Here is a 576,716-nt window from a genome sequence, read left to right on the forward strand (position 1 = left end):
ACACTCTGGAATTTTCAGGTTTAGAGCCAGTGACTGTTGAACGTCCATTCACAAACTCAAACATGTCTTTTTAGTCCTAAGCCACTTGAACCACCTTGGCTCCAAAATCAGCTAGAATCATGCCACAGATGGAAGACAGAAAATTTCCAGCCAACTCTAGTACCAGCACTGAGCTTCAAGCCTTGTCAGTTTTGCACACAGAAAATTGGGAATAGCTGAGATGAGCCTAAAGCTTTGTTTTTAAATGTAAGCTCAGGACTTTCTGGGAACACACTAAAGAAAGAAAAGGCCCATCCATCGAAAAATCAATAAAAAACTTTTAAAAATTTGTTGTCTGTCTTCTATTTTCCACTTCTCCTGTAGCCTATCTCCTTTAATGTAATAAGTACAATTATAATAAGTCCCCTACATATGAATGAGTTCCTTTCAAGAGCAGGTTCGTCAGTTCAATTTGTTTGCAAGCCCAGAGAAGTAAGAAGTAAGTCTAAGCTGCAGTTTCACTCCTGCTTGCTGTTGATGAAATGCATGGTTGCATCTTTGAAAGTTTGAGGCTTGAGGAAGGTTTATATGTAGGAGATTTACTGTACTAAATAAATACAAGTATTTCTCTCCTTGAGATCTTTATTTGAAGCTGTTCTGTGGAATTAAAATATAGTCACATAAATGGCCCTTTTCTGAAATCCTAACAATTCTTTACCAATCAGAAGCTTAAAGATAAATTGGATGGAGGGATAGACATTTTTTTATTGGCTAAGAGCAACAACTGGCTCCCTTTGCAGGGATGTTACAGAGAAAAATGTATTGCCTTTAGGGTTCATCAAGTCAATTTCTGCTTAGTGAAAAATTAGAATCTATTTGAAGAATAACAATTTAGTTATTACTATTAAGGCTCTGAACACTAGTGTTATGTTTAGACTTCTGAAAATGCCCTAGAATCCTGGATTTTGGGTTTGGCAGGAAGATGAACAGTGAAAGTCTGCTCCATCAGTCCGGAAAGAGACAGTGTCATCAGAGGGCACTGGGAAGAGAAGGGGGTATGCTCAAGGAGGTGACTTTTCGAGTCTTCCAGTTCCTCGCTGGAGATACACTGGCTGGAGCTGATGGCCACTGTGAGGTCTTGCCTAGATTTAGGAAACGCCAAGAATCTAATTTCCCACCCACATCTCCTTGGACTCCCAGCATACCTACTACACTTTCTTACAAGTTTGCAAAGTATAACTTCAGGCAAGTCAGTTTGGTATTTTGTGGGAACAGTATCCTTCTCTACCATAGGTTATTCAAGAATGAGTTGTCTTTGCCCATGCACAATGCCCTTGCAATGACTTCACACTGGCCCCTCTATAGCAGGTAGTCCTCACAACTCTATGCAGAAAAGTACTCTTATTCTGCCCACTTTTCAGATGAGGAAACCAAGACACAGAGAGATTAAGTAACTTGCTAAAGTTCATTCAGATAGGAGGTGTCTTTCCTGCATTATAATCTCTATATACATTAGAGTCAAGCCTTTGTAAAACTTTTATCAAACACTTGAATCTAAAGCTAGCTGAGTTTGGGGAAATTGAAGTAGGAGCTATGCCTATGCTCTATATAAACCAGTGGAAAGCAAAGAGCAGGAGTAAAAAGGAGATGATGAAACAGAGTGAGTATAGAATATGGAATATCGTTTCAGGAAACTTAGTTGAGAAGGAAGTGGGAGAGACAGGGCTATGGCTAGAAGGAGACAAAGGGTCCACAAAGGGTGAGAAAGTATTTGCGAATATTTAGAAAGTGAAAAGAGATACTAAGATGGGAGAAGGGCTGAAGACATAAGATCCACTGGGGACTTCGCTGGAAGTCTAGTGATTAGGACTTGGCCCTTCCATTGCAGAGGGTGAGGGTTTGATCCCTGGTCAGGGAACTAAGATCCTACACGCCCTGAAGGTGAGAGGAAGTGGACTTAAGAGTGTAAGTGATGTAGCCCTTGGACAGGAAGTGACATGACTCACCTGGGGTGCCTGGAAAGCTGGAGGGAAGGAGGTAGGCAGGTGACTAATAAATTGATGTGTTTTTTTAAAATGTTGATATAATTCATACCTGATGACTTTCAATTTCTTTATGAAAAAAGGACCCATCTTTGGACAAGTGTAGCGACTGCGTGGTTTGAGTAGGGAACTGGAGGAGAGAAGTAAAGTTTTGAGGCCGTTGCTGAGCGGAAAGGGGGCTGATAAAGAACAAGAGAAAGGATTTTTGAACAGATGTTCAGGGTCCAGCTTGGGAGGAGACTAGGAGTTTGTAGTAGCTGCAACATATTCTACTTTGCAATTTGCTCATCGAAAGTCAGCAGCATTAGGCACAGATTATCAGAGTGATCCAGGGATTTTACTGGGCCAGGGAGGGGAAGGACAAGGGTATAAAGAGCTAAGAATGTCTGTGAGAAAGAATGTGGTTTAGGGGATCAATCCTCCAGCCCAAGCTGGATCAAGCAGTTAGACCAAAAAAGGGCTTTGAGTTTGCAAGTAATGAAGGGATGCACAGCAGGCAGAGTCAAGAGTGGGTGGAGGAGGGCCTGAACTGAGAGGGTGTGAGGTTGTGGCCAGAGATGGGGACATTAGAGGTTTCAGAGGTGAAACCGTTCTGGGTGATGACAAGGTCTGGGATGTGGAAATACAAGTAAGAATGGGAAATGGAATGAAGAAACCACTGGAATTGTTGTTGTTCAGTTGCTAAGTTGTGTCTGACTCTTTTGTGACCCCATGGACTGTAGCCCACCAGGCTCCTCTGTCCATGGGATTTCTCAGGCAAGAATACTGGAGTGGGTTGCCATTTCCTTCTCCAGGTGATCTTCCCGACCCAGGGATTGAACCCACATCTCCTGCATTGCAAGCAAATTCTTTACCACCGAGCCACCTGCGAAGACCAACCATTGGAGAGAAGGTCTTAATAGACCCGGAGGATGGATCTCTGTGTGAGTGCTGCCCACATGGATACTGCGGTGACCCAAGAACTTTTGGCAGGACAGGAGACAGAGAGGAAGGCTACGACCTTTGTGCCAAAGTTCTCTGGGAAAGTGCGGAGTGACCAGGATGTCAACAGAGTGCAGGGATGAGCCAGGTGGCATGAGCTGCCAAGGAGGCAGGCTTAGCTATGGGAAAGGGAAGAGCCTTGAGGTTAAGGGCACAGGCTTTGGAGCTAAATAAACGTGGATTCCAATCCTAGTTCTGCCACTTGCAAGTTGTGGGACTTGAGCCAAGTTACATAGTCTTGCGGTTCTTAGATTTTTTTGCCCACCAAGCGGGATAATTATACATATTCTGACCCCCTAGTGAGTAGAGTGGACAGCACAGTCTTGACATGTGATAAGCACCTGATAAAAGACAGCTTCCCTCTGCCTGGAATCCCCTTATTTTCTCATTTAGTGAAATTCCTGCTTTTCTCTTAGATTCAGATCAAACAGCAACTCAACACTACCCAGTTTTCTGTATTCCCTGGGTTCAAACTGCTCTTTCTCCTTGCCAACTCCTGTAGCAGGTTTTGAACTTTTCTCCTGCAGTTATAGTTCTTATTCTCTACATTATAGTTCCTTTTGGTCATCTCTTTTACCCCTATAGATTAAAAACTTACAGAGACAAGGAATAATAGCTTGCTTGCTTGGGTTTCAACCAAATGATCAATAAATATTTGTTGAATTTTTCCCATTTGATTCCCAATGTTATTCTAATTTAAATTTAAATTACTTTGTAAAGCCTTATAAATGATCAGAAGAAACAAAACCTTTAAAAATTGATAACAAAAAATCTTGGTGCCAGAAATTCTAAACACAAAAACTGGAGACTTTAGGAGAAAGATTGTGAGATCATACCCACAAATTATATAGCATTTGATAGTTCTGGAATCAAAAGATTTCATGTGAAAGAGGCAAGTCATTCATAACCTTAACTGACAGTAAATATGTGCTCTCAAATCAGTGCATTGTAATTCAACACATATGTCTTATCTTAAGCCAATGTTTTCATCTGTTTTTCACTGTACCTTTACCCATATAGAAATCTCCATTCATTTCAGGGGAAGGAAACATTAAAGAATTTTATTGTCTTACCAGGATATGCAAGAATACCCTGAAAGACAGAAATCAAATCATCATTAAAATCTCCTTAACAATAAGCATAGGGCTGCACAAAGAAGACTCCCCCCACCTTCTATGTACATAAAAAGCCACAGAAAGGAAGGAATTACTGATATGCACAGCATGCATGAATCTCAACAGGGTGTTAAACAAAGGGAACCAGACGCAGAAGAGTAAACACTTCTGATTGCATTTGTATGAAATTCTAGAAAAGGCAAGACTAATCTTCAGTAACAGAAAGCATTGCTTGTCTGAGGGCTGGGGAATGGTTGCCAAGGGGCAAGTGAATATTTGGGGATTCTAGAAGTGATCTGTATACCTCAACAGAGGCTTCCCAGTTGGCGCTAGAGGTAAAGAACCCGCCTGCCAATGCAAGAGATATAAGAGATGGAGTTTCCATCCCTGGGATGGGAAAATCCCCTGGAGAAGAATATGGCAACTCCAACGTTCTTGCCTGGAGAATCCCATGGACAGAGGAGACTGGCGGGCTACAGTCCATAAAATCACAAAGAGTCATACATGACTGAAGTGACTTAGCGTCATCATTAATCATCTCAATAGGAGGGTAAGTGACCTGGATATGTGCATTTCTCAAAATTCATAGAGCTGTACATTGAAAATGGGTGAATTTAATTTTAAAGAAGTTATATCTCAGCAAATACTACTTTTTAAAATAAAGTTTATAAGTCTAGTATGAATCAGGTTAATCTGACCAGGACCCTTTTGAGAGATGGGGTTACCTGCAATGTTTCCAGATAGTTGATGGGATGCAGGAGGCTTACAGGGAATTAATTAAGAGGTTCTAAAATGTTTGTTTTTAAGCAGCTACAATAACAAAATAGAAGGCTTTTTTCCAAGGCTGGAATTCTCCTTTTCCTGTTGGACCAAAAGAGACAGAGGAAGCAAACAACCAAGGGTTGGTGAAGGCTTTTCCCTGACAAAGTCACTCATACACATCCTTCCTGATCCACCACAAGCCTGGGCCAATGGGAGGCTTGCTTTTGAGAGCAAAATCACATGCAGGACCCACAGATTCAGGAGCTAGGAGCAAATCCCAGGAGATTCTCTAACACATTCAATACACTTAAGACTGGTTATGCTGCGCTAAGTCACTTCAGTCATGTCCGACTCCTTGCAACCCCATGAACTGCAGCTCTCCAGGCTCCTCTGTCGGTGGGTTCTCCCAGCAAGAATCCTGGAGTGAGTTGTCATGCCCTCCTCCAGGGGATCTTCCCAACCCAAGGATCAAACCTGTGTCTCTTATATCTCTTGCATTGGCAGGCAGTGTCTTTACCACAAGCACCACCTGGGAAGACCAAGGGTGGTTATACTGAGCAGTAATTATTAACAGATGAAAACTAGAAAGCTCGTTCACAACTTATCTTTGATGAGTGTTTCTTAAAATTCTTTCACACATGCATCATCGAGCTAGATATAATTAGAAACATTATCAAATTTTGTATTTAGTTGTTTAACAAAGTGGTTTAAAAAAATCATATCTCATTGGTGGAAAAATTCTCCAGTCCTGTGGCTGGAAGGAATCCATCTGTTTGAACGAGGAGACTGCCCACGCATCATCAAAAGTTGTAAACTAACTATTATAGATGAGGGCAGAAAGGTTTTGGAAGGCTAACCTGCCAAGCTTTAATCAAGAAGAAATAATCACCAAACAGCATTTTATACCATTGGGTCTCATTTGTCTTTTATTAGTTTTGTCTCCCAAACTAGGGCAAAGATCCTAGTTTGTGTCTCAGGACACTTACCATACTTAAATTTGGCCCCCAGCCCCATAGGGCTTGCCTGCTTGCCTCTCTGCGTGGCTTGTGGGATCTTAGTTTCCCAATTAGTGACCGAACCTGGGACTATAGCAGTGAAAGCGCTGAGCCTTGATCACCGGATCACCAGGGAACTCCCATAGAGCTTTCTTTCTAACGAGTATTTTATCCATGGGTCTTGACTCAGGCCCCCTACCTGAAACTTGAAGCTTGTCCCCACTTACCTGGATCCCACCTATGTTGTTTTCTAACATCCTGAGTACACAGGTCTCCTTAACTAACCCAGCCTTAGGGCTCCATATTTCTGACAGTCCCCCTATGGGCACTCACTCCCCCTCATCTTTCCCACCCCCTGCCAGATGGCCTGAGGCTCTGTGCCTCTTCCTTGATGCTGCTAATACCCTCTGTATGCAGCTTCCCATCTTTCTCCTCCAAAGAGATTTTGCTTTGGTAGTCAGCAGAAACAAGGAAGGTAAGCTCCTTGTGCCCCAAGGCAGGTATGAAAGTGAAAGTTGCTCAGTTGTGTCTGACTCTTTGCGACCCCATGGACAATACAATCCATGGAATTTTCCAGGCCAGAATACTGGAGTGGGTAGCCTTTCCCTTCTCCAGGGGATCTTCCCAACCCAGGGATCGAACCCAGGTCTCCCGCATTGCTGGCAGATTCTTTAAGGGAAAGAATGCTTTCCCTTCACAAGGGAAGCCCAAGAATACTGGAGTGGGTAGCCTATCACTTCTCCAGCAGATCTTCCCGACCCAGGAATCGAACCAGGGTCTCCAGCATTGCGGATAAGGCAGGTATATTTAGCTCCAAACACCAGGAGGGGTCTCAGAATACAAACATACAGGTTAAATTTTTTTTAAGTACTGCTATCTGAGTATAATGAATGTCCACAACCGCAACTGTGTCTGGCATCCACACCCAGGAAGATTTGGTGATTCTTTCCATCCCATGTTCCCACTGTGAACTGAATGAAGCACACCAGGCAATTGTATTCCTGCTCCCAGGGCTCACAGGAGGTTCGAGCTTAGGACAGCACTCAAGTCCTCACACAATGGAAAGAAGTTATACACCTGAACATTTTTTTTTTCCAAAAAGGGACTTTCTCTTTCCTGATGGAATTTACTCAGAAAACTGATTCTCAATTGCATGCTGGCAGTCCTACACTACAAAGCACATGTAGTCATTTTTTCTCCCCAAATTCTCATTTCCACTAATTCTAAAGATTTGAGTAGTTGATATACAACCTGAGAGAAGTCATCATCCCTGTTGAAAAAATATGAAGATTTTTAAAATAAAAATAAGAGATCATCAAATATTCTTCCTACTCTGTTCTATTCTATTCCAAAACAGAAGAGACAGGGAATTCTCTGATTTCTGAATGCAGTTGGGAGGCAGGAATAAAATAGGAAAATCTCGAACATGACTATCTCTTTATAATGTTTGACAAAGAGCAAATGCTTACAAAGAGAGGTGAGCAGAAATTAATCATAAGGGCAGAGACCTTTGGTATATAATTTAAAACAATAATATTTGGTGATTATTTCATAGGATGGAAGATTTTGAGTGGAAGGTCACATTATTTTATGATTATTTTGGTTAGTAGACATGAAACAAGAAAGCAGAGTCCGAGAAACAGTCATCGTAAGCTCGCACTTCCTCCAGTGAAGGACATTTAAAAGCATTTTCATGGGGTTTTTAGAGGCCAATTTGGCCATTTTCATCAGTTCACTTTACACGCAATTCACCACAAACCAGACAGATGGGGAAAGCTGCACAGCTGCTCAGCAGAGTAGAAAAGAGAAAATATTTCTCTCCTCACGTGAGATGGCAAAAGCATGTGGTCATTCTGAAAGAAAAGTGGTTTTCAATCATTTCTGTTGTCTCTCTTAGGAAGGAAACATGAGAATGGGGAGTCAAAATAAATGCAGAGCTAAATAATTTACAATGATTTCAAAGATGCTTTCTGTCCCTATTCAAATAAATAAGGCTGTGCCTTATGTTGTTGTCATTTCTGGTTACCATGATAATTTACACACACACACACACACACACACACAAGCGGAGCCTTGTTCCACCCAGTCCAGGACTTGGTGTCAGACAAAGGCTACAAGTGACATCTTTTAGCAAGACATAATTATCAGCTCTCAAATGTTAGGATTGTAAACAAAAAGTACCCATTATCCTTATTAATCCCACATGGCCCTCGAATTCTCTATACCCTGTCTTTTCAGCCACCACATCTGTAGAGGAGAGCTCAAGTCCATGACCGCAGTCCTGAACAGTTGTCCTTGATCCAAATGCTCTGACTTCCTCTCATCCTCCAGCGCTGGCTGCATCTTCTTACTGTTTCCATCCTGACTTTATCCTAGTTTGACCCTCGACACAATTTTCCCACCTGTGTCTTGTCTCCTCCCAACAGCAATTAGGGTTCCCCATCATTGGTGATGAGTGTTCCATCATTGGTACCCTCCCTCAGGAAGCACCCCTTCCAAACTGTCTTTGCTGTGGATCTTCCTGCCCCAGGTTTATTATTGCCTTTTCTGCAGAGATCAGTCAAAACAAATCATAAAGTTGTATGTATATGCTTATTCTGATCTTTTCTGGAAGTAATGAGTACAGTTTATTCATTGCAGCATTTCAAGCGTGGAGACAGACTAGGACATTTATTCTGTTTTTCCCACACCCTTCCTAGTAATCATTACTATTTGGCTGTTTGTTCTGGTTCCATTCTCTGGGTCAATGGGTTGAACATTCTATTGGTGATTCCTCAACCCTTTCCTAGGTTGTGACAATTATTTCAGCATGTATCGCTTATGAAACAGAGTCATTTCCCTGCATGGATTTGCACATACCCACATACAAACTCAACACAGCTCTTCTGGCTTCTCTGTGAGTCTCTGGTGATCTTTGGGTTCACTACCATCAGATCAACATTTGACTCTATAAACAGAATTAGTACCATCTGCAGACTTGGAACATTCACTGTGCACTTTCTCTTTTATTTCTAATAAGTATATGAAGAAGCCTTAGGCTCTGTTCCAATCTCGTTTCAATTTTGAATGTCTAGAATATGCTTAGAAAAGATTCCAGTCAACTAGTCAATCAACTAGACTTTACTGAGAATGAGCATTAACGGGCAGAAGACTGTGGGGATCAGGAGAATATTTATGTCTGACCAGTTTGTCGAGACTGGAAGTTTGAGTCATAGTTTTTGGCTCACAGGGTGCCCCTGAGAGGCTGCCTAGAAATAAAAATAACACTGACCATTCCGCAGTTTTCTATTGAAGCACAGTGTTCCTATAAAACTAAAGTTGCATAATTTGGTCAATAAATCCACACTTTCATCCCACTCCTTCCTAACGGCTTAACTTCACCTCTTCTGTTAATAGGTTACTATATCCTGTTTATCCACTTACCCATTTCAAAAAAACAGTTTGGGAGTTGGAACCTCCCTCTAGCTTCTCCTCCAAGGGTAATTCTGGAGAAAGGCATGTTCTTCCTTGCCTTAAAAAGAAAAAAATCAGAAAATGAACAATTAGCAACATCAAGCGCCAGCAATGAGTGGCTTCTTTTCTTTGAATAGATTCTGAGTATTGTATCTGCATTCTCCTCAAAGGAGCTCTCCCTTTTCTTAGGAAGCCTGTCTGATTTCAAGTTGTTCTTGACGTGGAGCATTCTCAGAATGTCTTCTTGTCTGGGCCAACCAAGCATGACTTCCAGCCTCCTGGGAGCCCCTGACGCCACTGGGTAAACTCTCTATATTTTCTCAGAAGGCATCTTACTTGTTCTCCCCAAGAGCCTTTCTAATCCAATCCTCTCCACAGAGAGTGAAGACAGTTGCAGGGTAAAGGCGAGGTTAAGACTGTGGGCTCTAGAACCGGGTTACCCGATATGAGTCTGGGTTCTGTGAAATCTTGGGCAACTTAGTTCATCCATCTCCATGCTTCCCTTTCCTCTGCTTCAGATAATAACAGAATAGCCCATCACAATGCCAATCAGAGGATAAAATGAGCTCCTATGGAGGAAATGTCTGGAAGAGTGTAGAATGTAGCAAGTGTTCATAAGCACCAGTATTTGTGTGATTTTGAAAAAATATGTCAGCGAGAAGACCACTCAACTCTTGACAACAAACCTACACACTAACTTGAATTTACTTAGGATCTGTCCTCTGTCCTATTGTCAAAGGAGAGGTTCTAAATTTTAGGCTGTCTAAGGTCAAATCCTCCCCCTGTACATCAGATACACCCCATAAGCCCCTCTTCCTCAGGGATCTCATAAATTGTTACCCCTCACCCTTTTTCTCTCTTACATCTTTAATCTCACTCCCCTCTTTACTATAATTTCTCTCCTCAGCATTAAACATAGTCAAGACTTTCTCATTAAAAATAATAATAATAATCTCTCTTATTAATCTGCTACTCCTCATTTTGGTTCAGTTCAGTTCAGTTGCTCAGTCGTATCCGACTCTTTGTGACCCCATGGACTGCAGCATACCAGGCTTCCCTGTCCATCACCAACTCCCGGAGCTTACTCAAATTCATGTCCGTTGAGTCGGTGATGCCATCCAGCCATCTCATCCTCTGTTGTCCCCTTCTCCTCCTCCCTCAATCATTCCTAGCATCAGGGTCTTTTCCAATGAGTTAGTTCTTCGCATCAGGTGGCCAAAGTATTGGAGTTTCAGCTTTAGCATCAGTCCTTCCAGTGAATATTCAGGACTGATTTCCTTTAGGAAGGACTGGTTGGATCTCCTTGCAGTCCAAGAGACTCTCAAGAGTCTTCTCCAACACCACAGTTCAAAAGCATCAATTCTTCGATGCTCAACTTTCTTTACAGTCCAGCTCTCACATCCATACATGACTACTGGAAAAACCATAGCTTTGACTACACTGGCCTTAGTTGGCAAAGTCATGTCTCTGCTTTTTAATATGCTGTCTAGGTTGGTCATAACTTTTCTTTCAAGGAACAAGCCTCTTTTAATTTCATGGCTGCAGTCACCATCTGCAGTGATTTTGGAGCCCAAGAAAATAAAGTCTCTCACTGTTTCCATTGTTTCCGCATCTATTTGCCATGAAGTGATGGGACCAGATGCCATTATCTTAGTTTTCTGAATGTTGAGTTTTAAGCCAACTTTTTCACTCTCCTCTTTCACTTTCATCAAAAGGCTTTTTAGTTCTTCTTCACTTTCTACCATAAGGGTAGTGTCATCTGCATATCTGAGGTTATTGATGTTTCTCCTAGCAGTCCTGATTCCAGCTTGTGCTTCATCCAGTCCAGTATTTCTCATGATGTACTCTGCATATAAGTTAAATAAGTAGGGTGACAATATACAGCCTTGACGTACTCCTTTCCCAATTTGGAACCAGTCTGTTGTTCCACGTCCAATTCTAACTGTGTCACTGAAAATACTAATAATAATCTCTCTCAACTGCTACACCTACTATTATTGAATACTTTTTTTTAATTGGAGTATAATTGTGTGACTTAGCAACTAAACAATTTCTTTACAACATTTCTGTTGTACAACAGAGTGAATCAGCTGTATGTATACGTATATCCCCTCCCTCTAGAGCCTCCCTCCCAAGTCCTCATCCCACCCATCTCGGTCATCACAGAGCACTGGGCTGAGCTCCCTGGCCTATAGAGCAGCTTCCCATAGCTATCTATTTTACATGTGATAGTGTAAACACATGTCAATCCTGATCTCCCAGTGTTTACCTTATCTCTCAGCATCTCTGCAAAGATGAAATGCTTGGAAGAGTTAGTTATCTCTGCTCTGTGGTAGAGACAACTCATCACTCCCCATGATGCCTCAGCTCCTGATGTGTGGTCCACGCTCCTTTCCCTCCACTAAAACTGCTTTCAACCCTTTGTTCTCATGAAACCCAGGGGACACTTTTCAGTCCTGATATTACTTGAACTCTTCACAGAATTCAACACTGGTGAGCACTCCTTCCTTATAGAAGTCTTTTCCTTAGTTTCTCACACTCCACACTCCCTCAACTTTCCCTCATTCTCTCTCGTTGTTTTTCTCAGTTAAAACTGCTGATGCATTTCCTCTGTCTTTAACTGGTATTCACTGAACCTCTGTCCTGATCGCTCTTCCTTTTCTTTTTTTCTTTTCCTTTTCTGTCAATATTTTCTTTGTAGTTATTGCTTTCAGTGTTGTGTTTAAGAAAACAAAAAAAAAATTTTTTTTGCCCTGAGATCAGAAAGATATTTTTCTATATTGTGATAATTTTTACCATTCACTTCTAAATCTCAATCCAAATTGAACTCACTGGTTTCAGTATGCTGTGACAAAAGGATCAATTTTATTTTTCTCCATGTGGATATCCAATTGATGAAGCATCATTTAATGAAAGCCCATCATTTGCCCAGGGCTCTGTTGTGCCACTTTTGTGATAAATTACACACACACACACACACACACACACACATGCATATATATATAATATATTTATACATTTATCTGTTCCTAGACTCTGTGTTCTGTTGCATGATCTTTTAGACTATAGCTGTCAGAGGAGTTTGTCATTTCCTCAGTTCTGTCTCGTTGCAACAAAAATTTGAAGCGACAGACAGACCGCTGTTACAGCCCTCAAACGGACCAATGTTACAGTCCCGTGTAATTTCCTTGGATGGACCAGTGTTATAGCTCTGTGTTACAGCTCAGTTTTATTTAGAAAGTAAAGGAAAATAAATCCTTGAGGCATGAGGTTGGGCCGACCCAGAAGACACTAAGAGAAGAGAAGCCCCTGGCCCAATTTTGGCTCCTCTTTTTATGTTTTTTCTCCTCCCCCTGAGCCCTATGTAAATTGGGCTAGCCAGGAGGGCTGTTTGTTTTACCTGAGGTCCTCACTCTGGTCCTCAGACCTTCCTTTGTTCTATTTTCTTGGGCTTTTCCCTTCTTTGTCTTTTAGCCACCGCCATTCTGGACTTCTTTTTCCTATTCTAACTACAATACTAAGCTTTATCTTGTTGTTGTTGTTGTTGTTCAGTTGCTAAGTCTGACTCTTTGTGACCCCATGGACTATAGCATGCCAGTCTCTTCTGTCCGTGGGCTTCTCCAGTCAAGGATGCTGGAGTGAGTTGCCATTTCCCTCTCCAGGGCATCTTGCCAGACCAGGGATCAAACCTGTGTCTCCTGCGTCTCCTGCATTGGCAGGCGGATTCTTTATCACTGAGCCACAAGGGAAGCCCAAGCTTTGTAGCAGGTCTTAACCAAAATAGTCAATTCCCAATTTTTTTTCCCACAAACTTTTGGATTATTTTTAGTGGAACTGGGATTACATTGGATATACACATCAATTAGGGAGGGACTGGTATCTCCACAGTATTAACAACCCATGAATATAGTATATCCCACCTCATTTATTTAGGTTTCTTTTGTTGTTGTTCAGTCGCCCAGTTGTTTCCAACTCTTTGCAACCCCAGGGACGGCTGCATGCCAGGCCTCCCTGTCCCTCACCATCTCCCAGAATTTGCCCAAGTCATTGGTGATGCCATCCAGCCATCTCATCCTCTGATGCCCTCTTCTCCTTCTATCCTCAATCTTCCCCAGCATCAAGGACTTTTCCAATGAGTCAGCTGTTTGTATCAGTTGACCAAAATACTGGAGTTTGAGCTTCAGCATCAGTCCTTCTAATGAGTATTCAGGGTTGATTTCCCTTAGGATTGACTGGTTTGATCTCCTTGCTGTCCAAGGGACTCTCGGGAGTCTTCTCCAGCTCCACAGTTTGAAGGCATCAATTCTTCGGTGCTCTGCCTTCTTTACCATCCAGCTCTCACAACCGTACATGACCACTGGGAAGACCATAGGCTTGGCTATACGGACCTTTGTCAGCCGAATAATGTCTCTGCTTTTCAACATACCGTCTAGGTTTGTCATAGGTTTCCTGCCAAGAAGCAAATGTCTTTTGATTTCCTGACTTTAATTCATCTTAATAATGCTTCTTCATTTACAAAGAAGCCTTGCACATCTTTGTTGGATTTATTCCTAAGCATTTTAGATTATTTGATACAGTTTAAACAGAATCTTTTATATTTTCTAGCTGCTTATTGCTAGTATATAGAAATGAAATTGATTTCTTTTTAGCTTGTCACAAGGTCCAAGTCACACTAAACTCACTTAATTCTAATAATATATTTGTTGAATATTTTTGATAGTTACATAAATCTGCATATAATCATATCATCGGTTTATTTCTTCTTTTTCGGTACTTACACATTTGGCTTCTTTATCTTCTCTTAATACACTGGCTTGAACTTCCAGTAAAATGTTAAATAGAAATGATAAAAATGGATATATTTATCTCTTTCCCTAATATTATTTTTCTAGCACTATTTCTTTGGTTAATCCCAAAGACTAATAGTAAAATTATAGGATAGTAGAGATGGAATAAACCTTGAAGCTCATCCATTGAGATGTTAAGAGATGGATTGAATTCCTTAATCATATAATAAAAGTGAACAGGAGTCAGAACACAGGCAATTTTACTATTGGTTTAGTGTTCTTTTCCCTCAAGCAAAGAAAGTCTTTCCTAAAAAGGAATACAATCAAGGTAATATCCTCTTATCTCCTAAAATTAAGGAGTACTTGGAGTTCAAAGCTTTCAGAGCTGAACAACTCTAAAGCGGGCCAAACCATTAACAAAACCACCATACCCAGGCCAGAAACAGGGACACCTCCTCGGCAAGTCCACCTTATTCCACTAAGACCTTCAGTCCCATTTCACTCCCAGGAAGCTCCCAGCATGCGCACTGGCCCTATTCAATTTCTGAATTTCTGAAATTTCTCCTTGACACTGTGTCAATCCATCCTGGCACCTTAAGAAGAACTACATATAGACACCTACCCTCCTTCAGTCTGATTTCCCATGAGATCAAAGGAAATGATTTTGTTCAGTTCCCTCTGTTGCCTTTGGAGGCAAACTCTTGGCAGAACACTAGATAGTGACACTCTTACATGTCTTCTTGCCATTGCCAATACCTTCAGTCCATTGTCTGTTAGTCCTCCCCCTGGCCTCTGCCTGGTAAATCCAAATCGAAGTTCAAAATCTGATTCACTTCTCCCTATAACTGGTTGCTGAGCCATGCTAGCATTAAATAGTATAATTAATTGATTTTAAGAGGCCACCTCAAAGCACTATTGATATCATACTCAGTAATTGACCTTTTAAGAATTTATAATCTAGTTGAGGAGACGAGATTAACACATGTGAATTAAAGATCAGGAACTTATAATGTGCACATAATCTCTGCTAGCAATAATCAACACAAAGAAATAGATCCAACAGGTGGACAAGTTCAGAAATATTTAAGTCTGATGGTCACAGCTCCAGCTTCTATATTTTAACTGCTCCCGCATTCTCACAAGCAGTTACCTCTTGGCATCTCAGTTCACACAGGTTCTTTCTTTCCCCTCCCCCACCTGAGTCACTGAGGGAAATGTTTGCTTTGGGTATTACTGGTTGAAACTTGGAATGCAATTTAGTCCAAGAAAGAGTGGTTAGGAAAGATGTCACTACTTCAGTCCCATTATAGGTTAAATGGGCTATTGTGAACTATTTATAACTATTTCTTTGGAGAAGCTGCCCTGAATACAAAACGACCTGCTTTCAGATGATATTTCAAAACACAGACCCGTCTCTCAGTTCCCAATATTCAAATCTAGGCTCTCAAGAAGTGTGCCCCGCCAGCTTCGTGATGCTGCCTTCATCAGCAATGTTGACTGTCTTCTTACTCTACACAAGCGAAAGACTAAATACGAACATATCAAGCAATTAAACATGGCAGTCACATGATCTTTGTTTCCATAGAAACTAGCACTCTTCCACTCCTCATGGTCTTTCCTGTACAAAGGCAAGAAGATTAGAAACACTTCAGGAAAACCGAAACTGGACTGCACATGCCCTGTGTAAACCTTCGCTCTCAAGTCTGTAAAATGAATATGATTATCTTGGTTTGGACTCTTGGCCGAACCTGAGGAAAAGAGTTTTTAGAATATGTATTGTTTATAATTCTGGAGCTGCTGGATAACGTAAGTGGAAACAGGATATGAGAAGGACAAATTCCCAGAGTGTTACACAGCAGTGCTCAAAGTGTGGTCCGTGGATCAATAGCTTCACCCTTACCTGAGAAGTGGCTGAAAATGCATTTTTTGGCCTACCCAGAATCAGAGCCTCTGGGGTGAGGCCAAGTATCTGGGCTATAACATGTTCTGCAAGTGACGTTTATGCACATCAAAGAGAAAAGGCAAGAGGCTTGTCCTCTCTCCGCTCTTTGGACCCAACGTTAGTGGTATCTGTTGAGACACATAAAGGTCCCTTAGTCCCCAGAGGTGCCCTACCTTGCTGTGAGCACAGGGTCTGGCACAGAGCAGACACTTGATACCTATGGAATGAATGAGTGTGCTATGGCCCCCGCGTACCCTCTGCATCTCCTTACACTCTGCGTACCTCATGCGGTCTGTGATGGGCTAAACTATCCCCTACAAGTTCTTAAACTGAAACACTAACCTCTAGTACCTGAGAAAGTAACTGTATTTGGAGGTAAAGTCTTTTTTCTTTTTTTTTTCCATTTATTTTTATTAGCTGGAGGCTAATTACTTTACAATATTGTAGTGGTTTTTGCCATACATTGACATGAATCAGCCATGGATTTACATGTGTTCCCCATCCCGATCCCCCTTCCCGCTTCCCTCTCCATCCCATCCCTCTGGGTCTTCCCAGTGTAAAGTCTTTAAGGACATAAGACATAATTCAGTTCAAAGGAGGTCATTAAGGTGAAGCCTAATCTCACATATCTGGTGTCCTTATAAGAAGGGGAGATTAGGACACAGACACACATAGATAGCCCGTAAGAACAGAGCACAGGCAGCCATCCTCAAGCCAAGGAGAAAGGCCTCAGGAGAAACCAACTCTGTCAACACCTTGGTCTTGGACTTCTAGGCTACAGAACTGTGAAAGAATAAATCTCCGCTGTTTAAGCTACTTAGTCTGGGGTACTTTGTTATAGCAGCTCTAGCAAACTAATAGACTACACCCCCACCCCACACCCACACCTTGGAGTGGTTTATACAGAGCTTGTGTGTGCTCAGTCATGTCTGACTCTTTGCAACCTCATAGACTACAGCCCACCAGCCTTCTCTGTCCATGGGATTTTTCAGGCAAGATACTGGAATGGGTTGCTATTCCTTTCTTCAGGGTATCTTCCCAATCCAGGGATCGAACCCACATCTCCTACATCTCTTGCACTGGTGAAAGTGTTAGTAGCTCAGTCATGTCCGACTCTTTGCGACCGCATGGACTGTAGCCCGCCAGTCTCCTCTGTCCATGGAATTCTCCAGGCAAGAAGACTGGAATGGATAGCCATTCCATTCTCCAGGGAATCTTCCCAACCCAGGGATCGAATCCTGTTCTGCATTGCAGACAGATTCTTTACTGTCTGAGTCACCTGGGAAGCCCATTATATAGAACTCTGCCCAGAGTAACTGCTGGTTCCCATAGCAGCATGCCACTGACCTTGAGAGCGGGGTTAGTGCCTGAGACTTTCTGTGATGGCCCATTTGTGTGGAGCTCCTATGCTCAGTCCTGACTCAGGGGAAACTGAGCTCTTCTGTCCAACTATGGAGGGCCTAACACTCTGGAGTCCAGAGTTGTGTTTATGTAACATGTTTGTCTGTGGGAAAATGCCTTTGATCTAGGTTTATTTCTTCATATGAAAAAAAAAAAGACCTTCATACTAACAACAATTCTCTCTTTCTTACAGGGCTTCTGGAAAGGTCAAGTGAGGTAATTACGTAGGCGCTTTAAAATGCATTGTCAATGGAAGGTGGGGATGGGGACTATTGTTTTCACTTTATTACCAGAACTATTATTAGCAAACCTGCTCTAGGTCAACAGCTCAGGGAGAGCAACAACTGGGAGCCAAGAGTGGAACCTGTGCTTCACTCAGCTCCATCACCTGGTAGAATTTAAGGACCCTCAGACTCCACCTGGCAGCCATACATTTGGAAACTCGCCAAGGGATCAAGTAAACATGTTTGTATTTTTGTAATCCATTTGTCGTTGTACTTTGTTCTGAGCTTCAGAGCATGTATATGTGTGCTCCAACTCTGAGCAGACCAAGATAACTCATCAATAATTTGGGTTCCATCTCACCTGTCTCCTTGATTTAAGTTACCTCTCTCCTTCCTACCCTCATTTTTTAAATGCCTGTATCTTGAAACAAGATGGAGACAATCTGATTTAAGATAAAAACCCCCTTTATTTCTGAGTTTAAGTCATCAGAACCAAGAAATCATGTCAAGGGTTCTGTTCAGCCAGGAAGTGCAGCAGATGGAGTGCTAAACGACAGCAGACAAAACAAGGGAGTGTTTTTGAGCGATCATTCGTGTAGTTTAGACTCAAAGACTTCTATTTAAGTCAAAGCACATAACAAATGATGGTGATATCATTAAAATAAATATCCCACAGGGACCGTCCCTTCCCCTCCCATATCATAGCACTGACATCATTTTTGCATATGATATCAATGGCATTTTCCATATTCTGCTGAAAGGTCACAGTTCTGTCAGTAATGAGATTCAGCCCCCAGTCAAGCTGTTCCAAGACACCACTGCCCATTTTCAAGACAGTGCTGAGAGCAGTTTCCCAGCAGCATGAATTCCAGAGAGCCGATTTCTCCCTGGGTCTGGGCTACAAGTGACGCTGGGGGAGTCCCCTCCAGAACACTGTGGTCACTGGGGCTGTGGCCAGGCCATCTAGGAGGATACACAGGATCATCCCATACCCAGGAGGGCAGGGCTTCCACAGAGCAGGTAGAGGGCTGATCAAAGCTACCAGTGGCACCATCTCCGGGCCAACCCAAGAATCCCTGCCAGTGCAGCCGTGGTTATAAAACAAGGACTCATTTGTCTGAAGATCAAGAGTTCTTTAGGGTGAAAAAGGACTGGCCCTGTTCCTTGCACAGCTGTGTGACATTAGGTAAATTGTCCAGCGTCTCTGAGCCTGTTTCCCCAACTGCAAGACAGAGATGACAACAGTCTCTGCCTCCTATGGTTGCTGTGAGGCAAAAGATAAAAGCATGTAAGCCAGTCTGTCATATGTGCCAGCTGCTGTTACCACCATTAATGAGGATTTTAGGGTTAAACTGAACTTGAATATCTGCCAAAATAGGCCACCCCTCCTTTCTCCTGCTAGTATCAGAGGAGTGCATTGGGTGAAATGTTTGGTGATCTGAAAACAGAAGAAGAGGGAAGAGGATATTGTGAGCATGTATTGGAATTTTCAGAGACTATGTAATCAGTTATACATCTTGATCTCTTTGTAAATGTGGGTCTGTGCATGGGTCCATTCTTGAGCTCGTCTGCTAAGTTCGTAAGATGTTTTTCATTTACCATTCTGCTGTGACCACACACTTCTTGTTGTTCAGTCACTCAGTCCTGTCCGGCTCTTTGCAACCCCATGGACTGCAGCACACCAGGCTTCCCTGTCCTTCACCATCTCCTGGAACTTGCTCAAACTCATGTCCATTGAGTTGGTGATGCCATCCAACCATCTCATCCTCTGTCGTCCACTTCTCCTCCTGCATTCAATCTTTCCCAGCATCAGAGGCTTTTCTAATGTCAGTTCTTCACATCAGGTAGCCAAAGTATTGGAGCGTTAGCTTCAGCTAAACACACTTGTTAGGTTTATATTAACAACCATCCCTTCACTTCCTCCAGTACCCCGTGACTTTTTACTCCATTGGAGTCAGATAGAAAAGATCTATCTGATCACTATTAGATCACTATCATGTTAGTGTAAGGGCTTCCTAGGTGACTCAGCAGTAAAGAATTCACCTGCCAATTCGGGAGACACAGGAGTTGCATGTTCAATGCCTGGGTCGGGATGATCCCCCGAGGAAGAAACAGCAATCACTCCAGTATTCTTGCCTGAAAAATCCCATGGACAGAGAGAGGAGCCTGGCGGGCTACAATCTATGGGGTCACAAAGAATCAGACACAACTGAGCACAACAAAAACAAAAGCAACCAATGTTAGTGTAAATGAAGGCAACCTGTGAGCCCAATTCTCACCCCAAGAGTGCTTGCCTTTCAAAAGAGAAAGCGCGTGCCTGTGTGAGAGAGTCTTTTGTTTAGTTTGTATACATCATTCCCCTGATATACTATCTGATTTCAGTAGGACAAGTGACAAAAGCTCTTCCAACATCCATGTGGAGAGAGGGAGAAATATAGACGGGAAAAGAGCACAGTTCTATTTATATCTGGGTTCAGTGTCCCTGATCAAAGAATGCTCACAAAGGAAAAGCAGGCACAAGAGGGTGCTACACCTGTAAAGGATCACAGGAATCTTTCTGAGGCCATATCCTGGCCAACATTTTTATCAGGAACTTGAAGGAAAGCACAGATGGTGTGCTGAACAGGCTCACAGATGGTTGAATTGTAGCTGACACATTCTGATGATCAAGACTATTCCATGTTCTTATCTGAATTAAAGGCATGGCACAACAGCTCTCCTGCTCAGGCCAAACCATGTGCCAGGCAGTTTGCACATGTTGTCTCTAGCCCTGCAAAATAGGGACTTTTGTCTCCAGATTATAAACAAGGAAATGGATGCTCATCATGGTTAAGAAACTTGATGGGATCCCACAGTCAAGTAGAAGGACAGAACAGGAACTTGAATCCAAATCCACATAACTCCAGAGCTTCTGTTCTTCCTGACCTCACTTAGCCTGTGACAGTCCTGCACTGCCCTTTAAAATAACAAGTGTATGAGTCGTATTGGGGTGGGGTTGTCTGGTACATATAGATGCAGAAGTATTTGTGGGGAGAAAAAAAAGAGCAAGTAGAGGGAAGGAAGAGAGGGTGGGACGATGTCCGCTTTAGTCTGTGCTATGGATCTTGACCAGTGGGAACCAGTTGATGACACTAATTTGGGAGATGGAGGCACACTCATTCTTTTTAAACAATGAAAGGGCTGTTATTGTGCAGAAAGTATTCAGTGTAACCCAGGGAGGTGGGTTTTAACGCAACATGAGCTGAAACTTTCTAAAATAATGAACATTGTTTGCATGTGCTGCAGGCTCCCAACGGAGGTGATGTCTTGTCCCTGGACCTGCCCAAGCAGGATCACATCACTGCTCCCTGTGGAGGACCCCAGGACAGAAGCAGTGGACATGACCTCTACTTTATGAGAGTCACAACCCTACTTCTTAGTCTTTAGCGCTTGAATTGGGGAGATATTTTGTAGTAGAGGGATTTCTCTCTATCCTTAAATACACCACATAGCTTTCTGTCTCCTCCACTGAATATACAAAAGTTATGAGATAGAGATGGCTCCTCATTAGACCAAATGCCAACAAAACAGTGGCCTAATTTAGTCCTTTGTTTGAAGGAAAGGACTCAAAAATCCCTCAAGCAGGCTTCTGGGGAAAAGAAAAACCCTCGAAAGTACAGCAGGGGCTCTTTGGAGAAGCACAAGATAGGCTTTGTTCAGTGCCTGCCAGTCTGTGCCAGAAGAGCAGTGAGCAAATGGAAAAATGTCCTGACAGACCATGTTTATCACCCAGCCGTCGACATTCTCCTGATTCCTCTATAGAGCTTCTTACAGGGAGTGTGCATGCTGATGGATTTGAGCTATATGGAGATTTCTTTCCCGTTTAATCTTTAACGCAGTAAACCAGGAAGAGCTTTAGACATCCTCCCAGTAACTGGAATACTAACAATGAAATACACCAAGACCACAGCCTGCTTGATTATTTCCTAATTTTCTCTTTATGCCTGTTCCAGCTCAGAGATCCTGCCAGATGCAGAAAGCTTCCTTCATGGCAGCACAAATAGTTTCCATTTCCCAGTCAAGAGCCAGCATCCAAGACGAGCTTCTGATTTGACACTGAATGAAACAAAAGATGGCCCAGGACTTGATGGAAGCCAGGAAATGGAGGCCCAACTGCCAGAAAATCTCTGCAACATCCCAGAAATCCCCATGGGCAGAAAAGGTACACTGGCTACTCTGTGCAGCCTCCAGCTGTTTTTCTCTCCAAAGTTTCTTCAAGTTCTTGGTGAAATTTTGTAAAAATACATTCCATGTTACACTCCAAATAGTCTTCTCATTCATCTGTCTTGGACTTCATAAAGTCAACCTCCATTTAGTTTTTCATTTACTTCTTAATTCAGGAAACATACATTGAGCATATTATAATTCATTCATTTATTCAACACGTCTTGAATACCCAGTACAAGCAAGAATGGGCTTGGGTTAAAGAGATTCATACAACACAGTTTCTGGCTAGTATCATATCCTTGACATATTGAACCCTTATTAAATGCTCTGCATTTTCTAAGAGTTTTCACCTACATGCAAAACTTTCTCACCTGCAGATTTCTAACCCCACCAGCTTTTCAAAGCCATAGCCAGATTTCTACATATGTTAGATTTAGTCTTATCCTGAATGTCCCTCTGACACCTCAACTTCAACATGTTCAGAATTGAATTCATGCCCTCATCCTTTTAACCTCCTCATCTTCATGACTCCAGTTTTTTGTTAGAGCTGTATGCTCATTCCATGGGCTTGGGTTCAAAGGTATCTCTGATGTTTCTTTCCCCTTTACTCAAGACAACAGTGACTTTCACCTCCAAAATGCCTCTCAAGCATCTGTTTTGTTCCACTTCTACTGATAACATTCACGGACAGGACAAGAACCCAGTAGATCTTGCCTGGACTGTTGCAGTAGCTTCTCAACTGGTCTCACCATCTTCATGTTACCACATCCTGGTCCATCCTGAACTTTGCCACCAGAATAATCTCCCTAATTTGCTTTCTCACAATGCCACTTTCCTACCCATTACTGTTGCCATATTATTCTTGGGTAGCATATTCTCTATAACACAGCCTTAAATTCCACTTCCCCTCAATCTTCTCTGTGCCATGCAAACTGGTCAACTATCCTTTACCAGATCCTCTCTAGGTTTTTCTGCTTCTTTGCTTTTTCTTACGCTGTTCTCCCTGCTTGGTGTCCCTTTCCAGTTTCTGCTGCAGAATTTTTCCCAGCCTTAGCCTTCTAGCCCAGATCCTCCATGAAACTTCCTTATCACCTCTCTGATAATAAGTACTCTCTCTTTCCTTGAACTCTCAGTGCACTGATCGCATTTCTCATGTTCACACAACACTAATGTGGATACCATCTTCCCTTTCACAGTCTGAGCTTCATGAGGTCACCTCAACCATGGAAAGGGACATCTGTGCATTAAACATCAGTTTGCACAAGGAGGATAAATGCACAAAATCTTTCTTATGAAAAGGAATGAGTAGAGAATGAAAGATCAAGAACAAAAGATCACAGGTACAAAAAAGGAAATGGTAGGAAGAAGAACATTATATAAGAGAAAAGGATTAAATCAAGGGATATTCTCTTAGACTTGAGAGTTTTCTCTTCTCAAGGAAGGATGAATTGTGGAGGAGAAGTCCAGGTGCTGATGTGTACGGAGGAAGGAGCAGTGCTTCTGCTCGGGTGTGGCTAGTCAAGGAATGCACACCCCTCCCTCTGTGGCTTGAGCAAGTCACCCTCCAAGTCCATTTCCTCCTATGTGGACCCAGGAGAAGAGAGCCACATGTAGCTTATATGTCTGTTGTGAGGAGCATGTGAAATAATGTAAGTTAAGAGCTGAACACTGTGCCGGGCCCCACCATGAATTAATATGGGTACATGCTGTATTGTGGTTGAAGAGGGGGAGCTGAAGGTTCTGGAGTCTGGAAATGGCAGGAAGTGTAAGAGAGATGTAGACCACAAGCTGTAGAAGATCATTAAAATGGACAAGTGAGGTCACAAATGGGGGGAGGGGTGTGATTCGGCAGCAATATAAGTGATTAAGACAGTCTCTGCCTTTATCTAGGATGTGAAAGAGAGGGATTGGCTCTTGGCTAATACTTGCCGGCATGATAAGGTAGTTTGGGTGGGCATTTGTAAGCGACTGGCTATAAGAAGAAGCTGTTGTGGAGAATGATACTACAGAAGAGAAAAGTTGCTTCTCTGCTGAATGCAGTTCCCTTTGTTGAATCATCAGTAAGCCTTGTTTCTTAATTCTTTCCTTCCTAGGACTCATCTCTCTCTTCCTCCCTAGACTCTTGTTTTAACACCCATATTTAACTTTATTTTATTATTGCCATTTAAAGCTTGATTTTATGAAACACAAAAAAGACATTGTTAAGAGTTCTGTATCACAGGAATATAAGCAGTACAGTTATCCATAGCCTCATAGTGTAAACTCAAATAATTGGATTTTTTTCAATATAGAAACTATACAAATGAAATAAATGGTAAAAGGATCTGATGCCTTTTAGCAAATCTTTTTCTTTTTTTTTTTTTTTCCCAAAGAGCCTCAGAACCAGCATTAGGTGCTTTATTTATTTATTGGCCATGCAGCATGAGGGATCAGGGATCCAACTTCGACCCCTGCATTATAAGTGCAGAGTCTTAATCACTGGACAGTCAGGCAAGTCCCACAAACTTTATTTAATTCTTTCCTCCCTAGGATTCAGGTACTGTCACAGGAACTTCAGAGTACATGAAGGACCAACTTCAATGCCAGAGCTCCCTGGCCATCATGCTGCTTTTCCAACAACCCACCTGGAGGTTTACATTTCCCTAGAGCATGGTGATTTGGGGACTGGAAAGAGAAACTAAAGACAACTGGCCACCCAGGGGAGAGAACATTCAATTCATCAGAAGCAGGAATTCTAGGACATCTATTGTTGTTGTTCAGTCATTCAGTTCTGTCCAACTCTTTGTGACCCCACGGACTGCAGCACGGCAGGCTTCCTTGTCCTTCACTAACTCCCTGGAGTTTGCTCAAACTCATGCCCACTGAGTTGGTAATGCCATCTATGTGTGCCAGGACATCTACAGTGAGAGTTATTTAGCCCCTGCAAAAGATTCCTCTGTCATTTTACAGGACCCAGATCTCCCTGTGAGATTTTCAGTGTCCCAGGAGTGCTGGGGGCAACTGAGTGATTTTCCAACCTACATTAGTACGATTGCAGATAAACACTAACCCTGAGATTGTCCCAGAGACCTAATTAGAGGCTCCTGCTGGCCTGACCCACTGGCAGTGACCTTGTCAAGCAGCAGGCTGGAGAAGGCCCTTTTTGCCTTGGGAGGTGATTCAATATGGGATTCATTTTCTCCTTCTGAATTGCTTGTCAGGATCAAGAGTAGAAAACTAACTCGAGGCACTCATTTCATGTGTATTTGGTTCGTTGGCCTCTAATGGCAGATAGATGCAAGATTTAACTCAGGGAAATCAGAGGCAACACCTTTTCAACAGAAGCAGTTGGTTGAATTAGAGCTGCAGGTTGCTGAACAGAAGGCATAGGCTCATGGTTTTGGCTTTTTATTTCCTCGCTGTTCCTCGAGGTATGCCCTGCTTCTATAGTAGCTCCCTGCAAAACAAACACCAAACACAATTTTCTCCACCCTTCTTTTTTTTGTAAAAGTGAAATCCCTTTCAGATTTCTTTCAGTTAGAAAAAAAATAGGTACAAATGTTAAGTCTTTCTTAAAAAAATAAGCGGCATAAAATGAACTTTGAATAAGCAGAGGATAGTTGTATACAGATATCCATGTATACATGTACACAAAGAGTCCATAGAAAGCTAATTTTAAGCAAAGGCTACTACTTGTAAAATGTATCCCTAGGAAGCTAAATAAATTGATTTGCTGTACATGGATTTTGGATAAAAGCCAACTAAAGTTCCCAGATCTTTTTCACATAAGCTGCCCTTGAATTATTGATTTTTTTAGCTCAAACACAGAACTTCACATTTATTCTTGCTATTTCCCACCCATGATTCCACTTGATTGGCTGGCCTGAGTCCAAGGAGTTGCCTCATATGCCCAATCCTCTGAACAGCTGAATTCATAAGGGACATTCTACATTTAAGCCTATGGAACATTTACTGAAACCAGTCAACTTTCTTGAATTGACAATGAACAACATACTCTATTTAAAATTTCTTATTTTCATCCTGAATTCAATTTCTTTTTCGGGCAGTTAAAGATCTAAAAAAATGACTTAATCCTTCTTGAAGTCTCTCAGCACCAAGCAAGCAATAACTGTGTCCCATTCATCTTTGGATGTCTCCAGTCTTTGGTGAGAGAGGGTGACAAATGAGTGCTGAGTGGGGGAATAAAGAGAGAATGAATTAACATATAAATTAGTCTAGAATTTGAACTGAATTTTTCAGCAAGACCATACCTGATGGTTAAACAGATAGAGTAGCACCAAAAACCAGTTAACCAATAATTAATGAATTGGTTCATTTTAGTGAAGATCAACTGTTCTCAAATGTGCTTTTCTCCCTCCAACTCCGTGACCACCAGCAACATCACCCACTGGAAACGTTAGAAATATAGATGTGGTGCTCAGTCACATCTGACTCTTTGTGACCCCATAGACTCTAGCCCACCAGGCTCCTCTGTCCATGGAGATTTCCAGGCTAAAATACTGGAGTAGATTGCCATTTCCTATGCCAGGAGATCTTCCTGACCCAGGGATCAAACTTAACCCACTTCTCTTGTGGCTCCGGCCTTGGCAGGCATATTCTTTACCACTGAGCCACCTGGGAAACCCTGAGCACCACCCTATGCATGAGGTTTTCCCCAAACACTCAACATAGAAGAGCAATGACCTCCCCCTTCCTCTTTCTCCCCCAGACCCCAGCCCCTACACATCCAGCAGTCCAAGTCCCCATCCCCTTGTTCATTTTCCTCTGTCGTACTTATCACCAACTGGCCTTCAGTTTATTTTCTGCTAATGTATTTTCTGTTACCTCCCACTGGAACACAGGCTTCATCATGGTAGAGGCATTTATGATCTTGGTAGATTCAGTAATGCCAAGCACTGTGAGCAATAAATACTTGATGAGAGAATGAATGGTTGATGCAGCATAAGTGAAAGTGCTTCAGAAAATGAAAAGATGCCACCATGAACAAGCTCTTCAAATAAGTGGCAGACTGGAGAAGTTATTTCACAACATATATAATAGACATTCCCAAAATGGCACCTATAGTATATACATTTTTAAAAATCCTAGACATTAATAGGAAAATGATCAGTAGCAATGCAATGGAAAAAAATGGGTAGAGGATATTAATAGAAAATTTGCAGTAGAGGGTACATAGCGGTCAGTGACCTGGCCAGGTAACTTGATCTCTGTGTTTAGTTTCCCTCACCTAGTAAAATAGCTACCTGCTTCCTAGGGTTGGGAGAATAAAATGAGTTAATATAAATTAACTGCTTAAAAGGGTGAATAGCACATACAAGGGCTAGCAAGTATTATTGTTACTGGTAATCAGAGAAATAAAACTGAAAACAAAACACCATTTTTTGCCCATCAGATTGTTAAAAAAAATTTTTTTTTAAGTCTGAACAGCAGATATTAAAGATGTGGGGGAAATATGTGTATTAGACATGGTGAACGTGGTAATTCAATGGAGCAGCCCCTTCAGAGAGCACTGCAGTCGTAGCTAGTAAAACAGAAAGAGTGCCCAGCCTATAGTCAGTTCTACTTTTGAGTCTATAACCTAGGGCAGCTCTTCCCAGTGCTCCTCAACTGTGGAAACTCTGGAATGGTGGTTAAGCACACAGATTCCTGGAACACACCCCAAACCCACTGATTCAGAATCACCAGGAAAAGAGCTGAGCAATCTAGATATTTCACTAGTACTACAGGGGATCCTTATTATCAGACAAATCTGGGAAATCCTGAGCTAAAAAGTTCTTATCCTTTTATTTAAGATTTCTGGAATAAGGCTAAATGCAGCATTCTGATCAAAATCAAAATAATGGAAATAATCTAATATGTAACAATTGGTACATTAATTAATAAATTAATAAAATGTGATGCACACATATAATGGAATAGTCATAGTAGTTTAGAGCTATGGCTCTAAATGTCAATGTGAATGGGTCATTTAAAAATCTGGATTAAAAAAATCAAGATGCAGAACTATATATGACACTATTTCATACTATAACTATAGAGTAGTTGTATTTCAGTGAAGTTTTAAAGCAACACAGATTGATGGAAATATAAATTGGCATTAACTTTTGTAACATTGTTCAGCAATACTGACTAAAGCTTATTATAATCAAGTCATATGACTTAGCAATTCCACTCCTAGTTATGTACCCGATAGAAACATATATATGAACATCAAAAATGTGCACAAAAATGTTCATAATGACCTGAATCCAGAAAATACCGTATGTCCATCTATGATAGAGTTGAGAAATAAATTATATTAATGTGATCGAATACTATACAGCAATGAACATGAATGAACTAGAGCTTCATGCAAAAGCATGTATGAATTCCACATAAATGTTAACTAAATGAAGTCATACACAAAAGATTCCATTTATATGGAATTCAAAAACAAGCAAAATTAACATGTGATGTTACAGTATGAGAGTGGTAGTGAGGTAGAAGATAATTCAGAAATGGCTTCTGAGGGACTGATAATATTCTATTTTTTTTCTGTGTAGTGAGTGCCTAGGGATTCTTGCTGTATACAAATATATTGAGTTATAACTTTTGATAGGTATACTCTATACACACATGGCTTTTGTTTCATAAATACACACAAAATTGCTTATTTTCTGGGTACATATTTTATGTAAAATATGAAAATGAGCTTGAATTATACACAACAAACTCATCAAACTTACGATACAATTGCCAAGTTAGGATGGTGAGTGTAACAAAGTTAGTGGGACCAAAGATGGTGGCTAAAGTGATTCTTTAATTTTAAAAAATGAAAATAAAGAGAAGAAAAAAAGCTAAGAGAAAATAGAATATTAAGTTGATGATTCTGAATGATGAAAATACATGTGCTGTATTTGTTACAGTACTTTTGCTCTCTATTTTTAGGACTCAAAATTTTAAATACATAAGAAAAACAAAACTGTCTAATGAGCAAAATTTTTAAATAAAGTCACTGCTTACTTGGGGGAAATTCTGATTTTTTTAGATAAGCCACAAAGAGATGAAGTCATTTTTCTAAAAAAATTTAACAAGAGTAAGATTTCTTTAAAATCTTCATTAACAACTGAATTTGGAGAATAAAATGATGCAGTAACTTTATTTATCCATCCACCCACTGCTATAATATGCCGCAAAAACTCCTTGGACATTCACAGTGTCGTTTGTTCTACAGTTAGAAATGAGACTGACAAAATCTTGTTTACTTATAGGGACACTAAGGTCAGAGCTCGCCCACTCTGGCCAACAGAGCTATAGAAACAAAGACTGGATTAAAAGGATGTGCCATGAGATGAAGTTTGACTTTCTTATCTGAAGAAGAAAAATAGTATTTTACAAACAAGGTGGAAACATTGGGAACCCTCCAGGATTCTTAGCTGTGAACGTCTGGAAAAGCCTGTATTGGTCTTGGGCAAAGAGTCAGCAAGTGCCAGAGAATAAGGGGGATGTCTGCAGCCCAAGACATGCATAAATCCAGAGGATGCTCCAGCCAACACAATTGACTTCCTGGTCTCCACACTGAGATAAAACCATCCTTAAGGAAGGATGCCAAAAATAGGAAGCCTTAAAATACAAAGACAACAAACACTGTTTTTTCCTGACATTAATCCTCTTGACATGGGCCACCAGGAGATAAGTTATCCCTCGCTTAAAGCACATCTCCCAGAAAAAGAAAAAAAAAAAAAAAATGCAGCATCACCAGTGAGATGTCTGATGTCAGATGGGACGTTTCTGAGGTTCGGGGACAATGGTCCAAAGTGACCAAACAGCTGGATTTCAAGCTTCCACACATTTTCCTGTGTCTCCCAACACATTCCTGGCAGTTGTTAATATCTTTAATTTACAACCAATAATTAAGCTTTTAATTGTTTTTCTCTTCCTGTGTATTTGCTTAGAAGTGCAAGCTATGCTGTTCATTGTTGACTTAGCTTGCTCAGCCTCCATGGAGGGCCAGCCAAAATTGAACAGGCTGACTCAACCAGTGGAGGGGCGACTTTACGATCAGGCCCACAAAATGTTTGTTTTGAAGACAAAGTCCCCCGCATAAGCAATGAAACCACAATGTACTGGTATGCTGGCTCGCATTTCATACAGGATTCTCTCCTTTCCTCTTGGCCGGAAGTTGCTCTTAGCATGTTATCTTAGGAGGAGAGGAAACTGGCCATCCAGCGGCTCCCTCAATTCTCTAAGGATTTTGCTTCTTGCTCTCACGTGGCCTCTCTTGTGTACATTTTGGAAAATGTGAAAATAGATGCATTGTTCCGCTTCCAGAAGGGATGCTCCTTGTAAAGTGCTCCCTATTGGTCCAAGGAGAGGTAGCCTCTCCATCCTGTCCTCCACAGGGACCTGAGTGACACAGCCACAGCTGCACAACTCATTTCTTCAAGCCCTGTGTCTTGAGGGGGAGAGAAGGGAAGCAAGAAGGAAGAAAGAGAGAAAAAGAGAGAGGAGGGACAAAAAGAGGGCAGGAAGGAAGGGAGGAGGGAGCTTGAGGAGCCCTGGAGGAGTCTGTGAAGGTGAAGGAGAGGCAGACCAGTGGGGTGTGCCTGTGACTGTAAAGTAGAAGCTAGTTTCCAAGGTCACTGAAAACTGGCTCTGGAGGAAATTCGTGGGGAAAAGTTTAAAAAAACTAAAACCTCAGTGTGTTTTGAAGTGGTATTTCAGTAGGGGAGCCATCTCATGACCTTAGAGGAGTGTCGCCTATTCAAACTTTACCTTTACTGGGCAAGCTGGAAGCGTAGAGATCCAGGCAACATGGCCCGTAGGAGGGTTGGTGCTGGAGACTCGATCTCACAGCCTCATGCTCAAACTCTGTACCACATGCCTTTGACTGTAGCTCCAACTTAAGTCAAAACTGGAAGCTCCTTGACGACAGGAGGTCACAATGTAGTGAAGAATCAGAAGTTGGACTATTTGGTGTTTGACACAAGGAAATAAACTGAAATGGCCAGTGACCGAGAGAGGGGACCCCATGGAAAGACCTGAAGCTCCATCTCTATTGCCAGAGGGACAGTCACAATGAGAAACGGAAGCTGCCGAGCTGAGGTCTGATGTAGTTCCTCAAAGGTGCCTGTCACAGTCCCTTCACACGAGTTTCCCTGAATTCCACGAGTGGATGTGTGGCAGGGATCACATATGCATAGTAAGTCATTTAGAACATGTGTGACTGGGTACCATGTAGAATTTTAAAGACACATTCTCTTCGGAAATCTCCTTGGAGGTGAGGGCAATTCCATCTGGAGGGACAGATGGAAGATGCTGAGCCCAAGCCCAGATCTCACTTGCCTCTCTCGCCCCACTGGACCAAGCCCACTGGGTATCAGTGAGCAGGGGAGCCCATTGGCACAGCCCATATGGGTCAGCTCCTGAGCACAGAGCAGGGTAACCAGAGTGGAGAAGGTTTCTCCAAGAGCCAAGGGAGAAAACTCCAGTACTCTGTCTAACTCGATCTCCATCCTGGGGGCCCCCCTGTAAGTGGCCTTGAAGGCTGAAGGGATTGATGATCTGTTGTTACAGAGCAGACCGAGGTGGCGTTCAGGCTCATCTCATGGCCTTCCACATCATGGCGCCACCACCCACCTGCCAACAGACGCCAGAAGAAGGTAAAGGGGTTCTCAGCTCATCTGGGTCCATCCAGCTTGCAGCAGACTGAGGCCCAGAACCCTGAGGACAATTGAATCAGCCACAGACAGGGGGAAGCATCCTCCCAACACATCATTTCAGGGCCTCTGAAAGTCCCGATGCAACATCCCACCAAAAAGGCTCCCAGAGGCTTCTAAAAGCCTTGCCGCAGGCTCCTCGACCATCCAGATCAACTCACATCCTCACATTTCAGTCCAACAATCCTCTCTCAGACCTTTGGCCTCATAGGCCCTTCTTGCCCCACTGACTTGATGACACATGAGGATGTGGTTTTCAGTCACCCTGAAGTCTTGGGCCAGACAACAACTTTTGTCTCTGGCTGTCTGGACCCCTTCATAGCACGTGGGCGTTCAGAGGAGAAAAGCTTCAGTTCTGAAAGATCCCAGCTTGTTGAGGCTTCCCTCCTGCCAGGTTCTCCCTCCGTTCCATGGAATGAAAGGTTGGAAACCAGAGCTGAGAAGACCACACCGTTCTCTCATCCAACCATCTCCTCCTCTGCAAGGATCTGAGGCTACTACTTGTTCACACAGGGTCACACAGCCAACTAAGCTAAGCTGCTGCTGCTCGAGTGGACCCCACACCCAGCCCAGAGCGCTCTCTACTAGGCCAGGTTCTCTCCAGCTTTTCTAAGGAATACATCCTTTGAGAAAAGTCATAGCCATGGCCTTGTTTTGACACTTTGGAGGATGTCATGGGGCCGGCCCAACTGCTTTCTCGTGCTCCCTCCCTCCCCCTGGCATCTCTCTGCCCTCCTCCTCCTGCTGTCCCTCTTTTTACCCCTCCTCTTCTTCCTTTTGATCATCACTGCCTCTCCTTCTGTCTAAGTGTTTCCCCCTTCAATTGCTTGCAAGAGATTTTGAGAGAGTGGAGAGAGAAAAAGCAAAGAGCAGGCAAGATGGGGGCGGGGTAGGGGGTGGGGAGATGTTGGTTGGAGAGGGAGGAAGTAGCCGAAGCTGACTTTGTATTACTGTACTTCGAATAAATGACCTCATTTCCCAGGGAGTCTGTTTATGTGACTCTTTGATTGCACTCTATAACAAAGTTCTCCACATTCCAAGGACTAGAAAGCCCATCCGGGTGTTCTCTCTTTAATTAAGTGTACCGCTCTTGATCCACTCTAGAAAATTTTTCTAGAGTGACTACATCTCTTCTCTGTTGAAGCAGTCTGGAAGAGTGGGGTGGGATGGAGGGCTGTGAGGGAAAGGGAAGGCCAGCTTAAAGCTGTTGCCCTGCCTGACCTGGTCCCCTTGTGACACCGCACACCACTCGCTGGGCACAGCCGTCCTCCACTGCAGCCCAGCGCCGTGGCCTGCCTCGGTGTCCTCAGTCACTCCTTTCCCCAGGCCCCTCCTTTCACCGATTGGGGCCTATTCCCTTAAAGATCGATCCTCTGACCTCTAATCTACTCACAGATTTGTTTTGGCAATCCCTAAAATCTTTCTGGAGAAGGGAACGGCTAGCCACTCCAGTATTCATGCCTGGAGAATTCCATGGACAGAGGAGCCTGGCCAGCTACACAGTCCATGAGGTCACAAAGAGTCAGACATGAGCGATCTTCACTCACTCACACAAACTCCTTCTAGCTCTAACGTTCTCCGAATCTAAAGTAAATTAGTTGGAACTTTCTTGGTAGTCTAGTGGTTAAGACTCCAGTCTCCCAATGAAGGGGGCCCAGGTTCGAAAGCTGGTTGGGGAACTAGATTCCACATGCCTCAACTGAGAGTTCGCATGCTACAACTAAAAAAATAAAAAATAAAAAACTTCCTGCTTGACTCAAGGAAGGTTGAAGATCCCATGTGCTGCAACTAGGACCCAGAGCAGCCAAATGAACAAATAAAAGTACATTTTTTAAGAAAAGTAAATTAGTTAAGGGTGCTATTTGCACACACACACCAGGGTCTTCTTTATCAACTATGCATTTATCATTTCATTTTTTATACATGCATTTTGTTGTTTAACCTGGAGTGGCAATTCTGAGAGTTCTCACTTCAAACCAATGAACAGAATCCCTAGTCTCTGAGTAACAGATATATTCAGACAAGTGAAGCCTTTCCAGGGGGCTACCCTGAACCTTATTGTATAGCCCCTACACCATATGTGGGCTAAGGTGGGTCCAGTACTCCTTTCGGGAGCCTAGCTATTATTGATGACTGCTCCTGGGTAGTCACAATGTGCAATTCAGCCAAAGGACCATTCATACCCTCAAAGTGAAAAAAATGTGTCTTTCTTACTTTCCAAGTGTAGCAGCAGGGTGTTTTATAGAGAACAGTCCCTAAGATTTTTCTGAAGCTACAAAAAAATTGCTACCTGATAATCGCAAGCACATTCTTCTTTCATCATGAAGTCTTGATTTAACATCATAACAGAATGTCTTTTTTTTTCTAATGGGAAGAGCTGTTAGATTCTGTCATCTTACTTCATTAATTTGATTATTCAATATCAACTAATGCCAACACTAGTTTCTAGGCTTGTGGTGGTGAACAGAAGTGTCACCACCACCCCAAAACTTGCAACACAATGATGCACAGATACAATCAAGAAACCAAACACATATTTGATGGTTTTGAAGGAAATAAACAGGATCCGTGATGGGTAGCAACAGAGAAGGAGCCATTTGGACAAGGGGTTCATTGTTCGTGGAAAGTGAAGACCCAAGGAATGAAAAAAAAAAAATGTCAGGCAAGCATAACAGGGAAGGGAGGATGTCCCAAGCAAAGGAATGTTCCAAGCAAAGGAAATAACATGCACAAAGGGCTGGGCTGCCATGGGGGAGGCTTACCTTGTTTAAGAAAATGAAGGGAGGTTTGTGTGACTAAGTAGTATGTGAGGTAGGAAAATAGGAGGTCGGAGAGGTAGACAGAGATTAGATCACATAGCACAATGTAAGCCATGGAAATGGGTTTGTACTCTATTTGAAAGCCAAGACAAAACAGCTTTTGAGAAGAAGTAAGAGCAAGGCCAGAGTATATAATGGAGACTATTGTATCTCCTGCAATGGCAGGTGGATTCTCTACCATTGTGCCACCCGCGAAGCCCATGGTGGAGACCAGTGGGAGGCAATTGCTAGGTCTGGGCAGGAGATGGTCCCATGACCATTGGGATGGAGTGAATTTAGCTGATATGAAGCGGTTTGGCTCCTGAAGGAGAAGATTGAGTAAGAATTGCTGAGGCATTCAATGAGGAGGGTGAGAGAAGGGAGGAATTGAGAATGAAATGCAGATTGTTGGCAGGAAAACCTGAGTTCTTGGGGTACCATTCATGAAAATAAAGAAGGTTGTGAGAGTAGGAATTTGAAGAGAGTGTGGGATGAGTCAGGATTTTCATCTGCAGGTGGACTTGAGTCATTCTATGTTTAAGCAGCCTGTGCCTGTTAACTGTTGCTTGTTCCTGTGGATATACATACCTGCTATCTGAGCACTCTTTGCAGAAGAGGTGGAATTTGGAAAGGAGCAATGCAGGAGGGCCAGCTCTTCATCCCAGCAGACTTGCTGTTGAGATGTTCCAGTGTGATCTGGTGTTTCACCCAAGATATTCAATCTGATATTTGTGAAATGTACTCTCAGTTCAGTGCAGTTGCTCAGTTGTGTCCAACTCTTTGCTACCCTGTGAACCGCAGCACTCCAGGCTTCCCTGTCCATCACCAACCCCCAGAGCTTACTCAAACTCATGTCCATCGAGTTGGTGATGCCATCCAACCATCTCATTCTCTGTCATCCACTTCTCTTCCCACCTTCAATTTTTCCCAGCATCAGGGTCTTTTCCAATGAGTCAGCTCTTTGCATCAGGTGGCCAAAGTATTTGGGTTTCAGCTTCAGCATCAGTCCTTCCAATGAATAGTCAGGACTGATTTCCTTTAGGATGAACTGGTTGGATCTCCTTGCAGTCCAAGGGACTCTCAAGAGTCTTCTCCAGCACCACAGTTCAAAAGCATCAATCCTTTGGTGCTCAGCTTTTTTTATGGTCCAACTCTCATGTCCATGCATGACTACTGGAAAAACCATAGCCTTGACTAAACGGATCTTTGTTGATAAAGTAATGTCTCTGCTTTTTAATATGCTGTCTAGGTTGGTCATAGCTTTTCTTCCAAGGAGCAAGCATCTTTCAATTTCATGGCTGCAGTCACCATCTGCAGTGATTTTGAAGCCCCCCAAAATACTCTAGGCCATGACTTCCAACTGTGGAAGCAGTTGGGGGTGGGTGAGCAGAGGATCACTAACCAGAGTATATACCCGTTCTCTCAGTCATCCTCAGAAGTCAGCATGAAGGCAGAACACAAGGGCTTGGTGATGTCCCTCTTGACTAATCACGTCTTGCAATTTAAATACCCCACCTTGTAACAGACCCAGAGACTAATACTCGGCTCAACTCTTGAAACAGATACAAGACAATGTGCTTGTGTGCTGAGTCGCTTCAGTTGTGTCTGACTCTTTGCAACCCCATGGACTGTAGCCCACCAGGCTACCAGGCTCTCTGTCCATGGAATTGTCCAGGCAAGAATGCTGGAGTGGATTGTCATTTCCTACTCCAGGGGATCTTCCTGACCCAAGGATAGAACCGCGTCTCTTGTGTCTCCTGCGTCTCCTGCATTGGCAGATGGATTCTTTACTCTAGTGCCACCTGGGAAGCCCCAAGACCATAGATTTCTACAAAGAGTTCTCGGATAGTTTTTATACCAGGGGCATATTCATATAAATACCTGCATATAGATTTATAATTCGTTTGAAACAAACCCTTCCATTTCAATATATTTTTAAAATAAGATATATCTTAAGTGGCTATTCAGTATATAACCAGTACACTTTCACTTCTTTAGCCAAATTGATGAAAAAGAACTCTTTGAATGAGCAAAAAGCTAAAACACAGAGACTTTAATCCATGTTGCAATCAGCTCTAAGCAAATATTTCCTTGTAGTATCTATACTTCTAATCAAACATTTCAGCAACCTTAATGAATAAGTAAGCATTACATACAAAGAAAAGAATAGCAATAAAGTAGGTAGTTTACTTCTCATCAGCAAAAATGCAGACCAGAAAACAGTATCACAACATCTCTACGGTATCAAAACAAACAAACACAAACTTACTTTAAAATGATATGGGCAAAGAAAATATCTATCAAAAATAAGTGATAAGACTACATATGTCAAAACAGTGTGATTCTGGCACAAAGACAGACACATACACAGATAAAATAAAATAGACAGTTCAGAAATAAAGCATCATAATTTTCAGCCAAGGTGCCAAGACCATTCACTGGGGGAATGTATGATCTCTTTACAATAAATGATACCAGGAAAACTGGGTATTCACACGCAAGAGAATAAAGTTAAGCCCTTAACAAACACTATACACAAAAATTATTCATAATGGATCAAAGACCTAGGTGTAAGAGCTAAAGCTTTATTTATTTTCTCAGAAGGAACTATGGGAAATCTTCATGATATTGATTTGGCAATAATTTATTCAATATATCACCAGAAGTACAGTCAACCAGATAAAAATAGACAAATGGGTCTACATCAAAAATTAAAACTTCTAATTTGTACATCAAAAAACACAATCAACAAAGTGAAAAAGCAGCATATAGAATGGGAGGAAATATCTGTAAACCATGTATCTGATCAGAGATATATATCTACATGGACAAATTGATGTAAATACCAGAAAATATAAAGAATTTCTACAACTGAAAAAAAAAAAAAACAAGGTACACAATTTAAAATGAACAAAGGGCATGAATAGACTCTTCAAAAAAGATACACATGGCCAATGTGTATGGCCAATAAACACATGAAAAGGTGCTCAACTAATCATTAGAGAAATACGAATCAAAATCCCAATGCAATATCACCTCACACCTGTTAGGATGGCTGAAATAAATAAATAAATTCAAACTAGCAAGTGTTGGCAAGGATGCGGAAAAATTGAAACCTTCATGCACTGTTGGTGGGAATGTGAAATGATGCTTCTGCTACAAAAAACAGTATGGCAGGTCCTCAAAATGAAAAATAGAATTATTATAGGATCTAGCAATTCCACTTCTAGGTATATAGCCAAAAGAATTGAAAGCAGGGTCTCAGTGAGATATTTGTATACCCAGGTTCATAGCAGCAACCCAAGTGTCCACTGATGGATAAGCAAAATGTGGTATATATTCATACAATGGAATATTATTTGGCCTTAAAGAGGACAGAAATTCTGATGCATGTTACAACTTAAATGATTCAGAAGGATATCATGCAAAATGAAATGTCAGTCACTCCCACACAAAAACATATTATATGATTCCTCATATATGGGGTACATAGAGTAATCAATTTCATAGAGATAAAAAGGATAATGGTAGTTGCCAGGTGCTGGGTGAGGCATTGTGTGTTGATCTTTAACGGGTATAGAGTTTCAGTTTTGCAAAATGAAAGAAGTTCTGGAGATTGTACAACAGCGTGAATATACTTAACACTATTGAACTGTACACTTAAAATGCTTAAGATGGTAAATTTTATATTATGTGCATTTTATCACAATGAAAAATAAAAAGAAAATAAGCAATACACATTTCTGGGGGAAAATGCTGAGAGATTTTGTCTCTAGCATAAGTCCACTATTTAAACACTAAAGGAAGTTCTTCTGTCTAAAGGGAAATGCCTTCAGTTGGCAACTTGGATCCGCACAAAGAAATGAAGAACACAGGAAACAGTAACTTTGTTTAACTGTTTTTTTCTTTTCTTAATTTCTTGAAGAGACAATTGAACTATTTAAAACAATATACTGTGGGCTTTATAAAGAGGTGAAATGTAAGAGAACACAAAAATAAGGAAAGGCAATGGATGAAAGTTATACTATTTTAAAGTTTTATACATGGAATAATATAATATTAATTCAGGGTACATTGTAATAAGTTAAGAAACAACAGTGCAATCTTCAGAGCAACAGCTGGAAAAATGAAACAAAGAGGTTCAGGCAATGGGCCAATAGATGAGAAAAAAATGAAATACTACACAATGTACAATAATCAAAAAGTAGGGAAGAAAATAGGAAAAACAACAAAAGTATAGAAAACAGCAAAATGGAAGTCTTAAATATGAGACATTTCATATAAAAGATAAAATTTTGTAGTTTTAAAATAATAATAAAAGAATCAGTTAATCAAGAAGAGGTAACAGTCTTAAATATATATGCATCTCAGAGCTTCAAAATACAAGAAGCAAAAAGAGAAACAGATTAATTCATAAATATAGCTTGATGTTTTAACACTCCTCCCACAATAGTTGTTAGAGCAAGTGCACAATACTATCAATTTGACCTAACTAACATTTACAAAATACTCTACACGGTAGTCACATTCTTGCAAGTGTATATATAACATTTTCCAAGGTAGACCATGTGTTGGGCCATTAAAAAGTCTATAAGTTTAAATAATTAAATTATACAAATGTTCTCTGATCATAATGAAATTATTAAAACTCAATAACTAAAAAATATCTAGAGAATTTCCAAATATTTGGAAATTGGGCCGTGAGATATAGCTAAAGTGGTAAAATATAAAATAAAGAAACAACAGGGAAATTTAATGAAACAATAAGCTGGTTCTTTAAAAAGATCACTAAAATTGATACTTTCAAACTGGATTGATCAAGGGGAAAAAAGAGAGAACACACAAATTACCAACATGAAGTGCAGAGAAAAGACATTAGTACATATACTACAGATATCAAAAGGAAATAAGATAATATGAACCTGTTCAGTCCAATAAATTTCACAACCTAGATAACTTGGAGAAATTCCTTGAAATTCATAAGCTAATTATAGATAAAATGTATAAAATTAAAGACTGACAACACCAACTGTTGACAAATGTATGAAGTAACTGGAACTTTTATACATTGCTGCTGGGAATGTAAGATGATACAATCATTTTGGGAAGTATTTTGATGGCTTTTTATAAAGTTAAACGTACACTTATAAATTCCACTATTAGGCATTTACCCAAGAAAAATAAAAACTTAGTGTCTTTAATAACACTTGGACATGAACATTGATAGGAGACTTATGATGATCAAAAAAGTGGAAGCAACTCAACAGATGAAATCCATCAATAGATGAATAAACAAAATACAGTTTGAATTCATATACTGAAATACTATTCAACAATAAAAGGCAATAAAGTATTGATACACACAACTTTCATTTATCTCAGAATCATTATACTGAACAAAGAAAGCCACAAATGGGTATATACTATTTGGCTTTATTTTATTAAATAATGACAGGCAAAACTAACTTATAGGGATGGAAAGCTGATCCATGTTTGCCTGGTATAGAAAACAGGGGGCACTTACTGTAAGGGGGCAATGAAACTTTGAAGTGATGGAAATATTCTATATCTTGAGTAGATGGGAGCTACATAGGCTCCAAACACATGGAGCCTAAAGTGGTACATTTTATTGTAGGTAAACTGTACCTCAATACATTTGAGTTTAAAAGATGAAAAGAATGCACATTGAGATATTGACACATACCTGCTTGAATGGCTAAAATGAATTTTTAAAAGCACTGACAATACTAACTGTCAGCAAGTATGGGAACAAGTGAACTCTTATCCATTGCGGACAAGTACGTAAATTGGTAAAATCGTCCTGGATAACTGCTTTGTATTGATCATATATGTAACCTTTGACATAAAACTTCCTTTTTAAATACATCTGACAGAAATGTGTACATATACACTCCAAAAGAATGCTCATAGCAGTCATATCTTAAAACTGGAAACAATCTAATTGTCCATAAATTGTAAAATGGACTAAAAACTAGTGGTATATTCACATAATAGAATACTATCCAATAATGAAAGTGACTGAATTGCTTATACATGCAAGAAACATGGGTGAATCTCATAAACCTTGTATTGAGAGAAAGAAGCCAGATACAAAAGACTGTGTACTGTAAAATTTCATTTATATTAAAATTTTAAATATGCAAAATTAATCCAGGATGTTGAAAGTCAAAATAGTCATTTCCTCTGGAAAAAGGAGAAGGGAATATGAGATGAGCTTCTGAGATGGAAAGCTGTTTCATGAACCAGGTGATGACTGGAGTGTATTTACTTTATGATGACTCACTGAATTATACACTGGTGATTTGTGTCCTTTTCAGTGTGTATGTCATATGCATTTCTACAAAAAGCTTTTTAAAAGGGAATTATGAGTGAATGAGAACCAAGGAAGCAGAAGAAGAAATATGGACTTTATTTGTCACTAAGTTCATAGTAATGAAAGGATGCAAAAAGGAAGAAGCTTGGAGTGTAGTACGATTGTGCTAAAAAGTGTTTTTTGGATTCGAAAAGAGTTGCATGTGCCTATATGCTGATTTTTTTAAACCAGTGAAGGGGAAGAATTAATGCTATAGGAAATGAAGCATTGTTTTAAAAACTTAATGAAGCAGAAGTTCATGAGAAACAGTGGTTATATATAGAAGTGCAAATCTTGTACAAGAGTGATTATTTTCCCTCTGAGTCCCAAAATAAAGTAATTTAAATTCAAATGAAAAGATGGAGCCACACAGAGAACCCATAAAAGAGTGATGGGAAAATTGGGAAACTGTTGGAACAAGGCTGAGGAAGTTTATATCTGACAGAAAGCACACCACATGCTGAGAGGTTGTGAATCAGGATCTGAATCTTCAGGGAAAAGTGATGAAAGTTGGCACCTCCACTGCAGGAAGAGTGAAGAGTAGCTGCTTAAGGATAAATGAAACCAAAACTGAGCTATATAGAGGGATCAGCTTAATTTGGAAATTACAGATTTCTTATTGTTTAGTTGGTACGTTTGTTCTCTTGGGCACCGGCAGGAAACCTTGATGTACCTGATTTATGACCTGTCTTCTCTTCCTTCTCTTCACAGTCATCTTACAATCCAACACTCTTTCCCTTTCAGTCTTCAGCAATCCACACCTATCAGGGAAAACCTAAACCACTGTAACCTTTTCCCAGCAGAGTTTCTGCCTCCATTCTCTCCCTTCAACACTTATTTTCCTAGTACAAATATTTAGATGTCTGCATGCCCAGAGAGATGGTTTCTAGCATTGGATTTCAGTTAAACTAAAAACTTAGCTGAATCCCGGTCACATTACAGACGGTGATAGAATCTGGAGTACATGGCACATCATGGACTGGACATTAGCCCAGCACAGCCAGCCCATCACATAGTCAAGCCTTCACCCGGGTAAGTATAAACTAATGAGTACTGACTTTTATTGAGTACGTATGATGTGGAAGACATGTTCGAAACTCCTAGCATATACTAGTCTATTTCATTCTCATAACAACCTCTGGGGGCAGTTATAGTTTTCTCATTTAATAGGCAGAGAATTGAAACATAGGAAGCCAAGTAAATTGCCCCACTTAGAGTTAGTAAATTGAAAGCCAGTTAGTTGGATCCAAAATTGTACATTTAATCCTTGCACTAAAAACAGGCACTTGTTTGGCTTCTAACACTGCTGTCTTCAGGTCTACTCGGCCAAGTCAAAAATCTTGGTTCTGAGACCCACCTCCAGCATGGTCCTAGAAACTGTTGGTTTTCCTTCTGGTTTCAGGAGTCCCTACTCAGTAGTGAGAAACAGTCACTAATTTTCAAATGCTGGAAAGAAAGAAAGTGAAGTCACTCGGTCGTGTCAGACTCCTTGCAGCCCCATGAACTGTAGCCTACCAGGCTCCTCCATCCATGGGATTTTCCAGGCAAGAGTACTGGAGTGGGTTGCCATTTCCTTCTCCAGGGGATCTTCCTGACCCAGGGATCGAACCCAGGTCTCCCACATTGTAGGCAGATGCTTTACCGTCTGAGCCACCAGGGATATTAAAAAGATTAAAAGGAAAGAAAAAGGAAAAGGGCTGGAGGGTGAATTCCTATCCTTGTAGTAAGTAAGGGGTTCTCTTAAAGAAGATTATTTCCTGTAAATCAATTACATGCCAATAAAATTTAATTTAAAAAAAGAAACAAGCCACATAATAAACTTAGTTTAGAACCTGGCCAAAAAAAAAAAGTGATTTAAGAATAAACTATTTCTCATACAGAAAAAAAAAAAAAAGATTATTTTCATCTCTCCCTTTCCCCCACCACAATGCACTGTCATAAAAATTTCAACATAAAATTATCTTCAGCTATTTTATGAATAGTTTACCCTATTCTGTTGAATTGATTCTTATAAGCAAAAAGACTTTTTTATTCCTTGCTTTCCTTATGAAATCATCATTTGAACAAAGAAATATTTCAAGAATTGGTTCACCTTCCCCCCCAAAGTTTGTTTCTCCTTTCCAAACTAAACAGTAACTCCCTTTTTCCTCCACCCAGAACTTTTTTTTTTTTCCAGGCTTCTTTAACCAAGTACGAGGTTAGGACAACCTTTGCTGAGACACTCTTAAGATTCCATTGTAGACAGAATCCTTATCAGTTTGACCGTGATTACCAAGTCACCTAGTTCCTATACAGAGTCAAAGATAAAGTCTTTATTCTACAGACTAAAATGCTGCAGTCTTTGAAAGTTAAGTTTTGCAGGCGTTGCTTTGCCACTTAATGTACTTCTTTCTAGCCACTTAAGACAGAGCGCAAGTGCTCTTCCTGAATAGCGGGAAACCTCTACCTTCCCACGCTCGCGTGTGAAAGCCCTACTGTAAAAACACGTTACATTATCCTTGAAACAAATTTCTCTCTGACTTCAGTGACACTAAAACGCACTGCAAACAATGGCTCTGGCACAGTTCCAGTGCCTCTGGACACTGCTTCTTAACATGAAATGAGCTCACAAAGGCTGGGGTTTCATTTCTGAGGATAACAGATACTTTAAATACTGTACACTTTTGTGTCCACACATACAAAGTAAAGTAGTGAATCGGGGCAATTATCCTTGTAATTCGAATGCACCCTTTCCTCCCCACATACATATTTTGACTTTAATTATCTGAATGTTTCAAATGAACAGTGTCTTTTTCCCCCATGGGTAATGGCTTCATATCTCTATTTTGTACATGTAATTTTAAAGTATTCTCTATTCCATGTAGAGAGATGAGAGAAAGGTTAGCAAAGAAATCATTTCTGAAGCAATACTTTTCCTTTTTCTAATGGAGAGCCACATGCATGCTCCATCACGTCTAACTCTGCAACCCCTTGGACTGTAGCCCACCAGGCTCTTCTGTCCATGGGATTTCCCAGGCAAGAATACTGGAGTGGGTTGCCATTTCCTTCTCCAGAGGATTTTCCCAATCTATCGTGTCTCCTGCATTGGCAGGTGTATTCTTTACCACTGAGCCACCTGGGAAGTCTCAACTATGGTTCAACAGGCAATAGATAGTTGACCTGTGAGGTCGGAATCCCACCCACACAGGCAGGGACATCCTGTTCCCATTCTTCAGTCCCGAGGAGCAGAGAGGATAGCTGAGGCCCTGCCACCAGGAAGGTGACAGAAACTGTCATCCAGGAGGCAGGAACACAATTCACCTGGGGCCTGAGAATTATCATCAGACGTGCTGACAGGCGTGGGGGCTGGAGAGGGAGGCGAGGTCTGTGCCAGCCGCTGAAAGGAAGGACTGTCCCCCTCTTCTCTTGCAGCAGGTGTGAGATACTGCAGCCAGCATCACTGATGGTATGAACCTTCTAAGGCATGGACACAACATTCCTAGGCACTTTGTGGAGATCCTGGTGGGGCCTGGGGGTGGGGGTTAAGAGATCTGAAGGATGGGGTTGGAACTTGTGCAGTATCTTCTATGCTGAAGTGCGCATATTGTGTTACTCGCTGGGGTAACCGAAGGCCTGGATGAATCACCCATCCTAATGCACTCACATTAGTTTAAAGACAAAAACGCTGTGGTTTGGCAGGTGAGCCAAGTAGTCCTTGACTGCTGTTGTTTGTCCTTTTCACTCAGCTATGAAAGGAATGTGTCGCCTTCTTTCCAAATTGTGTAGACAGAGATCAGGACTTTGTCTCAGGAACCCTTAAGGGACTAGTGAGTTGAGTAAAAGGAACATACACTTAAAAATGCATATTAAATTCATCCTCAGAATATTTAGGATAGGCCAAGATCTCTAAAAATGATGGATTTTTAGTGTTATGACACATAGGACACGGGGGAGAGCCACCCTAAAAGACCTCGCATAACTGAAGAGAAAGCTGTATGGTTTTTATTGTCTCATGGCTGTGATTCTAAGAGACTCTAAAATGTTCTTGGTATTGAGCAGGAAGTTTTGTGGATTTCAAATAAATGCAGAGTGAGTGATCATGGGTGTGTTCTGCTCGGAAGTCAGTGCCTTTGTACAGCAGTTGATAATGAAAACAAGATGCTTTCTGGAAAGGGGGACCTATGAAGCCAGATAACCAGGAGATGTCAAGAAGCTTGACTCATGAACCTTGTGAAGGATGAGGTGACTGACTGGAGTCGTTTAAGATGAATGGCCCAGAAAAAGGTCAGTTGGCCTGGAGAATTCCATGGATAGAAGAGACTGGCGGGCTACAGTCCATAGAGTCACAGAGTCGGACACGACTGAGGCAACTTAGCACTCAAGGTAGAATCCCACCCCTGGGCAGTCTGATTCCCAAATACATACTTCTCAACTCTTGAGAGTCCCTTGGACAGCAAGGAGATCAAACCTGTCAGTCCTAAAGGAAATCAACCTTGAATGTTCATTGGAAGGACTAATGCTGAAGCTGAAGCTCCAATACTTTGGCCACCTGATGCAAAGAGCAGACTCCTTGGAAAAGACCCTGATGCTGGGAAAGATCAAGGGCGGGGGGAGAAGGGGGCAACAGAGAATGAGATGGCTGGATGGCATCACTGACTCAATGGACATGATTTTGAGCAAACTCCAGGAGACAGTGAAGGACAGGGAAGCCTGGAGTGGCAGTCCATGGGGTTGCAAATAGACACAACTTAATGACTAAACAACAAAAACCAGTTGGCACTAGTAAAGAACCCGCCTGCCAATGCAGGAGACATAAGAGACACAAGTTCAATCCCCGGGTCAGAAAGATCCCCTGGAGTGGGGCATGGCAACCCACTCGAGTATTCTTGCCTGGAGAATCCCATGGACAGAGGAGCCTGGCAGGCTACAGTCCATAGGGTCGCAAAGAATCAGATGCGACTGAGGTGACTTATCATGTACCAGGTTCCTTCCCTGGAGGAATAAACTAATTTCTTAGGTACAATATATGCACACCACACTCCAGAAAAAGGCACCTGATACAACGGTGAGCCCATCTCCCAACTTTGAAATCCACACAGCAGCCTCCTGCCCTTCCAGCAGGTTTTTGTCAGAAAGGCTTTCTTAGTTGCCCTCTTTAAAATAACACTGCCTCCTTGTCCTGCTTTAATTTTCTTTCTGGGGTTTCACACCACCTGGTTATAGCTATAGCTATATGGTATGTTATAACCTGGTATGTTATAGCTTCATTCTCTGTCCCTCCTGCCCCTAGGATGCAAGATGAGTGAGAACAAGGGCTTTGCCTGTTTTGTTTACTCCTGGATCCCCAGCACCTAGACCCATGGCTGGGCACATAGACACTCGGTGACCATCCTTCATTTCAATCAGTCACAATGAGGTTTCTTGTCATTTGCTGTCTCCACATTCTTATTCAGGCAGCTCTTTCTACCTGGAATTTTTGGAGTGTCCAATTTCCACCTGACCCTGCAAAAGAATCCAAAGTCATGCCACCTCAGTCCCACCCAGTTCCTGGACCAACTCTCGTCCTTCTTGCATGTCCCCAATCTCTCCATCTGCAACTGGGCTCACTGTCATCTACACCCCAGTAGCAACATCCTTGTGTCTCTTTTATAGCACTCATTGCATCTTATCTGTGGAGTGGATATGTGTGTGTGTGTCCCCATTGTCCAGCCAGGCCAGGCCACATTCTTCCAGAAGCTGAGACTTAGTATCTATACCTGTTCCGGGTACTCACCTAGACACATAGTATTTGTACAAGTAGAATAGTATTTATAAATATTATATATTATTTTCATAGTATATATTATGAGAGCTTCCCTGGTGGCTCAGACCGTACAGACTCCACCTGCAATGCAGGAGACCCAGGTTCCATCCCTGGGTCAGGAAGAACCCCTGGAGAAGGGAATGGCAACCCACTCCAATACTCTTGCCTGGAGAATTCCATGGACAGAGGAGACTGAATGGTTACAGTCCAGGGAGTCACAAAGAGTCAGACACAACTGAGAGACTAAAATTTTCACTTTCACTTCATATGAGAGTGTGATTGCATATTCAATTATATATATACATATAAAAAGTAAATATACATGAATGATGATAGGCAGGGTGTAAGATCATAAGTCACAGAGGGAAGAGAAAAAAAGAGGGGAAAAAACCAAGAGCAGCCTACATTTGTGATTCTTCCCTGAAGAGTAAACAGTTTTTTGGGTTCAACCCTATGCTTGCGAAAAGGATCTGAGGATACGACTGGTTAATTTAAAATGCCTTTATGTCTGGAAAAAAGTATAATCCAAATACATACACTCCTATATTCATAGCAGGAACCAAGACATGGAAGCAACCTAAATGTTCAACAGAGTAATGGATAAAGAAGATGTAGTACACGTGTACAATGGAATACTCAGTTCAGTTCAGTTGCTCAGTCATGTCCGACTCTTTGCAACCCCATGAACCACAGCACGCCAGGCTTCCCTGTCCATCACCAACTCCCAGACTTCACCCAAACTCATGTCCATTGAGTCGGTGATGCCATCCAACCATCTCATCCCCTGTCATCCCCTTCTCCTGCCCTCAATCTTTCCCAACATCAAGGTCTTTTCAAATGAGTCAGTTCTTCACATCAGGGAGCCAAAGCATTGGAGTTTCAGCTTCAACATCAGTCCTTTCAATGAACACTCAGGACTGATCTCCTTTAGGATGGACTGGTTGGATCTCCTTGCAGTCCAAGGGCCTCTCAAGAGTCTTCTCCAACACCACAGTTCAAAAGCATCAATTCTTCTGCACTCAGCTTTCTTTATAGCCCAACTCTCACATCCATACATGACCACTGGAAAAACCATAGCCTTGACTAGACGGACCTTTGTTGACAAAGAAATGTCTCTGCTTTTTAATATGCTGTCTAGTTTGGTCATAACTTTCCTTCCAGTGGAATACTATTCAGCCATAAAAAAGAATGAAATATATGATATAGTTACATGTGGAATCTAAAATATGGGATGAACCTATCTGTGAAACAGAAAGAGACTCACAGACAAAGAGAACAGACTTGTGGTTATTAAGGGGGTGGGGAAATGGGAGGAGGGGAACTGGGAGTTAGGGGTTAGTAGATGCTTCACACTCCAGTACTCTTGCCTGGAAAATCCCACGGGCAGAGAAGCCTGGTAGGCTGCAGTCCATGGGGTCTCGAAGCGTCAGACACGACTGAACAACTTCACTTTCACTTTTCACTTTCACACATTGGAGAAGGAAATGGCAACCCACTCCAGTATTCTTGCCTGGAGAATCCCATGGACAGAGAAGCCTGGTGAGCTACAATCCATAGGACTGCAAAGAGTTAGACACAATTGAAATGACTTAGCACAGCACAGGTGCAAACTATTACCTATAGAACGGGTAAACAAAAGGTCCTATTGTATATAGCACATGGAATTATATTCAGTATCTTAGGGAAGACCATAATGGAGAACAATATAAAAAAGAATGTATAGATGTGTGTAATTGAGTCAGTTTGCTATATAGCAGAAATTAATCCAACATTGTAAATCAACTATACTTCAATAAAAATTCCTGTTTTAAAAAAAAAGATGCCTCAGCTTCAATTTGCTCATTCGAAGTCAATAGCCATCACGGAAGCTGAGATGTGGACAGAAAGCCATCAGTCTCTGAGGCCAGGAGCCTGCTTTGCCGATGCTCACAATTGTCAGCACTTCCCCACTGGCCTGTGGCATTGTTCTAACAACCTGGTCACCGCCAGAAAGGTCACTGACCCTCAACAAGCCGAGACCCTGGGTCTGCTTCCCAGCGTCACTGGGGATCACTCCAGGCTGCTCACTGACCCGGCTCAGAGACTAGGGTCAGCGAGATCAGCCAGCTGGGGGAGGGCAGGGGACAGTCATCCAACCAGCATCTGGAACCTTTAGTGCAGAATTCTGCCTCAGAGGTGAAAAATCAGAAGCCTGAGGTGGGAGCAGCGGTGGAGGGTCTCTGAGTACTTAGGTAACAGCAGCTGGGCAGACGTGCTCAGAGGTAGGACCCATCGCAGAGAGTCAGCTGGAGCTGGCGCTGAAGGTGAACCACGGGTGCTCATGCAGGTCCATCCAGGAGGCCTGTGGTAGTTGCACCAGCTGTGCTGGTAGCCTGCCAGCAGCTGTCCTGGCCTTGTCCCCTGCTGGCCCAATGCCAGCAGCCTCCTGTGTTTACCTCAAGCTCGTCTGAAGCCCTCTTCTGTTCACTTTTACCCCTCTGTCCTTCCCATGAGAAGTAGAAACAGTGTGTGTGGCATCTGTAAAAATCCAAGGAGAGCCAGATTACATCCCCAGACTACAACTTTCCCATCTGCAAAATGGGTAGGATGTTGTGTGTCTGCTCATGTCTCGAATAAACACTTATGAACAATCACCTGGTAAACTCTTGTGGTTATGATATCCTTGTTAGCTTTCTTCATCCTCCAATTTACTCATTCATCACCTTCCTCCTCTTTACTTTCCTGACCCTTTGTAAATCAATTCTAACATCATCAAATCATATCTGTAAAAGTGCAATTAAACCAATTATAAAGGTACCAAATCCATCAAATGGGAGAGCTTTGTGCTCATGAACACACCATGGTATGGCACTTGAGTCGTGTCTGACTCTCTGCGACCTCATGGATTATAGCCTGCCAGGCTCCTCTGTCCATGGGATTCTCCACGCAAGAATGCTGGAATGGGTTGCCATGCCCTCCTCCAGGGGATCTTCCCAACCCAGGGATCAAACCTGTGTCTCTTACATCTCCTGCATTGGCAGGTGAGTTCTTCATCACTAGTGCCACCTAGGGAAGCCTGCTTATGAACATAGTGGAACTTTATTTTTGTTCAAAATTTCAAGATATTACAGATATTTTGCTTTAGAATATAAAAATGTGAGTTACTTACACTTGATTGAAATGAAGTGGCACTGGTTTTATTTCAGATCATCTTGGTGGGTTCAGGAAATAGAGGGTGTTCATTTGGTGGACCTGAGACCCACAGTGACATTCACAGCAGCAGAGTCTCAAGTGGCCTTCGTGCTGGCGGGAATGGATCTAGACCAGCTTCACACCTCCTGCCCTGAAACTTCTCTCTCTCTTGCCAACACGCAGCATGAAAATGTTGCCACCGTTTGGATGAGGCAAGAGCTCCAGGCTAGAATGAGGAACTGTGTTAACCCACTGGCATGACTGAGTTCTAGCTCCTGTCCAAATGAGAACACCTTTCCAGGGAAAGTGAAAGCCGCTCAGTCGTGTCCAACTCTTTTCAACCCCATGGACTATACAGTCTATGGAATTCTCCAGGCCAGAATACTGGAGTGGGTAGCCTTTCCCTTCTCCAGGTGATCTTCCCAACCCAGGCATCGAAAACAGGCCTCCCGCATTGCAGGCGGATTCTTTACCAGCTGAGCCACAAGGGAAGCCCACACCTTTCCAGAGAACAACCCAAATGATAAACAACTGTTTGTGCACGTGATACAGAAGAGGGCGTTGTTTTAAAATGTTTGTGAAGATAATAAGGGAGGTAATTAGACACAGTTTTTGTTCTCAAAGAGTTGCTCAAGTTTTAAGCGTGTGTAGATAGATGCTATAATCAGGCTTTGTCTGGTGTGGACATCCTTAGATGGGGACCCAGTAGCAGGATTTACCTGACCAGTCGAGCAGACTACAGAAGGGCCTGGACACTCAAGACTGGTGAGATTTTGGCCTTAGCTCACAGAGGAAAAAGCACCACCAAGTCAGGGGGCATGTCACCTTGTCAATGGCTGAATTTGGTTTGAACAAACTAGATTAGAGGAAGGAGGAGATTTGATAGCATATTTATGGTGTCCTACTCTCGTAAAAACAGCCACCATTTTTTTGAATACTGACTCTGTGCCAAGCGCTCCTCTAAGCACTTTGCATGTAATCCTTTTTAGCAACTCTGCTTACTGTTCCCATTGTACAGATGGAGAAACCGAAGCCAGAGTTGTTAAATCATCCACCGCAGGACCCCCAGGCAGTAGGTGACAGAACCAGGCTTTGAACCTAGGCACTTGGGCTACAGGGCGCATTCTCTCTGTCCAATGCCTGCCTACCCTGTACAAGAGGGTTTACCTGAGGCCAGTGGGAGCTTTCCCTCTCCCCAGGACACGGAAATAGCCGAGATCCATCCGTCCCATTCCTGCCTTCACCTGCCAGATCCCTGGGGCACAGCAGAGCTCCAACTCTTTGCTCTTGCTTTCTTCTGGAGGCTAAATATGTTTTCCAGAGTGCCAAACACAAGGAGCTGGTCAGGGGAGGCTTGCCTTCTCCATCTCGCCTCCATCCTAAGCTAGGGGCCAGTCCTTCAAGCCACAGGTAGGGAAGGACCCACAGGACCCAGCATCCCTGTGGCCAGAGCCAGTTTCCTTCAGCCTTTCTAGAGAGGAAAGTGGGGCGAGGACCCAACCGCTGTTGCTCGTTACACATGGACACCTGCGCACGTCGGGGAGCAGAGCATTTGTTGTGCTTAACCCTCTTCCCAGAGATCATACAGGTAGGTTACTGATTTCTACCTCCATGGTTGAATTGTTCATCTCCGTGTTAACTTCCATCGCCTTTTCCCTCTCCAGTGGAAAGGCGGACTCCCCTCTGGGGTTCTACCCTGGCCCATAGGTTCTGTGCAGAATGATTCTCCCTCCCAGTTTTGAGACATAGAGTTTGCAAAGAAGTCAGGCTCTCATGTTCCCAGAGCAGCTCAGTGTATGGAGACAGTCAGTGTGGAAGCTGGATAATTACCAACCTTGTCAGGTAAAGACAATGGGCTTCAGGCTTCCACACCGACTGTCTCCATGATGCTGAGCAGCTCTGAGAACACAAGAGCCTGACTTCTTTGCAAACTTTCAAACGCTGGTGCTGGAGAAGACTCTTGAGAGTCCTTTGGACAACAAGGAAAAGACACTGAAGTTAGGAATGATTGAGTACAAGAGGAAAAAGGGGTGACAGAGGATGAGATGGTCAGATGGCATCATCGACTCAATGGACATGAGTTTGAACAAACTCTGGGGGATAGTGAAGGATTGGGAAGCCTGGCGTGCTGCACACCACGGGTCACAAAGAGTTGGACACAACTGAGCAACTGAACAACAACTAAACTATGAGTTCCAGGAGCATAGGGACAAAATCCTTGACCATTTTAATGTCTCCAGATTCTAGAATAAGGCCTGGCATGTGGGAAGGAAGGAGAGAAGACTTGTGTAACATACACCAGTTGCCTTTGAGGGCTCACACCTCAGGGAGGATGCTAAATGTGTGTTTCTAATTAGACTTAGGGAGCCTTCAGATGATGGCAGGGGTCGGGGGAGGAAGAGATGGCATCTGGTTGCGTGGATTCAGAAAGACTAGATTAAGGCCCTGGCCTTGGAGTTGGGCCATGGAGGAGCAATAGGAGGCAGCAGAATCGGCGTGAACAAGGCAGGCTCCTGGAAAGCACGGGAATATTCAGGAAGCAAGGTGGTTTCCTTTGGCTGGAGCATGAGGTACATGGAACAGAGCGGTAGGAGCCAGAGTGAGGGTGGGGGTTGGCCAGGCTGGGGAGGCCTGGGCGCCGGGGAAGCAGGAAGGCCAAGGTGAAGGGGGCTGGCTGCCTTCCATGTTGTCCCGCCTCTATTTCTCATCTGCTTCCGAGAATCAATTGTTCAGCGTTAAGTGGATGGAGGGACTTTCCTAGCCTCCTATCTGTGTTCGTAACTAGACTTGGTGGAGCCTGCAACAATGGCTTTCTATTTAGAACCAGAAGTCAGGCTTTGTGATGGCCTTCTCCAAAGGGGCAGGAGAGAACAAACTGTGCTCTGCTTGTGGAATGACTGCAGGGAGGATGCAACGTTTCTATCAAACGCTGATAGGCTGCGTTCTTTTATTAATCACATAATCCGTTGGTCTAAAAGCACATCCTCAACGCCCCAAACCTGAGTTATTCAACTGGACTCCTAAGTGGAAAATGCTGAAGTGTAAGCCTGCAGAGGGTTCTAGGAATAAGGCACAGGAATAAATAATATTCTCCCTGTGCTTCTGTCCATTTCTTCAGTCCTACTCTTTGAGACCCCATGGACTATAGTCCACCAGGCTCCGCTCTGCATGGGATTCTCCAGGCAAGAATACTGGAGTGGGTTGCCATGCCCTCCTCCAAGGGATCTTCCCAACCCAGGGATTGAACCTGTGCCTCTAAAGTCTCCTGCATTGGCAGGGGGTTTCTTTACCACTCTCACCACCTGGGAAGCCCATGTAAAATATTAAAATGTTAGAACAAATTAGACTAATGTCTCCTTTAGCTGGCCGTTGCTCCAGTCTTGTCTATCACCGTCCCCATCCCCTCTCCTGAGTCAGCCATTATTATCATTCTGTTGAATATATCTTCAGAACTTTTTCGTATGTGTTTACATATTTAGAAAATGTATACTTGTGTTTTGTGTCCACCTACCTAGATGCATGACTCGTGCGGCTTTGAAATTAGTTCTCTGAAAGCCCGAAGGTAGCAAGTAACCAGAACTCTGAGTACGTGCTGCAGCCGAAATAGGAAGCTCTTCATATTCTCTAAATAAAGTGCTTGTCCACTTGACTTTGGATTTTCCTTCCATGTTCAGGAAGATGTGAAAGAACAGTTGATACTGCAATTCCCTGCTTGGATTCCTTACCTGCTTCTGAAAATCTCTGCTAGATTCCCCACCCCCACACAATCCTTAGCACCTGTGACAGGGGTAAGCAGAGTGAGAAAGCCAAGGATGAACAGGGCTGTCACCCATTGTGCCCAAACAGAGGTGGAGAACCCTTCCCCAACAACTGCCAGAGAGATACTGGCTGCCAGGGTCTCTGGACACTTTTACTTACCATTTATTTCAATAAGGAAACTCTGTCTCAGCCCAAGGATGTGAGAGCTGTCTCTGTGGTTTTCTTCCACCCCCAGTTTAATAGTGAGATTGTACAAGTTCTCTTGCTTTTTTAAAAAAACTCAGAATCCCCTTCTTACGCCAGGAAACACAGGATTTAAAAGCCTTGCAGATGGAGGCTTTTGTCGAGAAAGATAAGCAGGTTAGTTGGATAACTCATAGACTGGCAACATTTCGGTGAATTACTTATAAATTTAACAGTAAAGAAGATTTCTTTACCTGGAAGATAAAGCTCACTGCTGGAGCACTTTTGAGTTCTCTTGCACTTCCTGTGACCCTTAAGAGTGTTAGTACTCATAACATAAAGCATGGAAAGTCAGAATGCATTTTCACGTCACCTTTGCCAAGGATTGGCTCTCCCTCTGGCTGAATTAACCACTGATTCTTAGTCTGCTCTCCTAAAGTCACAAGCTAATTTATCCTGTGATCATTTCATTAGAGGGCAACCTAAGGGCATATCATCCTCCTTCCTTTATTTCCACGTTAACGCACAGGGTCCATGTTGGTTATTGTCAAATATGACAGCAGTTTCTCCTGCTCTCATTGAAAAGGCAAATGACAAATTGCTCTGGGGTCAGGTTTTATGAAGATGATAAAATCCTCTACTGGGTTTCAGGTGCTTCTTTACCAGCAATCATGAGGCCATCTTGAAGTCAGTGCATGGACATTATCATAGCTCAGTGATGTCGAGCCTAATGTTTTGCTTGTACATCTCTTGTTTAGGATCTCCATTGAAATTTGGCATCTCCATTGAAATTTGCTAACAAAGGTCCGTATGATCAAAGCTATGGTTTTCCAGTAGTCATGAATGGATGTCAGAGTTGGACCATAAAGAAAGCTGAGCGCCGAAGAATTGATACTTTTGAACTGTGGTGTTGAAGACTCTCGAGAGTCCCTTGGACTGCAAGGAGATCAAACCAGTCAATCTTAAAGGAAATCAGTCCTGAATTTTCATTGGAAGGACTGATGCTGAAGGTGAAACTCCAATACTTTGGCCACCTGATGCAAACTGACTCATTGGAAAAGCTCCTGATGCTGAGAAAGATTGAAGGCAGGAGGAGAAGGGGACAACAGAGGATGAGATGGTTGGATGGCATCACTGACTTGATGGACATGAGTTTGAGCAAGATCCAGGGGTTGGTGATGGACAGAGAAGCCTGGGGTGCTGCAGTCCTTGAAGTCACAAATAGTCAGGCAAAACTGAGTGACTGAACTGAACTGATTGAAATTTGGAGGTCTTTAGATGCTGAGATTTCCTGTACAAAGGGAAACTGACTTTACCTTGCTACCTTCTTCAAAGATTCCATTTCTGATTTGACCCTATAGCCCTCAAGAGCAAATTTATCCACCACCTCTCTTGTGCTATGAAGTGATGCTTCTCTGCTTAGCACCAAGCATGGTTCCTCATCAAAACCTGGATGATGCCTGATGACAGTATTCCAGTGGTCTGACAAAGTCAGCCTCGGCTTTGGGTACCAGACAGTCCTTTGAGCCCCTGGAGCTTCTCTCTGGCAAGTGAGTTTTGAGACAAACTGCAGACTCTGGAATCTGAGGTCCTATCCAATATGACAGCATCAGAAACCATATTTTAAAAGAGAGAGGAGTGTGCTATTCTAAAATAACATTTTCCATGTTGCCAGCCTTGTAAATGACAGTGTGTCCATTACATTCAGCAGTAACTTTTGCTTAATTTTTAAAGCTTCATATTAAAATGTTCAAGATTTATACTCAAATAGTTAATATCTAGGGGGATATAATCCCAAAGAGTGAAGGGAACAGGCTTAGTGTTCCCTTTATCATAACTCAAGGTGACAACACACCCAAGGGGTGCCTCGTGAACATCTCAGAGACTTGAAATGGTAGAACTCTACTAATTCTGACATCACGCTCAGAAGACCGAGGAGGGGCAGTGTTGTGGTGGTCCTGGAAATCGGCCTGGGATTCTCCAGCTCCTTCTGGGCAGAACACCCCTCTCATCCCCCTTGCTAGCCCCCCACCCACCCCACCTCCTGCCCAGGAGAATGAGTGCCCTGTTTCCAGCAGCTTCCTCTAAGTGGTTGCCTGACAACCCCTTCTGTGGCCTCTACAGCCAGAAAAGACAGGCCCCAGGTCACACCTCATCAGGAGCTGGGTCTCAACCAAGCCCAGCCAAAGGGTCTCCGGATAACGTCACTTGTCTGTCTGGTGTGGTTTCCTCTTCTGAAGAAAAGGCCTTTCAGTCTTTTTAGCCTGCCTCTAAACCACAATTTCCTCTCTATCAGAAGACTATGACATGCCCTACATGTTATGTTATACACGTCGCCTAAGTCACATCATCACAGCATCAGTGTCAAGCAGGACTGCTGTCAGCCGTGGCCCCAGGAAAATTCCTAACCTCTCTGGTGCTCCATTTCTTTATCAGCAAGAAGGTGATGGTGATAATGATGATGATGATGGCGTGATGTGTTTCTTAAGGGCTCTTTGTTGAGCTTCCCTGGTGCTCAGATGGTAAAGAATCTGCCTGCGATGCAGGAGACCTGGGTTTGATCCCTGGGTTAGGAAGATCCCCTGGAGAAGGAAATGGCAACCCACTCCAGTATTCTTGCTTGGGAAATCCCATAGACTGTGGAGCCTGGTGGGCCACAGTCCATGGAGATGCAAAGAGTTGGACATGACAGAGCAACTGAGCACAATAGAGAGCTAATATATCTCTTGGTGTTCTCCACATATTGTTGTATTAAATGAAATAAAACAAGCACTTAGCAATACCTAGCAATAGAGAAACTCTCAGTAGATAGTAACAGCTGTTAAATTTTCTTTTCCAACTCCTATGTTCTTTCACGTAATACATAAGGTATATTTTTGCGCTTTTTTTCAAATTATTTTTAAAAAAGACAACAGGACGATAGACCATTTATTCATCATCCAATATTAAATAGACCTCAGTTAAACAGATTAATTGTAGGTGTTTTATGAATGGAGAAAGCAGCAAACTAAGAGAAAATTGGAAAAGACCCTGATGCTGGGAAAAATTGAAGGCAGGAGGAGAAGGGGATGACAGAGGATGAGATGGTTGGATGGCATTACCAACTCAATGGACATGAGTCTGAGCAAACTCCTGGAAATGGTGAAGGACAGGGAAGCCTGGCAGGCTGCAGTCTGTGGAGTCACGAAGAGTAGGACAAGACTGAGGAACTGAACAACAAGAGAAAATATCCTGTCAGAGATGCAGGATATATTTTAAAGTAACTTCTATCATGAGGCCTGAGTATCAGTTCAGGCTCTTCGCAGCATAGTCATCCTCAGTATCATACAATCAGAATTAATATTCAGAAGGGTAACTCTGCCCTGGGCTTCCCAGATGGCTCAGTGGTAAAGAATCCACTTGCCAGTGCAAGAGTCACAGAAGATGCCGGTTGGATCCCTGGGTAGGGAAGACACCCTGGAGGAGGAAATGGCAACCCACTCCAGTTTTCTTGCCTGGAGAATCCCAGGGACAGAGGAGCCCATGGGCTACAGTCCATGGGGTCACAAAAAGACGGACATGACTGAGCGGCTGAGCATGCACACATGCAACCCTGCACTATAAGACGTTTATCAGTGAGAAAAAGATCCAATTATTTGCAGATGGTATTTTAAGGCATCAGTATCTGCAGATATCCTACCTTATGTATTGCAAAGAAAAGGAGTTCTAATGACCCCAAATTCAATAAGCCATAACACCCCATTTCCCAAGGTTTTATTTAATCCAGACTTTACTGAACTGAGTGCATGAAGGACATCTGCAGGTTGGAAGATTTCTGGTTGAAGAAGTGCACACCAAGACTGTGTCATTAGTGATTATCTCTGGCTTAAGCCTTGGAGTAGGGCAGAAAGTGCATAATCACTAGACAAGTTTCCACTTAAAGCTTTTTCATGCTACCATATGAACCCTGCAAATACTCCCATGAGTATGAAGAAATTACTAATTAATATGCAGAAATTACTAATTCTATTGCTGGGGAAATGAAGGATGGTAAGCTGTTGAAAGTCCACTTGAAATTCATAATAGGAGCTCCTCTTCTCCAGCTAATTAATACCAGTATTCAGGCCTGTAGATCCTCGCATCACCTACCACATTGCCTCTGAAGATTTGTGGAAACTTGCAGCTCTGACTGCCCCTTAATCTCAATTTTACTGATTTAGGAGAGACTGGCCATTTGGGGAGGGTCGAGCTCTGTCTCCTGGTTGGAAGCACAGTAGCCCATTCACTGTGCGGATCTTTGAGTGACTCATAAGGCAGCTGCCTAGATTTATGGCCAGTTGATTGATTTAAGGGCTGTTGGCTCTTTTGTTGAAATTCGTATTAATAAAAAAGAGGGCTCTATAAATACTTACTGTTGCATGGAGGGAATGCATGAAGCATCAGGAGCAAGGATTATGATGTCTTTACAACTCAAGAAGTAGGGTAGAACCATGCTTCCTTTCATCAGGTTTTGCAGTCTTAAAAGCAAGGAGGCTCTGAGGGAATTTACCATAAAATTGGCAGGACAAACTAAACTCTAGCAATTATATATAAACTCCTGTTTTCCTCTTACCACCAAGAAGTTACTTTTACTGCCAAGACATAATGTGTTTTTGGTTTTTTTTTTAAGATCAGACATAAACACTCAAAGGTTGAAATCTGGCAAGTTAGTCTCTTGTCCAAGTTCTTAATTTATGCCAACATGTAGCATATACATCAGTTTTCAGCTACTTAAGAGAAAACAAATGTTGGTTATGTAATATAATAGCATAAAACTCATCCAAACTTATAAAGTAGAGGACCTATTCCTCCCCTCCCCCAGGTGATCCACTGTTCCCCAGGCATACCCTGGAAGCCTAAGGACCTTCTTCCCAGCGGCTACCCCTTCCTTCCTACCCCTTGTACTGCTGCAAACTTCCCCTCTGCCTGGAACACTGTCTCTGCCCTGTCCTTTCTCCTTTGGCATATTAACTCCTACTCATTCTGATCTCAAAGGGCAATTTTAGGGACACCACCCCTGAACTTCTAGAGTAGGTTTTGGAAGGCTCTATATCCATCCTCAGATCCTTTACTTTCCACAGCAGGCAATTGATCCTGATTTGGGTATTAAGTCATTGCCATGGATTCTCCCCATTATATGGCCATGAGAACTGGAACGGCATCTCTTTTGCTCCTCTTTGCCCAGAGTGGTCCTGACACATACATGGGGCTCAGCAAATATCAGAAGAATTACTGAATGCACTTATGCATTTACCTATGAATGAAGTAATGTAGCTACTTTTCAGGCAGGCCGACCATTCCATTAGGTCCCTCCAATAGGTCAGCGAGTGAGGGGACTTTGATATTTCTAGACTACATCTTCCTACCTGCAGTCTTCTCATGCCAAGCCCAAGAAGTGAGTGTAGGGCCTTTCCAATTAAACAAAAAAAAAGTTACATTCCCACCTCTTAAAAAATAAATCTTTCACAGTCCTCACTGGAAAGTACCCTGTACCCCCAAAGCATTTCCTCCTTTTCATGGGCTGGTGTGGATGGTATTTCTCATCTCCTCACAATGACAGCGTTACTGACAGATCCTCTGAGAAAGAACCATGCTCCCCTCCCCCAGGCGCCCCACTGTGCCCCAGGCACACCCCCGGAAGCTGCCGTCTAGACCAGGAGTCTTATTTGACTGGTGCTATCTCTTCGCGTGGCAGAAATCAGTTATAAAAACTACCCCACACATTTAGTCATTCACACATAAATTGGAATTTTTATTTTATTTTCTTGACACAAGCTGTTTGGGAAACTGATTAAAAGGCTGCACTAGACTGCTCCGTTCCAGTTCTGAAAAAGTCTTTCAGTCTGCGATTCACTAGTTTTGCAATTCAGATGTAGCAGCCATAGATTCACAGCATCATCTCATTCATTGACCAGGGCTTTCTGATTCCAGAAATTTCTATGGGGATGTGGAGAATGCCTTCTTCTATGAAGAGGGGCATGAGTAATGCACTAAAGTTACTCCTGATCTAGTGTAAGCTACTTAACCCCCACGTATCTACCAAATAGTTAGCCATCTAGTAAAAAATAATTTAGTAGAGAGGTTCTGATCTTAAAGAACCCATCAGAGAATCATTTTATTAGATGAATAACTACCTTCAATTATATCAGTTTTGTTTGTCAAGGTTTTTTTTTTTTTTTAATACATGCATGCAAACCTGACCATTATGAAATCAACTGTCTCACCTGTCTTATCCTATCATTGTCAATAATCACAGGTTGAGTGCACACCCAAGAAAGTAACTTGGTCCTTGTTGCACTTCAGGAGGAAGCAGGTGTAGGCAATGTGTGGTTTGTACATTCTGAGTGGGGAACTTATCCCTGGGGTGTTTAGGAAAATCCAGGACAAGATGTGGAACTAAGACTTCTCCCTGGAGGAAGGTCATGTCTCCTCAAAGAACACAAGAAAGCACATCCCAGCCACAAACACAGGATCTTATACGACATCATATAATATAGATATACTACTTACTGGTAGATTTGGTTAACTGAAATTAACCAAATTGTGGTGGCATAATAAGAAGAAGACAAGGATGTCAAACAGGGGCTAGATTAATAGGTCTAAAATATTGGACTAAGAAATTTGAACTTGAGTCAAAACTAGGGAGGTACTGGAGTTTGGTCAAGGGGTGGCCGATGTGAGCATGACTATGTAAACAAACTGCAAATAGTATGCAGACATCCCAGTAAAGTGTTTGAACCTTTCTTACTAAGAAATTTGTAAAGCAAATAAGACTGACATTGTCAGGCTTCATATCCATCATCTTCTTTTCAGGCAAATATCTTTGTCCCAAGACTGTCAAGCTCTTCTTTTTTCATTTTCCTGATTTAGGATAATTTGGTGATCTTGGTAGATACCTAACTGGGCCATGTTCCATGATAAAATGCACAATAGACTTTTATTTCCTTGCATGGGAGGTAAAGCCAAATATAATTCAGAGATCAATTCCCAGTCAAGTTTGCAGCTTCTCCAAGTTAAATGTGTAAGCAGAGTCACTTCCTCAACTATGAGCCTAAACTCCTTTTTTCCCCACTTTACCCCTGTGCAAGCCTGGACAACGCTGACATTTAATGAGGCGTGTTCTCCTCCAGAGTGAGCTCTTCAAAACCATTTCTCCCAGCTTTGAGTGACAGCTCAGGAGCAGCTTCCATTCTGGACAGAAAGGCAGCATTTGGAAGGGGGCGGGGCTTAGACGCCTCTTGACTTGGAAAGAGTGGTGACCAGGGGCTGGTGGGGCAGGGGAATGGTTAGTGCAGAGAAACAAGGGTTGCAACCCGTCGGGAAAGTCTCCCCACTATTCAGAAGACTCTAGTCTTTGACTGCTGTCTGGGTCAACACTCAAAGTCCTTCCCAGTCACACAGATTGGCTTTGCTTTTCACCCTTTGGGGGCCCCTTTCTGTGTTGTTAGCTATGCAAACAGTGACCCTCTGAGAGCAGGCTTGCCAGCCTGCTCTGTGCAGAGTGCATGGAAGCCTGAACTTGTGGACTTGTCCCCATCAGGGAAGCACGTGATGAGGACTTGAACTAAAACCAGAGGAAGACGACTGGAAAGAAGAAATAGATGATGATATATGATATATATATATATATATATATTTAAATTAAAATAAGCTTTATTTTATTTTAATTTAAATTAAAATAAGCTTTATTTTAATTTTTATTTATATTGGAGTATAGTTGACTTACAATGTTGTGTTACTTTCAAGTGTAATGATACATGGTATTTTTAATTATAAGATTACAGGAGGAGATGTTCATGAATTGAATTAGTCCACATCAAGGTTGTCTTCTATTTTTTTTTTTTTTAACTTGCTGAATAGCTTTTAAAGACCCCTTCTGTTCCTGAAAGGTGAAAGGATACATTTCCTAAAAGAAATAGGAGCTCAAAACATCTTGCTAGGAATGTGGGAGTCAACTCTCAGGAAACTATTTGGTTGCTGGAAAGTGATCATGAAATTGAGTTCTTCATAAAAAAAGTCCTTCTGTAATTACAGAAAAACTTACTTTGAAGCCAGTATCCTAAATGTGCCTGGAGTTAATTGCATTACAAAGGACTCCAGTCTACACAGGCAGCCAAGTCCATGTATGGTGAATGAGTTGAGGGAAATTATAAAAATGAAGAAACTAATTTTTAAAAGAATGATTTTTCAGGTAACAAATTCAGACAAAGCATGATGCTTCTTTGGCTTCTGGTTTAATTTGTTTCATCACATAATTCTGAAGAAAAGTGCAACATCTAGGAATTCATAGGCAATATGTTGACACTACTTCATCAGGTTTTGCTGAATCAAGCTGGAAAGAAAATGCTAATGGGAATAAGGATTTTGATAATGTAAATAAAGTTGACTTTTTGAGGAAAAGGAGACTCAGAAATGAAAAAGAAGAAAGAAAAATGAAGTCTAGAAGGACAGATCAGTACAAAGAGTAAGAAATAGACATGCAAGTGTAATTTTGGTGAGAAGGTAGATTTAATTTCTGTTCTGAACAGAGTAATTCAGACAAACAGGAAATATCACCGGTCTTTAATGGATGCAACACATGATTCTAAATATTCAAGGTGTGCGTGTGTGTGCGTGTTCTTAGTCACTCGGTTATTGTACAACTGTTTGTGACTCCGTGGACTATAACCCACCAAGCTCCTCTGTCTATGGGGATTCTCCAGGCAAGAATACTGGAGTGGATTGTCATGCCCTCCTCCAGGGGATCTTCCCAACCCAGGTCTCCTGCATTGCAGGTGGATTCTTTACCAGCTGAGCTACCCAGGAAGCCCTATTCAATGTATATTCACTGAAGCATGAAGGTACTAAGGAAGGAGTTCCCAGAAATAAAACATCTTAATCTTTCTCCAGTCACTGCTTAATTCACCTTTGTCCCCTTTATCATTGCACTTTCTTCAAAGACTGCATTTTATAAGCCTGCTGATAACTGCTTCCTCCAGTATTCAACTCTGTTTAAAAGTCAGGTCTTAGTATTTTCAAATATCAGTGTTCCCCATTCAAAATGAATTTTCCTTCTTTTGAGAATTTCATGAGATTTAATTTTTAATATAAGTATTTAATTTATTAATTAATTTATTTAATTTATTCCTTCTTCATAAAGCATTTAGCATTAAAAAGACCTCACTAGTTCATTATCAATAATTTTAAGGCATTACCCCCCAAAAGTCAAACTTTTATGTAAAATAAGTCAAGTCATAATACTTATACTCAGAAAACAGCATATACTATATGGAAAAAATTTTAAAAAGAAACCACTTGAACATAGAATTCTGAAGAAGGGGCACATACTTGGCTTGGGTTACTTTGGGCCCAGAATGTTGTCTATAAAGCAAGCTCAGCAAGTCCAGGCACACACACACACACACACATATAATATTTACATGTCCTTTTAATTAGGAACCTTATGAGAATGACTAAAGGATTGATTTATGACTAAACCCATATTCTATAACAATAGGTATTTATGTTTCTAATTTGTACTTCTATATAAACTAGCTATATAATATTTAGCATTCTGACATTTGTCTCCAGTTTCTCCCCACTAAGGAAGTGGTGATAATCCATATCTAGTGAGGGTCCGGAAATAGTCCTTGCACCCTCCAGATCATCTTTTGAATGTCCTGTGTTGTTTTTAATTTTGCACTTGTCTTACAGGATTGAGCTATTTTTAAAAGTTCATATTTTAAGACATTCACTATTTAATATGAAAACTCAATGCCAGATCATTTTATTCTTATTCCCAAACATTTTTAAACAATATTTTGCAGGGGATACAAGAACAATCTTGAAAGTTTGGTTTCACTGGGACTTTTCCTTCTAGAATTTTTGCTTGAAATAGGGTATTTTTTATTCTTCAAGAAACAGCCTGCCACCATTTAAAATGGAAATGAAAAAAAAAGAAGTACATGTATTGAATAGCCAAAGTCTCCAAATTTGCCAACAGCTTCTAAAGAGTTGTCATAGACCTCAGTGCTGGCCCTGGATAATTATTTCCAAGATGATGTTGTGTCTGAAAGAGAACTGCCAATTTGCAGTCTCAGGCACCATTTTTTGGCATTAATGAATAAGAATAATTATGGGGTTTCCCCCCTTTTCCGCTGATCATTTTGTTCTCTATAATTAGTTGCCTGGTTATTCCTCTCTACAGCATGTGCACTGAGATCTTGAATGTAAAATTCCTTTTCTCACCGGTAGTAGGGTTAAGTCTGAAGTTGTATGGGAGAAGTGAAAACTAGATAATCACTAAACTCCATCTGAAGGCAGTGTGGCACAGGATGTGGGTTTCAGTGGGCTAAAAATCTCCTACTCCTTAATTTGTGTTAGGTCATGTACTAACCGAGCCTCACATGTGCTCTTCTTTCAATCCACGCACTCCGACTGGGAAATAAGGTCCAAACCACCTGCCTGGTTGGGTGAGAAGAGGGATGGGACCTGGAAATCCCTGGGGCCAGCACCACCACAGGGGGCGCCAATCACTGGTCCTTTGTTCTGCCTCTCCCCAATGTTCCAGAGTCCCTGGGTTTCCAGTGGCCGTCAATGAAACATCATTGCATGATAAAACCTTAACCTTACTATATTCCATGTCTTCCTTTAAGTCCTGAAAGAGCTTAAATTTGAGGTGCCCAGTCTGAAGGGACTCCTCCCAGTGTTCTTCAGGAAATGCTGTTGGTATTTAGGATGGAACGAACTTTTGTGGTGTACGACTGTCCCAGATAGTAGAAAGTTTAGCCACCCTGGCGTCCAACACCAGCAGACTCCCCATTCCAAGGTGACACTCCTCCCCCAAACACTCCTCCCATTTCAAACCATTCTTCCTGTGGTGACCTTCTAAACATAATTATTTTGAGAAATAAAGTTGAAAGTAACTCCTTCCTCTAACACACCTGACATAGAGAAAACAGCTCAAAGGATACTCTAAATTTCAAGAACTTCCAAACATATGAATTTGAAAATAAAGTTAATTCTAAGCAGAAACATAAATTGTCCAGTGTTGCTTTATTTAGATATACCACCACCGAGAATGAGCTCTGCTATGCAAATATCCAGGCTATCTGCATAAAATAATATTGGCTTTGGTTAACTTTTTTCTGCAAATATCAATATTTACAAAACATGTACACATACATCTTACTTTACTATATCAATCAAAATTGAGAATGCTTAGGCAATGGGCTCCAAAATCACTGCAGATGGTGACGGCAGCCATGAAATTAAAATTCGCTTACTCCTTGGAAGAAAAGTTATGACCAACCTAGACAGCATATTAAAAAGCAGAGATATTACTTTGCCAACAAAGGTCCATCTAGTCAAGGCTATGGTGTGTCCAATAGTCATGTATGGATGTGAGAGTTGGACTAGAAAGAAAGCTGAGTGCTGAAGAATTGATACTTTTGAACTGTGGTGTTGGAGAAGACTCTTGAGAGTCTCTTAGACTGCAAGGAGATCAAATCAGTCAATCCTAAAGGAAATCAATCCTGATTATTCATTGGAAGGACTGATGCTGAAGCTGAAACTCCAATACTTTGGCCACCTGATGCAAAGAGCTGACTCATTTGAAAAGACCCTGATGCTGGGAAAGATTGAAGGTGGGAGGAGTAGGAGATGACAGAGGATGAGATGGTTGGATGGCATCACCGACTCAATGGACATGAAAGTGAAAGTGAAGTTCGCTCAGTAGTGTCCGACTCTTTGCGACCCCATGGACCATACAGTCCATGGAATTTTCCAGGCCAGAATACTGGAGTGGCTAGCCTTTCCCTTCTCCAGGGGAATCTTCCCAACCCAGGGATTGAACCCAGGTCTCCCGCATTGCAGGCAGATGCTAGGAGGCCTAGGATGCTGCAGTCCATGGAGTCGCAAAGAGTTAGACACGACTGAGCGAATGAACTGAACTGAACTGAATTGAGGCAATTGAAGGAACAGATAAAATTGTGATGGTGGCTATGAGCTATTTACAGTTCTTATTATCACATGTGTCTGTTATCCTGGCACATTTCTGTCATGTTTTTTGCATCACTTGATGCTTCTTTGCTGTCTTCTTGCCATCGCTAGTTATCTGAGGTCTTCCTGCTCTTCAGGGGCCTCGTTAGCAGCAGACAATCATGTTTAAGGAATCCGATGAGCTCATTATGCTAGTCCAATAGTGGGTGGGATAATTATCCACTATATTTATTATTCCTGATAAGTAATGAATTTACACTTTCCTCCTAGACACCAGATCTTAACCTACTAGGCTACTACTAAAGGGAAATTTGGGGCTTTTCTGGTGGTTCAGTGGTAAAGAATCTGCCCGCAATACAGGAAATGCAGGTTTGATACCTGGGTCAGGAAGATTCCCCTGGGAAAAAAAATGGCAACCCACTCCAGGATTCTTGCCTGGGAAATCCCATGGACAGAGGAGCCTGGAGGCTACAGTCCACAGGGTTGCAAAAGAGTAGAATATGACTTAGCAACTTAGTAATCACAAGGAGAAATTTAGGCACTCTGTTGCAAACCAGCAATGAAGATATTCTGACATATCAGAATTTCTAGGGATTTCAAATTCTTCTACCTACTTTTAAGCCCAACTAAGCTAGGTACTAATAAGTGTGAACATTTCTTATTTTCTCTTTCACTCTTTGAAGTTAGTATAGTGCCTTTACTTTTAAGTTAGCTGATTAGAGGCTTGAGAGACAGGAGCGCCAGTACTGACTCTGATCACCACTCCTAGCTGGAGAGATCTTAAAGACGCACTTGCTGATATTCTTGGTTTGCTGTCTTCCCTACATGAGACTCTGCCATAAGTCCCTTCTCTTATCTCAAATGCTTTAACACAGTCAAAATGTTCTAGATCTTTTTCAAACCACATTTGAAATAGGAACAGCTTTAAAAATCAAAAAGGATAAATGCTACCTGTGTTTTTCCCCGAGGTGCTCCTGTAACCCAGTGGATAGGATATTTCTGATCTCGGGTGATCATAAATCCAGTGCAGCCATCACAAGCACCATAAAAGTTGTCACCCAAAGTCGTAAAATGAAAGTGAGGCGTGATCCAGCCTTTTAACTCTATAAGCTTTGCAAACATTAACTCCCACATGTGCATGGATCAGTGACCCTGAAATGTGATTCTATAGGAGACTCTGGTCTCACAGCTTTTCATTAGGATCAGCTGAGTTAGTGGGACAAATGGAGAACCAGAATGCAGAGCCCTGCCCATGTTTGTAAGCCGTTCCACCACGTACAGTGTGTGGCCTTGATCAAGTCACTAAAACTTCCTAAATGGCTGTGACCTTGTATGTAAGTTAGGGGTTATAGGGTTTATGTCCCTGGGTTTGTATGAGGGGTGAATGAAATGCAATAAGAGACACTCAGTGATCTGAAGAAGCAAAAATATTTCTTCTAGACTCGATCTTATTGGAGAGAGAAAAGGGTATGACTTGAGGGATCCACTAGGTCTGTATTGGTTGCCTTCAGATTCTTCTCACCCTTTTCCTGCTCAATGTCACAGGATTGCAGGGGTGGCCGTGGGGAAGTCCCTGCAAACTGAGTGTTCCAAGTTCCCGGTCAGCTTGGCTCATCCAATGCAAGGTATTGGACTGGAGCGTGAAGGAAGAAGGGAGAAGCCAGATATTTCCCCTCTCCCTGCCAGTGTGTAAGACAGTGGCTATTTCTCAGCCTCCCACAGACAGCTTCCATCTGTAGTATATCCCCTCCCTGCCCCTCCTGCCAGAGGTGATAGTGGCTTTTGGTTCTTATTAATTTCTGGACTACCTCACTGTGTCCTGTTGAATTCTTGGTTCTTCCATCACTTATGGAGACAATCCCCTGCATAAAAGTCTCTCTTTATAAATACTTTAAGAGGTTTCTGTTTCCCTTATTTGACCTTGACTATCAGTAATAATGATAGGAAGATCTTTCACCAAAAAAATTTTCCTGATACTGAATACATCATTAGAAAGCCATTCTTTGGATTCCATTGGATTCTTTTCCTCAAAGGGGGAGAGTAGTATATTACAACATAGAATGTTACATTGTATAATAGCATTTTCACAACTCTTATGTTATCATTTCATCCATCCATCCACCCACTGAACATTTTATATCAACTGTGAATTAGGAACTAAGCTTAAGTGCTGGGCGCATATGATAAACTAGATACATGAAATGTCAGACCAGGTGATTTCAAGGCCACTTGCTAATGACCTGAAGGGCAGAGTGCACTTACTTGGAAATCAGGAGTGATAATGTGGGTTAGGTGCCTAATGCCACGCTTGGCACACAGCATCAACAAAAGAGATTTCACAATCCTGTTTCCAGGAGCCGCCTCCAACCTTATTAATAAACTGAGGTGAAATGAAGAGGTCTGGACAGGAAATATAATAACCATTACACAGATAAGGAATCAAAGTTCAAAATTGTTATCTGCAGCTAGCAAGTGGCAAAGTCTGCAGCTGATGGTCACACCGCTTCACTAATAGCTTTACTCAAAGTCATCTATGCTAAGAAAGCATGTGACTCTGTGGGCCAGGGAGAGGGTAGCAGAGAAAGCATTTGAAAGAACCAGGAAAGCCTGCTTCTGCTCCCTTCTTCTCCAAGCTGTCCCCAAACCCCAACTGTCAGACACTACCATGGTCATCAGTTATGCTCTTTGAACCTAAGGTTGTTGAATGAAGGCCAGTACTAACTCAGAGGATTGATAAAGACCATGAATGAGGTCCATGCTATATGGTAAGGCGCTCCTGCTCACTTCACGGAAAGTAAGAGCATAGATAGACTGGCGAACAGGTGGGGTTTTGTGCGAGCTCTTGGTGCTAGAGAGGGTCTGATTCAGGCTGCCGAGTCTCCACATCCTGTGAAAGGACACTAACACCTGTCCTGCCGACATAACAAGGGTACTGCAAGATCAACTGAAACAGTGCTTTGAAGATGGCAAAAATCTGTTTGAGTTGCACTGCAAATCTTCCGTGGTAAATGTACCCGGAGCATAACCCAGCCTCATGGCTTGAGATAAGACAAGTCAGTTGTGAAGACAAAATAAATTGTAAAACAGAATATAAAGTGCACGTTGTAGGGAGAGAACTGTGACACTGTGTGGCTCTGTGGCTCAAAACCTTATTTTATTTCAAATCTTTATGGTAATTTCCATACATGCATCAGAGCAGATAAAAGGGGGAAATCAACAATAATAGCTAACATTTATCCAGCAAGTGTGCCAGGAACCTTCTAAACCCTTCCTGGAAATTGCCTTATTGAAATCACAAGAAGCAACTCTGTGAGGCAGGCACTATCCTCATTATCCCCATTTTACAGATGAGGAAACTGAGGCACAGGGAGGTCACATAATTTTCTTAAGGTCACACAGCTTCTAACTGCTAAAACTGAAAGTCTGTGAACAAATCATGTAAGAGTGCATTCTTACAAATCTAATGGACTCAACAGGCAAATACATATGGCTGCCTTGAAAAGGAAATGAGTGTTGGGAAATCACTGCTTGCCTTTGACGGTCACCTTAGGCACCTTCGACTCAAGTTATCATCTCACTACACACACAGCTGGGACCTTTAACACCTCTCTCGTTATTTCAAAGGTTAGTCTTCTTGGCCTCCTTTTTTCACTTTTACTTTCTCTAAGCGAAGGTTAGTTGGTACATTAACTGAGGTGATTAGAGTAATCACACCTGAAAAACAGCGAGCTTCCTCCCTCCGTCCATAAGATTGCCCCAGAGCTTCTGTGTTAACACTAAAATGTCTAACTAAAAGAATTATTTAGGGTACTTTTTTTTTTTTTTTTTACAAAATCATATGCAAAGTATCAAGTTCAAAAGAAAGCTAAACCCGAGGATCCCGGAAAATGAAGAAAAGTGATGTGTCTGCGAAAACGGTAGCAGGGATTTTTTTTTTTTTTTTTGGTAATTTTTCCCCCCAGGGGCTGTAATTTGACTGCTCTGTTTGGCTACCCTCCAGAGACAAGTCCAAGTGCTCAATCTCTTTCTCTTTCTCCCGCTCCTCCCCGCCGTGCTCGCCCGGGTCGAGGGGAGGAGGGACCCAAGATCCGCTGCTCGCGGCGACGAGGCCCGCAACCCTGCGCCGGGAGGGGCGGGCCGGGGCGCGGCCGGCGAGCGGGGAGCGCGGCCGAGCGGCGGGGCCGAGCGCGAGGAAGAGGAAGTCCGAGCCGGGCGGCGGTGCAGGGCGCTCGGCTGGCGCCGCAGCCGGCGCAGAGCAGCCGCACCTTCCCCTGGCCGACCTGCGAGCGGGGCCCGCGCCGGCAGCCGGCCCTCCCCGGGTAAGTGTCCCTTTCGCTGGACACCGGGTCCTTTTCCAGGAATGGGACCGCGCGGCCGGGAACGCCGGGATAGGAGGGACGGGAGGAGGACCCGGGGGGCGCCCCAGATCCGCAGGTGGAGGCGAGCGGACCGGGGTGCCGGGTTCCTGTTCCCCGCGCGCTCCCTCCCGGATGGGGGCCAACGGGGTTGGGGGAGCGCCCCGCCGCCGCGGCCCCGGCCCGCCGCTGCCCACCACCGCCTGGAGGGGGCGACCCGCGGCCGCCACCGCCCGACTCCGGGGGTTCGGCCCCGAGCCCCCGTGCTCCCCGCCCTCCATCCGCAGCCGCGGGGGCCGGAGCGTTCGCTCCTTGGAGAAGAGATTCCTCAGTGCGCTCGGGACTGTTACCAAGTCAACCCTGCAACTCGAACCGGACAGTCCGAGAACGGGACCCGAGCGCCCTCCGCCCTCGGTCCGCTCCCGCCGCGGGTACCCGCTCCTGGCCCCCCGGACGGTGGACCGCTGTGGGAGTCGGAGGCCCCGGCTCTGTGGCGCGTTTGGTTTGGAGGGTCCCAGCCTTTGTAGATAGAGCCTCGGTGCCCCAGCTCTGCAGATATTTCCTGGGGCGGGGGGCGGTGGAGGGGACGTGCAGGGGGGCTTGGGGTCGAAGCCGGTGGCCGGTCCATCACGGCGATCAATGTAACCCCTGGTCCACGGGGACTTTGTCGACGGTCCTGGTCTCGGAGGGCCGCCGGGGTTTGCGGTGATGCCCGCAGCCCGCTCTCCCAGCCTTTGTGTCCTTTAGTGAGAGTCTAGTTGTTAAACCAGAAGCCTAAGGACTTTTGGGGAAAGTCGTTAAGCCGTGGCATTTCATTGAGCTTACGGCAAACAATGAGGTGGATGGCTTTTTAAATGCTCCGGTGGAGTCTTGCTTGTAGGGCAGGTATTTCATTAAGTTCTGGTCCTTAACCCTCCCTTTGTACCACCCTCAGGTGGCCATGGCTACTGCACATACTTTTGAAATTGTAGAGGGTGAGTCTGGGGGAAGGCTGTTTGCAGCCAGCATCACCCAAGAGAAGGTCAGTCACAGAGAGAGAGAGAGTGGTTTGGGGGTTTTCCGACGACTGGATACAGAACTTGCTTGTGTTTCCTATTTAAACCAGGAGACCAGCATGTTGACTCTGGGTCAGATTCGTCTTCGAACAGAATCCCAGGCCTAGATAGATTGTGTAATGCCGTAAAAATAGTGATCAAGTGTTAAAATCAGCGTCGGGCTGCTCGATTTCTGTGGTTGGCATACTTTTAAAGAATTTACAGGCTTTGGATTTTGATTAAACACTATTAAAACACTTCCAGGCCCATCGTGTCTGGGAGTAAGAAACTCCATCCTAATTTCCTCTTTGCCAAGTCAGACCGGAGCAAGCGGCTCCACCTCGGGTGGCCTTGGCTTCCTCCCTTAAGAAATGATTTAGAGAAACCAGGCAGTTTCTGAAGTTTCAAGCTCACTCCTTGCCGCCCCTCCCCAGTAAGCAGTACTTATTTGGTCTACTATATTTAAGACTTAGATCCAAAAGGGATGGTTTGGTATTATGGTCCTTTACCATCCTTGAGTCTGACTTTCCAGTTCCTCATGTTGCTCTTAGTCCTATTTGAAGCCTTGTGTCTGAGCTGCCAAGCCACCTGAAGAAACATTTCCCCAGAGTTCTCTCCCCTCTTTGGTCCCATCCTCATTAGGTCATCAACAGCTGTCACCTCGTGACCTTCCTTTTTCCTGGTGGAGCTGCTCCCTGAAGCTTTCTGCTGAAGGGCAAAGCACAGTGAGAAACAGCTACCTAGCAGTCAGATCCATGCCCGAATCCTGCTTCCCTTGATGGTTTTTTCCTGCTTATCTCCATCTTCACAATGGGCACCGGCTTCCTTCAGTGACTTTAATATGGATGATGGTACCAAATGCAAACAAATATTTCCCTGGGAGACTCAATCTGTGCTTCAAAAAGGTTCAATGGTCACCTTTTAACAAATCAAGAGGAAGTGGCAGTGTAAATTTTCAAAAGCGAGAATAACCAGTACTGTTTTTTTCTCCTCCTTTGAGGCTATGATTTTTATTAAGTGACTTAATTAAGATTTAATGATTTGTAGTCTGACACATAAATGTGGGAAATGCTTGAGCAGCACTAAATCTTTTGAGCCCTTAGTAAACTGGAAGTGATTCCTGGATCTACGCTCTGATTCTTCAACGCTGCAGTCCACTTTTCACAGATTTCTTTAACCCCCCACCTTTCCCCATGAATAGCTGATCTTTCACCTAGTTGCCATCTTTGAATCCTCCTGCAGGCAAATTATATCCATGGAATAGTAAAACTAAAATGGCTCTTGGAAGATCTAGCCCAGCCCCTACATCTTAAAGATTTGGGACAGCACTGGTGTTTAAGAACAAGTGCTCAGAAACTAAGTTGGCCTGTGTATCATTTGCTCAATAGCACTTTGACCTTGATCCCTCTAAGGAAATTCTATAGATGTAGATTCTTTTATAATTGAGAAACTGTAACAGTCATAGTTGATCATTCTCTCTGGATTATCTGACCTTTGCTCATTCCTTCCTCTGTCAATTTAGGAAATGGTAAGCCTTCTTCCTTCTTAGGTGGTACTATAGTTAAGTGTTGGACACATTGTATGCTTCTAAGATGACTGCTGTTGATAAACCAAGTCCCAGGAGTGAGTGATTTTCCTGGTGATTACACAACTCTCAACTGGAAGAGCTGTGATTTAACTCATGTTCATGTCTCTTGGTCTGGAACTGTACTACCTAGAAATGGTGATGGCATGGGGGCATATTTTAAATTAAATGCAATGATTCTTTGTTTCAGGAAAGAAAAAAAAAAAGTCCCTTGCCTCTTTTGACCTAAAAAGAACATGGATTCCAAATCAAAATATTCATTGTTTAAGTAGGAATGGGAATAGAAATATTTTATAGACAAAGACCCTAAGCAAGCTAGTACTCGTGTGTGGCAGGCTTCTCAAGTATTAGTGTTTCTTCACAATGTACATCAATCTTGCTTTATAGAATGAAGAGCTGACTCCAAACCATTTGGGCATTCAGGGCCATGGGCGTCTGTGCCAAGGAGAACTTACTGACTGCAAGGCCCGCTTTCAAGTAATTATGAGAGGACTACAGGCTCTGCTTCATGTTGCTTGTGCTGATGAAAAGCAACAGATGCTTTAGCAGAGATGATAGAAATATAGGCTGGCCATCCCAGCAAGGGGGCCTGGGTTTGCTGTCAGAGTAACTAGGCCCCAGGTCATCCAGATGCTGTGGAACAACTTCCTGGATGCCTGAGTGATCCCCATCCCAGGGATAAGGAGGTGCTGGTCAGTCTAGCATAGTTTCCATAATCGAGTCATATTGGAATATCTTTTCAATCTTTTGGGTACAAAAGTACCCAAAAATGTTTCTCTGCCGAGATGCAAGGCTTGTAAAAATTTCCAACCCTAAACATCTCCTTTTGGTAAATATTGAATTACTGTTTGATGGAAAGCAAAAGTAGGCTGGATTCATGGATACAAAAAGTCCCTAACTCTCGTCTGCTTTTCCCCTTCCCATATAAACCCAGAGGAAGGGAAACTTGAGGAGTGCTAATGTTAGGCTAAATTTTACAAAGGTTCCAGCTACGCCCACTGGATGTACTAAACCGATGTCTTTAATTAAGAAAGCTGTTTGGGTAAGCTTTAATGACCAGGGTGCTGCCGAGCCTGTAGAAACCGCTTATCACCAGCATTAGGAAGATCAAACCACTGCAGCATTTGGCCAAAAGCTAGCAAGCCCTTAAGTGTGAGAAGGACATCTTTTTAAAATATCAAAGTTGAAATGGGTGTGAGTGTAATAATGATGGAGATTTAGAATTCTCATAAAAGGAATCAGTAAATCAATGTCATTACACCATTCAACTGGCTCTAATGTTTGAAGTGGCAAATAGATCTTACCATTGTCCATTCTGTGTCCAGTCACATTAAACACTGACTTAAATGACTTGAGTCTAAATAAAGATGGATGAGAGGAGGAGGAGAAGTTCTAGATCATGGGGTGGTGGACTTTTTCCTGTAAAGAGCCAGATAGTGTTTCAGGCTTAGTGGTCCATGTGTATCCCCATCGTATATTCTTTGATTTGTAGAAGGGGGGACTGGTTGTTTACATAAGCCTGGTTAAACTTTAAATATTTAAAAACCAGCCTTTGCTTGAAAGCCATACAGGATAAGCTTTTTCACTGGAAACCTAAATAAATGTTAGTAAACCAAAAAAGGAAAAAAAAAAAATCTATGACAGCCATTGTTTTCCACTTCTGTTCTAAATGAAATATTCTGTTTGAACTATCATTCCCAAAATGACAAATGCCATAGGCTCTATCTAAGCTGTCTGGCTGTAGACTGGCTTATAATCAAATCTCCTATGTTAATATTTTTTTTCCAGTCACCCTTCTTTATTTGCTCTTTTCACTCGGCTTAGAAGTCTCTGTTAGACAGTGATCAGTTGACAGGATTCTCAGCACCAGATTTCAACATCCAGTCTTGGGTGAGGTATGGAACAGGCAGAGGAGTTCAGCTGGGATGTAGTAAATTCCTCAAAGAAGCAGGTCATTGATGAGGCTCACTGATGACATGAAATAAAGTTCACACCCACTAGGATGGCAGCCAAGGCCCTTGTGTTCTATTTTCTTCTAGTACCTTCCCATGTATACTCTATGGCCCTCTCATCCAAGAAGACTTGCAGAGCCCTAGATGGGCTGTGCTGTCTCTCACCAAAGGTGGGATCCTTCCATACAAAGTTTAACTATATATCTCTTTCTGATCTTCCTGGGGAGAAACATGGGCCTCTGAATCTCTGTGCTAACACAGGACTTTATATGTGACTCAAGTAGAAGGACAGAGAAATGTAGTGATCCCCAATGGACACACATTACCCTTCAAGGTTGCGGGGACCGTTTTATTCCTCTCTATAGCTTCGGGGATCTTGTCTTATGTCTGTGGACCAGTCACTGAATCAGAACTGTTTCCAGGCTTTGTATGTGATTCCAAGTATAGCATGGCGCTGATGTGTCTGGACTTGAAGTGAGGCTGAGCTGACATCTAGTCCTGGTTTCTCCACTTCACCTGCTGCCCCATCTTTCAAGTCAAGAATAAGACCTCTCAATTGCTAGGAATAAAGGAGATTTTTTTTTTTTTCTGTGAAAAGCATTTAGTTCAGAGTCTGACATGTAGTAGTGGCTTAGTAAATGGCAACTTTTGTTCAATCCATAGTCATTTATTGAGAACCTGCTGTACCTGGAATGATGTTCAGTCCTGCTCTGGGCATAGCAGTGAATACAAGAGCCACGGTTTGCACAGAGATGTGATCAGGAAGTGGGGAGAAGGCGGGATGAGGGATGGGTCACCTTAGATTGGTGTTTCAGGAAGCCTGTCAGAGAAGGCAGGGTTTGAACTGCAACCTTAGTGATATTGATGAGTCCCTATTTCATCTAATCTAAGATACTTTTGAAAATACTTTTTTTAATACATCATTAAGAAAAAATTCTGTCAGTAAAATTGACAGTCTCCTATAAGTTGTAAAAAATGTGCATCTTAGCACCAATAAGGGCATTAATATTAGTGCTCAGTAAGTACCCACTGAGTGCGGGCATGTGTGCTAAGTCACTTCAGTTGTGTCTGACTCTGCGACCCTGTGGACTGTAGCCCGCCAGGTTCCTCTGTCCGTGGGATTCTCCAAGCAAGAATACTGGAGTGGGTTGCCATGCCCTCCTCCAGGGGATCTTCCCCATCCAAGGATTGAACCCACGTCGCCTGTGTTGCAGGTGGATTCTTTGCCGCTGAGCCCCCAGGAAAGCCCACCCATTGAATAAGTTAGTGTTCCTCTGTGCTTGCATACAAGATTCAGCTCCCATGGTTTACATTGTGAATTTGTCTCTTCTGTTTCTTAGGTCTGAAAGGTTGACTTGGAGCTAGCAAAGAGTAAAATATGGTAAATTATTGTGAGATATTCGTGATCCATTGCACTTTAAAAATAGTTTAAAATATTTGCTCTGGTCATCTCAATGAGCAAAGTGGGTTGGTGACTCCTGCTGAAGTGAAATTGGTCTGCGCATAACTTGAGTAGGAGCAAAGTTGAGCAGCTCCTGCAGCCGAAAATTTTTGGCAGCTGTCCATAGAGTTGTGTGAATCTTTAATGCATAGCAATGCCATCCTAAGGGCTGCAAAGGCATTAGCTGGAGCTTGCTTCCTTCTGTTTCCCAGATTTAATTGAACATTAATACGCCCCTCCTCTGTATCCCAAGGGACCGATCGTTCCTCTAACCAAGCAGGTCCTCTGTGATAATGAAATGGGGGGAAGGCTCCCTTTAGAGCCACCGCCTTCCCCTCCTCTGGCAAGTCCCTACGCTTTCAAAGTCCAGGCAGTGTCCTCTTCTCTCCCCACTCCCTCCTTCCTGCTCAGAGCAGAACGAACTGCTGAAATCTTTGCTTTCTGACCACCCTCTACACTCTGGTCCCTCGTCCAGATCTTTTTCTGAACCCAGTCCGGAGCCCGCCCCAGCTCTCCCCAGCTGTCCAAGGTCTCAGCTTCTGCATGGATGACTCAATGGGAGCTTTGACAATACCCGGCTATTTCTAGCTTTAATAAAGTGTGCTTTCATGCTGTTTTGATTTTAATTTCAACATGTCACTCAAGGCCTGTGCGCATGTCGGCTTGCGGGTCCCCCACATGTAGGGAGCGTGCCTTTCCTTCTGTCCGCCTGGAGTCTGTCAGCAGCTTCCACCCTCTCCCTGCCCAGTGGGGAGGAGTCTGTCAGCCCTGGCCTGGAGGAAGCAAGTGCAGAGCTTACTCCCTCCCAGCCACGTCCTCCCCCGTCTTCTCCTGGGACTGAAGCCCTCATGCTCTAGGAGTTCTTCAGGACCCACCGCAACTCTGGCTGCAACAGGAGTCGTTGGAAACAAGGAGATGCAAAGGAAAGGCTGTTTGTAGGCGTTCCGGGGATGCGTATTAACCACCATCTGGCCTCAGGGTGATTTCAGGCTGTCTCCAACCTATGACTGGAAAGCTGGTGGAGGTGGGAGGGGTGTGTGAAGGTGTGAGGCCACGAGGACGCGGGTGGGCACTGATCTGAGTTCCCCGTGCTTCCCGGGGCCGTGTGATTATATAGGCAGTCCTCAGACACTAACATCTGTGCTTCTCTGATGTGCTGGGAGAGAGGAAAAAACTGTAATCTGGGGCATAAATATACGATCCTGTGTTTGTTCCCTTTAACCAAGTAAACCTGTTATTAGGTTAAGCATCTGTGTTGCACTAAAATATTACAGCTCCTTCAAAGGAAGATATGGTTGCTCGTCTGATACAGCTTGCAGTTTAAACATTCATCTGTCTCACACTTTTAAAAATTTGAATCAACTAAGAATATGAATTATGAAGCATAAGAATCAAAATCCAGGATACAGGATTACTGAGTAGGGGGCAGAGGAGGAAGTTAGAGGAGACATAGACTTAATATTTTTTACTTTTTATTTTATATTGGAGTCTAGCCAATTAACAATGTTGTGATAGTTTCAGGTGGACAGCCAAGGGACTGTGCCATGCATATACATGTATCCATTCTCCCCCAAACTGACTTAGACTTTAAAAGTGAATTTTTTTAAAGAAGACTCTTTGAAAGTTTGGGGTTGACTTGCACTACTATAGTTGAAATAGTTAACAAACTATTAGTTAAACAAACTAATAGTTAACAAACAAGGACCTACTGCATAATACAGGGAACTCTGATCAATATTCTGCAATAACCTAAATGGGAAAAGAATTTGAAAAAGAATAGACACACGTATATGCATAACTGAATCACTTTGCTCTACTCCTGAAGCCAACACAACATTGTAAATCAACTATGTAATCATACTCCAATATAAAATACAAATTAAAAACAAAAAAGAAGGAAAATCTTTCCATTCCCTCATGCCCTTCCCATCATATATCAGTTTTAAGGGAATAACTTGCTAAGAACTAATGAGGGTGAGGCTGGAAGGGTGATGAGATGAGCAGGGAACAGGATGGGAAATGGGCGCCCAGATGGGCTGATGAGGATTGGCTGTATCTAGGAAAGTGCTTTGGGAGACATTTGCAAGCTTTGCAATATAGTTATGGAACAAACTCTCGGTGGTCTTGGCTTTTTTCCACTTTTCTTCAATATCTATATGAGATAAATGCTTCTTTCCCCTTCTCTTCTTTAACAGTTGTTTAAACTCTAAGGAATTGGCACTTAATCACAATATTTAATGGTATCTGATCTTGACACTAAAATGGCAAGGAAAACAATGTGCAAATAACGTTTTGTGGCCTGTGGACCCGCTTTGGCCCATGGGTGTACTAAGCACAAGGATGAATTACCTCTAGCAAGTTGGAATCCAGATGACTTCTTCCAGGTGTCATTATTTGGAAACTCTGTTCCTTCCTTCCTTTCTTTCTTCTTATCCTGTTAGGAAAGCAAATACTATGACGTTCTAAAAATTAAGTTGTGATGAGTGCTATAATGGCCATACCTTTCAGAATCCAGAATCTCCCTGAAGAGCAGAAAGAGACTTATTTCACTGAATAATCTAACACGTCAAGATATGAGACTCTAAATTTCCACAGAGGAAGTTAAAAGATGTTTGTTTTTACCTTCTTACCAAATGAAGAAGAGAGCACATTTCTGTACTAGGTAAAGACAGAATAGCTAGCAGCAACTATTCTAAAAAATACCCTTGGCTTTGGTTTACAAATATGAGCAGAAAACATACTTTGCAAATGTTCAGAAACAAAATACTATGCTCTTAAAAGAGAAAATTCTTACTTGATGCTTCTATATGCATAACAGACATCACAGTCAAATCTAATACTTTTCTGCTTTCTTTGCTTGTGTGAGTGTGTGTGTGTGTGTGCGCGCACACACGAACTCAGTTGCTCAGTCATGTCAGATCCTCTGCGACCCCACGGACTGGGGCCCACCAGGCTCCTCTGTCCATGGAATTTTCCAGGCAAGAATACTGGAATGGCTTGACATTTCCTCCTCCAGAGGATCTTCCCAACCCAGGGTTTGAACCCGAGTCTCTTGCGTCTCCTGCATTGGCAGGTGGATTCTTTACTACTGTACTACCTGGGAAGTCCATTTCTTTGCTTACTTATTGTAATGCCAGTTTCTGTGCCATTAATTATGGGGAAAATGGTGTGCATAGGAGAGATAAGTTTGTTTTTCTAAGGTCTGAATATTGAGTTGAAATGTGGGAATAGTCTGAAATTAGGCAGTCTGTGTATGTCATTTGAATGTTATTTGAAAATGCCTGCTAACCTAGGGGTAAAACCATATAATAAAGATATTGTGAGGCTTGAATGCATAATGTATATATGGCACCCCATACATAATAAACCCTTGATAAATAGTGGCTCTTTTACTGTGTTTACTGGGTGAAACACTTCAGTTTTATTCCCCGCTACTAGACATCTGGAACAATAAACCAACATGAAAATAACTGAGAAAAAACATTTCAGTGGTAGAAGACAGCCTTTGTCCTGAGGCAGGGATAAGAGAGAGGGATGAGGAACACTTTGTTCTGTTGTTTTTTACTGTAGTAGAGACACAGTACACATTGCACTTGGAAATTCAGATTAGAATGAGCATATCAACAAATACAGTTTTCTAAATTCTGGGGATACAGTGATGAACAGAACAGGCCAAATCTGGAATGAAGGGAAAAACACTATGTGATGAGCGCTTTAAAGAAAAAAGGGAAATATGTGGCGGAGAGGGGAGGGCTAGTGGCTTGCCATTTGCTGGGTGATCTGAAAGGCCTATCTGAGCTGGTCCTTGAAAAGTGGACCTTAAGATATGAGGGAAGAACATTCTAGACAAACAGGGAGGAAAAAAATAAGTATGGAGGCCCTAGGAGAGGAGTAAATTCTGTGAGTTCTTAGAAAAGAAAAGCAGGCTGTGTATATGAACAAGGGAGGTGGGGGCAGAAGAAAGAGAGGTGAAGGTGAAGAGGGAGACAGAGCCCAGATCTCATAGCTCTGTATAACACTGAAGGTCTTTACTGTGGCTTAAAAGTGGATACATGTATATGTATGGCTGAATCCCTTCACTGTTCATCTAAAACTATCACAACACTGTTAATCAACTATATGCGTTCGTGCTAAGTCGCTTCATTCACATTCAACTCTCTGCGGCCCTGTGAACTGTAGCCTGCCAGGCTCTTCTGTCCATGGGGATTCTCCAGGCAAGAATACTGGAGTGGATTGCCATGCCCTCCTCCAGGGGATCTTCCCAACCCAGGGATCAAACTTGAGTCTCTTATGACTCCTGCATTGGCAGGTGGGTTCTTTGCCACTAGTGTTTGTTAACTGACTATACCCTAATACAAAATAAAAAGGTTTTCTTTTTTTTTTCTTTTGAAAACATGATGCAAAGCCAGTGGAGGGCATGGTGCAGGGGAGTGACAGAATCTGATTACTGATCATTCAGTTGGGAGCAGTGCTACAGAGAAGTGGTACAGAGACGGTGCAGAGGTTGGGGTGGGGGCTGCAGGTTGATTCAGAACTGGAATGTCGGCCAAGATGGTGCAGCTGAAGGAGAAGGACTTTGTGGGACTCAGGGAGCAGCATGGCCTGTGTTATTTGCTTCAACCTACCTGCTTACCAGCCAGTCTCCGTCTCCTACTTCCATTGCCCTTTCTCCTTAAGTTCAGTTTAGTTCAGTTCAGTCGCTCAGTCATGTCTGACTCTTTGTGACCCCATGGACTGCAGCACGCCAGGCCTCCCTGTCCATCATCAACTCCTGGAGTTTACTCAAACTCATGTCCATTTAGTCGGTGATGCCATCCAACCATCTCATCCTCCATCGTCCCCTTCACCTCCCACCTTCAATCTTTCCCAGCATCAGGGTCTTTTCCAATGAGTCAGCTCTTCGCATCAGGTAGCCAAAGTATTGGAGTTTCAGCTTCAACATCAGTCCTTCCAATGACCATTCAGGACTGATTTCCTTTAGGATGGACTGGTTGGATCTCCTTGCAGTCCAAGGGACTCTCAAGAGTCTTCTCCAACACCACAGTTCAATAGCATCAATTCTTTGGTGCTCAGCCTTCTTTATAGTCCAACTCTCACATCCATACATGACTACTGGAAAAACCATAGCCTTGACTCTCTCTCTTTCGGCTCCCATAAATAAAGTAATTAAAGCACCACGTGACCGTGAAGGATGCTCTCCCTGAAGCCATGATGGACAAGCTCACCTCCCCACACCCGCCTCCCTTCTAGAATTTGGTGTTGCTTGTAGCCATTAGTTGTCTGCCTTCCCTCACTAGACCACTGGCTCCTTGAAGGCAAGTGTTTGAACAAAACAGTTTTCCCTTTTACTAGTTGAGATGAGCTTTTAAGAAGTCTGGGCAAAAATCTCTGTTTTTCACAAATGAATTGAAGAAAAGAAATTTTGAGTAGGTGGCTAAATATTTGGAGAAGGACCAAGAAGAAGAGGAAGAAGGGGGAAGGAAAGAACAAAAAAGAGAAGAAAAGGAAAGAAGAGAAAAAGCAAAGAGAAGGAGCCCCGTTGGAGAGATCCAGAGGAGCTCTCATGAACACTTCAGAAAACGTTCTGCAGAAAGATGTTTTTGTTCCAAAGATTTTCTGTAAGAGAAATCCAGTAGCTACTGGTTTAAAACCTGTAGTGTTTGTGCTTCATGTGGTACTTTATGAATATGTAGGTCCGTGGTCTGCCTTACCCTGGTTTGCAGGACACTTGGAAACTCAGCAATGCTTATTCTGAAATAGGAACAACATTAGAAAAATTGAGGTGCTCAGAAGTCTTTCTGATGTTCCGAGTCAGGTGAGTGACTGATAATGCATTTCTAGACTGACTGACTATCAGCCCTACTCCAACCCTATACCTATGCCTTCTTATGCATGGCGGGCAGAGGGCACTCCAGACCCTTTGGTAGGTTGTGAGTCTCTAGGGGCACAATTCAGTTCAGTTGCTCAGTCATGTCCAACTCTTTGTGACCCCATAGACTTCAGCACACCAGGCCTCCCTGTCCATCAACAACTCCTGGAGCCTACTCAAACTCATGTCCATTGAGTCAGTGATGCCATCCAACCATCTCATCCTCTGTCGTCCCCTTCTCCTCCCGCCTTCAATCTTTCCCAGCATCAGGGTCTTTTCAACGGAGTCAGCTCTTCGCATCAGGTGGCCAAGTTTCAGCTTTGTGTTCCAGATGGAGAGCATGGTCACTGGCACACCCAACTGTTTGACCTGAAGTTGGGTCCAGGTGTCTATTTCCACTGGGAAATGCACATGAGAAGTTTGATGTTCAGTCCGAGTATGGGGGTTTTGGAGGAAAACCTTAACTCTAGTTTACCACCTTGAAGCTTAGAAATGTAAAACCAAATTTGAAAAGTCTATATTTACTATTCTCATATTCTGAATTTAGCATTCTTACTGGAAAAAAAGATGAATATAGCTAAACCACATTGTTAAGTGTTATTTTAAAATGGTATAGTAATTGCTCTGTTCTTTGTAAATTTAGTTGATTAAGACTGGTCTTTCACATTGCTTCGTGTCAAAAGGAAATGGATTCTGGTAGCCTAGTTTTAGTTACTACTCTTATTAGAAAATAATCAAATGAAATAGCTCTCAAAATGTTCTGACTTAAATTTCCTAGCTCTGATAGTGAGGCCCTATTGTGTTTCAAAATAAATTCAGAGAAAAACCGTGCAGCAGCCTGTCTGAGCCTCCCACTCTTATTCACACTCCTTCTGGGATTTATCTGTTGGCTTTTGCACAATTGATTCCAAGTCACCCACCCAGAGCTGGGCTCATAATCTCCATTTCCAGACCCACCTCTAACTTCCTGGGGTTGTTTTTCTTTTCCCTCCTTTTCCAATTCTTAGTTAATAGCCCCACAATTCTTTGGTCAGAGTAAGTCATTTTCCTTCCTTTCGTGCCTTGTCCAGTCTGTTAGCAGTGACTTCCTAAATAGCTCTCCATCCACGTTCACCTCTTCATGCCCCCTTTCCATCCTATGAGATGCTTCTCTCTTACCTAGCCCATTAGCATGCCTGCTGAGCCAGCATGGATTGATGTATCTAGAGGACAAATCTGACCAGTGAATACATTGTCACAGAGGCATCTCCTAATGGCTTAACCCAACGGAAAGGTTGAAGGTAGAGCCTCGAGTGGAGAGAAAAGTCTCAGGGAAAGGGACTTCCCTGGTGGTCCAGTGGTTAAGACCCCATGCTTCCACTGCAGGAGACATAGGTTCGATCCCTGGTAGGGAAACTAAGACCCTGAATGCTGAGTTGTGAAGCTAAAAGGTAGGAAATAAAGGGGAGGGGCTTTAGGTAGAGATCCTTTGGTGTTTCTGTGGTCACTTTCCTCCTCTCATATTTCAGGTCCAATCCAGAGTCAGACTGGGCTCTTCCTCCAAAACATCCAGAATCCTAGGACTTCTCATGGTCTTTTCCACACCCACCTGGTCCAGCCCGTCTCCTCTGTCTCCCTGGCTTAGTGCAATAGGTTCCTAACTGGTCTCCTGGCTCAGTCTTGTTGCCCCCTACTCTTTCTTTCCCACACACCAGTCCAAAGGATCCTAATTCAAACATCTCTAATGATTCCCTGTTCCATTCAGAGTCCAAAGCCAATCCATGGAACAGCCTCCAAGCCCCTCCCCAGTGGGGTCCCTGCCGATCCCCACATGGTCACCCTGACCCAGCTCACTGGCCTCTCCGTTGGCCCCAGATACACCCAACAGGCCCCAGCCTTGGACTGTTTTCATGCCCTCTGCCTGGGAATCAAAGCTTTGCTGACTCAATTCTCTTCGCCCCCACTCAAGAGCGCCCTTATCAAAGTCTTCCTGATGGCACTCCAGAAGACAGGAAGCCAACACCTTGGAGGTTGTAGCCTTCGTACCCTACTTCATCTGTATGCCTGGCATTCATGAACACATAACAAAGGATATATTTGTTTCTTGTCTGTTCATCATGAGAAGAGAGGCCTTGTGCTGTTCACGCTGCATTTGCAGTGTTTTAGAACAATGCCCAGTGTAGAGAGAAGCTTTATTCTCAAACAAATCACTGTCACCTCGGCAGCTGCCATCTCTTGCCTGTGAGTCAGGTAAATTCTGATTGTCTGATATTGTTGTACTATGTTCTAGAATGAGATCAGCACTTAAGGTGTTGAATGTGGACATGGGTGGGAGGGTATGCTGGAATAGAAGTGGCGGAGAACCTGTCTTACGACTCCACCTCCCTCTTCCCTCCGTCCTCTGTCACTGCCCTCATTCTCCTGGGCTTCAGAGGAAGCTTCCTTTGGAAGTCCATCTGGGCCTCTTGCCTGCAGTGGTGTCCGCGCTGTAGCACCATCCAGCCCAGAAAACCTTACTCTTGGCTGTTCTCCCGCGTCTGCCTTATTCTTGCACAGTATCCACAGCACCACTCAGAAAATATCAAGGCACTACTGGATATTTAGGTCTACTCTTTCACCCTTCCTTCATCCAGATGCTATTTATCCATCCAGATAGCCAGTGTCAGATGACACTTAAACATGCAAACTCTGGTCCTGGGCTACCTGGATTCAAACTGGGTTATACCACTTAGAGTTTTCATAACCTTGGACAGACTTTTAGCCTCCCTAAGCTTAGGGGCAGCCTCTTACAGATGAAGGAAACAGTACCAACTTCTGGGGTTGTGATGAGGATCAAAGCCAATCATTCTTTAATATGTTTGCAGCATCTAGTTCTAACATAGAGAGAAGTTAAGTAATATTCATCATTGTTTTCATTAACATTTCTTTGAAATGGGCTTCTTTCAGAAAACTCAAATTGCTCTTATCTTTCTCAGAAATTATCTTTAATTATCATTGTATTCAACTTCATGTGAACTTCATGTGTATTAAGGTCTTATCCTGATGCAGTTATCAATTCATCCAGGTTTTATTAATTTATGTGTATAAAATAAATGCTGCCTGTGTGTAGAAACACTATATTCATCCACCCTCCTCTCAGCATCTCCCTTCTCTGCTTTATTTTTCTGATTAGCACATGTATCTGCCTGATGGATACACCATGAATTATTGTTTATCTTTAAAGCTCCATAGAGGGAGGAATGCATCTTCTAATTAAGGGAATTTCCAAATAAACACAAGTAGAGAGACTAGCATAATGAACCCCCATGTACTCATCTTCCAAGTTCAACAATTATAAACATTTTGCCAATCTTGTTTCATCTGTTTCCCCATGTGTCCCCTCCCCCACTTTGAAGTTGTTGTTCATTCACTCAGTTGTGTCCGACTCTTTGCAACCCCATGGACCGCAGCACACCAGGCTTCTCTGCCCTTCACCATCTCCTGGAGTTTGCTCAGACTCATGTCCATTGAGTCAGTGATGCCATCTAACCATCTCATCCTCTGTCATCCCCTTCTCCTCCTGCCTTCAATCTTTCCCAGCATCAGGGTCTTTTCTAATGAATCAGTTTGCAACAGGTGAACAAAGTATTGGAGCTTCAGCACCAGTCCTTCCAATGAATATTTAGGATTGATTTCCTTTAGGATTGACTGATTTGATTTCCTTGTTCTCCAAGGGACTCTCAAGAGTCTTCTCCAACACTACAATTCAAAAGTATCAATTCTGCAGAACTCAGGTTTCTTTGTAGTCCAACTCTCACATCCATACATGACTATTGGAAAAACTATAGCCTTAACTAGAGAGACTTTTGTTGGCAAGGTAACATCTCTGTTTTTTAATATGCAGTATAGATTTGTCATAGCTTTTCTTCCAAGGAGCAAACACCTTTTAATTTCAAGACTGCTGTCACCATGTGCAGTGATTTTGGAGCCCAAGAAAATAAAATCTGTCACTGTTTCCATTGTTTCTCCATCTATTTGTCATGAAGTGATGGAACTGGATGCCATGATCTTAGTTTTTTTGAATGCTGAGTTTTAAGACAGCTTTTTCATTCTCCTCTTTCGCCTTCATCAAGAGGCTCTTTAGTTCTTCTTCACTTTCTGCCATAAGGGTGGTGTCATCAGCATATCTGAGGTTATTGATATTTCCCCTGGCAATCTTGTTTCCAGCTTGTGCTTCATCCAGCCTGGCATTTTGCATGATGTACTCAGCATATAAGTTAAATAAGCAGGGTGACAATATTCAGCCTTGATGTACTCCTTTCGCAATATGATGCTCTTGACAACAGGTGACCAAAATATCAGAGCTTCAGCTTCAGCATCAGTCCTTCCAATGAATATTCAGGGTTGAGTTCCTTTAGGACGGACTGGTTTGATCTCCTTGCAGTCCTCTGCAAGGGACTCTCATTAGAAGTTAAAGCTCTTTAAATTGGCCCTCAGAAGGGCAGTAGGATTGTAAAGAAGTAAAACCGTTCCTGCTTTCCCACTGCACAGTGGACCAGAACAGTGAGAAAACCCAAAGCGCCAGTCTGGACAGGAAGAGAGAGAATCTGGGCATAGAGGCAGGGAGGCCCGGGGAGGGCTGACATCCACTTGGTAACCCCTTGCCTCCATGCAACCTCTGAGGGTCTTCTGATGGCATCTCGGACTCAATGGACATGAGTTTGAGCAAACTCAGGGAGATGGTAAAGGGCAAGGGAGGCTGGTATGCTACAGTTCATGGAGTCGCAAAGAGTTGGATGCGACTTAGCGACTGAACAACTTTTAACGAGGCCAAAAAAACCCGAAAGCCTTCTAGTTCTACCTTCTCTTCTGAGTAACACTAGACAAAAACAGTTCCATAAAAATCCGATTTTGTGCTTTGTGTCACTTTTCCAGAATTAGATCTCTATTTCTACCAACCTCTGAAAGAATGATGGGGTAACACTTTAGATGCCTATCCCATTAAGCTTACTGTCAGGCACATGGGGGACCCTAATACATTCTGAAGTAACAACCAATCTTGTCAGTAACACATAAATCCACTTCTCATAGTAGGTTTATTTGCAAGATTAGTCTTCCTCTCCATCATTGGTCTGACCTATGGAAACGCCGTCTTGACGTTATGATTTGAAGTAGTTGCCTCTATTTCTAAGACTGCACCTAGCTCTGGGGCAGATTAGCCTGGAATTTGAGGTGAATAAAGCTTTGGATAACTTATAACCTCAAGCAAAATCCAGTGCCTCTCCACAGCACAGAAGATTCCAAAGTGTTAGGTCTAACTCTGATAGCTTTGAACCTGAACATACACCCTTGAGCCCTTTTCTGTGTGACATGTCTGGGTCCCCACCTGTCCAGCCAGCCCCCAAGTCCCTGCAGAGTTCTGTTTGCTCTGGCTTGGCCTCCTTCGCCCCTCCAAAAGCTGTCATCAGCTTTAAGTGTCCCCTCCTTCTTTCCAAATCTCCCCACTGGAAATCTGGTCACATGCACATGCTCACGTGTATGCTCAGTCGCTTCAGTCGTGTCCAACTCTTTGTGACTTTATGGATGGTAGCCCGTCAGGCTCCTCTGTCCATGGAATTCTCCAAGCAAGGATACTGGAGTGGGTTGCCATCTCCTACTCCAGGGGGATCTTCCCCACCCAGGGGTCTAGCCCCCATCTCTTATGTCTCCTGCATTGGCATGTGGGTTCTTTACCACTAGCACCACCTAGGAAGCCTTCTATTTGCATACTCAAATTCTCACAATAGGAAAAATAATACAGATATAAATTTACAGAAGCTAGAATTTTTTTGTGTGGGAGGATACAGACTGAAGAGGGATTGCAGGGAGCAGTCTGCTATATGAATAGAGGGGAGTTCTAAATAAGGACCAAGGAGACTGGAAGGGACAGGGCATCTGGGATCAAGTATGGGGAGAATGAGAAGGCAAGGGGAGTGGTTTTGAGGCTCTACCTCTGGTTCCCATTTGCCTCCTGTCTTATGGTTCCCTGTTGTATCAAGGAGCCCTGACTAGTTCAGGCAATGTTCTAGAGGCTTTGCACATATTTACTCATTTTGTGCTCACAAACACTTTGAATACATGCAGTCATTCCCATTTCATAGATGAGGAAATGGCTGCATGCTCACTTGTGTCTGACTCTTTGCAACCCCGTGAACTGTAGCCCACCAGGTTCCTCTGTCCATGGGACTTCCCAGGCAAGAATACTTGGGTGGGTTGCCATTTCCTCTTTCAGGGGACCTTCCTGACCCAGGGACCAAACCTGCATCTCCTGAGTCTTCTGCATTGGCAGGTGGAACCTTAGCACTGAGTCAGCTGGGAAGCCCATAAAGAGGAAATTGTGGTGTAAAAACAGGTAAGGTGTCCAAAGACATTCAGCAAATCAATGGCAGCATTGGATCAGTGCCCAACAGACTGGCTCCAGATCTCATGCTCTTAGGATACTCGGTGTATGAATTAGGGTTGGGTTCCACTGCAAGTGATGGGGAGAGGGGCACATGGAACTCACAGGTATACGTAGGTCCGAGGCTAGTAGGTATCTCTCTGCTCTTGGGTACCCACGCTTCTTCTATCTCATTGCCCTAAGAAATGTCATCTTCATTATGGCCCCTGTATCCCCAGGTGTTGTATCTGTGGATTCACCCAACCAAGGATCGAGGTTGGTTGGTTGAATCTGAGGATGCAAAACCCGTGGATTCAAAACACATGGATCGAAACATGTATATTATCTAGGGTGAAACAGATCACCAGCCCAGGCTGGGTGCATGAGACAAGTGCTCGGGCCTGGTGCACTGGAAAGACCCAGAGGGATCGGGTAGAGAGGGAGGTGGGAAGGGGGATCGGGATGGGGAATACATGTAAATCCATGGTGATTCATGTCAATGTATGACAAAAACCACTACAATGTTGTAATTAGCCTCCAACTAATAAAAATAAATGGAAAAAAAAAACACATGGATAGGGAGAAATGACAATATTTAATGTACTGCACTATTTTATACAAGGGACTCAAGCATCCGGGAATTTGGGCATCTACAGGGACCTCCTGAAGCCAACCCTCCAAAGATACCGAGGGACAAATGTATCTGGTTAAGACTGAGGATTGCATTATTGAAGAAGAATCTTTTCTCCTAGTGGCTAGTTGGGGTGCAACTTTCTTGATAGGAGAAAAGGAAAACGACAGAGGGAAGGAAAGCCAACAGCCAGGGTCTCTGAACTCTACTGCTTGAGTACCTTGCAAATCTGGGCTCATGACAGCTACCAAAGTATTTGAGTGACTACTGGGGCATCTTCTCTAAAGGGAAAAAAACACAGTGTTTAACATCTGGCGGGATATTCCACTTCATTACAAATAAATTAGATGCTAGTGTCTGATTAACAACTGGGCATTTCCATCAAATATTTCATCCTGGCAAGGGCTGTTTACTAACTTAAAGTCAGAAGCAGTCTCTTCTGGAGAGGAAACTGCTAAAGATGTTAATCGTCATGGGATGTCAGTCATTCGTGGCGATGTCAGGAAACAGCTGAAAACTGATCTGGTCGATTTGCCTCCTTCAGCTTAGTATCTTGTAAGAACTTGCATTTCTGTCAAAGAGGTGTCCTAGTCAGACTGTTGCTTGAAGGACTCCATATTTGCACTGAATTAAAATCCAAGAGATGAGTGAAGTTGCAGTATTCTCAATCTACTATTTACTATGATAGGAAAGAAAATGGTAAATGCAAAGTTCTAGAATTAAGACCTAAATTAAGGGAGGAATGATTGAAACATCAGTGAGAGGATTAGAAGGAAAATCAAGCACTGGATAACAAGTTGGTTTTTTTTTTTACCAAGATCAAAAGTTTGAAGAAGCATAATTGAGTTAAATTGTATATTTTTCAGAAATTTAGATTGAGTGAATTTTCCTCTATTGCATGTTCCCAGAAAATTACAGGAAATCCTTTCTAACAGGGTATCCTGAGTCGGAGGGTTTGTTAAGTTTAAAAAAAACACGCATTTGGTGGTATGCTACTGGTGAAGATTATAGAATCCCTTATGCTTCACTGAGTTTGAAGAACTACAATCACTTTAATCACACTTGTTTTCACGGTGGCCCAGGGAAGAATTAAGAGACTTCCTTTTCAAAAAGTTTTTGCTAAGACAGCGCTTTTATCCTCCAGTTGAGTCAACGGAATTGTCTTCTATTGGAATTCCAAAATCAGACTTGATGTCCTAGTGAGGTTTAAAAGTAAATTGTTGAGAAGTAATTAACCAGTTAATTACTAGTGTGGCAAAATAAGCTTGTGCTTCAGAAGTGTTTTAACTACTCAGATGGCTGGGGAATTTCAGAAGAAGGCTGTTGGTTAATGGGAAGCCTTGGTAATACAGAACTCTAAGTCTCCCTGGCAACATTTCCCAAAGAACTCAGTTTGGGTCTAACTGGAGCTGCCCGAGAAAATTAAGAACGGTGCCACTGATGCTGAGTGGAGAAGAAAGCTACCAACTGGTGAGAGAGCCCTTGTGAGGCCAAGCAGCAGAGCGCTCACCAGGGTTTATAAATGCAGAGGATTTCCTTCCATTCTCTGAGGACGTTTGACAGACAAATGATTGCAGCTTATTGATGGGCGTATCAGCAAGCATTGTTTTGAGGAGGGCCTGGGGTGTGGGAACAGGTTTGAAAGGGTGATAGAAAGTGAATATGGTGTGAGTTGGTAAATGTTTAACGACCTGTGAGGGTGGGTGGCTCTGTGTGGGGGTGTGTGTGTGTGTATTCACACAGGAGACGTACATATACGCATACATGCATATAATTTAGATAAATTATACTGTAATAAGGGATGTATAGCACACAATTTGCAAGTACATGTTTTTGTTGATGTTTGCTGAGCTTCTTATATTCATAACCAACCTGTTAATAAGTGAGTTACGCCTCAACATCAATACTGTTAGATATTTTCTTTGACATTAATATGACAGAATTGAAACCATGAAGGTGTGTCAGAGCTTCATGCTGTTTATCAATGACACAATATTCTTCTGCTGAACCGAATGCTGGATGAGTATTTCCTCACTTTTGGTGCTTTTTTTTTTTTTCTTTTAACAGTGTAACAGCTCCAGATGTAACACCCTTTTATGTTCTAATCTAGAGTATTTGCATTTTCTCTATCACTTTCTTAGACATAAAGAGAACAAGTAAAAGCCCAGATTTGTAGTGTTTGCCAGCTTCCATGGTGTAAATATTCCTGCTGTGACTACTTTCAAGCCACCAGAGTTGGAGAGAAATGTTTAATATCATGACCTTTTTAGTCTTTAATATGCTATTTCTATCATATAGGTAAAATAGATAGACATCAACAGCCTCAAGAGCCTAGGTGACCGTAAAATGAGAAGTGATGAGTTTTGAGCAATGTCCATTTTAGTGTCTAAGGCATTTTATTTAATTTTGATTACATTATTTACATTTTAACGATGACTTTAACAACTGGCTCATGAAATTCCCAAAATTTAATGGCCGGCTCTTGTGAGATGCCAAGGAAAAGAGCACTGGGAGGAGAGCGTCAGACCTCACGATGTACGGAAGCATTGGGAGAGTGCACGTCTGAGAAGTTTTTACCTGATGAAACATATTTTGAAAAGCAGTGGTGATTTTTCCTCCATAAATGGGCCAAATGCATTTAGGTACTGGATACAAGGGGTCTCCAAGTTACTAAGGACAATTTCAGTCCAAAAGGTGGGGCAGCCCCTGCCCAGCCATTGCTGGAGATCTCTCACTGGTTACCCCTGGCTTTTTACTTATTTGCGGTGAGGGGAGTAGCATCAGAAAACATGGAAAGAGGGGGACTTCTCTGGTGGTCCAGTCGTTACGGCTCCCTGTGGTTACTTCACCGCTGAGGGTGTGGGTTCGATCCCTAAGCAGGGAACTAAGATCCCACAAGCGCTGGGGCATGGCCAAGAAAGAAAAAAGGGAAAGAAAGACAAGGGAAAAAAACTTGGAGAGTGAAAAACAGTTTAAACTTGCTTTGGGGACAGAGCCTGGACCTTTTGACTCAAATGATGATTTGTCTCAAAATCTATCTAATGAGAGATCCATGTTGGTTAAAGACATGATGGGAGGTGGTTCAAAGGTCATCTCTACTCTGTGCTCAGGGTCCCTCTGCATAGCCTTAGCACTCCTGTTCAGTGGCCTCTCCCCCTGTCCTCTAACCCTGTAGTGTTCAGTAACTAAGTCATGTCCGACTCTTTGCAACCCCACGGACTGCAGCATGCCAGACTTCCCTCTCCTTCACTATCTCCAGCAGTTTGCTCATACTAATGTCCATCGAGTCGGTGATGCCAACCAACCATCTAATCCCCTGTGGCCCCCTTCTCCTCCTGCCCTCAATCTTTCCCAACATCAGGGTCTTTCCCAATGAGTCAGCTCTTCGCATCAGGAAGGACGTGGAAGACTGGAGCTCCTTCAGAGCCAAAGGATTGGAGCTTTAGCTTCAGCTTCAGCATCAGTCCTTCCAATGAGTATTCAGGGTTGATTTCCTCTAGGATTGACTGGTTTGATCTCCTTGAAGTCCAAGGGACTCTCAAGAGTCTTCTCCATCAAGTGTAGTCATGTTCTTTCCCAGTCTCCCCTCTTCTGCCCTCACCAAGAGTTTTCTAGCTTTCTTCGCCTTTGTACTTGCTCAGAACCGTCACACAGCTTAGCAAGCAGAAGACCTCAGAATCCATGCTTCCTTAGAGACTCATGGAAGATTGTAAAGGTAGATCTAATTTTCTGACACATTTTCATTTGAATTAACTCAGTGTTACTTAATATTCATTAATATTAAACTAATTCAGCTTTACTCCCAATATCCACCGAGACCCTGTATACTAAGGGAGTGGATGATGAAGTAGAAAGGAAGTCAGTTTGGAACAGGGAGGCTTTGAGGACCCAAGGGTGGCTTGTATGGAGCAGTGTTGTGTTAGCTGCTCAGTTGTGTCCAACTCTTTGGAATCCCATGGACTGTAGCCCACCAGGCTTCTCTGTCCATGGAGTTCTCCAGGCAAGAGTACTGGAGTGAGTTGCCATTTCCTTCTCCATGTATGGAGCAGGCAGAGAGGTAATTCATCAGACATGAAGGAAGAAATGTTCTTTTTATTTCTCCCTCCCACTTCACACTGCCCACAGCTCCAGAGACCCAAGGCTCAGAAAAACACCCATTTGCTGCTTGGACTGCTTGTAGTGTTTGGCATAAATTGATTTCTTTTTTGAAGATGTGTTTTGAGTTAAGGGGGTATTTCTGTAGTGTTAACACATGTAGGCTGTCGTACTGAGATTAACACCGACATTTATGCTGCTGAGTCTTCTGTATAAATCCATGTTTATTTGGTCACAGTCACACAACCATCTTTATATTTTTAGTGTATTTATTTTTGCCTTTGTGTTTATTCTTGCTGTTTATTTTATTGTGTATATTTTGATCATTTTATTGTGTTTTTAATCCAAAAAGGGATGTTCGCATCCTGAAGAGATAGAAAAAGACAAATTCCCAGTTGGTTCATTAGAAAGAGTTCTAAACCCGGACTCCTTAAAGCTGTAGCCTGGCCATGGGGAGGAAATCCCAAACGCTGGGCAGCCTGATGGTGTTCTGGCTGCAGGAAGACACCTTGATTCAGGGGCCCACCCAGCTATGCCTGTTCCCGGCCACACCCAGGCCAGATCTGGCAGGTCCCCATCCCTCAAGAGATTGCTGCGGCCTCCTGGCCTGTCCTTTGTCCCCCCAGACCCCTGCAGTATTTGTGCAAGCGGGGCAGGGCTCTGTATAAACATTGTCACTCCCTCTCTGACCATCGGGCACTCCACACCCTCTTAATCCAAGTGAGGTTGAAAAGAGCCAATTGTGTGTTCTGTTTTGCTTATCTTTTAAATTGCCAGATCTTTTTGACTGACTAAGCTTTTTTTTTTTTTTTTAAGTTGTCTAGACTTGTGCTGTAATGAGGAGTGTGTGTGTGTTTGTGTGTGTGTGTGTTCATTCAGTAAATGGCTATGTGCCTGCCTGTTCTGTGCCAGGCATCCTTTATTTGCCATGCAGGCACTTAGGATGCAAGGGTGAACAAAACAGAAGACCTGACCTCCTTCAGTCTGCATTCTCTGCAGGCGACAGATATCAACAAGTAAACATGAAATGTTATCAAGAATGAAGAAGAGTCAGGCCAGGGTTACAGAATAGAGAAGGAACTTGGATTGGAAGGGAGGGCACTTTCTCTTACTGTTGCCCAGGCACGTCTCATCTGTGGATATTAGTGATAGCCAGAAGGAGAAAATAAAACTGCTGTTTATCCTGTCTCTGTAAGGGAAAAAAAAAAAAAATTCCAGCTTCTCTTGCTTGGAATGAATCTCCAATGTTCCTGACTTCAGTTTCTGGGCTTTAGTTTGCTAATGTTAAGATGCATTTAATAATAGAAACCAGCTCCTAGAGTTGTTTCAAAGGGTGATGGGGTTAGTGCTTGTAATGGGCTTAGAACAATGCCTGGCAAATATCTTCAAATGGTAGCTCTGGTACTTACAGTAATGATGTAACTATCTAGCTTATCTCTAGCAAGTATCTAGCACTTATGCCAGGAGACTGTGTTCCAGAAAGTCAGAATGGATAGCTGCTGCTTCTGACGCCGCCCCCCCCCCCCCACCTCCCCAGGCCTCTGCCCCCAGCCACAGTAAGTGAGGGACCTCAGCTTCCCTCTTTGTCAAAGGAAATCCTCTTAGTACGATAGCCTCACGGGGTTTTGTTGTGCAGATCAGTTTAAACAACATGAGATCACAGTTTGAAAACTGGGAAATGCTGTTGGAAATACCACTACACAGGGTGGTATTGAGCACTAATAGGGCCCATAATAACCTATTTAAAGTCTCTAAATATGAGTGCTATCAAAATACATGTTGTAATCATTCATGCTGTACCTCTTGTCCTCCTTCCTTTATGATGGTTTCCCTTTCATCCCTGGCACAACCTCCAATTCACTATGTGCGTGTGGGGGTAATGCTTATCACCTGGCGCTTGCATCCAGTTGTGCTGTTGGCGCAGTTGATCTTGCCTTTGAATGCAACTCACATTTGGGCCTCTCTGTCCCTTACTGGTCCCTCACGTCATTCTTTCCCCCGAGAACTCTGTCCATCGCTGGGATCTGCTTGGTGGTGCCAGCCTGCATTTCATGTTATACCAGGTGGAGGGAAGCCAAAAGCCAGATGAGAATGTCACACGGTGACGTTGTCAGAAGTGTGTGTTTATGTGCGTGCACCTGCTCAGCCGCTAAGTTGTGTCTGACTCTTTGAGACCTCCCTGGACTGTAGCCCACCAGGCTCCTCTGTCCATGGAATTTTCCAGGCAAGAAACTTTTGTCAAATGAATGAATCTCTTTAAAAGCAAAACTGTTATATGAACATTTATTATATGTATATAAAGCACTATTCCATATGCTGTATGATGAATGGTTTTAGCCCCAAGACAGAGAATAATAGTTCGTTATTCTATGTACAGGGGCTTCCCAGGCGGCCTTAGTAGTAAAGAACCCGCCTGCCAATGCAGAGGACGTAAGAGGGGCAGGTTCGATCCCTGGGTTGGGAAGATCCCCTGGAAAGGACGTGGCAACCCACTCCAGTATTCTTGCCTGGAGAATCCCATGGACAGAGGAGCCTAGCAGCCTACAGTCCATGGGGTCGCAAAGAGTCGAACATGACTGAAGCGACTTAGCGCAGAACAACATTCTACGTATAAAGACAAAGAGGAAGCATTCCCAGTGATAGACTTCTTTGGAAATGGCAAAACTTGAAGTAACTGCAGCCAGTTCTGCTGCGGGGGCAGCATGGTGGGGCACCCATCCTGTGTCCTGTCTCCCCAGCTCACCCCACCCACCGTGGGGCAGTCTTTGGTGCCAGAACGTCTTAACTTCTCAGAAAGCATTGAGCTGTTTCAAGAATTCTCCCCCCCCACCCCCACCCCCACAACGACGCTCCACCCCAGGCTTCTCTGGACCACTGTTTTTGAACCAGGGAACTCAGTTGGATCCACCAGGGAGATATTAACCCCTCACCAGCTCACCTCTCCCTGGAGTAGAGTCCACAAGACTCTCCCCTCTCATCCCCTCCAGACAGGGAGATGTGCCCAGAGGTTGTGTTATTGAAGGTTCACTGTCATAGACATGCAATGGGGTTTTACCACCACAGGAAGTCAGAAACTTTTCCCCTGAATTGAAAAAAGAAATCAACAATTGTTTCAGTCCCTCTGAAGTGCCTAAAAGTGTGTGAGGCCCTACTAAGGGTTAGAAAAACCAGAGAATTGTATAGTAGCACCCTCCCCCTCATAAGGATGAAGACCTTGTCAGCTGCATTGTTTCAGCCCCTCGCACAAAGAGGAGGCGGCACTTCCTCTTGTGGCCAATAGATAGGGAGTCTTAATTAAAATCTTTTGTTGTTTTTCTGTAGGAAATGAGTGATTCAGCTTGCTGAGGCCACTTCTGTCATTTGTTAGGTATCCTGTATGCCAGGGACACGTTCTTGAAGTTTCACTTCTCTTTTCCTTAGCCTCGCCCTAGTGTAATTCATCAAGTAGCCCTCAAGTCACATTTGATGTTATCGTGCCTTAAACCACACAGGTGCAGCCACAAAGAGGAAAACAGATGGGCAGGTTTTTTTTTTTTTATCTTTTTTCCCCGTTTTGCAAGTTAAATAACCTTGCAAGGGGGAGAGCATTACATAGTTTTGTGAGAGCTCCTACTGATGGGCCAACGTCAATACCATCTTTGGTAGTACTCTTTGCCTGGAGAATCCCAGGAATGGGAACCTGGTGGGCTGCCACCTATGGGGTCACACAGAGTTGGACACGACTGACGTGAGGATATAGGCACCAATTTAAACATTCTTTAGTAAAAAGAATGAGCAGGACTCTTGGGGTTTCGGCCTTAGCTACATTTCCCCTATCCCCCACTCTAAAAATTAGGATGGGGCTTCCCTGATGGCTCAGTGGTAAAGAATCCACCCGTCAGTACAGGAGATGCAGGTTGAATCCCTGATGCAGGAAGATTCCCACATGCTGGGAGCAACTAAGACCATGCCCCACAACTAGCCTTGCTCTAGAGCCCGTGCTCCTCAACACGAGAAAGCATCACAATGAGAAGCCCGTGCACCGCAGCCAGAGAGTAGTCCCTGCTCTCTGCATCCAGAGAAAAGCTCACACAGCAACGAAGACCCGGCACAGTCAAAAATAAGTGCGTGAATAAAATTATAGTATCTTTCCCTGGAGTAGGAAAGGACAACCCACTCCAGTATTCTTGCCTAGAGAATCCCATGGCCAGAGGAGCCTGGTGGATTACGGCCCATGGGATTACAAAGAGTTGGACACGACTGAGTGACTAAGCAAAGCATGCTTAGACTCTAGGTCAGCACTCTTTCAAGGGTCCCTAAGGGTCCCAGTATGGGTCCCTAAGACCCTTTCATGGGTCCATGAGGCCAAAACTATTTTTATAGGAATACTAAGACCCTGTTTGCCTTTCCCCTCACTTCTCTCATGAGGCTGCAGCAGTGTTTTCCAAAGATGCCATGACATATGATAGCGCGAGAGACTGAATGCAGAGGGAGATGCGAGAACCCAGCTGTCTTCGATAAAGCCAGACGTTCAGGAGACTTAGAAAACTGTAAAACAGTGACACTCTCCTCATGAAATGGTTTTGGTTTAAGAAATACTATTTTTCATTAAAATGTGACATATGAACTTGTCATGGATTTACAGTGTCTTTTTTATAGTTACTACAGATTTTGAACTTTTTAAAGTTTTAGTTTCTAATATGATCAATGTTAGAATTTATAACTGTAAACTGAGGCATTTGGGGAGCCTCAGTCACATTGAAGAACGTAAAAGGAGCCTGAGAAGCACTGACGTCACACGAGAGCCCTCATGGAGGAGCAGAAAGGTCTAGGTTTCCTTCCTCCTTAGGGAGACAGCAGGTAGTGCCCCAGAGAGTATGTCCCATGTGGAAACCCGAAGAAATTGCCCATGCCTAGAGAATTTACTGCAGATTCTCACTTGGCCCCCATGAGAAGACCCCAGCTTCTTCTTCCCACTCTTTTCCCCATTACTGTCCTGTTTGAAGTCCTATGTTGTGGTGCCTGGGACTTGGGGCCATCCTGCTCCTTGTCCTTGGGGTCCTGTCCCCCACCCCACCAAGGGCCCCCTGCTTAGGAGAACCCTGCCTCCCTCCCCATCCCCTCAACTTTCCTCTCTGCTATGCTCTGTCAGGAGAAAACAGTCCCCACCTCACAGAGCTGCTGTGGTGAATAAGTTCATCTCCAAAGTGCTCAGATGCTGCCTTCCATTGTGAATCAAATGATTTAATTCACTCCCATTCAGATTGCAACTCCTCATGGGTAAAGGTCTTCCATTCTATGTAGGGCCTGGTGACATGACGGCTGAGGGACAGTCTCTTTGAAAAAATTCAGCAAGGGCAATTTTAGTTTGTGTGAAAAAAGCCAGAAGTCTATGTTATCATCCTCATCATTCTAACAGGTATAGTCATCAAGGCTTCATCCTTACTTCACACAGAAGTTGGGGGATTTGTTTGAATTGAGGAATGGGAGGGACATTTACTGAAAGCTTTCTGTGCCCAGTCACTTTTCATAGTTTTGTTTTCTTATTCAGTCGTCACCACAAGCAGCCTAACTTCAACAGCATCAAGCAAGGTTAGCTGTGGTCTCCATCCGGGAAATGGAAGCCCGGAAATAAGGAACTTGCTTACACCAAGGAGGAAATGCATATTTGAAATCCAGTTTGTCTGAAATAAAAGCTCATAATTTTTCCATAACAACCAAATATAATGACTGAACCTTGACTGAGTTATATATCAAAAAAATGTAGCATAATCTTAGAAGAGTGTGTCAGTTTGCTTGAGCTGTTATAACAAAGCACCACAGACTCAGTGGCCTTAAACACAAGAAATTTATTTTCTCACAGTTCTAGAGGCCAGAAGTCCAAGATCAAGATGTTGTCAGGGCCAGTTTCATTCTGAGGCCTTTCTCCTTGGCTTATAGATGGTCATCTTCCCCCTGTAACTTCACATGGTGCTTCATCTGTGTATGTCTCTCCAAATTTCCTTATCTTACAAGGACAAGAGTCATATTGGATTAGGACCCACCCTAATGACCTCATTTTAATCTACTTACCTCTTTAAAGCCCCTATCTCCAAATACAGTCCTATTCTTAGGTATTGGGGGTTCAGATTTGAACATATGAATTTGGGGGAGATATGAGTGAGCCCATAAAGGACAACTGGTTAACTTTGAACTTGGACTGGGTATGAGATGGTGTTATGGAACTCTTAATTTTCATGGATTGTGAATCAACAGAAAGTGCCACTTTGGGCAGATGCATGATGAAATCCAGAGGGATGGGGAGAGATATCTGTGCCTTACTTTCAAACAATTGAATGACCACAAAAAAAGTTGTAAGAGTGATTTAAAACACTGCAAAAGATACCATGAAGGGGACAGATTGAGAAAAAGTACCTGCAACATAAACCATACATGGGTTTTATTGTCTAAAATGTACATGAAAACGCTTGAAGTTCATTAAATAAAGACCCAAAAAAGGCCCACATTGTCTTTCCAGGAAGGAAGGGTGTACAGAAATACTGCGCATTTTCCCAGAGACAGGGTGTTATCCTCTGCAGAGGTCTTCAGGCAAAGGTTCACGGTTCCGTGGCCTGGCTGAGTTTCAGCGTGGTCTTTCCTGAAGGCTAAGACTTGAACACACTGGCCTTGAAAGATTTCTCCAAGTCCTTGTGATCAGGAGTCGGTTTTGATCTCCCGTGTGTTTCCGTCTGTGAAGGACACTGGGAGGTCAGTTCTGTTCTTTGCCTGGTGCTCTTGAGTGAAGGGGAAGCTCGCATAGCTGCTGTTCCTGGGTTAGCTAACACCGCTTCAGACCTCCCAGGGCTCAGACATACTCTGTGGACAAGTTTTTTATTTTTGGAAAGGAAAGTATTTGTTTCTACGTTATTAAGGTTCAGCTATGGCACCAGCCACATATTATGGTATATACCTAAGGTAAATAAACCTCTTTGAATAGGTCATTAACAATTCCATTTCAAAAAGCTCAAAGGCACAATGTCAAAGAATTCAAACCCATTGTGTAGTATGCTTGAGGAACAATATCCCACAAGTATTAGGAATAGTTCAAGTTTTATCGTGAAATTCTCTGTGTGTGTGTGTCTGTGGCATGTTTATCTTCAATTTACATCACAGCTATAAAAAATTATTTAAAGTTAAACATCTTTGCCCTCAACTGTGAAACTTGGGAAAGCTTATGAATGAGAAGAAGCAAATAAGCCATGCTTTGTAGTGAATGGGCACTTTGAGAGGCAGGGAAGATGGAAAATCACTGACTAGCCTCTGCAGTTCTCTCATCATAGATCAAGGGGAGAGTTTATCCCAAATTTTGTTTCCAGTGATGTGATTATTGCTGTTGTTGTTCAGTCTCTAAGGCGAATCTGACTCTGTGACCTCGTGGACTACAGCACGCCAGGCTTCTCTGTCTTTTACCATCTCCTGGAGCTTGCTCAAACTCATGTCCATTGAGTTGGTGATGCCATCCAACTATCTCATCCTCTGTCATCCCCTTCTGCTTCTACCATCAATCTTTCCCAGCATGAGGGTCTTTTCCAATGAGTCAGTTCTTCGCATCAGGTGGCCAAAATATTGGAGGTTCAGCTTCAGCATCAGTCCTTCCAGTGAATATTCAGGACTGATTTCCATTAGGACTGATGACTTGATCTCCTTGCTGTCCTAGGGACTCTGAAGAGTCTTCTCCAACACCACAGTTTGAAAGCAGAGATGTGATAGCACAAGCTAATCAGAAAGTCCATGGACAGAAATGTTTGTTTATACCATGTCAAATTCTGGACAAAATATTTATTTGAAGAATGAAAAATATTTATGTCTTGAAAGGCGTTGTTGAGGTGGACAGTGACAGAAAGTTTTTAATCATTTTTCTTCCTGAGCTCTATTAGAAGCTACAAAATCTGCTTTGAGATGACTCTCACTTATGAGAGAATGGAGGACATAGTTCTCACTACCTCTGAATCTTGCTATTGTGGCAACAATCTCTGATCCAAACTGAAATTTTTTCTTTGTTCAAAAGTAAGGTTATCATGATTTCTTCCATTAAGAAGAGTAAACATTTCCACAGATTATTGTGGTGCAAATTTCAGGAGTGAAGAGAAAGAAACTTGAGCTTACAAATAATGATGGTCTTAAAAAAACAAAACAAAACACTAACATCATTTTTGAGAAGAAAACTTAAACATCTGGTTTCCTTCTGGGAAACTGCACTTTTTTTCTTTTTTGGGGATCTTCATCTTTAAAAGAAAAAGCCTCTACTAGTCTAATCTGCAAGTAAAAAGTTAAGGGAATTACTACATACCTGAAAAATCCAACATTGGCACATTGATTTTGTTTATTAGGATTACAGGGTTAACAAAATTGGATATACATGTGTCCTGCCTGGCAAATTGAATATAAATATCTATGTCAACATATGCTTGCCACAGTTAGAGAAGATTTCCTCAGCACTGTTGCCTTGAGCATTGCTGGAGAAATTTATAACCATCTGCCATCATCAGGAACTTAAATCCTGGATTACACAGATAATGACAAATGATTGCTGCTTTTTTGCCTTCCAGACATGTTGCTCTGCAGTGTATGGGGAGTTTTATGGAATGGAGGCTTTATTCCATGTTTTAAGAGCAGATATAGGCCTCCATTAATGTTTATTTTAATGATATCCTTGTAACCACATGATAAAGGGATTTTTAAATAGAACCTGTTCTGGTGTAGAATCACTCTTGGACATTTAACTAGTCTTATGTCCACCATATGGGAAACAGAGTGAACCCAAAGTAAATGTTTTAAAGATTTGGTAATATTGGAATGATTGTCTGAGGGGATGATGTTTCTGCAGTATAACTGAGCGATGAAGCTATGATTTAGGCATTTGAACTTCCACTTTCAGAGGTTTGAAATGTAATATGTTTCAGGTTGTTTTCTTCTCTGAGCAGGATTTTCTGTTTCACTGTAAATTGCCACTGCTGTTTAATTTGTGTATATTTTTCTTGGTGTAAACTTCAAAAGGGATGTTGACCTAGTAGAAAACCCCTTGCCTGAAGAATAGCATAAAAGTAGCAACTTTCACACATAGCACTTCAATCCTGGCTTCTCTTTAGATTCCTTTGAGATCAGCTTTCAAAGAGTCCTTAGCAAATGGACGTTTGTTTTAGGGATGGTATGTAGGTAGGAGAACACACATACACACACACATACCTGTCCCTGCCCTGCTATGTTATACCCTCTCTATCTAGATTAGGTATTAACTTGACTCAGTCCGAGAGTCTTGGGCTTGAATTCATCTAGTTCGATAGAGTTGGTTAATATTCTGCCCTTACTATTAATGGCCCTATAATCTAGCGGAGAGGATAAGGTGATTGTATAACCATTGTATTATTCTGTAGAATAAAAATCTTCGCCGTAGCAATATTCCCAGTTGATTCACAGGCACATACAATTAAGAAGTTCTGTCCAGTGATGACAAGTGGTGATGGAACCACCACCCATGTGCAGGTGATGATTCCTCACACCAGTTCCTGGCTTGCGATGATGTTAGTACATCCAGGTGGTGTGAACTTGGGACAATTGGAGATAAAGGTTGAGCTCAGGGACACATTGCTGCTTGGAATGTATGTTCCTGCCATTTGACCATGTGTGTCAAGCCTCAAATGTTCATACCCTTTTACCTAGTAATTCTATTTTCAAGATTATACCCTAAAGAAATAAACCTTTCTGTACACCAGATTATGTACAAGCTTTTATATTGCTGCAATAAACAACCTAAATTTTCAACAATGAAGAACTGAGTAATTGATGATATATTCATCCAAGGGACTACTGTGTGCAATTAAAATTTCCCAAGATAATTGGAGAAGGAAATGGCAACCCACTCCAGTATTCTTGCCTGGAAAAGTCCATGGACAGAGGAGCCTGGCGGGCTGCAGTCCATGGGGTCACATGACTGAGCACGTGTGCACGAGGGTGGAGGGAGATGGGTTGGTAGCAACAAAGTGGTAGAAATAAAAAAAAATTCCCAAGATATTATTGATGATAAAAGTAAAATGTTTAAGACATGTAAGAAAGAAGAAGATCAAATCAACATAGAATAATCTACTTTTTGAAAAACGTCAATACGGCATAGAATAGAAAGGCAGGAAATTAGATCAAAATAGTAATGCTAATAATAGTTATCTTTTGGCTCTTTGACATTTTGATTTTTACTGTATTTACATTTTCCTGTGTTTTTTAGCATCTTTAGAGATGTCTACAATCAGAAAAAAATTAATTTTATTTAAGTAAAAATGAAGGATACTTATTCAGACAGCCTCCCCCCAGCCAGAGTGGCTGAGAACATAGACTATTGGAGAGTTTCACGGGTGAAACCATACTTTATGTGAGACCAGTACTGCCCACTGGGTTGTCTTCAAAGCAGTCTCTCCCTTGTTCAACTGGGAGGTGAATGGAGGAAGGGGACTCAGGACAGAGGTCCTAATTAGGACCTTGGCTTTGCTCTGCATGTGATGGAAAGCCACTGGAGGGGGTTGAAGCTGGGAGTGCCATGATTTGCACAGGAACAGAACTGCTCTGGTTCCTGTTTGTAGAATCAGCACTAGGGAAGCATGGTTATGAGCAGAGAGTTCAGTGAGTAGGAGGTTTGTCCAGATGAGAGAGGATAGGGTGGGAGTTACAGAATTGGTGAACCACGGTTGGATATCTGCCGAGAGTGGGCCCACTGAGGTTTATGGACAGCCTACTTGTGGTGCATCGGAAAGAAAGGGGTAAATCATGGAGTCAAGAATATTAGCCTGAACATCTGAGTGCATTTGGCATTCGGGGGGAAAGGCAGATTAGCAAGGACGAGAAGTTAGGAGTCTGTGGTCAGGCTGGATCTTGAAAAGACATCTCAGCTTTCAGGGGGTGAAGCCAGGTACACACTGGGCATGTGAATCTAGTAGTTGGGACAGAGTTCTGGGGAAGAGATGGGCACCTGGAAACTCTCAGCAAGTCTGTGGTGTTTACAGTCATGGGACTAGATAAGATTGCTTCCAGAGAAAGTGTAGACAGAGAAAAGGCAGGAAGGCAGATCCTGGGGCATCCCAACTTAAAGGATAGATGAGGGAAAGACCCAGCCCAGGATACTGGGAAGGAGCAGCCCATAAGGGGAGGAAAGCTAGGAGTCCTGTCTCTCAAAAGCCAAGTGGAGAAGGTATATCACAACGGCTGCAAGGTCCTTTGCACGTGACCTACCATGTGCACCAAGAGTTATAGGGAATTATAAGCTCTAAGTGTGGATCTGAGAATACTTCTTCCCCTGCTCCAATGGATTCAGGGCCTCCCTTTTCTCTTACCAGCAATCACTCCCCACTTGGCTAGCAGGAGGATTACAGAAGCTTCTGAGCATGGCTGGAGGCTCCTGAAGATAGGGATGCGGGGTTGAGCCAGGTTAGTCAGAAGAACAAGATCTGGGCTGGTGGAGGAGGTGTAATGGGGAACAGGGCTTCGTGTGGGTCAGCTTCCTGCCGGAGCGCTCCTAGGGGTTGACTGCTACTTTCTCTGCCACTGCCACCAGGCTGTCCACCAGTGGTTCCCTACTCTCTGGCCTACTGAGAATGGAAACAGTCTTCTAAGTATGCAGCCTTTCTGACATTTTCTGAAGAGTTTTTGCTGCAAGTAGCAAACCATCCACAGTTTAAAGTTCTCTCCTAAGAAATGTCATTGTTATAATGCTTGGGGCATGGGGGAAGGTCAGAATACACTAAATTGTTTAATCCTCCATTCTCTATTGTAAACAAATAAACTGGCAAGACTAGAAGGAAAGAACTACTGTTTCTGTAGCCATGATTCTTTCTGAGTTACATGTGATGCTTTTTTCTTGCTTTCCTTTATTTACTCTCTAGGCTTTTTTTACAGTGGGCATCTATTATATTTATAATATAAAATAAATATAATAACTAAAAAATATATATTTAAGCATTTCTTCCAAACTTCAGTACACTTTAACAATCTGCCTTGGTGAGTTGGGTACCCAGAGGGCTGCTGTCAGTCTGGGGTACTGCAGTGGATGGTCAGACCTGCGGAAGGGAAGCCATAGATATATGAGGGATAAGGTTCAACAACGTGTTTGGACATCCGGCCCAGCTTCCTTCCGCCAGCTCAGCAGGACAGGATTTATCTTTATGCCCCACCACCCCTTCCCCCTGACTTGTCATTAGTCACAACCGCACTCCCCACTCAAACACCAGCATCGTGTGTCTGGAATCTCAAGTGGGGGGCTGTGTGTTTGCGTGTGTCTATGCACACTTCGACTGTGGGCATCCCTGACGCCATCTAATCTATTTTTATTGAGCTCCCGATGTGTGCTGAACCCTTTGCCTGTTCCAGCTTACAAAAGTGACCAGTCTTTAAACTCTCAAGTGACTCTGGCTCCCTGGCCTGTTTTCAGCCGTAAGTACCCCCAGACACCGCATCTGAGAAGCGCCCAGCATGTTAATCATTGCCAGAGCTTTGGCCTAAGGCTGTATTAGCTGCTATGATCCCCAGTCTTGACTGTGGCCTCCGCTGTCGAGCTCACTGCTGCTGCCCGGGTTCCCACAGGAGAGAGAACCCGACAGGCCTGCCAAAGGCCAAGTACCTGGGGACCGCAAAGCCTGGGAGCCCAGGGGAGGAGGCCCAGGGCTGGGGCTGAGGCTGCTGGTGTCACACCTGCTGAGGAAGAAGGGAAAGCATCATGGACTTCCAGGAGCAGCTTTACAGAGAGTAGAAGGGAGGAGGGCTCCCTGACAGGCAGCGTGAAGGGGACTACTCTGGATTTCTAGAGAAGAGAGTAGATATTTGGGCGCGCATGGCAGGATGGGGTCTGTGAAGAAGGTTCGTTGGAGAATCTGCTTTGTCTCCAGAGACCACAGATGATGCCCTGTCTTGTGAGGTGAAGTCTGGAGTAGCTTCTCTCTGAGTAGGAATCACTTGAGGCTCCAACTGCCTTTCCAGCAGCTCCTAGATGTCCTGCCTGGTGTCACACGTTGAGTAGCAAGGCTGTGAGGGTGACCCAGGGTGTGGCCGAGGCCAGGGAGACCCTCCATCAGGCATATTTTAGGGTCCTCAGTTAGCCAGCTGGAGCTGTCAGGAGTGATGGCTGAAACGGAAGTAAAGAAAGACAGAAACCCGGATGTGGAAGGTGGGTGGTGCAACAGAGAGCCTCTCCGTGGAAACACACGTTCTGAACTGACGTGAGCACTGTGGAAACTTTTTAATGTTTGTGTTCTTCATCGTGGTCGTGATTCTCTCTTGACCAAGAGTCACACAGCAGAGTGTGTATGGCACTGTATTAGGTTAGTGACTAGCAATGCTTTGGTCAGAAGAGAGTCAGTTTGTGAGTATTAATAACTTGTGATTTGCTAGAGAATGACTCACGCATACTGGCTATCAAATCTCCTGAATTTTAGACAGACCACTTGGCTTTGTGTCTGTACCATAGGCTTTGACTTCCAGAGTGGTTGTATATTTTTATATTTTATATGTGTATTTATACACTTAAATATATATATAATCTATGTAAATGTTGTGCATACATATGCATAAAAATCAAAGTAATTAAATCCTAGAAACCTGATACCAAATGGTAAAGATTAGTTCAATCCTCTTATTTTTATATGAACAATTAAGATATAAGAAGAATAATTAACAATTTGGGCATGTTCATGTTTAGAAGTCTTATTGGTTCTTTTGAGATCTAAAGTTCTAAGCTAGACCACATTATCACATTCTATTCTGAATAGGATGAAGAGGGCTCCTTTCCTTTTGGGAAAAGAAAAGTGGCTTTGGGCTTAATAGTAAGGTCACATTTTGCATTTCATAGTCACCAACCTGTCGATGGTACAGGCATCCAATCCCTGGGAACAATCATCCTTTGCATAGATGGTGTACTCAGGCTGTGATATTGTAATTTTTAATATTAAAAAACTTACTATTCAGTCTTATAAATACTTTTTCATAAAACCTCCTTTAATTATTGCAAAACAAAATCATCCTTCACTTGTGTGCAGAATGGACATTTGAATGCTATGAGGGTTCTGCTGGCCCTGGCTGCTCTGAGGTTAGTGTCCACTCATGAGGGTCAGCTGCCTGGGGGACATGACTCAGAGAACAAGGTCTGTCTTTTGAATCATTTGCCTCTATTTACTTGCCTTTCAGTGATGGCAACAAAGCTTTTCATGGTTGCAAACACAATGTAAACTTGTTCTGATAAATATATGCAGTTCAACTAAGTGAATAGTGAGAACCTCTGACTGTTTAGCTGGTGGAGATAATGGGGGAGGTAAGGAAGGAGACCCCTCTAACAGTAGATCTGCTTATACCAAGGTCTGGAGACCCGTGCAGGTCAATTCACTAAGCCCTTAACAGGCAGCACAGGGCTTATCATAGGAAAGCAGGAGTGATGGCCACCAGAGGCAGTACTTGCTCAAGTACTAAGCACCCGTTGATCGAGATGAGACTGAAGTTGCATCCTTGACTAGGAAAATTACCCTGCCCAGTCTTCTGTGACCCACAGCTCCAGCACAGTTCTGTGTCTTCCATGTTAGGTGAGATTCTTGACACACGTGAATCAATCCACCATATTTGAGTACTACCCTGTGGATGCGCAGAATTAAAGCTACAGCACTGTTCTCTATGCTAGGATAAAGAACATAGCCCCATATCCACCTACAAAATAACATAAAGTTATGCAGGGGGCCACACATGATTTATTGTTGATATGGAAAGGGATCATTTACTTAACAGTAGGTGAAATCACTGTTGATCTGAACAGGAAAGATATATTCGTCCTCCCAGGGCCTCGATCTAAGAGGGACAAAGACAGAATAATGATGGTAAAGGTAGTGGAAGAGTTAGGCCAAGTGGGGAGAGTGGGGAGGTTTAGAGAGATGTGCGATGTGCCCATGTGTGATGTCTTTGTCTAAACATACCATGTTTTTCCCTCCCCTGCCCTTGATCTCAATGTTCCCCTTCTGAAAGTCTTATCTCCTTTTCTCTCAAAGTTCTGCATAAACTTCAACTCACAACCTCCTGCTGCCTTCCCATGAGCAATCCTACCTAGGCTATCCCTGCCTTAACTAAAAGGCTTCTAGACACTTTTCAGGCCAGTTCATTGAATATTCTGTCCCCACTGCTTCTGGGAAGGCAGGATACTGAATGTACATCATGCAAAGGTGAGCACGCTGATGTACCTGGGATGGAGCAGGGCACTCTCTATGGGTGGATTAATTCATTCTGTAGATGCTTGCTGAATGTCTGTTACCTCGTCAGGCATTGTTCTCGTTCTGCAGGTGATGAGCAAAGAAGGAAAGTAGCCACCCCCTTGGAGCACTGAGTCCAGCTGGGAATACAGACAGGAACATGGTATTACAATGCAGGGGAGGGGGTGCAGGGGTGACAGACATGTGCAGAGTTCAAGAGCAAATAGGAAGGCTTGGAACCGGCTCTAAGTTTCTACTGCTCACTGCGCAACAGGCCAATAAATCAAGAGACAAGGTGTTGGAGCAAGGAATAGACACTTTATTTGGAAAGCCAGCCAGCAGAAAAGATGGTGGACTAGCGCCCCAAAGAACCATCTTACTCAAGCTAGAATTCTGGCTTCTTTTATACGCAAAGGGGAGAGGGTGTGGCTGGCTATTGCAAACTTCTTGATGCCAGAATCCTTTGTTCTTGCTGGTCACTATGTTCCTATAAACTTCCAACAAGACAACTATTGTATTCTGTTCTTCAGCTTGTTATCTCTATATGAATAGAAATGATCAGAGCCTTGAGAATGGGCTATCAAGTATATTTCAGGGTATAGGCAACATTCTTTTACAAAAGGCGCAGAGTCAGTGTGACTAAGCATAGACAAGAGAGCACAAGAGTTAGCGCTAAAGGAATAGACCCAACATGGAGTCAGGCTGTTCTATTATAGGACCTCAGCCCAAACCATACTGATAAGGGAAGGATTCTCAGAGGAGTTTACATGTGAACTGAGTCTGGAAGAACTGGGCATTAAGTATAGATGAGAAGACAGTCCGAAGTGCAGTACTTGGGTGCAATCTCAAAAACGACAGAACGAGCTCTGTTAATTTCCAAGGCAAACCATTCAGTATCACAGTAATCCAAGTCTATGCCCCAACCACTACTGCCGAAGAAGCTGAAGTTGAACGGTTCTATGAAGACCTACATGAGCTTCTAGAACTAACACCAAAAAAGATGTCCTTTTCATGTTAGGGGACTGGAATGCAAAAGTAGGAAGTCAAGAGATACCTGGAGTAACAGGCAAATTTGGCCTTGGGGTACAAAATGAAACAGGTCAAAGGCTAACAGAGTTTTGCCAAGAGAACACACTGGTCATAGCAAATACTCTTTCCAGCAACACAAGAGAAGACTCTACACACGGACATCACCAGTTGGTCAATACCAGAGTCAGACTGATTATATTCTTTGCAGTCAAAGATGGAGAAGCTCTATAAAGTCAGCAAAAACAAGACTGGTAGCTGACTGTGGCTAAGATCATGAACTCCTTATTACAAAATTCAGACTTAAATTGAAGAAGGTAGGGAAAACCACTAGACCATTCAAGTATGATCTGAATCAAATCCCTTACAATTATACAGTGGAACTGATAAATAGATTCAAGAGGTTAGATCTAATAGAGTGCCTGAAGAACTATGGACAGAGGTTCGTAATATTGTACAGGAGGCTGTGATCAAAATCATCCCCAAGAAAAAGAAATGCAAAAAGGCAAATGGTTGTCTTAGGAGGCCTTACAAAAAGCTGAGAAAAGAAGAGAAGTGAAAGTCAAAGGAGAAAAGGAAAGATATATCCATCTGAATGCAGAGTTCCAAAGAATAGTGAGGAGAGATGAGAAAGCCTTCCTCAGTGATCAATGCAAAGAAATAGAGGAAAACATTAGAATGGGAAAGACTAAAGATCTCTTCAAGAAAATTCAAGATACCAAGGGAGCATTTCATACAAAGATGGGCACAATAAAGGACAGAAACAGTACAGACATAACAGAAGCAGAAGATATTAAGAAGCAGCGGCAAGAATACACAGAAGAACTATACAAAAAAGACCTTCATGACCCAGATAACCACGATGGTGTGATCACTCACCTAGAGCCAGACATCTTGGAGTGCAAAGTCAAGTGGGCCTTAGGAAGCATCACTGCGAACAAAGCTAGTGGAGGTAATGGAATTCCAGTTGAGCTATTTTAGATCCTAAAAGATGATGCTGTGAAAGTGCTGCACTCAATATGCCAGCAAATTTGGAAGACTCAGCAGTGGCCACAGGACTGGAAAAGGTCAGTTTTCATTCCAATCCCAAAGAAAGGCAATCCCAAAGAATGCTCAAACTACCGCACAACTGCACTCATCTCACACACTAGCAAAGTAATTGCTCAAAATTCTCAAGCTAGGCTTCAACAGTACATGAATCAAGAACTTCCAGATGTTCAAGCTGGTTTTAGAAAAGGCAGAGGAACCAGAGATCAAATTGCCAATGTCTGCTGGATCATCGAAAAAGCAAGAGAGTTCCAGAAAAACATCTACTTCTGCTTCATTGACTACGCTAAAGCTTTTGACTATGTGGATCACCACAAACTGTGGAAAATTCTTCAAGAGAAAGGAATACCAGACCACCTGACCTGCCTCCCTGAGAAATAAGTATGCAGGTCAAGAAGCAACAGTTAGAAGAATGGACTGATTCAAAATTGAGAAAGGAGTACATCAAGGCCATATATTGCCACCCCGCTTATTTAACTTCTATGCAGAGTACATCATGTGAAATGCTGGGGTGGGTGAAGCACATGATTGCCGGGAGAAATATCAATAACCTCAGATATGAGGCTGACACCACCCTTATGGCAGAAAGCGAAAAGGAACTACAGAGCTTCGTGATGAAAGTGAAAGAGAAGAGTGAAAAAGCTGGCTTAAAAGTCAGTATTCAAAAAAACAAAGATCATGACATCCAGTCCCATCACTTAGTAGCAAATAGATGGTGAAACAATGGAAATAGTGACAGACTTTATTTTCTTGAGCTCCAAAATCACAGAGCCAGGAAATGGCAATCCACTCCAGTATCCTTGCCTGGAGAATTTCATGGACAGAGGAGCCAGGCGGGCTGCAGTCCATGGGGCTGCAAATAGTCGGACACGACTGAGTGACTAACAAACAAAATCCCTACAGGTGGTAACTGCAGCCTTGAAATTAAAAGATGCTTGCTCCTTGGAAGAAAAGCTATGACCAACCTAAACAGCTTATTAAAAAGCAAAGACATTACTTTACCAACAAATGTCCATCTAGTCAAAGCTATGGTTTTTCCTGTAGTCATGCATGGATGTGAGAGTTGGACCATAAAGAAAACTGAGTGCCAAAGAATGAATGCTTTTGAACTGTGGTGTTGGAGAAGACTCTTGAGAATCCCTTGGACTACAAGGAGACCCAACCAGTAAATCGTCAAGGAAATCCTTCCTGAGTATTCATTAAAAAGACTAATGCTGAAGCTGAAGCTCCAACACTTTGGCCACCTGATGTGAAGAACTGACTCAGTTGAAAAGACCCTGATGCTGGGAAAGATAGAAGGCAGGAGGAGAAGGGGACGACAAAGAATGAGATGGTTGGATGGCATGACCGACTCGATGGATGTGAGCTTGAACAAGCTCCAGGAGTTGGTGAAGGACAGGGAGGCCTGGGGTGTTGCAGTCCATGGGGTTGCAAAGAGTTGGACAGGACTGAGTACTGAATTGAACTGAACTGATAGAAGAAAAAGGCTTTTCCAGGTGGCTCAGTGGGTAAAGAATCCATCTGCAATGCATGAGAGCAGGAGATGTGAGTTCAATCCCTGGGTCAGGAAAATACCCTGGAGGAAGGCATGGCAATCCACTCCAGTATTCTTGCCTGGAAAATCCCATGGACAGAGGAGCCTGGCAGGCTATAGTCTATAGGGCCGCACAGAGTCAAACATGACTGAAACAACGAAACATACACACACACACACACAGATGAAAAATATTCATTGAACATGTAAAATGCATTTAGAAAACCTTGTCAGGCACTAAAATGCAAATACCTGAGTTTCAGCACCTTTTCTGCATGATTATGTTAAGCCATCAGCTCTCAGCAACATTATCTTTGTTTTCTTAAGGATCTGATTGGTCTCAGGGCTGAGCTCAGAGCTCGAGATGATGTCTCTGCAGTGAACAATGTGAGGAAGACTCAGAGGGTATCACAGAGGTCTCTGACATGCTTCTCAGTTATTTATTATTTAAAGAGCCTTTTACAATAGAGTATATAAGTGATACATGATAATTGGGGATGGGAAGGAAAATAAAAACTTCACAGACTTAAATTCTACCAGCCAGAGTGCTACCAATCGTAACATTTTTGCTTTATATCCTTCCAGATGTTTTCCTGCCAGCTTGTCTTTTTTTATTCCTTCAAAAATAGGATCCTACTATCCTATACATCCTGGTTTACAGCCTGCCATTTGCAGCCAATATTTTGTGACCATATCAAACATTTATTGAAGTATAAGCTTTGTAGCAAAGTAATTCCAAGTGCCCCATAATACGTACAGTTTGCTTTGTGAGTCCAATAGAGATACAGAGAATCAGTTCTCAAGTTTTTTATTCTTACCTAGCTGGTATTAGTTGTAAGGATGCTGGTGCTTAAAAGATAAGGAAGAGGGGAATGAAGAGGAACTCTATCTCGAAGAGGTATTTTAAAGAACCTTTTCTAAGACATTTTGCCATGAAATGATATGTATCACTAAGTATGGGTTTTATTTACTAGAAGGTTCCTGGAGAAACTAGCTGACTTTAACTTAGAGAATATCAAAGGCTAAAGTTTTCATGCCCTTCTAGGATGACTTCATTTGAATTTCCCTTTCTAACTTAGTTGATATTTTGCTAATGATGTAATTATTTATTTAGGGTCTTAAAGTATTCTGTGCAAATACCTTATGCAATGCTTTCTTCTTTTTAAGCACCTTTTATTTATTTTTACTAAGCCAAAAAGCACACTTCACATCTGGGAACAACTAACGAATGGACTCACTTTCCTTTGAAGACTCATAATTCACTTTCACATTTTTAACAAGTACTCTGGGCCCAAGGTCCTGTGGATGAGACCGGGTTGCTGCCCTTGAGGTCACAAGGGCATCTTCTAATGAAGAATCCAGGCCAGGCCAGGCCTGGAAAAGCACTATCAGGGGCACCCTCCTGAAGGAGGTCATTGGCATTGGAGCTTGGTTAGGTGACAAAGGGTGGGAGTGATGCACTAGGGAGAGGCGAGAACAGGACAGAATCCAGACAGGCAGGAAAACGTGTGTCCAGCAGAGGTGGTACAGGCAGGCAGTATTGCCGCGCTATGTGGAGTGCTATGTGAGGCTCACAGGAGTTGGGGTAGAGCTGGTAATGATAGCTTACAGTGAATGATGTCAGATTCGAGATCTCTAAAGAAGATTTAGCTTTGGGACCAAGGACTAGGCTTGATCACTCAAGAGCTTTTATGTAGCTGAGTTTTATTAAAGTGTAAAAACAGACAGAGAAAGCTTCTGACATAGACATCAGACGGGGGATGGAGAGTGCCCCCCTTGCTAGTCTTAGCAAGGCCTTATATACTTTTGTCAGATCCACTCCCACAACATACATCTTAAGATAACAGGGTTAAAACTAACAATAGAAAGATCTTACCAGACCCACTGCCACAGTATACAAGTTTCAAGATAACAGGATTAGTCAGAATGTTCTTGTTAAGGAGAAACATATCCTCGAGCAAGATACATTGTTATACTGATTAAGACAAAGCAATGTAGAAAATAAAGATGTTTGTCCTTTTTTCCTCCTTGAGAGCCTGGGACCCCTTTCTCCCTCTGGGGGACCCTGGACTTCTTACCAACCTTCCTAGGAATTGTCTCTCAGTAGGATGAGTTAATTACCAAGTTAATGGCCAAGAGACTATTCTGAGCTGTTCTCCGGGCAGTTGGAGATAAAGGTCTGAAGGCTTTGCTTAAAGCTGTAAATAATGAATGATTCAGGAGCCTCTGAAGACCTGCGCCCTAGTCATCTCAGTGGCAGAACCAAGGAAATAGAAGCACAGATGGAGTAAATGAGAGATGAGGAAATGAGTGGATCATAAACAGTGACAGTGAAAAAATATGGCCAAGTAAGGAAGCTGATGAAAACCAAGGGGAGGAGGGAGAGGCACATAGTCCAAAGGGGAGGTTTATCACGGGTCTAGGCGGAGAGAAAACAGCCAGTGGAGGGGGAAGAGTTCGGATACATGAGGGAGAGTGATGTATGGGTGCTATCGAGAATGGTGGTGATGAGATGTCCCTCCTCAGTTCTGACCATCCTCCCCTCTGAACCTGCAGGAAGACAGTAAAGAAAAGAAGCCAGAGATGGATTTTAAATGCAGGACTTAGGAAGTGGAGAGAGACAGAGAGTTCTGATGGCCTCGTTTTCCTTAACAAAGCAGACTTCTTTCTGAGAACAGGGAATGGGGTGAGTTAGAAGGTTTGTGGGGCAAAGTAAATGATAAACCTGCTGCAGAGAGGAACTATAGAAGGAGCGGATAAGGATTAAGGCAGGAACAGGTATCCCAGGACAGTCCCTGGCACACGATAGGTGTTCAGGTAACAGTCAATTAAAAAAATAATGATGGTCAAAAGATGGTTGAATAGCATCAAGATCCCAACTGAGGCTGGCAAACCACGGAATTGTTGTTGTATCATGATGCGTGTGTGGTTTTTGTCTCATAGATATAGTAGAAAGATGGAAAGGAGAAAGATGGACACTAACCTTGTGTTGTTCTTTTCCTGGATATCTGCAGAGTTCAAGAGTGGAAGAGAATGAAGGGTATTTTTAATAGAGTGGTTAGTGGGTGAGCCAGGAGGATCTGATCTACTCCACCCCTCAGTTTGGGGGCTGAGGAGTGGAGGCAGTAAGGGTTGCAAAAGTGGGACTTGCACTTTTTATTATGTGTCCATAATAAATGCCATATGTACAAAAGTTTGCTCATTTTTAAATGATGATATTCATATATTATTAAAGTTTTCTAAAATTTAAATGATGATATTCATGTTATTAATTGTAAGTTTTTCTAAAATAAGAAGCAGTCTAAACTTCCAATAACAAAATATACTTAGATGTTCAAGGTGGTAATGAGAGAAACCCATGCATAATGTTTCTTGGAATTTGTATGAAATATCACATTTCAGTGGGGTAAATGTGGCTGTGAGAAGTCTCAATGTCCAGCACAATATTAAAAACCAGATCTGGTCCTTTCTCCCTTGTGAGAATATAGAGGGCCATGCTGAATTCATACTGATAGTTACTACACACATTCACCCATTCAGGGACTAGCATCGTTCCTGTGTGGGTACCACTTATGCCCTGAGTGCCATGAATGACTAGGAGACGTGGAAGAGACTGACTGATCATCAGACTGGTTTTTCCTTTGGTTTAGGAGGAAAGGTCAACTAACCTACATGCCTTTGGAAACAAAGTATGTGATCAAGTAGCTGCGTGAATAGTAGAGAGTAATAAATGTGAAAATGATTTTGCAATGTAGAAAAAAACGCATGGCCTAGGGTAGTCTAAGAAAACTTGATGATTTGGTGAAATTGTAAATAGTAGTTGCAGAGAAAAAGTATGAAAAGCTCAAAAGGCAAATGGTGTAAGTGCAAAAGTTTACCCACTGCTGTCTTGACTTCTGCAATTGAACCACACTCAAGGCTAACCTGAAAACTGCAAAGAGGCCTGAAACATTGCTTTGGGGATACAGCTTTAATAAATAAATGAAGTAAATAGAAATAAACATTTAAAATATTTTAGCTAAAGAGTAAATCAGTTTCTTCACTACTGGGTCAACTGGTTGAAATTCAAACATATGGAGAAATTTAACTTTTAATTCCAGACTCTAAGCTTAATTCTGGGAGAAAATCCATTAAAGTAATGAAGTAAGGAAGCAATTGAGCAATGATTCTTTATTTTGTAGAGAATACAGTGAAGGATGGGAGGTACATCACCATTTTCGTGCTTTTGGCTTATTAGAAAAACCGACATCTTTGCCTAAGAGTTGCCAGGTTGTGGTTTGTAACTGACTTCAGGGCAGGAGTAGGTAGGAATTTATAGGATGTTCTCCTTCCAAGAAGAGCTAGGAGACTTGTTTTTTGGATGCAGAAGCTTAAAACTACCCAGGTTTTAAAATAATTGAGTGACTTTTCCTCTGGAAAAATAATTAGTACTCTATCCTTTTTAACTTGAATAGTGAATGGAGCTGTCATTGGAATCCAAAAGAAATGAAAATATAGGTGGATATGGTTCCTTCCCATAAAGGACTTATAACAACAGAATATTTTGAATTTTACACAAATGTTTTGCATTATTTCATTAAGCTTACTCCAGTACACTTCAATTAGTTTCCTGGAGTGCAAGTAAACTGCAGTTTTCACTGCTTTTTGAAAAAAAAATTGGGGTGGGGGGGAAAAGTGGCAATTTATCTGTGGCAAATTTCACTTTTAGTAAGTATCATCGAAATGTTTTCAATGCCCTGAAGTAGCTGAATGACAATTTGAAGAATCTTAAAACTAAAATAAAAAATAGGGAAGCTATGGATGGACATTAGAGGAATCACAGTTGCGTTTTTTTTGTTTTTGTTTTTTTGAAATTTGTGGATCCACTATGTCATTCGTTGTTCCAAAGAATTAAGAGATGTGTCTGTTTAGGTCTAATTTTGTCCTTTTAAATGTTTCTAATCTCAGTTGTCTTCACTCAGAGGACAAACATCTCAGCTTATCTGGTGCTACATTTTTTTATATTCCTTTCGTGGGTTCAAACATGTTAGTCATCATCACACACATTTCCAGTGAGTTACGAATATCGTATCTTTGGATTTCCTCCATTTCTAGACTCTGGATTTTTAAGATACTCAATCGATTTAACATTTTTACAGGGAACTGAAGTAAACAAGTTGTGTTAAATGTTCATGTTAACTGTAAGCTACATCCTGATTTCAGGTATGTTTGTATACCTTGATAAGTATGCAGTGATTTGACAGCACCAATTAAAGCTGTCAAGCATATCAAGGGCCCTAGTACCATGCACTGCACAGCACTCATCATGGATTTTGATTATGTGCCTTGCAGAAGGCAGCATATGGGCTTTTCCTATTTAAAACTTTAAATAATAATCATCATCTTTTGGGTGTTAACAGAGGGCATTTTTAACTTGAAGGAAATGAAGCAATGATTACCTTTCATGCTTGTGTTATCATTAGTAGATAAATTAGTGGCTTCCTGTGCAAATAATTGGGGATTAGTATATCTAAGATTTGGCTTCTCTTAAAGGACTTCCCTGATGGCTCAGACGGTAAAGCGTCTGTCTACAATGTGGGAGACCCGGGTTCGATCCCTGGGTCGGGAAGGTCCCCTGGAGAAGGAAACGGCAACCCACTCCAGTACTCTTGCCTGGAAAATCCTATGGACGGAGGAGCCTGGTAGGCTGCAGTCCATGGAGTTGCTACAAGTCAGACACGACTGAGCGACTTCACTTTCACTTTCAAAGGAAAAAAAAAATTATCTATAGATATGAATCCCTCTTCAGGGTCTTTAGACAAACTTCAGTGTGTTAAAGTGCATGAAAATATGCCCTATTTTGAATTTTTATACATTGTGTGAATAATAAGTTGGCATAAACCTGCTGGATCATGGTATGTCATTTATGGATTCGGTTTGAAAAGTTAATGTAATATATAATATAATACTTGTAAGTGTCACACTTACAGAACAGCCAGGGAACAGGGTGTCTTTTGAGCATCCGTTACATGGAGAGAGCAGGGCCATCTGGTTTACCTGGCAGCAGCCGTGGTGCCAGTATAGCATCTGTTATGTCAGGGGTCCCAAGCTCCAGGATCTAATTCCTGATGATCTGATGGAACTGATGTAATAATAATAGAAATAAAGTGCACAATAAATGTCATGTGCTTGAATCATCCCAAAGCCATCCCTGCCCAGTCCTTGGAAAAATTGTCTTCCATGAAACTGGTCTCTGGTGCCAAAAAGGTTGGGGCTTGCTGTGTTATGTGATTAACTCTGTTCAGTCAGTCCCTTATTTTGGTTCACTGAGGACTTCCTCCTGTTCCTTTCCTGTGACTATCCATTCTTCACTGACACTGCCTCTAGACAAGGGGACAGATCTTCCTGTCCTTGGTTTTGTTTATACTCTTGCTTTCAAATCAGCATTTAGATAAAAATCCTTTGTTTAATCATTTTCAGTTAGCTCGCGGTGTCTGGAGCCCTAGATTTTTCACACTTTGAAACATGCTCTTTGTTAGCAGTTAGATGCCTCCTGAATAAGACTTGGCTTATTCCACTCTAAATGGATGTATTGTTTTAGAAATGTAAATCATTTGGAAGGGGCTGAAGTCAAACATAGAAACATCATTCCTTAAGTGGCAGCCACTGCTAAGAGTTGCTCTATTAGTGTTGGTGGTCACCAACTTTTTCTTTTCTAAAGCATCTATCAAACCTCTTCTCTGCAAAGTGAGCATATGAGCATCTTTTAGCCATCTCTTCTCCTCATGACTAATGTGACAAACTAGTCTTGGTTTACCCAGGACTTTCCCAGTTTTTTAGAACTGAAAGTTCCACATCCAAGAACACCGCTCACTTCCAGAAGGGTCAGCCCTTACCTATAAGCTCCCAATGTGTTAGACCACAATTTTTACAGCATCATGTTAATACTTGTTGTTAGAGCATAGCTATGAATACTTGTTTTGTTTATGTGCTTAGTCGCTTGGTTGTATCCTACTCTTTGCGCACCCATGGACTGTAGCCAGCCAGGTTCTTCTGTCCATGGGATTCTCCAGGTAAGAATACTGGAGTGGGTAGCCATTCCCTTCTCCAGGGGATCTTCCCAACCCAGGGATTGAACCCAGATCTCCTGCATTGTGGACAGATACTTTATTGTCTGAGCCATCAGGATTGTTTCTAAAAATCAAAAGCTAATATACAAACAGTATTCACTCTGAAGCCACAGAATATAATAAGATCCATAGAGAAAGAAGTTCCATACTGAATCACTGAGTTTCGCTGCTTGAAGACGTTTGTTCCAATGGCTTCTATTCTTTATAGACAGTCTTCTGTTTGGGGGTTATATTTGGCTCCCATTGTTTTTCTGCATCTGTGTTGTTCCCTTCATTAGATTCTTGTTTTGTTTTCATTGGTAGACTATTGCCTCTGAGTAACTTTTTATATATAATATGTATGGATGGTGAACTCTGTTACTGCATGTCTGAAAATGTCTGATTTTGCCTGCACACTTGATTGATAATTTCAGTCTAGATTCAAAATGATAGTTCCTCAACTTTGAAGGCATTGCCCTTCTGATACCTACAATCTAGTGTAGCCAATACGTCTGCTGTTAGACTGATACTTCTTAGTTGACTGTGTATGCATTTGTTTTTCTGTCTACCTCTTTGAATCTTTGAGAAATTTTTACTTTATTCTTAGTTTTGATGTTTTATCAGTGATCTTTTTTTCATTAATTCTTTTTTTTTTCCTTTGGCCTTTATGATCTTAAGTCTCCTATAGCTCAGGGTATTTTCTCCCCACTAATCCTTCTGCACTCTTCACCTAGAACTCCGGGAGATGAACCAGTTCCTCCTAGAATTGATTCTCCTTGTCTTTCAGATTTTTCTTTGTTTTTGCTGTATGTTCTGGAGATTTTCTTGGCTTCAATTTTTCCCACCTGCTGGATGAGCCTTAAGCCCTACAAATTCTATTATTTAGTCCATTGAGTTTTCTATTTTGGCATTTATTTGTTTAATAATCTGAGGACATTCCCATTCTTGCTCTTTTTTTTCCCGTGAAAGGAATGTGAATATATATGAACATTGTAGTTCCCTCACTTCATGGCAAATAGATGGGGAAACAGTGGAAACAGTGACAAACTTTATTTTTGGGAGCTCCAAAATCACTGCAAATAGTGACTGCAGCGATGAAATTAAAAGACGCTTATTCCTTGGAAGAAAAGTTATGACCAAACTAGAGAGCATATTAAAAAGCAGAGACATGACGTTGCCAACAAAGGTCTGTCTAGTCAAATCTATGGTTTTTCCAGTAGTCGTATATGGGTATGAGAGTTGGGCTATAAAGAAAGCTGAGTGCTGAAGAATTGATGCTTTTGAACTGTGGTGTTGGAGAAGACTCTTGGGAGTCCCTTGGACAGCAAGGAGATCCAACCAGTCCATCTTAAAGGAAATCAGTCCTGAATATTCATTGGAAGGACTGATGCTGAAGCTGAAACTCCAATACTCTGGCCACCTGATGCAAAGAACTGACTCATTGGAAAAGACCCTGATGCTGGGAAAGATTGAAGGTGGGAGGAGAAGCAGACGGCAGAGAATGAGATGGTTGGATGGCATCACCAACTCAATGGACATGAGTCTGAGTAAACTCCGGGAGTTGGTGATGGACAGGGAGGCCTGGCATGCTACAGTCCATGGGGTCACAAAGAGTTGGACACGACTGAGCGACTGAACTGAACTGATGAACATTGTTCCAGCCATTAAGAAAGCATTATTCTTGACAATGATGATCTTGACAGATGATCTTCTTGGATTGCTTAAACATTTTCTTTTCCAGCATCAAACACTTCTTTAATTTGTTAATTTGTAGATAGAATGCATCACTGTTTTCCACCAAAACTGCTCTAAGTTACCCATCTTAGTTCCTTGGAATAATTTAGGCTTTCTAGTTTCCTGTGCTGCTCTCCCACTGTTTTGGAATGCCTTTCCTTCCATCTCCTAACTCTTCTCCAGATGTTATCGTGACTGCCCACTTTGTACCTCATTTACACAGAAGGTCTGAGATCTCCCACTCCCACCGCCCTCAACCAGAATCAGTCTCTCCTTTCTTGAGAGACTCAAGAGCCTTGGGACTTCCTTGGTGGTCCAGTGGTTAAGAGTCTGTGCTTTCAATGCAGGAGACATTCAGTCCCTGGTCAGGGAACTGATATTGCACATGCCACGTGGTGTGGCCAAACCCTATTTGCAGGGAAGATAGAGAATGGACTTGAAGATACAGTGAGGGAAGGAGAGAATGGGACAAGTGGAGAAAGTAGTATTGACATATATACATTATCATGTATAAAATAGATATCTGGTGAGAACGTTGCTATGGAACACAGGGAGCCCAGCCTGGCACTCTATGATGACCTAAAGGGGTGGGATGGGGGGAGGCTCTAGAGGGAGGGGATATGTGTATAATTATGGCCAATTTGCATTGTTGTACTGCAGAAACCAACACACTGTTGCAAAGCAATTTTCCTCCATTTAAAAAAATAAATTAAAAAAATAAACAAAAACAAAAAAACATTCATGAGCCTTATTAAAACGTTCTTGTCATTGCCCCTCTCTCACTCTTGTTGAGGGTCCCTATTGCTAGAGCAGGATTCCTGAAACAAAGACAAATAAGAAGATAGGATAATTCCCAGACATGGGAGGGAGAACAGGGAGTTCTAGAGAGCAGGTGTAGGCCGCCTCTGCCAGGTACCTCATGTGAAAAATAGCTGGTCAGTGGTCAGGGGCTCACGTGCCTGCTTCTCATCTAGAAGCTTAATTGAATGAAAACTTAATTTTTAAAATTGTTTTATGTTCCAAAAGTCTTTTAAGTAACAATCAGTTGATAGATGACCAAAATAGAAACTGTTAAAATTCTCTTTCTGTAGCAGGAAATAGGATTACAGGACCTGGATGCATTCCTAAAATTTCTTTGTGGTTTGGCTGCAGTAAATTACTACTTTACATATATGCTTTTAAAATATATTTAGACTTAAGTTTAAAGAGTGAGAACCACTTGTATAAACATCGTTGAATACCATTCTTTTAATGAATGGGGTAATGTTATTTATATTCTTTCTTCACTTCCTCTGGAAAGCCCATGTCTTTAGGGGAGGGCTTTAACTTATATTCCCCCTGAAAAGTGAAAGGAACTCACCTTAATGTATTTTAATTCAGTCACAGAATTCTCACTGTTGCTACTGAAAACTGCTTGGCCCAAATCTCTTAGTGTGATGATTTTTAATTGGACTGTCATAAAATAGCACATGACAATGCGTATATCCTAAAGCAGTAAATTTATATGTTTAAGGGATTAGAATAACTCTTATTTTATGTGTGCTTTTATATTGAAAATCCTCCCTTTCTCTCTTTTTTTTTTTTTGAAGAGAAATTTTGCAGTTAGTGTTTCAGTGAAGCAGTGAAATGAGGCAGGAACTAGTGATGGAGGGCTTGCTGGGTGGAAGCGAGGAGCCTGGGTTCATTAGTCAGCACGGAGGGGGTGGGCTTTTGAAGGACTGAAGCAAGGAAGCCACGTGATCACATTTATCATACAGGTGACAAGATGGAAGTAGGATTGGAGGCAGCCCAGAAGGAGGTTGTAGTATAACCCATTTCAGAAAGTACTGAAGCCACGGACCAAGACAATAAAAGTGTTTCTGTCCAACTCTAAAATTTTGCACTATATTAATTCTACCTCCATTAGACTAATTTCCTGGTTATTTTGTTAAGATTTGGCCCTTTTAGAGCTAGAAGGGATCTTGGAGATTCTTATGCAGTCCTTTTATTTCAGAAATGTAAAACCTGAGGCCTAAAGAAATGAAATGATTCCTCCAGGTCAGGCAACTCATTATGTGGAAAGCTTGGGCTTGGACCCAAGTCTTCTGATTCCAAAACCGAAGCTTTTTGGTGATGCTTCCCACCTGTCCTACCTGCTCTCGGCTAGGCACTTTCCCAAGGCAACATCCCACCTAAACATCTACCACCTGGTGCTTGATGACACAGTGGGATATTGACAACTGTCTTGCTCTAGTTAACTCATACCCCGACTCTTCTAAATGACTTATTTCTAATCTTTCTCACTCTTCCCAAGTGCTCATTCTTGCCCATCACATTCAGAGGATGGTCTATCTCTTATTTCCTAGAGGAAATAGAAGTCACCCAAGAACATACTGGGCTACTGCCTACCATCAAATCTACTAACCCCCATCTGCCTGCCCTTTATTGTAACAGCAAATGTGTCCCACCTTATTTAATGCTGGATCCTGGATCCTGGGTCCCAGGTTCTCCTATCTTTTCAAGGACATTTTTTATAATTTTCCCTGTTTTGGTGTTTTCAACCGTTTCTTCCCTAAAAGATGTATCTGGTCATCATTTATGTATCAAACTGGATTTTTTCTTTTCGGATGCTGCTCAGAATACCTGTCCAATGAGCACATTTCACTCAGTTATTAATAACTGTTCATGAGTGACCTCTATGCGCTTGGTATTGGGTATCCTGTCATGTACAGAAGAAATGGGGTCTCATATGGTCTCATGGGAGAAACAGATGCTAAACAAGTATCTGTACTTGCTGAACATTCGGACTGGACGGTGCAAGTCTAACCAGTTTTATGGTAGTAGGCACTGAATTTCAGTTTTGTCGTATTCATTTCAGTTTCAGTTTCATAGTAAAATTTGTGGTAGTGAGTTCTGTCTAGCGTTATCGTGCGTTACCAGAGGCCTGGCCTTTGCTCTGGGTTTAATTTTAATATCTCATGACCAAATGCCAGTGCTGTTACAAGCTAGTGTACACACCCAAATACCCCTGCTAAAAATGCACATTTAACTGAATCTGAAGAAATATTAATCTGCTCAGGGATTTGGAAGCTAAACACCACATATTTATTCTGGATAAAATTTATTCTCAAATAAATAAAAATACTTAATATAATATAAACCTGAAAGATAGGTTGAAAAAAATCCTAAAGGCATTCCTTTTAAAATTAGCAAAATAACTGTAAGCACACACTAGGTATGCTAATGACAAGTTTAATTGAAAGAAAAAGTCTTCTCAAGTACAGATGTAAAATGACATGGTTTCTTTCCATGTGTCAGTTATTACCCTCCAAGTTTCCTCGTGGGCTACATAACTCAGTTTTAGCATTTCCCCTCTTTTTAGAAGTAGAAGAAGTCCACACTAGCAAAACCAACGATTTCCAGGAAGTACTAGTTGCTGTAATGGTGGGGAACGTGTAGATGAATAAATCACTGTTTGTTAAGAACTATAAAATATTTTATTGGAAGTCTGCCTTCTATATTCGGGTTTCCTTGAACCTGAAAGCCTATTGAGATATCCTCAAGATGAATGTTAAATAAAAACTCCGTGATATATTTGGTAGTTCATTTTTTTAAAAAAAAACTGGTATGTCAAAGACCGTTTTTCTTGACTGATGTGGAAAGGTTGGAGGAAAAAAAGGCCTTCAGTAAAAGGAAATTACCTTTCTAAATATAACATTCTAAAGTGATGTAACAGTTTTTTCCATATGTTGCTTGAATAAAAGTAGTGTTTTTACAGAAGTGTTTTACAGTACTCACTATTAAATAAACTGGCAACCACAAATTCAAATTTCTAAAGCTATCTCCCCAAATATTAGTTTATTAAATAGCTAGTATAAAAAAGAAACATGATATCTTTGGTCTCCCTGTACCAAAGTCTATTTTACTTTTGAGCCAGTCCAACTTTAAAAACCACAGCCATATGAATTCTGTTCATTTTAGGGGATTTTCCTGTGTAAACTAACATTGTGTATTTTTGTTCCTTGCTAACACATTCTGAATCAGTTAAAGTTATTGGTCTAGGTTGAAAGAAGCTCTTGGACGCTAATCTATATTCCTCTAATCTATAAAAGGCGTTGCTTATAAAATATTTCTGCTTAGAAATGCTTGTCCATTTCTATAGTTTCCTCCATTTTATTAAGTATAGAATCTGCCAAAACATTATTAACTTTCATAATCACCTTCCATCTTTCTGTCTAGACTTGAGGATCTTTGGAAAGTCTTATCTTACTCATAATAATATTCTTCCACTGGTGTACCACTAAGACCCATATTTTAATATTAGAATTGTATTCTTTTATGCTCTCAAGGACACACCAGATATCATGCTGCCCCTGGGCATTATTGCTAGCTAGCTCTGACAGCCTATCCCACTGGCTGGAGATTCCCTGAGGGTAAGAAAGAGGTCGCTCCTAGTCCGGGCTGAGTTCCCTGACTAGGGGGTGCATCCTTGGTACTCAGATGTTGGGTGCCTTCGGGTCATTTACAGAGTAACACAGGGGACTTCCCTGGTGGTCCAGTGGTTAAGTATCTGTCTTGCAAAGCAGGAGACTCAGGTTCAATCCCTGGTCAGAGCACTAAGATACCACATGCCACAGAGCAACTAAGCCCATGCATTTCAACTAAAGAGCTTGCATGCCACAACAAAAGATCTAAATGATGCAACAAAGATCTTGTGTGCTGCAACTGAGACTCTCGACTGAGACTCGACACAACCAAATAAATAAATAAATAAAGAGTAACACAGGTTGCTTGGGTGAGTAGAAAGTCAATTAGGAAAGTGTGGATAACTGTATTACAGCATTTGCAGTATAGCTACCAACCAATCTCTTGGCTTCAAAGCCTCCTTTCTTGGATAGAGTCTCAGTAATTTCTTTTGTAATCTTGGTACCTTTAATACCACTTGAATGACACTCATTCATTTAAGAAACATTCCCCCATTTTACCTTCTGGCCCAGTATCCCCTCCAACACTGAAAAATAAAGGAAAATAGTGTTGTAATCTCCAGTTCTGTTTGGACAGCTTTTTTAATGAAGAGGTCCACTTTGCCCCAAGAATGATAAAGAGAGGGACATACAGGGAATGTGAGGAAGGCATCATCGAACTCGTAATCTCCAATTCAGTGTTAGAATTAAGGATTCTTTGTCAAGTCATTAAGCCAGCTCTTAGTCTCTTTAAAAGTATAAACAGGAAATGACAGAATCTAAACTCTGGGTTATCAGAATCTGGTGTGCAGAGTTTGTTGTCTAGTTGCTTTTGGCTTCCTTTCTAAAATGTTCACAGCCAACTTACCGTTAAATAAAGCCTAGCATTTCTTAATAATGTATAAAGAGCTTTTATCACACAAGTGGTGTGCGATCTTTTGGAACCCAGGAACGGGTGCAGACTGAAGACTGAGCTTGTCATTTCATCAGTCTCCTTTCTGTGCAGCATGTAGTGCCTGACGAGTCAGGCAAACCTGACGAGTTACACCAGAATTGAGTGGGTAGAACCTTCCCTTTGACAGTTTCATTTCAATATATCTGTTAAAATGCCACTGAAAGCAATTCAACTTATTAAGAATTGCTTTATGTATGTAGTTTTCCCACGAATACACCCAGTTTGTAATATGAGATGTTTGGAGACTTTGCTTTACTCACTTTGTAACTTCCATGCCTGGCACTGTGCCTGGCACACATCAGACATTGACTATATAATTTAATCAAACTTTGATTAAAATGAATATGTTTACTGGCTAAGAAACCAAAAACAAATAGTTATTGAAAGATGTGCAACTATTCTCCATAGTTTCCACTTCCAAATTCTAGGGTGGTGTTATTTTTTAAGTGATTGAGACCCACTGGACCTCTTAAGAAACATGAAGGGGCCGATCGGAGATATCAAATGAGAAATAGAAATTGACGAGTTTGCAAGGAAAGCTACAGAGTGTCTGTCTTTGGAGGTCTCTATGAGAATAGAAATGTGTGTCTCTACATAACAGATCCTGAATACTTGTTGAATGGATAAATAAAAATTGAGTCTGAGGTATTTAAATAATTACCTGCTTGGATGAAACACTTCTGTGATTGCTTAACACCCTTATTCTAAAACATTAAAATAAGACGTTTCTCACCCATTGGAATAGCTGTAATTAAAGTTTTATGGTATCAGATGTTGGCCATAATACGGAGTGAAAGGAACTCATATAAAGACATATGTCAGAGATATTGCAGGTTCCCTTCCAGAGCATGTGAATAATGCCAGTATCACAATAAATCAAGTCACACAAATTGTTTGGTGTCCCAGTGCTTATAAAAGTTATGTTTATACTACACTGTAGCCTATTGAGTACATAGATAGCATTATGCCTAAAAAACAATGTATATACCTTAAATTAAAAGTGCTAAAATAAAAGTGCTTAAAAAATAAAAGTGCTTAAATAAAAATGTTAACCATTATTTGACAACACATAAATGCTAACCATTATTTGACAATTTGATACCACAAACCTTCAATTTGAAAAAAAAAAAGAAAATGCCATGTGTCCAAGGTGCAATGAAGCAGAACATAATAAAATGAGGTATGCCTGTCCTGTGGGTGGAGTGTAAATTGGTACAATTACTCTTGGAAAAAAAAAAATTGGCATCACTCAGTAAAGCTCAACATGTGTATGATGAACAACCCAACAGTTCCGATTCAGGTAAATACAATGTAGAAGCATGAATACAGGGCTATGTACAACACTGCTTGTAATAAAGAAGAAAAGTAGAAACAGCCTAAAGGTGAAACAGTAGATCATATAAATATACCACGAAGTGTCCAATGACATTCAAAGAAATACTGTCTCTCAGCACAGACAATAACACTGCAAAGCCACATGCAGGAGTCTCACATACTGTCGAGTTGGAAAAAGCAAGTCACCTTGGAGCGTGTATAAGTCTGTTTTTATAGTTCAAAAGCACACAGAATTGATCAGAATGGGATGTGGGCTCGTTTTCAGCCCTTATGTGTTTGCAGGACGGCTACATCATCTTGGGCCTCTAAATCCTGTCTTATTCATGTCTAGCAGGAGCAAGAAAAGTTCTGCTTCCCTAGTCATTTTAACAAAATACCCCCAATTAGGTCTCATTGGTCCTGATTGGTGTGGCTTGGGCCACGTGCCTATCTCTGCACCAGTCACAGTAATCCGGGAGAGGAGATATATGAATGTTTAGCCTAATTGATATCATTCAGAGCACCTGGGCTGAGAGTAGGACAAAAGAGAGGAAAATATTGATGGTTGCCAGATGGAGGGTAGTTGAGCTTCTAAAACTATAGACGGTATTATTCTGCCCCCCTTTCAGAAGTCAACTTAAGGTTTATATTTCGCTAACTATTGTGACTTGCTTATTCTCTACGAAGGAAATGAGGTGGCTCAAAAGGCAAGTGGAAGGGAGAAAGTGGTTTTTATGTTGTGGTGGACCTGAGTCCCAGGTTACCTGCCTTTTGAAATCAGAATGTATGGATGTGAAGTGGCCCCCCATCATGGCAGGTATGGGGCAGAGGCTGGACTCTCGTCTGAATACAGAGATTCTTTTTGGATTTACAAGATCAGATTGTATCCCCTGAAAACTACTCACTTTGGTTTCGTTAACTATGTCAGTTTTGTCTGTGTTACTTATCTAAGCAATACTTTCTAGATATTTAGGGCAGGAAAGTTGTCCTTTTTTGGCCTGATTACTTTTGAGTATGTTAGTTGCACTGGCCTAAGGTTTTATGATTTCTGGGAGCCTCATAAGTGGATTTTCACCCTGTTTGTTCTGTGAAGTTTGTGTGTTTAACTCAAGAAATAAAGATTTCACGCCTATGAGCAGGGGCTTCCCTGGTGGCTCAGCTGGTAAAGAATCCGTCTGCCATGTGGGAGACCTGGGTTCAATCTCTGGGTTGGGAAGATCCCTTGGAGAAGGGAACGGCTACCCACCCCAGCATTCAAGCCTAGAGAATTCCATGGACTGTATAGTCCATGCGGTTGCAAAGAGTCGGACATGACAAGCAACTTTCACTTATGAACAGATTTTGGGGGCTCCTGTATTTCAAATAGTTGACATTTTAGGGAAAATATCTATGCTTTGGGTATTTGCACAGTCATTATCATAAGGAGAAGTGTTTTTATTGGACATGACTTTAAATCATTTCTTGTTTAAACCATGCCTAACTTAGACCATTAAATCTGCTTTTACCTGTTACCTCAATATTCTCCTCCGAAGCTAACAGGCCTTTAAATTTGTCCTAATATAAAGAGTAAGTGTGGTCCCTTTTGTGGATAATTTTCATTAACATTCATTCTGAAATAACTAAAATTGATCCCATAGTTTTTGTCAGAAACACCTGGTTTTCAGTTTCTCTCCTCACCTGTTGTCTAAAATGAAAGGTAAACTTGTTTTAGACACTATAACTAAAATGATATGGTGACATATTGGACTTCTGTCTCCTTTTTATGAAACCAACCCTGATGTTTTATTTATTTTTAGTTTCAAACTCACATTAGTTGTGGTTTTCATGTAGAACTTATTTTAAACATCACCTTGCATGTACTCCTGACTATAAACCAAGCTTCCCATTGTTCTTTGGCCAAAAGCAATAAAATATGGCCTGTTTTATCACAGTGAAATGCAATTAGGATTTTCTTTTCAGAAATAGAACATCAATGGCTATTTATAACATTTCCCCAACTTTTAAAAGCCTAGTAAAGTGTTGAGATGTCTTTATGTGAAATTCTATTTGTATTTAATGCCGTGGGTACAATCTATCAGTGCATTTTGCATTTAAGGCCGGATAATCAAATATTCTTAATGTGTTTCTTTTTTCTAAAAGTTCTATTGTGAATTTATAGAACAGCCTCTGAGATCCTTAAGTATTCACCTATAAATAAGCCTCACTGATTGTTAAAGCCTCTTGCCATTCTCATATTCCATAATGGTATTTCACCTTCTACAGACCAAAGATATACTCATTAGTTTACCTCATGTTGAATTTCATGCCTTTTATTTAAAAAGTACATTTATACTTCTCAACTTTTCTCATGAGGAAACCACTGTCCTGAAGATTTCCTTAAATGTTTTCTATATAGGTTCTTTAAGCATAATTTTTTTGAATATGATCTGGTTTTAAATTATCTCTGTTTTCATTTGTTTGTGATTGGCCATTGCTATCACTGGACAGAAAACATTGCTTTTTATGTATTTCAAATCAACTAATGCCACCTTTATTATATCCAACAGGGCATTTTTTCAAGATATTTTTCTTGTTTTCAGTCTTCCATCTGCTGATGGTGGTATTTGGTCTTTTCATTTCCTTTCACTAATGCTTTGTGAGCATCTTTTTATTTTATTCCTGACTTTACAGCAAAAATGTTGTCTGTTGGTTTTAGGTCTTTTTAAAAATCACAGTAAGTGATCTGTTTCTAGATTACTGAGAGATTATCAGGTATAAGTGCTGTTTTGTCGTCTTTGAAACTAGGAGTATGTGTTGATTTGACCTATTGATAGAGCATAAGAGATTTATTTATGTAATATTTATAGAATAAGCCCAGTTTATATTGTTGTGTAATTATTTTAATATACTGGGAATAGACTATTATGAGCACTTTATTTAATATTCTTCCATCTTATTTATCTAAGTCAAACAAGCCTCTTGCTTTTTTCCTTCTTTGTGTTTTATCAGGCTAGCTAATCTGATAAGCTTCACCAAACAACCTGGAGTCTCATTTGTCTTATATCCTGAAACTTTTTTATATAGCCTGGGAATTGTCTAATCCTTGAAGTAACCTATATTTCTTAGCTTTTCAACTTTTATGTTTTTAGTTCAGTTTTTAGTAATTAAATAGCACCTTATAGAACTGCTTCCACTGATGTTCAGATTTATTCAAAGGATCCTTTAATATAGCATTCTTAAGTTTATCATCTGTTCTATGTCTGTGATATATTCTAATAATTCAAGTTTCATGTTGGATTTTAAGGCTAGATTTGCCTGAAATCTGTCTATGAGGTATTTCGTTCTATATTGAACCAGTGACTGTTTTTTAAGTATCGAAATCACAAAGTCCTGCATTTTCTTCTGCCTTTCCTATACTACATTTATTGCTATTTTTGAACTTAAGATTGAATATGTAGTTTATTTCTTTGTTCTCTACAATATAGGAAAAAAATAAAACTAGTGTCACAAGTAAAATTCTATTTCTTATTCTTCATATTAAATGAAATTAACTCACTTTTACCATTTATCCCCACTCATTTCCCCATTTTTCATAATATGATCCAGGATTTTAGGGACTTCCCTGATGGTACGTTGGTTAAGAATCCACCTTCCAATGCAGAGGGAGTGGATTCAATCCCTGGTTGGGAAACTAAGATCCCATATGCCATGAGGCAAAAAATTTTTTCAAAAATTGAAAATTGACTGATCCAGAATTTCAGACTTTGATGAGCTTAATAATTATAGTAATGTTTTTATTGCACATTTTTTCAAAAATTTGAAGTTTGCACTCTGGACTGTTTTTTAGAGTCATTAGCATGCTTTATTCCCTATTTACTGCTTTTAATGCTTATCGACAGTGCTACTACATGACTACTTTTTCATTTTGTTTGGATTCATCCCTCAGTTCAGTTCAGTTCAGTCCCTCAATCGTGTCCGACTCTTTGCGGCCCCGTAGACTGCAACACCCCAGGCTTCCCTGTCCATTACCAACTCTGGAGCTTACTCAAACTCATGTCCATTGAGCCAGTGATGTCATCCAACCATCTCATCCTCTGTCATCCCCTTCTCCTGCCTTCAGTCTTCCCCAGCATCAGGGTCTTTCTTAGTGAGTCAGTTCTTCGAATCAGGTGGCCAAATTATTGGAGTTTCAGCTTCAGCATCAGTCCTTCCAAGGAATAATCAAGACTGATTTCCTTTAGGATGGACTGGTTGGATCTCCTTGCAGTCCAAGGGACTCTCAAGAGCCTTCTCCAACACCACAGTTCAAAAGCATCAATTCTTCAGCACTCAGTTTTCTTTATAGTCCAACTCTCACATCCGTACATGACTACTGGAAAAACCATAGCCTTGACTAGACGGACCTTTGTTGGCAAAGTCATGTCTCTGCTCTTTAAGGTGATGTCTAGGTTGGTCATAACTTCTCCTCCAAGGAGTAAGTGTCTTTTAATTTCATGGCTGCAGTCACCATATGCAGTGATTTTGGAGCCCCCCAAAATAAAGTCTGTCACTGTTTCCATTGTTTCCCCATCTATTTGCCAAGAAGTGATGGGACCGGATGCCATGATCTTAGTTTTCTGAATGTTGAGTTTTAAGCCAACTTTTTCACTTTCGTCCTTCACTTTCATCAAGAGGCTCTTTACTTCTTCTTCACTTTCTGCTATAAGGGTGATGTCATCTGCATATCTGAGGTTATGGATATTTCTCCTGGCAATCGTGATTTCAGCTTGTGCTTCATCCAGTCCAGCATTTCTCATGATGTACTCTGCATATAAGTTAAATAAGCAGGGTGACAATATGCAGCCTTGACGTACTTCTTTCCCTATTTGGAACCAGTCTTTTGTTCCATGTCCATTTCTAACTGTTGCTTCTTGACCTGCATACAGATTTCTCAGGAGGCAGGTCAGGTGGTCTGGTATTCCCATCTCTTTAAGAATTTTCCACAGTTTGTTGTCGTCCACACAGTCAAAGGCTTTGGCATAGTCAATAAAGCAGAAATAGATGTTTTTCTGGAACTCTCTCGCTTTTTCCATGATCCGGTGGATGTTGGCAATTTGATCTCTGATTCCTCTGCCTTTTCTAAATCGAGCTTGAACATCTGGAAGTTCCCGGTTCACATACCATCCCTCAGTCAACTGGAAATATTTTCAAGTAGCTTTTGTTCATGATGATACCTACCTGGTACACTTATAGGCACATTTTGTTTATCTGTGATTCTTTCTTTTCAAAAATAGTGACCAAAAGAAAGAAAAGCAGTCCCCAATTTTATCCCATTTAAGCTTCACCCCATGAACTTCTCCCTTCCCACCCAGGTACTTTGCAAAGATGGAAACAGAGAAATGATTGGATACAGCCATAGAGAGGAACTCAGGGATAGAGTGACCATGGTCTTAGGTGGTTCCCATCCTGTGGAGGACTTGGGTTTCAGAGATAAGAGATCTTATTGAGGCTGAGAATACTATTTTACTGAGTTGAGACTGAGTGAAATCATCCATCCTCCTTCTGCTTCTTGGAGTTTCATCTCTCTTCCTGGTACAGGAAATGCTTCTTACTTCTGGCAAGTCATTGAATTTAGTTTTTATTGCTATTGAAAATTCTAGTCTTTTTTTTTTTAATTTTCTGAGTATTTCAAGGGAAAGAAAAGATCAAGAACTGGACATCAGTGCCTGTCCAACACCACACCCTCTGGGTTTTTTAAAAACTAAATTGTTGATTATTGCTATAAGTCCATTATAGACCAGTAGCATGCTGTACTGTGCTCAGTCATATTCAGCCCTTTGCAATCACATGGACTACAGCCCACTAGGCTCCTCTATCAATCCATGGGATTTCTCAGGCAAGAATACTGAAATGGATTGCCGTTTCCTCCCCTGGGATCTTCCCAACCCAGGATCCAACCCACATCTCCTGCATCTCCTGCATTGGCAGGAGGATTTTTTTTTTTTTAAACCACAGCACCAACTGGGAAGCCCACAGATGTGGCATTTTCCTAGGAAAATTATGTGGTTGTTTTTAAAATCCAGTCTTCCTTTTGCCACTTAAAATTGACCCAGATGTTTCTTCCATATTCCACAGAAATCATTCTGGAAAAGTAACATTTAAGTAAAAAGCAATTTATCTTTGTGTTTCTCCTCCAGGTGGAGACAGATGTGAAGAGTTGGTGGATGAAGACATTGGAAAGGCTTCAACCATAAAAGTGAGCCATTTTCATTTTTTTGCCACTTGAGTTATGAAATGCGCTAAAAGATTAATCAATTCATGAGTTTGTTAGGTATTTTCACATAAGTACCCTCTGTGAGCAAAATTTTTCTTGTTTTTTTAAAGCTTTTTTGTAAGATGGAATAACAACTATAACCAAAGGATGAGATACAAAAGAAAATTCATATTTCAAAATACATAGGTGAAGAATAAAAATTGAGTCAGGAAAAGTAAACCACAGTGTGACCCAAATTGGAGTCATTTCTTCCCGTTGGCTCTCTACCGTTAATGAGTCACTCTTCTTTTTTTTTTTTTAATTTAATTTATTTATTTTTTCAGTGGGTTTTGTCATACATTGACATGAATCAGCAATAGATTTACACGTATTCCCCATCCCGATCCCCCCTCCCCCCTCCCTCTCCACCCGATTCCTCTGGGTCTTCCCAGTGCACCAGGCCCGAGCACTTGTCTCATGCATCCCACCTGGGCTGGTGACCTGTTTCACCATAAATAATATACATGCTGTTCTTTCACAACATCCCACCCTCACCTTCTCCCACAGAGTTCAATAGTCTGTTCTGTACTTCTGTGTCTCTTTTTCTGTTTTGCATATAAGGTTGTCGTTACCATCTTTCTAAATTCCATATATATGTGTTAGTATGCTGTAACGTTCTTTATCTTTCTGGCTTACTTCACTCTGTATAATGGGCTCCAGTTTCATCCATCTCATTAGGACTGGTTCAAATGAATTCTTTTTGACGGCTGAGTAATATTCCATGGTGTATATGTACCACAGCTTCCTTATCCATTCATCTGCTGATGGGCATCTAGGTTGCTTCCATGTCCTGGCTATTATAAACAGTGCTGTGATGAACATTGGGGTGCACGTGTCTCTTTCAGATCTGGTTTCCTCAGTGTGTATGCCCAGCAGTGGGATTGCTGGGTCATATGGCAGTTCTATTTCCAGTTTTTTAAGAAATCTCCACACTGTTCTCCATAGTGGCTGTACTAGTTTGCATTCCCACCAACAGTGTAAGAGGGTTCCCTTTTCTCCACACCCTCTCCAGCAATGAGTCACTCTTTTAGGTAGTATTTTAAATGCTTTTCATTGGACAGAAAAGTTCTTCTTGTTCTTTTTAAGTCTCTCTCTTTCCTTTAAGATATAAAATCTCAATCTAATTTTGTGGTGGCAGTACTTGAAAACCACACTGAACGATAAAAGGGAAAGGAAAGGGGATACATCCCTCTTGACAGGTCTCGTCATTATTTTATTCTGTTTCTCCTTTTCTAAGTCCTTTAATTTATCACAGTCAGGCCACATTATAAGCTATTTTCAGGACTTGAAATGTTGAATTGACATTATTCACTTCCATATTAAATAATTACTAGAATGAAAGAAATATGTAAAGACAGTCCTGATACACATAGTATTATCATTTTTACTCTGGATTATTTTTTTTTTTATACTTGCAGTTTTACACCAGGCCTTTCTTTTAACCAAACAGTAAAATAAAAATAAAATTAAAGTGTAAGTGCAGCAAGGGGTTAGAGTTTGCCTTTAGCTAGCAAAATGATCATGCTTTATTGGAATCATGAATATTTAATACATCGCATTATGCTTCTTGAGGTACTCAAATTATTACAAAGACAAATGATATTTTAATGGAATAAAGATGTCCTTGTGTGTGTTGGAGTTTAGAGTTCATCGGTGTTTTTTTAGCTGGTAAAACAATGGTTTTCTTACCACAGATCTTCATTTCTGGCAAGAAAGTCTTCATTCCTGGCAAGAAAGGAGTTTTTTTGTCTAATGTATGATTAGAATTCTGAGTAGTTTAAAAATCAAGAGTCTGAGGTACAGAGTTGACTTATCTATTACACACAGTGCCTGGGACCATGATACTTTTAGTGGCCCATGAAAATGTTTTAATTTTAATTGTTTCCCCCCAGATGAATAGAATAGCCTGCCAGGCTCCTTTGTCCATGGGATTTCCCAGGCAGGAATACTGGATTGGGTTGCCATTCCCTTCTCCAGGGGATCTTCCCAACTCAAGGATAGAACCCTGGCCTCCTGCATTGCTGGCGGATTTTTTTACTGTCTAAGCTACCAAGGAAGCCTGGAATATATAATAACAAACCCAGCCTGGATTATATTTTTCTTTATACCAATGGAGGCATAAAATGCAATTCTTAATACTCTCTTTTATGGAGGAAAAGGCTAAAGTGCCCCAGGACCCAAGAAAGTCATCACATGTGCCTCCCGAGGTCGCAGTCAGGCAAGCTCTATATATGTGACCAATTCAGTCTTTTGAATACTATTTTTTCTTTTTTTTTAAGAGAAATAATCATTTCTTTCACAGAAATGATTACCTTTTCTGTAAATGAACTTATCATAGACTTGTCTGCTCAACAGAGAGAGATACATGGTTCTGTCTCCAAAGAAAGTAATGACGTCTTGTGAGGTTAGGTCGCTGTGGTTTTTCATGATGTTTGCCTAGAATTAAATAAATATTTTCTCCTCTGAGAGATCCACTGATTTTCTGTTTGCTTTGTAATATGATATGGAAAATAAGGAAAGGGAAAGAGAGACTAGCTCAGGATTCTTTGGTCCCATTCTGGACAAGCATTTTTTTTTTTTTTTTTTGCCTGCAAAATGTGTGTTCCATGAGAACATGTGATGACCCTGCCTCCTCTCTGCAGGGGGTGTCTAGAACTTAAGTTCTTGGATCTTCCGTGATTGCTGATCTGTATTACTGAGTACGTTTCATTCTCAATTACCGTGACTGATCTGGTTTTGTTTGTTTCTGAAGCCATGATCTAATGTTGGAGAAAATATTAAGATCTTTGTCAATCTTCAACTGCAGTGACCATGTAAGATTATCTTCTAAAAATCACTTTGATTTAAAGTAAGTGTGTTGAATGTCTGATGAACTTCTTTTGCAGAATTGGTATCCAGTCAGACAAAAGCTCCCTAAAAGCCAGGTCTTTGCATGTTTTGCTTGTTGCTATAGACTCTAGAAAAAGCCAGACATCAGGGAAGCCCAAATATTTGCTGAAAGAGTGAATGAGCTAATTTCCTTCTTTAGAAAAGTCATGGTTCCCCCTCTTGAGGACTAGGGCTCCAGATCTCTGGTTTGAGGTAACAACTCTGGTGATCAGATGCTGGAAGGGCCCCATCCTCAGTGCCCAGAGAGATGGGTGACCCTGCATTGGTCAGCCTCCATCTCCAGACTCAGTTTTGTTGTTGTTCAATAGCTAAGTTATGTCTGACTCTTTGCAACCCCATGGACTACAGCACACTAGGCTTCCCTGTCCTTCACAATCTCTTGGAGTTTGCTCAAATTCATGTTCATTGAGTCGATTATGCCATCCAACCATCTCATCCTCTGTTGTCCCCTTCTCCTCCTGCCCTCAATCTTTCCCAGCATCAGGGTCTTTTCCAATGATTCATCTCTTCGAATCAGGTGGCCAAAGTATTGGAGCTTCGGCATCAGTCCTTCCAATGAATATTCAAGATTGATTTCCTTTAGGATTGACTGGTTTGATCTCCTTGCAGTCCAAGGGAATCTCAAGAGTCTTCTCCAGCACCACAGTGTGAAAACATCCATTCTTTGGCACTCAGCCTTCTCTATGGTCCAACTTTCACATCTGTACATGACTACTGGAAAAAACATAGCTTTGGCTATACAGACCTTTGTCGGCAAAGTAATGTCTCTGCTTTTTAATACACTGTCTAGGTCTGTCATAATTTTTCTTCCAAGAAGTCAGTATCTTTTACTTTCATGGCTGCAGTTTCCATCTGCAGTGATTTTGGAGGCCAAGAAAATAAAACCTGTCACTGTTTCCACTTCTTCCCCATCTATTTGCTGTGAAGTGATGGAACCGGATACCATGGTCTTAGTTTTTTGAATGCTGGGTTTCAAGCCAGGTTTTTCACTCTCCTCTATCACCCTCATCAAGAGGCTCTTTAGTTCCTCTTCACTTTCTGCCATTAGAGTGGTATCATCTGCGTATCAGAGGTTGTTGATATTTCTCCCAGCAATCTTGATTTTAACTTGTGATTCATCCAACCCAGCATGGTTTAACCCTTTCACAAAAATAGTTGGGTTAGAAGGACTCAGTTTACCCTCTCACAAAAATAGTTGGGTTAGAAGGAACATTTTTACTTTTCTAGAATTTCTTAAAACAACAGAAAAGCTATTCTGATGGCCTCCTCCACCTTGGTGTCCCCCTAGATCCCTCTTATGCCATGCTCGTCTCAGGCTGGTCCAGGCCATGCCACACACTCCCTTCTCCTAGCCCTCCAAAAGGAAAAAGTACCCCTGTGTTTGTAAAACAATTATTTATTTTAAATGTAAATATATATATTAAAATTGATAACCCCCCCCCAAAAAAAGTCACGTTATATCTCTGAAGTGTTCTGAAATTGTTTGAGGTATGTAAGAAAACTGCAAAACCTCTAGTTCTTAGATTAGCAAGTATCTGGGCATGTGAACAAAAATGTATATAGTACATCACTATAATAATAATCTACCAATCTGTCACCCACCAACTATAGATGTGAGCTGTTCTCTCCAGGTAGCAAGCCAGAGGATGCCACTGGGTACCAACTGATCAGATTAAGCTAGGAAAGTGAGAAAAGTCTAAAGAGAAGCTCCGCTGTCTCCAGCTGTTGAAAACATAGTCTGGAGGTGTAAACAGAAGGAATCAACTGACCTGAATTAGTAGTATTTGGTTAGGTAATCCTGATTTACAGAAATTTTTAAAATATCAGAGGAACATAGGCCTATTTTGCAGTTTTTTGACCCTAAGTTTTTTCCCTTGGTATGACATGTGTATGTGTACGTGTGTGTGTCTGTTATTCTGCTTCAAGACTATGTCTTTGATGCCAGCTATTGTATATAGAAAGGATAAACAACAAAGTCCTACCATTTAGCACAGGAAGCTGTATTTAATATCCTGTGATAAACCATCCCAGAAAAGAATAGGAAGAAGCATGTGTGTATATGCATAACTGAATCACTTTGCTATACAGCAGAAATCAACCCAACATTGTAAATCAACTATATATCAATAAAATAAATTTTAACAAAGACTACGTTATCGTTGAAATACCGCCAAGAAAATATGTATGTACCAATACTCATATAAGTATATTTTTTTCCCTGAATAAACTTGCCCATACATTGTATTATTGGTGCCTTCTTGTCCAGGGTTTCATCTGCCCTGATTCTTGATGAAAGGGTGTCAGGGATGGAGGTAGGAGCACATAGCAGAGAGCTGCCCAAGGAGCTGAGAGATGCCAATTAAATGTTCCAAGGTACACTCCAGGCACTGGGGTGCTCAGGACATCCTGATCTTTACAGTTCTTGCTAGCATTTTTTGAACCCAACTATGTGGTCACGTTCTTGTCTGCAGGGTGTAAACATCACTCTAGTTTCTTCCATCTCTGTCTGGGGATTTTCACAGCCCTGTGAGTGACATTACCAGTGGTTTCAGATCCCTGGAAGTGTTTTACTTAGGGCTGACAGATTTGTCGGAAGGCAGCTAATAGAAGCATTATTGGGACTGCAGCATAAATGATGGACATTAAGAACAAATAACTCATTGTATTGAGCGAGTCATTGCTAATAATATACCCATCTGGTACAGTTCTTGGCACAGTTTGAGGACAACAGCTAACTGCAGTAGGATCTTTAAAAAGTCATTGAGATGCCTTCCTTAAGTTTCTTCCATTGCAAACTACCCTGATTATCTCTTAACGTGGAGGTGTCATGAAAATAATTTTTAAATGTATAATCAAAAATTAAAGGTGTTATAATAACCAATGTAGTGGATACAAAAATATAGCACATGTAGCCCACATGGCACAAGATTACACATTCAGAAAGATATAGAAATTTGACTCTGACTTTGAGCACCTCTTCCCCTACTAAAAAATATCTCCTTTGAAGAGTTCCAGGGATGGGTTGCATAACAGTGTAAATGCATTTAACGCTACTGAACTGTATGCTCAAAAATGGTTAAATGGCAAATTTTATATGAAATTAATACAACTAAAAATATTTTTAATTTAAAATATCTTCTAGAAGTTTGCATACCTTAAGCTTGTGTGGAGATTAGACACCCTTTTGTGGGGAGGAGGCCTGAAGGAAGACTTCCTCATTGTAGATCTTTCATTTTAGCTGTGAAAAGTATGAAGGGAAATCCCCAACCATTTTTGAGAGAAAAATGATGTAAGTTTAAAAAATATATATTTGTTTTCTTATGAAGCGGTGACTTGTGGAATGAGGAACTACTTCTCATTCTTGGTATTGAGCATAAGAGGATTCTCAGGATACTATGTGAAACTATGGTAATAGGTTTCTGTCAAAAACAGGGATGGGGAGGGGGGCTTCATGGTCAAGTAGGTTTGGGATTTAAGCAAGGTTAATAATTCCTTTTCCTGCAGAGTCTTTACTATGCTGCTCTGAATGGTGCATCTTCAACAAAGAGGTGTTTCAGACAAGGTTCCCAAACTTACTGGAACAGAATACCTCTTCCCTCCTCAAAGCCCCCTGCCCCGCCTGCTAGTTTTTTGACCTATTACTGTGTTGTTCTGTGGAAGGTAACTTGTACGTGCATGTGTGCCGAGTGCTAAGTCGCTTCAGTGGTGTCTGACTCTGTGCGACCCTATGGACTGTAGCCTGCCAGGCTCCTGATACTAAAGGCCGATTTAGAATGGAAAGAGGAAGTGACTAGCACAAACCCACAAATGGGTTATAGGGTTATAGGAAGAAATAGAGTTGAATTAAAGCCGTAACTGAGACCTGTCTCAGTAGGAGGAGCCAAGGAGGACATTTGGAGCACAAAACTCTGTACAATGACTCTAAGAGCTCCACCTGGATAACCAGTAATGGAGGGAGCCCTTGAGTTTGCTCGTCAGGGGTTCCCTCCTCTTCTTCTCTCCCCCAGACTGACCTGTATGTTCCATGCATACAACTTGTGAAGCATCTTGGAGCATTTAGCTAAGCCACTGGGCTCCCCTGATGGCTCAGTGGTAAAGAATCTGCCTGCAATGCAGGAGACACAAGAGATTCGGGTTCGATCCCTGAGTTGGAAAGATCTCCTAGAGGAAGAAATGGAAACACACTTCAGTATTCTTGCCTGAAAAATCCCATGGACCAAAGAGCCTGGTGGGCTACAGTCCAGAGGGTCTCAAAGAGTCAGATACAAGTATAAACCACTGGCTCAGGGATCAGCAACAGATGACATTCAGTGTTCTGAAATTCTAATGTGGAAGAAACTTTCTTTAAATCTTTTTTTAAATCTTTTGCTGTTAAGCTACTTCCAACTTAATAACATTTGATAGATTCTGATGGACTCCTTATTGGAAGAGAAGTAGCATAAAATTATTTAGCATAGGTTGTTATTGATACATCATTAAAAGTGATCTGTTTTAGGGTGATCATTTTATAAATGAATGCATACTTTGTGTAGAGCGCTAAGTATTGAGAGAGTTACCAAGGCAAGAAGACAAGGCTTCTATCCTTGGAAACATTGCAAAGTGAGTCAGAGAAGGTAAAACACTTAAAAAAGTAACCTTTCTATGAAACAGTATGTGATTAAAAAGTAGTAAGAGAAATTTAGATTACCAAAAATCTTAGAAGTGTGATCCGAAGAGATGTACTTCTCATGTGAATGTCCCATGTCTTTGAAAATAATGTTTATTTTCTGTTGGATACAAAGATACCAATTAAATCAAAATGGTTTAATTGTTATTCAAGTCATCAAAATCCTTGTTGAACTTTTTCTTTATTTGACCTGTCATTTTCTGAGGGAGCTGTTTTGGAGCTAAATTGTATGAGTGGTTTTGTTGACATTTTCTTTTAGTTCTATCAGTTTTTCTTTGTGTGTTTCAAAGCTATACTTTAGATATAGATAGGTTAACAAGTTATTTGCTTGCTATGAAGCTAGGTGCAAGATAATTGTTGTGTTTTAGAAACCAGATAGTATAGCCTGTCCCCATGAAGTGTGGGATCATGGCGAGTTATTGAAGGTCTTGTGTTTTTAGCATCTGCCACTTATGATGATCCTTGGATTGGTCTGTTCACAGCTTGCCAAGGGGCCATCTAATAGGCACAGAAAGGCCATCACATAAAATGTCAAAAGAACCAGATGCATTCAGTGATGCCAGATCTGTTTTCAGCAGCTGTAGATAATGAACCCAGTGTCTGGAGCAGACAGTTGTAATATTTGAGAAACTTGTAGAAGCACTGGGCCAGAGTCACCACGCTTAGGAATCCGTACGGCAGAATTATCCACCACAGCTTTAGGTGATCAAGGCCTGTATTCTTGTCAACTCAGTAAAGCCGACATCTCCTCCATCTCTGTCTTGGCCCCTGCCCCTGGCTTCCTGTCTCATTCCAGATCCCAACCATCGCTGTTTCAGTTGCATTTTCCAAGGTATGCATACTTTTACTAGTCTGTGTTTTATTGCCTTATAGCATTGTGCCTTTCCTGTGCCATGCCCTATTCTGGAGAAAGATTACATTTGTGATAAAGACTTTTGAGAGTTAAGTCCGGTATTAAAGCAGTCATTGTGTTTTCAATCGAAAGCCTGGCTGATGCAATTGATCTTAAGTCCTGTATTAAGTAGAGTATTTTCTTTTAATATTCTTTGTCTTAAAAAGTGTGGGATTGGGTTTCTTAAAATGTTGTAACTTCATATATATTCCTTTGATTTCTAAAGCATAGTCATTCAAAGAAAAACAGAGTTTAGCAATTTCACAAGTCCTCATAAATGGAACATTATAGCAACCAGGCTCTTCGACAAATGATCACCAAATCATTTTTCTTCGGTTTCCCTTCTCTCTCTAAGCCCTCTGTTTCATTTCTAACTCTTTTCAGATTGTTTTCAAGCGGGGATCTCCCAGTCACCTCTAAGGTCACTTATTCCTAAAACTACCTTTTAACTCCTATTTGAAGAAAGTGAAGATATTTTGTGCAGGCTTATCATTTCAAGTACACACCTGACATCTCTCTCCCTTCCTCTCCACCACTCCATATCTAAGTTGTCACCAGATCTCAGTAAACTTACTTCCCTACCTGTCTCATCCCTTCTTTTCTATTTCCACACCCTTCACAGAGGAGAAAAAATGAACATCTGATTACTTCCCATGTGCTACATGCTACACTTCTTTTATTTCATCCTTTTAGTTTTGGGCAGTTATCATCATGAATTGATCACAGGTTAGGAAACTGAAGTTCTCAGAAATTTTAGTCATCGACCAAAGTCATACAACCAGTGGTTTTAGATGCAAGATGAATTATAAATATCCAAGTTCAATTTCAAGTCCACTGTCTTCTCTGCTCCCCTGGAGTTCGAGATACTGCCCAGCCTAGCCATGTCATGTGCCTCCATGGTACCAACTCTGGCAGAGGAGCCAGATTCTCTTTCTCTCTGTTTTTTCCAAATTCATGAACCTCCAGTTCAGTCTGTCCTCCAGTCTGGTCCACTCTCAGGGCTGGATTAATTATGTCAGGTGTCTAGTCTGAAATTCACAATGATGCATTGTTGCTTGCTCCAAAAATTCTGACATATTTTTTCATTCTGTCTTTAAGTCTTTAAGTCAACTGTTCTAGAAAAGTATATTTTCTGCCACCCAAATTGTCTGCACTCCTTGTAGTCGGTGTGAGGGGAACACAGTGGGCTCAGGGGTCAGTTTGACGTGGGTGTATGTCACTGCTCATCTCCTTCCTGGGAGGCCGTGGGCAAATTTTTTGCCATCATCATCTGTAAAATCATGACAATAAACTCACTTCAGGTTAGCTCTTGGGAGTGCATGTACAATGCCAGCTATAGTGAGAGTCTGGCAGGCTCTCAAATGGAGCTGGAGGGCAGTTGCAGTAATACTGTTATCTGGACCTTATCTTTCCTCTTAAACTTAGTTCAAATTCCTCTTTCTTTATAAATGACTCCGGCCTGATTTTATCTGCCTTCTCCTATATCAGTTAGCCTCCGAACAATTCATTTAGCAATTTTAATTATGTAGTGCCTCTGGACACTGCTTTGTGGTCTTAAAAATCCTTCTTGAAATGCCTCCTCGAGAGTTGTTAATTCCTGCTCTAATGGACTGAAGTAGTTCAAAGGCAGGACGAGGTCTAATGCATGTGATATATTGCCTGGTGCCTGATATGCAACCAACTGCTCACAGACTTTTTTGATTCAAGATTGTAACTGTGTTTATTTTAAGTACAAAGATTCTCGGTGCTCAGTCACTTAGTTGTGTCTGACTCTTTGCAACCCCATGGACTGGAGCCCACCAGTCTCCTCGGTCCAAGGGATTGCCAGGCAAGAATACTGGAGTGGGATGCTATTTCCTTCTCCAGGGGATCTTCCCGACTCAGGGATGGAACCCACATCTCCTGCATTGGCAGGCGGACTCTTGATCACTGAGCCACCAGTGTCCGTAGTTCTGAATGTAAAATATATTGCAGAGTAAACTTTGAAGCTCCAAAAAAATCTTACTATCCAGCACTTGTAATAAACCTGTCTATTAAACAGTGAACAATCTTCAAACATGACTATTTTAAACATTCATGTTTTATTTTCTTAGAGTACGTCCAAGTTAGGAAATATTGTAATTTTCTTCATAACTATTATTTTCTAGGCCTAACTTTTTTTCTTGGGCAGATTTTCATTTTTCTTCGTTGCCTCTTCAGTCTCAATAACTTTTTCTCCCCTCCTGGCCAGGTTTTCCACTGGGAGTGTCTGGTTGGGAGAATGTTGCTTATAAAATAAGCCTGAGGAAGAGTCAGGATCTGTTTCAGAGACAAAAATGTGGTGGCACTTTAAAACTGAAGGAAACATTCTGTTAATTATGGGTCATTTAGCTTTACTTAGTCACCCCATATTCAGAGCCAGTTTTTAAAACTCCGTACTTTAGCATTTTAACTGGAGGTTTGGGGACCTCCTCCTTCCAAAATATAAGTATTGGTGAAATAACCGTTTGAAACACATTGTAGGCAAGTTTCACCTGCCAAGGTGTGTGTTCCATCCTGAAGTCACATTTAAATGCATTTGCAAAGTTTATTTCTGAACAAAGTGTGTACTACTCATTTGGGCAGTGTTTTGCCTATATGGAAAAGTTATTTGTTAAAATATTTACTTAAGGAAAAGAAGTCTCCTTGGTCTGCAGGCTTAAAGTTGTGAAACTGAACTGCGTGAGATCCTTTGGAAGGAAGCTTCCCAGGGGAATGGCCTTCTGCCTTCTTGGGTCAGGCGATGGGGTGAAGGGTTGGAAACCACATCTCCCAGCTGTGGAATGCCCCGCTCACTGTGTTCGTCCTTTGACCTGTGCCCTCCTCTCCCTCGTCTGTCCGGGAGGCGATGCTGGATAAAACCCCAGAAGGGGTAGAGGTTCAGGCTAACTCCGCACGCCCCTCTGTTGGGATCCAGCAAGATCCCTCTCTTAGCAAAATGAACTTTCCAAAGAAATTTTTCAAAATTCAAACATTTTCAAGACTGTTTGAACATTCGAAACTAGAATTCTGTAGGGAAAGACTGGGAACCAGTTAGGATTCAATCAGTAAAACCATGTGTATTAGCAACATGTGTTACATGCAGGCAGCCTTCCATTTAAGCCAGGGTTGTTTTCTGAACAGTTCACTTGAAAAATATTTCAGAGTGTATTTTTTCCTCATTAGACATAAAGCTATGTGTGGGAAGTCCTCTGGCAAATAGAGCCTGTTTAACCCATATTATACCTGAAAAGCAGTTCAGGTCATTTGGGTGGCCAGTTGCCAATACTAATATTCTTCCCCACTGTTCACATAAACAATTGCAGTTCCAACGTTTGTAGAACTGCTTACAACTAGAAAATGTAGAAAATGTAGCATAAACATTTTTATGAGGCCATGTATCTTGATATCAGAGTTTAGAGAGACACATATTCGCTATTAATATAAAACTATAGTCATACAGACTTGAGTAATCGTGTGTAAGATTGAGTCAGGAGAGCTTCACCAACCTACCAAAGCAATAATGGAAGCACATTACAATTATATAACACTTTCAAGTCTGATATATTTATAATTTATGCCAGTTTGAATTTTCAAACTCTAAGACCCAGGCATTTTCATTTACTTTGTGCAAGAGCTGAGGCGGAATGCTTTGAAATGAGCAGTAAGATGGGGCCTGGTACCCTGAGGGGAGAATGAAAGGACTGTAGGAATGATGGCCTGTGTGGGCCTCTTAGGGAGAGGCGGGAGGAGTACAGAAGGATGGGCCAAGGACTTCCTGGTGGTCCAATGGTTGAGACTCTGTGCTTCCACCACAGGGGGTGCAGGTTCGATTCGTGGTCAGGGAACAAAGGCTCTGCATGTCAAGTGGTTCTACCAAAAAAAAAAAAGAAGAATGATTCATAGAAAGGAGGAACATGTATGTCATGATAGTCCCCAAGTACATCCCAAAGTGAGAATTGGCTGGTTTTGGTAATACTTGGTTGGAGAAGAGACAAAGGGGAGGGTGAGGAAATCTTTGCCTTTCAAGTTGCCATCATCCCAATCAGGGTTACCCCTTTGTCTCTGAGACCTATCCTTCTGTAAAAGCCCTGATAACCTATGATTAGATCCCACATTTGAGAATCATTATGGCTTCAAAGATCCTGATGCCGGGAAAGACTGAGGGCAGGAGGAGAAGGAGGCACGACAGAGGATGAGATGGTTGGATGGCGTCACTGACTCAATGGACATGAGTTTGAGCAAACTCCAGGAGATACTGAAGGATGGGGAAGCCTGTGTGCTTAGTCAGTCTGTGGGGTTGCAAAGAGTCGGATATGACTTAGCAACTAAACAACAAATGGCTTAAAAAGCTTTTACAGGCAAAGTTGGAAACCTTCTATACCATTAGAACCTGGAACACATTCTCCTTTATGTAAGTAAACAACCATTTACCAGGACTCTTTTAGAACATGCTCTATTTTTAAATTGGTTTTGCTCATTTGTGTAGAGTTGAGTGAGCCTGAGAAGCAAAGAGTCAACAGCCAGATTCTCATGGGGAGAACTTGGGTATTTTTCCTTCGGAACTCAGAGAGCTGTTGTATCTCTCTGTACACCTTGAGGTCAGTCTCAACTGTGTGTTTCTTAGACACAAAATATAATTTCTAATTTTTTAACATTTATGATTTTTATGAACATAGCTTTCCTATCTGAGAAACTTTAAACACTTATGAAAATAATTATGATGCTCTTGGGGTCACTTTAGAATACAAAAAACAGATGGTCAGAGGTTCGTTGACATGACCAACTGACCTGCCGTGATATACTGAATGCTTTAATTTATTTTTCTTCCTCCATGATCATTTTTCTGAACATCTTGAAAGACATCCAAGAGAACTTTCTCGTCTAATTATTTCCAACTATTTCTCAGAAGTTCATTCAGACGTACAATTAAACAAATCATCCATACTTTGGGAGCACCAATTTAAACATCAAGTGTTTACATTTACATATAGAAAGAGGATTAATTATCTCTTCCCACCACCAGATTTTAATCTTACAGACAAATTATTAATTTTGTTCCCTCTTGTTTGCTGAGCAGTTGCTCAGTAAATGGGTTAAATAATATGGTATCTGGATTCAGGAAAATGTGGTTCCCAAATGAACCATTTAGAGAAAACAGGATGTGACTGTGAGTAGAAGAGACAAGGAGGTAGATATCTCAAAAAAGCAAGTTGTTAGAAAGGAAGAAGTGGAAAGTAAGTTCTGGGTAAGCAACCAACAATGCCCATGAAACAGGCTATTATACTTAATTGTTGCACTCTTATTCCAAATGAAAGATTATTCTATATATAACCTTTCTATCCCTGCTTCTTATCCCTACATACAATTGCAGACTGTCTCTACTTCTACAAACCTCCTCAAGTTATTTCTTGGCACCTTGGAGGGACAGAAAGCACAAATCATGTTATGAACAGCTGTGGTGTCTTCATCTTCTGATCTGAGTTGCTCAGCTCTCCATGACTGGGAGGTGCCCAAAATCCAGACAATACTGCCATCATGAATCACTCATGCACAGAACCTACCCTGGGTCAATTGGTGCTTTGTTCTTTGGAGCATGTGCCAGAGTCATACTATATTCTGTGCAGAGTTGGGACAGATGCTTCTAATATCTTGTGGAGTTTTAAGTGAAAATTACTTTCTGCTCTTTATTTCTCTGTCTTTAGAACTCAAACATAAACTGTAGAGACAGGGCCTGAGGACAGCAGACCAATAATTGAAGGATGGGTTCTACATTTCTGCCTTGGATAGCTGAGTGGGACTAGGTCATAACGAGGAGGGCAGACTCCTTGTGATATTTAGCATCCAAGTTACGTGTAGGCAATTTTGTTCCCTATTTATCCTTTATAATGTTGTATCCATGGGAAAATAAGTCCTCTTTCCACCCTGGCAGCACTCTGGGTAAAAGAGGCAAGTTATATAAATATAATGCGAACATGTACCATGGACAAAATGTATTAAGAGGGCCAGATGTTCCACTTTCCGCAGCCTAATAGAGTTGTAGTTGTCTGAAGTAAGCCAATATATTCAGATTGGAACATTGCCAAGAGAAAAAAGTGTAAGAACAAGGGTAAACTTGGCCTTCCTCTCAACAAGCTGCAGTCACTACAAGATAATATTGGCTTTCCCCTTCAGGGGATTCTCTGGTCTGACTCTCTTGTGCAGAATCTCTTATTACTTCTCCATCCCATACCCTCTCTACTACATTGGTCCATTCACTACTGACTAGCATCTGTCATCTTGTCTCTTCATGAAATGCCCTTCTCCTCTGCTTGGGGTAGAAATCAACCCTCCAGATAACCAATAAACCTAATGTCTCCACCCCTCTCTGTGCTCACCTCAGTCATACCTGCGTGTTAATTTTAGATGTCTAAAAGATCTAGTCCTAAATATCTCATGTTGCTTATGAGAAAATTGAGGCATGAAGAAAGTTGGTGTCACCACCAAATTTGGGCAGCAAGTTTATATCAGAGACTGAACTAGAATCAAGAAGTCTTGTCTTCTAACCTGGTATAGTTGCCGTCATACCCACTGCATTTGTAAAGTTCTTTAGTTTTTCTGAAAAGAGGTATGTATATAGATACACACACACACATTTTTTTAAACTGATGAGCAATAAGAAAGATGGACTTTTAAAAACTGACTTGCTATATATTAGTCTATTTAGAGCTGAGAATGCCAACCATTTAAATCTTACAACATGAAAATTAAGCCTGTTTAAGCATATATTAATGCTGGGTTTGTATTACCTTTGGTCACCTAACTACTAAGATTTCAAGTTTCTAGCATCCCCAACTATGGGATCATCAGACTTTTAAAATCTTGCATTGCTCTAGACATGACTTTTAAAAAGAATTTCAACATGTCAACTTTATGAGTAGTCAGGGATTGGCGCTAAGAAGGCTGCTTGTTTCTATTATGTGTTCAATCGAGTCTTTGTGTTTTCAGCAAATTTATAAGAGACAGCATTATGGTGTCTTATTGTGGTACTAAAATGGGATTTGGGCAGAACGGGTGTCTGCTTGTAACACACAATCTAACATGATAGAGTGTCTCGGGAAAGACTAGTTTGAAGCACAACTTCCAGTGACGGTCTCCCAGAGTATCATTAATTTTCCTTGTTCAAAGCAATCTAGTTTTTCCTATTTGCAACAGTTGTGTCTAAACAGTATATTTTATTCACTCAAGCAGAAATATTTTCCTGCATTAAAATGACCTAATATCACATGGTTTTCCTTGTGTGTAAGGAGCATATACTGCTTGCAAACATGTAGAGAAACCAAATTCAGATTTGTGGAAAGATAGGAAGTGGTGAAAAACAGAACTGACCATCCTTTAGAGCTAAGGTGATATTAAATCCATCAACAATAACAAGTAAAAATTTTGTGCATTATTGTCAAGTCCTACCTGTCCCTTGAAAAGATTTCTCAACCAACGAGTATAAAGGGTTGTAAGATCTCTTGGGTTTTTGTGAAATGTGTATCTAAAGAGGCATAGAGACCAAAGAAGTATTTGAAAGTTGACTTGTAGACAAGAGTGACTAAAATATTTATACACAAATAGGCTTCTTTCCAGGAATATGGAAGGGAAGATTGATTCAAAAAGCTATTTTTTTCAGCTGGTTTTTGAGGGCTTTTCTGTGTATTGGAGAAGGCTCAGGGTGCCTATGTATTGTTCTATCCTGGTGCTTCCACAAGGGCTGAATGTAAACCTCGTTGCTCTCTGTCCTGCCAAGAAAGCATGTAAAGCATTGGCTGCCCTTCCTGCAACTTTTCTGAAAACAAAACAAAAAGTTATCCTGGGAGCATTAAACACCAGAACACCTTCTAGACAAAGTGCAAAATGATTTGCTTCTTTACGGCTCCCTCAAATATTAGTTAACTCCCTGAAGTCTAGTTCCAAAGAAGGAATTATGATTTTCTCTAAGAGCCAACAGTTCCCTTTGTAAATTTCTGGACTTCATGGGGGTGATATGTTTGAGTTCTTCTACGATAAAATTTAATGGTCCATTTGAGAAATTGTCCCCGTATTGAGCGTGGTTTCTATTTCAGGGTTGTTAGAGGCAATTCTTGAGTGCTAACCTCCTCTTTGATCTGTGGGGACTCACTGGTTTCCATGGAGTCTCACTGGCTCACGACCCAGTGAGAGCTCAGCGTTCCTGTCAGCTGGGGTGCAACGTTCCCAATCAGGTCTGACCTGAACTACTTGGACAAAGGACTTTAAAATCAGAATGCTTCATACGTCAGCCCGAAAATACGTTGCTTATTTTGGGAGAAGAGTGCAGTAAAGGTTTAAAAATGTGTGTTTCTTTCATTTATTTAAATTTTGAAGCATTTCTGGAAAACGGTTTTAGTCTTCTGATGACTACATACATTCTCCATTCCTCCTACTTTGTACAAAATAATATAAAGCAGAATATCTTATTTGACCTTAAATGTAAGTACGATGAGAGCCAAGTTATTGTGACCAATATATTTCACGCATCTGGCAGTAATCTTAGTATTTTATGGCAGTGATGACTCAAAGCAATTGTTGATCCTAATTTATTTTTAAACCTTTTAGCTTAAGCCTTCTTCTTGGGGCTTTTTTTTTTCCCTCCCCCACCTAGTGTTGTAGTATGGCTGAAATAAGATCACTGTAAACTCCCAAAGTTCACTTATTTAAGTCAAGCATTTGCAGGACTACACTGTGGATTCAGGAGAGGCAGAGGCAGATTCCTGACTTAGAGCTTGCCTTCAAGTAGAGGATGGGAGCCCACAAGGCTCATAATTGTAGACAGCTGGGATTGTCTTTAGCGTGCAAAATGAGTAGGAGCAAAGAGAAAGAAAATATGACTTTGACTTGGGTTTGTGGGTGTTGAAGAGGCATCGATGGCATTTGTGCTCCTACGGAGGGCATTCTCTGACCTACTTTGATGCCTGATTCCCTTGCAATTACCACTGCTCAAATCCACAAGGCTTCATTCTAGGGAAGAATTAACTCTTTAGCTAACGTGGAAAACCATGAGATGTTCTTTAAGGGAAATGTTTATCTAAATTACTTTCAACACTCTACTTGATGTCAGAGTTACCCAAATTGTTCATTTAGATCCTTTTGGCAGAATCCTGTGAAGCAATTGTAAAGAATGAGTCTTACACTCAATCAGCTTCTTACCAAGGTGTTCTCCATGTTAAAATCATGCTAACTCAGATTTTGACCTTGTATTTCTAATTTCCTTTTGAAACCATGCCTGAGATTACTAAGGGATTTTTGTCTTTAAGGAAAAACATGGCTTTATTAATTTTTATCCCTGCTCCGTCAATGAAATAGATGTTTATTTTTCTTCATAAACCCCATGGATTTTGATAGAAATATCAAGAAAAACCATCAAGAAAAAGATTTCATATAATATTTTCACATGTGCTTATGTTTTAAAAGTAAATAAGCAATGAGGAATCAATTTTCAAGTATCAGTGATGTTGGCGGTATTTTTTAAAAAAAATAATTGGTTTAAATTAAGTAGCTTCACTTTTCATAGCTTCTCACTGACTTTTATTTCATTAACTATGAAAGGAATATGATCCATTTAATCATATTTTTAAAGACATGGATAAGATGAATGTTGGGTTTTTAACAAAGAATAAACCCAGGACCAAAGCATAGAACTATAAGAATAGTCCAAAAAGGTAACATTAAGGAACTGAGCAGGGCCACTACCTGCGGCTACATAGACCTGCTCTAATTTACACAGACCCCTGCTATTCATGGACCCATTAGGAACAGAGAGGCCCCTGGAGTTGTGCCAACCTACCAGCCCTAGACCTAAGGGTTATTTTTTAAAGTTTTCACATTTTTGGGTTCATTCGGCAAACTTTTAGGCTCCCTAGTTGTTGGAGAAACCCTGGATCACACAACATCTGTAACTGAGGGGCCTTTTTATTGTTGACTCTCAAGAGAAGACCATTTGGCCGAGGCAAATGGCCTTATGTTACAGCTCCTACATTGCTGTTTTTTCCTCATCCTAGAGAGTTCTCCTTTAAAGAGGAAATGGCAGGGCCATTATGGGCAAGAAGGAACCAAAGCCCAAGACTTTTGAGGAACTGGTCGAGTCAGGAGTCCTCCACATCTCGCTTAACTCAGGCTTCCATGCAGTCCGCACCTATGGACAGGCTCCATATTCCAGGCACTGGAGCAGATGTTGAGTTTACAGTGTTTACCATGGAAGTGACATCCGCAGGAAGCCTAGAGCCTAGGGGAGCTGAAAGATAATTGTAAAGACCATCATTAAGTGTATAATTGCGCATTGTGGTGAATGCTATGAAGGAAGAGAATAGGGGACTCTTAAGAAAGTGGATTTTCATTGGCAGGAAGGGCAATCCTAAAGTTGGGACATGAGTGAATGAGTGAGTGAATGAATGAAAGCCAGAGAGTGTAGAGGCTGGTGAGCCGTGATGAGTGGTGCAATGAGATAGGGCTGTGTGAGGTGATGAGGTGAGGGCTGTGCCGTGCCCAGGGCTGCAGGCCATGTTGAGGAGTCTGGCTTTTATTCTAAATTCAGTGGGAGCATACTTAATAGGTTTTAAGCAGGGGAGTTGATGTAATCCAGCTTAGTTTTTTGAAGGTTTGCTCTTTTGGGTGAAGAATGAATTGCAGATAAGAGTGAAAAAGGGATAACCAGTTAGGGGTTTCTTCTTTTTCTTTTTTAATTGAAGTATAGTTGATTTATAGTATTTGTCAGTTTCAGGTGTACAGCAAAGTGTTTTGTGTATATATATATATATATATATTTCAGATTATTTTCCATTATAGGTTATTACAAGATATTGAATACATTAATAATTCCCTGGGCTATATAGTAAATCCTTATTGCTTGTCTATTTTAGGTGTAGTAGTTTGTATCTGTTAATCCCATCCTTCTAATTTATCCCTCTTTCCCTCCCTTTCCCCTTTAGTGGCCATAAGATTATTTTCATTGTCTGTGAATCTATTACTGTTTTGTATATAGGTTCATTTGGTTCATTTGTTTTTGTTTTTTTTTAGATTCTACATATAACTAATACTATATAATATTTGTCTTTGTCTGTCTGACAATTCACTTAGTATGATAATCTCTAGATCCATCTATGTTGCTGTAAATAGCAATATTTATTTCATTCCTTTTTAATGGCTGTTGTTGTTCAGTTGCTCAGTCTTGTCCAACTCCTTGTGACCCCATGGACTGTAGCACACCAGGCTTCCCTGTCCTTCACCATCTCCCAGAGCTTGCTCAAACTCATGTCCATTGAGTCAGTGATGCCATCCAACCATCTTGTCCTCTGTTGTCCCCTTCTCCTCCTGCCTTCAATCTTTCCCAGCATCAGGGTCTTTTCTAATGCTGAGTAATATCCAATATTAAACCAATCATCTGCTGATGGGCACTTGGGTTGTTGCCATGTCTTGGCTATTGTAAATAGTAAGGAGGCTTTTCAAATATACTGATTATATAATTATGAACTGATTATATAGTATCAGTTATATGTGGAATCTAAAAAATAATACAAATAAGCCAAATGATCCTGTATACAAGTAAGAACTAATGGCTTAACTAATGGTAAGAACTAGTGGCTCCTTGAACCAAAGGGATCCCTGATATTAAAGAAATTATGCTCTGGGGCACACAAAAACTGTGCAGATATTATCAAGTGGCTACTATTTAAACAGTGGAAAAAGAGCATGTGACCTTAACTACCTTCCCTCTTCTTCTTACCTTTAGATAATGACTCTTGTCTACCTGGGTTCTCTCTATACTGTGGAGAAAATTAGACCTGAATCCAGCACGCCCACATGAATAAATCAGTGTTATGAGGTGCTTTGCAGTAATTTACAAATTCTAGAAATTAATGCTGCCTCCTCTGCTTTCCCCTTTGTTCCTTGAAGTTCCTGGGGGAAGCCAGAGGGCTTTTATATTGTTCGTTCATGGAGATGAGTGAACTTCAAAATTAAGGATGATTTTGCAATTGTCTTAGAAGTTGAACCCTTTGAAAAGATCTAATTAGTTGCTCATTGTAACTACAAGCCTATATTAAGGCTCTGTTTCACAAATAGTAACATTGAGGTGAAAAGAGAATACAGAAAATTTTAAGTCATTATTGCTTTGACACATGTGTAATATAATTAGTATAAACTATTTAATATATAAATATATGGAGTAAATATACATAGTAAACATATAATATACATGCATTAAGTTTATTATAATGTGTAAGACATATATGAAGAATGTTTTCAATTATTTCAAGTACTACTGAAGCATTGGTGCATAATATCTTCAGCTCTTTGGCAATGTACTATGATTTCTTTCCTTTGAATCTTATGATAGAAAATCATATCAAGGACTTTAGAATTAGAAAACATTTTTTAAAGATTATTAATAGGTGTAATGCTCTCTTAACAGAAGTAAATGACATAAAAACACTTCGTTATTATGTACTCAAAAAATCACTCTCTACCCCTCTCCAGAAATGAAGTACGGGCACAGCCCAAAGTAACTACACTTTTAGTTGATAATTCAAAGAATGAAAGAGAAAAACAAGATATTTCTTGTTTCTTTGTAGATGCTTACGTTCATTTCCACACATAATTTTACAGTGAAAGGTGGGTGAGAATTCCTCAGGTTTCTAGTTTAGGTGAGAGGAAAAAGCACAGTGATGGATAAAAAGGAAGATAACTGGTCCTTCCTACATCCCTCCTTTCTCTTTTAGTATTTCTGCAGGTAGACACACAGCATGAGTGTCTGCTTCTAACTAGCAGGGAGTAAATAATTCAGCATTTTCTGCTGCATATCAACTCTCTGCTTATTTTCCCCCTCAAATTACATATTCTGGCAAGGTTTCTCACTTGTTAAAACATTTAATTATTATGTTTGGCAGTCATGGTTGGTTGCATTATATAAACAGATGCCTACTTCAAACATCGAAACTGATTTTTTTCATAGTCTGCCAGAAAGCGAGACTATTTGATGTGCAGTTTAAATGCTCTATTTCTGATTATATAATTTAGGTCTGGGAATAGAATTCTGGCATTTGTCTGCAGTCTTTATGACATAGAAAATTAACCTTTAGCCTCCTCTTTATAGGGCAAATCATCTTGGATACAAGTTCCAAAACGACTATAAGGTGAGCGCCGTTCTATTAAAAGATCCTTTTATCTTCAAGCATGTGCACATCTGTCTAGGACTGCATTATTTGTAAACACTCTGGATAATCTGTGACCTCTACAAAGCTGTGGCTAACTCAACTCCACATCCTAGTCCGTGTTTAGATGAAGAGTCTGCTAGAAAAACTTGCTTTTCTTCTGCCTGTCTGTAGCCAGTGCTTACAATTAGTTGCCGAAATATACTTAAGAACACTTCCCAGGGCACTAGATTCTTATTTAAGGCATATATCCACCTGTAGTCAAATAAAATTTAGGTATCCAAAGCCCTTAATGGACTGTTTTCTTTCTAAACTCAGTTTCTAGAAGAAACCTTCCCTCCCCATCACAAACACGAACTAGTTAGACATGAAGGATGTATTTAAAGAGAAAATACATGGGGAGGGAGGTGGGAGGGGGTTCAGGATGGGGAACACATGTAAATCCATGGCTGATTCATGTCAATGTATGGCAAAAACCACTACAATATTGTAAAGTAATTAGCGTCCAACTAATAAAAATAAATGAGAAAAGAAAACAAAAAATAAAAAATAAAGAGAAAAGATAAACCTCCAGAAGTGCATTACGCGATTAGTTCTCATCCAACCCTCTTCATCTTCTCCTCCCAGAGTTTAGTCAATGCACCTGGTAGAGTTGACCCTGAGGCAGAGCAGAGTCTGACTCATCAGAGGGAGACTAAATTATAGTTTGGACACCATACTTACTTACTGAAGTGGGAACCTGTAGGACTTAGAAAAAAATTAGCAAGAGTTGAAAGAGTTTTTTATTGTTAACTCTCAAAGGACCAGAACGTTCAGTTAGATAGAACTTTTCATCTCTTGAGGAATTTGGGTAATTGCTGTCTTACTTAATAACAGTGACAGACTAATGACCTCAGAGGCCAAACCCTCTTCCCCCTGACTTCTCCAGAATCAGCTTGCTACTAGGAAGTTATAGAAGCTCATGGGAGAATGATATCCACTGAAATGAGGAGTAGAGAGAAGGTTGGGTTCAATCTCTTGTTACAAAACAGAAATAGAATGAGGAGTAGAGAGAAGGTTGGGTTCAATCTCTTGTTACAAAACAGAAATAGACTCACAGACTTAGAGAGCAAACTTGTGGTTACCAAAGGGGAAAGGCCATTGGAGGGTAGGGGCAGGATAAATTAGGAGATTGGAGTTAACAGATATGTGACTATAGGTAAATAGATAAACATGGACCTACTGTATAGCACAGGGAATTATATTCAATACCTTGTAATAACCTATAATGGAAAAGAATATGGAGAAAAGTATATTTCATATGTGTGTGTGTGTGTGTGTGTGTGTGTGTGTGTGTGCGTGTGTAACTGAATCACTTTGCTGTATATCTGAAACTAACACATTTGATGTAAATCAGCTACTGTTGCTGTTTCATCACCAAGTCCTGTGTGACTCTTGAGACCCCATGGACTGTAGCCCGCCAGGCTCCTCTGTCCATGGGGCTTCCCAGAGAAGAACACTGGAGTGGGTTGCCATTTCCTCCTCCCGGAGATCTTCCCCACCCAGGAATCGAACCCACATCTCCTATGTCTCCTGTACTGCAGGTGGATTCTTTACCGGCTGAGCCATTGGGGAAGCCTATAAATCAACTATATTTCAATTTTAAAAAGAAGAAAAAGAAAGAAGCTCTTGTTACAGATTATTGTAGAACTAGGTTTTTGGTGTCTGGATTTCACTTTTATTTTAAATTGCACGATGCCAGATTACACCTCACACCTCTCCTAGAAAAGGTACACACAACCTGGGAACGGTTTTCTATTTGGAAATGGAACCCTGAAACTTTTGTTTGAGTTAATGACATGGTGTAGCTGACATGTGTAGCAATCACGGGCAATATTTGAGCAGCAGGCAGTTTGGGTAGATGCTTCACAAGCTTTGTGATTTCCTGGGTACCACCCTGTCTGTGATAACAGCCCCTGGCAGCCCTTCCTGCTCATTCTTGCACCCTTCACTCCACCATCCATACATGCTTGGGGAACTTGGCTAAGGTCACATAGCTCCTAAGAGGCAGAAGCAGGACTCAGGCCTGTCAGACACCATGTCTTTTGCACCTTCCCTGTCTCCAGTGCCTGTTCTTACACAGACTGGTGTGTTCTTGTCCCTTTTCTCCTTTCCCTCATGCTATCCTGGTGGGACAACCTCATCTCTCAGTTTTTTATATTTATAACCCATTTGGGGTTTTTTTATTCCCTTTCTTTTTCATGGAAAATTCGTTTGTATTCTGTTAAACTTTGGTGACATTCTAGGACATCCTTGATGCATTTAACTAGGTTCTCAGCCACTTGCCAGATATTTGATCCTATACAAACTGTTCAGCCCTTCTGAGCCCCAGTTCTCTCCTCTGTAATGTGGGTGTAATATTATTTTTCAGAGTGGTTTTACGTAAAGCACCTGGCATGGTGCTGGTATACGCCCTTTCTGAGATAGTTTTGTTTTAGCCCCTTGTCTGTAATGATAAAATTTATTTCCCTTAGTGAAAGGTTAAGCACAGGATCATTTAAATTTAAGACAATCAAATTTGATAGGAAAAATGAGCCCACATAAATATTTCTTACAGATATCATACAGATGAATTGAGTAAAAACTAGTAAAATTACTAACCACAGGCTATAACTTTCATGTTATATTATTATTCATATTATAATAATATATTATATTATTATTCATGTTATATTATTCCTTTCATGAAAAATTCTCTAAGATTCAGACCACATAGCATAAAAAAATATGTGTGCCTCAACAAACTCTCAACAATTAAAGAATTATGGATTTGGAGTAGCACAATTTCAACTACAAAGGGGAAATTTTTGTTGAAGGAAATGACTGTTGAAAGGGAAAGGTGGGAAAATGTATATATATACATGAAAGCCTCAAAATGAGAAAATATGCATGGCAAACTTTAGAAACTTGATAACACAGACAAGTTTATGTCAATGCGAGCACAATATCAGAGTATAATTAAATAAGGAAGGGGTCCAAGGAAGCTTTCAGCTGTTTCACCCAAAATAAAACAAATAGAAAATTAAATTTGTATATTCAACAAATTTTAAAATGAATTTTACCCCTACCAAGTAAATGAAGGTCCAATGCCAAATCTGGAAAGGTTGTAAGGAAAAGAAAAATATCCTCATGCATTATTGCTGACAATGTAAATAGATGATCCCTTTGGATAAGACCTGGCAGTGTATAAATAGTAGGAATTATCAAAGTCTTCCTCTGCGAGCCAGCAGTGCTCTTCCTGGGAATTTATCCCAAGGGTATCATGAGATAAGCACTTAGTAAGCCACTGAAGTGTGAGAAGCTATGAGAAGCAGAGATGGAGGAGATAGACTGTCATCTGAAGGAACAACTAATGTAATTTAAAGGCACTAAAATAGTACGTGTTCAAAAAAAGTTCTCAAAGCATTAATTATAACGGGGGAAAATGCAGGGTAGCCTAATTCTGAGAATGGGGGGGCTCATCGTTTCCCTGAACCACCTGCCGTCCCAAGACCAAAACTCCTCTGTTCTTCTGTGCGTACCCCTGTGAGCCCCATGGTAACCCCACCATAGGTCTAAACTACCCCTGATTCCTCTCTCTGCTCACTCCCAACCCATGGAATCAATTCCCAAGCCACACGCAGCCCCACTCCAGCTGCCTTTATCCAGGCCACCATCATCCCTTTCCCATCTGGTCTTTATCTCCCTACTTGCATTCTTACTCCCTCCAAAGTGTTTTCCAACTTCAATTAGTGTCTTCTTTTCAAAACGCAGATCTGATCATGGTACTTAGCTTCAAACCTTTCAAAACTTTATCATTGCTTGGGTATAAATTCAAGCTCTGTTTAAGATATTTATGACCTGGTTCCTGCTTACCTATATAGTCTTGTCTCTTATTTCTCCCCTTCTTTACACACCCCCCTCAACACACACACACTGTCTCTCTCACACACACACATACACACACACACACACACACTAGTTTCTACCTCACTACATTGCTTGCAGTTCCCCCAAACAGACATCTTGGTTCTTTGCAGGCAGCAAGCCCTACACCTGCTCCTCACCTCATTCTGAAACTCCAGGCTGTTCTATCTATTCCTGTTTGTTCTTCTGGATTCAATTCCTGTATCAGCCCCTCCAGGGCATCTTCATGATATAGAGCACTTTCTGATATACACAGACACAAGATGCAGAGCCCACCTGTGTTCACAGCATCTGACTACCCCTTGTTTAGAATACTCTTTATTGGAAAAGAACTTCTGAATTCTGAAAACTCATGTCTGAACACTGCTTTCCATTCAACTTGAGGCAAGATATATTATCCTACTTAATCTCTAATATGTTGAGTTGTAATACTATCTTTTATACTATTTTGTTGGTAGTGGTAAGTACAAACCATTTTAAATTATGTAAAAGAATTGTATTTAAGGTGGGATGTGAAAGGGTGGTCTCCCCAAGAAGGAGGTGATCTGGGTAAAGCTGCATCTCTCTGAGACTGCCCACATCCTGTTAGTCAGAAAATCTAGTAAGTCAACTCTCATTAATTTAAAACTCTATTATCAAATGTTTTCAGCAAGAGTAAAGAGGGAAACCTTTTAAGGTCTTTCAGTGTGTTCCCTCGTCTTTAATATAAATAGTATTTGTGACTCCTTAAAGGTTGGTATGAGTATTATCTGGTACTTAGAGACCAAATGGGGCCCCCAAAAATGTAAATATGTTTTCTCACTCTTTCTAGTCAAATATTTAAAAAACTGCTTCTAATGGACACCTAAACTGAGCAATGCCTGAAAAAACTTTAATAATTCCGTATAGTGAGCATGGAGACATCTAACTTATTATGCCATTAAGAACTCTCCATATGTAAACAAGAATTATTTCTTAACAGAAAAATGTCCACGCTAACTTCAGATGCCATGATAAACAGAAGTTTTTGTATTTGGTTCAGCCTGAATTACCCACCTTGACCCAATCAAACTGATGGAAGTAGCAGGAATTACTTTTGTGCAGACAGGGATAAAAACTAATCCTGGTCAGTCAGCACCTTGTAATTAATCCACATACTCATTTTAAGAGAGAAATGTTGGCACTTCTCTGGTTTAAGGTTCTACACCGATCTAATATAGCATTCTACAACTATATCGGGTTTGGTTTCAGGGTAGAATTACATATAACAAAGGTTTTGCTGTAGCAGATGGTTATTTCCAACTGCCAGGTATTGAGGTTTTCTTGGGAATCTGTTCTAACCATCCATGAGCAAGTTTATGAGTAAATGAATTAAAGAGAAAACATGGAGGTACCTTTTAAATTTGACTTGAAAACCTGGGCTTTAACATACTAGCTTAACATTGATTTTGTGGTTTTTAAAACCTGAAATCTCTGAATACCAACTAATTGCCAAGTGGAAGTCAGTTCGAACAATATCACCTTTCATTTCTGAAAAACAGCTAATAAACCACTGAAAAAAAGTACAACGGTGTTAATAATTTTATAAGCCAGTATATTAAACAAATTCTTTTAAAGTTGCCTATATAAATGAAGGTACCACGCTAAGGGATAGTAGGCTCACCTTACTTTGACGTAGAGGAGAAAATAAACGTGGAAACCACTTTTGCTGTATGTTAAGTGTTTGGTATGAGAAGGCCCCATTGCCTTTTCTCTATTCTAGTTGCTGTGTTTTTAATAAAATGCACATTTAGCAGTTTTTAATATATTTTCACCTAGGTTTTAATCTTAAAATGAACACTAAGCTGCAAGTAGATGCTTAGTCATTTGTTAAACTTCTTGAGCTTTATGGCTATATTCAGCAATATTGGTAGGATTTCTCAGGGCACAGAAGATGTGAAGCTTAAATCTAAATAGGAGATCAATACCAGCAGCCCACCTTTCACCTCAATGCTCTCTTTGAAGAATCCATATAAAAAAGTAGGTGTCATAAAGTAGATCATACTTTCCCCTGGGAATGTTTTTATAATTACCAGCTACTTTTTAAATCAGATCTTAGCATCTAATTATAACAGTTGCATGTTTTTAAATATTACAAAAACTGTGATGGAAGTATCATGCACACTTATTATACCGAAGTCCCCAGTGTACTATAGTCGTTCATTCATTCATCCCACAGATGCTATTGAATATGTACTATGTTCCAGGCACTATTCCAGAATCTGGGGATTTGATATGGGCAAAAAACACATGTCCCCTCCCCCATCAATATTACAGAATAGACTAGTGGCAGAGATGACTATACACCAAATATTCATTGCAAATGATAAACGCTAGAAAGGAAAAAAATATACAGGCATTGCCTTGAGGAGGTGGTCCTTGAAGAGATCTCTGACAGATCAGTAGTAGCTAGGGGGGAGATCATTATGGCAGAAAAACAATGTGGAGAGAACATGAACCCCTAGAGAAACTTAGAGAAGAGTAATGATTCTGGAGGCGTACAGAGGCCAGTAAGATGAATAACGAGGCAGAGACTGGACTTTCCAGGTGTTGGAGGCCATGTCAAAGATTTGGTTATTGTCTTTGAAGAATGAAAAAGCATGGGAGAGTTTTCAGTTGATGGGATAAGGGTGGGGTGACATCAGATTTACAATTTTAAAAGTTTGTAGTGCAACAGTCCTACACCCTCCATGAGGGACATTCTATTAGTACAGATGGTAGATGAGCAGGGTAAAGATAGAGGAAAGTAAGTGCCATTTGAGAGAGAGCTGTGCGTGCGTGCTCAGTTGCTTTGTTCGTGATGGACTCTTTGCAACCCTGGGGACTGTAACCTGCCAGGCTGTTCTGTCCATGGGATTCTCCAGGCAAGAATACTGGAGTGGATTGCCATGCCCTCCTCCAGGGGATCTTTCCAACCCAGGGATCAAACCTGCATCTCCTATGACTCCTTCATTGCAGGCAAATTCCAAAAAAAAAAAAAAGAAATTGGAGGTAGTAATAGTTTGACTTTCTGGAGTAAAAGTGGAAAAGATGATTCCAGATTTTCTGGCTGCTATATCCCTGCAAATGGGAGTAACGTTCACTTTCCTGTGAAATTTCAAATCTGAGATATCAAATAGTCACTTAGATGTACTGGTCTATTGCTCAGGTGTTTGGGCCACAGGTAAAAATCAGTGATTGGATGGTCCTGCAAAGGAAACTGAAAAAGGGCTGTCAGTATAGGTGGGAGGAAAAACAGGATTATAAGAAATTGAGGTCCCCAGGGGAATATAGAGCTTGAAGAAGAAAGGAGTGGCCAGAAGTGTCAGGTGCTGCCAACAAGTTCTAGGAGAAAGAGACTGATAAATACCAGTGGGATTAGGAAGCATTATACTACACAGAACTGTTCGGGGGGTTGGAGAGGGTGAGGGGAAAACTGGATCAGACTGAGCTGGGGAAGAAATGAAGAGCAGCACACATAACCCATTTGTGATTTTTTTTACTAACCCTAACCCTAACTCTTGAGGAGAAGAGACCTATAGCTGGAGGAGGAGGACACAGGGAGAGTCAAGGGAACAACTTCTTAGATGGGCAAGTCTGAGCACGTCTTCCTGCTCTTAGGGCGGATAGAGAAGAGATGCCTTGGACAGCTGATTAACATCTCTAAACACCAAGACCTGCTTGTGTATATGAGAATCCAAATTCGATGTGAATTCACAAATACATTTTTGAAGGATTATCAGCATTAGCAGCTGATAATTAGCAACATGTACTGAATTTTTTTTCCCTGTGTGTGACCTCTGTGATGCTGCAGACTGTATATACAGCACAGGGGATTTATATTATAGTGCCTGGTGGACTTGAGGACAGCGTCAATTCAGAGCCATTCAGCCTAGCTTGTTGTTATCACTTAGAGGTAAGAAATGAGGATAGAATACTGCACATGAGATGAGGCTCAGAGCTGCTCACCAGATCACCCAGAAGCCAATGGCTTGACCGTAAGAGCCAACAGGGGCACAGAACAATTTGCAGTAAATTGCAGGTAAACACCAGTGGCTCATGCTTTGTACAGCATCTGCCAGAAGCATCACTCTTCAGGAGTTGTCTCCCAAATGCCACGTCCTAGAGCCATCCCACTAAATGTTGGGACTTGGGGGAACTCCTTCTATCCAAGTTCTGAACCAATTTGGAATTGGAAACAAAGGAGCAAAAGCAGATGGAGACTAAACCTCCACCTTTATTACCGATAAAACCAGTGTTGGAGATTGTGTCTTACACCTGTGAGCAGGTGAGCATCCTGATACTAAACTCAGCCTCAGAAACCTTCCCACCCAGTGGGAACCTTCCCAGTGGGCTGAACAGGGACAACCCTCCCCACATAGAAGCGGAGCTTTCCTGCAAGGAAAGCAAAACCCGTGCCACCTGTGGGTAGGCAGCCCTCTGCCAAAAGAATCAAAATCTAATTCCTGTTCTCTGCCCCCAAGAGAAATGTATATAAGGAGTCAGAGAGAGACCAGCAGCTCTTGGAGCCCCACTCAAATGGAAGAAATTCTCCACATAGCCAGCCTTCCACCCAGTAGCTCCTTTTTGAAAGAATAGTGGGAGGTCATATATTTGCTTGCAAAGAGTCGGACATGACTTAGCAGCTGAACAGCAACAAAATATATATTTGCTCCAGAGATGGAAGCTATTCTTGGTTCTGGTCGCTCATGGCACCTTTTAGTATCTGACAGCCATATCATCACAGCTTGTCGTCTTTTACACAATCAGCACTTGCCAAGAGCCCTCTGTGTGACCAGACCAGGTCCTGTGACATTAGGAAGAAGCATGTGGCCAGTTCATCCCTCATGCTCTTCAGAAGGCAGGTGGGGATGGTACTGATGTTTCTGAAATTTAGAAAATAGTTGTTAACTCATGGACACCATAGGAAATTAGAAGCAAATACCCGTGAGCTGAAGTCTATCGTGACACGTATATTGGCTTCTCCAGAGCCTTCAGCATGACTCTGGGTTTCTAGAGCTGCTGTCTAAAGAAAGAGTGTGTTTCCTTCCGGAGTGCCCCGTTTCAGGAGTGGAGGGGGAGGGTGTCTTATAATAAGGCTGATGGGGGGAGATGACCTCATGTGCTCGCGTTGTCCTTCGCTTCCTGGCGGGCGCACCGGTGGCCTCTGGCGGGTCTCTTTCAGGAAGTGGATGTGTAGGACCTGGGAAGGGTGGGGCTGCCCTCCACAGGCAGGACATTACTCTTCTTCCTCTTCCTGACCACGTTTCCCACAGCAGTCCTGGCCATTGCTCAGCTTCCTGTCGGGGAAAACCTTGGCTACTGAGCGTCCACCTGCTACCACCAGCAAACTGAGGACGACAGAGTGTTCTGTGCGTTAGTGGCTCTTCATGGAGCTGATCACTTGCTTTCAGCATCACTGTCTTATCTCCACCACCTCACCCTGAGGATGAGGCCGGGCAGCTTCTGCTCATCCTCATGGGCTCCTGGAATCCCTACCAGCCTGCACTCCCAGCCCACCCAGCCTCCTACGACTGGGGCAGCGTTCCACCGAGAGATGAATCAGGGTAAACACACACTGTGTTCCTGCCTCCTGACTGTCCCCTGAGGAATTCCAAGTGACTCTGGGCCATCCTCAAGACCCCTGCCTCTCGGCTAAGACCAGACCCCAGGCTTGAGCACCAGGCTCCCCTGCTGTCCTTCCCTGAGGCCATCCCACTCCCCCGGGGGTGTCCCCAGAAGAAGGCCGGTTCAGCTGTCTTTGTGACTCTGGGGGTCACAGGAACTGAGAGACTGCTGAAGGCCTCTTTGCTCTTTTCCCTGAAGGGAAGGTAGCTTTGTTTCCTGAGTGCCTCTCCCAGCAGACCCCAGCTGAGCCCTCGGTGGCGGAGGGGAGGGAGCTGCCCAGGGCAGAGGGAGCCCTGCTCCAGGGAGGAAGCGGGGAGGACCCAAGACTGGTCCCTCTCAGCAACCACTGTGCCTCCCCAGGGTGACCCCGCCCTGTGCCTCAGATGTGTGTCTGAACACCTCCTGAGGTCGGGAGCAGAGATCAGAGCCGACAGCTTCCTGCTCTCAGGCCATTTCAAGTCCCTATCCTTCGTTTCTACCTTCCCTCCGTCTGCCATGATACCAAAGTTTTTCCTACGGTTTGGAAAAGTCAAAATAATTAGCAAATGAGGGAAAGTTCAACTAAATGAATGTGTAAAATATGTATCCCCAAAGTGCTACTGCTTTTTAATACACTAGGGGCTTTTTCTTTTTTTTAAAAAAACTGGGATGATTGTGGAGGGATTGGGGGGAATTTGCCTGCTTCCTGCAAAAACAACCTTGATCTTATCAGATAAAGTGTCACTGGGGAAGAGAAGTAGAGCAAAGTCAGGGAATGGATCATTCCATCTTCTCCATCTGTGTAATCCATAGCAGTCATAAAGACAGAAAATAATATCAAAAGACCCAGCCTGCCTACAATTAATTCAGGCTGAGTGAATATAGTATACCAAGGGATTCTAGAATTTTCTACTGCCTGACACCCACCCCCCCACCCACCCCCCATCCGCCCCCCACCGCCCCAGGTTTAAGGCAAGCTTTGGTCTCTAACCGATGCGCATCTGGCATCTTGACCAGTAGGGGGCATATGTGAGCAGTGTACTCTATGCCCAACACACAGGTCCCATCTTCTCAGTCTGAGGCAATTCCAACTAGCTCACCAGGAGACAGAAAAGAATTAGGTCATCGGAATCAATTCTTTTTTTTTTTTTTAAGTTCTTGAGCATTTACATAATTGTGAAATTTTATTAAATTCCCTTAATCAACTTTTGCCATCCACAAAAGCTGATATAATTCTGTGACATGAACACTCAGACATTAGAAATACTTTTCACATTTTGTAAACAAATTCTGTTTATCTAGACGACTGGTTCTCTTTTGGAAAAACAATTGCCTGAAAGCGGTTCCAATTTAGGAGAAAAAATAAGCTTGGAAAAGAGAAATAGATACTCATTCATGCCCCTACCCCACATCTAGTCACTTTTGTCTGTTTGATGTAGGTTTGGTTTTTTTGTGTTTTTTTGTTTTTTTTTAATTTTATGGAAGTGTAGTTGATTTACAATGCTGTGTTCATTTCTGCTGTATAACAAAGTGACTCAGTTATATTTTTTTTTTCCATAGTCTTTTCTATTATGGTTTATCTCGGGTACATTTAAAATAGTCATTTTTAAATGTTGAAAAAGTAGACTTTATTTCTTTAAGTGAAAAATGAAGAGTCAAAAGATCAAAGCACTTCCCTGCAGGAGATCGGCACTTCTGTCATACGGAGCATCCTCTTCTATGAATAGGCTGTCTGCATACTGCTCTTCTCTGTTGATTCTGTTTTCTGCCCTTGCTCGTCTCATCTCCCACTTTCCCTGGGCCTCCTGAAGGAGGATCCGCAGCACAGGATGAGTGTGTGGGTGGAGGCCGAAGGCGGGTGAACTGCCCGGACCTGTCTATCTGGGGTGTAACTCCATCACAGGTGGACGGAATCCTCCCGACGGTGGCAGCCACACAGGGCTGTCCACCCCGTCCCGGTTCACCCAGCAGGGCTGCGGCCACCTGGGGACATGCTGTCCACAACCATGGTGGGGGCCCTGGTCAGAGGGTGGAGAAATCGAAGCTCTCCTCGAAGGGCGGAATCCAGGCTTCTTATCCCTCAGAGCCAAGATGAAATTCAGACTCGAGGTAGGTTTGTGACTTTGCTATGACTGCATAGTTTTCTTTTTAAAGCGTTCAGGAAGGTGATAATGAGCTTAGGAGCTTCTCCACACACACTCCCCTTCAAAGAGAATTGATACATCTTCAGTCTGTTTTTCTTCTCAGGTTATTATAAATTATGGCTAACTCACTGGTAGAAGGTTTATTTTCTCTTTTCCAAGTCAAAGACATAGGAACCTTCAGTGGTTGCCCAATGAAAGATCATCATCTCACCTATTTTCCTTCAAAAGCTTTTAACTTGTATCCTGGTTCTATGATATGTATATTTGACTAGTAGGACAGAAAAAGTTTACTGGCTTTTGGCAAATTCTGGTCCAAGTTGTATCACTTTGGTACTTCTGGTGTGGGAAATGGTAAAAGTAGTTAGCTTCTGGGTTTCCTCATTAATTATTTTTATTTTCTGTTACTGTTGTTTTGTGGCAGCAGTAGAACTCGTGACCAAAATGTAGCTTGCCTGTTAACTTCACTCCAAAGGCTTCGGTGGCCTTTTTTGAAAGAAATTTCCTTTGGAATGAAAAACTTTGAAAATTCCTGACCTCATTCTATTCTGTCTAGACCTTGGACTTCTTAAGGATTCTTAGAAGGGAACTCTTTGGTCTTGCTGATGTTTGACCTGTGAGAGAAGCACAGAGCCAGCAGAGGAGGCAGGGATAAGCTCAGAAAGAATCGACTCCCGAGGGCTTTCTGAGCTGGCCTGCTGCCCCTCAAAAGGCTTCTGTCTGACTCAGAGCTCTGAGAGGTTCCAAGCAGTAATGGCCGACTGTCCCTTCATTTCAACAAATGTGTATGTGCTGCACATTTTTCTAGATACTGACTTTCTCTGGTCTCTAGCTAACCTACAGTTGAGAGGTATGAAAATTCAGTGTTACCATTTGTTTTGTTCTGGTAGTGGTTTCCGACCATAATTTTCACGCTGATGGTATTCAAAATGAATCAAGTCAAGAGACTACTGTGAACACAGTCTTATATGCTTATTCATGGCAAGATAATCAATTCGTTGTTTAACCGGATATGAAAAAGACAGAAGGCTCTGCTATGTTCTAAACTGCCAAAAGAGTTAGTGATCACTTGTAACATCTGACAATCAGAAAGAAATGTGAGCTGTAGTGTTTCAAACGTTGATCACCTGGTTGTGCTCCTGGTACATTTATTTAAGAATATTCAGAGCTTTACAAGATGACAAAGTAGTATGCTAACAAGTGAGGGATTTTTTTTTTAACAGCTTTATTGAGATATAACTTACATGCCATACAATTCATCCATTTAAAGGATACAATTCAATAATTTCTGGTACATTGCATTATTCATTTTTTAAGCTATAGAAAAATCTTATATAGCATAAAATTTGCTATTTTGACTATTTAGAAGAGTACAATTTAGTGGTATTAATTACATTCATAATTCTAAACAGTCATCACCACTGTGTACTGGTAAAACTTTCATCACCCCAAACAGAAACTCTGTAACCATGAAGCAGTAACTCCCTATTCTCTCCTGCCCCAACCTTTGGTCACCTCTAACCTACTTCTTTCCTCTAGATATGTCCCTAGACTAGATACTGCATATAAATGGAATCATACAATATTTTTCCTTTCACATCTGGCTTATTTCACTTAGAGTAATGTTTTCAAGAGTCATCACAACATGTATCAGAACTTCATTCCTTTTTATGGCTGAAAGGATAGTATGTTTTAATTTTAATTTATTCTCTCTCCCTTAAATATATCTTAATTTCTAACCTGGTCATAGAAAAACCTTGAGATATTTTTCAGTCTACTGGTATTTTTATGTTTATTTAAAGTCTGAAAAGACTCTTAGAAAGGTATTTGTTTTCAGTTCACTTTTTAAAGTCAGGGGCCATAGATTAATCTTTTAAAAATCCTTTTTATCCCCTCATGTCTAGTCCAAGAACTGCTCTAGAGTAATTATTCCACAAATTTATCTTGAGCTGGACAAGATGAATAGTTTATAAGGTTTTACTTTTAGGTACCAGCAAAGAGAGTTTAAATTAAAAGTAATATAATCTTTATGCTTTAATTCTTTCTTTACTGGAGCAATGGTATTTTCTTTTGATGTAAAAATTTCCAGCTGCAGTTATTTCACACCCCTAGAATTTTATTTCACATGCCATAGAATCACTAAATATTGAGAGTAGAGTGTTAGTAGAGTAGCATATATAATATGTTAAACTGTGACATGTCCGAAGTTAACGCAGGAAATCTGACAATGCCTAATTCATACTAGTTTAGAGCCTATTTGGTGATTTTTTTTTTTCAGGGTGATTAGAGAGTATCCCAACTGCTTAGTAGTGTGACGTGAAACAGCTCATAGCTACTCTTGGCGCTGTTGACCTCATTACTCTTTCTCGGTGTTGGGCTCAGGAATTAAGAGCAGTCAAACTGAAACAGAAACTCTTGCAAGTTGAAGAAGCCTTTTGACACCTCCCTGAAGTAGGGAAACTGGAGGCAAGGGTGGATTGGGGTGATTCACAGGGCTCATCTTTAAATACAAAATATACCTGTATATTTATATATTTATTTTTATATATTTATATGGTTACTATATTTATATATACAGATATATATAGCTCTGTCCAGATAACCAAGGATGTACATGTATGTTTATGTGGCAGCCCACACTTAACTAAAATGTGCTCTTATTATGCTTTGACTGTTTCAAAAGTTGTGAAGGACATGAGAAGGAGGAGGGATGCGAAATGAAGGCCTTGATGAGGACTTGGAAATAAGTCATCAAAGGATACCTTTGCTGCAGATGATTCCCAGCCTACTTTCTCAACATCTAACCAAGAACAAACTTTCCCACATTCATTTTTTCCACTAATTTTATTGCAGTATAGTTGATTTACAATGTTGTGTTGATTTCTACTGTACAGCGAAGTGATTCATTTATACACACAGACACATTTTTGCATATTCTTTTCATTATGGTTTATCCCAGGATATTGAATATAGTTTCCTGTGCTATCAGTTCAGTTCAGTTCAGTCACTCAGTCGTGTCCGACTCTTTGCGACCCCATGAATCGCAGCATGCCAGGCCTCCCTGTCCATCACAAACTCCCGGAGTTTACTCAAACTCATGCCCATCGAGTCGGTGATGCCATCCAGCCATCTCATCCTCTGTCGTCCCCTTCTCCTTCTGCCCCCAATCCCTCCCAGCACCAGGGTCTTTTCCAATGAGTCAACTCTTCGAGTGAGGTGGCCAAAGTATTGGAGTTTAAGCTTCAGCATCAGTCCTTCCAATGAACACCCAGGACTCATCTCCTTTAGGATGGACTGGTTGGATCTCCTTGCAGTCCAAGGGACTCTCAAGAGTCTTCTCCAACACCATAGTTCAAAAGCATCAATTCTTCAGCGCTCAGCTTTCTTCACAATCCAACTCTCACATCCATACATGACCACTGGAAAAACCATAGCCTTGACTAGATGGACCTTTGTTGGCAAAGTAATGTCTCTGCTTTTTAATGTGCTATCTAGGTTGGTCATAGGACCTTGTTATTTATCCATTCAACGTACTACAGTTTGCATCTGCCAATCCCCAAATCCCAATCCATCCCTCCCTCACCCCGGGCAACCACAAGTCTGTTCTCTAGGTCTGTGAGTCTGTTTCTGTTTCATAGATAAGTTCATTTGCAGTTGCATATTTTAAATATGCAACAAAGTGACTTGCATTGTTGAGTGAAATCATGTCCATTTTGGTGTATGTGCTCTTTCAGAAATTCTGTTCCTCAATGAAGTGCCTGTGAATGCCTGAAAAACTTGGCCATGTCACTCATTTCCAGCATAGCAGAGGCTGCACCCACCATTCACTTGTCCTATGGTCCTCCTTTAGGTGATGTGCCCAGTTAGAGCCCTCTGGCCTGATACTCTAAATCCACCGTGGTCAGTGTTCTATGATTGGCACTCAGTGACTATTTTTGATGGCAGGGCCTTTAGAATCATCAACTACAAAATGTTATCAAGTCAGGAGCCTCGTTTTCATGGCCAGGCTGTATAATCTATCTTGATGCCTTATAAGTCATACCAGGTGGGTAAGTTATTATTGCTTTTCACATTTCAAAGGCATACAGACTACCATTGCCCTCAATATAAAATAATAATTTCTGGCTGTAGGACTCTACACCCTATAGTCGAAAAGAAAGCCTTTCCTTCCTCATTTCTCAGTGGCAGCCTGTAATCATCTTTGAGTAATTTTTAAGATTCTTTCTAAACCACCATTTCCCTCATCATGTCGGCTAGGGAACAGCTCCTCTGTGTGTGAATGGAATGGTTCTCATTCCTTTCCAAGCTCAACCACCCAGCTAGTAAGAAAAGGTAGCTATAAATCTCTGCCAACTTTCTTTTTTCAACAATTCTGCTGGGAGCAGAGTCAAATGATAAAGTCAGCTCACCACCAGATATTGAGGACCTAGGGGAAAATTTTAGGTAACCACTAAAGAGAATATGAGTTTACCCACACCTGATTCTCTCACTCAGCTCCAGCCTAGGCTTGAAGGAGTGGGGACCAGGGGTGGATCTGGACTTCTATTTAGCTGGCCCATCTCCTTCTTTAGGAGTGGGACAAGTTTCAGGTAGCTTGTTTGGCTTCTTTAAATTCCAACTGGAGTTTTTACTCATACCCCATGTGTTGTTATTGTTATTCAGGGCTACGTTGTGTCTGATTCTCTGTGACTCCATGGACTGCAGCATGCCAAGCTTGCTTGTCCTTCAGCATCTCCCAGAGTTTGCTCAAATTCGTGTCCACTGAGTCAGTGATGCTATCTAACTGTTTCATCCTCTGCCACCCTCTTCTTTTTTTGCCTTCAATCTTCCCCAGCATCAAAATCTTTTCCAATGAATCTGCTCTTCACATCAGGTGGCCAAAGTATTGGAGCTTCAACTGCAGTATCAGTCCTTCCAATGAATATTCAGGACTGATTTCCTTTAGGATGGACTGGTTGGATCTCTTTTCAGTCCAAGGGACAACTCTCATGAGTATTCTCCAGCACCACAATTCAAAAGCATCAGTTCTTCAGCACTCAGCCTTCTTTATGGTCCAACTTTCACATCTGTACACAACTACTGGTAAAACCATAGCTTTAACTACGTGGACCTTTGTCAGCAAAGCAAGGTGTATGCTTTCTAAAATGTTGTCTAGATTTGTCGTAGCTTTCCTTCCAAGGAGCAAGCATCTTTTAATTTCTTGGCTGCAACATTAGGCAAGGGTAAAATGAACCCTGAGAAATCACAGCTTGGTGTATGTTTTACCGATAAGCTGAAATTGTTTTGTCTTTATAAACCAAAATTAAAATTAACTCCATTTTATAATGAATGGTAATGACTAAATATGATGGTAATGATTGAAAATAATTTACTATATCTGTGACTGTTTTCTGATGGGATTTAATAGACTGTTATACTCTGACTTGTACTAATTGTACTAGTTTAGACAAGCTATGTATCCCTTTTCCCATATTTCCCCATGATTAACTATCATTACCATTTGATAAGAGCCCCTTATTTTAATTAGAATAATCATAGGGCTTATGATTCAATAAATATTCACTGAACTGCTTATGTGTAATACTAATGGGCATGCTGGAAAGATTAAAGAATTATTAAAGATTAAAGAATTACTAAGGCTTCTCCTTTTTTAAAATTGAGGTATAATTGACATATACCATTGACAGACACCATAATGATTTGATTTTGGTATATGTTATAAAATGATCACCACATTATTGTCTAGTTAACATTCAACACCACACGTAGTTGCAGATTCTTTTTTTTCCTGTGATGACAGCTTTTAAAATCTATCTACGGCTTATCCTTGACCCCAAAAGAGTGTTTGTGACCTAGAGAAAACAAAGGTGAAGAAATGCAACAAATATAATATGAATAAACAGAATTAAACACATGGTAAATGGATATCAGAGGAAGGAATGATTAATTTAAGAGATAGTACAGTTTCCCCAGTAGATAGAACTTGATTTGGGCCTTCCAAACCATTGAAGGTATTGTCAACTCTGAAATTAGGGCTAATAGAAAGTAAATATTTGCTCTTGTTACACTTCCAACCTTTTCTCATGCATGAAGTTTTCCCTAAGTCAAACCAAAGGCTTGAAATTAATTTGGTTATTTACTGTCAGGGCAATTATAGTATAGAAGCAAATTCACTCAGAGGCCACATGTGCCATACTTAGAGAAGAGTGGGAAGAGCATCCCACGGGCAGACACTAGCCTGAGCAAAGGCCCAGAGGTGTGAAAAGCTGGCAGGACTCATGGGGCGTGTTCAGGAGTCTCATGTGGCTGCAGTACCTGGCCAGACACTAGAAGGCTAACTCCCAAGGTAAGGAGTGTGGACTTGAGCTGCAGACCACCTGGAACTATATCAAACTTTCTTGGCAGAGTGTAAACCTGCAATCTGAGTTTTAAAAGAGAGCTATGTAAAGATATGGCTTGAGGAACCAAGAGATTGAATTTAACAAAATATATTAAGGAGGCCATTGTCATGATTCAGCCCAAAACTCTGAAACTGACAGTAAGAAAAGGAAAGGTGGAAAGAAGACACATAGACTTAACATTATGTTTATGGCCTATGTAAAAGTTTTTATAGCAATTGCTTATAAGGTCCATCATCTCAGTGACTGTACTCATGGGATTTTAGTTTATGGAAGTGACTAAATGATAACATGGAGAGACTAATGCCACTAAAAGATTCTTATTACTCACATTTCCCAAGGGTGGAGGTGCTGGCATGCCATGTAAGGCTACATGGGGACATACCAGTTTTGTCCAGGAGGCAGAAAGAAATGAGAGGAAAGCCCAGGTCAGACTTGATTGGTGTTTCTGTGGGGCTGCCCATGCAGGACAGGGTCCACAGCTTAGGGCTGGCTAGTTTGAATAATTCTAGCTGGTCTTAAGGCATGGGGGCTTCCCCTGCTTGTCTGATACCTAACCCTGGGGTTTTGTGTGAGAATTAGATAAGGGGATGGTTCAGAGTGTAGGCTCTGGATCACAGGGGAGATGTAAACAACTCTGGCTGTTTGGCCCTACGATTGTTGTTGTTCAGTCGCTGAAGTGAAAGTGAAAGTCACTCAGTCGTGTCTGACTCTTTGTGACCCCATGGACTATACAGTGCATTGAATTCTCCAGGCCAGAATACTGGAGTGGGTAGCCTTTCCCTTCTCCAGGGGATCTTCCCAACCCAGGGATCAAACCCAGGTCTCCTGCATTGCAAGCAGATTCTTTACCAGTTGAGCCACAAGGGAAGCCCAAGAATACTGGAGTGGGTAGCCTATCCCTTCTCCAGGGGATCTTCTCGACCCAGTTCTTTGTGACCCCATGAACTGCAGCATGCCAGGCTCCTCTGTTCTCCACTGTTTCCCAGAGTTTGCTCAAATTCATGTCAACTGAGTCAGTGATGCTATCCATCTCATCTTCTGCCACCCCTTTCTCCTCAATCTTTCCCAGCATCAGGGTCTTTTCCAATGAATTAATGGATACAAAATGGACAAATATAGAATCTAAGAAAACACAAGTCTGAAGATATCTACATGTATCCTGGTGGTTCAGATGGTAAAGAATCTGCCTTCAATGTGGGAGACCTGGGTTTGATCCCTGCATCGGGCAGATCCCCTGGAGAAAGGAATGGCTACCCACTCCAGTATTCTTGCCTGGAGAATTCCGTGGACAGAGGAACCTGGCGGGCTACAGTCCATATGGTCACAAAGAGTCAGATATGATTGAGTAACATCTGGACATTTGGATGAATGCTTTATACTCAGTGTCTCTCTTAATCCTCTCAACTATATGCAGTAAGTGCCAGATTGTCCCCATTTTACACAAGAAGCAACTGGGATCCAAAGGGGTTCAACAATTTACCCACCTATACACTATTGAATGATTTTTCCAGCCAGATTCAATCCAGGTCATGGTCAGCTTCACCCCCTGCTAAGCTCTATCCCCACATGCACTTCTCTATTTGATTATATTCCTCTCTCTGGACTCAGGATGTGAGATTAGTTCTGTTGAAAAAGTGGTGGCAACTTGTTGAAGCTTCCTCAGAGCTGATTAGACTAGGGAACAGAAGTGAATGTACTTGGTTCACTATCTCTGTAATTCTTTATGCTTCTACTTGCTTTGTCAGAAGAGTGTGAAGATGTATTTGCATACTGGTGGCCTCCCATGCAGCACATTATAATAAAATATTATTAAGTAAAATGTGTGACTTCAGCACTGTCTCCTCCATTCCCGGAAACTGATTCTAGACTTTGACTTTTTTTCTCTGATCTCTTTGACCCTGGGACTTGGACGCTCTCGTGTCAGCAAACAAAGCCTTTGGCAGACTGTTTTTCTCCCCTGCGTCATGAGCCAGTGATCCAAATTGGCTATGGAAGAGTCTCTGAATTCCCTGGGATAGACTCTGAGGTCCTGCATCAGTAACTACCCCGTTTGGTCGTTGTCCAGTACTTCCTTGGATCAGCCCACCACTCCCCGTGAGGTCTGTCTCTTCCCAGCCGCCGGAGCTTTGTTCTCTAACATTTGGCTGCCTTCTCAGCCCCTCTCCACACATCATGCCTCACTTCCACGAAGAGCCAGCTTGGTGCTCAGCCTCTGTGGGAGGGTGACCACAGCACATGTAAATCACACAGGCACATCCATGAAGCATCTGCTTTGCACAAAGCCATGAGCGGGATACAGGACCATGAATGGCCCAGGTCAAGATCTCTGGGAGCTTGGGACTGGCTTGAGAGGCAAAGTAAAATGGTGAGTGAATGAGTGAGTGAAGTTGTCACATCATGTCCAACTCTTTGCAACTTCATGAACTGTAGCCTACCACGCTCCTCCGTCCATGGGATTTTCCAGGCAAGGATACTGGAGTGGGTTGCCATTTCCTTCTCCAGAGGATCTTCCCAACCCAGGGATCGAACCTGGGTTCCCCACATTGTAGGCAGATGCTTTACCATCAGAAATGGTAAAAGATGCAAATAACACTTTAAAAAATGAAGGCTAAGCATGTATACTATCTATGGTGAAACAGATCACCAGCCCAGGTGGGATGCATGAGACAAGTGCTCCGGCCTGGTGCACTGGGAAGACCCAGAGGAATCGGGTGGAGAGGGAGGTGGGAGGGGGGATCGGGATTGGGAATACATGTAAATCCATGGCTGATTCATATCAATGTATGACAAACCCACTGGGAAAAAAAAAAAAAAAAAAAAAAAAAAAAAAAAAAAAAAAAAAAAAAAAAAAGAAGGCTATATCAAACAAGAGTTTAGAAGTCATTCCCCATCAAATTGGTACCGCTTTGTGTATATTTATTGATTCACTCATCTTCATCTTTCCACATGCTCCCCACAGGTTAGCTAGGAGCTTTCACTCTTGAACTGGGCTGTGAACCATCAGACAGAGGTGTCACAAGTCTAGTCTATATAAGAGCCTTTGCAGAAGAAACATGACAGCTATTTCTGTTTCCTACCCACTAATAGTCCAGTTATGTGGGGACAATCCCTGTCTTTACATGCAGAGCTCAGCTGCTGGGAATTAGTGTAGCAGAGGGAGTAAGTGTTTCAGCCCCAGGACTGTCTGGCTTATATACCAGTTATACCACTTCATAGTTAGATGACTTCGAAAGCTACTTCCCTCCTGTGTGTCTCATTTTTCTTAAGTGCAAAATAGGATAGCAATACCTACCTTTTAGAATTGTTATGAGAATTAAATGAGTTAATTCTTTTTGGTTCATGGCAGCTTTATTCAGATTAGCTCCAAACTGGAAACTATTATACATAAATGTCCATCAGAAGGTGAATGGAAGCACAAATTGAGATATATCCGTACAGTGAAATACTAAAAGAACCACTGATACACACAGTACAAATGACTTGTAAAATAATTTTTCTGAATAAAACTGGACACAAAAGATTATATACAGATTCAATTTATATGAAACCCTAGAAAAGACTAATCTTTTAAAAAACTTTTTATTTTCTATTGGTGTGTAGCTGGTTAATGGGGCTTTCCAGGTGGCTCAGATGGTACAGAATCTGCCTGCAATGCAGGAGACCCAGGGTCAATCCCTGGGTCAGGAAGATCCCCTGGAGGAGGAAATGGCAACCCACTCAAGTATTCTTGCCTGGAAAATCCCATGGACAGGGGAGCCTGGCAAGCTATAGTCCTTGGGGTGACAAGAGAGTCAGACATGACATGGTGGCTAAACAACAACAACACAGCCAGTTAATAATGTTGTGATAGTTTCAAGTGGACAGCAAAGGGGCTCAGCCATGCATATACATGTATCCATTCTCCCCTAAACAAATGAGTTAACTTTTTTAAAGCATAAAAGTGGTACCTGGCACACAGTAAAAACCCATATTACTATGTGGTCCCCATGAATGAGTGATTCGCATCTTTTAGAGGTTTTCTAGTCCATTCCCGGAGCTGTCTTATAAGTCATCAGTTCCATTAATCGTCTCTGTAAATTTTACAAAAACAAAGTTTAAAAATTTGAGCGTAGGCATTTCCCCTGGAATACCAGAATTGTTGGTATTTTATTACTTCTCCACGGACATTTGAATAGCCAACAATGGCTTTGAAAATAATTGGGAAGACGTGCAGTGTCTGTCGGTCTCCATATTGAAGTTTCTGTTGTGTTTTTGTTTCCATGTGAACTTTATTTTTTTTCTAAAGTTTATAAGCCTTTTGCTCCATGGTGAGATTCAGCAACAAGTTTCCGTTCCAAAGAACAATATTTGTCCTGCTTGAAAAATCGACCTGGTTTCCATTTTCTTTACAAAGAAGTTGCTCAATGCTTTATGCTTCCAGAACTTGGATTTAGCTTGATGTTTTTCACAAACATAATTTTTTCATGTTTGATCATTTTCAAAACACTTCTTAAAAGCTGTCTTTATAACACATTGTCCCCCTTTGGGTTTTGTTTTCTTTTGTTGATGTTTTTATTTTTTGTTTTGTTGATGCTAAGTTGCCTCTAGTTGATCTTAGTTTGAAATAAGGATGTTAGATGTTAATATGTTAGGAATTCACTAGAAATATAGTACTAATCTGTAGACTAAGATCCTAGACTGCAGAAGATATTTCTTCCTTGTAGAGAAAACTGTTGATTCTCCTTTGCTTGAAATGTTAAAGTATAAGGCAGGGGTTAAGAACACAGAATCCTGGCTCTTGGATTTCCACTTGAGTCACTTTGAACTTGTTACATAGCTTGCCTAAGCCTCAAATTGCCCAGCTTTGAAATGGGGACACTTGAGTTTTAGGGACCAGGTGAGACTTTGTAATTCTTATAAGGAGGACTAGCAAGTGTTCATTGTGATGGTGAACAAATACAAAGGCACCAATATCCATGATTGCTATTTTGCAGATGTCCGACTTGAGAGTTTCCATGAGAAACTCTATCTGGCTGTTGAAGTTTTTTTGAAAATACAATGTGACCCTCTTGAATGGAGAAGATTTTGTGTGAGAATATCTATAAAGTGACCCAAGGTGCTTATTGAAGTCACTGTGGTCTGGAAGAAAGTGGGGAAGAAGTGTTAAAATAAGAATTCAGGGGACTTCCTTGGTGGTCTAGTGGTTAAGATTCTGCACTCCCGACGCTGGGAGCACCCGTTCAATCCCTGGTCAGGGAACTAAGATCCCCACCTGCCACACTAGGGTGTAGTCAAAAAATAAAACTAAAAAAAAAAAAAATAAGAGTTCAAATATAGAACCTTCACCTTAAAAAAATGTTAATTTATCATTTTCTTGACCACTTTCACAGCCAGTCAAATGAATCTGGGATATGTTTATGTAAGTTATGCAAAGAGTGCAGAGAACTAGTATTAGCCTTAAATAGTGTCCAGAGCCTCTGCTATATATCAAGATTGTGATGAGAATTCAGATCACAGAGAATATTTTAGAATGTCTTTCCCCTGTAACTACTTTTAAAAGCCCATATATCTTTTTAATTATTTCTTTGCTAGCTTAAGTTGAAAGTCTAGGGAGTCTGGCAGTGGAATTTAGGCTAAAACCAGGAGACCGAAGGTGATGCCGCGGGCAGTGAGCGCTCCGTGTATGAAGTCTCTTCCCTCCTCTCCCCAAAGCCCTGAGCTGCTTTAAGCCCCGTGGTGATGGCAGGCTGCCAGCTCTGGGGAAAAATCTGCAGTTTTCATTTGAAATCAGAGGATGGAATTTAGACACTTCTTAATCTTGCACTAAACACTTTGACTATCTAGTTACACACACATACACACAGACACACACATCACACCAAGGCACGCACACCTCTCTTTTCTTCAGGCAGCACTGGTGCTGAGTCCAGGGTCTGTTTTTCCTCAGCTCTGTTGGATCTCACTGTGTGGATTTGTTTCTGAACAACAGCATCTCTATGCAAAATGCACAAAAAGAGTCTTTAGCTAACCAGGATTTGAAAAATAAATCACCGATTCATGAGCATCATTTTACAAGTGCTTTTTAAGTCCAGGGATATAAGAAATCATCTGTGCAGTACAAGGGACAAAAGTCTCAGGTGAGCTTTCTTTGTATGTTGAGATGGCGTATATGGGTGATATTTCAGAAATCAAACTTGGAAGCTGCTACAGAAGTGACTGTCTCTTGTGATCTGTAAGACTGTTGTATTTCCAAGAGTAAAATTACTTTTGAATTACCAAGAAAAGATGCAAAAATTATGCTATGGCCAATGAAAAAAAATTTTAATTATTTCAGTGGGTTCCAATTTATGTGTGTGTGTGTGTGTGTGTGTGTGTGTGTGTGTGTGTGTGTGTGTACATATAAAGTGTGCTAAATTTTGCTAAAGATTATTTGGGAACCATGTTAGTATCAGAAGTCCTTTTAATATACTAACAGTTTAAAGCATTTAAAAATTCCTCCAGATTGGGAGGGAGTTTGAGAGAGAATGGATACATATACATGTGTGGCTGTGTTCCTTCACTGTTCACATAAAACTGTTACCACACTGTTAATTGGCTACACCCCAATACAAAATAAATAAATAAAAATTCCTCCAGGAGCTGAAAGAAAATGTATGTGATGATTTGATTCTGAAAGAATAAAGATAATTACAATTTGTCAATTCTCGAGCTTAAAAATATGAATAAAATAGTAAATTTTTAATCACTTAGGCCAGAGAACAATTTGATGTGCTGTAGGCAATGGACAGAGCACCAAACTTGGAATCAGGCCTCCAGCTCTCTAACTGTGTGCCTTAGGCAGGTTATTTGATCCGTGTCTCCGCATCCTCAGAATCTTTGAGGGGGGCTGAACTTAGGGCCCCAGGCCTTGAAGGAAGGAGTCCTGGGTGGGCAGGGTTGGACCAGGGAGTGGGGAGATTTCAAGACACTCAACTGGGATGTAAGTCAGGGTGCCTAGGGATGGAGAGATGGCCAGTGTGGTCCAGGACAAGTTTCCTCATATTTCGAAATCTTGCCCAAGGCTGGCCCTAGAAGGGAGGAGCCTTCTACAATAGTTCTGCTTGGTCATTTTAGAATTCAGATGACCCCAGCAGGGGTTGTCAGCTCTTTGTGTACCAGTGGAGGCCAGTGTGACTTCTCCACCCATTGAAACATCTATTTACTCTGGCTGGCCTCAGTGGGGGGAGATTGACACAGACAGCTCCGATCGTGCAAAGGGAAAATGCTGCGTTTTGTTTTCTAATACCAAAGACACTTTTTTAGGGTGAAGAATCTAAAATGTCATCACGTTGTTACCCACTCAAGAAAGTCGTTTTCTGAACTTATAGTTACCAAGGAGGAAAGATTGGGGAGGGGCTCGTTGGGGAGTTTGGGATTGACATGGATACACTGCTGTGTTTAAAAGGAATAACGAACAAGGACCTACAGTATAGCACAGGGAACTCTGCTCAATGTTATGTGGCAGCTTGGGTGGGAGGGGAGATTGGGGGAGAATGGATACATGTATATGTATCCCTTTGCTATCCACCTGAAATTATCACAGTATTGTTAATTGTTAATATAAAAAGTTTTTTAAAAAAGTAGTTCTAGTCCTTTTTGACAGACCTGGAGAATCTGCTTCTTATGAAATTTTGAAGACATTTTGTTCTTCTGGTGGGCTACTGATGCTTTTTCTCTTTTTTATTTTTAGTTATTTTTATTTTATTTTTTATATTTCAGATAAAGACCAAATGTTGGTAGGTCAGTTTGAACTACCTTGTGTTGCTATCAATTTTGAAAGATAGTTGCTGGTTAAGGAAGATGAATGGTTTGACTCCATAACCTGACTATATATTATTCAAATACCCTATTCCAGCTAATTGAAATATTCCATTTTAATAGCGCCAAATACATATGTAAGAAAAGAGAGTATGCTCAAGGGAAAAGAAGACTGATTTATAGTGAACACAATATGGAGAAATGTAACAAAATCCAATTATTCAAAGCCAGGCAATATAGAAAGTTCTAAAGTTGCTCATTTATCCTCTTAAAGCAGTTGTACAGATGAAGTATGTTTGGGCAGGGTTCGGATTTGTGTCCAAGTCTCGAGCTTACCTGTCACTTTAAAAGAGACTAAATGGCTTCATCCATTGTTGCTTGTTGTTGTCATTAATCACTAAGTGGTGTCTGACTATTTTGTGACCCCATGGACTGTAGCCTGACGGGTTCCTTTTCCATGGGATTTCCCAGGCAAGAATACTGGAGTGGGTTGCCATTTCCTTCTCCAGGGGATCTTTCCAACCCAAGGATCAAACAAATCCAGGTCTCCCCTGTCTCCTGCTTAGCAGGTGGAGTCTTGACTGCTGAGCTACCAGGGAAGCCCATCACCCATAAATGCTCATATCTATAAATGATTTGGAAAACAGTTTAATCTGATTACAGTCATTAAGCTCAGTCTCTGAAAAAAAAAATTAAGTTTTTTTTTCAGGGAGAGTCATAATTTATACAATTTATGACCTTAACATTTGTCTTTTTCTCATAACTAGTACATGCAAAGTCACATTTCAAAGTAACATCAGGTGAGAGTGATTGTGTTCATTGCCTTCACATCTCTTTCTTTGTTCTTATGTCCTTCAAAACTAAACTGTAACTGTCCTCAAAACTGATGACATTTGAGTGTGCTCTATGGACTGGCCCGATGTCAACATCCTGGTTTCGCTACCATACAACAGTGATGCAAGTTGTTGGCATTGGGGGACACTGGGTGAAGGCTACAGGAGAACTCCTTGTACTTTTTTTTGGCAACTTCTTATGGATTTATACTTCTTTCAAAATAAAAAAAAAATAATTTAACCTAACTCTTCTCTAGAATATTTTCCTGAGGTCTCTAATGCTTAAGCAAGTATTCCAATTAGATGCTTTGGCTCAGTAAGTGACATTCTATAAGGTTTTGTGGGTAACAGATAATTGCCTTGTAAATGTAGATGCTCCATAAATGAGTTTGAGGTCCACGGTCTCTAATCACCCTGCTAATGGGGAAGAGAGACTTGGTGATGAAGTCTGCTGCTTACTCAGGTCATGCCCTTTGGCCCCATCTACTTGCCCAAGCAAACGGGCCAGTCCTTGGGCTCTTTTAAATGCCAGGAGCAATAATGTTGAGCGCTGCCTGACACTCTATGAGCACCTAGTATATGCCAGGCTCCATCATGCCTTATGCTCATTAAGTCGCTTAAACCTCAGAACACCCCGGGGACGGCAGGAAAATGAAGCAGTTTTAAATGTGACAAGTTTAAACAGTCATTAAATAATGTCCCTACTTTCTGAAGAGTTCACTCTATTAGGAATCTTAATGAAAGGCAATGGATCCTCTCAGCTAAACAAATAAACAGAAAAATTTCCTTTTGATTTATAATGCAAACAAAAGAAAACTTTGAAATTGTCTAACCATCCTTCTCTTCTGAGAATAAATACTGGCAATTATCCATGACCCCTGCTTGTTGCTAATTCCTGCTATGTTTAGCATTTGAAAGAGCCAAATTTCAGATCACAAGTTTTGGTAAATAGCTCAGGGTGAGAATAATATTTATTATCGGCAGTGAACAGCTTTGTGTTGTTTCAGATTGGTGATGTGTGGGGGTGGGTGCAGAAGGTTAGAACCAAGTTCCAGTATCATAATGAATCACGGTGTAATGTGCCTGCCAGCAGGAACCTTCCAAATGTCTCAGCTAAATTAGGAGGAGGACTGTATTCCCTACCTGCGCTCGGGCTGCCCAAGCAAGCTGACCCACCTCCCTCTGTCTCTCCCGTTATAGGGCAGCTGGTACCCACCATTTATTGGGAAGATGTGAAGTGAAGAGAGCAGAAGCCTCATTCTGGCTCAGCTACTAACTAGCTCATTGATTCTTTTTTTTAAATGTTTTATTGATGTGTAGTTGACTTACAATGCTGGGTTAGTTTCTGGTATAGATCAATGATTCTTAAAACATGTTCCCAAGACCAGCAGCATCAATACCATTTGCTGACTTGTTAGATATTCTCAGGCCCTACCCCAGACCCAAGTCAGACACAACTGAGCGACTACGCATACGCACACCCCAGACCCACAGAATCAGAAACGCTGGCAGTGGGATCAGCGATCTATGTTTCACTGGTCTGTCAGTTGCTTTATCTTGGCACAGCAGTGTTTTCATGTGCTTCAGATAATTCCTCAGAAGTGGAATTGCTGGGTCATATGGTAGTTCAATTTTTAGTTATTTTGAGAAAACTCTGTATTGTTTTCTACAATGCCTGTACCAATTTACAGTCCCATCAACATTGTACAAGGGTTCCCTTCTCTCCACATTCTCACTGTTATTTATCTTTTTGATGATAGCCACTTTGACAGGTGTGAGGTGGTATCTTATTGTGGTTCTGATTTGCATTTCCCTAGCAGTCTGGAGCATATTTTCATGTACCTGTTGGCCACCTGTTGCCATTTCCAAAACAAAACTTTTTTAAAAAAACAAAATCATGGTATGGAATCTACTGATGCAGAGGAGAAAAAGAATCCCCTGCTCACCAACACTTGTCATGGGGTCTCCAGAGGAGCATCCCAGAGGACAGAGGTGGGTACAAGTCTGTCCTCTTTGGGGCTGAGTCTCAGTTTTCTAGGCCTTACTCTGCTCTGGCCTTCACCCCAAATGTCTAGGCTCACCCGTGCTGAAAGCATGTGGCCTCGTAAACACACCTCAAAACCATGAAGAGAAACATCAGCAAGTTAAGTAGCCTGAAGACTTGCTTGATCCACCTCAGTCTGAAGGAGCTTTTTCCCTCAGGGGAGCTTTTAGCTTTCTGCTTTTCTACCACATCAGGATTAGGGGAGAGTAGTTGCTTTTGTTTTTCTATCCCCCCTCACCCTTCTCTCCCCCAACTCCCGCCTCCTCACATGTGAGGGAAGAGATCACATATCAGAGACGTTGCTTCTTCAAAAGGGTTTGGGTACGTTCGCAAATCCTTGTTGAGGCCTTCTGTGTATTAAAATTTTTATCTCCAGGGTTCAGAAGGAAAGAAACATCGGGCTGGGGTACAGGATGGGGTTTTTTCCCCTTTCTAGGAAAAATGCTGACGATTAACTAATGCCTCTGGGTATCTTCTTAAACGCTCCTTGTCAAAATGAATAAATGCTCTTCCCAATGAGGAGGGACTGCTTTATTTTTCTTTTTTTCTTGCTTATAAACAGTCTTACAGCCCTTGTTTATTTTGATGGGGCCAGGATCTCCAGTTCTAAGTCTTAACTTCTGTCCTATTATTTTTTAAAAAGGTACCACAAAACCAGTATTCTATGAGCTTAAGATATGATATGTGAATTTTAGCATTTGTAGTTGATCCTGGCTTGTTTTTCAGAAGTGATTCAAAAATCAATCCTGACTTCAAGTCCTTGGATGAGGGTTCGGGTAAGGGACCCTCAAGAATTGTCTGACAACTCAATGTGTCATTCTTTCAGGGCTGTGGTTTTTATCTAGCTGTCCCAGTATTTTTAAATGTCTAAAACTATGACACCGTGTTACCTGGATGTTTGGTTTGGCAGAATTACCAAATCACTGAAGAAGAATTACCACTGTAATTCTTCCATAGAGACCCTGAGGAAATTCTAACATTTATTGATATGTTAAAGGTTTATGAAAGTACTAGTAAAATAATGACTCTAATTAATAGTAAGAGTGGAAAATGAAACTAAAAGCTTGTGGAATTAAATGGTGGAGACAGTTCCAGGCAGTCCAATGATTAAGACTCCGTACTTTCACTGCTGAAGGCATGTGGTTGATATCTGGTTGGGGGACTAAGATCCTGCAAGCCACATGGAATGGCCAAAAAATAAAGTGAAACAAATTTAACTCAGTTATCTTTAAAAAAAAAAAAAAGACAGTTCCAATTTCTTGACCTGTAATTTTAATATTCTTCCCACCTGCTACTATAAACATTTTCCCCTTACTCACTACACTGAGTATTTCCATGATGGTTTTGGTTTTATGGTACTTTTTTTGGTCTATTCTTATATACAGTAACAAACAACTAGTGATATATTTAATCCTTCATGCTTCATTTTTATGTGACTTACAAATTGAAGAGAAATAAATTGTTCTTAAAACATCATTTCTAGTAATCTGGTTGTTCTAAGACTACTAACCTAGTACACAGTGTAGTGTCCAAGCGTCCATGAGTGTGACCCAGTGTCAAATGCTTTCAGACTCCAGAGTCAGGCAGGTCCTACAAAAGAGCGATTGGCCAAGAGTGTGATACAGATGGGAGGGGTGGGGCCTGCGGCAAACTGTGAAGTGCGCAGTGAAGGTGAAGGGAACAAGCTGAGCTCCAGCCATTGCTGCTGAGTGGAAATACAAGGCTAGTGGCAACCAAGGCTTACTGTTTCTTTGGCATCTCCTCCCCAAGAAGGAAAATCTGTATTTTTATGTGAAATATCCTGATTTTTCCTTTTTCTATTTTTGAAATAGCTTGATTTTTAAAATGTATTTTATCAATTCAAATGATGTAAACCCAGTGTTGACAAACAGCAAGTCTTCAGGTCACACTCTGCCTACTCAGCCTCGGAGCACAACTTCCCGGGGAGTCTGCAGCTCACATCAGGCCTCTGCAGCCCTGTGGGTCTAGGTCCGGTCACACTAATAAGGGCTTCCCAGGTAGTGTAGCAGTAAAGAATCAGCCTACCGATGCAGGAGACACAAGAGATGTGGGTTCAATTCCTGGGTTGGGAAGAGCCGCTAGAGTAGGAAATGGCAACCTGCTCCAGTATTCTTGTCTGGAAAATTCCATGGACAGAGGAGCCTGGTGGGCTCCTGGGGTCACAAAGAGTCAGACACCACTGAGTGGCTGAGCACACACACTGAAGACTAAACTTTACCAGCTCAGTGTTCCTTCCCATCAACACAGGGTCCAGACCTCACTCCCCTCCCTCTCCTCCTGGGTAGTCCCCCCCCTGGCTCCCCAACTTCCCTGCCTGTACTGTCACTGCCCTTTGTCCAAGGATGTGTGCCCTCCCAGGGCCCCTGCCCTGAGATATCTGGGGTCTCCACACTTCCCTGGGAGTTCACCTGGAGACCACCCAACCCCTAACCCCAAGCTGCTGATGTTCACTTCTCTCTCTTTATGGGAAAAGGGCTACCTTTTTTATTATGTTTTCTTCCCTTATATAGAATCTCATAGCTAAGATGTTATAGCTATTCCCTCTCTCTTTCTCTCTCTCTTTTCTTTTTACCTCTCAATCTCTTCCTTCTCTAAGACATTCACAGGCTGTGTGGTTGGCTGGGGTGATGTTATTGAGTCCAAGCTCCTACTACTCACCACACAACAGGCCAATATATCAAGAGATAAGTTGTTAGGGCAAGGAAGAGCAACTTTATTCAGAGAGCTAGCATACTGAAAAGATGGTGGACTAGTGTCCCAAAGAACCATTCCACTGGAGTTAAAAATTGAGGCTTCTTTTATACTCAAACGGGAGGGGTTGTGGTTGGTTGTTGCAAACTTCTTGGAGTCAGAATCCTCTGTTATCACAGCTGTTCACATAGGTCAGGTCACAATGTTCCTATAAGCTTCCAACAAGACATGTTATTCTCTGTTCTGCAACTTTTTATCTCCATATGAATGGAAATGTGTTATATCTTTAAAAGCTAGAGTCTTGAGATTGGGCAGTTCTGTATACTTCAGGCTATATGCAACATTTCTTAGGAACATTGCAAAAGCAGTAGAATACAAAGGTTAAGGTAAAAGAAATGGATCCAAAATGGAGTCAGATTTGTTCTTCCCTATTACAGGGAGGCCAGTTTGCATAGTTATTTATCAGGCCTGACTTCCTTCCCCATCTCTCCCAGGGCAACCAATCTTTGAATTACCCTCAGATCTCTCACCTCCAGCCCCATCCTCTGCAGCCCATACAAAACCTGAGATGTATACTTGAAAATAGAGCTGAATCCCAATTTCAGATATTGGTAGGATTCTTTCTTTGAGAACCAATTAAACAGAACTCTTGAAAATCAGCCAGTCAGTTCATTCATCAATCAAAACAAGTAAACTGGGTTGGGGACCACTATAAAGATTCTCCCAGTCTTAACCACCCAGTTTCCATGGAGAGTCAAGCAGGACACCCATTACAGTGAATTTGTTCCAATCATCATCATTGCATGTGTACTTAAAGTATAATGAGCCCCTAGGTAATTTAGAACTAGCCATTCTTCCCATTATCTGCAGGTTATAGGAGCATAATTTTTGCAGTTATTCAGTGATATCAACTTTTATGTTACCTCTATTCCAGGAGTATTATTAGGACAGGTACTTGCCTGGAGTAAAGTGCAACCCCAAATTATATACCCTGCGGTAAAATTAGCTATTCTGTAATCTATGTTCTAACCTGGTTTCCAGAATGCAATTTTGCAGAAAGTGGAGATGATGTCAGTGAATAGGTAAAAAGCATGACCTTGACACTAGGCATTGGTCTACTGCCAGATTATATTGTTAAAAGTTTTTGTGGGGAATCTTTCTGTTGATAGCAGATGAGTTAAGATGTCTTATCATAAGTTCTGCTGCATGAGAAATTATAGATAATTTAAAGGAATTTCCCTTTATAAAAGCCATATGTTCCTGGTTTTTGTATCAATTCATGGTTATCTGACTAAAATAGTGGAACTATATTTAAGAACCTCAAGTTATATGAGAGCCTCAAGAAATACTGGGATTCCCTCATAGCTTGGTCTGTAAAGAACCTGCCTGCAATGCAGGAGACCTGGTTTTGATTCCTGGGTCAGGAAGTTCCCCTGGAGGAGGAAATGGCAACCCACTCCAGTAATTCTTGCCTGGAGAATCCCATGAACAGAGGACCCTGGCAGGCTACAGTCTATGGGGTCGCAAGAGTCAGACACGACTTAGTGACTAAACCACCAAGAAATATTGTGTAATTCAGAAATGGGTCATTGTGTTAACCCATTGCCCCAAAGCATGGAATCTTAGATTTGAAGATTTGGAAAGTGTTTTTTATTTTGATTAATTTTATTGAAGTGTAGTTCATTCATAATGTTGTGTTAATTTCTGCTGTATAGCAAAACAATACACTGCTTTACAAATTCACTCATACAGACATTGTTCTTTTTCATTTTGTTTCTATTATGATTTGTCACAGGATATTTAATATAGTTCCTTATGCTATACAGTAGGACCTTGTTATTTATCCATTCTCTGTACAATAGTTTGCCAAAGCGTTCTTGAAGGCTACAGGCTCCAGAGTTGTCACTTTACTAATCCAGGAGGAACCTGGAACCCAGAGAGGTAAGTAAGTTGCTCAAGGTGACCCAGTTGTCTAGGAAAGCGTCAGTTCTTCACATCCCAGCTCCAGGTCTGTGCCCTGTAACATGCGTCATGTTACAAGTGGTGAACGATGGTTTGGATTGAACAAAGTTCCGCTTTGGAGCTGGTCTTTACTATGGCTTCACTGGATAGTAACCGAGTCTTATGAAAATCTAACTCCTCAATATTCTCAGAGAAGCTTCATTTTCTTTTAATTGGAGTATAGTTGCTTTACAATATTGTGTTCGTTCCTGCTGTACAATGAAGTGGATCAGCCATATGTATACATGTATCCCCTCCCTCTTGGACCTCCCTCCCACCCCACTTCCATCCCACCCATCTAGGTCATCCCAGAGTACCTAACTGAGCTCCCTGTGCCCTACGGCAGGTTCCCACGAGCTATCTATTTTACACATAGTAGTGTATCTATGTCAATCCTAATCTCCCAATTCATCCCACTCTTGTCTTCCCCTTCTGCATTCACATGTCTGTTCTCTACATCAGAGCAGCTTCTTTCATTGGGGGTTACATTGTTTTGTCCTAATATCCAAAATCACCGGATGGTGACTGCAGCCATGAAATTAAAAGATGGTTGCTCCTTGAAAGGAAAGCAATGGCAAATATAGTAAAGGTTTTTCCAATAGTCATGTACAGATGTGAGAGTTGAACCATAAAGAAGGCTGAGTGCTGAAGAACTGATACTTCGAAACTGTGGTGCTAGAGACTTGTGAGAGTCCCTTGGACAGCAAGGATATCAAACAAGTCCATCCTAAAGGAAAGCAACACTGAATATTTATTGGAAGGACTGATGCTGAAGCTGAAGCTGCAATACTTTGGCCACCTAATGCAAAGAGTCGATTCGTTGAAAAAGACCCTGTTGCGGGGAAAGTTTGAAGGCAATAGGAAAAGGGGGTGGCAGAGGATGAGATGGTTAGATAGCATCACCGACTCAATGGACATGAATTTGGCCAAACTCTGGGAGATAGTGAAGGACAGGGAAGCCTGGCGTGCTGCACTCCAGGGGAATCTCAAAGCGTCAGACACCACTTAGTGACTGAACAGAACAAAACAAAAGAGTGTGCAGATTCCTAAGCAGATGTCTTATGTTTGGAGCTACAGTGGTACCAGGAAGTCGTCCCTGGCTTTAAGTGTCCTGGAATAGGTGAACAAGTGGTCCTGGGCTGTACTCAAGGCTCACCTGTGCAGGGTCAGTCCCTAAACCCCCTAGAAGTAGCACCGCAGTGGAGTGGGGGGGCCCCTCCTCCAGGCTGTCCTTTCGTGACCACTTCTCCCCTTCGGGCTCCTTTGGTGTTCATTTTGATCTGATTATACCTAGATGAAAATGCCAGGCAGGGACATTTAAGTTGTGATTTACTGTAACCACACCTTCTAAGGGGCCCTGTCGAGGCGGTTGCACAAGAACAGTCATGGTTACTTCCCAAGTGGCTCTGCCCAGTGTGTGGAGGGGATAAAGGAAAAGCCCCGAAAAGGGAGGCTGATGTGTGCAGATTAGAAGGTGGGTCACCCCAGAGTAGAGAAGGAAATAGAAGATTCTTTAATAAGGGGGCAGAGTTTCAGTAAACATAGTTATTAACTGTGGTATGCAGTAGGATATTTGCAAACAAGATTGCCCAGAGAAAAATCTAGGTCGAGTGGTCACCGTGGGCGTAATGCTAGGTACACCAGCCATCTACGCTTAAGGGAAGTAAAATGACCTGGACGATCTTGTCTGTTGGCTTGGCTTCCCCCAGCTTTCTTTCCTCTCAGCTTTCAAATGTCAGTTCACACACTCCTCTCATGGGAAACCTTCTCTGACCCCACCCCCAAACTAGGCCTGGTCCCCTTGGACCAAGCTATGTTTTCATAGCCCTCCCCCCATGCCATCTCTGCAGAATCCAATCTCAGGTAGAAGGAACACTGGTTCGTGTGACGGTTCAGTGTCTGTCCCCTCCCCCGGTCACACTCTGTGCCTTTGGAGGACAGAGTGCTGCTGCTACATCTAAAAACCTGATAGAGAAGAACATTTCTTTTCCAAAAGGCTTTCTCTAAAAGCAGTGTCTTTGTAGGATTTTTTACAGTGGTAAGTGGCATGAGGATTTTTTGAGATCCTGAAAACCTTTTGGTGGAAGCTGCAGGAAAGCAAGATCTTGAGACACCTGAAGCAGGTGTTCCTGGGGGTTCCGCACTGTCCCATGCACCCCACAACATGAGGGGCAACTCCCCACCCCCACCCCTTGAACCCTTGCCTCCAGGAATCACCTAGGGCAGTTATTCAATAAATATTTGAATGAAGAGGCAAGTATGAATGGGAGACCTGATAGCATCTCAAATAGTTAACGAACTTCAAGACGGAAGTGAGGTATGATCTGTCTTGTTTTCCTGCAGTGGTCCTTGAAGAACTTCTGCTCCATGTGAGAAAATACTTTAAAGATTATAGACAACTTTAATAAAGACTAGCTTGGCTAAAGTGTGATGGACTGTGAACAGTGGTCAATGTCTAGTAACTAACAGTCTCTGAGCAGAGACTGGGCATACTTTGTGAGTTATTGTAAGTGATCATTCAAACACCAGATAAGGAGTTAGATTGAAAGTGAAAAGTGAAAGTCACTCAGTTGTGTCCAACTCTTTGTGACCCCATGGACTATATAGTCCATGGAATTCTCCAGGCCAGAATACTGGAGTGGGTAGCCTTTCCCTTCTCCAGGGGATTTGCCCAACCCAGGGATCAAACCCTGGTCTCCCACATTGCAGGTGGATTCTTTACCAGCTGAGCCACAAGGGAAGCCCAAGAATACGGGAGTGGGTAGCCTATCTCTTCTCTAGCAGATCACTGACCCAGGAATTGAACCGGAGTCTCCTGCATTGCAGACAGATTCTTTACCAACTGAGCCATCCAAAACCTCAAAGAACCTTTCCAATATTGAAACACTGTTATCACGGGATTTTCGTCCAGCTAGCCCCCACTCATAAAGAAACTGCAGAAAGTTAGGGGTGGTTACGCATTTTCTTCACTGCTGTGTCTTTAGCGCTTATACAGGGCCTGACACATAGTAGCTGCTCAATAAATATCTGTTGAGTTAAATATATCAGTAGATATTAAATTCAAAATCTATTTCTAGCACAAAATAGATTCTGTTTATTTCATTGACCTGAATCAAGCAGCCGGTAAATCAAAAAAGGGCTGAAAATTGGGCAGTAAACCCCCTAGGGAAAAGCTGTGGTCAAACATGCGAACTAAGCACGTGAAACTGGACTGCTATCAGCTTTTCAGACCAGAGAGTCTGGGGTCAGGATGAAACTGGATCAGCGGGGTCCTGGCAGGAAACTGGATTCGCTCGGCTGGTTCAAATGAGAGGTTAATGAAGGGGCTGCTCCATGGACGGTGCTGTGGCCTTGGGAGCCAGCAAGGAATGCGTGGCGCCCAGAGATCGCAGCAACGGCAGGAAACCTGAACCACTGTCCTCAGGGATAACCCGCAGGGACCCCGACGGCTCAGGGAACAAGGAAGAGTTAGGAGAGCCCCATGACAGCTGGAACCGTGGAGACCAGGGTGTCTTGGCTGCAGCCACTGCTAAACCCCAGATGCTTCATCAGCCAGGCAGAAGGCAGAAAAGCGTCTCTTTCCTTCTCCTCCTGCTCAGAATACTGGTGTCTACTGTCAGCCAAACCCAACTGGAAGCCAGCCAGCAGGGAGCAGGGCGGGTGGAAAAAAATGGAAAAATGAAGGCGGGGGAGAGTCTGCCCACAGGGAACCACCTTCACATAAGTTTTTATTTTATTTTTCAATTTTACTTTAAATTAAATTTATTTAATTATATAAATAAATACTTCTTTAAAGTAGAGTCTAGATCACAGTGGATAGTGAGGGAATCCCCCCCACCCCCACCACTTCATCCCACCTCTTCTACAAGCAGCTCATATGAATGTTCTGGCTTTTTCTCCTTTCTCTCTCTCTCTCTCTTTTTTTTTTTTTCCTTTCATCTAATACTGGTAAAGGACTCTAAAATTTTTATTCAGAATAAACCAAAGTAAATTTGGTGACACTTGTTTCTTGGCCTAATTAAGATTAACCCTGTAGCCTAACAGACAGGCCTATTTCCTTTCCTTTGTTCTGTTAACATAAACAAGTTACTTCACGTACCTCTGTGGGAACCGGGAATTAGGCAAGTGTTTAGACGCATAAAAACTCTCAGCAAGCTTGGCGCTCAGCTTGGATACCAAGTAATTAAATATAAGATGAAAGATGAGTCCAACGGCACTCGCTCTCTAAGATTGAAAGGGAAATATGAGTGCAGGCAGCCTCAATCAGCTTGATGTTACTGTCAGTGTGAAGTTACTATCAGTTTTTCATGTTGCTTGAAGGGCAGCTTGAAAATAGTGGGAGAGACCAGTTTAGGAAAATAGAGCAAATGTTATGGACACAGTTCTTGTTACCTCTGAGCTGTTGCTTCATCACACTTATCACGCTTGTCATTGTTTATCTGATGCTTGTGCAGTCTTGCCAGACAGGAGCTTCTAGAAGGCAAAGCCACATCCATTCACTGAGCCCAGCATGGAACCTGGCATTAACTAGGTACCTGGTTAGCGAGGCTGAGTCAGTGGTGGCTGCTCTTAGTTAATGCAGAGAGAAGGTGTGAAGGGAGATGGTCAGCAGGTCACTGCTGTGTGTGCCAAGTTCTGAAAAGCAAACGCCAGGACACATATCAACAGACAGGTGTTTTGAGACCATTGCAATACCATAACTAAGATGGCAGCCTCATTGCCTTCTTTGGTTTAAAAAAAAAAACAAACAAACAAATAAACAAAAACCTAGAGAGTAATAAGCCATCTCAACTCTGTTAACAGAGGGGAGTAAGTTCTGCCTTCCTGGAGTGAACTCTTTACTTGGCCTTTTACAAATTTCTGCCTGAATTAGGATTGTCCTTGTGAATTGGTTCAGGAGGCCAAATGAATAGAAGCTCTAACCCTTCAGTTCTGGAAATTAAATAGCCTCCCCCTGAACGAAATCATTTGCTCTCGGATCATACGCCTAGAGGTTCAGCTGTCAGCCACTGTGATGTTGAAGGTAGCCTCAAGATTAAAGAAGAAGACGGATGGTGGTGATTTTAAAGGGTGGCAGCTGCTGGGGCGCAGGTTCAGAATGAGCTCAGAGATGATTCATGGCCACCGTGGGTGTCTTGTCCATATCTCCTTGGCAAGCGTATGTCCTCACCGCTATTACTTCTGAGAACTATCACTCTGAGCCCACTATCTCAGAGTCTGCAGCATGGGGGTGCAACTGGAGATGTCCAGCTAAGCCCTGCCCATCACTCCATCCTCTTGGAGCTGTCGGAGGAAGGCTGGCCAAGGGGCTGTCTCTCTTCTCCGCCAGGATGTGAAATGGTTTTGCAGGCTCACATAAAGGTTATGAACCTCCATGGTTGTCACTCTGCAGCTATAGTAGATTCTTGTTTTAATTATTATTTTGGAAAATACTGCCGCAGGATTTCAAAAGAGTCTCCAAGCCCCTTCTAGAAGTTCAAGTACATTTTTTGAAAGAGCATTTTCAAAAGTATAGATTGTGCTGAATGCCTTTAGTTATGAATGGATTAGATGTGCGTTATCTCCCAGAGAAAAATGTGTCTGGAAACAGTCTGCATTCTTAGGGGGATAATTAGTTCATTGTGCTTAGCACAGTGAGTCCTCCCGTGGTGTCCTTAAAGATGGGACTGATCTAGTATTGAAAGCAAAAGGCTATTTGTAACATATTGCTTGCTTGGTATCTAAAAATTGTTCAGTTCAGAAATAACCAAGCCTTGATTTCATCATCTCTGGACAGTAAAGACCAAAATATCCTAATAAAAGAACAGAGTAAAAAAAAACAGAGCTAATGATTATCACAGAGACAGAGAAGAGAGGCCATGGAGGAACTCCTGAAACAACACGACTTTAGAGTCCCCAGGATGTGTGTCCTTGCAGGCTATCTCGGGTGGTTTTCATGGCGAACTGGTATATGATGGAGAAGTTGAACTGCGACTTGATAGGCAAGGTGAGGGTGAGCCATGACAAAGTGTTGTGAATTTGTTGTCTGTTTGCTAACGTTCTTACCGTTATACCTTGGTACGGACATTTTTGTGCAACAGAGGATGAGGAATTATATTTTCAGTTGGATAATTTGAGTACTGGTAACTATTGATTAGGCTTCTCAGGTGGAGCTAGTGGTAAAGAATCTGCCTGCAGGAGATGCAGGTTCGATCCCTGGGTCAGGAAGATTCCCTGGAGGAGGAAATGGCAAACCACTCCAGTATTCTTGCCTGGAAAATTCCATGGACAGAGGAGCCTGGTGGGCTACAGTCCATGGGGTGGCAAAGAGTCAGATGCAACTGAGCACACATCTGTATCTCTGTCTAACTATTGGTTATTTATAGTTTGGTTTCTCTTATTAGATTCAATACTCCATGATTAACAAAAAATACTCCTTTCATTTAATATCCCCTTGACTTGAGGTCTTTCCTCTGCCTTAAACCTATGTCTTTTGCTGACAGTAAACACTTATTAAATTTGTGAAGACAAAGTTGCTTATCATTAAAGTTATTTCACTTTGACAATAGTCCTTGAAAAAGAAAAAAACAGATGAGCTCTTTTGTTTGTTTAACAGTTTGGTTTATATCACAATAGCAAGGCAGTTTATAGCTGGTGAGATTTTCTGGGTGGAGAGTAGCTTGAAATAGTGTATATAGATTTTTAGTAAACAAAGCCTGCAAGGCAGAAGGGTGTTAGTACATGATATCTCACTTTCATGAGGAAGATCATCATCCTAAGGGACATCAGTGGACACGTGATGCCTCTTGGCATGCACATTTATTCTATGACATGAGCCTAGGAAATGTAATTTCATGCCTTTTTCTTTCAAAGAAAAAAGTTCTAATAGACTAAAAATGTATATTTATTTGGAGTAGGAAATGGCAACCCACTCCAGTATTCTTGCCTGGAAAATTCCATGAACAGAGGAGCCTGACGAGCCTGACGGGCTTTGTCCATGGGGTCGCCAAGTTGGATACGACTGAGCACAAACGCACAAATATATATTAAGGCTGTTTTGTCAGTGGCCTGTTCATTAGTAATGGTTGGTTTTACCATTTGTCTGGGGAAATGTCACAGTGGCGCTATCTTAAATCGCAAAATAAACAGATCCCCTGGCATCCAGCTTTTAAATTGTTATGCTTGATATATAAAATATTAGTTGTGATTTGAAATACTCCCTTATAACTTCTAGCACCTTTGTATCTGAAAATGTAAGCTGATTGTTTAAACCTGCCTTACCCAGTATGGATGATATGAGGCAAAATCTTTCCTTGAATCTGAAAAATGTCTGCACGTCTCTGTCCTTCCTGCTTTTTCCAGGCCGCTCTTTCATCCTTCATCGCCCAGCTTCTTGGAGCTGTTGCCTGGCTGCAAAGTCAGCAGAGTCTGTCCACTAGGTCAAACCCTGTCGAGTCCCCAGAGCCGCGTGTTATCTGTGCTTCCTCCCCGCAGTCTCCCAGCCCTGCCTCCCAACCCCCTTCCTGCCTCCTTCCTAAAAGACCTACGTGGATCCCAGAAGGAGGTTCAGCCTTATGACACCACTGTGGCAATGACTCTGTAACCCTTCCCAGGGAACATTAGAGTCTTAACAGACAACTTTTACCTTAAACCAAAAAGAATTACTTTGAAAAAAAAAATTTTTTTAATATGGATGCTTTTAAAAGTTTTTAATGAATTTGTTACAATACTGTTTCCATTTTATGTTTTGGTTTTTTATTTGCAAGGTATGTAGCATCTTGTCTCCCTGACCAGGGATTGAACCCACACTCCTTGCATTGGAAGGTGAAGTCTTAACCACTGGATCTCCAGAGAGGTCCCAATCAAAAAGAACTGGTTTCTCTTAGTGGACTGGCAGACTGATTCTGGGAAAGGATGTTTTTAAATAATGGGGCTTTCTGGTCTTCCTCCAGTTAGGCCACAAGACTGGCCTGCACTTGGCTTGCTGGCTGGTGTGTGTCCTGCTGGCTGCAGGCATGTCCTGTGGAAGCTGCTCTTCTACCCCTGGATCTCCACTCCTGGCGAGGACACTGTGAATGGCTCCTGAGCTGCCTGTAACCAGAGTTGCCAGGGAATTAATAAGAGCTGCATCCCAGTGAGAGTGTTTTTTCCACCTTGTTGTTGTTCAGTCACTGAATTGTGTCCAACCCTTTGCAGTCCTGTGGACTGCAACACACAGGCTTGCCTGTCCTTCACCATCTCCTGGAATTTGCTCAAACTCATGTCCATTGAGTTGGAGATGCCATCCAACCATCTCATCCTCTGTCGCCCCCTTCTCCTCCTGCCCTCAATCTTTCCCAGCATCAGGGTCTTTTCCAATGAGTTGGCTCTTTGCATCAGGTGGCCAAAGTATTAGAACTTCAGTTTCAGTGCCAGTCCTTCCAATGAATATTCAGGTTGATTTCCTTTAGGATTGACTGGTTTTTATCTCCTTGCTGTCCAAAGGATTCTCAAGAGTCTTCTCCAACCCCACAGTTCTAGTATACTAAGATACTAGTATTTGTGCCTTTTACTTGTCTTGGGATTAATTTTGTTGCTGGACAAAAGTCTAGTGGCAAGACAATAGGGCAAGGACTTCCCTGGTAGTCCAATGGTTAAGAATTCGAGTTCCAGTGTAAGGGAGTAGGATTTGATCCCTCGTCAGGAAACTAAGATCCCACATGCTATATGGCATGGCCAAAAAGAAGAAGCCAAGAGCCATCACATATACCATCCCATTGCAGAATGTAGATCTCTGGGTCTTCTGTATGAATATCAAATCTACAGCATAGGAAACTTCCCTGCTCTCTAAGCTAATAATCCAGGGTAGGACAGAGATGATTAGAAAATAAACATAAGACCACATGACTCTCTAAGTGTAATAAACAGTCATTTAACGGATGGAAAGAGCAGTGAAGTAGAATGGTTATGGAAAGTTAGATGAGGCTCATAAGATTTCAGCTGACTCTTAATTAGGCAGAAAAAGAGGACTTGGACACAGGTAGGGTGGATGTCATTTTGGAGGGCAACAGAGGTCACCATGGAGGACAGACAGAGGGTTAAGAGAATCCGAACAGCCCAAGGAGGGCCCTTCCTCTCAAACTGCTCTTTTAGCATCAGTGCCTAAGTGATTTCCATCAAACTGGTAAATCTGGGGGGGAGGCGGATTATTCCAAGTTGTCTTCTGAACTGACTGATCAATTTCCATCAGAATGGCCCACTGAAGTAACCCTGTATGTGTTCAGCTTTATTTGAGAGGAAGCGGGCATTAAAACAAATTATCCTATTATGTTGTTAGTTTAAAATCACTTAATAGGTATGCTAGAAGTAGCTATATTAAAGATGATCAGCTAATGTTATTTTTCATAACCACAAATGAATGCTTTAAATGGAACTTCTATTTAAAGGATTTTGATGCTCTGAAGTAGTTTAGTTTTAGGTATCTATACATGGGCGTAATCCAAACCTTGAGTTTTATCTCCACGGTGCAGTGATATCAGTTTTCAAGAACATTTGTGTACTTCTGAAGACCTTCATCTAAAGAACTCAATATCTTTCTCAAATATGAACCTTTTGAATCTTGATATAAAACTAGATCTAGCATTTTGAGAAAGACAGGTAGCCTTAGGGAAATGGAAACCCAAAATAATTAGAAGCTCTTTCCTACTGAAGTGTGCAAGTTAGATCATTGTGTCTCTTCACTACTTAGTATTTATGGATATAAAATCACAGAACTAAACTGTTTGTCTAAGAAATGCCTGTAAGTTTACATTTTAGCTATTTGTCTTCAGATAGATTTTTCAGTACTGTTTTTAAAATACTCAAATGTATTCTTGCGTAACCTTGCTTACTTGACACTGTATTCATTGTCTCCTTAAGGGAAACTAAGGATTCAAACTTCTGTCAATGGTGTGTTATTCTCTGCCCCATCCCCATTCCGAAACTTCACTTTAAAACTTATAGGAGACATGTTTCCACTTCCTTTGAAACAGATTTAAAAGTCGGGAGGTGCACTTGAAACTAACAGGGCTCTGAGATCTTGCTGCTTTTGCGGAGTTTAATGAGAACAGTGGCTGGAGCCAGGAAGGTAGAGCCTGAGCAGCTGAAGGCGAGTGTGGGTTGTATTTGATGTTCACAAAAGAATGTCAGCGGCAGGGTGTTGCTCAGCGAAGTGTGCATTTTCAAGTTACCCACAGTGGTGTCTATTGTCCTGTTTCTCAATTGAATGATGTCATGTTTCATTTAAGGCTCTTAGTGATGCTGAAGTCTGTGGTCTGCACACCAGGGGGAAAAAGGCAGGGAGAAAGTTGCCAATCAGGTTTTTGTAAAGCCTTTGTGTGTTGGGTTTTGAGAGATAAAAGCTGACTCATGCAATATTTCTGCGGAAGGAGCTGCACAGACTAGTAAAGACTTCTGGTTTTACCTGACTGAGCTCCCAGTGAGGTCAGTGCATCAGCTGAAGGCAGACGATGTGGCTCCGCCTGGGCAGAGCCCAGGTAGGTGCAAACGTGGATGTGTCTGGGGAACCGATGCTCGACACCCTCGGTCCTTCCTGCTGGAGCAGCCGAGCCCAACCGCCTCGGTGAGAAACTGTCGCGGGGATTTTCTCCACCACACTGCGCAGGGCCAGCCGCTCGCTTGAATATATTACAAGTGTTCTGTTATTATTGCTCTGGACTGAAAAGTGTTCTCCAATAATGGAATTAATCTAGAAGGTGATTTTTTTTTTCCTCCCTCTGAACTGCAGTCTGCCTTCAAAGGTTTTTGTCTTGTTTTGGTTTGAATTTGGTCTCCCCTTAAAGTTAGGTTGAAATAATCTAGAGAGCTTGATGTTGGTGACTCTGGGGAGAAAAATAAAACCTAAGTGTTCGTGCAGTGGCTGCTGAGTATTTTCATGTGCTTTCTTTATGAGGTTCACGCAGGTTAAGCTGGGGAACAAAATAAATGTTTGCAAACTTTATACTTAGCAACTGTAGTGATGGAATCTAGTCTGAGTCTAGTGGTCACCAAAGGTGACCAAGTAAATGCAGCTTCCACGTTGAGTGCTTATTGGTGAGAAATTCTTTTGTTAGGAGGAATAATTGGAAAGAAAAAGGCATGGGTTGTAGTCAATGCTGTTGCACAGTGGAGTCTGACTTTTATTTTGTTTTTTATTTTAATGTAGTGATAACTAATATATTTGAGAGAAGATGTATATATTTGGCATTCCTTTTCATTAATCATATGAACATAGAAATTAATTCTCTTAATTGAAAATATTTAAATATTTGTTACACACTGATGTTGTGATTTTTAGTTTCTTTAAATAACTTTTGCAGATTATAAAAGTGGTACACATTGAGGAAAAGTGGTATTGAGAGGTAAATATCAAAGGAAAAACCATCCATTCTCCTACTTTGTAAAACCAAGGTCAATATCGTATTCTGCATCTTTTGAATCCTTTTTCTAATGTGGATAATAAATAAGTGGCATTTTTAATTCAAATTTAGAATCACATTGTACCTATGTTTTATAAACCACCCATTTTACTCAACTATTATGACCATTTTCTGCCCTTAAGGATTTGAAAGGGCATGACATTCAATAGTTTAATATTGTACTTTCTAGATGGATTTATTCACTCAGATCTCTATTGTTAGACGCTTTGAATTCTCTTCCTCCTCTTTTTTCCTCTGAGAAAATGTTTAGTGTACTTTATGGATGGTTTATTTTCTCAGAGTGCTATTGTTAGTTACTTGGGTTTTTCCTCTCCTTCCTCCTCCTTTTTCTTTAAGAAATGTTATTTAACCTAATCCTGCCTCCCAAGTGAGCAGAGATGTTTTGGGGACTGAGCATGCTCAGTGCAGAGGGGGCCTGTGTATACAGCTCATTGTCGCATTACTGCCTTGAGACGGATATTTCCACAAAAACAAAAAAGAAGCCAGAGCATAGATTGTGATTTAGTCTAAGTGAAAAAATAGAAGTTTTTTTAGTCTTTAGCAAAGTCAGTGATATATGTTTCGTCATTGAAGACCTGACATTAATAGAATGTAGAAGGAAATTGCTATTTTGTGGTTACTGCTTGTCCTGTGATTCCAGCTAGGAATGGGCCATGCAGATGTGGCATCCATGTGACTTGGTGTTTATTTCAGGGTTGGGACTGTATCCCTGCAGTTGGATGGGACCTGGGGAAGTCAGCTAGTCCAGCTCCCTCACTGACAAGTGAGGAAACCAGAGACTCAAAGGCTGCAATACAGTGACTTCTCTGGTGGTCCAGTGGTTATGATTCCAGGCTTCCACTGCAGGGGTGCAGGTTCAATCCCTGGTCAGGGAACTAAGATTCCAAATGCCAAGCAGTACAGCCAAAAAAAAAAAAAAATTGCAATACAAACCTCCATGGTACAGAGCCAGAGCACAAATGCAAATCCTCTATAGGAGAGACGCCTAGAACTTGATTTCTGGCTGGTCCACTGAGCTCTTTCTGTACACACAGTTGGGCATATATTCATTCATTCCTACACACACACACACACACACACACACACACACTATTGGCACATTGGTATTGTGCACTTTAAACAAGTAGCTTATGTTTAGTGCATCATTTCCTGATCTCTATACTCTTTTTCTGCCCTATTCTGTGAATCTATGCTGTGTGTGCTGTACTTAGCAGCTCAATCGTTTGACTCTTTGCAACCCCATGACTGTAGCCTGCCAGGCTCCTCTGTCCATGGGGATTCTCCTGGCAAGAATACTGGAGTGGGCTGCCATGCCCTCCTCTAGGGTATCATTCCAAGCCAGGGATCGAACCCAGGTCTCCCACATTGCAGACAGATTCTTTACCATCTGAGCCACTAGTGAACCTATAGCCAAATATCAGAAATAATGGGCCAGAAATCAGAAACCATAGTCTCTGATTCACAGTTCAACTTTGAGCATGATGTAACCTATCTTTTTTTCCCATCCATAAAATGTTCCAAAAGTAATGACACATGTGAATGAACTGCGAGGCTTTGTGTGTGCGGTAGAGGGGAGGGAAGTGTGTGTTTTGTTTTTTAAGGATAATTTTCATAGAAAGTTAAAGACCTGGCATATATGGTAAGGCTGATCTGTTATAATAGAGGCTGTTCGGGTTATCTTTTGCTGCATTACAAATCACTCCAGGGCCTAGTGGTTTGGAACAACAACAATCATTTCTAATCTTTCAGGGTTTCTGTGAGTCAGGAGTTCAGGAGAGGCTCTGCCAGGTGGTTCTGGCTCAGGGTCTCATGATGTTGCAGTCAGACAGGACAGGCTGGGGTCATCTCTAAGGCTGTTCTTTCATACCGTCTGGTGCCTGGGCCAGAAACACCCAGTCTGTAGGGGCCAGATCAGCCAGGATCCCTTCAGCTTCTCTCTGCATATCCATGTGGTCTCACTCCATGATTTCTCCAGCACATCAGCTTCAGGATAGCCAGACTTTTTTATATGGTGGCTCAGGGCATGTTTAGGTGCACTTACTGCAAGACCCTTCTGTCTTCATGCTCTGCCATACTCTAGGGCTTTGGGGTCATGTTAATGGCTTGGGCAAGGTCCCCTGCCACATCTGGGTCCCAGTGGGAAGGGGAAGGATGTGGAGGAATGATGTCTGATGCTGGAGAAATGGACCACCAGAGGGGCACGTATCTTTTCTGTTGGTGAGAACTTGACCACGTGGCCACATCTAATGGCAGGGAGGCTGGAAAATGTGCTCAGCAGAAACTGTCTTCACTAAGGAAGAAGGGGAGTGGGTTTTGGTAGACCACTGCCTGTCCTCCTGAAAGTGACAACACCACCTAGTGTAGCTTTAGCCCTGCTCTGTCATCACCTTCACCTCCCACACTAATTGATCTTCCAAAGCAGATAATAAAAATGAAAAAAAAAAAAAAGCCTTGATGTCCCCTAGGTCCTCTTTTTTTTAACTTTATATTTTCTATTGGGGTAAGGCAAAATGGTTGTCTGAGGAGGCCTTACAAACAGCTGAGAAAAGAAGAGAAGTGAAACACAGAGGAGAAAAGGAAAGATACACCCATTTAAATGCAGAGTTCCAAAGACTAGCAAGGAGAGATAAGAAAACCTTCCTCAGTGACCAGTGCAAAGAAATAGAGGAAGACAACAGAATGGGAAAAACTAGTGATCTCTTCAAGAAAATTAGAGATACCAAGGGAACATTTCATGCAAAGATGGGCACAAGAAAGGACAAAAATGGTATGGACCTAACAGAAGCAGAAGATATTAAGAAGAGGTGGTGAGAATACACAGAAGAACTATACAAAAAAGATCTTCATGACCCAGATAACATGATGGTGTGATCACTCACCTAGAGCCAGACATCCTGGAATGTGAAGTCAAGTGGGCCTTAGAAAGCATCACTATGAACAAAGCTAGTGGAGGTGATGGAATTCCAGTTGAGCTATTTCAAATCCTAAAAGATGATGCTGTGAAAGTGCTGCACTCAATATGCCAGCAAATTTGGAAAACTCAGCAGTGGCTACAGGACTGGAAAAGGTCAGTTTTCATTCCAATCCCAAAGAAAGGCAATGCCAAAGAATGCTCAAACTACTGCACAATTGCACTCATTCACATGCTAGTAAAGTAATGCTCAAATTCTCCAAGCCAGGCTTCAACAGTACGTGAACTGTGAACTTCCAGATGTTCAAGCTGGATTTGGAAAAGGCAGAGGAACCAGAGATCAGATTGCCAACATCCACTGATCCTGAAAGAAGGAGTTCAAGAAGACATATTTTTCGTTTAACTATGCCAAAGCCTTTGCCTGTGTGTATCATAACAATCTGTGGAAAATTCTTAAAGAGATGGGAATCAGACCACTTGACTGGCTCCCTGAAATCTGTATGCAGATCAAGAGCAACACGTTAGAACTGGACATTGAACAAAGACTGGTTCAAAATCGCCAAGGGAGTATGTCAAGCTGTATGTTGTAACCCTGCTTATTTACTTACATGTAGAAGTAAATGGCCAAAATACCAAGCTGGATGAAGCACAATGAAAATCAGATTGCTGAGAATATCAGTAACCTCAGAGACAAGATAACCACCCTTATGAAGAAATCGAAGAAGAACTAAAGAGCCTCTTGGGATGAACTGACAAGAGAGAGTGAAAGTTGCTAAAGCTCAACATTCACCAAAACAAGATCATGGCATCTGTCCCATTACTTCATGGCAATAGTTGGGGAAACATGGAAATCTGATGACTTCATTGGGGGGCTCCAAAATCACTGCAGATGGTGACTTCTGCCATGAAATTAAAAGATGCTTGCTCCTTGGAAGAAAAGCTATGACCAACTAAAAAAGCAGCATATTAAAAAGCAGAGACATTACTTTGCCAACAAATGTCTGTCTAGTCAAAGCTATGGTTTTTCCAGTAGTCGTATATGGATGTGAGAGTTAGACTATAAAGAAAGCTGAGTGCCAAAAAATTGATACTTTTGAACTATGATGTTGGAGAAGACTCTTGAGAGTCCCTTGGACTGCAAGGAGATCCAACCCCAGTCCATCCTAAAGGAAATCAGTCTAGAATATTCATTGGAAGGACTAATGCTGAACCTGAAGCTCCCATCTTTTGGCCACCTAATGTGAAGAACTGACTCATTAGAAAAGACCCTGATGCTGGGAAAGATTGAAGGCAGGAGGAGAAGGGGATGGCAGAGGATGAGATGATTGGACGGCATCACTGGCTCAATGGACATGAGTTTGAGCAAGCTCCGGGAGTTGGTGATGGACAGGGAGGCCTGGTGTGCTGCATTCCACGGGGTTGCAATGAGTCGGACACGACTAAGCAACTGAACTGAGCTGAACTGATAACCAGTTAACAAAGTTGTGATAGTTTCAGGTGGACAACAAAGGGACTCAGCCTTACATATATGTGTATCCATTCTTCCTCAAACTCCCCTCCCATCCAGGCTGCCATATGACATTGAGCAGAGTTCCCTGTGCTATATGCAGGGCCTTGTTGGTTATCCATTTTAAATATAGCAGTGTGTACCTGTTCAGTCAAAGCTCCCTAACTATCCCTTCCCCTCATTCTCCCTTAGATCCTCCTTTAATCAAACTGGCATACCTGTGCCCTCAAATGTAGAAATTCTTGAGTCACCACTTAGCTAAGGCAATTTAGCCAATGCATTAGCTGCATTAATTAAGAATATCTATTACAACTCAATCCTTAGCTAACTGCAGGAGCCATTGTACTTCTCAGTTTTCATTGACTAACATAGGAATCAATTAGTAAATGGTCTGAATATTTAGTACCAGACTTGACAGCTCAAAGAATTTTTTGATCCTCTTTCAACCCCTCACCTCTTGTTTGAACAGGAACATTTTTGCAAAGCACCCCTTCCTATCCTTGACTTTCTTATCCAAACTTTGCTTTACTGACTCTTCAGCAGTAATAAGATCTTTTTTAATTATTTATTTTGGAAAACTTTTAAACTCAGAGAAAATTTGCTAAGCTAGTTTGGAGTTTCTTTACTCCCTTCATTGCTTCCCCCTGTCCTCACATCTTACACTACCAGTGTACATTGGTCAAAACTGAGAAATTAACATGGTAAGAAGATTTTTTTTTTTTTTACTTTTTTATTACCAGGCAGCTACAAATAAGAATGAAAACCATGTTCCCTGGATTGAACACTCCGAGCAGCAAAGAACGGGTTTAATTGTAGTCCTGGATCTGCTATTATTAATAATACAGAATCACATTATTATTTTAGAAAACCAAGAGGTGGAAATTCACATTGAGATCCAGTGGCTTTTATCTATTGAGCCCTCCACTATTATCTCAGAGATAGATAGAGAAGGATTCCTCAAATACTTGGTGCTATCTTTGAAACATAAAAATGAGTACTTTTTATAACTTTGACTCTTAAAAGTTTGTGTGTTTTTCGAATCATGAAATCAGTTTACAACTTTAGACTCTACTGAAGACTCGCTGTGTATTAAATGAATTTTTCTGGTTGATAGAATAACTTCTTGCTTTTACCTTATTCCCTCTGTTTCCTCCTCTTCACAGACAGTATAATAAGGAAGATAATTTTATTCACTGATCCTGAGCACTGCATATTCTCTCGATGTCTATGACTGTCCTGCCAAGGAACTTCAATTAAGTATTTAAAGTCTAGAATAGCCATGAGCAGAATTTGAAAACCCTGATCATCCCTCCTCCCTTGCCTTGTAAAGCTCCCCTGGGGGGTGGTGACAGGGAGTGGTCAGTTATGACCCCATGGGTTCCCCATTTAGCATGTCAACATGGTCAGAGAAGCCTGGACTTTTCCTGCCAATGAAAGTTCTGCTTCCCCCTTAAATCAGCCTCAGAGGCAAGTCAGAGCCAAGAAGTGCTACTTTTGATTCTGGCAGTGACATTCCAAAGGAGGGCAATTAAAATAATGGAGGTTTGAAGAGCAAACAAAGAAAGCCAAGGAATTTGAGCTCTTTCTCCTAGAAAAAAAATTAGAGACTTGCCATGAAGCAAAATGTGTGAAACGTATCTGTGTGGGAGCTGGACAGCCATATTGTTCATTTTATTGAGGATGGCACAAGAAGGAATATTTTTATGTTGATGGCCTTTAAGTGTAAAAGCTGGCTGTAACAACAGTACTGCTGGTTGTAAGAATCAACCCCCATCCGCACCCCTGAGCCATGTGCTACCACCACCGCCATCTCCAGGTTTACCAAGGGTCCGATGAACCAAGACCCTCGAGCTGGGAAAATCAGCTTATTCAGGGTTTTCATGGTCAAAAGAGCCACTGACATGGGCCATTAGCAACAACTGGCAAGTTCTCCTAAGTTGCTGTATTATTAGCCCTGTGTTTGAGATTTGGTAAGAGAAACAGGTTTTGAGAAGGAAAGCAAAGCAAAGCAATAAATTAGCCAAGTGTTAACATAGGTGCTAACATCTTTCACGCAAAGCAGAGGATTAAGCTTTCTTGCTCTTCAGTTTTCTCCCTGGGTGTTTCAGTTTATCTTGGGAAACCAGCCATCCCAATATCCAGTACGCAGCACTTGTCTCAAAATGCTGTTGTTGCTAACTCATAACAATATTGTATATTAATGAACAGAGTGAAAAAAGATAAACTTCAAACTGTACGTACCTTTTCATTCACTATTATTGGGACAAAGATTGATAAGGAAGTTAAGTTTAAGTATTAAATATATATAATATTTAAAATAGTGTTAGTTGCTCAGTCATGTCCCACTCTTTGCAACCCCATGGACTGTAGCCCATCAGGCTCCTCTGTCCATGGAATTCTCCAGGCAGGAATACTGGAGTGGGTTGCCATTCCTTTCTCCAGGGGATCTTCCCTTCCCAGGGATGGAACCCCGGTCTCCAGGATTGCAAACAGATTCTTTACCATCTGAGCCACTAGGGAAACCAATGAGTATTAAATATATAAATATTTAAGAATAATATAATTATCTAGAAGATTTCTTGGGGAAGGAAATGGCAGCCCACTCCAGTATTATTGCCTAGATAATCCCATGGACAGAGGAGCGTAGCAGGCTACAATCCAGGGGATCGAAAGAGTCAGACACGACCGAGCACACACACTAGAAGATTTCTAGATCAACATTGTCCAGCTGAAATACAGTGCAAGACATGTATATATATATATACATATTTTTTTTTATTAGTTGGAGGCTAATTACTTCACAACATTTCAGTGCGTTTTGTCATACATTGATATGAATCAGCCATAGATTTACCGTGTATATATTTTTTAATTTTCCAGTAACCACATTCTCAAAAGTAAGATGAAGTCAGTGAAAAAAGTTTTAAGATCTTTTAACTCACTCTTCCAAAATATGATTCCAACACGTAATTAATATAAAATTATTAATGAAGTATTTTATACTTTTTGTTTCATTCTACATCTTTGAAAACATGTTAGTCACTCAGTCGTATCTAACTCTTTGTGACCCCATGGACTGTAGCCTGCCAGGCTCTTCTGTCCATGGAATTCTCCAGGCAGGAATACTGGAGTGGGTATCCATTCCCTTCTCCAGGCGATCTTCCCGACCCAGGGATAGACCCTGGGTCTCCTACATTGCAGGAAGATTCTTTACCGTCTGAAAGTGAGCCACTTTCAGTATATTTCACACTTGCTGCTGCTGCTGCGAAGTCGCTTCAGTCGTATCCAACTCTCTGAGACCCCATAGACAGCAGCCCACCAGGCTCCCCCATCCCTGGGATTCTCCAGGCAGGAACACTGGAGTGGGTTGCCACTTAGACTTGAGCACATCTCAATTTGGATGAGCTGCATTTTAAGTGTTCAGTAGTCACATGTGGCTGGCTACTGGCTACTATGTTGAACAATGTAGCTCTGGAGATAAATATTAATAATTGATTAATTGTATTAGGAAGAATAAGCCAGACAGGGTGGAAATCTGAAATTATTTTGAAGGAGGTGAGAACAAGACTAGACAATTTTTATGAAGAACATTTCCTTATGTGGGAAAACTATAATTATCTTCTAAGCAATGAATCAACAGAAAAATTGTTATCCACCTGCAGTCTCCTATTACATGCCATTAAGTGACCTAGCTTTAAAGGTTTCACTTCTGTCATCGGTAATTTTGGAAGGTATTTAATTTGGGGCAGTAAATTTGGCTAAATACTAGCACTCCAAATACCTCATATATTCTGTTTTATAAGATGTCTGGTTGGCAGTCTGAATAGGCTGATTCAGTGGCCTAGAGCACGTGGCCTGGTATTGAAACATATGAAGTCTTCCTTGTTAGGGTCCAGTTCATGTTGCCGTGTAAGATTCATCCATGAAGTGAACCCTGTTGACTTGAGTTTCATGTCCCACTTTCTCCTGTCTTTGAAAGTATAAAAGACACTAGCAGCCCAAGTAGCCCACAGTGGATTCCTCTAAAACATCTGGCAATTTTTTGTTCCTCTTTAATCCCTCAGTCCCAGTATTGGTTGGCTAACTTGGAGTGAAATAAGTAAAAAAAAAAAAAAGCAAAACAAAATATAAGTCTCTGTGTTATGTTCGTTTTTCACCATCCTGATAATGAGTATTTCCCAAGAGTTATGTCACTGTCAAATATGGTTTTCTCAAATGAGACTATGACTTAGGACCAAACAGAAGTTGTGGGGGGAGGGTGGATACTACTCTGAAAATATCTGAAAATCAGAGCATCCAGAAAGGGAGGATGAGATGGCTAGAAGGCATCACTGATACAATGAACATGAACTTGGGCAAACTCTAGGAGATGGTGAGGGGCAGGGAGGCCTGGTGTGCTGCAGTTCATGGGCTTGCAAAGAGTTGGACATGACTGGGCGACTGAACAACAACAGCGTAGTCATATTGGCCTTTTGGGACCGTAAAGAATCCTCATATACTTCCCAAGTCAGCACCCATTCCAGAAAGAAACATCAACCTTACGGTTATGGTTGTGATAGATGCCAATGTGTGTCTGCTCCTAATCTTAACTACCCAGGACTTCCTTTAAAATATATATATATATAATATTTATATTATATATATAAATTTATAATATTTATATAATAATATAATTAATATTATTAATTATAATATAATAATATAATTAATTATAATTATATTAATTTAATTATAATAATATAATTAATATTATTAATATGATAATTTATATAATAATATTCTATTATATATATAATATATTATATATATATAATATATATATTTGTTTGTTTGTTTATGGCTGTGCTGGGTCTTTGCTGCTGTGCGCAGGATTTTCACTAGCTGCAGAGAACTGGGACTGCTCTCTAGTCGCCACGCTTGGGCTTCTCATTGCAATGACTTCTCTTGAGCACAGGCTCTAGGGTGTGCGGGCTTCAGTAGCTGTGGCTCATGGGCTTACTGCCCAGCGGCATGTTGGATCTTCCCAGACCAGGGATCAAACCTGTGTCCCCTGCATTGGCAGGTGGATTCTGAAGCACTGACCCACCAGGAAAGCCCTGCCCAAGCCTTTCTTAACACCAGTCCCAAACACGAGTAAGCATCCTTTGCTGCGAACACACCTAAATGCCTGGCTGTTTCTTGGATTTTCCAACATTCAAGTTGGACCAGGATTTTTAGCACAAGTACATTTTAACTGCTATAACCAATCCAAGTTTTATAGGCCATAAAGTTGTTACAGAGAAAGCAAAAACTTTAAAAATTTGTGGGAAATATACCATGTGGTAGTGGTTATACTGGTAATTTACTCATTTCCTGCATGTTTCTTACCATTCCTTCTTGTTGATCCACATTAGTTCCTTTATTTTATATTCATAGTTTTACTATTTGCAATACACTCTTAACGCTAATATTTGCCATGAATATAAACCACCAAGAAAAGTCTGAATGTTAAAGGATATAGACTTGATGGGTTCTTTTTATATTCTAGAAATATTGGTATCGGCTGTTTGATAATCTTTATTATTGAGTCAAACCAAATTCACATTCCTTTTGAAAAGACAGTAATTGATCTATATTCTTGTTATTGTATTTGTCTTATTACAACCTTCCATCTCTATTTTTCTAACAAGATCTATAAACATGGATTTGGGTGGATTTTGAAATGAAGCAAATTTCTTTATTAGTCACACTATTGCAAGGCATTTTGCTTGTATAAACTTGGGATCACATTACTAGGGGGATAAATAGTGTGGATCCTGCCTTACAAATGAAGACGATTGGAACTTCGTTTTTTACCAGAATAGCTTCTGAAAGTTTAAATTCCATGCCAGGCCTGTTTTGAACCCAAGATTTAAGTGCTACGGACTTTAAGTGACCTCTGACTTTGTAAATTTTCTCTTCTTATACCCTTTTCTAAATATTAACAGCCCGATTTCTTTAGAAACAGTTCTGATGTTTATTATTTAATTGCATGGTCACACTGTCATGTTATCTAACTGGACACATGGAAAGTAGTAGTTCATCAAATATACTCTGTAACAGTGTAACCCCATGTACACAGCAAATGGAATGCTAACTTTCGAGAATAGATTTAGAGAAATGTTGTGATAGGACGATTAAGTTTTAAAGGGGATGTGGGTCTCAATATTTTGAGTTTTCTTGCCCAGTATTCGAGAATTATTGTCCAGGCAACACTTTCTTTAGTGCTATATACAAGTAAAGTGTAAAACTGTCAGCATCATTAAGTAGTGGTGTTTCCAGGTTGGTAATGTAAAGTTTTGTGGAACTGTAGTGGAATCCTTAAAATCTAGAACTGTGGTTCTCAAGATACTCTTAAGAATCACATAGGATGTGTGGTTTTTTGTTTTGTTTTGTTTTTTAATACATAAGCATCCCCTTGGTGCTTGTTGAAGCTGTAGATTCCTTATGCCCTGAGCGCCGAGCCTTGATTTAGTAAATCTAGACTAGTGGCTCTATCACTCAGGTGCTCATGCTTTGAGGCCAGGTGCTGCTTCTCAAACTTTAAAGCGCTTGCACATGGCATTTGCCTCTTGGTAAAAGGCAGACTGACGTTCAGTAGGTCTAAGGTAGCGCCAAAGGCTTTTAAGTCTGACGCATTTCCAGGAGACGCTTTAAAAACTCCGCCTTTGCCATTCAACGTCCCATGGGTATCTTTGCATTTCCGTCTATACCTAGCTTGCTATCTTTTTGCTTTTGACCGTGTCCCTTGAGCTAGGCTTTAAGCACCTTCAAAGCTTTCTGTTTCCTCTAATTTTAAATACTTGCCTACCTTGCTTATCTTGTCCCTTTATTTATTTTTCTTCACGTGTATAGATGCGCACCAGTTGCGTCCTGAAGCGCGGTCAGCTGTAACGCAGGCTCCGTATCTCAGAACCACAGCCAGGCACTCCCGCTCCGGGGACCTCGGGGCCATGGAGCTCTCCGACAGTGACCGCCCGGTCAGCTTCGGCTCCACGTCGTCCTCGGCCTCCTCCCGGGACAGCCATGGTTCCTTCGGCAGCAGAATGACCTTAGTTTCAAGCAGCCACCTGGGCTTGTTTCCTCAGGATAAGGAAGCAGGGGCCATAAAACTGGAGCTGATGCCAGCCAGGCCGTTTTCCAGTAGCGAGCTGCAGACGGACAGTGCTGCCGGGCCGCAGAGCACAGACGAGGGCGGCGAGAGGCAGCCACGGGCGCAGCTCAGAGTGGAAGCCAACGCGGCATCCAAAACGGGGGCCGAATCGGCCACCAGCCCCAAGCTGCTCTATGTGGACCGAGTTGTGCAGGAAATTCTGGAGACCGAACGGACTTACGTGCAAGATTTAAAGAGCATCGTAGAGGTAAGATACACTGTGAGCGGGGGTTTAAAGTTTGTCCTGCAGGATCAATATCCTTAAGGAAAGGGCTTGCAACGAAGGGCTTCTTAGGAAGCCAGGTGTCTCCTAAGAGGCAGAGATGGTGTGAATGTTTAAACAGATCATCATTTAAGAGGAAGCCCTAGGGCAATTATCACTGGGTTAAGATCCTCAATGTTTGCATTCGTGAATTGATTACGTGTTGGGAGCAAGCATGATGATATCAGTGCCTGGTGTGTTGTGTTAGTGACTCCTGCCCCCAAAGATCTGTGAGTCTCTGGCAGACAGACAGGCAGGATGCAAGCTTCCTGACTTGCAGGTGTCAGGGGTGTGTTGACTGAGCCCCTTGGGTCATCTTCAGCTTAATCACAGTTGTCTCCTATTCTCTGGAGCTTCCAAAGCTACCAGCGCCTGTGTCTCATCTCCAGAGATGGATTTCATGGGTTTGGGGTGTGGCCTGGGGGTGGGCGGAAGATCCCCAGGTGATTCTTCTGTGCAAACAAGCGTGGGAATTACTGTTTGATGCTGTTTTCTGTGTTGGTTGCTGTTTAGGGGAAGGTGGTGAAAGAGAGAGAAGAACCCTGGACTTGGTCTTGGGTGTTTACCTTTTACTTTGATAATAAACAAATTCACATAAATTATTTGACTCTCTGCAAACTGAACTTAGTTCAGGTACCAGATCCAAGACTCTGGAAATGCAGTTATTAATTTGTTATGATTATTGTTTCCCTGTATTATTTCTTCTTTAATTTTTATTTTGTGCTGGAGTATAGTTGACTTATCCAGTTATTAATTTGACTTTGATTATAGCTAGGTTTTTAAGGATAAAATGATGATTATCAGAACAGTTCAGATGCTACTTTGTTCTCAACAATATTATATTTCAAGTTGATACATTATGAAGCTATACTCCCTACGCTACCTGGTACTATCCCAGGTTCTTTCATGTGTTCATGCCCATTTCCTGTTTTAGATTTTTAATCTAAAATGTATTTCAGAATAAACTGGTGGAATATTTGCTGATGAGGGCTTTCTCCACCAAACAGATACACTCTTATAGCTTTAGGGGGAAAAAAATTCTAGGACACAATTGTGTTTTCAGTTCCACAAATGATCAAACCAGACAGTCTTCTAAAAATAGTTATGACATAACTTCCCAGTAAAAATAGAAAAAAAAAAAAATCAATTGATGCTCAACCAAAACAATATGTGATACCAAATGTAGAGTAAACCAGGCCAATTGTTTCTTGAATTTCAACAATGATGTCATTTGTACTTGAGAAGAAATACCTGTGAAACTGCCAAAATTTGTGAAACCTCTCAGGAAATTTATGGTTGTCAAAGCGTTCTTTGGCCTTTTTTTCTTTGTTTCTTTCTTGGAAACTTTACCACTTCATCGAAACTCGCCATACTGACAGAGAAACCTTTAGTGTCTGAGCTGGAATTCTATGAACACTTGTGTCTTTCTGAGGCCAGTTAACAAACTTAAGGTGAGAAAAAATACAATAAGAGATCTATGAAAGAAAATAGGTTAAAACAGAATTTTTCACATTAAAAATTTTTATTTTCTAACAAAGTTTCAGCAGAAGTTTTATTCTAAGCTGTCCAAATATTCTTGTCTTTTTTTTTTTTCTTATCAATTAATTAGCCATGTTTTGCACTATGGGTTGGTGGACTTCTGCTATAAAGGGCCAGATGGTAACTCTTTTAGGCTTTCTGGGCCGTAAAGTGTCAATCCTAACTGTTCACTTCTGCCACTGTAGCCCAAGAGCAGCCCCAGACTCTATGTCAGTGAAAGGGTGTAGAAGTTCAAGGAAAACTTTAGGGCTGTGTTTGACCCAAGGACCATGGTTGCCAAGCCCTATATTTGCCTATAAATCTGTGCTTGAATTTCATCAGCTGTGAAATGAGACTAATAAATGATACCTGCCTTATAGGTTTGTTGTTATGATAATTAGATAATATATGAAAAGCTCATACAACAGTGCCTGGCAAGTGGTAAGAAATTAATAAGTGGAAACACTTATCATCATCTCAGGCCTCTTCTGAATTTGCTGGCACCATTTATAGCTATCTTCTGAAGTCATTTAGCTTCTTCAGCTATTATCTGAAGTCTTTTTACAAAAATAGATTTAGTAAAACACTACAGTAGAAATTTCATTAGGAAAAAGTAACTTTTAAGTGGGTGATTCCAACATTATTATTTTGAAGGCAATTGGATTATTTGTAAAGAACCCAGGGAAAATCTAAGGTGACACATAATTAGGGAGAAGAAAGATGAAGGGTGTTGGGAAGGAGGGTGGTTGGAAGAAAACGCCCCAAATAGAGAGGGAAGCACCTGGGCAGGAAGAAGATGCTGCTTTATTCAGGAAGTCTCTGGAATGCTTTGAGTCACTTCCCCTCCCCACCTAGAAAAGTGCAGAATCTCTTCAGATCACGATTGGTCACTGCAGCACAGCCTCTTCTTCACACACTTTTGTATGTGACCACCTGTTTCTGAAGATCACAATTTTCACAGGATGGTAGACTCGTTTTATGTAGTTCTTTCCTTTATGGAGGCTTCCCAGGTGGCACCAGTGGTAAAACTCCACCTGCCAATGCAGGAGACTCAAGAAGCATGAGTTCAATCCCTGGGTCAGGAAGATCTCTTGGAGTAGGATATGGCAACCCATTCCAGTATTCTTTCCTGGAAAATTCCATAGACAGAGGAGCCTGGCAGGATACAGTCCATGAGGTCACAAAGAGTCAGACACGACTGAGCATGCACCCCTCCTTTATGGAGTATAACCAATTATTTCCCACCTTGCAGCAACTTTACCCAATAAGGACTGTTATGAGTATTCTTTTAAAATACAAGATGTCAACTCCTTTAAAAATCTGTTTTCCTTAACCCATTTCTAATCTGTTTTTAAAATTCTGTAGCTGATTTCTTTAGTATCTTCAATTTTTCAAGTGCGGAGTTAAATGGGGGAAATGCTACTTAGTAACAACCTACCATCATAAGTTCTCACCACACAAAGAAAGTTTGTTAGTTGCCTTTCTAAGCCAGATTCATTTCTGAAGAAAACCACCGAATTGTTTATAGAGATAACTGGGAAGTTGTTTTTCGCTTACACAGTAGCATAGTTTCAAACTATCTGAGTGCTGCGTGATAATCTCTCAGTCGTGTCCAACTCTTTGCAACCCCATGGACTAGAGCCTGCCAGGCTCGCCTCTCCATGGAATTCTCCAGGCAAGAATACTGGAGTGGGTTGCCATTTCCTTCTCCAGGGTTCAGAGTGTCTGTGCTCTGCTTTATTGAGTTCCCACTAATGAATGGCCTTCAGTAGTCATTCTTGGTTTTATTAATTTCCCTTTGTTACATTTTATCTGTAGTGTATCTTAGCCATACATATCCTCACCACTCAGGTGTATATTTTGTCCTTAGAATTCATAAACAAACATTTCTGTGAAAGTTCATTGATATATATACTGATTTAAAAGATGTTAATACAGTATGCCTTGGTAGCTCAAGGTAATGCCACATAGTATCCGAGCAGCTTATTTCTAAGAGATCCCTGCTAACACATGATCTGGGGAATAGGATCCTCAGCTGTTGGTGATAATGCAGAGAAGGATATACATCTTTCACTACATAAAGACACTGTATTAAAATCTTCCCAAATATATTGGATTTTTTTTTCCTTTCCCATGCCATTTAGGAATTAAAAAATGAATTCTGAAAATTTAACTGAGAAATGTTATTGTTCTTATTGCTTCTGGTCTTCATCACAGGCCCTTTTCTCTGTCCCCTCCATTCCCTCCCCATGGCAACTCCCTCCTCTGCTCCTTTGCCTGACATCCTAGTCATTTGCTTTTGTACACTTGACATTTTAGAGAGAGGTGAGGTCTTGACTATCGACCATACTGAGAGAAACAAGAGAGCTGTTATTTCCATTTCTATATATGGCTCCTACTAGCATTCACAGATAAAATGAGATAATAAGTATGAAAGCTAGTTTTAAAAGTTAAAAGTAAAATCGCCAGTGATAAAATTTGTGGAGAGAGAGAAATTCATAGCTAGAAAGTAGGAAATAAGGGTTTCTTTCATGTTTAATAGGATCTTAGATTGACTGACCAGAGATTCTCATGGGTAGAGTGGGTTTCTTTAATCTTTCTAAATGATCTATAAAAGAGCCTTTGACAGCCTCATGAGACTTGGCCCTGGATATAGTTCATGGCCTGTTTTAACCTTTTAGGAAGGGTTTTAAATAGTTCATAACATTATCTAATACTGTGTAATTATATCCCTAGTACAAAATAGGATCTTTGAAATATAAGAAATGCTAAACTAAATGATATTTTGGGATGTTGAGGACATGTGCATTTAGTGAGGGGAAAATGGGTAAAATATTAAAAGTAACATGTGAGTTAATTTTTTCCTATCATATTCTAGAAAGCTAAAATCCTTTTACAAGCACCTTGATCCATACAGTGTGCTAAAAAGCTAAGAAGTGATTATTATAGCCTTACTGAGTAAAATTTAAAGAACCAAAGCTTTAAGCAATCCTTGCTGAAAGCATGCAGCATTTCTTCAACAAGCTGTGGCTGCACAAGGATTAGGCTGTTGATCTCCAACCTCCAGCTCTTATATTTCTTGATCAGCATGAACTCTTTGTTTATCATGTGATAGTACAGACAGTTGGCGAAGGAAATGGCAACCCACTCCAGTTTCTTGCCTGGAGAATCCCAGGGACAGAGGAGCCTGGTGGGCTGCCATCTATGGGGTCGCATGGAGTCAGACACAACTGAAGCGACTTAGCAGCAGCAGTACAGACAGTGTTAGGGTAAGGTGGACAAGAGAGGGATGCTTCTCACCCACTCAGTGACATGAAACACATTGAACACAATTCTGCCTGTTGCCATAGCTTAGAGAAGAGGCTGCCCTTTGCACCAGAGGTATCCACTTGCTGGAAGGCGAACTGTGTTACACTTGGGAAGTGAGCCTCTCCCAGACCTGTGCAGAGTGAATGAAGGAACCCAGTAATCAGGCCCAGGAAGTCTGCTGTGACTCCACTATGGACCCTGCCTAAAGACTTAGCTCTTAGGCTGGTGAGGTGACTCAGACTCGGATAACATGAAATCTGAGTGGATTTTTGTCCTGTACCACCTCTCAAAGACAGCACTGTCGAGCTTGGAGGTGTTTTCTGTTGAAGCCCGGTTTGATTCAGCTGGAGAGAGATGATTTGGTGTGGAAAGGTCAGTTCTTTTCTCTGCTACTCCTTTCCATTGGCCATGAAAGGATAGCTTTACATGGGTGTTCCCTGGACCAGCCACAGCTGCTTAGGATACTTGACAAGAAGAGAAAAGTTTTGAACCAAGGGAGGAGGCTGATGAGATGTCATAGCTTTTATTGTCTTTTTATTTGCACATGTCCTCACTCAGTACTTTCCCTCCAGTTTAAATAACATTTATTAAACTGACACTTTTTATGAGGTTCCTTCAGACTAACATTTCTTGAATACTGAGGGAATTATGTGTTCAATGCTTGAGTGTAGGACTTGGCAGGGATTGTTTTTAACGAAGGCTTGTTACGTGGGTGGATTTAATAAAGTGCTTACACTGTAGTACTTGGCACATTTTAACGTACTTTTTCTTTTACATGGCATTTGAGCACTTTTATTTGAATGTGTCTCTTTATTTTTCCTTCCAGGGACTTTTCTCGTATTGGGTGAATGAGATCTTTCCTAAAACCATTTGAGGCCTATGGTAATTTTGAAGCAAACCTGTTAAGTAGTTTCAGGCTTATGTATTGGGTTGGCCAAGAAGTTTGTCTAGGTTTTCTGTAACATAGGAAATCTGAGTGAACTTTTTAGCCTAGCCAATAGGAGTTGTTCGTCAAATAGCACATCTAACCGCTGTACATAAGCCCCCTAAACTTCACTTTGACTCTTCGTTGCTCTTATGCCCACTCCTTCCTTGCACTACCCCACCCTCACCTCCTGCCACCTTAACAATCACAGAAACTTAGAAGGTAAGAAGACAGTGATTTTGAGTATTCATCTCCTCTACTGGTTGCAGCCTAATATGGGAGGGAGGGCAGGGGCCTGGCCTTTTACATCATTTGACCATTCTGTTCATACCTTCTGGTTAACTGCTAGTGAACATCAAAACTAGCTCAACGTGGGCAGCATTTAGTAAAAGCAACGTGAGTGGAGGTGTGTAGGGTTGCTGTGCAAAGGTGGTTGTTGGCTGTTCACAAGAGTTCTGTATACTTAATAAATGATGTCAGTTTATCCCCTCCAAATGGTTCTAGCCAGATTTTGAGTCAAAACCTAGGAAAATTATTCAAAATAATTATATTGGTCAGATTCTCCTGGGAGCATGGTAGATAGAAACCTTAAACTTGGTGACCACACCCACCACCTCAATGAATCCGAATAGCTGTGAACATACTCCTTGGCTATTACTTCTAAACTTTCTAGATATATACCTTAACAACACCAAAAACACTAAACGATAACATTAACAGCAGCTAGTATTTGGGTGCTTACCAGATATCAGGCACTGAATTAAGCAGTTACAGCCTCACCCGCAGCCCCACTGTGTGGGTACTATTATAATTTTCTTTTTTTTTTAACACAAGAATGTTGCATGTACAGAGAGTAAAGGAACTTGTCCAAGGTTTGTAAATGGTTAGTGGTGAAACAGGAAACTGGAATGTTAGGTTTCACTCCAAAGGCCTCATTTACTACTACATTGTTATTGCAAATCTCCCCTTAGAGTCTAGCAGAGAGCTCAGAGGTTTGGTCCTCTTCCTAAGCTCTCTGGAGCAGGGTGTTGCGACAGCAGCATGGTAGACATTCGGAACTGGATAGTTCTTGGCTATGGGGGATTATCGTTCTTGGCTATGGGGGATAGTCGTTCTTGGCTATGGGGGATAGTCGTTCTTGGTTATGCGGGATAGTCGTGTGTATTGTAGGATGTTAGCATCAAACCTGGCCTCCACTCTCTAGATGTCAGTAGGACCACCACCATCCCCACTCATGACAACCAAAACTGTTTCTAGACATTGCCATATAACCCCCAAGGGACAAAATTCCCTTGGCTGAGAAAGACTGTTTTAAAAATTTGGAAGGCACAGTGTATAAGTGTAAGTAAACCCACGGTAACAAATAGGCCCCCTAATTTAGTGATGTAATACAACAAAAATTTCTCCTTTTACAGTCGTGTGTGTGTGTCTTCAGGTTAGTGGACGCCATGTTATTCCATGCACCAGTTGATAGAAGGCAGGGGAAGGAGGGTTTTTGAGACAAGTGTAGAAATGACTCACCTCTTCTCTCATTCCACATCAAGCTGTAAGTTTGGAGATATAGTCTAACTGTGTGCCCAAACAAGGAAAGAAACATTTTTGTGAACAGCTGCATGTCTACCATGTATTATATTGGATTGGCCAAAAAATTCACTCAAGTTTTTTCATCAGATGTTGTGGAAAAACCCAAATGAACTTTTTGGTCAACCCAATATGTAACTGCAATATTCTCATTAAAAAAACCTACACTCTGCCTCCCACCACCATCACTAAAGGTAAAAATTAAAAAATACATAAGGAAGAAAGCAGGAAAGATCTTGATGATGCTTACTGCCAAGATAATAGTTAACTCTCTCTACTAAATAACCCTTTAGAATGTTTTAAATGGAATTCTTCATTTAGGACTTACACACTAAGATGTACCTTCTCCCATTCCTCTCTCCCCTCTTACACATTTCCATCACCTCTACCTTCTCTCTCTCTCCCATTTTTTCTAACTCCCTCCCCTCTTTTGTTTTTGTAGTTTTTCCTATCCGTATGACCTGTCAATAGGGCCCTTTGGAATTTTTGAACACAGGTGGTACTATCAATATTTCAGTTTAAGAAGAGGGCTGCTGGGTCTAGCATAGTTCAAAGGCAGGAATTGTGCTTCTCTTGCTTGTCTTCTGGAAACGTTTTGAGTAGACTGGAATCAATGAGAATAATGGACTAATGCCAGCAAACTCTGAACAGAATGATCATGCTTGGAAACATTAAGTTTATTGCCACACTGATAAAGTTTATAAGAAAATGGAATACCCTCCTTGTTACTGCCCTGGCTTTCTTTTAAACTCATTTCTGTCATCACTCTGAGAAACCAAAATGAGAATTGTGAACATTTAAAGAACAAGTAAGCAAGGGAAACCTAATGATTGAAATTGTTTTAAACCATTTTTACATACATGATAATCTGGGGCCTTGCACACTTGCACACTCTAAATCAAGTGACATCCTCATGGATGGTTTCCATAAGAAAGTGAAAGTGAAAGTCGCTCAGTAGTGTCCGACTCTTTGCGACCCCATGGACTTTATAGTCCATGGAATTCTCCAGGCCAGAATACTGGAGTGGTAGCCTTTCCCTTCTCCAGGGGATCTTGCCAACCCAGGGATCGAACCCAGGTCTCCTGCATTGCAGGTGGATTCTTTACCAGTTTGAACCACAAGGGAAGTCTTGTATAAGTCAACTATCATTTTTCCAGAGGTGAACATGGAGAAAGTAAATTTGTCGTTGATAAATAGTGATCTATTTATGTCATCAACCTTTCCCTGGAGTACGTTTTTCAAATTACTAAGAACTTTATACAATAGCATAATGAACATCAGTTGGTATAACAGTAATAATTATGGATTTAGTGATGTTCTCATTGTCTCCTTGAGAAATACTAAACCTCAGGTAATAGTCACCCTTGCGTGCCTGACATTCCTGACTTATGACTTGCTTCTTTTTTTTTTTAGATTTTTTTTTTTGTGGCTTGCCTCTTGAAGCTTGGGTCTAGAATACTTCAGGTCAGGCTAAGGATTTCCAGGGCATTGGAGGCCCTGAGTCCAACTTTGTAGGACATTCTTACCAGGTTTCAAGAGTTCATGATCAAAAACAAAAAAAGAGTTCATGATCTCAGAATAGATTATAGTTATTTAATATAGTTAAATATATTGTCGTTTTTAGCTTCCATATCACATGTCTGAGACCCAAGAAAGAGAGTACAGTTGCTATAGAGAAAAAGCAATATGAATTTCAAGTGCCTATGTTCAATTTTGCTATAATTTGACATATTCACTAAACTTGCAAAATCATGTGAGGGGAAGACAGAGGAAAATAGATTCCAAGTGCAACACTCAAAACATCAGTGACACATTGAAAAAGAAACAAATGGAGGCAGCTTTATACGTGTTCAGTGGTTAAGAACTAAATACCTACTATAGCAAATATGATACTTCAACTTTAAAAAAAAAAAACACATGAAATTTCTTGTGGGAGCCACCTGGAGAAAAAATTAAACAGAGAGAAAAAGAAGGAGAGAAAAATTAAACAGAGAAGAAGTTGTGTGCAGGGTTGTAGTCTGAGTTATTATAAAGTAGGGTTGCCTGACATCAACGTGAAACTGACACTCCCGGCATGGATGGGTATGGCTTTAATAAGGTATGCAGGTGGACTGAGGTAGCTGGTGGGTGTTAGAGCTGTATGTGTGTGTGTATTTGTATTCCTCTGAGGCTCTCTGGAAGTGGCTATGCTTTTCTGTGTTCACCTGGTTTTTTTGTTTGTTTTATTGTGAATGCAATCCTGCCTAAGCAAAATTCAGAAATTTGAATTAAGTTCAAGTTACTCCCTAGTATATTAATCACGTGGGAACAAATTCATGCTTTCAGAGCAAATGTTAAAGCAGAACTAACTGTACATACCTCTTGAGTGTTATGACTTGTTACAAATAGGTCTCGCCTCTCCCCCGTCCCCTTTGTTCAGACCAGAAGATTAAAGAACACCATACCTGTTGTCAAAAAACATGATCTTCCATCCCTGAAGCAATTTTTATTTCCGCCCTATGAGAAAAAATGGTTCAAAAGAATTTCAAGCTCTCTTAGCAATTTGAGAGCTTATATCTAAAATCTAACAAATAGATTTTTTTTTACCCTAATCTTGGACCAACAAATATGATTATTTGAAAATGCAAATAGTCATGAATTTTTCAAAAATTTCTGTCACTGAAAAGATTTTCACAATTTGGGTCAAATACTCTGACACAAGTGATACCCCTTGCTGTCTTGTTGTTCAGTCACTAAGTCACGTCCGACTCTTTGTGACCCCATGGACTGCAGCACGCCAGGCTTCTCTGTCCTTCACTGGCTCTTGGAGTTTGCTCAAATTCATGTCCATTGAGTCAGTGATGCCATCCAACCATCTCATCCTCTATTGTCCCCTTCTCCTCTTGCCCTCAATCTTTCCCAGCGTCAGGGTCTTTTCCAATATGTCAGCTCTTTGCATCAGTTGCCAAAGTATTGGAGCTTCAACATCAGTCCTTCCAGTGAATAGGCAGGGTTGATTTCCTTGAGGATTGAAACTTCTGTTACACCACGGAGATTTAAGGGGTAAATATTAGTGTGTTTATGCCATTAAAATTAGGATATTTTCCAACTACACATGCAGATTCAGAGTTAGACAATGTATTAAAGAAAAGGATAGACTGACTTACAGACATAACTGAGGACATTCATTTCTTTTGTGAGATCAAGCTCTTAGAGAAATACCTGCAACTAAAAAGTCCCTTCCCATTCTTCCAGCTTTTCTTTTAAGGCAATATTTTGATTTTTAATGAAAAGGTATTTCAAAAACTTCAGTTAACTCAGGTGATTGAGTAGCTATTATTACTCGTCTGCTAAAGAACTGCTAATATATTTCAAAGACTGCCTGTGGGCAAAATTCTATTGAAGATTTGCTAAAACAGGTTGTGTTCATTTGGAGGTAGAATTATGCTGCCTTTTGGGTGTATGCCATCTTGAATATGCAGTTATACTGAGTGGGTAGAAAATTATAGAATTCAGGGAATTGTGTTCTAAACAAACCAACCTTCAGTTGGGAGTAGTTTCCCATGGCTGGAAGTTTCTTCCAAAGAAAGATGTTGCTTGCACCTTGTGAAACTAAACACATCAAAGAATCAACCCAGGTCATCTGAGAAGCCTGAAGCAAGTTGGTGTCAAAGCAACCCTGCTCTGTAACACCTAGAAAAAAGAGGTAGCTTGAGCTTATGCAAGGTTTGCCAGCCTACATAGGTTAGTAGTTAACTATTTTCTGATCATTTACGTTTTTAGTTTCTCCTCTGAGCACCAAGCCTACTCTGCCACTTAAGGCTGATAGCATTGTTCTCTACAGCAGATCACATGGAATGTTTTATATCTTTTTAAACCTGGTCAAATATACATGATATGTATTAATTTTAACCATTTTAAGTATACAGTTCAGTTAGGCACACTGACATTGTTGTACACTGAACTACATAACCATTACCACTATCCATCTTGAGAACGTCTGACTCTTTGAGATCCCATGGACTGTGGCCCTATTCATGGGATATCCCAGGAAAGAATACTGGAGTGGGTTGCCATTTCCTCCTCCAGGGGATCTTCCCCACCGAGTTATCAAAGCCGGGTCTTTTCCATTGCAGGCAGATTCTTTACTGCTGAGCCACCAGGGAAGCCCAAAATATACATGACATGTAGTAATGACATGTATTATCTTAGCCATTTTAAGTGAATGATTCAGTGACATCAAGAACACTGACATTGTACATTGAACTGTATAACCATCACCACCATCCATCTTGAGAACTTGAGAACTTTTCTACCACCCCACATTGAAACTGTGCACTCATGAAGCAATAACTCTTCATACCCTCTTCCCTCAAGCAATTCTTTTTTACTTTTAAAAATTGCAGAATACACATAACATAAAATTTACTGTCTTAACCATTTTTAAAGGTACATTGCAGTGACATTAAGTACGCTCACAGCATTGGGCAACCAGTCTCTAGAATTCTTTTCATCTTATGAAACTGAAACTGTTTCCCTGTTAAACAGTAACCCCCGCTCCTCCTCTTCCTTCAGCTGCTGATAACCACCATTCTACTCTCTGCTTCTATGAATTTGACTCCTCGGTACTTCACATGAGTGAAATCATACAGTACTTGTCCTTTTGTGACTGCTTTTCTCACTGAGCACGGCATCTTCAGGGTTCATCCTTGTCATAGCACATGTCAGAATGTTCTTCCTTCTTAAGATTGAATAACATGCCATTGTATGTCTATATAACATTTTGTTTCTCCATTCATCTATTGGTGAATGCTTAGATTGCTCCAAATAGCACAGAAGTTTTGATTAAGTAGCAATCACAGAGTTTTGAACTGGAAAATAACTCAAAAGTCTGTGGATTCTGAAAGGGTGAAGTGTTTTGGTTAGTTTTCTACTTCTAGCAGTCAGCATTGCCTTTGACACTTAAGAGGCCATTAGTAAGTATTTGCTGAATGAATTACCAAGTTCTACACAATCGTTCTTATTGATGAAGAAATGGAGATGCAGAGAACCTAGTGATTTCTCCAACTGCATGATCTTGAACAATTATTTAATTTCTGTAACCTTCAGTTTCTTCTTCTTAAAATGAGATGAGAGCTATTGTATACCTCATAGAATGTTGTGAGGACAAAAGGAAGTAAGAAAGAAAGAAAAGAAAGTGAAGTTGCTCAGTCGTGTCCGACTCTTTGCGACCCCATGGACTGTAGCCTACCAGGTTCCTCCATCCATGGGATTTTCCAGGAAAGAGTACTGGAGTGGGTTGCCATTTCCTTCTCCAGGAGATCTTCCCAACCCAGGGATTGAACCTGGGTCTCCTGCATTGTAGGCAGACCCTTTACCGTCTGATCCACCAGGGAAGTAATGCCTATAAAAAGAAAAAAAAGTCACTCAGTCATGTCTGATTGTTTGCGACCAGTCCACAGAATCTCCAGGCCAGAACACTGGAGTGGATAGCCTTTCCCTTCTCCAGGGGATCTTCCCAACCCAGGGATCAAACCCAGGTCTCCCACATTGCAGGTGAATTCTTTACCAGCTGAGCCACAAGGGAAGCCCAAGAATACTGGAGTGGGTAGCCTATCCCTTCTGCAGCAGATTTTCCCGACTCAGGGATCAAACCAGGATCTCCTGCATTGCAGGTGGATTCTTTACCAACTGAGCTGTCAGGGAAGCCCAAAGTGCTTTCCTGGGTTCAATGTCCGTAAAGTGCTTTCCATAGACCTGGCATAGCATAAACTCTCAATAGCTGAAAGCTGGTCAGGCCCCAGACCCCACAGCTAAGTACTGGCAGTGCCAAGACTATATCCATTACATTTAGAAACAATTGGAAAAACACAGGAAGCATTTATTGGGTGCCCCTTACTGTGCCAAATAAGAACAGTTCTCATACGTACTTGTGAATGAAAATTTCTGAAAACGCGTTACTTTCACTACTCAGTTTTCCACATCTCAGTCACTGACGAGGATGAAATTGACATGGACACGTGTGAAAGGCAGAGCTTGTCTCTCCTGCACCCAGTCACCACAGAGTGTAGAAAAAAACGAAGCAGTGGTACAGAGAGGAGGTGGGAACAATTAAGATCACTTCCTGAGCAATTTCTTGGGACATGTCTAAAGCAAACTGTGGAATTATCTTTTTTTTCCCCCTAGCACAGATATAGGTAGCTTTTTGAGGATGAGAAATTGTCTCCTGTAAAACAGGAGAGTTGGGGCTAGTCCACGTATGATAAGTAAAAGACCAGCTGATGCTCTGGGACCCCTTCTTGTCAAGTCCTATTCTGAAGTTGGAACTGGCTCATGAAGTTCCAGGTCCTAGTTGGAAAGAAAGAAGGTAAAGTTACTGATAAAGTGTGTAAATTTACTTAATATTCAAAATTATCTGGAATGTTTTAGGTACTAGTTTTGGCAAGAAAATCTAGTAGAATAGAATCCCCACTTCAAAGACAGGACAGAGTAAAACATCATAAAGATCCCTCATGAAAAACACACAATTAACTGGTCATCAGTGAGATTTATACCAAGGATAGTAAGCCCCCATAAACAGGTTCAAAGGGGCAGATAATAATAATATTATAATTTGAGCAATTAAAAGCTATCACCTAAGAAATCTGGTTAGGAAGAGCAACTTAAAAGTAGGATTTTTTCAAAAGATGTGATATATTTATACATATAACTGCTTCACTTTGCTGTCCAGCAAGAACTAACACAACACTGTCAAGCAACTATACTCCAATAAAAAATTTTTTTAAGGGATAGGAAAAAAAAAGTGTTTTTCTAGGGACTTCCCTAGCAGTCCAGTGGTTAAAACTCTGTGCTTCCAATGCAGGGAGCATGGGTCCAACCCCTGATTGGAGAAATAAGATCCCACATGCCATGCAGCATGGCCAAAAGATTTTTTTTTAAAGAGGGGGTGCACTCTGGATTAATGAAATCTGTCTGAAACTCAGTGACATCACTTTTTCTTAAAGTTCTGTATATCCCAATAAGCAATCAACATGGGCCCACTGTTTGAAAGGCAGTTTTTTCCTTTGTTATAAAGAGAGTAATAGACATTGAATGGTAGCACAAATTACCCCACCCACCCCATCCTCTGTGATAAAATAATGAAAATGAAGAAAAGCTAAAATCTACTAGAACTGATTCTAAATCCTGACTCTGCCATCTCCCTTTGTGATCTTGGATAAGTCTAAACTTTTCTAACTTTCAAGTTTTCACCTTAAAGTGGGAATAATAGGATTGTCACAAAATAAAACTATCCATGCAAAATGCTAGCACAGTGATAGGTACATAGTAAGCTCTCAGGTGAGAATAATGATTATTATTAATCTATTTAGTATTATTTGGAAAGGCCAGTAATTTCTGGTACATTAAAAGTATCATTGTATTGTTCTTGCTAATCTATGCTGAAGCTGAAGCTCCAATATTTTGGCCACCTGATGTGAAGAACCAACTCACTGGAAAAGACCCTGATTCTAGAAAAGATTGAAGGCAAAAAGAGAAGCGGGCAGCAGAGGACGAGATGGTTAGATAGCATCAAGACTCAATGGACATGAATTTGAGCAAGCTCTAGGAGATAGTGGAGGACAGAGGAGCCTGGCGGGCTACAGTCCATGGGGTGGCAGAGTCGGACACAACTTAGCAACTAAACACAACAAAACCTATGTTAAGGTATTTCAGAAAATTATTTAAATTTTGCAATTTAAAAAGGGTATATCTTGCAATTTTTAGTTTATCTGATATGCTTCCATGTAGTTGGAGTTCACAGGCCTGCCAGAGCTGCAATGGCAGAAGGAAATTATTTTCAGTTTTGGTTTGAGGGAGGTTAAACTGAGATTGATTTAAATGGACAGAGCACTGGTCTCAGATCAGTCTCATGCTAATAGCCATGTGCCCATGGACAACCAACCAGGCTGACCTCCGCTTCATCCTCAGTAAATGACTCTAATTCAACAAGCCAAAATCTGAAGATGACTAGAGGTCTCATCTTCTCCAGCCTCAGCTCTCAAGAATGTAACTAGGAAATAAGTGAGTCCTTTGAGCGGCCAAAATAGATATTTCAAACGCCAAACAGTAAATCCTGTGTCTTGACCCAAAGAGAGGCCCCTCTCACTGTGAGCCTATTTACTCTACATGTTTAAAATAAGCTTAATGAGAGCATTTCCTGGCAGACCAGTGGTTAGGACTCCAAGCGTTCACTGCTGAGGGCCCAGTTCAGTGCCTGGTTGGGGAACTAAGATTTCACAAGCCTCGTAGCCCAGCCAATAAATTAATTAATCAAATAAGCTTAACTTTGGTTTCCTAACCCACAGCTAGGGGATGGAGGGCGCAGAAGGAGTGGATGTGGTGGCACTGAGGAGCCGGAGGAAGAGCTCCTTAAAGTGAATGAATTAACATAGGACCCTTCAGAGTGGTGTAAACCCACCTTATCCCCCTGGTGAATTTCACTTGTGAATTACGCCCCAGAGCATAACCGGAGTCCTCACTGATGAACTGAGTAGCAAGAACTTTATTATGTTTGTTATAGTATCTAAAATATATTGCCTGATTTCTGGCCTTCATAAACAGTGATCTTTTAAGTATGATAATTGACTGTTTATTGAAATATAGTTGGCTTACAGTACTGTGTTAGTTTCAGGTATGCAGCAAAGTGATTAAATGTATATATATTCTTTTTCAGATCCTTTTTCCTTATAAAATATTGACTGTAGTCTCCTGTGCTATCCATCAGACTGTGTTGTTTATCTATTTTGTATATCGTAGTACGTATTATGTTAAATCCAAACTCCTCATTTATCCCTCCCTGACAACTTCCCCCACCCCGCTTTCTCCTTCAGTAACCATAAATTTGTTTTCCATGTCTGTGAGTCTGTTTCTGTTTTGACTTGAATGTTTTTCACTGTTGTTAATCGTACATAACATAAAGTTTTCCATGTGTAAGTGTACAATTCAGTGGCAGTAAACACACACACAGTGTTGTACAACCATCACCACTATCCATTTCATCCCAAAAAGAAACTCTGTGTCCATTAAACAGTAACTCCCCACGCCCCTTTCCCCAGCCCCTGGCAACCTCCAGTCCACTTTCTGCCTATGAATTTGCTACAGTCAAGCAATAGTTGTCCTTCTGCATCTGGGTTCTTTCACTTAGCGTAATGTTTCCAAGATTCATCCATGTTATAGCATATGTCAGAATTTCATTAATTATAGTTAACTTTTAATAGAGGAAATTTTCTATAACTGATCCCTTAAGCAAAGTGAGATGACCCTTTACAAAAAGTGAGACTTGTCCTAACTGTGTAAGGAGGGCCTGATGAGAAACTACAAGCATCTATCCAACCCAAAGCAAAATGGAGTACCTGTCCTAAATGTGAAGATTTCTGTTTCGTTAAACTAAAATGAAAGAATTCATAGTGATTTTTGTGTTTAGATCATAGACACACACAAACACACACAACGCAAAGTAGGCCACATAAAACCTGGAGAGAAGCCGTAATCTAAGTCTTTGGTTTCAAATGGCAAAATCACTTTGAGGCAAAATTATTCGTTTTCTCAGAACACTGCTTAAGGACATTTTGTGTGTGGGGGTGGGAGGGGGTGGGGTTGTGTGTGTGTGTTTGTTTGGGGGAGGCAGAGTGAGCCATTCTTTTAAAAAAAAAACACTTTAAGACATTTTCTTCTGAAACAAGCCTTTTTTTTTCTCTTTGGACCAAGGAGAACTGCTACAAGTATTCCTTCAGTTTTATAATGGGGCTTAAAGTTAGGCTGTTAACCTTTAAGTGGGAGATGAGTCGGGAGGCGACCGCCACTCTGGCCACTGCAGCGGCCTACGATCGACATAGGATGGCTGAAAAGACTGCGCTTTTGTCCTGTTTTCCATAAAGCCCTGTATAAATCACTCAGTCCAGGGGGGCTGTATACAGTCTTGTAAATAGGGTTCCCAATGCAAATGCACATAGAAAAGAGGCTGAGAGTTAATCTACTTTTGATGAAGGAAGCGTTTCAGGAGGTAGGTGGGTGGGAAGATAGTCAAAAAGGAATGCAAGAGTTTAGGATCCTTTGTCATCCTTGAGAGGCCCTGCTGTATAAAGGCTGTCCCTGAGATCGAGGGGAGGGGAGGGAGAGAAAGAGGAACAGGGGGTTGGGTTACATTCAGTACAACTTTTGCCACTTAGAGAGCTTGTGGGAGATCTGCCAGGGACTCAGTTAACCCTTTCTTTCCGAGCTCTGCTTTGCCCAAGAAGCAGATGGACCAAGTTCACAGGAATTCACTCTTCAGCCATTCAGCTGGGAAAGCGTACAACAGAAACTCTGGCCGTTGTTGACATCAGTTTTGTGGGACAGAGGGAGCTGCAAAGAGATTTTTAGAGCCCTAGGCATTGATTCCTCTGGCTTCCTTTATCATGGAATTATAAATGTGAACGCTCTGGGGAGCACCTGGCCCAGACTGGAGGTGGGAGGATCAGAGAGAGATTCCTGGAAGGAAGAGTCAGCCAGGTTAGGACAGCAGGGGACAGTCTTGGCAGTAAGAAAGGAATGTGTAATGATGGTGACCCGTGAGAAGACAGGGCACATTGCCTCTCGCTCTCTCTCAGTTCTAAGTAGCAAGACGGCCGTGGACATTGTGCTTGGATTGAAGAGAAGAGAAAAATTATTTTTTTTCCAAATCACACGTCCTACTCTCTGGGCCCTGAAATTGGAACCAGGGTTCCAATAAAACAAAAGGAGATTTTTGAATTTACCCCATTTAAGAGGCCCTGGTGGTTGAGAATCTGGCTGCAATGCAGGAGACCTGGGTTGGACGCCTGGGTCAGGAAGATCCCCTGGGGAAGGGAATGGCTACCCACTCCAATATTCTGGCCTGGAAAATTCTACGGACAGAGGAGTCTATACTTTAAGAATCTACATTTGGGCTTCCTCAATGGCTAAGCGGTTAAAGAATCCACCTGCAATACAGGAGATGCAGGTTTAATCCCTGGGTCGGGAAGATCCCCTGGAGCAGGAAATGGCAACCCACTCCAGTATTCTTGCCTGGATAATCCCATGGACAGAAGAGTCTGGCAGGCTTACAAAGAGTCAGATACAACTGAGCAAGAGGCCCAGTACTCTTCCGGAAAGTCAAGTTTCTGGGGCACATCCCATCATGCCAACCCACCTGCACCCCATTTTACCCTCCACCTAGCACCTCTTCCAGCTCGCTGGAGGTCACCAAGCCCTTCGCTGTTTCTCTGTCAATAAATAACTGGTTAAGATAGTGCTGTGATGAGATCAACAGCAGTGTAGTCAGAGAAGCAATAAGGTACATTCCTGAGGGCTGCTCACTGTTTTTTTAGTACAATGAATGGAACAGTTTCCCCTATGCATTTCCATATTTAGCAGTGAATTACCTAATGCCGCTAGGGTATAATCACAGTCATCCTCATGGCAAAGCTGCCCATAAAGGGATCACTCTTTGTTCAGGTTCTTTACTTTAAAATATCCAGCCTCATTGTACTGCAGTTTTCAAGTAGAATAGCTTGACCTCGAGGGTCATCATCAAACTGTCTGACTCAGTAGTGGGAGGAAGAGTAATGTCTTCCAGCTTTTTCCTCTTTCTATTAATACTGTCCAGGTAACCCCTGTCTTGGGGGCTTGGTTGAATCTTTATTTTGTTCCCAGGTTAGAGTTCCAATCAAATTAGCGTAAATCTTAACTAAGCTTCAGTGTCTAAGGCCTTGTTTTTTCCTCCATCGAGTGAACGCTATTTGAACACCTACTGTATACAGACCAATTGGTATGGAAATTACCTATATCACAGTTCCTGTCTCAGTACGAAACTGGAAAGTGTTCCAACTCATTAAATAAGTCATAAAGTTAATTACTGCCCTGCACATCATTAGGTCAAGCATACACTCGCTGGTCACGTGTATGTGGCAAAATGGACTGTATCTGTCTTAATGGACCATTCTTTGGTGTCCTTATTTCCAAATGTCTGATGCTCTAGAATTAAAAGCCCACAGGGGAGGTATGGGTGCTTTTTTTCATGCAAACAGGAAATGTTTTGCTGACAAATCCATGGCCACCTTTTGATGTTTAGTGAAAACCTTTAAGCCATCGGTGTACAAAGTGATGGGTAGAGTTCCCATGGAGTTGGTCAGAGCACTGAAGACAAATATCCAGACTGACTGTTGTCAAAGGCTTGTTGCTCTAATAAGCTGACTATGGTCCAGACTCCCCTGTGAAGCAGTAAAACCCCTTCCAGGGTCACTCACCCACATTCATAAGGAAGCTTTGCTACACGGACGCTGCACCTTGTTGTATATTGTCAGCACGTCAACCCTTTCCTCTAAAAGCTGTGCTTTCAGAGCTGCTGTTTATCTCTTCGTTGCTGATTGATTTCATTTTATAGTGATTGCTGACTCTGTAGCTTTTAAACTCTCTGCTTTCCAGCCTCTCCATTGTATACTTTTTTTTTTAATATACTTAAAAGTAGCATGGTGCTGGGAGAACAGGAAAAATTCATTTATAGTGTTTCCACATGATTGACTTTGTAAAGAAGTGCGTTCCTAAGGGGCGAGCTAGCTATGTAAAGTCATGCAAATAAAGAGGGGTGAAATGACCGACCCTGGGGGGCACTGGCAAGGGAGGTAGGATGCACTAAACGAGAGGAAGAGAACCTATGAGCAAGACGGGAAAGCATGAGCCAGTGTTGAAAGTAAAATGCCACATGGCTGAGAGCTGGTACGCTTGGCTGATGGAAGAGCAGGCCTGGGGTGTGGACTGATGAAATGTGAAGGAAGTGGGTTCATCCTGTGAATGTGCTCAGTGGCTCAGCCATATCGAACCCTTTGCCACCCTGTGGACCATAGCCTGCCAGGCTCCTCTGTCCATGGGATTGTTCAGGCACAGATACTGGAGTGGGTTGCCATTTTCCTCCTGCAGGGGATCTTCCCGACCCAGGGATCAAACCTGCATCTCCTGTATCTCCTCTGTAGCAGGTGGATTCCTTACTTGCTGAGCCCATCCTGTGAATGGACTAATGTTAATTCAGATACAGTACATGACAGTCCTGGTGCGTGACAGTCACCTAGTCAGTGAAAGCTGTCATTTTAGTAGGCTCCTAACTCATACCTAATAAAAACTGTATGTAGTCCTAAAGTCAACAGCAAACTTTTCCTACTGTCTGAAGATATCGTGGGTACATGCTCAGTCGTGTCTGACTCTTTGCGACCCCATGGACTGTAGCTTGCCAGGCTCCTCTGTCCATGGGTTCTCCAGGCAAGAATACCGGAGGGGGTTGCCATTCTCTTCTCCAGGGTATCTTCCCGACCCAGGGATCGAACCCAGGTCTCCTGTGTCTCCTTCACTGGGAGGTGGATTCTTTACCCCTGAGCCACCTGATTAAGAACTAAAACCTTTAAAGCAGTGGTACAGGGTTTGGGCGCCAAGCTGTAGATAGCTGGTACTGGTTTGAAGGTTTGAATGTAGCTAAGTCACTTACTCTCTGGGGAGCAATTGAACCCTTTTTTTTTTTTTTTAAATAATTTACTTGGCTGCACCAGGTCTTAGTTGCAGCATTGAAACTCTTAGTGGGATCTAGTTCCCTGACCAGGAGTGAAACCTGGGCCCTCTGCATAGAGAGTGGAGTCTTAGCCACTGGACCCCAGGGAAATCCCAATTGAACTTTTCTAAGCATCCAGCAAAATGGGATTAATAATGGGGCTCACCTCCTGGGGTTGCTATGAAGATTAAATGAGATAATGCATATAAAGTAGTGAGCTCAGTACCTAGCCCCAAACCAGATAATAATAGTAATAGTAATGATGATAATAGCAGCAGTAGTAAATAGCAGTGAGGAGGAGTTAAACCTCAGATGATCTAATAATGGACATTTATCTTACTGGTCTTTTATTTTCTTCCCCATACACAGAGCCCCTTGGGCTTTATTTAATTTTTCTTAATTACCATGTTTCAAATTACAGCAGCAGTGCCAAGATTGTAATTGAGATGAATCAGGTTCTTATTTTCAGTACTTAAAGCTTTGCCAGGACACACATCCCTCTGTCGCCTCATCAGCCTTTTCTTCATTTTCCCTCCTGAAGGATTACAGTCACATCTAATTGCATCTGTCAGCTTTCTTACTCGGAGAGTGAAAGGGGGGAGGAGTATATTCTAAGGAAGGGGCTTCCAGGTGGCTCAGCCGTAAAGAACCCACCTGCCAATGCAGGAGACATAAGAGAGTCGGGTTCGATCCCTGGGTCAGGAAGATCCCCTGGAGGAGGAAATGGCAACCCACTCCAGTATTCTTATTCTTACCTGGGAAATCCAAAGGGCAGAGGAGTCTGGCGGGCTATGGTCCACAGGGTCACAAAGAGTCAGACATGACTTAGTGACTAAACAACAATGCTAAGGTAACCCAGTGAGAAGGAAAGCCTGACAAGAGTCAGAAAAAAAAAAAAATAGGATGACCAGAGGACTCAACGGAGTGGTTAATAAACATTCTGCCCTGTCTTGTCGGCGCCCACCAGGCCCCTGGTGCCATGCCCTTCTGCAGGCAGCCTGGCAAACTCTCTGGTTGCCCATTTTAAAGATTTTGAACATATTTTATATTTACGCACATTCAGTAAGCACACAGATTATCCCAGAAATGCTTTTACTCCTTTTTTGGTATCTAGAAATGATGATTAAAGAGTACAGAGGAAAAAAAAAGAATGGTAGGTTTCAAATAAGTATGGAAAGATATCTCAACACACAGCAGATATCTCAACATATCTCTTCATGGGTCTCTGTCCACCTCTCTTGTTTTAAGAGCTTTAGCATATGAGAACGTTGTCAGTGGAACTTGGAAACCCTAAGCACAATTTTTAGAATAAAGATTTAACAAAGCAACAAAACATTAAGGGTTTTTTGTTTTTGGGGTTTTTTTTGCTGTGTTTATTACAGAAGGAACTCTTCTAAGAAATTTTCTTTTTTGTTATAACTAAAGGGTAATAGAAGAGATTAATTTTAGTGTTAAATTTGTATCCTGCTTCTTAATTGTGACATGGTTAGATTTGCTTATAGTCATCAAATTCTTCATCCTGATAAGAATATGAAGTAAGTAAAGACAATTGATTATTTTTAATTTTATTTATTTGTTTTTGGCCATGCTGGGTCTTCATGGCTGCACAGGCTTTTCTCTAGCTGCTGTGAGCAGGGGCCCATCAGTATTTGCGATGTGCCCCCTTCTCAGTGCTGTGGCCTCTGTTGTTGCAGAGAATGGGCTCTAGGGCCCACGGGCGTCAGTGGTTGCCGCATGTGGACTCAGCATTGGCGGCTCCCAGGCTCTGGAGCACTGGCTCGATAGTTGTGGCATGCAGGCTTAGGTGTTCCGAGGCATGTGGGATCGTCCCAGATCAGGGATGGAACCCCCGTCTCCTGCATTGGCAGGCAGATTCTTTACCACCGAGCCACCAAGGAAGCCCTGACAATTTTTATAATGGTTGTCAGAAGTGTAGCCAAAGGTGGGCCGCTATGGGCTTTAAGGACTTTGATATGTAAAGGGGAATGCTGTTTCTTGATATCTTGCTTCTATCATTAGACTCCTGTAGGCTGCCAGTTCTTAATGATTTTCTGCTTACAGTTTTAGAGGAAAGCCAAACAAATATTCCCCAGTACTGTATTTGCTCTTACTACTCAGGACTACTGTTTTTAACAGGACTCCTGTGTCCCCGCCCCACCCCCAAGTTTCTGTTTCTGGGACAAACTGCCTGACCCTCCCCCTTTCCAGGTCCAGCTGTCCTCCCGTCTCCTCTCCAGGGGGCACCTCCTACTCCCCCCAACCTCTTTCAGGAGGAAGAAGTGAAACAATGGAGAGAACTGAGCTGTCTCAGGTGTCATTTGTCACAGCTTAGCATGAAGGCCATTCCCGACATTTTTTACTGATGTCTTAGGTATTGAAACTATTGTAGAAGGGAAATGAGGCTGAAAGTTCCCTGTTTTTTTTTTTAATTCTTTACTCAAATATCTCAGAGCATTGATACTGACTTCCACATATGGCCAATGAAGATCAGCCTCTATACCATCAATTAGGAAAACTAATGAAAACTGATATCAGCAACAGAAGCTCCTTTAAACTGGAAATTCATTTGGGTTTCAGTCCTGCACTTGCGTGTGCATTTCTTCTTTCTCTTTTTTCCTCCCCTTTCACGCTTTCTTCCCTCTTTCTCTTCCTGCCTCATTTCTTTCCTCTTCTTTTTCTCTTCTCTTTCCCCCTGGTCCTCCTCCTTTCTCTTCCCCTCCCTCATTCTCTGAAACAAAGTTTGCAGAAAGATTTGTCCTGTTGATGACATTTTGTATTTTCAGTACAGTTCTCCAGGGGGAGGGGAGTTCTATAGATTCAGGAACAACATCGTTCCCACAGTTGGAGCTTTTGTTTCCAGTCTAATGGGGTGGCCAGAGACACACACACCCCCTGCCCCCGTTCCCATTTCTTTAGCTATATCTTCCTCCCTCGTGGATAGCAATGGAGGAAGAAAAGAGATTAACGTGAAGATTAGACTTCTGATGCTTTATCTGTAGGCTGCAGCAGGAACTTTTACTGTAAACCCCATTTAGTGGTTTATTTGGAAGAAAGATAAAAGGGTTCTTTCATTTGAAAATGTATTCTTCTATACTCTCACAGCCCTTTATAAATTCTTCTTCTTAAATAACACTTAAGTTGTTACACTGAGATTTCTTTCTTTCTGTTACTCCCATGTGAGCCGCTGGAGGGACAGGGGTCCCTTCTCAACACAGTTACTACCACTAGGTCTGTGCCTCTCCCAATATCTTCATTAACTAGGTACATTATAATAAAGCTATTGAGTGGACTACAATGCAGTTGTTATAAAGAACGAAAAGGAATTATGTTTACATATAAGAGTTATGTATGTTCTGAATGGAGAAACAAAGCTGTGAATCAAGCATAGCATCTTTTCCAGATATAATTTTTCCAGATATAATTATGCCCCGGAACATCACCCAGAAGCATGCACACCACATCTCTAATCAGAGTTATCTCTGGAGAGAGATGGGGAGGCCCTTGAGAAGGAAGAGGGAATTTCTTATTTCCTATGCTCTGACTTGTTAGAATTTTGTTTTCTACAGCATAAAATAAAACTGACCAGGGTTCACTTGGTTAGAGAGAGAGGGCCCCCTGCCCAGACATCCTGGGAGTGGTGTTTATCTTCCTGTCCTCTTGCCTTTCATCTCGTCCCCTCACCTGGGCTCTCATGGTCATCTGCTATCTTCTTCTGTGCTCACCTTTGCCAGTTACGCCCTCCTGTCATTCTAGATTTCCTCCCTCTGTCTGCTCTTTCCCTGCACCTCCCATCAGCCTGTTCATGGATGGATGAAGGAACAGATGATAGATGGCACGGACAGATGGATGGATATATGTGTGGCACTGGCAGTTTTATACCTAATGTTCCATTTTCTGATGCTGGAGTGACCTTTGGTCTCATGGCATCCTTCCTAGTTGCCTACAGACCATGGAAGGTTCTCCATGATCAAGCCTGTCCTGACTCTAGTGCTTCTCACTTTGCAGCCCCACCTCCAGGATCTGTGCATGTGCGCTGTTCATGTCCTGTTCGCTCAGCCCATCTGTGCTTCTTTCATTGATTTTTTTTTTTGGGGGGGTGTCATTTCATGCCACATAAAGGATCTTAGTTCCCTGACCAGGCATCCAACCCCGTGCCCCCTGCAGTGGAAGCGCAGAGTTTTCACCACTAGAATACCAGGGAAGTCCCTCAGCTCCTTTTCATGTCCTTGCTGCACCCTGCATTTTGTTACCATGTGCCCCTTTACTCTTCTCTGCCTTCCTGGGTGTTGTGTCTCCTCCTCCTTTCTCTCCATTCTCTGTCATCCTTAAAGACTCAGCTCCACCATCACCCCCTCTAGAAGACTTCTCCCTGCCCTGGAATTACCCACTTCCTCTCCTGCCTCCTGTCTCCCTAGTGCTGAATATTTATCAGTCATGCTGCCTGAACACCTTATTGTACTTACTTGTTTACATTTGTCTTTCAACTATGCAGGGAGCTCCTTGGAGGGAGGGATCATGTTTTATTCATTTTATTTATTCCTAGCTTGTAAAACAGAATTTGACATGCATCCTTATGACCTCAAAGTGGGGGGTAGTGTTTGTATGAATAAATGTGAATGTGCTTTTAAACTGTAAATTGACATACAAATGTAAGTTATTGTCGTATGAACATCATTCCCAAAGTAATACATGAAACTTGCAGGCAGGTTTTCTATAAACAAATGATTACTTTCTAGAAAAGGTGGAGGTGTTGGAAAAACTGAAAAAGATGCTTCCCCCAAAATAAAGACCAGTAATCTTACATAGGGATTATATCAAAGGGCTTGGAATTTGGAAATGCTAACACAAAAACTAGACCAAAAAGAGTAAGCCAAAGAGATGAAATTTTGAAACCCGAGCAAAAGGATTTATGAACAGAACCTTTTCTTCATTTTGTTTGTGCGATATGACTATCTTCAAGAGAGAGAAATAGTAGAAAAATTAGATGCTGATCTAAATAAATTTTTGTCGTCTTATGGTTTAGCTTTATTTTCACGTTAAACAGTTTGTAATTTTTAAACATTTCAAGCATTATTTTAGAGGGGAAGGTGGGGCTAGGTGCAGGGACATTAACTTAATTCTTTCAAGGCATCTTAAATAAAGCGAGCTTCCGAGGACATTGAGTTTGAATTCTGTCCCAGTTTTGAAAACATCCTCTCTCCAGCATCTCTACTGGACTGTTGTCTAGACCAGACCTTCTCAAACTGTCTGAGAGTGTGTGTGTGTGTGTGTGTGTGTGTGTGTGTGTGTGTGTGTGTGTTCCTATCAGCCACACACTGACATTTTTGTAAAACACCACACACACAAAAAAAGAATTACTAGAAAAACAAAATAGAAGATAACAGATATGCAAAATACAAGCCTGAATTTTTATTAGATTCAAAAAACATCCTTCTGTCAAAATGCTATAGAAGTCTGTACAGGCTTAGTCTCAACTTCTGAACTGACCTTGTTGTAGATCAGCAGTAGATTGCAAATTGCTTGCTATCCGTTACCACACTTCAAACAGCACTGAGTTCAAGTTTACTTGGATATTTTCTATAACAGACATCACAGAAATGAAAAAGTTATCAAGAAGAGAGCACATGTGTACAAATCTTACAATGGTGGAACTGCTGATTAGAGAAGAAATACTTTAGGCAAAATTCATAGTACTATAATAAAACCTTTTTCAAATGGTGTAAAGCTATTTTTTTGTGTGTATCTCTTCCTACCTTCCTTAGCATTGAGTGACTTCTTTGATACTCTTAGAGAATAATTATTTTCAGTGCAAAAGTTTTAAATTAATCATTGTTAACTGTGGGGTAACCATAGGTGCTGACATCAAGCCAATAAAATTAATAAGCAGCATGACAGGCTCTAATAAATTTCATTGGTGTATCTACCCTGTCATTTGAGCACAGAATGAACTATTATTATCACCGAGCTTCAAGCCTCTCATTTTGGCTTCAGATGCTTACAGCTGCTAATGCAGTGCCTGCTACAGTAGTTTCCAGTAACTGGTTTGGGGTTAAAGTATCATATTTAAAAGACTTAGTTATGATCAGTGGGGGAACATGTTGTGGCCCTATGGCTTTGATCTGTTTTCTGGAGTGGCCTGCGAAACTTTGGACTCCTAACAATCTATTTCTCAATGAGTTCAGAAAGCAAGCAGCTTTTAAAATATAGTTCCTCCACCAGGGACTCTGGGGTATTGAAACTCTTTGATCTGGGGATGGGCCATCCCCTGTTGGAAGTGGGCCATGGTTCTTTGTCTCTCACCCCAGATGAAATTCTTCAACTCCCTCAACTTGGTCCTTCCTTGACATGAAGAATTTAGTATCAGGTTTCTGAACAATGGGTCAGCTTCACGCTTGAAGTGAGAAAAAGGATTCTTCCTTTTCTCCTTAAACCCCATTGCAGCCGTTCAGGTGAATTTGGCATCCCCACAGCAGCTTTGTCCCAGCCTTAATGCTGCTGTTGGGTGTAGGTAGGTCATGCCTGCCAGTATCTTCCATTTTACTTTTTTAATTTCATACTCATCTGCAACCTTCTGTTTTACCTTCTTAATTTTGCATATGGTGTGTCTTTTTATTTATTTTTTTAAGGCTCATTTACTTTTTTAATTTTTTGGCCACTCTGTGCAGTGTGTAGGATTCTAGTTCCCTGACCAGGGATGGAACCTTCACCGCCCCTACATTGGTGACAGAAAGTCTTAACCACTGGACCACCTGATGTGTCCTTTTATTTTTTTTTTATTTATTTTTTATTTTTTATTAGTTGGAGGCTAATTACTTCACAACATTTCAGTGGGTTTTGTCATACATTGATATGAATCAGCCATGGATTTACACGTATTCCCCATCCCGATCCCCCCTCCCACCTCCCTCTCCACCCGATTCCTCTGGGTCTTCCCAGTGCACCAGGTCCGAGTACTTGTCTCATGCATCCCACCTGGGCTGGTGATCTGTTTCACCATAGATAGTATACATGCTGTTCTTTTGAAACATCCCACCCTCACCTTCTCCCACAGAGTTCAAAAGTCTGTTCTGTATTTCTGTGTCTCTTTTTCCGTTTTGCATATAGGGTTATCGTTACTATCTTTCTAGATTCCATATATATGTGTTAGTATGCTGTAATGTTCTTTATCTTTCTGGCTTACTTCACTCTGTATAATGGGCTCCAGTTTCATCCATCTCATTAGGATTGATTCAAATGAATTCTTTTTAATGGCTGAGTAATATTCCATGGTGTATATGTACCACAGCTTCCTTATCGATTCATCTGCTGATAGGTTCATAGCATTACAGGCTTACATCAAGAAACAAGAAAAAAGCCAAATAAATAACCTAACTCTACACATAAAGCAATTAGAGAAGGAAGAAATGAAGAACCCCAGGGTTAGCAGAAGGAAAGAAATCTTAAAAATGAGGGCAGAAATAAATGCAATAGAAACTAAAGAGACCATAGCAAAAATCAACAAAGCTAAAAGCTTGTTTTTTGAAAAAATAAACAAAATTGACAAACCATTAGCAAGACTCATTAAGAAACAAAGAGAGAAGAACCAAATTAACAAAATTAGAAATGAAAATGGAGAGATCACAACAGACAACACTGAAATACAAAGGATCATAAGAGACTACTACCAGCAGCTCTATGCCAATAAAATGGACAACTTGGATGAAATGGACAAATTCTTAGAAAAGTATAACTTTCCAAAACTGAACCAGGAAGAAATAGAAGATCTTAACAGACCCATCACAAGCAAGGAAATCAAACTGTAATCAGAAATCTTCCAGCAAACAAAAGCCCAGGACCAGATGGCTTCACAGCTGAATTCTACCAAAAATTTAGAGAAGAGCTAACACCTATCTTACTCAAACTCTTCCAGAAAACTGCAGATGAAGGTAAGCTTCCAAACTCATTCTATGAGGCCACCATCACCCTAATTCCAAAACCAGACAAAGATGCCACAAAAAAAGAAAACTACAGGCCAATATCACTGATGAACATAGATGCAAAAATCCTTAACAAAATTCTAGCAAACAGAATCCAACAACATATTAAAAAAATCATACACCATGACCAAGTGGGCTTTATCCCAGGAATGCAAGGATTCTTTAATATCCGCAAATCAATCAATGTAATACATCACATTAACAAATTGAAAGATAAAAACCATATGATTATCTCAATAGATGCAAGAGAAAGCCCTTTGACAAAATTCAACACTCATTTATGATTAAAACTCTCCAGAAAGCAGGAATAGAAGGAACATACCTCAACATAATAAAAGCTATATATGACAAACCCACAGCAAGCATCACCCTCAATGGTGAAAAATTGAAAGCATTTCCCCTGAAATCAGGAACAAGACAAGGGTGCCCACTCTCACCACTACTATTCAACATAGTGTTGGAAGTTTTGGCCACAGCAATCAGAGCAGAAAAAGAAGTAAAAGGAATCCAGATAGGAAAAGAAGAATTGAAACTCTCGCTGTTTGCAGATGACATGATCCTCTACATAGAAACCCCTAAAGACTCTTCCAGAAAATTACTAGAGCTAATCAATGAATATAGTAAAGTTGCAGGATATAAAATTAACACACAGAAATCCCTTGCATTCCTATGTACTAACAATGAAAAAACAGAAAGAGAAATTAAGGAAACAATACCATTCACCATTGCAACAAAAAGAATAAAATACTTAGGAGTATATCTACCTAAAGAAACAAAAGACCTATACATAGAAAACTATAAAACACTGATGAAAGAAATCAAAGAGGACACAAACAGATGGAGAAACATACCGTGTTCATGGATTGGAAGAATCAATATTGTCAAAATGGCTATTCTACCCAAAGCAATCTATAGATTCAATGCAATCCCTATCAAGCTACCAACGGTATTTTTCACAGAACTAGACCAAAGAATTTCACAATTTGTATGGAAATACAAAAAACCTCGAATAGCCAAAATAATCTTGAGAAAGAAGAATGGAACTGGAGGAATCAACCTGCCTGACTTCAGACTCTACTACAAAGCCACAGTCATCAAGACAGTATGGTACTGGCACAAAGACAGAAATATAGATCAATGGAACAGAATAGAAAGCCCAGTGATGTGTCCTTTTAAAATGTTAATCAAAGTATTAAAAAAGCTATCAAATATAAGCATTCAGCGCAGGTAACTATTAGCAGCCCATCTCTTTGGACCACATGTAATTTTATGAAACTGTCAAGAAACACACGTATTTGTCTTTTTGAGGACACCTCACTTTGATTCATACTTGCTCACAATGCCCTCTTCCTTCAACTCTAGCCTTCTTTACAATTTTTTATTTGGGCATTATCTCTAGAGCCTGTACAGGTACTTGAAGCTCCCTATAATCGTTCCAGTCATAAAAGTAAGGAGGCTGGGTCTTGCTCTTGTGGGTTTTTAATGGCAATTACACACTTAAACCTTGTAAGTCTAATTTCTTATTGAGAGGACCGCTTTCTGAAGAAGAAAAGACGTCACCATCAAGCTTGTTAAAACATAAAAAGGCTTACGAACATCACTTCCTGCATGACCATGATGGTTAAGAACCAGAATGGTTAGTTATTTGACGCAGTCTGTGAGCCCGGCTAGGGAGACAGTTCCTGATGAAGCCCGGCCTGGTTTTCATTTGAGGAGCATGAAGGGCACAAGGGGGAGGCTGTGGCTTATTAAAAGACAAAAGCAACAATTATCTGCCGCTTCTCACATTTCAGCTTCTCCTTTCACTAGTTGCGCCTAAATATTGTTGTGTTTGTGACTGGTCATTGGAATGCAGTCCAGGGCTGGGATTTTCAGGGTCTGGCTGACTTTCCCCCCCTGCCGAGACTTCCCCAAGGAGCTGCAGAGCTCCGGGTGACGTCTGGTGGAGAACTATCCTGCATTGTTCAGCCCAGGGCGGGAGACTATTTATTTTTGATTTTACGTTATTTCAGCTGTTTTCACTTTTTTCTTTATTGTTTTCTTGCCTCCTACAGAGTTCTCTTTTCAAGTCTGGCTGGGGCAAGGGGGACACTCAGGGACTCGGCACACAGCATGGAGAACAGTTTTCCCCTCTCTCAGCAGTTCAAATAGCTTCTAAGCCACGTCCATTTAACCCACTGTGGGCCTGAGCCCACGCCACGTCAGCTCAGTTGGGAGTTGCTGCCGTGTTAAAATGGATAAAATCATTTCAGTGCAGTTCATAGCTCCTTAACATGGTCTATTAGATCATATGAGTGAGTTATATGTTTATTTTAAAAAAACATATAATGTTTAGAAAGCATTTTTTAAACTAGCATTTGAGGATGCATTTAGTTCCATAGTTTCACAACAGCTTTCTGACTTAAAAAGGTGATGTTTAAAACAATTTCTTTGCATTTCACAATTTTATTCCTGGCTTCCCACTGTGTGAATTTTGCAGTATCTTTTTTACCATATATTAATATCAGTTGAGGGGACAGCAAGCAATGTTGTTATGCCAGAAGTCTGACTTTATTGGTAACCATGGTCATTATGTTATCCACCTAGGGAAGTACTAATACATTTTAGGTGTAGATATGTTAATATAGGGTTTCCCTGGTGGCTCAGACGATAAAAGACTCTGCCTGCAATGCAGGAGACCTGGTTCGATCCCTAGGTCAGGACGATCCCCTGGAGGAGGGCATGGCAATCCACTCCAGTCTTCTTGCCTGGAGAATTCCATGGACAGAGGAGCCTGGTGGGCTCCAGTCCATGAGGGTCACAGAGACACTACTGATCATGTGCGCATGTGCGCGCGCGCGCGCACGCACACACACACACACACACACACACACATTTTAATGTATATACACCCTTTCTCCTTGTTCAAACTCCCTGCTCTATAAATAGGGAAATATTATCATTATTAATAAAAGAGATTCTGTATTCTCACGGTAGAGTTAATGAGCACATTAGCATAATAATTACTTGAAACGAATATGAAAGGTTCACCACACATAACTAAAGATGTCTTGGAAAAGAACAGGAGTGTTTATGACATCTTTCTTGTTGGTTTCACAGGATTACCTTGACTGTATCAGGGACCAGACAAAACTTCCTCTGGGGACAGATGAAAGATCAGCCCTTTTTGGAAACATACAGGATATCTACCACTTTAATAGGTAAGTTAATACTCAGAAGATTGTTCTCACATAAGAACACTGAGTTTTTCTCAAATGAAGGTGGCCTCAGAAAACTTACCAGAAATCCCTGATTCTACTTCATCAATTTCTGTGAGCTATCATGCCGTGAAGTTTTCTACTTGGAAACATCCTTGTTTGTATATGAGTCTCAGATTAATTCAGAATCCCATCCCATTCTATCCTCCTGGCTCAGAGAAGAGACCTATACGCCATGACAGAACAGAGGCATCTTTGTTCCACAATACAGGGTGAACAGGGCATCCAGAAATATATGCTGCCTCAGTCCCCCAGCATCTCCACTCCCACTGGATTTTCTAAAAATTTTTCTCTGCCTAAGGAGTGGGCAAGAGAGTAAACAAACAATAAATACTTTAATCATAACAGATATTAATGCAAATTAATAATTAAAATTTATAGTACTTAATTTAATTCAGACATCTATTGAGTACCTACTGTGTAGCAGGCACGGGGCTTAGAAAAGTACCACAGGAAACAAGACAGACAGGGAGCTGAAGGGGATGGAGTGAGCAAATCAGTTATTATATTGTAGTACCTCTTGGAAGACCAGGTAGTAGGCAGGTAATGAGCACAGACTCTGGTTTCCAACGTATCTGGGTTTGCATGCCAACTGGGTCCTGTCTATATTCTTTGGGGAATTTTAGATAGGATACAGGTGGTCCCTGACTTATGATGTTTCAACTCGTGAGTTTTTTGGGTTTTTTTTGTTTGTTTTTTTTTTTTTTTTACTTTACAATGGTGCAAAAACAAGATCTGTTCAGTAGAAACCGTATTTCAAATTTTGAATTTTGATTTCCCCCCGCCCGTCCAACCCCCCCAGGCAGTGAGCTATAGCTCTCAGTCAGGCATGCAGTCATGATGGTAAACAACCAATACACTTACACCATTCCATTTTCACTTTTAGTACAGTATTCAATACATTGCATGAGACAGTCAACATTTTATTACAAAGAGGCTCTGGGTTGGATAGTTTTGCCCAACTGGAGGCTAATGTAAGTGTTCTAAACACATTTAAGGTAAGTGAGGTGAGGCTTTTGTGTTCAGTAGATCAAGTGTATTTTAAAGCATTTTTAAAATTTTTTATTTACTTTATTTTTGGATTGGCTGCATCTTCATTGCTGCTTGCAGGCTTTCTCTAGTTGCGGTGATCAGGGGCTACTCTCTAGTTGCAGGGGCTTCTCTTGATGCTGAGCACACGCTCTAGAGCATGGGCTTAGTTGTTGTGGCACACAGGTTTGGTTTCCCCACGGCATGTGAAATCTTCCCAGACCAGGAATCAAAGCTTTGTCCCTTAAATTGGCAGGTGGATTCTTAACCACTGGACCACCGGGGAAGTCATTAATGCATTTCTGAGTTCTGACATTTTCAACTTACAGTGGGTTTATTGGGTCATAATGCCCTCCCTCATTTCAAGTCTTGCTCACATCTTCCTATCTCTATAAGGTTTATTGCCTGCCTGTGTGCTAAGTCGCTTCAGTTGTGTCTGAGTCTGTGTGACCCCATGGACTGTAGCTCCCAGGCTCCTCTGTCCATGGGAATTCTCCAGGCAAGAATACTGGAGTGAGTTGCCATGCCCTCCTCCAGGGGATCTTCCCAATCCAGGGATCAAACCTGTATCTCTTGTGTCCCCTGCATTGGCAGGCAGATTCTTTGCCACTGGTACCACCTGGGAAGCTCAGAGTTACAGTAAAACCTCCTTAGAAAGTTCTATAATGCCCGATCATGGGGTCACTCAACCAGAGTGTAAATTATAATACTGAAGTTAGTATATGTGAGCTCCTTGAGGGTAGGATCCACATCTCCTTGGCCTTCCCTAACATCCGTGTGGATCCCTAACACTATCCCAAGCCTGGCCTCTGGAAGACACATTTGAATTATCAACCTGTCCCTTAATTTTGAAAGCCTGGGACATGAAAAAAGCCAGTGTTGCAACATCTCTTTCATTGGACTCAGTAGACTTTGAAAACCAATTTGTATGTTCCAAGATAGCGGTTCTGAACCTGGACTACACATTGGAATTCCCTGGGAAGGATTGTGCTTTGTTTTGTTTTTAATATGATGACTCCTGCCCCCAAAAGTTCTAATTAATGGGTCTGTGGTGGGATCAGGGCATCAGGATTTTTTAAAAGGTCCTCAGATGCTGGGAAAGATAGAAGACAAAAGGGGAAGGGGGCGGCAGAGGATGAGATAGTTAGATAGCATCACTGACTCAATGAACATGAATTTGAACAAACTCTGGGAGATAGTGGAGGACAGAGGAGCCAGGCGTGCTACTGGAGTCCATGGGGTCACAAAGAGTTGGACATGACTTAGCGACTGAACAACAACAATAGATGTGCAGCCATGGTTGAGAAATACTGTCTAGATAAAATAAATGCAATAATAAGAAAATAGAGGAATGGCATTAGAAAATGGAATTAGGGAATTTAGAATCTGCATGTGCATTAGTAACGTGCTGATGTTGGAGCCGGCTTCATTTAGCAACTCTGAGGGTAATAGTCCGAGGAACCGTGAGTGGCTTCTCCACCCAGAGCTCCCTGATGGTACAATAACCTAGGAAGAGGAATCAGGCCTCGTGTTGGGAGGCCCTGGCCTCAGCTTTCTGGTGGTTTGGCTGTGCATTGACTATAATGACTGTTTATCTAGTACTTGTCCATGCCAGAGGCCATAGAGCTTTATGTGCATTATCGCTTTATATAAGTCTGGGCTTCTCTGACTCCAAGCCCCAGGCACCTAGCCACATTCCCTCCTGCCAGAACAGAGCCCTGCTTTTCAGGTCTTGATTTGTGGCATTGTGGCATAGTCCAGGCAGGAAGGGTTTTCTACTCCCTGGAGTTTAAAGCTTCCTGTGTCTCCTAATTTAAAGGAAAACAAGACAGAAGTAGCCCCCCAATGTCAGCAAGAAGGGACAGCTGACAAAGTTGGAAGACAGGTCTTCATATGCCTGAATTGTTCTCTGTGCTTTTCTCTTTGGTGTTTGCTGAACAAGGAAATCAGACGTGACTAAAGTGAACCTGAGTCAGGGTGATGATGACATGTGAGTCATCAGAGGTGACACAATTCTAGCTGATGGTGCTCATGCCTGTCCCTTTGGTACATCACAGTGGTAAATCTCCTGCACGTGCATTGTCTCCTTTCATCCTCTCAACAGCTCTGAGGCAGATAAGATGCAAAATGTGTACACATTGTTTGGACAGAGGAAACAGTGTAGAAGGTCCTTTGCTCAAGGACATAGAGCTAGAAAACCAACCCAGCCTATTTTGATTTTTTTATTTTGTTTATTTTTAACTTTTTATTTTATACTGGAGTGTTAGTTTCAGGGGTACAACAAAGTGACTCAGTTTTATATATATATATATACATATATATATTTATACACATACATATGAATCTATTCTTTTTCAAATTCTTTTCCCAGTTAGACTATTACAGTATATTGAGCAGAGTTCCTAATATTATACAGTAGATCCATGTTGGTTATCCATTTTAAATATAGCGGCATGTACATGTCAATCCCAAACTGCCTAAATGCCCCTACCCCTTGTTCTGCCCTGCCTGCCATGGCGTTAGCCATGACAGCCTCACACCCCTCACCCTTACACTCTAGTAAACATCAGTTTGTTCTCTTAAGTCTGAGTCTGTTTCTGTTTTGTAAATCAGTTCATTTGTTTCGTCTGTTTTATATTCTGTGGATAAGTGATATCTTATGACATTTTCCTTGCTCTATCTGACTTCATTCAGTATGATAATCTCTAGGTTCATCCATGTTGCTGCCAATGGCCTTATTTTATTCTTTTTAATGGCTGAGTAATATTCCATGGTATATATGTACCACATCTTCTTTATCCATTCTCCTATTGATGGAAGCCTATTTTAAACACCTGGTTTTGTTGAATCTCAACTAGTATTCTTCTTTTTTTTTTTTTTATTTCCAAGAATATTTTTCTGTTTAACTTTTACAGTTAATTGTCTGTACTATATTGTCCCTATTTGCTTTTATTTCCTTTCTCTTAACTCTGGACTAAATTTAGAGCTTAAATGTCTTTACTATTATATTTCATTAAATAACAGTATCGATGTGAGTTTTTCTGTTAATGCCTCTTACGAACCCTCTGTTCTGTACCCAACATCAGTTGATTTCAAAGATACAACTATCTGGCAAATCTATGGTTAAGGCTTGAAATGATTTTAAAATTTTTACTAGTTCAGGTCCAGATGCCTCATCATAATATAATACTATTGTGCCCAACTAAGCAAGATTTAAATCTCCAAAACTAAAGAGGGCAAAGAGAAAATGGTTTTATGCTGGCCTGAAAAATTTTCCCCTGGTGGCTCAGACAAGAAAGAATCTGCCTGCAATCCAGGAGACCTGGGTTGGGAAAATCCCCTGGAGAAGAAAATGGCTGCCCACTCCAGTATTCTTGCCTGGAGAATCCCGTAGACAGATGAGCCTGGCGAGCTACAGTCCACGGGATCCCAGAGAGTCCTACATGACTGAGTAACTAACACTTTAGAAAATTTTAGCTGATAAGATTGTTTTTCAGGAAGTATTTCCAAAATACGGGAAAGCGTATGATAAACACTTATAAAGCACCCTATTTCATCAAGGCCTTTCTTTATGCCATATTTGCTTTAGAAATGCTTGGAAGTCTGAAGGCTTTACCAGTAATGCTGAGCCCCCGACATGCCCCTCCGAATGGCATCCCACTCTGTGCAGAGTGGCACAGTGATGTGCTGATGAGCCAGTCCTCCAGGGTGAGGACAAAGGAGGGGGAATCTGAGATTTTTAATGTCTGCCAATTCCTATGGTATAAACACACCTACAGCAGATTTCAGGCTACTAAGAAGACCTTACTGAACATGGAATTAGGAAGAGATGTGCAGAATTGGCTCAGAAAAGTCAGTATAATCTGGCTCAAAACACCGCGATCACTATAACTATTATCCAGGACTTTGTGTTTCATCCCCAAGTAATATCTTTGTTGCCATGACTCTAAGTATATATACCTAGTGTGCTTTAACTTACTTCAAACATGGCGTGCACTGTATCAGTCTTTTACAAGTTTTTTTCATGCAACGGTGCTTTTGAGATTTATAGTTCTCCTCTGCTTCTTTTAACTGCAATGCAGTATTCCATTATAGGATGTATTACCTTGCATTTTGCTGATTGCAAAAGACTAAGCCTCTTCTCTTGTTTTTTGGCCACTTTGATTTCTTCTCTGAATTTCTGGCTCCTACTCATTGCCCAGGTTTCTGTCAAGATGTTTCTTTTTCTTATGATTGTTTAGGAGTTCTTGATGAGTTCTGTCTGGAGATCTTTGTGGATGATGCAAATTGTAGTCCTCAGTTAGTATGAGATTTGTCTTTTAATTGTGGCTTCTTTGAAAAGAAGTTATAAAATTCATGATTTTGACTACTCTAAGTAAATGTAATTTTTATTGTATGAGAATTTTGTATTTGTTTAAAAAGTATCTCTTTTATAAATGTGCTCAGTTCATAAATATTCTCTATATTTTCCCTGAAAGTCTTAAAATTTTAGCTTTCCACTTACATCTTTAATCTAAAATTGATGGAAATGTGGTATGTGATAGGAAATCGAAATCCTTATTTTCAGGGAATTCCCTGAAAGTCCAGTGGATTAGGACTCTGTGCTTTCACAGAGGGTGTGTTTGGCTACGGTCATACCACCCTGAACATGCCCGATCTCATCTGGGTGTGTTTTCAATCCCTGATTGGGGAACTTATTATCATAAGATATGCAAGCCATGCAGTGGAGCCAAAAAAGAAAGAAAAAAAAAAAAAGACCTCTTTTCATATAACTAGCCCATAGTCCCATCACCATAGACTGAAAAATAGATCTTCTCTATGCTGATTTGTAGTTCTGCATTTCTCCCAGGTAAAGTTTACGTGTATGGATGGTTCTGTTTCTGGGCTGTGTTTTGTTTTGTTGGTCTCTTTGTCCATCCTTACTCCATACCACAGCATCTTAATTATTAAACCCATGTTGCTCTTCTTCTACAGTGACTTCGCATTTCTTAACTCTTTGCACTGCCAAGTGATCTTTTCATTTCTTTTTGCTTTAGTTTGTCAAGTTCCATGAAGGGAGCTCTCTTGGGACTTTTATTGGAATTTGATTTAATTTACAGGTTAATTTTGGCAGTTGTGCTATCTTTATAATACTGGGTCATCCAACCATAAACATATCTCATCCATCAAGCTTTTTAAAAATACCCTATAATAACATTTTATAATTTCTCCATCACATTCATACATGTCACTTTTAAACACTTGTTCTTTTTGACGTTATTTTGGACTAGAATATTTTCCTATTTTATAACTCGCCATTATTGTCATGTAGGAATGCTTTCGATTTTTGTATGTTGACACGGTATTCAACCAGCTTTTTAAAATGTCCCATCAGTTCTAATTGTTTATAGACCCTTTAGGTTTTCTATGTAGACAATGGTGTTTGAAAATGAGAATTTTTTCCCTTCCTTTACAGTTATTCTGCCCCTTATATATATATATATATATATATTTTTTTTTTCTTGTCTTACTGCTTTGGATAAGTCTTCTCAAACAGTGCTAATTAGATTCTTGCATTCTTATCTTCTTTCTGACATTAGTAGGAATGCTTTAACTGTTTCACCGTTAACTATGATGTTTGTTCTGAGATTTAGATACTTACTTCTATTTTGCTAAGATTTTAGTGCAAATGAATATTGAATTTTATTGCATGTGTAATCATCCTTTAAGAAAATTAGCATATGATTTTTCTCCTACTCATAACGTGGCAAATTATATTAATAGGCCTTCTGATTTGAATCATATGTACACTACTAGAATGAACCCTGGGTTTCCCAGATGGCAGCAGTGGGAAAGAACCTGTCTGCCAGGAGACATTAGAGGTATGGGTTCAGTCTCTGGGTGGGGAATATCCCCTGGAGGAGGGCATGGCAACCCACTCCAGTATTCTTACCTGGAGAATCCCATGGATAGAGGAGCCTGGCAGGCTACAGTCCATGGGGTTGCAATGAGTTGGACACGCCTGAAGCGACTTAGAAATATAGCACAAAGTGACTTAGCACACGTGCACACATACACCCTGCCTGGCCATGATGTTTCATATATTTGTGCATGATGAGTTTAGTTTGTGTTTTTTTAAAGAACTTTTTCGTGCATGTTCATAAATGACAGCAGTGTATAATTTCTTTCCTTGTACTGTCTTTGTTCATTTTGGGCATATTACTAGATTCAAATTGTTATCTCATGAAGCCTTCCAACATGAACTGTTTTGAAATACAATTGAGATTTCATTTTTGTTGTCTTTTTTGTAGTCAAATCTTTCTCTCATAATCCCTATGATAGCCTGGAAATTTAAGACTCTGTTTTGGTGTCTGATAGAAATTCCCAAATGGTCAGTAAACTAGCTCAGTCCAAAGAAACCAGTTTAACTTGTTACCTAAACTCCCAATACTTTTTTTCCTTAACTGCATGTTAAAGAGATGTCAATTGTTTTTACACAAGCATCCCTCTCTTGGGATACAGAAGAGTTATTTAGACTGTAATTTGACTCTTTCTTTAAGAATGAAGAGTGAGGAAGTAGAGACCATTTCTCTACATCAGAATTTTATTTTTAAATTATTTTTTAGCAAGTTACGATCAGCTAAGTTCTCTTTCCTCAAAAGATGAGAGGAGAATTTTCCTATTTCCTTCAACTCTTTCTCTCTCTTTTTTAAAATTTTATTTATTTATTTGACTACTCTGGGTTACTGTGTGCAGACTTTCTCTAATTGCGGTGAGTAGGGGGCTACTCCTTAGTTGTAGTGCATGGATTTCTCTTTGTGATGACTTTTCTTGTTGTAGAGCATGGGCTCTTGAGTGTGTGGGCTTCAGTGGTTGTGGCACATGAGCTTAGTTGCCCTGCGACATATGGAATCTTCCCAGACCAGGATCTTCCCAAGATCAAACTTGTATCCCCTGCACTGGTAGGTGGATTATTAACTACTGGACCACCAGGAAAGTCCTACCCTTTCTTTTCATTTGGTATACCTATATTGAGTCACTGTGGCATGTCAAACACTAGGCTAAATCTATTAGTCTAAAGATGAATGACATTGTCATGTAGCAGAGGCAGTAAGTCCTATACCCAAGGAATGAACAAAACTTTACTTCAAGAACTCTGAGGAGCAAGGAATTGATTTAATCTGAGGGATCAGTGAAAGCATCCCAGACCAAGTAACTTACGTCTTAAGACAAAATGTTTATTTGGGTCATGCTTCTTTTCTCCTTTGAAATGTTGTTTAGAAAGCAAATCATGGGGTCAGTTCAGTTCAGTTCAGTCGCTCAGTCATGTCTGACTCTTTGTGACCCCATGGACTGCAACACCCCAGGCTTCCCTGTCCATCACCAACTCCCAGAGCTTACTCAAACTCATGTCCATTGAGTCACTGATGCAATTCAACCGTCTCATCCTCTGTCATACCCTTCTCCTCCCACCCTCAATCTTTCCCAGCATCAGGGTCTGTTCCAATGAGTCTGCTCTTCACATCAGGTGGCCAAAGTATTGGAGTTTCAGCTTCAACATTAGTCCTTCCAATGATAATTCAGGACTGATTTCCTTGAGGATTGACTGATTTCATCTCCTTGCAGTCCAAGGGACTCTCAAAAGTCTTCTCCAACACCACAGTTCAAAAGCATCAATTCTTCAGCACTCAGCTTTCTTTTTTTTTTTTTTTAGCAGCTGTATTTAAATATAGTTTAATGTGATTTTATTATGCTATTAAATTATGTTTAATATTATATATGTTATATTATTATGTTATTAAAATGTTATTCTAGGAGGGCTCTGTAAGCTTCACAAAATTGCCAGGAGTCCACAGCAGGAAAAAAGGGTTAAGAGAGCCTTTAGGTGGCATGTTTCAGATGGGCCGCCCCACCAGCTGGGTCCTGGAGGGGAGACCACAGGCGTGGAGCTGGCAGTGACTCTGAGGGCACGGGGCTGAGCGAAGCTGGCCTCCGCGGCCACGGAGACGGGCACCGTCATCACAGCCTAGTCCATGCACTCTCCAGCCTCCGTGTGGATTCTTAGGTGGCGGTCCAGATCTTTCATGCCATGGACAGTTTTGAAGTGGCAACCTGGATAGCAGCAGTTGAAGGTCCTCTCCCCAAGGGTCGCTGCTGGTTCCTTTGACTCGGGGGGAAGAGCCGCAACAGGGGCTTTCTGGACATCACTGCTGTCAGCGGAGGGACAAGGTGGTGTGGGAGCGTCATTATCTAGTTCCGAAGCCGGCTCCCCCTCCGCCTCCCGGGCCGCCTCGGCGAACTCCCGGATCGCCGGCTGCGGCTGCTTGGAGCTGAGATGCTGGGGCCTGGCCTGCTTGCGCCGCGACATGGCGTGAGGATCGGGGCTCCGGCGACTCCCTGCGAGCGGCCAGCCTCACACAGCCAATTGCCGGAGTTCGGGAATTAACCCGGCTCGGCCGGAGCCTCAGCTTTCTTTATAGTACAACTCTCACATCCGTACATGACTACTGGAAAAACCATAGCTTTGACTAGATGGACCTTGGTTGGCAAAGTCACATCTCTGCTTTTTAATATGCTGTCCAGGTTGGTCATAACTTTTCTTCCAAGGATCAAGCGTCTTTTAATTTCATGGCTGCAATCACCATCTGCAGTGATTTTGGAGCAACCCAAAATGAAGTCTCTCAGTGTTTCCATTGTTTCCCCATCTGTTTGCCGTGAAGTGATAGGACCAGATGCCATGATCTTAGTTTTCTGAATGTTGAGTTTTAAGCCAACGTTTTTACTCTCCTCTTTCACTTTCATCAAGAGACTCTTTAGTTCTTCTTCGCTTTCTGCCATAAGGGTGGTGTCATCTGCATATCTGAGGTTATTGATATTTCTCCTGGCAGTCCTGATTCCAGCTTGTGCTTCATACAGCCTGGCATTTCACATGATGTACTCTACATATAAGTTAAATAAGCAGGGTGATAATATACAGCCTTTATGTACTCCTTTCCTGATTTGGAACCAGTCTGTTGTTCCATGTCCATTTCTAACTGTTGCTTCTTGACCTGCATACAGATTTCTCAGGAGGCAGGTCAGGTGGTCTGGTCGTCCCATCTCTTGAAGAATTTTCTGCAGTTTGTTGTGATCCACACAGTCAAACACTTTGGCGTAGTCAATAAAGCAGAAGTAGATGTTTTTCTGGAACTCTCTTGTTTTTTTTCTGTGATCCAACGGATGCTGGCAATTTGATCTCTGGTTCCTCTGCCTTTTCTAAGTCCATCTTGAACATCCCAAACCATGGGATACGTATAACAATAAGTCAGGGCAAGGTGGGAGCAGTTATCTTTTATGTTAATGCATTTTCATATCATCAAAATGTCTTCAACTATTGCCCAGTGGTAGAAATATGTTTTTACCCATAGACTTTTTTCAAGTAGACTTTTCAAGACCAGTGGTAAAAAAAAAAAAAAAAAAAAAAAAAAAAAACAGTGGTAGCGTACCAGTGAATTTAATGGAACATTTGGTACTATTAACCTCACTCCATTTTCTGTTTCCTAATCCATATGTGCCTCTGTGAATACCAACTGACCTACCTGATTGGGTGGGAAAAGGAAATGGAGCTTAGCGTCTACTGCAGACAAGGTGAGGCCCCTTCCTGAATCTTGTTCAGTGGAAGGCAGTAGAATCTTCAAGGTCTTATTACAATTCCTGAGTTCAACTACACATCAGTGGTCAGAGAAAATCTTACATAGAATATATTCTGTAAAAGAGAACTGTGTTTCCTTTAACTGTCCATCCAAACAAGGAATATGAACTCTAGTAAGAAATATTATTTTCTTTTTTCATAATGCTACACAAAAGGGAGGAAATATTTGGAACAATTGCTGCAGGAAAAGGGAAAATACCCCAGATCTGAAGGTAGAATGGCTCTAACTTTAGCTCTGAGTACAAAACAATCTATGAGTCACTTCTTCCTGCTAATGTACTTGCAAAGCTGTTCATTAGTTTCACTGATGCAATGAGAAAGCTAGTCTCCACCCCATTAGGCTGTAACTCTAGAAGGACAGCCTGTTTCTGGTCTTTATGGAGTCCTTGATATCCCTCTTTCCATGGCCCCATCTGTGTTCCCATAGTTCATGGTGTATTACTTTATAGTTAGTTGTCTTCCATATCTCCCACATGCCCTGTTGTTCACCAAACAGCAGCTGGTGGGTTCCTTTCTATACCACCCACAAAAACACACTGTGTTCATTCTGTCCTTAGACTCGTGACCAATTTCTTAAGTGACTTTCTCTTCCAACCCTCCCCAAACTTAGATATCACCTCCTCAGAGAACATTGGGGACTGCTCCAGTGCTCCTTCACCCACCCACCCAGCCTCAGGCACACTCTGCTACACTGTCTTCTTTATTTCCTTTTCATAAGGCGTTGTTGTTATTTAGTTGCTGTCATGTTTGACTCTTTGTGACCCCATGGACTGTAGCCCACCAGGCTCCTCTGTCCATGGGATCCCAGGCAAGAATACTGGAGTGGGTTTGCCCGTTTCCTTCTCCAGGGGATCTTCCTGACCCAGGGATCGAACCCACATCTCCTGCATTGGTAGGCAGATTCTTTACCACTGAGCCACCAGCCCCTCATAACACGTAGTACAGTATTATATTCTGTTTTTGTTTTGCTTTTCAGTAAAACCAACCCTTTGCTATTTTTCACATAAGCATTCTTAGTAAGCAATATTGTACTATGGTGTGTGAGTTTCTACTGGTAAAGGAATAAATTTTATTTTTTCTTAATTTTTATTTTATTATAATAACAGCACTTAACATGAGATCTACCCTCTTAAATTTTTAAGTGTTCAATACTTCCCTTGTGGCTCAGACAGTAAAGAATCTGCCTGAAATGCAGGAGAGCTGGGTTCGATCCCTGGGTGGGGAAGATTCCCTGGAGCAAGGAATGGCTACACGCCTCAGTATTCTTGCCTGGGATCCCATGGTCAGAGGAGCCTCGAGGGCTATAGTCCATGGGGTTTCAGAGAGTCAGACATGACTGAGCCACTTTCACACACATGTTATTGTTAACTTAGATACTATGTTACAGCAGATCTCTAGAACCTATTCATCTGATTTAGCTGAAACTTGATGCATCTTAGGTAATAGCTCTTCTATTTACTCTTACCCCCCAGCCCCTGGTAACCACCATTCTACTATCTGATGCTATGGGTGTGACTATTTTAGATTTCTAATATAAGTGGAATCATGCAGGACTTGTCCTTCTGTGACTGGCTTTTTTTTTTTTTTCAACTTGGCACAATGTCAAGGTTCATTCATGTTGTCACAGAATTCCTTCTTTTTTAAGACTAATATTTCACTGTATACATACACACACACACACACACACACATATATATATATACACACAAATACATATACGTACATACCACATTTTCCTTATTCATCTTCATCCATTCACAGACATTTAAGTTGTATCCACATTTTGGCTGTTGTGAATACTTCTACAACGAATGTGGTAGTACTAACAGCTCTTCAAGACCCTGATTTCAATTTTTTATGTAAATACCCCAAGATTGGGCTTCCTTGGTGGCTCAGTTGGTGAAGAATCCTCCTGCAATGCTGGAGACCCAGGTTCCATCCCTGGGTGGGGATGATCTGCTGGAGAATGAAATGGCAACCCATTCCACTATTATTGCCTAGAAAACCCCATGGACAGAGGAGCCTGGTGGGCTACAGTCCACAGGGTCGCAAAGAGTAGGACACAGCTGACCATCTGAGCGTAGCATAGCATACCACAAGGCTGGATTGCTGGATCGTATGTTAGTTCTACTCTTATTTTTTTTTGGAGAACCTTCATACTGCTTTCCATGGTGGCTGCACCATTTTGCATTCCTGTCAGCAATGTATGAGGGTTCCAGTTCTTAACATCCTTGCGGACATTTGTTGCCTTTTGTTTTACATTGTACTCTTTATTTCTTCAGTTGTTAACATTTATCACCCCTGATCAGAACTTAAGCACCTATAGGATAGAGCTTTTGTCTGTGCTCTTTACCCATCACCTCCTGCCTGTAATAGCCCCTGATAAACAAGGCTTTCAGTAATGACTGTGTTGGATGGAGAACTAACAGGGTGGTCAGCCAGCTGTATCAAGTTGGCTGCTCTGATGACAGGAGTGTGAAATCAGGCTACCACCTCCTCACTGTTTCCATTATTTTATAAAAGGGTTGGAAAGGAAAGCTGCCCAGATGACTCACACAAGGCCTCCCAGGTAGGCGCTAGCAGGTTGAAGACACCACGATGTGGGAGACGAGCCCTCAGCTTTACTGAGTCAAGCTGAAAAATAAACCTTTCAATAGGTGTGTTTATAATCGTGCGGGACTGGGATTCACAAGCCCTGATACTAAGCCCAGCTGTGCCTATTAATTATTTGCTGTGTGACCTAAGGTAAGCCACCTCCCTTTTATGAGCCCTGGTTTCCTCATCTTAAAATTTGGGAGTAGGACTGGAAGTCATCTGAGCTCCCTCCCGGTTCTGGTTCTTGAGCAATGAATGCCATTTGTTTACAGGTGAGCTATACTAGAGCCTGGGTGGGTCCTGAAGACACCTTGTCCTACCAGGAGATCCAAGCTGGAGATGAAATTAAAGCTCCAAGAGGAGCTTGATGAGTGTAACACTGAGAACAGAGGGACCTAAATATTGTCAAGGAGTATTTCTATTAAGCCTTGGAAGTATGAAAAATATGATGGATTCGGCTCAAAATTCTTCTCTCCTTAGAAACAGAATATTGAAAAACCTGGTTACATAACCTGCATCCAGAGCACTCCATCCTCCAACAGTGGAAAACACTGGTCCAGATATGTTGCCTTTTTAGCTCTTCTTTTTGTTTGACTTTTTATTTTACTTCATCCAGTATTTAGATCCCAGTGATGAAATTTCAGCTATCTTTAAGTTAATCACAGCCATCCTTCTATAAAGGGCTTCCCTGGTGGTTCAGACAGTAAAGAATCTGCCTGCAATGCAGGAGACCTGGGTTCGATCCCTGGGTTGGGAAGATCCCCTGGAGGAGGGCATGGCAACCCACTCCAGTATTCTTGTCTGGAGAATCCCATGGACAGAGGAGCTTGGTGGGCCACAGTCCATAGGGTCACAAAGAGTCAGACATGACTGAGCAACTAAGCACATCCTTCTATAAAAGATATTGATAAAATTATCAGAACTATATATTCAAACAAAAATAATCTTACAGATGGTATGTTTTGTGGAATATTAGGGAAGAATGTTTGAAATTGGGTCTGTCCTGAAATCATGTGTTGGTAAAGGTTCCTTTCAAAGTGCAAGATATATCAGTGGATTTCAATGTAGCAGGATATAGGATTATATGATTTCTGACTCCAGCAAACTAAGAAACTACCACTTGTTGAGTTTCAGTGTATTATCAAAGAAAGATATCCATAGAGGCTACTGAAATACTCCTACCTTTTCCAATGATATATTTGTGTGAGGCTGTTGAATGGCGAGCAGACATGTGCAGCCATCTGTGTTCTATTAAGATAGGCATTAGAGATTTGCAGAATATAAAACAATACTACTCTTCTCACTATTTAATTTTGTTTTATAAAATTTATTTTTCACAAAAAAGTTACTTGTATTAACATGTACTAAATATATAATTAAATGAATTGGTCTTTTTAAACTTACATAGCAGCCTTAATTTCTAATAAGTATTGATATAATCCACATAAAGAATTTTTTAAAGGTAACCAGGTCTTGTGGAGAAGACAATGGCAACCCACTCCAGTACTCTTGCCTGGAAAATCGCATGGTCAGAGGAGCCTGGTAGGCTACAGTCCATGGGGTCGGGAAGAGTCGGACACGACTGAGCGATTTCACTTTCACTTTTCACTTTCATGCATTGGAGAAGGAAATGGCAACCCACTCCAGTGTTCTTGCCTGGAGAATCCCAGGGACGGGGGAGCCTGGTGGGCTGCCATCTATGGGGTCGCACAGAGTCGGACACGACTGAAGCGACTTAGCAGCAGCAGCAGCAAGCAGGTCTTGACACCAAAATGTTTGAGAATCACTGGCTTGGGTAAGGAGCACGCTATGTAAAACTACACTTCTGTGCAGACCTTATGGCTGGCTGGTATCTTACCTTCAAAACTAGACTTCCTTCATTGGCAGGCAGATTCTTTAACTGAGCTACCAGGGAAGCCCTACCTTCCAGTAAGAAAGAACAAATGAAAATCCCCAGATATTTGGGGTGAACCACTAACCTGAATGGCAGAAGCCAAAATGATTAAAATGATTGTGGAGCAGAAAGCAAAGAGCAGGAAAGTTAAGTCCAAAATAACAATTGTCATCATTATCACCTCCTTATAAATATGAGAACATTTTTGCACCCATAAAATAATAATAGAAACATAAGTACCCAAAGAACATGTAAACACACTTACACACTTTGAAACTGAAGATCAGATAATAGAGATGAAAAAATTCAATAGAAGCAATAGAAAATAAAAGATGAAATCTAAGAAAACAGAACAATAAACAAGAAGATGGAAACTAGAGAAAAAATGAGATAGTCTAGAGTATCTAATCTAATGTAGGGGAGGAAATATTAAAACTATAATTCAAGAATGGAGGTTCCTTAGCTTTTTGGCCCCAGGATCTGACTTCCCTGGTGGCTCAGATGGTAATTTATCTGCCTACAATGTGGGAGACCCAGGTTCGATCCCTGAGTTGGGAAAATCCTCTGGAGAAGGAAATGGCAACCCACTCTAGTACTCTTGCCTGGAAAATCCCGTGAACGGAGGAACCTGGTGGGTTACAGTCCATGGGATCGCAGAGTCGGACACGACTGAGCAACTAAACTTTCACTTTCAGGATCTATATATGCTTAAAAATTTCTAAGTGCCCTAAATTTTTTTTTTTGGTTTTATGATTTATGATGTTTTTATCTACCATAATATAAATTAAAACTGTTGTAGTTGTTCAGTCATGTCTGACTCTTTGTGACCCCATGGACTGCATGGACAGGCTTCCCTGTCCTTCACCATCTCTCAGAGCTTGCTCAGACTCATGTCCATTTAGTCAGTGATGCCATCCAACCATCTTGTCCTCTGTCATCCCCTTCTCCTGCCACCTTCAATCCTTCCCAGCATCAAGGTCTGTTCCAATGAGTATGCTCTTTGCATCAGGTGGCCAAAGTATTGGAGCTTCAGCTTCAGCATCAGTCCTGCCAATGAATAATCAGGACTGATTTCCTTTAGGATGGACTGGTTGGATCTCCTTGCAGTCCAGGGGACTCTCAAGAGTCTTCTCCAACACCACAATTCAAAACCATCAATTCTTCAGCACTCAGATTTCCTTATAGTCCAACTCTCACATCCATACATGACTACTGGAAAAACCATAGCTCTGACTAGACAGACCTCTTTTGGCAAAATCATGTCTCTACTTTTTAATATGCTGTCCAGGTTGATCATAGTTTTTCTTCTAAGGATCAAGCATCTTTTAATTTCATGGCTGCAATCACCATATGCAGTGATTCTTAGGCCCAAGAAAATAAAGTCTGTCACTGTTTCCATTGTTTCCCCATCTATTTGTGATGAAGTGATGGGACCAGATGCCATGATCTTAGTTTTCTGAATGTTGAGTTTTAGCCAGCTTTTTCACTCTCCTCTTTCACCTTCATCAAGAGGCTCTGATATTAAAACTAAGAAGTTATTAAAATATCAATGTATTCAATAATAATAAAAAATCCACAGATTTCTAGAAAAACTTACTACTCTTCCCATTAACATTTTTTGCATTTTGGAATTGTCCTACATTTTTACAAATCTCTTTGCTGTTTGACTTACTGGAAGACAGCTGGATTCTCCAATCGGCTTCTGCTTTCCATCTATGATATCACAGGTCATGTAGCCTCTGGAAAGGCCAGTGTACTCTCACGAGAGAATGAAGATAAAAAATCTGATAGAGTCAAAGTATTTTTATAAAATATATTGGCCTTTTGGGCTTCCTGAAGGGATCTTAAGAACGCAGGAAGCATTTTGAGAACTGATGATCAAGAACACTTCCCAAATATTCAAATTGCCTCTGTGTATGAAAAAAAGACCCACCTCAAAACCAACCATCACAGAATTTCAGAACTAATTACCAAAGAGAAAACTCTAAAAGCTTCCAGCATAGAAAAACAGGTCACTTGTAACCTAGATCATGAATCGGAATGATGTTGGACTTCTCAATAGTAGCATTAAAATCCACACAACAGCAGATGTCTCCCTGAATACTCAGAAAATAACTTCCAATCAAGAATTCTATATCCATTGATAATTATCAGTCAAGTGTGAAGGGAGAACATTTTGAAGCAGAAAGAGTCTCAGAAAATTCACTGCCTATTACCCCTACTCAGAAAGCTGCTGGAGGGAAGACTGTTCCCAAAGGAGAGATTATAGCTTAAATGGTATCTAAGAAACAGGGCATCATCAGGATGGTGTTGAAGAGAGGACCCAGCAGGCCCAGAGAGCACCTGTCCAGGTGGAACTGGAAGGACAGATGGCTCTAGGAAGGGGGTCACTAAGAGAGAATGCAGCCCATAATGATCCAGTGTTTGAACTTGGTGAGACATGAGTTACACTTTTGGCACAAAGTTTGCAGGTGCATTACTGGCTGTACTTAGGAAATCAACCCTGGACAGTCATTGGAGTGATTGATGCTGAAGCTCCAATACTTTGGCCACATGATGTTAGGAACCAACTCATTGGAAAAGACCCAGATGCTGGGAAATGTTGAAGGCAAAAGGAGAAGAGGGCAGCAGAGGATGAGATGGTTAGATATCATCACCAACTCAATGGACATGAATCTGAGAAAACTCTGGGAGATAGTGAAGGACAGGGACGCCTGGTATGCTGCAGTCCATGGGGTCACAAAGAGTTGGACACAACTTAGCAACTGAACAATAACAACTTTGAAAACCAAACAAACAAATGAAAAAAAACAAACAAACATGAGACCATTTCAACTCCAGGGAAAACATGGTTGTACAAGAAAGGCAGGGTAGCTATGGTATACTCCAAGGCTTAGCTGAGAATAATATTTACATAGTCTTTAAAATGTAAGCTCTGGCTTTTAATCTAATTAAATTTCCTAACAGAGTTTGCTGAGAAAGATGAGAAGAAAGGGAGCTAGGGGAAATTATGAAGTAAATACCTAAGACTGAAAAATAATGAAAATGCATTGCCAGCATGTTTGGAAACCCAGATACAGATAGAAATGGCTAAAAGTTGTAAGTGTTTCCAGGGAGTGGTAGTCGAGAAGGGGAAACAGAAAGCAAGGAACTGTACAGCTATTTTTATCACAATTCATGAAGAACTGTTTAAATTTTTGTTAACTATGTGATACACAGATAATTAAAATAAACACTTAACATATTAAAATACATATTAATATAACTTCCATGGAATGTAATTTGGGAATGTGTTAATGTTTGGAATGAAAATGCCCCATGACCCAGCAATCCCATTCATAGAGCTGTATGCGACCATAGGAGATTAGTACATTAATGATGCTACATCCACAGAGTGCAATGGCATTCAGTTAGTTACTTAATGAATCAATAAAAATAAATAATACAGATTTTCATCTGAGGAAAGAGATTTTCTCCCCTGGCATATTTTTCCTTTAGAGCACTATCTCCATGTATAATTTTGTGTAAATCAGTGTGATTTTTCACTGCATGTCTGGCTCTTCAGTGGATTCCAAGCTCCAAGAGACACGCTGGTGTATTTGTTCTCAGTGCTTGTCTGGTACCTGGAAAGCTATGGGATCAATGAGTGTGTGTGAGCATGCGTGCAGATTTTGACAAATGTCAGGCAGACTGAAATGTTGAGTAGGTCTTATCTCTGGGTGGCAGAGTTGCAGGTCAGACCTCTGATTACACCCCTGCTCCTCCATGACCTCAGGCAAGTCATTTATCTAAGCCTTGGATGTAATGACAAAACCTCAGATATCCAGTTAAATGGTTCCTTATAAATGCCATGTAAGTGTTTAAACGTCTAAGTTATTTAAAATGTCCTCAACCCTCAGACCACAACCTAATACATTCTTTTTTCTTTTTTTTTAGTGAACTTCTGCAAGACTTGGAAAACTGTGAAAATGATCCTGTGGCCATAGCAGAGTGTTTTGTGTCCAAGGTAAGCAGGGTTCATCTCTCTAAGCCAACCAAGACAGAGACAGAGACACACTGTTCTCATTGTAAAGTTAAGATGACCGATGTGTTCCATATTGGATGAAGTCCACCACTAATCTCTCTCACTCTGAGGGTATTTTTCTCCCCACTAGCCAGGAAAAAAAATTCACTTCCCAGTAAATTGTGTGCATGCTTGTGTAGTCACTTCAGTTGTGTCCGACTCTTTGCAACCCCATGGACCATAGTCCCCCAGGCTCTTCTGTCCATGGGATTCTCCAGGCAAGAATACTGGAGTGGATTGCCACTCCCTTCTCTGGAGGATCTTCCCAGCCCAGGGATGGAACCCACATCTCTTATGTCTCCTGCATTGGCAGGTGGGTTCTTTACCACTAGAACCACCTGGGAAGCCCAATAACTTAGCAGTTGTTTCAGAACTTGTGTAATAACTAAGTGATGCTACGTATCTGTCCTAAGAAAAACTTTAAGCTTGGGAAGAGGAGAGTCCAGAATAGAAGAATGTTAGAAAAATAAGTACATATAAAAGATGACTAGATCAGTTATAAAAATCTATAAGAATGTAAATGCTTTACATTTATATAAATATATATTTAATATACTGCCATATACATATGTATGTGTATATAGTTACATATATATAGATAAACATATGTATATACACATATATATGGCACTAGCTTATTCATTTAGTGGAAAAACAGAACAGAGTTAATCTCCTGCCTCTTAATTATGCCCTTTAATTCTCCTACATTCTTCTTAAGTTGCACTGATGGCTTAGAAAAAAATGCAAGGAGAGGATTTGAATTTTAAAGCTTAAATGACAGTCAGTTTAAATTCTGTACCCAGGTAAGAGAATTCTGAAACATACAAGGGAATCCTTTACAACATGACTTTCTTGATGTCCTACTGTAAATAGAATCTTATCTTACGTTTCTCTAAAAATTCAGCAGCTTTTGTTTGGAAACCTTCTAGCAGAAATTGTTTTTCCAGCAAAACTTCATGTAATTTTTACAGTTGTGGTTTCAAATGTACAAAGGTTGAAGCGAAGTTCATGATGGCGCTTTTGGGTCAACTGAGAGTTAGCACCTCATTTAAAGTCTCGGAGGCCAATGTGAACTTGGAGACATCCCCCCAGCCTGACCAGGTTCCAGGGTTATTCCACAAGGTTATTTCTGATGATCCAATGGTTTTGAATCCAAACATAACACTCTTGGCTGTACTCAAGTGGGGCTCCTTAAAGGCAGTTGATGGACTTATATATAAAACACTCCTGACTTTGTGGGTGGCAGGGTATGTGTTTACATACAAAATGTTTGTGCACACATGCTTACACACACAATTCTTCTCACAAGTGGCTTGTGTCACAGTGAAGGGTAAGAATTTGGAAAAGAGAAGGAAAATGAAAGAGGGAGAAATGGGTAAAAGATAACGCTGAGTGTATCAAAGAAGCTGTGTTAGAATAACCACAGTGAATAAACAACATAGAAGCTTTTGGAAACATTGGGGCTTTTCTGGTAACTGTAATCACAAGTTGATTAAAGACGATCCAGCATATGCTTAGCTCTGGTTTAATTATTCACATAAAAGTTTGTTTATGCGCCAGGTTGCCAACTCCCAAATCTGATTTCTTGTTGCGATATTGCCAGGTTTAATTGGAAGACTGATTGCAGCACTCCACACTCGTGTGTGTGAGCAGGGAATAGTGAGGGGGTGTGTGTGGGTCTGGCACAGCCTGCTTCTCACTCAGCACCCTGAAATTTAGAAGATGTTACACTTTGTGGAACACAAGCAGCTGCTCACCTCTGGGGAGGAGTGGAAAATTGCTTTAATTGAGGGGCCGTTAATGAAAGAGGTGAAGCTGGCGGTTGCCGTCTGCTTTTATCTGAGTCACTGGGGCTTACACGGAGAGTCAACTTTGACCTTGCTTTTGTGGTATGGCTAGGCGACAGAAATCCCTCCTGACAAGAGGAGAACGCAGCCCTTCTTACCTGCTGCCCAGAAAAGAACAGCAAAGCGCTGCAGAAGCCCCTCTCGGGAGGGGTGAACGGCCCCGCCAGGCAGGCCAGGCTCTCACCCACCGAGCGCTCGCCTGCTCTCAGGACTCTGGAAACACCTGGAACGGGTTTCCGTGGCTTCCTGCCTTCACCTCCACTCTCATTTCCGTCACTTAGCTTGACTGTCAGCCAGGCTGACCCTGGGTGACATTTAGGAGGGAAGTTTGTCTTCGGAGGCCCAGCTTCCCTTAACCGCCCCCTTTCACCTGATGCGTGGCCCCCTCCACTTTGGAGTCTGTCTCCTCTCAGTGCTCAGGCATGTGTGTGTACACGCACACACACACACACACACACATGCACATACACACAAACACAAGCCACTTGTTGAAATTATCCTCAGGAAACTGCTGGTATCAGATAATAGGTATGATTGGAGTCTATTCAAATCAATGTCCTGGGCTTCCCGAATGGCGCTAGGGATAAAGAACCCCTACCAAGGCAGGAGGGGTAAGAGACGCAGGTTTGACCCCTGGGTCAGGAAGATCCCCTGGAGGAGGGCACGGCAACCCACTCCAGTATTCTTGCCTGGAGAATCGCGTGGACAGAGGAGCCCGGTGGTCTATAGTCCATAGGGTTGCAAAGAGTCAGACACGACTGAAATGACTTAGCATGTGCACACACAAATCAATGTCTCCTTACAGAGTAAGCCTTTCTTGGTAGTGTCCTGTGAAAACTGCTGTGTCATCAGTGAGTGTGTGTATGTGTGTGTGTGTATGTGAGAAAAGGAGAGGGAAGGAAAGAGATGGAGTGGGGAGACATTAACATTATGGCAGAAGAAACCCTAAAATCACACAGATTTCTATTTTCTGATTTTTCATTCAGGAAACGTTCAAACACCCTTTGTCTTCAGTTGGCCCTGATCGTTTTATTTTGGTTCTTTCATAATTAAATGTCTTATTTTGACATCATCACTAATTGCAACTTGAAAGTGTTAAATAATGAGAAGAAGATATCTATTTTTATATAATTTTCTCTCATTGCCTTCTTTCTCCCTAAATACTTCTGAAAAGGATTTGAGTGCATATATCATAAGAAATAGTTATTCAGGGATTAACTGAGTAGGAGTTACTGATTTTTGTGTAAAGCCATTATTTGAACTGTCCACAGGGCTCATAAATTCAAGATCAAGTATGCATTTGGTTCTATATTAAGAATATATCAGTGATTTAAATCGAAACTGTCTAAGACAGAGCCATGGTGTCACAGAATGCCCCAAAATTCGGTTGTGCAGAGAAGCCTTGAGGTATTTTTAGGGTAGCTCATGAAGATGATGTAATTTAGAATATTTTTATTGAGGCCATTGTGTTTGGTATTTCATATGATGCTACATATAAGGAAATGAGCCAAATAGCTGTTCAACCCCATACTGAGTGTGGCAGGAGGCAGGAACAAAGCAAGAAAGTGTGAGTGTGAACACACCCAGAGAAGGGCTCCAGGGACTTCTCTGGTGGTCCAATGGTCAAGACTCTGTGCTTCCACGGCGGGGGAATACAGCGCAATCCCAGACCAAAGAATAGAGAAAGAGAGGGGCACTCCAGTCTGACGTTAATTTCCTGAAAGACCTTGGGCAAGTCACTGTACCTTTTTTATCCCTGGGGAAGGTGGAACACTCCAGTGCCTTCAGGAGCTAAGCTGATGAACACAGTGCATGAATGGGCCTAGGCAGAGGCCAGAGCGTCAAGGTACTTACGTCTTGGGGACAAAAGTGTTACGTGAAACTGTAGGCCTAGGGCCTGTGGATCTAATACTTTTTCAAGAGAAGCCAAAAATTAAAAAAAAATTTATCTTTTAACTTTTAGAATTTGGCAACTTAGTTTTTTTTTTTTTTTTTTTTAATACTATGCTTAAAAATTTGGCAGCATACCATGTTGGCAAGGCCATGGGGAAACAGACACTCTTATAATTGTGGGAAAATAAAATAGACCCTCTGGAGGGGAATTTGGCTATGTCTAGGAAAAGTACATCTGAATTCACCCTTCATTCCAGCAATCCTACTTCCAGAAATCTATTCTAAAGATACAGTGACAAAGTCTCAACAAAGGTGATGTTATACTTCACAGTACTCATTGTTACAATTTATAAACCTATATAAGGTGCATCCTTAGTCCTGTCTCACTCTTTGCAACCCCATGTACTGTAGCCCACCAGGCTGCCCTGTCAATGGGATTTTTCAGGCGAGAATACTGGAGTGGGTTGCCATTTCCTTCTCCAGGTGACCTTCCTGACCCAGGATCAAACCTGCGTCTCCTGCATTGACAGGCAGATTCTTTACCACTGGGCCACCGATAGAAATATGCAATACATGGAAACAGCCCAAATGTTCATGAACAAAACCTGGTTGAATAAACTATGGCATATCCCCATAACATAGCAGTACAAAGCAGTAAAAGCAAATAAAGACTATTTCTATATACTACTAGAAAGGGGATGGGGTGGGGAGTCTCGCACTGTGGTTCTCAGGGTGTGGTCTCTGGACCACATCATATAGGATCTTGTTAGCAAGCAGATTCTCAGGCCCTACCCAGACCTACCAAATCAGAAACTCTGGGGGTGCAACCCAGTAATCTGTGTTTTAATAAGCCCTCAAGGTAATTCTAATGCTGAAGTTTGAGAATCACTGACATAGCTTGCTTTTATTTATCTAGAAATGGGGAAGGTTATACTTATATTTCAATGTGTATGTTTAAAAAAAATTTTTTAAGATAAACTGTAAGACTAGAAGTTGGTTCCTGAGAGGAAAGGCAGGGAATGGACTAGAATGAGAAGGCATAGAAGCCAGACTTCTCTAAGTGTGCATTTCTTTGGAGAGTTGACTTTGAAACCATGTATTTATTTTACATAATTATAAGACAAAGTTTAAAACAGCCTTCAAAAAATGAAAGCAGATTGAAACAATGAACCTAACTGTGAATCCAGTTTGTAGCTTGACCACACAGAGGAAATGCCAATCAATTAAAAAATATGCTATGGGCAAAATACAGCAAATACATCCTTAACTGTTTTCAGTAATGATATCATATATGATGGTTTCAGTATTGTTGTTCCAAAATTGTGTGTATTGTGGGATAAAGGAAATGAATATTCACAGTTGTGTCATTGAGAACTGGAATTGGCAAGACAAAGAAAATACAGATTAAGAATGAGGCTAATTAGAAACACTCTAGTCCTGAATCTGAATTGCAAGAATTAGCATGAACTAAGCATGTGTTTTAGCTTTAGAAACACCATATTTCTAACTCTGTCCACTGAGAAGGCCTAGAAATAATAATTAACCTGGTAGCAAGAGCATCGCTAACGCTCAGATTGTGGTTTCCACATACTGTTTCCTACGTGAAGGAATCCTGGCTCCGTGGAGAACAAGTGTGGGAGGGAAATGTGCAAGAGGGTCTGAAACATCGTGTCACCCCAGAAAGCAAGGCGCTACTGGAGGCTGTAGGTCAGGTCACAGATACTCAAGAAAAGGCTCCTATTGGCCAAAGATGGGATCATTTGAGCATCATTAAAAAGATAGCTAACTAAAAACAACTGAAAGTCATGAAATATGTTTATATTCATGAAATTCACAGTGATGTTAAAAAACCCAAGTCCTTTATAGGAGAGCTGATGCATTATTTTGAAAATTAAGGAAAGGAATTGAGCGTTTATCCTGTCTTTCCCATACAAACCACAAACTGCAGGGTAACTAATCTAAGGCAGTTCCTTTTTTGGAAAAAATCTGGCTAATAAATGAAGAATGGAGAAAGCAATGGCAACCCACTCCAGTACTCTCGCCTGGAAAATCCCATAGACGGAGGAGCCTGGTAGGCTGCAGTCCATGGGGTTGCTAAGAGTCAGACACGACTGAGCGACTTCACTTTTCCTTTCATGCATGGAAGAAGGAAATGGCAACCCACTCCAGTGTTCTTGCCTGGAGAATCCCAGGGACGGGGGAGCCTGGTGGGCTGCCATCTATGGGGTCACACAGAGTCGGACACAACTGAAGCGATTTAGCAGCAGCAGCAGCATGAATCAAAAGACCTAAGCAGTAATTACCAGTGATTATTAACATCACAGAAAGAGAGAACCAGCTCCTATGCCTCTCAGTTTAAGTACAATCAAGTCTATGGTGTACTTGGGCCACATTATGGAACCTAAATCCAGTCAAGCCTCTTCTAAACCACAAGGAGCGTGGAAGACAGGAGAACATAGTAAAGAAAGCCTTAGGGACGTGATCAGCAAAACTGAGACTGCAGGAGACTGCAGGACAAATCATTTGGTTTCTTCAGCTTAATTGCACGGGGGAAATGAGAGGGGGAACTTATAGGTTAGAAGGGACTTAGATATCAACAATATCAAGTTGCTATGTGTGGATGTTGTTTGGAATACAGAGCAAGCAGCAAACTGTAATTTTAAAAAAGAAAATAAAAAATAGGAATAATGATAATGAACCCTCATGATATTATGCAATTATTTATTTACATTTTATTGATGTAAAGTTGGCTTATAATGTGTATAATTTCTGCTATACAACAAAGTGACTCAGTTTTTTACATATATATTTCTTTCCATATTCTTTTCCATTATGGTTTATCACAGGATATTGAACATAGTTCCCTATGCTATACAGTAGATATATACTAGTAAATATATTGTTGTTTATCCATTCTGTATATGTAATAGTTTGCATCTGCTAATCTCAACCTCCCAGTCCTTCCCATGGAATTATTTAAAGATGATAATAGCATTGTAGTGATGTTTCTCTTTTAAAGTCATGTTAAAGATATATACTAACATGTTTACAAGTAAGTGAAATGATATTATGTCTAGAATTTGTTGATAAGGGAACCTGGAATCAGTTTGTTGATAAGGGAACCTTAGCAAAAGGCAAGAAGCCCCCATTAGTTAGCTGAACATTTAATGCGTTTGAGGCATCGCTGCCATGCTAGATCTACAGATGAGTAGACCTGGATCCTGCTCTCAAATAATTTTCAGCTTCATAGGAGATAGGGGCATTCATTAGTTCAAAAAACATTATGTGCCAGGCTGGTACACTATGGCCCCTCTCCTGCAGGAACTCACAGTATAGAGTGGCAGACAGATGCACAAAAAATGTCATGCTCATTTGGCAAAGGCTGTAAGATAGGTTGGCACTAGTGTTGTGGGGCCCCAAGATAGGAGCAATTGGCTCAGTCCAAGAACTCAAGAAAGTCCCTTGAGAGGAAATAAAGCCTCAGTTCAATGTCAAAAGGTGCCTCGTGGCTGTCCAGTGAAAAAGATGGGAAAGGCAGTGGGCAGAGGAAGCTGCAAACACAGGGCTTGAAAGTATCCCCTTGCACAAACTTCCAGCATGTTCTGACCACATAATATTTAAATTATCTGCTTATATTTCTCTCTCACACTGCAAATGCCCAGAGGACCATGAGCACCTGGGGGCAGAAACCCTACTGTCTTCCTCTACCTATTTGCCTTCAGATTCATCTAACATAGCAGATGCTCAATCAGTATTTAATGATCTCAAAGCCACAATGAGGTACCATTTCACGCCAGTCAGAATGGCTGCTATCCAAAAGTCTACAAGCAATAAATGCTGGAGAGGGTGTGGAGAAAAGGGAACCCTCTTAGACTGTTGGTGGGAATGCAAACTAGTACAGCCACTATGGAGAACAGTGTGGAGATTCCTTAAAAAACTGGAAATAGAACTGCCATATGACCCAGCAATCCCCACTTCTGGGCATACACACTGAGGAAACCAGAACTGAAAGAGACACGTGTACCCCAGTGTTCATCACAGCACTGTTTATAATAGCCAGGACATGGAAGCAACCTAGATGCCCATCAGCAGACGAATGGATAAGGAAGCTGTGGTACATATACACCATGGAATATTACTCAGCCATTAAAAAGAACACATTTGAATCAGTTCTAATGAGATGGATGAAACTGGAGCCCATTATACAGAGAGAAGTAAGCCAGAAAGAAGAACACCAATAGAGTATACTAACACATATGTGTGGAATTTAGAAAGATGGTAACGATAACCCTGTATGCGAGATAGCAAAAGAGACACAGATGTATAGAACAGTGGACTCTGTGGGAGAGGGTGAGGGTGGGATGGTTTGGGAGAATGGCTCTGAAACATGTATATTATCATATGTGAAACGAATCGCCAGTCCAGGTTTGATGCATGAGACAGGGTGCGCAGGGCTGGTGCACTGGGATGACCCTGAGGGATGGGGTGGGGAGGGAGGTGGGAGGGGGGTTCAGGATGGGGAACACATGTACACCCGCAGCGGGTTCATGTCAATGTATGGCAAAACCAATACAATGTTGTAAAGTAATTAGCCTCAAAAAAAAAAAGCATTTAATGATCTCAAATGAGTCCAAGTGCATGTGGATTCTAGGTATAAATCAAGGTAGTTAAAATGGCATGAATGATTGCCACAGGGACTCAGAAGACAGGCCAAGGTGGTTAGAGAAACAACTTCTAAAACAACACCTTCTAAAGGATGAATGATATGTCTTTTACTTTTCATTGAATGTTGATGTCTCTACTTTTTTTTTTTCTTAGCCAGTTACATCTCTTTTGTTTCCTTGCAGAGTGAAGAGTTCCACATTTATACCCAGTATTGCACAAACTATCCAAGGTACGCCTTGAATGTGTGGGGATACTTTTGCTTACCATCATGTTGCTTGAAGTTGGTCAACACAGTATATGTGGTCAGGAGGCACTATGTGCCTGGCGCTGTGCTGAATACTGTGGGAAAACTGCAGAAATGCTGAGAACGGATCACAGGGGTACCCTGATATTGATCCATTCAGGCCTAGGGACTACCCAGCAGGGCCAGCACAGGGGAAAATTGTGAATGACCTTAAAGGAGGCCAAAAAGATTGTTAGGTGTCCTCCATTGGACTCCTAGAAGTGTTTGGCTAGAAGAAGGCTTATCTATTAACCCTTTTGTATGTGTGCTGTGTTTTTAAGAATGTGGGATGCCCTGCTAATGAGTTAATATAATCTATCTGGGGATAAAATAGGTTATATTTTTGCTATCTAAGTTCTAGAAGCTGCGCAAGTTTTATGGAGCGCAGAGAAGGGAATGATCATGATAAGCTTCCTTACCTGGACCATCAATTCAGGTTCACTTACACCCAAGGTGCTGGCAGGAGGTCTGCTGAAGGAGCACCCTCAGTGATCATTCAGTAAGGGAATCAGGTCTAAGGCCACGACTCACTCTGCTGGAAATCTTTTTTTCTGCAAAAGACATTTATTGAGCACTTATTAATTTCAAGTGCTGCTCTTGATGCTATAAATACAAAATGTGGTTGAATTTCATTTTCCCAGCAATCTAGAGATGTTAAGGGATTAAAGAAAAGCAGAACACATAGACAGCACAGGGCCTGGCCCTGATAAGTCCTCCAGAAGTGCTTGTTCATCACCGTCCCTGCCCCATCCCACTGCATGGGTGAAATCATCGAGCCTCCAGTAGGTTTATTGATTTTACAGGAGTCACACAGCTGACAAATGAGCGAACCCAGCTGGGATTTAAACCAAGGTTGGTCTGGCCTCAGACCTCATGCTGCTACATCCTTGTAGAATTTCTGAAGCTTTGTGATTCCCTCCGCCCCATACCTTTCTACTGTCTGCCTGCCCATGACTAGCAGGACTAGTGTTGTTACGTTAGGCATGAACCAGGAAGAGAGCTCAGGGGACTTTTGTCTACTCTGTAGCCAGTCTTGGTATGGACGTGTCCTTAAGGATAAAGTGGGTGCTGGGGTCCATCTTGAAGAGAAGCCAGCAGGCTGAGCCCTTCCTGCCACTGTGATCAGGAAGAGCAAGTGGGTCATTCCTTCCTGGGGGAGGCCCTAGAAAGCCAGTGTGGATTAAAGGATGTGAAGCCAGAGGCTCGGGCTTACCAGTGGCAAAATTCTTTCCATTGGAGGGTTTTCACCTCATCCTCTAAATACTGGTCTGCATATTGTGCTGTGGTCATTTATTTGCTTGGTGGCCAGGGATGTTTTTCCCAGGTTTCTCTGAAAACAAAAAACAAAACCCCACATACAAACTAGTACATTTATCCATCTCCTTATCTGTAGACCCACCCACACTTTACCCAATTTCACTTACACAATGCTCTCTCCTGAAACACGTGTTGCCACCTCTCTGCTAAAGATAATCAGGAAATTGTAGGATGCCCCAACTGAATCCATGGTCCTTATGCCAAAAGCCAGCATTATACCACACCCTGATGCAGAGAAATCACAGAATCAGGCCTCAACTTCTCCATAGACCTTCCTCCTGAGAAAAATGGAAAACCTTTCCACTCTGAAGAATCAGCAGAGCCCTGGACCCAGTTACCAAGAGCCAGATGCCAGAGTGGTTTGTGTGAAGGATTATGTCTGTGTACATTTCATTATAAACATGTCATATGAAGAAATATCTTCTGAATATTTAGTTTTTGAGGTTTATATTAGGAAGATTTTTCTAACTTCATAATAAGAATGGAGAGTGCAAAATGAAAGCAACTTTTATAAACTTGGCTGCTTCAGGGTCAGGGGACAGGCACAGTCATTTGTGCAAGGACATTTTTGAGGGCCTGTCCTTCATGGAGCACAAGTCCACATTCAGCACACACTGGTGGGAGATAGGAACTAATATCCCTTGCCTTCAAGCAGTTCATTTTCTTTTGAGGGTCAGAACTGAACCAAATGCAAGAGTGGAACAGCCATTAGGAAGGATCAAATCCATGAATATAAGTCAATGCAGCACCACCTCAGTCATGTGTAACAGAGGCTAAAGATGCATGAGATAAAGGAGGAGAAGTCAGGACAGTTTCCTGGAGGAAGTGTTTTCTATTTTGGATCTGACTTCAAAAAAGGAAAGAAACATGTTAGCAGGGAGATGCTCCCAGGCCCTCTCAGTGAAGTGGGTACATCCGAGTCTTGCCCAGTTGTGTGGTTTTCATGTTCATAGAAAAAGATTTTCTCTCCTCCCCCTCCTAACCATTTGCCCTCTGAGGCCCAAGCTTTCCCTCCCTTCCCCCATCTTCACAAACTGTGAGCACCAGGTGTTTCAGCCCATCTGACAACGTGTCTTCCCCTTTTGGACCCGGGCTGGTGATATTAAGAGTCTCCTGCACGCCTTGACAGATGTCCTTCTTCATAGCAGTCACGCCCCGGTGACTTCCCTGGGAAAAGGCTCCAGCCCTCCCTCTTGTCCCCAGGGAGAGGCCCAGACCCGCTCAGGTCATTGTCCTCGAATGTCCCCCCGTGGCCTCAATCTGGAGTTCAGTGTGCTTAGCATCTCCTGCAGGTGTCTTATCCTTGTACAAGAACTCAAGACTTCAGAGGGTTAGACAGCCAGTGGGCAGCTGATTCTGACTCTAAAAAGCCTTAGAAAAGTCCCTGGGTTACATGATAAAGAATCGCTTTGAAATCTTCACTTGAAGGGAAAAATAAATCCGTTTGAACAGATACTTCTCCAAGCAGTCAGACACAAAAGGGATTCTGTTCACTTCGTCAGGAGACCACCGTCCATGTCACTTCCTTCCAAGGAGTTTATTTTGTTGTTTGACTCTGATTTTCTGAATTAATTCTGAAAACCTATTAAGATTTGGGGAGAAAGGGGCTGAAATTACTTCCACCTGCTTCTAACTTATGAGACCATGAGATTTTAATTTTTGTGTGTGTGTGTGTGTGATCTCACAAGACCACCAGTTTACTTCATGTGTAAGCTGTGAGCATTGTTTCAGCCATCTCTCTAGGATGTTTGGGGGCCATACTTCTTGGAGTGGAGAGGAATCCTGAGCCATTTTTCTAATACACTCTGTAAAGTGCAATCCTTGAGGACCAAAGTTAACCAGCTGTTTCAAAAACTGAATTTAGAATGAGGAGATACCTGGAGGTGGACAGAAAGGTCTGTTCAGAGATTCTCAAAGGGAAGTTCCCTGGGGGACGAGGTCTCCAAACACCTGCACGTAACATCACACACTCTGTGCACTTACACAAACACAACCAGCAAAGTAGGCGACAGATGTCTGGCGCGGGGCTGGGTCTGCTGGAAAGAAGCCACTCCTTTTTCTTAGTACAGTGGTGACCGCTCCTTGCAATGTAACTTGTGAAAACTGAATGCAGATATGAAGCTGAGCAATGAACAGAGATGCTCATGTGTGTGTGCTCAGTCACTCCACCATGTCCAACTCTTTGCAACCCCATGGACTGTCGCCCACCAGGCTCTTCTGCCCATGGAATTTGCTAGGCAAGAATATTGGAGTGAGTCGCCATTTCCAATTCTAGGGAATTTTCCTGACCCAGGGATCAGACCCACGCCTTTTGCATCTCCTGTATTGGCAGGCAGATTCTTTAAATTGGGGTACCATCCAATTTAAATCCCCTGTGACAAGCCCTGTGTCCTGATAGAGGCTTCATCTCCCTGAAGGACAGAGCTGGCAGCATAGATGTCACGTGTCCATGTCTCACCGCCCTCTTATAGTGTCTTTTTCTAATTCACCCAGAGGTGAATCGGGACCAGATTCACCCAATTCAACCAGAGGGACACCTTTTCCTCACCTGCCCAGAGGCATTCTAGTCTACCTATTACTCTGTCACTGCCTTATCTGCTTTAAGGCCTTGATACTTACTCTGGCATTTAAAGGGCTTGCCTGGTGGCTCAGATGGTAAAGAATCTGCCTGCAATGCAGGAGACCTGGGTTCAATCCCTGGGTTGGGAAGATCCCCTGAAGGAGGGCACGGCAACCCCCACCAGTATTCTTGCCTGGAGAATTCCATGGACAGATGGGCTACAGTCCATGGATTCGCCAAGTAGGACACGACTGAGTGACTAACATTTTCACCTTCACTGGCATTGAAAACTTGAATGTCTATGTCAAGAGTTACCATTTTGATTTTAAAATATTCTTGCAGATCCGTGGCCATGCTAACAGAGTGTATGAGGAACAAGATGCTGGCCAAATTCTTCAGGGAACGGCAGGAAACTTTGAAACACTCACTGCCTCTGGGGTCCTATCTCTTGAAGCCAGTTCAGCGGATTCTCAAGTATCATCTCCTTTTGCATGTAAGTTTCTGCCTGCACTGGAAGGACTTTCTAGAGGCTAGGGATTTTATGTGTATATATTAAGTTTAAGAGAAAAAAAATCAGATGTGGACATATGGAAACATTTTCCACACTCATACTTTACAACTGACTAATCTGCTTTGAGGAATTAAAGATATTTATATTGTAGGCCTGCAGCCTCATTGACAGCAGCCAAGTAGAAAGATTCATTTTAGCTCTGATGGTGAAAGGGCTTACAAGTCCTTCACTCCGGGCAGTGACAGTTTCAGGCAAGGAGCTGTCTTCTTAATGAACAACAGATTTTGTGTGTATGTTTTATTTTACTTCCATGAACCCGGATTCGGTAGGCAGTTGGGAGTAAGAGCTGTTTGTCACAGATTGGCTTTCGTAGGAGCAAAGAGAAAGGGCTGAAAGGAGAGAAGACAGATGAGCAGTGTGATAAATGTCTTTGAGCTGGGCTTCACCTCACTTTGGGTTCTGTTCTCTTTATATCATTTCCCATTATTTGTACAAAATTTAAGGAGGCTTTAGAAACAAAAGTAGACATAGCTCTCATACATTCTCGTTTCTTATTCTCTAAGGAAGCTGATAAAAATGGAAAATAGTATTCTCAAAGTAATTTCATTCTGTAAGGAGGGTGAATTGCCTTGGCAACTTGACAAAGATAGGATAGCCAAGTGGTTTAGGTTAGGAGCAGGGCTGTGGTCAAGACACTACCTAGATTCCAGTCCTGTACATTTCCCACATTCTCACAGGCAGTCAGTACAGATAAACTGTTATTTTTATTTTATTACTTTAATTTATTTTTTTAATTGGAGTATAACTGCTTTACAATGGGGCTTCCCTGATGGCTCAGACAGTAAAGAATCTGCCTGCAGGACAGGAGACCCAGGTTTGATCCCTGGGTTGGGAAGATCCCCTGGAGAAGAGAATGGCTACCCACTCCCGTATTCTTGTTGCCTGGAGAATCCCACGGACAGAGGAGCCTGATGGGCTGCAATGTTATGTTCGTTTCTGCTGTAAAACAAAGTGAACCAGCTACATGTATACATGCATCCCCTTCCCTCTTGAGCCTTCCTCCTATCCCCCTGCTTTATTATTTTTAATGCTACATTAAAAATCTTTTCTTAAAAAGATTTAAATCTAGAGTTCCTATCTCTGTCAACATGCCTGCAGTATACATGTATCTCTTTTTAAATGATTCCAGGCTTCTAGCTTGGTTAATCATTCCAAGGTTGCTCAGTTCACACGCATTTAAAACTTAAAGCACTCTTTATGGTCCATCTTTACCAGAAATTTCTCAGCTTTGTCTGTTTGCCTGTGTGGCCCATCTTGGGAGAATCTTGTGTCCTATGAAACCACATTGTGGATATTACTTTAGTTGTTCCATTGGCTTTAATGACCCTTAAGTTTAGTGGGATTAATTTACTAAATCGGTGCCAAATAATTCTTTAAAAAATACTGGCTTTCCCACGATAGATCTTTTCTGGACTCTGCTAATATGGTATAGACCGTAGCCTGCAAGGCTTCTCTGTCCATGGAATTCTGCAGGCAAGAAGACTGGAGTGGGCTGCCATTCCCTTCTCCAGGGGATCTTCCCGACCTAGGGATCGAACCCGGGTCTCCTACATCACAGGCAGATTCTTTACCATCTGAGCCACCAGGGAAGCCCATCTGAGTCTAGTGTGTCCCAGTAATATCTACTTAATGGCTTTCTAGACAGTAAGTCAATCAAAAGAAAAGTCTCAGGTCTCTGTCACTTAAATAAGACTCCACTCAAGATTCTTACAAAGAGTTAACTGCTAGGAAGAACAGCCTTACCCTCTAAATTAAAAGCTGGGATATTAATACATGCTGCTATAACAAAATGCCATAACCTGGGTGACTTGGACAACAAACATTTATTTCTCATAGTTTTGGAGGCTGGAAGTCAAAGATCAGAGGGCAAGCACGGCTGAGTTCTCATTTGCAGACTGCCTTCTCCTCTTCGTTTCCTCGCATGGTAAAAAGAGGCAAGACTGCTCTCCAGGATCTCTTTTATGAGAGCACTAGCCCCATTTATGACAGCACCACTCTCATGGCGTCTTGTTTGCCTGCTAAATCTTATTCAACTCGGCAGTCCCATGGACTGCAGCATGCCAGGCTCCTCTGTCTTCCATTATCTCCCAGAGTTTGCTCAAATTCATGTCCATTGGATCAGTGATGCCATCCAACCATCTCATCCTCTGCCACCCCTTTCTCCTTTAGCTTCAATCTTTCCCAGCATCAGGGTCTTTTCCAATGAGTCAACTCTTCACATGAGGTGGCCAAAGTACTGGAGCTTCAGCATCAGTCCTTCCAATGAATATACAGTTGATTTCCTTTAGAATTGACTGGTTTAATCTCTTTGCAGTCCAAGGGACTCTTAAGAGTCTTCTCCAGCACCACATTTCAAAAGCATCAATCTTTTGGTGCTCAGCCTTCTTTATGGTCCAACTCTCACATCCGTACATGACTACTGGAAAAACCATAGCTTTGACTAGACAGACCTTTGTCAGCAAAGGGGTGTCTCTGCTTTTTACTACATTGTCTAGGTTTGTCATAGCTTTCCTTCCAAGAAGCAAGCGTCTTTTAATTTCATGGTTGCAGTCACTGTTTGCCTGGCCTAGTTACCTCGAAGCGCCCCCATCCTAATCCCAGCACATTAGAGGAAAGGATTTCAACATACTAATTTGTGGAAGATACAACCACTCAGTCTATAATAGCTGAGAGTGAAGAAAAAAGGGAAGAACAGTAGTTAGATGAATTTAAAACTGACTTCTGGTTTCCTGGAGTATTTTTGCTTTCATACTTGCTTTAGAGTGTTCCTTCTGTATCATTCACATCACTTCAAAGTTGTGTAGTCACCCGTGACAATCCCCACAGGAATACACTGTACTTCTGAGTCTGTTTATGATCAACAGGAGTGCCTCTTAGGCTAAAAGAAGAAATGATTATTTTTTAAAGTTTGCTGTTGATCTTACCTGGGAATTATTCGTGATGTGGTTTCATAGGACCTTTCTCACAGCTGAGTCTGAGTGTAGCAAGAAAATGTAAATTCCTTGCCAGTTTCTAGCTAGATGGAAAGTTTGAGGATTCAGTAAAAGTGAACAAAGTGACTATAAAACAATGGAATTTTCATAATTTATACCATAAGATTCAACCTGCACCCTTGAGCTTAACATGTGTGCATGATAAGTATCATAGCAACAATCTAATTGATCATAATATCTTCTTACTATTTTAAGTATTTATTGGAATTTAGATACCTACAAGATATTGCTGCTCTTTTAACAAGATACAGCTTCAATTAAAAAGCATTTATTTACCACCTAGCTCTCTGGTGGGCACTGTTGAGAAGATAAAGGATTAAAGGAACTATGCAATAGTCCCTATCCTTAGACTCACAGAAGTTTAGGGACATGTGTCTTGTGTACTTGAAAGAAGTGGAATAGCACCCTGTCCCTTTCTCATCTGCCTGGGACTGTGGAACTCCACTGCCCCGCAAAGGGCTGGTGTTACATTCTTCTTAGCATCAGAGAGTGAGTACTTGAACTATAAGCTCTCTCTCAACACTTGGAAGGAGTATCTTTAATGAATTTCATTTGGGCTTTAAAGCCTTGACTACATGAACATACACTTTATACATAGGTATTTTTTTAAACATAACGTCCACTATTTTCTTTTTCTTTTTTAGTTTGTTATGTACTAAGCCCTGTGTGTGATGTTTTCCTTCCTCTGGGAGAAAAAAAAAAAAATCAGTGTATTTTCTGTATTTTAAGAGTGAGAACTATATACATCGGCAACCAGGAATTTCAGAAATCTCCAACTGTAATATCAACTCTCCTCTCTCCTACAATCACCCTGATGTCTCTGTGAGACTTAATGGCCTGTATACTTGTTTCATCATCCTTGTCAAATTCCTCCTTGTAAAATTCTAATCAACTTCTACCTTTCCTAACTCCATTTTTATTCATTCTTATCATTTCTTTGCAGGTTTTTCTGGTAGTTATCTCAAGACCTTAAGGAAAGATAGTAGTGTATAAATAAATAAGCAAAAATAAAATGAGAAACTCATCATAGATTTGTTTCAGTGAATATATGAAAAAAAAATGAAAATAATGAGGGTGGTTTTTTGTTATTTTTGTTTTAGGAAATAGAAAATCACCTTGACAAGGACACAGAGGGCTACGATGTGGTGCTTGATGCCATAGACACGATGCAGAGAGTAGCCTGGCACATCAACGACATGAAGCGGAAACATGAACATGCGGTCCGCCTGCAGGTGAGGCCAGGGCGGCAGTGTCTGGTGAGGCCGTGGGCCTGTTGCTTGTTACCGTTTCCCAGATCAGATCCTAAGTCTGCTCAATTATCGCAGGTCACTCAGAGTCTTCATCATAGATCTTGCTGAGAAAAGATCAGGACAAAAAAAAAAAGAAAAGATTAGGACATCAGTAATACTGATCATTGTTGAATGTAGTTATTATGGCTCAGGGAACTCAAACTGGGGCTCTGTGACAACCTAGAGGGGTGGGATGGGGTGGGAGGTGGGGGGCAGGTTCAAGAGGGAGGGGACATACATACACCTAATTCATGTTGATGTATGGCAGAAACCAACATGATATTGTTAACATGGCTAATTCATGGCTAATTCATGTTGATGTATGGCAGAAACCAACATAATATTGCAAAGTTGTTATCCTTCAATTAAAAATAAATCAATCCCTGAGTCAGGAAGATCCCCTGGAGAATGGAATGGCAACCCACTCCAGTATTCTTGCCTGGAGAATTCCATGGACAGCGGAGCCTGACAGGCTACATACAGTCCATGCAGTTGCAAAGAGTCAGATGCAATTGAGTGTCCAAACTGTGTAAAAGGGTTTTAAGCCTCTATTCCTCTGTCACTAGTTCACACAAAGTTGTGAGATGGTGAACATGTGGTGATGGGGCAGGGGACTCGGGAAGGAGGACTAAGTCCATAACCAGGTCCTTAGCAGCTTTCCTGGGGAGGGGACGTCACCCCTGCATTTTAGATCCCTCACTTTTAAAATAAGACACATTTGCTAATGTCCCTTCCATCGTCACCGTATTTAGCTCTAGATTCCTGGGAACTTTGGATAGATGCTAAGTCAGTGGCCATGTCCTAGGCACCTTAGAAGATGCACTATTTAAAAACTGAAGGTCGTGTGTGCTCAGAGACTAGGCCAAGGCTCTTGGTTGTCCCCGGAGTAAAAGAAAAGCCCAATGTGACTCCATGCTATGCAGACCGCCTGCGTTCAGCTTGGGAGGGGAGCAAACCCTGTCCTTTGGCCCATACATTCAAACAGAGCTCTAGGTTTCATCCACATGCAGCCAGAGGGTGGTAATTGACTGTCAAAAATCAAAGGAAGAGGACATTCTAATCTTCCAGGCCATATCTGCTTTGTGTAAGCAATAATAAAGGTTTTAATGCTTCACCATTGAAGTGTTCTGTGGACATAATGTCAGACATACTGTCAGCTAGTTATTCAGAAATGGCTCAATGACTTTTTTCATAGCTTAGGAGTCTATCTGGCAGTCTGAAGACACCACTAAATCAGTCTCTGGCTCTGAATCACCTCCATTTGTACCTTCAACTTAAGAATTGTAGAGTGGTTTTGTGGGCTGCTTAATTCAGTGCTGTTTTTGAATATTTTCATTTTTCCAAAAATGACAAAATCCATTTTCTTTAAAAAGTTAATATGGACATACAATATATCCCAAAGAAACTTCAAAGTCAGGTTATCCATTTCTATTTATCAAGTTCCATTAAAAGTGCAATGGGGGACTTCCCCGGTGGTCCAGTGGTTAAGAATCTGCCTTCCAATGCAGGGGACACAAGTTTGATCCCTGCCCAGGGAACTAAGATCCCATATGCCAAGGGGCAACTAAGCCCACACAGGGGAACTACTGAACCCATGAGCCACAACTAACACCCAATGCAGCCAAAAAACAAAAACAAACAAAAGCCACACTGGTGAAGAAACGTTCATTTCCTTTCCCCCAGTGAATGGGATTAATGTCAGAAAATTTCTGAGAAGATGTATCTTGTGTTATCTTCTACCAGTTTTCACTATGGGTTACTTGTATGTGGTGTGAATTCAATTTCTGGAAGAAGGCTTTTAGGTCAGTAGCTCTGAAGGTTTTGTCCAAAAGATAAGGGATGAGCATGTCTTGGGAAGGATGGTGAGAAGGCCATACACCAGCAGCTTCTGTACCTGGCTTTTGAAAGACAACCCCACTGCCATAGTAGAGGGATTGTCACCAAGTGGAAAGAAGTGACTAGCAACTTGTCAAATAACACCTTGGTTCAGTTCTACTAACCCTTAAGTGACACCAGCCCTAAATGGAGATTCATGTCGTGGACATCAGACACCATCAGACACCACTCAGGACCCTGAGACCCTGCCACGGGTATTTGGACCCCATTCTTGAGGCTCAGCAGGCTTCCCAGGTGGCGCTAGTGGTAAAGAGCCCACCTCCCAAAGCAGGAAACAGAAGAGGTGGGTTCGATCTCTGGGGTCGGGAAGATTTCCTAGAGGAGGAAATGGCAACCCACTCCAGTATTCTTGCCTGGAGAATCCTATGGACAGAGGAACCTGGCAGGCTACCATCTATAGGGTCATAGAGAGTCAGACACAATTGAAGCACCTCAGCACGCATGCACCCATCAAGGCTCAACAAACCGGCCCCTGTGTCCTCCCCGCCTTGCCCTCCCACCTCCTGCTTAATCACAGGAAACGTTCACTCTTTCAGGAGATACAGAGTCTGCTCACCAACTGGAAGGGGCCAGACCTGACCAGCTACGGGGAGCTGGTGCTCGAAGGGACCTTCCGCCTCCAGCGGGCCAAGAATGAGCGGACGCTCTTCCTCTTTGACAAGCTGCTGCTCATCACCAAGAAGAGAGATGACACGTTTACATACAAAGCCCACATCCTGGTAGGTCTGAGTGAGCGTCCTGGGTGGGGACTGGGGGCTCTGATTCCGCTCCCTTGCAAGCCTGCCTCGCCCTCTCTGCTCGCCCCTCCAGTGCGGCAACCTCATGCTGGTGGAAGTGATCCCAAAGGAGCCCCTGAGCTTCAGCGTCTTCCACTACAAGAACCCCAAGCTGCAGCACACGGTTCAGGTAACAGCGTCCCCTTGCCTCCCTGTGAGGCTCACCCTCATGCATGATGAGCATCACATGCCCGACGGCCTTTCCACGGCTTTCTGGCCACCCTGCGTGTGTCCCGTCTGGTCAGAGGTCCTAGGAGTGGCCGTGTCTTGTGAGAGGTAGGGTTGCCTGACTGTCCACCTCTCCTCCTGGTAGGCGAAGTCGCAGCAAGACAAACGCCTGTGGGTTCTGCACCTGAAGAGGCTGATCCTGGAGAATCATGCGGCGAAGATTCCAGCTAAGGTAAGACCATGAGGGCAATGAACAATAAAATGGAAAGGAATTCAGATCTCAGGAAGACAGCCTGATGGGAATAAATGTGCACTTTCAAAATGAAGATTGTTGAAAGAGAAGCACTGTAAGGAACAACTGCACCAGCCATTCATACTGAAAAGATTCATATACAGAGAGACTCTTCGGAGAGTTTTTGGTTTGTTAATGTCATTGTTGTTTGAAAGAAGAAAAATAAGGGAAAGATTGTACAAAAAATTTCTAGAGAGCTAGTAGAAAATAAAGGGAGTTATGAGAATTATTCAATGGTGTGCTAAGCACCTAGGGTAAATAAAGGTGGCTTAGGTTCTGTGGGAAGCGAGACCCAGACTTGGCCGTGAAGGAATCTGCAGACAAGGGAGCTAGTCATATAAATGATGAACTGTTTGCTAAATATGATGAATGAATAGAGAGATAGACCAAGTATTGTGGACGAGTGAAGTATTCAAGTTTGTGGTCGAGTGAGAAGAGGAAAGAAAATGCCTTTTACCTCAGTATTGGCGGGTGAGGAATATTTTTATTAAGTGGGGAAAAGAACAAGGGAAACCAAGCTGAGAGGACAGCATAAACAAAAAACAGAGGTGTGAAAAGGGGCCCTGTGTTAAACAGCACGCGGATTGTGCTTGAATGGAAGTCCACAGATTGAGTGGTCGAGTTCTCAGGAGGTGGAGTAGGAGGTAGGATTAGGAAAGTGGAAAGCAGTCAGCTGAACTTTGAAGGCTTTGAACACACACACACTGAGGAACGTGGATTATTGTAGGGGGAAACTCCTGAAGGTTTTGGAGGGAGGGGATGGTCTGTTTTGTGTTCTGAGAGTGTCACTTTGGGGGCAGTGTGACGGATAAGCTGGTGGAGCATCACTGGCAGCAGGAAAAGAATTGGCAGGTCTCCATGGTGGGCTAGAAAGGAGAAGAGGGGCACAGCCAGGGAGCATAAGAGGAGGAGGAGGGGCAGTGTAGAAGAGGAGAGGGAGAAGTAAGTCAAGGATGAGTCAGTTGTTGGGCCAAGAGCATGGTGTCATAAATTCCGAGACAGGCTGCCAGGGAGACGAACTGGTTGGATGGGCCCGAGAGGGAGGCGTGGTGGCCCATGTGCAGGGGCAGTTCAGCTTCAGGAGAGACGCGGGTCTCTCCACCCAGGCAGTCACCAAAGCCCGGAGATTTGATAGGAGGGCCCATGCAAATGCAAAACGGAAGACAGACCCTTGGGAATCCAACATCTAAGTGCTCGGCAAGGGGCAGGGGATTTGGAGAAGAACCAAAGATAGAGTGGCCAAATGAGGCAGTAAGAAAACCGAAGGAGAAAGGTGTGGTAAGAAAAGAAGGAAAGAACCTCTCTGAGAAAGAGTGGAGTAACCGTCTCAAAGGCCGCAGAGATGACAACAGATTCAAACAGAAAAGCAGGTATTAGGTTTGGCAGCTAAGAGATAAGGGAGAGAGAGAACAGTGGGTCAAAGAGAAATAAGGAACAGACCAGGTGTGGCCTTCTTTTTTTAAACAAAGTTCAGAAGGGCCAAACAGTGGTAGTTTGAGGAGAGGTAAGATCAAAGGAAGACACTTTGCCCTCATGAAGAATGTCGTGGGCACATGGGCTGAGGGAATGAGGAAAGGAAATGGGAGACAGGAAAGATAAGAGGTGGGGCACTCCTTGAAATGTGACTCTGGGGAGATGGTAGGATAGGGACAACCTTAATCCAGAATTTGGGGAGGGGGTGTGTACTGTAAATACAGTCTAATAAAAACATTAGATGGTGAATATAATGATGGGAACTCAAAACTTATTGTTTACTAAAAAAATATTCAAGAACTGCTAATGCACACCTCCATATATAAAAACATGGGTTTTTCAAGCTTTTAAAAGCTAGAATTAATTCCACTGGTCTTAGGAACCAAAAATTGATGCAACTCTATGTAAAATTTAACAAATCCATTCACCTTCTTTATACTAATGACAGTTTTTATGTTAACTTTACCAGCAGGTGTAGGGGTTAGTCTTGTCAAGAGTCAGAAACAGCTTCCCTGAGCTGGGGGAAGAAGAAAAATAAGAGAGGATAAACTTTGAGGTGGACTTGAGAGAGCTTAAAGGGTTTGCCTTCACTAAAGTTGCTGGTAACAGCATCTGCCGGGTGAGTAAAGCAAAGATGGGGCTAGGTGTCCAAGGGCAAGTGGAGAGCTTCAGAGCACAGGCTAAAGAACATGGACTAGGGACTTTCCTGGTGGTCCAGGGGCTAAGACTCTCTGCTCCCAGTGCTGGGGGCCTGGGTTTGATCCCTGATCGGGGAAATAGATCCCACATGTGGCAATTAAGAGTTCCCATGCCACAACTAAAGATCTTGCATTCAACAGCGGAGATCAGAGATACCACGTGCCACAGCTAAGATCTAGTGCAACCAAATAAATAAATATTAAAAAAAAAAAAAAAAAACACATGGACTAGAGAATCAGTGGGGATGACTACAGTCATCTGTCAAAGGAATCTGGACCCCAATGAGGCTGACCACCACGAACCAATGTGATGACTCAGCAACTTCTAAACTAGTGTGAGGAACCCTGGCACACATAGGTTGCCCAAGGCTGGAGACCAGCAGAGCAGTGAGGGGAAAGGTTAACAGGGAAGGCACGGTGCTAACCAGCATCCAACCTGCAGTGATTGAATGTAATTCCCAGGCTGAGTGGAGCGTGAAACCAGCCAGGAAAACAGGTGCATGTTGAAGGATAAGTCAGAGAACTGGTTCAGCAAGAGTCCGGGTGGAGAGATTGAAATACAGAGATCTATCATTGAAGGAGGGACTTTTGGAGTCCTGCCTGCAAGAGAGGGCACTTCTGGATTATGATAAGGCTCTGGGGGCGGCTATGATTATGCATTGCTTGCTGTTCTGGAGTGGAGGGAAAGGTTAGATGTCCTAACGCAGGGGGAAGGGGTCTCTGCTGGGGCGGAGAAGAGGCAAGTAGAGCAGTAAATGGGACGACGCTCATGAGAGCAGAACTGGGTGGAAAATGACGCGATCTGAGATTTCTGAGAAAGAAAGTCTGTTTGCTCTTTGCATACTTTTTGAAAAGTCTGTGAAGCTTGTCCTCAGGGGCTGTCAGCAGCGCTTCTGTGCCCAGAAAATGAATGTGTATGGGTGTGGGCTTTGACTGAGGTGTGAGTCTCAGCTCATCAGGGCGTTCCAAGGGGTCAGGTAACTCACGCAGAGAGGTGAATGCATTTTCTTCATACTTAGTCATTTGTTCGCTGGCCTCGTCTCTTGGAATGCCCTTCTGAGCAAATGGCAGGTGCCATTGATAAGCCCCACCTGTTGTTCTCCTGTCTCTGGGAAAATCAAAACCGCCAAAGGGGTTCTGAAAGGCAGTTATTGGCCATTACAAAATGAAGCTAGCTTACAGAACTTCCTCTCTCTCCCACACTAGGGGGTGTGTATTCCAGGCAGTTTTCCCTTTGTATTTTATAAGGGTTAATAGAGTCACGGTAGAGCTGCACTTTTTTGTCCCTAATCCTTTTAGGATGTAAATGATCTATTTTTTCAGCTACAAATGCTTGAGCACCCGTACAGTGTGCTGAGAAATATGCTTATTTCTTCAAAATGCCTGCTGCCATTCTAGAGAAATAAAAACAGAGGCTCAGAGATGGAAAGTAAACTGACCTCGTTTATGCAACTAGTATATGAATGAGTCCAGATTCAAACCCAGTTCTGCCTGGCCTCAAAGATGGTCTTAATTACATTGTTCCCATGGGAAATGAAAGCACTCTTATTTACTATATTATATCCACTATAAGGTTATAATAATTTTCTATCTTATTTAAACAGGATTATTACTAATCTGAATTTTTCACTTTTCGCAAGACTATTTCTTAAATTATTTTCTTAAAGCTTTCAAAATATATTTACTCTTATTAAATAAAATGCATAATGGGAAAAATATCAAAAAATGTATTATTGTTCTACTATTTAACAGCTTAAGAAGTTAGGTTCCTCCTAAAGAGTCAACACAACAACTAAACAAAGAACAAAACCTCCTTCTGGTCCTTTAATTCCATGATGGTCCTTGACTGACCCCTAGTGGAAAATGTGGGAATAGTACTTTTTGATGTTAACTGTCAAGGCAAGAAATAAAAATACTGAGTTCTTATAGTCAAGCTTATAAATATCAAGAAACTTCCTGGAAGTTAGCCATATGATCCCTCTATATACCTGGTATATACACTAACTTTTGTCCAGATTAATTGGGAATAAGGCTCAGGTAGAAACTGTTGGATTTTCTATATACACATGGTTCTGCAAATGCCCTTCACAGAAATTGAGCTAACATTTGTGTCTAAAATTAACTTGACTAGTAACCTCAAACTCTGAATGTATGGTAAAAAATGTCAGTGTTATTAAAAAAAAAACTAAGCATTTGTTTTCTCAAAATTAAGGTGACTGCATCAAGGATTTTTTTTTTTTTTTATTGCCACTTAGCCTAGACATTTTTACTGTGATGTCACATACTGCGACAAAGTAAAATTATTCTGTAAGTTATTCTTAGCATAATATTTGTAGGCTCGGTCATACTACCTTGAAAAATGAAAATGACATTCAGGAGGCAAGAAAGCCTACCTTATTTTTTTCTTCTTTGAGTCCTCGGGCAAAATAATTCATATTAAGGCCACTAACCTATCTTTTTATAGTTCCCTAAACATCGATAACATATGACAACAATCATAACCAAAAGAAGCCTCACGGCAATAAACTTCAGAAGCTCAGGGTTGAGGTGGGGAGAAGGATGTATGTAGAGGAAGCAAGAGTCAAGGTTATCAGGGTCAGTCCCCTGCGGGAGTAGATGGAGTAGATGGTAACTAACTGGGTTAAATGGCTGTCATTTGCTACCAGTAGCAAGTGTGAAAGGTGGGTCCTATCTGACCATCTTTAGATTGAGGGAACTGATGCAGAAATTTGAGAGCACCTGCCTAGTTAAGAGCTAGAGCTGGATCACGGGCGGTGTCCTCCAGGGCTCTCCTCCCACACTGCAGCTCTTTCTCCCCCTCGGGAGATTCCAGGGCACACAAAAGAGATGGTGGTGCAGGCATGCTGCAGGGAGCTGGGAGAGTCAGCTGATAAGTTTATCACATTTGGAGGGAGGAAAACATAAGAACCGTCCAACAACTATTTTGCATTCAGCTCAAAAGAGTTATCATGCCCGTGATATGAGGAGGGCTGGTGGTGTAGGTTCTGTTCCTTGAACCTTTGATTGCATAGATTGAGATTGGATTCAATAGACCAGGGTTGGGTAGAAGGAATCTAGATTATATGATAAACTGCTCAGTCAAGGTATGGATCCTTTGCTGAAAGTGTCTTTCTCTCTTTCCCTCTTCTTTTCCCTTCATCCTCCTCCCTCCGTCTTCTCCCACCCCACCTTCCCTCCTTTCTTCCTTCCCTTTTTTCTTCCCTGGTGGAGGCTGTAAGCTTAGCCCCGGGGCACTGTAGGGACAGTATCTACCATCCACACAAGGATGCTCAACTGTTTGAATCCCTTGAACTCTGTATTAGTGCCTAAAAAAAAATGAGTTTTCGTTTTATAAAAACTTTTTAAAAACCACTCGTCCCAGTGGGCTAAAACCTGTCTTGGGATTGGCAGTTTAAAAAAGAAACAAACAAAACAGGACTTTGTAATTATAACTACATCTTCTTTCTTTCAGGCCAAGCAAGCAATACTTGAAATGGATGCCATTCGTAAGTTTTGGGTTTTTTTTGCACAATTTGAAATTTCATTGTCTACTTGTATCTGTCACATTTTCTGTCTTCAGGTTTACAGATGTCAGTTGTCAATTGTGAGATGTCAAAACTCAAGTGTAAGAAAGTAGCAGCTCTCTATTCACTGTTGTAACAAAAAGATCCAGTTGAACTCTTTTTAACCCATTGGCTTCTTTCTACATTGATTTCCCCTGGTTCATCTGTGAGCCCACCAGTGGTTCATCACATGTCTCCACATCAACTCACAACAAGCTATGCTTCCAGGATCACCTCTTACCCCACCTCCATCACCACCAAAACAATGAAGGTCTCACAATGCATTTCCCACATCACCCCATGAGCCAAAAATATATTGATTATCTGCAAGAATCACACTAACTTGATAGGTGTTGGTTCCTGATACAGCTCACATTTAAAGTTACAACTGCCCCACATGTGTGACTGTGTCTTACACTTCTCATAGCAGGCAGAGAATAAATACAAGTGAGGTCTTTCCAATAAAATAAGACCTGTTCAAAGCACTTACCACATCCTTGTTACCACCCGGGTTAAACAGACTTTGAAAAGAAGCAATAGCTTCAAAGACTTACAGCCAAGTCTGACAGAAACTTTTACTCAAAACTTCCTACCTTTGAGGAATCTTTCCCCAAGTACAAACACTAATTCACTTACACAACACCCTCTCTTCCTCCTAGCCTGCTGGTTGTTAATCTCCAGCAGGAAAAGAAATGAAACGTTACTGAAATAAAGAAATGAGCACCAGCACCAAGATTCCTCATTGCATGCCCACTGGACGCCACCAGGAAATGATGCAAGCTGACCCCACCAGAGAGCTAGGCTGGGGCTCACTGCCCTGTGTTCTCTGAAGCCACTTATTTTATTCAGTAAAAATCTCTTTAAGATTGTTTTTTTTTTGCCGGGGGGGGGGGGGTGGCTTAGATGGTTAAGAAGCTACCTGCAATGCGTGAGACCCAGGTTTGATCCCTGGCTTGTGACGATCCCCTGGAGAAGGGAATGGCAACCCACTCCAGTATCCTTGCCTGGAGAATCCCATGGACAGAGGAGCTTGGCAGGCTACAGCCCATGGGGTCGCAAAGAGTCAGACACAGCTGAGCAACTAACACACTTCCATAGTTGATTTTCAGTATATCATTCCCAGGTATACAACAGTGACTCACAGTTTTTAAAGACTTCACTCTATTTGTAGTTACTATAAAATATTGTCTGTATTCCTGTGCTGTACAATATATTCGTATAGCAGATTTGTTTTATCAATATGCATATAATATATATGGGCACTCTGAAGAGAAGGTGAGGTTATGGATGGGCATGTGAGAATGAGGAGGAAAGATGGAGAAAGATGGGGATCCAGAGGGGTCAGCTGTTCAATCCCAGTCTCTGTGGTACCACTGGTTAGTGAGTTCAGCTGTTAATCCAAAGGTTGGTGGTTCGAGCCCACCCAGGAATGCTGTGTTTGGGCTTCCCAGCTGGTGCTAGTGGTAAACAAAACAAACAAACAAAAAAAAAACCCACCTACCAGTGCAGGAGATAAGAGACACAGGTTTGATCCCTGGCTCGGGAAGATCCCCTGGAGGGAGGGTATGGCAGCCCACGCCAGTATTCTTGCCTGGAGAATCCCATGGACAGAGGAGCCTGGCGGGCTACAGTCCGTGGGGTCACAGAGTCAGACACGACTGACGTGTCTTAGCAAGCACAGCTGTTCACCATGACCGGCTACATTTGACGACATTGTTTATTTATTCCCAGGCTCTGGGTTAGCTCTTGGACACCAACAAGGACATACTGTGTAGCCCAGGGAACTCTGCTCAATGTTATGTGGCAGCCCGGATGGGCACGGGGCTGGGGGGAATGGATACCTGTGTGTGTATAGGTGAGGAGCTGTGCTGTGCCCCTGAAACTATAGCATTGTCAACCAGTTATACTCCAATATAAAAAAAAAATTTTAATAAATTACAGATAAATTGCACAGATAGTAATTACACATTCTTTTTTAAAAAAAATATAGGGCTTGAGATCTGAGTATAACTAACAAAGAAGAAATAAATAACACAGAAAAATAATTCTCTGAGCACACAGCATGCCGGCAAGCCTCTAACTGGCATTCTCTGCCTCTCTTCCAGGCCAGGTCCATCCACAGCATCCCAGCCTAGGAAAATTACCCTACTTGCTGTACCCTGACTTTGGTCTCAGCTGTCTGTGAACAGAATAGGCCAGTCCATTGGACCAAATGACCTCATTTGGATACCTTTGACTCTGACATTGAAGTCTATGTGGTCTTCATAATCCTCAGAACTTTCTCACACTTCAGACAGACCTAAAGATGCTTAACCTCAATTTGAAGAATACCCGTCTACAGCTATGTCCTAAAACTGTTTATCCCTCCAGCTTCAGGGTGCAGATGGTCATTGAATACGCTGCAATACTTTAGACTTAGACCAGATTTTCTTAATCCAAAGTCTGTGTACCCCTTAGATGAAATGAAATGAAAATCCCTTTTCTGAGAAGAGAGCTTAAACCATTTAAACTGTGTCTAGAAAAATGTGGAGGACAGCTTCCTCGGGGTCAAGGAAGGGCTTAGCACCCTCCATCGCCATGCCAGGCAGACATGCCTCTTGAAATTGCTCCCCAGATGGAATTCTCCAGGCAGTTGAGCCGTGACTGGGTCTCTGTTGTGGCCCTTTGCTGCAGCTTCTCAGGAGCCTTGTTTTCTTTTTTTTTTTTTTAATTTAATGTAACTGTCTGACCTCTGTGGGTCTCAGAGTTGCAGGTGAGTCTGAATGGGTACCAGAAGTTACCACACCTTACACATTTGAACTAACTTTCTAGGAAGGGGAAAGCCAAAGGTTGTAGCTCTTTCTGCCAGAGAATGAAGAAAGGAGTAGTTAGAATACATGTGAGTGCCTGGGGGTGTGGGAGGGGGTGGAAGTGGAGAATGTGGTTTACCTTGCTAACGCACTCCTGCAAAGTCTTGAGATGCATATTCCACACCGGTTATGGAAGGAGGGATTCTACCATGTCTGATGAAAAAGAATAAGTCCACAGATACCCAGGACAAGTTCTTCCCGTTTTCTGAAAAGTCACGGAACACTGCATTCTTTTTTTTTTTTTTTTTGATGTATTTATTTTAATTGGAGGCTAATTACTTTACAGTATTGTGGTGGGTTTTGCCATACATCGACGTGGATCAGCATGGAACACTGCATTCTTATAGACACCTGTGGTTCTTTACAGATTACCCAGGCTTCTGTTACAGTCCCGAGGGAGAGACTTCTGGCTCTCGAAATGGCTCTGCTCCATATCGGCTGAGAAGGAAATCTGGTAAATACAATATAATCAGATATAATCAAAATTAAATAATTTGGGGGCACTAGTAATGAAAGTCCCTTTCAGTTAGACCAAAAGGTATTTTCTTTCTGGCTTTTGAACACATCGCCAGTTTTATTATCTTTGACGCTCTCAAGCTTTGGTTCTAAAAGTCTTTCTACTTAACTCTCAATTTTTCAATGACTATAAAACATGTCAATCAACTAAGTTCACTTTCTATAGCATTTTACCACTGGTATGCAGGTGTTTAAATCCTACTTACTGGCGCTGGTGAAAAATTGTATCCTGTAAATGACGTATACCAAAGCTACTTCAAATCAAAATTTTAATACACATCTGCTAAACTAGACTTCTTGTGGTATTGCCTTAGCCCTCAGATTTCTCACTTAAATCGGCATTTACTAAGTTCCTGATTTCCTATATTGTGCTAAGAAAATGTAAGAATAATGCCCATGATTTCTGCTTGCGAGGAGTTTGTAGCCTAGTGGCAGAATCAAAAAAGGTTGAACAAATAGCAGCTCATACAGTGGAGTTTGTGGAGGTTGAATGGAAGTTTTGAAAAGGGGAGCGACAGAGGGGTGAGCCCCCTAGGAAGGAGAGAAGACCATGCAGAGCTGAGGATCAGGACCCCGGATAGAATCTGAAGAGCCAGATGGTGTGGGGACAGCATATGCAAAGGCCCTGGGGCTTGAGCCAGCGCACCTCAGATCAGACAGCTATTGCCGGTTGTTTGGCCTTGGCTGCAGCCTGGGCTGGAGGTGCAAGTGAGCAAGGTAAACGGAAAAAGATGTGGCTGGAGTTGCAAATCAGGGCCTGATTGTGGAAGGCCAAGTAGGTCAGGCAGAGGGTTTGAACTTGATCTTGCAAGCTATGGAAGGATTTTAAGCAATGAAATGTTTTCATTTTAAAAAGAGAATTCTGGCTTAATGTGGAAAATGAAGTAGGCAGGGACACTGGGCCAGAGGCTGTTCCTCTAGTCTGGGCGAGAGATGCTAAAGGTTTGGAATAAGACAGTGATAACTGGGAAGGAACATCAATAGGATCCCACAGGACCGTGATGGATGAAAATGGGGAAAACTTAAAATGATGTCCTGGTCACTAGGGAAGATAACATGAATGGCAACCAAGGTAAGAAATACAGATGGAGGAGCAGCTGTTGGGGAGACTGGTGAGCTGAGATTGGGATATGCTGAGTTTGCTGGGTCTGTGGTCATGCTGGGGACGTGTCAGATGGACAGTTGGCATCTGAGGTTTGGCATAGGGCTCTGGCAGAAGGAGATTGAACATAATCCTCTTATAGGTGGTACTTAAAGCTGAGAACATTGTGCTTCTGTGGGTTGGGTTGGTTTTCTGTTAGGTGACTCCAGATTGCATAGCTTAGTGTTCATCCTATAGTTTTGACTGAGTGAATGTCATGCCAAGTATCTCTAAGCAATCAGGATTTAGGTGAATTTGGGTGGCAGAGGATGAGATGGGTAGCTAGCATCTCTGACTCAATGGACATGAATTTGAGCTAACTCCGGGAGATAACAGAGGACAGACAAACCTGGCGTGCTGCAGTCCACGGGGTCGCAAAGAGTTGGATACGACTTAGTGACTGAACAATAATAATTACTTATAAAGAAAAAAATCTTGATTTGGTTTCACAAATGATGCTGGCCTTATTTTTTTCTCCCAGAACCTTCCTCAAGATCACATAAAGTTTTGAAGACCAGCGGTAAGTCCTAAATCACTTTTTTTTTTTTCATTCCTGTTGGTATCCACGAAGTCACACAATATACAGAAAAATCAACACCAGATGAATTACAGATTAGTAGGTTTGATTAATGTCTGTAAGTAATACTGTCCCATTATAAAATGTAAAGCTGAATGACATAAAATGTTTGTAGTATAGATAACAGTGGACATAAAAAGATTAATGCTTGTGAATATTGATGTAAGAAATCCCATTAATACAAAAGACAAAGGACTTCTATTCTGAAGGCAGATAATATAATCCGGCAGAAACACAAATTGCCAATAAAATTTACAAATGGTCACTCACGTTAGTAATCAGAAAATCATACATATACATGAGATAAATAGAGATGAGAAAGCTGTGGGCTTGGCCAAAAGAAGAGAAAAACAGGCACTCTGAAGCTATTGGTGTATAAATTTCTGCAGTGTTTTTGGAGCAAAATTTGTTAATGCCCACTTAAATTTTAAATGTGTGTTTTCCCTTGAACCAACAATTTCATCGTTTTCACTTGTATGTTTCACAACGTATACTTCCTGTATAGACATCCTCAGTGTGCACACATTTATGGGTATTTGTGTCCTTTTGTTTTTAACAGGATACCACATAATAAATATGCCCATCTAGTGAAAAATGATTTAAAAAGTTACAAATCCCAGAACACTACATGGAATATTCTGCAGCTGTTAAAAAGAATGAAGTACATATCTGTCTACTGATAGGCTTGTGCACATATATTTAGCAGGAAATGCAGTGTTGCATATTGCACCCTTATAGAAACAAAAAGACTGTGGGATGGGGGGCGGGGTGGGCACAGGACCTGGAAAGATGAACATCAAACTTCTTTAACTGGGGTTTCCTCTATGGGGTAGAATTTGTGGAGAGGGTTCAATCACTTTTTACTTTACATGCTTCTGTAGTTAACACATAAAGATGAGACAGACACGATCAGGGTATTGTAAGGGTATCTATGAGGATGCAGCCAGTAAGTCTCTCCCCATCATTCCTCTTGCACTGTCCTTAGCACAGACCCAAGGTGACCCTTTTGATCAATGCTATACCTTTCTGTTACAACCGATAAAATGTTTAAAAATTAACAAGTATAATCTTATGTTTAAATGATTTTCATGGGAACTTTTTTCAGATTATATATATTTTCAGGAAAAGCTTTTGAAACTTAATATGAATTAGTCCATTGCTCTCTCAGGGATTAAGGAAAGTACTTAACACTCAGATGTATGTCAAGTTGTTATAGTACATGATATGTAACTTGGGTAACTGAGTGGTATTTTCTGAAAATCAGGTCAAAAGAGCCTTGAGACTCTTGGGTTTCAGTGATTAACAATAAATTTAAAAATTCTATACAATATGAGTGCTTAGCTATGTATGAGATACATTTTTAATCCTCAAACTTTAAAATGTTTTAAATCTTTTGTTTTTCAGAAACGGCACAAGACATCCAAAAGGTAAGTACTATTATGTTCCTTATTTTGAAATGTTTACTTTAGGCAGCCTTTATACCTGCCTATCTTTTCCTTAAAAATCTAACCTCCAAAAAAAAAAAAAAAAATCTAACCTCCAGTTTATCTTCCAAGTGTAAACAATTACTTTACATGTTGAAGTAGATTTAAGTTAGGACTCTTCCTTATCAACCCTCTCCCCACCTCCCCAGCCCCAGCTTCATCTTCTCAGAACCAAGGCAATGATTTCTTAATCTTTCTGCCCCACCTCTCTGCTCAGAAGCTGTAAAGATACCTTAGGGCGTAACACCAGCACAGGCTGTGGTCCACGCCACATTGCCCTATGCCTGTGTGTATATAAGACCAAGGTTCTTGCATCCCGACTATTTGCTCTTTTTTCAAAGCATCAGCCTTCAATCACAAAGATCCCCTTCTAAAAATACAGTCCTGCTGCTGGTATGAGCAGCGTGATCATATGTGGTATAATAAAACTTCACTATATCAAGTTTTGATTTTTCTTCCTCTAATGAAAGGTTAGGAGAAGGGGAAATAAAAATGTTATGTTTTATTGGAAGATGTATATTCACATTTATTACCTATGAACAATAAATATTGTATCCTGACCAGAGTGAACCATGCCAAAATGCCTACTGATAGATTGGCTTAACTAACAATTCTTAGAAAACCGATCTTGGCTTCTTGCTTTGTCTTCTGTAACGATGTGGCTGTGAAAATCTCCCCCATGACTTCACTTGCCCCTCTCCTTGGCACAGGGCCAGAGTGACCATGTTAATAAATGATGGATCTTTCAGTTAAGATATCTAAACATTTAAAAATCGATAGTCTTAATCTTTAAATGGTTTCCTTAAAATTGGGGCAGATGGATTTTTTTCAGGTAGTGCATATTTCTGTTCGGAAACTTTTGAAAATTTACTAACATGAATTGATTCACTGTCCTGAAATATGACATAAGAGATTTTGATTTTTGTAAATGTACTTTGTTTTCATAAGCAAACACCAGAAGGTGGCTTTGCAAGGCAGCCAAACTATGATCACAGAGCAAGCCTGGCTTAGTACCAGGTGGGGGAATCGCTCTATTAGTCCTAGAGATACAATCTCAGGAGCTTCTTGGAAACTTTTCATGATAATGATCAAACCAAGTCTCCATGTGGGGACTAACTAAACCTTATGAAATCTGAAGATAAGAAAAATAAAGCACCAATGTGCTTTTTTTCTTAGCGGTAAAATTCCATCTCCTAACAAAAATGAATGTATACTAAATGCAGAAAGAGACTCAAGAGATAAAGAGATTAACATTTCTCCCAGAATATATACAGAATATGCATTCCAAAGCTCTGTGTGTGTGTGTAGAGAAGGAGAGAGATTTAGCTCACATGTAAACTGAGGATTAAAATATGGATACAAATCCATTTCTGCCATTTGTAAGCTGTGTGACTGTAGGCAAGTGGTTAAACCTTACCAAGACTTCGTTTCCTAACTTACAGAATTGTTATAAAGATCAAATGTCATATGTTTTTTAAATGTGCTTGGTACAGTACTTGGCCCAAATCAAGTGCCCCCAAAATTATGGCTGTTATCTTATTGCTAAATAGCTATAATGCCAAGAATGTAGAAAAATGGGGAGAGGGATGTTCCTCATGCAGGATCTACACTACATGTTATGTCAACTCCATATACTGATTCTTTCTTTTTTTGTGTGCTTTATTAACGAGTTGTTTATTTTTTTAATTTGATGCTTATAGGCATTTTTCTCATTCTCTGTCTTTTTAATTTTTATTGAAATGTTGATTTACAAAGTTTAGTTTCCAATGTAGAACAATGTGATTCAGTTATGCGTATATATGTATATATACATACTCTCCTTTTAATTTTATTTTATATTGGAGAATAGTATATTAACAATGTTGTGTTAGTTTCAGGTATACAACAAAGTAATTCAGTTATATATTTACATGTATCTATTCTTTTTCATATATATTCTCTTTTTATATTCTCTTCCATTACAAGTTATAATAAGATATTGAGTATAGTTCCCTGTGCAATACAGTAGATCCTTGATGGTTATCTATTTTCTATATGACAGTCTGTATATTTTAATCCCAAACTACTAATTTATCCCTCCCCCTCTTCCTTTTTGGTAACCATAAGCTTGTTTTCTACGTCCGTGAGTCTATTTCAGTTTTGTAAATAAGTTCTTTAGTATCATTTTTTTAAGATTCCATTTGTAAGTGATATACAATATTTGCCTTTCTCTGATTATTTCTTAATCTAAAAGCTTCTTCCAGTCTCCTGATGATGTATTTGAAGTAAAATTTCACATTCCAACGTATTCCCTACTTCACTTCAAGTGTAGTTAGCTTGAAAATATACTTTGATATTAACCATTCAGGTTTCCTAATTTTTTTAAATGTCTGGAAATTTTTGTGGAATGAAAGATTTTAAGAAGGTATTACTTCTGGCTGTTCACAAAATTGTTTTGTTACAATTCCACAATATTTTGTCATGATTCAACTAACACTAACTTTTTTTTAATAAAATATAGTTACTGGGTGCCTATGATTATACCAGTGCAGTCTGAGTAAAAGGAGAGGAGAAAGAGATTAAAAGGCAAAGAAGAAAAAGAAAAGCCGTATATATAACACAATTTATGTATTTGTATATGTATACATATCCATATGTGTGTGTGTATTTGTTTATTCCTAGTCCTCAAGTGGCCACAGTTTTACTGTTTGAAAAAGAGTGAACAAAGGATTAAATGACTAATAAGACTTTTTATTGTTGAATCTTTAATAGAAAAATAACATTCAGGATAAAATTTTATTCTTGCCCTCCCTGATAGACAGACAGGCAGGTCGGTAGGCAGACAGACATCTTAGTAGGTGGATATTCCAAGCTTCCATAAGCCTCTTATCCTTATCCATATTAAAAAGAAGAGGCATGACTTTGCCAACAAAGGTCCATCTAGTCAAAGCTATGATTTTTCCTATAGTCATGTATGGATGTGAGAGTTGGACTATAAAGAAAGCTGAGTGCCAAAGAATTGATGTTTTTGAAGTGTGGTGTTGGAGAAGACGCTTGAGAGTCCCTTGGACTGTAAGGAGATCCAACCAGTCCATCCTAAAGGAAATCAGTCCTGAATATTCATTGGAAGGACTGATGCTGAAGTTGAAACTCCCATACTTTGGCCACCTCATGCAAAGAACTGACTCATTGGAAAAGACCCTGATGCTGGGAAAGATTGAGGGCAGGAGGAGAAGGGGACGACAGAGGATGAGATGGTTGGATGGCATCACCGACTCAGTGGACATGAGTTTGAGTAAGTTCCGGGAGTTGGTGATGGACAGGGAGGTCTGGCGTGCTGCAGTCCATGGAGACTCAGAGAGTCAGACACCACTAAGTGGTTGAACTGAACTGAACTGAATTCCAAGATAATAGGTATCGCAGTTTCATTGATCAGTAATGAAAAGTTCTTGTTAATTTGACATTTCCAATAGATTACACTAGTGTTTTGACCAGAAAATATGTCCCTGATACTAATTAGGTTGAACCTGTCTTAACCCTTTCAACTCTTTGAAGCTAATCCCAATACCCACAGAGGGTATCAAAGGGCAGTCCACTCCCTGCTGGCACAGTTGAGCTCCATCAGGAAAGGTTCCAAGTTATAAGAGACCCATCGTTCTCTCTGATTAAGTCATTAGTGTCACTCGTATTTACTTCCTAACAGGCATCTAAATATTAATTAAATGTATTCTAAAAGAAAGTAAAAATTTCATTAGCTCAAGGGTGGATTAAATTAACTTCCTGAAACAAAGGCTCTTTTGCCTAGAATCTATAAACCAAGGCAGTGCAAGTCAGGGTCATGCAGGTTCAGAGATTTAAAAGAAACTCTCAGCGGGTATAGTGAGATCACTGACAGGGGTGTTTCTGGTACACCAATAACCATGATGAGACAGCTAAGAATCAAGCCCCAAAAAGAAACCAGATACCCTGGCCCTTGACACCTATATATGTTCATTTGTATAATGTTGTTTTCCAAGAACATCAAAACGATTTGAAGTATCTAACAGTTTTCTGCATTTAGCTGATTCCCTGCAGTGGGGTAAGGTGACCTGGGTTTGCATCCTAGCCTTTCCACTGATGAGGGAGAGTTAAGTTACTGAACCCTAAGAGCCTAAATGTGCTTACTGTGAAAATGGTACATGCATGCCTGTTTGCTACCTTGCTTCAATTGTGTCCAACTCTTTGTGACCCTATAGACTGTAGCCCACCAGGCTCCTCTGTCCATGTTATTCTCCAGGCAAAAATACTGGAGTGGGTTGCCATGCCCTCCTCCAGAGAATCTTCCCAACCCAGGGATCGAACCTGCATTTCCTGCAACTCCTGCATTGCAGGCAGACTCTTTACCACTGAAACTGGTACAATCATATCCACTTCAAAGAGTGATTGTGAACATGCAGTTTGGAGAACGTCTTCAAATAGCCGAGCCTATTTCTCAGTAAACATCAGTTCCTGTTCTTTCTGCCCCTACTGCAAAATATCCGATGTGTTTTCAATTCAGTTAAAAATCAACCATGTGTCCTGATGATTTTCTTTAAGAATATCACGTGTAGGGGGGAAAGACAATGTGTAAATACAGGAGAATATTCTGTATTACGTGACCTGTGGTGTGTGATTCAATCGGTATGTTTCTCTCCTCCTCAGGTTTCCAGAGAGGAAGGGTCTCCCCAGCTGACTTCAGCAGGGCCCTCTGCTGCCCAGCGGAGCAGTCAGCCAAGCAGTTCTACCATCCTGAACGTGCTGCGTGGGGGCGGGGCCGTCAGAAACATCTGGACCGACCACCAGATCCGCCAAGCCCTGTTTCCCAGTCGAAGGTCGCAGGAGAACGAGGAGGATGAAGACGACTATCAGATGTTCCTGCCATCCTTCTCCTCCTCGGACCTGAACGCGGCCCAGCTGTGTGAAGATAGCACTTCCAGTCGACCTTGCAGCTGGCACATGGGACAGATCGAGTCCGCGGAGACCCCCAGCTCAGGCCACAGGGTGGTGCGGAGGGCCAGCAGTGCTGGCGAGAGCAACACGTGTCCCCCTGACATAAGAACTAGGGACAGTGGTGGCTCTCAGTACAATTCCCAGAGGGAACTGCAGGGTGACCCTAAGGCAGAGGGGCGGGACGGGACAACTCCCTACGGGTCCTCCATAGAGCTGACTATAGATGACATAGACCATGTCTATGACAACATAAGCTACGAGGACTTGAAACTGATGGTTGCTAAACGGGAAGACGCTGAAGTCACTCCCCACAAACCAGTCAGGGACTCTGTTCGCCCCAAGAGCACCCCCGAGCTGGCCTTATCCAAGAGGCCAGCGGGACCCGAGGAGGAGAGCGCATTGCACCCCAGGAGAGATGGAGCTCCCCCGGCCGGGGAGGCCTGGAACCAAAGCGTGCAGGACCTCCAGGTGATGGAGGAGAACGTCTATGACACCATTGCGCTCCCGGAGGCGCCCTCCCGGGACTTCAAGTGTAGCAGCCCGAAGCGTCCTGCCAGGAGCACCTTCCTGGGCTTGGAGGCCGACTTGGGGTGCTGTGATAGCCTGCGGGCCTCTGCTTCCCAGGACAGCCTCCAGTTCAGCGAGGACGAGGCGCCCTACCCTCCAGGCCCCTCCGATAACGATTATCTGAGTTTGCTCTATAATTCCTTCGGCTGCAACTTGGCCCTAGCGGATCGGTCCATCTCCGATAAACTGTCTGAAGAAGTAGATGAAATCTGGAATGACTTGGAAAATTACATCAAGAAAAATGAAGTCAAAGCCAGAGACCGGCTCCTGGCCGCGTTTCCCGTTAGCAAAGATGACGTGCAGGACCGGCCGCTGGCAGGCAGCGCCCCGGAGCTGAGTGCGCGCTCCCCGCTCTCGCTGCCCGCGGGCCGGGCTCTCCTCGCACCGCCCGGAGACAGGCCCGGGCCGGCCCCTTGCGCCCTGGACCGCGCCCCGGCCCCTAGAGACAGCTCCTGCCTGAGTCTCCACCGGCTGTCGCTGGCCAGTGACCTGCCACCCGCGGAGAGTCCTTATGATGTGGCCGGCGGCAGCCTGTCCCCAGTAGACCTGGAGAACCCTGAGCCCGGGATGGACAATGTAGACAAGACCAGGAGCAGGGTTTTCCTGATGGCCAGGCAGTACAGCCAGAAGATCAAGAAGGCAAATCAGCTGCTGAAGGTGAAAAGCCCGGAGCTGGAACACACGCCCGGTAGCCAGCCGCAGAAGCCCGCACCCAAGGACCTGGCGGCCATCCTAGAAGAGAAGAGGCAGGGCGGGCCCGCCATCGGTAGGTCCCAAGCAGCCTTTCTCCTTCCGAGGACCGGCAGAGAGCCACGCTCAGGTTCTAAATGCCCCTAGCGCTGTAAGGATGCTGCCGCCCCGATGTGCAATCTCACAGCGAGACCACTGGCTCACTGACACGCAGGCAAAGCACCCACCCCATCACACCGGCGGGTCTGGAGGGTTTCCTGGTGTCTGTGAGATCATCACTCCAGTTATACTGTTTGAAGCGGCTTTCTCTAATTCAATCTAAGGTTGAAAAGTAGCCTTCAGTTTCACTGGTGGCATCTAGAGCTTTTTCCCTGTGCATCAGTGTGTTAGAAGGAGTAGCTGGGTAGCAGAGTATAGAGTTTAAGGTTTGGACACATGGAATTAGAATTGCTCTTTGCTCCAGAATCCCAACAATAATGCCTACTCATCCTGACAAAGACAAAAAGGAGTCCTTTCTGCAGTTTTTTTAAACTGTTCATACTAACCCAGCGGTTTTCCATGTGTTGTTTTTTTCTTTTTTTAATAGCTTCTATAATCCATTTTGATACAGTGTCATTTGGTATTCTCAGGTATGCTTCCAAGGAATTTAATTCTTTTAGTCAAGCCTCCTTTTGGCACAAAACCAGAATCACGGATGTGATATTGGTACCATTAGGGTTAAAAGAAGGAGATAATCATGTTTGACTTCTTCTCTATTATAAAGAAGTACAGGGATTTTCCTGGTGGTCCTGTGGTTAGGACTTAACACATTTACCGCAGGGTCCCAAGTTCAATCCCTGGTCAGGGAACTAAAATCCTACATGCCTCAGGACATGGGAAAAAATATACATATCCCCTGGCTAAATTACACAGGGTTCTCTGTGGAACCCGGGCATCTATATGAATAAAGCACACGATTGTCATGGAAAGAAAAAAACCTGAGGGTGCTGTGACCTGAGGAGTTTTTCACCTCCAGATTCAGAGAGATTTCTGTGATTAGGCTCAAGAATCTGAGTTTTGTAAACTATAGACTTTCCATCCTATCCTATTTTAGGAATCCCTGCCCTAGATCTTCTAAGAACTGCCTCTGTATCAAATGAGAGGAGACAATTCTCCAATTAGAAGTAAAAACCAGATGGCTCACTATCTGGGCATGTCTTGTTAATTAGCTTGATGGCAACATGGCTCATCTGGCCAGCTTGATGCCACTGACTTCCTGTCTGGGACTGCTTTCTTAGGTGGGAATCAGAGAATAAGAAGCAGGTATCCGAGTCCTAAGTGAACTCAGCAAGCTGCATGACCAGAATCTGTAAGAAAAAAAAAAAAATTGAAGTTTGGGAATGTTTAAGAATTATCATACAGTAAGATTTCTTAACATTTAGGGATGTTAAGCCCTGGACATGTTACCTGGAGGATTTTACAGACTCTTTGACTTGTTCTTCTTTTTAAGTAAAATAAAGGTTATAAGTGATCTTTATACAAATATGATAAAGGCTGGATCGCATATATCTTTCTCTTTGCAGTAACATGCTTGAATTAATTCGCATCCCTTTTCCAACGCTAGTGTTGCTAAACTGGTTTGTTGTTACACGTAGAACAAGTGACTGAATTTCAGTTGCAGGCGGACTGTTTTAGAGCGTAAGTGGTGTATTGGCAATGCAACCACTGACTGTGTGGTTGCCCTACTTCAGAGTGAGAGCAAATACAATAGTGAGGTTTCCCTTGGATTGATTAGGCCAGCACATTGTCATTTAAAAAGAGGTAATTGCCTGAGGAAAATGGACCATCCATTAACATACAAAGTTCTAACCCTGTGAGAAGCAAGGTCTTCAATACTGAATCTTTGAGGGTTCAAAGACAACTTTGAATAGTCCTTTTTACCCACCTTTTAACTATTAAGTAGATTTCCCTTTGGGGTTTTCTTTTGCCTTTTCCCCCACTTGTGGTTTGTTCTTTTTGTTTTGCCTACTGGTGTCTTCCTGGGCTCCTGTAGGATCTTTTTGTCTTTCAGCTCTGTGTCTGGGCCCTTTCTCCACACGGTGGGCTGCCATGAACGTTCTGACAAAGAGATCTCTCCAGAGTCATCTTCTGAGAGTGGTGTCTCCCCCTGCTGGCTGGCGGGAGTATGTTCCTAGGGCCCGCCTCCTCTCAGACCTGAGGACTCTTCCATCTGGGTGGATGGAGACCACTTCCTGTGCCCACCAGGCTTTCAATCAGTTGACATGATGACTCCTTTTCTCTCTCTCGTTTATCTGGGCACAGGACATCGTAATCGAACGGACCGATTCTCCAGACTTCTCCGTATGGGCCTTGCCACTTTGCCAGGAGCTTGCTCTCGGTGTTGTGCGGAAGGAAGAACGCCCTATTCACCTGCTGAAACTCTCCAGCACCTTTATTGAACTCTCTAGCCGGGGTCTACAGGCCCCGGGCCGGGCCACACTTCCGCCTATAAGTCACCCAACCAGGTCTAGTCCTTCCCACCTTTTGGAGCATGTTGTAGCATGCTGGCCATCTTGTCCCATCAGGCCTTCCTCCTGACAGTCTTAGAGACCAAAGAAGCTTTGGGTTCCCTCCCGCCCCCCCCCCCCACACACACACACTTTTTTTTTTTTGGTGATATTTTACGTGGGAGAAGACTCCATACAGGCTTGAGGAATTTTCCTCCTTGTTTAAAGTAAGAAAGGCAAAATAACATTTTGTTCTCTACACCCAACCAACATTAGAAGCATCAATTTTAATCCTGTCTTGAAAATAATCTATTTCATACTTCTGTCAATAAGAATCACTTCAAACTTTTGTCTGGAATGACAAGAATTTTCCCTTCTAAACTTACAAAAGAGAAATAAACTAGAGTTAGCCCCTGGGGTTGTAGAATAGTAATAATAATGTACTTGGTCTATAAGGACTGGTAATGCCAGAACTAAGAGTGAGGGAGAATTTTGATCCTGCTGACTTCTACTAAGTTTTCTAGGCTAGAGGTGTCATCTTGAGCTGGCTATTTCTTATATGTCTGACTAAGGGAATCTATTTCATGACAGCCTATTGCTCTGAAAGCTTGTCTCATGTTTTTGTTAGCATCAGGCAAGTTATAGACTCTCTTAGAATGTCAAGCTGAGACCAAAAAGACACACAGATAGGCACAGAATATTGTCTACTTGTGAGATAACTTTTTGTTCCAAATTTATAAATGGTCAGCTTTCTATTATCTAAAGATAAACTGTGCCCATTATGAATTGTATAAAATATATATGTTTACATAGCATTTTACTACATTTCTGTCTTTCTGATTCTCCTTTTCCTGCTATGCCCGAATTCTTGGCTGCCTTTCCAGCCTTACTGGTATAGTCTTAAGGAAGGCACCTTTATTTTTAACATATTTAGAATGAACGGAGGCTGTCCAACAATTATCTGAGTAATTAAGTAGTTCTTGAGACCAATTTCTATCCAGAACTGTACTTGAATTTCTATGGGGATTGTTTTGTGGGGGAGTAGATGGAATAATAAACCAGCTTAGATAAAACAACTAGCAACACAAGATTGTGTGCATAAATGCATATATACATACAAAAGCAACAGCTAAATATTATGCTGCATACTAGTATATAAGACTTCAGAGAAATCAGTTAGGGATTTATAGAAGTGATAAGGCTTATAGAGGGTCTTGGGAGGTAAATAGGGCTTGATTAAGCAAAGGAAGAAGAAAGTGTGATAAAGAAGAAAAAAGCATAAGAAATACTGTGACTATTTTGAATAATACATAGTTTGAGATTTATCTGGGCCACCATGTTCTAAAAATCAAGAGCTAACTGTTCTTATAAGACTTTAGAGTAGGGACACCAGGTAAGGACCGAGGGGAAAAAAAAAAAAGACTTTAGAGTAAATTTTGGTGCTGCAGTAGTTTAACTGAATTTTTAAAATTAGCCCTCACTGCTCTTTCCCAAATTGTCATTTTCTTGGGAGCTTGTGAAAGTACAGAGCCTTCCTGATTCAGCAGTAGGATCAGGCTCAGAGCCATGGTGTAGGTGAGAAAGGCTTGGAAAGAACCGTCTTGACTTTCAGGTGGGACTGCTGACCAAAGCCAGGCCTAAAGCTCCAGCTAACATTGGTTGGGTTTCATAGTTCACTACACGTTGTATATTTCAGGATGGCTAAGTCCATGTAGGTTTTCAGTCTCTTAAGGGGTTACCAAATTTTAATTGGTATCAAGAGTCTTTACTATGCTCTTTAAGGAGTAATGGAGTAATAGTTCAAGTTTTTGTTACTAGTTTAAGCTAATAATCTCTGTCCTTCAGAGGGATTTGGACTCAAAAGCCTAAAGGATCTGAATGAATGCAGGGTCTAAAATGAGAAGATAAACACTATTTATCCTGATTCCGGGGACTAAGGGGCAAGTAATTTTGAGGAAGTTGCAGTTAAAGGGCACACAGAATATCAGCACGTTGTTTTCTGTCCTCACAGAAGACAAATTTGAAAGAAATGGCAGGAACTCAACTAAATATTTAGTTTAACTTCAAGGAATGATTTACTAGAAATAGCTTAAGTAGGAGATATGATGTCACTTGCTGGTCATTATATACAGGATAGACAGCTTCCTTTCGTAGAGACTTTCTAGATGTGGTCTGAGCGATTTATAGGATTCTTGGGATTCTTTGATTCTGCAGTGGTCATATGGGTACCTGGACGGGGGAAGACAACTTTTGAAATTGACATCTCTGGGCTCTCTCTTCTAAATCATTCCTGGCCCAGGAGAATTCTCTATCTTGGTTTTGTTAATGTCTTTAGAAATGTCTGTACTCTGGGACTTCCCTCGTGGCCCAGTGGTTAAGACTCTGTGCTTCTACTTCAGGGAACAGGGGTTCGGTCCCCAGGCTAGGGAACTAAGATCCCATGGACCACCTGGCAGAGCCAAAAAGCAAAAATTAATAAAATGGAAATGTCTGCACTCAGAAGTGGAGCAGAGAGGAAAGTGGCCTCACAGCTTAATCTGAAATGGCAATAGCTTTCATGGAAATAGTGGTAAAATCCTGTCCTGTAACCAGTACTAGAGAGCATTAGATTATCAATTATATGCACAGGATGATTCATTCTTAATGTCTTGAAATGTCTTGAAAGCCAAGACATTAAGACTTGGAAGACTTGTCTTGGAACACTTCAGTGGCTTGCTTCTTGGTGATAGGAAAAGAGACGTGGGCCAACCGGTATGTGTGGTCTTGAAGTCCTGGAAGTGAGGACCTCCTGTCAACATCCCCAGACAGTGGCAGTGGGGGGCTGCCTGGAACGGAAAGTGTAGGAACAGCTGCTAGGAGCAGACTTTTCTGGGAGTAGTTGTCTGAGAGCAGCCAAGCCTGGTGAGGCAGGGTTAGTAGCCATTGCACGGTGGATGTGCTTCTTTTAATGACTGCTTGAGTTATTTTTTGTTGACCAGGGTTTAAGTGCTGACTTTCTTATTTTTATGATGCCTGTTTTTAGCACTGACACTATTCCATGCTTGTAAAGAACACTAGAAATTTTCATTATAAACAGGGAACCATTGTAGACCTGCTGTTGAAATAAAAGAATCCAGAATTAGGTCAAATTAAATGAAGTTTTAGATGGCTTTTTTTTTTATTAAACTGTGTTAGTTTAACTAATTAATTTAATTTGTGTTGCTTGGCATTTGATGATTTCTTATCCTCAAACTTTAAAGTCCTGTCTACTGTTTAAATATTTTAAATGTTATTAGAACATTCTTAGTTTTTAAATCTTCACATGCAGAAATGATTCTGTGTATATTTATTGTTTTAATACTTGCCTTCCAGGTGCCAGGATTGCTGAGTATTCCCAACTGTATGACCAGATTGTGTTCAGAGAGACCCCCTTTAAGACTCAGAAGGATGGCTGGGCCAGCCCTCAAGACCCCTCCAACCTCAGTTCTGCATCGCCTTCCCACGCCCAGCAGGGTAGCGAGGACTGGCTTTTGCATTCAACCTATAGTAATGGAGAGTTAGCTGACTTCTGTCCCTGGCCAGAGCAAGACTTAAAGTCAAAATATCCCACGTTAGAGATCAAAGCAAGAAGTACCCCAAGACAACTGTCCGCAGCTTGCTCCGTGCCTTCTCTTCAAACCTCCGACCCCCTGCTGGGCTCCGTGCAGAGACACAGCGTGGTGGTCAGCCAGCCAAACAAAGAGAACTCCTGCCAGGCCCATCTTTACAACTCTCTGGGTCGGAAAGGAATCAGTGCTAAATCTCAGCCTTATAACAGGTCCCAGTCATCTTCCTCCATCCTGATAAACAAGTCTGCAGACTCCATCAACTACCCTAGTGAAGTGGCAAAGAAGCAGCCTCTGTCTTTACGCAGAACTTCAAGGTGGGAGAGTCACCAGGATTTGCTGCCAAGTATTGCTGACTCAGGTCAACAGGGCCTTGAAAAACGCTCAGATCTCACACTCCAGGACTCGCAGAAAGTTTTGGTAGTGAATAGAAATTTACCTGTAAGTGCACAAATAGCTACCCAGAACTATTTTTCCAATTTCAAAGAGACTGAAGGAGACGAAGATGACTATGTGGAGATCAAGTCAGAAGAAGATGAGTCAGAGTTAGAACTGTCTCACAGTCGGAGGAGGAAATCTGACCCAAAGATTACAAACGCTGACTTTGCTGATAATGTCTGCAGCCACACGACTTCTTACTCTTTGACTAGTCCATGCACTCCAAAAAAGCCAGGAAGTGGCAAACTTGGGATTTCGCCGTATCTGACACCATACAATGATCCGGACAAACTAAATGACTATCTCTGGAAAGGGCCACCTCCCAATCAGCAAAATATTGTCCAGTCTCTAAGGGAAAAATTCCAGTGTCTTAGTTCAAGCAGCTTTGCCTAAAGGTTCTTAAGAGTAGCTGTCTCAATTAACTTCTTACTGTGCTCATGAATTACAGATTCTGAGAGGTGTTTTGTATGCACCAGATTAAAACAACTTTGTAATAACCAGAGATGTAAAATATACTTTCTTTAATAGCACAATTTTTTGAAACGGCTGGCGATCAGCCAGGATTGTACTGTAGCAAATGTCAGCATGTAACACTGTTTACTAATGCTGATGGTCTTCGTGTTTAATGTAAGTCAATCTTCCTTGAAAATTTTTAGACTTTTTTTTTTTAACATGATGGCCATGGTATTTTTTCCCCCTCTCCTGACAATTAGTACTCAGACTTTAAGAAATGCAATAATCCTCTCCTATTATCTGGAAGCCACTAGTTAGTTTTATCCTAGGACTCAGAGGCGACAAGGAAGAAAAAAGAAAGGAAACTAAAGCTGTTTAAAGGATTATGCTTGCTTACCTGTGACATTTCTGTTAAATTCATGACAAGACCCTAGAAAACCTCAAATGAGGGATCTCTAATCAGAATATTGTGTAGCTACCCATTTTAGGGTTTCTATGCTGACTTCCTTACATCAGTTCATTATATTGCAGAAAGTGTGTAATTATTGGAAATTAGAATGTAATATGACCAATCTTCTATAAGCAAAAATTCTTATCTGTATTCCTGAACAAAGCCTGAAGAATGTGCTGCTCATCATGTATTTTATGTTCCATGGGGTTAAATGAATGATTCCCTTAATGGTTTAAAACCAAGTGCAAGAAAATGCAAATCGACTTATTAGAAAAGATGGCTTGACATCTGGGTACAACTTGACTATCTCATCATGTGACAGTTGGGGGTAGGGAGCAGATAGAAACCTCCACTACTTTTTATGCCTGTTTTTAGTCAACACGAAGTAAACCATAAGCTAAAACAATGTTCTTTAAACCTAGCCTTCCCAGAGCAGTTGTGCAGATGTCCTTTCCTGAGTTTTGTGCTCATCCCGATGACCTGAACCCAGCCTTGAGGATTTTATCGATGGCAATGACATTTATTTTCTAATCCAAACATAATATGGCAATCTTTTTTCATTGTTTGGGGGCATACAGAAGAGCAAAATCTTTGGTCACTAAGTTCTAAGTAGTCATATCTTACTTTCATGTTGTAATTGTGGTCTTTAAATAGCAGTTCATTGTGATATTATGTACTGATAGAATTCTTTACGGAAGGGAACAGAAAAACAAAAGCAAGACCTTGTGAGTGAAACACAAAATTAAAGAAGCTGAAGAGAAAAATGATAGCAGATTTATTGCTGCTTTCTAAAAATATTTTATTGAAGACTCCAATCAATGAAAAAACAATCTTTTCTCAAACAGTGGCCTTTGCATTCTCATTTTAGCTACATTCTGTGGTCCCTTCCCCACCCTCTCAGTTTTCATCTTAAAAGATATAATAATCTGTATCGGGAAATGGGATCTGGGCTTTTCATTTAAAGATAAGTAATAATGTTGATTTGAATCAGTCATTTGAGTCATCTTAGCATAATTCTTTTTTTCTCTTTAAGTGCTATGCCTCTTGTACTTAAGAACATAAAATGTGACCATCCTTATCTTATACACAGGTACCTAATGCATTCCTTTTCTAACTAACAAAAAAATAACCCATTTCTTCTCTTTCTATACCGTACTTTCTTCTCGTAGCTTATAAAACAAAGTCCATATTGACGAACAGTTTTCTGGAAACATTCCTTCTTTCATTGCCTTTTTTTAAACATAACATGAGTTTTCAAGATGAAGCGGTATAGAAAAGAGAAGCATAGTAACAGAGTGTGGATTCTCAGACTTGCTAGAGATATTGGTAAGTGTGTTTACAAAACAAAGTTACCTGACTTTCTTGTCCCAGGAACACGATTTCCCAGTTCTGCTTTTTAGTTTGTAAGACCCGAATTCTGTATTATCCATATCTGGTGTCCTACTCTCAGAAATTATTAATTCTCCACACCAGTCCTGTTGCACGACTTTGATATTACTTATAGGAATACACCCTGCTTCACGAAGGCTGCTGTCTTACTGTATAAAATGTCTGTATGGTTGTCTTTAGGTTCTAGGACAAATCTGTAGTTCTGAACACCCATTCTGTCAGCCAGGATGCAGATTTTGAGATCTGTGTGTACACATATCAGATTCATATTTTCCCTCAAAGTTATCCATTGAGTGCTCTTGTTTAAAATACTTTCAAAAAAATAAAATAGTTTCTTTGGGAGGTGGGGTAGGGATGTATATAATTGCAGGGAAAGAGTTATATGTACTTAAGTGTATGTCAAGTTCTTATTAGGTCTCTGTACTGAAGATTTAATTGTTTTTATAAGTTCACTTTTCACCTACTCTGTTCTTTGTGCAAAAGAAAAAAAAAAAAACAAAAACAAAAACCCACGCATCTTGGAAAACAGTTTAAATACTGTATATAAGATAATGAAAGTTAGTAATGCTCATTATTTAATAAAGTTTGTAAAGTACAAAGTAAAATATAGTGTGAATTAGTGTGTTGATTCTGGAAACATCAAGATTTGTCTGACTGATACTACTATACTACTTTGCCTCGTCTTAGGTACTGTGTAGAAAATAATTCAGGGTGGAATTCCCTGGTGAATCAGTGGCTAGGACTCCATGCTTTTCCTGCACGTGGGGCACAGATCTGATCCCTGGTCAGAGAAAGAAGATCCCACATGCCTCTTGGTGTAGCCAAAAAAGAGAGAGAGAAAAGAAAAGAAGTGTTATAATTATAGAGCAGCAGCCTGTGACAGACCATTTTCTGCATCTCTTGATTACTTTTCAAATATTAAATTTAGCCTGAGATTAGCATACCTCTCTCTGAAATTCCCTTTAGGCTAAATGCCTTTCCTGATGACTGGCTGTCACGGTGAAAGAAGATCCTAGAACAGCCTAGCAGGCAGCGGTGGGGTTGAAGGCAGGTGAGACAGAGGAGATGGGCCCAGAATGCTGAGATATTTTTGGTGCCAACAGGCAAACTTGCCTACTTTATTTACTCCGGTGATGCAAGCCCATGGGCAAAGCCCACTTTATGTATCTGTGATAAACAACAAAGCTTGATTTTCCTGACCATGGCTTATTCACAATGCGTCATACAATAGGAAAGGAAGAGAAGCAAGCAGTTTCACTTCACTATCTCTAAAACCATGTTTATTCAGCTCAAACGTAAGAGAACAGGGTGAGGAGAACAAGTAAATCATCCGCTCTATGGGGCGAACACAAGCCTTCAGGCATCTTACCGTTTGTATTACAAGGTGTGCATGCGTGTTAAGTCATTGGCAGCTGGATTCTTTACCACTAGCACCACCTGGGAAGCCCCATGGCAAGGTATGGCTGTCCATATAAGCATCCCAAGACCACATGGGTAAGCAGATTCCTTCTTGTATGTACTAGTGAAATCAGAGGCTATAAACTGGTGACCGGGAGTCTGAATCTGGTTTTCACAATTTTAAAAAGTTTTAACATAAAAATCCAAATTTTCACCTTCTTTGAAAAAAAAATAATTAGATCTAGTCTCTTTGGGCCTGGATTCTGATGAAGTGACTCTGAGATCTGAGGATGGAATTTAAAGGTGAGTATCATCCTAAAACGTGGCGATGTAATCAGATAAGGCAGCGTGTCCCCAGAGAAAGAGAAACAGGTGTGGCTTTCTTGATATAAGAGAAGCCATTTTTGGCCTAAGCCATTTTGAGATCTAAGCCTGGCCAAAACGCTTGCCCTTGAACAGGTCTCAGTAATTAATGCTCCCCAGGGAACAAAAGTGGGGCTTTCTAGGTGGCACAGTGGTAAAGAATCTGCCCGCCAATGCAGAAGACAGAAAAGACTCTAGTTCGACCCCTGGGTTGAAAAGAACCCCTGGAGTAGGAAATGGCAGCCCACTGCAGTATTCTTGCCTGGAGAATCCCATGGACAGAGGAGCCTGGAGGGCTAAAGTCCATGGGTCACAAAGCCAGACACGACTGAGCACACACACGACAACAGGGAGCAAAAGTACAGATCGTTATTAGACAAGAGAAGTAACACTATCAAAGGTAGTATGTGAGCTGTGTAAGGACTGCCAGCTCTCTTTCCACGGTAAAGATCAGCCTGAAGTGCTCAACCACCGGAGCAGATCAACCAGAACATAAGGGATGATGATGTTGACCTAACTTCTTATCTGGTTGTCTTGCCAGTCTTCCCCATTTTCAGACGTGTTTATCTCTATCCTCCCAAGTCTTAGCCAGCATAATATTTCTAAACACAGACAGAATCAAATCTTGCACAAAGGTCCCCAAATCTCTCTGCCTTAGTAGGAGCTGCTTCTTTTGCATGCATGGCCTTCCCACTACCATTCAGGACAGAACCTGCCCAGTCCTTAACATTCAGCTCAAAAACCACTATTAAGAACTGTGGAGGGTCTGGGATTTTACTAACAAGTTAGTTACTAACATGTTAGTTACGCTAATTGCACTAACAAGTTAGCCTGCCTCTGCATCAGAGGTCATGACCACTTTCAGCAGGACAGGCAGCATGAGCTTCTCATTTGCATTGGTTTCCCTTCCTTTTCCAAGGCCCACAGAGGCCTGCAGAGAAGCTACACTCTGCCCAGATATGCACAGTGGGGTGGTTTTGTTAGGTAGGTAAGACATTAACAACAAGGAGGTAACAGAGGCAAAAAAGAAAAGCATGAGGGGAATAAGCAAGCTAAGCCCCAGCAATCTGGGGACCCTCCCCTGACAGTAGCAGCGAAGAGGTGATGGTGGCTAAAGACGGGAGGCAAGCAGTCCAGCTAGTCCCCACCCTGGAGACCCTCCCCTGTCCTCACCCAGAACAAAGGAAACTGTGATCAGATGGTGGGCAATTTATCCTGATAAAGAGGGAGCCCAGTAACAGGAGAGAACATCCCTGGGCTGCACATGCTGTGTGTGCGTGTGTGTGTGTGTGTGTGTGTGTGTGTGCATGCTCAGTCATGTCTAACTCTTTGCAACCCCATGGACTGTAGCCTGCCAGGCACCTCAGTCCATGGGATTTTCCAGGCAAGAACACTAGAGCGGGTTGCCATTTCCTACTCCAGGGGAATCTTCCAAATCCAGGAATCGAACTTGCGCTTCTTGTGTCTCCTGCATTGGCAGGAGGATTCTTTAGCACTGCGCTACCTGGGAAGCCCCATATACACTCTGGATCCAACCCAGGTCCCCCGCATTGCAACGGGATTCTTTTACCAGGTGAGCCACAAGGGAAGTCTCATATAAACTCTAGTAAACACAAACTCATTACACTAACATAATAATCTACATGTGGTTTTGCCCTCCCTTAGGTGGGTTTCTCTTAGTGAATCGAGAGTAGGGGCATATGCAGTAATGAACTTGTTACAGAACTTGGGACAGTCAATCAAACAAAAACAATCGCCCAGGACAACACCCCAGCTCTTCCCCCTGTCACTCACCCATAAGTGCATTCCGCCTCCCGGCAGAATAACTCCTTATAAACATACTTAAACCTGTATGGGAAGGCTGGTTTCACTTCGCAGAAACAGCCGGCTCTCCCTCTGAGAGTGTTATCTATGCTTTAATAAACTTTGCTTTGTGCTGAAGAATGAAGTGGTAGTTTGCAAATTTTTTCTTGCTGTCTTTAGGACTGAGATAGTTGCTCTGGGTCTCCCGTTGACTTCCTTGGTTAAAGCTCTCCGACCCAATGCATGCCTACCTGGTAATATCTCCACAGCTGAGGAATACTGGATTTAAGGAATCGTTTATCTTAAAGAGTTACTGGCCAATTTGTCCAACCTTTGACCATGTTGGGAGGCATTATCTTAACTCTGTAGACAGCAAACATATCTGCCTTCTGCCCTGGAGGGAGACACTCTCTTCCAAGGTTGTTTGCTATACAAATATCCTTGCCAGGTAGCCTAGAACAAGACTGACATAAGACAGACAGAGACGCAAAATGCAGGAGACCTATAGAGAGTGTCTCAGAGCAATCATATTGTTACCCCAAAATTGGGTTTGCCTCTTGGTGGGTGTAAAGCCCAAAGACACAACCAGGCCAAAAATGGGGAGGATTTATTACTTGCAGCAAGTAAGGAGAACACTGGAGATGTTTCCCAAAGCAGTGTCTCCCCAACAGCAAAGTTGGGGAAGATTTTAAGGTAAGGGTACATGCCTATTTATGAACAGGTTTGGGCAGAATTCAGCATAAAATTTGGGTAAAGGTTGACACAGTCCAAGCTTTAGTTGACTGAAGTCGGAAAAGGTTAACATCATCATCCTTTAGGTTCCAGTTGATCTGATGGAAGTTTCTGATGACTCTCCAGGTCTGGAAAGGTGCCTCTTCTTAATGCTTATAGCACTAAACCTTCATGCTTTATAGCTTTCCATCAACATGCCTGTTTTTTTGTGCCAGTTATGCACAGTAAACTGACACCTGAGCCTCTGTCTTATTAAGTGTTGATTTCTTCACTCTGGGATAGAGGCTGGTATAGGAATATTTGCTCTAGGAATACTGGATTTAGGAATCCTTTATCTTAAAGACGGAGACGGCAGTGGCACCCCACTCCAGTACTCTTGCCTGGAAAATCCCATGGACGGAGGAGCCTGGTAGGCTGCAGTCCATGGGGTCACGAAGAGTCAGGCATGACTGAGCGACTTCACTTTCACTTTTCACTTTTATGCATTGGAGAAGGAAATGGCAACCCACTCCAGTGTTCTTGCCTGGAGAATCCCAGGGATGGGGTCGCACAGAGTCGGACACGGCTGAAGTGACTCAGCAGTAGTAGCAGTATCTTAAAGACTTACTGGCCAACTTGCCCAATCTTTGACCCTGGAGGGAGGCGTTATATTAACTCTGTGGACAGAAAACATTATCATTGTCTTCTGCCCTGGAGGGAGACATAAATATTATATTAACCATACATATATATTCCCTATTGGAAACAAACTTTGTTTGATCTATGTGCAAATGTTATTGCAAAGTGTTACAGAAAAGAGAGTGGGGTGAGAAAAAGGATGGTCTCATCCCAAATCATGTCTTGTCCCCGGGACAGCCGTCAAAAGGGAGTTCTTGGCTTTGTGCAGAAAAGAATTCAAAATCAACCCATAGTAAGGTGAAAGGAGGCTTATTCAGGGAGGAAACAGACTCTGGATGTGGGCCATCTCAGAAGGCAAGATCGGCCCCAGGCAGTGGGGGTTGTCAGTTTTCATGCATGCAGGCATGCTCAGCGGCTCAGTCATGTCCCACTCTCCGGGACCCCACGGACTGTAGCCTGCCAAGCTCCTCTGCCCATGGGATTTTGTGGGCAGCAATACTGGAATGGATTGCCAATTCCTTCTCCAGGGGATCTTCCTGCCCCAGTGATTGAATTTGCATCTCCTGCATTGGCAAGTGGATTCTCTACCTCTGAGCCTCCTAGGAAGCCAAATTATGAGTATGTAAGAACCCAAATAGCTCTCATCTGCAAGGTAAGCACCTTATACTCAGGCCCTCCTGTTGACTCCAGAGTGGAGCTGGAGAAGAGGGAAAGGCGAGCAGAAGACAGAGGCCTCCACGGTCACCCACATGAGGATCTGAAGAGGTTGAGTACAATACACTAACTGGCTTGATCAGCCCAGACATTTGTTGTTCTAGACCTTAAAGTGATTTTTTAAAATTATATCTAAGATCAAAGTTGATCATATTATGAGACAGACCTGAGTACAGTGTCAAGCACCTAAAATTTTTTAAGATTAGAAAGTATAACTTTAATACAGTAAAAAAAAAAAAACCTGCAAGGCTTCTAGGTAAACTTTATTATTATACTTTAACCTGAGATCTAATTTAAAGATAGAAAGTATCACTTTAAAGGTATGGATCATCATATGGTTTTGGTGATGGTTGAAAACATTCTCCAAAGTGCCTTCCTCAAGGCAGCTTTGTAGCTCAATATATGGCCTGAGTCATTTCCATATTAGGAATTACAGTAACAAGTTAAGTTTTTTTGGCTCACCGTTGTTTTTTTGGCTCACCGTTCCCAATCAGTTTAGCTTTGGCGTACTGGTTTAACTTGTTCTTCTCTATTTAAATTTTTCTTCCATATAGAATATTTCATTAAGTGCTGAAAGTCGTCTTTGGGACCTGCTGTGCCAGGCTGAACCATGCAGTTCAAAAACTGCAATGCAATATGATCAGGAGGGTTGCCTTTTTCTATGAAGATGTGGCTATGATGTTTATCCTCCACTTCCCTGTGCTATTTCTTTTCCACTTAACATTTTCAGCAGTTATAATTTTTCTGAGAACTGCTTCTGCAAAGGAAGATGGGTAAATATTGCCACCACAAGTGTGACCCCAATTCACCTTCCCACCCCTCCCTCGACACATAGAAAGCCTTCAGGGCACAGCCAGGGAGCAAGCAAATGAAAGAATATTATTTCTCACATCAGAACTGGAAACAATACAAACAATGTGAGGAAAAGGTAAAATAAATTATGGTCTATCCACAAAATAGGTTATAATATATAACCATTAGAAGTCATGATTTCAAATATTATCCTTTCCCAATTTCATGAAAACAAATACAGCAAGTGAAGAAGAGGCCTATGGTTGCAATTTTATAAAAACAATCTCAAATAAAATCAAGAGATTAAAATTAACAGTTATGACTTGGTGATAGTATTGTGGGTGATTTTATTTTTCCTTTAGGTTTTTCTATATATACATTATAAATAATAGTACATATATTGGAAAAACACGTTCATTTACAGCTTCAGATCCTCTGGTGTTTTCTCTTGATTCTCCTCCAGAAACAGCAATGCATTTCACTTTCATAATCTCAGAAAACAACCCTGTCCCCATCAGCTCTCACCTCCAGTTCCTCCATTTCCCCTGCCCTCAGCCGTAAGCAAACCCTGGCATTTTATGTCTCTATAGATTTGTCTATCCTGGACATTTCCTGTAAACAAGATTGTACAATATGTGGTCTCCAGAGTTCACACTCTTTGTAAATATCACTGTAGTCAGCACTCATCAGATGGACTGGCAAACTGTCACCACAGTTGTGGAGTTACTGTTGAAAACTCCTGAGGGTAGATTAGATAAGTTTAAAAAAAAAAAAAAGCTTTTTTCTTTTTAAGAACAGTTTCAGGTTCACAGCAAATTTAAGAGGAAGGTACAGAGATTTCCCATAAATTTCCTGTGGACTGGGTGATTTTCATTTTTGTGGCCAGTGACCCATGTTCAGCAATGTCCAATGAATGTCCATTAAATGAAAGTATTAAGTCGCTCAGTCATATACAACTCTGTGACCCCATGGACTGTAGCCCTCTAGGCTCCTCTGCTCATGGGATTCTCCAGGCAAGAATACTGGAGTGGGTTGCCATTTCCTTGTCCAGGGGATCTTCCCCACCCAAGGATCAAACCCACATCTCCTGCACTGCAGGCAGATTTTTTACCGCCTGGTAAAGAATACGCTTGCCACATGGGAGACCTGGCTTCGATCCCTGTGTGGGGAAGATCCCCTGGAGAAGGGAACAGCTACCCACTCCAGTATTCTAGCCTGGAAAATTCCATGGACTGTATAGTGAATGGTGTCACAAAGAGTTGGACACAACTGAGTGACTTTCACTTTCACACTTTACCATCTGAGCCACCAGGGCAACCTGTGTTTCTATGGACAATGTGAGTTATGACATGGTGACTTTGATTGTTTCTTTAGCTGTAGCAACAGCATTGTCTAGTGGTACTGTCAATGTCTGGAGGACTTGCTCTGGTTTGCAGTGTCCTGATAAGTTGTTTGACCTTGGGTCATTCTTTGGCTCTTCTGGGTCACAGTTGCCTCATCAATAAAATAAAGGACAGGATCATTTTCCGGATCATTTTCCAGGCTAATTTTATGTGCATCTTTAAGTGGTGTTTGGGGCCAGCTGATAAAAAAAACTACCATAGGTTCTTTCACTGCTATTTCCATTAAATGAGTGGTCTGCAATTTATAATGAGACACATAAGCCTCTGAGGGTTTTAAGACTTGCCCAAGATTATCAGGACAGTAGCTGAACAGGCCATTCAGGTCTCCTTTCTGATGTTTATATGTTTGCATAATGGAGCAGGACGCTATGGTGCATTCCTGGGACAGATCACCCTCCATCACCCCCATGTCCTCCACCTGCCTCTTGTTTGTAGAAAAACTTTAGCCTCCCAGACTTTCCCCAAGTTCCAAAGAATAAACTTAATCAGAGAAGTGCGCAAGTGCAGAAACAAGCAAAACAGCCAAGTAAGACCAAAATAATTATTAATAGTTTAGTCCTGAGGCAAAGTCAAGGACCTTTTGTTCCTCCTCAAGGGCTATAGATAATATTCTGAGACATATCCTTTGAGCTGTTCTACAGAGAGTGAAACCCCCACTAGATCAAAGCGGTTAAATGTATGTTGCCCACAAGCACATAGACCCCGGACCAGTTGAACCAGTAGGTTGATGATATTGACTCAGAATTACCTCACCACCAATCGATCAGAAGAATGTCCATGAGCTGATCACACATTTGAAACCTTCTTCCTCGCCCTGTCTTTAAAAAACCTTTCCCTGAAAACTACTGGGGAATTTGCATCTTTTGCACCATTAGCTGCCAGTTCTCCTTGTTTGGCACCTGCATAAACCCTTGCACTTTTCCCTCGTCACAACCTGATGTCAGTAGGTCGGCTTTCATGAGCCCCAGCGAGTGGACCCAGGTTTAGTTTGGAATACTTGTACAAGACACAACTTCTATTTTTGTTTCCACTTGTGTTAACAGGTGGTAATACCAACCTCACAGTTTTGTGAAATGTTAGCTATCGCTGTGGGCTTCCGAGGTGGCTCAGTGATAAACAATCTGTCTGCCAATGCGGATTTGATCCCTGGTTTGGGAAGATGCCCTGGAGAAGGAAATGGCAACCCACTCCAGTATACTTGCCTGGAAAATCCCACGGACAGAGGAGCCTGGTGGGCTACAGCCCATAGGGTCGCAAAGAGTTCAACACTACCTAGCGACTAAACAAACAAAAAACTATTGCTATACCCTCCCCATGTCAGATATGGCAATCAGCCTTGCAATAAAGAAAATACAGACAGTAGTATAAGATTAAGACATGATCACTGAAGGCCTGCAGACCAGACTGATCTTTCTTGATCCCAATTTTCTCCAGGTTGAAAATCAGGACAAAACAGTTTACCTTTTTTTAGGACTAAATGCGGTGTCTCTTTAGCATCCCGTACAGACTTCAGCTGCTGGAAAAACCAGTGTTCATAACTTGTCCCTTTATTCCTCTTTTACCTGGTACTTATAAGATTTTAAACACAGCGTCTCATTTTGAGGCAGTTAAGCTTCTCAGAGGTTGTCACCTGCTTAAGGCTGCGAAGTCACCTTGTGAACTCCAAGGCCCACACACCGTTCACTGGTCTCCTCCAGCCTGATAAATCCAGTCAGCACCCAGACCAACTGCCCTCCTAGGAAGCAAACTGACACCCGCGGGCAGGATGTTATCTGCATCCGAGGCGGAGGAAGAACGTAGGGTCTCGAGGCAGGGCGGCAGGCCCATCCTCACACCCCACCCTCCTCTGATTTTTATCCCTAATCAAATTTCGCCTGCGACTCAAAACTGCCCGAAAGCCAGGCGTCCAGGCAGCTGGAAGAGCAGCCCCGCGCCCCTCAGGCCCCCGCCTTCCCCACGTCACGGCCACCGAGCGCAGTGCCCCCTAGGGGCCCCCGTCGGCCGAGGAAGGCAAGCCAGGTCCTTCCAGCCTCTGGCCCCGCTACCGGCCCGCCCAGCCACCCCACGGCAGAGACGTGAGCCGCTGCCTCTCCGAGGTCTGCAGCCGCATCTCCGCGTCGCGGGAGGACCCGCGCCGCCTCCGGTTCTCGCCGCCGCCACCGCTCGCGCCTCGCCATGAGCGCGCGCCTGCCTCTCGTCCTGCGCCGGCTCGCGCGCCCGCAGCCCCCCGGCCCGCCGCGCCGCCTGCCATCCCTTTGTCGCGCCAGCAGCGGCGGGGGCGGCGGATGTGGCGGCGGGGAGGGTCTCCTCGGGCAACAGCGGTTGCGGGATACCCAGGCCGGGAGCAGCCAGGGCCCGGGCAGCCCGGCGCCCCCAGCGCGGGACTCAATCGTCCGGTGAGTGTCCGGCGCTCGCCGCCGCCCAGGTTCCTGGCAGTGGCGGGGGGCTGGCGGGGGGGGGGGGGGGTGGTTACGAGGTACCCAGAAGGCGGGCGGCTGCAGTGCTCGAGTCTCGGCCGACCCCCGGGAACCTCCGTGGAGGTTCGCTGAGCATGGGCTGTAGTGTTTGGTGCCAACTTTTCGGGGTGATGGCGGCTGGTCGGGGTTTAGGGAGGGGCGGGCAGCGCGGGCATCCGGAGGATGGGCTAGGCGAGCGCGAGAACGGAGTTTCCCCAGGCCAGCCCAGGTCCGGGGGCGGGGGATCGGGAGGGCGTGGACCTCCCCAGCGGGTGCTGCGTAGCCCAGACCGCGTGCCGCGCTCCACGTGCGCCTCCAGCCGCCGGCTCTGATGCAACTGCGCGGGGCGCGGCCTGGGCAGGAAAGGGGCGGCGCGGCGCGGCGAGGGTGGGAGCCCCCGCGAAGGAGGGGCGCCTGCTCCACCTTCTGCTCCGCCCTTCAGCTGGTCGGATCCGGGGTCGGGGGCTGGAGCGCTTTGGGGCTAGGGTTGGGGGAGTAGGGGGACGCAGCCATGGCCCAGCGATCCGCGCCCATTGGCGCAGCGGCTCCGCCTCCCAGACGCTATCTGCGCGCCGTGGACTGTGACTGCCGTTGAAGTCCGCGCTCATCACCGCAGCCTCCGGCGCCTGGGAGGACTGCGGCGCGGCCCACCCGTTGACTCACTGGAGGCGGTCGAAGTCGGGGCCGTCTGGTTCCAGGCGTCGCAGCACGGCGGGCACGGCATCCCCAGCGCAGCTTGTTTCCAGAGGTCTCTCGAGGGCCAGAGGCGAACCCTGGGAGCCCCGGGTCAGGCCTTCCGCTGTCTCCACCCGGAGATGTTCGCGGGTCCCCCTCCACCCACCTTCCCCCCGATCCCTCACACACATCCTAGCCGCTCCTCTTCGCCCTTCGGCGGAGAAAAGGGAAGTAGAGTCCGGTCTGGAGAAGTGTGTTAGCTGGGGACCCAGATAGCGTAGAGCAAGCGCTCCGGACGTTCCTGGGGGTGGCGGGAAAGCCCTCACCAGGACTCCTAACTCCAGGATGCCAGTCCCCGAGCAAGCTGTTCGCCTTCAGCCATAGCTGTTTTCCTTCTAGCCTTCATTCTGAGAATGAATATGCCTGTTTCCAAAGCACTTCTTGAGGTGGCCTGCGACTCCAAGGACCCTTTCGTTTAGCTTACCCTTGTCTCTGTGAAAGTTGAGGTTTCATCTCTTCCTGTCATTAGGTTTTAAGCAATGAGCTCACCTTAAGGGATTGTTACCAGACTGAACTGGGAACGCTGGCCAAATACGCAGCAAAGCCAATCCACCGACATGGGGTTGTGATGTAGGCAAATACAACGTTTGTTGTAGGGTACCAAGCAGGTGAGTCCAGGACAAGCCTCAGATCCACTCCAGCTTGGTCTCTGAGTTAACATTTTGTTTTGTTTTTCTTTTTTTTTTAAGGGGAAGAACTGAAAGGCTGGAATTAGTCATCTTGTGACATTTCATTTCTTCATTGTAGCTTTGACAATCAGCATGTCTTCCGTTTATGCTTCTCTGGCTGGCTGATCCTTGAGTGGGAGTCTGTTAGCTCATCTCCTGAGTGTATGGTTAATGAGATCTATGATAGCAATCTTATTTATTTTTATGATAGCAATTTTAGCACATTAATGAGATTACCAATAACAATTTTAGTCATCTGGCTCTGGTTGATAGTTTATTTAGCACAGGATTAAAGTCAAAGGGCACAGGAAACTGGACAAAAATTTTAGATAGGTTAATCATGAATTGAATAAGAGGTTTTAGGGGGATTTGGTTTCAAGGTAAGAGTCTGAAGACAGTATAGGAGGCAAAAATCTCCTTCCAACTAGAAGTTGACAGGACAACTTTTCTCACCAGGGCAAAAAAAAAAAATCTCTTGATTAGAAACTTTTTAGACTTATTGAACCTGGTAACTCCTTATTTGCTTTGCTTGGCACTGTAGGAATAATGAGTAACCCCAAAGAATGATACATTACACATGTAACAAGTCTTGGGGGATTTAGTCAAGTAGCTGAGTTGGTGACAGATCTGAGCTTCTGTAGTCCTGAGCGTTTCATTTATTGGAATGGTAGGAACTGCAGGTGTTTTCTGGGGAAAGTGCTTTTGTAAGGCGTGTTTTCAGTGTTCAAGTGTAGCTTAGAGGCGCAGAAGAACATTTTACAATTATAAGAACAAAGGTAGAGTCCTTGTAGAGCTCCTGCCCTTACAGTTGGGTTCTTTACGGCTCAGGAAATTGTCCATGCTGGTCAACCAAAGCCTGAGCTTGGGTCCGGGGCTATTTCCACTCAGAGCTTTAGAGCCACCCAGACACTCCTTTTTGAGAACATACATTCCAGGCCCCACCCAGACTTAGGGAGTCCAACTTGATGGGCTGAGGCACAGAGCTGTTCTCTTTCCCACGCTCTTTGGCTGATCCTTCTTGCCAGGAACCACTTGGGACCCACACTCCAGTGCCTTCCCACACTACACAGAAATGAGGACCCAATACAGCCCAAATTCGTAGTCAAGAAAGGTGGGGAGGGACTTCCCTAGTGGCCCAGTGGTTAAGACTCAGAGTTTCCACTGCAGGGTGCCTGGATTCCATCTAAGATCCTGCACACCAAGCAGTGTGGCCAAAATAATCATAAACATAAGAAAAGCAGGGAATCTGCATATAGCACGTGGTCCTCAGCCACGTTTTGCTACAAAGAAGATTCTGGCTCATTTATAAGGTGATCTGTGAATTTTCATATATAGTTCAACAGAACAATACAGTCTTTTCACTGGGAATCCAGTTGCTTTATCCCAGGTGATTAAAAACAAAAACTTGCCTGGTTTGTAGACAGCTGCATGCTCATTTTTTCCATTTCTTTTGGCTCAGCTGACAGTGGAAAGGCTCATCTTGGTAAAGTTTTGAGGCCTATAAACATTTTCCGAGCACCCCTCTTCCACCTAATAAGGAGCTGTGCCTGCCAGTTATGTTCGTCAGTTTCTTCTCTGAAAACTGGGGGGAGTTTTGCGCCTGGCCATTTTGCCCCGTTCCTTTGTCTATGGCCACTTACTGCTGATGGGACCTGGCTGGGAGTTCACCCTGCAGTTTTTGAAAACTGTTGTGTGTGCAAGACTCTGGTGGAGATGGGAGATAAAACTTAAAGATGATCTTAAGCCCTGAAGCTTGGGTACCGCCTCAGCTAAGCCTCTTGTTTATTACTGTGAGAGGAAAATGAGCCAACTTTCTTTTTTTTTTTAATTATTTAATATTTTTAATTAAAAAATTTTAATTGAAATGTAATTGATTTACAATGTTGTTGTGTTAGTTTTAGTTATATGGCAAAGTGATTCAGTACATATATATGTCTGTGTATATATAGATATATATATGTGCTCAGTTGCTCAGTTATGTCCGACTCTTTGCGACCCCACAGACTGTAGCCTGCCAGGCACCTCTGTCCATGGGGATTCTCCAGGCAAGAATACTATAGTGGGTTACCATGCCCTCCTTCAGGGGATCTTCCCCACCCAGGGGTCAAACCCAGGTCTCCCACATTGCAGGCGGATTCTTTACTGTCTGAGCCATGAGGGAAGCCCAGATATAAGTACAGATATATCTTTTTTTCAGATTCCTTAGTTATTTCAAGATATTGAATGTCGTTCCCTGTGCTATACTGTAGGTCCTTGTTGTTTGTCTATTTCATATAGGGTAAAGTCTGTTAATCCCAGACTCCCGATTTATCCCTCCCCCTTCCCTTCTTCCCCTTTGGTAACCATATGATTGTTTTCTATGTCTGAGGGTCTGTTTCTGTTCTGTAAATAAATTCATCTGAAAGAGCCGACTTTCTTGATTGTATACAAGTAAGGAACATTTTGTGTGGATGGTGGTGGAAAGTGGTCTCTGAAATGGCTCCTCCCAGGAAGCTACAGAAAGAGAGCCTGCCTTGTACCATGTTTATCTCGGCCTGCCCCTGTCCCTGGGAGCTGACACCTGGGGGATGCTAAGAAGAAGGTGGCCCCTGCTATTTTTCAGGAGGTTCCAGTGCAGACTTGAGGGGCCCAGAGGAGTCAAAGGCCCCTTCTGTGAGAGGTGTCGGGAGAATATCTGATCCCTCCACCTCCCCACTGTTTCTGCAGCCTTTGCTTCCCATCCCTTCTGTAAACTCAGGAGCTTAAAGTATATCCTGACTAGTCACTTCTTACCCCCTCCACAATCCCCTGTATTAGTAACTACCCCCCCCCCCCCCAGATTTGCTTTCCCCCTGGACCCAAACTCTTCTGGAGTGGAAGGAGTGTGGTGGAGAAAGGGAATTATTGAACCAAGAAACCCAAACTTCTTAGTACAGTAAACTTAGAAAATGCAAGAGAAAAAGTCACCCCTAGAAAATTACCATTCGCATCCAGCTCGTTTGCCTCCGCTTATTTTGAAAATTAAGAGGTTGTCATATTTTATGTCGGGTTAAGTAGTTCATGATTGCTCTCTTGGGCATCCCCCTGACCTTGTGCATACCCGGAGGAGCACCCTTTTGCTGTCTAATTAGAGTAAGAGACCTTCTAAGAAAATGGGTGGTACCCTCCCTTTCTAGTCAAACCTAGATCTGACTATGTTGTTTCTCTTTCCCAATGTAGAGAAGTCATTCAGAATTCGAAAGAAGTTTTGAGTTTATTGCAAGAAAAGACCCCTACCTTTAAGCCGGTTCTTGCTATTATTCAGGTAAGCTGAGAATGTGGTCCTGTGTTTCTATTTTATGATGTCTTTTTTTTTTTTTGGCTGTTTTGAGTCTTCGCTGCCACGCATGGACTTTCTCTAGTTGTGGTGTGTGGGCTTCTCATTGTTGTGGCTTCTCTTGTTGCGGAGCATGGGCTCTTGATGCCTGGGTTCAATCAGTACGTGGTCTGTTGTGGCACATGGACTTAGTTGCTCTGCGGCATGTGGAATCTTCCGGCCCAGGGATCGAACTTGTGTCCCCTGTGTTGGCAGACAGACTCTTTACCACTGGACTACCAGAGAAGTCCCGGTGTCTTTCAATCTAGATTGTACACAGACATCCACCTGCATTTCCCATCACCGACATCCCACTAGGGCTTAGGAGAGGAAGGAGAAGCCTCAACTGGAAATGCTGTTGTTTCCCCCTTTATCTGGTCATTTTGCTGCTTCAGGGTTACAGGTCAGGTACCGCTTTGTTTGCGTCTGTCTCCTTTTGGTGTGGGTAACTTCCAGAGGTCGGGAGGTAGATGCTCTCATAACTTGCGTTATGCAGGATATACTGTGGCCAAGTATAAATTCTTATCAGATGTGATCTGAGGGGAACGGGGAAAAGCACGCCTCTTTGTTTCCATGGAAGACAGAAGCTTGCTGAGACACGATATTTGGTGATCTTACTACTTAGTCTCTAAAGCCTGCCTTGAGTCTGAAGGGCCAGAAGCCATGGCATGTCAGAAGGACTTCAAGTTCCACATCTGTCTTCTGACTTTGGACCCTTCGTTGCCCGCTACAGTTGGCACTATTTGCCACCTGTGTTGGCACACCAGGTGATGCCAGGTGCGGGCAAGTGATGAGCTGAGCCAAGCCTGTAAGCTAATACAGCCCAACACTTGAGCTGCCACTATTGTTCCTGGCATGCGTTTAATGTATCAGAAGAGCTGCCTCATCAGTGCTGTGATTTCAAGACCAGAGAGCTATGCTCAAGTCACTTGCTTTCTTTGGAGTCTGTTCCTGCAGAGATAGGCAGGTGAGAAGAGAGGAAAGAAAAGTGAACCAAGGGCCTATCCTCCTGGAATTCAGCTTACTTGATAGCTTTTCACTGAAGGGCAAGTCACCTAAATCCCCCTGTTTGGCATTCCTCACTTAGAAGTGGATTCTGATTGTGGCTGTATATGCCCTGTGAGGATTCTTATTTTAAAAAGAAATATAACTTGAAAGCCTGAGAAATTGTCATGTTAATAAAGACCAGCCATTAGCTCCCTTTTATGAGCAATAAGATTCTTGTTCTGCATTTCCCTTTTATTGTCTTTGTTGTTAGATAATGCATGATCACAGAATTAGTCTTTGTATTGTTCTGTGCCTATTCAAGATCTTTTTATGTTGATCTTTAATACATTCTCCTTCTGTCTCCCCTCTCCCAAGGCAGGTGATGATAACTTGATGCAAGAAGTAAACCAGAATTTGGCTGAGGAGGTAAGGATTGTTGATTTTCAAAAATGCATTTTAATTTTTGGGTGGTACATTCATCTTCTCTCAGTGACAAACTCGCCCTGTGTACTCTTTGCAGGCTGGTCTGAACATCACCCACATCTGCCTGCCTGCGGAGAGCGGGGAAGATGAGGTAAGACAGCAAGACACATGACTCTTAACTTTGTGTTCTTCCCCCTCAGTCCTAGTAGACCTCTCAGCAAGAGATGCTAAGAATTGACCAAGCCTTTTCTCGGGGCTGAACTTCTGGAGGGAAGAATTCACTTTTCCCACTAGTGTAGATACTCTGTGATCTGACCCTTATCATGTTTCTTTCTTTTTTCTTTAAAGTAGAGTTAATTTACAATGTTGTGTTAGTTTCTGGTGTATAGCAAAGTGATTGGGTTATACATATATACTTGTATCTTCCTTTTCATATTCTTTTGCGTTATGGTTTATTACAGGTAGTTCCCTGTGCTATATAGTAGTAGCATGTTTTGTTTTGTTTTTAATATATTTATTTATTTGACTACACCAGGTCTCAGCTGTGGCACATCAGATCTTCATAGTTGCAGCATTCAGGCTCTTGAGATGTGACATACGAACTCTTACTTGTGGCATGTGGGATCTAGTTCCCTGACCAGGGATCAAACCCAGACCCCCTGCATTGGGAGCTCAGAGTCTTAGCCACTGGACCACCAGGGAAGTCCCAGTACCTTGTTTTCTATCTCCTTACCCTATGTTTCTGCTCAATAAGGCCTCCCCTCGTGGCACTAGTGGTAAAGAACCCACCTGCCAATACAGGAGACTTAAAAGACGTGGGTTCAATCCCTGGGTTGGGAAGATCCCCTGAAGAAGAAATTGGCAACCCACTCCAGTATTCTTGCCTGGAGAATCCCATGGACAGAGGAGCCTGGTGGGCTACAGTCCATGGGGTCACAAAGGGTTGGACATGACTGAAGTGACTTAGCACACTCCATGTGTTTCTGTTGACAACATGAGCTATGACATGGTCACTTTGGTTGTGTTTCTTCAGCTGTAGCAACAGCATTGTCTCGTGGTATTGTCAGTGTCTGGAGGACTAGTTCTGATTTGTGGTATCCTGACCTGGGTTGTTTGACCTTGGGCCATCCTTTGGTTCCTCTGGGTCGCAGTTGCCGCGTTGATAAAATAAAGGATGGGATCATTTTCCAGATCCTTTTCCAGCTAACTTTGTGTGAATCTTTAAGCGGTTTGGGGCAGCTGATAAAAAAACCACCATAGGTTCTTTCAGTGCTAACTGTATGTGCTATAGTTGTGTCCACCAGCAGGGATGTCAGCCCTCCTATGTGTCATCTCAAGCCTGGGAGAAGCTGCACTCCATAAGTAGGGCCTCGGACACTAAACCAGGGCCATCCTGGTGTCTGACCCTTCTGTGGCTAGGTTTTCTTCAGACTGGCTATGGCAGTGATGAAAACTGTGAATAATCGGGAATAGCACTAAAGTCTTTTGTAGGTGCATAAAGTTCAGAAGTGGGCTTCCCACATAGCTCAGTTGGTAAATCATCTGCCTGCAGTGCAGGAGACCCGGGTTTGATTCCTGGGTTGGTAAGATCCCCTGGAGAAGGAAATGGCAACCCACTCCAGTCTTCTTGCCTGGAGAATCCCATGGACAGAGGAGCCTGGAGGGCACAGTCCATGGGATCGCAAGAGTCGGACACGACTTAGCGACTAAACCACCACCACCACCAGAGTTCAGAAGTAGGGGATCCCTGGCTAGTGTGGTGGCATCACAAAGTCCTTAGATACTCAGGTTTCCAGAATCTTGCTGTGCTGCCTCATATCCAAGATGGCCCATTCAACTCTACAGATCACACCCACATTCTATTGTTGTGTTGTTCAGTTGCTCAGTCGTGTCCGACTTTTGGTGACCCCAGGGACTGCAGCACGTCAGGCTTCCCTGTCCTTCACCATCTCCCGGAGCTTGCTCAAATTCATGTCCATTGAGTTGGTGATGCCATCTAATCATCTCATCCTCTATTGCCCCCCTTCTCCTGCCCTCAATCTTTCCCAGCATCAGGGTCTTTTCTAGTGAGTCAGCTCTTTGCATCAGGTGGCTCAAGTATTGGAGCTTCAGCTTCAGCATCAGTCCTTCCAGTGAATATTCAGCATTGATTTCCTTTAGGATTGACTGGTTTGATCTCCTTGCAGTCCAAGGGACTCTCAAGAGTCCACATTCTAGCCAGCGTCAGAGAGAAAATAAATCCAGACTCAGTAAGAAGTGATATAATCCAAAAGAATTACTGCAAGGTGGGGAACGGGCCTGTTAAGGAAATGTACTCTGCCCATAACTTCTACATACCTTTGAGAGGTAGGCAGAAGGTTTGTCTTTTATAGGGAGGGGGAGAGAAGGCTGGAAAGAAGCCAGTGTGATGAAAGAAAGGGTGGCTTGATAAGATAGCAGATGAAAGAATGTTTTACCCTGAAGCCAGCCTGAAAGTGGAGGCTGGACTGTGCCCCTGGCAGTCAGACTGAGGCGGGGTCAATGTTTGGGCTCCAATGGTAAAGATGTGTCTACAGTGTAGGAGACCTGGGTTCAATCCCTGTGTTGGGAAGATCCCCTGGAGGGGAGCGTGGCAACCCAGTCCAGTATTCTCTCCTGGAGAATCTCCATGGACAGAGGAGCCTGGTGGGCTACAATCATGGGGTCACAAAGAGTTGGACATAACTGAGTGACTAAACACAGCATAGCACAGATCAAAGTTTAAGAAGCAGAGGGAAGGAAAGAAACTTACCTAAAGTTCGATTTACAAGCAGTTTTATTCTGATGGGTCAGTGGGGACAAGCAGTTCAGCTAAGTTATTCATGGACAAAAGATGGGAATTTGTGGGGTCTGTATCTGGCCTTGTTCCCAGGTAGGCAAGAGAGCATCAGATGGGCTCAAATCTGATTGTGGACAGGGAATTGTCTTTTACGGCTCTCATTTGTGGCATCTCGTGTCTTTTTTAATTGTTGAACTTTGGTTTTGTTTTGTCCTGTTCTGGTAGAGAATAGTGATTAAGAAAGACACTAAAAATTCAGCCAAGCTTTTATAAATGTGGTGAGAAGGGAACATAGATTTCTTTCTGCTTTACACCAGGTCTTCAACAAGGACAAGAAGAAACTGGAACACATACATTTTTATGAATTCATGTTTAATATAATATGCCTTTTGTTGGGTCTTATTTTTGCACAACTGACTATAGTTTTCCCATTAGATTATAGATGAGATCCTGAAGATTAATGAAGACACCAGAGTACATGGCCTTGCCCTTCAGATCGCTGAGACCTCATTTAGCAACAAAATCCTCAATGCTTTGAAACCAGAAAAAGATGTGGATGGGTAAGAACATATAAAAGAAAACAATCCACTCATTGCTAGATTTTTTACGGTGAATTTTTGAAAACTCTGCTCTTTCAACTATGTCAGTAATTAAGATTTGAAAGGAATAATTTTAAATATTTCAGGAATTGGAGGGCCTTAAATTCTGCTTAAGAAAGTGCATGTTTGGGAAAATACCCTTGCCCTTTTGTAGTGCTTGGGTGCCATTTTGGAATTAACCAGTCATATTCATTTGAGAAGGTCCTATCTGACTTACAGAGTCCTTAGCCTGCTCTCCTCTTCAAATAACTTTTCCTTGATAATTCTACCAGATTAGAGAAAAACCTAGACACCTGCTTCACCAGCAATAGAGTATTCTTCCTCAGTTCCAGGCCAGTAGAGAAAAACAAAGCAAGCCCTTACATTCATAATGCAGGGTTTTGTTTGAAGGGAAAAACTGTGAATAGCAGGTGCCTTGACATTGGTCTTGGATGTGTGTCATGTCATGACATAAGCTTCAAGGGACAAGGAATACTACCCACGCATAGGGAGTTCCTAATGTTTCCTAAAAGTTGAAAACCTCATTCTCCTCCGTGGAAACAAGAGATTTATGTACTGTGACCTAAAAGAACCTACTTAGCATTGCAGGGTGGTAAGCAGATTTATAATATTATTCTTGTAGGGGCTAGATTGAATGGATCACCACCTCACTGACACATCCAGATTCTGCCATTATTCAGGCCTTCTGTTGGGACTTAGGGCAGACTCAAACAGGGAGAAAAGTTGTCATGAAAATCTCTGATCCTGTAGCAGACAAACCATAAAGAAAGAAGAAGCTCTAATTAGTTAGGAAACCTCCAGAACCTCAAGGTATCAAGGTGTAGTTTTCAATCTTTCATAAAAAGAGGAGTATGACACCTTTCCCAAGTATCCTCATTTTGTTACTAACCCGTATTGAGAGCATCAGTTTAAGCTAAATAGTTAGGGACTATTTTGTCCTGGATTTGACAAGAAAGGACTCAAGACATTGAAAGGATGTGGTTCCTCCTTTTTCCCCTTGATTTCTGCAGGAGATGAGTACTGATGTTGAGTGGCAGTCAGACCTTTAATCCAAGTCTTGTGAGGTCACTCCCCGATTTCTAGGATTGATTCTGGACTTTGATATTGATGGAGATTTAAATTCCTTCAGGGTAAAGTGGGCTTGGCTTCAGGACCATGGCGATGCACACATCCAGGGCCACCCTTCTGCGTAGTCCACTGAGATGAGCTCCCTGGAGCTGTGCAGTGAAGCCCTGCATGGCTTCAAGCTGCAGACGGGCTGGCCAAGCAAAATCAGAACACCCATAGGGACCACATTAGTATCGCCTGAAGGGCCGCTCTAAGAAGCCGATGGCCTCTATTCCTGCCTGCTCTTTATTTTATATTTTTCTTGCCCACTCTTTAATTTCTATTTAATTATTTAATATAGCCTATCTGTCCACAAAAATTCAGTGAACTATCAAGTTAAAAAAGGAATAAAAGAGAATTTTATTTGAGCCAAATCAAGGATTATAACCTAGCAAGCAGATTCTCAGGAAGCTTTGAGAACTGTTCCTCTGTTAGAAGTCAGAGATAGTCATACAGTCATATAGATAGACGTCAGATAGTCATATGGATAGAAGTCAGATAATCATACACATTGTCGAGAGAAAGGATAACACATCACAATGACGCACTGATGCCTTACATAAAATTCACTAAGGATAGAGTCCCGATGAGGAGAAAGTGAAAGTGTTAGTCGTTCAGTCACGTCTGACTCTTTGTGACCCCGTGGGATGTAGCCCACCAGGCTCCTCTGGCCGTGGGATTCTCCAGGCAAGAATACTTGGGAGTGGGTTGCCATGCCCTTCTCCAGAGGATCTTCCTGAGCCAAGGATTGAACCCGGGTCTCCTGCACTGCAGGCAGATTCTTTCCATCTGAGCCACCAGGGAAGCCCCATAGTCCAGATGAAACCCCCAAGTCACCATGACCCCCTACAGAGCTGGAACGAACGCTGTTCTCTTAAGAAGTTACGTCGCTAGTGTCAGAATTTTTTTAAAAATTATCTTTTCGGTTGAGCAGGCAGTCTTGTCCTTGAGGACCTCTGGTTAATGTGTCATGCAGGTGCACACTGCAGGGCTGGGAGGGAGGGTGGAGGCCGAAACGAGTACAGAGAGGATTTTATAGTTAATTTTTTCTTGTCCTGCTTTAAAAGATAAACTTCTTTTCATTATATCAAATATTGACTTGGCTGTTATTTGGGATTACTACATGTGCTTTACAGAGGAGTGAGTTTGGGCCAAGTTTTAACTCACTTGTTCCCTTGTTTTTGGATTCAGATTAACGGATGTCAACCTGGGGAAGCTGGTCCGAGGAGATGCCCATGAGTGTTTTATTTCACCTGTGGCCAGAGCTGTAATTGAACTTCTTGAAAAGTCAGGTATAATGCTTCTTTAGAAGTGTTGCTGTTCTGTGTTTTTTGGTATTCACGTGAGTTTTAGTAAAGATTTGTTTCTGGAAGATTCTTACTGAAACACCGAAGTGATATTCAGCGTCAGCTCTTTTTGTTTCTCATCAGAAACGTATGACTATGGCAGATTTTTCTAAGAAGATTAACTATTATAATTTTAAAGAGAAATTGGCAAAGGTAAATGATTAACCTTGTTAAACATTAAATAACTCATTAACACATTACGTGTTAAACATTTTCTCAGCCTCTCTCATGAAACTCTCAAAATAACCACCGTGAAAGACATTTCAACTCCTCAAATCTGTCAATGTGTAGACCTAGATAAGATTTATATTTAAGGCTTAAATGACTGTTGGATATAGACTGTTAGATATATAGTTTAAATGACTGTTAGATATAGTTTAAGGTATAAAAACCTAGATTAAGATTTATCAGTGAATAGTATCACTTTCAGTATCAGTATTTAATTTCCGTCTTTCTCTCCTTTTATGTCAGTGACTTAGAAATGAATAATTTCTTAGTTATCACATTTAACAAGTAAATTATTGCTGAATCTTTCCTATATTTAAGGACTTTATAACTGAATACATAAAACTTTAACAAACTAAATTTTTCTTTGCACTAGCTTGAGTGAAAAAGAGACCAATGTCCCTCCCCTATACCCAAACGTGGAATGAGTAAACAAAAATTCTAAAATATATACCAAAGCTTTGTTAGAAAACTAACTTTCAAGATACACCTTTAGGACAACAGTCATTAACCTCAAATCTCTGAGATAACACGAATAGATAGTGTCTTTCTATCATATGAATAATTAGGATGATGATTCTGCATCACCCCACTATAAAATTTGCACAGAAAGAATAAATTACAGCTTATAGTCATTGTAAGTCTGGTGCCCAGAGGGCCAAGTTTTAAAAGGCTATTTTTTGTAGCCAATGAAGCTGATGGTGCTATTTTCGCTGGGGGGGTCCTGCTGTGGCTGCAAACAGCAGCCTCTTGGGTGGTGTATGAAGCCTGTTGGCTGCATGGTTTGCCCTAAGGGACCTTGAAGTAAAAGTGTCAGTCATTCAGTCCTGTCTGACTCTTCATGACCCCGTGGACTGTAGCCCGCTGGGCTCCTCTGTCCATAGGATTCTCCAGGCAAGAATACTGGATTGGATTGCCATTTGGAGAGAGCCCTTTCCAGGGGACTTTCATGTCTGACATGCCGTCCTCAGTCTAGGCTCCAGACAGGGGTGCGTGGTGCCTTTGGAAAGCGCCAGGGTGCAATGGCCAGCGTCCACATTGGCCAGGTCATAATGTCCATCCGCACCAAGCTGCAGAACAAGGAGCAGGTGAAGTTCAAGTTCCCTGGTTGCTGGAAGAGCCACAGAAGTGGGGATTTACTAAGTTTAATGTGGATGAAATTGAAAACTTGGTGGTGGAAAAGCAGCTTGTCCCAGAGAGCTGTGGGGTCGAATACGTCCCTATTCCCGGCCCCCTGGATAAATGGTGGGCCCTGCGCTCCTGAGAGCCCAGACACTGTCCCTTCCTTAACACCCACTGGTAAATCCTACTTTAAAGGCTTTTTTCCCCCTTGCGTAAAAGCTGTATGGGACGAAGACTTTGATGTTTGGATTATAATACTGAATTTTCATTTGGTGGGTAGGTGTCAGCTTAGATGGAAAGAAGATCTTGGTAATAGGAGCACATGGGTCTTTGGAAGCCACCCTACAATGTCTGTTCCAGAGAAAAGGGTCCATGACAATGAGCTCGCAGTGGAAAACACCTCAGCTTCAAGGCAAGGTAAGCATCTTTCATGTTGAAAACGTATCTTCAAATGCTTATATGAGAAAAGGAGGACTGGAAATGCACAGATCAAGCGTTTTAATATAAGAGATTAGAGAAAGAACAGCAGAAAAATCTCAAAGGATGAAAGCAAAGAACAGAGATTTCTATTGCAAAGCCAAAATTGGTTCTTGGAAAAGTCTAGTAATATAGACACATCACTAGTCAAAATGATTGAGACGAAAAAAGAACACCAGCAATGTTAGGAATGAACAAGGATACATAAACATAGAAGCAAAAACTATTTTTTTAAAAAGGTGAGCAACTTTATGCTGATAAATCTGAAAACTTGTAAAAATGGATTCACATAAAATTGAATAGTATATAACGATGAAGACATTGAATCAGTCTAGCAGACAAAAGTCAAACAAGCAGACAAAAAGACAATAGTTTTATAAATGAGCTACCACAGTCAAAAAAAAAAACAGATAGGAGAAGACAGAACATTTCGTAACTCGTGAGTTCCCAATGCAGACAGTGACCAGATGCTAATGGACAATTACAGGCCAATTTCATCTGTGAACATAGATGAAGTTACCACTGGCAAAATAGAAAATAAAATCCAGGTTGAGGTTATCATGAGATTGTAAAGAGGGTTAACATCTATCAAAATGTCTTAATGTAATTCATTACATTATCAGATTAAAATCTATACTTTGACCATAGTAGACACAGAAAAGTTATTAGATAAATCCTAATATTCATTATGAGATTTTCTAAAAAGTCATCTTAGACTAGGAATTTAAAGAAATTCCTTAATCAGATAAAATGTCTATAAAAACTGAGAGTGAAAATATCATTTAACAGTGAAATATGAAAAACTTTTGGGGGGGACTGCACTGCACAGCTTGTTATTAATAGTTCTTAGTTCTCTGACCAGAGATCAAAACCAGCAGTGGAAGCACCAAGTCCTAACAACTGAACCACCAGAGAATTCCCTAGAACCATTTCTTTTTTTAATTAGAAAAGACAAGGGTGCCTGTTATCAGTACTCCTCATTGGCATTGTGTGGGAATTCCTAGACAATGCAGTAATATGAAAAAAGAAAAGAAAAAGATGATTGGAAAGGAAAACACAAAATGTCATCAATCCTGAGTAATAAACTTATGTAAAAAGTACAGAAGACTTTATCAAGATATCAGAATTACTTCACACACACACAAAAAACCCAGATATCAGAATTACTAAGAGTTCATCTGGGTTCTTGGATATAAGATCAACAGGCAAAAGCTAATTGCATTTCTAAACACCACCCCCCACAGTTATAAAATTAATTTTTAAAGAAATACAACATATGATAACAATGAGAATATAAGGTACCTAGGAATATATTTAACAAAAGTTATTTCTGACCTTTTGAAAGAAATGGTATAATTTTTATAAATGCCATTAAGAAGACCCAGTTAAAAGCAGAGATACCATTTCATGGATTAGAAGACTCACTCTCTTAAAGATATTGATACTGATTCTCTCCCAAATTAATCTCTACATTTGAATCAAAATCCTGACATAATATTATTGTGTAGAATTTGCCAAATTGATTCTAAAACTTACATGGGAGAACAGGACAAAAACAAGGCAATTTTGAAGAAGCATAGGGCTACAAATACCAATAAGAATTTTTTTAAATTATTCATTGGAATAAGGCAAGTTGCAGAAGGATGTATTTCATCTAACCCCATTTGTATAAGATTTAAAGTCAATACTGTCTATACATTTTTAGAGCTGCATACATATAAAGGAAAAGAATAAGGAAATGAGCAGAAACTGAACCAATTCAGGAAAACCGTGATGGGACAAACATGTGGATGTAGATGGAGAAGACATTCGGGGACCTTCGCTTGTGTTGGTCATACCTTTTCTTAAACCGGGCAATGGGCAGGGTATCCAGGTGTAAAAGAATTGTAATTCACTGAAATAGTTTGAAATAGTTTCTTAAAGTTTTTGAAATAGTTTCATAAAGTTTTTAATTTCAAAAACTGACTATTCATTTCACAAATGTCAAGCAAAGTGATTTTACATTAAAAGTGCATTAAGCACAATAAATTACCAAAATCTGAAAATACATGTTCCTCACTTTGCAGCGTGAGGATGGAGACTAGCAAATTGTAGTCCTGCCCTGGGGACCAAGGCAAATGGACTGGGGTTTGTAATGTTTGAATGGCAAGTGGATCTGTTATACCTTGTTCTTTCTTGTTTGGAAACAGTCCTGGAACATGATCTTGCAATTACTATGTGATTTTTTTAGTGGTCGCCACATGGTGGCAGGCTATTCAAGAAAATTCAGGGACAGTGTTTTGTACTTTAAAGCCCAGAATTTTGGGTTGGGACGCTTAATGGAAGAGGACAGTAAACTTGCCCTGAACTGAACAGCTGTGACGAAAAAGAGAAAAATGCCTTCATTGGCAATTCAGTGTTTTCACAGCTGCCACAGATAGTTTTGCTAGTTGTATCTGTATTTTGGAAAAACAAAGATATCTTTCAAAGTACTTTTTTATTATGGAAATAAATCACCTTGACTATTTGGATAAAGCTCATTCTAACTTTGAGAACCATGATTGCAAGGCTTTACTCTCTTGAGAATCTAGAAATTGGGCAACATTCTGATTTCCCTGTATCTATGGAGGTTCTCTTTAAAAGCTGACATTGCACGGACTTTTTTTTTTTTTTTACCTTAAGTCCTTGGTACTTACAGCAGTTCCACTGTGAATCTTAGAGACTGGCAACTTTTATTGCTTTTATTGTTTCAACTTTATAGCCAAAAATATGGCAAGAGAGATTACAGGCTTTTCATTGTTTTTGTTTAGTTGATAAGTCTTGTCTGACTCTTTGTGACCCCGTGTACTATAGCAAGCCAGGCTTCCCTATATCCTGGAGCTTGCTCAAACTCATATCCACTGAGTCCGTGATGCCATCCAACTGTCTCATCCTCTGTCACCCTCTTCTCCTTTTGCCCTTAATCGTTCCCAGCATCAGGGTCTTTTCCAGTGACTCACTTCTACATATCAGGTGGCCAAAGTATTGGAGCTTCAGCTTCAGCATCAGTCCTTCCAATGAATATTAAGGGTTGATTTCCTTTAGGATTGACTGGTTTGATCTCCTTGCAGTCCAAGGGACTCTCCAACGCCACAGTTCAACAGCATGCATTCTTCAGCGCTCAACCTTCTTTATGGTTCAACTGTCACGTACATGACTACTGGAAAAACCATAACTTTAACTATACAGACCTTTGTCGACAAAGTAATGTCTCTGCTTTTTAATACTCAGTCTAAGTTTAATACTCAGTCTAAGTCTAAGAATAGCTTTTATTCCAAGGAGCAAGCGTCTTTTGTTTTCGTGGCTGCAGTTAACCATCCACAGTGCCTTTGGAGCCAAGAAAATAAACTCTGCCATTGTTTCCACTTTTTCCCTTTCTATATGCCATGAAATGATGTGACTGGATGCCATGATCTTAGTTTTTTGAACATTGAGTTCTCAGCTAGCTTTTTCACTCTCCTCATCAAGAGGCTCTTTAGTTCCTCTTCACTTTCTACCGTTAGGGTGGTATCATCTGCATATCTGAGATTGTTATTTCTCCTGGCTGTCTTGATTCCAGCTTGTGGTTCATCCAGCCCGGCATTTCACATGATGTACTGTGCATAGAAGTTAAATATTTAAGCCAGGTGACAATATACGCCTCGATGTACTCTGTTCCCAATTTTGAACCAGTCCATTGTTCCATGTCTGGTTCTAACAGTTGCTTTTTGACCTGCATACAGGTTTCTTAGGAGGCAGGTAAGTGGTCTGGTATTCTTTTGAAGAATTTTGCATAGTTTGTTGTGATCCACACAGTCAGAGGCTTTAGCGTAGTCAGTGAAGCAGAAATAGAGGGTTTTCTGGCTTTCTCTTGCTTTTTCTGTGATCCAGTGGACGTTGGCAATCTGATCTCTGCCAGAGCTTCCTCTGACTTTTCTAAATCCAGCTTCTACATCTAGAAGTTCTTGGTTCATGTACTGCTGAAGCCTAGCTTGAAGGATTTTGAGACCTTGCTGGCATCTGAGATGCTGTATGGTAGTTTGAACCCTCTTTGCCCTTCTTTGGGATTGGAATGAAAACTGACCTTTTCCAATCCTGTGACCACTACTGAGCTTTCCCATAATTGTCCTTAAACTTTATTTGTCCCCCTCTACATGGTCCACTTACACATAGCAGGCTCCCCTCCCACCACGGAATAAAGGCTGTTTCTTTCCTTTCTTTGTGCTAGCAGCTAGCACTGCACTTGTCACTTACCTCCCACTGGTATACCTCCATGCTTTTGCCTGACATCTGACTTTTCACTAATCCCATATTTTGGACTCCCTTGGTGGCTCAGATTGTAAAGAATCCACCTACAGTGAGGGAGACCTGGGTTCCATCCCTAGGTTGGGAGGATCCCCTGGGAAAGGAAATGGCCACCCACTCCAGTATTCTGGCCTGGAGGATTCCATGGACAGAGGAGCCTGGCAGACTACAGTCCATGGGGTAGCAAAGAGTCAGACACAGCTGAGTGACTTTGATTTCATTTCATTCATTCCTATATTTTATTTCTAAAGCACAGGCCATTGCCAGGCCTGGATTCAGAGGGTCATCGGGCCCTCTGCAGACTGTGGTGATAATAACTGATAATGGTGCAAAGAATATCCAGACACAGATTAGTGTCCTGGGAGACCTGAATGGGACAGGCTGTGTCCACCCTTATCGCACACCTTGAAAGCCTTCACTGAAAAACACTGAAAGTATATGTTTAACAGTAGATTGGTGTTTGTTTTTTAATGCCATCAACAATGTATTTTAAGATTATAGTGCATTGTACGTACATTTAAAAATGGCCCATTTAACTTATCATTATGAACAGTGACAAGTATCAGAGGGAGAAAAGAACAAGCAAAGGATTATGGCTGTGAGGTCACATGATGTTTTCTTTGAAAAGCGTTTCTTTCCTGCCTGTTTATCCCTGACATGGGACAGGACGCCCTGTTGGGCATCTGGTGGGGGATTTTGAAAACCAGAGGGATGAGGGTTTTAGGGATAAGGTGGTGACTTACACTGGAGCCCTGTATACCACCTCCAAATCTACATGTAGCCTTCCAAATTTGGGATGACCTCGAAGCAGTCATGACCTGCTGCAACCAGTAGGAACGCTTGGGATAACATTTGTGTTCTTGGGAAAGAGTATAACAAGTTTTGGTGCAAACAGCTGTGGATTGAAGCCTTCATTGTTGTTTAACTTCTCTGAGCCTGTCTCCTCATGTGTAGAACAGGGATCTTAATACTCCCTGCATCTCGGGGCTGCTGTGAGGATTCAGTGATCCCGCCGGTTTGCTTAGCACAGGACTTGGCACCTGTTAACATCCCCAGTAATAGCTTGGCTGCGGCGGATGGTGAGTCAGGAAGGTCACTGGCAAGTTTCACCCTACAGATGTGCAGTTGATCCTTGACGTGGAAATGGAAAGGCCAGTGGGTCAATCACTTGTAAGGAGGTAATAAAAATGTAGGACCCAGGGTTCCTTATTTGAAGCCTGGCACACATGCTTCCAATGTATGGCTGGGTATAAGGAGAGTCCGTCTGTCTCTGAGGTCTCCCAACAATACATGGAGGCCGAGGAAACCAAATCAAAAACAAAACTAAGAGACAGTGTCCCTGAGAGAGTGTGTCCAGCTTTGGCCAGTCCAGGCCCACCATCTGGTCCTCAACTCCGTGGCTATGGACCTCTTCCTTCCCTGATGCCTGTGTCCTCTCAGCAGCCACTTCACATCAGGTCGCGTCTCCTGGGAATTCCTGGTTTACTGATCACTCTTTCTAGGAATAGTATTCCTTCCTGCGATTTTGAGGGATACTTACATCTAGTTAGTTAAATAGAGATGGATTTCATCTCTATCAACAACCCGACAATCTAAGGATAGTCTGAATACCGTTGTTGTTCAGTCGCTCAGTTATGTCTGACTCTGCAACCCCTTGGACTGCAGCATGCCAGGCTTCCCTATCCTTCACTGTCTCCTAGAGTTTTCTCAAACTCATGTCTGTTGAATCAGTGATGCCATCCAATCATCTCATCCTCTGTTGCCCCCTTCTTCTCTCGCCCTCCATCTTTCCCAGCCTCAGGGTCTTTTCCAGTGAGTCAGCTCTGCACATCAGGTGGCCAAAGTATTGGAAGTTCAGTTTCAGCATCAGTCGTTCCAGTGAATATTCAGGGTTGACTTCCTTTAAGATGGACTGGTTTGATCTCCTTGCTTTGCATACTGATTACATATAAAACTTTTGTGGACCCAGAACGTGAGGGATTGAGATTTGCCTTTTTAGAGCACTACACAAAACAGAGTGGGCTTCTGTATTTGGAAGCTATAGTTTATGCCTTTCTGAGTGTATCATTGACAATTAAGAATAAGTTTTCTGCTTCATTCTGGAGCATCACTCTTGGGCTTTGAGATGCATTCTGCATTTACATGGTGGGAGGAGAGGAATGTCTGGGCATTGGTCCAGATTATCCGCACTCTATAGAGCATCAGCTGTTGGTGAGCTAAAGCATTGGGTATGACATTTTTGGTTTGAGCTAAGGAATTGCCCTCCCTCCTGCACCCAGACGTAGGCCTTTTACTCAGCTCCTCAGGACCCTGGAGTGAAATGACACCCCGATGTAGGAGGGGACAGCCATCTGCCCTGTGAGAATTGACCTACATTTAGAGATGCCTTCTTTCTCACCCCGGGGAGTTCACCCTGATGCTAGAAGGAAATGTTCTGTATGGAGTATTTGTGAGACGGAGTGGTTCCTCTCTCCAGGATAGGGAGGCTGGCTGGCACCTCAGGGCTGTGCTCTCCACCATCCACACACACACACACACACACACACACGCACATGCACACACACACAGGCACGTGCACGCACACACACACACACACACACACCCCATACGCTCCTCTGGCTGAAAAGCCTCTTCTGACACAGCTGGAGGAGGATGGCAAAACGGCCTCCAGCTGCAATGAATCGGGTCAGTCCCAGCTGTGTGTATAAGAAATAACCCAGAAAGAAGAGAGCCGTTTTATTTTGTTTTTCTCAGAGTATCTTGTTTCTCCTTCTGAGCAGATTGTCAAAACTAGCCCTAACAGTAAAGGGGAAAATATAGGTCTTTCACACTTGAAGGATCAAAGTAGGCCAAGCTTTTTGAGCAAAAGTTAATTTTTCAGAGTCATTTTCCACTTTAAATTCAGTACATTGCATGCCTTACAAAAGGCTTTAAAAAGTGAATTGGGAAATTCTAAATATATGCGTATTATACATAGGAGAGCTTGAAAAAATACTCTTTTCCCCAAGATTGGTGGGGAAACATTAGCTTTTAAACTGGACTAGATTAGCCATTTACATGAGTGCTTTTTCTTTTTTCTATACTTTTTTTTTAATATGACTTTTAATGCATTTGTCTTAAATCAGGTAGGAAATTACAACTGTAGTTACAAACCAAAAATACAAGAATACTGGCTTTTCTGGAAATCTGTATTTCCTCACACGGCTTGGAGTTAACTAACTAGTGTCTCTCCACTTCTTGTAGAGCAGGTGTAATGGCAATGAACTCCTACTTTTTTAATATGCAAATGTTTAACATGCAAATTCCCTTTTTTTCCCTTTTTTTGGCTACGCTTCATGGCATGTGGGAATCTTTCTGGAACCCCTGCTCCCTGTAGTGGAATTGTAACCACTGGATCACCAGGGAAGTCCCCCTCTTTTTTTTTCTTTTTTTTTGAAGTTCAGGTTTGCTGGATATAGAATTCTCAGTTGACAGATCTTTTTTTCTTCCAGCACTTTAAACCAGTAACATATGGTAATGGCAGTAAGGACATCGAATAACCTTTGAGTTAGGAGTTACAGTGAACCAGGATTGTCATTCACTCATGTTGCCTTGTTGATTCTGCAGCCATCCTATTAGGCTGGACTCCCACTCTTCCCATATCACAGATAGGAAACTGAGGCTCAGAGAAGTAAAGAGACTGAGCAAGTATATATAATTTTAAAACATTAGCGGTGGCAGTACAACCAGCATTTTTAGCCATTATCTCATGTCAGCTCTTATTCCAGATAGTCACAAAACCCAATCTTTAAAAGGACCTTCCATGTTTAATATTTATTTAAATACCCCACAGCATAAGGGAACTTCATTCCCCAACCAGCAATCAGACCTGTGTGCCCTCTGCTTTGGAAGTATAGAGTCTTAACCACTGGACCACCAGAGAAATTTCCTAATGTCTAATAATCTTTGAAACCCCAAAGTATCCAACAGCGTGGGCTGGGGAACATCAGAGGGACCAAGGTCCAAGACATTTGACTTGGGTTGAGTCCACCATTTTTTTATCCCCACTCTTACTAATCCCACAGACACCTTCCTAAGAAAAAGGAGCCATTTCTTGCATGAGCTTTGAGCTTGTCACCACCCCTGCAGGCTCACTCTCCAGGGGGGATGTGTCCACCCTTCCAAGAGGGCAGGGTGGGGACCACCCTGGGCAGTTGTGTGGATTCGCAGTCCAGCCTCATTGATGTGAGTCCCTCCCCTGACCCTTGCCCTGTGTAATGGGTGAGTGGAGGAGACACCACTGACCCCAGGGCGCCCCGGATCTTGTGCCAAGTAAATACTGAGGCTATTGAGTAACGTGTGATGAAGTGACCTGGATAATGTAGGCCCCTGAATTTCTCTGTTTCCACTATTAATGGGTTGAAAAACACCTTTGGATGTCAGCTCCCTTTCTTCTCACTCTTGCTTCTGCCTGATCATTGTGTTACTTATTAACACCAGAGAAGAAGGTGAATAGAACTTTTGAAAAGCCCCCAAATCAGGCCATTTATATTTAGCAATGTTGAGAAAAGGATCAGTGAGAGAATCTATTGAAACTTGGCATGAGATCCGGAGGGGGCGTGTAAAGTCTCAGATGGTTCAAGGCGTGTATTGCACAAAAGGACAAGGGCTCCAGGCTGTGTCTCTGCAGGGAACAGGCCAGTGGCTTCACCTCCTGTCCACCTGTGGATCGTCCTTGCTTGCCTGTCCACACCATCAGCAGAGCCTGGCTCCATGTTTAACTCTTCCAGTGGAAATGCTTCCTAAGGGTGTAGCATTAGAATACTCCAATGGGGAGGCCTCTGCATAGTCTATGAGTCTTCCCAAGTGGCACTAGTGGTAAAGAACCCACCTGCCAATGCAGGAGATTTAAGAGACTTGGGTTCGATCCCTGGGTTGGGAAGATCGCCTGGAGGAGGACATGGCAACCCACTCCAGTATTCTTGCCTGGAGAATCCCATGGACAGAGGAGCCCCGAGGGCCACAGTCTGTAGAGTCGCAAAGAGTAGGACACAACTGAGACGACTTAGCACGCACGCACGCAGTTAGTCTATAAGGATAGAACACCTTACATTTGTGTACAGATTTCATTTTTCAAAGCCTTTTCATGTATTTTTTTATTAGCGTTACACCCTGAAAATAAGGAGTTATGTGCAGTGCCTTGACCCTGGTCATCGATGACAGGAGCACAGCCTGGACTTGAATCCAGGTCTTGAAACGCCCCCGGCTGGCTCTTCCCTTCTTCACTTCTCAGAGGAGGCAGCTGAGCAGAGAGTTACTCCAGGGAAGTGGCATGCATGAATCTGTTAATGTGCATCCCAGGGTTCAGAATCAGAAAGCACAAGTGTGGCAGGAAATGCAATGCTGAATTACCCACTGTTAATGCATGTTTGCATTAACAACACAGGATAAGCATAGATCACCTGGCTCTTCTGCCTCTGAATCGAGGCTCACTTCCTGTGGATCTGGGAACCAAAACTTGATCTCTTACACATATTTGTGCTACATGCTTCTGTGTCTCTATCATATTAGCTCATCTCTCATCACAAATACATACACACAGGTGTGAGCACACACTCTTTCTCAGCCTTACTTTTTAGTTTTATTTCTTCCTAGGGTGTGAGAAAGGGAATTTTTCTGGATGAATCCTTCAAAGTATGTCCACTGCTGGATTTGAGGTTGCGTTTTCCTTTTATCATCCATCATAATTTATGTGAGAATCAAGTAAACTTGAAGAGGGATTAACTGTCTTTTCTATCATTTGGGACACAACTGACTGTCTTTGATACTCTCTTCTCATATGTTGAGCAGTAAGTATGTTAAATGATAAGGTAAGAATGCATTTTTGAGAAAAAGGAAGGTTATTTATTAACCCTTTGCGGTTTGACCCCAGGGTCGGGAAGATCCCCTGGAGGCGGAAATGGCAACCCACTCCAGTGTTCTTGCCAGGGAAATCCCATAGATAAAGGAGCCTGGCAGGCTACAGTCCATGGGGTTGCAAAGGGTTGATCAGGATTGAGCCTGCAAGCACACAGCTGCTCACTGGCTCAGTGAGATCTCCATAGGGACGGAACACACTGGACTCAAAGGGCAGATTTTGCCCAGGCATGGTTGCTTATGCTCACTTCTATAATAAAGTCACTGAAGGGTTGCTAATTGCTTTTAGCTTGTTTAGCCATTGGGCATCATTTGGAACTGGTCGACAACACCCTTTCCCCTTAGGCTGCTTGAGACAACCCAGTCCTCCTCCCCTGACTCCTGGGTCAGGAAGACCAGTCGTGGCCAGAGTCATGTCATTTCTTCCTCTTCCCGGCCAGAGTCATGTCATTTCTTCCTCTTCCCTTGTCATTTAAGATGAGTTCTGAGGGATGCCTTAGACACCTTTTTCTTCCCGTTCTACCTGTTTCCCTCGGAGATCTTATCCAAGCCTCAGCATTTAGCTATATCTCTGCTGGCAAATCCCACCCTGCGTCCCCATCCTCCTTTCCTTTCTCGGTTCTAGGCATCCTGTTTCCTACAGAGGTGTCCTCTGCCTGCTGCTTGTCCTATGCTTTCCCTCTCAGCTCCCCCAACCCTTCTCAATCCAGCCTCCAGTGTCGTCATCCTAAAACACAGCTGATGGAGCAAGGGCAGCCCGGGAAGCCCAGTCTGACAGCTGCTTATCTGTTATCAAGAAAAGGCCAGCAAATCCAGGAACTCGGCCTTTATTGAAAGAAAGTGACTTTTCATAAAAAAGAAAAACACCTCAGTCTCGTTAGGACTTTGCCATGAGACAGCCACAGGGCCTCCAGGCCCCATGAGACTTCACAGACACCCTCTGTCATCACAGAGCACTGTGAAGACTCCTGTGCAGAACATGTGCTCTCTAAAGCCTCTCAACCAGCTCGCACTAACCGCAGAGTGTCCCAGCTCATTGAAAGTGAAAGAACAAGGGCCAGTCACCGCCCACCCTCCCTCCCTGGGGAGCCCTCCTTCCCTGGGGACCCCACCCTATGCTTAACTGTGACAGCTGCCGGGCCATTGCAAGGGGACTGCCGGATGTTACACATCAGCCGGTTTTTTTAAAGTATTTTACCAACTGTATGGGCAAAATACGTAGAAATAGAGTGTTTCTTTTCCATAGTTCAGTGGTTTGTCCTGCCTCTTCATCGGGAAGACCCCAACTCTCAAATCTTGTAGTCCGGGATCTTTATTTTCTGATCCTCAGCAGCCTCAGTGTCTGCCCCAAGTGGAGATGACAGGTGAATGAATACGTTCACTGAAATCCTGGGTCTCTTTCATTCTCTCCATCAGTGTAAATTCAGGAGCATGTCATTGGCTGGAGAAAGCCCCAGCTGATTTTTTCAGAAGTGATGTTCTTCATTTTGATTTGTTTACAGAACTCTGTCTATAACATTTGCAGGATGTAGAAGCAGGTTTGTTAGGTCTCAGGTAGTTCAATCATGATTCTTCTTTTAAAACCTATCCCAGCTTTCTGTATGCATACAAACCCCATACCTGAGGTTCATATATGCCCTTTCAAAATCGTTGATAGCAGAAGATAAATTCCTGTCTGCTGGCCAGGAATGTGAGGCTGTCTTTCTTGTAGTTTCCATTTTAAAAATGCATTTCCTTTGCTAAGTACGAAACTATGGTGTTCCTTATAACATTGCGAGTCCTCTCTCTCCTATCCGTCCTCTATCTCCCGCTCCATATTCTAAGACTTCTCACCCCTACTCCCACCCCCCAAAAAGAAAAACTTCAAGAAAAATAGTTTTCATGGTATCTAAACCCTTTAGCATTCCCACATGCTCCACACTAAATGCCTGCATATCTGTGTCTGGCGATTGTTTTAACATTTGGTCTTCCGCCTGGGGAGTGGGCGGTACACTCTAAGCTGCTTCCACTCAGGCCTCAGCAGAGAAGGCAATATTTTGTTATGAGTAAAGTTTCAAGCCAGGCTTTGGCCAAGGTCCTTCCCATTAGGGAGGAAGAAAGTAGAAACAGCCAGTTAGATGATAATTCTCCTTGAATTGTAGCTCATTAAAAAAAAAAACCTTGCCTGGGCCTCCGTGGCTTATTTATTGATGTAAGCATCTAGCACTTTTCCTTTCCAGAAAGAATTAGCATCTCCATTGCAATCATGACTGTAGGAGGAGATTTTTGTCTTTTCTCTGGGGATTGATTGTCTTCCAGTTGCTTATTCGCACAGCCCGCTTTCGAGCTGAGTCTAGGTACGCATTTAAGGGGTCGGAATGAGATTTCTGAGATTTATAGGTAATGAAAAGAACAGGTTGTACTGAAGATACCACGTGTAGGAACTAAGCGCTCTTAGGGGACTCGAGTGAACCTGTGATCGTTACTTTTTCCAAAATGAGCATTGCAGTCTTGTCCATATTTAACTCCTTTTCTGTAGATAGTTTAACGTGTTCTGTGTTTGCCTCCGTTGAACGTGGAAATGGCGTTTCTTATCTGCTGATCACTTACAACAGGTGTTAAACAATTTGTGTTACTCTCGAGTCTTACTGTGGTTGACTGTCTACGGTGGTTAAGGGACTCGTATATTTTCTTGTTGCTGCTTAGTCGCTCAGTTGTGTCCAACTCTCTGCGGCCCTGTGGACTGTAGCCCGCCAGGCTCCTTTGTCCATGAAATTTTCCGGGCAAGTATTTTGGAGCAGGTTGCCATTTCCTACTCCAGGGGACCTTCCTGATCCAGGGATCAAACCTGCGTCTCTTGTATCTCCTGCATTGGCAAGCAGATTCTGTACCACTAGCGCCACCTAGGGATCCTACATGTTTTCTTATCAGACATTTAAAATCCTCTTTCCTTAAGGACACATTTTTCCCCTAAAAATAAAAGCACCTACAAGTCTAGCCGCTTTTCAGCTCTATCTGTTGAGAACCCATGTGACCATAACGCACTCAGTCCAGTTCAGTGGCTCAGTCATGTCTGACTCTTTGCGACTCCATGCACTGTAGCATGCCAGGTTTCCCTGTCCATCACCAGCTCCAGGAGCTTGCTCAAACTCATGTCCATCGCATCGGTGATGCCACCTAACCATCTCATCCTCTGTCGTTTCCTTCTCCTCCTGCCTTCAATCTTTCCCAGCGTCAAGGTCTTTTCTAATGAGTTAGTTCTTCGCATCAGGTAGCTAAAGTATTGGAGCTTCAGCATCAGTCCTTCCAATGAATATTCAGGACTGATTTCTTTTAGGATTGATGGATTTGATCTCCTTGCTGGTAATATTGACTGTCAGTCAATCAGTTCAGTTCAGTCGCTCAGTCGTGTCCCGACTCTTGGCAACCCCATGAACCACAGCACGCCAAGCCTCCCTATCCATCACCAACTCCCGGAGTTTACTCAAACCATGTCCATCGAGTCAGTGATGCCATCCAGCCATCTCATCCTCTGTCATCCCCTTCTCCTCCTGCCCCCAATCCCTCGCAGCATCGGGGTCTTTTCTCGTGAGTCAACTCTTCACATGAGGTGGCCAAAGTATTGGAGTTTCAGCTTCAGCATCAGTCCGTCCAATGAACACCCAGGACTGACATCCTTTAGGATGGACTGGTTGTCTCTCTTTGCAGTCCAAGGGACTCTCAAGAGTCTTCTCCAACACCACAGTTCAAAAGCATTAATTCTTCGGTGGTCAGCTTTCTTCACAGTCCAACTCTCACATCCATACATGACCACTGGAAAAACCATAGCCTTGACTAGACAGACCTTTGTTGGCAAAGTAATGTCTCTGCTTTTTAATATGCTATCTAGGTTGGTCATAACTTTCCTTCCAAGGAGTGAGTGTCTTTTAATTTCATGGCTGCAATCACCATCTGCAGTGATTTTGGAGCCCAAAAAAATAAAGTCTGACACTGTTTCTACTGTTTCCCCATCTATTTCCCATGAAGTGATGGGACCTCTTAATTTGTGTTCACACTGTTGTGGTTTTTCCAGTAGGGACCTCTTTTTGAATGTGATTAATACCGACTCATTCCTGTGCCTTAATAAAGGATAATGCTGATGAACAGTGAGCACCTTAAAAGCTGAAAAGCAGTTGGGCTCCTTAGTGGTACTCAGTCAATTGCTTTGCCCTATTTGCATAATCGGGCTTCCCCGATGGCTCAGTGGGTAAAGAATCTGCCTACAATGCAGGAGACAGGAGATGTGGGTTCGACTCCTGGGTCAGGAAGATCCCCTGGAGAAAGAAATGGCAACCCTCTCCCGTATTCTTGCCAGAAAAATCCCATGGACAGAGGAGTCTGGCGGGCTACAGTCAACGGGGTCACAAAGAGTCAGACAGAGCTGAGCGACTAAGCATGAGCACGATTTGCATGATCGGATTGGCGAGTGTTTCTGGGATGTTAATTTGTAAGGATTGGCTTTGTTGGCTCCTGACAAGATGTGCATTTAAATTTTCACCCTGCTGCTTTATCAAGGAGCTCAGAGCTGCTCTAGAGCTTGGCTTTTTTGTTTGCAAGATTCCTAAGACTCTAGCAGATGCAGCCTCTTGCCCAGTGTTAGAGTCCTTAGCTGAGTCTGTAATGTTGTTTGGGCACTGAAGCGCTGTGACACTGGTCTGGTCCTGCCTGTACCTTTCAGCAATCCGCGTGTCCAGGCTGAAAGTGGATGAGGACCCCTACAGCCGGCTCACTTCCTGGGCCTTTGGATGGATGTGTGAGGGTAGCGGCAGTGGGGGTGTTTTTATGTTTTGTCATCCGTTCCTGTCCGTTTGATTCTGAAGAGTCTGCCGTCAGTTGCAGGGCATTGAAGTCTGGCAAAAGCAATGATGGAAGGGTTGTCAGTCCTGGAAAGTGGAGGGCAGTCAGCCTCCCTCTTTCTGCCTCAGCAGTATTGAATATTCCAAGGCTGAGTCCACTGGGAAGATGGGATATTCCACTGAGATTCTTGGCACTCCTCAGTCTCAGTTTACTTGTCAGTTAAATGGGCGTAATGACCCTCACCTCATGTATTTATGAGCTGACATGCATAACTGTCACTATTTTCCCCACGGGTCTGGGTTTCCTTCTTCAGCTCAGTCCCTCCACATATGGATGCAGTTTGTAGTCATCAGGTGCTTACTTGGTACTGGGATAGGTGGTCATTCTTTTGTTGACGCCAGAGCTAATGTTTCACCCTTCTTCAGAACTGTCCTCCCAGACATGTTCCTCCAGCGCTATGTTATCAAAATACAAACAGGGCAGACATGTCTTTTGTAGAAGGGGTTACATTCCAACCTTTTTCTTTAAGAAAACAAAACAAAGCGAAGCAGTTTGACAAGACACTATAACCAGGACCTCAAGGAAAATGAGATTTTTTTTTCTAGACCAGCTCTAGCTTCCTTCTAAGTCAGGGTGCTGTGTGTGTTACCCTGCTCAGAGTACCATCTCCTCCTGCCAGGGTGCTGCGTGTGTTACCCTGCTCAGAGTACCATCTCCTCCTGCCAGCGGTGCAGTTTCCTTGGCCTCAGCCTTTTTCTCAGTATTCCAGTTAGTGGTGAAAATGTGTCAGTGCTGAAAATACACACAGTATTTATGTTGGGGCTTCCCCCATGGCTGAGTGGTGAAAGAATCCATTTGCAATGCAGGAGACACAGGTTTGATCCCTGGGTCGGCAAGATCCTCCAGAGAAATGAATGGCAGCCTACTCCAGTATTCATGCCTGGAGAATCCCATGGACCGAGAAGCCTGGTGGGCTACAGTCCATGGGGTCGCGAAGAGTCGAACACGACTTAAGCGACTCAGCATGCAGTTTATATGCTGGAGTGACTACCTGGAAGAAATTTTTAAAGCTTCCTTTCTAGGGTATGATAATCACGTTCAGTTTGCACCTAGTTCGTTCGTTAGTAAAGTGATTCTGTCAGTACATCAGTGAGGAGCTGACCTCGGGAATTGCGATTGTCATCTGTTACACGGAAGGCATTTGATGCTGATCATCACATCTTTATGCTACAGTTAAAAACATGTGTGGTATTTCTCTTTCTCTTTCTAGCTGCAGGAGGCTGACATTGTGGTCTTGGGCTCACCCAAGCCGGAAGAGATTCCCCTTTCTTGGATTCAACCAGGAACTGCTGTTTTCAACTGTTCACATGATTTTCTATCAGGTAAATGGCTTCGGGTTGGTGCCAGGCCCCTGATCAAAGCAGGCGAGATTGCAATAAGAGAGACTGACCTTGTTCGGAAAGAGTATGTGCCTGAAATGATGGTCACTGTCAACATAGAAACACAGTAGGTGACCGCCTTTTCAGTTACTTATATTGGAACCATATTGTTGGGCAAAGAGCAACCAAGATGCCAACTGCAGTAGCAGCCGCCTCCCCTCCCCTCATCGACATGTCCCCTGCTGTCCTCCAGCATCAAACAGACCAGTCAGCTGTGACCTACAGCAGGCAGTTTGTATGTGTGTGAGGTAAACTAGGAATAGTATTCTCACAGTCTTTCTAAAACAGCAGAATGCTTTCTTCTAAAGCAGTCTTAGGTGAACTTCAACACATAAAAGTAGATGAAAACACAGCTGCAGAGGGATGGCAGTGGAGACCAGCTCCCCTGTGTTCATAATTTCCCTTTGCAGTGACCCCTCAAACACTTCTTGGAGCCCCAGAGTCAATTCAGAATGCTGGGAAAGTCATCCTTAGAAACAGAAGAGGTCTTGGGATGGGTGTCGATCTTTGATGGCATTTGCTCCGGGATCCAGGAATGTCCTAGATCACATCAGGTCCCTCTCAGGGTAGCGGAAGCTGTGTCAGAGCTAGGATGCCCACCCAGGGGGTCAGTGGGAGCTGATCCAGCAGGCGGACCTTTTTCTTATTCACAAAGACACTCAGGCTTTGAGAGCTTTGGACCACACCCAGCCCACCCTCTTGAGTCCCATGACCTGTGTATGCAACAGACAATGGCAGAGGAAGACAGAGAACCTTCCTTCCTTGCTGCCTGTGGCTCCCAATTTCAACATGGGGTGGGAATGCGGGGCTGTACTGAGCTGTCCAGAGGATGGTGTTTTTTTTTCTTTTCCCCCAAAGCTGGTCAAAACTTGAGCCAAAAGGGGTAGAAGTCTCTGTTAGTACAGGCGTTCTAGACCTCGAAACTTAGGCAGCCTCGCAACACAGAGTGAGATAAAGAATAGTGTCTAGGAGAAAATAAATATAACTTCTGATTTGGTCACCTTGGGATGACCATTTTACATTTTTCCACTAAAAAAGCATTAAACTTAATTGTATTGGAACATAATAGAAAAGAAAGGAATATGCTAAAAGCTTTACTGGAATTCGTTTAACTATTTCTTCAAAAAGAGAAACAATGCGCCTTCCTCTTTAGGAAATGTAACTCCTCCCAGAATTGACCAATCAGATTAAAAGCCCCTTGGAGCTGAAGGGCTCAAGGTGGTGTGGGGTGTTTTGAAGGGAAGATGCTCAGGAATTTTCCAGAATGCTCATGTATTCAGCTCACAAACACACACATGAATGAAGCAATTAGAGGTACAGTATAATATGAAATGGAATTAATGGCTTTTTTTAAATACATAGAAAGCATGCTCAATTCTCTACTCAATTCTTTGAAATATATGTAGTTTGTGGGTGTAACTTTTTTTTCTGAAAAGAAAAAAATGCTTAGCCCATCAACAGTGTACGTGCACTGTTTTGGAAGGCAACTCTGCTCACCACTGAGCCACCAATGCCATGCCCTGTTTTAGTTTGCTCAGAATCCTAGTGGGACCAGGAAAGTCAGTTAAGACTTTATTGTTATTTTTTTTAAGGAATGCTTCCTTGATACAGTGTTTACTTGCTTTTTTTTATTAGAGTTTTTATGTTTAGGACCAGTGGGCACCACTGGTTGGAGATAGGAGAGTTGACATCAGTGTTCTTTTGGAATCCTGTGAGCCCTACAATTACATGAAGGTTGCGTATGTTTTACAGTTGAAATGGTGCCCTGTTTCTAATATGTTTCTTTTTTAAGACCATTATTTTTTAAAAGGTATTTTAAAAACATTACATTTTGATGTAACAATTCTCTTTAGGGGGAAAAAAAACCAAGATTTTGTATATAGACAGATGGCGGTTTATTTTTAGTTTATCTGGTCCAATATTAGTAGTTTTATTGATTTTTGAGTGTCCAGAATATTACCTGACACAGTAGAAGGGCTTAGTAAATACTGTGTTGAATGAGTGACTAAACATGGATTCAGAATTATTCTCTGGTTACAGTTTTAAGTTAGTTTCAGATATAAGGACATTTCCTTAAACTTGTTCTCCACTTAAAAAAACAGGGCTGATGGGGCAGAGGCAAAGATGAAAAAACGCTATGCTGATTAAACAGATGAACATTTTCCAGTCGGCACTATTTCTAATAGCATTTCATTTTTCAGTAGTTAGAAGTTTTCGGTTTAGCAACTTTGATTAGTATGAGAATTTAATCTCTGAATAAATTGAAGAAAGGCTTTTCCCCTCTTTAAAATATAATTTTCCACTTGAAGCAAGCGAAGACCTTTTTCAAGCGTTACTAAAAAGAAAGTTGCTTTTATTTCAACTTAAGAGGAAAAGAATGTTTAATATACTTTTGATTGGGTGAAGGCAGGGCTTTATAATGAAATTTTCCTGGTCATCTTAATGGTACAGGGTTCCCCTTCCCCCCTTGTAAAAATAGATGGGATGGGGTGATTTATGATGAGGTAATTCTATAGGGTCATTTTAGTGAATACGTAATCCCCAGAGAGATTTTCATGATGGCTGATAGCCCAGAGGCAGTGCTTGGAAAACAATTACACCTAACTTGTTGGATTGGGTCCCTCTTCTGTGGCATAAGTCTCATGTTTAGATTGAAAATAGGGCCATAGCAGGGTTCAGTTGTCTAGGTACAAGAATTTTATTTTCTAAAACATTATTTCAAATGAAAGAAATGGGCTCTGATTTTGAAATGCTCTGCATGCTAAAGGTCAAAATTCATCCTCAGCAAAACCATCGTGTACCTAATATTCAGACTTAGTTTCTGATGTACCAAATGAGATAAAGGAGATACTGGTCTTATGTCTGGGGCCCAGAGAAGAGTATCAAAATGGCAACTTAAAAGGTCAGAGTAGTTCAGAGAGAGCATCATTTGAAGCAAACGTGATTCTGTAGAGTGGGGTCAGGGGGCTACATCCCAGGACTCATGCTAATTAGAGTTGCTAAGATTCCCAGGGTGGTCTCAAAGCAGCTCCTATTTGAAAAGGGCCCTTCTGTTTTCCAGGGAAACATATTATAACACCTTAGCCTTAAATTTTCTCATTGTGGCAAGTTTGGTTACTGTAAGAAAAGTGATAAGTGAAAGGCCATCTTTTAAAGGGATTCACTGACTTGTCCCTGGAGGAAGGAGCTGTGAGCTAATGGGGAGTGTTAGTGGGAAGTGAAAAGAGCCATTTGGTTTGGGGGCCCTGCTCAACTTACAGACTGAGTGTGAACAGCCCTCCGGCTGGGGCCTGGCCTCTACATAGGCAGTGGGCATGGTGAGGTAATGATTTCCTTTTTTGAGTCTCCTTAGTCAAGAAATTTACTAACCATGTAGTCTAGATTCCCGGAGTTACCATCTTAATTGCTTCAGTTTCTCCATATTCAGAACTTTTCATTCCATTTTAAGATTGCATTGATTCCTACTACAAAAGCAGCACAGTGGTTGTAATAGAAAAGGTTCGAAGTATATCACAGGGAAGGAAAAAAATAGCTAATTTCTGACTCAGTCAACTTGAGATATCCATCTGAGATTTTTTTCCCATTTAAAAATTACACTTCATTTTATTGGCTGGAATATAGTAGAAGGAAGAGCAAATAATACACTAAAGCATTACAGAAGTTCAGATAACCTTCTTTAAAATGAGAAATGCTGGTTCCTACAAGAGTCTTCTAAAGTTTGAGATATGTGTGTCTCTTGTGTTGTCTTTTAAACTCTTACTTGATTTTAGCTGCATTCTATTGTATGCAAGACAGTAGCTAAGAGTGTGAAATTGTTCACTGTGTAATTCTATAGGTGAAGTAATCTTCATTCACATGGGTATTCATAATTATACTCCTGGAACATCCATTTATAAGTTGAATGCAACTTTTTCTTATTTCCCCATCATTTAAAGGTAGAGGTAAGAATGAGGGAAGCATATTTCTTTTCCTTAGGGGTTGGGTAAGACCTTTAGATCAGATCTCTAGTGGTTCAAACAAAGCAGATCTTTCTCATTCTCTAGACTCTTGGCTTTTGCCTAAATATGATGTATAAAACTGAAGTGTTGCTAATCTCTTTAAACAATACATGAGGGATATGATTTTCTAACACCCTTAATACATCTGACAATAGAACATCACAAACACTTACTCTTAAGTGTTATGTTTTCTTTCTTGCAAAGGACTGTCAGGAAAATGGATAAATTTAAGAGTAGAGTGGTCCAAAAAAGAACAAGATAGTCTCTTACTTTAAAAAATTTACTGTTAGCAACATAGGCTAAAGCATTTTTACATGTGTGTTTACTTTTCACAAACTTCCTAAGTGCCAACCACAGTAGAATTCTTATAAAATGCTTCTCTGTATTTTAAAATTCAGGTAATCCTCAAACTTAATATCTTAAAATACAACTTCTTAGTTTTTTAAAAACATTTTATTTGGTTGCAGCACTTGGGATCTTTAGTTGTGGATTGCGAACTTTTAGTTATGGCATACGAGCTCTTAGTTACGGCACATGGGATCTGGTTCCCTGACCAGGGATTGAACCTGGGCCGCATGCATTGGGAGCACAGTCTTAGCCACTGGATCATCAGTTCAGTTCAATTCAGTCGCTCAGTTGTGTCTGACTGCGACCCCATGAACCGCAGCACGCCAGGCCTCCCTGTCCATCACCAACTCCCGGAGTTTACCCAAATCCATGTCCCTTGAGTTGGTGATGCCATCCAACCATCTCATCCTCTGTCGTTCCCTTCTCCTCCTGCCCCCAATCCTTCCCAGCATCAGGGTCTTTTCCAATGAGTCAGCTCTTCACATCAAGTGGCCAAAGCATTGGAGTTTCACCTTCAACATCAGTCCTTCCAATGAACACCCAGGACTGATCTCCTTTAGGATGGACTGGTTGGCTCTCCTTGCAATCCACGAGACTCTCAAGAGTCTTCTCCAACACCACAGTTCAAAAGCATCAATTCTTCAGCGCTCAGCTTTCTTTATAGTCCAACTCTCACATCCATACACGACTACTGGAAAAACCATAGCCTTGACTAGATGGACCAAGGAAGTCCTAATTTTCTCAGTTTTGATGGAGAGTTGGCTCTGTCACTTTTTTTAAAAATAATTTTATTTATTTGTTTCCTTTGGGCTTGCTGGGTCTTTGTTGCTACTCAGGCTTTCCTCTAATTGCAGCAAGTGGGGGCTACTCTGTAGTTGCAAGGAGGGAGTGTCTCACTGTAGTGGCTTCCCTTGTTGCAGAGCACGGGCGCTGGGGCGCACGGGCCGCAACAGTTGTGGTTCCAGGGCTCTGGAGCACGGGCTCAAATAGTTGTGGCAAATGGGCTTAGTTGCTTCACACACGGCATGTGGGATCCTCCTGGACCAGGGATCGAACCTGTGTCTCCTGCATTGGGCACACATGTTCTTTACCTCTGAGCCCGGCTCTGTCACTTTTAGGACAAGGATTTTATAAAGCCTGATCTTTCACATAGCACTTTACCTGGGCTTATTCTGTAGGCATTTAGGTCTTCCTTTTTATACTTTGTAATCATACATGGAATTGCTTTGACTTTATATGTGTTGTTTAATCATACATATAACATGCCAGGCACTTTTCATACCATATCACATCCAGTTCTCACAAAACTCTGTGAGGTTGAACAACATTAATTAACAAGCCCAAAGTCACAATTGCCAGTAAGAGGTAGAGGCAAGATTTTAATCCAGTCAAACTCTAAATCTGTGGCCCAGTTGGGAGCCCGAAGGCTATGCCAGGACCTATCTGGTGATCTACTATCTGTAGCTATGCCATGACACGCTCACTTCCTTGGTTGAAAATGAGAATGTCGTTCATCATCTTGGCATTTTACAGGGAAAAAACAGTAGGCTACAAATGACGATATGCTGAAAGTCTTTTTTTTCCCTTCCCCAGGGAAGGCTGCATGCGTTTCTCCTGGCGCCCATGGTATTAGTCCCATCGCCGAAGATGTGAGTCTCCTTGCTGCTGCTCTGCGGATTCAGGTTTGTCTAACCCAGTTATTTGAGAATTTTTAAATTAATGAATGCAAACTTGTTAAAATTGAACTTGAATCTCACGTTTTCTTTTTTTAAGAAAATCCTACACATTTAATTACATGTGAGTAAAATTATTCCCGAGGTCCACTTGGATTATTTTGCAACTTTTGTTCCTTTTCATGACACAGTATCCCTGAATGATGCTTAGTATTTTCATAGTTTAGATACGTAAGCCGTCAGCTTTTACTTGTCTAACATCCCTTCCTTCCCACCCCCTATTAAAGAACATGGTCAGCAGTGGAAGGAGATGGCTCCGTGAGCAGCAGCACCGCAGATGGAGACTTCACTGCTTGAAACTTCAGCCTCTGTCCCCTGTACCAAGGTATTCAGGTGATTTGTTTATACTATCAGCTCACCTTAGATACCCAAAGTTATCCATTGAATGGGGGCACAACTCAGGGTCTTGTGGCTTTGATGGTAGATAGTGTTCTCTAATCAAATTGCAGCACTGTTTTTTCTGTCCTTTAATTCCTCCAAAATTAAATAATAATGAGCATGTTTACCATATTCTATCGATTCTAAGATGTAGATTTTTTCATACTTCTGAAATCAGCACGCACATTCCTCTCAAAGATGTATCTTGTATTCAGTGGTAGTGTTTTTTCTTAAAATAACAGCACCTCAGATTTGACAAAATATGGTACTTTTTGGAATATGCTTGTCCTTGTCAGAGATGCCCAACACACACAGTCAGCTTGGCCTGAAGGGCCTTGTAGGTTTCTATGCTGGGGGTGAATGACCAACCAAACCAATCACCATTCCACGTGGGAGTGGAGCTCCGCTTTCTTCAGAACATAGTGGTATTTGCTCTCTGACGGGACACTCTGGGACAGTCCAGATGGATATTTTCTTGAGTGATAGTTAATGAAGTGAAAGCTACATATTCCCTCTGTGTGAATTTGGAAATGCAAACTGCAGGACAGTCTCAGCATGTGATTTTAGAACAGTTCGTTAGATAAGCTATCTCAGCCAGATAGATTACAGATGCATTTTCCAGCCTCAGAGTGAATCCCCTATGGTTGCCCCTCTATTACTGAATTGGCCCAACCCCCTTCCTGCAGGAGGCACCCTTAAGGCCAGCGATTAAACAGGTGATCCTGCCTGCTGTCTTGGAATACACAGAATGTAGGTGATAACACCACCAGGAATTGACTCATTTTTCACTTGATAACCAGTTGCTTTTCAGAACTGACCTGTTTCCTTGGGTCACAGCCAACCACTATGATTCGATTATACCCACCAGGCTGGTGAAACCCTCCAAGCTGTGTTTTCACTCCTCAAATAGACTAAACATCTTAGTCATCTTCTGGTTCATTAATACATACATTCCAAGGAATGTTCTTTGTCCTAATCATCCCTATATTAGTGCCATCTGTTTCATAAAATATTTCTTGATTACTTATGTTGTTATCGCACCTTCATTTTTAGAAGTCAGTGAGTTAGTTCTATTCACAGAGAGCTTAGAGAAAATTGAGAAGAACTCGGCCAAATTGTGTACCAAACTCTTTGTACAGATAAATCCACTTGGAGGGGAAAAGCCCTTAAATTGCTTAAGCAAATCTGACTTCTAGAGCCACTGGGGAAAGAAAGTCAGGGTGAGTAGTTTATAAATCACTCAGAAAATCAGAATGATGTCACCGTCACTCTTCAGCTAGTGAAGAGAAAACCTGGGAGATATTCCAAGAGTAGCCTGTTCAATTTAGGAGATTGTGGGAGGAGAGAGACAGAAAAAAAGGTGTAGCCAGGAAGGCAAAATGAAGTGGGACCGTGGTCAGTGAAGCAGGGCGGAGACCCAGAAAGGAAAATGCTAGGGGTTCTGGGGGAGAGGTTAGATGTGTGTGTAGTCACTTAGTCACGTCTGATCCCGTGGACTGACTGTAGCCCACCAGGCTCCTCTGTCCATGGAATTCTCCAGGCAAAAATACTGGAGTGGGTTGCCATATCCTTCTCCAGGAGATCTTCCCCACTCAAGGATCAAACCCGGGTCTTCTGTACTGTGGGCAAATTCTTTACTGTCTGAGCCACCTACCTTGCTGCAGTCACAGAGCTCCACCCACATCCGGGCCAAGACACCCTTCCCTCTCTCCAGCTCAAGTGTATATTGAAAGTAGGTTTTCTGTGACTTCTTGCACGAAGGTCAGGCTTCATGGGTCATGGAGGAGAACACCAGATAATCTGAGGGCTGAGAGTAGATTGTCTGCAGTAGCAACAGAAAAAAATAGAGCCTGCTGGTGGAGAGACCGCTGTGCCCCAAAATTGGGGCTCCAGGACCAATCAGGAGACAGCTGCTCCATCAGACATCAGCCCCCCAGACTAAGTCACAGACAGGTGGATCGGACAAAATCCCGATAAGAGAAGCAGCTGAGCTCAGAAGCCTTCTGAGAAGCTTAGCACATGCTGATTTCTATAGCATTCCTGTTAAGATGAGCGGCAACGTGTGCATCATTGTTTGCCCAGCGACACTCCAGAGTTCCTAAAATTTCCTGTGTCTGAAGTTGAGCTTCAGGGCACTAGCTTCATTTACCGACAGTTATGTAATTAATGAAATATTTTGAAATGCAGTTTTGGACTTGAACTAGGGAAGCGATAGGAAAAGTATGGACACAGATGAAACACAAGAGCATTTCCACATATTTGAATCGCCAAGAGACACATGTGGCTAGCCCAGTAGGAAAGCATTATGCAATAAGCCTGTATTCCTGGTTAAAGAATTCAGCGATGACCCATAGAAGACCTTGTGCTCTAATCATGGTTTTATCTTTAAGGGTGGCCTTTGGGCACATAGTAATATGCCGTCTCCTTTCCTATGGCAGAGGTGTATCCTTATACCTGGGCAGAAGTTTAGAATTATGAGTTTTAGAGTTGTTTCTCTATCTAAAGGAACGTCCTGTTTTCTCATGTACTTTAATTGTTAGCAGTTGTACATAATCCTACTTGGCGAAAAGGACCACAAGGCATTTGATTTAATTGTTGGCGTGGTGGGTGGATGTTTTCTACACTAGCAGCGACCACCTAAGCTGAGCAGACTCTCTTACCTCTTCTGTTCCCCCCACCCAGTGATATCGAGATTTCGAGAGCACAGACTCCAAAAGCTGTGGAGATCCTTGCCAAGGAGATAGGATTGCTTGCAGATGAAATTGAAATCTATGGCAAAAGCAAAGCCAAAGTACGTTTGTCCTTGCTGGAAAGGTTAAAGGATCAAGCAGATGGAAAATACGTCTTGGTTGCTGGGTAAGAGCAATTTTTTAAATCTCTTTTACTAAGAATTCACGTTTATAAAACTCTGTACCCTATTTATATCGCCACACCCCTCCAATCCATCCTCTTCTCCAACTTTGACATTATTTTGTCCATTTCACTTGGTACTCCTTCATCTGATGTGGGATAAGTTTTTATTTTCAGTGCAAACCAAATGAGTCCCCTCCACAGAATGTAAAGTGTAACGAGTTCCTAATCCAGGGCTTGGCTTTCTGTTTCTCATATTGTGTTTTGATCACCCTGGTTCCGCCTTGAATTTTTCATTTTGCTTTTCATGATTAAAATCAAAGTAAGAATTGAAAGTAAAAATATTTTGAGCTGAACATTGTGCTTTTTTGGGTTCTCCTTAGAAATAACATTAGAAAATTAACAGATACTTGTGTGAGATGTCAGACTTTTCAGTTAGTAACCTTAATATTTATGATTTTGCATTATAAAAACTCATTTCTCTTTCTTGCATTTCAGAATTAATGTTGGGTTGTTTACATTTATGTCACTCATTTTATAAAAGGCAAATGCATAGTTTTCTTGTGAAGAAGCATTGGCTTTATTTTGCCTCTTTAAAAAAAAAAAAATACGTTCACCAGCTGAAGAATGATAGAAAACAAGCGATTTCAAATATTTGTTTAATGTGACCCGAGGGAACATCAGGAGACCATATAAATTCCTTTGTTGTCTTGAAATGCCATTGCATTGACTTACTAATGATATATAGGCCAAGGCTTGGGGCACAAAACCTTATTTATTAACAGGAAGAGACGTTTCTTTTATAACTGGACTTGACTCATCGTTGAGTTGTTTTTTACATATCTAATTATTCATGTAAGTGCTCTCTTTTTCTGGTTATAAAAATCATGCATACTTGTAAAATTTGAAAAATACAGAAAGTTATAAACAAAGTATAGACAGCTGTTCACATTTGAGACCATCTTGACACAGATGCAGTCCGTCATAAATGCTGTCGTGCTGCACACGCCGTTCTGTAAGCAAGCAGATTATTAACAGTATGTTGTATACCTATCTCCATGTGAGTCAGCGTAGAGCTATGTTATCATTTTGCATGACTGCATGACATGCTACCGCTCACATCCAGGTTCTTCAGTGTTCTGGGGGACGGGACTGGGAGTGGTGGTAATGGTGGTAAAAATACCTGGCATGAGGGTGGGGTCCATTTTACAATCTTCCCAGCATTGAGAAGCACATCTGTGGCTCAGCCACTGATAATACAGCATGTTTCTAATTCTTCGAGTGTGTTGAGGCAGAAAAAATGGTCTGAAAATATCATAGAGATGTCCCATAATTTATTTAACCAGTTGTCTGTTGACGGGGTCTTAAATTGTTTCCCATTTTTGGCCATTATAAATCGTGCTGAAATCAACAATCACGAGCGTGCATCTTTGTACTTTTATCCAATGATGTTCTTAGGAAAGAAATCCCTAGAGATGAACTCAATTTTTCATTCCTGCAAATAGAGATAAAAGTACAAATAAAGCAAGATAGCATCCTTAGTATCACTTTGTTAATGGTATAGTGATTTCTTTACAGTTCTTCCTCTTCCTCCTTTACCCTCCCACCTCCTTGTCCTCGTCTCAGTCTTCTTTGGTTATTGTTTTCTTAAAGGGATGGAGGGCTAGAGTCATTCTGTGACTGTGTTTTTAAGGAATTCATACCTTGCTGCAGCTCCTCAATTCTGTGGCTTAAACCTCTCTCAGTCCTCCAGACTCATGACAGCTAGATTCCCAATCCTAGTGGGATCCTCTCCAACCTAGGAACCCCAACACTAATGTCCCCATAACTGAGCTTCAGGAAGCCTCTTCGAGAGCAGATGTTGGCCCCATCGGAAGCACCCTCTGGAGCAGATCTGTGGAAGGAGCCAGCTGACTTGGGGGAACTCCTGGGTCCAAGATTTTGGAGTAAATATCTAGGCATCATTGCTTTTCTGGAAGTGTACTTGATAAGAGTTTGTTTACAGTGAATTCATTAACTCTTAGACATGAAAAGTGAAAGTCGCACAGTCGTGTTCAACTCTGAGATCCCATGGACTATAGCCTCTTCCATGGAATTCTCCAGGCAAGAATACTGGAGTGGGTTGTCATTTCCTTCTTCAGGGGATCTTCCCACTCAGGGATTGAACCTGGGTATCCTGCATTGCTGGCATATTCTTTACCAACTGAGCCACTCAGGAAGTGCTATTAGACATGTAGGACATGAAGAACTTCCAAAGCAAATTGAGCATCTTATCCACATATTTGTCATCCCTTCTCCCAGGCTTTAAGTGCTCTTGGTAAGCAGGTTTGCTGGTTTTCTCACCCCGCTTAAGAGCGGAGGGATTAGGAAAACTCAGGAGGATGCGGTCTCAGTTGATGAAGGAGGAATCAGGCAGGCATTTTCCACATGGAGTGGCTCTGTTTTGAGATTGTCAGTATTGGAAGTAAAAGCACAAATCTAGACGAGACCCTGCCCTTCACTGGGAGCACAGTATTGGTATTTCTGAAACAAAGCCTCTGATGGTATCATTATCAGATTCCTAACCTGAAGTCATACCATCAAGGCCTGGCCTCCAGCCACATGCTGGAGAGTGCCCACCTGCCTGGCCGTCTAGGATTGTCACTACATGTTGGCCCATACCCAGTAGGGCATGGTTCTGCCCTGGCTCTGCTGGCCTTTGTGTGAACTGAAGAAGACTGAAGAAAACTGGCTGTATGTTGTACATGGAAGTGAAAATTAAACCTGAATTCTCAAGTAGAGGTTTAACCCCAAGAGATCAACAGTTGTTTTTCTAAAACGGTGCTATAAATTCCCTTACAGACCTATGAAGGAACGAAAATCCGAATTGTATTTCTTTCACCTGCACTGAAAAAGAAGCCACGAATGTAGGACTTTGAGATGTATATATGCATCTGTCACAGAGTTTGATGGTTTTTAGAAAATAAATACCTCACTACATTCTATAAGACAGGAAGGAATAAACTCCCTTCACCAACTCAACAAGGGATATCTTCTTAAGTGTGTAAACTGCCTTTGTTATCTAATCTTTTAATAGCCGCATGTTAGAAATCAGTTTAAAACAGCAAGACAGTCATTTTATTTGTAGTCTAAAATGAAAACTTCATTTGAAATAAAATCATCTTTCATTTTGGCCAGGTCAGTGATGGAAAAGTGACATTATCAAGCCATTCTACACATGGTTGCAGCTTCTTTAGAAATATAAATTACCCATCCATTAAATGGAGAGTTTTTTTCCTTTTCCTGAAAGGTATTTTTTTTAATCTGAAAATTACTTTGTTCCATTGACTAAAAATTTAGCATAAAGAAAAGTTAAAAGGAGAAGACAATCTCTTATTACTCAGAAGTATTCAAAATATTTATATTTTCTTCCAGAATTTTATCTCTGCTTCTATCCTTTTTTACACATTGAAATCATGTCATAAATACTGTTTTGTGTCCTGCTTTTATCCCTGAATACTGTAAGTCTTTTCTCATGCTGTATAAAAATTCAAATTCCCAAGTAATTTTTCAATAGACTTAAATAACAAATATTTGCTATTGTACATTTGAATTCATGTACAGATGTGACTTAAGCATATCAACAGTGGGATTAAACTATAAAACCGTGGGATTAAAAACAATCTTCTACTATTAATAACCCAAATGCAAAACAGATTAATTCGTTTTTAAAAGCTATCCTTCAAACTTTAGTATTTCTTATTCCATCAGAATCATCTGTATTTCATCAGCTACACTTTGCATGGTATTTACACCTACACATCACTTTATTTGCTCTGCCTGACAAAATGAAAAGTATTGGGAATTGTTCACGGAAAGATGCCAAAAGAATCTTAGGGGCTCTTGAGTTTTACATATTTTCCCAGTTACACTAATGAAAAGGAATTTGTTTGAGAACTTGACTCGGAGTGCAGCTGCAAGGCGTTGAGAGTGTATGGGCCTCCATCCGTCCTTCACTGATTTCCATACAGAAATTTTTAGAATTTCTCTGAATCGCGTGGACTGAGCGTGTCAAATCCGTGAATACACTGAATTTCACATTAAAGAAAACTTAACTATTCACATCACTATTTTTCCCCTCTAGAGTGCTAAATACCTGATTTGATTTTATTTATCTTTTAATGCTTCAAACAATTTTGGTCAGTGTAAAAATAACTCGATTGGCTTTTCTAAAGTTTCAGTTTTCTGCTTTGGGTAAGTATTTAAAGATCTGTGAGTTTTTCTTCTGTTCACATGACTTGCAGAGCAGAACAAAATATTTAGAAGCAACCAGGGACTTTGAACTGTTGGCCTCAGTCAGTTGTGATGGGAAACACAACCGAGTGAACCACGATTACCCATTTTTATCATTAGGTTTAAAAAGGTTTTGAAAAAACCTTCCAAATCCTGCAGATGCCTGGGATGAGCATTACGTATTCAAATCCTCTTTAAGCAAAGAACTTTGGAGTTCACGGTTCAACCCATGGCTAATGGCAATAATACTGTCCAACAGGATTCTAGATCTCAAGAAACGGATCAATTTTATGACTTCTTTCTGCATAAGCAATCTCTTTGACCTTTGAGTAAATGGTAAGCTTCTTTTAGTATGAGTCCAAAATGTCACGAGGACTTTCCAGGTGGCTCAGTGGCAAAAAGACTCTGCCTGCCAAGCAGAAGACGCAGTTTGATTCCTGGGTCAGGAAGATTCCCCTTGAGAAGGAAACGGCAACCCACTCCAGTATTCTTGCCTGGGAAATCCCATGGACAAAGGAGCCTGGTGGACTATGGTCCATGGGATCACAGATTCAGGCATGACTTAGCGACTAAACAACAACAAATTGTCACAGAGTACTTTAGTTCATTGTTTACCTGTAGTTGACAATGAATAACAGTTTGTCTTAGGAAAGGTGTCATTTCTTTTCCTAACGTGTTTTGCTCATCTGTTCTTGGATGTGTGACAGAAACGCAGTAGAAATAGTCCTTCACTTCAGCACACTTGTAGTAATAATGCTTCAGAAAAGGTAGAGAATAAGCATGAAATGGTTCCTGTGGGAGGGAGCAGGTGACTCTCCGGGAGGAGATGAAGAAGATAATGAAGCAAAGCCACAGTTCCATCTCCATGAAGTTCTTAAAGAAAAGGAAGTTAGGTTAACATGGCGCTTGTCCTTTCCTAAGTCACCTGAATCATTGGGAACCTGAGCTAAAGATCGTGAGACAACAATTAAGCCAAATTTTGGTGCCAAATGTAGGAATGAGGCAAAGTAAAATTTTTATTGTAACCCTCTTTTGATCGCTCCCCATAAATACTTCCTACTTTCTGGTTTTCCTGAATTGTATTAGTTGGCAGAACGCGAAGCAGTCCTATGTTTCTAATTAAGAGTTGGACGGTTAGCTGAAGCTTTTGGGAGGTCATCTCTGGGCGTGTCTGCTTTTGGCTCTCTCCAGCAGCGATGTGAGTGATCCTTGGGGATGAAAATATAATCCTTCTTGTGACATATTTAAGTCAAGCCTGTATTCAAGTAAAGCCCGTATTCCTTTGCAGGCTGTAAAGGCCACTACAGTACTTAACCTACCCTACGTGTGACCTGCATTTTCTTGAAGGTCATGACGCCTGTGGCTTTTGGCTGGAGCTGTGATTCTCCAAGCAGCGTTCTGGTGGGCTCACCAGCTATGCTGTCGCTAAATCTGTGACTGATTATCACTGGACCACCTTTGAGGCTGTGGCCACTTCCTTGGTCCCCCTGTCCCACCTGTCTCCTGTCAAGGCTTCCCTCTCATTCTTAATTTCCTTTTGCTCTTTTCTTCCAACTGTCCCCTTAGAAACAGTGTTCTTAACAATTCTGTCTTTATCCCTTTTGTCCTTTTTTAACTCTCACTGAGTGGTCATCCCCATTCCCATGATTTATGTGATTCATTGTCCATAAGAACTTACATCCATAGAGAGAACCTAGTGACATCAGACCATTTGCCTGGATTTAATTTCCTGGTTTATTAATCCAGGTGGCCTTGAGCAGGTTGCTTAAAATTGCTGTGCCTTGGTGTCCTCATTTATCAAAGGAAGATAAAAATTAACCCAGTAAATATAAAGCACAGGACCTAGGATATGAATTACCCCAAACTGACTCTCACTTTTATCTGGCTAATGCTTATTCATTTGTCAGGTATCAGATGTCACTTCCTCCAGGAAGTCTTCTTGATGTCCCAAATCTAATTAGATCATCCTTCTGCATACTCTCAAGATACAGTCTTACTGCCATTTCCCCTGTCTCAGCATTTCTCCGACTCATTGTAAATGCCGGTTTAGCTCTCCATATCTCCCATCGGCTGTGTGGCTTCCTGCTAGCTCAGACAGTGAAGAATCTGCCTGCAATGCAGGAGAACCAGGTTTGATCCCTGGGTTGGGTAAAATCCTCTGGAGAAGGGAATGGCAACTCACTCGAGTATTCTTGCCTGGAGAATCCCACAGACAGAGGAGTCTAGCGGGCTACAGTTTGTGTGTTCGCAAACAGTCAGACATGACTGAGCGACTAACCCTACACTACTACTATCTCCCACTGTCTTTAAGCTCTGTGAGGTCAGCAGTGGAGTCCAACATGGTTATCATTGTGTCCCCAGGGTCTAATAACCTGGGCTTAGTGCTAGTCAAGATATATTTGCTGAAAGAGTGATTGTATAGCCGTGGTGGTCTGAGATAGTTGTGTTGCTTCTTTGGGGTCACATCGATGCATTTTTGCAGGTCAGAAAACTCTGTCATCAGTTTTGCTGTGTTTGAGTGTCCTAGACAATTTGGCTCATACCCTCTAACTCATAGAAGACTAAACTGTAAGCCCAAAGAAGTTTTAAAAACTTGTAGCACTGATTAGAATATGCTGAGGAACAATTTCATGGGTCTTTTCTTGGGAATGTAATACTCATCTGTCCTGTTCCTTCTACTGTGAACATGTGATGCTTGGCTTTTTAGGGTGTGTACACAATGGTGAGCCCCCAGAGCAGAGGTGACCTCCTTAGTGTGTTTAGGGGCTGTGGACTTATTCCTTCTAAATATTTGAGGGGTTGTTGTATGGGAAGGGAGTCAGCTAAGTGGGTCTGTAGGAGGCTACGGGAATGCTAACATCCCTGCTTTAGGACAAAGAACTTGTCTAACTGTAAAAGTTATCATGAAATGAATGGGCCACCCTGGAGGAAATGAGCATCCAGCCTGGTTTGTGTTCAAACACGGCTAGAAAAGCCACGGACATTGATGGCAAGAAGGAGATAAATGAGTGGGGACATTAGAGTCCCATCTAATGGACAAGTCTGGCCACACGTCACCGTGTATGGACCACTGACTTAGGCTCGGTGCCCACATAACACCCTCAGTAAATGGCCCTGGAAGAACAAATGCCAAATTATCCATCAGCAAGAAATGACATCAGCTTAATTATTAAATCACTTTGATAGATGTTTATGCCATTTCCTGAAGTTGATAATGTTATTGGCACTACTGCTAAATAACTTTTCTTAATTGGCTCTCTTGATAGGGGTGTATCTGTATCTTGACTTTTAAGTGTGGACTTTGTGATGTAAATGAACCACAAAGGTCCCAGGAAGTTGAGTGATTCAGGGATTTTGGCGTGGCCTGGTCTCTACTGGTCTCCTTCAATTGGTTCTTGTACCATAGGTTGATTTTGCATAAGTTGTCTAGAAAACATTATTAAAGTTAGTGTTTTTTCCCCAAATCAGGATCACACCCACCCCTCTTGGAGAAGGAAAAAGTACAGTTACAATTGGGCTTGTACAGGCATTGACTGCGCATCTGAACGTCAACTCCTTTGCCTGTCTCAGGCAGCCTTCTCAAGGACCGACTTTCGGAGTTAAAGGTAATTTATTTAACAGCTAGTATATACATTGGAAAAGACCCGGATACTGGGAAGGGTTGAGGGGAGAAGGAAAAGGAGGGGACAGAGGATGAGCTGGTGGGATGGCATCATTGACTCAGTGGACACGAGTTGGGGCAAACTCTGGGAGACAGTGAAGGACCGGGAAGCCTGGCGTGCCACAGTCCATGGGGTCTCAATGAGTCAGACATGACCAAGCGACTGAACAGCAGCAACAACAAATACTTTTCAGAGCAAAATTCATCACCAGCAAATGTGGAACTGGTCCATTTCGTCCCTACAAGCACGCCCCACTCCCCAGCGCACCACCCTGCACTCAGTAGGTGGAGGTCTCCTGGACTTGGGCCTCCCGCCGAGAGAGCTGCAGGCGGAGGTCTGAGTGGAGGTCCCCAGGAAACCCATCCCCTTCCTTCACTCAGACAGTGATCCATCCAGCTTTTGCTCAGGATTCCAGCTTTGAGCAGAAGCCCTCCATTTCACAGTTCCTTCTCTGCTGAGTGGTTTTAAAATGCTGCCGTTCATACCATTGTTTTATCATCCCTGCCAAGGTAGAGGTGTTTGCATCGAAACAGTTAGAGACCCCTAGGTCGGCCCCCAAGCCTCATCTCATCAGAGCTGCCGTGGGGGGCCGCAGGAGCTCTGGAAGCTGACTGTGGACTGGGACATGAGATGAAATTCCTCTGTGGCTGTGGGTGTGCTGAGATCTGGCTCCTGCATGTCCGCTCGTCTTTTTTCATCGATTTATCATGAATCATTCTTCAGCTCACTTTGTAACAGCATTCACTGCCACAGTTCTTGTTCTCAGTACTTTGTGGTTTTTAGCAGTATTATATTTCTATTGCTGTTACAAGTATTAATAACTCCTAACTTTAAGTACTCTTAGAATGTCATATATTATGTAGTCCAGTGAACACTAGACTTGGACAAGAAGGCTGGGGTTTTATTTGTGGCTATCTTTCTTACCGCTGTGTGACCTTTAGCCAGTCATAACCTCTCTGAGCCACAATTGTAAAAGGCATATAGTACTAGGCTTACCAATTTGTTGTGAGGACCAAATAGGATATAAAAATAAGGTAAACTAAGATAATAATGGACGCAGAAGGTATTGTTTTAGGAAAGAGAAGTCTTTTTAATGTGATAACTTTACTATTTTGAAGGATAAGCATTATGACAAATCATATATACTATTCACTAAAATAAACTGATAGAGTCTATAATCTGTAAATCTGTTTATCAGGTAGATTTTATTTAGGAAACATTTTTCGGTACTTAAATTCATGTGCATTTTATTTAAAAATTTTTTTTAAAAATTCTTATTGAAGTGTAGTTGCTTTATAGTACTATGCTAGTTTCTACTATATAGCAAAATGAATCAGCCATATATTTACATATATCCCCTCCCTGCTGGGATGACCACAGAGCATTCAGTAGAGTTCCCGGAGGTGTACAGTATGTTCTCAGTTAGAAAACTAACATCTATTTTCTACATAGTATCAATAGTGTATATGTGTCAATGCCAATCCCCCAATTCATCCCACCCCCCTTTACCGCCCCTTAGTATCCACGTATTTGTTCTCTATGTGTGTTTCTGTTTCTGCTTTACAAATAGGATTGTCTAGACCACATGTGCATTTTAGATAAAGCGTAGCCACATCTAATCATTAATGAAATAATCCCATGTTTGGTGCAACAGCATTTGGTATGTTATGCTTGTGTGTGCTGTGTGCTTAGTCGCTCAGTGGTATCCGACTCTTTGTGACCCCATGGACTGTAGCCCACCAGACTTCTCTTCATGGGGATTCTCCAAGCAAGAATACGGGAGTAGGTTTCCATGCCCTCCTCCAGGGGATCTTCCCAACCCAGGGATCGAACTCAGGTCTCCTGCATTGCAGGCATATTCTTTACTGTCTGAGCCACCAGCAAAGCCCCAGAAGACTAGAGTGGGTAGCCTATCCTTTCTCCAGGGGGTCTTCCCGACCCAGGAATTGAACCGGGGTCTCCTGCATTGCAGGTGAATTCTTTACCAGCTCAACTACCAGGGAAGCCCATATTATGCTTACCCTCTACAAAGAGACCGAAGTCCTTCAGTTACAGAGTGGGACGTGGGGTGAACATCTCCCCTTTCTGTTCTCCTTTGCCATACCAGTAATGTTGCTTACTGCCTGTACTTCTTACATCTTGGGGATACATGCCTCCCTGTTGGGTTTGGGGGACGGTTTCTCTGGGGCTCTTGTGTAGCTATACTTGGCGACTCATCTCAAACGCCACCTGCTCTGTTGTTTAGGAGGAGCTGCAGGTGGTGGATACGCCCAGGTCATCCCTATGGAGGAGGTAAGATTTCAAAGAGATGTGTCTTATGTGTCTGTTTTTCCCTCCTGGAACCTTATAGACCCATAGTACTTTATCCTCCAACCCAAAGTCCTAAAGGATCTGAAAATCAGAAATGTTTGCATGACTCATTTGGGGGCAGAACCTGACATTTACTGTTAGGAGCTTCTTGTGGATTTTGTCTATGCTGCTTGTTGTAAATATTCATATATTTTTCTGCAGAAATACTGTTTTTGATTAATGGATGCTGACCTGGACCTTGCTTGGAATGTTTTAGAAATAGATTATGTACGTCACACTACCTTTCTGCATTCCAAAAAATTCTGAATCCTGAAACCCACCTCAGGGTTCTGGATGAGAGGATTCAGGGTTGTCTCTCCATCTGTTATTCTGCTAAATTCGCGAAGGCTGGACTCTTCACCTTTGTGGATTGAGACCTCGGAATCAAATCCAGCCGGCCGTCTGTATCCCCAGGTTCCACATCCATGGTTTTTAACAGTTGCAGCTTGAAAACACTCAGAAAAAAAATCTTTTTCCAGAAATTCCAAAAAGCAAAACTTCAATTTAATGCACACTAGCAGCTATTTCCATAACATTTACTTGGTATTGGGTATTTATGATAAGTAGTCTAGTGACGATTTAGATTATGCTGGAGGATGTGTGTATGTTTGTATACAAATACTACCCTATTGGACATAAGGGACTTTGAGGGTCTGGCTTTTGGTATCTGCGGGAGTCCTGAAACCAATTTCCCATGGAGGGATGACCATAGTTACAAGGAAGAACGACCCAAAAGTGGCAATGGTGTCAATTCTTTTTTCTCCAAAATCACTTTCTTCCACCCTGAGTAACTCTTGCTGGTCCCATGGATCTAACCCATGACCAGGTCCCATCAGTTCCACTCTTTGCATCAGTCTCTTGGGTCAGGTTCTAAGAAACCTTCCTCAACCCGTGTCTGAGCAGGTTACTTTCCTGTTATGTTTGTCTCAACAGGGACTCCACCATTCTCTGTCCAGCACAACACAGCCGGTCCCCATGTGCCTACATTCCTGCCATCTCCCCAGCCACCCGCCGTCTCAACTTCCCGCACACCACACTCTCTCTCCACCCTGTCAAGCTACTTGGATTCCTGCTCTCTTGTCTTTTGGTTCAAAGTCTGGAAGATTTTCCCCTTCCTTTCCTGCTGTCCCTGCCTAGCCCACACATCCAGCTTCTACTCCATCCATCCAACACATCTCTTCCCTCTCCCCGTTTACCTCCCTGTGGTCCCACCGGCCTTGGGGAGTTGTAGCCGTCAGCACTTAGCCGAGCATGCCCAGAGCCAGGAAATACGTGTTAGTTTTGTTGAAGGACGAAACCTGTCTGTCTGTGCTTAGTCACTTAGTCGCGTCCAATTCTTTGCAACCCCATGGCTTATAGCCTGCCCGCCAGGCTCCTCTCTCCATGGGATTTCCCAGGCAAGAATACCAAAGGGGGTTGCCATTTCCTTCTCCGGGGATCTTTCCAACCCAGGGATCAAACTCATATCTCCTGCATCTCCTACACGGGCAGGTGGATTCTTTACCACTGAGCCACCTTGGAAGCCCTTTGTTCAAGGAATAGTTTTTTGTTTTTTTTTAACCCATGGAGATCTTTAAATATCTTTAAATATGGGAGTGAGAACAAATCGTCCGAGGCTTTGCTGAGGAGAGCCCTGGGCCCCACATTTGCAGGGGCATGAGTAATATTCATAAGCCAGGCATCTTCAGAGCCGGGGCCAGGTTGGAGATGCAGTGTAAGGAATGTGGCCTGGGGAGCAGCTCAGGATTTTGCTGTCAAGGATGGAAATAGCCTTGGTGTTGCGTTGTCATGTGACATCACCTGCCGATGCCAAATTGAGGCGTCAAATAGTTAGGGCTATCTTATGATAGCTGAGTAGGTGAAACACTGGCAGTTTGTTCTTGAATTCGAGGACCTCCAGTGTCTTCTCCGTCTATCCATCCTCAGCTCTGAGCAGAGTGCCTGCTGGAGTGCCTATATTGCTGTTCAGAAATTAATTCCTATTTTAAAAAGCTACTTGTATGTGTTTTAAAATGATTGCTTCTTTACAAAAGTGAAAATCTGGAAGCAACTTAAATAAAAAACGTTGTTACATATGCATGACTATACAGCCCCTGTGAACAAGTAGCCATACACAAACAAAATTATTACACAATATTTCTTTTTCTTTGCTTCTTTATTTTTTAAATTATGAAAATATGATAGCACATTTACAGGAGACTTGGAAAAAGTAGAACAAAGTTACATATAGTTCTATGATATAGTACAATTATTTTTTAAGTAGACAAATTAAGGTTTTTTAGTTGGAGTTTTAATATCAAACTCTCAAAAATTAATAGAATGAATATACAGAGAAGTAGAAGGATATAGTAGACCTAAAAAGCAATATAAACCAATTCAATGTAATTAAGATTTATACAATTTTCACACAACAGTAGGATACAAATTTTATTCAAGTTCCCCATAGACTGTAAATTAGGAGTCACTGGAACATATCCAGGGACATAACAGCAGGTGCAAAAATTTCATGGTCTGAAGGTATTGAAATCATACAGAGGTTCTCTTATCAACATAGAGAAATACTGTATTGTAAAAAAAAAAAAGTCAGGGAATTAACATGTGATGCAGTATTATTAACTAAAATACAGATTTTGTTCAAATTTCACAAAATTTAATGCCAGGGTCCATTATTTATTTTCATACCTCATTCAAGATTCCAGATCATATTTAATTTCATTGAGCAGCTATAGCTGCATGCAACAAATTTTGATACATTTTCTTTTCATTTTTCTACTATGACAAATATTTTCTAATTTCCCTTGTTATGTCTTCTTAGGTACACCCATTATTTAAAAGTGGACATTTTATCTCCAAATACATGGGATTTTTAAAGTATCTTTGATATCAATTTCTTTTAATACTAATTTCTCATTTAAAAGCTTTCTTCTCTTCCATCACCCCCTGTATTTTTTCAGTCTTCTGACTTTATTGACGCTTTCAATGGCTAAGTCAAAGATCTCTCTTTTTAAATGTCACATTGCACTTGAAAATATGTGGGTTGTTTTCAAATATCTTTTGATATTGATCTCTACAATATATTTTTAAAGAAAGAAGTTAACAAATTATAAATATGCTAATTCTACATGTAATAATCATGTGTGCACCTAAGATTAGAAGAAAAATAACAGAAATATGGAGTTGTGATGGTGATACATTTTTTTCTGTTTCTTCAGCTGTCACATTTTGTATTTTTCTGTTTCTACTGTGTGTTTTATTCCCTGCCATATTGTCAAGTACATTTGATATGATACTATTTTCCTAATTATAAAACAGTACATAAAAGTACATGAGAAAAGAAAACCAAAATAAGGAAACCAATCATTAACTCCACCAGAATTGTTTCCCTCTTAACCTGAAAAAGGAACGATTTCCAATAATAAGTCTGTGCACGTGTTCTTTGTTGTCAAGGGGAAGACCCTGACATTGGTTTTTCTGATGTAGGCTTTGTAAAACATACCTAACCATTTTAGAGGTGTGTAATTAGCATATTATTTTGTTTATTCAGAAAGTCCTTCAGTACTGCGGATGATTGTTTGAAGCAAGTTAGATGTTTTCATTTCATTTTCTAGTTCAACCTTCACCTTACCGGGGACATCCACGCCATTACCGCTGCCAATAATTTGCTGGCCGCCGCTATCGACGCAAGGATTTTGCATGAAAACACTCAAACAGATAAGGTGAGACAGGCCCCTTATTGGCCATTTTGGGCATCTTACCCTGGGAGTCCTGGATTAAGGAGTTCGTGGAAAAACTTTTGGAGTCTCCAAGTTGTCTGAAATCCTATTCAAAATTTTGTGAATTAGGTATGTGTCCTTACTTCTCAAGGAGAGGATCTCTACTTCAGTCAGATTCTCAAATGAGTTTCTGACCACTGCCAAGTTAATGGGAGAATTCTGCTAGTTGTACTTTTTAAGCCAAATAATCTTTGAGATGAACCTTTAATTTTAAAGGTAATTGGTAGACAAGTTTTCTTGGTTTTGCCCATAGGTATAATCTCTGGTCTGTACTAAGGGGATTGGAGAGATTCTTTTTAAGATTCCCATGTTAGAGGCAGCTAGTCTCAACGCCCTGGTAAACGTGTCAGACCTCTGTTTTGGCCTAGGGTGTGCAGTCTGAGATGTAGCTCACACAGGGAACACACTACTGCTGCTGCTGCTAAGTTGCTTCAGTCGTGTCCGACTCTGTGCGACCCTATAGACGGCAGCCCACCAGGCTCCCCCGTCCCTGGGATTCTTCTGGCAAGAACACTGGAGTGGCTTGCCATTTCCTTCTCTAATGCATGAAAGTGAAAAGTGAAAGCGAAGTCACTCAGTCGTGTCTGACTCCCAGCAACCTCATGGACTGCAGCCCACCAGCCTCCTCCGGCCATGGGATTCTCCAGGCAAGAGTACTGGAGTAGGTTGCCATTGCCTTCTCCGGGGGACATGCTACCAGATGCTAATCCTTCATAGATTCTAGTTCCTCATAGACATAGGTTGTGGATAAAAGTGGGAATTTTTGGCATATTTCACAAAAGTCCTGTCATCCTCCAATTAAACCCAGTCCCTAGTGTTCTTGAAGCTGAAGGCAGCTATAGAGATAAATTTTAATTTGATAGTTAAAAGGCTGTAGATCAAGAAATATGTTTTCATGCAAGCTCTTTACAATGTGCATTATTTCAGATCTAGTTCAGATTTATTAAAATGACAGAACTTAAGTCTAAATTGTTTACTTTAGCCAAGAATTTTAATAGAGTCTGTAATCCAAACAGTTTGGTTATAAATGTAATGAACTTTGTCATATTCTGTAAATTGTCCACATTCATGGTTGGCCCTTAAACTTGTGTGAGTTTTGTTTTTGTTTTGTGTCTTTAGGCCCTATATAATCGACTGGTTCCTTCAGTGAATGGTGTTCGAGAGTTTTCAAAAATTCAACTTGCTCGGCTGAAAGTAAGTTTTCAGTTAATGGTTCTTTAACAAAAAAATACCCTGGAAATAAATCAAAAAATTGAAACCAGAAATCTTGAACTTGATTTGAGTTTTGGTTTTCAGATACTTTATACATATATATATAAAATACATATATATATGTATATATTAAACTTTTAAAAAAGGCAGAATGGTGTAGCAGAGATTACATGGAACTAGATGCCTGAGTCCTGGATTCTGCACCAAAAAACTGGTGAACAAATTAGTTCTGTCTTGTAGATGTCAGCTTCTTCATCTATAAAATGAGAGGACCACTTTGCTGAGAAATCTTATCAACCAACAAATGAGGATGGCCAAGAGTCTTTTCCATAACATGTTTTAACTTTCTAGGGAAGCCTCTGAAAATTCATCTATTTCATTTTTTATTGCAGCAAGATACTAAGATTGTATTTGTGGATGTGCTCTTAATTCTTATCCATTTTGCCATTTTCTGGTGCTGTTTGCTACTTAACATCCCACGAATCACATGGATTTTCCCCTTACTTTTTTTCAGAAATGAAAAAAATGAATTTACAACCATTAATTGGTGGAATTGGTTTAAAAAATTTATTCCCTGGCTTCTTACTAAACCAAGTTCAATTTGTTGAGAATACACAATATACTATCATCAGCAACTCCAGCATTTGTATAGTTTCTGTTTCCCACATTCTTTTCTTATACTTTGTTGTTGTCTAGTGGCTAAGTTGTGTCAGACTCTTTGCAAACCCATAGACTGTAGCCCACCAGGCTGCTCTGTCCATGGGATTTCCCAGGCAAGAATACCTGAGTGAGTTTTCATTTGCTTCTTTAGGGGATCTTCCTGACCCGGGGATCAAACCTGTATCTCCTGCATTGGCAGGCAGGTTCTCAGCACTGAGCCGCCAGGGAAGCCCTAAGAAAGGCTTATCACAATAAATAATAAAAAGACATGCAGTCTTAGACTGTGTTCCTTAAGTGAAAGTCAAAATGTTTTTCAGCCCGGAACCTATCTTTCTGGTTAGAGATTAAATTCTGCTGTCAGGACTAAGCTCCCAGTATTTCTCCTTAACTTACCAAGGTGGCTGGCATGTGGCAGACACTCTTATATATTATCAAAAAGCATTTTCTTAAAATGTTTCCTTTGTAGAAAGAGATGCATTGAAAGTTTTAATTCTTTTTCTAATGGAAATAGAAATGACTTGAAAACATAGACATAAAACTTAAATTATTGGGATTTGTATCAGAAAAGAAGAATTAATGAACTCAAGCATCAATTAGATGGATAGTTTATGCCCCTTCTGAGCACAACATGAGGTGACCACATAACCTGAGGTCATGACAGGCAACACGACACTTGTTCTTTGTATATTGTCACCTGCACCATCACCTGTTTGAGCAAACTCTGGGAGATGGTGAAGGACAGGGAAGCCTGGTGTGCTGCAGTCCACGGGGTCACAGAGAATCGGACATGACTGAGCGACTAAACAACAATAACAATTACAAATATCCATGTCTTCCATTTAGGGCATGTTTGGATTTTGACATTTATTTATGAATTGGCCTAACCTGCAATTTACTGGAAGTTCAGCTTAGTTTTTAAAAAGGTTGTCCTAGTTACGGAGGAAGTAAAAGTAGAGACAATTTGATTACATCTTGCTTTGTTCTTCTTAACCACTAGAAACTGGGAATAAATAAGACTGATCCGAGTGCATTGACGGAAGAGGAAATGAGGAAATTTGCCCGTCTTGACATCGACCCCTCCACCATCACGTGGCAGAGAGGTGGGTGCTGGTGGCCGAATGGGGAGGGTAACACGTCCTCTAGCTGGCCCCGCTCGGTTGATTTCACAAACGCACAATTGTATTTCTTCCACTGTCTTCCCAGCTTGCATTGCACAATCGCTCCATTAACTTAGTCACTGTTGTTTTACCAGCCTTTCTCATCCTCGTCTCCTAGTTGGGAGAAATAACTGTGCCCTTGGCTCATCCCAATCACCCCGCCTCTTCCAGATTTCCCAGGAAAAGTACTTTCTTCCTGTCTCTTTTCTGGGCTCTTGTCTTCTGTTAGTGAGGGGACTGTCTGTGGCTCCCACTGCCTCTCTACCCAGCACTCTAATTTTAATTTCTTCCTTTCTCTTCCCTTACCAGCCAGGTCTGAGCCTCTCAGAAATTTCTGTTTTCAGTGAGGAATTTTTTTCTCTGAGTATAATGCTTCCAGCCACTGATGAGAATCATCTCTAACACTTGAAATGCGGCATGAAGGGACTTCGGCCCTAGCCCCCCTGTTTCCCTCTTTGCTGTGACATCCCCTCACCACTGCCACCCCACCCTGCTGTCTGCAAGGGTGGGGTGTGGGTAGGGTGGGCAGGAACGCACTGAATGTGGAGTCAGGAGCCTTGAGTGGATGTCTCCCCCGCCACTAACTTAACTGCGTGACCCTGAGCAAAGCACATGCCTGTTCTGGCAAATGGAAATGGAGTCGATGATATATACTTCCAGGCATGTGGAAGCAGCACTGGATAAAACCTATAGAGGAGTCAGATAGTGTGTATTCCTGATCCTTCCTTTGTTGTTCTCAGAGCTCCCCTCTCATTTCTCCATTTCTACACACTTTTTTTTTTTTAATTTATTTTTTAATTGAAGGATAATTGCTTTATAGAATTTTGTTATTTTCTGTCAGATCTTAACATGCATCAGCCACGGGTATACATATATCCCCTCCTTTTTGAACCTCCCTCCCATCTCCCCATCCCACCCCTCTAGGTTGATACAGAGGCCCCTGTTTGAGTTTCCTAAGACACACAGCAGGAGAGGGTGAGATGTGTGGAGAGAGTAACATGGAAACTTATATTACCATATGTAAAATAGATAGCCAACGGGAATTTGCTGTATGTCACTTTTTTTTTTTTAATTATGAGTAGATGCCTGATTTATTGCAGTTACCTTTTAATAGATTTTCTTACTTCCATTTCCAATCCCCGCCCCCCCCCACCCCCCACCTCCGCCCCATAACTGGGTGATTTCTAGTAATGGGGGAGATGTCCCTTTCTGAGAGCCTCCGTCCGGGGTGGTTGACGCTCCACCCCACAGCCTGGCCTTCAGGACCACTGCCCGCATACACACCTTTGCTTCCTGTTTGCCTCTTCCCTACGCCCCGGCCCCCGCTGGCCCATCCCACCCCATCTCCCATCTTGCCTTCCCAGACACAGCTCAGGACCACCCCACCTGCATGAGGTTCAACTCCTGGGAATCCATTCAACCTGTTCACTACAAATTTAGTGAGATGAAAAAGTTAGGACCAGAGAACCCGTCTTGCCTCTGTCATTTATGAGCCGTGTAACTCTGGACAAGTGAGTTACTCGCTTTCCTTGTCTGTAAATGAGTCCTAATAGCAGCCTTTCCCTTGGGCAGCTCTAGTGGGACATGAGAATACTTTCCAAACCCTGAAGCACCATCCAGATGGTCATTATGGTGATAGTCGTAGGAGGTACTTTTTCTGTGTGTCTGTGTCTCCCAGACTCCTAACAGAGAGTACAATCTCTTAAGAAAGTTCTAAATGTTTTTTTAAATTATCAAAGTAGTAACATTATACAGATTTTAGTACTGTCTAAAAAAAATCAGGAACGTTTTACTGTGCTAATAAAACTACCATTCATAGTTTTTCTGTGCACCTATGTTTTGTGTATAATTAGAGCTATAAAAATTTGTATCCTACTAGTTTCATTTATATCATAATAAGATATCTTTTATATCATGTTCCGTTTTGTTAGTGACTGTTATGGTCATTTTAAATGGTTCCAGAAGTCTTCTGTGAATGAACTACAACCTACTTAATCATATGTTTATTATTGAACAGACCAACATCATTTTTATTTTATTTATCTTTTTGACTGCACCGTGGGGCATATGGGATCTTAGTTCCCCAGCTAGGGATTGAACCCGCAATCCCTGCAGTGGAATCACACAGCCTTAACCACTGGACTGCCAGGGAAGTCCCACCATCATCATTTTTAATTCCTGGTGTGAATATGTTTAGCATTTTATTGGGAATCTACTGGAAGGATTAATTATTCCAACACCATTGTATTCAAAAGGCATAGTCAACTTTTTCGAGATATTTGTGAATTCGTTTTATTCCTTAAAACATATTGGAGGTGTACTTATAAATGAAAAATTATGCAGGTGGAAATCAGTGTATTTGAAACCTAGCATGGGGATATGCTAAAAAGAAATCTTATACAAGGGGCAGTCTTCCACATCTGCATTGTGGCTCCAGCAGAGGCAGCCATCAGAAATGGGGCTGTGTCCTTGTTCTTTCTCCCTGAGAAGCATAAAAAGACTGACATGTACCGTGATTGTGAATCATTTTTCATGGAAATGACCTTAAAAAATTAGTCCCGATAAATGTTAGAATTGCATTATTGTTTAGGGCACCAAAGTGACAAAAACGTCATCGCCGCCTGGGTCCAAGGAATTCGGAATGACATTTGACAGCTAATTTGGCTCTTCCTCCCATGAATTGATATAAGAAAAAGGACTCTTCCATCACATAGATTGAGGTCACTTAATAGTTGGACTTAACCTTTATGATGAGATTAGATGTTTTATAATTTGATAACTAGAAAGGAGACATTCAAGGACCACGTGGGGCTAAAAACCTCCTCTCACACCATATGGATGTTGCACATTTAGTGATCACTTCTTTCCTTTCATCCTATATGAGAAATCCAACTGTTGGTGGTTTTATCCTATGCTTCGTATCAGAAGCTTGAAGGCCTCATAATGCCTGGTGACAGGGAGGAACTGGGAGCTGATAGGCTGTTAAAGAAACACATGATATAAGCAGAAGAGACAGTGGACATTGGGTCATTTTATTGTTCCTCAAGGGATGTGGGCCCCTGCCTTTCTGAGCATTGGGTCCTCCAGGGGCTCAAGGGCTGTTAGACAAAGGACCCAAAGCCTCAGTCTCCAGGGAACTGACATCCAATTACTGGTTCCCAGCACTGCCCTGCAGCTTTGCAGGGAATCAGTACCGTTCTCCTGCTGAATCCAAAATAATGGGCCTGCCCCTGATGTCCTACCTTGTACCACCCAGTGCCTGAACCATAGCTGGTTGTTAGTGAGCCTCAGGACACAGCAGTGTAGTCCTCAAGGGACTCTCTAGGGCAAAGAGTGAAAAGACAGATCTCTCCTCTCCGCAGGAGCTCTTCACCTTCTCCACACCTCCCTGCACTCTCCGTCTCTCCCCTTGGCCAGGAAGTGCCTTCCATCAGAGAATGGTGTCTTGTTGGTCTTTGTATCTCTCAACAGCTGGCACAGGATCTGCCACAAAACTGACCCTAAGTAAAAATCCCTGAAATGAATAAATGTGTTTCTCACTCTGTCTTTAGCTCTATCGCTCAGAGTCAAGGATTTCTGTGTTACTAGTGTTACTTTCTGCTTTCCAGATGGCTCAGTGGTAAAGAACGCACCTGCCAAGCAGGAGATACGGGTTCAATCCCTAGTTTGGGAAGACCCCTTGAAGAAGGAAATGGCAACCCACTCCAGTATTCTTGTCTGGGAAATCCCATGGACAGAGGAGCCTGGTGGGCTACAGTCCATGGGTTCACAAAAAGAGTCAGACACGACTTGACTTAGCGACTAAACACCAAAGCATTACTTTCTAGTGTGCATCTTTCTTATGTATCAGAATTTAATCTTCACATTTCTTGTCTTAGGTATCACTGTCATTTCGCTGGTGTCTTTCCACGGACATCAAAAGCTTGATGGACCGTGAGACGCCCTGCTCTGCTAGGGCCGTGCCAAACACACGGGGGTTTCTGAGTCCCACTGATTATAGCTGATCTTGTTAACTTGTTTTTTTTCCTTTTTCTTTTCTTTTCTTGGCTTATTTGTGTTCTCTTTGCTAAATAAATCCAGCTGAATTTCCAATAAAAAAAGATCACGTTGTGTATGCTTTGCATGAGAGTAAGAAATCCTTTTACTTTATATGATTCTGCACCATTGGCCTTGGGAATAAGTACTAGCTAGTGGCAATATGGAGAGGCATTCCTTTCTTGGTATAGGACTCTGTGCCTTAAAGTCATAGATATTTCCTTGTGCTTGATGAGTGTTGCTTGGATGTCCGTATGGGTGTGTGGTAATGAGTGTATATGTGTGAATGTGTGAGAGAGAGGAGGATTGTATATAGAGAAAGAGCCGACATGTAACAAGTCAGGGAACAGGGGAGGCAGACAAGGTGAGCAGGTCTGCTCATGCTTTGTGTATGAAAGAAAACGTTCACACTGTTTATCCCACAGATGATATTAGTCCCCAGATATGCGATTCCCATCACCATTTTTGTCAGCGCCGTATTAAACATTTAGTAAGTTGGATCTAAGTTGTCAGTGTGGACCGCCTGCTTTTTGATGCCATATGAATTATTAGTGAAGTCTGTGTCCTTCTGTCTTTGATTCCTGGCATTGCACATTTGGTTTTCACAAAACAAAGTGTGAATCAGTGCCATTCAGACAAGCCAGTGAAAAGTGTAAAGAGAATTGATACCTACTCTCACCATCATTGACTTCTCCCCCTAAATTCTACTTTATTTATTTTGGAGGTTTTTTTTTTTTCTGGTGGTAAAATATAACATTATCATTTTAACTACTCATAAGTGTGGTATTCATGGCATTAAGTGTACAATATATAGCTATACCATCAACACTAACTATACCCAAAATCTTTTTATCATCCTCAACAAAAATTCATTTCCTAAATAATAACTCCCCACCTCCCCTCAGCCCCTGTTCATCACCATTCTGTTCTGTCTCTATAAATAATTTGCCTGTTCTAAGAGCCCCATACAAGTGGAATCATACTGTATCTGGTTTATTTCATTTTGCATGATATTTTCCACGTTCATCCATGTGGTAGCATGATGTATCAAATGTTCACTCATTTTATGACTGTGTAGCTTTCCATTATCCATCTATATGCATCTGTACCTCATGGTATGAATGGATAAAACTGGATCAAATGGTTTAATGGATAAAATTGGTTCATTCATTCATCTGTCAGTGGACACTTCTTGGCTGTTGTGAATAAATGCTGCTATGATCATGGGTATGCAATACCTGCTTCCAGTTCTGTTGGAAGTGGTAGGTCATATGGTCATGTAGTGTTTACCTTTTCAGTTCAGATCAGTTCAGTTCCGTCGCTCAGTCGTGTCCGACTCTTTGCAACCCCATGAATCACAGCACGCCAGGCCTCCCTGTCCATCACAAACTCCCGGAGTTTACTCAAACTCATGCCCATCGAGTCGGTGATGTCATCCAGCCATCTTATCCTCTGTCGTCCCCTTCTCCTCCTGCCCCCAATCCCTCCCAGCATCAGGGTCTTTTCCAATGAGTCAACTCTTCACATGAGGTGGCCAAAGTATTGGAGTTTCAGCTTCAGCGTCAGTCCTTCCAGTGAACACCCAGGACTTAAATCCTTCAGGAGTTTACCTTTAGAGGGACTTAATTGTCTACTTCTTGGGCCTCATGCTTCATTGTGGAAAAAAAAAGGACACTGCTTCAGAAATGCTTTTCCTTACTGCCTGGTAAAAATGGCATGCCACCCCTGACCCCCGCCCAACACAGGCTCTCATATCCCCTCCTTTATTTCCTTAAGCTGGGTGATCGCTAGTTTCTTTGACCCCTTGCTGTGTCCTTCCAGGGGATCATCTGCTCAAGAAGTCAAACCATGTTTCTTGCTCTCCACTGCCTCCCCAACATCCAGAACCACTCCAGATACACACTGGACAGCCAGTCCTACTTGTTGATCCTCTGTTCTCTTCTCTTTCAGTTGTGGATACCAATGACCGATTTCTGCGGAAGATAACCATTGGGCAGGCGAACACAGAGAAGGGCTGTTCCCGGCAGGTAAGGTAGCGCTCTCTCTAGGGACGGCTCTGCTCTTGCATTTTCCCTGCCTGGGAGCTGGTTCTCTGCATTCCTCTTCTCATTCCTGCACCTGCAGGGGCCAGTGGGTCCCCCCACATGTTAAGGTGCTATTTCCAGTCCCTCAGCAAGACTGGGAAAGAATCAGGAGGAGGAAGCTCTTGAATATTATCTTACCATCCTTTTCCTGTGTGATTTTAGTTGTATTTCTGCTAGGAGCCATTCAGGGTGTCCCTTGAATATACTTTCTAACATCTTTTATTGTCAGCCTCCCCAGTTAGTTGCATAACAACTGAAAAATGAAAGTCTCAGACATATTTCTCATGTTTCATAAACCAAAGAACAAACACCCAGTTATTTGGCTTAATAGCCTGAGAAGTTGTTAAGAATAATGTCCTATTATCCAAACCCAGAAAATGTGGAAGATAAATTACAATGCTCATCCTCATTTTAATAGGACTCTGGTGTGACGCAACGGTGCTTAGGGAATATAAATTCATTCCATGATTTTTCATCCAGGCACAGCAGGCCTCTAAATTATTATTTTTTGTAGTAAACTTTATACCTTAAGATAGCTTTAGATTCATGACTTTTGCATTGTTAAGTTGCACATTTTCTGTGCTTATTTTTGTACTGTATCTTGGCACTAGAGAGATGCAGGATAAACAACGGCTGTGATCTGATGCTCACTTGGTGCCTTGTATTGGTAGGCCCATTACATACATGAGCACATTCAGTTTGTAAGTCTAGTTTGCAAATGAGAAAAGTTGGCATATTGCGTTAAGTAACTTGTCCAAGGTTGTATTCTGTATTGCTTTATGCACACATATTTTTAAATTATAAAGGATTATATTTAAGAACTTTAACTGATTTTTTTAACCTTAAAACTATTTTAACCTTAAAACATTTTTTTATGTCAATATAAGTAGATCTAGATCATCATTTTTTAATGGCTATATAGCGTCACATTTTATAGATGTACCATAACTGGATTCAATCAGTTCACTGTTAATGTAACTTAGGGTGTTGGGCTAAAATAAATAAACTGTAACATACATGTACATTACAGCTTATTTATTTTATCCCAACATAAAATACATAACCCCTTCATGGATCGTGGTGAAGGGCCTTGTGTAACAATGAAACTGTGAGCCATACCATGCAGGGCCACCCAAGATGGATAGGTCATAGTGAAGAGTTCTGATAAAACGTGGTCCCTTGGAGAGGGGAATGGCAAACCACTCCAATATTCTTGCCATGAGAACCCCATAAACAGTACGCAAAAAGCAGAGAGATATGACACTGGAAGATGAGCCCCACAGGTCGAAAGGTGTCCAGTATGCTACTAGAGAAGAGCAGAGGGCAATTATGAATAGCTCCCGAAAGAATGAAGTGGCTGGGCCAAAGTGAAAACAGCTCTCAGTTGTGTCTGGTGGTGAAAGTAAAGCCTGGTGTTGTAAAGAACAATACTCTATAGGAGCCTGGAATGTTAGGTCCATGAATCAAGGTAAACTGAAAGTGGTCAAGCAGGAGATGGCAAGAGTGAACATTGACATCTTAGGAATCAGTTAACTAAAATGGACAGGAATGGGTGAATTTAATTAAGATGACCGTTATATCTACTACTGTCGTGTCATCTCTTGTACAACATGATATCATTAAGGCCAGGATCCTGAGGATGCTGTGTGACAGCCCCTTGTTTTGTAGGTTACTTTGTGTATTGTACTTAATACACTTCTTAAATTAAGATCAGATCTACTGTTAGTAAGTACTGAGGGTATTCCCTGGAAGGAATGATTCTGAAGCTGGTGCTCCAATACTTTGGCCACCTGATGTGAAGAGTTGACTCATTGGGAAAGACCTTGATTTTGGCTAGAGAAGAGGGCGGCAGAGGTTGAGATGTTTAGATAGCATCACTGAGTCAATGGACATGAATCTGAGCAAACTCCAGGAGACAGTGAGGGATGGGAAGCCTGCTGGGCTGCAATCCATGGGGTCACAAAGAGTCAGATGTGACTTAGTGACTGAACAACAACAACATATACATATTTTTGTGTAATCCTGCCTGATGATATCCTTATGACAAATTCCCAGATCCATAACTGCAGAATCAGAGGATACAGATTTAAATGTTGGTGTGCATTTCCCCATCACATTCCAGGAAAGCTATGTCAATTCACATCCTTGCCAACATGGCTTTTTGTCTTTTGTGTAAACATGTGATACTCGATAAGGATGTCTCATTTATAGCTTAATGTGATTTGGAAGTATTTTATTTGCAAAACAGAAACAAGTAGCCTTCTAATAGCTATGCTATTCAGGCATAAAATGAGTAACTATTCTTATATTGATCCTTGCTTCATTTTTGATAGTGCTTGAGATACAAAATTCTGAAATTGTAATGATTACAAATGAAGAACCTATAGGAGTGTTATATAGTCCACTTATTACTTACAGAGTTCATATTTTAAAAACATTTTGAAGCTTGGTTTTTGTACAGAAAGCCATTATTTTTAGTCTTTTTTCATATGCACTGTTTTTAATAGAATGGAGGTATAGAAAATCTTAAATTTCATACAATGAAAAACCACTTATGTTTGGAATGGCTTATATTGAGAATGTAATAATTGAGTATAGATGCATTTGACTCTCAGGTAATATGTTTTTGCTAAATCAGTGACTACTGAAATCTCAACCAGGAAGTAGCCAGAAAGCTCCCTCTTTCCTTCATTTCCTCTTCTGTTGGTGCCGGAAATGGACAATAAAATATTTCCTGAGGTGATCCCGCCAGGGCACAGCCATTTTCTATGTAAGACTGAACCTGTCTGGCTCCCACGCCCCTGGGGACGGAGGGTAAAGAAGTGGTTTTGTCCAGTGGCTGAATTAAGAGGAGGAAGGTGGGCGATCGTTCCTGTGTTCTTGTTGGGTCGTGTCCAGGGTGGACTCAGAGCCAGGCTAGGGAATAGGAAGGCCCAGGGGCATTTTTCAGAAGGTAGCCACTCTCCACACTTGTGGCTGAACGGTTCACCATCTGAGGTGGACAGCTCAGCATGGGCTCCACGTCACCTCATGACTGGGGAGTGGGCGTGGAGAACATAAGTTGGGGGTCTCAGTGCTGTGCCAAGCTCTAAGTCTGCAAAACTGGCTTCAAACCACCTTCTTTCACAGTTCGCTGCTCATCTCTTATCGGGGCAAACACATGCAGCCCCCTCGACACACAGAAGTGACAGGGTAGTCTGCCAACTCTTCCTTTATTTTGCCAACACGTATTGAATCCTGCTTCATTTGACACTCAGTCCCCCAAGCTGGGGCCTCAGGAGCAAACCCTCCCCAAATGGCCCCTGCCTTTGTGGCGCAGCGGTGGAGATCTGCATCCATCAGACCATCACATTAACAATTACAAGTCTGAGACACGCTACAAAAGCACATCTCGTAGTGCCGCGAGCTGGTGTTACGGAGGGGCCTGGCCATGCCCTGTTCTGCTCAGCAGAGCAAATAAAGAAAGAGCACGGAGCCCAGGACTGTGCAGTTGCTAGAAACTTATGCATCTGAGAACGGCCCATTGAGAATTGAACCCTAGGCCTGCAAGACCTGAGTGCTGCAATGCAGCGCTTCATGGAAACAGTCCGCTGACCAGGACCTCAACTTTTGTTTCAGGCGCAGTTTGACATCGCAGTGGCCAGTGAAATCATGGCAGTGCTGGCTCTGACCGACGGCCTATCGGACATGAAGGAGCGGCTAGGAAGAATGGTGGTGGCCAGTGACAGAAATGGACAGCCCGTGACAGCAGACGACTTGGTATGTCCATCCCAGAAGCTCCAGAGAGCTCAAGGTTCCTGACCTTCCCGACCCAGGGACCGAACCCGGGTCTCCCAAATTGCAGGCAAATTCATGACCCTCCGAGCCACCAGGAGCCACATGTAATCAGGAGAATGAGAGTCTTCTTCATGTCACTGGGTATAATAGGAATTTCTGTTCACACCTTTTCCTGCTAAAGGTCCCGATTGTCCTACAATTTAATGTGGTGCTCACGGGCATTTGTAACGTTCTTATTATTCCTGGCTGCAATCAGAGTACCTGAAATCTATTTCATGTGCTTTTCATGATTCTTTCCAATCCTGATTTCTGCTCTGCCTGGAGGTGGAAGCCTGTGGCTTTTTTTTTTTTTTTTTACAGGTAATCTTTGCCTGCTTTAAATTAAGGGCAAATCACCATTCCAAGGAATAAGAAGCAACTCCACCTTCATGAAAGGGAAGATTAAGTTAAAGAGGCAGATTTTTTACTCCAGCTTGCTCCCTGGGCATGCTGGCATGTTTAATTTTGTACCTTAGACTTGGGTTTCGGCTTATTTAAAAACAGATCTCCCCCAAACCATTCTTACTTATGTAGCTTTCTTTTGCATGCAAAGATGCTTTCTTACAAAACATTCATAGTAGGCTGGCACACCACCACCTTGCCTAATGCTGATTGTAATTTGCACGCTAATCTTTTTTTCCTCTTCCCTTTAGTAGCCACCTTTGCTGTTCACCGCCCCGCCCCCATCAGCGATGTAGCAATTTCATCTGCTTGTCCGAGTTTATAAGCACACAACACTTGGTACAACATAGACAGCCGTCGCTCTAAATTTAAGCTTACTTTCCCATGTATTTAGTCATGCACCATAATGGAATCTTAAATCAACACTGATGAGAAGCTATCTTATTAATTCCAAGGGCTTGGCGCGTAATTTTAAACCTTTGCCAAAATGCCTTGATTACCTTTTGGCTTCTTTCTCAAGAGGTGAATCTGACTGACTCATAAGTCTTGTAAAGTAGGTTAAATAGATATATTTATATCGGCCACTCATGGAATGCTTGGTATAAAGCTTAAAGAGAAAATCCAAATGCAGTTGCTGTAAAGGTATTGCTTTTTAAAAATTGTCAAATCTCAACATTTCTCTCTAGAATAGTATATTATAGTTTTTTATAAAATTTTTAATATTTTATAAATATAAATAAATATATTTTTATAAATATATAGTTTTTACAAATATATGGTATTTTTATAAATATAATTATTTTATAAATATTTATAAATATTTATTTTTATAAATATTTATAAAAATTTTTATAAATATAAATAAATAAATATTTATTTATAAATATAAAGCATCCTCTTAATGTTAGGTATCAGTAATATGTCAGGAGTAATTTGAAAGGGCTTAATCCACAAATATTTCCCTAAACTTAATTTGTTTTGGTTTGTGATGAAACTCTTGGATCTGGAACAAAAAAACTCAGAGTTGACTCTTTGGTGTTTCTTGCTTGCGAAATGTACCTAATTTCTTCATATACCTGTAATAGGTAAGTTACAGTTCTTGTGACATTTATTTTGTCCAGTAAAGTAGAAAGTAAATTTGATTTTTAAAGACATTTCAATGATTCCGTATTATAAAAGTATAAAAATAGAAATTGATTATATAAGAGAAACATTTAATATTGTTGGTGATAGAGGTAGAGAGAAAGTAATAAACAAATCCTTAGATTCCACAGCCTGATCTGTTAGGATTTGTTGCAGGCCACCTTCATTTTTTCAAGGCTACTTTCACATGCATGTGCTCATGATATGGCCTTCCAATAACTTGACTAGTTTGTTGAACGATCATTCCCCAGGGTCTTTAGAAAAGGTGGAAAGGAATTTTTTTTTTAATTCTTTCCCAGGACTTCCCTGGTGGTCCAGGGGCCAAGACATCACACTCTCAATGCAGGGGGTCTGGGTTTGGTCCCTGGTCAAGGAACTAGATCCTACATGCTACAAGTACGACCCAGCCCAGCCAAATAAATAAATAGAACAATATTTTTTTTAATTCCCTTCGTGGCCTGCTTTAGTACACTTTCCCCAGTAGTTCTCAGACTTCATCCCTGTTCTGTCTCTTCCTTGTCCTGTTCTTTTCCAGGAATGCAATAGGGAGCTGCAAATAGGAATGCAAAAGAGAGCCTAGTTCAAGCTTCATAGGAATGAAAGGAAGCAACCACAGCCACAAGTGGCTTCAGCTTCATTCTAGGCAGATGTAGAGTGAGAGACAGAAAACAAGACGCTTTTCCAGTGTCCTGAGTACCTTCTGCATCTGTGGGATGAGATGCGAGAGAGAACAGAAACCAGCGTGGGTGCCTTTAGGCACACCCCCTTCTCTCTACGTTCCCTTTCTGTAACCAGCCTTGTTTTCACTCTTCATCTTGTTTCTCAGGGCAATAGTGTAATCTCTGGGGATGAAAAATAACGTGCATAATTGCCAGAAAAAACCTAGGTGAATTGAAAGGAATGGTAAGCCCCTTATTTCAGTCAAGGAAGGTCTTGAGAAAAAATGCAATGACTACTGCTTCCCCATCACATCCTAGAAGGGTTGGCATCCATTCAGGTGAGGGGAGAGCTCTGTGTCATGTATAGCTCAGAGTTGACGGCTGCCGGTGGGGTTGCCCATGCACGAGGCAGGCTGGTGAGAAGCGGCTGAGAATTCACCATCATGTGAATGATCTTTTGTTGATAATCTAAATAAGTGTATTTTTTGCCTCCCTTTTCTTTAGGGGGTGACAGGTGCTTTGACTGTTCTGATGAAAGACGCGATAAAACCAAATCTGATGCAGACCCTAGAAGTAAGTGATTTTCTTTTCATAGAAAGTGTTGACAGAGTTACATTAAGTAGATTGCTTGTGCATCTCTACATGGGAGCATTTCCAGCCAGTCTGAGCCTGTGAGGAGCATCAGAATAACTGGTTGGTCATCCAGAAAGACAAAGATTCTTGATATGATTCCTGCCTTGGCTAATGAAGTCCTGATTGACCAGAGTAGAAATTTAGAAACTCAATGAATGTCTGTCTTACATCTCAGCGACTTGTGTAGCCGTGGGTTAACCACATGCAGTGTAGACAGGAAATACCCACCTGCTGCAGTTCTGTCCAGTATGGTACCTATGGGCCCCTCGTGGTTATTTCAGTCTAAATTAGTCTAAATTTAAAATTCTGTTGTGCAGTCATAGTAGTTACATTTCTATCTATTTATTTTTATCAGCTACATTTTAAGTGCTCTATAGCCACATGTGGTTGGTGGTTATCATATTGGACAGAGCAGATAGAGAATATTTTGAGCACTGCAGAAAGTTCTTGTGGATAATGAATGCTCTTTTAGATCTCTGGTCAGCAAGGAACAGTTGAAGTGTTAATCTTATGAAATGGTTGAAAAGTCCATTATGGAGAATATTCATAGCTCTGTCATCGGAAAAACCAAGATAGTTCCTGTTATTACTTTGCTAAGTGATGTGTATATAAAATAAAATATTGAACTCAGGATAGATATTTTTATGTCTTGGGGTTAGTGATAGAATTTCTTAGACAAAGTGTTAACTCAATATACTGTGTCACATAAGTTGAGTGTGTGAGTCTGTGCTTGAATGTCCAACAGTGATGTTCTAAGAATTTTTATATCTATTTAAATCACATTCTGGGAATTCAAAAACCAGGGCTCTAATAAATACTTAATGCTGCTTTAGTGATGAATCTGCTGTGTGGCCTTTAATTTTAATCTAATTAAAATCAAACGCTGCCCATGTAGTCCTTAGAGATGGGAAGAACAGTGCTGATCCAGCCACACCCTGTTACCTGTCACCCTGGAGACTGGCCCCCACTGCTTCTTAAACAGGTGGCCGGGGTGAGATCTGCAGGACACAGGAGTGAAGCCCACTGCCTACCCGGGGGTGGCGCTTGTGGCCCTGTCTCTTTAAATTTTCCTCCCTAGCTCCACTCGTGTACTACGGGCGCTCCATCTTAGAACGCCCAAGGCTAGGAGGTGATGGAGACATTAAGATCTTAAACAGTGTTTCCTTCAGGGCACTGAAAGGTTTCTCTGCATAGAAGTGAGAACTATAAATGAACAGGCAGATGGAGATCTGGACAGTAAACATACATGTCTGCATTTCCATGAACACGGATCCCAGCATTATTTCACACTTTCACTCTCCACAATGAGTTTTCCTTCACTGCCTTTCTTCCTGCTTTTGTTCATTTTTCTCGGCTTTGAAACATGTTCACTCACAGCCCATCCTGGTTCATGGGAACTTTCCATGGCCCCACCCCCTGCATCGCTCCCTGCGTCCCCCCATGTCAGTGGAAGGGCAGCCTGTATTTTCACAGGTGGAGCCAAGGCTTCGTACACACAGACCTCAGTGGCCCTGGCTGGCTCCGAATAAAACCTGAACATTTTACTGAATGTGTATAATCTTTTTAGATAGGACTACAGTCTCTTCTGTTTGACAAAAGCATAGAAATGAAAGTAAAAGAAAAGTAATGTCATCTCATGACAAATTTTGTTTAAATCATTAAAATCTAAAGTTTTTGGGAGTTCCCTTATTTTTTTCTTCTGTCTTTCGAGCAACTTTGACATTTTACTATGAGTGAAATTTTTCTTTCATTGTCTTAATAGTTACCAGATTTTTAATAGGTAAGATAAACAATGAGAAAGATAAAATTTTCAAACATCTGAAGATTATCACTGTAAATATAAAAATGGCCAGTAATAATATGTACTTGCCCTGCCATGATTCCCACAATTCATTTATTGTGCTGATTTTGTGATTATATGTTTCTTGAATTAGTTGATTTCTTAATGGGGAAAAAAAACATTTAAACAAGCTTCTTAGGCCATCAGAGTTTAATTCCATTCTTTTTAAGAGTAAAATGCAGAATACTATGACATAAGGTTTATATCAGGGTCACTGAGGCAGCTAACACAGTGGCTTATTAAAATTTACAATAGGAAATAACTGATTCTCATAGCTTTATTTTTTTTTAACTTTTTATTTTGTATTGGGATGTAGCTGATTAACAATGTTGAAATAGTTTCAGGTAAACAGCAAAGGGACTCAGCCATACATATACACCTATCCATTCTCCCCTAAACTCCCGTCCGGCAAGACTGCTGCCTAATGTTGAGCAGAGTTCCATGTGCTATACAGTAGGTCTTTGTTGGTTATCCGTTTTAAATATAGCAGCGTGTACATGTCCATCCCAAACTCCTTCACTGTCCCTTCCCCCACATCCTTCCTCCCAGCAACCATAAATTCCTTCTCTTAAGTCTGTGGGTCTCTTTGTGTTTTATCTTTTTTTTTTTTTTTTACCTGATACAGATTTTCCTTTTTTTATTTTATTTTATTTTTTTTACTTTTTTTTTTTTTTAATTAGTTGGAGGCTAATTACTTCACAACATTTCAGTGGGTCTTTGTGTTTTATACATAAATTCATTTGCATCCTTTCTTTTTCGATTCCACATATAAGGGATCTCATAGTATATTTCTCCTCTGTCTGACTTCACTCAGTTTGATCATCTCAAGATCCATCCACATTGCTACAAATGGCATTATTTCTTTCTTTTTAATGGCTGAGTGATATTCCATTATGTACATGTACCATATGCGTCGTGCGTGCCTTTGTTGATGGCCATTTAGGTTGCTTCCGCGTCTTGGCTGTGAACAGTGCTACAGTGAACATTGGGGTGCACGTATCATTTCAGATCTCGTTTTTCTCCAGGTAAATGCCCAGCAGAGGGATTGCAGGGTCATAGCTTTATAAAATTTGTTCTTCTGCTTCCACAGGGGACACCTGTATTTGTGCATGCTGGCCCCTTTGCCAACATCGCTCATGGTAACTCTTCAGTGCTGGCTGATAAAATTGCCCTGAAACTGGTTGGTGAAGGAGGATTTGTGGGTAAGTCAGTTTTTTTCACCTTAGTTGTTGCCAGAGTATGAAAGAAATCTTAACAAGTGATGGCTGGAACAGAGTGAGATCCATTCTGAATGAGATATATTCTTGTATGTCCACCTTTCAGAGATGACCTCAGTCCTGGAAAAGCCCTAATGTCTGGTCTGCACTAGTGATGTGACATTGTGGTTGAACCATAGATTTTGATGTCTGGTGCATGTGGTTTAGAAGATAAGCTCTGACACTTGCTGGTTATGTGACCTTGGGTACAGAATAGTGACCTCTGAGCCTCAGCTTTCTCATCTGTAAAATGGGGATGACAGTATTGTATCAAACCTTCAAGGGTTATTGTGAAAACCAAATGAGATTATTTGTTCATTCAGCAAATATTTATTGACAGCCTGCCGCATACAGCACGTGTGACTCAGCTGTGGCTATGCAGTAAGGGAAGCAGACCTAGTCCTGCCCTCCTGGAGCATGTTTTGTGTGTAGTTTAATAGGAGAAAGTGCTCTTTAAATGTCAGCTACTATTAGCAGTAATAGTACTACTGATTACTTGAAATGAAATCAGTCTGCTCTTCCTCGAATGGAATGTGTACTTTTGCACCTTAATGGATGGGAGATGCCCAACCATCAGACTTGGACATTTTTGCTGGTAAGACTTCAGACTTTTTGCTGCTGTGAAGCTCTTTGTGGTACCTACTTCTCTTTGGCTCTTGTTGGATATTCCAGCCAGAAAGAGGGGGGAACCGCCATAGAGTTTGCTCAGTCCCTGCCAGCCCCAGTCCTATCCCTCATCCTGAGGCCATGAGAAAACAAAAGACACACAAACAAGGATTCATGAAATTCCTCTGTAATTTGACATTGGAGGTGTTACAGTGGCAGATTTCACATGCGAAAAGGTAATTTCCATTCACCATGTGAAAGCCTGTAATCATCAAGTCCAGCAGTTGCTTCTTTCTCACCAATCATCAGCCTTGTATCAAACTCAGAGGTGAGTTATTTTACTAGGAAAGATTCTGCTGGACAAACGAGCTTAGCTCCGCACTTTCACACTTAGCCATTACAAAGTTCATCAGGGTCATTGAGACTGTTTTGAGAATTCCTTATAGACATGCAGTCAGGATCAAATGAGGATTTATATGGTTCATTTCTCAAAGTTCTTATTATACAGCTCTCATGTACTTGCTGCTTCAGTACCGAATCCACTCTGAGAGTGGCTAGATGTGCTGTCTAAATGGATTTGCTAGATTGATCACAGCATAATTGTAGAGCTAATGGACAAAGAGATTGGGTAGGGCAGGCTCTGAAAGATTAGACGCTTATGTGAAGTGCAGGTTCCAATGCATCAACTCTACAAATAAAAGAGCTTCTTGAAGAAAGCACTCTCTTTTATGCTGATAGGGCTCTCTGCCTCTGTACCAGCCCTTACTTTATAAACACGTATTTATAGAATATGTGTTACTGTGGCAAAGGATCTTTAAAGGTATATGCTGATGATGTACACTGAACACAGTAGCTCTCTGTGTGGCCTTGGAGACGCTATTAGCATCTTTGGGCATGTCTCTTGTAGACATTCTCATCTGGAAAATGAGAAGTTGGACCAGACTAGGAGTTGGATCTGGATGGGTAGCTGTGGACCCAGAGTTAGAAGCTGTAGAATCAGAACCGTAACTGTTAATATGACTTGAAGCAATTTCCTTAACTTCTCTAGGAGTTAATGTCCTCCTTTGACAAAAGGAGAATACCTATGCTGCAGTTTTTAATGAGTACTAACAAATGAGGAAGTGCTTTGTAAACCTAATGTGCATGCTAAGTCACGTCCAACTCTTTGCGACCCTATGGACTATAGCCAGCCAGGCTCCTCTGTCCATGGGATTATCCAGACAAGAATACCTGAGTGGGTTGCCATGCCCTCCTCCAGGGGATCTTCCCAACCCGGGATTGAATCCACTTCTCTTAAATCTCCTGCATTGGCAGGCAGATTATTTACCACCAACACCACCTGGGAAGCCCCTTGTAAACCGAAGTAACTATGTAAATATCAATAATTATATGAATTATTTCTATGATCTCTTCTAAAAGGCCAAGGTAACCCATGTTTGCCTCAGTTTCCTTATCTATAAGGTAGGAATTTTAATAGGTCTTGCCTCATAGGTTTGAAATAAGGATTAGATGAGACCATGGATACGTTCTGGCGTGGTACCTGACACATGGTAAGACTGGATAATTTTTAGTCACTCCTCGTTGTTATTCACTCCATTTTTTGATACATGACTAATGGAGGTTCAATTTCCTTTATTTAGTTTTTATTTTCAAGTGTTGTAAGATGCTTCTAACATAAAATTTATCATTTTAACCATTTTCAAGTGTGCCGCTCGGTGAAACGCTTTCACGTTGTTGTGAAAACCATCAACACCATTCATCTCCAGGACTCTTCCTAGCGCAGAACTGGAGCTCTCTACCCATTAAGCAGCAACTCCATGTCTCCAATGCCTGAAACCACCCTTCCAGTTTCTGTCTCTGCACATGACTATTCTAGATAATTCATATCAGTGTTTTTCTGACTGGCTTATTTCACTTGGCATAATGTCCTCAAAGTTCACCAGTATTGTCATCATTTGTCAGAATTCCCTTACTAATTGCCTCAGGCTGAACAGTACTCCATAGTATGTATATACTTACTGCATTTTGTTTATCCATTCATCTGTCAATGGACACTTAGGCTGCTTCCACCTTTTGGCTGTTTTGAATAATGCTGCTGTGAATATGAGTGTGCAAATATCTCTGTTTATATTATTTTTTTTTTTTAATTTTTTTATTAGTTGGAGTATATTATTTTTGACATATAAAGATCACAGTCCGTTATGTGTCCCTGGTGACTCAGACGGTAAAGAACCCACATGCCAATGCAGGTTCATTCCCTGGGTCAAGAAGATCCCCTGGAGGAGGGCATGGCAATCCACTCCAGTATTCTTATCTTGAGAATCCCATGAGCAGAGGAGCCTGGCAGGCTATAGTCCATAACGTCGCACCGAGTTGGACACGACTGAATGATTTAGCACACAGCACGCATGTAACACTAGTGACTTACATCAGTATAAACCACAGGACTCAAGATCTATGTTGTTAAACCTTCAGGAAGGTGGTAAATTGATGCTGTGTCTCCATGAACTCTGGGAGCAAAGTCAGTGTCCTGAACAGAGGGAACAGGGACCATCATCACTCTTTACCAGTTTCCTGGTCGAGCTTGCTCTGTGGGCTGGTTCTTCCCTTGCACTTGGATAAAATTTGCAGTATATTACTCTCACTCCCAGTTAATGTCTTCGTGTCCAGTCTCATGAAGATCAAAACTTAATTTGCATTCAAATGGAAGCTTCTCTCCAGCGCAAAAACTGGGCCTGCGTCTAGATGACAGTGGGGGTGGAGGGTGGCTGCTTAGCTAACCCCCCGTCACCTTGCACTGAGGCTGCCTCTGGCCCCTCCAGGGTTGAAGCTTGGCCAGTTGATGATACCAGTGTAGCCTCTTCCACACTCTTTGCAGAAGATTTCTGGGCTATATATTTCCCTTTAAAAAAATTCTACTGCTGGTTCCATACCTGGTCTCTGGGTACCATAGCCGTTGGACGTCTGACCACCATCATTGGAAGTGCAGTTCCGTCTCTCACACGACCCTGCCATGGGCTGTGTCTTTTCAGCTCATAGACATTTTCTGGCCCCCCATGGCAGTATCACTGTTGAGCCTTTGCAGTTGTTCTGCTACAGCCTCACTTACTGGCTCCAGAAAAGGGGGAGCAGCTGGCAGGCCTGGAGTGAGACCCGCACATCCATAACTTTCTTTGAAGCAATCCTTGCCCAGTTTCTACCCTTGTCAACCCCTTTGAAAGGTATCTCTTGGACAAAGGGATACAAAATGTATCTTCAAGCAATTCCTTTGCACGTGCTGCTAGGTCTAGCATCATTCTTTGGCATGTGAGCAGTTGACATGGTTTTGGGGCATCACTGAAATGCAAAAGACCCCCATTTTGACATCCTTCTACTGAAGCTAAATGTAGTAGTACAGATTTATTTGAAGTCTGAGAACGAATTTATGCCCGTAGAAGTGTGGTTGTATATGAGAGTGTCTCTCTTAAGATATAAAAAATCTCAAGCTCAAAAGAGAAAGATTGATAACTTGTGTTATATTTTTAAAAATAGTTATGATAAAAGATACAAGACTGAAAAAGCACTTGACAGATTGGGAGGGGACATTTTCAAAGATAATAGGCAAATGACTGGTGTTCAGAATATATACAGCATGGACTACAGACTGATTTAATAAAGAAAAAGGGAATAATCCAGTAGAAAACCCAGCAAAGAATTTTTTTTTTAAGGAAATTCACAGAAAAACTGCAATTTGACAGAATTTCTGGTCCAAAGAAAATGCATTTAAGTCCTTTGAAAGAATTTATTTTGGTACACATTTATTGAGCGTCTGCTATATGTCAAGTAATACAGGAAGGAAGTGGGAATCAAAGATCATTGAGATATGTCTCTTACCCCCAGTAATTTATAATGTGGGTGTGAGAGGCCCATAAACGGAGTCTGAGAGGTGAGTACAGTGGTTATGAGGTTTAATATTGTATTGATTAACAAGGAACCTTAAGAGATAATGGGTATCTCTCGAGTAAAATTTTCTTTACATGACTGGTTTTGCTAAGGTACATTTAGTCTAATTTTTTGTTCTGTCCCAACACTCACAAGGATGGGATTATTTTGTCTACTCTAAAATGATTACTCTAACATAATGGAATCAGTATTCCATCTAGACTTAAAACAGAGTGGAGTTTAATGAATTGCATGAATTCATTAGACCAGAGCAAAAGGCTTCATGACAGTTTAGTGAAAGTGTTAGCTGCTCATTCACGTCTGACTCTTTTGCAGCCCTATAGACTGTAGCCCATCAGGCGCCTCTGTCCATGGAATTCTGTAAGCAAAGATACTGGAGTGGGTAACCATTCCCTTTTCCAGGGGATCTTGCTAACCCAGGGATTGAACCTGGGTCGCCTGCATTGCAGGAGTATTCTTTACTGTCTGAGCCACCAGGGAATTTTGATTTCTCTTTCTCCTTTAGTAAACACTTCTTGTGGGAGTCCCCTTGACTTAACAGTTATTGCTATAAAGAAAAATATTTTTTTGGCATCTAACCCCAATCGTGTTATTTCGAAAAGTGAAAAGAAAGAAAAGGAAAACAGTGCTGAGTTTCTAGGTTTTTAGAAATGATCTCATATTTAAACTATTTGTAGGGATTTGTTTTCTCCCCTCTTAATTTGGTTTTGATTCCACTTTCGAATGAATACCTTGCCTTCACCCAGGAATGCAGCGTCCACGTATACGGCTTCATAGCCAGCAGTTGTTAGCTGCCAGTCACAGCCACCCTCCCATAACTAAATACAGAATTAGATATAGGAGTATATATACTTAAAAAAAAAAGTCTCCACAATTCTCATTAGATTCTCGAAGGAGTCTGTGACTCAAAAAAGAGTCATCTCGTAGCCTGATGGATGTTGTATGCGTTTTAAGTCTACTCACTTTTGTGATCTATATAAAGCTTTAGTGGCTTTTGATTTTCCAGCCACATTTGACAGTTCACAGCCTTGTCCAGACTCCACAAAGTCAAGAAGTCACCTAATCAGTTGTCAGTCTTCTCCTTGCTAGCTACAGAACAACATGCAGACCCAGGCTGGCCATTCCAGGTGCTTCCGGGGAACATAAGCATAAACACTGCAGCAGAAGAGTAAGTCTAGACCAGTGCCCAATTAAACCAGGCACCGGAGCTTGGCTGGCCGTGAACGTTTCAGGATTAGGATTTAGAGATCAGAACACACAGCTGTGGCATTTCCAAGACAAACTAAGTGGGATTAGGAAACAAAGCCTTGGCAGTATTTTCATTATAAATGCTCCCATTCTCTGAGTTGTTCCCAAGCTCCAGACCTGTGCTAAAGCAGTCATGTACGTTCTCACTTAATCCTTAAACAGTTCTGATTATCCCCGTCTTACAGCTGACACAACTGAGGCTTACCGAGATTATGAAGCATGTCTGCCATCACTCAGCCAGTAAGTGGTGGAGGGTACAACTTCCAGGCTCCTCTCTCTCAAACCTGTATAGATGATCAACCAGCTCTTCTGCCTATGATGATAGTCGCATCTCTCTTTACCTGTTTCCAGTCCACGCTCATTAAATAATCATTTGTTTCAGATGACCGGTCTATAGCAGATGGTCACATTTAAAATGAGTACCAATGTAATTATTCTGATATAGAATAATATGTGAAAACAGTAGTGGAATAAATTTGGTTTTTTTTTATTCTTCTCTTACTACTTTAAAAGATCTTTTCCCTGAATATATTGCTAATTAAATGTTGTTTTATAGAGTCACATTCTTATATACTCACTGTTCCCCTCACGTGTGTCCTTGGCAGACATTCTTCCCAACATTTGTATGTATGTGTGTGTGTGTGTGTGTGTGTGTGTGCGCGTGCACGCTCACACGCACTCAGTAGTGTCAGACTGTAGCCAGCCAGGCTCCTCTGTCTGTGGAGTTCTACAAGTTCTACAGGCAGGAATACTGGAGTGAGTTGCCATGCCCTCCTCCCGGAGATCTTCCCCACCCAGGGATGGAACCCACATCTCTTATGTCTCCTGCATTGGCAGGTGGGTTCTTTGCCACAGGCACCACCTGGGAAGCCCTCCCGACATTTATATTGTATGGGCTTCCCTGGTGTCTCAGATGGTAAAGAATATGCCTGCAATTTAGGAGACCCGGGTTCAGTCCCTGGATCGGGACGATTCCCTGGAGAAGGGAATGGCTACCCACTCCAGTATTCTTGCCTGGGAACTCCCATGGACAGGGAGCCTGGACACAGTTGAGTGACTAACACTTTATACTGTTGGACTGTTTTAAACCTTGCCCAGCTAGTGGTAATGAAATGGTAGTTCATTATAGTTGTGGGTATAGACATATTTATGGACATATCAATTTGTGAATTGCCTATTTTCTTTGAGGCCATTTACCTCTTTCTTATTCATTTATAATATCCTTTATATGTTCCCAATATGAATATTTTACCATCCTGTGCTACAAATGTATTCTCCCACATGTGGCTTGTCTTTTCAACCTGTTCCTTGTAGCTTTTCCTTTTTCCATCCTTTCTGCTTTTGGCCATACTGCGTAGCCTGTGGGTTCTTAGTTCCCCCAACTATGGGTTGTACCAGTGCCCCCTGCTCTGGAAGCCTAGAGCCCTAACCGCTGGACCACAATGGAATTCCATCCATCCGCTTGAGTATAGATCATCTGCATTGGTTCATAAAATGTTGGTTCTTACACATAAGCCTTTAATCATTTTAGAATTTATGCTTGTGTACCTCATCCCCTTTTCATTAGTCATAAAATTTGTGAAACTTTTCTTCCTCTGCAATTCTTTCAGAGGTGCTTGTCAGCTCTGGCTCAGAAAAAAAGAAACAAATAGCCAAAAAGTCTCAACAAATCTAAGCCAGCGCTCAAGGTCATGCATGTGCTGGTCAGCTGTTTGCTTTGCAATCTGCCTCTGGAACTGCCTTTCAGTACGTTTATCCTGGCACTCTATGTCCCCAAGGAAGAGGAGCCAAAGATGGTTTCTCCAGCACCGCTTATCACTACAGAGATTAGGGCTTTCTTCTAGAAGAGCATCAAGCATTACCTCTTGCCAGCTCTTCCTCTTTTGATGGTGAGCTTTACTCAGCAGTGGTACCTGGTCTTTTATTTTATTCTTTTTAGGCTACACTGTGTGGCTTGCAGGGTCTTAGTTCCCCAACCAGAAATTGAACCCCAGGCACTCAGCAATGCAAGTGGGAAGTCCTAACCCTTGGGCATTCTCGATACTTGGTCTTTTAGGAGCCTGGTTTCTATTTGTTTTGGGGATTTTGAATTTGGGTTGGGAAAGGTATTAGAAGTCATGCTCCCCACCCCTCACCCCAATCCCATTTCTCTGCCTCTCCACTAAAAGTGACCACCATCCTGGACTCTGGGAATTGATATTCAGGTTTTTAGTTATTGCTGCTAACTTAATTGTATTCTTGGGTATATATCAACTATTTTCATAAACATTTTTAAAATTTAGAAGTAAATTTCTTAATTACAGGTCACCAAATTTTACAGCCTGATCTTCCAGTGCTTCAGTGAAATTCAGCTACAATAATAAGTTAGACTAATGGGGTCATTTTAATGCCAATATGGTTTATTGATCGTTTTCTGCTCTCATACTGAAACTCCAGGTAATGGAGGTGATTTTCCTTGTAGCAGCCACACATGTCAGTTCGCAGTCTTCAGCCGCCCGGATTTGAGTTGCTCTCTGCTGTGTGCTATGACCGTGGGTAGTTTGAATAAGCCCCTGAATTGTGATTTCTCCTTACCTACCTCAAGGCTTGTTCTCAAGTGCAATAATGCTGGAGAAGCCCAAACTGAACAGTGGACACCAGCTGCTGTTACCACCATAAGATGCTAAGGATCTTTACTTTTAAGATACTTCACAAATACTGACGCTTTCTTTTTTTTTTTTTCCTTCTTTTTTAAAAAATTTATTTATTTTAATTGGAGGCTAATTACTTTACAGTATTGTAGTGGGTTTTGCCATACATTGACATGAATCCATCACGGGTGTACATGTGTTCCCCATTCTGAACCCCCCTCCCGCCTCCCTCCCCATCCCATCCCTCTGGGTCATCCCAGTGCACCAGCCCTGAGGACCCTGTCTCATGCATCCAACCTGGGCTGGCGATCTATTTCACATATGATAATATACATGTTTCAATGCTATTCTCTCAAATCATCCCACCCTCGCCTTCTCCCACAGAGTCCAAAAGACTGTTCTATACATCTGTGTTTCTTTTGCTGTCTCACATACAGGGTTATCGTTACCATCTTTCTAAATTCCATATATATGTGTGAGTATACTGTATTGGTGTTTTTCTTTCTGGCTTACTTCACTCTGTATAATAGGCTCCAGTTTCATCCACCTCATTAGAACTGATTCAAATGTGTTTTTTTTAATGGCTGAGTAATATGACGCTTTCTTTTTAAATATTTATTTGGCCGCACCAGGTTTAGTTGTGACATGGGGGCTCCAGTTCCTCTGACCAGGGATGGAACCTGGGCCCCCTGCATTGGCAGGCAGACTCTCCCTAGACCACCAGGGAAGTCCCTAATGCATTCTTGCAATTGAGGGATGTCTGTGTTCTGACAATGGAAAACACTCCTGCTTGTTCCCTTCTCAGACAGAGACATTTAGGACCGCTGTCCACAGAAAGGACCTGAGACTCTGAGGGGATCCAATGACTCTTTTAAGTTGGAAGAATCCTTCTAGACAGACTTGTTTACAATGCTTTGTAGTGACCAGGGAGAAAGCAGGATGCCCTGGAACTCTGCACTCACAGGCATATGACTGCACTCCGGTCCATTTCCTTCTTGACATCTGAAACTCTCGTTTGCTCACGACTGAAATAACAGGAAAAAATATTTTAGAATTTTCAACAATAACGTGGCGGTGTATTTTCTGTAACCTGTTTCATCTGGCAACTGTGAATCTACCACCTCCTAGGTTATCAGCAGGTATTCAGGTTATTTCCCGTGGTTGCGTTATTATCAACACATATTCTTTCTCCCTGCTGCCTTCCACATCAGGTCCTGTGCACGGATTCTCACTCTCCAAGCTCCCTCATAACTACATGGTTTGCTCCCTTGCTTCACTCATTCCTCGGCTTATGTGTCAGGGAGGCCTTCTGCACTTGATCTTAGCCAAAAGGCCAAGAAGCGATCAGGGGGGCCTTCTGTATGCATTACAACTGAAAGCACCCATCCCCTCGATAGCACCCCCGGCCCCCCTCACGAGTACCCCCACCCCCCTGTGTTGTTGCCAGCCATGCAGGCATCTGTGAGACACAGTCTGTCTCTCTCCTGAAGATAAATCCTTTAGGGCACTGGGATTTGTGCCTTTTGTTCAGTGCTGTATCCTCAGCTTCTGAGTAAATGATCTAACAAATGATTTCCCAGGTCACAGAACTCCACAGAGGTCAGGAGCATCCTAAGTTTTCCACCTTAGAAGTAGAACTGAGCAGATGCATCATAGGGACAGCCCCAGCTCATATACCAGCCCTGTTTCTTATCAGCTGTGACTTTGAACACGTTATATAGTGCTGTGTTCTCAAATTCACCCCTTCCCTTTTTTTTATACCAAACACTTGACTATCCTAAAGTAAAACTCAGGCACTATAACCTTCTACAGATAATTTCAAAAAATAATGTAATGTGTTAGTTGTGACATAAAAATATTTTATGGTAACATGCATTTCAATATGTATTTTTTAATTAATTTAATTTTTGGCTGTGTTGGGTCTTTGTTGCTGTGTGCAGGCTTTTTCTAGTTGTGGGGCGCTGGGGCTACTCTCCAGCTGTGAGCTTCTCATTGCAGTGGCTTCTCTTGTGCAACACTGGCTCTAGGGTGCTTGGACTGAGTAATTATGGTGCCCAGGCTTAGTTGCCCCGTGGCATGTGGATTCTTCCCAGACCAGGCATTGAATCTGTGTCCCCTGCACTGGCTGATTCTTAACCACTGGACCACCAGGGAAACCCTTCAGGATGTATTAATTAGAAGAAATATTTCGACTGCACTAGAGTGATCAGGTGCTTGCATATACACAGAATTCTTATGCGACCATCACGAGTGCAAAAGGATTAGGTGTGTTTTGGCAACTCAGATGTCACAAGTGGTTATTGGCATCGATGCAGTTTTCTGCAAAAGCGAATATCTCTTTGCAAAGTTCCAAAGAAAACAAAGTTAACCTTCTTTCAATTTGCACTCTTGTTTACATTCCTTAAAAGTGGGGTACACATTGATAGCTTGGAGTTTTTATGTAAAGCAGATTGGGAGGAGGGCTTTAAGTTCATATCATCACAGTCAGGTTTTCCCAACGCAGGAGTGAAGGGACAGTGGACAAATCTTTGTGGGGCTGTCCTGCGCAACGCAGCATCTTCTGTATCCTGGCCCCGCCCACAAGTTGAGGACCAGCTGTGTGCTGGGCATCTTGCTGGGGGCGTTCTGTGTTACATGTATATCTTTAATGTCTTATACCAGCCCTCAACGAAAGTTGTCCTAATACTCCCGTTTTACAGCTGAGGAAACTGGGCATCCCAGGGAGTGAGTAGGTGCCCAAAGACAAACAGCTAGTGCAAGTGGGGTGGTGGGAAGGGGTGCGGCAGAGTCTAAGCCCCAGTCTAGAACTTTGGCTTTTATCACTGTGCCTTACTGCTTCCTAAAGGTCTGTTTTCATTCCATATCATCATCATCACATAGCCCTGTGCTTATTAGCACATAACTGGCACTGAATAAATGGCTTTTTAAATAAATGATGAATAATAGACATCAGTTTACTAAATAACTTATCTACTGGCAAACATGTCTGAATTTCCCCTAGGCTTTTTATGGTAAACACTGGTATTTCTTTGGGCGGTGGTGTTTTGAGGTAGTAATTGATTAATTAAAAGAGTAATTAAGTAAAAATAGTGAACAGTTTGGAAAGGAGTTTGAACTTTAGGAATGTCTGACCTGACCTTGACTGTTTCTTTATGTGCTGCAAAATGCAAATTTATTTTCCATGCGTTATCTAGCCCATCCCTACTTAGAATTTATGTGTATGCTAAATAATGCACTCCTAATGTAGTTCTGCTTACCATCATAAAATATGGAGTTAAAATAAGACCCCTGTCAAAACACTGTCTTGCAGGGATTAGTGCTATGACTGTTAACATAAAATGATTTTAAAATGCATAGACTTTATGAGGATTAAAAGTAAAAATATCCACTGTGCAATAACATTTAAATTTATATCGCTGCTATCTTGCCCCATCTTGGCTGTGAACTTTCCGCCGGAGGATGCTGAAAAGAGTCCAGTTACCCTTACTTCATGTATAAATTTAGAAAATTGCAATTATATGAGGTTTTTCGTAAGCTTTCATTCATACCAATGTTTGATATAATTACAATATTGTGCTGTTCTCATGCAAAGAAAACCGAATAGAATTTTGAGTAAGAAATAGAAGAAAACTCCATCAGTAAATGAATAGTGTATTCTTACGTCCAGTTTTTTAATGTCTTTTGGGGGGAGGGGAGAGAAAATTGGATTATTAGGACTTTCTATAAGTTCCAACCTCCTGTTAGCTTCAACCATAATTGTTCTTTTAGCCATTAATTTTTTTTAAATTTATTTATTTACTTGTCTGTGCTGGCTCTTAGTTGCAGCACGTGGGATCTTAGTTGTGACATGGGAAATTTTTTCACTGTGGCATGCAAACTCTTAGTTACAACATGTGGGATTTAGTTCCCTGCACAGGGAACGAACCTGGACCCCCTACATTGGGAGTGCAGAGGCTTAGTCACTGAACCACCAGGAAAGTCCCAGCCATTAATGTTTTAATGCAAGTAATATCAATTTTAAAAACTCCCTCAAGTTTAAAAGAACCATGTCCAGTTACAAAGTGCTTGGTATCCAATTCAAAATAAAGCAGAGTGAAGAAGTAACTCTTTACTTGAACACAGAAGTATCTCAATGGAATGATAAAGACCTCATGCGATAGAAGAATTTGAATATATTTGAAAGACAGAAACTAACAATTAGCTTCATATTAAATAGTAAAGTCCTAAAGGTGCACACATGTATTAAGTCCATGACAAAAATATTTATATTATCACTGTCATTATTCTTCATTATCCTGTAGGTACTAGCCAATGAAATAAACAAGAACAATATGAAAGTATTGATATTAGAAAGAAAATAATAAATTTCCCTCTGTTTATATACAGTATGATTGTATAATAGAAAGTTCAAGAAATTTATTTTAAGTAATAAAAGTTCTGGTTGGTTATTTGGATGCAATGTAAATATGTAATAGTTTCCTTTCTATCAGCAATAAGGAGATACTGTAAAGGGGGAAATATTCTATTTATATGTGTGTCACCAAACTATAAAATTCGTGGGAATAAATTTAGCAAGAAATGAGAATATAGAAAGAAAATCATAAAATTTTACTGAACGTCACAAAATAAGACTCTTGAGTCTGAATCATTGGTGAGACATACACCATGTTCTTGAATGAGAATAACCAGTATTAATCATCATTTCTCTGTCAAACTAGCATGTAAATTACCATAAAATTGCTACATATTGCCAGAGTATATGGTTATGTTGGGGAAAGAAAAAATTTCCCCCTACCCTGGTAGGTATTTCTGGCTGGCCTAATAGTTACAGTGACATCAGACAGATTAACAAAGGAAAACCCAAATTTAATTATGTACATACAGAGAATCAGAATATGAGAGATTCCAAAGACAGTCAGGTAAAATGAGGTATATGTGCCATCCTGGACTAAGGATTAGGGATAAATACAGAATCTAAGAAAACATGAGTTTGAAGATCTCTATATATATATCTGGGGGCTTCCCTGGGGGCTCAGATGGTAAAGAATCTACCTGCAATGCAGGAGACCCAGATTCGATCCCTGGGTCAGGATGATCCCCTGGAGAAGGAAATGACAACCCTCTCCAGTATTCTTGCCAGAAAAATTTCGTGGACAGAAGAGCTTGATGGGCTAAGTCCATAAGGTAGCAAAGAGTCAGACATGATTGAAGCGACTTGGTATACTGAGGAACATGAGCATCATAGTTAAATAGCAATATTTGTCTGGATTCTAAAATAATAAATCATGAGGAAAGACAAAAAAAGTTTTAAAGAACAATGATGGATGATTTACCTAACTCTAGATATCAAAACAAGATAATACTGCCATAACAATAAAGAGGAATAAAACTGATATCAAAGGAGACTCCAGAGTGTCCTTAATTAGACTTATTCCACCATATATAGAACTTTCAAATTAAAGTCTTGTATCAATTTATTCAGCATAAAGACATACCAAATTTAATGTGAAAATTAAAACCTAAACCTTTAAGAAAAAAAGCAAAAAGTATGGTATTATTGGTGTAACATCAAGGTTATTAAAAAAAATAGATTTACATGGAACCTAGAAAGACGTTCACAGTAAAATAAATCAAGTTGTTAAACAGTATTCATATTTCTTGTATTTTAAAACTTATAAAATATTTACATTCAATGAAAAGGTATACATGAAGCATGTCAGGTGATTGCTGTCGTTGACATGTGGGAAACGGAGTCATGGTGATGTTCATGTAATTCTTTACATATTTTGGTGGTGGTTTAGTCACTAAGGCATGTCTGACTCTTGCGACCCCATGGACTGTAGCCTGCCAGGCTCCTTTATGGGATTCTCCAGGCAAGAAGACTGGAGTAGGCTGCCATTTCCTTCTCCAGAGGATCTTCCCGACCCAGGAATCAAACCCGAGCCTTCTGCATTACAGGCAGAATACATATTTTAGTATTTTTGAAAGTTTTACAATTAGTGTGTGTTACTTTTATAATTTTATTTTTAAAAAAGGAAAATCTGATTTAAAATCTGAAGTAAGTTCACACTCAGAGTTGGGGAGAAGTGGTATCTAGTCAGAGTGCTTAGAACACTGAATGAACAGATGAATATGATAGGAAAGCGTTAGTGGGTTCTGGGGATAGGTTAGCTGAAATATAAGACCTGGGGGAAATGAAGATGAGGTCATTTGGAGGGGAATAAATGCTAGTCTGAAATGTTGTGCTTTCAATACGGTGGAAATAAATGCACAGTTCTTAAATAGTCATTCCCTATTCTTAAGACACCCTGAGAAGATGGCATTTGGGGGATGTTTTGAAGAAAGGTTGAGATATAATCCAGTAAAACAAGACAGGGGAAAGAAGGGAAAGTATGTGTTCAAGGAATCACCATAGTTCAGCTAGTTCCAAGATAAGGCAGACAAAACAGGTTGGAAGTATATTTTCAACATCCTTAAAATTCATGGAGAAGAGCATACGTATAGTTTCTGATCCATGAGAACTTCCGGAATGATTTTGTAGAATTATTGTTACAAGAATGCCACTTGAAGATGGGGTTCCCTTTCCACCACCCCTTCCCATCAGATAAGTCAGTATGCCTTCCTGAAGAAAATAAGTGAGGATGAGAGGTTGAAGCCTTATTTAATGGGCCCCCCCCCAGGAAAGGACTCGTCAGCAGCCGTAGATATGGGTACCATGCAACCAGCAGCATTAATTCTGCGTATTTCCACAGAAGATAAGATCTCAGAAATAACAATGGTGAGTGAAAAAGTTGATAGTAGAATTTACAATACAGTCTAACATATCTTAAAAACATACAAACAGCATTATACTATGTTTTGTTATGCCTTTCAGTTCAGTTCAGTCTCTCAGTCATGTCCGACTCTTTGCAACCCCATGAATTGCAACACGCCAGGCCTCCCTGTCCATCACCAACTCCCGGAGTTTACTCAAACTCATGCCCATCGAGTCAGTGATGCCATCCAGCCATCTCATCCTCTGTCGTCCCCTTCTCCTCCTGCCTTCACTCTTTCCCAGCATCATTTGAACTGACTTTTCAAATGAGTAAGTTCTTTGCATCAGGTAGACAAATTATTGGAGTTTCAGCTTCAGCATCAGTCCTTCCAATGAACACCCAGGACTGATCTCCTTTAGGATGGACTGGTTGGATCTCCTCGCAGTCCAAGGGACTCTCAAGAGTCTTCTCCAACACCACAGTTCAAAATGCTCAAACTACCACACAATTGTTATGCCTTTAGACATGTGTAAAAGAATGAAAACATGACCCAGATAAGCACCAAGTTAATAAGAACTGCTGACTATGAGAAGAAGGGAGTAAACTGAACTGGGTACCCGTGCATGAAGATAGTCTTCAACTCTATATGTGCTGTGTTACTTCTTTGTAAAAGGAAAATAAGCCATTGTGGCAAAATGTTAGTTTGTTATTTATGCATTGGGAGTGAGGAGTGTGGATGAGGAAATATATGTTGGACTTTAGGAGAGGCTGAGGTTAGAGGCATAATAGATTGGCAGTTCTCATTAGTATATGGTCAAGTCTTTACTTTTCTTAGAGCTAAATCTGGATGTTGTTGTTCAGCTGCTCAATCGTGTCCAACTCTTGCAGCCCCATGGACTACAGCATACCAGGCTTCCCTGTCCTTCACTGTCTCCTGGAGCTTGCTCAAACTCATGTCCATTGAGTCAGTGATGCCGTCCAACCATCTCATTCTCTGTCGTCCCCTTCTCGTCCTGCCTTCAATCTTTCCCAGCATCAGGGTCTTCTTTAATGGGCCGGCTCTTTGCATCAGGTGGCCAAAGTACTGGAACTTCAGCTTAAGCATCAGCCCTTCCAATGAATATTCAGGACTGATTTCCTTTAAGACTGACTGGTTTCTTCTCCTAGCAGTCCAAGGGACTCTCAAGAGTCTTCTCCAATGCCACAGTTCAAAAGTATCAATTCTTCAACACTCAAGCTTCTTTATAGTGGGTCGGGGTTTTACCTTACTTTCCAGCAGGACCGATGGTTATTTAGAGACGTCCACACTCTTGTTTCCCTTGGTAGTGGGAATGGCAGAGATGTGGGCAGTAGCTGACCTGAGTAATCAGGTAGCCTGAACCCTGGCAAAAACTTCCTCTCTGAACAGAGAGAAATGATCCACTGTAGCCTGCTGTCCAGAGGCATGAGGATGTCTTATTTATCCGCTAAAGACCCCTTCTTCCCCACTGAAATGTTTAATTATGTCCTAACAGATGAGGAAGGATTTTTAAATTTTCGTATATTCAAGTATGTATGCACGCAGACATTCTCAATTTTAGACACCACTGAAAGAAGTACATTCTTTTGATTGCTCTCCACCCTACCTGGCCCGAATCTTGTTTTTTGTTTGTTTTATAAAATTGCATGAATGTTTTGGTCGACTGGATTGTTTTTATTTTTTAGGGTCAGGCTGTAATTTAGTGATAAATTCTAAAAGTATTTAAAGCAACTATAAAAACAGTGGTGCTTTTTTTTTTCCCTCTAAAAACATTTCTTTGTTTAGTACATACACATAGGAGATAGAATTTAGAATGAGAACAGTTCTTAAAGTCAGATGAACAGGAAACCTACATATATATCCTCTTATACTGCAAATTGACATACTGGTTTCTGCTGTCTTGATTTAAATCTGTGTCTGGAACTTTCAGTTAGACCCTCTCTCACTTAGCTTCAGTGGTATAGCTTTGGGGTAGCTATCAGAGAGTTATGGCCACGCTTAGCCTCCCAAGTTGTAGCTTTTTCATCAAAAAAAACTCTGAGCAAATCTCACATCTTTTCTAAATTAGAAATGTGACCTTGACTTTAGTCCCAGAGTTACTGTTGTGCAGAGAAAGAAAACGCTGCATAATGTTCAAATTATGTGCAAACTGAAATGATAGAAATGAAAAACGCTATCATGTTTCTAAGGAGGCTTTATTTTCACAAAGGAATCAGCTAGGATAAGGTTCACCCACGTATTTTTTTTTGTTTGTATGCATACGTCAGTTGCTCAGTTGTGTCCAACTCTTTGCAATCCCAGGGACTGGAACCTGCCAGGATCCTCTGTCCATGAGATTTGTCAGGCAGTAATACTGGAGTGGTTTGTCATTTCCTTCTCCAAGGGATCTTCCCGACCCAGGAACCAAGCCTGCATTTCCTGTGTCTCCTGCATTGTCAGGAGCCATCAGGGAAGCCCTTGGTTCATCCATACATAGCAGCAATAGTGAAGAAAAGTGACCCAAAACAAATATGTCTATTTATCTGCCATTTAAGAGAAATCCATGGTAGGCAATTTGGACTGGTATGTCATCTACTCAATCATCAGGGAATGCCTAGTAGCCCAGTATGGTTGCACAGGCCCCAGCCATCACATCTGTATCCCAGCCAACCAGAAGAATGAAAGGCATATCACCATATCACTGGTAAGGATCTTCCTAGAAGTCATATAGCACTTCTGTTTACATCTCACTAAACAACCTTGGTGTCACAGCCATTTTCTGGTTCTGTGTGGGCTCCTTTAAATGGAAAGGTGAGGTCAGCATGACATAGTTCAAGAGGTTCTCCTAGACTTGGAATCGAGTTAATGCCGAGTCATCCATGTAACCATCTGTCTCTCCAGCATCTGCCTGGTGGCCAGCTGTGGTTTAGAGAAATGAGACCTTCCACTTCTCTACACAAACATACTTAGAATTATCTTCTGAATCAGCCAAACCAATTGGCCCACTTTCATTCTTAAGTATATCAAAGATCAGTATTTTCCTGTATAATACAAATAATCATATTTTTATTATTGGTACTTTACCCAAGTTGGACCCACTTCTAGACATGAGGCCATGTTAGGAACATACCAAGAATGAGAGAGAGAGAGAGAGGGTGAAAGAGAGAGAGATGGCAAAATGAGTTTTTTGAACTGTGTTTACTTGGACCGCTCAAGAGCATGTTCTCTGTCAACAGTACAGAGAGATCCAAGAACGTAAATTACAGTGAAAATGGTTAAAATACCAGATATGTTTCTCCTTCACATCGAGTATTCTAATAATATATCAATAATATGTTTCTAATCATATATATTTCACACTATCACTTTCACTTTGTACACAAAAGATTATTTTTAAAATAAGCCATAGAAAAAATATGCTCAGCTCTCTCTTTTGGGGCAATTAGCTTCATTTTGAGTGTTTTAGACACAAAAAGGAATGCTGGCTTTTTCAGTGTTCCCTCATTTGTTCTGTTAAATCGAGTCCTTTCAAGATCCGATACCACTGGACAGGCAGGGGGGCTTGGCTAGTGCTAGTGACAAGGCGAGACACATTAAGGAAACATGGAAAGAAGGACCATGGAGAGAGACGGTTCTTGCCTCCACGCACCTAAAAAGACCTTTCCTCCCTACACGCCCCTGGATCGGTGAGAGTCACATTGCAATGATAATGGCTGATTACACTGAGATCCAGGTGGTCATCCTGGATGTTCCAGTGCTGATTAGAGTGGGACTGGGCCTGGATAATCATCACAGTGATCTTGGGAGAAACCAGTAGGGCTAGACAGGACTGTAAAGCCAGCCAATCTGTCTCCCTTGCTAGATAAGAAATGTGCAAAGTAGAGTCTGGGCCAGGGGCCCTTGGATGTTTTGACAGAAGCCAGAGCATAAAGTACATTTTATATACAAAAGGCATGTGCACACATGCACACACGTGTGCAAAAAGGAAACCAGTGTCTTATGAATTGACTACTTCCTCTTATCCTGTGTAGTGTATCCTAACAGTTCTAGTATTTCCTATCCTATTTCTTCCTTTTTAGAAAACCTTCTGTTTGCAACCCAGTAATTTGATTATGTAAAACACTAATGGATTTCTACCCTCAGTTCACAAATTACTGCCCGACCTGCTTTCATTTAGTTAAATACATTGTAGAATCTTCCAGCTTTCAAGTTTGAAATGTTTTCCTTCTGTCATTTCTTTTTCTATAATAAAAATTGTTATACTAGGAATGTTGGTAGATTGAATCTGTTTTCAAGCTCAGGAATCTTGGTTTCTCTTGCTGGGTTTCTGGCACTTGCAGAACAAGCTAATAGAGGTTTTGGGGTGTTCTTTTTTCCTCGGAACCCTCAAGATAAAATATATTTACCTGTTGACATTTATAGTTTTTTTTCCTCCTTGGGTTGATTTTCATAAACTGCTCGATGCAAAATGTTCTGTTTCATCTTTTCATTATTTTAGATTAAAGCATGGTGTTGGCACAGACTTTCAAAATTTGTTTCAAGTTAGTTTCCTAGTGTCCAGTTCTCAGGAGCTGCAAGAGAACTGCTGTGCCCCAAGCAATCATCCAGAAGTCCAGAACTCTGGGACACACAGTTTGCTAAAAGCAGAAGGGTTAAAACCCTGGTCAAAGCAGTGACCTTGTACAGATGCTCCTGATCCCTACAAGAAGATGGCATCTATTTCGATAGATGAATTTATAAATTTAATTCAGTTGGATTTTTATAAGGGAGGTAAAAATATAGCATGTATAATTTAATTTTCATCTAAACTTTTTTTGTTTTCAAAAATCAAATTACACTTTGGTCAGAATCATTTTACAAAACAGGATGATTAACGATAATGATGAGTTCAAATAATTAAGCCAGTGTCTTTGCTTAATTAATTCTCTGGAGGAAGGGAATTCTGGGTCCAGATAACAGAGTACATCTAAGGGGCATTACTGGTATTTTCAGAGTTTTTATTTTTGAAACAGATCATTCATGGGGACCTATGTCCTGTACTTTTCATGTCTTCTCTTTCCCTTTTCCCTGATAAATCTCCTGTAACCTTCTCATGCATTCCATGCAACTACCAGACTTCCCCTCATGTGTAAGTGCTGCCATCACCAAAAGGTAAAAAAGAAAAAAAAGCACAAGTTAATATTAATATTGGACTTCCCAGGTGGCTCATTGGGTAAAAAAAGAATCTGCCTGCAATGCAGGAGATGCGGGTTCAATCCCTGGGTAGGGAAGATCCATCCCCTGGAGGAGGACATGGCAACCCACTCCAGTATTCTTGTCTGGAGAATCCCATGGACAGAGGAGCCTGGCGGACTGCAGTCCATGGGGGTTGCAAAGAGTCGGACACAACTCAGCACACATGCACAGTATTTATCTTGGATTCTCCCCGCCCCCACCTTTTTAGCTTTTTTTCTCCCCCCTCTAAGTCTCCTAATATGTGCCTGGTTGAATCTGTACAGCTGATGAAAATTTGACGCTAAGACATTTTTAAAACCCAAGAGCAAAGACAAATCCAAGACGGCAGAAGTGATTTAATTTCTTGTAAAATTTCAAAGACTTAACATGAGTTGGATCCTTTATATTTAATAAATTCTAAGCAAGTTCCTCCTCTTTTTTCCCCAGCTGTAGTCATAATACAGAGCTTTCTCTGTCATTTACTGATTCATCCTGGTTCACTTAGTCTCCTTTTAATCATTGAAAAAGTTATTAAAATCCTCGAGGGCCAGCCTACTTTGAGCTCCAATTTAGAATTTATGTGCTTCTGTGACTCTGACCTCCACTTTCCCTGTTCAGCTGCAGCTGGATAGACCTGCTTGCACATGGCAGAAAAGGGCAATTTGAAGAGTCTAGTTTCCATTTCCTTTAGCTTTGTTTAGGCTTAGAGCCCACAGTGCTTCAGAATGAAGCCTAGTCCGGCATATAGCTTACTTCTTCCTGTGCAAAGGTTTTGTTTATTTTTCTGATTTGTCGTGAGAAAGTTAAGTGCCGACTGAATGAAAGCCAGTTTGATTTCTCCCTCTGTTTTACAAGTTCTTTTGAGGGTTAAGTTAGCAAAATCTGTGCTGTGCCGATGTATTTCTTATCTCAACCTGTTTTGAGCTAAACTCATTGCAAAGGCTAGGTTTTCTGTGGGACCTCTAACAGTCCATAAATTCAAGTTCATGTCCCAGAGTAATGGGGACTCACTGTGTTGTATATTTGATATATATGTCGGTGGCATGTATCATGGAGAGAAAAATTATTACCATTATAAAGTGGCTGCGAAATCTGAAAATTCTAATCTTCTGAGCACACACGGAATAAAGAGCCCTTAGTGACACAGCAAGGTGGAAATTCAATTTTGCTATGATGGTGATAACATTCGAGCATATCGAGAAGCCAGAAATTCAGGGACAATTTTTGGTGCCTCAATTTTAACTCTTTATCAGAGTGCAAGGAGGGTTTTCCTCAGAGTAAAAGCAGAAAGGAGAATTTCAGGTCTAAAATATTTGCTGCTTTTTTTTCTCCCACCATGGTGTACAGTTTGGAAAAGAAAACCCAAGCTAGAGAGTTGTGGTTACTCATTTCCCCAGCCAGTGCTGGAGGGTAGACGCCTGGCTGAAGGAGGCTGGGAAGACAAGTCTTGGAACCTGACTCATCCAGTGAGAGAGAGGTGGTGACTCCCTGGCCCCCAGATTACCGTTAGGTTCTCAAGAGGCCAGCCTGCAGAGTGAGTATTCTCTGCCTGTGGCCTGTTTCAACTGGTGTTAGGTACCAAGCCCAGATGGAGCTGGTCCTTGCAGCTTGCTCTCTGGGGCATCTTTGTTTTCACCAGTAACACTGCCTGCCGCTCGCTGCCCAGGACTCAGCACTGTAGGCTGAGATCTAAGAGAGGACGTGATTCCCTATCCCTAAATGAATTGCTCTAAGAGAGAAAATAACTTTCTGAGTGAAGAGAGAGAAAGAGGATGTAAGGAAGGAGCGCGAGAGGGGAGGAAGGGAGGAAATACCATAATGGAGGAAACTGCAGGTGACTTGCTTGCTTTTATCACAGGAGGACCATTTTGCAATTAGAAAACAAGTCTGGGGTTCTGGAGAAGAATCTAGAGCTACGTCTTAGATATCAGATTATTACTGAAGTACAAGGTGTTGAGATTTTTTTCATCTTGTTGCACAACATGCTAAGCAGCTGAGTTAGAGAAATGCTGCAGAATCAGTTACACACGGACAAGACAGGATGGGGTGGGGTGTAGCCTGCAGTCAGATGGACCATAGTTTCCGTCCAAGCTCTATCGCCTTACTGTGTGACTTTGGGAAAAAACTGTTTCAATCTTTAGCTTCATAATCTATAAGCAGCGGATAAAGGCGATGAAAAGTGGAAAGAGACGGAGGATGTCTAATGCGTTGGCGGGCACACAGACGTGTTAGTAAATGGTAACATCTGTGCCTCTCTAGAGCCCCAGTCTCTGTTTGGATAGCTTTTCCCCACCATATATATTTGTTCTTAGTAGTAAAATGGATCATGGCCATCACCTGTGTTGTCCTGTATTCTATGCTTTCTTACAAAATTGGTGCATCCGTCATCAGTGAGACACTATTTTTCATCACCAGGAACTGCTGTGTTGTAGTAAACACATCATTGACACAGAGCATCAGACTTTGCTTAGCAGACTTTTTATTCATATTTCCAGCCCTTATGGTATCTAAGGTTATTGTTAGCATAATCTTGTACAAGCTTTTGTTTTATCACAGCGAACACGTTTGTAACATTCTCAGAAAGAGTGTCTAGAAAGTACAAGGCTGCTTTGTTATGCTTGAACTAGAGCAGAATGTCTGCCTCTGGGCATTTGGGGTGAAAAATTCTGGGTGGTTGGTTTTTTGGTTTTTTGTTTTTCAGGGGGGTGAGTGTCTGTCCTCTGCGTTCTATGGTGTTTAGCAGCATCCCTGGCTCCCGCTTAAACTCGATCCCAGTTAGAGTAACCAAAAATGATTTCAGATACTGTGAAATGTTTCCAGTTGAGAACCACTGAACCACACTTAAGATTGTGATTTGACAGAAATGGGTTCAGTGAATGTACTAACCCATGAGATCATCCAGAATTAAACACAGAGGAGAGTTGATTCAAATTTACCTACATGCTCGTAAATGATTAAACATTTTAAAAGCACCAAAGGGAATTCAAACAGGAAAAAAAAGAATGAAAAGAAAGGTCAGAAAGATGCTCCTTTGTCATTAGGTAATGAATGAATCTTTCTCATCTTCGAAATGTGGAATATGTGCAGACAGCCCTGTTTCCTCCCTAAGTGAAGACAAGGGCATGTTGATAAATGTTTAGATGGCTGGCAGGGTGATAGAAGTTCATTAATTATTGAATGAGAAGAAACAAAGGTTGTTTCTAAGTTCTGGGGTGTGTATGTTTAGTCAAGTGTGTTTAGGGCAGAATGGCAGAGAGTACGCAATTCAGAAAGGCGAACTCCGCCCCACGCCTCAGAGGGGCCTCGGATACCATCATAGCGTCTGTGTTGTTATCTCAAGAAAAGAGCTTACCTGGCACATAGGAGCCCCAAGGAGGTCAGTGTGTGTGATCCCTAACGGTCCCTCATAGCCCTGGAATTTTTATGAGACCATAGCTTATACAGGGCTTCCCTGGTGGCTCAGCTGGTAAAGAATCTGCCTGCAATGCAGGAGACCTGGGTTCGATCCCTGGATTGGGAAGATCCCCTGGAGAAAGAAAAGGCTGCCCTCTCCAGTATTCTGGTCTGGAGAATTCCATGGACAGTATAGTCCGTGGGGTCGCAAAGAGTCGGACACAACTGAGCAACTGTCACTTTTCATAGCTTATAGGGCCTACCTATAATGTCATGACCATAGCTTTTTTTTTTTTTTAAGGTAGCAGATCGGTGATTACTATAAAATCTGAGTCCTAATTGTCCCTGCAACTTCAGTGTACACAGCAAGTAGGGATGTGATAAAATAATTTAATATAAGCATCGTCTCTCTGCCTCACTGAATAATTTCATGGATAGCAAGCGTGCCTGCCAGTAGTGGCTTCTTTGTGGCTGTTTTTTCTGTTCAGTTTGTACCATGTGACTCACAGTGTCCTAGCAGATAAGAACAGACGGACAACCGCCTGGTTGTCCAGTATTGGCTTTTGTGCAGAGCTCTCTTTCCTGCACACGTTACTAACAGTGTTTGTCCAAATAGTTAGTCCTTTCCCAAAGCAGACCCACTGACCGTTCCTTTCTGAGCAGATTATGGGTTTCAAAGTTCAAATCAAGCCAGGCTCCAAACTTGCTATCCACTAGCTTCTGTGCTCACACAATCTTCCTGTTTCCCTTCATGCTGTAAATTGAAGAGCTGTAAACTCCTCCCGTCTCTGCCCCCCAAAGAAAAGGGATTGCCAAGACAAACAATTCTTGTGACACGGGCAATTTCTCACAAACCTTTTTAAAACATGCAACTTTCTGAAGTCTACATTGTGTGCTTTTCAGGAATGCTAAATCGTAGTAAATGTATTTGCTTCATGACTCAAGACCAAGTCTGAGCTACAGTCCACATTAAATAATTCCTTTACCTGTATCTATTTTTAAAATTATAGAGAGGACTTTTACAGTAAGGGAATAAATTGCTTATTTCAGATCACTAACGTTTTCTTCAGATCACTAAGAAAATGTTACTTAAAGGTTTTCGATATTGACAAGTCCCAGGAATTTGCCTAGGAAAAGCAACTTGCCCCCACTCACAGCCAGATAACCACCCCCCTTCCCAAAGGACGAAGACACAGATATCCATCACTGCACAGGGAAACATCCAAGTTAGTTCTTGTTGATGACCCCTTATGAAGTGGTCCTTAATTTTAGAATTACCCACCAGCATCATACCTTCCGTTTTCTTACAGCAGTCTGGTATTTGAAAACAAAAGCGCAGTATTTCAAACGTTTTCAGCGGATGAGAATCTGACACATCCTCCTCGTTTGGGTTTTCTTCACATTCTTTGCCTCCATATTTCCTTTGCATTTAGAACCTTAACTATGGCATCCTGTTTCCTTGCCCAACTGAAGTTCCTTTTGTTATAATTCCCCATACCTCCATATGTGTCTATCTACCCATTTCCATTGAATAATAGCATTTACTTTAGATCACCACTGGCTCCTTCTCTGATAGTTTCTTCTTTACTTTGTTAATTCTTCTTCCTTTTTTTGCACTGGGTGTTATGTTACTAGTGATACAAAGATAATTAAGATATGGTTCCTTCCTCCACTCAGGAGATGACACATAAGTCTAATTAGGATACTACATGCAGAAATAGCTGTGGGTCTGTGGGGCAGCAAACCAGAGCAGAGGGCTAGGAGGGACAGAGAGCAGCTTCCTGTTCCTGAGAAGATCAGACGTGGCTACTAGGAGAGCATGGCAATCCACTCCAGTATTCTTGCCTAGAGAATCCCATGGACAGAAGAACCTGGCAGGCTACAGTCCGTAGGGTTGCAAAGAGTCAGACACAACTAAAGCAATTTAGCACGCACACATGTGCCTTGCGGTGTTAATCTCTCCTACAGCCATGGTCCCTGTCCTCATGGAGTTTATAGTCTTTAAGAGGGGAGCTTCATGTGGAAACGTGCATCCAACTGGAAAGACCTTAGAGATCATTTGATCAAACCCTGTTAGGTGAAATGTACATAATATTCTACTTCTGACAATAAAGTAACATTAACCAGTTATTAAAATACCTTAGCACTTAAAAATAAAACCTGTAAAACTTTGGTTACTTGAATCCCTATACCAGGGATACCACTGAGATAGGAATTTTTGCTGTCAACAATCTCTGGTTTTGACCTTTAACTACAATCAGCCCTTTGCATCCGCAGATACGGAAGGCTGACTGCATTCAGTGTACTGCTCCATTTTATATAAAGGGCTTTATAGAAGCATCCTCAGATTATGGTGTTCGCAGATGGAACTGATCCCCTGTGAATGCTGAGGGTCGGCTACAGTGATAATATCACCATAATTGTCCTAAATACTGTATTAAAAGGAATGTCTTTTACTTCTTCAAACTGTCCTGCTATATCTCTTGTTCAAAGGAAATATATTAAAGGGGAAGGGAACGACTTGTAGCTATGTTCATTCCAAATTGAATACTTTCAAAGGAATATTTTTCAATATGTCAAAAGCATATCAACAGTCATAAAAGAATTTTATATCCTCTGGAACCATACTCTTACCCTTGGGAATTTATTCCAAGAATATAATTTGAAACAAGTTAAAGCTCATATGCACAAATACTTTGCAGCGTTCTTTATGTTGGAAACAACTCAAACATCGAATAACAGAGGGAAGAATTTTGCAAATCTTGGTATATCAACTTAACAAAATTATAAGCTGCCACTTATAATCATAAATTTTGAAAGTTTGCAGCACAGTAAGAAAAGTGTGATGACTTTAAAAGAGCAGACTACAAAATTCTACCTATTCTATAAAAATTATATAGTCGCATGAGGCACTAAAAGGAAACCGTAAAGAATTAGGACAGCTGGTTGACTAAAGAAAGGTCAGAAAGAGTCTGAAAAAAAAAGGATCTGAAATTATTGTTGTTTTATTTTTATTAATTTTTTAAAAATATGTATATTCAGTGAATGCTGGGCACAAATATCCTTATTTGTTCACAGGTTAAATAGTTTTATTTTATCTTAGTAAATTTTTTTACTGTCTATTCCTATCTCTGCCATAAATTATGGCTTTGGTTGTCCTGTGAGTATGTAGTACATATTCCATAAATATTTACCTTCTATTACATTGATAGCATTTCTTTCCTAGAGCAGTGTGCTTCTCAAATTTTATGAGCATTCATCTCACCGGGGGATCTTGTCAGAATGCCGGTTCTGGTTCAGTAGTTGTGGGGTAGAACCCATGAGTCTGCGTTTCTAAGCCACCAGGGGCTACTCCTGTGTCTGGTCCAGCTCTCTGCTCTGTGTATGAAGATGCTGCTGCTGACCCAGAATCAGGGGTTATCCTCTTGGAAGGCAGTACTGGATAGTCTCCCTGGTATAGCCATGACTGCCTCAGTAACATTTCTAGCAGTCTGGGGGCAGGGAAAGAATGGTTACAGATGACTGTCTTCTGTGGTTATGAAATAAAGATGCTATCTTATCAAGCCTGATGATCAACCCTAAGCCATTCAACTAATACCAACTTTGTCTACTAATAGAAAGGGCCAAGTGGCATTAATATAAGTGATTCTGTGTGTGTGTCTTATAAAGAGTTAAGAAAAGATTTTCTATGGTAATCATGGTAACAGTATTATTTGACACTGATGGACTATTTGGAACCTGATTAAAAACTTGAAAATCCCATCTGGGTTAAGAAAAGCTTTGCCAAAAAAAAAAAAAAGAAAAGCTTTGCCTTGACATTCTACACTAGAAGAAAAATCTTGGCCAGGGCAGTGACTCCTTAAGGAGCAGTGGTGTGAAGCCGAGTCAAGTCATATTTTTACAATTCTGAACATTGTAAACATAAAGGAACATAAGGAAGCAGAACATTTTCTAAAACCATGAGAACATCTTTTTACCTTTTTGTATGAACAGTATACCACGGTGTATGAGTAGCCTTGAGTGTGGAGAGGGACCTGTCATCCTTTGAATTTGAACCACACCAATGATGGTCAAAACTTAACTGTTGTTTTAGAAGATCATAGCAGGTTTCCCACTTGATTCTCCACAGTGACTGAAGCTGGCTTTGGTGCTGATATTGGCATGGAGAAATTCTTCAACATCAAGTGTAGAGCGTCTGGTCTGGTACCCAGCGTTGTGGTTCTGGTAGCAACCGTGCGGGCTCTGAAGATGCATGGAGGTGGACCAAGCGTAAGTTCCACGCTTCCTTTCTGATAAAACAGAATGAGGCCGAATTGAGTCTTTGAAACACTCAAACCTGCTTCATCACGACAGTTTTCCAAAATGTCTCTTTCTTCACAAATCACCATTGCAGGGCACTTAGAGTTCAGTAAGATCAAGTAATTAGTAACACCCATAAAGTTATTTCTGAGCAGTATTTTGAGTGTAATGTAACCTCTAAGAGCCTAAACTGAAGGTTGTGTCAACATTTTATAACCCCGTGGTAATAGGAGGATAGAGGCTCTGTTTCCTGAATGAAGAACAGAAGGGTAAGAGTGATGGCTTTTGTGGGTGAGGTAGTTCAGTGTTTGTATGGATCGTTTTTTGGTTCACTGATGCTACATCTCATCAGATTTCATCTAGCACTATTTTCCTCCTGTTTCTGTTTATTATGATTTCACTATATAACTCTGTTAGAGCACTGGATTATTTCTGAGAGAGCTTTGCTTAGACATCTCAAATTCTGTTTTAACATTTTAAAAGACTTTATCAAAAGTCTTTATCACATGTAGAACTCACACGCAACTGAAGGGAATTTTGTGTTTTCCACGGCAAAGGTGTAGTTTTGTTGTTTTTTGGTTTTTGTTTTTCATTTTTAGGGATTTCCGAAGGGAGAATGAGAAATCTTGTGCTGATTCATCATTTTTGAAATAAAATGACTTGGTGTTTCTTTATCACTTAAATCTTGATATATGACACAAACTGCCAAATCTGATTTCTTAACTGGCATAGTGTGTATGCAAACATCACACAATGATCAATTACATACTATGAGGAAATAAGTTTGCCATGATGAAACACCATGATGTATAGTGTTTAATTGTCTTAGCAATTCTTTGTCCTAGGAGGGGCAGATGTTATTTTATACCATTTTACAGATGAGGAAACTGGGGTTTGGTGGGTTTAGGGGATGTGGGCAGTATCACCACATCTGAAGCCTGTGGCTGAGATCCAGATCCTCCGCTTTTTGTCCAGCAGACAGAGCTGAATATGAATAAAGGGGAAACTTTTTTGAACCCCTAATCCACTCATCGATACCAGAAATAAATTTGAAATCCCCCCCCACCCCGTTTTACAACCTAAAAATTATCAAATCAAAGGGCTTTAATACTCAAAGGGCTTAGACACTGTCTAGTCTGGTTCAGATAAAATCACGGAGCTACAGGAGGATTCCAGGTCTTGCTTCCTAATCTATTTAGGGGACTAATCAAATGTGAAATCAAGGTCTCTTGACTTTAATTCCGCACGCCAGTCTCATCTTTGTCCTATAAAAATTCACTACATGATTTATAATCCTATTTCAGTTCATCTTAATGTGTGTGCTCTGTTTTACAATGGTTGCATTTTCTGCTCACCTGAATCCTTGGTACCTCGTCCGATTCCACTTAATGGCACGGTTCCATGCTAGTGATGATTGTAACAGGGTTTGAGAATAGACACAGATACAGTTGGAAGATGATAAAGGGGAGGATCAGGAAGCCAAATGAAGTTTAGCTTTCCTCTCCTGGACTCCAGTAGTGCTTCTACATTGTATTTTATGAATATCTGTCTGACAGACAGAATGGTCTGTCTCCCTCCTTAACTCTGAATTCCTTGAAATTAAAGACTGTGTCTTATTAATCTGTGTATTCCTCATGCCTGGCATAGTCTGTATCAAGAAAATGTTTTCAGTAAATGAATAATAAATGAACTTTGATCTTCTTAATCCTATATTCTATATTATCCACCTCAGTATCATTCCCTCTTACTTGAATCAACTCTGTTACTAATGTTTTTGATCCTTTATCATTTCTACTTCCTTTTGATGTCATTACACAGATAACCACAGCTGCCTCTTATGTTTATTCACTTTGTTTTTTTCCCTTAATTTGTACAGTGGAAAAATCCTATGACCCTTGAACTTGCCCATTTTAGCCCCAATCATATCCCGTCTTCCAAAATGCTGACCATTCTTGGTGCAGTAAAAGAACGAACACTTTTGGATCCAGATATTTCTTTCTTTTTGAAACATGGTGTCATAAGGAGGGTTCTCCACAACCAATAAGATGTGTATTTACATAAAAAGAGTTATTGTAAGGAATTATCGTCCAATTATGGAGGCTGACAAGTCCAGAAATCTACAGAGTGGGCAACTGCAGGAGACTCAGGAAAGCCAATATTCCAGTCCCAGTCTGCTGGAGAATTTTCTCTTGCACAGATTCCTTTTATTCTAGCAGACCTTCAACTGATGGGATGTGGCCCACCTACACTGTGAGGCAGTCTGCTTATTCAGTGTCCGTCAGTTTAAATGCCATTCAAAAACACCCTCAGAGAAATACCTGGAATAATCATGTTCCTTCACAACTAAAAAAAAAAATCTGTCATAGAGGTAACTTTTCAAAGGATTTGCAATATTCTCAAGACCTCTTGGCTGAGAGGAGAGTAGATCACCACATCCTTGGTGAGTTAAAATGGCTAGGTTTCTCACTGAAACCAGTTGCAGGGTATGGACCAAAAAAAAGAAGAAAAAACAGTGTGGAACTGTGAAAAGTCACTAAACTGGGGATTCAGAACCCTGTTATAACAATTCATGCCCCTGTCTGCCTCTCATTTGTTGTGTAACCATGGGCAAGACACCTGCCTTCTCTCAACTTCAGTTTTCTTATCTTTAAGCTGCCAACCCCATTGGTTTCTGTGAGAAATTAGGCTCAAAGGGAAAAACTAATGGCAATTATTTTGAAATGGTTTAGAATTTATTTAGAATGATGATGCACTCTGTATAAATCATATTGTGGCTTCCCTGTTTTGCTAGGATAATGGCATTAGACATTAGATGACTTAGAATTGCCTGAGGAGTTTTTTAACTGTTGCTGACCGTAGGTCCCACTCCCAGAAATCCTGGTTTAATTGGTCAGGGTGGAGCTCAGGCTTCAGTGATTTTTTAAAAGCACCCAGAAGACTTTATGTTCCTCCAGGGCCACCAATAATTGGTTTAAGGCACAAAATGTGCTTTTCAAGTGAACCTTCCCAGAAAGGGACCATGATTTGTTTTTCTTTCAGATCTTAATCAGAGTTAACAGTATGACAGGACTATTCTTAATTTTTATCTTTTCTTATCTCAGGTAACTGCTGGGGTCCCTCTTAAAAAGGAATATACAGAAGAGGTAAGAGTGGAGAATTATTCAAATCCAGTTAACCATTGGCTGGCAGCTGAATCTCAGTCAGGAAACAGGTTCTCTGCCAGTGGCCTCTTAGAAAAGTGCTTCTCTAATAATCTAATGGGTGGAGGAAGGATAAAACCCATTCAGTTAACTCTCCAATCTTAAGAAAAGATGGGTGTAGGCTTTCTGTCTGGGCAGTCATCAGAGCAGGCGTCATGGTCTCCAGCACATAAAGATGTATGAAGCTTGTATGCTTAGCTGCTTAGTCATATCCGACTCTTTGCAACCCTATGGTCTGTAACCCACCAGGCTCCTCTGTCCCCGGGGATTCTCCAGGCAAAAACACTGAAGTGGGTTGCCATGCCCTCCTTAAGGGAATCTTTTCAACCCAGGGATTGAACCCAGGTCTCGCGCATTGCAGGCAGATTCTTTACCGTCTGAAGCCCGTATGAAAGCTTATACCCATGTATTCTTGTGATGACTTGCAGATTTTGATTGACTGGCAGCAGTACCTCTTAGCTCCTACAGGTGGCACCATGAATTTGAGCAGAGAGTAGCTGGACAGGGCTGTCACCCTCCAGGGACCTTATGCCTTCTTGTCCACCAGCCCACAGAGCGTGGGCATGTTGCTGATGTGTTGGCTGCCAGTCAGCAGCAGAAATAGCTGCCTGGCTGGAGACCCAAATATGCCATTGGATCTAGAATAATTTTAGACTTTATTTGGAAAATGAGCCTCCTCCTTCTGCAGCCATCTTTTCTTGGAGGGAAAATAAAAAAAAGACTTAGGGCTTTCTTGCATAGCTTCCAGAACAATAAAGTAAGCATATGCTGTGCTTAGTCGCTCAGTCATATCTGACTCTTTGCGACCCCGTGAACTGCTGCCCACCAGGCTCCTCTGTCCACGAGGATTCTACAGGCAGGAATACTGGGGTGGGTTACCATGCCCTCCTCCAGGGGATCTTCTCAACCCAGGGATCAAACCCAGGTCTCCTGCATTGCAGGCAGATTTCTTTACCGACTGAGCCACCAGGGAAGCTAAAGTGAGCATAGATGGAACAAAACCTACCAGAGTGGGCCTGCCATTGTCATTTGGCAGGTTTAATGGGAGGTGATACTATGCAGGGGTCTGGTTTTCTTACAGAACCTCCAGCTGGTGGCAGACGGCTGCTGTAACCTGGAGAAGCAAATTCAGATCGCTCAGCTCTTTGGGGTCCCTGTTGTTGTGGCTCTGAATGTCTTCAAGTAAGTCAAGCGTCCTACTTTAAATGTGGGCATATCACTGGGCCACCCTGTGAAGTACATTTGTGTTTTGAGGATTTGGGGGCTTTTCTGTGCTTCATCTAAAGTATAGAGAAATACTCTACTCATTCTATTTGTTTGTTTGGTTTTCTTTGGATTGGTTTTACTTTAGCAGATGTGTTCTCAAATATTAGCAGGGAAGTGAAATCTGTAAAGTAAGTTACCATTTCTTTCGCTTTTATTAGTAGTAGTATTATTATTAATTCTGACCAGCATTTCTTACTGAAAGACGATGGATGATCAAAGGGATATGCTATGGAATTTTCTCAATAAAACCTTTAACAACTTGAAATATTTGAGTCAATAGTTGGAGAGGATATTTCCCTCCATTCTTTACTTAAGATCTGATTTATTTAAGCACAATGTAACCACTTTTGATGTTTAAAATATATTCAGTGTTTGGGAACAAAGTTCTGTATAAGCAGTTAGTCTTCCTTTGAAAACATCGCTAAATGAATACAGATGCAAAACCACAAACATATCCATCACCAGGACCGACACCCGCGCAGAGATCGACTTGGTGTGTGAGCTTGCGAAGCGGGCCGGCGCCTTTAATGCAGTCCCCTGCTATCACTGGTCGATCGGTGGGAAAGGGTCAGTGGACCTGGCTTGGGCTGTGAGAGAAGCTGCAAGCAAAGAAAGTCGCTTCCAGTTCCTGTATGATGTGCAGGTAAGATCCAGCACAATGATGATGATGATATGCCAGGCCAGTGCTGAGAGCTTTGCACAGGTTGTCGCAGCAGCTGCAGATAAGGATTAACAGAAGGGTGAAGAGGCTGAACTGACAAGGTCCAGCTCCTTGGGACCCCAGATCTTTGGCCCCTAGCCTGTATTCTACACTCGGTGCAGAGGGGCTTTGGAGTATAGGGTTCAACGGGGTTTGCACAGGAGCAAGACTTCTGAGCAACTTCATTGTTGTTGTTCAGTCGCTCAGTAATGTCTGACTCTTTGCAACCCCATGGACTGCAGCACGCCAGGCTTCCCTGTCCTTCACCATCTCCTGGAGCTTGCTTAAACTCATGTCCATTGAGTCAGTGATGCCATCCAGCCATCTCATCCTCTGTCACCCCCTTCTCCTCCTGCCTTCAGTCTTTCCCAGCATCAGGATCTTTCCCAGTGAGTCGGCTCTTGGCATCAGGTATTCAAAGTATTGGAGCTTCAGCATCAGTCCTTCCAGTGAATATTCATGATTGATTTCCTTTAGGATTGACTGGTTTGATCTCCTTGTAGTCCAAGGGACTCCCAAGAGTCTTTTGCAGCACTATAGTTCAAAAGCATCAATTCTTCAGCTTTCGTCAGTTCAGTTTAATTCAGTCGCCCAGTTGTATCTGACTCTTTGCAACCCCATGAAATTTGGCCGTCATCATGCTTGGGAAATCATGGGCAGTATTTTCTTTGTCTGTTTCTGTTAAAGTCCCTTTGCATCGTGGTTTTCTTGAGCTATTAAATATGTCTAATATATATTTTTTCTAATTTTTGCATTGTGGTAGAACACATATAACATTAAACTGACCATCTTTTCCATTTTTAGGTGAATAGTTCACTAGTGTTAAGTAGCCTCACATTGTTGTACAACCACCATCTCTCTCCATAGGTCTTTTCGTCTTGCAAAACTCTGTACCCCTCAAACACTATAACATTTCGTTTTTCCTTCTCCTTTATTCCTGGCTGTCCCATGCCAGTGAAGCCATAGAATATGTCCCTTTTTTGACTGGCTTATTCACTGTCTCAGTCCTTTCAGGCTGCTATGAGGAATATCATAGTATTGGGTGGATGCGTAAACAGCAGAGATTTATCACTGATACTTTTGGAAGCTGGGATGTCTGAGATCAAGGCATAAGCAGATTGGATGTCTGGCGAGGGCCTTCTTGTTGTTTCTTAGATGGCAGTCTCCTCACTGTATCGTCATGTGGTGAAAGTGGGGAGGGATCTTGCTAGGTTGTCTTTTATAAGAGCACTAATCCCATGCATGAGGGGTGCACCCACATGACCTAATCACTCCAGGGCCTAACCTTCTAGTTCAGTTCAGTTCAGTTCAGTCACTCAGTCATGTCCGACTCTTTGCAACCCCGTGAATCACAGCACTCCAGGCCTCCCTGTCCATCACCAACTCCCAGAGTTTACTCAAACTCATGTCCATCGAGTCGGTGATGCCATCCAGCCATCTCATCCTCTGTCATCCCCTTCTCCTCCTGCCCCCAACCCCTCCCAGCATCACGGTCTTTTCCAATGAGTCAGCTCTTCACATGAGGTGGCCAAAGTATTGGAGTTTCAGCTTCAGCATCAGTCCTTCCAATGAACACCCAGGACTGATCTCCTTTAGGATGGACTGGTTGGATCTCCTTGCAGTCCAAGGGACTCTCAAAAGTCTTCTCCAACACCACAGTTCAAAAGCATCAAATTTTTTGGCACTCAGCTTTCTTCACAGTCCAACTCTCACATCTGTACATGACCACTGGAAAAACCATAGCCTTGACCAGACGGACCTTTGTTGGCAAAGTAATGTCTCTGTTTTTTAATATGCTCTCTAGGTTGGTCATAACTTTCCTTCCAAGGAGTAAGCATCTTAATTTCATGGCTGCAATCACCATCTGCAGTGAGTTTGGAGCCCAAAAATAATAAAAGTCTGACACTGTTTCCACTGTCTCCCCATCTATTTCCCATGAAGTGATGGGACCAGATGCCATGATCTTAGTTTTCTGAATGTTGAGCTTTAAGCCAACTTTTTCACTCTCCTCTTTCACTTTCATCAAGAGGCTTTTTAGTTCCTCTTCAGTTTCTGCCATAAGGGTGGTATCATCTGCATAATCTTCTAGTAACATCAGCGTAATCACTCCCAAAGGCTTTACATCCTAATATACCATCCCACTGAAAATTAGGCTTCAACATACCAGTTTTGGGGGGACAGAAACATTCAGTCTATAGCCCTTACTTAGCATAATGTCCTCAAGGTTTATCCATGTTATTGCGTATGTCAGAACTTCCTTCCTTAAGGCTGAACAACAGTCCGTTGTGTGTTTATGCCCTTGTGTCTGTCAGTGGCCAGTTGGGTTTCTTCCCCCTCTTGGCTGTTATAAATAATGCTGCTTGCTGCTATGAACATGCATGTAAAACTGTGCTTCCAGTTCTTTAGGGTATATATGCTGAAGAGGAGTTGCTGGATTGCCTAGTATATTTTTAAACACAGCTGCGTAATGAGCATTCAGTCAGCATATCTGAACTTCCCAGGATCTCAGTCTTCTCCATTCATCTTTGTTCCTACCCAAACATCTCCATTCTAAATCTGCTGGCTCCAGCTCTGGCTGTTGGATTTGTCCTCTTAGGTAGCCCTTGATTGCTGGAGTTCTCAGCCTTAACTGGTGGCTTCTGCCATCCCTGCATTCCTTATTCTGTTGGTCTTGAGTCTAGAGTTACATCATCAAAAACGTGATGATAGCTCAACGGCTGGGGAGGGCTTGTCGTGTGCCAGGCATATGGGCCTTTGTGCTTGTTAACTTCTTTAGTCCTTACTTCCCTGCTTTCCCCTCATTTTACATATAAGGAAACAAACAATTGTCAGGAAACAGACCATCACCCAACTCTGATCAAGAACCATACTGAGTGGCAATGGCAGATTTTAATGATTTCACACTCACAAACAGTGGCTCTTTCAGGGAAACCATCCAAGGTGAAAAGAAGGTCAGTAAACAGAAGCAGTATTTTGTGAGTTACGCTATCTTCGACATGCACTAACCCTAAGATCAACCCTTTTCCTTCCCACCAATATTAAAAATTTTTGTTCTAAATTCCCATTCCTTGTGAAGATGATGCTGTTAAAATGTCTGCTCTTCTGTGAAAAGCGGATTGATTTTATAACAATGTTGCCTCAATATTTGGTAGAATTCTTGCCTCCTTTGCACACATGCTCTATAACACAGAAATTAGATTTGAGCTGCATAATTGCTTCTTATGCAGTTCAGCCTTTTATCGCTTCATGACAGATTATGAAAGGAGACTCTCTCCCTAATAGCTCTGTCCCTCATGCTGACAAGTCCATTTTAGATCATAGAAGACCATTTACAATCTTGTAACAGTGTAGAAATCTGAGGTCACCAATGCAGGTAGTAACAGAATTTAAGCTCCCCCCACCCACCTTCCACCAGATTTCTTGCATAGTCAGTGTTAGTGAACCTTTATGGACTAAGTAATGCTTTTCTAAGTTTTATTTAAGTAATAGTTTTTTTGAAACCCTTTTAATTCCTTTCATTTTATTTTTTCCCCATGACTAACCCTTTGATGCTTGATAGCTCCATAGGGAGGTATGAGACTGCCCTACAGGAAAAAAAGAAGTGATTAAAATACTTTTGGATGAAACAGCCTAATAAAAGAAACACCCTGCTGCCTTTGCTTCTTTGTACAAACGGGGTTTCTGTGTATCACCCCAGACTGTATTCCACCCAGAATGTATTGGGTGCAGGATTGATGGCATCTTATTTCCTGCTCCAGCCCCACCCCCATCTTATGTTACGGAAGAAAGACAGCTGAGCTGATTGAATCAGAAATAGTGTAGGAGCACAGGGCATGATTGCTTCCGTGTGGGAAGTAGAAATCATCTCAAAACCCCAAATGGAAAGAGGAACAGCTCGAAAGAAAAAGAAACACCTGGCCCCAGAGACACCGTGAAGCCGGACGACTCCCAGAGTCTGTGGCTTTCTGATGACGTATCCTTTAGTTAAAGCGAAAATCAAGCTGCTCTTCGGACCCAGGAGTCTGTGCCAACCTGTCGAAAATTGAGGGATGCAACCACTGTTCTTTACAGAGCAATTCTGCATGTCTTTCACCGGAGTAGCTTCTAATTCAAGAGCAGGCAACTGTTGTTCACGTTACAGAGGAAGCTGTTGATTAATTCAAAATTATAATTTTTTAAAATATAGACTAAGGGGCAGTGGCCTAATTGCTCAAAGGAAGTTTATCATGCATGAATAAATATATTTAATATACTGCCTCATTTTCTTTCACCCCTTAAGGATGATCACAGTATCCTGTCCTTTTAAGAAGCTATTAGAAGTCCCCACCAAAACCCATCTTCTCTCAGACTTTTTCTTTTCTATTATTGCTTTTGACAGTCTATCTTTACAGTTTACAGAATAATGTCTCTATATCTGTAAGCATCCAGGAAAATGCTATAGCAGAAAAAGGAATCTGTATTTAACACTTTATAAGCTAACAAATTTCTCTGCCATGCTTTATTTCAAGTATATCTAATCCATTTCTGTGGGATGTGTGAGCTCAACTCTGCTTTTTAAATGGGTAAACGAGATCTTGGAGAAGGTGAGGGACTTGCCCCATGATGAAATGGACACTTGATGAAAGACGTAACATCATAGTTTAAAGGGGTAAGACTTTGAGTACATGAGAACTGAGTTTAAATCTTGGCAGTGCCTTACCGTGGAGGTAAACGTGGGCAGTTCTTCAAGTCTCAGCTTCCTTATCTATAAAATAGTGTCTGATATTGACATCAACTTCACCCTGTTGCTGTGAGGACCAAATGAAATGTCCCAGAGTGAAATGCTGGGGCATGGGAGGCTGGGGATCTAAGTTAGCTCTTCCTTCTGTCGCTTCACTTCAGAGGGGCTTTCCTGAATTGACTTTCAGGAATTGTCCTGTAACTCAGGTAACTTTGTCAGACTCCAGGGTTGGTGTCCTTTCCAAGTAGTTTAAACCCAGCAGTTAGAAGCTCCCAGGGCACCAGGAAAAAAGACATCCCCTAATTAAAGCCAGACATTTAGCCATCTTTTTCCATTAGAATTGGGAGCTGTTAGTGATTTAATAAAATCTCAGTTGCTTTTGCAAAGGATACATGGCACCAAAAGTCTGTCTGAATATTGTTTGTTACATCAGGAGTGCGGGTTGAAAACTCTCCACATCCCTTCGCATCCTTCCTCTAACTTCACAAACACCATGAGGTGCAGCCTTGACACCAAGAGAGATGGTGTTTGTTTTTGTTTAAAGGTCTTTCCTGTTCCTTGTGTGAAGCCAGGCTCTTGATCACAGCGGGGCTGGAATCAGGGGAGATCCAAATGGACCAGGAAAACTGTCTAGGACCATGCCAGCACCAAGGATTTCTGCCCTGTTGCACTTGCACTGCCTGTGTGTTTATGAGTGTCTTCTCCCCTGCTGGCATACGTTTGGGGGATATAGGAATTGGTTGGTTATTGAGGAATTATGTATTTTCTATTTCTTAAGGATTCAGATCAGTTTGGGGGTAGGTTTTTGATAGATATCCTTTTAGTTGGACACTGGGCATTTGCAGCCAGAACCTCAAATTTTGTTAAGGAAATGAATAAAAATACATGTGTATAAGTACTTGTATATATGTGTATAGAATATATGTGTGTATGGTAGTGGTGGTTTTTTTAAATATGGTAACAAAAAAATATTCCTAATGTGAAATTCCCTGTTTTTATCATTTTTAAATGTACCGTTCTGTCTATTTAGAATATATAAAAATGTATATGTTCATACTACATATAGAGTTTTAATTCATAGAATTTTAAAATTTGAAATGATTGTTATGTACATCCCTCTGTGCCTTTTGTGTTTCACAGTAATTGCTCAACAACAGTTTTGAGGAGAAGGGATGACCGTTCTTTTCATGCCCTTGTTTGTCCCTCTTCTGTCATCTCCTTGTCAAGGCCTTGGCCTCCCTTGGCTCTCTCCACCCTGTCCTCAGACCTGCCCTTGGTCTGCCTCTTTCCACGAGAGCTTTTTTCAGCTCTCTCCTTTATAGCCCTTATGTGCAACTGAATATCAGGCAGATTTTATAGGAAGCTGCCCTCAGATTTCCAGTGACTGGAGAACCTCGTTCAGAGTCCAGTCTCCCCCTGCGCTCTCTTGCTCTCCTTTCTTATTTATGGGGAAGCTCTGGTTCTCCAGCCTGCACTGCCTCTAGCCCCTCCCTCATCAGCTTCATCTCCCCTTACCTCTTCTTCATGATTCAGCTCCAAGTTCCCACACCGCCTCCATACCACACCGTTTTGCAAACACACCTCAGATCTCTATCAAAGCTAGATTCTTCTCCAGCACTGGCGTCTAGGTTCCCTGCCCAGTCTCCTTTGGTCTCACTCACCTCCTTGGCCTACCGGCTGCCACACCTGTCTTTCTTTGGCACATCTCTTCAGATCTGAATCTGTTGTTAGATACAGGCCAACTTTCTCAAGGCGTCTTACTCCGGGCTTTGTGATTCTGGCAGACATCGCCCAGCTTAATCCCCTAGAGGCTAGAAATAGCATCTGATGAGAGTGGTCTATACCCGTTTCACTTGTGCATGTCACAGAGATTCCTATAATTTCATCTAAGTGCTTTCTTGTAACTTGTAAAAATGGAGTGTCACTGTGGTGGAAGCTTCTAGAATTGCATTATATCATCCAAAATTATGGGCCAAGCAAGAAAGACAGGGATGTAAAATGAATCATCATTGTCCCACCTCCAGTTAGCCAGTCACTTTCTGCCTCACTCTATCCATCCTCTGAATTTTCTGACTTAAATTCAGATGACCTGAGACCACTCAATAAGGGTGCGTGATTGATCAGTCACTCAGTTGTGTCCAACTCTGCGGCCCCATGGGCTATAGCCCGCCAGGCTCCTCTCTCTATGGGATTTCCCAGGCAAGAATACTGAAGTGGGTTGCCATTTCTTACTCCAAGGGATCTTCCCGACCCAGGTATCAAACCCACATCTCTTGTGTCTCCTACATTGGCAAGCGAGTTCTTTACTACTATGCCACCTGGGAGGCCCAGTAGGAAAAGAATCCATTTTCTCGGCCTGAAAATCTAGCAACATTATTTAAATGTTATGACAAGTATATTAAAGACTACTTTAGGATTTGGGGAGGAAATCACTCAAAACAGCACAGGCTTCCAATCACCTAGAATCTGAGAGGTTAGGGATTTGTTTTAGCCATCATTTTATTTCAGAAAATGATTTCTTTTTCTTTTCATGAAAGTAGTTTACTCCCCGCTTGAGTGAAACTTTTTAATCTTAGACTAGAAGATTTTTCTTTGGCATCACAGCTCCAGTAGATGAACTAGGGAAATATGACTCCTTCCTATGAAAATGGAGCCTAAGCTTCACCTCATGTCCGTTCCTATGAGTCTCTCAACACGCTGAGGTTTGTGAGTAACTTTGTGCAAGGAGGAACATCAAATGTGTCGTAAAAATACACGAACATCATTAGGCCAAGCAAGTGCTCAGGCCACTACCAGCCCTTCCCCCTCCTGTGGGTGAGATCATTAAATCGCATGTTCCTCTATTTTCCTTTGGTGTTACTGTTACGTTCTACTTAAGTCTATACAAGCCCAGGAGACTACTCAATAACCTAAAAGAATTTGAGAAAGAATGCATATATGTATATGTATAACTGAATCTACCTAGTGGTTCTTTGCCAAGCAGGAGACGTAAGAGATGTGGGTTCCATCCCTGAATTGGTAAGATCCCCTGGAGAAGGGAATGGCAACCCACTCAAGTATTCTTGCCGGGAGAATCCCATGGATGAGGGAGCTTGGTGGGCTATGGTCCATGGAGTCACAAAGAGTTGAACATTTAAAATTAAAAAGCAAAACAAAGCCAAAATAATGAAATAAGCACTTTTAAATTTTTTAATTTTTAAATAAAAGTAAATTAAGGATTAATAAAAAGAGAACCATAGTGAGGAAAAATCCTCAACTAGTAATAAAAATATAAAATTTTCCACTAGATGAAACAAAATTCAAATCAGTATTCAGTTAGCATATTTTAAAACAAGGCACTATATTAATATCACTTGAGGTTGCACTGTTAGACACTATGCTGACTCATATTTGGCTTTATGAAATATAGTCCTCAAGATGTCCATCTACAGTAAATTGGACAGTCAGAATTCCTGTGACCCGAAATAAATCAAACTGAAGTCAAAACAGATAAACAAGAACGAGTATACAAAGTCACTCTTGTGATGTGAATGTGAATTCGTTATCATCATCATTTCACATGGGCAAATGTGGGCTTTCTGGCGATGAGCCTCTCTTCATTTCTCAGACCCCAGCTATGTCTACCTTGCATTCTGGTTTTCTTAGGAGAGTGAGTTTCCTCTGGGATTCTTCTGGACTGACTTGTTGCTCAGGACCGATGGGCCGGCAGAGCTAGCCACTTGGGGAGCTGACTCATGGCCGTCGGCACGTACACCTTGGGTAGCTCAGATATGCTGGTTTCCAGCCAAGGACATGCTTTGTGTTAAAGATCAAAAGGCTCTGTAGTTCTCCGACACAACGCAGAGCTGCTCCCGTGACACTAGGGGGAGTGTTGTAAGGAAGCTCCTGGTGTAAGGTGGGTTCGTCTTGTTTACCTTTATTGAAAAACAGGAAAGGCCACGCACCAAATTACACTTTATTTTCCCCAAGTCTAGCAGATTCATGTTTTTTTTTAATTGAGGTATAGTTGATTTACAATGTTAGGTTAGTTTCTGGTATACAGTGGAGTGATTCAAGTATACATATATGTTCTTTTCAGAATCTTTCCTACTATTGGTTATTATACAATGCTGAGGGTTTTCCAGGTGGTACAATGGTAAAGAATCCTCCTGCCAATGCAGAAGATGCAGGTTCGATTGCTGGGTTGGGAAGATCCCCTGGAGAAGGGAATGGCAACCCAGTCCAGTATTCTTTCCTGGGAAATCCCATGGACAGAGGAGCCTGGCAGGTTACAGTCCATGGGGTCGTAAAGAGTCGACACGACTGAGCGACTTAGCATGATTATGTACATGCATGTGAAGGAACTGTCTGAAACCAGAGGAAGAATTACCTGAGAGGATTAGAGAAAACAATAATTAGGACTGAGAATCATTTCTATGGGGTCACAAAGAGTCAGGTACGACTGAGCATCTGAATACACACACACTTAACGATGTTGAATATAGTTCCTTTTGCTATATAGTGGAACCTTGTTATTTATCCATTTTATAAATAGCAGTGTGTGTGTGTTTATCCCAAACTCCTAATTTATTCCCTCCATCCTTCCCTTCTCCTGACTGTAAATTTGTCTTCTTTGTCTATGCCTCTTTCTGTTTTGTAAATGAGTTCATTTGCATGTTTTTTAGATTCCACATCTGTGATATATGGTTTTTGTCTTTTTCTGTCTGATTTACTGCACTTAGTACAATAGTCTCTAGGTCCATCCATATTGCTGCAAATGGCATTATTTCAGTCATTCTATGGCTGGGTAATATTCCATTGTATGTGTGTATATGACATCTTTATCCATTCGTCTTTTGATGGACCTGTAGGAGGTTTCCATGTCCTGGCTGTTGTGAGTAGTGCGACAGTGATCACTGGGGTGCACTTATCTTTTCAAATGAACATTTTCTCAGGATATACAACCAGGAGTGGGTTTCCTGGCTCATCTGGTAGTTCTGTTGTTCGTTGGTTTTTGTTTTTTTTTCTGTTGTTAGTTTTTTAAGGAAACTCCATTCTGTTCTCCACAGTGGCCAGCAGCTTCATTTTTAACTTTTGTTCCATTTCACTTTCTTTTTGTCCATTTTCTTCTCACCAAAAAAAAAAAAATTAAAATTTAAGTCACTGCTTTTCTGGAGTTCATTCCACTAAAAAGCAGGTCTTAAACAAGGTAATGATCCCAGAGGTCTTTTCAAGAAAGATAATGTCATCTATCTTTGAGTAGCTCAGCTTCTATGAGCCTGGATCACCCCATCAACACTATGAATGTGGTGAAGGGTGAAGCCTCCAGCCTTCCTTCCTGGGGTCACTCAGCCAGGGTTCCAGGTGGGCAGACTCTAAACGAGAAACTGTAGATAATATGACCCCCAGGTAGGGTTTCTTTCTAGAGCTGTGCTGCCCACGCCATAGCCACTGGTCACAGGAAGCTATTGAAATTTGAATTAACTGAAATTAAGAAGTCATTTCCTCATTTCGGCTACTTAATAGTTACATGAGGCAGGTGGCTTCCGGCCTGGAAAGCGTGGTTGTAGACCATTGCCATCCTTATAGAAATTTCCATCAGAATACTCTGTTCCAGAGTATTTTGGCTGTTTTTATATATTTTAGAGGTTTGGGAGGAAATTAATGTACAGTTATATTCTTGGTGAAGATGGAGATTTAACATAGTCTTAATTCAAAATGATCCAAGATCGTGGTATAGACACCAGACTTTGTGAAGTAGCTTATGAGTATATTGAGAAATTGTGCATAATAGAATAGTCACTCTTTCCAGAAGAGGCCTTATGTTTGCCACCATTCCCACCTTGAGGCGTGCCTTTCATCTTGTGTGAAATAATCTTTCCATTTATTGCTTATTAAAATCTTTCACATCCTTTAAGCACCACTCAAGTTCCTGCCAGCCTTATGCTGATCTCCATGCCTTCCCGTGCAGTCAGTGACCTTCTGACTTTCCTAGTAACGTATATGCAGAGCCTTTATCACTCGCTCCAATCCGTCATATTTTACTGTGTCATCGTCCCCACCCCAACAGGCATTCTTTGTACACCAAACCCCTGAAGTTCTTTGTACACCATGATATCTTGAAAGTACTTGGCGTAGCTGGCTGTTCATTTGGCAGATGTTTTTGGAGTGGCTGCTGGTTGAAGGCCACTATCCTAGACATCAGGGATATGAAAAGGGAAGAGGTGATAAACAGATAAATTTGTGGTATTTAGGGAGTTGGAGGAAAGCCAGGGATGATGAATACATATCCATGTATTATTTAATTTTACCGTTTTATTTATTTTATAAAAACTATCACTGAAAACAGAGCAGTACAAGGGAATATCAAGTTCAGATCAAGATCACTGGACTGAACTTGACTTTCTTTTATCTTTAAAGATAACACTTCTCCCCCAAATCAAGCAGAGAAACAGCAGGGAGTTCCTTGCCTGCTGAAACAACATAAAGAGATTATATGCAATGGAGCTACCTTATTGGTGCAGTTTTTAGTTTGTTAAACGCAAAAGTTGTGTTAGCAGAGACACGGGTTTCATCTCTGGGTCGGGAAGATCCCCTGGAGGAGGAAATGGCAACCCACTCCAGTATTCTTGCCTGGAGAATTGCATGGACAGAAGAAGGAGCCTGGCAGGCTATAGTCCATAGGGTCACAAAGAGTAAGACATGACTGAGCTGCTAAACACACATACATAATCTTTTATCACTGTTGCACCACCTGGAATCCTTGCTTCATCAACAGGAAGTTCAGAAAATATTTATTCATTTATTCAACTGTGTATTGAGACCCTACCCCAGGGGCTCAATCCCACCTCTAGGTGAACAGGAGGTGGTCCTGGACCTCAAAGAGTTTATAGGCTATTCTCAATTCTTCAGCGAATAAATGTGAAATCTTTTAAAAATGACCCTCAAGTTTTCTCTAACCCAGTCTCAACTTGACACTCTTGTGGTCATTCGTTTGCAAGAAGCCTGGAGCCATCCCAGGCTTACCCTGAACTCAGACTGAGTAAGGCAGCTCTGGTTATTATAGCTTTTCCTTAACCATTTCTGTCCTTTCCTTATCTCTGCTGTCCTGGAAAATAATTATCATTTCTTTCTAGGTTTGTCCCATCTAGAGGTAAATATTTCTTTTCTGATTTTTCTTATGACATGGTTTACAAAAGGTGCTTTGCCATCCAGTAGATTGAGTAAGCTGGATCCTGGCACTGTTACCATTTAATGTTCATCATTGTGCCCCAAGAGAGTGTGGACGTTGCTAGTGGCTATTTGCTGCCAGACCCTGCTGAATCTCTGGTCCTGTATGACACCCAGGTCAGAGTGTTACACGGCCATCAGAGAGCAGAGAAGAGAGCACGCACGTGTGCTTGAGGAAGGTCAGTGTAGATTTCTTGGAGATGTTGGTCTTTGAGATAGATCTTAGAGTGAGCCCTCAGGGAATTTTAGCAGAGGTTGATCTTGAGTTTATCTTACTTGGGTGCCTTTTAGGAAAGTTAGACTTACTGTAGAGGGTATATTAAGAGTGAAGAGGCCAGTAATGAAGCTTTCGTGGTAGGCGAGACCATTAACATCCCAAGCAGGAGCTCTGGAAGGATCATCTTACCCACAGCCTCCCCTACACTTGATAGTCACAGACTTTCAGTTTCATTCATCTCATGGGTGTGAGTTGGTTTTTCATCATTTTAATTTGCTTTTCCTTGAATACTAATGAGATTGGGGATTTTTCATATTGTTACTGGTTACTCTCTCAACCAGTATTATATATGTCTGTCTTTTCTTGAATTTGTGGAAGTTTTATGCATTCTAGTAACCAGTCTTTTAAGTATTTGCATGTATCTTCTTCTACACTGTTCTTTATGCTCTGTTCTTATTCCTGATGTCTTTTTTAATACAAGAAATTTAGAATTTTGATGCCAAATCCATAAGCCATTTACTTTAAGGTATAGTCTGTCATTGAAGAGATCCTTCCCTCCTTTAGGGTCATAAAGTTCCCCAGTTTTTTCCCTTAGTATGTAAAGTTTTAATTTAGAAGGCTTTGCCTGTGTCCCATATTGGACTTACCTGGGGGCCTGGTGTGAGGTAGGAATTTCATTTTGTTTCTCTCCAGCCAGATGTCAGTCGGAGGGTCAGCCCTGGCCCTGTTCCGTGACGTGTCTACCGTATGCTGTCCCACACCTGCTGAGGTGTCCTCATGTGTTCTTTCTTATCTCAGCGTGACTAGCCATCTTGTCCTGCACTGATACCACATGGAATTCATTAGCGTAGTTTTATAGTGTGATTGATACCCATATGGTAGGCCTCGTACCTTTGTTCTTTTGGTTTTATTTATTTATGAAGTTATCTTACCTATTTATGCCATTAATCTTCATTAGGAATTTTAAAATTGGTTGCCCAAGTAACACAAGTGCTTTTAGGATTTTTATTGGAATTGGATTGAACTAATAGATTGTTTGAGAGACCCGACCTCTATTCAGTATTGCATCTCCTCATCCATGAAGGAAAGTTTCTCTCCTCTTCTATGTCCTTCAGTGAAAGATCATAATGACCTGCACCTTAATTTCTTTATTCATTGAAACATTCAATATTTTAGCTGCAGACCACAGAGCACCTCTACAGTAATAAAAACTGTGGTAATGAAAAGCACATTTTAAAGCAGTTTGGGATTCTGTCCTATTGAGAAAGTAGAACAAACTTTTATTTTCTCCGGTTAGGTAACTCTCCCTCCTGTGTATATCAACAGTGATTCATGCAAATGTCCCATTTGCCACTGTCCAGCCAAGTCCTGGAGGTGGCCCACACGAGGCTTCTGCCCCTTGGCTGGTGTCAACTCAGTGAGCACTCGGTCCAGGAGCGTTTTACCAAATGGTAATCCACCAACTCCATTCATTACACCTATGTATTTCCTACCCACAGTAAAATTAGGAACAATTTTTTCAGATGCTTTGCTTAAATTAAGAATCACTTCATCTATGGAACATTCCTTTCCTAGTGAATCATCCTTGTTTCTTTTTTTTAAAAACTTTTTACAATTTATTTTTGGCCGTTCTGGGTCTTCATCGCTGCACAGACTTTTCTCTAGTTGCAGTGCATGGGCTTCTCATTGCCGTGTCTTCTCTTATGTAGCATGGGCTCTCGGATGCACGGGCTCAGTAGTTGCAGCTTGCGGGCTCTAGAGCAAAGGCTCAATAGTTATGGTGCCCAGGCTTGGTTGCTCCGAGGCATCTGGAATCTTCTCGAACAGGAATTGAACCTGTGTCTCCTGCATTGGTGGGCAGATTCTTTACCACTGAGCCACCAGGGAAGCCCTCTTGTTTCTTAAGAACAGTTTTAGTATTTTACCAGCAACCTATATCCAACATTATGGAAAATCTTTCCATTTCCTCCGCACACACTTTTTTGCCCATACCTAGCCTTCTCGGATTTCCCCCATTCTCCTGATGTCTCATCATTTGCTAAAGTGACACTGGGTTCAACCTCTAGTTTTCCAATAAAATGGTTAATCAGTCCAGCATTTATATTAAAATCTCAACCCATTCTTACTCATATAAAAAACCTATTTATTCCTTAGTATTATTACATTTAACTACCATATAACCCAAGTTGAGACCTACTTAAATATCAGCACTGTTTATTCAGGAGACTTTCATTCTAACATAAAAACCCTCAAAAAACACAGTAAAGGTACATTTTTTATAGAGATGTAATGAATAAAAGTGATTTAACTAGGTAAGTAGATAAGTAGCCTCTGGACTGGCTAAACACCTGAGGCTTGTTATTTGTGAGTTCATCTCTGATTTCAGTACATTAAGGATAAAAGAAGAAAAAGAGTTGCTTCAAATACTACAGTTGATGAGAAGGGAATCTGGTAGTCAATTTTAAGCAATTACAGAAAATCTCACTAGGCTTTCCATTAATTTTTTTAACCAGATGAAACTTAACATTTTTATTGTCGTTTGTGTTTCTCCAGCTTCCAATTGTGGAAAAGATAAGAACCATTGCCCAGTGTGTCTATGGAGCCAAAGACATTGAACTCTCTCCTGAAGCACAATCCAAAATAGATCGTTACACGGAGCAGGTAAAAGTTGTACTCTTAGGGAAAAAAATCCAGCTTAAGCTTTTGAAATTATTCACCCTGTCCTGAGAGCTGACATGTGTTCCACCAGTTGAATTTGGCTTAATCTACTGTGTGGTCTACAAAAATTAAGTTAATATCCTTGGATAGGATATTGACTGTAATTATGTTGAGAGGATATACCCTCTGACATACACATCATTGACTTTTGTGGTTATAAATGTATCTAATACAGGTTGTATCCATGTTTATCTGTGGTGTGTGATCTTTAGCCCCTACTTGTCGGCTAGGAACACTAAAACTGTTCTTGGGTGTGCAGCTGTGGAGTCAGACTTAAATGATCTGTAGTGCTTCCTCTTACTGTCTTAAAAGTTTTGGTGTGTTGCCAGGTTAGTCAAATAAGACTGCCATGCATAAAGATGGGGGCGTTTGGTGTCCTTTTTTATACAAGTGCTTCCTTGGCTTGGTGCTGAGACTGTCCACCGTGGGTGAAGGCTCCCTTCCCGTCTGCTATGCAGGTGACCAAGGTGCAGTAGCCTGAGTCTAGTCCTGTAATGGTTGTGTCCGATAGGCTCCGCTGAGTGTGTTCAGCCACCCTGACCAAAGGGGCCTTATGCCTCAAACATCCCCTCCAGTTTACTATGATCAATAGAACTCAGGGCACTTCAAGAGTTTGCTGGCAAAAGAGCTTCATGAGGAGTATCATTGATCTATTTTTTTCATCCCCCCCCCCAGCTCCTAAATTCTATTTTTAATGCATATTTAATATTTTGTCCTACGCTACCAGCTCTCACCAGAGTATTCTCCCAGATTTGGTAAGATAGTCAGCAATTCATTTCTTCTTAAAATTTTCCAAGAGCTTAGAGTGCCCTTGACTTGTATTTTTAAAAAAAATAAATGATTCCTAAATAGCACTGTACACACTGGCATTGTTCTGCAGTGAAATTTTCACTCATGTGCAATGAAATGAGTAAAATAAGGTCATTATCATGAGGGTTTTTTTTTCCTCCCATGAGTTTTTAATAATGCTATTTAAGGACTATTGTTAATTCTAATATTAGATCCTTCCTGACTTTTTTCTCAGGCTTAAAAACTTAGAAAGTAATAGGGTGATAGTACGTAGCATGCTGGGTTTTTTAAAAATATATTCTTAACTGGCAAACTTTTAAATTGGCAAGCCCTTATCAGTTCACAAAAATTGTTTCAATGTTTGATTGATCTCTGAAATCCCAAATTCTTGGCCCTGTTTCGGCAGAGCAATCTTGATTAAGCCCAGAAGAATTCTGATCAGTATCTAATAAGAGAACAGAGAGCAGCCCCACCCCACCCCTCAGTTGATAGTTCGATACAATTTTCCAAATAGTCCTAGGTTGAATCATAAGAAATTCTCTGTGGGTTACCTCTGGAGATTGCATTCCTTTTATCTCTGTCTGTCCACCCAGAGAATGTTCCTTAAAAGTTACGTGTCAAGTGTGTGGTTGCAATTAATCAGCCAAGTCTCTGAGGAGGCACTGTGTACCCTTAATCCGGACCAGGCTGCAAGGACACAGTCCTTTTTGTGAGACCCCACATGTGACTTCCTGCCCTTTCACCTTTGAAAACTCTGGGTCAGGCATCGCCTTTGGTCCTTAAAAATAAGAGGCTTAAATAGTGACCTCATCTCAGTTCCTATAATGTAATCGCAGATCAAATAGCCGTGATTCATAAAGCAACACAAAGCGGCCCTTTGCTTGCTGACAGGCGCCAAGAATGAGTGAACAGTGGGACTAAAAGCCTCATTACGGAGCCTTTCTCCAGATTACCTTTCTGAGTCCCGGATATTAATATCCTTGGAAAGTGGTTTCTACAGCTGCTGCTGCTGCCTTGCCGGCAAGGAGCCACCCTCCCTTCGAACACACACATAATGGTGCCTTTCTGTAACAAGAATTACCCAAAATAAGTAATAGACACCCTCAACCTGCCAGGTGATGATCAGGTGTAGCTGAGTTTCGCTCCCATCTTCTTGCTCAGTGAACGAGCAATAACAAGCACTACTGTGTGTGTGGATCTGAGCCGTGAGGGTTCTGGGGCGGGGGTGCAGGTCAAGTAAGTATAAAGAACATTTTTGCTCAAGGAACACTTTTCCTTGCCTTTCTTACAGGGATTTGGAAATCTGCCCATCTGCATGGCAAAGACCCACCTCTCCCTGTCTCACCAACCTGACAAGAAAGGCGTACCCAAGGGTTTCATTCTACCCATTAGTGACGTCCGGGCCAGCATAGGCGCTGGATTCATTTACCCATTGGTTGGAACGGTGAGTGTGTAACATCCTCCCAGAACCTGCCTGAGTCTGTGTTGTTATAACTCCTCAAATCCTTATGCTATGCGAATGCCTTGCAGCTCAGGTATTGGAAAGTAATTAATAGTATTTGCTATTTTCCTAAGTACTCTCTTCCACAATGAAAGACACACCTGCCATTGTGGTTTGGATTTTTATTTTCTTTAGATCATGTGTTTAGGACTCCTTGAATTATAAAATTAATTCTCCCCTTATAGAACATAGAAGAGAATAACTTGGGAGAATCCAGTCTGCTGTTGAGATGGGGGCAGGGGGGTGGCTCAGGTTCTGCTGGTTCTCCACGTCATTGTGCTCAGAATAATAAGACTTCACTGCAGTGGGATGAATGGAGGCCACCACCAAGTCCAAGAGACAGGACCAGCCCCCTGCCCCAAGGCTGGCAAATCAGTCTCACCCTCCACCTCTTTGTCAGGGCTGCCTTAGAAAATGAGTGAATCACATGAGTTCTCAGTTTTGACCTTATTCTGAGGGGACATTGTTGCTATGGGATGGTTATTGTTATTTCAAAGCTTCTCTTGGACAAAAGGGAGATAGGGCAGAAGTGGAAGCTTATCAAAGTACTTAAAACCCACGATGACGGCCTTAATACATAAAATGCCTCATTACAGCTACTCAGTGATGTGGTGGCTTCCCTTGGTAACCGTCAGTGACTGAAGTTTGTTTTCTCATCATGGGATGCTCTTGGATTAGATTGAGCAGAAAAATTCTTAATTGTCTCTGTTGTCGTCATTGCTGTTGTTACAAGCTGATCCAAGTCCAAGCAGGAAACATAACAATTTTTTTGAAATAAGCCAGGTGGCTCTGTTGTTTAAGCAATGGAGGGGGGTAAAAAATTCGTAATGAGGACAGAGTTGCTTGCCTTCATATTTGCATGTTTCATCTGATATTGGGCAAAATGTTTTCAATAAGCATTTCTTGAATTCTTAATGCCTGTGAGGCACAGAGATACTACACAGAGTAAATGTGAGACGCATAGGATTGAACAGCACAGAGGTGGGTAGAAAGTGTGATGATGATGACGTTGTTCAGTCGTTGAGTCGTGTCTGACTCTTTGCGACCCCATGGACTGCAGCACACCAGGCTTCCCTGTCCTTCACTATCTCCCGGAGTTTGCTCAAACTCATGTCCATTTAGTCCGTGATACCATCCAACCATCTCATCCTCTGTTGCCCACTTTTCCTCCCGCCCTCAGTCTGTCCCAGCATCATGGTCTTTTCCAGTGAGTTGGCTCTTGACATGTGGTGGGTTAAGTATTGGAGCTTCAGATGTTAATGTTAGCGGTTTAATGCCCTCAGGGCATAGGAGAGGCAACAGCTGTTTCTTACTGGTTGCGGGAATCAACCTCCAACAACTGTGGAAACAGTGAATTTTGAGTCAAAAGCACAGAGATACACGGTAGCCTTCCTGGGTTAGTCCAGTGTGCCTAGAGTTGGACAGAGGTTGAGAGATTGAGAAATGGAATTAGAGCAGCAAGGTCGATTCAAACGGTTAAGGATCTGAACTGCCATCTGAAAGACCTTGGATTTTATCTCATGCACCCTGGAGAGCTGCAGTAAGGTGGGTTTTGCACCTGGCTTTTATTCTTTTTCTTTCTTTCTTTATTATATTTATGTATTTATTTATTTGGCTATGCTGCTTGGTTTTCAGGATCTTAGTTCCCCAACCAGGAATTGAACCCTGGGGCCCCAGCTGTGAACGCGCTAATGTATCGCCCCTGGACTACCAGCGAATTCCCCTGGTTTTTGTTCTTATAAGAAGGCAAAGGGAAATGTCCAATTTATATTTTAGAAAAATAGCCCTGGTAGCAATGGGAGAGTGTTGAGAGGGAGGAGAACCAGACCGAGGGAGACATCGACCGAGTAAAGAGGTGATCAGGGTTAGCTCAGCAGCCACAGAAGAAGAGTAGCAGTGAATTCCAGACATATTGTGAAGGTAGCCACCTGCACGTGGGCGTAGGGGTCAGGACACTTCCAGTCTGACCACAGATGGTGAGGCTGTCTGGTGTGGAAGAAACGGTCAAGAAGTCGGGTTGGCAGGGCCAGAAATGCATCTGGCCTGGAGATAGAGAGCTGGAAGGGCTTATAGGATCTGTATAACATGATCTGTGAATCCATTAGAAACACAGACACAACATCCAGTAGAAAGGAACAGGTAGGAGGAAGGCCCTGAGAATCTTACGAATATACTTGAGGGTGGGTACTGGGGAGAAGCAGAGACCAGCATGAGAGAAATGAGAAGAGGGAGAGGATGGTACTCGAAAAACATCCGCGTTCACAGAGCCGACGGGGTAACAGGAGCCGCTGGGAGTCTGGAAAGACCCCTGGTAGGCGGCACAGGGTGACCACGGGGTCCACAGGAGCTGGTGATGGAGCCTCTCATTGAAGGTGGGGTAGCACCAGTGCTGGAAGAGGGAGAAGGGGTCAAGGAAAACAGGTTCCGAATGGTATCTTGGAAAGGGCTCGGCCGAAGGTAAAAAATAATCAGATCAGTGGTCCAGGGGAAGAGAGAGGAGGAGGGGACAGACTGCAGAAGGACACCAAGGACTTTTTAGCAGGTGATGGAAATATTCTGTATTTTAATTGTGGTTCCATGACACATATACATGTGTCAAAACTCATAGAGCGCCATGTTTTTTAAGGGTGAGTTTTATTGAGTGTAATTTAATCATACTTCACTTAACATAACCACCAGGAGAGCTTGCTTTGTATTCCTTAAAATGGCCTCAGTGATGGCAGCCACTTAGAGCCAGAGATCATCTGGGCTTCAGTCGGTGAAGGCCTTTGCTTAGGAGAAGAACACCCCTGGATGGTCCAGACTCAGACCAAGGAGCCGGGGCCACAAGGGTCCCAAAGAGCATGGAACAGTGGTCACCACAGAGGAGGGAATTAGCCAAGTTCATGACCTGTCCTGTCTTTTCCTGCACAGATCTGGGATCCCACAGTAGTTCTCCCAGCATTTCATTCATTCATTCAGGAAGCATGCACATGACTCTGTGGTCCCTGCTATGGGAAGCTCCAAAATAAAGCATCTTTCTCCACATCAGGCAGCTTACTGCTCCTGGTAGCTAGATGTGAAATTACCAAAGAAAATGGTTTGTTGTAAAAATTGTGAATCAGAAGATGACCCCTTCACGTGTCTCTGAGTATTTAATAGTCATTAAGTATTGATCATAATTTTAAATCTTTGAAGTCACTAAGCACATAGATGCTATGAATCTCCTCACACCTCAACTCATATCCCCACATCCACAGCCTTGTAAGGTCATTTCTGGAAAGTCAGGTTCTGTCAGCTTGCGTGGGTGGGTGACCACTAGTCCATCCCTCTGTTCCTCTGCTCCTGCTTGACGCCTGACCAGTTAGAAGATGAAGGTGTGACCAGTCCTTGAGAGTGATCTCAGGCTGGCTGGGTTCCCTGAGAAGGTCCCCCCGCCTCCACCCAGGGCAGAGCAGTGAGCACGGGCCCCTGGGGTAAAATCCTCCAAAACAATCATGAGGAGCGAGGAAGGAAGTGGTGCATGAGGAAAGAAGTTCCTGAAGGTCAGGAAGTATCACGTGGAGGCAATGGCCTGGGCTCTGCTTTCTATGACCAAGCCAGAAGCTGCTGTGTCTGGGTCAAACGCACCGCAGGAGGCCAGGATCGCCTAATAAGGGCTGGTATTTACTTTTACTTGACCCAGTCCTGGGCCCTGCCACAGTCTGCGAGAATGCTTCTAATAGTCATCATCCGTGTGGGAGACATAGTGTAGTAATTTCCTGCTGAGATGACTGGGGGGAAAGGGAGATGAGGACACTGCGGGGACTGGCACCTGCAGGTGGGAAAATTCTCGTGTAATTAATCACCCTGACCCATGATCACTCCACACGTGCTTATTTGAGTGCCTTCGAAACAGGCGTCCAACTCTCCTTTCCAGGAAAAACCCCAGTCGGAAAGATCCTCAGTTTTTCTGCATTGTGCGTTCATTCATTCATACTTGTAAGGTGCTAGGTGTTGTAAATCACATGGAGATGAACACGCTCCAGTCCTCTTCCATGCGTCCTTATGTTGGACACTAGTAAGTAAAATCACACAGGTGCAGAATGCTGTGGGCTTTATAACAAAGGAGAAATCCCTTTGGTGTGTCCTCGAGGAAGGCATGTCCCCCTGGCTACCTAGTAGGTCTAAAAGTGGAGAATCCCCACACAAGCACATCCCTCCTCAAACAATAAGTATCTCCAGTGTTGCTGACTCTGGGAGATTACAGGGTGAAGTGCTGTAGAGTTCAGTTCCCACCCCTCCCACCCCCGAGATTTAGTTTTCTCTAATATTTACTTTCACTCTTCACCCTTATTTATAAGCCAGAGTTTTCTGCCACTGAATGATTTCATCATATTTTATTTAGTTACTGCTTTAGTTGGAGTTGATCACCAATTGATGATCAACTAGTAGCCGCTTTACTAGTACATTTCACTTTATAGGAGCACCTAGTAGTACAAGAGTTCCTCAGCTAAGATCATCTAGGACTTTTTGCCCCATCCTTACATGCTCTGGCCAAGTTTTCCATCTCTCTGTAAATAATTTTTCCTCCCTAAAATATCTTCATTCCTACTAAGCTCCATGTGTATCCTTGCCTCTCTTTAATGACATTATCCTTATATATTCTTTCCATCATATTTAAAAAATAATTTTATTTATCTGGCTGTGCTGAGTCTTAGTCATGGCATGCAGGAGCTTCTCATTGTGATGTTCGGGCTCTCTAGTTGTGACTTAGTTGCCCCATGGCATGGAGAATCTTAGTTCTCCAACCAGGGATCAAACTCGCGTCCTCTGCATTCGAAGGCGGATTCTTAATCAGTGGACCACCAGAAAAGTTCCTCCATCGTATTATTGAAAGCTACAAAAGGGTATAAGATCCTAGACCAATACAATCACCAGTTAGTACATCTCCTTATAAGAAATAGTTTAGCAATACAGATCTTTGGTGTGGAGCAAGGAGAGCAGATTTTCCAACACTCTGTTGTACAGATTAGCTTGTTATGTTTCCAGAAATTCTTTCGAAGCTTATGGTTTATAGTGTTCAATAAACCTTGGTAGCTTATAAAGCTTCTCTGAAACAATCTCATGCACACCCTTCCCACCCCGCCCCCCCCCAAAGTTTAGTAGGTGGTCTTTGTCTGGTGGTTTCATTGCTTTGATATGGTTTTTAAGTTTTTGTAATAATTTTCCAAGGTTGTTTAATCACTTGACATAAATATCATGGCATACAAAATTAATATGTAAGCAAAGTTTATGAAATTATATTATTGGGATGTAAATTACATTCCATATAGAAGAGACTAGAAAGACACCAAAATGTCAACATGGGGCTGACATTATGAGCAGTTGCTTTTCTTTACATTTCTGCTTATTTCAGATTACTGCATCAAGCATATGTCACTTTCATAACATGAAAATACAATAAAGGAGGTATGATAAACTGAAAGGATTTGGGAAAATGTTTTGTGAGGGCCAGTTAGTTGCACGGGAGTCAGAACACATGTATGGCAGGTGGACTTAGGTAGGTAGAGTCACCTTGCCCTTCCTGGCTGCCTTGTAGTGTTTTAACACCTGGACTCTTTGGAGCACCAGAGAGAGGTCCTAAGAGCTGGAATGTTCCTATAAGAAATCCACTCCTGAGTGTCGCTTGTTGACTGATGTTTGCTGGCCCCAAGTTCTGCTAAGGGGACGCAAGATCGTTTTATCCATGTTAATGTGTTTCCTTGCTCCTGCCATGGGTTGGAGAGAGGCTGACCGCTTCCTTTCATCTTACGAGGCTTCCTCACACAAGGATGTGTTGTCAGAACAGTTGGCTTGGAGGGGTATCCAACCAAGTGTGAATTCCTAGCACATGCCCATTTGAAGTTAGTTTTTGGTGTATCGGCCTGTTTTCTTTTGATATCACATGAGGCGATGAGATTGGCTCCTGAAGAACTAGGAAATCTCCTTAAATATGAAGTCTTCTTTATTGACAAACTTAGGACATAAAATTAGGACATGTTGGCTATTGAGGACAAGAATCTGGACTAGAATCTTGGGCTTAAGCCATCCTGCAGAAGGGATTAAGAATTCCTGCAGCGTTTATATGGTGTTCCGTGCCAGTTAGAGCAGCGGTCCCCAACCTTTTTGGCACCAGGGACGGGATTCATGGAAGACAATTTTTTCAATGGTTGGCAGGGTGGTGGTTTCAGGATGATTCAAGCACGTTCCATTTATTGTAGGCTTTATTTCTGTTATTATTACATTGTGATATATATTGAAAATTGTACAGTTCGCCATAGTATGGAATCAGATCATCAGGTATTAGATTCTCATAAGGAGTATGCCGCCTGAATCCCTTGCATGCACAGTTGACAGAAGGGTTCGGGCTCCTCTGAGCTCTGAGAATCCAAGGCTGCCGCTGACCTGACAGGGGGCGGGGCTTAGGCAGTCACGTGGGAGATGGGGCGTGGCTGTAGATCCAGATGAAGCCCACCACTCACCTCCTCCGTTGCAACCGGGTTCCTAACAGGCCATGGACCACTACCCGTTCATGGCCTGAGATTTGGGGAACCCTGAGTTAGAGCGTTTCTGGAGCACAGTGGCCACTTGAAACTGCAGAGAGGCTCTTAGTGCTTTGGCCTCACAGACGGATGAGGGGAGGAAAGCACCTTGGCTGGGGGGGTGGGCGGGTTATAGGATGCAGTGGGCCAGAGTTCCAGGGTCCATTCAGGGCAGCTCTCCTCTCCCTTTCTACACCCTTCACTTTGGTCCCTGTGCTCTCTTCAGAGCAGAGGATGTGATCCTGGGCAGGGCGTGTGTATCCATGCCATGAGTAGTCTGGATTGTAACCCTGAGAGCGTGGACAGTGGACATCTGCCCAAGGAAAGGGGACTGAAAACTCAGCAGTGAAACACGCGGCAGATTATGGAACGAGTAAAGGGCCCTGGTGTGGCCTTCATGTCCGCTCCGTGACCCGACCCGGCCTCATCTCTGCCCAGGTGCCCCACTGACAGCCTCGGTCGGCTTGTCTCTGGAAAGCAGGAAACTGCCGGAGCGTGTTTGCGAAACCAGTGATGTCATCCACAGCAAATGCTGGGTGGAGGGTTACTGCTCTGGAAGGAAAGGGGGCCGGTGAAAAAGTGAGCTGGGGCCCCACCCAGCCAAGTCATTGCCGCTTTCTTTCTCACATTTCAGTTAAGCTCACTTTGTTTTCCATTCTACTCCCTCTCCTGTAAAAAGTATGTGCTGGATGTCCCGTTTCCGCTGGACCGGATTCAGGTCAGTGAAGTTATTCTGCAGCTCACGGGGGAGACGTTTTCTTCTTCGGGGATGCATGGTTATAAACCTGGTCCATTCAGTTAGGCATGAATTAAATTCAAACCTTATAGATTTCAACCCAATGCACTGCTCCCCACATTTTCCAGAGACTCGTGGCCCGGTACACACGCTCCCTCCCCAAGCTGCCTTTCAATGACGTGGGTACACAGTCGTGTTCTACAGTGCTCCCATCACACAAGATCACTCAGGAGGTTGCCTCTGCACGTGTCCTTCCTAATTCCAGGGCTCCTTGACCCCAGTGAACCTGACACCTAAAATCTCTCTGATTAGCTTGAAGTGATCCAGACCCGCCTCACACACTGCCCGAAGCCTCCCCTCCCCACCTGGCCTCACTGTCTTTGTATGGCTGTGTCCTTTTGCCCCATTCCTGGAGACCTGGTCTGTTTCCTCTCTCCCACCCAGCTTGGGTCTCTCCCACTGCTCTTCCTCATCCTGACTTCACAATTTCCTGCTTTCTCCCAAACATGCCCTTCCTCTGGCCCAGACGTCACTCACTTCCTCTTATCCCAGGGCGGCTGCAGCAAGCTGTCCCCTTCCCGGTGTCCAGAGGACAGGCAGACGTGTGTCTGTCCCGTCAGGAGAGAACATGTCCCTGCCTTTTCAGTACAACGTGTTTCCAGCAAAGGAAGGTGACCAGCAGCATTCTCCGTTTCCAGAAACTATTTTTCAGATTGATGAGCCAGAGGAAGCTTTGTGATTCAGGAAAATGATATTTGCCCCTTTGACCACATAAGGTTATCTAAGGTCCAGTCCATTGGTTTCAGGGATCTTGTCTCCCTGAGTTTGATGCTAATTTATTTTTAGCATAAATATAAAATGACTTCAAATGAAATCAGCCTGAGCCAGGGAAACATGCTGAGTAATAGTGTTACCAGATATTTCTATTATTGAGTTAACCTTTTTAAATTGGGTTAAATTTTTAGCCCACTGCTATTAACCCTACATGTAGGCTCTGTCTTTCTTTCTACGAACCTAGAAAAAGGTGCTTGTCATGCTTAGGTATCCACCCCATCATCAACATATAGATCTTTTGTTTTCTTAGGAATTGATGAGATACTGACCCATTCTTCTTCCACTTCCGTCTGTAGCTTACTTGTTTTCTTCCACATTGAGTAGTTTGGATTCAGAGCATAAAATTGCCAATCAACATATACACAGGTCAGAAAGACATCCATGAAAGTGTCTAGTACTCATGGCACTTCTCTTTACCCTGTGTCTCTTTGTTGCTTTCGTTTACTTTGTTATCCAAGTCTTTACCAACAAGCATATAGTCCAAAGCAGCTAAGCTTTGGCAAGTTTAAGCAAGGGAAATAAAATTAATATAGACCAAAATGTGGGCTCAGTCGGCTGTTGTGCCTGACTGTAGTCCATGAGGCTCCTCTGTCCATGGCACTTTCCAGGCAAGAATACTGGAGTGGGTTGCCATTTGCTGCTCCAAGGGATCTTCTCGACCCAGGAATCAAACCTGCATCTCTTGCGTCTCCTGCATTGGCAAAGTAGCTTTCCGATTAAAGAGCCAGGTCACCCTCTGAGGCAGTTTGAAAAAGTTTGGTGGTGTATCCTACTGTTTTCTGGATATCACTGAAAATTCAGAACATTTTATACCAGTGAGTATAAGCAGATCTTCTTAAATCAGGCAATAAGTATAAAGTAGGTATTAGAGAAATAATTTGTGTTGGGTTATGTGATCAAACTGAGGTATTTATGCAGACCCTGCAAGGATCAGAATGAACATTCATCACCACATTGCCACCCCTGTGTAGGATTTCCAGGGGTGTCTGCATTAAGTATGTGTCCCAGGCCGTTAGTAATTAAGGTACCACAGTCTGCTGCGGAGAAAAACTAGGGCCAGGAATACAAGTTGCTGAATCCTTTGTGGACATCAGTCTCTTGAGACTCAGCTCCACCACAAGAATCAGCTCTGGGCAGTGGAAGACTCTTGAAAGTTACCTTCCATGCTTCCTTGCACCTTCCAAAATCCATCATAACAGTTCCCAAATTTACCTGCATTTCTCCTCGTAAGACTTCGTTACTCAACTTTCAAAACTTGCCCCCCAGGACTGAGTGGTGGCCCCTACTCACCTCCAAACACTGTGTTCATACTGCTGGCTCCACCCAGCTGAGATCTATTGCACTTTTGACCTCTGGGGGTCCTATCACTTTACCAAGCCACCTTGCCTGGTGTCTCCTACTAATCCAGGCCTCCCTAGGGTACGGACCTGGCCTTCGGTTCCCCTGATCTGTCCACAGGTGGGAGTTCAGTGCAGACCATACTGCTACATCACACAGTGTGGAACCCAGTGCAATAGGGGCCAGCCAGCCACGCAGAAGACAAGGATCCTTACGGAGACCTCTTCCGGTGCGACCTCGCAGAATTAGGATCCCGCTCAAGTCCCAGTCTGGAAAAGCATATCTTATAAGACGTTGAGAGGACAGGGCTCAAATGCCTACCTTTCTTATCTGCTTGTAACTCCAGTCTTCAGGGATCAGTGCTCTGACCCAGACAGTTACTGACCAGCAAGGCTATAAAACCAGGTCTAAACTCATTTTTCTTGGAAGGTATTTAGATGTACACTTACAGATCGAATATCCCACCAGGCTATATCACTTGATACTATAGTAGTTGTTCTTACTACATGTCAGACACTCTTTCTAATGCTTCATATAGATTAACACGTTCTTTACTCTCAGCCCTGTGAGCTGAGTTAGTGATAAATGGCCTCAGGGAGTTCTAGTGGTCCATGAGTATTAAGGCTTATGAGATCCTTGCTCAACAATAACTTAGATCTTGAACATCTTGACTTTTTTTTTTTTTTCCAGTAGCTCAGGCAGTGTGTATTTCTGGATCATTCTTTACTGCCACGGAGGCAGAAAAGCAAAACTTCCAGCAGTTTCCCTTGCCCAGGCTGGTAAGCCCTATTTCGAGATGGATCTTGTACTAGGTAACCAGGAAAACTGGAAGTGTTGAGTTGGGCTGCTCCATGCTATATCAGGGGACAAATGTGTTGTTTCTGTACTGTATGTGGTCACCTACAGTGAAATACTCTTTCTATGTCCATTTAGTCATTAAGCCTCAATAATTTGGTTTCTGAATGGACTGTGATTTGCTACAGGTCAAAGCTTTTAAAGTTATTTCAAGCTACATTACACAATTAAAGAGAATTGTCCTAAAAATAAAGGAAGTAATCTCTTCTTATTTTGAGACGCCATGCATTATTTGTCGGACTTGCACAAATATTTCCAGCACATTAACATCCTCTATTGTCAGCGTGTTTGCTTCTCTGTCACAGTTATTATAAGTCCGTGGGGACCAGCAACCTGAGCTTCTGTTATCTTTGCTCCGTCTATTTTACGGTGGGTTTCAGGTTGCTTCCCAGTGGCAAAGAGTTAACTTGTCATCAAAACTATAAAATCACAGTGATATGTGAAAAGTTCTCCCTGATGTGTAAATCCTGAGTACTTGCTCACATTAAGAGACAGTCTTTTGTTTTGGCCTGAAAATAATTATAACAAAGACTCTCCTGCAAAAGTCTGGTTCTCTACGTCGAATGTGGTCATGTCCAACCATGATGTGGTTGGTGTTCCCTTCATAGTTCATAAAATAGTGAATTTCGTAAATGGCTCATTTGTAGTCCTTTAGGCCATCTAAAGACAATTTATTTAAAGAAATATTTTTCATGCGGGTAAAAATCATTGCATAGGTAGCTGTAATTTTATTATTTACAATAACCACAACTACCTTTTTTTTTTTTTTTTTTAAGCTGTTTTGACAGCTGGAGGTTGTTATTTTAATTTTGATAAGTTTGTCACAAAGAATGGAATGTGCTCCCTTTTGGAGATGGGAAAGTTTGGGTGGGGAGAGAGCAGAGAGACACCACCTAACAATAAAATTCCAAAAGCAGATCTATTTGACTTCTTTGAAGTGTTTTTAGATTTCATTTGAGGCATAAATTGGAACCTGCTATCTTTCTTTGGAGTAGGACACATTACAGAGGGGAAAAAAACAAAAGATTGCTGCAACCACATCCCTGGGAAAAGAATGGGAAGATTTCAGGAAGAAGAAGGATATTAAGTGTATGGATTAGAATTTCAGAGTGATTCTTCCTGTCTTTGGACAGGAAGTTAATGGTTAACTTAAATGGTTAATGGAACTTGGAAACCACGATGGGGAATCTTCTGCGGTACTTCAAAAAAAAATGCCCATAAATCCCTCTTTAGCACTTCCTGCTGCTCACACATTCAAGCGGAGAACAAGGATGGAATGTCCAGTTCATCTCAAGTGCACCGGGCTACTCTGCATCTTACTCTGACATCCTGTCCTTCCTGTGTTATCAACACGCAGACACTGCTCTCTATGTATTATTAAGCACAAACAAGCCAAAACTCTGTCTACAGTAGTTCAGTATGTTTTCACAGATCTTCTGTTGTGATTTTATTCCTTCAGTATCTTCTCTATTGAGCACATAGACGGACATCTTTCTAGCACCCCCCCCCACCCCCCTGCAAATAGTCGGTTATTTTCCCCTAGAGGTAATGTGTGATGCAAAAAGGATTCATTGAAAGGGAGGTTAAGGATACTAATGTCTAGATACTTTCAGGACTGGAACGATTGTCTGTATATACAATCTCTCTATATATATTGTCTCTGTCTATAGTAGCTATATGTTTATAATGTTTAATGACTTGGAGGAATAACTCATTTGTTTAGTGGGAAAAATAAGTGAAATTCGTAGAGCCTAATGTCAACAATGTAAAAGTGCATAGAAAAAGCAAGTAGAAACAAAGAGATGTTTATTAAATTATAATGATAAAAATTAAAACTGTAATCAGTTTTACTCGAATTAGTTTAATTAGCCATCCGTTTAATGGCTGTAACATCAGAGCCCTTCTGAGCAGTTTGTATATATTAATTCATTTAATGCTCACAGCCTCCTTCTCGGTAGGTAACGTCGATGCCCTTGTTTACACAAAGGAAAACCAAGGGCAGAGAGATTAAAGAAATTGCCCTGATCATGGAGCCAGTAAATAGTAGAACCAGGATTCAACCCTGACATTGCCTCATTAGAGATATTATATAATCTTTCTGCTGATTATATGGTCTTATTTTTAATCTTACCCATTACTGGATGTAAGCCTTGATTCTGGTAACTATCCAATTAGAAATAGTGGCTTCAAATGATTTATTCTAAAACTAATCCCATTACGTGAACTGATGGTATCCAAAACATTATTGCTTGATAGCTGTTAATCCCATTATAGCTTTAAAATTGTAGTAATTTAGGATTAACTTTCTAATTCTGAGGGGCTGTTTGAGTAGAAAGCTGTGTTGCTCAAAAGGTAAACTTTTCATTGTGATGTGATGAGATTTTTCTATAGCTTTCCTGGTTGAAACTCTTGTTTTGGATATCTTCTAAACCAGAATGATGTTATCCACTTTTTTTTTGGTGTGAATCTTGGTGTTTCTGTCACCGGTTAGTTAATATGCTTAAAGGAGGTTCAGAATTCTTTCCTACTGGCTTCTCTCTTTCTTTGGGATAGGTTGGTCATCTCTTTAGGTGAGAGACTTGATTTGGTTCCTTAATTTCACAAAAGTATTATCCAGCCTACAAGTCAAATGACTACTCTGCTAGGCGTAGGAACCTGCTTGGCCAGCATAATAGAATAGATTCAACTCCTATCTGGAGATAGAAGTTCAATCTCCTATCACTGGAGATTGTAACCCTGACCCGTCAGCTGCCTGACTTTTTATCAAATGCCAGGCCCAGCACTTAGCACACAGTAGCTTCTAGTTATTGAATGAGTTTCTTCTGATCTTAAGTGACAATAATGTCTTGGAGTTACTGACTTTGTTTTCTGTGCTGCTTTTCCTGAAGAATAAAATACCCTTCCAAGGTGCATCCTTGACCTGAATGTCTTCCCCTTTTCTCTTTGGCTGTCAGGAAGCTCTATAATAAATCACAGCTTAGTTCTCATGATTGTAGGGTACCTAGACCACACATCTACTTTCTCACTAGATCTTAACGTTCATTTGGTATGTATATTCCACGATCTTGATTTCTGTCCATCTAATCCTTAAACTTTCTTAAAAAGTAAGCCTCCTTAAGTTGTTTGCTGAAAACCTCCACTTTCCGAAACAGATGTACAGAAGATTAGGGAGCAAAATATAAAGAAAGATACCACCTCGAATGCTCCAAAGCCTGAAAGATCTAGACTTTCCAAAACACATGCACAGACACACACATGCGCAATAAAATGTATGCCTACCATATATTTCTCAATTAAAACTACATGGAATAGTCTTACGTTTGAGAAAAGCAATATACTGAATCCTTGTTTTCCTTCCCATTCAGGGACAACCCACAGTTTATAGATTAGTGGTTTCAAATTCTTCTATTCTTGTTTCATTTCCGTACCCAGTTCTAGCTGGAGCTGATTTACCACATTGACATTTTAATGAAATATGAATAGCTTCACAAAGAGACAAGAAAGTTGTATCTGGTGCAGCTCAGCAGTCTGGAAAGGTCAGGACCTTGCTGGGGTCTATAAGGAGCAGGTAGAGGGGGTGCACCCTGATTTTCAGGGTCTATCAGGAGCAGGTAGAAGGGGGACAGTCTGATCTTCAGGATCTATAAGAAGCGGGTAGAGGGGGTGCAGTCTGATTTTCAGGGTCTGTCACATCCGTATTTAGCCTTTGTCCTCGTGGTCGAGGCTGATTTTCTGATCCTATGGAAAGCTTGCTGTTACTCTTTGCAGAAATGTGCTATTTGCTCACTTTTAAGGATGGCCAACCGGCTGACAGCCAGTGAAAATCATGAACTTCATTTACATTTGCACGTTCTTCAGTGAGATAGATGGTAATAAGCTTACAGAAGCCCATTTAACCCTCGAGGTAGAGTTGTACCATTACGTGTACTATGGATTGCGGGGGTACATGTAGTTTGCCTGCCCCCACTCTCAGAACGGAGAACCACGGCTCTCACACACCCCAAACCCATGCCTATAGCACAGCCCTGGTCCCTACCCCTCTCCTGCTTCCACCTGCATGGCTGGGCGTGGCCTGGCCAAGTGAGTTGTCCAGTTCAGTCACTCAGTCTGTCTGACTCTTTGCAACCTCATAGAGTGCAGCACGCCAGGCTTCCATGTCCATCACCAACTCCTGGAGCTTGCTCAAACTCATGTCCATCGAGTCGGTGATGCCATCCAACCATCTCATCCTTTGTCATCCCCTTCTCCTCCTGCCCTCAATCTTTCCCAGCATCAGGGTCTTTTCCAGTGAGTCAGTTCTTCACATCAAGTGGCCAAAGTATTGTAGCTTCATCTTCAGCATCAGTCCTTCCAATGAGCATTCAGGACTGATTTCCTTTACGATTGACTGGTTGGATCTCCTTGCAGTCCAAGGGACTCTCAAGAGTCTTCTCCAACACCACAGTTCAAAAGCATCAATTCTTTGAGGCTCAGCTTTCTTTATGGTCCAACCCTCACATCCATACATTACTACTAGAAAAACCACAGTTTTGACTAGACGGATCTTTGTCGGCAAAGTAGTGTCTCTGCTTCTTAATATGCTTTTTAATATGGTCATAGCTTTTCTTCCAAGGAGCAAGCATCTTTTAATTTCATGGCTGCAGTCACCATTTGCAGTGATTTTGGAGCCCCTCAAAATAAAGTCTCTCACTATTGCCATTATTTGCCCATCTGTTTGCCATGAAGTGATGGGACCAGATGCCATGATCTTCATTTTTTGAATATTGAGTTTTAAGCCAACTTTTTCACTCTCCTCTTTCACTTTATCAAGAGGCTCTTTAATTCCTCTTTGTTTTCTGCTGTACGGGTGGTGGTGTCATCTGCATATTTGAGGTTATTGATATTTCTCCCGGCAATCTTGATTCCAGCTTGTGCTTCATCCAGTCTGAATTTTGTATGATGTACCCTTCGTAGAAGTTAAATAAGCAAGGTGACAATATACAGCCTTGACGTACTCCTTTTCCAATTTGGAACCAGTCCGTTGTTCCTCTGCCTTTTCTAAATCTGGCTTGAACATCTGGAAATTCCGGTTCACGTACTATTGAACATTTCTTTGGCATTGCCTTTCTTTGGTGTTGGAATGAAAACTGACCTTTTCCAGTCCTGTGGCCACTACTGAAACTTCCAAATTTGCTGGCATATTGAGTGCAGCACTTTCACAGCATCATCATTTAAGATTTGAAATAGTTTAGCTGGAATTCCATCACCTCCACTAGCTTTGTTTGTAGTGATGCTTCCTAAGGTCCACCTGACTTCGCATTCCAGGCTGTCTGGCTCTAGGTGAGTGATCACACTATCATGGTTATCTGGGTCATTAAGATTTTTGTATAGTTTGAACATGTCCTTCTCTTTTATGAGAAATGACAACTATTTAATGATGCAAATGTTATAAAAGTTATCAGGTACTTCCCTAAGTATTAAGGCCCTTCTCTTACTGTTTTGTTAAATAATTTTCATTCGTGAGCACTAATCAAGATATTAAATGTTCTTGATAATCAAAACACATAGATTGGCATTTCCCAGAGCAGTTTCTAAAGTGTACCTGACCTTGCTTTTCAGACCGTCAGCCTGGAAGTTAGCTCTGCTCTCTGTCCTGTGGGCATGTGTGTCTTAATAGATCCATGATAAGATGGTGCAGAAGGGCTTTTCTTCCATATGTTACATAATGCACCAGAGAGCCATCAGTTTCCTTCAGGGGTATGTCAGTGTTTCCAATGGAATTTGGTTTTGCTTGGTTCCAGGCTCAGATCCTTCCTATACTGTAGGAAGTGAACAGGAGAGACTTGAAGAAGGACATTAGGATTTCAGTGAGGGGCAGGCAGATGAAGATCAGTGAGCAGACATCTCTAAAATAAACAGCACTGAGTTTGTGGGAAGCAATTCGGGAAAATTCTGTTGGAAACCCTTCAGTCAGTATTTACATAGTAAAGAATCAAATGCATTGCTCCAGGGTGGGGTGTGGACAGAAGGTAGAGACCACATGGGTTTGAGAAGAGGAGCTCTGGAGATGATTTTATTGTCATAACCAGGAGAGTCCAGGGAGAGAGTTCTTTCCTTGACAGTGACTAATCTTCTTCCCTTAGATGCACTTCAGATACTCAAGCTAACAGTGATGACTCATCAGGCAATTCGGGCTTAATGAATACAGGGCTGTAGGACCACACAAACGCCTTATTTCTGATTCACTCATTCAATATTTATTGAAGAGCACTGTGCACTGGGCCATGAGAAAAAACAAATAAAACAGCAACAAATGCCTTGCCCTCAAGGAGTTCACAGGCTAGTGAGGGGCAGCAGTTAACTATATTAACACCTCAAAGAGCCTAGGGCTCTACCCTTCGAGAGTCAGAGGAACGCAGTGTTGCTCCAGAGCCCGTGGGAGCAGATGGCATTGGGACTTGGCAGGACTGGGGCACTCAGGCTGAGCCTGGGGTTGTGAAGGATGAGAAGAGATTAGCCATGTGACGTGGGACAGGAAAACAGCAACACATCTCTCATCATGGTGAGAGAGAGGCATGCGGGCTAACAAGAGATTTGGAACGAGCGTGAGCAGTGACATTGGGCAGGAAGTTCAGACCCAGGACACTCGAGGCCTTGAAGGTCAAGCTTAGGAATCAGAACTCGATTCTCCAGGACCTGTGGATTTAAGCAGAGCAGTGTCAGCATTGTGTTCACAGTTCAGAGCCATCGATCATGCGGCAGGGTGGAGAGCAGATGGAGAGAAGGGAGACTGGAGGCATAAACACCTAGTGTGGGTGCTAGTTAGGAATGCAAGAGGAACATCCCTGGGGGTCCAGTGGTTAAGGCTTTGAGCTTCTGCTGCAGCAGGTGAGGGTTCAATTCCTGGTTATGAAACTAAGATCCCACATGTCGCGTTGGACGGCCAAAAATTTAGGAATGCAAGAAACACCCAGCCCTAGACTATGGCAGAGGCAGTGGAGGTTGAGGAGGGAGTGGGTACTAGAGAGATTATGGGAGTAGAATGAGCTGGACTCAATAAGCAGAGTTGTTGTTGTTGTTTAGTTGCGAAGTCATGTCCCACTCTTTGTGACCCCACGGACTGTAGCCCACCAGGCTCTGCTGTCTGTGGAATTCTCCAAACAAGAATACTGGAGTGGATTGCCATTTCCTTCTCCAGAGGATCTTCCTGACCCAGGGATCGAACTTGCATCTCCTGCATTGGCAGGCAAATTCTTTACCGCTGAGCCACCAGGGAAGCCAAGCAGGAGAGGGGAGGAGACAGTTTGAAAACGGCTCCGAGGTCTGACTTGTTCCTCTGGTGGGTCAGATTGTCATTTACTTAGATAGCAACAAAGGAGGAAAAAACAATTTAGGAGGGAAATAATTGTGATGGGGGAACCCAAACCACCCCCAGGTTCAGGATTCACTAGATGGACTCAGCATATATAGTCCTACTCACAGTTATGATGTATTATAGCAAAAAGATACAAAGCAAAATCAGCCAGGGGAATAAGCCCATGGGTGAAGTCCAGAGTTACTAGGCACCCTCTGCCTGAAACTCACCAGACCTCCTAGAACAAAGCAGGTGTGTTGTATAAACCCTTCCAAAAGCCAGGCTCCTGGTCACCAGCCTTGCAAACAGTTCTAAAGGTAGCATTCTCAGATCTGCTATGTTAGCTCTCTTCTACATGACAGTACGTTCCATTTTGTACGTGCTAAGTAGTCTGAGGCATTTGTTATAAGCATTTGTCAGGTGAAGCTGTCTACTGTGAGGTTGGATATTGTGTCTGAAAAAGTAGTGAAAGTGTTAGTCGCTCAGCTGTGTCTGACTGTGACCTCATGGACTGTCACCCACCAGGCTCCTCTGTCCATGGGATTTTACAGGCAAGAAGACTGGAGTGGGTTGCCATTTATTTCTCTGGGGATCTTCCCAACCCAGGAATTGAACCCGGGTCTCCCACATTGCAAACATCTGTACAATAAAGTAAAGGGTCTGGAATCATTAGCACTACTTCTGTTTCAAGTCTGTGGCTCTTTCCATCATTCTGCACTGCCTTCTCAAAATGGCGAAGTCAGACCTTACCCAAAATGAATAAAATGAGATTTAGATTATAAAACAGATTTTGTAAGTTTACTTGATGCATCTTACTTCACAATGAATCCTTGGATCCTAAAAAGTTGAGTTGATCACATTGAGGCCTCCACACAGAAGGGATTTCCAAGCAGCCTCTAAGTCAACCATTCATGGTTAATCAATGTGGATTATCAGAGGGCAATAAATTATTAGGAGATTTCCCATCTCTTTACTCTTGTGTCCATTCAGCAAAGTTTTATGCTACCCACTTTGTTCACCACTAGGAGTAAAAACATAAATATGGCAGAGTCTTTGCCTTATTCTCTAGAGTCAGGAAAATCACAATATTAGGAGTGTGTTAGGGCAAGAGTAGGTGGGGTGACCCCTTGGATATGGGAAATGAAGTCAAACTCAAAACATATTAATTTTTTGCTTGAAGCTCTGATAAAGGGTAAAGTAGAATTTGAAAACTGTCAAATGAAGTTGCTGCATATTTACTTAGTTTGGGATTTCATTCCTGGGTGGCCTTAAACTTGGATAGGCAAGTACTAGAAAGCAATATGACTGTAGTTCTATAAGACCTCCATTTAACTCAACATATGTAAGTTGGCTTTGGTCTTAGAGGTAAACTTCGGTGCCTAAAGAGGTAACCTCCACTAATGCCCATTGGAGTCCTTTTATGGCTCTATTTAATGCATGCACATGTGCTTGCTGCTTTTTTGTGTGATTATTAATAGTCAATTTTGCATTATTCTAAGTTGTCTCAAGAGATATCATGAAATACGTACAGAGTAGAACTTAGTGGTAGATGTCGATTTTAAAATAAGTTGCAGGTCATTTGTATAGTCTCAAAATAAATATTAAAAAAGAAACAATATTTCCCTCTCAAATCTTTATTCCTATCTCAGCTTCATTTACTGCCTCATTTATCATCTAAACAGTCTTTGTTCTTTCAGCTTTCAAACATGATTAATTGATGGTGTGCAATGTAGCATAAGGAAAAGGCTGAATATTTTGTAAGATGAGTAATCAAGTCAAATGCCCATCTTTTCTTTTATACTTTACCAACAAATATATCTTATGTAGATGTAAGGGCAGTTTGCTATTTCCCTGTTCAGAATTTTTGAGCTTTTAGCGTAACATGTTTCCTTTCCATTAACTTAGCCAAAAATAATATTGACAAATTCATGAAGCCTTCCATCTGATACTGTTGTAAACTTATGCAAATATATTTAGACAGTTAAGTGAATAGAATAATTAAACAGCCAAATGTCAAGAATGGGAAGGGAGAAGTAGCATCAGCTGTCACATCACATTATCTGGACTCAAGTTGGAAGTTACTGAAGTGTTTGAAAATATACTTTCAAAACCAATGATTTGAATTTGTGCTACATTTTTTTTTCAAGAGGGCAATAATTTAAATAAAGTACAGTGTAATATTATAGTTGCTGCAGGGACTTTTGAGTATTTCTGGGAGTGTTCATTTTCAGCACATGCTACTTAGAATTTGAAAAGATATTCAGTGTTTCTTTGTCATGAATCTTTCCACTGGGACCAGGCCACTCCTGGATGAACTCACATATTGAGAGTTTCTCAAAATACATAATCAAATTGTTGGTCTTAAAAATATACTATTTTAAAGTCTTTAAAAACTGCAGTGAAAATAAGGTTAATATTTGGCAAAAATAGTCCATTTGAGGAGTTGTCTCTTAAAACTCTGATTTCACTTAGAGTTTGCTTCCAAAGAAATTCACTTCGCATGTCATTAATTAAAATCTTTCCTCTTTATGCCATTTCTTTAATTCCTCATACATTTCCTTGAAGTGTTAAATTGCTTTTAACTTATTAGAGATCAAAATTTGATTGGTTTGGGATTTTTAATAATCACTGTTGTTCCAAACAAAAACCTTAAAATATTAAACAAAATCATAGCTTGTAACATTTCAAGGTAGCAAATGTTTGCTGATCTTGAAAAACATGTTCATATTCTTAAATGACCTCCTGCACATTTCTTTATGCTTTTGTACCATGGGTGTGATTTAATTTAGAAATGTCTGCAATGCCGCTCCCATCTGACAGCAGTGGTGGGGGAGGGAAGCAAGCTAAAGGAGAGCTTTGGGGAGGGCGAGCAAAGGAAGAGCTTTTCAGGCAAGTGAATGGGCACAGTCATGCCTCCCCTCTTTTCTGTGAGAAGAGCCAGCCCGCCAGACTCGACCACCGTGGTTCCACCTCCCAAGCAGATTCTCTCTGCTCTCCCCCAGCTCCCTCTGCCCCCACCAGTACAGCCCCTTCTCCGGGCTGAGAGCCTGGGCAAGGTCTCCTAGACAGTGAGCTGTAACACACACCGTGCTTGTCAAAACTCGCTTTCGTTGCAAGAGAAAGAGTACTGGAGCTTCAGCTTCAGCATCAGTCCTTCGACTATTCATTGGAAGGACTGATACTGAAGCTAAGGCTCCTGTACTTTGCCTACCTGATGCAAAGAGCTGACTCATTAGAGAAGCCTCTGATGCTGGGAAAGATTGAGGGCAGGAGGCGAAGGAGGCAACAGAGGATGACATGGTTGGATGGCATCACTGACTCAATGGACCTGAGTTTGAGCCAGCTCCAGGAGTTGGTGATGGACAGGGAGGCCTGCCGTGCTGCGGTCCATGGGGTCACAAAGAGTCAGACACGACTGAGAAACTGAACAACAATAGACAAAGAGAAACTGAACTAGAGTCACACAAAAAGAAGGACTGACCCAGATAACAAAGTTCCGTGGTTGTCTGGCTTTAGCCACCTCTGCCTTCTGGCTTCTGCTATCCATTTCTCAGCTCCACCTCCCTGGAAGGGATGCCCTCCATATCACTTACTTCAAGCAAAACCCGCTGTCCCAGAGGAAAAAGAAACTTGTTTCCTTTACCAACTGTCTATCAGTACAGTTTGGCCTTTGATCCTTGAACAACACCAGGCTTAGGGCCACCAGCCTTAACGCAGTGGCAAATCCGTGTATAATTGTAATGGGCCCTCTGTATCCATGGTTTCACATCCTCAGCTTCGGCCAACCACAGGTTGAAAGCCATCCCTGGACCTGCTGCAGTTCAGACCCGTGTTGTTGAGGGAACAGCTGTCTTCAGGACATGATGGCCCTATTTGCCCCGTAGCCCTCTCCTGACGCATCCGTGTGTCCAGGCCAGGGGTGGCTGTCATGCCCATTCTGTGGGCAACTCAGGGGCAGACCCAGCTGTATCACCTGGGACCGCCCTCGTGGTTACTGAGAAGCCAGCATAAGAATGCTGGTCTGCTCAGAGTATGGTCTGTAAAGTGAATAAATCAAGTGTCTCCCATAGGCCAGAACTACTGTTTGTTTAATTATAGATAAAGGTTAGCGTGAATGAAATACACAGTCGTTTAAAAGCAGAACGCTCAATTTATACTTGCTCCGTCTCATGCATTTTCATGTTGAATATAGGATTCTGCCCCATGGGAACTAATTGTCTACTTTGGAAGGAGGTCTCCATACCCATAATGATTAGGTAGCATCAGTTTTTTTCTTTCTTTCTTCTTTTTTTATAATGCTTTGGCTTGAAAATAATCGCAGAAAAAGTGGGTTGGTCCTTAGTCTATTGCTGGCCCCTCCCCAAAGTGCGTCCTTTTGGCATCCTTTCTGTGGTTCTTGAGTCTGCCTTCCTCAGCCCCACCCCTCACCCCCAGCTCTGTCCTCTCAAACTTAAGGTTTCTCATTTTAGTCTTCCAGAATTTCCTTACTCATCTCATTCCTATTCAGCTCATTAAAGCAGGGTATGTAGGTTTTTGTAGTCCATATTTAGAATTAAAAGCATATTAATTTCCTTATGATAAAATCAAATTATATTGATCAGTTAAAAATATCAATAATTATTGAAGCAGTTCTTTAAGTCATAATTTTTGTTGCTGCTGCTGCTGCTAAGTCGCTTCAGTCATGTCCGACTCTGCGACCCCATGAACAGCACCCACCAGGCTCCCCCGTCCCTGGGATTCTCCAGGCAAGAACACTGGAATGGGTTGCCATTTCCTTCTCCAATGCATGAAAGTGAAAAGTGAAAGTGAAGTCGCTCAGTCATGTCCAACTCCTAGCGACCCCATGGACTGCAGCCTACCAGGCTCCTCCGTCCATGGGGTTCTCCAGGCAAGAGTACTCGTTTCTAAATAATAAATACCAGCTTATTGCCTGAGGACACCGGAAGTAAGGTTGCATGTTAATATTTCAGTTTAAGGTGGATTAACATATATATAGGCTTTCCTGGTGGCCCAGGCAGTAAAGAATCTGCCTGCAATGCAGGAGACCTGGGTTCAATCCCTGGGTTGGGAAGATCCCCTGGAGGAGGGCATGGCAACCCATTTCAGTATTCTTGCCTGGAGAATCCCCATGGACAGAGGTGCCTGGTGGGCTACAGTCCATGGGGTCGCAAAGAGTTGGACACAACTGAGCGACTAAGCTCACACACACACACATGCAACATGTATACACACACATATCTCCATGTACTGGTACAGTGAAACCTCTCAAACTTTTCTCCAGGAACTGGAACATGGTGGCTGCTTGCCAGCTTGGCATCACCACTGATTCCTTTTCTTTCTGCCAATGTTGTGCAGACACCAGCCGAATGAATTCTCCCATCTCTTGTATATTTCATGTGAACTTCTAGTGCATGTAAACAGTGGGCATTTACTCTTGACTGCACATCTGTAACTCAGAGAGACTCTTTAAGTGAGACCCAGGAGAACTTGAAAGGAGCATATGAATAACAAGTTTATTTCTTGGGCATGACGGCATAAAAGAGATGAGTAATGCTAATAAACTCGGAACACAATTCCGATGAACTCCATTGGCAAAAGAGGCGGCGTTTGGGCAAATAAACCAAAATAATCGCTGGAGTTCAGATCTGATAGCTGTGTTTTGATTAAATCAAAAAGATTTCTTGCCAGTCCTCCTCCTGCAGCAGCTGTCACGCCTCCCTGACTGCACGGAAGTAGAAACGCCTCCCTGGGATTCTTTTGGTCCCTGATGCCTTTTGTCTGGTGCCCCTTTAAGAGGAACTTGAGCCAAGATCTTATCAGCAATGGAGATGGAGACACCTCAGGATTTTCCAGTATCATTTTTCACTTTTTCTTCTTGGCCATGGTTATTAATGCTACCAGATCTCTCAAATCTTGAAGCATTTCCTCGTGGCTCCAAGTTGCTGCTACAGGTCAGGTTCTTGAACTGAGCGTCTGGTTTCAACATCCATATGCTTCCCAGCCCACTCTCTGACCTTCAGTTCTTTTCTGTTCTTTTCAGACTTTTAACGTTTCCATCTACTGATCCCAGGGGACTCAGTATTCTGAATACTCAGTCCAATTTTTTTTTTCAAAAGTTAAATAGAAATTAAGGTTGATATAGATTGCATACATTTTTTAGCTTAAAGATCCTTTATTCACAACCTAAGACCGTTAATCTTGACAGCATATAAATGCTAAATATTTCAGGACTTTCTTAGGTAGACCAGAACACTTCCCCCCACACTTCACGTTGTCAACAGTGATGCATTTGGGGTGGGGGGTCATCAAAATCTTTAAGACTAATATCAATACATGTCCACAGCCTTATTTCTTTTGAACTCAGCTCCGTTCCTTTGAAGAACTGATCACAGTATCAAGCTTTGATTCCTTTCCTGTGGACTTATGCCAACTTGCCTGATTTCATTAAGTTTTTGGAAAGGGCTAAGGCATGGTATCGTTTTATGGCAATCCTCACATCAATCATAATTTAGGACGGTCTTGGTGATAGACAAGGCATTCACACAGGGAGGTTGAACAAGGCTGGTCTAGTGGTGAGGGGGCTGGGGTGCATTCAGGGTATAATAATTTCATATCCAACTTCAGCCACCTCTACCACAGGGTTTTTTAGCTGTGGCTTCATTCCAGAGTGATTGCAATTATAAGGTCCATGCCCAGGTATATGGAAACCATGCAGTTTTTAAAAATTTTATTGAAGTATAGTTGGTTTACAATTTCATGTTAGTTTCAGGTATGTAGCACAATGATTGTATATATACTATATTTTTTTCAGATTCTTTTCCCTTATATATTATTACAAAATACTGACATTTTGTAATAATATGTGCTATTTAGTAGGCCCTAGTTGGTTATGTGTTTTGCCATGTGGGGCAGCCAGAAAAAAGAGAGAAAATTAGACTCCAAGTAAGACGTTTATCTAGACTCTACAGACGCGGTGTTATAAATGTCATTCTACAAACAAGAACTCTGTGAATTAAAATACTGAAGCAGATTCTAATTTTTAAAAATACTATAAATTAAAGTCCTACCACTTATATTTACATGTCTTTTAAGCTGAGAATGACTCTCTCCTTGCAGTCTCCCAAAACACTGAGAATATGCCAGCCAGATTAGTGCCCTTGATCTTTCACTTTTTAAAAATGTGTGTTCTGTTGAACGAGTAATCTCAATTCAATCATCAGCACCAGATTTGCCTTCCAGTTGACATCTGCACTTTACTAATCATAAAATGCTTTTGGCATCTTTAGGGAAAGTTAAAGAATACACACAACCAAATTCTTTGTCTTCCTTGTTATTAAATCCTTTTGTCTGTGACATTGTGTTTTAGAACAGAGACCAGCAAACATTTCCTGCAAAGGATCAGATAGTAAGTATTTTAAGTGTTGCGGCCCATTCAGTCTCTGTGCTCACTACTCATCTCTGCTGTGAACAGTGCAAAAGCAACCACAGGCAATACATAAACCAGTGTTGCTATGTTCTAATAAAACTTTATTTATAAAATAGATAACTGGTCTTATGCGTGATGTCTGGACCATAGTTTTCCAACCTGTGATTTAGAAGAAAGAAGAGGTCTGTGAAATTTCATGTTGGAGTATAATAAGCACAGAAAACTGTCCCAGGACCCCCTAACCTCTTCCTCTCTGGGAACTGTGTTTGGTTTCCCAATGTCCCCAAGTACTGGTAGCAATGAAATGAAAAGAGCCAAGATGAAGTTCCCTGAGGCCGGTAGCCCTATTCCTTTCCCCCATGGAAATCTCCATGGGCTTCAGGAAGGAAAAGAAGCTGGTCTGGGAGCCCCAAGACAGCCCAGATTTAGGGAGGGAATTCAAAGCTGTGCTTTAGATCACTTTACCCCAACTCTAAAATACAATAACACATGAAATAAATGTTGTGTGTAGACGTGCCAGGTCTTGTAGACATACATACTTGAAATTAAATGTTCATATAAGCACCAGATTTGCTTTTGGCTTACAGCAAATTTCATGATAAGTAGAATGGTTGTGGAGGTGGGAATAGAAGGTGGAGGAAGTAAAACTGAAAAGTGAGACTCTAGTCAACAGGAGACACCACAGTAAGCTGGGAGCCAGCGGGTACTGACAGAACCATTTGTGGGTGTAAAGTGTATCCTCATTGATACTTCGTGTAATTTATATGAGAAATTCAGGCTTTTTCTGTGGGAAACTATCTCATGGGCTGATGGTATCACTCTCCTTCAACATGTTAGAGAATTACTCAAATGCTTGTCAGATGCCTGGGCCACATACTTATTTGAAAATGTGCCATCATGGGAAGCTTTCATTCACCAGGGTCACTGAGAGGGCAGAAGAGGGAGGCACGCTGAACTTCAAATGGCTCTTGCCGCTCGTGTCAGTAGCAAAGCAATAAAGGAAGGAGCTGACTTGCCAAAAGGAGAAAAGTTCAAGAAAACTGACTTTGTTTTCATTGAAAAAAGCAGATAGCTGAGCAGTAAGTAAAGAATTCTTCATTATTCCCATTTTTCAGTTTATAAACATAAAATGTATATTACCTTATTCCTAGTCATTGCTACAATTTTCTGGTTTTTTTCCTATTAATATAATTTTATTCTTGGATTACTTAACATCAAATTCTGTCATTATATGTATGTTTCCAGTAACCTTGCGCTTTAATTAGGTACAGTGAGTAATATAGTCTTTAAAAGCTCCATCAGCCTATGAAATTCATACCTAAATTTATTAAGTGATGATATCTCATCCAATGGTGTATAGCATTCTTTGTAAGTTGCATTCTGCTGAAGATGGTGTAACAGGGACCAGATTTACCCTCCTATTTTAAACAGTCAAGGAAACTACACAAAGTATATGGGAAAAAAATCACTCAAGATATTGGACAGTGAGTTCAGTTGCTTAGTCGTGTCCAACTCCTTGCGACCCCATGGACTGCAGCACACTAGGCTCCCTGTTCATCACCAACTCCCAGAGCTTGCTCAAATTCATGTCCGTTGAGTCGGTGGTGCCATCCAACCATCTCATCCTCTCTCATCCCCTTTTCCTCCTGCCTTCAATCTTTCCCAGTATCAGGGACTTTTCCAATGAGTCAGTTCTTCGCATCAGGTGGCCAAAGTATTGGAGCTTCAGCTTCAGCATCAGTCCTTCCAATGAATATTCAGGACTGGTTTCTTTTAGGATTGACTGGTTTGATCTCCTTGCTATCCAAGGGACTCTCAAGAGTCTTCTCCAACACCACAGCTCAAAAGCATCAATTCTTCAGTGCTCAGCTTTCTTTATACTCCAACTGTCACATCCATACATGACTACTGGAAAAACCATTGCTTTGACTAGATGGACCTTTGTTGGCAAAGTAATGTCTCTGCTTTTTAATATGCTATCTAGGTTGGTCATAGGTTTTCTTCCAAGGAGCAAGCATCTTTTAATTTCATAGCTGCACTCACCATCTGCAGTGATTTTGGAGCCTCAAAAAATAAAGTCTGTCACTGTTTCCATTCTTTCCCCATTTATTTGCCATGAAGTGATGGGTCCAGATGCCGTGATCTTAGTTTTCTGAATATTGAGTTTTAAGCCAACTTTTTCACTCTCCTCTTTCACTTTATCAAGAGGCTCTTTAGTTCTTCTTCACTTTCTGCCATAAGGGTGGTGTCATCTGTGTATCTAAGGTTATTGATATTTTTCCCGGCAATCTTGATTCCAGCTTGTGCTTCATCCAGTCCAGCATTTTGCATTATGTACTCTACATAGAAGTTAAATAAGCAGAGTGACGATATATAGCCTTGACGTAATCCTTTCCCAGTTTGGAAGCAGTCCGTTGTTCCATGTCCAGTTCTAACTGTTGCTTCTTGACCTGCATACAGATTTCTCAGTAGGCAGGTGAGGTGGTCTGGTATTCCCATCTCTTGAAGAATTTTCCACAGTTTATCGTGATCCACACAGTCAAAGGCTTTGGCATGGTCAGTAAAGCAGAAATAGGTGTTTTTCTGATATTCTCTAGCTTTTTTCTGTGATTCAGTGGACGTTGGCAATTTGATCTCTGGTTCCTCTGCCTTTTCTAAATCCAGCTTGAACATCTGGAAGTTCACGGTTCACGTTCTGTTGAAGCCTGGCTTGGAGAATTTTGAGCATTACTTTGCTAGTGTGTGAGATGAGTGCAATTGCACAATAGTTTGAACATTCTTTAGCATTACCTTTCTTTGGGATTGGAATGAAAACTGACCTTTTCCAGTCCTGTGGCTATTGCTGAGTTTTCCAAATTTGCTGGCATATTAAGTATAGCGCTTTCACAGCATCATCTTTTAGGATTTGAAATGGCTCAACTGGAATTCCATCACCTCCACTAGCTTTGTTCATAGTGATGCTTCCTAAGGCCCACTTGACTTTGCATTCCAGGATATCTGGCTCTAGGTGAGTGATCACACCATCGTGGTTATCTGGTTCGTGAAGATCTTTTTTATTTAGTTCTTCTGTGTATTCTTGCCACCTCTTAATATCTTCTGCTTCTGTTAGGCCCATACCATTTCTGTCCTTTCTTGTGCCCATCTTTGCATGAAATGTTACCTTGGTGTATCTAATTTTCTTGAGAGATTGCTAGTCTTGCCAATTCTATTGTTTTCCTCTATTTCTGTGCATTGACCACTTAGGAAGGCTTTCTTACCTCTCCTTGCTATTCTTTGGAACTGTGCATTCAGATTAATATAATCTTTCCTTTTCTCTTTTGCCTTTTGCTTGTCTTCTTTTCTCAGCTATTTATAAGGCGTCCTCAGACAACCATTTTGTCTTTTTTAATTTCTCTGGGGAGTGGATGGTCTTGATCACTGCCTCCTATACATTGTCATGAACCTCTGTCTGTAATTCTTCAGGTACCCTATCAGATCTAATCCCTTGAATCTATTTGTCACTTCCACTGTATAATCGTAACTGATTTGATTTAGGTCATACCTGAATGGTCTAGTAGTTTTTCCTACTTTCTTCAGTTGAAGTCTGAATTTGGCAATAAGGAAGGAGTTCATTATCTGAGCCACAATCAGCTCCCGGTCTTGTTTTTGCTGACTGTATATAGCTTCTCCATCTTTGGCTGCAAAGAATATAATCAGTCTGATTTCGGGATTGACCGTCTGGTGATGTCCATATGTAGAGCCTTCTCTTGTGTTGTTGATAGAGGGTATTTGCTATGTCCAGTGCATTCTCTTGGCAAAACTCTGTTAGCCTTTGCCCTACTTCATTTGTACTCCTAGGCCAAATTTGCCTGTTACTCCAGCTATCTCTTGACTTCCTACTGAAAAGGCAAAAAGATATGACACTGAAAGATGAACTCCCCAGGTTGGTAGGTGCCCAATATGCTACTCGAGAAGAGTGGAGAAATAACTCCAGAAAGAATGAAGAGACAGAGCCAAAGCAAAAACAACGCCCAGTTGTGGATGTGACTGGTGGTGGAAGTAAAGTCCAATGCTCTAAAGAACAGTATTGCATAGGAACCTGGAATGTTAGATCCATGAATCAAGGTATATTGGAAATGGTCAAACAGGAGATGGCAGGAGTAGACATTAACCTTTTAGGAAAAATGGGCTGGAATGGTTGAATTTAACTCAGATGACCATTATATCTACTACTGTGAGCAAGAATCCCTTAGAAGAAATGGAGTAGCCTTCATAGTCAACAAAAGAGTCCAAAATGTAGTTCTTGGGTATAGTCTCACAAACGACAGAATGATCTCTGTTTGTTTCCAAGGCAAAGCATTCAATATCACAGTAATACAAGTCTATGACCCAACCAGTAGTGCTCAAGAAGCTGAAGTTGAATGGTTCTATTCAAGACCTTCTATAGAAGACCCACAAGACTTTCTAGAACTAACACTCAAAAAAAGATGTCCTTTTCATTATAGGCGACTGGAATGCAAAAGACATTGGCCATCAGGCAATAAAGGACAGTGTTCTCTGAGAAACAGGAAAGAAAGTGAGCCCTCCAACTGCCCCGCTCTACCATATGGCCTAGAGAAAGTCTCTAGACTGCCCTGTATGGAGAGGGGTCCCTGCAGGGAACAGTGCATAGGGGTCACACAGGGCCAGAAGGTCTTGCTTCAGTAGGAAGGGGAAAATTAATCCTAGACTAAACACAGTTCTGGTCCCACCCAACAGAGTTTTAAAAAAAAAAAAAAGCTCCAAAATCAATTTGTTTCCAAGTAACTAAACTATATCCCAGGGCAAAGTATAAAAATGTTTATAAATACAAAAAAATACAGTACACAGAAAGATGTCTGACATTCAATTCAAAATTAGCAGGCATGTAAACAAGTGGGAAAATACGGCCTATAGTGAAACAAATCAACCAAAATTAACACTTAAATGACATAGATGATAGAATTAGGAGATGGGGACATTAAAGCAGTTATGACAATTTTTTTCTTAATGTTCAAGAAACTAGAGGGAAGAAAATGAAGAAAAAAAGATTAGTTAATTAGAACTTGAAGTCCTAACAATAGAAACTATCTAAAATGAACCAAGAAATGGCTGGGAAAAAAATGAATGAATAGAACAGTCATTGAGCTAGAATCCATAGGATACAGAGGAGAGGATTGCAAGTATTTTAAGACATCATGGGCAGATCTTTTTCTAATTTTATAGAAACTGTGAGCCCACAGATTCATGAAACTTCAGGAGATCCCAGGTACAAGAAATGTGAATAAAGTTAGGGCAAGGCACATATTAATCAAATTGCTTAAAACCAATGATAAAGAGAAAATCTTAAAGGATAAAAGATATTGTATACAGAGGAACAAAGATAAATTGACAGCTGATTTCTTATCAGAAACAATGCAAACTGGAAGACAGTGAGGCAACATCTTTAAAGTACTGAAAGAGAATTTTAAACTTTGAGTTCTCTACCAATTTTAAAATGTCTTTCAAAAGCTAAGATGGAATAAGGAATTTTTTAGACAATTAAAAGCTGAAAGAATTTATCATTAGCCAACCAGAAGTGTAAGAAATTATAAAAGAAGTCCTCCTACAGAATGAATATCATACCAGACAGAAACCTGGATCTACTCAAAGGAATGAAGAGCACCATGAAATAGTACCTACAGAGGTAAACTTTTGAAGACTCTTTGAAAGATAAATGACTATGGAGCAAAAATAATGGAAATGCAGTGACAGGTTTATACCATACATGGAAACAAAATATATTACAGCAACAGCTCAAAGTTCAAGAGGAAGAAATGACCCTATACTTTTTTTTTAGATTCTTACGCTTTATGTGAGGGAGTATAACATCACTTGAAGGTAGACTAAAAAGTTAAATGTGTATCATAAAAACTGAGGAAACCACTAAAATAACACCAGAAGTTATAGTTAATAAAGCAACAATTAAATCATTAAAAATACTCTATCCAAAGAAAGATGAAAAAGAGAAGAAAAAGAACAAAGAATAGATAGGACAAAGAGGAAAAGAATAGCAATAGCAAAAGATAGTAGATTTAAACCCAGCCATATCAGTAATCACATTAAATGTAAATGGTCTAAATATCCAAATTGAAAGACAGAGACTGTCAGATTGGCTAAAAATTCAAGATCCAGCTATATGCTGCCATCAAGAAATCAACTTTAAAGACGTTAGTAGGTTAAAGAAAACAGGCTGGGAAAATGCGAATACCAATCAAAAGAAAGCTGGATTGGTGTCCAAATAGAGCTAGAGCAAATAATGTAGAGATAAAGAGGGTTATTTCATATTTGTAAAGGGGCCATTTCATCAACAGGAGATAACAATCCTACATGTTTATACATCTAATAACCTTCAACATAGATGAAGGAAAACTACAAGGAAAAATAGACAAAGCCACAAATCTAGTAAGGGATTTTAAAACACCTCTCAGAACAAATAGACCGAAATGTAATAAGGATAATGGAAGACTTGAACAGCACTTTAATCCAACTTGACCTCCCTAACTGGATTAAACACACTACTTAACAACATTAGAATTCACATCCACTTCAAATGCAAACAGAATATTTGCCAAATAGACCATATTCTGGGCCACAAATTAATTCTCAGTAAATGTTGAAAGATTCAGATCATACAAAAATAATCTTCCTTAACCACCGAGGAATTAAATTAGAGATCAACAATGAAAGGCATAGGGAAAAACCCCAAATATTTGGAAATTAAATAAGCCACAGAGGAGGAGAAAACATTTGCAGGTCATCTATCTCATGAGGACCTGTATATGGGTAATAAATACATGAAAATAAGCTTATCAATATTAGTCATTAGGGAAATGCAAATTAAGACCATAATGGATACAACTACATAGCTCTTAGAATACCTGAAATTAAAAAGACTGACCATGCCAAGTGTTAGTAAGGATGTGAAAACAATTGGAATTCTCCTACAGAGCTGGTAGGAATGTATAATAGTACAACACCTTTACAAAACAATTTGGTCCTGTCTTTAAAGGCTTCCCTGGTGGCTGACAGTAAAGCGGTCTGACGGTAAAGCCCGCAAAGCGGGAGACCGGGGTTCAGTCCCTGGGTCAGGAAGATCCCCTGGAGGAGGAAATGGCAACCCACTCCAGTATTCTTGCCTGGAAAATTCCATGGACTGAGGAGCCTGGTAGGCTACAGTCCGTGGGGTCACGAAGAGTCGGACACGAGTGAGCGACACTACTTTAAAGACTAAATATGCACCAACCATATGATCAAGTCATTCCATTCCTTACTCAAGAGAGATGAAATATATATCCATATAAAGGCCTGGACATGCATGTTCACAGCAGTTTGTTTTCTGTACATGCTAAGTCACTTCAGTCATGTCTGGCTCTTTAAGACTTCATAGACTGTAGCCTACCAGACTCCTCTGTCCATGGGATTCTCCAGGAAAGAATACTGGAGTGGGTTGTTATCCCCTCCTCCGGGGGATCTTCCTGACTCAGGGATTGAACCCAGGTCTCTTTAAGTCTCCTGCTATGGCAGGCAAATTCTTTACCACTAGCACCACCTGGAAAGTTCTTGTTTTGTGTACTCTTACAATGAATTTTACACTTGAACATGTGCAGTTTATTGTATACCACACTGCTAAATAATGCAATCTGTTTTTTTTAAAATAAAATTGCTTAAAGTACAGAAACATGAGGGAAAATTTTAAAACAGAAAGATAAATGCACTAATTTTAATTTTCTATGCTACATAACAACTTACCACAAATTTAGCCCTTTTAAAACAACAGATGTTTGTTATCTCACAACTAGCCATGAGTCCAAACCCAGCTTGGCTAAGTTGCCTGCTTCAGGCTAGAGTAAGGGCTATGGTCTCCTGTGAGGCTAGGGATTCTCTTCCAAGCTTGCAGGGTGGTTAGCAGATTTCAGTTCCTTGCAGTTATAGGACTGAGGGCTCAACCTCTTGCTGGCTGTCACTTGGAGGCAACACTTCAGTCTCAGTGGCTACCTATGGTTTTTACCATCTGGCTTTTTATGCCCCCTCATACCATGGGCTTCCCTGGTGGCTCAGTGGTAAAGAATCAGCCTGCAATGCAGGAGACCCGGGTTCAATCCCTGGGTCAGGAAGATCCCCTGGAGAAGGAAATGGCAACCCACTCCAATATTCTTGCAAAGAGGATCCCATGGACAGAGGAGCCTGACGGGCTACAATCCATGACGTCTCACTTGGACATAACTTACCCACTAAACAACAGCATGATAGTTTATCAAAAGCCAGCATGGGGTAAAGTTGAGTCTGCGAAGATAGAGGGACTCTTATCACCTTTGCCATGTGCTCCTGGTTAGAAGTAAGTCACAAGTCTCACCTGCCCTCAGGGAGAGGCAGCTACTGGGAGTCACCCAGTATTGTGAGTAGTGTATATCCAGTTATTGTTGTGTAGTTGCTAAGTCATGTCTGACTCTTTGTGACCCCACAGACTGTAGCCCGCCAGGCTCCTCTGTCCATGGGATTCTCCAGGCAAGAATACTGGAGTGGGTTGCCATTTCCTTCTCCAGGGGAATCTTCCCAACCCAGGGACTGAACCCACATCTCATGTCTCCTGCCTTGACAGGTGGGTTCTTTACGACTAATGCCACCTGGGAAACCCATATCCACAATTTGGCATAGCAAATGGAAATGGAAGCCATAGAAAAGAATCCCCAGGATCATGGCAAAGGGAGATCCCACCATCAGCTGTTTAGTAGGTCTATAGGACGAAGGGCTCCAGCAGGATGGCTGTAAGGAAAACTAGCCTCATGCATAGGCAATGTGAAGGGATGGCCAAGGCTGTCAGAGTGCGTTAGTGCATGAATGATAGGTCTATAGAAAGCTAACCTAATAAAGATACAAGACAGTGATTAACTCTTGGAGAAACAGGGGTTGTACAAGAATGAGAATGTAATCAGAATATGTATGATGGCCCTCCTATGAGTAATATTTGCATTGTCCTAATAAATCCTGATCTGACTGAAAGTAACAATAGCTCTATATTTGAGAGATGGAAAGTGGAGGTGGAGAGAGAACAGGTAGCAGGATATAAAAGATCATTCAGCTGGTATCTGGTCTGAGCCACCGCAAGAAAAAAAAAGAAAGGAAAAAAAGGTAGCAGAACAATGTAGGCCTCTAGACTTTAAAGTGGTTAAATCAGGTAGTCCCTTGGACGGCAAGGAGCTCAAACTAGTCAATCCTAAAGGAAATCAACCCTGAATATTCATGGAAGGACTGTTGCTAAAGCTGAATCCTTTGGCCACCTGATTCAAAAAGACGATTCATTAGAAAAAACCTTGATGCTGGGAAAGATTGAAGGCAAAAGGAGAAGAGGACAGCAGAGGATGAAATGGTTGGATGGCGCCACCAACTCAATGGACATGAGTTTGGGCAAACTCCAGGAGATAGTGAAGGACAGGGAAGCCTGGCATGCTGCAGTCCATGAGGTTGGTCACGACTTAGTGACTAAACGCCAACAAAAACAAAATTAGATGGCGGAGTGGTCATGAATTGTTTCCTAATTCAGTTTCATGGTCAAGCCTCGGCCAGCCAAATGTCCAGTTGGTAAACAGTAGATAAGACAACTCCTTTGCTTCTGTCCCAAGCCAGCTGTAAAGGGGACTTTAAAATAATGGATACAATTTGCCCCCATCTTGCTATGTTTTCCTGCTGCAGCAGCTTGTTATCTCTGGGAAGGAGCTTTGCCAGGGTGGAGGGGAAGGGAGTTGAAAAGAAAAGGGAAATTACGTGGGCAGCTATGTCTTCAATACCAAGCTCCTTGAAGAAAAGACCAGTTCAGCTAAGTAAAGGCAAGTCGTGATCCCCCATGCCTTCCCCCTCCTCTTTCTTTCTCCTTTATCTTCTCCCTTCTTACAAGAGTTACAGAATAATGATTTAATTGCCAGTAGGACCTTGGGATAAAACAGACGTCCAGAACAGCACAGTTCGTTTTCAGAAGCTTAGGTTCTCAGAAACCAGAATGTGATTACTTAATAGTGAGCTTCCGAACAGTGAAACGTTATTAAATTGATTTGTTTTGCCAAAGCTGGCAGAGGTTCTCCTGGCCTGCCACCTGCCCATCAGAGGGCTGGTGAATGAATATACTGCAAAATTTAAAGCAGAGAGGAGCAGTGTGGGGAGAATTGAATTCATGCTGCTGCTGTTCACATCATCTTCTTTGGGTTTGTACAGAGAGAGGAATCCTCTTTTTATTTTCCTGAAAACTGAACTCATTTTAAAATCATACCTGTTTTTAGTTTTTCATCATACTTCTAAAGGTGTCTCATAATATTTGTTATCAGTCAAAGACCCTTGTTTGCTTGTTACTTTGTTGTTGTTGTGTGGTCAACTAAGTCATGTCCGACTCTGTGATCCCATGGTCTGTAGCCCACCAGACTCCTCTGTCCTCCGCTGTCTCCCAGAGTTTGCATAAGTTCGTGCCCATTGAGTTGGTGATGCTGTCTAACCATCTCATCCTCGGCCACCTTCTTCTTTTGCCTTCAGTCTTTCCCAGCATCAGGGTCTTTTCCAGTGAGTCGGCTCTCCGCATCAGGGGCCGCATTGGAGATTCGGCTTCAGCAACAGTCCTTCCAATGAATATTCAGGGTTGGTTTCCTTTAAGATAGACTGGTTTGATCTCCTTGCAGTCCAAGGGACTGTGAAGAGTCTTCTCACTTAGGTCCCGGTTAATGGGTCTAGTGCCAGAGTTGATTGTCATTAGTAGGATTGACAGAAAGGGGCCTATTTTAAAATTGCTTATAGAGCCAGAAAAATTAGGATGAAATCTAATGAACCCTTTTTTCTTACACGAGAAACGTATAATTAACATATAAAGAGCCAGTCCATGAAGATGACATTCTTTCTTGTCCTGGATGTCACATGGTGTGGCTTTATGGCCCAGAGCTGCCCATGCAGGAAGCCTGGGGATAAAGCCAGAGCCCAGAGGACAATAGAGAGAAGCCCGCAGGCTGTACTGTGCCACCTCTGGTCTTCCAGGCTCGGGGACAGGAAGGACAGTGTCTTACTGAGCAAGCCAGCATGGAGCTTTCCTGGCAACCACAGCTGAAAACTGATTAAGGGTTCCATCCTTGAAATCAGAACCAAGAAAAGGAAAATAAATTCTTCAGTGTATGTGTGTGGGAGGTGGAGGGGAAGGGTGCGAGGGGGGAGACATCTCAAGTGCAGAGTGGTCTTTGAACTTAAAAAGCTGTAGTATTTGAGTTCTTTAGCTTATGCATGAAAGCTGCCCAGTTTCTTCATTTCCTTTGTTGACATTCAGTCGGTCAGACCCTTCTGCTTCTTATTTGTTTTCCTTTTCTTCTAAAGCACTCTCCCTAATCCCTCATTTTCCAAAAGGCAGGGCCCATTGACTTTACATTATGCAGTTGATCCTTGAACAACAGGGGTTGAACAGGGCGGATCCACTTCTACACAGATTCTTTTTTTCAGTTAAATGTGACAGTACTGCACAATCCAAGGTCTACATTGGTTGAGTCCGAGGATAGGGAGGAAGGGTGGATACTGAGGGCCAACTACAAATGATCCATGGATTTTCAACCTTCCTGGACATCAGTGCCTCTAACGCCCAAATGATTTAAGGGTCAAGTGTAGACTGTGTTGGCAACCACTCTCCTTGAGTCTCCTTTCTCCAGCCACATTCCTTTGTTTAGAAATTACCCTAGTTACCTCTTCTAAGTTTTCATCTTCCTGAGAATCAGATTTCAGAATTGTACATGTGGAATTATCCAAGTCCTGTATTTAACTATATACATACATGTAATATAATCACATGGCCTATATAAGAATAGAAAATTACCTGGGAGTTTGCACTAGAAATTGTTTACATGGGTCACCTCTGGGAAGCAGTATTAGGGGAGCAAGATTTGGCTTTTTACTTTTATTATTTTTTACATCTTGATTGAAAGTACTTTCTTTTTGATAGCATTTTGTTGAAAGTAAGGTTTTTTGAATAATGGAAAAGTTAGTTTGGAACAGGCTTCTTACCCCTAAGAATTATAGTTTCCTTTACAAAAGAAGCGAGAAATAACTGTACTTGCTCAGTCTTTTATTCAAGGCCATTGAAGTAAGTTGGAATCATCTAAGCTCTGTAATACTGGCCCAATATGTGAGCACAATAGAATCATCTTTACAGCCATTGAACTTGACTGCTGTCTTTGAAAGTCAGACGTTAAGAATTTATTATGTTCATCCTTTTTATATAAAAAGCAAAGAGTGAAAAGGTTTTTTTGTTGTTGTTTTTTTTTTAACCAAGAAATAGAAAGTGACTTGACCCAAATGATCCACTTGTAATGGTCTCTTCTTCTGGTCACCTTGGTGTCCCCATGGTGAGTGATCAGCAAAGGATTGTGGGTTGAATGAAGCCTCCCTGTCCTTTCGCATAGGAACAGGCATTCACTGGCCACCAGGAGAGGTAAATGCACTCTGAAAAGACATGCGCCAAGCACCCAGAACATCCCTGGCAGTCATGGGCTGTGCAGGAGGTTGTTACCTAACCCAGAAAGAAATCCCAGAGCATCCATCGCCACCAACTCAAGCAGGTGGAATTCCTCGTCATTACCATGACTTGTAATCTCTCTCTTCTTTCCTTTAACTCAGTATTTATACTGGCCATTTTTCCTTGTGTATCATCCTAGAGTAGCTTGTCTAATTATCCAAATGACCATGGGATATAAACAGTCTGTCCCTCACATCCAAAGACCCTGGGGGGAGGGGGGTAACAAAGAAAAAGCGTAGTTGTCCAGAAGTTTTCTTTCTGCTTGTTATGTAACTCTCTAATCATCTTCCATTTTACTCATCTGTTTTAAAATATATTTTTTACAGGCCTAATATTGTCAGGCACTGTATTTACAATACTTTTGCTCAATAGTTTAAATTTTTTTTTTTTTTTGTTTAAATTTTTGACTTGTTGTTTCATCAAAAAGAATCTTTTTACTTAGATTATATCACCATATAATTAATCATTGCAGTCATTTTGGTTGTTTTTAAATTTTTGAAATGAGATGATATGTGTGTTCAGTCATCAATTTGGTGGAGGAAAGAAATAGAAGGGATTCCATTTCGGGTCATGAACTGAAGGAACAAAATAGGTGTGAGTTAAAATGCTTATTTCTTTTTTTAATTAAAATAAACTTGAATGGCTTATCTGGTAGGAAAAAGTAGTAGATTTAAGGAGAAAGCAGAAAAGAAATTATTTCACAAACACAACAAAATTAACTGTGATAACATTTTGGCTAAGTGGTTGGTAAATATGATTCTGTCATTTTATGAAACAGATTTTTGGGTACTTTTTCTACTCATTCTAAGAGTGTTCTACATTTACTTCTGAATGACAAGTTTTAAGTATATGAGTATTTTCTCTTTACTGGTTTTAATGAATATTCATAAAGACTATTCCTACAATTCATCATTTCTCTCAAATAAGCTTAACTCAAAATCAAAGATTTGGAAGATTCATTGTGGCTAAAATTAGGGGCGTGAAGGGCAAAAACGCATGTTTTTCAGCCTTTGTAAAAGAATCCATTAATGCAGCATGACAAGTAAGTACAATTTAGTGGCCCCTGGTTATTTTAAGCAGGAGGCCTTCTTAGAGGGCACACAAATAAAGTCAACATAGATCACCACTGGCCCCAGGCAGAGGGCCAGAGGTCAGCTCCCAAGGGCTGTCCACATTCTTTCCTGTCGTTCTGTGCTGACTCTTGTCTGGGGGCTCCAGTCCTTTGGTAACAGACTTTGCTCAGCAGGACTTTTATTTTTTTTTTTTTAATTATTTTTGTCTGTGCTGGGTCTTGGTTGCTGTGTTCAGGCTTTCTCTACTTGCGGCAAGCAAGGGTCTACTTTTCATTGCAGTGATCGGGCTTCTCATCACGGTGGCTCTAGGGGTTGCAATGCATGGGCTTAGTTGTTCCATAGCAGGTGGGATCTTCCCAGATCAGAGATTGAACCTGTGTCCCCTGCACTGGCAGGCAGATTCTTAGCCACTGTACCATCAGGGAGTCCTCAGCGGGACTTTTAGTTTAAAAATACATGGACTGGAGGTGGTTTTGTCCCCAGGGCTGGAAGTCACCCCAGCTCTGCATGCCCCACATGCTTCCTTGTCTATTGTTCATCCCCAATAAACTGGATTCTTGATTCTTGGAAGTGACTATTGCTTCATTGGAAAGAAACATGGGAGTCTTCTGAGAACTCATTTTTCCTCCCATTTGAGTAAAATAAGTTGAAAATAGAGGAAAGACATTTTATACTTCCTGGCATGTAATATCTTGGCTACTTTGAAAAGCTCCCGGTTTTGTGACAGCATCAGAGTGACATAAAGACACCCGTGCTGATTCAGTGGTTCAGCTCCAGAAAGGACACGAATCACCCTGTCTTTGTCGGTCTTGGTCTGGCACCAGCTAAACATGAATGGCGGAGAGCTGAATTTTCCTCTCTGTAAAAACAGTGTGTGAACAAGCAGGCAGTGCAATTGTGTTGTCCACGATAGAAGCTTCTGTTGTCGCTTGGGTGGGTTGGCCCCAAATGCACCGCCTTCGGGGTTCTTCCTGGGCTTTCTCACCTCGTGGGGATTTAGATCTGATCTGCCTCATACTGAATTCTGCCCTGGAGTGAATATCGTTGCAGCCTTAGAAGCAGTAGCCGTCAAGTCTGGGTCGGGATCCTCACCCGGATCCCTTCGACCTAGGGAGTGAATTAAATTAGAAGTGGAGCCGATTCATTGCGGCTGACTATGATTGCTCATTTCTTCTTCTTTTTTTTAATGTTTTCAACTTTCTATTTTATAAAATTAGAATATAACCAATTAACAGTGTTCCAATAGTTTCAAGTGAACAGCAAAGGGACTCCACCACACGTATACATGTATCCATGTGTGTGTGCATGTTCAGTCATTCAGTCATGTCCGACTCTTTGCAACCCCATGGACTGTAGCCCACCATGCTCTTCTGTTCATGGGATCCTCCAAGCAAGAATACTGGAGCAGGTTGCCATTTCTTTCTCCAAGGGATCTTCCCGAGCCAGGGATTGAACCTGCATCTCCTATGACTCCTGCATTGGCAAGTGGATTCTTTACCACTGAGCCACCCGGGAAACCCATATATGTATCCATTTTCCCCCAAACTCACCTCCCATCCAGGCTGCCACATAACATTGAGCAGAGTTCCATGTGCTATATATATAGCAGGTCCTTGTTGGTTATCCATTTTAAATATAGCAGTGTGTACATGTCCATCCCAGCTATAAAACGTTGATTCCTTTTTCCAAATCCATATCCGCACACAGATCATAAAGACATCTTTAAATATTCATGTCAGAATGCAATTAGGTAGGAAAACTGCTGTAGAATAACTGGTATGACTGTAGCCCAGGCAACTGAAAAAAATATGAACCGTTCTCACCAGCGTCCTTTGTGTTTGATGTCTCAGTGCTAAAGCATTAAGCGTGGGTTTCTTTCTGGGTTCTCCTAGGAGAAGCCACTGTAGTAACCAGAGAAAAATGTTACCCCTTTGCTAGGAACAGAAACCTCAGGAGGATAAGTAGCCATCCGGATACCAGAAGCTTTAGAGTCCGGGAAGTCCCCACCTACAAGCAGGTTGTGTGCCAGAAATTGTTTGTAATTCATTGCTTGAAACCCAGAGCACATTTTCCTGGAGGCAGGCTATCAGTGGTGTCTCAGAAGCCTCTTTAGCCCATAATACACTGCAGAGCAGTCCTGTGTGGTCAGCAGGACAGGAGCCGGCCACTCTATCACGGTGTTTTACATCTGGCCGTGTAGACCCCTGTCATTCAGTCCCGGAGGTCATGGGACCACAGGTGCGCAGGTTTCCTCCCTGACTTGCAGCTCAGGAAGAAGTAGCAACACGTTATCAAGGCTGAAAGGGCTTTCCTCACCGCTCCTCCTCAGCCCCTTCCCTTCGAGCTCCCTTTCCCAGAGCTAGAGGGAACGGCGGGAGAGGCATGCTAGGGCCCACTGACGAAGCCAGCCCTACTCCGGTGGTCACGTGCACACGAGTCTCCTGGAGATGAGCCGAAATTGCAGGTTCTGATTCAGCTGGCCGAGGGCGGGCCCTGAGAGACTGAATTTCCCGCAAGCTCCTGGGTGACGGCGATGCTGCTGGTCCACAGTCTCCCTCCCCAGTTTGAGTAGCAAGAGCCTGTCAGCCTCACAGGAGGGAAGAGTGGGTGGTGGATAGGGAATCCTGCCACTGCAGAAAGGACCTTAAGAGTGAGAGAGCTGAGATCTGAGACAGAGGCTTTATCTGGGTTCCTTTTGTGTTGAGAACTTTTGGCCAGGTGGGGAAGAAGTGGGTAATGCTAAAGTTGATAGGGAGCACTCTCCAGGAGCCTCAGTCTCTGGCTCCTGGACGCGTGTTTAGTGTGTGAGCCTCACCAGAGGGAACCAGGCGGCTTCTCCTGCTCACCAAGGGTCTCTGGTGCAGGTGGACAAAGAGTGTACTTTGCAAAACCAATCTGAACACAGTGCAGCAAAGTGGTGAGGAACACGGGCCTAGTTTTAATTCTGTCTCCACTACTGACCAGCTGTGTGTCCTTGAGCACATCCTTTGTGCCTAAGGATCCTGTCTTCAGGCTTCCCAGGTGACACTAGTGGTTAAAAAAAAAGAAAGAAAGAAACCCGCCTGCCCCTGCAGGAGACATAAGAGACGTGGGTTCGATCCCTGGATCAGGAAGATCCCCTGGAGGAGGAAATGGCAACCCACTCCAGTATTCTTGCCTGGAGAATCCCGTGGACACAGCAGCTTAGCAGGTTACAGTCCATGGAGTCACAGAGAGTCAGACGCAACTGAAATAGCTTAGCATGCACACATCCTCTGTCTTCATCAGTAAAGTGATGTTAAAATTAGTGCCTACCTCTAAGGGTAATGGGAAATTAAGTTATCCACATAGAGTATAAAGTGCCCACACAGTGGCGATAGTGGTGGTTAAATGAGTAATTTGAGATTACAGGCTTGGAATTCAGTTTCTCATTTGACTGTTTGTTACTTGTGTGGTTGTGGGTTAGTTGCTAAGTCGTGTCTGACTCTTGCGACCCCATGGACTAGCCCGCCAGGCTCCTCTGTCCATGGGATTTTCCAGGCAGGAATACTGGAGTGGGTTGCCATTTCCTTCTCCAGGGGATCTTCCTGACCCAGGGATCGAACCCGGGTCTCCTGCATGGCAGGCAGATTCGTTACCAACTGAGCTGCCAGGGAAGCCCCTATTACCTTTGCAGCCTTGGGCAAATGACTTCACACCTCTGACATTATGTTCCTTGTAACATGGAAATGATTAAAGTACCTACTTCATCGGGTTTGGGGAATGATGAAAAAAAGTAAAACATTGGGGATTCCCCTTCAGTCCAGTGGTTAGGACTCCACACGTATACTGCAGCAGGCACAGATTCTCTCCCTGGTTGGGCAGCTAAGTGCAGCCAAAAAGAAAAAAAAAAAAAGTAATAAGAAAAAGGTAAAGTGCTTATACAATGCCTGGCACATAGTAAGTTCTCAATAAACAACAGTTCTAGCTGGCAAAGTAGACCAGTTGGAGAACAGGAGTTTTCAAACCGTGCTCTAAGAGTTAGTGGTTTTACCAAAATGTGCCTTGGGGGTGGTCAGGAGGCTGTCATTGGTCCCATCCACACCCACTGTCGCCTTCAGCCGAAGGGGCTCATCTTTGTTGGGCTTCAGCATCAAGATTTGACTTAGAAAAAAAGGTTTACAAGTCACTATTTGGGAGCTATGGTGTCTTGTGGGACCATGGGGGGATTTCCTTTCCTTGAGCAAAGATTGAAATAGCAGATGGTAGATATAAAAGGATACGTGTATATATAACCCAAAGTTACATGGGGCTGAACTGAATTATAGAGTTAATTTATGTTGTTGGATGGACATTGTCCAGAGTGATCACTCTGCAGCATGGCTAATGATGTAATCTCTTGTTCTCTCCCCTAGATGAGCACCATGCCAGGACTGCCGACTCGGCCCTGCTTCTACGACATAGATCTTGATACAGACACAGAGCAGGTTAAAGGCTTGTTCTGAGTGAGCAAGATTTTCACAGGACCCGATTCAGGTAGGCTGTTGGGCTTTTCACTTTTCCTTTCTTTCTTTGCTTTCTTTTTTCCCTAGTTCAGATCTCTTTTTGTTTTATTTTTTTTTTATATTTATTACGCAAATGGCCTGATATGTAATTTCCTCACTTGGTTACTGTGAACCCCTACCTAGTTACAATCATGACCGGGGTCACTCCTGGGTATGGATTTGTTTTTAGATGGTTAGCTCCTTGGTTTGCCTGGATTCCATTCCAATGAAAGTCAATCATGCCATCTCTGAATATAGATTTGTTTAAGACGTCTCTTGCCCTAACAAAGGAGTCCTGTAAACTCATTACTCTTTTTCTAGAATTAGAACTAATATCTGCTGTCATCAGCTCCACCACCTTTACCTTCTACCGCACATCTCTTAGTCCAGAGTTAGAAGCATGTGATCAAGGACTCCCAGTGTGTTCCTTTCCTGGGGTTGCCATAACAGTGTCACAACTGGGCGACTCAAACAACAGATGTTTATGCTCCCACAGTCTGGAGGTGAGAAGTCCGAAGTCAAAGTGTCATCCAAGGGCCATGGACTCAGATTCTGGCAGAATCCTTGCTGGCCTTTTCCTGGCTTCTGGTGGTGGCCATCCATACTTGTCAGCCCTCTGTCTCCTCCGTGTCTCTTCCTAAAAAGACACCAGGCACATTGAATGGCAGCCTGCCTTTCTGACCTCATCTTGATTTGATTTGATCTGCTAAGACCCTGTTTCCAGGTGAAGTCACTGTCATGGGTACTAGGTCAGGACTTCAGTGTAACTTTGGAGGATACAATGTAACTCAGAGCATTGTCACACAGCAGGTGGTTGGGCTCTTGTAACACTGGAAGGATTCAGAGATGGGACAGATTCCCTAGCTCCAAGGGTCCTGTGAGTCACAGGAAAGGACAGGGCCGCAGATCCCTTGATGACTCACCGTCCACACAGTGTCGAGGGTTGGGCTTGCCTTGGAGCTGGCTTAGGCAGCCCACAGCAGAGGGGGTGTGGGGCTTTGGTCTCATTCACGTCTGCCCCTCTGTCCTGCGACCACACCTGCTGGCTTCTGCCCTGGCTTCCCATCACGAAGAACACCCTCCTGATTCTCCCTGGAAAACTCTCCATCAGAAGTTGAGAGACCTGGAGCTGCTCTTCCCCACCCGCATATCAAACACGTCCTCAGCGTATTCTCAGGATGCTTTCCTTCCCCACAAACACCCCACTCCTTCTCCCACTCCCTCCAGTTCCTGGTCCTTAGCCCAGTAGCTTTCCCTCTTGCCAGCATATTCTGGGCCTTCCAGATGAGCTTGTTTGACCTGAAGACCCTTCTTTCCGGTTGTCCCTGAGTTATGCCCTAAGCCAGCCACACAGGACTCTCAGCTTTTGTTTGTTCCACCTGTTGTTGTGTTTGTTGTAGAGTCTCTTAGTCATGTCTGACTCTTTTGAGATCCCATAGACTGTAGCCCACCAGGCTCCTCTGTCCATAGGATTCTCTGAGCAGGAATACTAGAGTGGGAAGCCATTCCCTTCTCCAGGGGATCTTCCTGACCCAGGGATTGAACCTGTGTCTCCCGCTTAGCAGGTGGATTCTTTACCACTGAGCCACGTGAGAGGCCACTTTGTTTAACTACTGAGTTAACACGAGGAGTTTGTTTTTGTTTTTTGTTAAGTCTCTGTTACTGTTACACTGAAGACTTAGGCTAGGATGAGCAAGGTAAAAGACAAGTTAATACAAAGTTTGGGATTTGGGTTGTGTGTGTGGTGTTCGGGGTTGTCCATGTGTGTTTTTTGCTGAGGAGTGAGAACTGTATTTAGTTTTAACCACAACCACACTTCATATCCTTGTCATTACTGATGAAGAAAACTGCAGAAAATGAACTAAGGGAGGCTGATTTAACAGAGAAGCCCATAAACTTGAGCTTTGATAACAGTTCTTTTGGTCTTTTGATACAACGGTGCATGTGTATGTGTGTGAAGGCCTGGGGTTTCCCAGCCAAGCCTTGGGGAAAATCACAATATCATTTCTCTGAAACTTTGTGTTGACCCTGTCCAGACTAATCTCTCTTGTCATGTCAACCCATCATACCACATTTCTGCCACTTAATTGTTTTTCTCCAGAACAATAATGTGCAATTCTTTCCTCTCTCTGGGACATTTCTTTTCCAGTCTTTTGGTCCATTTTCATTTGCTCGCCAAAGAGGTCATGTAAATCTAATTATTCCTTAATTATCGCAGTTAAGACTCAGGTAATGCCAGACAGCACCTGCTCAGCTTCACCCACACCTACACCTAAACACTGGTGTCCTCGTTCCCTTGGCAAGTGTCCCTTTGGACTTTAAGTAAGGACTGAGCAGAGTTTCAGGGTCAGGACACTGGCCTGTGGGGAATCCCTCCAATGGGCCAGGTATTGTGCTAAGCACCCCTTGCAGGCAGATGTTGTCCCGAGAAGTTAAATCCTTCCTGTGGTCACTGAGGGGGGAAGCCGAGGGATGACCCTGATTCACCAGACGGCAGAGGAATCGTATTGCCTTTCCACTCTCAGCCCTACCTCTTGCTCCACAGCTATATCAGGAATTGCTTCGCCATCCCCAGTCACGTGTCACGCTGGCCCCAACACCATGCGATGGGTAGTAGTGTTAGGTCAGAGTTACGGAAACTCTGGCCCAGAGACGTCAATCACTGGCTCAGGTCGCACATCTGAGAAGTACCAAAGCCAACCCAGATCCTCTTACTCTTGGTCTCACCCCATCATTTCTGCCCCAAACCAAACCATTTTCGCGGGGTAAATGAATTTTGGCCCGTTCTGGAAGATGATAACCAGTTCTTTGAACAGACTCATAATTTGGGGATAACCAGGTGAATTTTTTTTTAATAACAAAATTATTTGAGTATTAAAAGCTATGACTTTGTCAAAATTCTTTTCAGTCAGGGTATACTAGAGCTTCCTCTTAACTCTCTCTTCAAATGGCTTTTCCCACTCACTTATGCAAGACTTCTTTCTTTGGTGTGAATTGCCAAACCCTGTTGTAGGCTTGGTGGGCAGTAGTTCAAAACCCATCACTTCACCCTGCCTGAATAACTGCAGATGATCCAGTAATAGAAAACCACTGTACAAAGCAAACATTCCCTCTTGGGGTCTCCTTAGAATAATGAACCCACAGATTAACACTCAGAGAGGTCTTTGGCTATTAAAAATGCATAAAATAAAAATTCTAAAGCTCGAATGATAACTCCGATTTGGGCACATTTTGGGAGAGGAAATGTTTGGTGGGTTGCTCTGCTCACACGGTGTTCAGACTCCAGATCTTTCTGTGGACTCAGCGGCAGAGCATCACTCTTCTTACTCTGCACGATGCGTTGCAGACGTGACTTGTCCCATGTGGAAGAAGCGTCTCCTTTCGTCCCTTCCACTTCCTCTCCTTCCCTGTTCATCTCACCTTCCAGGAAATGGTGAGACTTCCTACAATCGAGAGGTGTCAAGAAACCACCACAATTTGAGTTCTTGATTCTTCTTTCCAAACTTTCTCTGTCATGCTTTTGCCATTGTCAGAATAAGGGCACGATTCATTCTTCTGGATGTTACCAAATGGAACTAATTAAAATAAGTTGTTTGCCCCAGTGAAACTGATCCTGTGACATTACTGGTCAGTCTTTTGTTAGAAGATGACTGAATTTGAGGGCTTGACTCCCCACTCCTTTGGATTTCTTGTTTTGAATCTTTATCATATTTCTGAGTCTTGGCAGGATTCAAATGAATTCAGAAAGCCTGGCAGATTTCCTGAAGGATTCAGACACTCCCTTACCTCATTCTGATGTGCAAAGTTATGATTAGTATGGAATCAAATTGACTCTGGTCCTGCTATCATTGTTTTTCTTGAATTGCACATGCAGAAAGGAGTATAATGTTAATACCAGTTCATTTTCTTCCCCAAACTGTCTTCAGAGCAGAAAGTTTCAGTGATATTTAATAATCATAAGTTAATCTTGAGTGGCTGCTGCCTGCAAGCCTTCTGTGGACAGAGTCTCTGATCCTCAGACTATAGAGTTTCGGGGTTTCTTAGGGTTGCTCCTGAGCGCTATGATTTTAATCCTGAAACTGTCTTTTCAAGAAGCAGCTCAAAAATTGTTCCTCCTCATTGTGTTTCAAGAAAAAGGTCTTCAGTTCCTCACGTGAAGCCATCCTTGGAGTAGAGTGAGCCCCTGTTTTCCACTCCCAGGCAGGAGCCAAAACAGGCTGGAAGCCCAAGCTACTTAAATAAAAGATTGTGATAATTAAATCTAACGTGACATTTGTAACATCTCTGAAAGATGGTGATAATTAACTCTCCCCTATCTAACTGAAAGGGAATGTTTTGAAGCTTGACAGCTGTGAGATTCTTATTTAATTCGCTTTTAAAGGAAGCTTTTCCTGGGGAGCAGGGGGTCTAATAATCTTTTTTTTTTAAAATAAGGCACGGAAAATAGTATTTCTGAAAACTCTGGAAACATGATTTTTCTAATAACTTTAAATCTATATGTGGCTAATATATAAGAAATTCCTGGTCAATGAAAAAAGAAAAGTTTTAGTTATGACGATAGTTATAATTGACTACCTGTTTTAAAAAGGTTAGAACTTGTAAAGTAGAGGAAAAGTTTTGACTAAATGCTGTGAACCTGAAATTCTCTCCATTTCACTGAAGCCATTTTTTAATCAGACATTCAGACTGGTTATTAAGCACCCAGTGACTGTTACACACCTTAACTAATAAGAGATGCAGAGTCAGTTCTTCTCGATTCAAAAGCAAATCACCTTTCAGCTTTTAAAAATTGTCAAAATATGTCAGCATCAACTTTACAAATACTATTGAGGCTGACTTTTTATTTTAAAGTCACATTGGTAGCATATTTAACTTTAACCTCTATTATTCAACAATGGGAACCAATAAAAGATGGTTTTCAGCAAAGAAAACCCAAGAGCCAAGTGTTATTACCAGCAATTGATATAAGGGTGTGTGCTGTGTGTGCGTAGCACTTGGTCATGTCTGACTCTTTGCAACCCCATGGACTGTAGCCCGCCAGGCTCCTCTATCCATGGGGATTCTCCAGGCAAGAATACTAGAGTGGATTGCCATTCCCTCCTCCAGGGGATCTTCCCAAACCCAAGGATCGAACCCAGGTCTCCCACATTGCAGGTGGATTCTTTACCATCTGAAATTTTCTTAGTTAAATAAAGAGAGAACAACTCCTTTCCTCTATGAGATGTGTGTGTGTGTGTGTGTGTGTGTGTGTGCACGCACGCGCTTCTTCTATCCCCAAGACTGCTATAACAGATACTTGGTGGTTTAAAATACCAGAAACATATCCTTTTGTGGTTCTAGAGGCTAGAAGTCTGAAATCAGTATTAGTAGGCTGAAATCTGGAACCTCCTGGCTGACACGTCTTAACCCGCCTGCCAATGCAAGAGATGTAAGAGACGGTGATTCCATCCCTGGGTCAGGAAGTTCCCCTGGAGAAAGAAATGGCAACCCACGGCAGTATTCTTGCCTAGGAAATTCCATGGACGGAGGAGCCTGGCGGGCTGCAGTCCATGGGGTTGCACAGAGTCAGACACGACTGAAGCGACTTAGCACACACTCACAGGCCGAAATCAGGGTGCCAACAAGGCCGCACCCCATCCAGAAGAGGCGCTTGGAAAGGGTCCCTTTCTTGCCTCCTGTATATTCCTGCGGCTGTCAGCAGGCTGTGTCTTGTGGCCACGTCACTCCAAGTTCTATTTTCCAAAAGATGTCTTATTAAATAAAGTTCTACAATTGTTTTTTCCCCCACTGAATAAACACCAGACAACTGATTCATTTGCACGTTCACTCTTGCATTTCTGATTTTTTTTTAATGCATAATCAGACTTTCTATACCCACCCTTTGAGTTTTCTGAAAATATAGAACCACAGATCTAAGCCCCTTCAAATACTAAGTCATTGGTATAGAGGTCACATGGTTAATCCGAGGGTCTTCCACCAAGCCCACCCTCACCCCCGCCACCCCCACAGCACAGCACTCCTCTTCCCTCCCCAGGAGTCACCATGCCTCCCGTCTGAGGTCGCCAGAGCCATTGATGTGAGGCTGGCATGGCCCTGAGCGAAGAGGCAAGGTCTGCACCAGGGAAACTTCCCTTCCTAACATCAAAAATATTTTCATTTTGATAATGTTTATTATGCTTGCGTTCCTTCTGTTTTCTGTTTACTTCCCTGACTTGAATCAGGCGTTAGGGGAGTATTTGGAATTCCTCGTCCCCTGCCTTCATCAAGGTCTTCTGTTCTGAAGCTAATCCAGCATCCTTTCTGACTCCAGACCCTGCACTCAGCTGTGGGAGGCCGGCTCGCTGTATTCCAGCCGAGTTTGAACTCTTGGCCCAGTAGATAAATTCCTCCATGTATAAATTCAGATCAAAGGCCAAGTGCTTATATTTACATTTCTCCTGGTGAACACTTTTTTTTTTAAACTTAGGTGTCTTGTTTATTCTTTTTAAAATGTGGTTTGATCACTTCTTTTCCTGAAAGACTGCAGGATTTACAGTGGCAGAGAGTCTTAGCATCCTTTGTGAGAAAACAGCAAAGCTTTAACAGTAGTAAGAAATTCCAGATCCACTCACTTCCATTCTTGTCCTAGAGGAATTTTTCAGACTGTGCTTTCTGAGTCTATGATAAAAGTGAAACTGAAATCCAAGGCAACAAGCTTCCTAATCTAAAACCCTGGGATGTTCCCATTCAACAGGATCCTGGAAACTTGTAGATCCCAAATTTAGAAGTCAGAAGATTTCAGCCGTGGCCCCCAAGCAAAATCTTTTCGGAAATTCAGAACTGCAAACTGCTATGTCCATGCTGGCTCGGTCCTAAGTGGTGCAGAATCGGATTCTCCACTGCTTATAAGTAAAAAGACTCCAAGCAGTGATCCCAGCCTTGTCTTGTGAATAGAATCACTTATCTGCTCTCAAATTTTCTTGGATTCTCCAGCTTTAGAGCTATAACATATGAACAGTTTGACACCAGAGGAAAAGGCCATTCTTAAACCACTGAAATTTTGTTTTTTCTTCTGTCTTTCAGGCTCCACAAATGCAAACTACTCCTTGCCTTTTTGCTGCAGTTGGAGAAGAAAGTGAATTTGAAATATGCTGTTACGCAATGCTGGGGAAATGGTGAAATAGGCCAAAGATTTATTCTTCGTTCAAGACAGATTCTGTTTGCAACAGAGTCTAGCATTCAGGAAAAGGACCTCCCCCAAGTCTTGAAAGAAACTAATTTATTTTCTGTTTCTGCAGAGTTTACATGATTTCCCACTGCTTACACTTTAGAACATTTATTTTATGGGGGCTGCGGGATTAAAAGAGTGTGAACGAACAGGTAACATTTTCCACGATGGAGTTTTCTATTTGGTCTTCGAACTGAAAATAAACATGTATGTAGAAAGCCAACCAACATGTTTTCAGTGCCAGATAAAACTCCCTGCTCTCTAGAGGTAGCTATTCATGGTGGGGTTGTTACCTGACACTGATTTCCTGGAAAACTGTCAATGTAACCAGAGCTTTATAAACATAACAAGGGAAAAATAACAGAGAAATATCAGGTCAATTATGAAATCTTCTGACCGCTGGCAGGTTGTAATATCCTTTGGAACAAAGTGCATTTTATATCCAGAATGACTTTTGAGTTTCAGGGAAGTTTACATCACTTACCTAAAAACTAATGGGTTTATGCTAGCTTCTTCCACCATTGAGTGAATCTCAATGGCCATTAAGCTCCCGAAGGCCTATAGGGCAAGAGACGTGACTCTTTAAGGTTGGGTGGTTGGCAAATGTTTTTCCATTTGTCCCACCCTTAAATTGGGCTAAAGAATGTTCTATGGCCTGTTTCCCCCCTCCCGGGAGTTCCTGACCCTTTCCTGTTTCCATTTTTTTCCCTACAATAATATAAAATTATATAAAAGTTAAAACAAAACCAAGGATTCAGGAACAAACAAGCAGTGATTGTCCTCTAAGCAGTATAAGTAAAATGGTAACCATAAATATCTTAAATGTCCCACAGGCACATCCTGCAAAAGTCTTTTTGCCATCAGATCCTGTACGTTCTTGCACTGTACCCTCAGTGACCCTGCTTATTAGCTGCTCTGCCCATAGTGTATCTTTATGTGCAGTTTGATTTGTTCCAAAACACTGTTGAATAACTAAAAAGCCTCCCCATGCAAAGACTGCCCCAAGAATAATTTTACTTCATGTTTCTAAAGTGTCACAGTCCCATTGTCATCCTGCCCACCCACCTCTCTGTCCTTGTTGTTTATTTGAGTGTCTGCTTCTCCAGATAGCCAATGAACTGGTATCTCCGGTATATAAACCTATTTCAAGATTATGAGGATTCACAGTCAACTCGTTCTCTGTATGAATGTGCCCAGTAAACAGCCTTTCTTTCAAAGTGAAGCCTTTCTTTCTTTTTTAAGGTTTATTTATTAATTTTTGGTTATGCTGAGTCTTCGATGCTGCTCACGGGCTTTCTCTAGCGGTGGCAAGCGGGGGCTGCTCTTCGTTGCGGCGCTCGGGCCTCTCATTTTCGTGGCTTCTCTTATTGCAGAGCTCAGGCTGTAGGGCGTGCAGGCCTCGGTAGCTGTGGTGCATGGGCTTAGCTGCTCCACATCATGTGGGATCTTCCCCGACCAGGGCTTGAACTCATGTCCTCTGCAATTGGCATGTGGCTTCTCAACTGCTGGCCCACCAGGGAAGCCCCTTTCGAAGTGATTTTTTTTTTTTTTTTTTTTGCGAAGTGATTTTTAAGTAAATCCCTTCTGCTTCTTCTTTTTCTCTGCCATTTAAAGTTGCCTTTTCTGTTTTTGAAAATGTTTTAGAAAAAAAATAATCTTACAAACCTATATTCCAAGGACTTTAGGCCTGAGACTTCTTTCCTTACCCGCTTTGACTAGGCAAGTCACCAGTTCCTTTAAAAAAAAAAAGGAGGGGGACAAAAGCATCCTGAACACAGATATGGGAGAGCCTCACTCCCACTGAAGGATGTGCTTTCCAGGTGTTGCTGGGAACCCTGCAGTTCTCCCCTCATATGGGCTTGTTTTAACTCCTCGAGATGTCATAACTCATGTCCCGATGGATTTGTTTTCTTTTGTGCGCTAACCCTACTAGGATACACTCCTGCTGAGTGATAAGCAGTCTCCACTGAGAAGAAAGGTCTTTGGCAGGTTAATTAATGGGCTGATCATCTCATGGTGACTCAAGGCATCCACGGGTGGGAGAAGATGTTATTTTAGAAAAGAGCTAAGTTACCTACCAACTCTTCTGAGGCCAAGACATGACAGAAAAAAAAAACAAAAAATCACATGACCTTTGGCATGGTGGGATTTAGAAACCTTCCCAAGAAGGGTAGACCCTGATTCCTCTCTGCCTCTGTAACCAAAATGTAAGAAACTGTTAACAGACCAGAAATGTGAGAGCCCCAGTGACCCACCATAGCACACAGACATGTGGCCTTGCCCCCTCTCTGCTCAGCGTCCTAAAGTAACACCTGCAAAGGTTAAGACCCCGACCAGAAGGATCCTTTGAAAACTGACAGAGGAACACACTATAGAGATTAAAAAAAAGCAGGGGAGAGGTGACTGGGGACTCAGAAATGTAGCAGCAAGGCAATTAGCCAGTCCGTTCAGTTAGTCATTGCAGGCAGTTTCCTTACCATCTGAGCCACCTGGGAAGTCCCTAGGAAGGGCCACATCCACAGATTTGCATGTTACTTTTGTGGCTCGGATGGTAAGGAATCTGCCTGCAATGCAGGAGACCCGGGTTCGATCCCTGGATCAGGAAGATCCCTTGGAGATGGGAATGGCAACCCACTCCAGTATTCTTGCCTGGAGAATGCCATGGACAGAGGAGCCTGGTGGGCTGCCGTCACAAAGAGTTGGATATGACTGAATGACTTAACACTTTCACTTTTATATAAATGTATATGTACAAGGGAGTAAAAAGTAAGTAGTAATCAGTTCAGTTCATTTCATTCACTCAGTCGTGTCTGACTCTTTGCGACCCCATGAACCACAGCACGCCAGGCCTCCCTGTCCATCACCAACTCCCAGACTCCACCCAAACCCATGTCCATTGAGTCAGTGATGCCATCCAACCATCTCATCCTCTGTCGTCCCCTTCTCCTCCTGCCCTCAATCTTTCCCAGCATCAGGGTCTTTTCAAATGAGTCAGCTTTTCGCATGGTGTAGCCAAAGTATTGGAGTTTCAGCTTCAACATCAGTCCTTCCAGTGAACACCCAGGACCTATCTCCTTTAAGATGGACTGGTTGGATCTCCTTGCAGTCCAAGGGACTCTCAAGAGTCTTCTCCAAACCACAGTTCAAAAGCATCAATTCTTCGGCGCTCAGCTTTCTTCACCGTCCAACTCTTACATCCATACATGACTACAGGAAAAACCATAGCCTTGACTACATGGACCTTTGTTGGCAAAGTAATGTCTCTACTTTTTAATATGCTGTCTAGGTTGGTCATAACTTTCCTTCCAAGGAGTAAATGTCTTTTAATTTCATGGCTGCAATCACCATCTGCAGTGATTTTGGAGCCCAGAAAAATAAAGTCAGCCACTGTTTCCCCATCTATTTGCCATGAAGTGATGGGACCAGATAAGTGCCCTTTTATGTTACAAACCTATAATCCACATTCACTGAAAAAGTCGACCACTGTTGTGGATTAGTTTATCAGTAATCAGATCTTCACTGATTGCTTGAACTCTAATATAGCCATGGATAGAGAGTCTCAAAAAAGCTCAATGGGCGTGTGAAGTCGCTTCAATTGTCTCCAACTCTTTGCAACCCTATGGACTGTAGCCCAGCAGGCTACTCTGTCCTTGAGATTCTCCAGGCAAGAATACTAGAGTGGGTTGCTATGCCATCCTCAGGACATCAAACCCACATCTCTTACATCTCCTGCATTAGCAAGCAGGCTCTTTACCACTAGCACCACCTGGGAAGCCCAACAAAGGCCTGATAGCTACACTTGAAACAAAGGAGAGTGCTGAAATTCAGGAGTCTGTGAACGTGGATGGGGAAATGTACATGTTTGTTTGTATTCACTAGCCCCTAACTGTACTGTAGCATTTCCTTCGATTGTGAATGTCAGCAGCAAACCACAGCTGTGTTCACAGTCCTTGTGTCTGAATAGAAATCACTAATGTTCTACTATTACAGTGTCTGCAGATATTCACAGTAGCATTTAGACCCATCACAGCAGCACGTTATCAAACAACATGACTGTGATTAATTGTGCCACTATCCTGTTATTTCATGTGTAAAGAGCTATATATATTGCTGTAATCAAATTTGATTACCTTTTCAATATTTTAATAATTGCATTTCTATTGTTGGTCTGTATTCTAATCATGTAGCATTTAAACATATTCTGAGACGAGATGCACAGACTTCATCTGACTGTTTAAGGGATCCATGGCACCACAAAGCTGATGACTCCCGGGGACTGCATGAAATTCTGGGGCCCGCTCTGCCGCTCTGGGGTGTGACTACATCTGCATCTGTGCTCCGGGGCCCTCCCTAAAGGTCCCTGCTCCAGGGCTCCCGGTCAGTTTCTTGAGATTCTTGTTCAACGAGTAGCCCAGCAGCACCTGTCACTGGACCCCTCCCCAGTCTGACTCAGACGAGACCCATGAAGCTCTGGAAGCTGTAGAGTGCTGCGTCACTGTACGGCCTGGTTAGCAACCCTACCCCCGGGCCAGCTCCTGAGCTTCTACCCTTTGCCCTTCTTTGGGGTCACACTCCTCCACGTGGCTTTAGATGTTGCCCCTGACAACCAAGGCTCCCCCTGACCTGGTCCTCCCACAGTGCACACGGCTTCAGCTTGTGGCCTGGTTCTGGGCACTAGTGACTGAGGATAGCCATTAATGCCACTTCCATGAAATTACAGGCTTTTCTGTTTGGTTTTCCTAGAACAGTGGTAATGATAAGTGATGTTCCTCAACTCAGTGGTAAGTGACCAAACTTCATTCTTGTATCACCATTGTGCCTCGCGTGATGCTTAACACCTGGAAGGTGCTAAGCAAGGACTTGTTGAAAGGATGAGTACACATTTCTCAGACAATCTGTCTTCTGGCCTGTGGCGGCCCCACCTGTGTGTTTTGCATCACCCTGACAGCCCTCTCAATTCCTGATACCCCTTCAGAGCCAAGGAGTTAGTTTTGTTTTTTCGTGGCCTCTCTCTCCTCCCTTCCTTAGTTGTGGCTTCTCTAGGTTTCTAAGCTCCCCCACATTTAATCCTTAAACCATCTCAGGAACCTCAGATCTCTTAGGAAGATTCAGTGGACAATGAAGAAATATCTGAAGCTGATCAAATTCAGGATCTTTCATCCCAGACTCGTGTCTAATAATCCAGGTTCAACTGAGTGCCTACCCAGGCGAGGCCTCACATTAGACTCCTGGATTAACGAGGATGATCCAAGTGGGAGGGGTGCCATCGAAATGGTGCCAGAAGCTATTAGAAGGATCCCGGAGGGGGGGGCCAACTATGGGGGATGGCTTTCCACCATCTGCCAAGGGGAGTTTGTACTCATGCTTTTGAGTTTGTTTTTATAAAATCTCACTCAGTGGTAAGACTCCCTTTCTCTTTAGCACCCCAGGTCTATATTTAAACCTCCTGAAATGCTTTTAAAAAATACAAACTTTCAGATACATTGTCAATCACATTTCCTCCCAAGGTTAGAAGGAGGTTCAACCCTTGCCTCCTCTGTTTTGGCAGGGCAGAGCTCAGAGGAGAGCAGTGTAATTGCCCAGACTGAGTTTGAGGTTAGAGTGTTTATGTAACAAATCCGCTAAACTTAAATATTTCTCATGGTGTGGTCAGGGCCGCAAACCTTTGCCCAGGCTCACAACGGTGAATGTCATCTGTTTACTCAAGCCTGTGTGGGCATCTCTGTTTATGTGAAAGGACCCTGCTAGTTTAAAGCCAGTTAATACGTCCAATCATACATCATGTTGCTTACGTATTTTACAATAAGGATTGAAAAGACAATTTTTCAAAGCAATCAGACCGGTTAACATTTGTGTGTGCGCTGATGAGCTGACATATTGAATAAATGTTCGCTTGGCAAAGTCTTACAATTAAGGAATTTTTCTTCCCCAGATAATTACTTGAGCCCTGACAGTGTTCCTCCAAGCCAGCCTCCTGATTACCTTCCCCCTTGATAGAGACAGCATGTACTAGACAAACAGCTGAGACAGACACCCCAAAGGGACTGGAAAGGCTCTCCTGGGGGCAGAACTAGCCAACTGCATGAGAAGTAATGCTTTCCAACTTCATCACGGAGCCAGGAGCCAAAAGATGTTTCAGGGGCCAGGGGAAAAGATGCTGAAGGACGCCCTCCCTCCTTCCAAGGCATTTTATACTGTGGCTTCATTACTGAGTTTGAGATGTGAATTCTCAGAATATCAGACATCCCCAAACTCAAATGTGAATACAGAAAGGCATTCCAAAGCCAAATGTGAATTATCTTTCAATTATTCATGCCACCTAGATTGCCATTAGGACAGATAATTGAGCTAACTGTAAATACATATAAACAGAAGTGACAGAAACAGAAACATCGACAACAAACTGCAGATGAACAGAAAAATCTACTTAAGTGCTAAATAATTAGGGAGGAGGGAAGCCAAGGGAGGTGGGAGGCCATAGTTGTGGAGTGATGAGTGATTTGGGACTCAACTGGAGAGAGTCAGCGAGATGGGAGCTGGCTTGAGGAAGAGGGTTGGGACTTGGCAGAGAGGAAGGGGGAGTGGTGAGGGCTGAGGAGCTAACCCTCTGCAGGCAAAGACAAGCCTGTGGTGGGTTCTGGTTTCTGACAAATCTGAGCTCAGCAAGGCAAAAGTGACAGATGGAGCCCCAGCCAACAGGGAAAAAAGAAAGTACTCACTCTGTGAGATGTTTGAGGTCCTCCTGGAACCTCAGGACTCAGCACATGGAAATAACATTCCATCTGCAGCATTCCACCCCAGGACTGGCCCCCTTCTCTGCAGAGAAAGCTGGGGGTTAAAATGCTCTTAAAAGCAGTACTCTGCTGTAGCGAGTTGCAGTTGATTTGGCAGCCAGAATGTGTTACCTGGCAAATGGTTTGGGGCTCCCTATTTTAAAAAATTCAGATGCTTCAGAAATACCCTGGTGGTCCAGTGGTTAGGACTGTGCATTTTCATTGCTGAAGGTGTGGTTTCAATCCCCAGTCAGGGAATTATCATCCTGCAGTCTGTGCAGCATCAAAACTAAATAGGGACTTCCATGGCGGCCCAGTGGTTAAGAATCCGCCTTTTCGATGCAGGGAAGGCAGGTTCGATCTCTGGTCAAGGAACTAAGATCGAGTATGCAGTCAGGCAATTAAGGCCTCGCCTCAGCTACTGAGCCCAGGCGCCTCAACTAGAGAGAAACCCAGGCACCGCAATGAAAAATCCTACATGCCACAACTGAGACCCAATGCAGCCAAATAAATAAAATAGTTTTTTAAAAAACTAAATAAATGATAAAGTTTTTTTTAATTTATAGAAGGTGGCTTGTAGAATTGGTCAATCAAAACACTTAAAAATTTCAGGGGATTCAAAGCAGCTAGAGAGAACACACAGGTTTTTAGGATAAAAAAAATGTGATGCTGTCCCCCTAGAAGAGCCCCATTCACTGCCATGAGGTGTCCCAGTGCACACACAGGAAGGGAAACAAGAGAGAAACTGTGTTCAAACCCTAATGAAGTCAGCAAACTGCCTGAGAAGGAAAGCTCAGGATTAGCTGGCAATATTGATCATTCCTAAAGGAGAAATCCAGCAAGAAAAATTCTGTTCTAGCAGATTCTGAAACACAAACAGAGACCTGGGCAAATGTCCTTCTTCCGTTGCTGGCAGGTCCCAGGTCCCAGGCTAAGCCAAGTCAACTGTCCCATGAGAACGAGAATGAAGGAGACCAGCCCTGTGTGGAGGGTAAGGAACAGTCTAGAAGAAGGGTCACAGCAACCTCGATAACAACAGGAACAGGAAATAAGCAAGCAAAGGCCAGGTCTAAGTGCCAGAGAAGCTGTCTCCAATGTGTGTAAGAAGACAGTAACTGTAACATGGAGTTTGTCACTAGCTCACACGGCCACCAACCCCTCCACACCAGGGCTTTCCCCTCAATGTCCCCAAGTGGGCAATTGTCCTAGGAGGCAAAGCTTTCTCTCCTGCCTGTGGCCAGCACCCCCACACGGAGGTTGCAAGTGCAGCGGATCCTTGTGTGTGCAAACCCACCGATTCCAAATGAATTCCAAATAGACATCATGGGTGCTAACACTGGTCCCAGACCTGAGTGATGGGATCACAACAGAGAAATTAATGGCAAAACTGGTGATATTTCTCCCCGGATATTTTTAGGAGAATCCTGTTTAAAATTCTCTACTCATACAGAATTGTCTCTGAATCTCTGTACCTTGAGATGAATAGCATCTTTTATCAGGTATTCAATTAAACTTCAGAAATGTTTTTCAGTGTTAAGTACTGTGCTCAATACCAAACCAGGCTCTAGGCAAATGCAACCAGGATGGATAAGAACTTTATATAGCACAGGTAGACAAGTCCATGACAGAAATGTCATGCACAACAAAGGGATTCCTGATCATTATTACTGATAGTATTGTTTCTATTTCTGCTGTCAAAAATCCAGAAATAGCTAAATTGAAACCATCAGATCAATAAGTGAACTATAGCCCACCAGACTCCTCTGTTCATGGAATTCTCCAGGCAAAAATATTGGAATGGGTTGCCATTCCCTCCTCCAGGAGATCTTCCCAACCTAGGGATCAAACCTGAGTCTCTTGCATTGCAGGCAGATTCTTTATCATCTGAGCCACCAGGGAAGCCTCAAAATAGTAATTAGTAAGAGTTTATTGTGCACTTAAGAACAGTTCATGAGCTGGGAGCTTTCAAACCAACAGTGGAATAAAGATCAGAGGTGTGTGTTATGCAGCACAGCTCATGAGGTGAACATTTGGAGGCTGTTTAGTTTTTCACAATGGTTGGTTATAGCATTGAAGTTTTTCCTAATGTTTCAGGGTTGGTTAAAAGCAATTATCTTACGTCAATTTTGGAAAATAGTTTAAGTTTCACTTATGATTTTCAAAGGCATTTATGAGAAATGACCCAAACTAATGTCCCTTGTGTTGCAGGAAAAGCTTAATTAGTTTCACTTACATGGCTTAACTGGTTTTATCTGCTCAGGGAACTTTCAAGTCTAGCCTCTATTTTATGTTTTACTTTATCACTGCTCAGGAGCCAATAGGAGTAGTTGCTCAAAATTCTTTTCCATTAAATGAATGAATGAACCAATTCATTATCAACATGAACATGACAATTGCCTAATGGCAGCAAGAAATGGGACAGAGAGAAAAACCCCGAGTCAACTTCACTGGGAAAATTGCAGACTTGCCCTGGAAGTCAGTAGAAAATGGCAGTGAAGTTTGGACACATTCACCTCACCGTGGCTGAGGCATGTCCAGGGGTCATCAGTAACAAAAAGTAAATAATTCACAGAGTTAGAGGAATAAGACTTTTCCTCAAAGACCTTTCGTATCTGTTTAAATACAGCTGACCTTTGAACCACATGGGTTTGAACTGTATGGATCCACTTACATGTGGATTTTTTTTCAATAGTAAATACTACAGTACTACCTGCTCAGAGGCTGTTTTTGAATCCATAGATGCAGAACAATGTATGTGAAGGGCGAATTGCAAGTCATGTGGGAATTTTTACTGCCCAGGAGGTTTGCACCCTGAGCCCCTGCTCCATTGTTCAAGGGTCAACTGTACTGTATGTATGTTGTAGGTTGAGATTTGCAAGCCTGAGGGACAGAATCCAGTAATGTGCTGGGGTCAGAAGAGTGGGGAAAGGGAGCTGGAGCAAGCCCTACAAAGGGTCAGCCTGTTCTGGAGTCCCCACAGAGGTTGCCAGGAGCTATGAGCACCGGTGTCGCCAGGATCTATGAGGGCTGCAAAACTCCCGCACATGGAGCCAACCCCTGAGGAAAGAGTCCTACCTGCTCCCTCAGAGGCCTCATATTTAAAAAAAAAAATTTTTAATTAATTAATTTATTTATTTATTTGTCGCACCGAGTGGCTTGTGGGATCTTAATTCCCTGGCAAGAGATCGAACCTATGCCCCCTGCAGTGGAAGAGTGCAGTACTAACCACCGGACGGCCAGGGAATTCCCTGAGGTCTCACCTTTTAAATGTGAAGCCCACAGACTCCATGGCTCCCTTAGAAAAGGAATGGAGAGCTGGTGGGCTTTATGAATGAATTTAATCCGGTGTCACTTTGTTACCCGTCTGTTGAGGGGATTTCCATTTTCACTGGTTGGGGCTACACAGGTCGATAGTGATGTCTCGGAACAGCCAGAGTTACAGCTGTGTCCCCAGAGACTTGGCCCCGCACCCACACACTGAGTCATCACAGGCAGAAAAAGTGCTTTGAACTGAGCAACAGAACAAAGCTCTGCCGTGACATTTCTGAGGCAACAGAGGAATTTGAGGAGCCATCAGCCTTCAGCGTTTGGCCAAGACAGCTCTTACGTGCCTTCAGCAATGGAAGCCAGGGTTTCCTAACAACTTTGATCTGTATAGTCAAAGCTACAGTTTTTCCAGTGATCATGTATGGATGTGAGAATTGGACCATAAAGAAGGCTGAGCACTGAAGAATCGATCCTGTCACTACTGTGGTGCTGGAGAAGACTCTTGAGAGTCCCTTGGACTGCAAGGAGATCAAACCAGTCCATCCTAAAGGAAATCAACCCTGAATATTCACTGGAAGGACTGACACTGAAGCTGAAGCTCCAATACTTTGGCCACCTGATGCAAAGAACCAACTCATTGGAAAAGACCCTGACGCTGGGAAAGATTGAAGGCAGGAGGAGAAGGAGGCGACAGAGAATGAGATGGTTGGATGGCATCATCGACTCAAAGAACATGAGTTTGAGCAAACTCCAGGAGACAGTGAAGGACGGGGAAGCCTGGTGTGCTGCAGTCCATGGGGTGGCAGAGTCAGACACGACTAAGTGATTGGGCAACAGCTGCTTTTCTTGGATTCCAGATCACCTGCTGCTCTGAACTGTCATCTTTAATTCACTTGCAGCCTTTGGGTGGCTGAGGAGTAACTGGGGACAGAAGTCGGTGTTTTTGCTCCCCAGCAGCCTCCACCAGGATCAGGGTCTTAAAGTGTCCCTTCCTTCCACCTTCTCAGAACTCTGCCATCAGCATGGCCCGTCTCCTAGGCTCAAAGCCCCTCCCCAGGCCCAGCATCTTCTACAAAACTTCTAGGTAAGCCGGATGGGTTCTTCCAGCCTGTCTTTCAAACATCACTCAAGAACGGAGACTCTACACTTGGAATACAACCACAGGTTCATTCTAATAATGCTGAATTTTAAATAGTTTTTTATAACAATCCAGTTACTTCTTAATGTTGTGTTATCAAATGAAAAATATATTGTCAAGAATATCCTTTGCAAGAGACAAGTGCTCGGGCCTGGTGCACTGGGAAGACCCAGAGGGATCGGATAGAGAGGGAGGTAGGAGGGGGGATAGGGATGGGGAATACATGTAAATCCATGGCTGATTCATGCCAATGTATGACAAAAACCACTACAATATTGTAAAGTAATTACCCTCCAACTAATAAAAATAAATGGAAAAAATAAATAAATAAATAAAATAAAGAGAAAAAAAAAAGAATATCCTTGCCATTCTAAACTACAAATGGAATTGTTTTGTTTGGTTTTTAATCATAGCAATGAAATTTACTCTGTGCAATTGCAGTGTATCTCCTTTTTAAAATCTATTTATTTCCATAACAAAACAAATCTGTCATAAAGTTAAATATAGAATTACCATGTGACTCAGAGATTCCATCCCTAGGTTTAGCTATATGCCCAAAGAATTGAAAACAGGGACTCAAACACGTATACCACATTCATAGCAAATAGGTGGAAACAACCCAACAAATAAATGGATAAACAAAGTGCGGAATATACAAACAAATGGACAAAATTCTGAAACATGCTATAATATGGATGGATCTTAGAAGCAACATGCAGAGTGAAATAAGCCAGATATAATAGAATGATAGAGTATGATTCCACTTGTATGAAATACACAGAATAGGCACAAGTGGGTTGGAGACTAACAGGAAGTGAATGTCGCTCAGTCATGTCCAACCCCATGGACTATAGCCTGCCAGGCTCCTCTGTCCACGGACTTCTCCAGGCCAGAATACTAGAGTGGGTTGCCATTCCCTTCTCCAGGGGAATCTTCCCAACCCAGGGATCGAACCCAAGTTTCCTGCATTGCAGGCAGATTCTTTACCATCTGAGCCACCAGGGAAGCCCAAGAATACTTGAGTGGGTAGCTTCTCTCTTCTCCAGGGTATCTTCTCCTGCATTGCAGGTGGATTCTTTACCAGCTGAGCTACCAGGAAAGCCCATTAACTTCATCGGTTCAGAGTTTCTGTTTGACTGATGAAAATGCTTGGAATTAGATAGTGATGATGATGACCCAACATTGGGCATGTGATTAATACCATTGAATTGTATACTTTAAAGTTGTTAAAGTAATAAATATGTGTATTTTAGCACAAACATTTTTTTAAATCAGGCTCTTTTTTATTAGCAAGACAGTTTCTGGCTACTAGAGCAATTATGCATCTTAGTTTTCAGTGACTTTAGAACTTTGCCGACATGACCAGTGTAACCAATGCACACTAGAAATGCCCTTCTCAGTCACGTGGGTCCAGAAGGAGCGGCAGAGCTGGAGAAGCCTGGCCTTGCATCCAGCTCTCTGCTTCTGCCTCTGTGACCTTGCAAGTCACTAAAGCCTGTTCCCACATAGTTGCCCCGCGGCGTGTGGGATCTCACATGAAAGTGAAAGTGTTATTTGTCAGTCCCATCCAACTCTTTAAAGTGTAGAATTCAATGGTATGGAATTTGAGAGGCAGGAGGAGACCAGGCTGGGTCATTCTCAGGGACCCCGTGGCCCGAGCCCCTAGAAGCCTCTGTGAAACACAGCTGTGGACATATGCACCAAGTGTCCCTTTTGTTGTGAGAATTCTATTTGCTCTGATCACTGGCACTCTGTCGGTTTATGCGCCTGGGATGAGCCTCCAGTTCTGCCAGTTCAAGCAGCTTATACTTCTGTTTCCTTCAGCTCTCAGCCTCCTAGCAACCTTCTCACTCCAGACCCCAGCGACATACAGGGAGGTGTCCGAAATGTCCACTGGGATACTCTTGGTCTGAATCAACATCCACTTTGAAGGTGTCAGGCCTGATATGACACTGTTCCAGGGAGGAAGGGAGCCAGTGGGCAGGGGAACCACACATCTCACATAAACAGACCCTTCAGCCTTGGCAGCTTTGGATTCCCAGGGGCTCAGGAGGTGGCAGGGGTTTGGTTACGAGATGTAAAGAGTTAGCTTGAACAGTTGAACAGCCACTGCATCCTGGCTGCTTTCCGCTGTGTGAGTTGCCATTGCTGGCTGGGGGCTATTATTTTCTTCTGTGTGTTGTGGAGGATTCGGCCCTTTCCTGGGAAAAGAGAGCACATTCCTTATTTCCCTTGATCCCTACTTTGGCCTCACAAGGCGGGGCACTCCAGATGGGGCCCCAGAGTGCCGGAAGCATCCTGGAGAGGAGGTAGTGGCTGGAAGCAGGAATACACATGGTAAAGACCAGACCCCTCAAGAGTTTGGGGCTCCTCTCTAGCCCCCAGGGCAGAGCAAGTGCAACCCAGGGACAGGGAGCAGAAAGCATCTGCAGCCTGAAAATGAATGGTGTGTTCCTAAGTAAAGATGACCCCAAATAATGCAATCCCTCCACTAATAGCTGAAGGGGAAGAGAATTTGTGAGGGAGGAGCTTTTTTTTAAAAAAAAAATTTTATGGGAGTATAGTTGCTTTGCTGAGCACTGAAAAATTGATGCTTTTGAACTGTGGTGTTGGAGAAGACTCTTGAGAGTCCCTTGGACTGCAAGGAGATCCAACCAGTCCATCCTAAAGGAGATCAGTCCTGGGTGTTCATTGGAAGAACTGATGCTGAAGCTGAAACTCCAGTACTTTGGCCACCTCATGTGAAGAGTTGACTTATTGGAAAAGACCCTGGTGCTGGGAGGGATTGGGGGCAGGAGGAGAAGGGGACGACAGAGGATGAGATGGCTGGATGGCATCACCGACTAGATGGGCATGAGTTTGAGTAAACTCCGGGAGCTGGTGATAGACAAGGAGGCCTGGCATGCTGTGATTCATGGGGTCGCAAAGAGTCGGACACGACTGAGCGACTGAACTGAACTGAACTGAACTGACAGTTGCTTTACAAGGTTACTTTATTTTCTGCTGTACCACAAAGCAATTCAGCTATAGGTATACATATGTCCCCTCTTTTTTGGATTCCCTTCCCATTTAGGACCCAACAGAGCGCTGAGTGGAGTTTTCCTGTGCTATATAGTAGGCTCTAATTGATTGTCAATTTTATACACAGTAGTGTATATATATATCAATCCCAATCTCCCAGTTCGTCCCACTCCCCCCTCCCTTGATATCCATACGTCTGTACTCTATTTCTGTGTCTCTATTTCTGCTTTGCAAATAAGACCATCTATACCACTTTTCCTAGATTCCACATACATGCATTAACAGATGATATTTGCTTTTCTCTTTCTTACTTCACCCTCTAGCATATCCAGTATGACAATCTTTAGGTCCGTCCACCTCTCTGCAAATGGTACAATTTCAGAGAAATTGTGAGATTTTTTTTAAGTCATAACTCTATGCTAGGAACCCTGGAAGTTTATCTTCCCAATTCAAAATATTTTTTTCTGAGGTGCGATCCCTGGATTGGGAAGATCCCCTGGAGAAGGAAATAGCAACCCATTCCAGTATTCTTGCCTGGGAAATCCCATGGACAGAGGAGCCTAATGGGCTATATAATCCACAGGATCGCAAAAGAGTTAGACACGATTTAGCAACTAAACAACCACAACAAATACTTTGCCACACTGAAAACAATTGTAATGTACTTTCATTCATTTGGTACAAATGTGTCTTCTCACTTGCATCCATTTAATCTCTGGGGTTTAGGTAAACTCTGGTTATGATTACCAGATTCTACTCTTAACTACTTACGTGACCTCGAACAAGTCCTCTCACCTTTCTGGTCTTCGGCTGCCTCACTTGGAGTAGGAGAAATTTGCAAAAGATTGCCTGTTACAGCTCTGATAGCCGAGGATTCGTATTTCTTGAGGGTGTGCCATGTACCAGGCTCTCTGCTAGACATTTTATCAGCATGACCTCATTTAATCCCCACAAGGATCCCGTGAGACTGGTATAATTAGCCTCATGAGAGAGAGGACTCAGAGGCTTAGAAGGTTCAGTGACTTGTCCACATAGAGCAATCGAGTGGGTGGAGTGGGATTTGGGCTTAGGTCTGTGGGACCCCCGAGCAGGCTCTCAGCTGCTATTCAGTCCTGCAACAGGGAAGAATGTCAGAGCCAAATCACCACGGAGATTTCTTCCTGGAAAAACTATTAGCTTGGAAAATAAGACCCATGTCCAGCCAGGAGCCGGTTCTGCTGTGCTTTCTTACTCCACTGGTGACGATGTCGCAGCCTCCTCAAGACTGGAGGGCTGCAGGACGGGCAAGCTGGCCAGCCTGCTGGCTCCTGCAAAGTCAGGTCTTCACAGTTAAGTTTCATTATTTTGCCCTGAAGTGATTAAATCTGCCCAAATTAGATGCATCCTACTTCAACATAATCAAAATACGTATGAGAAAACAGGACTTATTTTTAGATTATCTTTCCTTGTATCCTCCACCACTAATACGATCAAGAGTTGGTCATCGACTTGCCTTGGGGTCCAGTGGTTGAGACCTGCTAGTGCAGGGGATTCAGTCTTTGGTCTGGGAAGATTTGGCGCCATGGAGAAATTAAGCCCAATGTGCCACAAGCACTGAAGCCCATGTGCCCCATGCTCTGCCACAAGAGAAGTCATGTCAGTGAGAAACTCGTGTGCCACAAACTAGAGAAAGACAGCGTGCAGCAACAAAGATCTAGTGCAGCCAATAGAATAAAAGACGTAAGCAATTTTTTTTTAAAAAAAGAGTTGGTTGCCTACGAATCAGGGCCCTGAAGCAGACACCAGCTAACTCTCAGCTGGGCAATGAAGAGTCACTGGCCTTCAAATATTCTCTAAGTCTGTTTTAACCATCATCTTTTCTGTCCCTTTTACCACAGCACTGATTAGGGCTCTTAGCAAGAAGCACATGGGGCGTGTCTGTGTGTTACCAGTGACCCTCGGACAGAGGAGCAGAAAAATAAAGCAAGAAAATACAGCACAAGTACAACTGAACATTGGCTGTCCATGGGGTGTTGCCCAACCATGGCGTATTTGCATTTTTTGACTAAAATCATTGCAAATCAATCTAGGGATTATATAAAAACAACAACAACAAATCACAGGAACATCCGTGTGATGACACTATGTAGACATTGAGTCAGATCTCTAACGGAGCAAATCACTGTCCAAATTAATGGATGAAGCTTTGGAAGTTGAAGCCAAGTTGAGCAATCATCCTTGTGGACATGGAGACAGATCTGAAAACAGTCATGAGATCTTTAAACAAGAAGCAACCAAAAACACAACAAACAGCCTGCGGAAAGAGTCGCAAGGATACAGTACAGAAGCAGCTCAGGTGCAAACAGCAGGAATCTAAACCCAAGCGTACCTTTCTCTGCAACACCACAGGGACTAAAGCTCCTTACCAGAGCTTAGTGAAGGCTCAATTGTAAAGAATCCACCCGCACTGCTTGAGATGCGCAGGAGACACGGGCTCGATCCTTGGGTCGGGACGATCCCCTGGAGAAGGAAATGGCAACCCCCTCCAGTATTCTTACCTAGTACATCTCATGGACAGAGGAGCCTGGCAGGCTACAGACCAAGAGGTTGGAAAGAGTTGGATACAACTAAGCAGCTTGACAGCAATGAAGGGCTCAGTGAAGAGGAACAGAAGGCTGTAATTAGGACTTCACTGATCACCATTTGTACTGTCATATTTATTTGTGATTCAGACACAACATACACACGCATCCTTCCCATTTCTTAGTGTTCAAATATTCTTTTTTTTTTCTATAAAGTCCATAATTCTAGGCCCTTTGGTGTATCTTTATATAGAAATTTCTACACTGGATTGGATACCAATTACCAATATCCAAAATCTGTTACTTGGTGTGAGTAGAACCCAGTAAGCAGCACTATATTGGTCATGGTCACATAAATTAATCCAAACCTTCGTGACTTAAAGCAACAATTAAGTATTATCTCTCACAGTTTCTGTGGGTCAGACATGTGCGTCATGGAGGAACACAGACTTATCTTGCTCTGCAAGGACTGGAGCCTCAGCTGGAAGGCTTTCGGGTGAAAGCTGGAGTCATCTGATGGTTTGTTCACTCACATGTGTGATAATTAATGCTGGCTGCCAGCTGAGGGCCTGAAACTGGGGCTGTTGGTTAGAACCTCCCCACGTGGTCTCTCCATGTGGACTGGACTTCCTCACGATATAGCAGCTGGGATTCAGACAAGCATCCAACAAGAAAGAACCAAACAGAAGCTGTGTCTGTGTTATGACCGAGCCTGGAAGTCACACGGCTTTGCTTCCACTGTACTCCCTTGACCAAGGTGATCACAAGCTTTCAGCCAAACTCAAGGGGAAAGAACACAGACACACATCTCAACGGGATGGAAGTCAGCCACACAGTAAGAGGAGCATACAGGGTGGGATACGTACGTAGGGGTGGCCATCTTTGGAAGATACAATCTGCCCGTACAGAATTCTGTTAAAGCTAATTTCTGTAGGACAGTGCTCTACGGTATAAGCATGTGTTCATTCCATGAACGAGAGAGTCTTATGTGGGTTCTAACCTAGACAGCATATTTAAAAAACAGAGACATTACTTTGCCAACAAAGGTCCGTCTGGTCAAGGCTATGATTTTTCCAGTGGTCATGTATGGATGTGAGAGTTGGACTGTGAAGAAAGCCAAGCGCCGAAAAATTGATGCTTTTGAACTGTGGTTTGGAGAAGACTCTTGAGAGTCCCTTGGACTGCAGGGAGATCCAACCAGTCCATCCTAAAGGAGATCAGTCCTGGGTGTTCATTGGAAGGACTGAGGCTGAAGCTGAAACTCCAGTACTTTGGTCACCTCATGCGAAGAGCTGACTCATTGGAAAAGACCGTGATGCTGGGAGGGATTGGGGGCAGGAGGAGAAGGGGATGACAGAGGATGAGATGGCTGGATGGCATCACCGACTCCATGGAAATGAGTTTGAGTAAACTCAGGGAGTTGGTGATGGACAGGGAGGCTTTGTGTGCTGCAATTCATGGGGTCACAAGGAGTTGGTCACGACTGAGCTACTGAACTGAACTGAGCTGAACTGAACAGGTGACTGGGGAATACTTGGTGTTTGGTGGCATAGTGGGTGATAGGATTATAAAGGTATGTTAGGGCCAAATTTCAGAAAGTCCTAAATGACATATTAAAAGTGTGGTCTTGGGACTTCCCTGGTTGTCCAGGGATTGAGAATCTACCTTCCAATGCAGGGGCCGTGGGTTCGATCTCTGGTCAGGGAACTAAGATCCCACATGCCTCGGTGCACCTAAGCCCCCACCACAACTGGAGAGCCTGTGCCTTGAAACTAGAGAGAAGCCCACAGGCCACAACAAAGAGCCTGAGCATCAGAAAGAAGGATCTATGTGCTGCAACTGAGACCCAGTGCCTGCTACTCGGTCATAAGTCATGTCCAATTCTATGCAACCCCTGGCAGGACTGTAGCCTGCCAGGCTCCTCTGTCCATGGGGATTCTCCAGGTAAGAATACTGGAGTGGGTTGCCATGCCCTCCTCCAGGGGATCTCCCAACCCAGGGATCAATCCCATGTCTCTCAAATTGGCAGGTAGATTCTTTACCACTGAGTCACCAGGGAAGCCAAACTGAGACCCAACACAGCCAAAAATAATAAATATTTTTAAAGCAAATAAACAAAATTAAAGCGTGGCTTTTATTGCAGGGTCCCCGTGGAGGCACAGAAGTATTTTCAGCAAAGACTTCCCTTAAGGCCCTGGAGAGAATGGATTAGAGAACAGGAGAGGCAAGACCAATTGGGAGCTAATTAAAGTGGTCCAAATGAAGTATGTCAGAAGGTTGGACAATGACATTTACCTTCATCTTTGAGCCAGCAGCCTGTACCATCTGTCCATTTTACTCCTCTTTAATTACAGATTCAAGGAGGACCTCAAATAGTTTCATCATCTATAAAAATTTTAATAGATTATAGGTCTTAAAGACATGCATTTGATATATTTGTAAACATTCACATACAGCATAAAGCAGGTTGCCTTAAAATTACATTTCACTTCTTACATGGCTGTTCAGTTCGGTTCAATTCAGTTCAGTCTTTCAGTCGTGTCCGACTCTTTGCGACCCCATGAATCGCAGCACGCCAGGCCTCCCTGTCCATCACCAACTCCCGGAGTTGACTCAAACTCATGTCCATCGAGTCGGTGATGCCATCCAGCCATCTCATTCTCTGTCGTCCCCTTCTCCTCCTGCCCCCAATCCCTCCCAGCATCACGGTCTTTTCCAATGAGTCAGCTCTTTGCATCAGGTGGCCAAAGTATTGGAGTTTCAGCTTCAGCAGCAGTCCTTCCAGTGAACTCCCAGGACTGATCTCCTTTAGGATGGACTGGTTGGATCTCCCTGCAGTCCAAGGGACTCTCAAGAGTCTTCTCCAAACCACAGTTCAAAAGCATCAATTTTTCAGCGCTCAGCTTTCTTCACAGTCCAACTCTCACATCCATTCATGACCACTGGAAAAACCATAGCCTTGACTAGACGGACCTTTGTTGGAAAAGTAATGTCTCTGCTTTTTAATATGCTGTCTAAGTTGGTCATAACTTTCCTTCCAAGGAGTAAGCGTCTTTTAATTTCATGGCTGCATTCACCATCTGCAGTGATTTTGGAGCCCAAGAAAATAAAGTCTGACACTGCTTCCACTGTTTCCCCATCTATTTCCCATGAAGTGACGGGGCCAGATGCCATGATCTTAGTTCTCTGAATGTTGAGTTTTAAGCCAACTTTTTCACTTTCCTCCTTCACTTTCATCAAGAGGCTTTTTAGTTCCTCTTCACTTTCTGCCCTAAGGGTGGTGTCATCTGCATATGTGAGGTTGTTGATATTTCTCCCGGCAATCTTGATTCCAGCTTGTGCTTCTTCCAGCCCAGTGTTTCTCGTGATGTTCTCTGCATATAAGTTAAATAAGCAGGGTGACAATATACAGCCTTGACATACTCCTTTTCCTATTTGGAACCAGTCTGTTGTTCCATGGCTGTGTAATTCTATAAAGCATTAATTTTGCTTATAAACCCCCACAAACTTCCTCCTACACCTTCTTCCTGGACTTATTTTTACTGTCCTACTTAAATATATTACTCAGGTGCCTCTGTCCTCCTTTCCTGATTTTGCTTAACCCTTAACATAAACCAAAATCACTGTCAAACCATGTCCCTGGTTCTCTTTGTTGTTCTTCAGTCACTCAGTCAAGTCTGACTTTTTGTAACCCCATGGACTGCAGCATTCCAGGCTTCCCTGTCCTTCATCATCTCCCAGAGTTTGCTCAAACTCATATCCATTGAGTCAGTGATGCCATCCAACTATCTCATCCTCTGTCACCCCCTCCTCCTGCCTTCAATCTTTTCCAGTATAAGGGCCTTTTCCGGTGAGTCGGCTCTTGACATCAGGTGGCCAGGGGATTAGAGCTTCAGTCCAAGCATCAGTCCCTCCAATGAACATTTAGGATTGACTGATTTGATAGAAACCTTAATGATAGCTGAACTATGATCAGGACTTCTAGGTAATCTGTGGAATAGGGGAGGGACAGGAGCAGACCACAGACATCTCTAAGAATCTGATGAAAATTCACAGGGAGTGGGGGCATCCCCAAATGAACTTGTCTCATGAGATGGGAAATAGCTTTAGCCTACTGGTCTGAATCAACAGGCACCTGTGAATCAGCTGGCAGTCATCACCTGGATGAGTGCACATGGGAACTCTGGCCCCTGAAATGAGGGCTCTGTCTGACTTGAGGCTGTTCCTCATTTCTTTGAACTTCAGTGTCTCAAGATGAAAATGGTAATGAAGACACTTACCCGCTGGAAGCAGTGTCCTGACATGCTGACCATCTGCTTGGAAATCTGTGTTCGCTTATGAGCACCATCAGGGCAAATATAACCTGTTCCCTCAGCCAGCTCTGCCAAGGTTGCTTGTACAATGATGACTGGTAGTTTGGTTTACTGTTCAATTGCTTTATTTAAACTTGAATCTAGTTATATAAACACACCTCAGCACAATTTATAGGCTGGCAATTCTTCCTAGCATAGCTGGCTTGTTTTTCTTCTTGAAACAAACTCTTGAGTCTAGACTTTGTCAGGTTGATCCATGAGTGTGGGGACTGTTTATACGGAAACTGTATACACATTCCAGACACGTGCCTTGTTCCTGATCTGACATAAAGATGATGAGCCTTTGACTTGTAAAGAGACACTCAAGAAATCGTTTGAAGTGCAAACTCTTATCTGTTACTAAAAAGAGACTTAAAGGGTTCCTCAAAACTTGCTTTGCTGTGTTAGAAGAGGCAGGCATTAGGGAGACAGTAATCTCAGATCAACATAGGAGAGGACTTTCTCATGATACAGACTCTTCCACAATAAGAGGGGCAGAGAATTTCTAACTAGTGACTTTCTTCATAGGGAAAATGCTTAAACAGAACTGATTGGGACTTGCCTGGTGGTCCAGTGGTTAGGAATCCACCTGCCAATGCAGGGGGCACGAGTCCATCCCTGATCGGGGAACTAAGATCCCACATGTCACAGGGCAATTAAGCCTGTTCATCAAAATACTGAGCCCATGAGCTGCAACTACTGACGCCCACACACCCTAGAGCCTTTGCTCACGTCAAAAGAGCCCACTACAGCTAGAGAGTAGGCCCCACTCGCTGCAACTAGAGAAAGCCCACGCACAGCGAAGACCCTGTGCACTGCATCAAAGACCCAGCACAGACAAAAATAAATAAACAACTGATTGACCATACTGCAGTCCATGGGATTGCAAAGAGTCAGACATGACTGAGCAACTGAAATGAACTGAACTGAACTGACCATCTTCAAGAAATGATAGGAAAGGTTTCAATCAACCAGATGGATTTGGAGGTATCTTTCCATTCAAATATCTGATTTAAGATTTCTCCATAAGCCTAAGAGGATGAGGATAGGATTGTGCTCATGACTCAGTCTCAGAAACAGATCTTTGCAGACAGAGCATGTGGAGATCTTGCTGTGGACAACATGTGGGGGTGAGGATATGGGTGCGTGTGTGCAGTGCAAGCCAAGGGTTTTAGGCCAAGGGGATAGCCCAAAGGTCACATTTCACAGCTTTCAAAATACAGATACGTTGTGCTCAGTCAGTCAGTATCTGGTGGCTTCTCCTTTCTAGGGCTGAGAAAACAAACCTGGAAATAGCAGTTTACTTTCCCAGCCTGTCAGAGACATCAGATTGTAGGGAGGGTGATTCCAGTGAAGGCCAGACCTCAAACAGTGAGCGGGGAAAGAAAGGTCTTGGTCCTTCAGAAGTGAAGACCTTCACTGTGTGACTGTCTGACTAGTGCTAAGGTGCACGAGATGGAAGTCAGTCCCCGAAGCTCAATGGTGATGGTACAGATTCATGACAGATAAGCCTGAAGGTCATTAGTTGGTCTCTTTAGAACCTCCTGTGGATCAGCACATGAAGACTGATAAAGTTGAGAATCTGTGTCTTCTCATGAAAAGGGCAACATACACAGATATGTGTGTGTATATGAATATGTATATATAAATATATGTGCATGCATATATTAATGAGTATAAATGTACATATGTTAATGTGTACATATATACGAATAAGTATCACATAATGTATAGATATTTACATTAAAATTAATTTCTTCTTGCACTACCAGAGACTAAAAGCACAGAGATGGAATTGTGTTCTCAATACTTCCTCCTATTTATTGTCAACTCACCTCCTAGTACATGGTGGACAGATTTTGCTGTTGCCTGCCCAGTATCCAATCCCCTATTTCTAGAAACAATAGCTTCTTTTCTTTTAGGAAACCACATATCTCTGCTCTTGGTTAATTCTGGAGGGACAAACCCCATCTGCAGGTCCAAGTATGAGCTAGTGACCCAAGTCTGCTGGTTACTAGGATTGGAAATGTGACCTAAATTAGACTTTTGATAGCCAATTCTAAGACTTTGGGAAGTGTGGTCTCTGAAGGAACAAAATAAAGTATTAGTATTTCCACTGAGCTTACCAAGTTGGTAGGAAGTAAGCCTGGAGCTGCCAGGGTACTACCTAGAGACTGACATCCTGAGAATGAAGCCAACAGAAAGAAAGGAGACTGAAAGAGACAGAGACCATATCTTGGTGGCATCCTGGATTCAATCATGACTAAAAGAAAGTGAAAGTGAAGTCGCTCAGTTGTGTCTGACTCTTTGCAACCCCATGGACTTATAGCCCACCAGGCTCCTCCATCCATGGGATTCTCCAGGCAAGAGTACTGGATTGGGCTGCCATTTCCTTCTCCGGGGGATCTTTCTGACCCAGGGATCGAAGCCAGGTCTCCCACATTATAGGCAGACGTTTTACCATCTGAGCCACCAGGGAAGTCCATCGTGACTAAAGCTGTTCAGTTACTGAGCCAATAAAAACACTCTTTACATTACACCAATGTGAGTTAAATTTCTATCACTTGCCATCTCAAGAAACTTAATAAATCAGAGTGAAAGTCAAGCTGCAATGGTACCCTATGAGGAGTTAAGTTAGCACATACCCTAAGTGGTATGTGCTGTGGTGTCTGGTCGGGCTGCCTTGAACAGGCCTAATGAGAAAGGTTCAACTTGGTGATATGGTTGAAACTTTTTGATTCATGTCTTAAACCTTTATTGTCTGAGCTTCAGAAATAATATTGCATTTTTTAAAGTATTATTTGCCTTCCCATAAGGAAGGCTCATGAATCACTGGAGCTTGGGTCTGTGTGATGACTATTGAAATATAAGTGGTTCAGCAAGTGACTCCCAATGCATCCTTGAGGATTAACGTTTTATAAGGAACATTGAGATATAGTAATCTTTAAAAATATGCTCATTTTAACTTGAGTTTTTGCATTTGCTGAAGCAAAGCAGGTTTGTCTGATTTCACTTGAGTGGTTTTGGGGCCTGGGATATCCGTTTCTTTATCCTGTGCTAGCTCATGTTCTTTGTTCTCAATTTATGAATAAGTGTGGAAAACAAGAAAATCATATCATGCTAAGGTCTAAGGGAAGCAGTTGGCTATACTGAACACTGGGAAATTGGTTTCCTCTGAGGCATTGTGGAGTTTCCAAGTTCAGTTTACTAAATATAACTATTTAATTTGCATCCAATTAGAGAAAAGAGCTGGGTAGAACCTGGAGCCTGGGATATTAATTCATTAATGCGGAGATCTGAGTGGGAGGTTATGCACAGCCATCACCCAGATGAATGCATTTAAACTGCTTTAATCTGCAAATTGGAGCCAGTGCTCTGTAGTTTGTTCTGAAAGTTTGCAAATGTTTCCTTTACGACATATTTCCTGCAACACTCAGGATGACAGGCTAATGCAGTCCCATTTTGTAGAAGCATGCTTTTTTTTTTTTGCCACATCACGCAGCTTGTAGAATCTTAGTTCCTTGAACAGGGATTGAACCCTTGGCAGTGAGAGCGCAGAGTCTTAACCACTTGTCCACCAAGCAGTTCCCTAGACATGTTATTTTTAAGCAGAGGAGTGATATGATCAGTTTTATGTTTCTGAAAGATTGTTTTGATGCTGCTCAGAGGATGGGCTAGAGGAGAGCAGATGGGGGAAGAAGGACAGTTTTATGACACTACAGTCAAAACAAGACAGGCAGGTGGCCCAGGAGAGTTGAAAACTTCACTTTGTAGGGTGCTATTAGGGGTTTGAATAGTACCCCTCCTCCCCAAAAAAGACATGCCTACCTAGACCTGTGAATGCGACCTTATTTGGAGAAAGAGTCTTTGCAGACAGGTTAAGGATCTCAAATGACATCATCCTGGATTAGCCAGGTGTATCTGTCTATTTGGCATCCATTCATCACAAGGCAAATGACATCAACTATATTGTCTTATTTTCTGCTTTCTTGATGGTCTGGTATTTGGAGGCCTTATAGACCCAAGAGAGACTGCCCTCCTTCCTAGACAAAGCTAATTTCTAAAGATGATGATTACCTGCTCCGGACACACCTTTCACAGGCAAACCAACCAATCCTGGTCTATAGCCCCAAGTACCTCCTTATTTGACTTTCACACACCAACCCATATTTCCATTGCCCTGCATCACCCCAGCGCCAGATACCAGGCAACTGGAGACCATCTCTATAGCCCAAAGCCTACAGGAATTATTCAAACTAGACCATCTTTTTATTCTTTATTTATTTACCTGCACTGGCTTGAGCATGTGGGACCTTCTATCTTCATTGTGGCATGTGGAATTTTAGTTGCGGCATGCAAACTCTTAGATGTGTCCTGAGGGATCTAGTTTCCTGACCAGGGATCGAACCCAGGCCCCCTGAGTTGAGAGCATGGGGTTTAGCCCCTAAACTAGCCAATCTAAACATTCACCCCACCCTGCTTGGCCTTTGCCACAGAAACTGGGACCTCACTGATGATCCTATTTGCAGGGCAGCAAAGGAGATGCAGACATAAAAGATAAACTTTTGGACACAGTTAGGGAAGGAGAAGGATGAGGTGATTTGAGAGAATAGCATTGAAACATATACATTCAATTCAGTTCAGTCGCTCTGTCATGTCCAACTCTTTGCGACCCCATGAACTGCAGCACGCCAGGCCTCCCTGCCCATCACCAACTCCCAGAGTTTACCCAAACCCATGTCCATTGAGTCGGTGATGCCATCCAACCATCTCATCCTCTATCAATCCCCTCTCCTCCTGCCCTCAATCTTTCCCATTATCAGGGTCTTTTCAAATGAGTCAGCTCTTCACATGGGGTGGCCAAGGTATTGGAGTTTCAGCTTCAACATCAGCCCTTCCAATGAACACCCAGGACTGATCTCCTTTAGGATGGACTGGTTGGATTCCTTGCAGTCCAAGGGACTCTCAAGAGTCTTCTCCAACACCACAGTTCAAAAGCATCAATTCTTCTGCGCTCAGCTTTCTTTATAGTCCAACTCTCGCATCCATACATGACTACTGGAAAGACCATAGCCTTGACTATGGTCAAGATGGACCTTTGTTGACAAAGTAATGTCTCTGCTTTTTAATATGCTATCTAGTTTGGCCATAACTTTCCTTCCAAGGAGTAAGTGTCTTTTAATTTCATGGCTGCAGTCACCGTCTGCAGTGATTTTGGAGCCCCTCAAAATAAAATCAGTCACTGTTTCCACTGTTTCCTCATCTATTTGCCATGAAGTGATGGGACCAGATGCCATGATCTTAGTTTTCTGAATGTTGAGCTTTAAGCCAACGTTTTCACTCTGCTCTTTCACTTTCATTACCATATGTTAAATAGATAGCCAGTGGGAGCTTTCTGTGTAATCCAAAACTCAACCCAGAGCTTTGTGACAACCTAAAGGGGTAGGACGGGGAGGGAGGTAGGAAGGAGGTTCATATGTATACCTATGGCTGATCATGTCGATGTATGGCACAATATTGTAAAACATTTCTCCTCCAATTAAAAATAGAATAAAAATCTTTTAAAAAGTTTTAAAAACAACAGCGAAAAAAACTGAGACCTAGGATCTCCTCTCTGGCTTCCCCTCCTTCTACCTCCTGACCAAATCTGGTTCTTTCCATGTGGCCCCTTCTCCTCGAAAATGTAAGTAATAAATTTTCATCAGTGCTTTCAACCAACCTCTTGTCACTCTGTCTCCCTAAATAAAAATCCTACAAGTACAAACGAGAATTGTCCTTAAATCCAAAGAGGAGTGTCCTATCTGCTATAATAGAAATGTTCTAGAATTCTCACTATTCAGCCCAGGAGTCATTAGCCACCTCTGCTATCGTGCACTTGAGATGTGGTTAGCACAACTAAGAAACTGAATTTTAAACTTCATTTACATTTAAATAACTATATGTGGCTCATGGCTACTGTGTTGAACAGCGTATATCTGTGACATGCTAGAAAAGAAACAGCTAGCAGGGAACAAGAGAAGGGAATAAGACAAGCTGGGGACAGGGACATGTGAAGAAGGAGGCAGAAACTGTGGTGACATTGCCACAATCAACGTTCTGGGATCCACCAAAAGCAGGAAGAACCTTTAGAGGGAGTACAGTCCTACCAACACCTCGAGTTCAGACTTCTGCCCTCCAGAACTATGAGACAATAAACTTCTGTTTTCTTAAGCTACCAAGTATATAGTGATTTGTTACAAGGGCCACAGGAAACTAATACTGCATCCTACCCAAAGGCATTTCTAAAAATTTTATCTTGTTTTTTCTTGTCTTAAAAGAGGGTTGCTATCACCAGTTTTAGAGACTAAAAATCACCAGTGTATAGCAGTTCAATTTTACTCTATGAAGAATTATTACAAAGAGGTTTCTCCCACTGAGCCAGAAGAAGATATAATAAAACTTCTTGGGGGGTGGGGGAGAGAAATAGCTTTAAAAATCACTTCTTCAGGGCTTCCCTGGTGGCTCAGTGGTAAAGAATCCACCTATCAATGCAGGAGACATGGGTTCGATCCCTGGTCTGGGGGGATTCCATATGCTGGGGAACAATTCAGTCTGTGTGCTACGACTCTGGAGCCTGTGCCCTAGAGCCTGGGAACTTAATTTAGTTGAGCCCTGGGCTCAGCTATTGAACCCATTGGCCACAGCTACTGAAGCGCATGCTCAGTAAATCCTATGCTCGGCAACAAGAAAAGCCACCGCAGTGAGAAGCCTGAGCGCCACAACTAGAGAGTAGCCCCTGCTCACCGCAACTAGAAAAAGCCTGCGCAGCAATGAAGACCCCTACAGCCAAAAATAAACAAATACATACAAATTTTAAAGTGACTCTTCTTTAGGGTTAGAAAGGGGTGGGGACACAGTTATTAGGAAAAATAGGAGGGTTGGGGATGGTGGACAATGTGCGGGTCCAGCTAAGCCTTAAAAATCTTTTTTACCAGTAATAATATCTAAAATTCATTGAGCTGCTACTACATGCTAAACATTATGCTAATCACTTTTTGCCGTTATCTCATTCCCTCCTTCCAGTAATCTTATGAGTCCTATTATTGTCATTGTGTTATATATGAGAAGCATGAGGTGATAACTGAATACCCTGTTGAATCGATTTTGCAGCTGTGTGGCTCAGGCAGGTGTATGAATGAAAATAGGTAGAAGGTAGGACTGATTTACCACTATGCAGCTGCTGGTTAGGAGGAAGGAAAGGACAAGGAAGTAAAAAACTTAAGGGTTTATTCATTTACTCAACAAATTGCATAAACTTGTTCAAAATTGAAAAAAATAATTCAAGGGACATTTCAGGAGATCTAGAATGGTGCTGTCCACCGATCTTTCAGCTGTGATGCAAATATTCTAGAAATCGCACTGTTTAATCCAGTAGCCATTAGCCACCTCTGCTATTGTGCACTTGAGATGTAGTTAACACGACTAAGAAACTGAATTTTAAACTTGATTGAAATTTGAATAACCATATGTGGCTCATGGCTACTGCATTGAATAGCATAGATCTGTGGCGTGCTGGAAAAGAAACAGCTAGAAGGAAGCTGGAGAGATGAGTAGAGGGAGGGACCAGAAGGATTGTCAGCAGATTTGATGGGCATGTGGAGTGAGGGAGCTGAAAGGACCTGGGAGCGTGGTGTCAGAGAGGGAGATACTGGCTTTTGAGATTTCAGAGGGGCATCGAGCTTTCATGTGGTTGCCAAACTTCAAACTGCATCCAGGGTTAGCAGATCACAGAGCTAAAGAGACCCAGAGGTGACGATCTTGCCATTAGAGGACGTCAAAGATGTGATGGGTTTGGGTGTGGAATGGGCTGTCCACACTCAGCGGAACTCATCCAGTATGGTGATCCAAATGGACATGGAGAGGAAATCTAGGGAGGACTGTCAAAGCCCAATGTATAGGAAGCAGTGATCCCTGTAGATGGAGCAAAAGAAGAGCTGGTGGCAGGGGTAGGGCGACAAACAGGACATGAGCAGAAGGTTAGAAAATTCAGCAAGTGGATGGTGGGATGTAGGGTGTGTTTTGGGTAGAATCGCGTTCCCCAGCATTCACATGTTGAAGCACTAACAGCTGCCCCTCAGGTCACACCTCAGAATGTGACCCCATTTGAAGATGGGCCTTCACAGAGGTAATCAACTTAAAATGTGATCCTAAGGGTGGACTCTAATCCAATAAGACTAGTGTCCCTATGAAATGGGATTATTTGGAGACAGATGTATGCAAAGGAAACCAACGTGAAGAGACACAGGAAGAAGACACCTATCCACAAGCCCAGGAGAAGGGCCTGAAACAGATCCTTCCCTCCCAGCCTCAGAAGGGACCAGACCTGCCAACAGCTTCGTCTCAGGCTTCCAGCCTCCAGAACTGTGAGACCATACATTTCTGCTGCTAAAGTTGCCCATTTATGACAATTTGCCAAGGTAGCCCCAGTAAACTGATACAGAGAACCACAGAGCAGTCTTCTGTCTACCCGGGGATTCTTCCAGAAACTTGCGGCTCTTAATAGGGTTAAAAGAATTAGCTTGATCTCCCAATGGGAGACTGGGATTGACGTATATACACTGCTCTATATAAAATTCAAAACTAATGAGAACCTACTGTTGAGCACAGAGAACTCTACTCAACACTCTGTAGTGGCTTATATGGGAAAAGAATCTTAAAAAGAGTGGATATATGTCTATGTATACCTGATTCATTTTGCTCTACACCTGTCACTAACACAAAATTGTAAATCCACTACATGAATTTTAAAAAAGAGAGAATTCATCTGAGGGGGAAAATTGATCTGGTTCTCACACTGAGATCTTTTCCTCTTTTACCCCTCCTGGAAAATAAAGGCTTGTTTGCAACCAGCCAGCCTTTCAGCAATGAAGGGAGTGGGGAGAGGAGACATCAAAGTGGCAAACCACACGCTGTCTTATTTGAGCGACAAGCTGTGTACATCAATCCTACCCTCCCCAGGGGCCCGAGAAGTAAATGGCCCCCAGTTGTCTTTGGAGAGGCTTGAGTACATAAATTGGGGAGGATTTATCTATTTTGTCAAGGAGCACCCTGAATACCAGTGTCTAGGCAGATGCCTCTGGTATTTTTATTCCTGTAACCTCAACTGCTTCACCACGTTTCATGTATGTGGATTTCCTCCCACTCTTCCTTCCCTCTACTTTCTCCCACCACCATAGACTACCCCAAGTCAGCCATGCTTTGTGTGGACTATAGGCAAAGCAAATGTAGAAGGCCCAGATCTGAGACAAAACTCCTCTTTTCCGCTTGCCCTTCCTCACTCCCTGCCTGCCCTGCATTTCTCTCTTCCAGCCTTTTGCATCTCCACTTTAAGGGAGGGATCCTGAGAGCTTACAGGCCACTTTCAGATCCCAGAGGAGGACATCACAACAGCGAAGGATATTAGAACTCAATTCAATCACCTCTCAGAGAATACTGGAAGATTTAAAATCTGCATCAATGTGGCACCAGAAAACAGATTTTAGACGGACAGATCACTGCTTAGCATCTTAGACCATTATTTTTTCATTGATTTTTCTGTAGTTAACAGACCTCAAGGAGTTACTGGAAAATTGATAAAGGGGATTAAAATGCACTTGGAAAATACGAAGTTCTATATAAATTACAATCATCCTTCTTAGCTGAGGTTGCTCTTCCATATCGGCTTTTATCCTCCATGTCTTTCATCATTTTTCATTATCTTTCATTGAATGCAGCTGACTATTCAATTCTATGTTCTCTCTACCAACTTTTAAAGCATGGATACTATGACTGTACAGCTGAGTAAGTTGATTTTGCAAAAGGCTGACAGAACCTTTGGGAGATCCTCTGCTTCCTTAGAACCCTTTGTGGGACGAGGGAGGGAATAGATAGATATAAATATGATGATGGGTAGTTGCTCAGTCGTGTCCTGCTCTTTGCAACCCCATGGACTATAGCCGATGGGATTTTCCACGCAAGAAAACTGGAGTGGGTTGCCATTCCCTTCTCCAGGGGATCTTCCTGACCCAGGAATCAAACCTGGGTCTCCAGCATTGCAGGCAGATACTTTACCATCTGAGCCACCAGGGAAGCCCAGATATGGATATATCGCCCAATAATTTTTATTATTTATGGAGACCTCGATTAAATAGTCAGGAGACCAGAAGGGAGCACTCTCACATTCTGTGACAGTAGCAGAGCCCAGTAGGAAGAAGAAAGATTCCTTTTCTTTCCTAGCAAGGACTCAGGCAGTGAAGAGCCATGGTCTTTGTTTACTCCAGCCCTCTCAACTTCCTGTCCCCTCTATAAAAGCTTTCTTCTTCCCTTACCTTCGGTGACTTGCCGGTGGCTTACCCTGGCAACAGATCCTGAATTGCAGCTCTCTTGCTGAACCTGCACAAGCCCACCTTTGCTGGAGAAATATCTGGCAGTGTATTTGTTTTGGGTCAACAATATAAAAATATCAATATAGACCAAGGCTCAGCAAACTTTTTCTCGAGATGTAAGCTTTGCAAGCCACATTCTCTGCCACACATTTTTGTTCTTATTAAAACTCTCATAAGCGTAGTAACCATTCTGAGCTCTCAGTCCAAAGTAGTCTATAGGTCATAGTGTGCCAATCCTTGATCTAGGACACCCAAATTAAAAAATTTTCTTGTATTTGTAGTTTCACAGAAAATGTTACCAATAGAAATCATGTGTTTGAGTGAGAAACAGGAAAATAGAAATGTTTAAAATGTGATGTATAATAATAATCATGAATAATCTGATCTGAGCATCTTAGGGCCATTTTTTTTTTAAGTAAATGCTTTAAATATTAAATGTTTAATATTTAGATATTCCAAAGTTCACTTTTAGCCTAAGGGGGAAAACCCTTTACTTGGCTTTTCTCATGTCAAATTGGAATTTTGCTTTCTTGTTTTCAAATGTATCTTTCTGTCATTTTCAAAGAGAAAAATGGTCTTCATTGAAATTTCTTTCGTGATTGACTGAGTTGAATCAATGAAGAAGGACTATGATTCATCAAAACTTGTTTATTCAAAGCGGAAAGACTCAAAGCCCAGTGGTAGCAAAGAGATTTGAGTTCTGACCAGCCAAATAATAACCCCATAAACTTCATACATGTATATGTGTGGCTTAGTCCTTTTGCCGTCCACCTGATACTATCCCAGCATTGTTCATTGGCTACATTCCAATATAAAATAAAAAGTTTTTTAAAAAGAAGCTGATTTCTTTGAAGCTTAGCTTCTCTCTCAAGAGTATGTGGGGATCAGATTGGATCATATGCAAAAGGGATTTATGAGTGTTAAAAACAGATATACATGTAAGGTATTACCTTTTCATTTTCCATTCTTCATGCCTAAACATGTCAGTGGTCAAAAAGGTTTCCAAAAATCTGTTCCGACCTAAAGGAAATAGTCATTCTTTTTCATCCATATACCCTTTCCTTAACAAACATATACCAAGACCTAGCTATTGCAACTGATAAGAAACCAGAGTTTCTAAAGACAGAAAACCCTCCCCTGAGGAGTTGTTGCAATCATGACTCAAAGAGAAAGGAAAGCAGTACTAGGGCTGAATACCTGCTTTTTGATGTTGTGTTTTGCTTTAGGGATTTTTGAATCTTCTGTGATTAAATAAGGTTAATACTCATCAAATAGGCATGGAGTGACTAGTGAGTGGCTAGTAATGCATTTAATAAGCAACATTCGAAAGATACAAAAGAAGCACAGAGAACTATATTCAGTATCCTGTTATAAGCCATAATGGAAAAGATTATGAAAAAGAATGTATATAGCTGAATCACTTCTGTATAGCAGAAATTAACACAGCATTGTAAATCAACTATACTTCAGTAAAAATTGTTTTTGGGGAAAAAAAAAAGATATGAAAGAATCTGCAATCAAAAGGCTCTGTGCTGGGTCACAACAGTCCAAAGTCAAATAGGGTGCCCCCTGCCGAGATTCATGTCCACCTGGAATACAGTTGTGTGGCTTTATTTGGAAATAGGGTCTTTGCTGATGTAATCAAGTTAAAATAAGACAGTGCTGATGAGAGAGGTCTTTAATCCAATATGACTGGTGTACAAACACACAGGGAGAATACCTCATGACCACGAAGATGAAGACTGGATTGGAGTAACGCATCTGCAGGCCAAGGAATGCCAAGGACTGCCAGCTAGGAAGAGGCAAAGAAGGATCCTCCCCTAAAACCTTCAGAGAGATGCTGGCCCCACTGACACTGATATCCGGAGGCTAGAAGTCTGGAATCAAGGTGTGGCAAGTCCCACTCTCTCTCTCTCCCCATCTCTCTCAGACTCCGGGGCGGGAGTGGGGGATTCCCTCCAGCTTTTATTGTCAGCCATTCCTAATGTTCCTGGGCTTGAAGCCACATAACTGCAATCTCTACTTTCGCTGTCACCTAATGTTCTCCCTGTGTGTCTCTCCTCCCTCTTAGAGGACCCGTACCACTCCTGTATGATGTCAGCTTAACTCATTAAAGCAACAACAACCCTCTTTCCAAATAAGGCTCCATCCTGAGGTTGCAGGAAGGAGTGACTTCAGGGGCGACACTCTTCCACTCAGTACAGGTGGCAACTGTTACACGCAAGGAGAGTTCTGCAGAGGAGAGCGCGGAGAGTGGGAACCAGGGTACACACAGAACTGTGGGAAACTCTTCCGTGGAAGGGGAGTAAGGAGGATGTGGAGCCCACCCAGAGACCCAAGGAAGGGCGATCAGAGAGGCGGGAGGAGAAACAGGAGAGAGGGGTGTTCTGGAAACCAAAGATATGGAGGGATGGGGAAGGGTGGACTTCAGTGAGAGCAGCTCTGTTAAGTGATGGGGCCAGAAACCAGAGCACAGTGGGTTGAAAAGCAAATAAAAGGTCTTCTAGGTCCAATTGTGTTAGTGTTGTTGATATCCTGTCATCTGTTTTTCTTTGTATGAAATTTTTCCTATAATACGGTGCTAATAGTACTCACGGGGGGGATTTCAGAGCTGTCCCACATCACTGGCTGAGAGGTTAAGTGAACCTGGTCCCTCATCTTCCCTGCACCCCATTCCCATAGAGCAACCTGACTCTTAATGCCTTGGGTATCACAAACACCAGGCCTATTAATGTGACCCACGCAGAAAACACTAAGAGTAAGAAAAAGTGAACCTGGCCAGACCTCTATGTGGCAGGTGGAACTTCTACCCCTGAGCTACCACTTTGACTTATGAAAGTTTTAATCAAGTTCCTTTAATTCTATACTCAGATACAAAAATTTTTTTTTGCAATTTATAACACATGCTGAATTTTTATAGCTATTTTACAAATATCTTGTTTGACCCTCCACACACATTTATTAATCCCTAGGATTATCTTCATCTGAAAGCTGAAAAATTGAAACTCCAGAGATAATGTGAAATTGCTCAAAGTGAAATGGCAGATCACTGGGGAAACTGAGATAAAAGCCTAGATCTTTGAAGCCCAACCTGCATTCTTAAAAGAGCCAGGGTTGTTCAATTCTAGCTCTATGATCATGTGTAAGGTAAATGGAGTCCCAGTTCCATCTCTTATCTTTAGTCCTTACCTCTTCTTCTTCCTCCTCCTTTCCATGGAATATACCATGCTGCGCAGCATGTGGAATCTTAGTTCCCAAGCAGGGATTGAACCTGGGCCCCCTGCATTGGAAGCACAGAGTCTTAACCAGTGGACTGCCAGGAAGTAAGTCCTCATGGAACTGATATTTGATGAGTGACTGTAATAGGAATATTTGATGAGTGACTGTAAGGGATTCCCTGGTGGCTCAGATGGTAAAGAATCTGCCTGCAATGCAGAAGACCTGAGTTGGATCCCTGGGTCAGGAAGATCCCTTGGAGAAGCAAATGGCAACTCACTCCAGTACTCTTGCCTGAAAAATCCCATGGACAGAGGAGCCTGGGGGGCTACAGTCCATGGGGTCGCAAAGAGTAAGACATGACTGAGCAACTTCACTTTCTTTCACTTTCTTGTAATAGGGAAGGCCTGTGTTAATCTGGAGATACAGTGGTGATGGTGCCAGGCACTCTTTTCCTGCCTCATGGATGTCAGGATGCCCGCAGATGGGCAGGAAGCTGGCAGAGCATGGTGTGCTCAGGACTGCATGGGGTGGGGGAGAGCACGGGGGACCAAGAGGGCACCAGATGGGCATGCAGCCAACCCAGACCTGGATGGGCAGGAAAGGCTTCCATATGTAGTCACATCTGGGCTGAAAGGTAAACAGTGAGGTGTGTCAGCCCCAGACACACACACATACACACTCCTGGGTCCCACGCCCTCCAAGTCAGGAGGGGCAGACAGAATCCCTGTGAGTGGCACGCTGGCCTCTTCCTCTGGCAGCTCCCTTCTTCCAGGAGAAGCAGAAGCCGGGTGGGCAATACCTGTGTGGCTGTTATTTAATCCTCATCTCTCTCTGACTCAGAAGGAGAGGAACAAGAGGGCTGGGAGGGGCCTCACCTTGTTCAGAGCTGTAACCCCGATGCCCAGCACAGGGCCCAGCAGAGACAGCACTCAGACCCTCTGGAGGGAAAACAAATTGGACCACTGCCCCTCCCTTCAATTTTTTTAAAATAAATTTATTCATTTTAATTGGAGGCTAATTACTTTATAATATTGTAGTGGTTTTGCCATATGTTGCCATGAATCAGCCATGGGTGTACATGTGTTCCCCATCCCGAACCCCCTCCCACCTCCCTCCCCATCCCATCCCTCTGGGTCATCCCAGTGCACCAGCCCTGAGCACCCTGTCTCATGCATCGAACCTGGACTGGTGATCCGTTTCACATATGATAATATACATGTTTCAATATCATTCTCCCAAATCATCCCATCCTTGCCCTCTCCCACAGAATCCAAAGACTGTTCTATACATCTGTGTCTCTTTTGCCGTCTCGCACATAGGGTCATCGTTACTATCTTTCTAAATTCCATATGTATGCGTTACTGTACTGTATTAATGTTTTTCTTTCTGGTTTACTTCACTCTGTATAATAGGCTCCAGTTTCATCCACCTCCTTAGAACTGGTTCAAATGCATTCTTTTTAATGGCTGAATAATATTCCATTGTGTATATGTACCATAGCTTTCTTATCCATTCATCTGCTGATGGACATCTAGGCTGCTTCCATGTCCTGGCCCCTCCCTTCAAAATCGACTGCTCTGCTCACGGCAAGGAGGCTGGGGTAAGAGAAGCTCCCACATCACGGGGACTGAAAAGTCAGAACTACACCCTGTGGAACTTCACTAGTGGTCCAGTGCTTAAGAATCCACCTGCCAATGCTGGGAACACCGGTTCAATCCCTGATCCAGGAAGATCCCAAATGACAAAGAGCAGAGCCCGGGCTCCACAACAGAGAAGCGATGAGAAGCTCGCACACTGCAATGAAGAATAGATGCTTTTAATCAATTAGAGAAAGCCCAGGTGCAGCAATGAAGACCCAGCGCAACCAAAAATTTAATTAAGTCATCATTTAAAAAGTAATACACCCTGTCACTGCTCTGGGTCTTCTGCTGCTTGCTCTGTGCACCAAGCACTACTAACTGACCAGTCTGACTCTAGTCAGTTAGTCTGACACTAGTCACTAGCCTTGACCGGCAGTGACAGGCAGGTGATATCAAGAGCCCTAAGGGAACTTTTAATCAAGAGTCCTTACATCTTTGGGAAGATGTCATGTGGAGAGAGGTTCCCTGTGTTCCTTGCTCTCCTCACAGTGCCCAGCTGCTCCGGCTGCATTTGCATTTATCTTGTCCCAGGTTGAGTGCCAAGATTGCTCTGGTTGAAAGAGAACTTGAGAGTGGCTGATGTCCAAGCCTAAAGCTGTTTCCAGCTGGCCCTGACCCTCCAGATGTTTTCTACAATAGCTGAGCAGAGATGGGGAGTGGCCGGCATGCTGGGCTGCTGCTTCTTGATGACCCTGACTGTCCCGTTCACGAGTTTATGACCCTGCTGTGTGCGTCCTTGGTTAGAGATGCAGCCCTTGGACCACACCATCTATTGGTGGTGATATTTAATGAGCACTTACTGTGTGCCAGGCACAGTTATTCATCCCCATTTTACTGATGTGGAAACTGAAACACGGAGAGTGTGAGTAGCTCATCCAGAAGGTTCAGGGTCCAGCCTTGAGAGCCCTCAGGGAGCAGCAACACCATGCTTATCTTTTCTGTTGTGCCCATTTTGTTTAGCCAGCATGGAAAAAAATGATTCACACTTAAAAAGGGTCTAGAGTGACTCAGTTACAGTAAGTCCCCTACATGCAAACAAATTTCATTCCAAGAGTGCATTCATCTAAGTCCAGTTTGTTCGTAAGTCCAACAAACTTAGCCTCGGTACCCAGCTAACACAATCGGCTATATAGTACTGTCCTGTAATATGCTTTCAAACTGTGGTGCTGGACAAGTATCTTGAGAGTCCCTTGGACAGCAAGGAGATCAACCAGTCAATCCTAAAGGAAATTATCCCTGGATGCTCATTGGAAGGACTGATGCTGAAGCTGAAGCTCCAATACTTCGGCTTCCTGATGTGAAGAGCCTACTCATTGGAAAAGACTGCGATGCTGGGAAAGATTGAAGGCAGAAGAAGAGGGCGATTGAGGATGAAATGGTTGGATGGCATCATCGGTTCAATGGACATGAACTTGGACAAATTCCAAGAGATGGTGAGCGACAGGCAGGACTAGTGTGCTGCAATCCATGGGGTTGCAAAGAGTCATGCAAGACATGACTTGGTGACTGAACAGCAACAACAAATGGGTTTATAATACTTTTCACACAAATAGTACATTTAAAAAACATGAAAAATAAAATATTTTTAATCTTACAGTACAGTATCTCAAAAAGTACAGTAGTACAGCACAACAGCTGGTATACAGGGGCTGGGATCGAGTGAACAGGAAGAAGAGTTACTGCCTGGGGGGAGAGGAGGTGGGGGACGGCAGACCTGAAGGCTCATCTGCGACAGGAGACCGAGGGCAAGCTGCAATGCCACTCACGCGTGATGTTGACAGAACAAGTTTGCTGGAACCAGATGCACATTTTTTTTCATTGAAAGGTCCCAATATGAAAAAAAAATTAAAAAAAAAAAAAAGAAAGGTCCCAATATGAAGGTTCATACGTAGGGGTTCATGTGTAGGGGACTTACTACACTCCCTTTAATTTAGAAATTAAAGATGGAGAAATTCTGATGAAGACAGAAGCTGCGCAGAAACTCCTTTAAAATGCCAATGTGTTTGAGAGGAATGACTCGCCTGGAGAGGAAGCTGGGTGAGAACAGGGACCTTCTTTATCTGCTTGCCCAGCACTCAGCAGGATACCCAGTACTGTGTGCCCAGTAAGCACTGGTTGAATCCGGAGGAGAAATAAGTGGTATAGTGTACTTTGTTTTCTGGGACAAACTTCTTGAGTAATTGTCTTGGCCTCCTACTAGACAAGCAGTGTCCAGTGCATGCCTGCTCAGTCCGACTCTTTGTAACTTCACGGGCTGTAGCCCTCCAGGCTCCTCTGTCCATGGGATTCTCCAGGCAAGAAGACTGGAGTGGGTTGCCGTTTCCTTCTCCAGGGGATCTTCCCAGCCCAGGGATCGAACCCGTGTCTCTTGTCTCTGACATCAGCAGGCGAGTTCTTTACCACTGAGTCATCTGGGAAGCCCCCTACTAGACAGGCAGTAAAGAACAAAATCTAGTCCCTTCCTTAAAGGAGCTTCCAGCCTTCTAGGAGGATAGACAGACAATTATGGAAAATAGGGCCACAGAGTGCAGCGCATCACACTATGGGGGCATGTAGTGGGTGCTCTAACCCAAGCTCGGGAGACAGGGCAGCGGTCAGGGAAGATTTCACGAGGATGTAATGACTAAGCTAAGGCCTGAAGGAGGGGACCTGGCCATGTGAAGGCGGCAGAAAGGCCCTGGAGGTAAGAGAGGAAGGCACATTAAGGAATTTCGAGCAGTACAGGGAGGCTGTTGTCCCCAGTAGTGGAGCACACTGGGGGTCCAGGAGGGGAGTCTTCAGAGGAGGCCAGAGAGGGGCCAGATTGTGGAGGGCCTGCCTGTATCCAGCTTGGCCGGGTCTTGCCTATTTCTCAGCATAATTATCAGTAGCATCCCCCTCACTCACTAAAGTATTCTTGTTTGGACAGTCGATTATTCAGACATCCTGTTACTTCCTATAGACTAAGGACTTGGCCTCTATCCATCCAGTTGCATTGGAAATGAAGAGCAGAAGACATACCGGAGAAACATTAAATGATAATATAAATAGGATTTCGATTAGACCTGGGGGTAGGGGGAGAATGAAGAGTCCAGCTGTACCCACATGCAGCTGATGACCTGCTGTCAGTGGGTCTCCGCCACAAATCACGTGGGCTTTGTTTTGTTTTAATAAATACAGACGCACTTTAACCTGGACCCCCCTCCATCACAGTCTCCAGGGGAGGAGCCAGGAAACTTCAGGGTTAACAAGCTACCCAGGGACTTCCCTGGTGGTCCAGTGGCTAAGACTACACACTTGCAAGGCAGGGGGCCCAGAGTTCGATCCCTGGTCAGGAAACTAGATCCCACATGCCACAACTAAGAGTTTGCAGGCCACAGCTAAAGATCCTGCAGGCTGCAACGAAGACCTGGAGCAGCCAAATAAATAAATATAAATAAATAAATATTAAAAAAAAAAAAAAAAACTGCCAGGTAGTCTTCCTGCAAGAGCCTTGAATGAGGTGGGAGTGGGGAGGGCGCAGGGGTGCTCTGGGGCGGAGGTTGCGCTGGGTTTCCGGGCAGCAGTGGACCTCAGCCCCCAGGGAGGCTTAAAGAGAACACGAACGAAGAGCCATAAAGAGCCAAACACCACCTGCACGAGGCACCTCAGCTGCCCTCAAGCTGATGACTTGTACTGCGCGGAGGGAAGGACAACAGGAAGGCGGCCAGCAACAGCAGCCAGGCCTCTGCGGGGAGCGGAGCGGCAGGAAGTGAAAACCCAGCGGTGTCATCGGACGGAGGATGCCCCCTCGCACTCCCGTGGGTCCCAGGCTCCCGCATCCGGTACAGGCCAGGGCTGGATATCCAGCCCCAGGCTACCCCAGCAGCCTGAGACAGGCTTGCAAATATGGCTCATGCCTAAAGGCTCATCTTGAGGAGAAAAGAAAAAAAAAGCAGAGAAAGAATAGCTAAACTCAGAATGACAGGCAGGCCTCAGAGAGATTACAGGTCAGTTTCCAGACCACTGAAATAAAGTAAGTATTGCAGTGAAGAGAGTCAGGTGAGTTTTCTGGTTTCCTGGTGCATCTACAAGTGATGCTTACTCTGTACTGTTGTCTATTAAGAGTGCAATAGCATTATGTCTAAAAAACTATATGTTGTGCCTTTATTAAAAAACAATTTATTGCTTTAAAAATGTTAACATCATCTGAGCCTTCATCAAGTTGTAGTCGTAACATTAAAGATCACTGATTACAGATCACCATGAAAGTGAAAGTGTTAAGTCACTCAGTTGTGTTTGACTCTTTGCGACCCTATGGACTGTATGTAGCCCACCAGGCTCCTCTGTCCACGGGATTTTCCAGGCAGGAAGACTGGAGTGAGTTGCCATTCCCTTCATAGGGTATCTTCCCAACCCAAGGATTGTATCTGGGTCCCTGCACTGCAGGCAGCTTCTTTACTGTCTGAGCCACCAGGATTGACACACGCAATTAGGAAAAGGCTGAAATATTGCAGGAATTACCAACACACGGCACAGAGACACGCAGTGAACAAATGCCTTTGGAGAAACAGCTGGGATAGACTCACTCGACGTGGGGCTCCCACAGACCTCCCCTTTGTACAAAATGCAGCGAAACCAAGTGCGGTGAAGTGAGGTACTCGTGTGTGGTCGACTTGGGCAGGAGGGGAGGCCAGGTAAGTCAACATGATGGGGAGGCAGTATGGGAGCGACAGCTCCTCCACGTGGAGCCGAACACGTTCCTCCCTTTTCAGGAGAGGGCTGGCCGTCTCCCCAGCAGTCAGCACCAGGAAGGCAGCTGCTGGCAGGCTTCTTTTCTGTGCGCTAACACTTGGACTCAGATCACATTGGGCTGAGGCCTGTCAATGCTTTCATTCCTTTTGGCTCATCCTTCATATAACATAATTGTCTGCTGTTTAAGGTTCTTAGGATTCTCCAAAATGTCCACATTCCTTCTCAAATGCAGAGCCCAGACCGCCACCCATGGCCGGTCCACCCCAGACTTCTCACCCTTATTTGTCAGACTTTTAATTCTGCCTTAGGACTCTGCTTGTGTTCAGTTGATGGCTCCCAGGGAACAGCCTGCCTTTCTCAGCAATCTAGGAACTGAAACCTTTCTACCGCGTTTCTTATCTGGGTGGATTTTTTCTCCTCACTTAATTAAACTGGTGTACGTCAGATAGTATTCCAAATTTCCCCAGCTGTGCTTCTCGGAGCAGGAGTACTATCATATGCTCCTGGCTCAGTGATCAAATAAGGCAAGAGGGAAATTATAACCTCATCCATCCTTTGGAGATTTGCAGAGTGTGAGCATGAAGAAGGTTCTGAGAAGTCCTACATTTATCTGATTTAGCATCTTCTACTGATTAGCTTACTCCTGACACTCTTAACAGCCAGCATCAATTTCTGACCTCCCAAGAGTGAGGGCTCTCCTGGTGCTAGGTTAACCCTTTCACATGCCTTCCTAAATCCCCAACATGGCAAAAGAACACCCCCTCATCCATGTGACTGATGACAAGTATCAGGCTTTTTTCTTCCCCTAAGTGAAATGTCTTTAATTGCTTTTTATGAGTATTGCTATTATTACAAATACTTTTCACTCTTATTATAAATTACATATTAATTATAGACAACATAAAGAAAAGAACCTAAAACACCTGCTTTCTCAAGGAAAACCACTGTTGATATTTCCTTCTAGATTTTTCTGTGTATTGGTATATATACATAATATCAACACATGCACTTATGTGTTTTTTAATGAGATCATATCATAATGTATTTTTATACACATAAATTGGTAACATCTTTCCACATCAATAGTTACATTTCTGTAATGTTATTTTAATAGCCACATAGGATTCTTTCGTATGACTGCACCACAATTTATTTAATTAATCCCCTATGGTAAGACATTCATATTGTTTCCAGCTTTCGTTTATTCCAAACAGCACTGTGGTAAATATATTTAGCATTAAATCCTTGCATGTTTGTTATTTCCTTAGGATAGATTTCCAGAAGTAGAATCATAATGTTCCTTTTAACATGGGGTTAAGATCACTGGTGTACGCCAAGAATGGATAGGTCTCAGGGTTAGTAACCTGCAGGATTCACCAGTCCCGTCTTTTACGTATGTTCAAATGCCTCGTGATGGTTCTAACTAGTTTCCAGTGACTGCTGTAACAAACCTGGAGGCTTGTACGCAACAGAAATTTACCCTCTCAATTCTGGAGGGTAGAGGTCCAAAATCAAGGGGTCAGCAGGGCCAGGCTCCCTCTGAAGTCTCCAGGGGAGAGAATCAATTCCTTGTCTCTTTCAGCTTCTGGAGGTCAGGCATCCCTTAGCTTGTGGCTGCGTTCCTATCTCTGCCTCTGTCTTTTCATGGCTTTCTCTTCTCCTCTCTGTATCTGTCTTCTCTTCTGTCTCTTGTAAGGATAGTTGTCACTGGATTTAGAGTCCACCCAGACAATCCAAGATAATCTCAGCTCCAGCTTCTTAATTACATCTGCTAAGATGCTTTATCCAAATAAGTTCACATCACAAGATCCAGGGATTTAGGCAAGGGCATAGGTTTTTTTTTTTGGGGGGGGGGGCGGGTCGTCATTCAATCCATTGCAATGTTCTTCCAGACCATAAGGAGTGGTTTCCAAATTGGTACACACATGCTCGTTAGCACTGAACTATTATCCTCCTAACCCTGTTCATGGGGATGTAAGTTGGTGCGCCACTGTGCAGAACAGAATGGAAGTTCCTCAGAAAACTGAAAACAGAGCTACCATATGATCCAGCAACCACTCCTGGGCATAAATCCAGACAAAACTCCAATTCAAAAAGACATATGCACCCCTACATTCACAGCAAAACCATTCACAATAGCCAAGACGTGCAACAACCTAAATATCCCTGGACAGATGAGTGGGTAAAGAAGATGTGGTATGAAAAAAAAAAAAGAGAGAGAGAAGATGTGGTATGTACATAGAATGGAATACTACTCAGCCATAAAAAATAACAGAATAAAGCCATTTGCAGCAATGTGGGAGGAGCTAGAGATTATCATACTAGGTGAAGTAAGTCAGAAAGAGAGAGCCAAACACCATATGATATCACTTATCTGTGGAATCTAAAATATGACACAAATGAACTTACCTATGAAACAGGAGCAGAATCATGGACATAGAAAAGAGACTGGTGATTGCCTATTGGGAAGGAGTTAGGGGAGGGATGGAGTGGGAGGCTGGGGTTAGCAGATGTAAGCTTTTGTGTATAGTATGTATAGACAACAAGGTCTTATTGTGTAGCACAGAGAACTATATTCAATGACCTATGATAAACCATGATGGAAAAGAATATTTTTTTAAAAAGAATGTATATATGTATGTCTAAGTCACTTTGCTATAGAGCAGAAATTAATACAACATTGTGAATCAACTATGCTTCAATTAAAAATTGATTTAAAAATGCAATCTTATGTGGAACCTCAACATGTAATGTTCATTGGAAGGACTGATGCTGAAACTGAAGTCCCAATATTTTGACCATTTAATGCAAAGAGCTGACTCATTGGAAAAGACCCTGATGCTGGGAAAGATTGACAGCAGGAGGAGAAGGGGACGACAGAGGATGAGATGGTTCAATGGCATCACTGACTCAATGGACATGAATTTGAGCAAACTTAGGGAAATAATGAAGGACAGGGAAGCCTGGCGTGCTGCAGTTCGAGGGGGCGGGGCAAAGAGTCCGACATGACTTAACAACTGAACAACAATAATATGTAAAGCGACGAAGCTGAGCTGTGGGGCCAAGGTGGGTGCAGGGAGGTGAGCTGCAAGGACACACACTGCATCAGGAACGCAGTGGACTGTAGGTTCAAGAACTCAAGCTCCTGCTGTCTCTTCAAGGAGGTCAGAGAGAGCACCAAGTCATACTTGCTTTCCTAGGGGAAAGCGTCTTCACACCCTCCCTCTCTGGGTCTGGGTCCTAGCCTACGCAGGCCCTGTCTGCTTCTCCCCTGCCAAAGGAGATTCAGGCCCCAGAGCAACCCTGCACATGATGAGCCGCTCTTGTGCGAGAATCACATGGAGGTCCTGATTTACAGTTTTTTGAAAAGCAAATCATTCACTATCTCAGCATAAGTCCTCCAAGGACATTCCTGAGTTTCAGTGGGAGGAAAAATGAGTTGCTTTATGAGCTCTTTCAGCATGTTTCTGAACTTTGAATGTTACAATATGCTGCAATGTTATAGCCTTATCTATAAACTGGGCCTGAATATCAAAGACAGGCTGTCCCTGAACTCACAAATGATTGTGCTCCCGAAGTTCACTTGCAGGTGAGTTATTAGCAATTCAGGATGCCTTTTATCCATATAGTCTGGGCTAGAGCTCCCAAAGCGTATTGATTCCTACCATAAGCAATACAGAACTCTGGTCGCTTCCTGAACTTGACCCCGGACCTCAGAGACCTCTCAAACTCTGAATCCTGGTCTCTCCTTGGCCTGAGAGCAGGACTGGAAGGAGAAGAAGAAACCTGGCATTGAGTCTCCCAGGGATTCAGCAGCCATGGGCAATGCTGGGGGTGTGGGGCCACCAAGGACCAGAGCATCTGGGAATGAGATTGTCACCATAGGGATGGCTGCAGAGGGCCACAGATACCAACTGGCCAGACACAGCCTGTAAGGCAGGCCTATCTATATTATTGCTACCTGACTAGTAATGATTCAGAAACAATAAATAATTCAGAGGCCACGAATTTTGAAAGGTATGTTAAACAGCCAGGCCTGCTGTTACAAGTACACAAACGAGGTGGCTTAAAACAACAGAATTTTATTTTTATTTTTTGACCAATTTTATTTTTATTTTATTTTGGGACCTTAATTCCCTGACCAGGGATCAAACCCTTGCCCTCTGCATTGAAAGGTGGAGTGTTAACCACTGGACCAACAGGGAAGTCCCCAAACAACAGAACTGTGTTCTCTTATAGCTCTCAAGGCTAGAAGTTTGAGATCAAGATATTGGCAGAACTCACACTGTTGCCTGTAATCTTGGCCTTCCTTGTCTTGTAGCTGCAAAACCTCCATTTCTGCTTCGGTCGTCACTTAGCCTTCTCCCCGCTAAGAATCTATGTCTTCACACAGCCTTCTCAGTCTCTGCTGCTATAGCTCTTCTTTATAAACCATAAAGTCATTGGAATCATTAGATTATGGTTCACCCTAATGACCTCATCTTAATTTTTTAGATTTTTATTTATCAATTTTATTTTATTTTGGCTGCACTGGGCCTTCCTTGCTATATGAGAGCTTTCTCTAGTTTCGGAGAGCATGGGCTTCAGCAGTTGTGGTGCACAGATTTAGCTGCCTCACAGCATGTGGGATCTTCATGGACCAGGGATCAAATCCACATCCCCTGTGCTGGCAGGCAGATTCTTAACCAATAGACCACCAAGGAAGTCCCTCATCTTAATTTGATTACATCTGGAAAGAGCTTGCTTCCAAATAAGGACATATTTACAGGTACCAGCAGTTAAGACTTCAACACATCTTAAAAAAAGAAAAGACATCAACATATCTTTGGGGGGGGTGCATAATTCAACCTATACTAGAAGGTGTATACTCTATCATCCCATCCCCCCCAAAATTCATCTCCACTGCACAGGATACATAACATAAAGCCTCTGCTTAAATTCTGCCCATGTCAGACAGGCAATCCATTCTATTTTCAGGTTGCCTCAGTCATAAGTAACCTCATTCCTTAATATGATTCAAAATTTCTTCCTGACTTTCACCTACTGATTCCAGTTTTCCCTTAGGAAACTACATAGAATAAATCTAATCACTCTTGACAGAATCTTTTTTTAATCTATTAAGCCCTGCCAGTTAGCCTCCACATATTTTCTTAAGGCTAAATTCTCCAGATCTTAACATAACATGGGTTTAGGCTGTTCTTAGCATCATAGCCATGGAACTCTGTAGCTGGTCATTGACCTCGGCCCGTCTTACAGGTTTTCAAAAGGACTTCCCTGGTGGTCTTGTAGTTAGGACTCCACACTCTTACTGCTAAGGGCTCAGGTTCAATTCCTGGTCAGGGAATTAAGATCCCACAAGCCATGATGCCTGGCCAAAAAAAAAGAAAGAATAGGCTTATGGCTGATTCATGTCAATGTATGACAAAACCCACTGCAATGTTGCGAAGTAATTAGCCTCCAACTAATAAAAATAATTGAAAAAAAAAAAAGAAAGAATAGGCTTTCATGATCAAAAGCGCACAATACAGGTATAGGAGTCAATGGGTTCATTTACCCTCCAAGATCTGAGTATTACACATCTGTTGTTGTTGTTTAGTTGCTAAGTTGTATCTGATTCTTTTGTGACCCCCAGGGACTGTAGTCCGCCAAGCTCCTCTGTCCATGGGGTTTCCCAGACAAGAATACTGACATGGGTTGCCATTTCTTTCTCAAGGGGATCTTCCCAACCTAGGGAGCCAATTCATGTCTCCTGCATTGCAGGCAGATTATCACAGAGCCACCAGGGAAGCCTACATGTCTACATGTCTACTGAAACTCAAAATTGTGTTGAGATTTCCGTTTGGTCCTAGCTGGTTTGGATTTTATTTGCTTATTTGTTTTGCAGAAGGACATAGAGTGACCAAGTTAGACTATTGACTCAGATCAAGTTTGCAGTCAGCTGAACCCTCTGAGCTTTTTCATAACAAATTCTCTTACAGCTCATTTCTCACTCATTACTGCATTGTTTCCTCCTGAACATCTTGCATATTATCCCTGTTAATTTTCCTCTTAATTCTCTCGTTTCTTCAACACAGCACATTTAGACCTCTGCACATTTTGATCTGTCGTTCCCACATTAACTACGCAACCGAACTCTGGGTTGTCTGCCCTCCAGCAGAAAAGGAGAAAGAGGAAAGACAACTAATATTTATAATATTTATCAAGACCCTACTAAGCTGGACTAGACAGTTGTTTCTTTTTCATTGACGTCAACACACACATAGAATAACACACAAACATAAATACACAGTTCAATGAATTATCACAAAGCAAATGCTTGTGTAACCACCCATGTCAAGAAAGAGAGCATTAAGCTGGAAATGTTTTAAGAAGCATTTTCTCTTTAAATCCTCAGACCTATTTGGTAATTTTTATTAAACCTGGTTTACAAATGATAAAACAGACTCAGAAAGGTGAAGCAGCATGCCAGCATCCCACAGCTGGGAAGTGATGAAGCACAGAATGACTCCCCACAGTTGCTCTTCCCACAGTAGGTGGTGGACTTAAAGAACGGGAGATGTGAGCAAACACTCACACAGGGCAGGCAGAAGAGCACCTCAGGCAGGAGAAACCAGGAGACAAAGACAGATGGGAGGAGACATGGCCTGGGGTCAGATAGTTAAATGTTCCCGGAGCACAGGCTCCTGGTGGGAGAACAGTGGCTGGAAATAGGCCATGTTGGTTGATAGGCTCACAAATCTGTACACTGTTCTGCATCAGTGAAAAAGCCACTGAAGCTTTTCAGAACTCTGCTTCAGGATAAAATAGTTCATTTTGCAGAGCTTTGTCCTACCAGCATAGTCCTGCCAGGCTGGCAGACTATACTGCTTAATCAGATTTCTCAAAGTCTTGAAAGGCTGAGATTCAAACTTTAGGGGTTCCGATATTTAAGGGTTAAAGAGAGCAAAAAGAAATGACAGGACAAGCCCTTAGGAGACTGGCCCAAAAGGCTGCCTAAAGGTCTATAGAAGGTGCCCATGGGGTCTTTGCCTCCTTCCTGGAAGAACAGAGCTATGACAAAATGGACTAGAAGATTCCCATAGTGATCTGGGGCAACTGACCATTTATCTGTAGGCTGGTGTGAAGATTAGTCATTTTCTGTGTATATTAGGGAACCAATTTTTGAAAAGAACGAAATAAGAAGGCATTTTTTTTTTAATATACTAAAAACAGGGACCGGTGATACATTTGTGTGTTTGTGTGCATTTAACAATTTCACAAATTGTGGAAGTGACCAATCAAATAAGAAAAGTGTGGACTTCTCTGGTGGTCTGGTGGTTAAGACTCTGAGCTTCCAATGCAGGGGGTGCAGGTTTGATCCCTGGTCAGGGAACTAGGATCCCACATGCTATATGATGTGGCAAAAAAAAAAAAAAAAGAATGAGTAAATAAGAAAAGCAAAAGAAATCAAAGGCTATTTATTAAGAGCTTGCTATGCAAAAAGAATTGGCCACCATCACTTACATTTGGCAGAGACTCAAAGGCAGGCAGGAGAGGGGGAAGGCTTCAGTTGTGCCCTGGTGGAGACCTTTGTTCCAAAGACGTTGTAGGTGACTAACTAGAGCCAGGCATCCATGTGGTCAGCTAGGAGTACATATTTGGTTGTTTCTAGTTAATCCTAAGCCAGAAGTGGGACAAAAATTAAAGATGCTATCAATCATCAGTGACATACTGGCCACTTGGGGTCCATTGTTAAGAAGTTATTGTTCAGCTCCCTGAATTGTCACCAGAGATGACACTTGAGTTTCCTACAAGTGTGACTTACAGCAGGGTGGCTTCCTGGCCAAGTTGTTACAGACAAAGTGTTGGTTTCCTGAGCAGGTTGCTACAGGTGCTGGATCAGAGTTCTCGTTTTAGACTCTAATCTGGACGTTGTGCATTTGTCTCTTGAACTGAAAGGTGAAGAAACGAACTATTAAAAATGAGAGTGGGCAAAGCAATAAAGGCAGAAGAATAGGACAGAGGAAAACTGAAAGATGAGGCATGGGAACCGTCTTGGAGAAATGAGATCACAGCTTTTTAAAAGAAAAGCCCATCATCCACTGTGACCAGAGCACAGGAAGGGAGGAGAGTGATGATGATGAAGAGAGGCTGAGTCACAAAGGACCTTGAATACAAGACCACGGAGTTAGGAGTTGATGTCCAAGACAGTGGAGAACCAGCCAGAGCTTAGGGCTGGCAGAGGTTCTAAAGTGTGGTTCCAAAAGAAAGTCTGGTAATAAATCTAAAACACCACTCAAGTTGTCTTATTCCCCTGCTTACATTGTCTAGAATATCCTCTCCCTTCTTCCCTCTCTGACAAACTCATCTTAATCCTAAATTCAGCTTCACTTTCTCTGGGAAGCTTTCCGAATCCATCTAAGGTTGAGTCAACCAGTCCCTCTTTGGGGTCCTCAGGGTACTTCCTATTCTCCTGGTTAGAGCACCAATCTCATGAACAAAGTGTGATTTCCTGGATCATTTCCCGCACTAAAGAGTTGTCCTGAGAGGAGGGATATGTTTGATTCATCTTCGAGCTTCCACTGATTGGCAGAGTGTCTGGGAAAAGTAGGCATTTAAATACACGTGTAGTCATGAATGACTGGGTTAGATGGTGGAGCTAGATGGCCATGTGGGGCTAGAACAGTGGGGGTTGAAAGAGGGTTGCAGTGTGAATGGGGCTATTTAGGACATTGACTCCTAAATCCTGGGAGTCACCTGATCACCCAGGAAATGTACTTTATTTATTTGTTTTTATTTCGGCTGTGCCGCATCTTCATTGTGGTGCCCGGGGTCTCCCTTGCAGCATGCAGGTTTTCTCTACTTGAGGCACATGCAAGCTCTCTAGTTCTGGTTTCTCTTGTTTCAGAGCAGTATGTGGGATCTTAGATCCCCGACCAGGGATCGAACCCTTGTCGCCTGCATTGGAAGGCGGATTCTTAACCACTGGAGCACCAGGGAAGTCCCAGGAAATGTACTTTAAAAGCAGATCCTCAGGCCACTTCTAGATCTACTGACTCAGAGTCTCTGGAAATAGGACTTCAAATCTAAATTCATTTAACACTCAGCCAAGTTTAGGAACGACTGATACAGGCAATACCATGGACCAAATTCTGGTGACTCACAGAAGGCAGGGTGAGGGGAAGGAGTTGTCTCAGCCCTGGACTTGATCTTCAAGGAAGACAATAAAGCCATGAGAGGGAAGGATTCCCGGAGAAGGCAGAGAGTTATGTTGCTTTTGCACAAGTTGGGTGTGGGGTGCCCACTTGGATCCAGATGAAAATGTCCCTTCAGCAGCTGGGATTCAGGTATGGTGCTTGCTGGAGACATCCCTCACTTACAATCTTGAGACTTTGACTTTGGTAGGGAAACGATCACGCTGCCATAATCACTGGTTTTGGTCATTTAGCAGAAGCAGATAAAACTTGCTTTTATCTTTTTATAATTGATTTAGCCAAAAAAACAGTATTGATAATCTAGAAGGAAGCAATATATTCAATGTGTTCTTTATAGTCCAGGAGTGAATTGGTATTTGCATAGATGCTTATTTCTCACAGTTTAAAGCTTTAAAAGAAATTAAAGGAAAGATATCTTTGCTAAAATATGGACTTTAAAAGAGATCGCTTTAAAACTCTAGTGAATGTTACTAATTGACTTGAAACTCTATTTTTACAAATGAATCTTGGATGCATAAATTGATATTAAAATTCCACCTTGACCGCAAAAGGACAAAAACCATGTATGCAAAGACATATGACCGAATCAATTTTCAAATTAACCTGAAATTATTATTTGAATTCAGACTTTGTAAATGTCATGGGTCCTTGCCCTGGGGCACAGATAGAAACCTGATCTACTAAATGACATGAAATAGAGAAAGGTGTCATTTCCCTGGTGAATATGAACCAGTGTTGGAACCCATCAGGATAATTTACATAAAAATTGGACTTTCCTGTCCTGAATTATCTTTTACAGTGGACATCTCTAATACCATCTGCTTGGTCCCATTCTCCACTTGTCCATATATCTACATGGCTACCACAGGAACTACCTTATTTTTATCGAGACTCCATCCCACCGATCAAAGTTCATTGGTCCACGGCAAGGCACCCCTGTCCTCATGAGCAGCTGGCTTTCCTGCAGGATGACCGACCCTGACATCCAGCCCTGAAGGCAGTCCTTTCTAGTGCTAGAAAGTTGAAGGGTAAAACTCAAGACCAGACAGCATCCATGTTACCTATCACGGGAGCAATCCTTTCGATGGAAAGAATGAAACCCAAAGTGCAGAATAAAAGAAATCCCTTCCCATTCTAGCCCCTTGTTCCAGTAGCTTCTGAGACTGAACTGGAACTCTGACCTCTCACAGTCTGGTCGGTGCAGTCGTCTTTTGTCTCTATAAGCCTAGAATTCCTTTCAGCCTAATCTAGAGGAAGATGGGTTTCAAGAGTAGAAGATAATACAAGTTTCCTACAAGTTTACTCCCCAACTCAACCTCAGACTTATTAACTTCCCTTAGAAACAAACATCTGTAAAAGTTGGTGGGACGATATGGCCTCTGTTATGGGTTGACTTGTATTCCCCCAAAAGACGCGAGCTCAGCTGTGTCCAACTCTCTGTGACCCTAAGGGCTGCAGGCCTCCGGGCTCCTCTGTCCATGGGATTCTTCAGGCAAGAATCCTGGAGTAGGTAGCTATTTCCTCCTCCCGGGGATATTCCTGACCCAGAGATCAAAGCCATGTCTGTCCATGGGATTCTTCAGGCAAGAATCCTGGAGTAGGTAGCTATTTCCTCCTCCCGGGGATATTCCTGACCCAGAGATCAAAGTCATGTCTGACTTCTGCATTGCAGGCAGGTTCTTCACCTCTGAGCCACTGAGGAATCCCCCAAAGATATCAAGTCCTAACACACAGTATCTCAAAATTTGACCTTCTTTGGAAATAAGATCATTGCAGATGTAATGAGTTAAGATGAGGTTATAATGGAGTAAGAGTAGACCCTTAATCCGATACAATTGAAGTATTTGGGCTTCCCAGGCAGCACTGGCGGTAGAGAACCCACCTGCCAATGCAGGAGACCCAGGAGATGCAGGTTCAATTCTTGGGTCAGGAAGATCCCTGGAGAAGGAAATGGCAAACCACTCCAGTATTCTTGCCCAGAGAATCCCACAGACAGAGGAGCCTGGTGGGTTACAGTCCGTGGGGTCGCAAAGAGTCAGAGACGAGTAAAGCGACTGAGCACACGCATGAGCCAGAGACACACAAGGGAGGAAATGGCACGTGATCACAGAGGCAGAGAGCAGAGTGAGATGTCCACAAGTCAAAGAATGCCAAGAGTTGCTGTTGTCCCAGAAGGTAGAGGAGAGGCAAGGAAGGATGCTCCCCTGCAGGTTTCAGAGAGAATATACCCAGAATTGTAATTTCAGATTTCTACACTTGATCTTAGCCAAAAGGCCGAGAAGTGATATAATTTCAGATTTCTAACTTCAAGAACTACGAAACAAAAATTTCTGATAAATCATCCAGTTTGTTTGGCAGCCCTAGGAAACATATAGTCTCCGGGATTCTTTCTGTCTAAATTCCACTGCTTCAGTGCTACTATGAGGTTGAGAAGGGGCAAAAGGTATCAAGTTCTTTCCTTTTCCACATTCAGGAACTGAAGGTCTAAATCAGTAGGGCTGGAGGAGAGCAATGTTCGGGGTGGGGGAGCAAGACTGTGGGATTATAGACTTTTCTTATAATGCTTTATACCTGGGAGGTGTCAAATAGAGCTTGCGTACTAACACCTAGTCCAGTACCTGACATGGAGCAGACCCTCAAAAAAGATTATTCTCCTAGATACATATACTATACCAGGAACAGAAAAAGTACATTCAAAAGATTTCTCTGAGTTTTACCTCCAACCCCATCTCACCCCCCAGCCCCAAGGATTCCACTTCTTTTTTGGATTTTTGGCCAAAGTTTCAGGATACTGAGGCCTCCTCCTTAAGAAACATTTATTCAAAATGTCTCACTTTACCCCCAAACGCAAATCCTTCTTTCTGTCTTAATCAGAGGAAAAATTAATTGGCAATAAATGAATAAATAGATAAAATCCTCTTTGGCCTCCATAGCTGCCACACTGCCCCACAAAGGGGCAATTCTTCACACATTTTCCAGTGTTGAGAGACTGTGTGTGCTTGCAAGTAGGTTTCCACCCAGCTACAAGGTGAGAGTGCAGTAGTTTATCTTCCTGTGAGCAGTTTCTCAAATTCATGCCTTGTCATTCATTCTAACATAAAAAGTTAATTGTATTTATACAGGATAAATCTGGGCATTTCAGAGAACTTTAAATTATTCATTCCAGTTGAAAGTGGGCATGTCAGAAATACAGATCTCCAAAAAACATGGGGGAACAGATGAGTAAAGTTGCTAAAAGCTTTTAAAATATTTTAAAATAAAATATAAAAATATTTCAAATATTTTCATTTGAGATATGGAGTTTTACTTATACAAGAAAACTAACAAATGCTTTAGCTGTATTTTCATAGCATCAAAACAAACAATAAACCATAAATGCACTTCTAGTTCTATGCTTGCTATTTGTTCCTTTAATAAATTTGTTCATTTAATAAATATTTAAAGATCATATCAATATATAAAACACTATGTTGTAATAGGTATAAATTTAAGGTTCTTGCTCTCAAAGTGCTTATAATCTAATTGGAAATTTCAATACAAGACTTGGGTAGTTAGGAACAGTACAGAGCTTATTTGACTTACAGTGGGGTTACATCCCCCCATAAGCCCACCGTAACGTGAAAATACCATTATTGAAAATGTATTTAATACACCTAACCTACTGAACAGGGCTTCCTTAGTAGTTCAGTGGTAAAGAATCTGCCCGCAATATAGGAGACAGGGTTTGACCCCTGGATCAGGAAGATCCCCTGGAGAAGGAAATGGCAACCTACTCCAGTATTCTTGCCTGGAAAATCCCATGGACAGAGGAACCTGGAGGGCTGCAGTCTATGGGATCACGTAAGAGCCAGACACAACGGTAGTGACTAAAAACAACAACACTGAATATCATAGCTTAGCCTCATCCACTTGAAACGTGCTCAGAACACGTCCATTAGCCTACAGTTGGACAAAATCATCTAACGCAAAACCTATGTGTTAAAATATCTCATGCAATTTATGGAATGCTGTCCTGCAAGGGAAAAGCAGCATGGCAGAATGGATACAGGATGGTTCCAGGTGTGTTTGCTGTTTCCCTTCGTGATCACCTGGCTGACAGCTGTGGCCGCCACCGCCCAGCATCACAGAAGGGGATGTATCACACATCTCCAGATCAGGAAAAGATCCAAATTCAAAATTCAAAGTGCAGTTTCTACCAAAGGCATATTGCTTTTGCATCCCTGTAAAGCTGAAAATTGGTGAGCGGAGCCAGGATGAGTTGGGGACTGTCTGGGTATCACTAAGTGCCAAAGCAGGGGACGGCCTACCAGCAGCTCTGGAGAGGCTGGGTGAGGAGCAACAGGGGGGACTGAGCTGGACTGGGGGGACCGGCTCAGCTCACATCTGGAGGGGCGCCCCCTTCAGGCCCGAAGAACAGTCCTAGCAAAGGCAGAGGCGAGACAGCACCGAGCTTTTATGAGATAGCAGAAGCAAGACTTTGGGGATCTTAACATATTGACTGGATCAGTAATTCTTCAAATAGTGTTAAACCACAGGATCCTTTATTTAACTGAAAGAGTACTTGCTTAGTCGCTAAGTCGTGTCTGACATTTTTGTGACCCCGTGGACTGTAGCCCGCCAGGTTCCTCTGTCCACGGGGTTCTCCAGGCAAGAATACTGGAGTGGGTTGCCATTTCTGTCTCCTTGTTATCAGATTAATGTATAGCTTTCATACCATTTCAACTCAAATCTCACTGGAAGTTTTGTAAAACTTAATCTTTTCTTTTCTCTAGAAAGAAGAGTATAAAATTAGGGGAATAACTTTAACGCTTAAAAATATATTGTAAAGTTGTAATAATTTTCATTCTATAGACTTTATAACACTACAATGCTTTATAATACAAAGCTATTAGATTTTATAACATAGAAAGTATGATAATGGCATTCAACTAAACAGGCAGACTAAAAGAATATTACATAAAGTCCCAAGATAAACTTTATAAGAAATTTAAATATATGGTAAAAAAAAATTGTCACAAAAATCAATGGGAAAGAGAAGGATAAGGTTTTCTTTGGGAGTAATTGGTAGGTCATTTGGGGAAAAAATCCTAATTGGCTATGGTGTATACAAGTTTGCTCGAAAATAAATTCCAGATGATTTAAGATTTTAATATATTTAAAATATAAAATATAATAAAATAGAATTAATCAGATAGTAAACATCTGGATAGAAAATGACATTCTATACTGAGAAGCAGTTTTTTAAAAATCAAAGGATGAACAGATTTTACAAGATATAACTTTAAATTGCTGCGAAAAGTGAAAAAGTGAAAGTCGCTCAGTCATGTCTGACTCTTTGCGACTGTATAGTCCATGGAATTCTCCAGGCCATAATACTGAAGTGGGTAGCCTTTCTCTTCTCCAGGGGATCTTTCCAACCCAGGGATAGAACCCAGGTCTCCTGCATTGCAGGTGGATTCTTTACCAGTTGAGCCACAAGGGAAGCCCCATAAATAGGTAAAAAATAAAACCAATAACCAAAAATAAAACACCAACAGGCTGAAAAGCATAAGTAACAAATTTGGCACAAAGTTAATAGCTATTTTATACAAGTTCATAAATAGATAAGAAAAATCACTAACACATTACCCTTAAAAATAAATAGACAATCCAGAAAATAAAATTAGTAAGCACATATGTGAAAAGATAATCAAACATATTAGTAGTCAACACACATAAACTTAGTCTTTTTCTTTCTAGTCAATTAATCTTTTTATAAAAATTAATATGAAGCTCCATCCATCTGAAAATTAAAATAAAATAATGCTAAAACTTGAGAATAACTTGATGCACAAATTCAGACTTAAATTGAAGAAAGTGGGGAAAACCACTAGACCATTCAGGTGTGACCTAAATCAAATCCTTTATTATTATACAGTAGAAGTGAGAAATAGATTTAAGGGACTAGATCTGATAGAGAGAGTGCCTGATGAACTATGGACGGAGGTTCGTGACATTGTACAGGAGACAGGGATCAAGACCATCCCCAAGAAAAAGAAATGCTAAAAAGCAAAATAGCTGTCTGATGAGGCCTTACAAATATCTGTGAAAAGAGAAGTGAAAAGCAAAGGAGAAAAGGAAAGATATACCCATTTGAATGCATAGTTCCAAAGAATAGCAAGGAGAGATAAGAAAGCCTTCCTCAGTGATCAATACAAAGAAATAGAGGAAAACAATAGAATGGGAAAGACTAGAGATCTCTTCAAGAAAATTAGAGATACCAAGCGAATATCTCATGCAAAGATGGGCTCAGTAAAGGACAGAAACCGTATGGACCTAACAGAAGCAGAAGATATTAAGACGAGATGGCAAGAATACACAGAAGAACTGTACGAAAAAGATCTTCATGACCCAGATAATCATGATGGTGTGATCACTCACCTAGAGCCAGACATCCTGGAATGTGAAGTCAAGTGGGCCTTAGGAAGCATCATTGTGAAGAAAGCAAATGGAGGTGATGGAATTCCAGTTGAGCCATTTCAAATCCTAAAAGATGATGCATTCAATATGTCAGCAAATTTGGAAAACTCAGCAGTGGCCAGAGGACTGGAAAAGGTCAGTTTTCATTCCAATCCCAAAGAAAGGCAATGACAAAGAATGCTCAAACTACCGCACAATTGCACTCATCTCACACCCTGGTAAAGTAATGCTCAAAATTCTCCAAGCCAGGCTTCAGCAATACATGAACCGTGAACCTCCAGATGTTCAAGCTGATTTTAGAAAAGGCAGAGGAACCAGAAATCAAATTGCCAACATCCTCTGGATAATCGAAAAAGCAACGGAGTTCCAGGAAAACATCTATTTCTGCTTTATTGACTACATCAAAGCCTTTGACTGTGTGGATCATAACAAACTGTGGACGATTCTGAAAGAGACGGGAATACCAGACCATCTGACCTGCCTCTTGAGAAACCTGTATGCAGGTCAGGAAGCAACAGTGAGAACTGAACATGGAACAACAGACTGGTTCCAAATAGGAAAAGGAGTATGTCAAGGCTGTATATTGTCACCCTGCTTATTTAACTTATATGTAGAGTACATCATGAGATATGCTGGGCTGGAAGAAGCACAAGCTGGACTCAAGATTGCCGGGAGAGATATCAATAACCTCAGATATGCAGATGACACCACCCTTATGGCAGAAAGTGAAGAAGAACTAAAGAGCCTCTTGATGAAAGTGGAGGAGGAGAGTGAAAAAGTTGGCTTAAAGCTCAACATTCAGAAAACTAAGATCATGGCATCTGGTCCCATCACTTCATGGCAATTAGATGGGGAAACAGTGGAAATAGTGACAGCCTTAATTTTGGGGGTCTCCAAAATCACTGCAGATGGTGACTGCAGCCATGAAATTAAAAGACGCTTACTCCTTGGAAGGAAAGTTATGACCAACCTAGACGGCATATTAAAAAGCAGAGATGTGACTTTGCCAACAAAGGTTCATCTAGTCACGACTATGGTTTTTCCAGTAGTCATGTATGGATGTTTATATATACATTATATAAATTTAAATTTATATAATATATAAAACTGGACTGTAAAGAAGGCAGAGCACCAAAGAATTGATGCCTTCAAACTGTGGTGCTGGATAAGACTCCTGAAAGTCCCTTGGACAGCAAGGAGATCAAACCAGTCAATCTTTAGGGAGATCAATCCTGAATATTCACTGGAAGGACTAGTGCTGAACTTTCAGTATTTTGGTCATCTGATGCAAACAGACGACTCATTGGAAAAGACCCTGATGCTGAGAAAGATTGAGGGCAGAAGGAGAAAACAGCATCAGAGGATGAGATGACTGGACAGCATCACCGATCCAATGAACATGAACTTGGGCAAACTCCAGGAGATGGTGAGGGACAGGGAGGCCTGGTATGTTGCAGTCCATGGGGTTGCAAAGAGTCGGACAAGACTGGGAGACAGAACTTATAATGTAATAGAAATGTGGTAAGCTCCTTTTGGGCTTCCCAGGTGACTCAGTGGTAAAGAATCTACCCATCAATACAGGAGACACAGGTTTGATCCCTGGGTCAGGAAGATCCCCTGGAGAAGGAAATGGCAAACCACTCCAATATTCTTGCCTGGGAAATCCCATGGACAGGGGACCCTGGTGGGCTACAGTCCACGGGATCCCAAAAGAGGCAACATGACTTAGTGACTAAACAACACAATAAAAATGTAGTAAATAATGATTTTATACTTAGTGGCAGCAAAGTTAATGGTGTATATTCCGAGCATATTCCTTAACACAGTGCCTAATCCACAGTGGGAATTCAACAGAAATTTGGTAAATGAATGAAAACTATACACGGTACGATTTCTGGCTATGTGAAATAAAAACGTACTTAGAAAAACAAAAAAGAAAAGTAATATAAATAATGGTAGGAGCATTGCCTCTTTTCTCTATAAAAAAGAGAAGAGGTGATGTCTTCAAACTGCATAAGATACACTTATATTGTTTATCAAACTTCAGATTTAACTGAATATCCTGCATTTCAATTTGCTAAATCTGGCAACCCTGCTGCTACTGCTGCTGCTAAGTCGCTTCAGTCATGTCCAACCCTAGGAGACATCATATTTCATATCTTTCGTTACTTTTTTTAAGTTAATTTTTAAAGTCTGTTGAACAGAGCAGTCCTTTTGATGAACACTTAATTGAAAGTAGGTGGTTATTCTTTTCTCATACCTCATATGTGTGTATGCACATTTTTCTGCAAAGAAAATTATAAAGAGAGAAAATTCACCCCAAATTTCACAATGTAGTGATAATCTCCACTTACATTTAAGACATTCTATACATATACGTTCATACAGATTTACATATGTAATTTTACATACATATGGAATGATACTATATATGCTTTCCTGTTATCCTGCTTTTTTGCTGTTTATGCTTTTCCTGACTGCCAATTTCACTGCCTATCCAAAGGTCTGACTTCCATAAATTCTCATTTACTTACCATTCCCAGGGGGCCACTGTACATGGGCTACATATGCAGATGATTAACTAGTAGTTTGTTATCTTTATGGCAAGTCACACAGTGTAGGCTTATAGAGAGGCCCCACTTGAGAGGGCAAGTCCAGAACCTATTATCTAAGCCCTCAAGCAGTCATGAAAAAAGACACAGTTTTGTGAGAAACACATTCACAATGATTGGCATTTACTAAGCTTTACTTCATCTCTCTTTACTAATTTAATCTAGAAACTTACTAAGTAGCTATGAAAACATGAGACAATGAAGATGGATATTTGGGAGAGTTGTTTATGACCTACTGTGATCCTAACAGCTGAGTTATTGAATAGCGATGACTAGCCAGGCCCAAGGGTTAGTCACTCAAAGATTATGAAGGCCAAGAAAATTCGCTTCTGTCCAGGAGGAAGCTTAAAATTACCCAACAGGAAATGAAATAGACATCCATCCATGATTCTACCACTCAGAAATACTATTGTTCACATTTTACTGTATGTCTTTCCAGATGCAATAGTTATAATAGTTAACTCTACTGGAGTGCTTATTGTGTGCTGGCTTTGTTCTAAGAGTTCTGTTATTCACTCTTTTAATTTTCCTTTTTTTTTTTTCCGCTGTGCTGTGTCTTTGTTACTGTGCATGGGCTTTTCTGGAGTTGCAGCAAGTGGGGGCTACTCTCTAGTCGAGGTATGTGGCTTCTCATTGCAGCAGCCTGTGGAGCACAGGCGCTAGGGTGCACAGTTCAGTTCAGTTCAGTTCAGTCACTCAGTCGTGTCCGACTCTTTGTGACCCCATGAACTGCAGCACACCAGGCCTCCCTGTCCATCACCAACTCCCGGAGTTGACTCAAACTCATGTCCATTGTGTCGGTGATGCCATCCAGCCATCTCATCCTCTGTCGTCCCCTTCTCCTCCTGCCTTTAATCTTTCCCAGCATCAGGGTCTTTTCCAATGAGTCAGTTCTTCGCATCAAGTGGCCAAAGTGTTGGAGTTTCAGCTTCAGCATCAGTCCTTCCAATGAATCAGTCAGGACTGATTTCCTTTAGGATAGACAAGTTGGATCTCCTTGCAGTCCAAGGGACTCTCAAGAGTCTTCTCCAACACCACAGTTCAAAAGCATCAATTCTTCAGCGCTCAGCTTTCTTCACCGCCCAACTCTCACATCTATACATGACTACTGGAAAAACCATAGCTTTGACCAAATGGATCTCTTTGTTGGCAAAGTAATGTCTCTGCTTTTTAATATGCTATCTAGGGTGCACAGGCTTCAGCAGTTTTGGCGTCTGGGCTTAGTTGCCCCAAGTCGTGTGGGATTTTCCCAGACCAGGAGTGGTCCCACTGTCCCCTGCACTATAATGTGGATTCTTAACCACTGGACCATCAGGGAAGCCCTTCACTCATTTGCTCTTCAAGACAGTATTCCTACAGTGCAAATGAAGAAACCTACAGCAAAGATTGTTTAACCTGCCTGAAATTACATGGCTAGAAAGTGACAGGACCGGGATTCAAATCCAGTGTCTCTCAACAGATCATGATAGATAAATAGGTAAGATCATGTTGTTTTGGAAAACAGATTTTGAAACAAATTGTATATAACATTTACTATGTGCCAATCTTCCAGCAATGTGGGACACCCGGGTTCAATCCCTGGGTTGGGAAGATCCCCTGGAGAAGGGAAAGGATACCCACTCCAGTACAGCCTGGAGAATTCCATGGGCTGTATAGTCCATGGGGTCGTAAAGAGTCGGACATGACTGAAAGACTTTCACTTCACTTCATTTCAATCATGCTTCTACATATATTGATTTTACATATGTTGATTCATTTTATATATAATGTTTCCCATATGTTGATTTATTTTATCCATCAGGTCAGCACATTTTCTTCATCCAGACATTTTGAGGAATGGCAAGTGACAGAATGCCAAGGAAACCTGGGGCTGCCCTGCATTTCATTAGAGCTTCTATCAGTAAGTTCAGAGAGTTCTGCCTCACCTGGAAAGCAAAGCTGCTTCAATGGAGCTATTTGAGTCTGCTTTCTCAGGCTAGAATTTCATGATCATATCTGAATGAGTTTATTTCTGAACCCATCTCCAAGAAGACTCCAGCACAACTGATAAGTGCCCACAGCTCAGGTGAGTGATAGTCCCAGACCTTTAGATACAGCGTTTCATCCAGAGATCTGAAAAATGTGAACAATTTTGCTCCAAGCCGTGAGGTAGTTTCACGTGAGCCGACTTTCAGTTGTTGATGAGCCGAGAACCTTTGAAAACAAGATCATCAGCCTCTGGAGAAATGAGCACGCTCTCAGAGAAGAACTGACCAGCGAGGGGGCACTGTCTTGACCACAGGAATCCAAGTACATCAGCGGTCTTGACTGAGGCTCCACCGCACGGTCCGTTGTGCCAGGGCACAACTTTAATTTCCTCTCATCCTTTTCCTTCCTCTTGGGCAAAATGAATCATAAAGTTTATATTCACTGTAGTATATACATTTTAAATACACTCCATAAAGCCATAGGCGTAATGAATTCAAGATGCCCACATCATAGAAATTCTGCATACAAGCTGTGTTTTATGATTTGGATCCAGGCTTCCTAGGATTTTCAATAGGAGCAGACTTCAGACTCCCAGGGACAGGAAGGACAATGATAGGGAGCTTCAAATGACGACTGTTTCAAACACCCATGTCCCTGTGACCTGGGCACCGTGACTGGTCCCCGGAGCGTGTGGCCCTGTGCATATTTCTTGGCTTCTGGAAAAGCCCCACCCTGCAGGTGCCAGAGAAACACATTCTTCAGAGGGGGCGGACTGGCCAGAAGTCCTGCTCATTATTTAAGAAAGAGAAGCGCCTTTGGGAAGAATTCCAACATGCAAAGGCGCTTTCAAAACACGGTGAGCTCAGGTTTCTTACCGCCACTTACCATCTCGACCCCCACCCATGCCCCCAATTCTTCCTCTGGGAAAATTTCCCAACCAGGCAGGCTGGGACCACTCCCTGTGAGCCCAGAGCACCAGCCCTCAGAACTTCTTTGGTGGCACCAAAGTGGGGTTCGCTTATTCCGTTTCCAGCAGCAGGACCATCTCCAGGCTAAGGGAGCCTTTAAGAAGCGGGGGCAGGGTGGGGTCACATTTTCAGCCTGGCTCTGGCTCTGCAGCTTTCTCATGAATGCAGACCAATTGTGCACAAATGTGGCCAGGACACATGCAGAATATTCACATGAAATGTAAGGATCTCTTGTTCTCTGTAACATTAGCCGAGGTTTCAAAACAGAGAATCCAGGCTGGAACCGCCGGGCCAGCAGCGGGAGGCAGGCTGTCTTAGAAGCAGATGGAACAAAAGATTGGGTTCCCGAGTTCCTAGGGTGAGGCAAAGGGCAAGATGTCAACCCAGGACCACCCAGGGAAAATTAAATACAGATCAACCCTTGATGGCTTATGTTAACAGAGGGGAGATGGAGTTTTGATTTGGGGAAAAGCAACATGGTAAGCTGTACCCGGAATCGCTGTTTACAACACGCCTGTTTCACCGCAAAGGAGCCACGAACGCATAAGTGGATGGAGGCTTCTGTCTCTTCCTTCCATCAACCAGCCTGTCCTCCAAGGGCTGGAGAACAGGGTGTAACACCAAAAGGAGGCGCCTTGGGGTTTCCCAGCCTTTGGACAAACAGGAGAAAATGGGTCCTACAGGGGTCAGCTTCTCTTTCTCAGCTTCAAGTTGGGGCCAGAGGCCACCCCGACTCCGTCTAGGAATGAGGGGCAGCCCACCCACCTCCATCAGCTGCCCTCCCACCCAACCTACCTGCTGCCGCAGCCATGTACCCTGGGCTCTTATTTACCTGGGACCGCAGAGGGAATCAACCTTTCAAATTCTACTCTTAACCCCAATCTTTTGCCAGCTGTTATTTTTTAAAATGTAGATATTAAGAAAAATGTCAAACCTACTCAGTAGAGAATACATTGCAACAAATCCCAGTTTAGCAATTATCAGGATCTGTACCTTTCCTCATCTAGTCCGTTTTCCCTGGGTTTGTTTTGCTTTTGTTTTGTTTTTTTTTTTACATCAAATCCTTTTGGTTCTTCATACTCCAGGAAATATCTTTCAAAATACAGACATTCTGTACATAACTACATCATTGTCACTCTTAAAAAAAATTAACATTAATTCCTCAGTATCATCAAAATCACAGTTCATGTAGATTTCCCTTGTTCCACAAAACTGTCTTTTCTGTTACTTTGAGTCAGAAGCCAAAAAAGAGTCAAATAGTTCATCTGATTGTTATGCCTCTTAAGACTCTTTTGCTATAGCAGCTCCTCTTGCCTTTTTCTTTCTTTTTAAATATGTATTTATTTATCTGACTGTGCCGAGTCTTAGTGGTACCTTAGTTCCCTGACCAGAGATCAAACCCACACCCCTTGCACGGGAAGGCAGATTCTTAACCACTGGACCACCAGGGAAGTCCCATCCCTTCATTTGTCCTTAAATGACATTGCTGCAGAAATCAGGAGCGCTGGCCCTCAGCCTGAATCCTTTGGTCTATCTCTGTGATCTCCGTCCCTAACTTCTACCTCTGGTAGGTGGTTGGACTTGAGCAAGAAGACGTTATTAGCACTATGTGCAGACATCGTTTCTCCAGTTGAGAAACTTGGCACATCTGGCCCCAACTTACCTTTTCCAATATATGTCCCAAAATAACCCATATGTAGACCTTCCAATCTAACCAAGCAGAATTATTTAACATTTCTCGCCCACCCTTTACATTTTCCCACCTCTTTTCCTCTGCTTTTCCCATTTCCCTTACTTGAGAGCTACTTAGCACTTGCTTATGTGAATATATGATGGTTTATTATGGCAAGGCCTTCAAATTTCACACTTTTGGAGCTCACCCTTGGACCAGAAGCAGAATTTCATTTCACTCTGCTTTCCCACCACCCACACTCTTAAACCAAATCCAGAGTTCTTGCTGTTCATCTTCTGTTTGCCCCCTTACCTGGCTGCTCCAGGTCTTGCTCCCTTCTTCCAGCACTATTTCCCTTGTTGCTGTCTAGCCCTCAGCTCCAGAGCCTCTAGTCCATCTGTTCCATGCAGTATACAAATCCAGGGTCTATTCACCCATCTAGCTTCTCTGCTCCTACTGCAGGCTGCTTTGAGAAAAGAGAGAAGCGCATAGATGGCTGACACTGGAAGTTCATAGTTGCTGGTCTCAGCTAGGCCTCATTATTCCCCATTGATCTTATGACTTGTCCCTATTCAGTTCTTTTTGTCCCCTCTCTCATTAACTCCTCCTTAGAAATATACAGAGAGGCTGTTGTTACTCAGTGGCTAAGTCATGTCTTTGCAACCTCATGGACTGCAGCACGCCAGGCTTCCCTGTGCTCCACTATCTCCCAGAGCTTGCTCAAATTCATGTCCATTGAGTCAGTGATGCCATCCAACCATCTCATCCTCTGTCATCCCCTTCTCCTTTGGCCTTCAGTCTTTCCCAGCATCAGAGTCTCTTCCAATGAGTTACCTCTTTGCATCAGATGACCAAAGTATTGGAGCTTCAGCTTCAGCTTCAGTCCTTACAATAAATATTCAGGGTACTGGTCAGGTATTCATAGCAAGCCCCTCTGTTGGAATTTGTCTGATGTTTTTCTTATGATTAAACTGGAGTTATGTGTCTTGGGGGAGGAAGATCAGAGCAATAAAGTGGAGTTTTTTTATCACATCCTAGCAAGAGTACATACTACAACATAACTTACTGCTGTTGATGTTGACCTTGATCATTCAGCTGCAGTGGTATGTGTCAGGTCTCTCTAAAGCCACTCCCCACCCCTTTACTCTTGGGAGGAAGCCATGATCATACAGCCAATGGTGAAAGTTACATCTTACCTCCTTGAAGGCAGAATTTCTGTATAAATTACTTGGAATTTTTCTGCGGTGGAAATTTGTCTCTTCTTCCTATTTGTTTATTGACTTACTTATATCAGTATGGACTCATGGATGTTTATGTCGTACGCTAGGTTATAATTCCAACAGTGTTTTATTTATTTTATAACTCAGGTTGTTCACATTTTAGAAATTCTTTCCATAGGCTCTTCTGTCCCTTTGATGTTGTGTTGACGAATACCATCAAATTATCTTCCATAAATGTTTTACTCATGTATATTCCCACCAGTAATACATGTGATAGTGTCTTTTTCCTGATCCCTTGCCAACACAATGGTTGTCAGATTTTATCCTTCTGTCAGTTGAAGGTAAGCCATGCCATCTCATTTTAGTTTCCCATGTATATCTCACATTATGAATCAGATAAAGCATAGTTTCACAGTTAAGAATCCTGTGCATTTCCTTTTCTGGGGCTTGTCTGTTAATAGCCCTTGCAACCTTTTCACTGGGAAGTTAGTCTTTTGCATTGATTTATAGAGATTGGTGTTTATACATGAAGGAAATTGTGCCCTTGCCTATCTGCTTCCCCTATTCAAGTATTGATCTCTGGAGTCAAGAACTATTCCACACATGCTTTTGGACTCAGCCAAAGCAGAGAGCTTGGCAGGTGATCTATGGTCAAGAAATATTCTTCTTTGAAAAGCTCTCACGTATCTTGGGTTTTCATCGTAAGGAAAACAAAGCTGTATGCACTTTCCCATTTGGACACCAAAGGAAAAGGAAATATTGGGCCTCAGGCTTCTGAGGAGAGCAGAAGGCGGAACTCAGCGCCTATACTCTAGGGTGGTTATTGGTTCTTGGTGGGAGTGTAATTTTAAAAAGCATCTTCGACATACCACTTGCTTTCCTTTTTCCTTATACACACTAAAGAAGGAAAGTGCAAAGAAAGGTTGTTTTCTTGGTGAATAGATAAGTTTTAGGGGCTTCCCTGGTGGCTCAGATAGTAAAGAATCAGCCTGCAATTCAGGAGAACTGGGTTTGATTCCGGGGATAGGAAGATCACCTGGAGGAGGGCATGGCAACCCACTCCAGTATTCTGGCCTGGAGAATCCCCATGGACAGAGGAGCCTGGTGGGCTATGGTCCATGGAGTCGCAAAGAGTCAGACATGACTGAGCGACTAAGCGCAGCACATTTAAGTCTTAGACAAAGCAAAGTATACAAACTGCTCTAGGCTAAATTATAATCCTTTGTTCTTTTCTCTTTCCTTTTTAAAAAAATAGATTTTCTTATACGTGGACCATTTTTAAAGTCTTTATTGAGTTTGTGACAACACTGTTTCTGCTTTATGCTTTGGGTTTTTGGCCACGAGGCATGTGGGATCTCAGCTCCCTGACCAGGTATTGAACCTACACCCTTTGCAATGGAAGGCAGAATCTTAACCACTGAACCACCAGGAAAGTCCTCTTTCCCCCTTTCTTAGTGGGTCTTAATCTTTTGTGGTTACAACCCCTTAGGAATTTTGATGAGAATTGTAAACTCTCTCTCCAGAAATGTTTGCATGAGATGAAAATTTTCAGACGCAATTTCATGAAGTTTGCAGGAACTCTGATGCCCACCCCTAGATCATCTGAATAAGGATTCCTAATTTGAGAAAATGGACAAAGTGTTCGTGGAAAGGCTGCTGCTCACTTCCTGTACAGCTTTGGGTAAGTTTTGTATCAATAATAAGATTGATAGCAATAATGTTATGATTTCACAGGACTGTTGTGAGAATCTAATGAGACCATACACACAGACTCCTAGTCCGGTGCCTGGTCAGGAGGCCACTAACTTCATGACTACAGTCTGCGAGTTTCTAAAAGAGATGACTACAGTTCACAAACACATCTTCAAAGAATCTTAGTCTAGGAAAATCATCATGATCCAACTGGACCACACTCACCGACTACTGCAAATTGCCTGTCATATTTAGCCCGAGGGGATTTATCTCCTCTTTACTCTTTGGCAGGACCCAGGCAGACATGATCAATCTTTATCAAAGCCATATTTCAGATTCCAGTATTCACTGTTCATCTTGGCTGTCTCTCTCTCCCAAATTCATCAAACAAATCAGTTTGTAGTCAAGTTTCCTTGAAAAAGAGACCTTTCCAAGCCAATCCTGAGATGATTTTCTTCACCAGCTTCCTAAACAGGTTGGTGAGATGCAACCAGACAAGATGATTTCAAATTCCTTTGACACCACCCAACTGGCAGAGCATCTGAAGATGGGGTTTTTGAGCCAGAATGCTATAGAATAATCTTCCTTGTGGACATCATTAGAGAGAACATTCTAGACACAGAGGTTCAACCGACCATCCATGCTGCCTACTCTACTTCACCAAGACAAAGTGCGCGTAAACTAAAAGGCCATTGCATAAGTATTAATATATATTCTATCTATCATAGGTCTGCCCCTCCAAGACCCTGAGACATTCTGCTTCCCTGGGTGGTTGAATCCAACAGAGACATGGGGATCAGCACAGTGCCAGATTACCAATGTTTAGGGCAATCAGCCATGCACTTCCTTTTTAAAAAATATTGTATTTACTTACTTATTCTAATTGCGCCTGATCTTAGTTGTGGCAAATGGGATCTGGTTCCCGGACCAGAGATTGAACCTGGGCTCCCTGCATTGGGAGTGCCAGACCACCAGGGAAGTCCCTATCAGCTATGCATTTGTTAAAGTGAGAATTATCCATTCATTTATTTCCAGATTTTTATTAAGCACCTCAAATTCCAGGCAGGCTCTAGTCACCCAGTAAACAAAACAGATGACATCCTCTGTCTCATGGAACTTGCATTCTAACTGGAGAAAACAGAAAATCTAAAAAACCAAACAAAAAATACTCAAGATAATGGCAAATAATGATGAATTCTGAAAGAGGGAGATACAACAACAAAGGTGGGGAAAGCATCACTTTAGATGGGAAGGTAAAGCAAGTCTCCTCTAAGGGAATATAATCCAAGCAGACACTTAAATGACAAGAAAGAATCAGCTGGGAATTCCCCTGTGGCCTGGTGGTTAAGATTCCACAGTCTCACCGGTGAGGGCCTGGGTTCAATCCCTGGTCAGGGAATTGAAGATTCCACAAACCACACAGAGAAGCCAAAGAAAAAAAAATCAGCTGAATCTGTATCTGGGGATAGGGCCTTCCAGGCAGGCAAACAGCAGGCGCAGATGCAGGACTGAGCTCACTCTGTCCTGGGAACAGAAGACTCAGCCAGTAGAACGCTGAGAGAAAGAGAGGGTGTGCCAAGTGATGTCACAGGTGGGCGGGGCCTCCTCATCTCAGCCCGATGGACTTTGTCTAGCGTGTCATTCATTCTGACTGCAGTAGGACGCCATCGCAGGGTTTCAGCACGGTTCAGGTCTGTAGGGTTTGAGCTGTGAAAGTGAAAGCGAAGTTGCTCAGTCGTGTCCAACTCTTTGCGACCCCACAGACATAATCCTCTGTCCGTGGGATTTCCAGGCAATAGTACTGGAGTGGGTTGCCATTTTGAGCTGTAGATGGTAGTTATATTGGTCATGATGGAGAAGATGAAGAAAAAGCTTGTTTGTGAGTGGGGAGGTTAAGATGGGCAAAAAGTTCTTTTTTTAGATCTCTTAAATTTGAGATGCCTATCAAATGGTCTTGGAGAAGTTCAATCGGCCACTGAATTTATGAGTCTGGTGTTCGAGAAAAAGGTCAGGACTAGAGTTATAAATTTGAAGTCATCAGCATATGAATGCCATTTACAGCCATGACGCAGGATGAGATCAGTGAGGGCAGAAATATAGAATAGAAAATGAGCTTCAAACTTTAGAATACCAGAGAAGGAGTCAGCAAAGGAGACTGAGAAGGAATGTCAAAGAAGGAGCAAAGCCAGGAGAAGACACCAAAGGAGCCAAGAAAAGATGGTGCGTCAAGAGGAAGTGGTCACCACTAGATGCCAGAGTGAGGCCGAGGAAGGTGGGCACTGACCCTTGGTTTGGGCGAAGGGGGAATCACTGGTCCTCTTGACACCAGTCATTTCAGTTGTGCGGTGGTGAGGGAGGCCAGATGGCAATGGTCGAGGACAGAGGTGAGTAGAAACAGGACAAGCAGTCCTGAATTGGGGCAGTTTCTGGAGGAAAATATGGCTTCAAGGCTTTTGTTTGTTTGTTTGGTTGGTTGGTTTTCTTAATGATGAGGCTCTCGTGGGTCTGTGGTTGGAAAATAGAGAGGGGGCCCATGATGACAACAGAGAAAGGAAACTCTTGGAATTGAGTCTCGCTTTGCAACCTCTGTCAAGGATGTTTAAGAACGACTTTCTCCAAAGTAAGAATAAATTAAATATTTGGGGGTGTCCTGGAGCATCAATTATTACCTGAGAGCCAAGAGTGGGGAATGTGGGAGGCCGGGGTTGGGAGAGTGGAGTCAGAGAAGGAAGAGAAACTAGTGTTTACTGGGTGAATCACTATGTCAGGCAGACAAGGGAACTTTGTGGCAATTTTAAGTTTTGAGTATTACATTGCCTTTTTTTTTATTTCTTTTTTTTTCCATTTATTTATATTAGTTAGAGGCTAATTACTTTACAATATTGTAGTGGTTTTTGCCATACACTGATATGAATCAGCCATGGATTTACATGTGTTCCCCATCCTGAACCCCCACCCACCTCATACGTTGCCTTTTATTTTGTTTTTGGTTTTGATTGTGGCAAAATATACATAACACAAAATTTACCATTTTAGCTACTTTAGGTGTGTAGTTTGGAGGCATTAAGTACTTCACAATGTTGTACAAATATCACAGCTAAATAAAGATTTTTTCATTTTCATCATGCTAAACAAAAGCTCTGAACCAGTTTTTTTTCACAGCAAAAGCACTGGCATGGCCAGCTCAACTCCTAGATGCAGAGATATTTTTATTTATTTGTTTGGCTGCCTCTGGTCTTAGTTGCGGCACGCAGTGTCTTTTAATTGCAGCGTTCAAGATCTCGTTTTTAGTTGCTGCGTGCAGAATTTTAGCTGCAGCATTTGAACTCTAAGTTGTGGCATATGTGATCTAGTTCCCTAAGCAAGGATCAAACCCAGGCCCCCTGCATTGGGAGCATGGAGCCTTAGCCACTGGACCACCAGGTTAGTCCGAGCTCTGTACCATTGAACAGTAAGGCCCCATTATGCACTCCTCACAGTCCTTTCTCTACTTTTTACTATGAATTTGCCTCTTCTAGATACCTCATATGGGCTTCCCTGGTGGCTCAGACGGTAGAGTCTGCCCACAGTGCAGGAGACCCGGATTTGATCACTGGGTTGGGAAGATCCCCTGGAGAAGGAAATGGCAACCCACTCCAGTATTCTTGCCTGGAAAATTCCTCGGGCAGAGGAACCTGGCAGCCTGGCGGGCTGCAGTCCATGGGGTCGCAATGGAATCATAGTCACCCTTTTGCATTTGGCTTATGTCACCTAGCGTGTTTTCAAGGTTCATCCACAACGTCACTTAGTTCAGAATTTCATTCTCTTTGGATGATGAGATGATACTCTAGGTATGTATCTACCATGATTTGTTTATTCAAGTATCTGTTGACAGACATTTAGGTTGTTTTCACTGTTTGGCCCTCAGGAAGAGCCCTGCTATGAACATGGGTGTTCAAGTGTCTGCTTGAGTCCCTGCTTTCAGTTCTTTGGGGCCTAGATTTAGAAGTAGCCCCATTGATTTTTTGTTTAAGACTTACAGTAACCCAGAGAGAGATAGACTGGGGCTGATTTCCTTCCTTAGAACCCTCAGTGGGGAACTGTATGCTCCCAGCTCCCGCGACAATCCCCCAAACTGGACATTGCTGCAGGCACTTCAGCAGCCATCTGGAATCAGGAAGCAGGTTTGGGTGGAAGTCACTGGTGGCAGAGCGACAAGGCGGGAGACGCAGAGGTCTGACTCTGCATAGCGCTGCCTCTACTCCAGACATCCAGCCTTCACTCTTTCATGTGCAAGAGAAGGAAACTCCTGTTTCATTTCTGCCATGGTTATTTGGGGCTTTTGTCATTGTAGGCAAATTTAATTCTAATTGCTACAAGAGCACAGTGGGCAGCCACCGTCACCAACACCCCCAAATCCTACTATGTAACCTTTAGCAAGTCACTTCCTTTCAAGAACCCACAGAGAATAACCAATGAGAGAGCAGGAGAAATCACTTGGGGGTTTTGGGAGGGTCTGTTGTGATACAGTACGGCTGGGTGGGGAGGGGTGAGGCTGCAGTCCAAAGGCTTGCAAAGAATCAGACACAACTGAAGCGACTTAGCAAGCACACACACCACTAATCACCTCACTATTTTGCTGAAGTGCTTAAGGAATGAGCCCTTTTTTTTTTTTTGGCTGCACCTCACAAAAGGCGGGATCTTTGGATGGATGGAAGCTGCGCCCCTTGCAGTGGAAGCGTGGCGTCTTAACCACTGGACTGCCAGGGGCAGTCCAAGAATTAGTCCAGTTTAGTTTGTACATCTTGACTCTTTTAGCTACAAGTTAAAAAACTCAATTCAACCCTGCTTTTTAAAAAGAAAAACGGGGGCAGGGTAAGCTTTCGTGGTTGGTTCATGTAATTAAAGAGGCAAGAAATAAGCGCAAGGAAGGCTGGTCAGAGGATGTCATTAGGATGTGGTCTCAGCCCTGCTTCCCTGAGCTCACTGCATTGTCATAAAGCTGCTGCTGCTGCTAAGTCGATTCAATCATAAGGCAAGTGGTAGCCTTGCAGCAATGAATTCACAGCCTAGCCACTTCACAGCCCAGGTGGAAAACATCTCCTTCCTTAGGGCAGAGAAGCCCGCAACCTACCTCCCTCCCTGTGACTCTGCTTCTGCAGATCTGCATGTCCCCATCTCTGGGCTGGGTGGGGCATCCCCCCCCCCCCCAAAACTGCCTGGATTGAGAGTTTGAAAAGGGTGGTTGTTTTGGTTTGGGTTTTTTTTTTTTTTTTTGCCATGCCATTCAGCAGATGGGATCTTAGTTCCCTGACCAGAGTCCAAACTCGTGCCCCCTGCATTGGAAGCACACGTCTTAACCACCCAATTCCCAGGGAAATCCCAAGAAGGGTAATTGTTTAAAGAAAAAATGAGTTGCAACTGTCAGTAGGAGATAAATGGATGCTGGGGAGAAATGTCCACATTTTAGGGCAGAGAAGAGGAATAGCAAAGATGTGGAGGCTGAAATGAGTGAGACAGGGTGGACTGAAAGGAAGAGGAAAGTCCTGCAGGCAGGAAGTGTGTTTCGGGGACTCTGTTCATCTTCACGGGATTAGTTCGCTGTGCTGTGCTGTGCTTAGCCAGTCAGTCGTGTCTGACTCTTTGCAACCCCATGGACTGTAGCCTGCCAGGCTCCTCTGTCCATGGAATTTCCCAGATAAGAATACTGGTATGGGTTGCCATGTCCTCCTCCGGGGGATCTTGCCAACCCAGGGATCGAACCCAGGTCTCCCGCATTGCAGGCAGATTCTTTACCAGCTGAGCTAGCCCTAACAAAAGAGATGGGTTAAATAACAGAACTTGGTTTTCTCACAGTTCTGGGGGCTGGAAGTCCAAAATCAAGAGCTGGCAGAGCCGACTTCCCCCGAGGCTCTCTCCTTGGCTTGGCGGTGGCTGTGCCCCTCCTGCCATCTTTGCCCATGGCCATCCCCCCGTTTGCTGACCCCCACCATGTTGAAGCCAGATCCCCACTGTGATTGTATTGGGAGATGGGGCCTCTGAGGGGTACTTTATTCTGCCTTCATGAATGGAATCATTGCTCTTACGAGAGAGGCCCCAGAGAGCACCTTTGCCCGCCTTCCAGGTGAGCACACAGCAAGAAGATGGCCATCTGTGATCCAGGAAGCAGGCTCTCACCAGACACTGAATCTGCTGATGCCTTGATCTTGGACTTCCCAGGCTTTCGAGCTGTGAGGTATAAATTTCTGTTGTTTAGAAGCCCTTGGGTCCATGGGCTTCTCTCATGGTACAGATGGTAAAGAATCCACTTGCAGTGCAGGAGACTTGGTTTCGATCCCTGGGTCTGGAAGATCCCTGGAGAAGGAGATGGCAACCCACTCCAGTATTCTTGCCTGGGATAATCCCATGTACAGAGAAGCCTGGCAGGTTACAATCCATGGGGTTGCAAAGAGTCAGACACAACTGAGCGACTAACACTTTCAGTCTATGGGGAGTCTATTATAAAGCCAGAGCAGACTAAGATAGGCCAGTACATAGCCAAAACCAAGCAAGTAAACAGAAGAATCCAACCAAGAGACTCACAAATCTAGGTGCAATAGCACAGATTATTTACAACTAGATGGTTACCTGTGGGGAAGGACGGTGACACTCCAAGCTTTACTGGGAAATGCCAAGATGTATACAGTAGGATGGGATGGAAGACCCAGCACCTAATACAGTGTTCTGTCCAGAGTAGACACACAGGAAGTAATGGCTAGACTGAAGTACAAAAAAGAACAGGAAGAGAAAGAGAACATTTACGTTATTGATGGATTGCCTTTATTCTGATTACAGCCTTAAAACAAAAAACCCTCAACATCTATGGCAGTTGTATGGGAGAGGAGGGGCAAAAGCTACCTTCAACTTCATTCAGAAACTCTTGAAGCCCTAGGCATGAAATAAGATAACCCCAGAATCTATCCAGAGAGGAGTCGACATGGGAGGAGGAGCAGGCAATGGATTATATTCATTGGCTATCAATCAAAACTAGTTCTCCCCCAGGCCTCATCTATGTACCTATTATCTCGCCAACCTATTTAGTTTTTTCTTAGTACTCATCACTATACGAAATTGTCTTATATAATTGTTCAATTACTTTTTTTTATAGTCTACCAACATCATCTGCAGAATATAAGCTCTGAAACAGAAGGAGCTTTTTGTGGTCCTCGCTGTGTTTTCAGCACCCAAGATAGTACCTAGCACATACTAGGTGTTCAAAAAGCATTGTTGAATGAATAAAGGAGAAAGGGTAAAGGATCTGAGGGATTTTAATAAAATAAAGCTATCAGAGATTTAAAAATAAAGTGACTACACCCAAGCTAATAACTTCACAGATAGCTGGGCAATTCAGAATGCTTCATTCCATAAAGATTATGCATAATCATGGGACTTCCCTTGTGGTCCAGTGGTTAAGATTTTGTCCTCCCAATGCAGGGATCATGGGCTTGATCCCTGGTCAGGAACTAGATCCCACATGCTGCAAGTAAGAATTTGCATGCCGCAACTAAGACTCCTATGTTCCACAACTAAGACCCAATACAGCAAAAAAAAAAAATTATGCTTTTGGGTCAGAAAATCTGTAGTTGCATCATGAAAAATCAGCTTTAGTTGTGTCTCTGTTATTTTGCAATAGCAGCATTAAAAGCATAATCTCTTAAGTGACTTTATTAAGTTTGTAGTGTATATTATATGCTGACCATGTCTTTTATTTTCCGTATTCTGATGTTTTGACATCTGGGGCCTTGCTGATTCTGGAGGGACTGCCCCTTCAGGGTGAAGCAGTTCCTGGAGATAGTAAACAGCTTACTCCTTGAAGGTGCCTTTTAAATGCAAACCAACCAATCCAGAATTCACACCCCAACACCTCCTTTATCAGGCCCTCACACTCCAGGTCACAATCTCCTGCCATCATCACCTCAGGTCCAAATACCCAACACCTACAGATCGTCCCTATGCTCCAGGGCCCACTGAAACCATTCACACTAACCACGCTGACCAAAGTAGGCGCGTATGTTATTTGAGACGCTGACCATACCTCACCTGTTCCTCCCACAGACACCATGATAAAGGCCTCTGCCCACAGTTCACCGCCCCCACTGTGGTCCTGACCAAGCCTGGTTCTTCCCCTTGTGGACCCTCCTGGGGCGCCATGCCCCTTTCTCTTGGGAATTGTGAGTAACAAATTATATGTTCGTGGCAATCACCTGATCTCCCAATCTTACTAACCCTCAGATTTTCTATGCATATATTGTGTTTCAAAAACAATATGCCAGTGAAGATGCTTTCATCTGTAAGTAACAGAAAAGCCAATTCAAACTACGCCTTAAGCCTTAAAGGAGATGCGCTTTGACATCCAGATGAGCCTCTGACAGCCTCCGGGTTAGTTTTATTTCAGTCTCTACTGATGTCTGAGGGCTCACGGTCTTCCGATCTCTCACCCGGGCTCTGCAGCATCAGGTTCATCCATCCATAGTCAGTCCCACAGGCTTCCTAGTTCAAATAGAGGGGAAGGGACCCGGTCTCCTCTGGAATTTTTCTCAGGAGAATGGGGCAGCTTTATCCCCAAGAGTCCCTGCAAACCTCTCTGCAAAACTGGGGCGTGTGTCTCTCCTTGGCCAAGAATGAGATTCTGCAGATGAGTTTGGACCTGAGCCTCTTGTTCTTCCTGGATTCAGGAGGGCTCAGGGTCCAGGAAGCACATGAACCATATGGGGGAGAGGTGGACCCTGAGCAGTGTCATTATAGGAAACAGGGAGTGAATGCCGAGTGGTTCCACAATGTCCAGGGCAGTAATCTGATAGCAACAGAGACATGAAAAATAAAGAAGTGACTTAAGGTGACAATCTGTGTGGGGGTCAGTGGTGGTTTAAGAAAAGGGAATACAACTGAACACAGCTGCTGTAGGTCACACACTTGCAAGAAAAACCTTCTATCCTTGGTGGCTTTTACTGAAATGAGGAGAGAACAACTTCTTATGAGATACGATTCTGATTCTGAGATGGCCATATAAAGAAAAAAGTCATTAAATTTCTATGTTTCATTTCATTCTTACATTGGCCTGTTTTATCTTGTAGGCTGCAAACTTAATGGGGAAAGAGATTATGTATTTTATAGCACAGTGGTATTTAAAATGTCAATAAGCGGGAAAAAAAAGCCAGGGTACCTTTTAGCCTGAGAATTTTAATGCCCGCTCAGTGCTTTTCTTCAGCAGTTTCTCTCATTTTACACATGCGCACAGATACGACTGCCCCTGCACGCCCTGCCCCCAGACACACACAGTCTGAGAAAGATGTGACATCAAAACAGAAGCACAATTCTTTATAAGAGCATCAGGGTAAAGAGAGCTAATTTAATTAGCGTCTAGTCTGGAATGGAAAAAAAAAAAAAAAGGCATCTGTAATGTAGAAAGGTTATTTGTGATCTGCTTCTTGAAAAAATGCCTGATTTGTGTCTTTCAGCAGCTCTCAACAATGGAGGTTTGCTCCCGGTCTCTGCAACAGACACATTTCCAATCACCAGGCTTCTGTGGATTTATGCCCTCTTTCTGACTTAAGCAGCAGCTCCCGGAAAGCAATGGCTTTCTGCATTGCGAGCTGAAGGGTTTGTTAGACATTCTGCAAGCATATATCAGATGTATCACCAAATTAGAGATAATTGTGAGCAAAAAAGAAAAATTCTCAAATTCACAAATTATGCAACTGATTAGCCCAATGACAATTATTTTTAATACATGCATTTTGCCTTGATTTTTGCATTTGGGGGAAGTAATACATGGTATGAAAACAAGACTAGCAAGCCACATTTCATTTGTTCCTTCTTACAAAGCAGAGTGAGGGAATGGATTCGAAACCAGTTTGTGAGTCCTAATGCACATGCAGATGTGAGTTTCTGTTGCTGATTTCATTATGCTAATAGGTTAAGCTTTACTTAAGGGAAAAAAGCAAAATGTTCTTTTGAACGCCATAAGGTACTTTTACTGGATGAAACTCTAAATGCATTCAAATGATCTATTTTACTTTCTGAGTGTTTTAACACGTTCAGATGGAAAATCCCACCCTAATGAATGTTTTCACAGTTCAAAAAGGGATCTGCTTGCAATCTAGTTCTTTAAATGGGCAAAAGGCTTGAACAGGCATGTCACAAGAGTAGTCAAGCAGGGATTTCCCTGGTGGTCCAGTGGCTAAGACTCTATGCTTCCAATTCAGGGGGGCACAGATTCAATCCTTGGTCAAGAAACTAGATCCCACATGCCACAACTAAGTGTGAGCATGCCCAGCTAGAGGCTCCCATGTGTTGCAGCTAAGCTCAGGTGCAAGCTGATAAATACATAAGTATTTAAAACTAGACAAGCCTCAGGATATGTCATTTAACCTCTAGCCTCAGTTTATAAAGAAAAAACTACTATGTATAATGTTGTACAGCACAGAGAATGTAGGCAAAAAAAAAGTATATATATATCTATATATACCATTCTCTTCCCCCAAATATATAAATATATATATACCATTCTCATCTCCTAATCTTGGGAACCCAGGATGATGTTACGTTACACAGTTAAAGGTAAATTACAGATATGACTAAGGTTACAGACCTTGAGATGGAAAGATTGAAAAAAAAAGACGCGAAAGGGTTAATCCCTCAGTTGTGTCCAACTCTTCAGGACCCCATTGACCGTAGCCCACCAGGCTCCTCCATCTATGGAATTCTCCAGGCAAGAATACTGGAGTGGGTATCCATTCCCTTCTCCAAGGGATCTTCCCGACCCAGGGATTGAACCCGGGTCTCCTGCATTGCAGGCAGATTCTTTACCATCTGAGCTACCAGGGAAGCCAATGGGAAGATTAACCTGTATTAAATGGGTGGAACCAATCTAATCACGTCAGATCTTAAAAGCCAGAAACCTTTCCCACTGTGGTCGTTGGAGAAAGCTGCCTGACAGAGACACAGAACAGAAGGGTCAGAAGCCACCGCTGTGGGTTTTGAAGATGGAGAGTCATGACGCAAGGAAGGCAGAGGCGTCTAGAAGCTGGGAATGACTCAGCTGAAAGCCAGCAAGAAAATGGGGACCTCTGTCCTCCAGCAGCAAGAAACTGAACTCAGCTGACAGCCCGAATGAGCAAGATAATGGGTCCCCAACCAGAGCCTCCATAAAAGAAGAAGTCCTGCTGACATCTTGATTTCAGCCTGGTGAGGTCCACGCCAGACTTGTGACCTCCAGAGCTGAATGATAATAAGTATGTGTTGTTCAGTGCTGAGCACTTTGTGGTAATTTGTTGCAGCAGTGATAAAAACTGAATTCAATACCCACTGGAAATGTGTCTGTCTGTGCAGCAGTATATGTGTACAATGATGTTCACATCAAGATCATTTGTAAGAGCCCCAGTGTGGAAGTAGCCCATGTGGCCTTTAACAGGATAGATGAATGAATTGGCCTGGGCGTACGTGGGTGTGTGGAGCAGTGGAGATAAGATGGTGATGGTCTCACAGCATGAAGGGTGTCGAGTGTGGGTGGAGACAGGCTGTGTGGTTCCATGGATGGCAAGTTCACAACCTGGGAGAACTATATTCCCCTTACAGAGGTCAGAAGAGTGGTTGTCTTTGCAGAGGGGGAAAGGACTGAGATAAGGCACAGGGGGTTTGGGGAGTGCTGGAACATTCCATGTCTTGATCTGGGTGCTGTTTACAGGGTGTGTTTACTTAGATGATGAGTGAGTTTTTCTTCATGCATTTTGTACTTCAGTTAAAAAGTTCACATAGTAAGAAGTGGTCTGTTTGGATTAGTAAATGTTTACAAAGTTTATGCTGAAGACCACTTTGTAATGGTTATCTTTTTTCTCCCATTTACTTTTTGGCTTCCCTCTGATTTTTCATCACAGAATATTTTCCTTAGGCCAGGAGAGCAGAAAAATCCAGTGAAATGCCACTAAAACTTATGGCATACTTGGATGAATTTAAACATACACAACTTCACATACTCTGAAATTTTGTTTATTTATTAGTTATTTGTTCATTATTTAATTGAAGATCATCAGTTTATTCTCCCTAGAAGCAAATATTGTCATTTTCTTCTATTTCCTTTCAGAAATTTTTTATCACATCGTGTGTGTGTGAGTTCATGTGTATATGTAAATTTTTTCTTTTTTTTCATGAATGACAGCAAACTATATGCATGAGTCTGTCCTTGCTTTTCTCAAATATTGACCAAAGTTATAATTTTTAATAGCTGAGTAGATATTTGGACTTCTCTGGTGGCTCAGACAGTAAAAAATCCTCCTGCAATGCAGGAGACCTGAGTTTGATCCCTGGGTTGGGAAGATTCCCTGGAGAAGGAAATGGCAACCTACTCTAGTATGCTTGCCTGGAGAATTCCATGGACAGAGGAGCCTGGCAGGTTATAGTTCATGGGGTCGCAAAGAGTTGGACGCGACTGAGTGATTAAGCACAGCATAGATACAGAATGATCAGTCATTTGACTAATTCCCCTGTTGATGGACATATAGGTTATTGCCAGTCTTTTGCTATTGTGAACAGTGCTACAATAAATCTCTCTAAATGCCCACCATTTTGCACGATCACAATTTACTTTTCAGTAATTTACTTCAAATCAGTAAGTATTGATTGTTACTAATAGATTTGAGATGATGGAGGATGTTAACATTTTTTTACTGAGAAGAATACTCAGGGCTCAGTAGTTGCAGCTCCTGGGTTCAGCACAGGCTCAGCAATTGGGCATGGGCTTAGTTGCACGTGGAATACTCCCGGACCAGGGATCTAGCTCATGTCTCCTACATTGGCAGGTAGATTCTTCACCACTGAGTTACCAGGGAAGCCCCAAGAATGTATTTTTCCCTTAATGGTTTTTGTTTCCTAGGGCTGCTATAATAATACCATGGGCTAGGTAGCTTCAAACAGTATAAAATTGTCATCTGATAGTTTTGGAGGTTAGAGGCCCAAAATCAGAATGTTGTCAGAGCCATGTTCTCTCTCCAAAGGCTCTAAGGACACATCTTTTTATTTTGCCACTTCCTGCTTCTGGTGGTGCCCAGCAATCCTGGCATTACTTGGCTTATAGATACATCACTACAATCTCTGCCTCCATCTTCACATGGCTGTTTCCCTGTGTCTCTGTGTTTAAGGGACCACCCTTCTCCCCCATATAACATCTTCTCTCTCTCTCTCTCTCTTTTTTTTTTGACTACACTATGTGGCATGCAGGATCTCAGCTTCCCAACCAGGAATCGAACTCAAGACCCCAATAGTGAAAGCATGGAGCCTTAACCACTGAACACCAGGGAAGTCCCAGAGGCAACTATTAAAGAGTTAAATGCAGGTACTGAGAAGGCAAGCAGAAGTCTGGAATCCAGGGTAGCCAGTCTGGTTAGAGATACACACTTTGAAGTCATTAGGCTTATGAAGAGAATTTAAAGCCACAGACTGTAAAAATCATGTAGGCAGTGAGCACAGGTTAAAAAAAGAAAGTGAATCTGGTTCCTGAGTTTGAGGAACTCATGACGCATCCAGGTGGAGACTTAAAATACTTGGGAGAGCAATCTGCCTGAAAATAGAGATTTGGAAGACATCAGCAAATAGGCAGTAGTTGAAACAAGGAAGTGAACGCTCAGAAAAGCCAAGGTTCATGTAGTGGGTAGAGAGCCAGGAAGTGCAGACTCGGGAGCGGACCGGGAAGGAAGGAAGATGAGGGGCCAGAGAAAGTTTCAAGAAGGAGAAAAGTATAATTCCTCAGAAAGGTAAGTGGGATTCAAACTGAATGGGGACCACTGACTTTGGTAAGTAGGAGGTTTTGTTGACTTTAGAAGTCCGATTGCAGTGGATGGAGGAATGGATGGGAAGTGAGCAGGGTAATATTATCTGAAAGGAAAATAAACTTCATCTTCTGGCTTAATAATACGTTTCAGGTTGATAAATCACGGTGCTGACCTCTTTTCCCCTCCTGCTGTTTGGAGACGTCTGGGCCCTCATTTAGTGCTTCCTTTCGGAGGACGCTGGGCCTTCCAGGCCTGTGTGACCCACACAGCATGGCTGCTGATCTGCGCTCCTGAAATGACCTTGTCCTTCACAGGTTTAAACACTCCTCATGGCTCAGGTCCCAGCTGACCCCCTCCTGAAAGTCTTCCCCCGTCTCCCCAGCTGCGAATTATCTTCTGTTCCTCAGAATCTCTACAATGTTTATCTGATCATCTCTCTCTCTTTTTTTAAAAAAAAAATTTTTATTTTATTTTTTATTTTTGGCTGCACTGAGTCTCCGTTGCTGCGTGGGCTTTTCTCTAGTTGTGGTGAGCAGGGGCCCCTCTTCCTTGGGGTGAGCAGGCTGCTCATTGCAGTGGCTTCTCTTGTAGAGCACACATTCCAGGGAGAATGGGTTTCAGTAGTTGCTTCGTGTGGGCTCGGTAGTTGCAGATCCCGGGCTTTAGAGTGCAGGCTCTATAGTCATAGCTCAGCTGGTAAAGAATCCGCCTGCAATGCATGAAACCCCAGTTCGATTCCTGGGTCAGGAAGATCCGCTGAAGAAGGGATAGGCTACCCACTCCAGTGTTCTTGGCCTTCCCTTATGGCTCAGCTGGCAAAGAGTCTGCCTGTGATGTGCGAGACCTGGATTGGGAAGATCCCTTGGAGAAGAGAAAGGCTACCCACTCCAGTATTCCAGCCTGGAGAATTCCATGGACTATATAGTCCACGGGGTTACAAAGAGTCAGACACGACTGAGCGACTTTCACTTTAATAATTGAGGCTTGAGCTTAGTTGCGCCATGGTATAGGGGATCTTCTCAGATCAGGGATTTGAACCTGTGTCTCCTGCATTGGCAGGCAGATTTTTATCACTGTGTCACCAGGGAAGCCCTATCTGTACATCTTTTTTTTTTTCCCCACACTCTGTACATCTCTTAAAGTACAGAGAAATATTCCCAGGTGGCTCAGTGGTGAAGAATCCACCTGCAGTGTAGGAAACGTGGGTTCCA

At 42.2% G+C, this 576,716-nt stretch overlaps 2 protein-coding genes and 1 non-coding gene across 12 annotated transcripts; all 3 read left to right on the forward strand.

Annotated features, from left to right (window-relative positions):
- The first annotated feature begins 69,722 nt into the window (after positions 1–69,722).
- Positions 69,723–311,825, forward strand: PLEKHG1 (pleckstrin homology and RhoGEF domain containing G1). 5 transcript variants are annotated; one of them, XM_043456816.1, is made up of 17 exons: positions 69,723–69,967; positions 133,503–133,561; positions 211,436–211,941; positions 243,956–244,056; positions 263,238–263,307; positions 271,952–271,998; positions 276,272–276,422; positions 280,594–280,725; positions 283,215–283,397; positions 283,489–283,584; positions 283,768–283,854; positions 289,558–289,591; positions 292,865–292,951; positions 294,636–294,674; positions 296,136–296,158; positions 300,875–302,495; positions 308,257–311,825. In XM_043456816.1, exons 3-17 carry the CDS (start codon positions 211,534–211,536, stop codon positions 309,318–309,320), a joined length of 4,143 nt encoding a protein of 1,380 aa, XP_043312751.1. In that variant the 5' UTR covers positions 69,723–69,967; positions 133,503–133,561; positions 211,436–211,533; the 3' UTR covers positions 309,321–311,825. The 5 variants fall into 5 exon arrangements, with proteins under 5 accessions (XP_043312751.1, XP_043312748.1, XP_043312753.1 ...); XM_043456813.1 differs by lacking the exons at positions 69,723–69,967; positions 133,503–133,561 and adding an exon at positions 166,425–166,910; XM_043456818.1 differs by lacking the exons at positions 69,723–69,967; positions 133,503–133,561 and adding an exon at positions 183,926–183,944.
- A 9,101-nt stretch (positions 311,826–320,926) lies between these two features.
- On the forward strand, positions 320,927–495,072 carry MTHFD1L (methylenetetrahydrofolate dehydrogenase (NADP+ dependent) 1 like). Of its 6 annotated transcripts, XM_043456897.1 has the most exons (29): positions 322,233–322,247; positions 322,704–322,842; positions 326,101–326,185; positions 327,599–327,649; positions 327,744–327,797; positions 330,879–331,003; positions 333,341–333,441; positions 335,123–335,259; positions 351,602–351,713; positions 357,710–357,798; positions 358,077–358,174; positions 360,910–361,083; positions 368,818–368,954; positions 371,257–371,303; positions 374,969–375,076; positions 376,253–376,327; positions 378,003–378,105; positions 384,148–384,224; positions 387,900–388,040; positions 390,806–390,874; positions 393,865–393,976; positions 421,946–422,085; positions 425,217–425,258; positions 426,397–426,497; positions 427,047–427,224; positions 441,981–442,088; positions 444,226–444,378; positions 487,514–487,634; positions 494,705–495,072. In XM_043456897.1, exons 4-28 carry the CDS (start codon positions 327,617–327,619, stop codon positions 487,601–487,603), a joined length of 2,604 nt encoding a protein of 867 aa, XP_043312832.1. In that variant the 5' UTR covers positions 322,233–322,247; positions 322,704–322,842; positions 326,101–326,185; positions 327,599–327,616; the 3' UTR covers positions 487,604–487,634; positions 494,705–495,072. The 6 variants fall into 6 exon arrangements, 5 of the variants coding, with proteins under 5 accessions (XP_043312831.1, XP_043312834.1, XP_043312832.1 ...); XM_043456896.1 differs by lacking the exons at positions 322,233–322,247; positions 322,704–322,842 and adding an exon at positions 320,927–321,439; XM_043456899.1 differs by lacking the exon at positions 322,704–322,842 and having other exon boundaries at positions 321,989–322,247.
- On the forward strand, positions 334,401–334,531 carry LOC122434253. The gene has a single exon (XR_006267323.1). It is a non-coding gene; the product is annotated as a small nucleolar RNA SNORA70 (small nucleolar RNA).
- Positions 495,073–576,716: the final 81,644 nt, after the last annotated feature.

This window comes from Cervus canadensis, chromosome 33 (genome assembly GCF_019320065.1).
Source record: "Cervus canadensis isolate Bull #8, Minnesota chromosome 33, ASM1932006v1, whole genome shotgun sequence".
NCBI classification, from domain to species: Eukaryota; Metazoa; Chordata; class Mammalia; order Artiodactyla; family Cervidae; genus Cervus; species Cervus canadensis.

What these genes read in the sequence shown, in the direction of transcription:
- PLEKHG1 (XM_043456813.1), top strand. Translation starts at nt 166,793, where the DNA reads ATGCTGTCCACAACCATGGTGGGGGCCCTGGTCAGAGGGTGGAGAAAT. An exon ending in TATTGCACAAACTATCCAAG is followed by an intron (nt 271,999 to 276,271) that starts GTACGCCTTGAA and finishes ATATTCTTGCAG; the next exon opens with ATCCGTGGCCATGCTAACAG. An exon ending in CGGCGAAGATTCCAGCTAAG is followed by an intron (nt 283,855 to 289,557) that starts GTAAGACCATGA and finishes TCTTTCTTTCAG; the next exon opens with GCCAAGCAAGCAATACTTGA.
- MTHFD1L (XM_043456896.1), top strand. Translation starts at nt 321,219, where the DNA reads ATGAGCGCGCGCCTGCCTCTCGTCCTGCGCCGGCTCGCGCGCCCGCAG. An exon ending in ACCGACTTTCGGAGTTAAAG is followed by an intron (nt 368,955 to 371,256) that starts GTAATTTATTTA and finishes TCTGTTGTTTAG; the next exon opens with GAGGAGCTGCAGGTGGTGGA. An exon ending in TGGTGAAGGAGGATTTGTGG is followed by an intron (nt 393,977 to 421,945) that starts GTAAGTCAGTTT and finishes GATTCTCCACAG; the next exon opens with TGACTGAAGCTGGCTTTGGT.